The 554938-nt window shown below is 45.1% G+C and overlaps 3 protein-coding genes and 1 long non-coding RNA gene across 14 annotated transcripts; 3 read left to right on the top strand and 1 right to left on the bottom strand.

Annotated features, from left to right (window-relative positions):
• The first annotated feature begins 40666 nt into the window (after positions 1 to 40666).
• On the top strand, positions 40667 to 52513 carry PSMB4 (proteasome 20S subunit beta 4). The gene is made up of 7 exons (XM_069218347.1): positions 40667 to 40833; positions 41363 to 41569; positions 41706 to 41852; positions 42288 to 42369; positions 44819 to 44935; positions 51977 to 52065; positions 52316 to 52513. Exons 1-7 carry the CDS (start codon positions 40727 to 40729, stop codon positions 52326 to 52328), a joined length of 762 nt encoding a protein of 253 aa, XP_069074448.1. The 5' UTR covers positions 40667 to 40726; the 3' UTR covers positions 52329 to 52513.
• A 59408-nt stretch (positions 52514 to 111921) lies between these two features.
• On the bottom strand, positions 111922 to 347344 carry POGZ (pogo transposable element derived with ZNF domain). Of its 9 annotated transcripts, none has more exons than XM_069218333.1 (21): positions 347143 to 347344; positions 338975 to 339093; positions 301174 to 301313; positions 289670 to 289828; positions 287801 to 287976; positions 286863 to 287001; positions 220900 to 221190; positions 220080 to 220265; positions 218998 to 219101; positions 213262 to 213590; positions 201293 to 201447; positions 188573 to 188673; positions 180329 to 180475; positions 179615 to 179749; positions 166838 to 167073; positions 150497 to 150637; positions 145518 to 145577; positions 144140 to 144252; positions 132067 to 132228; positions 114844 to 114868; positions 111922 to 114729 (listed from the first exon to the last, which is right to left on the bottom strand). In XM_069218333.1, the coding sequence occupies exons 3-21, from the start codon at positions 301307 to 301309 to the stop codon at positions 113076 to 113078; spliced, it is 4449 nt and encodes a 1482-aa protein (XP_069074434.1). In that variant the 5' UTR covers positions 301310 to 301313; positions 338975 to 339093; positions 347143 to 347344; the 3' UTR covers positions 111922 to 113075. The 9 variants fall into 9 exon arrangements, with proteins under 9 accessions (XP_069074434.1, XP_069074437.1, XP_069074436.1 ...); XM_069218336.1 differs by having other exon boundaries at positions 179615 to 179746; positions 347143 to 347323; XM_069218335.1 differs by having other exon boundaries at positions 286863 to 286998; positions 347143 to 347323.
• Positions 347345 to 353369: 6025 nt separating this feature from the next.
• LOC138267705 (uncharacterized) lies at positions 353370 to 362426 on the top strand. The gene is made up of 3 exons (XR_011199854.1): positions 353370 to 353627; positions 360674 to 360730; positions 362404 to 362426. It is a non-coding gene; the product is annotated as an uncharacterized lncRNA (long non-coding RNA).
• Positions 362427 to 378139: 15713 nt separating this feature from the next.
• On the top strand, positions 378140 to 554360 carry CGN (cingulin). 3 transcript variants are annotated; one of them, XM_069218329.1, is made up of 21 exons: positions 378140 to 378242; positions 456429 to 457767; positions 463072 to 463160; positions 465881 to 465950; positions 468250 to 468351; positions 483715 to 483863; positions 485449 to 485590; positions 487624 to 487836; positions 488154 to 488302; positions 505945 to 506086; positions 506652 to 506864; positions 518678 to 518884; positions 519589 to 519846; positions 520488 to 520658; positions 524743 to 524904; positions 526587 to 526676; positions 536144 to 536227; positions 541944 to 542062; positions 542269 to 542377; positions 542786 to 542949; positions 552374 to 554360. In XM_069218329.1, exons 2-21 carry the CDS (start codon positions 456460 to 456462, stop codon positions 552516 to 552518), a joined length of 4086 nt encoding a protein of 1361 aa, XP_069074430.1. In that variant the 5' UTR covers positions 378140 to 378242; positions 456429 to 456459; the 3' UTR covers positions 552519 to 554360. The 3 variants fall into 3 exon arrangements, with proteins under 3 accessions (XP_069074430.1, XP_069074431.1, XP_069074433.1); XM_069218330.1 differs by lacking the exon at positions 378140 to 378242 and adding an exon at positions 378298 to 378656; XM_069218332.1 differs by lacking the exon at positions 378140 to 378242 and adding an exon at positions 388956 to 388977.
• Positions 554361 to 554938: the final 578 nt, after the last annotated feature.

The following is a 554938-nucleotide window of genomic DNA, read 5'->3' as shown; positions in this document are numbered from 1 at the left end:
TTATCTGGGATGGCAGATTTTTAGCCAGCTTGACAGGGAGGGTTGATTGAAAGCAGCCAGCGGCACGTTTGTATGTGTTCCAGTGTAGGACTAGTCAGCAGCTCTTATCAAAAGGCATTTTAATTATATGGTATGATACTGGGTTTAAAAATAGCGTTATATTTATTTCCACGTAGTCTCCTTCGCTGTGTTTCTATGCTGGTGAGCGCTGTTATTCTTTTCTCATCGGTTTATGTAATTTGCAGTCCTTCTTCTATTTGTGTGAAATGTCCTGTTTTTTTGTTTTCAAAATCTGCTCACCCTACCTTTTACCCTCCCACAGCACAAGATACTCTGATTGAAAAATATTTTATCCCTGTAGAAGCACTGAAAAGGGCTCTGCCATCTGTATCCCAAACATCCTATGGAGTAATTCAAAATGCAAAATGCTTGCACCGTGCTGCCAGGAACATCTCTCTAACTGAGTACTGCCCTTCAGTTTTGTTGATTTGAAGACCTGTAATAAGAGCATTATCTCTCCCAGACCTTTTGTTTTGCTAATAGATGTAATTGCCTTTCATGAGCCCCACCTAAAGTCGGTCTCTAAGTTAGAGGAAGCTGGTGATAGTATTAAAAATACAGTGGCCTAACTTCCCTTTATTCTGCTTTTTAATTGGTATTTAGTAAGGCTTCTATTGTTAACCTCGTTTAACATGTAATACATGCATTTATTTAGCTCTGTATTGATTTAGCTCTTCCAAAAAATCAATACAAAGCCCTAACTATTTAAGTGAAATGGGACAAAGATACCCATCTACTGAGTGAAACTGCACACTGTGAAACTAAGGGCCAGATGTAGCAAAGGTTTTTACCCATTCTGTTTCTATGGGAAAAAGTGTTTGTACATATGGCCCTAGGTCCCTAGTGATCAATCCCAGCTTCCTTGCTTTCAACTTGTGTGATCCTCAGTAATGATTTTTTTTCATTGAGCCGCCTTTTCCTGCACTGTGCCACATGTGAGTATCTTTAAATACAAGAGTTCAGGATGGGCGCTTTACAAAATGTCTTGTACATGAGGTAATAACCTATAACACTGTTCCATCTATAACATAAGGCACAAGACACCAAAAGTGCCTCTTAGTTCAATCATAGCATCATCGTGGGGAGGGTGGACCAAGATTGCTTCTACATTCATATGTAGAAACTATTACTTCTAGTAAATGACATTCAATTCAATAATTGAATGTAAAAAAAGAATACACTTTTTAAAGATGTTAAAGTCATTATCCTATGTTAACATGAAATTTCTTACACGATTTACATGCCAAACATTTTGATGGCTTCGGCTCAGCTCTGGTTCAGTTATCTCTCTTAATCAGCTGTCTCGCCTTCCTCTACTAGATTCATCCACCCACTGCAAGAGCGTGTGGAGTGGCTCATAGAGGCTTACCTCTGCAGTAAACATAACCTGACAAAACACAGAGAACAGGCCTCATTGAGCATAACAGACTTCTCTGCAGCCAGTAAGAACATCAGAATACATTTATAGAGGAAAGGAAGATAGGCCCTTTGAAATCAGAGCTTGTAAAACAGTGTGGGAGGTACTGCTGTTTGTATAAAAATTTGGTGCCCATATTCTGCTAAAACATTCACCAAAACATTTTTATTTGCAGCTAGAAGATTGTGGCTTGGTGTCCACAGAACAACAAGCAGTCCCTACTGGTGATTATATGAGCTTCTGTGGGACATTCAAGGCTCTCCAGAATGTCATCATGATACACTTAGGGCCTGATTACGACTTTGGCGAAGAGGATAACTCCACCCGAAATGTAACTGATATCCTGCCCGCCGAATTACGAGTTTCATAGGATATAATGGACTTGTAATACTGCGGGCGGGATATCCATCACATTTGGAACAGAGTAATCCCCTCCGCCAAAGTCGTAAACAAGCCCTTAGTTTGCAAACCTACACTGGTGAGAGTGGATGTTTGGGCAGACTTGCTTGTAGGTGGTAGACTTTGTTCCTCTGGCTTCCATGTAAGTATGATAGGGAATCTGGTTTCAAATTTAAATAATCCAGAACTTCCAGTTGGGCTGCTGCACCTGCACAAGATCTATGAAATGGGCATAGTCATCACTTTGAGGAGGAAAGAAGTTTCTTTCTGGTATAGTCACCTACTTGCTATGCTGAAGAATATATAGACTCCTGAGCAGATCTGGTAATGATGCTTGCCAACGACTAAGATCCAAGATAGCCAGCAAGTGTCTGTTAATCTGCTTTATAAAGTTTTACAACTTTGGAGGTATCGCTTTTTAACCATTTTCAAGTTGCATCCATCTTGAGTTGAGAGGATATGAGTATAAGCGAGTCATTGGCCATCCTTGGTTCATCTTACCCCCACCTATCTCTCTTGCTTACCAAATGGAAGTTTAAGAGCTATATCTTTAGAAAAAAAGGATAGCTCTTCACTTGCAGCAGCAAATGGTAGGAGTGTTAAACCTCAGATATAACGAAGGAAGGGCCTTGGAACGTTTGGGGCAATGGTATGGACAAAACATTATTTTTAGCACTTGAAAATTCGAAATACATGTTATAAATAAAAGCAAAAGTGATATTGTGAATCGCAAACGTGCTCCCGCACGGGGGGCAGTGCATCACTGTACAGGTGGCACTGACTGTGTGCCACCTCTCGGTGGGGCACATTCAGGGTGTTTCCTGACTGCCTCTTTTCTTCTGCCCCTGTATCTTTAATACTGTGCAGGCACAGAGGTAACGTGTTTCCCCCACTTGCATTGGACCATGCCCCCATGCAAATAAAGGAATGCCCTCACGAGATGGCACTAGCTGATATCTGCCCAATGAATTTTGACCACAATTGTGGTCACATAGCATTGATACATTCCAGTGTAGAACCAGAATTGGAGGGCAGTGCCCACCTCCAATCGCACTACTATTTGTGATTTGTAACGGGTCACAAAATCCCTTTTACGAGAGTGGTTGATTGTAGAATTCTGTAAGACGTTTTGGTCCGGCATCACTGATTCAGCCTGGATGGGGCTTTGTTTTTGAGGTGGTAGAGGCTTGTTTCTGTCTCATCAGAACTAGGTCAAAGCAAAAGATACAGCTTTACCTTAGATTCACTTACGCCAACATGCGATTAATGGCATTTTTTGGAATTTGAAAGGCTAAAAGCAGGGCAAGTCACTGTTGCAGTGATTTATATGAGAATGAAATCTGGAATACCTTATGTTGAGTGTTTTTCTAACGTATTGGCTTTTGCAGACTTTAAATACATAGGAGCTGACTTAAGAGCCCCTAGCGCCTCCCTGTGCCACATTAGCAGCATTTTTGTTTTTTTTTCACTAATGTGGCCCAACGAGGCAAAAATTGCTGCACCATATTTACAAAGTGACGCAATGCATGTATTACACCGCGTTATAACCCTTTGTGCTACATTATACCTGTGCCAGGCATAATGTATGCAAAGGGGGCGTTCCCCCCCCTTAGAGGCGCTGAAAAAATGGCGCAAAGAAATCTAAAAGATTACTTTGCATCATTTCTTTCGGCACTTTTAACGCCTGCTCAGAGCAGATGTTAAAATGAGGCATGCCATTGTTTTAAATGGGCTTTGCAGGATTTGCGTCAACAGTTTTGATACTAATCCTGCAAAGCTCCGAACTAGCTTAAAACATTTTGATGATAGTTGCCCTAACTACTGCCATGGTGCACCGTATCTTGGATACGGCGCACACATGGTGACATTAGGGGGCGCTAAGGGGTGCAAGAATAGCGCTGCTGAACAGGGTGCAGCACCACTGTTCTTCAATCAGGGCCATAATACTTAGTACTAGAATACTTTTCAGGACTAGCTGGCAAATGGAATGTTTCACACATATTTATGTTTCTCAAACACCAAACAGTTGGGGGAACACAGTCTTTCCTCAAATAAAAAAAGCACCCCTTCGGCCCTAAGGACAAGACATGTAGGTGACTTCCTCAGCCTTGGTTCAGGATGTTCAGTCAGCAAGAATTCTAATCAAAACATACCAACCAACTCCTCTTCTGGTTCTCTGCAGGAAGAACCAGATACATCCAAAATGGTATGATTTGGAACATGACTTAGTGCTTAAATGAGAAACACTGGCTGTCATATTATTACAAGCTTCAAGCCTGCCACCTAACCCACACCAGGTTTGCCTGACCCTAGATCCACCCATGTTTTAGCAAATAGGCATTATCAACTTTCTAGGTGGTTGGTCTCTCAAGACTCAGTCATGACTTTCTGCTACAAAAAGGGCCCTGAGCTGGATCATTTTTCCTCTGACCTGACAGAAGAGATCTGATACCCTAGTGTCAGCTCACCAAGCGGTCAGCGGACTCTGACGTAAATGGTCAATTTGCCTGGTGCATTAAAACGAGTGTAGGAAGTTGGCTCTGTATGTGCTATTTCAAAGTAAGGAATAGCATGCACAGAGTCCAAGGGTTCCCCTTAGAGGTAAAATAGTGGTAAAAATAGATAATACTAATGCTCTATTTTGTGGTAGTGTGGTCGAGCAGTAGGCTTATCCAAGGAGTAGTGTTAAGCATTTGTTGTACATACACATAGACAATAAATGAGGTACACACACTCAGAGACAAATCCAGCCAATAGGTTTTTGTATAGAAAAATATCTTTTCTTAGTTTATTTTAAGAACCACAGGTTCAAATTCTACATGTAATATCTCATTCGAAAGGTATTGCAGGTAAGTACTTTAGGAACTTTAAATCATAAAAATTGCATGTATACTTTTCAAGTTATTGACAAATAGCTGTTTTAAAAGTGGACACAGTGCAATTTTCACAGTTCCTGGGGAGGTAAGTTTTTGTTAGTTTTACCAGGTAAGTAAGACACTTACAGGGTTCAGTTCTTGGTCCAAGGTAGCCCACCGTTGGGGGTTCAGAGCAACCCCAAAGTCACCACACCAGCAGCTCAGGGCCGGTCAGGTGCAGAGTTCAAAGTGGTGCCCAAAACACATAGGCTAGAATGGAGAGAAGGGGGTGCCCCGGTTCCGGTCTGCTTGCAGGTAAGTACCCGCGTCTTCGGAGGGCAGACCAGGGGGGTTTTGTAGGGCACCGGGGGGGACACAAGCCCACACAGAAATTTCACCCTCAGCAGCACGGGGGCGGCCGGGTGCAGTGTAGAAACAAGCGTCGGGTTCGCAATGTTAGTCTATGAGAGATCTCGGGATCTCTTCAGCGCTGCAGGCAGGCAAGGGGGGGGTTCCTCAGGGAAACCTCCACTTGGGCAAGGGAGAGGGACTCCTGGGGGTCACTTCTCCAGTGAAAGTCCGGTCCTTCAGGTCCTGGGGGCTGCGGGTGCAGGGTCTCTCCCAGGCGTCGGGACTTAGGATTCAAAGAGTCGCGGTCAGGGGAAGCCTCGGGATTCCCTCTGCAGGCGGCGCTGTGGGGGCTCAGGGGGGACAGGTTTTGGTACTCACAGTATCAGAGTAGTCCTGGGGTCCCTCCTGAGGTGTCGGATCTCCACCAGCCGAGTCGGGGTCGCCGGGTGCAGTGTTGCAAGTCTCACGCTTCTTGCGGGGAGCTTGCAGGGTTCTTTCAAGGCTGCTGGAAACAAAGTTGCAGCCTTTCTTGGAGCAGGTCCGCTGTCCTCGGGAGTTTCTTGTCTTTTCGAAGCAGGGGCAGTCCTCAGAGGATGTCGAGGTCGCTGGTCCCTTTGGAAGGCGTCGCTGGAGCAGGATCTTTGGAAGGCAGGAGACAGGCCGGTGAGTTTCTGGAGCCAAGGCAGTTGTCGTCTTCTGGTCTTCCTCTGCAGGGGTTTTCAGCTAGGCAGTCCTTCTTCTTGTAGTTGCAGGAATCTAATTTTCTAGGGTTCAGGGTAGCCCTTAAATACTAAATTTAAGGGCGTGTTTAGGTCTGGGGGGTTAGTAGCCAATGGCTACTAGCCCTGAGGGTGGGTACACCCTCTTTGTGCCTCCTCCCAAGGGGAGGGGGTCACAATCCTAACCCTATTGGGGGAATCCTCCATCTGCAAGATGGAGGATTTCTAAAAGTTAGAGTCACCTCAGCTCAGGACACCTTAGGGGCTGTCCTGACTGGCCAGTGACTCCTCCTTGTTGCTTTCTTTGTTCCCTCCAGCCTTGCCGCCAAAAGTGGGGGCCGTGGCCGGAGGGGGCGGGCAACTCCACTAAGCTGGAGTGCCCTGCTGGGCTGTGACAAAGGGGTGAGCCTTTGAGGCTCACCGCCAGGTGTCACAGCTCCTGCCTGGGGGAGGTGTTAGCATCTCCACCCAGTGCAGGCTTTGTTACTGGCCTCAGAGTGACAAAGGCACTCTCCCCATGGGGCCAGCAACATGTCTCTGGTGTGGCAGGCTGCTGGAACTAGTCAGCCTACACAGACAGTCGGTTAAGTTTCAGGGGGCACCTCTAAGGTGCCCTCTGGGGTGTATTTTGCAATAAAATGTACACTGGCATCAGTGTGCATTTATTGTGCTGAGAAGTTTGATACCAAACTTCCCAGTTTTCAGTGTAGCCATTATGGTGCTGTGGAGTTCATGTTTGACAGACTCCCAGACCATATACTCTTATGGCTACCCTGCACTTACAATGTCTAAGGTTTTGTTTAGACACTGTAGGGGTACCATGCTCATGCACTGGTACCCTCACCTATGGTATAGTGCACCCTGCCTTAGGGCTGTAAGGCCTGCTAGAGGGGTGTCTTACCTATACTGCATAGGCAGTGAGAGGCTGGCATGGCACCCTGAGGGGAGTGCCATGTCGACTTACTCATTTTGTTCTCACTAGCACACACAGGCTTGTAAGCAGTGTGTCTGTGCTGAGTGAGGGGTCTCTAGGGGGGCATAAGACATGCTGCAGCCCTTAGAGACCTTCCTTGGCATCAGGGTCCTTGGTACTAGAAGTACCAGTTACAAGGGACTTATCTGAATGCCAGGGTGTGCCAATTGTGGATACAATGGTACATTTTAGGTGAAGGAACACTGGTGCTGGGGCCTGGTTAGCAGGGTCCCAGCACTCTTCTCAGTCAAGTCAGCATCAGTATCAGGCAAAAAGTGGGGGGTAACTGCAACAGGGAGCCATTTCTTTACACAAGCCCCCCCCAGCCCACAGGCCAGGAGACTCAGCCCAAGCTGGGAGAGTCTTCCTAGTCTGTCAGGCGAGGAAGAGTAGGAGAAATAGGCTGGTTAGTTGCAGGGCCTACTCTGCCTTACATCCTTCTGTTCAGGTCATTCCCTTTGGGGAACTGACCTACTTCCACAGTGATAGGACCTAGTCTGAATTGCCTCTTGTCTGCCTCTTCAATGTCTCCACCCATTCTTTCTATTTTGGTCTTAGAGGTATCCACCTCTGCTAACCTTATCTTGGCCAGGGTTACCCCTAGCTTACCCAGAGAGGTTACCCAGAGCTGGAGTAACCCCACCATGACCAATAGGGTCAGGGGGCCTAACTTGCTATTTGGCATGGGGTCAGACCACCATGCTAAGGATAGTGCAGCCATAAAGGCTAACACCCAGCAGAGGCCACTGACAGCTGTCAGTGCCCAGAACCACACCTTTAGCTCTTCACCTAAAAGGGAAGGGGCTAAGTTACAGGCCTCTTTGGGTTCAGGTTGCCTGTCTGCTGTATTAGAGTGGGGGGTTACCACATCTTGTAGTAAACACCCTTCTTCCACTCTTTCTTCTGTTAGCTGAGGAGCCACCCACTCAGGTTTAACAGTTGCCTGACTAGCCAGGACTTCTTGTGGGTCAGGTTGGACTTTATCAGGGCCATTTTTGGAGTTCTCCCCTACTGGAGCAGAATCTCCTTGGCTTGCTGTAACCTTGGCTAAAGGTTGTCCACCCTTCCTACTCTGTTTTCTTTTCTTCTTCTTCTGGGGCCTGCTTGCATTTACTGCAGAGGCAGGACTTCCAGAATCCTTGGGAGAGGACTGGCACTGGACCAGTTCCTCTCTTGGGCTCTGACTAACCTCTGGGTAGTCATTTCCAAGGAGACAATCAAGGGGGAGGTCTGTACTGACTACTACCCTTCTCCAGCTAAGAGTGCCACCCACTTCTATGGGTACTAAAGCCACAGGCCTCTTAGTGACCCTGTCTAGGCTAACTCTTACCCTGGCAGTCTCACCTGGGATGTACTGGTTTGAGAGCACCAGCCTGTCATGCACAATAGTGTGACTGGCACAAGTGTCTCTCAGGGCAGTGGTTGGGATTCCATTCACCAGTAGGTGGTGGAAGTGTCTACTTCCCTCTGGAATCTCCAACTCACCTGTTGGGCCCTGTTTCCAGTTGAAGGCTATGAAGACCTCCTCATCTGAGGAGTCATATCCCATGGCTACACTGGTTACCCCTGGAATTTTGTTCTGGGGTTTGTTTTTGAGACAAGAAGTGTCCTTGGTGTGGTGCCCAGACTGTTTACAGTTGTGGCACCATGCCTTAGTGGCATCCCAGTTCTTACCCTGGTACCCACCTTTGTTTTGGGTTGTGTCTTGGGGCCCATCCACCTGTTCTGGTATTTGGGGGCCTACAGGGGACTCTTTTTCTTTGTTTCTAGTGTCACCCACTTTCTCCTGGGGAGGCTTTGTAACCCCTTTCTTTTGGTCACCCCCAGTGGAAGTTTTGGTTACCCTAGTCTTGACCCAGTGGTCTGCCTTCTTTCCCAATTCTTGGGGAGAAATTGGACCTAGGTCTACCAGATACTGATGCAACTTTTCATTGAAGCAGTTACTTAAAATGTGTTCTTTCATAAACAAATTATAAAGCCCAACATAGTCATACACTTCATTTCCAGTTACCCAACCATCCAGTGTTTTCACTGAGTAGTCAACATAATAAACCCAGGTCTGGCTCGAGGATTTTTGAGCCCCCCTGAATCTAATTCTATACTCCTCAGTGGAGAATCCAAAGCCCTCAATCAGGGTACCCTTCATGAGGTCATAGGATTCTGCATCTTTTCCAGAGAGTGTGAGGAGTCTATCCCTTCACTTTCCTGTGAACATTTCCCAAAGGAGGGCACCCCAGTGAGATTTGTTCACTTTTCTGGTTACACAAGCCCTCTCAAAAGCTGTGAACCATTTGGTGATGTCATCACCATCTTCATATTTTGTTACAATCCCTTTGGGGATTTTCAACATGTCAGGAGAATCTCTGACCCTATTTATGTTGCTGCCACCATTGATGGGTCCTAGGCCCATCTCTTTTCTTTCCCTTTCTATGGCTAGGAGCTGCTTTTCCAAAGCCAATCTTTTGACCATCCTGGCTAACAGGGGGTCATCTTCACTGGAGTTATCCTCAGTGATTTCAGAGGTGTTGGTCTCTCCTGTGAGGGAACCAGCATCTCTGACTATTATTTTTGGAGTCAGGGTTTGAGGGACCCTGTTCTCCCTAGATAGGACTGGTAGGGGGGAATTTTCCTCCAAGTCACTATCCTCTTCCTCTGAGTTGCCACCCTCAGAGGGGTTGGCCTTTTCAAACTCTGCCAAAAGCTCCTGGAGCTGTATTTTGGTAGGTTTGGGGCCCATTGTTATTTTCTTTATTTTACAGAGTGACCTTAGCTCCCTCATCTTAAGATGGAGGTAAGGTGTGGTGTCGAGTTCCACCACAGTCACATCTGTGCTAGACATTTTGCTTCTAAAAGTTGGAATACTTTTTAAGAATCTACAACTGGTTCTAGAATCTAATTCAAACTTTTACAAACTTTTAAACTCTAAAAAGAAATGCTAAACAGGATCTAACACAAGGCCCTAGCAGGTCTTTTAAGAATTTAGAAAACTTTTCAAATTGCAAAAATCAATTTCTAATGACAATTTTGGAATTTGTCGTGTGATCAGGTATTGGCTGAGTAGTCCAGCAAATGCAAAGTCTTGTACCCCACCGCTGATCCACCAATGTAAGAAGTTGGCTCTGTATGTGCTATTTCAAAGTAAGGAATAGCATGCACAGAGTCCAAGGGTTCCCCTTAGAGGTAAAATAGTGGTAAAAATAGATAATACTAATGCTCTATTTTGTGGTAGTGTGGTCGAGCAGTAGGCTTATCCAAGGAGTAGTGTTAAGCATTTGTTGTACATACACATAGACAATAAATGAGGTACACACACTCAGAGACAAATCCAGCCAATAGGTTTTTGTATAGAAAAATATCTTTTCTTAGTTTATTTTAAGAACCACAGGTTCAAATTCTACATGTAATATCTCATTCGAAAGGTATTGCAGGTAAGTACTTTAGGAACTTTAAATCATAAAAATTGCATGTATACTTTTCAAGTTATTGACAAATAGCTGTTTTAAAAGTGGACACAGTGCAATTTTCACAGTTCCTGGGGGAGGTAAGTTTTTGTTAGTTTTACCAGGTAAGTAAGACACTTACAGGGTTCAGTTCTTGGTCCAAGGTAGCCCACCGTTGGGGGTTCAGAGCAACCCCAAAGTCACCACACCAGCAGCTCAGGGCCGGTCAGGTGCAGAGTTCAAAGTGGTGCCCAAAACACATAGGCTAGAATGGAGAGAAGGGGGTGCCCCGGTTCCGGTCTGCTTGCAGGTAAGTACCCGCGTCTTCGGAGGGCAGACCAGGGGGGTTTTGTAGGGCACCGGGGGGGACACAAGCCCACACAGAAATTTCACCCTCAGCAGCACGGGGGCGGCCGGGTGCAGTGTAGAAACAAGCGTCGGGTTCGCAATGTTAGTCTATGAGAGATCTCGGGATCTCTTCAGCGCTGCAGGCAGGCAAGGGGGGGGTTCCTCGGGGAAACCTCCACTTGGGCAAGGGAGAGGGACTCCTGGGGGTCACTTCTCCAGTGAAAGTCCGGTCCTTCAGGTCCTGGGGGCTGCGGGTGCAGGGTCTCTCCCAGGCGTCGGGACTTAGGATTCAAAGAGTCGCGGTCAGGGGAAGCCTCGGGATTCCCTCTGCAGGCGGCGCTGTGGGGGCTCAGGGGGGACAGGTTTTGGTACTCACAGTATCAGAGTAGTCCTGGGGTCCCTCCTGAGGTGTCGGATCTCCACCAGCCGAGTCGGGGTCGCCGGGTGCAGTGTTGCAAGTCTCACGCTTCTTGCGGGGAGCTTGCAGGGTTCTTTCAAGGCTGCTCGAAACAAAGTTGCAGCCTTTCTTGGAGCAGGTCCGCTGTCCTCAGGAGTTTCTTGTCTTTTCGAAGCAGGGGCAGTCCTCAGAGGATGTCGAGGTCGCTGGTCCCTTTGGAAGGCGTCGCTGGAGCAGGATCTTTGGAAGGCAGGAGACAGGCCGGTGAGTTTCTGGAGCCAAGGCAGTTGTTGTCTTCTGGTCTTCCTCTGCAGGGGTTTTCAGCTAGGCAGTCCTTCTTCTTGTAGTTGCAGGAATCTAATTTTCTAGGGTTCAGGGTAGCCCTTAAATACTAAATTTAAGGGCGTGTTTAGGTCTGGGGGGTTAGTAGCCAATGGCTACTAGCCCTGAGGGTGGGTACACCCTCTTTGTGCCTCCTCCCAAGGGGAGGGGGTCACAATCCTAACCCTATTGGGGGAATCCTCCATCTGCAAGATGGAGGATTTCTAAAAGTTAGAGTCACCTCAGCTCAGGACACCTTAGGGGCTGTCCTGACTGGCCAGTGACTCCTCCTTGTTGCTTTCTTTGTTCCCTCCAGCCTTGCCGCCAAAAGTGGGGGCCGTGGCCGGAGGGGGCGGGCAACTCCACTAAGCTGGAGTGCCCTGCTGGGCTGTGACAAAGGGGTGAGCCTTTGAGGCTCACCGCCAGGTGTCACAGCTCCTGCCTGGGGGAGGTGTTAGCATCTCCACCCAGTGCAGGCTTTGTTACTGGCCTCAGAGTGACAAAGGCACTCTCCCCATGGGGCCAGCAACATGTCTCTGGTGTGGCAGGCTGCTGGAACTAGTCAGCCTACACAGACAGTCGGTTAAGTTTCAGGGGGCACCTCTAAGGTGCCCTCTGGGGTGTATTTTGCAATAAAATGTACACTGGCATCAGTGTGCATTTATTGTGCTGAGAAGTTTGATACCAAACTTCCCAGTTTTCAGTGTAGCCATTATGGTGCTGTGGAGTTCGTGTTTGACAGACTCCCAGACCATATACTCTTATGGCTACCCTGCACTTACAATGTCTAAGGTTTTGTTTAGACACTGTAGGGGTACCATGCTCATGCACTGGTACCCTCACCTATGGTATAGTGCACCCTGCCTTAGGGCTGTAAGGCCTGCTAGAGGGGTGTCTTACCTATACTGCATAGGCAGTGAGAGCCTGGCATGGCACCCTGAGGGGAGTGCCATGTCGACTTACTCATTTTGTTCTCACCAGCACACACAGGCTTGTAAGCAGTGTGTCTGTGCTGAGTGAGGGGTCTCTAGGGTGGCATAAGACATGCTGCAGCCCTTAGAGACCTTCCTTGGCATCAGGGCCCTTGGTACTAGAAGTACCAGTTACAAGGGACTTATCTGAATGCCAGGGTGTGCCAATTGTGGATACAATGGTACATTTTAGGTGAAGGAACACTGGTGCTGGGGCCTGGTTAGCAGGGTCCCAGCACTCTTCTCAGTCAAGTCAGCATCAGTATCAGGCAAAAAGTGGGGGGTAACTGCAACAGGGAGCCATTTCTTTACAACGATGTAATAGCTTCTCCTCATCATGAGCTTTACCACATTTAGAAATCGACTTTGCAGCAACAAAGGAACAAAAGTGTGTCTTGGCTTTGCATTTCTCCTATAGAACATGGCACCCCTTAATGCAGAGCCACACTGGCCAGCTAGGCACCCAGGTATCCTCCTTTAGTGCTGCAGGATCTGTGGCTGGTTTGAGAAGTGCATGGGCTCCTGGGGAGACTTTGAATACTAAACTATTGGCATGGCAGACCCTGCTTTCCACTCCAGTTAAGCTAGATTAGTAGTCTATCCGTGGAGATCCTGCTCCTCAACCTGTCCAATACTCCATTGACCTTTAAATGAGTGGGCAAAGAGGGAAAGGTAGCAGCAGGCATTTGAAGGGGCAGCTATAGGTCAATCATTTAGTTTTCTCTGTCCTCGAGAAGCCCTCTACTCACCTGCCAGTGCTGCAGCGCCAGCCCACATGGATCCGGAGGACGAGGCCCTGCTTAATTTGTGGGGAGCATTTCTAATTTTAAAATTAAAGTAGTTGTCAAATGCCTCTACAGGGTTAGAGATATAAGTTAATAGACAAGATGCAAAGTAGCTTAGGTCCTACTCAGTAGGAAGAGCCCAGCCAGCCTTCAAGACCATGACCCTTCTAACTGGGAAAGAAGCAACCTCAGACTTGTTTCACCCTTGGTGTGCCTCATCAGTGTGGGGCAGCTTGAGTTCCAGAGCATCTTGGATCCCACTGGACCACCCCTCCTGGGGTTCGGAACAGACTGGGTTGTTTTTGATTGGTCCCTTCCTGTAGCGGCACAGACAAGCTAAAAACAGTGCGGCCAAGCGGGATAACCAGCGACTGCAACCATCACTTTTTGTGCCGTCTGAGACAGTATGTTCCTCCTGTTCTGAATAAATGATAATCTAAAGGTTACAAATAGCCTACAGGTGGCCAGTTTACCTCTCATTGCTTTCAGTGTAATTTGAATTACAAATTGGATGGCCAGGCCGATGAGAACAGCTGCTCGTGGTAAAAAAAGAATAAGGTTCTCCTTTTGGGTTTCAGTTCATGCACCAGCTCAGATATGGAGAAAAATTAAGCAAGCTGGTTACTCTTTTAGTTAGCTGGTTGCAGAAAGACTGGGTTAGTCAGAGTATCTGGAGCTCAGCAGGGTGCAGCCCCCGCTTCATAGTTTTCACAGCTCATAGAGGTTTGGGCAAAAATCAGTTTTTAATTAGTAAAAAAAAAAAAATTCCAAAGCGTTACAATGTAGCATTTTAGCAAACCAGTGCCCGTTAAGTTTATGACTATGTTTTATTACACTGCTGAAATCTAGATAAATAAAGTGTTCGTTCTGCAAACAGCAGGACGTTTCAATGTTTTACAGCTGCTGAGATACTGCGTGTCTTGGAGCACGTTGGCAGGAGCGTTTGGTTCCGGCTTGTCTGGGTGAAGGGCTAAGAATGCAGCTTGTGGGGTCTAGTGAGACTATTGGAGACCACACAACTTTATAACCTCCACAGGAGAGTCAGCAACATCCTCCCAGGGACTAGAAATAAAGACAGGCCACTGAGATGGGTGACACCTGTGCTCCTTCCAGCTCCATGGACCCAGATACACTCTGCATCCTGCACCCTGCACTCTGCACTTCTGATCTCATGCAGAGAACATGGGCCAGATGAATGATATAGGTACTTCCCATACTGTGTACAGCAGTACATGTGGGCCAACGTCTGTATATGTCTTATTGCTCCTTGCTGCCCCCACACGATCCATTGTTCCTCAACAGACCCTATTTTCTCATACAACCTCACTCTATTTCTTCCTGCTCCCACAGGCCGCATTTCCTCTGCTTCCTCTGAGCCCCTGCAGGCCCAATATTCACCTCCCTATGAGCTCCTCCTACACCATGTTTCCTCTCAGCCCCTCTAGGGCCCAGTTTCCTCCTGCACTCTGCTCCTCTGGGGCATCCACGTGTACCACTGTGCAACTGCTCCTTGCACCTCTGAGTGTGAAAGCAAAATAAAATTAACACGAGAACTTGAACCATTGTCCAAGCATTTAGCAATTGCATTTAGGATACTGTTTAAAGGTTGCTTTCTTTAAACAAGCATACATTCCTCTATATGACCTCTTGAGCTAAATCGTGGGTTTTTCTCGTCTTCTGTTTTCTAATTATAAATGCAGATGTGGTGTAGGGACAGTGTTGTTTCAGCTTTGTGCATTCGCAAATCACTAAACCTTTGAAGCTTAGCGAAAGAATTGGTTATTTGGTAAATGGAACTTCTTTAGGATGTTTGAGAAAATAAAAGTGACGTGTTACAGAATGATAGCTTCTTACACTATGAAGCTGGAATGTGACTTTTAGAGGGGTTAGGATGCTACACATGAAATACAATGTGCCCTAGACAGGGACTTTGAAATTGAGACAAGGAGGCCCTCTTGGAGGCGCCATATCCTAAATTACTATTACTGATAAGCTTGTTTTTCCTTGAAGAATAATTACTTTTGCTGTCAATTGTATGTTTTTGCAGCTTTTTGTAGCTTGTGAAATGGTGCTTGTAATGTAAACTAATGAGCGTTTATCCTTATAAAAAGCCTCTGATGACTCAATGTTTTTGAAGAGCTTCAGTGTGTTACTGTGAGCAGTCTTCCACCTATAGGCTCTAGCAAATAAACTTTGCTATGATTTTCATACCATGACTGTGTATTGACTGTTCTTTCTCTTCCAGACAAATTGTGCTTTGACATGAGCTTTTACAGACCCCACTTTTATCTTGTCGGTCTCCCCCTCTGGACTAAAGCATGTCAACCACAGATTCATATAAGCTCTCCTTGTACTCACACCGACTGCCAGTCGGCTGCCACCCACAGGTTATCTTACCTGAATGTCCAGGTCAAGACACTCACAGGCTACATTTTTCTACACCCAGGACCTCTGAACTCACACAGGTTCTGCTGCTTAGCTTGACCCTGCCTGCCTACCTGTGCAAGGTCCTCTTATACAAGCAGCACACTGAGGTACACTCTGCACCTACATTCCAATACATACTCCCAGGTGCATCTGTCACACCAGGTTCCTCTGAACAGGTCCCACCTTTTGACTACACCCTGCCCCCTCTCAGCTCCTACACGTTTGCCTGTTGGCTCCCAATCTTTGAGCTTCCACGGGCATGATTCTCTTATATGTGCAGTTTCACTGTTCACACCAAGCAGCACCTGTAGGCTAAAACCCCCTCAAGCCTGCACAGGCCCTGCTGTCTAACTGACCCCTGCACTCTGAGCTCCTACATCTACAGTTATCCTACATGGACCTGCCAGAGCTCCTTCACACCCGCCTGCTCCTCCACTTCCTGCTAATCTGAGCTCTTTCTCTGAGCGCAAGTACTGCCAATCTTGTAAAACCTCTTCTTGCTTCTCTGAGCTTTTTTTCTTATAAGGTCCCATCAACGTGTTGGTCTGCATGAGTCCCTCGGAGACCTTTTCCTGCCAGAATTAAGAAGTTATTCCTTTATGCCGGTCCTGTTGTCCCTCTTCACATAAAGATAATTTCGAATTCGCAAGGCAACCCAGGTGGCACCATTGTGGCCATGTCCCTTGTAGCTTATCTGCCAGTCTGGGCGTGGTGAGAGAGCCTCCTCTTGTTGCCCATATAGTGAAAGCTTTCTGCCTTTGAAGCTAGGGTTTGTGTGCTGCATCGTTGCTCCCAAACTGAGCTTGGCCACCTTGTTTCAGAGCTATTGTACAATAGAGGTAAACAAAACTGCAAACGTTTTTCCTTCCGTACTTTGCATAATTTTTAATACACAAGGGAATGCCTTGTGTACAAAAGGCAGGAGAGACATCAGCAGGAGATAAGTGTCAACTACCTGCTGGGATTGGGACTAGACAAACGAATAAGGAAAGCTTTTCCTCTGCAAGGACAAGGTGATTCTGGAGGAAGGATTTAGTATGCACAAAACAGCAACTGCAAATCTGAAAGAAGGAGGGTAAGACAGATGCTGTGGACTGGAACAGGTTGCAGTGGACTGGGAATAGCATATTGGACCTGGACTTGGGGATTGCTTGCAAAGACAAAACAGGTCAGCAAGGCATATACAGAATAGCACACAATAAGAAGGCATGTGAAGGTGTTTTACTTCACTACTGACCGAGCTGAAACACACACACTGAAAGGAATTCCTGGAATGCAACTCTTAGCCCAAGAAATACATTTATTAAACCACTCTGCAAGGTTTGTAAAGGAAGGTAAGTACAACTGAAAGTGCACGCTATAAACAGCAAATGTATATGCAAAGACACAGATATATATATATATACAGGGAGTGCAGAATTATTAGGCAAGTTGTATTTTTGAGGATTAACTTTATTATTGAACAACAACCATGTTCTCAATGAACCCAAAAAACTCATTAATATCAAAGCTGAATATTTTTGGAAGTAGTTTTTAGTTTGTTTTTAGTTTTAGCTATGTTAGGGGGATATCTGTGTTTGCAGGTGACTATTACTGTGCATAATTATTAGGCAACTTAACAAAAAACAAATATATACCCATTTCAATTATTTATTATTACCAGTGAAACCAATATAACATCTCAACATTCACAAATATACATTTCTGACATTCAAAAACAAAACAAAAACAAATCAGTGACCAATATAGCCACCTTTCTTTGCAAGGACACTCAAAAGCCTGCCATCCATGGATTCTGTCAGTGTTTTGATCTGTTCACCATCAACATTGCGTGCAGCAGCAACCACAGCCTCCCAGACACTGTTCAGACAGGTGTACTGTTTTCCCTCCTTGTAAATCTCACATTTGATGATGGACCACAGGTTCTCAATGGGGTTCAGATCAGGTGAACAAGGAGGCCATGTCATTAGATTTCCTTCTTTTATACCCTTTCTTGCCAGCCACGCTGTGGAGTACTTGGACGCGTGTGATGGAGCATTGTCCTGCATGAAAATCATGTTTTTCTTGAAGGATGCAGACTTCTTCCTGTACCACTGCTTGAAGAAGGTGTCTTCCAGGAACTGGCAGTAGGACTGGGAGTTGAGCTTGACTCCATCCTCAACCCGAAAAGGCCCCACAAGCTCATCTTTGATGATACCAGCCCAAACCAGTACTCCACCTCCACCTTGCTGGCGTCTGAGTCGGACTGGAGCTCTCTGCCCTTTACCAATCCAGCCACGGGCCCATCCATCTGGCCCATCAAGACTCACTCTCATTTCATCAGTCCATAAACCTTAGAAAAATCAGTCTTGAGATATTTCTTGGCCCAGTCTTGACGTTTCAGCTTGTGTGTCTTGTTCAGTGGTGGTCGTCTTTCAGCCTTTCTTACCTTGGCCATGTCTCTGAGTATTGCACACCTTGTGCTTTTGGGCACTCCAGTGATGTTGCAGCTCTGAAATATGGCCAAACTGCTGGCAAGTGGCATCGTGGCAGCTGCACGCTTGACTTTTCTCAGTTCATGGGCAGTTATTTTGCGCCTTGGTTTTTCCACACGCTTCTTGCGACCCTGTTGACTATTTTGAATGAAACGCTTGATTGTTCGATGATCACGCTTCAGAAGCTTTGCAATTTTAAGAGTGCTGCATCCCTCTGCAAGATATCTCACTATTTTTGACTTTTCTGAGCCTGTCAAGTCCTTCTTTTGACCCATTTTGCCAAAGGAAAGGAAGTTGCCTAATAATTATGCACACCTGATATAGGGTGTTGATGTCATTAGACCACACCCCTTCTCATTACAGAGATACACATCACCTAATATGCTTAATTGGTAGTAGGCTTTCGAGCCTATACAGCTTGGAGTAAGACAACATGCATAAAGAGGATGATGTGGTCAAAATACTCATTTGCCTAATAATTCTGCACTCCCTGTATATATATATATATATATATATATATATATATATATCTGTGTCTTTACATATACATTGGTGACTGCTAATCTGACGGTGGACAGCTAAGTTAAGTGCAACGTGGAATCAGTGGTCAAAACACAAATATCATTACAGAAGGTACAAACAGAAGAACAATATACAAACTATTATAAATTATAGTTTGCATGCTCCTTGCAAAGTGTTCTCTTTGTGAGCGGAAGCAATCTTACAAGAAGACAAGGAGCAGGGTAAGTCACAGATTCTAAGAAAAACCCACAGTGTTTAGGGAAGAAGAGTGCTAGAACAGTCTCTGTGCAAGAGTTACTAGCTCCGGAATCTCACTAGCACCCTTGGTAATAATAAGTTTGTCATCAACACAACCACATGAGAGGACAAAAGGGAATAACACAAGAAACACTGAACACAGGGCTTAGGGAAAGGTGGGACCAGATTCTGAGAACAGGGACAAGACTGGGTGCAAAGGGCCTAATTTAGAGTCTGAAGGTCCACCACAAACATGACAGATATCCGTCCGCCTTATTTCAAGTGCACTATATCCTAAAGCAACTGAAATATGGCTGGCTATATATCTGTCTTGTATATGATTAACTACTCGTCCACCTAACTCTAAATAAGGTTCAAAATCTGCAGATATGGGAACACCAAAATCCAGGTAAGGGAGGGTAAAACAAACAAAGGCAGTGCACGCACAATAAAGGGGACATAAAAATCTAAGACTAAGAATCTGCACACCAACAAGGACTAGACAGGGAAAGTGCAGACATAATTCGAGTCCGTAACAGCAAAGAACAGGAGCACGAAATCAAGGAACAGCCTGAAAACAGAGCATCAGAAGTGAAGCCTCAGCATAAGTGGTGCCTCAGCAGCAGGCACTGGTGAGCCGCTTCTTCCTGGGTCATAGGGTAGAAATCGCTGGAGGCTATGGGAGGAGCACAGGTGCTGAGAGAGAAGCGTGAGTCATCAAACAGGTAGTGGGCTGCACAGGAACTTTGAAAGGGAAAGACTGTGAAAGCCAGCAGGAATTAAAAAGGAAACAGGGAAACTACTGGGAATTATGTAAGGAATGGACCTGAGAGTGCAACATGTGGAAGAAGCCAGTCTGAATGAATAAGCATCACTGTAGGAGTCAGGACCAATGATGCTGAACAGAGGTAGACAACTAGGACACGTCTGGACAAGGTTTGGCAACAGAAGGAACTGCATACACCACAATGCAACAGGATAGTAAAAGGCAAAAAAAAAACTAGAAAGTAATGTAGGGCCAGGTATCCCCTGTGCCAGAGAGTGCCTACGTGAGCTCCCCCTAGTGGTTGGATGGCAGAATCCTGACACAAGTATAAAAAAGTCACGTAGCCAGTGTACCTCATTATCTCTGTCCCTGCTATAGGCGTTGTACTCAACAGTTTTTTGCAAATGTAAATGAAGTGAAAAGGTATGTGAGGGGAAAAAGCACCTGGGCCGTGTTTACATTCTTCTGGATCTGTTTCAATCAACTCTGGATGAGTGCAGGTGGCAGGAAGCCTTTTAATGGTATCTAATGGAACATTTCTCTGCGTCTAGTGAAGGGGGGCAGTGAGAAGCAGGACAAACAAGTAACTCAGCATAGTGACAACTGGAGTAATAGGCAATAGTCTAATTTTTGCCAGACAAACGTGCACATAATCCCCTTCTGTAAGAAGCAGACCCAGACTGGAGGTGATTTAGGCCTTTGTCATCATAAGACAGTGTCTGCACTGCCAAGAAGCTGGGTAGTTGACAACTGAATCAAAGGAGTCAACCACAAACAATTTAAAGCAGCTGGCAGGTATGGGGCTGGAACACTAAATACAAGGTAAAGGAAATAATATGTAACACATTGCCCCCGTTAATAAAAAAACAAATTAAGTGGAATACACAAATTCTGTGCATAACAGTATATGGTATATGTCACACCTATAGCACACAAAGGTAAAGACCATAGGCAGAATATTCGACATTACACTACACACAGTCCTTGAGTCATGTTGATTGAATCCTTGCCCCATTTGTTTGATCCTGTCAGCAATAAACTACATCTTTGGGCACGTCTGAGACCGCCACCATTGTGTGCACGCCTTCTATTTCCAAACATTCATCAGCATTGACGTTTACACTCATCACTTCCTCTTCGCACCATCTTGTTGATGGGGTTCACTATCTTGTTACCAGTTTTAACATAAATCTTCATCAGACCCCAACCTTTGTATCTTAAATCCCATTTCTTTGCACTTGACGACTCATCTTACAGTCCATACTTTCCCCTCTTGAGTGCTACACTTCTGGAGTTGGCTCACTACTCTAATCGGTTTTCCATACTTTGAGAGACATTTCAAGATTAACCTAGGTTTCAAAATCTTTACAAAATCTTCCACTGCAGCATTAGGAACAACAGTTCTCCACTTGGTGGTGTATCTTTCTTTGGTTTTCTCTCACTTGCTCGCTATCCTCCAATTCTTATGTAATCCAGTTCATCCTTTAATTCTACAGCCAATACTTTTTTATACTACCACAGACACAATTTAGAAGTGGGATCTCTAACTCCCAACAATCTGAACTGACTCACCTCTGTTGTAGTATATGTTAAATTCAGTATTGCCACAGTTTCAAGCATAGCCTCCCTAACCACTCCACATGCACGCGTACCAATGCAAGAGTACCTTTCGATACAATTTAAATCTATCTACTTGGCTGTTCGTTGGAGGGTCATGTAAGACAATTAGCAAGACATTCTTCCTTGATCCTAAACTTAAGTTGCACTCCATTGCCTATTACCATTGTTTCCGGTAGCCTTCCCAGGCAAATTTCTCTTTTAAGGAACTCAAAAATAGATGATGTGGTGGCTGTTAGCACAAACCTAACTTCTGGTCACTTTTAGCGGTAATCCAATAACAACAATCCCTAACAGGCACCATTAGATGAACTTGGAAATGTCCCGGAGACATCAAAAGCCACCAATCCTGTGGTTGTTTTAGCTAATCAACCGGGTGTATGGTTGCAGGTAAAACCATCAACATTTTATCTGTACTTGTGAAAATAGTACACTCACTGGCCCACATGTCAGCCATGGCCCAATAATAGTCACAAGAAAAGTGTCCTTTTCATTGATGATAGGGTGCTGTTCACAAGCAAATTCAAAAACTTATACCTACAAGAAACAGAAAGAACACATTTGTTTTTTTTTAAAACAAGATTCTCCCTTCTGGTTCTAATTTTTCTGAGAGTTTGCAGAGTGAAAAGACGTCAAATCCAAAATTATTGCGTTTAGGCCACATCTTCAGCACAAACTTATAAATCAATTTCAACAACTCATCTTCGTTCTCACTGAGAATCTATTTAGATTGTTTTATTTCCCTCCAATTTTTCAGTAATTCCATAATTCCACTTATCAAAGCCATTGTGTCCACATCATTGCAGCTCACTTACACATCATTACCAACATCATGAAATAGACAGGAGAGACAATCTGCAATTTTGTTAGTCTTCCTCAGTATTTAATCCACTTTAAAAGTGTACTTTTGTGGCCATGATGTCACTCTGGCAATGTGAGCAATTGAGTTCCACCCACTCTGTGGATATAAAATGCAAACCAAAGGATTTATAATCTGACCTTAAAACAAATCGGTTCCCTATCGATACTCCCTGTTATGTTCAATGGCCCGCACACAGGCTAGCTGTACTTTTCCAATGGCTGCTTATCTTCTGTTACAGTTCTGGATAAAAATGCCACATTCCACTCATGTTGCCCTGATCTTTACAATAACAATCTTCCCACATCACAGGTTCACATGAGGGCCAGAAACATGTGAACAATGATAAGTCAATACATGAGGTTTCAGGACAACGGCTGACGACAGTCGAACCAACTAGACTGGAGATGCCTGCTTAACTGAACCATCTGAGAGATTGCACAGTGGGGCCACTGAAGATAAGGTAAAAATTAGGTGGAAGAAGCTGGAAAAAGAGGAGCAACCTTCAGAGCTGTTGAAGGAAAAGAGACTTGCAGATGAAAGTAGTAACGTTCAGCATATTTTCAGATGTATGTGAACAACACAGCTTCAGCAATCTTTGGTTCAAGGCCCAAGCAGGCCAAGAGGAGAGGATGCTAAATCATTGCTGATGGGGGGAGGGTTACTAATATTCTTGTTTTTCTTGTGACCAGCTGTTATTCTGGAAGGCTTTAAAATCTCACCTGCTTTACTGGATGATTCTGGGTGTGCTTACAGAGATACATGCAATTGTTGTTTGTTGTGGTCCTTTATAAATTTCTGAAGACAAGGATGATTTTGGCACATTTGAAGAGTCCACATTTTGTGGTTATTGCTGCAGACTGTTTAAATTGTTGTATAAGTCAATATAAATGATCTTACCACTTAACATGAAATAAATCTTTGTTAGGCAAGTGGTGAAAATTTCGGGTTAGGGATTCATTTGTGAGTCTCTTGAAAGACTGTGACAGTCCTTACATAACCTTACTCTGTCCTTGAGATTTACAAACTCTGAAAGTAAAAGAGGAGTTCAGATATTGTCATCCTGATTGGGTTTAGACAGAATGTGACTTAATTAAAACTAACAATTCCATTCTCTCGGTCTTTTACTTTGCCCATCACAATGTTTTAAGGACCCAAGAAACTATGATGTTCTTTGGGAATGAGATCTGTAAAAGGATTGTACCCTAATTCTGTGAAGAATTGGGCATACCATTGAACAGAAATGCAGGAAAGACTGACTGGAGGGAGTTTACATTTCCTTTATCCATAATGGCTTTTCCTTCAAATACAGAGCATATCTACAAAAGCCAATCTGACCATCCTGCGAGTGTGAGTCTGAGCTAGATCTGTACGCTGTCTCTGTAGATAAAGTGTTGTTTGAAGCTAGTGAGCATCACATGAAAGTGACCTGAATGTGTGTGTGGCATGAGAGGGTGAGGTCCTCAGTGGTATTCAATGGTAAAGGGCGAAACACATGCTCTGGAAATATTTTATTTTTCTTGCTTGAGTAATGCCAATTAGATATTTACTTAGATACCACAGAATATGTCAGGACGTTATATCGGATTGATCAACAGCCATTAATGGGCAGGCAAGTGGTTATTTCCTATAAGTTTGTGCCGGGGCACACGGAGCCTGTGGCTGATGTGGAAGAATAGATTCTTACGGAGTTTGCTTACGTTGTATTTCCATTTACTTTATTGTGGGTATTTATATAGCACAGACCTATTCCTAAATAGCAGTGGGGCATTATGTAGAATAAAAGGCCACGGGGTACAGGTTACACAGCCATCACATACTTTTAGGTAAGTAATCAGGAAAACATAATGTACCTCAAGGGACAGTGCCAACCATGCAAGTACATACTACATTGGTAAGGGGGAAGGAAATACTCAGAATGTAAGCAAAGAATTAGGCCAAAGGTGCAGTGAGAGGCATGTGGAGTGTCAGGAACAATGAAGGCTGTTGTTGTAAGGAAGGGCTTCTTTGAAAGTCAAGCTCAAGAGGGTCATTTATTGTTGAGGGTAAGTGTCCCACTGGTTGGGAGCTTTAGAGAAGAAAAAAACCTGGCTTCTCGTCTCCATACCTGTCTTTTAGCTCCTGATTTGGAGGAAACCACGTGATCTGGTTTTGTTGGTATGACTAGTCTGTTCGAAGGCGCTGATCGGCTTGGATTTGATGTACACGAGTAGGAGGAGCCATAGGACCTCTCTTAACTTGTACGTATTTGCAAGTGTTACCAGCGTAAATATAGAGGCGGGAGCAGATATTGGCAGGGGTCCATTTGGACGAATATTGACCAATTGAGTTCGTCAGACAGATGACCCATTGATTAAACGGCTCCCCGCTGACTTCTGTATGTCACCTGCCATCACATGTTTGAGTCTGACAGGGTCAAGTCAGCCTTTTACGGGTCTGAGATATGTAAACTGAGGACCATTCAACTGGGCGAGAGTAGCAGTTGCTAGTTACAGCGCATAGAAGCAACAAAAGTGTGGTATTAAGCATTCCATAACAAGCCATCACAGTTGGAGTGTAGTTTATTTGGCTGGAGCGTCGATAGCTATAAAGCAGCATGAAGTGGTCATGAGTTTAGCTCATGTTACTGAAAGTAGGTTTACTTGCAAGGGAGAATCTCCAACTCTATTTACAAGGGAAGGCTGTTATTTTTATATATTTAGTCGATGGGACTGTGTACTTTAAGATGCCCGGTTACTGCCATATAGGATCATGCCATGCCGTTTACTAAACGAACACACCAACTGTACAACTAAATTAGATGGTACCTTCTGTAGCAATCGTGCAGGTTTCTTCATACAATAAAACTGTTTTTAAAGCAACATCCGGCTTGAGAAAGGAATGCCCTGCCATCTGCAGACCACAGAACCGATGGAAATTAACGTGCACAAAATAATCCTCCCTTGGCTTTGAATAAAACAGAATCTAGTGGAATTCCATCACAGGTCACTATTTTTATTCTGTTCCTCAGGGAAGGAAAAAATACATTACACTGTCCACCGTAACCAGGATGGGCAGTGTAATGTCTTTCCTCCGACGGCCCTACTCCATCGGGTGTCAGAGAATGTTTTCTGTCAATGGATCTAGTGGGGGCTCTATCGAAAGAAAACTTAAGGCCTGTCCGTCTCTACAAGGAATGAGCTGAGGGGGGGTTGGTGGACAGGGCACTCTGTCAGGTAAGCAACAGTGTACCCAGTCCACTAAACTCTAAAACAGATCCTTAGAATCCTTCTTGCTCTGTCACAAGATACCCTTTAGCAAATGTAACAAAACCTGTTCTTAGAAGAATTTATATAAATACGAGAAAATAGTTCAAAATATGTTTCCATCAACATTTCCGCCAACAAGACTTTCTAAATATTTCTCTTTATTCCAAATGTCCTTCCACTGAAATCTAATGGAAAGCAATAGTTGTTGTCAAGAAAATCTGACATCCTTGTGGCAGGGTCATTGCTGCAGCAACATGGTATTGCACTTGCTTAGACCTGATGCCGTGGACCATGAAGCACGTTATACCGGATCTTCAAGACGGCCACATTCTCTCCAGTTTGGCCAGAGTTCAAGGAATACTGGGAACTGATTGAAGTTTTTTGTTGAAACGCTGCCGCTTACGGCTCTCTGCTTGGGTGCATCCTCGTCCAAACTATGCCAGTTGTTGGTGACTCACAAACTTTCCTTCCTTGAAAGAAACTCGGTGTGAGCAGATTTTGAGTATTTCTCCCTCGTGCTTGTCCAGTACACATACTACACAGTTTTTCCAGCCATGCTTCTTGACTAGCTCTTGCCCACTCATCAGACACTCACAAACCTGCCATACTACAACCAAGATCCTGAACTATAAGAGATTTGCACCCAATTCTCTTGTCCTCAGTCTCTCACACAGCCCCACTACCAACACTGAGATCCCCCCAACTTGCCCTCAGTCATCCTCTACTGGCTGGCAGAAACATTTAGCCAGCCTTCAGACAAACCCAGTCACCAGATCCAACATGTTGATCATTACCTAGGTTTAAAAGACCATCAAATTCCCTCTGGGGACCCCTATACCCTCAGTTTGTGTCAGAGGCTGAGAGGCGACTTTTGAGTACATTCTTCCAGTTTGCTCTGAGCACCATATCGACTAGAACATGCACTGACTTCCTTTGAGGCTTTAAAACATTTAGTTTCCTTGCAGACTCCATTATGTTGCCCAGATCCTGTTTTAACCAAGCTTACTGGGGCACTTTGATCCTTGACAGCCTGCGACAGTTCAAAAGCCTTTCCAAATGAGGTAATAGCATGGGGTAATAAAACAGAATATATGTACCTTTCCTGGAAACAAAGTACTATAAAGTTAAACTCTATAAAACATTAAAAGATCACCCAAGCATTACATTTCGTGGTTGAGATCAGTAGTTTTTTTATGTTCTAACTAACATTTGAAATGCAACTACTTTTCTCAGTTTTACATCCAACTTTTCGCTGTGTAAGGGTTATTCATATTTGCCACTGCAAACCTGCCTACGTACCTGCATCACATGCAAGGCCTTAGCGCCTCCGTTCCTCTCCCCCACCGACCTCAATGCGTGAAACTGCAGCTCTGCGCTAATGGCGCCTGTTCCCCCACCGCTGTGTCCATGCCCGCACATGCTGGTGGGCTCTAGCAGGATTGGAGTTGTGCCTCCTCTGGAACTGGAAAGATCTAGACAGCCAGGTTCCCAATTCTTGCTTTTGGCAGGGGCCTGCAGACCTCCCTTTTAAATTGATAACTAACACTGAGGTGATCCGATTAAAATGCAACTCAGACAGTCGCAAACACATATACAGGCAATCTCTGAATGTCAGTCGGTCTTCTGGGTGTGGAAAGGTCTCCCTGTCATATGACCCACACCCTGCTCCCTCCATTGCGAAGAGGAAACACAGGACCACGTGGGGGCCAACTAGGGCCTTGGGTGTAGCTGCAGGAATTGTTGTCTATTCATGACGTTGACAAATATGAATCTACGGGGACAGTGAGGACGAGGCCTTGTATTTGGCCTTTGCTTTGAGGCTCTAGTATTGTGTCTCTGGACGGTGTTTCTACAAATGAGAACAGAAATAACTTAAAATGGTCTCTGCCTATTTCTTATGACCACTCAAGGTTCACAATTAACCTACACTATAGCAATGTTTGTCTCTGTTATTGCAAACTTTTCTTTTCACAGAAACTGGGATACTTGCACGCATTCTTCAAAGCCTTATTATCTTGCTACTGAATTCATTGTACGTAATATACATGCCACAATTAAAGCTCTAATTGATAAGCATATTCAGTCATAGGGCTATACAGAATTCAGCATACTACAAAAACTAAAACCTAACACAACTGCATAGTAAGCAAGACAGCAAATATAAATGGTTCAAAAACCAGAAAAGCACACACTTCTGGCCTCTAAATAAATAAGGCAAACATCTTACTGCCTACCTTTACATTTCAGAAAAACAAAACAAACTTAATATCACAGCAATGAAAGACACACAGTGTAAATTCCAAACAAAAGCAGAAGAAATGGCTAAGGTATTTGCTGTATACTACTCAAATTTGTGAAACTCAAACTTTACTATAAACGCACAGTCCGTGACAGAACTAGCAATCCAACATCTGCCTCGTTCAGACGCGATCGAGGAACCAGGCAAGGTTGGCCAGTGCCACTTTCCAATGTTCCACCCAGTGACTGAACTGCTACTAGTTGTGCTAAGTGTTTATAGTAAATTTGTGGGTACAGATTTTAGGAACAAAATTCGCATATATGCAGCATATCTAGACAACATACCAGTCTTCACTGCTGCCGCTAACACGTCTTCCAACAGCACTGGATAATACTAATACCTACACCATGGTGCCAGGATACACAATTAACAAAGGTGCATCGGAGATGTGACTTCTTAAGGTTTGCCAGATGTTTTGGAAATACAAGACTCTGATGTCAAACACCCCCAAATTTATAAAATGCTTAGGCATCTGGTTTAATGTTGGACTAAGGAATGACACGAATACAACAAAAATGGTTCTTAGATAAAATTAATGACATCTTCAAAACTCAGTCTACCAAACATGTCTCTTGGTGAGGTTGAGCAGAAACGGTAAACTCAATGTTGCCACCACGTGCCAGCTTTCTACGATGTATGTTTCCTGTATGTTATCTGATTTATTTTGGAAATGGCTTATTAATTTGTACCTTCCTATGGAAATCCCCACAAAAAATCGCTGAAAAAAATTGATGCTAAGCAAAGAGTCTGGGGGAATTAAGTTAGCCATTTTTTTTTTTACAAGTCACAGTCACATTTCTCATAAGACAGGGAACCCATTGGTTCTATGCCTATCAAGGCCTATCGGGGCGCCTGTAGTAGTAAGACAGGCCTGCTGCAACTGGAGAACATCTTGGTCTCATGAAGGACATCCAAGCATAAGTTCTCAAGGACAGAACCGGTGCACTTAAAACGGCAGAAGAGGAACTCAGATATAAAATGGAAAAATCAAGGCCTAAGCCAATTCGGAAAAACACAAATATGGCTGCACTGTGTGGCAGTTCAACTGGAAATCTGCATAACAAAAAGGATATTGTTAATCTGATACATAGGTGTCAGCCAAAGCCTCTTTCCATTCTCAGACGTTTACACCAAATTCAGGCTAGAGATTTATGAGTTAAGTAACATTTTTTAAATTTAAAGGCTACCATTGCAAAACGTAGATGACTGTACAACACAGCTCTCTTGGATCATGCAGAAAAACGATTTTTGAGCACCTTGTTTAAAGAATATATAGATTCCTCACACCTAAGAAATCCAATTTGAATTTTATAACTCAAAAGAAGTGGGAAGACTGTGTTGAGCTAAAACTTCGAGGCCTATAATTCAAGAAAGCCGGTCACAAATGTGGTTGAGTGTCCTTATATTCAAAATTACAATAGCTCTAAGACAGACAAGATTATTCAATATTTACAGATTTTTTTTGGGACTCCTACCAGACTGAACAAAATTTGTGAACTATCATCTGATTCTTGTTGGAACAGTGAAAAAACAAATGGTAGCATTACTTAGCATATGTGAATGTCAATGTTAAAGCTTTCTGGTTCGTGATCATTAGTTACGTCAATGGCATCACTAATAACAATATTAATATGGACCTTATCCAGGTATAAACACTCTACCTCCCACACCAACACTCAACTCCCAGACCATTTCCTGTTAAATCACCACCTGACCCAGGGAATCAAAATTATATTATCCATAGCTGCCAAATGTTCAGTTTGCTTATGTCTGACATTCCCATATGTGTAGTGTGTTTATGTGTGACTTTTAAAGCCTTATGAGAGACACTTTATTGTTAGTGAAATAAGACAATTGCATCCATGCCAAGAGTTTGTTTTTTTAGAAATGACACCCTTTTCTCGTATGTGATGGTCCTTAAGGTGTGAATTAACTCAGGGGCACTTTACATGAAGATCAGACAAATTTTTATTTAGCATGGTGTAGTGTTGGGGGCCCTAGGCCCTCATGCTACGAAATAAAGGTGACGCAGAGACTGTAGCATGGTTGTAGGAACTGGCCACGGGCACGTGCGCCTGGCCTTTTTTATTGGCAGGGTCACCTGACAGGTGACGCCTGTGTTGGATGGATTTGGGGTGTGTGTGTGTGAAGCCAGCCCTCAGCCGGATGGCTGGTGGAACACTAGAACGTGTACAGCAGGGCACTACATCCCTCCCAAACTTTATTGAGGAACAAAACAACAATGTCCAACCTGTGGGAGAGAAACAAAGACACCAAATATATACAGAGTCTTTTCAGGTGGTCCGCCTTACCTGCGGCATGGAACAGGTGCAGCTGGGCACTCAGCATCACAGCACGCCTTCGTTGTTCAACCAGACTGCGCTGGGCACGAACAGCAGTGCAGATGACATCCGGATACTTCAGTCGCTTGTCCACGACCTCACAGTTCCCTGGGGATTGTCGGTCTGGTCCCACCTGGGCTCACGTTGTCAAAGTCTATGTACAACTTCTGATGCGGGTGCATCTGGAGCAGTGGGGAGTCCACTGTACACAGTTCTGGAAGGTATTCCGGCTCTGGAGATTGTCCACCTCCTAAGACTGCAGATGACGTGACGGCCTGGTGTACCTGGGTGTCCAGCGGCAGAGCAGCAGCAGGCTTCCCTCTCATGCCAGAACTCCATCGAACAGGAGTCTCCTCAAGGCCCTTTGGCGGGCTGCCACGGGACTAAGTAGACTGTGACGGCCTATCGCAGGCCAAGCAAAGGCGTCGCAGAGGAACCGCCTACAGGACCACATCCTAATCTCACATGGAGCCACAAGGGTGGTTGACGCAGGGTCAGCTTGCTCGAGCCGTCGGGATTCAGGTGCTCTAGCCATGGTGCAACAGTCTTTGGGTGACCAGTCTCTGTATGAGACCTCTGTGCTTCCCGATGCCTGACGTGAAGCTGTCTCAGACGCATCTCTCGTAGCGGGATGCTTCTCTCACTGGAATTGCCTGGAGGCCCTTGCTCCTGGATTGCCACGGGACTGCGCAGGTTGTGCGGGCCAACGTAGGCCTCGCCATAAGAATCACACTGAACTCTCAACAGGGCCAAGTCCAAGTCTTGTGCAATCCCAAGGGTGGATGGTCCAAATGGTCTGGTCTGCTCTCACCGTCAGGTGTCTGGATCACGGGGCTCATGGCAGGTGTTTGGGTGGTTATTATCCACAGTGCCAGAGATGCCTTGTCAGTGTTGGTTCTTGTTGCTGACTCTGGCTCCACTCAGGTGGTACTGTGTACCATCAGTGGTTGGACGATGCACCTCATCAAGATGATGATCTGTTTTTCATCCTTCTGCAGATCAAACAGGTGGCGACGTCTCAGTCGGCGGAAAGATCACTTGAGGGACTTCGTGGCCACCTGTAGGTCTTGCGTGGCCTGTGCAGTTGGCGACAGGGATGCCATTGCGGCCAAGCAGCCATTGACAAGTGGCAGGGTGGTCACACTGAGTGTGTGGGTCCTCCCGCGTAGCTGTCTTCAGTGACGTCTGCTCACCCCGGTGGCTGTCTTGTGCTGACGGATACCTTCTTACTGCTTGCACGAGTCCTTAGTTGTGTTGCTCTTCTTCCTTCCACTTGCGCATCTGTGAAGGAGTCAATCTGTGGTGTGACTGGTCTGTCACACTCCTCCCTTCTTCTCGTCCTTTGTCATTGTAGCATCATACCACTCTCTCTTCTCCTCTTTTCTCCTTGGTGTGGCGTCGTGCCACAGGTCGCATGCTGTGTCACATGGACCTTTCTCTGCACCTCTGCAGGTGCATCTTGCTCTGTTGCAGCCTCTCGCAGAATGAGTCCTGCGGGTAGGACTTGATCCACTCACCCATCTGACCTCTTGCAGGTCTGGTCCGTTCCCAGATCTTCTTGGTGGACCGCTGCTTCACTGGAGGGTCACCATACTCTTCCTACGAGTCTTCTCTTGAGGGTGCCACTCTTGAACCTCAAGACTGCGCTGTCGCAACGTTCGCCCCTTCTTCCATCTGCCTGGCAGGGTTGGTCAGTACGGCTGACCTGGTCAGCAACAGGCCAACGGTGGTCATCTTCTGTGCTGTGTGGCCGCCTGGCATGGCCTCTTGTCCTGTGCGTTACGTCACGATCTTGGGTGCTCCATCCATCTTCTCGGGCTCCTGCCCCTGTTGTCAGCTTTGATGGCACAGCTCTCTGTGCACCTCTGATTTTGTCCCTTTTCCTTCTAGGCGTCTTTTTTTTACGCCTGGCATGTCCCTCTCTTATCTTGCGTGATGTCCATCACTGCTGGGGCATATGGTGTTCTTTTGTTGGTCGCGGCAGACCGCCGCCAGGGGCTGTGCAGGCCATGCGCGCTCTCCTAGTGCCTTGCGTGGCACTTAAGTCCTTAAGTGGGGTGTTGCTGGCAACTTGCTGTTGCTGGTGCTTTAAAATAGAAATAGGGTGCAGTTTTCTTTATTTTTTTTCTTCTTTTCTTTCTTCATTTTCTCCTTCTGTCCTCTTTTTTTTTTTTCCACAAGAAAAGAACACGGCCTCGTGGGACGAGGCAGGCAAACTGCCCGATGCTCTTTGAGGGGGTGAGGCGGACCTGGGCACTCCTGTTTTGCTTCAGTGCAGGTCAGCACCTCTTGGTCGGGTCGCTTGTGCAGAGGGGGCGGCCCTGGCAACTTCTCTTTTGCTTTGGTGGCTGTCAGCACCTCTCCGTGCGTCCGCAGCAGCATTTGCTCACGCTGCGGGCCGCTTTACCTTCCTGGGGATGGGGTGGGGGCGGCCGGCCCCGGCCATTGTTTTATAGTTATTCTCGGTGCGCGACAGCACCTTTGCTTTGCGCGGCCGCAGCAGCCTTCCCGAACGCTGCAGGCCATTTCAGCTGACAAGGGCGGGTGGGGGGGGTGGCTCCGGGAATTATATTTAACTCTTCTTTGGTGCGCAACAGCACCACGTCCTCGTCACGGCCGCGGCATCCCTTCTTGACACTACCGGCCATTTTTTTTTTTTTCTGACAAGTGGAAAGGGAGGCCCTGGGCACTTTGTGCCTCGTGCAGTGCGAGGTAGCACCGTTGCGCTTTCTTCTTTGAGGCAGTTGCAGCAATCTTGACTGAGCTGCAGGCTGCTATGTTGCTCACTGTTCCTTGTTGGTGCGCCACTCCCAGGAGGGTACGATCGGCTGAGTGCAGCCACTTTTGCAGAGAGGGGCATCAGGACAGCCCTTACCATGTCATGTGCCGGCAGGGCTGGGGCTTCAACGCGCCCCTCTCTCCCTTCACAGGCCGCGGCAGCTTCCTCACCACTGCAGGCCTCTCAGGATGTCTGTGCAGGGGTGGCGCTGCAGGCGCGACATGAGCTCCGACTCGCAGGAGCTACGGCAACACACTTCTTATAGTGCAGGAACCTTATGCACTCTCCCACGAGGAGCGACAGGCCGCAGCCGGTTCATGTGTGGGGCAAACCCACTCATCGCCATTGTAGTGTTGGGGGCCCTAGGCCCTCATGTTACGAAATAAAGGTGACGCAGACACTGTAGCATGGTTGTAGGAACTGGGCACGGGCATGTGTGCAGGGCCCTTTTTATTGGCAGGGTCACCTGACCGGGGATGACTGTGTTGGATGGGTATGGGGTGTGTGTATGAAGCCAACCTTCAGCAGAGTGGCTGGTGGAACACTAGAAAGTGTCCAGCAGGACACTACACATGGGTAAGTTTGATGGTCTGCTCAGAAACAGAGAATGTTGCAGGTCCTCTTCTACAGTTCTAAAACAGACAGTGCTGGTCTCTAGGCCACATCTCGTCCCGCCTATCTCTTCTTCTTCCTGTACAGTTCTCCAATCAGGTCCCTCTTTTACTGCAGTGTAGAATTACCCAGTTTTTGGCATATATTTAGAAGCTTTGTGTTGGGGCTGGACATCCACACCTGTTTGATGCCATGTTTTGAGCAAAGGGTGTGCTTTTTACATTAATTAGGCGGATGTGTGCTTTTGTGTTTCACACTTCAAATCTCTGTAGTTCGCTTTGGTCTGGATATGAGTTTCTGTGATAGTGGGATAGTTCCAAACCAGACTATTTCGAGAATACTACACATCCCCTTATACACTAGTGCCATCTTGTGGCCTTCGATAAACACTACTCGAAGCTCGGTTTTTATGCGTTCTGGCAAATTGAAAAACTAAAACTACAGGTTTTATCGCTCTTCGGGACATGATACTTTTGCATGACAATCTCGGGCATTGCGGTAATGCGGAAAAAATACCGAAAATGCGTTATTTTAATGTGAGATGCGTGGCACTTGGCGGGGCTGATTATCAGAATGGAAAACAGACAAAACCAGATCCGTCCATTCGAGGCGGGAATGATTATGCTTCTCTCCACGCATCATACTTAATTAACAATACTTGCAACCCAAGGGAACATTGGGCCATTTTTTTGGGGGGTGGGGAAGCTAAATTGCCATAGACTACACACACACATCGGAAGCATATTCTACCCCTCATACCTTACATGGCATTAACTTGTAAAATTGCTGAACATAATCTTGAGTTCACTCTTGATTCTATACTAGTATACCTTTACTTCATATTTGCATACAGGTAGATTTTGTTGGGAGCGTCACAGAAATATAGAGCCAGGCAAACAAGAACCAGCCCAACAATCAAATCATAAATACAATTTAAACTTTTTGGTTAACTTCTTATTTGCTTTCATAATTTTCTTTTTTCGTTATGATGTGTTGTCATCTCCTAATGTTTTAATGTCCTTGTTTGAAAAATTCAATAAACAAATTTGGAATTAAGAAATATATTTGTTTCGTCTTTTTGCATGCTCTTTGGCACCATGTGCCCATTCCTCAGGTGCGCATGGGATGGTTTGCAGTGTCCTCCTGGTCGCTGTAGCAGCACCTCTTATGCCCCTGTGGACCCTTCTACCACCATGACAAACTCTTGCAAAGTGATTTAATCCTCAGCATGCACAATATGTTTTCCGTGTGTCTGATGGTCATCTGCTTGTTGTGTTCACTTCTTTAATACTCTAAGGGTGCTCCATATCCTTTCTCTCCAGGCCTCCTCTGGGAACATCTTTCGCAGAAGGTCAGTTTCGAATAGCATCAACTGAATCCATCTTGATGGGTTTAGAGTCAACTGACTATGCCTTTGCTAACGTACAAGCGAGTGCGTTTTTCATTTTGGCTACCCTTGCCTTAGACTACTCGTGTGACCTGCCAAGGACAGCTGTGTCAGTTGGAGCTCACGGATGATGAGACATCTTAAGAATGATGACTGTCAGCCTTGACAAAATGTACGCCTACTGCATTAATTCCATTGACTGTAAATATGCTCGTGAATGCTCTCAATCTGGCCTAAAAGTTGTGACTTGACTCTCGTCTCACAGTTGAGCTGCACGCAAGACGAGGGTTAAAGTGCTCCTCACATCACCCACCGCTGTTTTGTAAATGGACTTGTTCCTAGTGTTGGGCACATTCTGAGTTTAGGTTGCCTATCTTCACTGCCCACTGGGGTGACACTGTCGCAGGTGCGGGCAGTTTGCTGAAGGGTGGTAGCGGCACTCTATCCCACCCATGGGTATGCTCGGTGGAGGAGCAGCGCCAGATTGTACCAGGGCAGGAACTAGTCCACCAGGGTCACCTTGACTACCTTCATCCATTGTGGCACCTCTTTGCCAGAGGCACCTCGAGTTATTGGACTATGACACTCACCTCCTTGGAGCATTTAATGCTGTGTGGCGCCTTGAGGCAGGCACGTGGCGTAGAGGCTATAATTCTGTGTATCACCCTCAGGGGACCTGGTTCCACATAAAATACAGGTATGCATTCTCACCATCATCCAGGCAGTGTCGCTACATCTTTGTATCCATGGTACATGACAATTTCCCTCTCCCCTAGTGATGCCCTTTTAGTTTTTCCCAATTCACATCACACCCAGTGACAAAGATGAAGTAAGTTAGTTGTCACCAGCAGGCCATCATACTTTGCAGTTCTCTCAGACAGCAGCATGCACTTTCTAAACCGATTCTGTGTGCTGTCTAGCGCCTGTGCTCCCATACCTCCTGCCTGTCAAGGCACTAAGTGCAGGGTGCAGCATGAAACAGTATGCAGCAGCTTACAACACTTGAAGTACCAGGCTGGGGAATGATGGGCGTGCTTCCCTGGAGTGCCATGCATTGCTAGGGAGGCCCGCTTTCCATGATCACTTCACAGGACACTGCTCCTGAGACACTGCACATTCGGAGCCATCAGAAAATATTTTTGGGAGAGGGTGGGGTTATGAGTCGTGGAACACTTTTAGAGAGATTTATTCCATACGGTGCTTCTCTAAATGAGGCCCCTAGTCTTCTTAAAAAATGTAGCGCTCAACAGTTATTGAGCTTATGAAGTGTGTGCATTTTGCCATGAGAATATAATAATATTATTTGAGATAAAACTTCTATGAAGGTTGCCGTGTTAGTATGTCCTTGGTGCTCATTTCTTCTGTTAAGCCAGTTGCAAAATTCTGACATGGAGACAGCCAAGGCTAGAGCGGCAGAGGGAGAACCTTGTTGATGCAAGATCAACTAATTTGGTTAGGAGAGCCAAGGCTGCAAAGCAAGACTTCTGAGTCCAAATCCCTCAATTTTCATATTGTATCACATTTTGGGGAGCATACCACAATACATTTTTTTGTCTCTAAGGGCAAAATCAAATGTGTCTTATCAGCTGGACTGCCTGTTAACCAAACTGGGATAATGGAGTGCTGTATTAAAGTTTATAGTGGCTTACTGGATTTAGTTATTACAAACTACTACAATTATATAACAATTAATTGCAACATAAACTCTTTATGCCAGCACTAGAAGTACGCACAATGAAAAAAATCACAGTGCAGAAGTTCTCATCCGGCGTCTTAAGTTCAAAAGTTTTACCTTACTAATTAAAAATTATGGATGTCATTTAGGGAACCGTGGCTTGAACCTTAGATTCAGAGGCAGCAAAATCAGTGACCTGAGCACAGCAGCTGCTCGCCATCATTGGGCGTCGGACTCTATCCTTGCTTTCTGCCATTGTCATTACACTAATAAGGAATAATTTGAATATTTAACCAGTGCACTTTCAGAATCTGTGACTTTTAAAAAAATCTATCTGAAAAGTGAGCTTTAAAATGCACCATTTTACCTCGTTTGTTTAAAAAATGCTTCCCTAGGAAAGGTCACGCTCGCTCATCACAATTCAGGCCAAGTATTACACCCCATAATTTTAAAGCACCACCAGCTACCAGTGCAGACACAGAAGATAAACAGTATTAAAGTCCAGTGTTTCCCAGTCTCCCCTCTTTGTTTCATAGCAGACTCAGCATGTAGTGTTTCTTTACACATTAATGTAGTTGTGGATTTCAATGGCAGCAATCCTCTCCTTAAGCCACAAAAGTGGAACATTTGTGTCTCACAAGCGATGAGTGCAAAGCAGGGGACAATCACTCAAACAGTGCGTCAAACTCACAGAAAATAGGATGGTTGACTAACCCAGGCCTGGTGTGAGGCAGGGAACATGTCGAATCTGTAGCCTTGTTAATAGTGTATAGTGAAGGATGCAATAAGTAAATACTGCACGCTGCAGTGCCTTGTTCGAGACTTGGCTTGTGCTTGCCAGATACCCTTTTATTGGTCCAGCAGGACATGCATTTCAATACAGTGCATGCATTGGGCATAGCTGCCAAGTTTCCCAGGTCCATGCGTGATGTGCTGCTCTAGGTCAGTTTTTTTCCTTTGAATTCTGGGACTTGAAGTCCTGTTTTATAATGGAACAGGCAAGACTACAAGCCCCAGAATTCTAAGAAAAAAAACTGACCTAGAGCAGCACATCACGCATGGACCTGGGAAACTCGGCAGGGCTGAGGGTGGCAGTAGGTTTGCCGTCTAGCCGGATATATACCAGCATTTTAATGTTCCACGTGGTATAAAAATTAGGAAAATCACCTAAAGTGGTATATTTTCCCCTTATCTGTAAATATTTTAAACTGTAATTGTAAGAAGAAAACACTTCAAAATGTGTTCTACAGCTGCCATTATGATCTCTGGCAGATAATTAAGCAAATACAGAAATGTCATGCTAAAAATGACTACAGACACTTCAATATGAAGTTCTACTTAAAGCCAGTGCTTTAAATGGGCCGGTACTCGACGGTACTAAGTACCGGCACTTTTCTGTTTTCACACTTTGAGTATTGGAATTTCTCTTTCGCCAAAGAGAGTACCAGTACTCAGAGGAACACGATGGGAGAATCAGTGGTCAGAGCACCACTGTACATCCTGCATCGATCGATGTTGCTCTAAGCAGAAACCTCTAATGGACCATCAGCAGCTCATGTACTTTGTCAGGGCTGCCCGCTGGTTTTGGCAGGTTGCATCGCTGGGCGATTAACAGTGCAAGACCCATTGACACTTGCCAGTAAATCCCACTTTAGGTATGCGATGCAGGGCGGACTGCCTGTCCCATGCAAAAGGGGACATTAAATTCAATTAGTGTAAAATTATTATAATTTTTTTCTTTAGCAGATTGGAGTGATTTCGAGCTACATTAGACTTTGAAAGGCAACAGGTAGTGTGAAAAAGCACCCAAGTTCTGTGTGGACACAATTTTAGAAGGGAAAATAATTACACTTCAATCAGTTTCCCTCAGTGCCCATAAGGGAGGGAGAGAAAGTGAAAGGAGGGAGAAACAGGTGAGAGAGGGTTCGGAGAGTGAAAAGAGAGAGAGAGCAACAGATATTAATATAACTAAAAGGGACAATTTTTAAAGTGATGGAATTTTTTAACACTTGATAAGACGCTTATGCAACAGGGTTGACTGAATTATGTGGCAAGAAAAGGCAAATTGTGCAGCCTAATGGGGAACATTATATGATAGTATTATTTCACTATTTAGTCATTTTTACATATAGTAACAATGTCTGGGAAACTATTTCACCTTATTAGTACCAGTTTAATACCCAAATAAAAGGTGACCAGCCAACCTTTGCAAAGGGCCTTCCACTGCACAGGAACATGTTGCTGTGTTTTTACTAACTTTTGATCTGTTTAAACTGGAAACAAAATTTGTTTGGTAAAATCTACAGATTATGAGGAGTGATGGTTTATGTGGCAAATGCAGCAATTCCAATTTAATACTGAAAACATCACAGAATCACATAATTCCAGTGGCCCTGAATATAGGGTTGCAAACCAGTACCCTGAAATACAGGCATCAAGTGTTTGACTGCTGAGACAAGGCTAATACTGTTTAACACTTATTCTCTGGCAGGTACCTTTTTCTGGTATATGATCGGTATGAATGTCAGTCTGCAAAGGTAACAATGATTGACTGGTGATCTGGCTGAGTTGTCTATCTTGAGTTTTGCATGTGCACCTTTAGACAATACAAAAGGTGATGGATATAGAAAGGAGAATAGAGACAAACGGGAAGTAGGCTGAGGAAGGAGTAATAGGAATGAGGAGAAGAGTAGAAGAAAGAGTGAAAAGAAGGTTCTAAATAACAAGGAGACAAAGATGAGAAAGAGTGATAGAAGAAACAATGAGAGGAGAAGACAAGAGCAATATTAAGTAAAAGACAGGAGAATTCAGACAAGGAGTGGCAAAGATATAGTTAAAGAAAGGAGGAGGAAAGAGACTGATGGAAAGGATGAGAGAACAGAAGAAGAATGAGGGAAATGAGATGAGAACGCTGCAGTTTTTAATTTAAAATGAGTTACAAATGCACTACTTTAAGGGAGTTTCACTTAGGTGAAGAAACAGCTTAGCTCTAAAATTGATTTCAATACTATTTTCCTCTTATCAGGTTACATGGTGAAATGAAGGAAAAGTGAAACAATAATGATGGATATTCATGGCAAATATTTAATAGAGGCTCTTGGGCCCTTTATATACAAATAAAAACACACAGGAGGAACGGTGAATTCAATTTCAACTTTATCATTAAGTCAGATGACTCGCAATAACATAGGGTAATTAAATAAATCATCAATACTTATTTTCTTAGTCACCACATGGAGTTCCTCTACATTTGTTTTTGTTATTCTAATAGCTTCCATCAATGTATGTCATTATTTTGTACCTTTTAAACTGACTAGTCCGTCATTCAGTGAATAAACATCATTATTGAATTCAAGAGAATCACAAAAGGCACTTTAAAGGAACATCCATAGCTGAATAAACAAGAAATATATAGTTGATAAGTAGAAGCAGAATCTGTCATAACTAGCTGGATCATGGTATGCCCATGTCTAGATTTCTTCCTCAGACGCACAGTAGCCATTAGTGTGGAAAAGTGAAAATGCAAATGTTGTGCTTGTGCCATAACTCTAGAGCAATCTTCAACCAGTGGAAAAACGTTGCTACATTTATTATTTTGCAGATGGAAAATAATAATACAGACAGCAAAAATGGCTCTGTGTCATCATGCGGAATTATGCACTGAGAAAGTCTTACTCTTGTTAATACATTCTTTCTCCTAGCCCTGCTCCTAGCTCCACCCCAAAGTGCACTCGTAGTCAACAGCTTCATTTGGCGAGTGCCTGCACTTATTTTTTCCCATTTAAAGCACTGCCTAAAACCCATGTGCGGGCCTCTGCAGAAGGTTAATGAATTTCCAAGACATGTTATACACTACAGCTTAGGAACAAAAAAAACTGTGAATAATAGTTGTTGCACAGCTAATATAGTCCTTCTTGACATAGTGCGGCGAATTTTGGATGTAAAAATGGTGGCCATTTTAGTGAGGGACGAGTGGAGACGTGAGTTGAAACAGAAAAAGGACGTTACATCGGCGTGTGGTCCAGCTAATGATTCAAATCTCACGCCATCTTGAAATAGAAAGCCTAGTCTACACTGGAATAGTAAGACCGAGAGGAATACCGAGCCCGTTAACAAGGAGCCGTAATATCTAGTTATGGTAGTTGGCTTTTCATTTTTATAGAATTTAATCAAGCACAAACAGCAAGCATGTTTACTACATAGTTAACATGTTTTAATGTATAGTGTAATTAGGAAACGTAAAATAATTCAAGATAAATATTGTTAGTAAACCTTGTTTTCTTGCCGTCTTGCAAGTATGAAACGCAAACACTCTGAGACGGCGGTTTCGGTATCGTTTTTACAGGTATATGTTGTTGGCCAAGTCTTTGGTCGTCACTTCCTGTGCCGGTAACGTGACTTCCTGCGTTTCTTGCACCCACTGAAGACAGTAACCGGTGGGACATTATGGAGGGAGTCGGAAGGTTGAGTTTCTGGGCTGGTGGGCCCGCGCCTGGCGAGTTTTACCACCTTCCGGGGAAGAAGGAGACATGCGGACCCATCACCCGTACCCTGTGAGTTTGGTGCACCGGGCGGTGGGTGGAACTGGGGAGAGGCCTGCTGAGTCATTCCGGATGAGCCCTCTGTGGGACCCAGGTGGTTTCATGGTTGTGCTCTGCTTTTGAGAATCAGCGAAGGTGCTCTAGATCCGAAATCTGATAGCGCTGCGAGGCCGTGTGAGTGGCAGAACCTAAGCTATAGATATAGCAAGGTACTCTAATGTAGACGAAATGTCAGGAATTGGACGACACACCTTTGCAATGTTCAAAATATTGGCACCGAGATCGCTCAAAACGTGGCTAGGTGATAGTGACATTTACGTAACGGTGGGAAATGTAATTTTGTATCCCCTTAATTCCTCTGATGCCACTTTATTGTCAATATTTTAAACCACTTGAGGGAATTTAGAAAATGAGACCAGAGTGTGTATATGACACTGTAGTGGGTGATTGGGGAGTGACTGGAGACAATATCTGTAGGTATATTAACATGACAGTCTGACATTTGTGTTGTCTGGTATAATATTGCTTATTTCTCCCGAAGGAATCCAATGGTGACAGGCACTTCTGTGCTTGGCGTCAAGTTTGATCGTGGAGTGATAATTGCATCAGACATGCTGGGGTCTTACGGCTCGCTAGCTAGATTTCGAAACATCTCACGGCTCATGAAAGTAAACGATAACATAATCCTGGGAGCATCCGGAGACTACGCTGATTACCAGTACCTGAAACGGAACCTGGATCAGATGGTGTAAGTATTGTTATTCTCTATAGCTCATTATTTAGAGTTTGGGTAGACACACAAATTCCCCACCAGATCAGTACTAAGGTGAGGACCAGAGTCTCGTAAACCTGTTGCTAAGTACGTAACTGCTTTTTCTTTGCAGAATTGATGAGGAATTAGTTGGCGACGGCCACAACTACAGCCCAAAAGCAATTTACGCCTGGCTGACGAGGGTCATGTACAACCGCAGGAGCCGGATGAACCCACTCTGGAACACAATTGTCATTGGTGGCTTTTACAATGGGGAAAGGTTAGTCTTTGCCGTTTTGTGTTGGTTTAGGTCTCGCAAAGTAACATAAATCAGAAGTAGGAATTATTCTTGATCATTTGACGGTTGTGCCTCGTTGGCAGTAGTAGAGGACTGGTTTGTTACGTGTATTTGTATAGCGCCAAGTCACGCGGGAGGGTGTCCTGGTACAGAAGCCGGGGCTGTATATGCCGACCCAGGATTATAGTTACTTATTGGGAAATGTTGCTCCTGCTGTTCGTAGAAGCAAAAAAGGAGGTTCCTATCCATATCTTTATCACTGTATTTCGTTTGGAGTAGTAAAGAGCAATACAGTTCCATGTCTGTTTTATCCGTGTTCTTTCGCATAAATATATTTTTGCTTTGGTAAAGAAAGAATCACTTTGTGCACATTGTTTGAGGTTGCATTCTAACCCGACTTGTTTTGTTTATATTCAGCTTCCTTGGTTATGTGGACAAGTTAGGTGTTGCGTATGAATCTCCTACCATTGCAACCGGATTTGGTTCCTACCTGGCACAGGTATGTGCCAAGATAAAATAATGTTTGCATTGTTATGACTGTACTTTCAAAGTTTAACACTGGGATCAGATTCCAGAACTAACCTCCAAGTATAAAAAAAAAAAAAATCTCGTGTAGGTGCATAGAACATGACGTCCAAGCATCAAAGTTTCAGTGACTTCATTGGAGCAGACGTGGTGGTAGCTCCTATTAGGGCACCATGACCTCCCTTAATCTGCAGGAGAGTTCCAAATATGAGGGGCTGTAGGGTACATCCTCCTGCTGCCCTAGTGGTACAGTCCGAAATCTCTGAAAGAAAATCTGTATCTTCAACATTATTTCGAAAGTATATATACATATATTTTTAAAGTAATGCGTGGTTGTCTGTCTTACAATCACAGATCAACGTTAAAACATGAGAACTCTGACAGGAGAGACTAGGCTTTGATGCAAGGAACTTTACTAGAAAACACTTGTGCCTTATTTAGCACTAGGAGCTGTTTCTTTTGGTCACGATCCGATAAGAATGTCCATTATTGTTACATTGGGTGCTATCTTTCTGAATGTTTCTCCATTATAATCTCTTTAAGGGTGTACAGCCTAATCACATTTTGATACCTACAAATACCTGTGCAGGTTTCTGACTAACTTGTTATTTTAATGCTGTCTTGGCCCTTTCTAAACACAAGAATCATGCTTGAGCCCTACTTTGTTTAATATTTATTTAGCGCCACTAGCTCAGATTGTGAGATAGTGTGGAGACCTTGCCATGTGTAGATGACACCCAACTCCTCATCTCATTTGGTCCTGATAAAATGAAGGACAGATTTGCGGGCTGCATGAGAAAAATTGCTGTTTGGATGAATAAGAACTGTTTCCAGTTGAACAGTGAGAAGACAGACATCATGCTATTTGGCAAAGCAATACATTCATGGTCAGCAGACTGGTGGCCTTCAGAACTTGGCACATCCCCTTAGCCCAAGTAGGTGGTAAAAAATCTTGGAGTAAAAATAGGCCAGTCGTTTTCCATGAAAGACCAAGTTAATGCCACTTGTAGCTCATGTTTTGCTACAATGAGACTTTTGAAAAAAGGCCTTGCTTTGGCTCCTGGACACCTCCAGAAAAACCCTTGTCCAAGCTCTCTTAATCAGTGGCCTTGACTATGGGAATGCCTTGCTGGTAGCAGCTAACACCCTACAGTCCAAGTTGCAGGTGGGGCAGAACACAGTTGCATGGCTGATCTGCAGTCTACAAGCTCGGTCACATTCCATGCCCTTTTTAAGTCAATTACACTGGCTGCCTATTAGAAAGTGAGCTGTTTGTAAACTCTGCTGCCTGACGAATAAGGCACTTCACAAGGCCCGTCCTGCTTACCTATACTCACATCTAAGTCACTACTAGCCCTGCAGACTCTAACAAAGCACTCTTGCTGTCCCCACGCATTCGCACCTTCTGGTTTGGAGGCAGATCCTTTTCATATACAACTCCTTACTGCTGGAATAAACTTCCTTTTAATCTCTGTATTTTTCACTGATTTTCGAAAATTAAAAAAGATATTAAAAACGTACTTGTTTAGGGTGCCATACCTGCCAGATCAGCAGATAATCCTTCGGGAGTGAGTTGTGCACTCTATTAAGAGACAAATAAATAAGAAATAAATGCTTTGTTAGTGTGGCTTTAAATCCAGATCTTTGTGACGGGGGTGAATGTTTGCATTGTCCAGCATTCCATCCGTCATCTGTTCTTTTTGCTTTTGTCACCCTAAGTGGGAAGGGAATGCCCAGACCTGAGTCTTGTGCTCACTACACCAATGGATTCAAACTAGCTTGGCTGATGAGGGGTGTGATACCCCGAAATCGGTCACAGGATGCTTGTTTCCTGTCCAAGGAGGACCTGGCTTGGCAGGTTGGGCTGGACTGTTCCATGCGGTGCAGGGTCAAGACTGATTTGCATATGGCTGGGTCCAAACTGGGGTGGCATGGTGGGCAAAAAAAACAATGGCTTAAACCCAGATCTTTGTGACTTGGTGTGAATGTTTGCATTATTCAGCATTCCATCCATCATCTGTTCTGTTTGCTTCTGTTAGTGTGGCAGCCATTGTTTGCGCATGAGCAGTGCAGACTACTTTTTTTGTGGATATATTGACGATTTAGTGCCACACATGCCTTTAAAATGTTAGTAAATCTGTAATCTTTATATACTATTCCTTTTGTATTGTCTCTTACTACAAATATAAAATGGAGTTGTGGGTTGAGATTATCCTGCTAAATGACAGTAGACTGCTTTACATGGGAAATGTTATTGCATTATGCATATTTTCTCTGCTTTGTGGCAGTGTTCAGTGTCAGTGACCAGTGGTCATTCAACTACCATATTAGAACGTCATCTATTTTGACTTGTTTTGGGGTCTTCGATATTGATGGTTTCATGAGGTGTTTGTATTTATTATTTTTTTTGTGTGTGTGTGCAGCCGTTGATGAGGGAAGTTGTGGAAAAGAAACCCCTTCTAACAAAAGACGAGGCCCGCCAGCTGATAGACCGCTGCATGAAGGTTCTGTACTACAGAGATGCTCGCTCCTACAACAGAGTAAGTGCATGGGAAGGCATATAGCTATTGGATATGCACACACTGGCATTTGTGGCAGGCATGAATTAATAATGCACTTTTCAGTACTTGGAACTACATTTATGGTCTAAGGCTGCATTATTTCTGCTATCAAAGGGGTTTCGTCGTAGAATAGTTCATAAATGTCAACTAAGCCCATGGGTGGTGTACGCCCGTAATAGTTACTCGAAGTGCGATTTGTTTTTGTGTAGTTAGTTTGAAAAGTGTGCTTTTTTCCAAAAAGAAAAACGCATATTCATACAGTAAATGAAACTTTACTCTCGTGGGTTGTCTACAGTTTATAAAAATAAAAAATAAAAGAACTTTGTCATGGAGTTCAGATTTTTTTTTGCCTCATACCTGTCGAAGTGAGAGATCTTAAAACCAGTGCCCCAACCTTCAGCTAAAAGTGGTTCCAGGTGGCAATTATAATGTTTGTTTTGATCCCTTCCAGTAAGAGAATGCCAATAAAACTAAGGACATTTGTAAATCTTACAGCGTTTACATTATGACAGCCTCAAACCACTCTGTCAAGTCTGGAGACTAAATAGCCAGTGGCATAGAATGATGCATTCAATAGGTATGATACTGTTAAGTGCTGAGTCTATACATCACACTGGATGAAAATTGTATTTGACCTGAGTAATATCATATCTGCCAGCAAACACCCCTATCGCCTTAAAATATGGGATATGAAACCAGTATTTTTGTTGCAGTAAAGGCATGTTGCATATATTTTACGGCTGACAACTCACTCCATAAAGAATGACCTTAATAATTTCCCCTACCCTTTGACCAAATTGAACCAGCTAGTGAAGTACGGGGTGGGTGTAGGAGGGTATGACGTCGGTGGGTAGAGACGATAATGGAAGAGTGCTGAGTGAGGCTTGATGTACCAGAGAGGTGCAGGTGTGTGTGTGTGAGGGTGGGAGGAGGGTCAGAATTAAAAGGTTGAATGGAGAATTCACAGATAACTGATGGAATGAATACCAGAATAACGGGGGAGGGGAGTACCAGGCGGCAGAGCCATTGCCCTTGGACTATGCAACAGTTGCCACATTTCCTCGTCCTGGACAATGCAGGGGCACAACAGACCCCATCCCCACCCCTTTGGCAAGGTGGAAATCTACTAGAGACTCACCCTGCACTTCGAAAGATGGAAGATGAGCTACCAGATAATGACCTCCTCTGCACTCTGTTCAGTAACATTGTGTGAGGCACACAATTCTCACTCCTTCCGGTAATGCAGGGGGTGTACTTTAAGCAGACGTGGGCGCACTTGCTCTAACAGTTGTGTTTTCAAACAACAACAAAAAGAATTTGCTGAAAAAGCGAAAGTTAAAGGAGCGTTCGCATTAACTGTGGTGTCGATATTGGTAAAACACACAATGTAACAAGCACTTGTTGAATTAGAAGCTGTAAACTGTTGGTTCACTGTGGTGCCACAAGTCCTGGCACCACATCAGCTGCGGACATCAGCGTGATGAAAATTAAGGGACGACTACGGAGTGTGCTTCGCACTTTATGGTTATGAAAGGAGGACTTGGCTGTGTTCTGTTGATTTGTGCTGTTTCAGAAAATGGGTTAAAAAATGTCAGTTTCACAAGTAGAAGAATGCTTGCAAAGTTATTTTCTATTATGTAGGTGGCACAGAATTTCATTTGTGTTCACTTCCATGGGACGTGTTTTCTGTATATTGTTACACGTGGGTGTCATTAGTATTGCGTTGACATTATTAGGTCTGTCCAGCAGACAGCTTTTAGCTGTCTGTTGTCGAAGACTTATTGTACCCAATACCAACACTTCAAATGGACTTTAGTAAGCCCATTGGTTATTATTAGTTGGATTCTTGCTAATCTCGTTTGTTTCTGATTAGATGGCTTTCCTTTCTCTTATATTTGTCCCGCCACTGGATAATAACTACCAGGCTTTTGATTGGTTGACTTGTATCCTCCCACATCATTTAACTACTTTTTTTCTTTAAGCACTGATAGTGCACGGTGTGTCTTGCTTTCTTCCTATGTGCGGATTCCCTCCCACTTACATACCTGGGCTCCTGAATATCCAAGTTGCTCCTCACCCATCCGAGCTTGTTCCTTAAAAACACAGCAACAGGTTTATTTTTTACCAGGTTTGACTACAGAACAGACTTCATAATGTTGGTTTCCTTTTGTCGCTTGAATTCCAAATATTGCATTTAAACCCAGGCATTGGCACACAAAAGCAGCACTAATAGGCTCTGGGAGGGGACAGGCGACTGCACACTCTCAGCCTGTGTCTGAGGCAGATAAGCGACCGAAAAATGCCTCTTCTCCTTTGGGCCCATACATCCTTTCCCTTGGCTGCTGCAGGCACCTAATGAGTGGAGCATTTGTTCCAGTTCTAGTCGTTTAGAAAGTAAATGGCAAGCTTTTTCCTTTACATTTTGTTATTTTAAGTAGTCCGATATTTCTGTTTTCGTTTTTAAGTTTTGTTTAGTTTTCTGCATGCAATTTGAGAAATAAACCATGCAGTTTATAAAGTAAGAAACCGTTCCATGTTCAATTTAAAATAGCTTATCAAAAGACATTGTATTGTGTTTCGTCTTTTTATTTTCCCCTTTCATCTTTCTAACAATGTATTACAAAGAAGCATTGGAAAACCTAACACCTGGCAATGGCATTATAAAGGCTAGACCTATTGGCTTTGCATATGCTTATTTTTTAATGTCGCATTGTTATGATTTGTACAGTTATATCTTTACTGCACCATTATGATGTGTTGTTGGGATGTCTTGGTATGCTGGGCTATTGTTCACTACTGAGGTGCACCCGTTAAAGATTATTGTATTTGCAGTGTTCTGGTATACTGTAGTTTTGTGCTGTACCTGGTTGTATTTCGGTGGACATGCATAGAGTATTCATTTCTGGCGTCTCGGTGTTAATAGGTCGTTTTTTGTTCACGAGCTAGTGTAGCGTACCTGTGCTCTGCTACAGTTTCCCTGGGACCACCAGAGGAAGGGTAGTGTCTGGTTTGTGCTTCCAAGAGGGTGGGTGACGGTTGCTTTTGCCATGCTGGGACTGCGGAGGCCTCCTGTTTTAATTAGGAAAAGCAGTTCCACTAGAGATGGTTTGTTTCATTCTATTTCTAGATTGGTGGCTTGGGTATCTTTGTTGTCACTTCTGTCATTGTGGTGTATTAATGTACGTCATTGTGTCTGTTTAATGATCCTGCCATTGTCTCATCTGGAGTGTAACGTAACGTCAGTTATACTCAGCTGTGTGATGGGTGGCTGTCAGAATTGCAAGAGTGTGGTTGTATATTATGTGTGTACATTGTGAGAGTACAGTTTAATTCTGGGATGTTTTGCAGATTAGTATTGTTGATGAGGACTGGTAAATAATCATGGTGAGGCGAATGGCTCACAACCTTGTCTGTGAGAAGAGAAATTGTAACTATAGTTGTTCACTTAATGTAAGCCCCTTGCATATTGTTGTTTTTATCTGATGGCAATGGTCGGCTATTAAAGGGCTAAAACAAGGGGGGGGGGGGGGGGGAGTGAGCAATTTCGTCTTTAAATGTGTGCTCGATTGCACGCCATTAGTGAGTAGAATCAAAGTTGAAATGCAGAAAGTCTGAAGTCAACGCCCTACTAAAGAAACCTACGGCTGACCCAAGCGACCTGAAAAACTTCCGCCCCATCTCTCTTCTACCTTTCCCAGCCAAGGTAATAGAAAAGACCGTCAACAAACAGCTGACCACCTTCCTGGAAGACAACAACCTGCTCGACCCTTCACAAACCGGATTCCGAACCAACCACAGCACGGAAACCGCCCTCATCTCAGTCACAGACGACATCAGAACCCTGATGGACAACGGTGAAACAGTCGCCCTCATTCTCCTCGACCTCTCGGCTGCCTTTGACACCGTCTGTCACCGCACCCTAATCACCCGCCTACGCTCCACCGGGATCCAAGGCCAGGCCCTGGACTGGATCGCCTCCTTCCTCGCTAACCGCTCCCAAAGAGTTTACCTCCCTCCGTTTCGCTCAGAACCCACCAAGATCATCTGCGGCGTACCTCAAGGCTCATCGCTCAGCCCGACACTCTTCAATGTCTACATGAGCCCCCTCGCCGACATCGTACGCAAGCACGACATCATCATCACCTCCTACGCCGACGACACCCAACTTGTACTCTCCCTCACCAAGGACCCCGCCAGCGCCAAGACCAACCTACAAGAGGGTATGAAGGACGTCGCAGATTGGATGAGGCTCAGCCGCCTAAAGCTGAACTCTGAAAAAACGGAAGTCCTCATCCTCGGCAACACCCCGTCCGCCTGGGACGACTCCTGGTGGCCCACGGCCCTCGGCACCGCACCGACCCCCGCAGACCACGCCCGCAACCTCGGCTTCATCTTGGACCCTCTTCTCACCATGACCAAGCAAGTCAACGCCGTGTCCTCCGCCTGCTTCCTCACTCTCCGCATGCTCCGCAAGATCTTCCGCTGGATCCCCGCCGACACCAGAAAAACCGTGACCCACGCCCTTGTCACGAGTCGCCTGGACTACGGCAATACCCTCTACGCCGGGACCACCGCCAAACTCCAAAACCGCCTGCAACGCATCCAAAACGCCTCGGCCCGCCTCATCCTCGACGTACCCCGCAACAGCCACATCTCCGCACACCTGAGACACCTGCATTGGCTCCCAGTCAGCAAAAGGATCACCTTCCGTCTTCTCACCCACGCACACAAAGCCCTCCACAACAAGGGACCGGAATACCTCAACAGACGCCTCAGCTTCTACGTCCCCACCCGCCCCCTCCGCTCCGCTGGCCTCGCACTTGCTGCCGTCCCTCGCACCCGCCGCTCCACGGCGGGTGGGAGATCTTTCTCCTTCCTGGCGGCCAAGACCTGGAACTCCCTCCCCACCAGCCTCAGGACCACCCAGGACCACTCCGCTTTCCGGAGACTCCTAAAGACTTGGCTGTTCGAGCAGCGATAACCCCCCCTTTCCCCCCTAGCGCCTTGAGACCCGCACGGGTGAGTAGCGCGCTTTATAAATGTTAATGATTTGAAAGCAAGTCTCCCACATCGTACACTTTTAAAAGTTCAAGCAGGTAACTCATATTAATCTTTTCAAACACCCTATAAGCACCTGGGCTAAAGGGGAAATGAAGTGTGTTGTTGAGCTGAATGATGTCAATTAGATGAGAAATGTTGCAGCCCCATATACCTTTAAAATAGAACTGAATTGGTCTGTATCGGTTATTATGGTCTGGCTGTCGCCAGAAAATTATGTCAACATCACTAGAGAGGGGCTTTGGCTCCCACCACACGCACAGAGCAACGAGTACATGTTTTTATTTGGCAGAAGTTGTATGTGTCCACAAATAAAGTGAGGGGCACACACATGATAATGTAATGCTATTAAAGTGTCCTAGGTAACTAGATACTTTATGGTGCTGTTCTGTAGTAACCACACAGATGGGGGGGGTTAGTCATTAACCTACTTGGATTGTTTTTCTGGCTTGACAGTGAATTCATAAACCTGATTTATTGGCATTGCCAATGCCTGTTTTTGTGATGTGGCATTATAGTCTTTTTTTTTTTGCCCATTACTTAGTTAAGATTTTGTATGCATTTAACAGTAAAGTGGGCCTCTAGTTCAAACGTCATTGTGGCGTGTTCCTTTCTTTATGGACGTCAATTACCGTTCGTTTTTCCGTAGGATGTGGATATAATGTATTTTTGAAGTTTGAGTCCTGCATCTTGCATAAAAGAGGGGACAGTACGTTGTTAATTTGTGTCCCGTGAGAGCATTTCAGTGATACATTAGCGTAGCTGAAGTCTGACACGAAGGTACTTGCACTGTGTGAAAGCCTCTCGCATTTTTAAGGTATAGCAAAGCTTGTTAATGCCATGATCGTTAGCCACCTGTTGTTATCCAGAGGCCTTAAATGAAGCTGCGATGTTAGGTTCAAACATGTATGATGTATTTACTAAACTGCGACTCCGTCCGTCATTCATTCGATAATATTTTGTATGATCCTCCTAAATGACTCTGTATTGAGGAATCTTCCATAAGCCTCTCCTAAGTTGAAAATGAAGTGGTGTTGACTGTGTAAACCACAAGTGAAAGTACATGCCGCCTCTCCGTTTTCTTGGAAACGCAGCAGTTAGACTGTTACTGTGTGAGACGTGGCGGGGCCATGGCAGTGGGCCTGCTTCCAAATCTGCAACAAACATATTACTCACTGGCAAAGTTGACGGAAGTGATCATAAAATGAAGCGTAGTTCGTAATGATTCGGCACTCTTGCAGCAAAACTGGGCCATCACACATCACTTACGGTGAGAGTTAGAAACGAGAGTCTTTGATTAATACTTGGGCACACCTTGTTACTCTGGGTAAAGGTAGTGAGCACTGAACCCAGTGTGAGATAGGAGTATAGCTGGAAACCACACGGTAAGGCCATTCCGAACTCTCCTTTGTTCTTTTCCTTCCTCATCAATCAGGACAGTAACTCGGGACTTGTCTTGCAAGCTTTTTTTGCCCTGTAAAGTAAAGCTAGCCTGGACCCTGTAAAGTATTCGCTGATCTTTTCCTAGTAAAAAAAAAATTACATTTACAATCCCTTCGATATTGTCAGGCAGATGGGTCGGACGGAACATCATTCCAAAGATGACTTATCAGTTGCTCTGAGGGATTTGATTCCCATGGATAGTTTTTCAAATGTAATACATTTAAAATAAGCAATACATGTATTTGGGGGCAGTGACGTAATATGTTGCTGTTTGGAAGAAAGAGAATCTTTTATACCTTTCTTCTTGTTCTTTAGTAAGATGCTGGTTTTCAACAAGACCGGGTTTATGGCAGATTTGAACGAGATCTAATTTCAAGGGCAAATTTTGTAGGGAAAAATTATTTTTTTTTTTTTTTTCTTTACATTTTTCTCTCCCTTCTTACAAAAGTTTTGTGTGCTAGGTTGCTGGCAGTCTAAATATAGCCAGAAAGTTTCAGACTTTTCCTCTTTCTTTCATAGTATGAAATTGCAACAGTAACAGACAGTGGAGTTGAGATCGAGGGACCACTCAGTTCAGAAACCAACTGGGATATTGCTCACATGGTCAGGTAAGGCAGCCTTCTTTTTGTGCTTCCCACACTACTGGCAAAACGTCTGCCTATACCGTGCACAGTAACTGTGGTTATATACGCACCATGCCTATTTTGGGGTATTTCTTGTGAAACATTTGGACCCCTATGTATCGAGGACAGTTGCTTAAAGCATATAGCTTACTCCTTACTGGTACAATCCTCGCCCCTGTCACCATGTATGAAGTGCTAACCACAGTTTTTGTTGTTGTTTTTTTTGTCTTTGCAGTGGATTTGAATAACTCGTGAAGAAACCAGCATCTTGTTCTCAGGCCATAATTTCTATGCTCTTATTAAAGTAATACTTCTGTTTCTATTACACATGACCCTGTTGTTTTTTTATTTTTTTTTGTTTGGGCAAATGTATGGTGGGCAGGTGGGGGGTGAGTGATGGTCTCTTAAATGAAAATAAACTTATGGTAATTAATTGCTATGCATCAGTTATTCTGTTATCAGTTTCTCTATCCCTCCCTTACCCTGAATGGAGTCCACCACTCGGGAAAGTGTGTGTGTGTGTGTATATATATATATAAATATATATCAATTGCTATTTAATAAACCCATTCCCCTGGAGGCTTTGGGTAGTATAATTGTTGATGGTGGCCTTTGTAGCACTTACTCAAGAAAAAGGATCTGCCAGAGAAATGTTAGTGATGTACTATAGTTCAGGAAACAAATTTCCAAGTATTGATTTATATTGTTACTAACAGGTGATGGATCAGATTCGGGTAGGACTTCCCAGTACATTAGGTGTATATCTCATAAATGGATAGCTCCTTCTGTTGGGTGGATGCAAATTCCCTTGAGTCAATTTTATGTAGCCATCTCCAGCCACTAGGCAGAAATGCTATCGATCAACATTGGAGAATATTTGAGGAGCTGGATTTGTTCTAAGGGGTAAGATAGACTATTGAAAGAATTGTTTGGCGCACATAACTGTTGTGAATTAAAATGCTGTGCTTTTGAATCCCACCAGCTAGTTTTGTGCTCAGAAAATTACAACACAGTTTTCTTTTCAAGTCTCCTGGTGTGACCAGAATGCCTCACCCCCAAGTCGCTTAGAAGTCTACAATGTATAGAGAAACAAACTCCGTCTTTATAGACATTTTCCTTGTAAAGTGGTTTGGAGGAACAGCAGATATTTCATAACTGACTAGAACACACAAACATTGGAGGAGCATCTGCTAAGCATAAGGGATTTCTGGAAATCTGCCAAGGACACTGATTATATGACATTGGCTTTAGGCTAATTTCAACACCATAATAGTGGATAAGAACATATTTCAATTCTACCGTTTTTGTGAAACCTACTTTTTCTTGAGAGAACCCAGGTTCAGCAATTTGTTACATTGTTTTGATTTTGTCAAAGCATCCAGTCCAGGGCTCGAAAAATCCACTCGCATTGGCGAGTCTTATTTGATCAGGTCGAGCTATTTTTAATACTTACTCATACCTTCTGGCGAGTTGACACTGAACAAGTGTTCTTTTGAAAAGTGGAGGGGAAATAAAAGATGCCTTTAAATCTTGTTCTTATGTCACATTTAGACTGTGTTCACAGACAGAGGTCAAAAGTCAGTTTTTCTTACAATTAATTTTCCTTCCGACCGCAGAGTTCCAGGACTTTGTAAGGCAAACTGTGTGACCTGCTGCTTAGAATGTAAAATAAAAGGATATAGGGTGTCAGGATTTTCCTAACACACATTTAAATGACTAAGTCAACTGTGCAAACATTTCAAAATATATTTCAGTAGTTGTGAAAGCCCTTTTTTTATATTTCTGTGTTGTGAAAAAAATATTTAAATAGGATGAAAACAAATCAGAATACTTTACGTGTTGATGTGCAAAGGATGTTTTCTGAAACCCAATTTTCACAGATTGTTAATACACTATATAGTTGCATCAGTAAAGCTGCAAGTTAGTGGAAAGGTTTTTGGACACTTCTTGGAAAGTTACTGCGTGTAGATGACAATATGTTACCACATCATTGTTTAGTAATACATTTATTAAAATTGAGTGTTTAAACAAACTAAGAAACACTCCTGCCCTGATGGCAAGGTTGTTAGTAAACTAAAGGAAGTCCTAGGTTATGTGGGCTAGATTCTTGTGATGCATGCAGCAAACTTTTGTTTGATTAGGTAGACTAAAGTTTTTATTTTTTGTTTTGTTTTTGTACTGCAAAAATGCTGAGCTCACTTATTTGAAGGTGCAATCATATGCGAGAATTAAGAAAAAAGTGACTGTCAACTATTTGCCTAGGATCACACAATTTGAGACCCGTTTACGGGTCAAGTACATTACATTTAGGTCGAGTAGATTAAGTTACTCAACCTGCAGGTCTAGTAACATGTTTATAATTTTTTTTTTTGAGCCCTGCAGTCCCAAAAGACAATATAGCTTTGTACACAGACACTGGACTCATGATGCCATACTGGTAAAGGAAGTTGTGGTTTCTACTAGCATGCACCCAGGAAGCTTCAATGTGGGAAAATAATTCTCTGACCACTCCCCTATTATAATAATGTGGCTAATGAGACTTCCCCCCCCCCCCCCCCCCCCCCAACAAGATGTCCACAAACTCTTCCTTTTTGGGGGCTGACCCAAGATGGGCAATTTTCATTTAGGTTCTTGCTGGGCTTTGCTTCATTGTTTCGCTCAGTGGGTACGTAGCCTCACCCAAGGGGCACATAGGATGGGGGTAAAAGGTTTTTCAGTGGTCAATGACTGTTCCCCGAGGGCCTCTCCACTGAGTATACCAGAAGCCCCAAGACGCCCCTGTGCATCAGCTCTAAAGCATATGTGTATACGGCCAGTGGAGTTGACCATGGGTCAGTATGTCCTACCCGAGTGAGGGGTGAGGTAGTTAGGGAGCGCTTGGCTATGAGTGGCAACTGGGTTGGCTCAATATAAGCGCATGCGTTCTGAAAACAGCAGCAAGTGTGGCTATACATTCTGTTTGTGGCCTTAGACGCTCTGGGCAGATTAAGAATCTGTTGGAAGACAGGCGGAAGCCCATGAGGAAGTAGGGCTGCAGGAGCGATGGCTTGTAGTGCCTTTGTGTGCATCAACCCAGAGGATGCAACACACTACAATCAATCCTAGATTCAGAGGAGTACTCTGTATTTTAAAAAAAATGCACACAAAAGTTCACACTTCATCGGGAACTGGAAGATAATGGCTTTAGGGTGTCAGTTTAATATTCTTAGGCTGAACAGGGGTCAACTGGTACTTCTAAGGCTAAAGCACAGGTTCTGTCAAAACAGCAATAAAGCTTACACGCTACTTACCCTAAGACTGTACGCACAACATTCCACAAATTTTATAGTGGAAAAAATATATATATATGTTCGATGGCATGTGTAGCTGCAGATACACATACTGTGCATTATCCTGCAATGTAGTGTTGGGCTCGGAGTGTTACAAGTTGTTTTTCTTCGAAGAAGTCACAAGACGAGGGACTCCTCCCTTTCGGCTCCATTGCGGATGGGCGTCGACTCCATCTTAGATTGTTTTCTTTCCGCCATCGGGTTCGGACGTGTTCCTCTTCGCTCCGTATTTCAAATCGGGAAAGTTAGCTAGTTATCGGAAAATTCGACGGTATTGTTCGCGCTCGGTACCAGTTTAGTGTTAGCACATCGACACCAAAAAAAGAAGCGCTCCGGCGGCCCTTTGGGGCTTCCACTCTTCAGCGGCCCGCCCGCGTCCATCTTCAAACCTCATGGACCGGACCCCCTTCCGTTTCTGCGCGAATTGTCACGCAAAGTATCCTTATACAGACCAACACTTGGTCTGTAATCTGTGTCTATCACCGGGACACAGGGGGAGGATACTTGCGAGGCCTGTCGGGCATTTCGATCGAAGAAGCCCTGCGTGATCGAAGAGGTAGAAGACTCCAGATGGCGTCAATACCGACTGAACAGATCGACGTCGAGGAAGACGAGAGATTCTCCATTCGAGATTCGGACTCGGAAAAGTCCGAAAGTGAGCAGCCGAAGACGCAGCAACAAACGGTGAGTAAATCAGCCCCGGCAAAGACTCACTCGAGAATTATAAAGGCCAAGGGGATGCCACCGCCAACAGGCCATGGCTTAACCCGAAAACACGGTGACCAAACATCGCACCGAAAAAGGCCTCCCAGAAGCTGAAGACATCAGACTCCGGTCGAGATACCGGCTCCGAACCATCCAACACCCCCAAAGTCAAAAAGGTTTCCTCGGAGCCGAAAAAGACTGTACCGAAACCTTCAGCCTCTGAGCCGAAAACAGGCTCCTATACAGAAGAGCACGGCCTTTCCAGCCAAATGCAAGGGCACAGATTTGAGCAGGAACTGGGCATGGGAGAGCCAGAGACACTGGGAAAAACCAAACTCTTCCTCCAATAAAAATGAAGCGAAAGCTAGCATTCCAGGAGTCAGATATGCAGCCAAGGGCAAAGGTGGCAAAAGACAAGACACCACCAAGGTTTTTGCCACAACCTTCACCATTGCATTCACCACACCTGTCCCCGGTAGCAACACCCCCAATGCAGTCGCGAACACACACGTGGATGACACAAGATGACCCGGATGCATGGGACTTATATGATGCACCGGTCTCAGACAATAGTCCCGATTGCTACCCAGCAAGGCCGTCACCACCAGAGGACAGCACTGCATTTATGCAGGTGTTATCAAGGGCAGCTAACACCTTGGCATCCACTCACAGCTCTTACCAAAGTTTGCCAATGCTCCCAGGCATTTTAAAACACACCAAACAGGTGTTCCAGGACCCAGTAAAAGGCAGAACCATCACGCCTAGGGTGGAGAAGAAACATAAACCTCCCCCAACGGACCCTGTGTTTATAACACAGCAACTAACACCAGATTCGGTGGTAGTGGGAGCAGCCAGAAAGAGGGCAAACTCCCAATCCTCAGACGCACCACCGCCCGACAAGGAAAGTCGGAAATTCGATGCAGCAGGCAAAAGGGTGGCAGCACAGGCAGCCAATCAATGGCGGATTGCCAATTCTCAGGCTCTACTGGCTCGCTACGACAGGGCACACTGGGACGAGATGCAACATATAATTCAGCACTTGCCCAAGGAGTACCAAAAACGTGCCCAACAGGTTGTTGAGGAAGGACAAACTATTTCAAACAACCAAATAAGGTCTGCAATGGACTCTGCAGACACAGCAGCAAGGACAGTGAACACTGCGGTAACCATTCGTGGGCATGCATGGTTACGGAGCTCGGGTTTTAAACCAGAAATCCAGCAAGCTGGGCTAAATATGCCGTTCAACCAAGAACAATTGTTTGGGCCGGAGGTGGATACGGCAATAGAAAAGCTCAAAAAGAACACAGACACGGCCAAAGCCATGGGCACACTCTACTCCCCACAGAGCAGAGGCACTTTTAGAAAGCCGCAATTTGGAGGGGGGTTTCGTTCCCAAACCACAGAGCCTTCCACCTCACAAGTCAGACCCACATTTAGGGCCAGTATCAAAGAGGAGGTTTTCGAGGAACATACAGGGGTGGACAATTCCCAAAGGCAAGAGGGAAATTCCAGAGCCCAAAAACCCCTCAAGCCAAACAGTGACTTCAATGTCACAAACCCCCACCACTCAACACCAGTGGGGGGGGAGACTTACTGCATACTACCACAACTGGGAAAATATAACTACGGACGCATGGGTCCTAGCCATTATCCAACATGGTTATTGCATAGAATTCCTACAATTGCCACCAGATGTGCCCCCAAGAGCACACAATATGTCCAAACAACACTTAGACCTGTTACAACTAGGAGTCCAAACATTGTTACAAAAAGAAGCAATAGAACTAGTACCCAACCATCAAAAAGGAACAGGGGTCTACTCACTGCACTGTATTTCCTAATTCCAAAGAAGGACAAAACGCTGAGACTCATATTAGACCTCAGAACACTAAATCTTTACATCAAATCAGATCACTTTCACATGGTAACACTTCAAGGCGTGATTCCCTTGCTCAAAAAACAGGACTACATGTCAACATTAGATCTCAAGGATGCATATTTCCACATACCCATACATCCTTCCCACAGGAAATACTTAAGGTTTGTAATCCAAGGCGTACATTACCAATTCAAGGTGTTACCATTCGGGATAACAACAGCCCCAAGGGTATTCACAAAATGCCTTGCAGTGGTAGCTGCTCACATCAGGCGACAGCACATGCATGTATTCCCTTACTTGGATGATTGGTCAATAAAAACCAGCACTCAGCAACAGTGTCTTCTACACACACAATACGTGATAGAAACTCTACACAAACTAGGGTTCTCTATAATTTACCAAAAATCACATCTACAGCCATCCCAAATACAACAATACTTGGGAGCAACACTCAATACACAAAAGGCGATTGCCACTCCAAGTCCACAAAGGGTACAGGCTTTCCGCAATACAATATTAAACATACAGCCAAACCAACTCTACCAAGTGAGGTTTGTAATGAAACTTCTAGGCAAGATGTCTTCATGCATAGCCATCGGCCCAAACGCAAGACTACACATGCGGCCCTTACAACAGTGTCTAGCAACACAATGGACGCAGGCACAGGGTCAACTCCAAGATCTAGTGTTGATAGACCGCCAAACACACCTCTCGCTTCAATGGTGGAACCCTATAAATTTAAACCAAGGGTGGCCATTCCAAGACCCAGTGCCTCAATACGTGATCACAACAGATGCTTCCATGATAGGGTGGGGAGTACACCTCAACCAGCACAGTATACAGGGACAATGGAACATTCAACAAAAACAACTGCACATAAATCACTTAGAACTGTTGGCAGTGTTTCTAGCATTGAAAGCATTTCAACCACTGGTAGCCCACAAACACATTCTTGTCAAAACGGACAACATGACGACAATGTATTACTTCAACAAACAGGGAGGGACACACTCCTCACAACTGTGTCTCTTAGCACAAAAAAATTGGCATTGGGCAATTCACAATCATATTTGCCTAATAGCACAATACATCCCAGGTATTCAAAACCAGTTGACCGACAATCTCAGTCGAGCTCACCAACAAACACACAAATGGGAAATTCATCCCCAAATCCTACAAACTTACTTTCTACGCTGGGGAACACCACAAATAGACCTATTTGCAACAATAGAAAACGCAAAATGCCAAACCTTTGCGTCCAGGTATCCACACCCTCTGTCCAAGGGCAATGCGCTATGGATGAGTTGGTCAGGGATATTTGCTTATGCTTTTCCCCCTTCTCCCACTCATTCCTTATCTGGTAAACAAATTGAGTCAAAGCAGACTCAAACTAATACTCATAGCACCAACCTGGGCTCGCCAACCGTGGTACACAACACTGCTGGACCCATCAGTAGTACCTCATATCAAACTACCAAACAGACCAGATCTGTTAACTCAACACAAACAACAGATCAGACACCCGAATCCAGCATCGCTCAATCTAGCAATCTGGCTCCTGAAGTCTTAGAATTTGGACATCTAGACCTTACACAAGAATGTATGGAGGTCATTAAACAAGCTAGAAAACCTACTACAAGACATTGTTATGCAAACAAATGGAAAAGATTTGTTTATTACTGCCATAATAATCAAATTCAACCACTACATGCTTCCCCAAAGAACATTGTAAGCTACTTATTACACTTACAAAAATCTAAACTAGCATTCTCTTCTATTAAAATACATCTCTCAGCAATATCTGCCTATCTGCAGATTACACATTCAACATCACTTTTTAGAATCCCCGTCATCAAAGCATTTATGGAAGGATTAAAAAGAATCATATCCCCGAGAACACCACCAGTCCCCTCATGGAATCTCAATATTGTGTTAACACGGCTCATGCGACCACCATTTGAACCCATGCACTCTTGTGAGATGCAATACTTAACTTGGAAAGTAGCCTTCTTAATAGCTATCACATCTCTTAGAAGAGTAAGTGAAATACAAGCATTTACTATACAAGAACCCTTTATACAGATACATAAAGTAGTTCTCCGTACAAATCCCAAATTCTTACCAAAAGTTATATCGCCGTTCAACCTAAACCAAACAGTGGAACTCCCAGTCTTTTTTCCACAACCAGACTCAGTAGCCGAAAGAGCCTTACATACGTTAGACATTAAAAGAGCACTAATGTATTACATTGATAGAACAAAACAGTTTCGCAAAACAATTGTTTGTAGCCTTCCAAAAACCTCATGCAGGAAATCCAATATCCAAACAAGGCATTGCCAGATGGATAGTGAAATGTATTCAGACCTGCTATATCAAAGCAAAAAGAGATCTACCTAGTACACCAAAGGAGCACTCCACTAGGAAAAAAGGCGCAACAATGGCTTTTCTAGGGAATATACCTATGATAGAAATCTGTAAGGCAGCCACATGGTCTACGCCTCATACATTCACAAAACATTACTGTGTAGATGTGTTAACAACACAAGCCACAGTAGGACCGGCTGTATTACGAACATTATTTCAAACAACTTCAACTCCTACAGGCTAAGCCACCGCTTTTTGGGGAGATTACTGCTTACTAGTCTATGGACAGCATGTGTATCTGCAGCTACACATGCCATCGAACGGAAAATGTCACTTACCCAGTGTACATCTGTTCGTGGCATGGGACGCTGCAGATTCACATGCGCCCTCCCACCTCCTCGGGAGCCTGTAGCCGTTAAAAGGTGGATGCAAACTGTAAAACCTGTAAATTTGTGAATAAATACTTTTTAAGACACATTATGTACATACATACTTACTCCATTGCATGGGCACAATTACTATATTCACAACTCCTACCCCACCCTCTGCGGGGAAAACAATCTAAGATGGAGCCGATGCCCATGCGCAATGGAGCCAAAAGGGAGGAGTCCCTCGGTCTTGTGACTCGAAAAGACTTCTTTTGAAGAAGAACAACTTGTAAAACTCCGAGCCCAACACTAGATGGCAGGATAATGCACAGCATGTGACTCTGCAGCGTCCCATGCCACGAACAGATGTACACTGGGTAAGTGACATTTTCCATATATATATATATATATATATATATATATATATATATAAAAGATGGAAGTTGGGCGATAGACTATAAGGAGACAAGAAATATATTGTTCTCTGCCAGGGAACCAGACCGTGAAGAAGAAATATGAGAATTCTTAGCAAACCGGACAAAGCTAACTCTTCCATCACAGTGGCAGACCGTGTTGGACAAACTTATTGAACAACACAAGGTTTTGTTAGCCATTGATGTATTGTAGTCTAACAACTGTGTCCTTGCAGGTTTAAGTCCCAATTCTATAACACCCTTCCAGATTACCTTATTTGCCAATTAGTGGCCTTATTCAACTCCTTTCCTGCTGGTGGTCACCCCAACAGTGCATCAAACTAAAATTGCTATGATCCCCGAATCGAGGAAAGATGGACTACCAGTCGTATATTGTATTTATTTAGTGGTTTTATATCACACGTGTAAGTGAGCATCAGAGCGGTCTCCAGAGGTAACATATGGATCTCACAAGGGAGTAAGAAGCATGTACATCATGGAGGCACACCTACACAAACAGTAAGAGAGGAATACACAGAAATGCGAGAGTGGAAGAGATCCAGGCACAACAGACTCCAATAATTTACATACAATACATTTGAAGGTTTACAAGAAATAGTTAGGTCCAATCAAAAATGTTACTTAGACATGATTATCACATCTAAGCCACAAATCAATAACGCCGTTGTCAACACTTGTGGGTAGAGCAAGATTATATAAAGAATGCAAGAACAGAACTGGTCTAGAGAGTTTATGGATCAAATAGCAGGTACTCAAAGTAATTCCAGGTATTTCAATCATTGTAAGCTGTAGATGCAGAGCTAAGAATGTTTGGGCCAGGTGGGTTTTTTGTTGTTGTTGAACATAAATGTTTCAGGGAGGTGGGTGTTCAAGTTGCTTAGTTGCTCAGAGGCCCCATTATCTTTCCCCAATGTTATTTTTTGTTGTTGTACAAAGCAAACCAGTTTGTACATGGTTCAGCCTGCCTTTAATAGTATGCGGAACAGTAGAATTGGGACCCAGGCAGTTAACCATGCTTCAGCATGCAGGGATGCAAGGTGAACACCTGGGTTGGGAGAAGTACCAGAACTTGGATCAAGGCATCAGAGGTCTTTTTCTGGGAGAAATGGTTTACAAACCCTGGCTATGTCCCAACTGATGATGATAATTGATGGTCCTACCCATAGAGATGGTATGCTTCAGAAGGTTGTCTAGAATAATTTTTGAAGCCCAGAGATATGGTACTTTCTATTACCGGAGGGGTAAACAGTGGGATGTTGGCAATCAAGCTATTTCTGTTACGGTATATTGCAGGGTTAAGGTGAAATAAGTATGAATTCGGTTTTATGGTATGTCAGAGGTGATGGGTTGACATCCATGATTCTATAAGGAGAGTTGAAGCAGCCATATTAATATTGTCAGGTGAGGAGATCTTTATATATATATAATTGAGTGTCGCAACAACAAGATGCCAGACTGTAGGATGATGTCATACCTTTGCTTAAAAGTACTGGAGCCAAGGCCGACACCAGCACAACTCCATGTTGTCAGGGAAGGCGAAATAACTGCCATGGTTGATGGTGTCAATAGCCACTGATTGATCCAACAGAAGCGAGTCACAATGATCTATGATGATGCATGGATTCTACAATCATCACCAGCTTTATTCGATCAATTGACCATAAAAGCAACACAAACAATAAATAGTAGATAAATGAATAATCACTTTTAAATACAACATCTATAAATTAGTTTAAAATCATTAAAACAGATGGTAAGATCAAATTTACACATAAAACTCTAAAAACATATCTAAATCGATTGTATGGGACCTTGTATTACTTTTGGGAAACGGGAATGTATGCACCATGCTGCCACTAAGTACTTGCTTACTGCAAGAGTTACATCAGCTGAATTATGACTTTTTAACACCGTATAGCCGAGGAGCAGTTTTTAAATCCCATAGCCCTACAAGTATTGCAGATCCATTTGGATCGCGGAATCACATATGCTGGGCAGAAGAACATAAAGTGTTTGTGTAAAGAAATGGCTCCCTGTTGCAGTTACCCCCCACTTTTTGCCTGATACTGAGGCTGACTTGACTGAGAAGTGTGCTGGGACCCTGCTAACCAGGCCCCAGCACCAGTGTTCCTTCACCTAAAATGTACCATTGTATCCACAATTGGCACACCCTGGCATTCAGATAAGTCCCTTGTAACTGGTACTTCTAGTACCAAGGGCCCTGATGCCAAGAAAGGTCTCTAAGGGCTGCAGCATGTCTTATGCCACCCTAGAGACCCCTCACTCAGCACAGACACACTGCTTACAAGCCTGTGTGTGCTAGTGAGAACAAAATGAGTAAGTCGACATGGCACTCCCCTCAGGGTGCCATGCCAGCCTCTCACTGCCTATGCAGTATAGGTAAGACACCCCTCTAGCAGGCCTTACAGCCCTAAGGCAGGGTGCACTATACCATAGGTGAGGGTACCAGTGCATGAGCACTGTGCCCCTACAGTGTCTAAGCAAAACCTTAGACATTGTAAGTGCAGGGTAGCCATAAGAGTATATGGTCTGGGAGTCTGTTTTACACGAACTCCACAGCACCATAATGGCTACACTGAAAACTGGGAAGTTTGGTATCAAACTTCTCAGCACAATAAATGCACACTGATGCCAGTGTACATTTTATTGTAAAATACACCACAGAGGGCACCTTAGAGGTGCCCCCTGAAACTTAACCAACTATCTGTGTAGGCTGACTGGTTCCAGCAGCCTGCCACACTAGAGACATGTTGCTGGCCCCATGGGGAGAGTGCCTTTGTCACTCTGAGGCCAGTAACAAAGCCTGCACTGGGTGGAGATGCTAACACCTCCCCCAGGCAGGAGCTGTGACACCTGGCGGTGAGCCTCAAAGGCTCACCCCTTTGTCACAGCCCAGCAGGGCACTCCAGCTTAGTGGAGTTGCCCGCCCCCTCCGGCCACGGCCCCCACTTTTGGCGGCAAGGCTGGAGGGAACAAAGAAAATAATGAGAATAACAAGGAGGAGTCACTGGCCAGTCAGGACAGCCCCTAAGGTGTCCTGAGCTGAAGTGACTCTAACTTTTAGAAATCCTCCATCTTGCAGATGGAGGATTCCCCCAATAGGGTTAGGATTGTGACCCCCTCCCCTTGGGAGGAGGCACAAAGAGGGTGTACCCACCCTCAGGGCTAGTAGCCATTGGCTACTAACCCCCCAGACCTAAACACGCCCTTAAATTTAGTATTTAAGGGCTACCCTGAACCCTAGAAAATTAGATTCCTGCAACAAGAAGAAGGACTGCCCAGCTGAAAACCCCTGCAGCGGAAGACCAGAAGACGACAACTGCCTTGGCTCCAGAAACTCACCGGCCTGTCTCCTGCCTTCCAAAGATCCTGCTCCAGCGACGCCTTCCGAAGGGACCAGCGACCTCGACATCCTCTGAGGACTGCCCCTGCTTTGAAAAGACAAGAAACTCCCGAGGACAGCGGACCTGCTCCAAGAAAAGCTGCAACTTTGTTTCCAGCAACTTTAAAGAACCCTGCAAGCTCCCCGCAAGAAGCGTGAGACTTGCAACACTGCACCCGGCGACCCCGACTCGGCTGGTGGCGATCCGACACCTCAGGAGGGACCCCAGGACTACTCTGATTCTGTGAGTACCAAAACCTGTCCCCCCTGAGCCCCCACAGCGCCGCCTGCAGAGGGAATCCCGAGGCTTCCCCTGACCGCGACTCTTTGAACCTAAAGTCCCGACGCCTGGGAGAGACCCTGCACCCGCAGCCCCCAGGACCTGAAGGACCGGACTTTCACTGGAGAAGTGACCCCCAGGAGTCCCTCTCCCTTGCCCAAGTGGAGGTTTCCCCGAGGAACCCCCCCCTTGCCTGCCTGCAGCGCTGAAGAGATCCCGAGATCTCTCATAGACTAACATTGCGAACCCGACGCTTGTTTCTACACTGCACCCGGCCGCCCCCGCGCCGCTGAGGGTGAAATTTCTGTGTGGACTCGTGTCCCCCCCGGTGCCCTACAAAACCCCCCTGGTCTGCCCTCCGAAGACGCGGGTACTTACCTGCAAGCAGACCGGAACCGGGGCACCCCCTTCTCTCCATTCTAGCCTATGTGTTTTGGGCACCACTTTGAACTCTGCACCTGACCGGCCCTGAGCTGCTGGTGTGGTGACTTTGGGGTTGCTCTGAACCCCCAACGGTGGGCTACCTTGGACCAAGAACTGAACCCTGTAAGTGTCTTACTTACCTGGTAAAACTAATCAAAACTTACCTCCCCTAGGAACTGTGAAAATTGCACTAAGTGTCCACTTTTAAAACAGCTATTTGTCAATAACTTGAAAAGTATACATGCAATTTTGATGATTTGAAGTTCCTAAAGTACTTACCTGCAATACCTTTCGAATGAGATATTACATGTAGAATTTGAACCTGTGGTTCTTAAAATAAACTAAGAAAAGATATTTTTCTATATAAAAACCTATTGGCTGGATTTGTCTCTGAGTGTGTGTACCTCATTTATTGTCTATGTGTATGTACAACAAATGCTTAACACTACTCCTTGGATAAGCCTACTGCTCGACCACACTACCACAAAATAGAGCATTAGTATTATCTATTTTTACCACTATTTTACCTCTAAGGGGCACCCTTGGACTCTGTGCATGCTATTCCTTACTTTGAAATAGCACATACAGAGCCAACTTCCTACATTGGTGGATCAGCGGTGGGGTACAAGACTTTGCATTTGCTGGACTACTCAGCCAATACCTGATCACACGACAAATTCCAAAATTGTCATTAGAAATTGATTTTTGCAATTTGAAAAGTTTTCTAAATTCTTAAAAGACCTGCTAGGGCCTTGTGTTAGATCCTGTTTAGCATTTCTTTTAGAGTTTAAAAGTTTGTTAAAAGTTTGAATTAGATTCTAGAATCAGTTTTAGTTTCTTAAAAAGTATTCCAACTTTTAGAAGCATAATGTCTAGCACAGATGTGAATGTGGTGGAACTCGACACCACACCTTACCTCCATCTACAGATGAGAGAGCTAAGGTCACTCTGTAAACTAAAGAAAATAACAATGGGCCCCAAACCTACCAAAATACAGCTCCAGGAGCTTTTGGCAGAGTTTGAAAAGGCCAACCCCTCTGAGGGTGGCAACTCAGAGGAAGAGGATAGTGACTTGGAGGACAATTCCCCCCTACCAGTCCTATCTAGGGAGAACAGGGTCCCTCAAACCCTGACTCCTAAAATAATAGTCAGAGATGCTGGTTCCCTCACAGGAGAGACCAACACCTCTGAAATCACTGAGGATAGCCCCAGTGAAGAGGACATCCAGTTAGCCAGGATGGCCAAAAGATTGGCTTTGGAAAGACAGATCCTAGCCATAGAGAGGGAAAGACAAGAGATGGGCCTAGGACCCATCGATGGTGGCAGCAACTTAAATAGGGTCAGAGATTCTCCTGACATCCTAAAAATCCCCAAAGGGATTGTAACAAAATATGAAGATGGTGATGACATCACCAAATGGTTCACAGCTTTTGAGAGGGCTTGTGTAACCAGAAAAGTGAACAGATCTCACTGGGGTGCTCTCCTTTGGGAAATGTTCACTGGAAAGTGTAGGGATAGACTCCTCACACTCTCTGGAAAAGATGCAGAATCTTATGACCTCATGAAGGGTACCCTGATTGAGGGCTTTGGATTCTCCACTGAGGAGTATAGAATTAGATTCAGGGGGGCTCAAAAATCCTCGAGCCAGACCTGGGTTGATTTTGTAGACTACTCAGTAAAAACACTAGATGGTTGGTTAACTGGAAATGAAGTGTGTGACTATGTTGGGCTTTATAATTTGTTTATGAAAGAACACATTTTAAGTAACTGCTTCAATGAAAAGTTGCATCAGTATCTGGTAGACCTAGGTCCAATTTCTCCCCAAGAATTGGGAAAGAAGGCAGACCACTGGGTCAAGACTAGGGTAACCAAAACTTCCACTGGGGGTGACCAAAAGAAAGGGGTTACAAAAACTCCCCAGGAGAAGGTGGGTAACACTAGAAACAAAGAAAAAGAGTCCTCTGTAGGCCCCCAAAAACCAGAACAGGTGGGTGGGCCCCAAGACACAACCCAAAACAAAGGTGGGTACCAGGGTAAGAACTGGGATGCCACTAAGGCATGGTGCCACAACTGTAAACAGTCTGGGCACCACACCAAGGACAATTCTTGTCCCAAAAACAAACCCCAGAACAAAATTCCAGGGGTAACCAGTGTAGCCATTGGAGATGACTCCTCAGATGAGGAGGTCTTCATAGCTTTCAACTGGAAAATGGGCCCAACAGGTGAGTTGGAGATTCCAGAGGGAAGTAGACACTTCCACCACCTACAGGTGAATGGAATCCCAGCCACTGCCCTGAGAGACACTTGTGCCAGTCACACTATTGTGCATGATAGGCTGGTGCTCTCAAACCAGTACATCCCAGGTGAGATGGCCAGAGTAAGAGTTAGCCCAGACAGGGTCACTAATAGGCCTGTGGCTCTTGTGCCCATAGAAGTGGGTGGAACTTGTAGCTGGAGAAGGGTGGTAGTCAGTACAGACCTCCCCCTTGATTGTCTCCTTGGAAATGACTACCCAGAGGTTAGTCAGAGCCTAAGAGAAGAACTGGTCCAGGGCCAGTCCTCTCCCAAGGATTCTGGAGTGCCTGCCTCTGCAGTAAATGCAAGTAGGCCCCAGAGGAAAAAGAAAAGGAAACAGAGTAGGAAAGGTGGACAACCTTTAGCCAAGGTTCCAGCAAGCCAAGGAGATTCTGCTCCAGTAGGGGAGAACTCCAAAAATGGCTCTGATAAAGTCCAACCTGACCCACAAGAAGTCCTGGCTAGTCAGGCAACTGTTAAGCCTGAGTGGGTGGCTCCTCAGCTAACAGAAGAAAGAGTGGAAGAAGGGTGTTTACTACAAGATGTGGTAACCCCCCACTCTAATACAGCAGACAGGCACCCTGAACCCAAAGAAGCCTGTAACTTAGCCCCTTCCCTTGTAGGTGAAGAGCTAAAGGTGTGGTTCTGGGCACTGACAGCTGTCAGTGGCCTCTGCTGGGTGTTAGCCTTTATGGCTGCACTATCCTTAGCATGGTGGTCTGACCCCATGCCAAATAGCAAGTTAGGCCCCCTGACCCTATTGGTCATGGTGGGGTTACTCCAGCTCTGGGTAACCTCTCTGGGTAAGCTAGGGGTAACCCTGGCCAAGATAAGGTTAGCAGAGGTGGATACCTCTAAGACCAAAATAGAAAGAATGGGTGGAGACATTGAAGAGGCAGACAAGAGGCAATTCAGACTAGGTCCTATCACTGTGGAAGTAGGTCAGTTCCCCAAAGGGAATGACCTGAACAGAAGGATGTAAGGCAGAGTAGGCCCTGCAACTAACCAGCCTATTTCTCCTACTCTTCCTCGCCTGACAGACTAGGAAGACTCTCCCAGCTTGGGCTGAGTCTCCTGGCCTGTGGGCTGGGGGGGGCTTGTGTAAAGAAATGGCTCCCTGTTGCAGTTACCCCCCACTTTTTGCCTGATACTGAGGCTGACTTGACTGAGAAGTGTGCTGGGACCCTGCTAACCAGGCCCCAGCACCAGTGTTCCTTCACCTAAAATGTACCATTGTATCCACAATTGGCACACCCTGGCATTCAGATAAGTCCCTTGTAACTGGTACTTCTAGTACCAAGGGCCCTGATGCCAAGAAAGGTCTCTAAGGGCTGCAGCATGTCTTATGCCACCCTAGAGACCCCTCACTCAGCACAGACACACTGCTTACAAGCCTGTGTGTGCTAGTGAGAACAAAATGAGTAAGTCGACATGGCACTCCCCTCAGGGTGCCATGCCAGCCTCTCACTGCCTATGCAGTATAGGTAAGACACCCCTCTAGCAGGCCTTACAGCCCTAAGGCAGGGTGCACTATACCATAGGTGAGGGTACCAGTGCATGAGCACTGTGCCCCTACAGTGTCTAAGCAAAACCTTAGACATTGTAAGTGCAGGGTAGCCATAAGAGTATATGGTCTGGGAGTCTGTTTTACACGAACTCCACAGCACCATAATGGCTACACTGAAAACTGGGAAGTTTGGTATCAAACTTCTCAGCACAATAAATGCACACTGATGCCAGTGTACATTTTATTGTAAAATACACCACAGAGGGCACCTTAGAGGTGCCCCCTGAAACTTAACCAACTATCTGTGTAGGCTGACTGGTTCCAGCAGCCTGCCACACTAGAGACATGTTGCTGGCCCCATGGGGAGAGTGCCTTTGTCACTCTGAGGCCAGTAACAAAGCCTGCACTGGGTGGAGATGCTAACACCTCCCCCAGGCAGGAGCTGTGACACCTGGCGGTGAGCCTCAAAGGCTCACCCCTTTGTCACAGCCCAGCAGGGCACTCCAGCTTAGTGGAGTTGCCCGCCCCCTCCGGCCACGGCCCCCACTTTTGGCGGCAAGGCTGGAGGGAACAAAGAAAATAATGAGAATAACAAGGAGGAGTCACTGGCCAGTCAGGACAGCCCCTAAGGTGTCCTGAGCTGAAGTGACTCTAACTTTTAGAAATCCTCCATCTTGCAGATGGAGGATTCCCCCAATAGGGTTAGGATTGTGACCCCCTCCCCTTGGGAGGAGGCACAAAGAGGGTGTACCCACCCTCAGGGCTAGTAGCCATTGGCTACTAACCCCCCAGACCTAAACACGCCCTTAAATTTAGTATTTAAGGGCTACCCTGAACCCTAGAAAATTAGATTCCTGCAACAAGAAGAAGGACTGCCCAGCTGAAAACCCCTGCAGCGGAAGACCAGAAGACGACAACTGCCTTGGCTCCAGAAACTCACCGGCCTGTCTCCTGCCTTCCAAAGATCCTGCTCCAGCGACGCCTTCCGAAGGGACCAGCGACCTCGACATCCTCTGAGGACTGCCCCTGCTTCGAAAAGACAAGAAACTCCCGAGGACAGCGGACCTGCTCCAAGAAAAGCTGCAACTTTGTTTCCAGCAACTTTAAAGAACCCTGCAAGCTCCCCGCAAGAAGCGTGAGACTTGCAACACTGCACCCGGCGACCCCGACTCGGCTGGTGGCGATCCGACACCTCAGGAGGGACCCCAGGACTACTCTGATTCTGTGAGTACCAAAACCTGTCCCCCCTGAGCCCCCACAGCGCCGCCTGCAGAGGGAATCCCGAGGCTTCCCCTGACCGCGACTCTTTGAACCTAAAGTCCCGACGCCTGGGAGAGACCCTGCACCCGCAGCCCCCAGGACCTGAAGGACCGGACTTTCACTGGAGAAGTGACCCCCAGGAGTCCCTCTCCCTTGCCCAAGTGGAGGTTTCCCCGAGGAACCCCCCCCTTGCCTGCCTGCAGCGCTGAAGAGATCCCGAGATCTCTCATAGACTAACATTGCGAACCCGACGCTTGTTTCTACACTGCACCCGGCCGCCCCCGCGCCGCTGAGGGTGAAATTTCTGTGTGGACTCGTGTCCCCCCCGGTGCCCTACAAAACCCCCCTGGTCTGCCCTCCGAAGACGCGGGTACTTACCTGCAAGCAGACCGGAACCGGGGCACCCCCTTCTCTCCATTCTAGCCTATGTGTTTTGGGCACCACTTTGAACTCTGCACCTGACCGGCCCTGAGCTGCTGGTGTGGTGACTTTGGGGTTGCTCTGAACCCCCAACGGTGGGCTACCTTGGACCAAGAACTGAACCCTGTAAGTGTCTTACTTACCTGGTAAAACTAATCAAAACTTACCTCCCCTAGGAACTGTGAAAATTGCACTAAGTGTCCACTTTTAAAACAGCTATTTGTCAATAACTTGAAAAGTATACATGCAATTTTGATGATTTGAAGTTCCTAAAGTACTTACCTGCAATACCTTTCGAATGAGATATTACATGTAGAATTTGAACCTGTGGTTCTTAAAATAAACTAAGAAAAGATATTTTTCTATATAAAAACCTATTGGCTGGATTTGTCTCTGAGTGTGTGTACCTCATTTATTGTCTATGTGTATGTACAACAAATGCTTAACACTACTCCTTGGATAAGCCTACTGCTCGACCACACTACCACAAAATAGAGCATTAGTATTATCTATTTTTACCACTATTTTACCTCTAAGGGGAACCCTTGGACTCTGTGCATGCTATTCCTTACTTTGAAATAGCACATACAGAGCCAACTTCCTACAGTTTGGTTTCAGAAGTACCACCACAAGCAGGGCATATGTCAGGGAGAATAATCGGCCCCCAGCTATGGGTCAATGACATCCGGGGCAGAGAACCAAACCGAAACCTTGCGCATATACTTTTACCCTGCAAATCCGGTATGATGTCCAGATAGGGTTCAAACTTTGGAAACCATTTGAAATCGATAAAATAATTAATTAAACGACCATGTGTTTTACAGGTTATATTGTTATCCCTGACATAAGACCAATAAGTTGACTTTAAAACATTTTTGTGACGTCTCTCTAGGTAATGGGGATTTTCCCAGTAATCACCCAGACCCAACAAACGAAACCAGTGAGATACGTGTCGGACCCAGGGGAGGGTATTAACATTTTGGCATTTTAGTAAGTCGAGTAGTAAAGTCTTATATATATATCTAATTCAGGAGTAGTCCATATCCTGATCCAATAAAGAAGGGGTCTTAGGATAACTGAATCTGCTACTCGACTTAACCCCAAGTCTGAGAATAATGGGAATAGGGGTGTGGTGCGTGGACACGCAATCAGGGCCCTTTCAAAATGATTTTCCCCCACTGATATCTTGTTGCAATTGGTAAAACCCAATACTTACGCTCCATACAAGGCTGCTTCTTGTGCCTTGGCTATATAGATTTTGATTGCTGGGGATACAACTTTTGTAAAGGAGCTTTGATAATAGCGCAGTATAGATGAAGCTCTATGTTGTAGCAGCCCTGCGCTCTTTATGATCTGCTCTTCCCATGATAGTTTACTAGTTAGCCTGACTCCCAGGTAGTCTATGGAGCTAACTTCCTTCAGGGGAACTCCATCAATATGGATAGAACATCTTTTGCTAGGACCTTTAGATAGCACCATCAGTTTACTTTTGTTGATGTTGACCTCCAACCCATGATCGCCACAGAATAGATTAAATCGGTCAACAAGGATTTGCAGCCCCATTGGTGTCTTTGAAATGAGGAGCAAGTTGTCTGCAAAGAGGAGGATGGGAATCTTTTGTGCATTCAAAGAAGGGGCATCATTCTGACAAGTGGTCACGGCCTTCACCACTTCATTAATAAATAAAGTAAACAGTAAGGGGGCACACATCCTTGGCGAACTCCCCTTCTAATTGGGATCTGTTCAGTCAGTTTGCCTTGTTCACCCCACCTCACTTGGGCATAGATATTTTCATGTAATTGTTTTAACAGGAGTAGTAAGTCCTCTGGAACTCCCAATCTACCCAACACTTCCCATAATTTAGCTCTTGGGACCAGGTCAAAAACGGATCGCAGATCTATAAATACTACATATAAACGCTGCTTAGCGATAAGTACGTATTTCCAATGCAATATGGCAGATCTGAAGACCTGGTCTACCGTGCTGGGTTTCACACGGAATCCTGCCTGTAGTAAGGAGAGAATTTGGTGATCCTCAACCCAGCTAGTTAGCCTCTGTAAAATTTGTTTAGCAAAGATCTTTTGTAAGTTATCTATAAGGCTAATTGGCCTGTAATTAGCTGGGAGATTAGCATTTCCTTTTTTATAAATTTGTATGATTTCAGCCCCCTTCCATGTACCTGGGATTTGTCCCCCTGCAACAATACTGTTTGAGATGGCATTAATGTACCAGGACCAAATATTTGGTTACGATCTGTAAAAATCTCCAGGGAGTTTATCCGATCCGGGTACTTTGCCAGGTTTTAAACTATTTATAACCTCGAGGGTTTCTTCTATTTTAAAAATAAGACCACCCTTGAAGGCACACTGGACCCCCTCTGGGGGGGGAAGGCTAGGGTTCAGATCCAGTGGTGTTGGTGGAGGATGGACTACATTAGTGTCCGTTAGGCCCTCGGGTAGGGCATAAAGGCTTGAAAAATGCTCTACCCTGCTTTCAGGTTGTATATGGTTGTTAGGGCAGTTCCTGCCTCCATTTTCTCTTTTGGACAAAAGTTCCCAAAAATGCTTTTGTTCTTCTCTCTAGAGGCATCTAGTAGTTCCTGCCACAGGGAATCCTCCCACCGCTTTTTTGCATTGGACAGGGTTCCTTTGTATGTATACCTGGCTTGTTTGATCTCCTCCTGAGAACCAGACATTACTGCTGCTTTTAGCCCAGACTTTGCCCTGGAGCACCTCATCAAACCATCCCTTACGTGCCCATTTCCCTTCGCAGGGCTTTGACCGGCCCACTTTATAGAAAAAACCCTGTAGCTGACTAGCCAGGCTGTCATGTATTTTGAGAATCTGAATATTTTCCACAGCCTGGTCTTCATACTCAGCCAAGCGGTCTAAAAAAGTTTGATATATTGCTCTAATCAAATATGGGTTGGATATCAGTTTTGGCAGGTAATCTTGGTAAAGTTATTGTTCCAGCATGGTGGCGGAACCGTTGTGACATAATTATTTAGTGTTCTCCAAAACATTTCCCCAGACAGGGTAAGAAGCAGGGGGAAGTGATCACTATCACATCTCACTTCTACTTTCATATCTTCCAAGTAAGGCCACAACCAAAAAATAATCAATAGTACTTATGGACATACCCCTTTTAAACGTTGGTGCAATGTTCAAATCAGATAGTGTTCTGCTATTACAAGCCCTGAGGCCGTGTTTTAAACATAGTGTAGCTAGTTGCATGGCCACACGAGAATGTTTACAGGGCAGAGTGGTAGATAACTGTGGGATCCCCCACAGCTTGTCTTCTTCGTCAGTTAAGCCACTAATAAGGGTAGAGATTTCAAATGTACAATTAAAATCTCCATCTAAAATTAAAATAGTCTAAGGGTGGAGGCTTTCTACAAATTCAGACAAAATAGCAAGAGTGTGGGACTCAGAACTGCATGAAACCGATCGTATGTAAGCATTAACAATAACAATTGATAAACCCCGTTTGAACGTGATGCACATAGCATTTACATCAACAGAATACATTTCCAAAAGCTTATAGTCACACTAAGCAGTAGCAGCCCACCTTTAGCCCGACCCAACCCCTTCTCTGGAGGTATAGCAGGAACACTAAATAAGAGAAATCCGTCTATATTAATAACATCCTCTACCCAGGTTTCCTGGAACAGGCAGATGTCTATATCTTTAATAAAAATAGCCCATTCACTATCATCCAATTTCTTAGCCAAACCTGCAATGTTCCAGGACATAAGTTCCAGCGTACATTTGCCTTGATTAATCGCCGAAGTTAAACAGCCTGCATCCACCAGAACCAGATCGTTACTACAGGTGTCTAATGATGGTATCTTGTCACACACCTTGGGATGTGGGACCTTAGAGCAGGCCACCACATGTGTCACTGGTTCAGTAACCAGTCATACAGGATCAGGCAACAACCGGAGGTCGGTAGCTACCATACATGAGGCACCTCCACAGGAGCTAATTAAGCCATCTAATCCATCTGATTCCCACATCAGGTCTAAGATTGAATGGGTCCAGTGGGAGTCTTATCCCCCCCTAATTGTCACATTGTTCAAGCAGGTACGAGAGTCAAAATCCATTAATTGAGTCACTAAGGCCTTACCTTTGAAGTAAATGGTAATTGTATTAAGATTGGTTCCTGGGATGCTACTTCTCTCGGCCAATATTATGTCAGAACGAATAACAGAGAGGCAATTTCGTCGGGAGCGTATCCAGTGTATAACTTTGTTAGTCAGGGAGTCTTGGTTCTCAACCGACCCTGGCGACGATTTTGGAACATCAGTCTGTTGGACTTTTGCAGGGTCATCCTGAAACTTTTTGCCTCCTGCCTCCTATTTTTTTCTGACCTGTCGCTGTTGGCTTTTGAACTCTGAGCACTTTCCCACTGCTAACCAGTGCTAAAGTGCATATGCTCTCCGTGTAAATTGTATGTAATTGGTTTATCCATGATTGGCCTATTTGATTTACTAGTAAGTCCCTAGTAAGGTGCACTAGAGGTGCCAGGGCCTGTAAATCAAATGCTTCTAGTGGGCCTGCAGCACTGGTTGTGCCACCCACATAAGTAGCTCTGTAATCATGTCTCAGACCTGCCACTGCAGTGTCTGGAAGTGTATTTGTACACTGTAAATTCGACTTGGCAAGTGTACCCACTTGCCAGGCCTAAACCTTCCCTTTTCTTACTTTTAAGGCACCCCTAAGGTAGGCCCTAGGTAGCCCCAAGGGCAGGGTGCAGTGTATGGATGAGGTAGGACATATAGTAATGTGGTTTATATGTCCTGACAGTGAAATACTGCCAATTTAGTTTTTCACTGTTGCAAGGCCTGTCTCTCTCATAGGATAATATGGGGGCTACCTTTAAATATGATTAAAGTGTAGATTCCCCTAGAGAGTAGATGGACATGTGGAGTTTGGGGTCCCTGAACTCACAATTAAAAAATACATCTTTTAGTAAAGTTGATTTTAAGATTGTGCGTTTGAAAATGCCACTTTTAGCATTTTCTTGCTTAAACCATTCTGTCTGGGTCAGTTTGACAGTTGGGTTGTTTTTCACCTCGCACTAGACAGTGACACAAAGGGGGCTGGGGTGTAACCTGCATTTCCTGATTAGCCATCTCTGCTAGGAGGGAGGGGTGGAGTGGTCACTCTCATCTGAAAGGACTGTGCCTGCCCCTGACAATGCCGGCTCCAACCCCCTGGTGTGTGTCTGAGGCCTTGCCTGGGCAAGGCAGGATTTCACAAGTAGGTGTGAGTCCCCTTTGAAGAAAGGGGACTTCAAAGACTAAAATGGGTATAAGAAGGGCACCCAAATCTTCAGACTTGATAAACACTTCTGGAACCAAGAGGAACCTCTGCCTGGAGAAGAGCTGATAGCTGAGGAAGAAGTGCTGCCCTGCCTGTGACTGTGCTTTGTGGAGCTTTCCTGCAGTGCTGCTTCTGCCAGAGTAAGAGGGCAAAGACTGGACTTTGTGTGCCTTCCATCTTGTGAAGAAATCTCCAAGTGCTTGATTTTAGAGCTTGCCTCCTGTTGTTTGAAGTCTCAGGGACAGCAAAGACTTCTCTCTGCCAGCACCTGGAGTCTCTGGAGAGACTCCTGCTCTGACAAGTGGTGCCCTATCCAGTCCCTGGGCCCTTGAAAGAAAAGCTGGTGGAAATCCAAGGAAATCGACTTCGGACGACTCCGAACCGGCGCCGCTGCTGAATCCGGTGACGCCACCTGCACCCGACGCCGTGACCTTCGCTGAAACGCGACGCTCTTCGCAGGCCCAGCGCCGCAGCAGCACCGCTGAAGTCCGCAACTCCGTGGAAGTCGCCGCACCACGTCGTGACCGATGCCGCTCGAAGTGCACGGATTCAACGTTTCGCACAGACGCTGCGATCCCCGACTTCGCGCATCGGCTTGTTTTCACTCTTCACCAAAGGTACTGTACTTGGGGGTCTACACGACTCCGTGTCCGGCGCCGCTGGTGTCGGCTTGTTGGGAACGACTCCGTCACGATGCCGTGTTAACATCTCATCGAAGCATTTTTGTTTCTAAGCGCTATTTTTCAGTTTAATCTCTAAAAATTCATAACTTGACTTGTGTATGTCGGATTTTTGTCGTTTTGGTCTTGTTTTGTTTAGATAAATATTTCCTATTTTTCTTAACTGGTGTTTTGTCATTTTGTAGTGTTTTCATTAAGTTACTGTGTGTGTTGGTACAAATACTTTACACCTAGCACTCTGAAGTTAAGCCTACTGCTCTGCCAAGCTACCAAGGGGGTAAGCAGGGGTTCGCTGAGGGTGATTCTCTTTTACCCTGAGTAGAGTGAGGGTCCTTGCTTGAACGGGGGGTAACCTGACTGTCAACCAAAGACCCCATTTCTAACACAGTCAAATAGATTTTATTTGTCCCACAGCTCATGCCCAAATCCTGTTCTTTATTAGCTATATTCCCAGTGTTATTACGGGATGAGAATTTATTGTTGTAAGAGGTTTTATATGGCCTATTAGAGGATTGCGTGGAACTATCCTCATGATCAATTTCCGGGAGGTCAGATCTGCTAATCCTACCTCTGGCTTTGTCATCATTTGAATTGATTGCCCAATTTTTTTGACGATCTCTGCATCTGGGTACATTTTCAGGCTTCCCTTTGTGTCTCAAATGATCTTTTGTGGGGTTGAAAAGGTGGTCCTCTCTCCCTGATAAAATTAACCCTCCTCTATTGGGGAGATCAAGATTACCCCTTGTCCCAGCCCCCATATTTGGGACAGTAGAGGAAAATGCTTCTTTTCCCCTGGCCTCCCCACGAGCCCCTTGACATGTGCAATTGCTCCCACACTGGTGCACAAGATTACTCTTCATGAGATCTATTCGTACTAGGACCAACCCCTTGACTTCATCTACTCTCTGGAGGACTGTAGCCAGGTTGTCTCTACTGGCTGTAGGTTCAATGCCTTCCGGGTCAAGCTGGGAGATCAGTGGGGTGACACTAGGATTAGATATTCTAAACTTGGAACCACCTTAATCACCGGACTTAACGGAAGGAAAGGCGGTGTGTGTGACGCAAGTGGGGAACCCCTCTGAGATACCGGAAGACTTATTGTACTACGTGTAAGGCTTGAAGTGGGGTTCCTACAAGTATGCAGGCCCCCATTTCCATCGACCTCTGTTGTTACATCCAGAGAGTTCCTCTTCCCCTTCTTATTAAATATTTCTGGGATTTTCCTATCCTTAGGAGGACCTTTCCTCGGATTGTTTACCCCGTTGATTGTGTACCTATCTACATGGCGATTTTTCGCTATTTTGGTTCATGGTTTGCACAGGTATGTCTACAGCCTTTCTTTTCCCCATAATAAACAGGTAATCGTAGAGTCAATAAATACAGAATATAAGGAAAAAGAAAAGGTTCCCTTACTTGTATGTTGATTGTGCTGTGACTGAAGTATCTGGCCCTGCCTGCCAAGCCTCTTCTGGATAATAGCAAGCGTCCCACTCGTCAGCGAGGTGCTTGCTTGAATACAGCCCTCAGATAGTAGCCACCAGGTAAAACAGCAGGGGGGCTTGTGGGAGCAGCCTGTTATTGATAGCGTCCGTAAGAGGATGAACAATACTGCTCAGGTTAAATGATAACCATGTATGGCCATATGCTGTGCTTCAATGTAAAATGGGTCTGGGGCCTCATAAGTGACAGAGGCAGGTCTCTTTTGCTGCAGGCATAAGAGGGGAGGCCCAGCCCAGCCTCCTCCGGTCCCCGATGGGCCGGGTGCGTGTCCCTCGCAGCGGGAGGCAGCTGAGCGCTTTACGCGCTTGTTCAGAGGGCCCCGCCCCTCCTCTCGCGATCCTTCGGCTTCCCCACACTCAGGTGGGCGAAAAATACAGGTCCCCGGCAGCAGGAGGCAGCTGAGTGCTTTACGCGCTTGGTCAGAGGGCCCCGCCCCTCCTCTCGCGATCCTTCCTTCGGCTTCCCCACACTCAGGTGGGCAAAAAATACAGGTCCCCTACAATAATTTGAATGGTCTTTTCGGTGCTGAGATTAGGTTCAAAACAGAACTGTAAGCCATCAAAAAAATTATTTTATTTTGCATATTATCTCTTCATTGTTCACATGGCTGTCCTGAATTTCATCAGAAAGTGTAGACCTGCGAGCAGGTGGAAGTTGTTGAGATCTTTTGCCTCTTATTTTGAATTTGGTTCTTTTTACGGATTGGTGAAGCATGGCCCTCTAAGTGGCCAGCAAAGACTCATTGACAGAGAGAAAGAAATTAATGAGGTTCACCGATTGAGGCATAACTATTTTGGCTTTGAAGATGTTCTTCTGCCAATGTGGAAGTGTTCCAGACATAACCTGTAAAGGTTTTGGCACTCTACTCATTCTTTCTTTACACTTTCACCCTGGTAGAGTAATTTCTATGTTTCATGCAATTCTCATTTACTCTGTGCCAGCCAAATCTCACCTATACCTGTTCACTAGTTGATTCTTCTACATGTTGTTCTATTTCTGAGAAATCCTTTTATGTTCACATACCGCTAACAACCAAATGTTCCAGACACTCAGATAGCTTAATATTCTTTTTCTTTCCAAGCTTGTAATAACTCAAGGCTTGTGCCTTTAAAGGAGGGAACAGCTTAAGTCTGCAGGTAAATTCTTATTCTGCTGAGTTGTGTGTTCTTACCCTCGAGAGTCTCTGATTAGGCCTTTTGTGATTTATGTTTAAAACTGATGAGGGAAAGACAAGAAGTCTAAAAGTAGTAAATTGTTTCGGGAACATGCATAGCCACACCCTTTCACGGATGTTTACAGCCACTGTGATAGTTATGTTTCCCAACTCATCTGTTTCAATTATAACCAATTGTGCCTTGAACATACATATATATGCATATTTTATTCGGCAGAGTTGCTGGTCTGAAGTGTACTAGACTCACTGCAGCTAAATAAACAAAAGATTCATTTCCACGTCTGCTTCCGTCCCCTTGTGAGTAGTGACATTATTCACGCTTTATCACCAGGGTGAGGATAATCTTACATTTGGTGCTTTTTTTCTGAACAAAATGTTCATTGATGTGCTCAGCTTGAGCATGATTACATTTATTGGAAGCGCCATTCATTTTTTTAGTTCTCTGGGAAACAGTTTAGTTCTTAGGATAAAGACCAGAACAAATTGATGGGTAACATTTAGGTCCCAGCTCAGGGACATCACATTGCAAAACAATTTACTAAAGTCCTTGTCAAGAGGCTTAATTGGGTTCTCCCGCAATAAATTGATCGGAGAGAGGGATGATTTGTGAAGGGTAGGATAAGGCTGGATGTTGTAAGGAAGGTTGCTCACTTGGTGAAAAGGGCACGGAGGAAGATGGGTTTTGCATTCCTAATGGACTTGGACAAGAAGAAAGCCTTTGACCTCAATTTTTAAAGAGTGGCCTTGGTCATTGTGCCAAACATACTAAATTTATTCTGCGTCTCCCAATTCGCAAACATGAGCAATTTGCAAATAGAGACGAACAAAATAATATTCATGAACCGTAGAAACAGTTACCTTGTGATTTCTAGGCATGCGTTATTTCCACATAGCCAATTTGTGTATTGGTATTAGTCGCAAATAGCAATAAGGAAATTAAAAGTTAAGAAATAGTTTCTGTTTATAAAATCACAATCAGGGAGAGACCAGTGTCTAGTATAGACTAGAAGAGGTGCGTTCGGTTTAGTTCTGACTTTACAAAGGACTGCTGGGCTTTGAAAATGGCCACTTAGGATGGAGAAATACCTAAAGCAGTAAGAAATGAAAATTTAGTCTTGCCATGCTAGAGATACTTGTACAAGAGTGAAAATCTTCTTTCACAGTTTCTGAAGCTACCAAGGACTCATCTGACAAAGGATACAAGAAAGGATTGATGCAGTGTGAGTAGACAGTCATGGCATCAGTGCAACTCGCAAAGAAGGTCCCTAAACATAGCCACCACCAATCACACTGGAGGAGGCCATTGAGCCTACACTTGCGTCCAAGGCATTTGCTCTAATCAGCAGTGACTCATTTACAGCACCACCAGCTGGTAAATTAATCCACGGCTACCCTTATTTCACCCTATTGTAAGTTTTACGTTGTGTTAGTTATGTGTACATTACCTGTAAGGAAATGACTCCTTGGCATGGTTACCCCCTGACCTTTTGCCTTTGCTGATGCTAAGTTATGATTTGAAAGTGTCCTGGGACCCTGCTAACCAGGCCCCAGCACCAGTGTTCTTTCCCTAAACTGTACCTTTGTCGCCACAATTGGCACAACCCTGGCACCTAGATAAGTCTCTTGTAACTGGTACCAAGGGCCCTGATGCCAGGGAAGGTCTCTAAGGGCTGCAGCATGTCTTATGCCACCCTGGAGACCCCTCACTCAGCACATGTACACTGCCTCACAGCTTGTGTGTGCTGGTGGGGAGAAAATGACTAAGTCGACATGGCACTCCCCTCAGAGTGCCATGCCAACCCCACACTGCCTGGGGCATAGGTAAGTCACCCCTCTAGCAGGCCTTACAGCCCTAAGGCAGGGTGCACTATACCACAGGTGAGGGCATATGTGCATGAGCACTATGCCCCTACAATGTCTAAGCAAAACCTTAGACATTGTAAGTGCAGGGTAGCCATAAGAGTATATGGTCTGGGAGTCTGTCAAACACGAACTCCACAGTTCCATAATGGCTACACTGAAAACCGAGAAGTTTGGTGTAGGAAGTTGGCTCTGTATGTGCTATTTCAAAGTAAGGAATAGCATGCACAGAGTCCAAGGGTTCCCCTTAGAGGTAAAATAGTGGTAAAAAGAGATAATACTAATGCTCTATTTTGTGGTAGTGTGGTCGAGCAGTAGGCTTATCCAAGGAGTAGTGTTAAGCATTTGTTGTACATACACATAGACAATAAATGAGGTACACACACTCAGAGACAAATCCAGCCAATAGGTTTTGTTATAGAAAAATATATTTTCTTAGTTTATTTTAAGAACCACAGGTTCAAATTTAACATGTAATATCTTGTTTGAAAGGTATTGCAGGTAAGTACATTAGGAACTTTGAATCATTTCAATTGCATGTATACTTTTCAAGTTATTCACAAATAGCTATTTTAAAAGTGGACACTTAGTGCAATTTTCACAGTTCCTGGGGGAGGTAAGTTTTTGTTAGTTTTACCAGGTAAGTAAGACACTTACAGGGTTCAGTTCTTGGTCCAAGGTAGCCCACCGTTGGGGGTTCAGAGCCACCCCAAAGTTACCACACCAGCAGCTCAGGGCCGGTCAGGTGCAGAGTTCAAAGTGGTGCCCAAAACGCATAGGCTTCAATGGAGAGAAGGGGGTGCCCCGGTTCCAGTCTGCCAGCAGGTAAGTACCCGCGTCTTCGGAGGGCAGACCAGGGGGGTTTTGTAGGGCACCGGGGGGGGACACAAGCCCACACAGAAATTTCACCCTCGGCGGCCGGGTGCAGTGTTAGAACAAGCGTCGGGTTCGCAATGGAAGTCAATGAGAGATCAAGGGATCTCTTCAGCGCTGCAGGCAGGCAAGGGGGGGCTTCCTCGGGGAAACCTCCACTTGGGCAAGGGAGAGGGACTCCTGGGGGTCACTTCTGCAGTGAAAGTCCGGTCCTTCAGGTCCTGGGGGCTGCGGGTGCAGGGTCTTTTCCAGGCGTCGGGACTTAGGTTTCAGAGAGTCGCGGTCAGGGGAAGCCTCGGGATTCCCTCTGCAGGCGGCGCTGTGGGGGCTCAGGGGGGACAGGTTTTGGTACTCACAGTCGTAGAGTAGTCCGGGGGTCCTCCCTGAGGTGTTGGTTCTCCACCAGCCGAGTCGGGGTCGCCGGGTGCAGTGTTGCAAGTCTCACGCTTCTTGCGGGGAGATTGCAGGGTTCTTTAAAGCTGCTCCTTTGGATAAAGTTGCAGTCTTTTTGGAGCAGGTCCGCTGTCCTCGGGAGTTTCTTGTCGTCGTCGAAGCAGGGCAGTCCTCAGAGGATGCAGAGGTCGCTGGTCCCTTTGGAAGGCGTCGCTGGAGCAGTTCTTTGGAAGGCAGGAGACAGGCCGGTGAGTTTCTGGAGCCAAGGCAGTTGTTGTCTTCTGGTCTTCCTCTGCAGGGGTTTTCAGCTAGGCAGTCCTTCTTCTTGTTGTTGCAGGAATCTAATTTTCTAGGGTTCAGGGTAGCCCTTAAATACTAAATTTAAGGGCGTGTTTAGGTCTGGGGGGTTAGTAGCCAATGGCTACTAGCCCTGAGGGTGGGTACACCCTCTTTGTGCCTCCTCCCAAGGGGAGGGGGTCACAATCCTAACCCTATTGGGGGAATCCTCCATCTGCAAGATGGAGGATTTCTAAAAGTTAGAGTCACCTCAGCTCAGGACACCTTAGGGGCTGTCCTGACTGGCCAGTGACTCCTCCTTGTTATTCTCATTATTTCCTCCGGCCTTGCCGCCAAAAGTGGGGGCCGGGGCCGGAGGGGGCGGGCAACTCCACTAGCTGGAGTGTCCTGCGGTGCTGTGACAAAGGGGTGAGCCTTTGAGGCTCACCGCCAGGTGTTACAGCTCCTGCCTGGGGGAGGTGTTAGCATCTCCACCCAGTGCAGGCTTTGTTACTGGCCTCAGAGTGACAAAGGCACTCTCCCCATGGGGCCAGCAACATGTCTCTAGTGTGGCAGGCTGCTGGAACTAGTCAGCCTACACAGACAGTCGGTTAAGTTTCAGGGGGCACCTCTAAGGTGCCCTCTGGGGTGTATTTTGCAATAAAACGTACACTGGCATCAGTGTGCATTTATTGTGCTGAGAAGTTTGATACCAAACTTCCCAGTTTTCAGTGTAGCCATTATGGTGCTGTGGAGTTCGTGCAAAACAGACTCCCAGACCATATACTCTTATGGCTACCCTGCACTTACAATGTCTAAGGTTTTGCTTAGACACTGTAGGGGCACAGTGCTCATGCACTGGTACCCTCACCTATGGTATAGTGCACCCTGCCTTAGGGCTGTAAGGCCTGCTAGAGGGGTGTCTTACCTATACTGCATAGGCAGTGAGAGGCTGGCATGGCACCCTGAGGGGAGTGCCATGTCGACTTACTCATTTTGTTCTCACTAGCACACACAAGCTGGTAAGCAGTGTGTCTGTGCTGGGTGAGGGGTCTCTAGGGTGGCATAATACATGCTGCAGCCCTTAGAGACCTTCCCTGGCATCCGGGCCCTGGGTACCAGAGGTACCAGTTACAAGGGACTTATCTGGATGCCAGGGTGTGCCAATTGTGGAATCAAAAGTACAGGTTAGGGAAAGAACACTGGTGCTGGGGCCTGGTTAGCAGGCCTCAGCACACTTTCAATTCAAAACATAGCATCAGCAAAGGCAAAAAGTCAGGCGGTAACCATGCCAAGGAGGCATTTCCTTACACAACCCCCCCCCCCCCAAACGAAAGAGGATGAGACTAACCTTTCCCAAGAGAGTCTTCATTTTCTAAGTGGAAGAACCTGGAAAGGCCATCTGCATTGGCATGGGCAGTCCCAGGTCTGTGTTCCACTATAAAGTCCATTCCCTGTAGGGAGATGGACCACCTCAACAGTTTAGGATTTTCACCTTTCATTTGCATCAGCCATTTGAGAGGTCTGTGGTCAGTTTGAACTAGGAAGTGAGTCCAAAGAGGTATGGTCTCAGCTTCTTCAGGGACCAAACCACAGCAAAGGCCTCCCTCTCAATGGCACTCCAATGCTGCTCCCTGGGGAGTAACCTCCTGCTAATGAAAGCAACAGGCTGGTCAAGGCCATCATCATTGGTTTTGGACAAAACTGCCCCTATCCCATGTTCAGAGGCATCTGTCTGCACAATGAACTGCTTAGAATAATCTGGAGCTTTTAGAACTGGTGCTGAGCACATTGCTTGTTTCAGGGTGTCAAAGGCCTGTTGGCATTCTACAGTCCAGTTCACTTTCTTGGGCATTTTCTTGGAGGTGAGTTCAGTGAGGGCTGTCACAATGGATCCATATCCCTTCACAAACCTCCTGTAATACCCAGTCAAGCCAAGGAATGCCCTGACTTGAGTCTGGGTTTTTGGAGCTACCCAGTCCAGAATAGTCTGGATCTTGGGTTGGAGTGGCTGAACTTGGCCTCCACCTACAAGGTGGCCCAAGTAAACCACAGTTCCCTGCCCTATCTGGCATTTGGATGCCTTGATAGAGAGGCCTGCAGATTGCAGAGCCTTCAAGACCTTCTTCAGGTGGACCAGGTGATCCTGCCAGGTGGAGCTAAAGACAGCAATATCATCAAGATAAGCTGTGCTAAAGGACTCCAAGCCAGCAAGGACTTGATTCACCAACCTTTGGAAGGTGTCAGGGGTATTCTTTAAACCAAAGGGCATAACAGTAAACTGATAATGCCCATCAGGTGTGGAGAATGCTGTTTTCTCTTTTGCTCCAGGTGCCATTTTTATTTGCCAGTACCCTGCTGTCAAGTCAAAGGTACTTAAGAATTTGGCAGCACCTAATTTGTCTATGAGCTCATCAGCTCTAGGAATTGGATGGGCGTCTGTCTTGGTGACAGAGTTGAGCCCTCTGTAGTCCACACAAAACCTCATCTCTTTCTTTCCATCTTTGGTGTGAGGTTTGGGGACTAAGACCACTGGGCTAGCCCAGGGGCTGTCAGAGCGCTCAATTACTCCCAATTCCAGCATCTTGTGGACTTCCACCTTGATGCTTTCCTTAACATGGTCAGACTGTCTAAAAATTTTGTTTTTGACAGGCATGCTGTCTCCTGTGTCCACATCATGGGTACACAGGTGTGCCTGACCAGGGGTTAGGGAGAAGAGTTCAGGAAACTGTTGTAGGACTCTCCTACAATCAGCTTGCTGTTGGCCAGAGAGGGTGTCTGAGTAGATCACTCCATCTACTGAGCCATCTTTTGGGTCTGATGACAGAAGATCAGGGAGAGGTTCACTCTCTGCCTCCTGATCCTCATCTGTTACCATCAACAGATTTACATCAGCCCTGTCATGGAAGAGCTTAAGGCGGTTCACATGGATCACCCTCTTGGGGCTCCTGCTTGTGCCCAGGTCCACCAGGTAGGTGACCTGACTCTTCCTTTCTAGCACTGGGTAAGGGCCACTCCATTTGTCCTGAAGTGCCCTGGGAGCCACAGGCTCCAGAACCCAGACTTTCTGCCCTGGTTGGAACTCAACCATTGCAGCCTTTTGGTCATACCAAAACTTCTGGAGCTGTTGGCTGGCCTCAAAGTTTTTGCTTGCCTTTTCCATGTACTCTGCCATTCTAGAGCGAAGGCCAAGTACATAGTCCACTATGTCCTGTTTAGGCTCATGAAGAGGTCTCTCCCAGCCTTCTTTAACAAGAGCAAGTGGTCCCCTTACAGGGTGACCAAACAGAAGTTCAAAGGGTGAGAATCCTACTCCCTTCTGTGGCACCTCTCTGTAAGCGAAAAGCAGACATGGCAAGAGGACATCCCATCTCCTTTTGAGCTTTTCTGGGAGCCCCATGATCATGCCTTTTAATGTCTTGTTGAATCTCTCAACTAAGCCATTAGTTTGTGGATGGTATGGTGTAGTGAATTTGTAAGTCACTCCACACTCATTCCACATGTGTTTTAGGTATGCTGACATGAAGTTGGTACCTCTGTCAGACACCACCTCCTTAGGGAAACCTACTCTGGTAAAGATACCAATGAGGGCCTTGGCTACTGCAGGGGCAGTAGTCGACCTAAGGGGAATAGCTTCAGGATACCTAGTAGCATGATCCACTACTACTAGGATATACATATTTCCTGAGGCTGTGGGAGGTTCTAGTGGACCAACTATGTCCACACCCACTCTTTCAAAGGGGACCCCCACCACTGGAAGTGGAATGAGGGGGGCCTTTGGATGCCCACCTGTCTTACCACTGGCTTGACAGGTGGGGCAGGAGAGGCAAAACTCCTTAACCTTGTGGGACATATTGGGCCAGTAGAAGTGGTTGACTAACCTCTCCCACGTCTTGGTTTGTCCCAAATGCCCAGCAAGGGGAATATCATGGGCTAAGGTCAGAATAAACTCTCTGAACGACTGAGGCACTACCACTCTCCTAGTGGCACCAGGTTTGGGGTCTCTGGCCTCAGTGTACAGGAGTCCATCTCCCCAATAGACCCTATGTGCTCCATTTTTCTTGCCCTTGGACTCTTCAGCAGCTTGCTGCCTAAGGCCTTCAAGAGAGGGACAGGTTTCTTGTCCCTTACACAGCTCCTCCCTTGAGGGTCCCCCTGGGCCTAAGAGCTCAACCTGATAAGGTTCAAGCTCCAAAGGCTCAGTTCCCTCAGAGGGCAGAACTTCTTCCTGAGAAGAGAGGTTCTCTTTTTCTGACTGTGTTGCAGTTGGTTTCCCAACTGACTTTCCTTTTCTCTTGGTAGGCTGGGCCTTTCTTCCAGACTCCAGCTCTACTTTTTCACCCTGTGCCTTGCATTGTGCTCTTGTTTTTACACACACCAGTTCAGGGATACCCAGCATGGCTGCATGGGTTTTTAGTTCTACCTCGGCCCATGCTGAGGACTCCAGGTCATTTCCAAGCAGACAGTCTACTGGGATGTTTGAGGAGACCACCACCTGTTTCAGGCCATTGACCCCTCCCCATTCTAAAGTTACCATTGCCATGGGATGTGCTTTAGTCTGATTGTCAGCGTTGGTGACTGTATAGGTTTTTCCAGTCAGGTATTGGCCAGGGGAAACCAGTTTCTCTGTCACCATGGTGACACTGGCACCTGTATCCCTCAGGCCCTCTGCACTTGTCCCATTAATAAAGAGCTACTGCCTGTATTTTTGCATGTTAGGCGGCCAGGCAGCTAGTGTGGCTAAATCCACCCCACCCTCAGAGACTAGAGTAGCTTCAGTGTGGACCCTGATTTGCTCTGGGCACACTGTTGATCCCACTTGGAGACTAGCCATTCCAGTGTTACCTGGATTGGAGTTTGGAGTGGAACCTTTCTTGGGACAGGCCTTGTCTCCAGTTTGGTGTCCAGGCTGATTACAGCTACGACACCAGGCCTTTTTGGGATCAAAGTTTTTACCCTTGTACCCAGGATTGTTTTGTGAAGAGGCTCTGGGCCCACCCTCCTGTGCAGGTTTTTGGGGGCCTGTAGAAGACTCTTTACTATTTTTATTTTTGGCTGTCTCACCACCTTTCCCCTGGGGAGGTTTTGTGACCCCTTTCTTTTGGTCACCCCCTGTGGAAGTTTTGGACACCCTTGTCTTGACCCAATGGTCTGCCTTCTTTCCCAATTCTTGGGGAGAAATTGGTCCTAGGTCTACCAGATGCTGATGCAGTTTATCATTGAAACAATTACTTAACAGGTGTTCTTTCACAAATAAATTGTACAGCCCATCATAATTACTTACACCACTGCCTTGAATCCAACCATCTAGTGTTTTTACTGAGTAGTCTACAAAGTCAACCCAGGTCTGGCTCGAGGATTTTTGAGCCCCCCCTGAATCTAATCCTATACTCCTCAGTGGAGAATCCAAAGCCCTCAATCAGGGTACCCTTCATGAGGTCATAAGATTCTGCATCTTTTCCAGAGAGTGTGAGGAGTCTATCCCTACACTTTCCTGTGAACATTTCCCAAAGGAGAGCACCCCAGTGAGATCTGTTCACTTTTCTGGTTACACAAGCCCTCTCAAAAGCTGTGAACCATTTGGTGATGTCATCACCATCTTCATATTTAGTTACAATCCCTTTAGGGATTTTCAACATGTCAGGAGAATCTCTGACCCTATTTATGTTGCTGCCACCATTGATGGGTCCTAGGCCCATCTCTTGTCTTTCCCTTTCTATGGCTAGGATCTGTCTTTCCAAAGCCAATCTTTTGGCCATCCTGGCTAACTGGATGTCCTCTTCACTGGAGTTATCCTCAGTGATTTCAGAGTTGTTGGTCCCTCCTGTGAGGGAACCTGCATCTCTGACTATTATTTGTGGAGTCAGGGCTTGAGAAGCCCTGTTCTCCCTAAGTAGGACTGGAGGGGGGGAATTTCCCCCCAAGTCACTATCTTCATCCTCTGTGTTGCCATCCTCAGAGGGGTTGGCTTTTTCAAACTCTGCCAAAAGCTCCTGGAGCTGTACTTTGGTAGGTTTGTTATTTTCTTTAGTTTACAGAGTGACCTTAGCTCTCTCATCTGTAGATGGAGGTAAGGTGTGGTGTCGAGTTCCACCACATTCACATCTGTGCTAGACATTATGCTTCTAAAAGTTGGAATACTTTTTAAGAAACTAAACTGGTTCTAGAATCTAATTCAAACTTTTAACAAACTTTTAAACTCTAAAAGAAATGCTAACATGGACTAACACAAGGCCCTAGCAGGACTTTAAAGAATTTAGAAAACTTTTCAAATTGCAAAAATCAATTTCTAATGACAATTTTGGAATTTGTCGTGTGATCAGGTATTGGCTGAGTAGTCCAGCAATTGCAAAGTCTTGTACCCCACCGCTGATCCACCAATGTAGGAAGTTGTCTCTGTATGTGCTATTTCAAAGTAAGGAATAGCATGCACAGAGTCCAAGGGTTCCCCTTAGAGGTAAAATAGTGGTAAAAAGAGATAATACTAATGCTCTATTTTGTGGTAGTGTGGTCGAGCAGTAGGCTTATCCAAGGAGTAGTGTTAAGCATTTGTTGTACATACACATAGACAATAAATGAGGTACACACACTCAGAGACAAATCCAGCCAATAGGTTTTGTATAGAAAAATCTTTTCTTAGTTTATTTTAAGAACCACAGGTTCAAATTTAACATGTAATATCTTGTTTGAAAGGTATTGCAGGTAAGTACATTAGGAACTTTGAATCATTTCAATTGCATGTATACTTTTCAAGTTATTCACAAATAGCTATTTTAAAAGTGGACACTTAGTGCAATTTTCACAGTTCCTGGGGGAGGTAAGTTTTTGTTAGTTTTACCAGGTAAGTAAGACACTTACAGGGTTCAGTTCTTGGTCCAAGGTAGCCCACCGTTGGGGGTTCAGAGCCACCCCAAAGTTACCACACCAGCAGCTCAGGGCCGGTCAGGTGCAGAGTTCAAAGTGGTGCCCCAAAACGCATAGGCTTCAATGGAGAGAAGGGGGTGCCCCGGTTCCAGTCTGCCAGCAGGTAAGTACCCGCGTCTTCGGAGGGCAGACCAGGGGGGTTTTGTAGGGCACCGGGGGGGACACAAGCCCACACAGAAATTTCACCCTCAGCGGCGCGGGGGCGGCCGGGTGCAGTGTTAGAACAAGCGTCGGGTTCGCAATGGAAGTCAATGAGAGATCAAGGGATCTCTTCAGCGCTGCAGGCAGGCAAGGGGGGGCTTCCTCGGGGAAACCTCCACTTGGGCAAGGGAGAGGGACTCCTGGGGGTCACTTCTGCAGTGAAAGTCCGGTCCTTCAGGTCCTGGGGGCTGCGGGTGCAGGGTCTTTTCCAGGCGTCGGGACTTAGGTTTCAGAGAGTCGCGGTCAGGGGAAGCCTCGGGATTCCCTCTGCAGGCGGCGCTGGGGGGGGTCAGGGGGGACAGGTTTTGGTACTCAGTCGTAGAGTAGTCCGGGGGTCCTCCCTGAGGTGTTGGTTCTCCACCAGCCGAGTCGGGGTCGCCGGGTGCAGTGTTGCAAGTCTCACGCTTCTTGCGGGGAGATTGCAGGGTTCTTTAAAGCTGCTCCTTTGGATAAAGTTGCAGTCTTTTTGGAGCAGGTCCGCTGTCCTCGGGAGTTTCTTGTCGTCGTCGAAGCAGGGCAGTCCTCAGAGGATGCAGAGGTCGCTGGTCCCTTTGGAAGGCGTCGCTGGAGCAGAGTTCTTTGGAAGGCAGGAGACAGGCCGGTGAGTTTCTGGAGCCAAGGCAGTTGTTGTCTTCTGGTCTTCCTCTGCAGGGGTTTTCAGCTAGGCAGTCCTTCTTCTTGTTGTTGCAGGAATCTAATTTTCTAGGGTTCAGGGTAGCCCTTAAATACTAAATTTAAGGGCGTGTTTAGGTCTGGGGGGTTAGTAGCCAATGGCTACTAGCCCTGAGGGTGGGTACACCCTCTTTGTGCCTCCTCCCAAGGGGAGGGGGTCACAATCCTAACCCTATTGGGGGAATCCTCCATCTGCAAGATGGAGGATTTCTAAAAGTTAGAGTCACCTCAGCTCAGGACACCTTAGGGGCTGTCCTGACTGGCCAGTGACTCCTCCTTGTTATTCTCATTATTTCCTCCGGCCTTGCCGCCAAAAGTGGGGGCCGGGGCCGGAGGGGGCGGGCAACTCCACTAGCTGGAGTGTCCTGCGGTGCTGTGACAAAGGGGTGAGCCTTTGAGGCTCACCGCCAGGTGTTACAGCTCCTGCCTGGGGGAGGTGTTAGCATCTCCACCCAGTGCAGGCTTTGTTACTGGCCTCAGAGTGACAAAGGCACTCTCCCCATGGGGCCAGCAACATGTCTCTAGTGTGGCAGGCTGCTGGAACTAGTCAGCCTACACAGACAGTCGGTTAAGTTTCAGGGGGCACCTCTAAGGTGCCCTCTGGGGTGTATTTTGCAATAAAACGTACACTGGCATCAGTGTGCATTTATTGTGCTGAGAAGTTTGATACCAAACTTCCCAGTTTTCAGTGTAGCCATTATGGTGCTGTGGAGTTCGTGCAAAACAGACTCCCAGACCATATACTCTTATGGCTACCCTGCACTTACAATGTCTAAGGTTTTGCTTAGACACTGTAGGGGCACAGTGCTCATGCACTGGTACCCTCACCTATGGTATAGTGCACCCTGCCTTAGGGCTGTAAGGCCTGCTAGAGGGGTGTCTTACCTATACTGCATAGGCTGTGAGAGGCTGGCATGGCACCCTGAGGGGAGTGCCATGTCGACTTACTCATTTTGTTCTCACTAGCACACACAAGCTGGTAAGCAGTGTGTCTGTGCTGGGTGAGGGGTCTCTAGGGTGGCATAATACATGCTGCAGCCCTTAGAGACCTTCCCTGGCATCCGGGCCCTGGGTACCAGAGGTACCAGTTACAAGGGACTTATCTGGATGCCAGGGTGTGCCAATTGTGGAATCAAAAGTACAGGTTAGGGAAAGAACACTGGTGCTGGGGCCTGGTTAGCAGGCCTCAGCACACTTTCAATTCAAAACATAGCATCAGCAAAGGCAAAAAGTCAGGGGGTAACCATGCCAAGGAGGCATTTCCTTACATTTGGTATCAAACTTCTCAGCACAATAAATGCACACTGATGCCAGTGTGCAATTTATTGTAAAATACACCTAGAGGGCATCTTGGAGATGCCCCCTGAAAACATACCCGACTTCCAGTGTAGGCTGACTAATTTCTGCCAGCCTGCCACACACCAGACATGTTGCTGGCCACATGGGGAGAGTGCCTTTGTCACTCTGTGGCCAGGAACAAAGCCTGTACTGGGTGGAGGTGCTTCTCACCTCCCCCTGCAGGAACTGTAACACCTGGTGGTGAGCCTCAAAGGCTCTCACCCCCTTTGTTACAGCGCCACAGGGCATCCCAGCTAGTGGAGATGCCCGCCCCTCCGGCCACTGCCCCCACTTTTGGCGGCAAGGCTGGAGGAGATAATTAGAAAAAGAAGGAGGAGTCAGCCCCTAAGGTGTTCTGAGCTGAGGTGACCCTCACTTTTAGAAATCCTCCATCTTGTGGATGGAGGATTCCCCCAGTAGGATTAGGGATGTGCCCCCCTCCCCACAGGGAGGAGGCACAAAGAGGGTGTAGCCACCCTCCAGGACAGTAGCCATTGGCTACTGCCCTCCCAGACCTAAACACACACTTAAATTCAGTATTTAGGGGCTCCCCAGAACCTAGGAATGAAACTGTCACTTACCCAGTGTACATCTGTTCGTGGCATTAGTCGCTGCAGATTCACATGTTTGGCACAGTCCGCTGCCTGGTGTTGGGCTCGGAGTATTACAAGTTGTTTTTCTTCGAAGAAGTCTTTTTGGTCACGGGACCGAAGGACTCCTCCCTCCTCGGCTCCATTGCGCATGGGCGTCGACTCCATCTTAGATTGTTTTCCCCGCAGAGGGTGAGGATGGAGTTGTTTGGTATAAATAGTGCCCATGCAATGGAGTGAATATGTATGTACGTTAAGAGTTTCTAATAATTATTTACAAATGTTCAGATGTTTAAGATTTATGATCTACTTCTAAACGGCTACAGGCTTCCCGGGGAGGTGGGAGGGTACATGTGAATCTGCAGCGACTAATGCCACGAACAGATGTACACTGGGTAAGTGACATTTTCAGTTCGATGGCATATGTTGCTGCAGATACACATGTTTGGCATAGACTATAAAGCAGTTACCTCCCCTAAAAGCGGTGGTTTAGCCTGTAGGAGTTGAAGTCGTTTGGAATAATGTTCTTAGTACAGCTTGGCCCACTGTAGCTTGTTGTGCATTTAGTACGTCTACACAGTAGTGTTTAGTAAACGTATGAGGCGTAGACCAGGTTGCAGCCTTACATATTTCGCTCATAGGAATGTTTCCTAGAAAGGCCATTGTAGCACCTTTCTTTCTGTTGAGTGTGCCTTTGGTGTAATAGGCAATTCTCTTTTGGCTTTAAGATAGCATGTTTGAATGCATCTGACTATCCATCTAGCAATGCCTTGTTTAGAGATTGGATTTCCTATGTGTGGTTTTTGAAAAGCTATGAACAGTTGTTTTGTTTTCCTGATTAGCTTTGTTCTGTCAATGTAATACATTAGTGCTCTTTTGATGTCTAATGTATGTAGTGCCCTTTCAGCCACAGAATTTGGTTGTGGGAAGAACTCTGGCAATTCTACTGTTTGATTTAAATGGAATGGTGAGATTACTTTTGGCAGAAATTTTGGATTTGTTCTTAGAACTATTTTATTGTTGTGTATTTGAATAAATGGTTCTTGTATGGTAAATGCCTGTATTTCACTTACTCTTCTGAGGGATGTGATTGCAATGAGAAATGCGACCTTCCAGGTTAGATATTGCATTTCACAGGAATGCATGGGTTCGAAAGGTGGACCCATGAGTCTTGTTAAGACGATGTTAAGATTCCATGAAGGAACTGGTGGTGTTCTTGGTGGTATAATTCTTTTTAGCCCTTCCATGAATGCTTTAATAACTGGTATTCTAAATAGAGACGATGAATGAGTAGTTTGTAGGTAAGCAGATATTGCTGCGAGGTGTATTTTTATAGATGAAAAAGCGAGATTTGCTTTTTGCATATGTAGTAAGTATCCTACTATGTCTTTAGTAGAGGCATGTAATGGTTGTATTTGATTGGCATGGCAGTAGTAAACAAATCTTTTCCACTTAGATGCATAGCAGTGTCTAGTGGAAGGTTTTCTAGCTTGTTTTATGACCTCCATGCCTTCTTGTGTGCGGTCTAAGTGTCCGAATTCTAGGATTTCAGGAGCCAAATTGCCAGATTCAATGATGCTGGGTTTGGATGCCTGATCTGTTGTTTGTGTTGTGTTAACAGATCTGGCCTGTTGGGTAGTTTGACATGCGGTACTAGTGAAAGGTCTAGTAGAGTTGTATACCAAGGTTGTCTTGCCCATGTGGGTGCTATCAGTATGAGTTTGAGTTGGTTTTGACTCAACTTGTTTACTAGATATGGAAGGAGAGGGAGAGGGGGAAAAGCGTACGCAAATATCCCTGACCAACTCATCCATAGAGCATTGCCTTGTGATTCGCGGTGTGGGTACCTGGATGCGAAGTTTTGGCATTTTGAGTTTTCTTTTGTTGCGAACAAATCTATCTGGGGTGTTCCCCAAATTTGAAAGTACTTGTTCAGAACTTGGGGGTGAATTTCCCATTCGTGGACTTGTTGGTGGTCTCGCGAAAGGTTGTCTGCTAGTTGGTTTTGTATTCCTGGAATAAATTGTGCTATTAGGCGAATGTTGTTGTGAATCGCCCACTGCCAAATTTTTTGTGTTAGGAGGCACAATTGTGTTGTGTGTTCCTCCTTGTTTGTTTAAATAATACATTGTTGTCATGTTGTCTGTTTTGACAAGAATGTATTTGTGTGTTATTATGGGTTGGAAGGCTTTTAACGCTAGAAATACTGCTAACAGTTCTAGGTAATTGATATGAAATTTTGTTTCGTGTATATCCCATTGTCCTTGAATGCTGTGGTGATTGAGGTGTGCTCCCCACCCTGTCATGGAAGCATCTGTTGTTATAACGTATTGAGGCACTGGGTCCTGAAATGTCCGCCCTTTGTTTAAATTTTTGCTGTTCCACCACAGAAGCGAGAGGTATGTTTGGCGGTCTACCAACACCAGATTTTGAAGTTGACCCTGTGCTTGTGACCATTGTGATGCTAGACACTGTTGTAAGGGTCGCATGTGTAGTCTTGCGTTTGGGACAATGGCTATGCATGATGACATCATGCCTAGAAGTTTTAGCACAAATTTTGCTTGTATCTTTTGGTTTGGAAACATAGCACTTATTACCTTGTGGAATGCCTGCACTCTTTGTGGACTTGGAGTGGCAATTCCTTTTGATGTGTTGATGGTTGCTCCTAGATATTGTTGTGTTTGACACGGTTCTAGGTGTGATTTTGTATAGTTGATGGAAAACCCCAGTTTGTGAAGGGTTTGTATGACAAATGTGGTGTCGTTTGCGCATTTTTTTACTGTGTTGGTCTTGATTAGCCAATCGTCTAGGTAAGGGAACACATGTATCTGTTGTCTCCTGATGTGTGCTGCTACTACTGCTAGACATTTTGTGAACACTCTTGGTGCAGTTGTTATTCCGAATGGCAACACCTTGAATTGGTAATGTATTCCTTTGAATACGAACCGTAGGTACTTTCTGTGAGAAGGGTGTATTGGTATATGAAAGTACGCATCCTTTAGGTCTAATGTGGTCATGTAATCTTGCTGTTTGAGCAGTGGAATGATGTCTTGTAGTGTGACCATGTGAAAATGGTCCGATATGATGTAGGTATTTAGTGTCCTGAGATCTAATATTGGTCTTAATGTTTTGTCTTTTTTTGGAATTAGAAAGTACAGGGAGTAAACTCCTGTGTTTTTTTGTTGTACTGGTACTAACTCTATTGCATCCTTTTGCAGTAGTGCTTGAACTTCTAGTCCTAAAAGTTCTAAATGTTGTGGTGACATTTTGCGTGTTTTGGGGGGGATGTTTGGTGGGAAGTTGTGGAATTCTATGCAATAGCCATGTTGGATTATTGCTAATACCCAATTGTCTGTTGTAATCTGTTGCCAAGATTGGTAGAATTGGCTTAGTCTTCCCCCCACTGGTGTTGAGTGAAGGGGTTGCGTGACTTGAAAGTCACTGTTTAGGTGGAGGTGTTTTTGGAGTCTGGAATCTTCCCCTACTCCTTGGGAATTGACCCCCCCGATATCCCCTGAAACCTCCCCTTTGGAAGGAACCCTGATATGGTGTGGTTCTTGTTTGTTGGCTGGTGGTGTCTGTGGGTTGGCCACGAAACCCCCCTCTAAATGGAGTTTTTCTGAAAGAGCCTCTGCTCTGCGGGGAGTAGAGTGCGCCCATGGCCTTGGCCGTGTCTGTGTCCTTTTTAAGTTTTTCAATGGCTGTATCCACTTCAGAGCCAAAAAGTTGTTTCTCGTTGAAGGGCATATTAAGGACAGCCTGCTGGATTTCAGGTTTGAAGCCTGAAGTGCGTAGCCAAGCGTGTGTCCTTATGGTGACAGCAGTGTTGACTGTTCTTGCTGCAGTATCGGCTGCGTCTAGTGAAGAGCGGATTTGATTGTTTGAGATCGTTTGTCCCTCTTCCACTATTTGCTGCGCCCTTTTTTGGTATTCCTGGGGAAGATGGTCTACGAGAAGTTGCATCTCGTCCCAGTGTGCGCGGTCATATCTGGCCAGCAGCGCTTGTGAATTTGCGATGCGCCACTGGTTGGCTGCCTGTGATGCTACTCTTTTCCCTGCCGCATCAAATTTTCGGCTTTCTTTGTCCGGAGGTGGGGCGTCGCCAGATGTATGTGAATTTGCTCTCTTGCGAGCTGCCCCTACTACCACGGAGTCAGGTGGTAACTGCGAAGTAATAAACACTGGGTCTGTGGGTGGTGGTTTGTATTTCTTATCCACCCTTGGGGTGATGGCTCTTGATTTTACGGGCTCTTCAAAAATTTGTTTTGCGTGCCGTAACATCCCTGGTAGCATTGGGAGACATTGATATTGGCTGTGTGTAGCCGAGAGGGTGTTAAATAAAAAATCATCCTCTATAGGATCGGAATGCAGTTGGACATTGTGGAATTCTGCTGCCCTAGCCACCAGTTGCGAGTATGAGGTACTGTCCTCTGGCGGTGACGGCTTTGTGGGGTATGACTCGGGATCATTGTCCGGCACTGGGGTGTCATACAGGTCCCAAGCGTCTTGATCCTGATCGTCATGACTTATGGTAGTTTGCGCTGGTGAGTGCATTTGTGGCGGTGTTTGTGCCGGCGATGCCTGTGGTGGAGAGGGCGGAGGCGTGACTTTTTTAACCACTTTGGCTTGTGGTTGTGCGTCATCCTTTGGAAGTCCGATCCTTCTTTTCCTCATGATTGGGGGAAGGGTTGATATCTTCCCTGTGTCGTGCTGGATGTACAGTCTCTTTTGTGTGTAGTCCGATTCTACACTTTGGAGCTCTTGTCCAAATCTGTGCATTTGGCCACTTATTCCTTGTTCCTCTGAGTAGGATGAAGGTGTGGTATTTTTCGGCGCCGAGAGAGAATCTTTTTTCGGTTTCGGCACCGACAGAATTTTTGTTCCTTTCGGCATGGATTCTCGGTGCCGATGTTTTTCGTTGCCGGTATCTTGTTTTTGTCTCTCGGAGCCGCTTTCTCGGCTCCGAGGTTGCTCCATGGCGGTCCCTCGACCGGAGTCGGGTGTCTTCGCTATGGGCGTGCCCTTTTTCGGCGCCTTCGACGGGTCGCCTGTTTTATGGGTCGAGCCATGGCCTGTTGGCAGTGGCGTCCCCTGGGCTTTCGGTTTGTCGATGGATTTACTTTTCGACGTCTTACTCACAGTTTGTTGCTGTTGTTCGACGTCGGAGTCTCCGGATTCTGATTCCGGAACCGAGAATGTTTCCTCTTCCTCGTCGAAACGTTGTTTTGTCGACGTGGACGCCATTTGTTGACGCCTGGCTCTTCGTCCCGGAGTGTTTTTCTGGACCGGAAGGCTCGACAGGCTTCACAGGTATCCTCCTTGTGCTCGGGGGACAAGCACAAGTTACAGACCAAGTGCTGATCTGTATAAGGATACTTACTGTGACATTTTGGGCAGAAACGAAACGGGGTCTGTTCCATCGGCTTCGATGTCGCACGCGGTCGGGCCGACCAGGCCCCGATGGGGGATCGAAACTACCCAAAAGTCTTCCGATGATCGGTGTCGATGTACCTAACTATCCCGATACCGAACGGAACAATACCGACGCTTTCTTCCGAGATTCTGACTAACTTTCCGAACCGAAACACGGAGCGAAAAGGAATACGTCCGAACCCGACAGCGGAAAAAAACAATCTAAGATGGAGTCGACGCCCATGCGCAATGGAGCCGAGGAGGGAGGAGTCCTTCGGTCCCGTGACCAAAAAGACTTCTTCGAAGAAAAACAACTTGTAATACTCCGAGCCCAACACCAGGCAGCGGACTGTGCCAAACATGTGTATCTGCAGCAACATATGCCATCGAACACTAGATTCCTGCAACCTTAACCAGAAGAAGGACTGCTGACATGAAGCCTTGCAGTGAAGACGGAGACGACAACTGCTTTGGCCCCAGCCCTACCGGCCTGTCTCCTAACTTAGGAGAAAACTGCAACAGCGACGCATCCAACAGGGACCAGCTACCTCTGAAGCCTCAGAGGACTGCCCTGCAACCAAGGACCAAGAAACTCCAGTGAACAGCGGCCCTGTTCAACAACTTGCAACAAAGAAACGACTTTGAAGACTTCACATTTCCCGCAGGAAGCGTGACACCTTCCACTCTGCACCCGGCGCTCCCGGCTCGACCTGCGGAAAACCAACACTACAGGGAGGACTCCCCGGCGACTGCGAGCCCTTGAGTAGCCAGAGACGACCCCCTTAAGCCCCCACAGCGACGCCTGCAGAGGAAATCCAGAGGGCCCCCCCTGACCGCGACTGCCTGTAACAAAGGACCCAACGCCTGGGACCAACACTGCACCCGCAGCCCCCAGGACCTGAAGGAACCGAACTCCAGTGCAGGAGCGATCCCCAGGCGACCCTCTGCCTAGCCCAGGTGGTGGCTACCCCGAGGAGCACCCCCTGTGCCTGCCTGCATCGTTGAAGAGACCCCCGGGTCTCCCAATTACTTCCTATCTGAAACCCAACGCCTGTTTGCACTCTGCACCCGGCCGCCCCTGTGCCGCTGAGGGTGTACTTTCTGTGCCTGCTTGTGTCCCCCCCCCCCCCAAGGTGCCCTACAAAACCCCCCTGGTCTTCCCCTGGAGGACACAGGTACTTAACTGCTGGCAGACTGGAACCAGGGCACCCCTGTTCTCCATTGAAGCCTATGTGTTTTGGGCACCTCTTTGACCTCTGCACCTGACTGGCCCTGAGCTGCTGGTGTGGTAACTTTGGGGTTGCCTTGAACCCCCAACGGTGGGCTACCTTGGACCCAACTTTGAGACTTGTAAGTGTTTTACTTACTTGTGAACTTAACCTCTACTTACCTCCCCCAGGAACTGTTGATTTTTGCACTGTGTCCACTTTTAAAATAGCTTATTGCCATTTTAAAAAAGATATTGTGAGTATTCAAAGTTCCTAGAGTACCTAAGTGAAATACCTTTCATTTGAAGTATTTCTTGTAAATCGTGAACCTGTGGTTCTTAAAATAAACTAAGAAAATATATTTTTGTATATAAAAACCTATTGGCCTGGAGTAAGTCTTTGAGTGTGTGTTCCTCATTTATTGCCTGTGTGTGTACAACAAATGCTTAACACTACCCTGTGATAAGCCTACTGCTCGAACACGCTACCACAAAATAGAGCATTAGAATGATCTCTTTTTGCCACTAGCTTACCTCTAAGGGGAGCCCTCGGAGCACACTATTTCTTACTTTGAAATAGTATATACAGAGCCAACTTCCTACATTACCCACATCTGGTTTTATAGCATTTTCTATAATCCACCTTACCATTACAATGCATTCTTGCAAATGGGGTTCTCTTACAATGACTGCAATGGCAATATAATTTTAGAAGTATTTTCATAGTGAATTGCTGCAACTAGTTGCCTTTGTATAGCCACAATTTTCTTTCTATTAACCAATAACATGCACTGTACTTGAAGATTACAAATTCCAGCTTTCACATGTCATCCCTGAACCATGTGCAAAAATACGAGAAGAGGAAGACCTTAGTGAGCCAGACAGTGGGGAAGGATCAGCTCGGGGCACTGCTACTTCAATATTCTTTTTTAACATCCTGCCAGAAATTACAGGACCCACAGAACCTCGAGAAGCATTTGACATGGAGTGACAAATGCATAGACAGCCTATAGCTAGAGGACGCCTGGCTCAGCTAGGGCCAAGACTGCGACCAGATAATACATCTCATTGAAGGGCCCATGTGATCAGCAGTAGGATTCCATTGTGAGCATTTTTATTTTTATTTTTTTTATTTGGAAAAATAAATGTGGGCAGTGCAGTGCAAGCAGCAGTCTGAGATTGTAGAAATAAATCATTACCTGTTGGGAATTCAAAATAAAATAGGAGTCTGTATGAATTCCAAAAAAGCACTGACATTCTAATACCATATATACATACTACTGGCATGACCAGTGAAAGTAAGAGACAAGAGCAATGAGTGGTATCTGATCTACCTAGGCCTGTGCGGCCTTTAGGTAAACTGGCTTCTACCACCACCATCCTCTCTCAGGGCACTATTAATATACAAAAAGAGATGATACACTGCAGCGAAGGATGTGGTACAAATGAGCATCCATTAGAAGCACCACGTAATATTCAAATGTCCTCAACAACAATAAGTACTCCTGCACAGGAAAGCGAGTGTAGAAGTGCTTCTGTCTCTGAGGCACAAGGTTTGTCTCAGGTATACATGGGGGTACCAAAGGAAGAAAGAAGCATCAGATAAACCTACTATTGTTAGTTTCTTTATTTCACTGAAGAAGTTCCATGTCATCTTGAATACTTTATATTACCAAAGTGGTTGCATTCTTTATTTCAGTTGTTACACCTATAAATAAGAGTTATCATTTATGAAAACATTAACAAGTGTATGCATGTTATTTTTGTCATAGTAAGTGTTTTGGTTCTTACACCAGAAGTGGTTCTGTGTGTTTGTCGGTGTTGCCTGCCCTCTGGAGTCCTTGCAGCATCCTTTATGTTGAGGGCTACTTTTTCAGGATGCAGTTGTGGTGTTCTCTTGCATGGGGAGTGCATATCACAACATGTGTCCCATCTACGCATCCTATCACATGTGCGATTTGCCTGAACTGATCCTTGGTATCATGTATTACTTGGTTTGTATTTGGAAAGGAGAGATAGAGCCACTGCTGTCCATCCAGATTGGACTGTGTTCCAGTTGATGCTGTGTCCTTGGCTGATCTATTGGTCGGGTACGGGATGGCTTTACTGACTAAGTTCTGACTATGCACAGCTGACAATTGACCTTTGTAGTATCTGGAAACCAAGAATACGTTTGTTTGAGCTATTGCTTGGGCAGAGGTACATCATGTTAATTTGCTTCTGCAGCAGTTGGCACGGGAAAGACACACCAACTACAGTGAAAATAGTGATAAATATGGAAGGGGTCAGTTGACTTATTTAGAAAGCACCTTGACGTATTATCTTTACACCTGCTGGAGTCCATTTTTTTACCTCCAGGCACAGTATAAAAGAACTCAAAACATTCATGGCTTTGGCTGTGTCAGTAGCCTTTTTCATGGCCTCTGGGCGTTCCACTTCTGGTCCATATAGGTGGTTATCCGTGAGGGACAAGTGCATATTATCCCCTTTGCTACCAGGCCTTTCCCCCCTCCTGTGCCAAGCCTTTTTTTTGGCTATTTGGGGCAGTTCGCACTTAGGCCCTCATAAATGTTTGTTCACATAAGCTACCCAAGACAAATTTGCATCCTTTTTTTCCAACATCCTATGGATTCTAGAGGTACCCAGACTTTGTGGGTTCCCCTGAAGGAGACCAAGAAACTAGCCAAAATACAGTGAAAATTTTTGTTTTTTTAAAAAACAAAAATGGGAAAAAAGGGCTGCAGAAGGCAGCTCGTGTTTTTCCCCCTGAAAATGGCATCAACAAAGGGTTTGCGGTGGCAAGATCACCATCTTCCCAGCTTTCAGGAAAAGGCAGACTTGAATTGGAAAACCCAATTTTTCAATACAATTTTGACATTTTACTGGGACATACCCCATTTTTACTATTTTTTGTGCTTTCAGCCTCCTTCCAGTTAGTGACCAAAATTGGTGAGAAACCAATGCTGGATCCCAGAAAGCTAAACATTTCTGAAATGTAGACAACATTCTGAATTCAGCAAGGGGTCATTTGTGTACATCCTACAAGTGTTTCCTACAGAAAATAACAGCTGAAATAAAAAAATATTGAAATTGAGGTGAAAAAAACAGCCATTTTTCGACACGTTTTACTCTGTAACTTTTTCCTGCGATGTCAGATTTTTTAAAGCAATATACCGTTACGTCAGCTGGACTCTTTTGGTTGCTGGGATATATAGGGCTTGTAGGTTCATCAAGAACTCTAGGTACCCAGAGCCAATAAATGAGCTGCACCTTGCAATGGGTTTTTATTGTATACCAGGTATACAGCAATTCATTTGCTGAAATATAAAAAGTGAAAAATAGGTATCAAGAAAACCTTTGTATTTCCAAAATGGCCACAAGATAAGGTGTTGAGAAGCAGTGGTTATTTGCACATCTCTGAATTACGGGGGTGCCCATACTAGCATGTGAATTACAGGGCATTTCTCAAATAGACGTCTTTTTTACACACTGCCTTACATTTGGAAGGAAAAAATGTAGAGAAAGACAAGGGGCAATAACACTTGTTTTGCTATTCTGTGTTCCCCCAAGTCTCCCGATAAAAATGGTACCTCACTTGTGTGGGTAGGCCTAGCGCCCACGAAAGGAAATGGCTCAAAACACAACGTGGACACAACGCCGGCCAGAAAAGGCCTTTACAAAAAAATGCCCCCCTGGGAGCGACACTTGCCCAAGGGGTCGCTCCCTTATGCTAATTTCAACAAAAAAAATAAACATCCCTGGTGTATAGTGGGCATTTTAGCATACATTTCCTTCCCTTTGAAGCCTCTCCGGGCCTCCTCCACGTGATCGGAAGAGAAATACAAAGCATTTCTCTTCCAGCGCGATGGGAGGAGGCCTTGTGACAATCAGCGTGTGCTGGCGTCACTGGGGGGGCGGGGTCGGCGGTGGAAGCGGAAGGGTTTTCCCCTTCCATCCCTGCCTTAGAGCTCCCTCTGGGCTCTATGCCCAGGACGTAATGGTTACGTCCTGGGCACACGAGCACTGTGCCTCAGGATGTAACCATTACGTCCTGGGCACTGAAGGGGTTATATTTGCTTGGACCTCAAATTAGAACTCAGACATGTGTAGCCATTCATGCATTCCTAAAACAGCGCCTGTGGATAGCTTCCTTCTGGCTGAGTCATCAGAGTACAAAGCCAATTTGAGGCATGATTGGCAATATTTTTGTTCGCTATCACCTACTTGCCCATTTTTTTGGTATACAAGGAATAAGTGTATCATAAATGTCCTCCATTTCCTCCTAATGCTGGTGTGCGTAGCTGTTGATCAGAGCACTGGAGTTGGAAACATGCAATTGCATAGCAGTAGCCTTCCCCATCTTTCTTTCAAACACCTCCAACTTTTTGCTGTCATCTGGAAGTTTTGCTACAGAGGCTAATAACATTATCCTAATCCTAGCCGTTAACACTGCTAGCATGTCTGGCTCTATGTGCGGTTGCATGACTTTTGGGACCTATGAGTATGCCTTGTGGCTACTTTGTATCCTGAGTGCAACTGGGCTTGCTTTGGACTTCGGTGATGCATACTAGTGTTTTCTGGTACACTATATCTTTTGTTCATATTTTGATAGTGTTTTAGTCATACATCTCTGAGGGCTCCCATAATTCATATACAACTGTCTCCTTGCTTGTATGGGGTACTCAACCCTCTTTGAGGTCCTTTCAATGAGAGCATGACCCTTACATAGGTTGACAGTAGGGAAGTTAACCTGGAGAAGCATTGTATGAACACTGTTGGAAACATTCAGGAAGATGTGGCCTAACAGCTAGAGCTGCAGACTTTGAAACCGGTGAACCAAGTTCGAGCCCTGGCATCAGATCAATATCCTGTGATTCTGACAAATGGCGTAATCTCCCCTCTTCTGGTGCATAAAAATAAATAAAATAAAAACATCTGGCCTGATGTAACGGTAATTTGGTGCTCATGGAAAGCGCTCAAACCCTTTTGCCCCAAATAAGCACAAAATAAAACCTAATAAATAACCCAGAAGGAAGCTGGTCCAGTGTGTGGTGGACACCTATGGTGTTGCACATTATACTGGGTCCAGGCAAACCTCAATTAGATGGTTTTACAGTGTTTAGACAGCCAGGGCTCTCTAGGGTAGCTGTGGTGAGCAGCCAAGACTTATCTAGAAGGCATGTGAAGCACTTGCAATACCACAGTGGTCACACAGTTACAAATGAAAGGAACCACACAGTGTTGCAAAACTACAGGTACTTTATTATAGCCACACCAAACTAGACTACTCTTGGTATGCCTCCCTTTGGTGGTATGAACACAGCAGATATACACAGGTAAGTAATTAGGAAAAGCATAAATTAACAAGGGCCCTATAGGGGGCCAAACCATATACTTAAAAAAAAAAAAAACAATGGAATGCAGGCAGGTGTCCCCCACCAGAGTGTATGGAGTAGTTTGACAAGTGCTGGGGGAGAGTGGACCCCCCCCAAAGGGTAAGTTCCTAGAAGATCCCCAGCGTCCAGGTGCAGAGAGGTAAGTTACCCGGTTTTCCTGTAGGATAACATGGGGACGTCACGTTTGGAGAATGCAGGCGCAGGACCAGACCAGTGGAACCCAAGGGCGGATTCCGGGTGAAGAGGACCTGCAAAAGAAGGGGGCAGAGTCCAGTCCACGGAGGACAGTCCAGGTGGGGCAGGAGCTGAAGATCCAGGTCAAAGGTGATTGGTGCAGTCCAGCTGCAGTGTCCATGAGCTGCAGAGGTGTCCCTGAAGGCACCTACGAGCTGTCCCTTGACTGTCACTGGATTGCAGAGGGGTCAGTGTTCAGAATGGCCACCAGAAAGCAAATGCAAGTGGAACTGTTGGAAGTTTTACAGAGCTGTGGAGGACCAGCAAGGTCCTGGGGACTCGACCCTTGGAAGGGAGTCTGGGTTGACCCTCAGAAGACAGTGGAAGCAGTCAGAGCCCCCACAAGCAACCCACTGGCAGCAGGTACAGTATGTTGCAGTGAGGCCCAGTCAGCACACCTGAAGGAGTCCCACGTTGCTGTGGCTGCAGAGAGGAGATTGTCTTTGCAGCAGTAGCGTGCTGGGGGCCGGGGCTACTTGGAGTCTGAAGATCCGTTGGAGCCGGAGTCAACAAGCCTTGGTTGGTGCAGCAGTCACTGTGCAGAGGAATTCTGTCCCAGAGGCAAGGGCTTACCATTCCCCACACTGGACAAAAGGCAGAAAGGACCTAGGGGGATCCTCAGAACCACCACCTTGGAGAATCTTCGCAGATCCGAAGGGCAGGAGATCCCAGCAGTACATTGTTGCCTTAGGTGCCTGCAGATGCAGGGGAGTGACTCCTTCACTCCAAGGGAGATTCCTTCTTGCTTCTTTGGTGCAGCTGAAGTCTTGCCGACCCCAGAGGATGCACCGCTGTAGAAATGTTGCAGATTGCTGACAAGAGCCAAGGAAACAATGTAGCAAGGAGAAGTCTTCTCAGGCATTGTAGTCTTGTTCAGATCCTGTGTTGCCCCAGCAGCGGTTCAAGAGGCCAGGAGCAGAAGATGTCTTTGCAGTGAGGTCCTAGTGGAGTCTTGCATGACGAATCTGGGGACCCACCATCAAGGGTGTCCCTAAATAACCCAAAAAGTTGGGTCACGGCTCTGGCGTGACCACCTATCAGGAGGAGGGGGGGGGTCTCTGACGTCAGCTAACTGGCCTATCCAGTCAGATGCTCCCAGAGGCCTCTGCCGACCTTGGTTTCAAGATGGCTGAACCAAGGGACCACCTGGAGGCGATCTGGGCACCGCCCTAGGGGTGGAGTTGGACAGGGGATTGGACACGCCCCTTTCCTTTGTGTGTTTCGACCAGAGCAGGGGCCAGTGGTCCCTGGACTGGTGCAAACCGAATTATGCAAGGAGGGCACCAAATGTGCCCTTCAAAGCATCCCGGTGGCGTGGGGAGGCCACCCATCCCCAGCCCAGTAACACCTATTTCAAAAGGAGAGGAGGTTGCACCCCTCTCCCACAGGAAATCCTTTCTTCTACTGCCCCCTGCTTGAGCTGGTCAAGCAGCAGGAGGGCAGAATTGTGTCTGGGGGCTGCAGCAGACACTGCATGACTGGTAGGAACAGAGCTGGGGGATCCTTTAATGAAACCCCAGAGTGCATGGAATCATGCCACCAATACTTGAATCAGTATTGGGTTGTGATTCCAACATGTTTGACACCAAACATGCCCAGGTTCGGAGTTACCATTATGTAGCTGGACCCACGGGTAGTGATTAGTGGCCAGTACATAGCTAAAATGGCTTCCCCGCACTTACGAAGTCCAGGGAATTCAAACTGGAGTTTGTATTGACACCTCTGATCAAGCAGGGGTGCCCACACACACAGGGACCTGCTCCCTGCCCTTTGGGCTGAAAGATCCTACCAAAGGGGTGATTAACAGTGACCTAGTGTTGTGACCAACAGTGAAAGGGTGAATAATGCTCCTTTTAACGCAAGATGCAATTGCAAGCCTGCAGGCAGAGTTTGCATTGGCTCCTACGGGTGGCATAATATATGCTGCAGCCCATGAGGGACCCCCGGGTGTACCAATGCATTGGGTACCTAAGTACCACCTACCAGGGACTTACAGGGGTACACCAGTATGCCAGTATTAAGACAACCAATTTTAGAGGTGAGAGCACAATCACAGAGGTCCTGATTAGCAGGATCTCAGTGGAAACAGTCTAAGCACACTGACATCAGGCAAATGGTGGGTGGTAACCATGCCAGAAAGAGGGGACTTTCCTACAATAATCCTGTCAATTGCCATGTTGAGGAGGGTACTGTCCATTAATGTACCCCTTTTGCGTCATAATCATCAATGGGATACTCCTGCACAAGCTTCGGCAAAGGAGCAATTGGATGAGGAGGTTGTGAAAATAGTGGAGTAGAAGCCAGCAGTGCTGGTAGCAGACAGCTTATGGAGGCGTTCGTTATTGCAGATGTGGCTATGGACCGGCTGGGAACCTTGAATAAGTCACAAAACACAGTCATTTGTTGCAGGTCCTTAATCAGACTATCTGGTACATCTAGCACTGGCTGTTCTGACATTCTTATGGATCATCCTCAAAGGGATCACAGTGACAGTTGTAGTAAGGCCGGTCACCTGGCCATTCATCATCCATGGAGCGTGGATAATTTGGTTTTAGGTATTAGGACTTGGCATCTTGTGTCTGCAGGAAGGAATCCACTCCTTCCTCTAGATATTAGCACTTGACCTTAAACAAAGCCAGACAAGCAAATAAGGCCAAATAGGATTAGCAAATGTTAATCTTCTGGTGGTTCAGTCTCCAATAGCTTATATATGATGGTTGGGGAGATACTCTACCTGGCGAATTGTGCTCCAGCACCAATGTTTATGATGCCTCCTTTTCTGAGATTAGAGTGACTGTCTTAGTTTTGTTTTATTCCTGATCTAGAAAAGACTGCCATGGGAGTTCTGCTGACTATTCAGGAGATATTGTCAATGGCTTCTTTTCTACGAGATGACTGGGAAACTGCGGACAGTGACTGAACTGTTGAGATCAAATGGAACTCATATGACTGGTCTGTCGACAAAGGAGCATTAGCACAAGTTGTCGTCTGACAGACGGGAGAGCCATTATTACTGAAAAGGCCTTCAGAACAGTCAACAGGCAAGCCGAATGCTGACTTGTGGAAGCTAGCTGAAGAAATGCAGGCAGAGACACGCTCAATGATATGATCTTCAGAGTGGGTTGCCATCGTTCATAGTTTTAGGCAAAAATGTAATGCAGTTATTGTAGCCTCGGAGTTGATGAACAGGGCAAAGGAAGTAAAAGTGCATTTCTTGCAGCTCACTCATAAAAACCCGAGTGTCCTCATGTTCACAGACCCTGAAATGCAAGGTCCAAGGTGTAAACTTCAACCTATGTTACTGGAGGTAAAATAACAAGCCAATCCAGGAAAGGCTGGAGAAAGATGAGTGTTTATGTGAAAAAAAGTTATCTGGAGAAAAAAGTGACCCAGGTTCCCGGACTCCCTCACCACACAATGTGTGGTAGACATTAGAAGTGAAGTGCTCTCTGGGAGGGATAGAGACAGTCTAACCTCATTGGCTAGGGTTTGGGTCTTTTTTTTTTTTAATGATGTGAATTAAAGCCTTTCAAACATGTTGTATGCTCATATATCCACAATAAATGTAAACTAGAACTACCACCTCAACGAAGTGGAATGATTCAAGCTTGTGAATCTATAAAAGATCTAATGCTACGGAAACAAGGTATGTATTGAGTTATGTGCTGTGGAAGGACTGGCTTACCCATGCCCTTGAGTAACTATAACTTTTAGCCCCAGAAATGCACAATGATGAGATCATTGATGTCCGTTCAGTAATCAGCAGTACTGTTTTCAAAAATGTCACAGAACATATCTTGAGCTATGTAATATGCAAGTTATAACCACTGCATTCCATGGGCACACGTTTCTGTTACTTGAGCTAACTACAACTGTTAAATTTCAGTGGATCCAGTAGTTTAAAACAGTAGGTTTCAACTGGCATTTTAATCTTAGTTTTTTTTCCAGTGAATTTCAATTTGTTTTGTAATGTAAAGTAAGATATAATTACAATTCCTAACTATACCATGACTTTTACCTTTGTTTTTTTCAGTTTTTTATTTTTTTATTTTTTTACATAAACGAATACTTTATTACTATATGTAAAGCCAACCCCAAGCAGCACACAGCCTTTAGCTGTGCATCTCTCCACTGGTACCTTTCTCTGAAATGACAACTGTGAGTACTCGGGTGTGGGAAGGGAGCGGCCTCTCCCCTGACTCCTCTCTCTTGATTGACGGGTGTGCATCCTAGGCCATGGTGTGCGCCTGGCCTTTCTGCTGAGACCTCTATTGAATAACAGTGTGGGGAGGAGGAACTGGCCTTTTTACGGAGACCTTTCTCTTGCATGACAAATGAGCACAGTAGTGTGTGGGGAGGGAATGGCCTCACTGCTGAGACCTCAGTCTTGGATGACAGGTGTGCATAGTAGGGTATAGGGAAGGACTGGCTTCTCCACTGAAACCTCTCTCTTGGATTAACAGAAGTAGGTAGTAAGGTGTGGGGAAGGACTGGCCTCTTCACTATCACTCCTCCCTCGGGTGACATAGTAGATTGCAGAAAGAGACTGCCTACCCCTTTCAGTTTTTGACAATCCCACGAGTGTCCGACGGAATTGCTACATTAAAAAAAAAAGACGAAAATTACAGTTTGCTTTATCATAGTACTTATTTCTTATATAACTCCTCTCAATTACCAGGGGGACTGGATGCCTTTATCCTACCCCCCTAATATAGCTTTTCACAGTCGTTTTTACAACACATGCAAACTTTTTACAATCTCAAGTAATGGCAGCCATTTCATGTCTGTTCCTCCCAAAGCCAGCCAATCAGACTGCATGCTCCCATGGGACTTGCGGGAGGGAGATGGCTGAATGGAGGGAAAAAAAAGTTGGGGGGGGGCTCTCACCCAATCAGATGGCTCTACTATTGAGCTTGTGCACCCATGGGTCTCTGGGAGACTCTTGCGCACCCAACCATACAGATATAAAAATGTTTTTGCAACACAAAAGGATGGATGGACGGAGTGTTGAAACTTTTCAACAACACACCCCCAGTCACAGATCTGGGTTTAATCCATTGTTCTTTTGCTAACCATGCCACACTAGTTTGGACCCAGCCTTATGCAAATCAGTCTGGACTGTGTTCCACTTGGGAACAGTCCAGCCCGAACTGCCAGGCCAGGTCCTCCCTGGACCTGAAACAAGCATCCTGGGACCGGCTTCAGGGTATCACCCTTCATCAGCCAGGCTAGCTTGAATCCAGTGGCACAGTGAGCAAGGGACCCATGTCTGGGCATACCCTTCCCACTTAGGGCAACTTTAGCAACACAAAATGTTGATGGACGACTTTTCAACCACTCACCCCCAGTAACAGATCTGGGTTTAATCCATTGTTCTTTTGCTCACCATGCCACCCCAGTTTGGACCCAGCCATATGTAAATTAGTCTCGTCCCTGCTCCACTTAGAAATAGCCCAGCCCGATTTGCCCCTGAATATCATAAATACTACTGAACACATTTACATCAGCAGCCTTTCTGGACAAAGAACTAGCTTTCTCCCAAATTTGGTGCAGTTCCGTGCAGCAGTTTTAGCGATATTGTTTTCCAAATAGGTCTATGGAAAATGCATGGAAATTTCGTTTTTTGGGACATCCTGTTTTTGCTCGCCCACTGCTTGACAGATCACTCCAAATCTTTCCAGTAAGGAGTTGAGGTGAATTAACTTTTGTTCTGAAAATTTCATGAAGATTCGTCAATCTAAAGGTATTAGCAAACCAAAAAAGTTCTTCCTTGGGAAAAGTAAACTTAATTATTTTTACCAAGTGGTGACCATCACAGGGTCATGCATTTTACATGAAGTGTCCTAGAATCCTGTGCATAGGCAATATTATTCAGTGTTTCTGGTTGTCAGCTGAGATCCTCAGACGGAGAATATGCCTGATATGTGAACCATATGGGAGCAGTTTGATGTTGTGAATAATTGCAGAAATGGTGTATCAGTCTTGCTTCAGTGGATCTGGAAGTACGCATGAAGTATCAGTCATGCTGAAGAGTGTGAGCAAGATAAGGTTGCACTTGTTCTTTGATGCGGTCTCCAGGTGGCTCCAGCTAGATGCATGGGTCACAGATTTATTTGAAAGAGCACGTAAAGAAAATAGGTTACTTACCTGTAGCTACTTCTCCAGTATTAGTATCTTTCATAGATTTAAATGCTTGAATAAGTCCTCGTCGACAAAGCAGGAGTCCCACTGTATCTTCTAAAGAAGTACAATAAAGTACAAATAGCCTATAATGGCTAAAAGACATTAATTTGATTAGCATTTCCACATCATTTATAGGGAACCGATCTTCAGCCAATCTGGTGAAATAAAGGGCTCATTTATTAGTGGTAGAAGCTGTGAGTGCATACAGGAGACGACAGACACGTCTTTAAAGATCAGAATTCCAGGTGCTATGGAAGGTGTGAAGTTTCCTGGTAGAGTGTTCCAGGGTTGGTTGACTGTTCTAGGAAGGAGTTCCTACCAATGAGGGTATTTCTGAACCATGGAATGGTGAGAAATATGCCAACCATTTTTTGAAGATCCTGGTTTGTTGGAATGGGGAAGTTTGTATTGCAGGAAAAATGGCTTGGCACCACTGGTGGTTTGATGTGCAATATAGAGGGTCTTGAAAGGTCTGCACACTATGAATAAAGCCAAAGTATCAGAATGTGTCTCAAATGTTTTGGTGTGTGAACAGTCCCCGTGGTACATGCAGCATTTTCTGCAAGTGGGTATCTTAGCCTTTAGAGAAGTTGAGTTTTAAGCAGTTGCAAGTCATCCACTGGTCAGTTACTAACATGAAAGTGTACAGAAGTCTAGGTTTTTACAGTTCAAGCATTTTCTGGGTTATGTCTGCGTAGAGGTAGTAGAAAAGGAGGTTGAGGGATTTGATGATACCTGTGCAGGGCAAGCACTGAAGAGAAATGGCACTTTGGAGGGAGCATAAAATAACGAGATGTAGGGAATGAAGCAAGGTTTTTGTGGGGTATGGGAGAAGCATTTGAGAGAAGCCCTTCATGAAGGTGGGCTTATTATTTAAGCTGTTTGGATTATAGTTGATACACAAAGCACAATCATGACAAAAACCAAAATAAACAGGTTTAGAAATCCATTTCCCTGGCTTTATTAAACGTTTTGCATATGTACATTTTAGATTTGAAGCATTTACAGAAATGAGGAAGCTATTCCTCCCCTGACCCTAGAGCAGGCTATTCCCATCTCACTTTGAGAGAAGAAAGGCCCATCATGCTATCCATTAAGTCCAAATGCATCTATGTTTGTAATAAAAAACCCTCAACACACATGCTAACCGTAGAAAATTTTTAGTTGGCAGTGAAAAATAAAACCAAGCCATTCTTGCATGTATACAACACAGTTTTGGATTCAGCCAGTCAGGCCCTAATGTGCTAAATGACCAGTGTGGGCTTCACTGCTCACTTAAAAGGTGAGATGCTGCTTTGCCAGCTCTGACTTTTATCACATGTAGGAGAGATGAGGAGAGGGCACTTTTCATTTGGGTCTTCTTCCTGAGACGTCAGGAAATGTTCCATAAGCTGCAGAGTGCTCTAACACTGATTATGTTTGAGATTCCTTCCAGGCAGATTTAAAATACCAGGAATCCCTTTACTGATTCTCAACGGGCATCCCCCAAACTAATCTCCACCATGTGCCGGTTTAGAATGTCCAGGTCACTAAATACAAAGGTACACCAATGAGATTCCTCATTAGAGGGACTTGTCAGATGTGAAGGGACTTTATGACCAGTTGCTTTATACCTCCACACAACAGCACCTACTTGAAAAGCTCAGTTACCATTTATGCCTCAAAGTCAAGGTCTAAACATTAAAAAAAATCTGTTCTTCTGAAGACATCTTCAAAATTAATATATTTATAAGTATACATATACATATATATATATATATACTGGTTCAGTAACTATTTTGTGTCATCAGAAAATGCCATATTGGCAATGGTAGTGTAATGCAAAACAATTCTGCACGTTAAAAACTACTGTACAGTGAGGTAAAGAAAACCAGAAATACTCACCCACAATATATATATTTTCTTTCTTTCAGAAAATACCAAACAATGATTTAAAAAATGCACAAACGCAGGAAATTAAGAAAAATGGCTATTCTTCCAGGTGACACCTACAGATCTGTAAAACCCACAAGGAAGGGAATGCCTTGTTCAACAAAGGGTAAAACAAAAGCTAATTTCTAGATCATGTTCCTAGGATAAAAAGTCTCAGATTCAGATCTCCATTGGTACTAAATCAGTCTCATCAAAACCATAGAAGGACTCTGCGTCACTGTCTCCCTCAAACAGCTGGTGGAGGACCTCTGGATCCGTGCTTTCTTCAAGCTGCTTATAGCAGTTTCCAGTGCTTGCTTCAGGTGGGCCATCATTGCAGAGGTCTGCACTTTCTTCCGGTTGGCTATCATTGCCATGGTCCTGGTCAGTGTCCTCATCCTGCAACCCCTCATTCAGTTTGAGCTGCGCTTCAAGAACGTTGATTAATTCCTCTTGCATTTCAGCATTGCGCCTGGCTGTACTGGTAGTGCCGTCATGACCAGGCAAGACGCTGGCAACAAGAAATGACTGCTGGACCAATTCGGAGTGATCCGCAATTACTTTCAGTACCTCTGCCAGCCAGCACAAGACCAGCTGCAGTATGATTTCAGACCCACAGCTTGCCTCTGCCATTTTCTGGGCTTGCTCCCTCCACTTTTTGTGTAAATAATTTTTCACAGTCCTTTTGATGCACACATCTAGGGGCTGGATTTTAGAACTGCAACCAGTGGGTACGACAGCAGGAAGAGTACTGGTGGAACTTAGCAAGGACAGTGTCTCTTCTGACAGATGTGTTCGATGGCAGTCCAACACAACCATCCCTTTATTATTAGGGCCATCAGTATGTTTTTGCCACACTCGTGATGACCAGTGTTCCATTATCTCATCATCACTATAGCCGTTTTCTTTTGCTTCTAACACAATGGACTCCGGTACCTCTCCCAACTGGTTCAAATGACCTCTAAAAAATACCATGGTTGGAAGGAGGCTTCCATCAGCCAGAATAGTAAGCACCAACTCACACCAGGGCTCCCCAGTTCCCACCATTAACAGAGCATTGTCCTTTTTTTCATCACTTGCCAGCATCTCCGTGTCCAGGAAGAGGGAGAGCTCATCAATGGCAGCAATCATGGAGAGCGGGAGGTCCTGATTGTGGATTTGTCTCTGTACAAACTCTATGAAATTTTGGGCATTTTCCTCTGTATCCTTTGGAAGAGGGTGTGACACTGCCACCTTTGAGTGTGTGCTCAAGTTGTGTCTCAACATAAACCTCACCGCCCATTCATAGGAAATCTTGAAGCCTCCTTCCAGTGATCTACCAATCTTAGTTGCCTTTTGAAAAAGCGTCTCTTCATTCACAGGCTGCTGCTGTTCTCTCTGGGTAAGGACCCATTCGGCCAATTTCTCTTCTGCCTCTGCACCAAGATATTTCCCCTCTGATAAACTCTCCAGGTTTTCCTCTTGGAAAGTCTGGAAACGGCGAAGCCAGCGCCTGATGCGCCTTGGCGGGTTCCCAAAGTGTTCAGCTGCCTGCTGAATGTTGCAGCACAAGGCAAACAGCACAACCCGTAGCTTCTTAACAGACAGCTGTTCTTTCTTGAAGGTGGGGGCAGATTGTTTGCTGTGCAGCTCCTCATCATGCTCGTCATCCTCCTGTTCATCAACATCAATGGTGTCCTCTTCCAAATTGGACAATGTTCCATCAGGGAGAGTTGGAACAGATTCAGGAGGAGATTCATCTTGGTCTATCTCTGGCGTAGAACGCTCTATTGCAGTTACTTCTTTGTAAACAGACACGGCATTCATATGTAGTAATTCCTGAGTCGAAATTTTCCTTCAAGGAGAAAAAATGGAAAAGAAAAATTAAGTGGTAGCACACATTAAAATAGGGAAAAAAAGAACAAGTCTACCAAAGCCACAGGAAAAGTAAACACAGGACTATAATTACCTGGGATGAGATACTGGAGTAGATTCTGAAAACAAATAAATATATGTTTATAATTGAGATAATCAAAAAACAGCAAATGAGTGCACAAGACTTAAGCCAGAGTATAATACGTCACCACACTTTTCATACTCTAACATGGAAAAAAAAATCTGAAACTTAACTGTAACTCTTGGTCTCCAGTATTGGAATCCTTCACAGATTCACATGCTTGAATCATCCCCATTGTCGAGGTGGGAGTCCCACAGCATATTCTAAAGCAGTGGAAGTAATTAGCATAGCTTACAATTGTAAAATACATTCAATTTAATCACATACTCACATCATTTAAAAAGAACCAAACTACATCACCCTTTAGAACACTCAGCAGAGGAATCGTCCCTCAGATTTTTGAAGTACTAGTCTGAAAAATTACAATGTGCCAAGAATGAGAGCCTCTAGGGGAAGGACGGTGGTCTGCATGTGAATCTATGAACAATTTCAATATTGTAGAAAGAGTTACAATTAATTAACACATTTTTCTCCAGAATTTGTATTTTTCATAGACTCACATGCTTGAACCAGAGTAGCAAGCAGTGATAAAACAGGTTATATAAAACATATCCTGCATATAATAGCAGATGGTCGGTACAACTTACACATTTGATAATACGAGGTTCACCTTACTGTAATTGTATTATTGTCGCAATCCATCTTGCTGTGGTGGCTTGTTATAGCTACCGTATGCCACAAACTACTGGTTCGTATTGCAGAAATCTTTTTGTGCGCTGTATATAGAATTTTAAACACCTTTGTACATCAAAAGTATGCAAAGTGTCTGCGAGTTTGGGAAGAAAGTGCAGAGAACAGGCTCACTGAGGGAAAGTCTGTCAGCACTTAAGTTATGAGCCTGGGATTAGTTGGAAGAATAACCTTATGGTCTTTGAGTTGCAGGAAAGGCTTCTTAATCGTTAAAGCCTGAAGCTCACTTACTCTCTTTGAGGAAGTTAATGCCAAAAGCAAGGCAACTTTTCATATCAAGATCTTGAGATCCGTCTTGTAGATCGGCTCAAATGGGTTTTTCATAATTAGGGACAACACACTGCTGAGTTGCCATGCTGTTCAAGGTGATTTTATTGGAGGAAATGCTCTAAAGAGCCCCTTTAGAAATGGTGGATCAGTCTGTTTGACCATAGAGAGGGGAGCCGGCAGTCCTCCTGTATCTAGAAATAGCTGCCAAATGCACTTTGATGGAGGAATGTGCCAGACCTTCTTTGGCGAGAGAGAGAATGTATGGAAAACTTTGCTCAGAAAGTGTTTAAATAGGAGGTACGCTTGAGTTTTGACACCGTAAGCAAAAACATTTCAAATGTTTGTTTGTAGCATCAGCTCTGGCACTTGTGAGGGATATCCCTGCACTTCTGTGAGATATCTAGGGGCTGAAGTTCATTGTGTTTGGAGCTAGGCTGAAAAATGCAGAGACGTCTGGTCTGGATGAAGGATCTGCCTGTGGTTCATTGATAGCAGATCATTCTGAGTCCTCAGCTGTAAATGAGTGTCCTCTGACAATAGGAGTGCCGTAAACCAGTGTTGCCTGAGCCATCGTGGAGATAAGTATTAGCCAGCAAGGTTCCCCCTTCATTTTCTTGAGAAACCTGGGAATAAGAGGGATCAGGGGAAAAGCGTACACAAAGATCCCGGACCATCTTAACAACAACACTTTCCCCCACAACCCTTTGTGAGGATTCCAACTTGCATAGAACTGGCATTTCTTGTTTTCTTTTGATGCAAAAAAACATTCAGACTCAGTTTGCCCCATCTTTGAAAAATTGGGCAGAGAATGGTTTGATTTAATTCAGATTCATGACAAATTTGATGGGTTTTGCTTAAAGTATCCATTAAGCAATTGTTGATCCCAGGTAGATGCTCCACTCTTATTTGTACCTGTGTGTCAATGCCCATTTACAGATGGTTTGTGCTTCCTGCAAAAGAGCCTGGGATCTCATACCTCCCCGCTTGTTCAGATAATACATGCAGATTGAGTTGCCCATTCTAATCAACACCAATGATCCTTGTATCTTTGGCTTGAACAGCAAGTGAAATCACGCTGAGCTCCAGAAAGTTGACGTGATGCTTTGCTTATTGTAGACTCCTTTTGCCTGTTATTTGCAGTCATGTCTCAGAGCAATGGCCATGACCAGCCTGTTGCTTTCATTTGCACAAGGTTGCTCCCCAAGAATCAGTGTTGGAATGCCAACCATACTTGTTTGGTACTCACTTTATTGTTCAAACTGGCCACATACCTCTCAGATGACTAATACAAGTGAAAGGTGAAAACCCTAAACTTTTGAGGTGGTCCATCTCACTACAGTGCATGGACTTTGCAGTGGAACACAGACCTGGGACTGCCCATGCCAACGAAGATGGCTTTTCCAGGTTTTTCCATTTAGACAATGAAAACTCTCTTGGGAAAGGTTAGTCGCATCCTCTTTTGTTTGGGAGGGGGGTTGTGTAGGAAAGTTCCCCTTTTTGGGCTGCCCCCCCCTGCCGAAAAAAACGTTTTGCCTGATTTTGATGTAGACTTGACAGGGTATGCTGGGATCCTGCTAACCAGGCCCCAGCACTAGTGTTTTTTCCCCTAAACTGTACCACTGTCTCCACAATTGGCACACCCCTGGCGTACAGCTAAGTCCCTTGTAAAAGGTACCAGTGGCACCAAGGGCTCTGCGACCAGGGAGGGTCCCTAAGGGCTGCAGCATGTATTGTGCAAAACTGAGAGACCCCCCACCAAGCACATGCACACTGCCATGGCACACCGTGTGTGCTAGTGGGGAAAAAAATGTAAAGTCGACATGGCACCCCTTCCAGGGTGCCATACCCACAAACCACTGCCTGTAGCATAGTTAAGTTGCCCCTTTAGCAGGTCTTACAGCCCTAAGGCAGGGTGCATTATACCACAGGTGAGAGCATAGCTACAGGAGCAATACGCCCCTAAAGTGTCTAAGTCCATTCTTTGACACTGTAAGTGCAGTGTGGCCATATTAAGTATATGGGCTGGGAGGCTGTCATTACGAACCCCACAGCTCCAGGATGGTTTCACTAAAGACTGGGAAGTTTGGTATCAAACGTCTCAGCACAATAAACCCACACTGATGCCAGTATTAGTATTTGGATGTATAATACAATACACCCAGAGGGCTTCTTAGAGATGCACCCTGTATTTTAACAATCCCTTTAGTGTAAGAGTGGCCAGTCTCTGCCAGCCTGCCATTAAAAGACAGGTTTATGACCTCATGGGGTGAGAGCCTTTGTGCTCTCTAAGGCCAGAAACAAAGCCTGATCTGGGTGGAGGTGTTAACTCCACCCCCCCCCCCCCCCCCCTTTGCAGAAACTGTCAAACTTGGCCTCAGACCGCCTGTTACAGTGCCCCAGGGCACTCCAGCCAGTGGAGATGCCCGCCCCCAGACAAAGCCCCACTTCTTTTGGCAGAAAGTTCGGCAAGAAAATTAGGTAAAACAGGGAGGAGTGACCACTCCAGCTGAGATCACCCCTAAGGTGTCCAGAGCTAAAGTCACCCATCCCTGCAGAATCCTCCATCTTGATTTGGAGGACAGGGACCAATAGGGTAAGGAATGTACCCCCTTCCCCAAAGGGAGAGGGCACAGGAAGGGTGCAGTCACCCTCAGGGGCAGTAGCCACTGGTAACTGCCCTCTGACCGGTGTAACACCCCTAAATCTAGGATTTAAGGGCTCCCCTGAACCTAACTCACCAGATTCCTGGTGACCTCAAGACAAGAAGAAAGAAAAAGTACTACTAAGCTGAACCCACAGCAGTGAACACTCCAGACAACAACTGACTTGCTCCCCAGCCCAACCGGCCTGTCTCCAGCTTCAAGGACTCTGGTACCAAAAAGGCAATGTATCCAGCAGGACCAGAGACCTCTCCAAATCCCCAGAGGACTGCCTGACTACCAGAGGACCAAGAGCTCCGAAGGACAGCAGCCCTGGCCAGAAGAAACCCTCCAAAAGGACTCCTGAGTTGCCCCGGATCCGCAAGTCCTGCCTACTCTGCACCAGACACCCACGGCCTGTGTACAGGTGGCCCACTGGTCCAGAGCAGGTCCCCAGGCAATTCTCTTGGCCCACATGACGATGCCTGCAGGCTAAATTAGGAGCCCCTCACCCCGACTGAGAGAGAATCGGACAACACCTGAAGGTACCCATGCTACTGGAGCCGCAACCACCGATCCAGCAACGTTCAGGAGGCGGCCACCCTCCTTGTCAAGCCTGTGGTTTCCTAAAATCGACCCCTTGGACCCAGCCTGCAGCATCTATGTGACCACTCCAGGGCCCCCCTATTGAAAAGCATTGGGAGCCCGACACTGTGTTTGCACCCTGCACCAGGCTGCCCCTGCGGCACTGAGGGTGCATGCTTGCTGCTGACATGTGGCCCCGCTGGTGCTCACCTAAATCCCCAGGGCCTGCCCTCCAAAGTTGCGGGTACATATGTTCGATACTTACTTGCAAATGTACTTACCTGCAACAAGATCCCTTTGGTTCTAGAAATAAAGTAACAAAATATAGTTTTCCAATATAAATCCATTGGCCTGGAGTTAGTCACTGAGTGTGTGCCTCATTTATTGACTGTGTGTGCAACAAATGCTTTGCACTACCCTCTGATGAGCCTAACTGCTTGACCACAATACCACAAAGAGAGCATTAGTATTATCTGGACTCTGCACACTATATCTCATTTTGATATAGTATACATAAAGCCAGCTTTCTACACGCCACTTAAATGAGAACTCACCTTCTTTGAAAAAAAAAAAAAATGAAAAAAAAAAAAAAAACTGGGACCTTTTGGAGACCAGACAGTGCCATTCCCTGATGCAGGTCGTAATAGTCATTGGAGCAGGTTCTGGTTCTGAAGAAGAGGAATCCGCAGTGTCCAACTCCATCTGCAGATCCGTCTGTTGCTGAAAGCCTTTTGACAGACAACGTGGAGGAACCTGCAACCCGTGTGGTCACTCCCCAAAGGTGGGCTCAATCCTGCAGGAGTGGAGATTTTGGCATCTCCACTGACTCCACCCCTTCACATGTTCTGACCTTTTCAGCGCTTCTGAGGAAGCCCTTATCCATTGGGGTGCTGGCCCTTGTGACTTCAGTGCAGCAAGCACCATTTCCGGCACTGCCTCTACCTCCAATTCAGCAGAAATTTGCAGAATTCCAAAGGAATTAGGTTCATAAATATTTTGATGTGGCTTTTCTCATCAGCACCTCCCCAGGACTCAGAGATTCTTCTGAATGAAAGAAATGTCTGCATTAGATTCCAATGCTTGAAGATACTGAAGGAAACTGGGTTCTGGTTGCAGAAGTCCCTCCACTTTTTTGCCTGGATTCTGATACAACTTTGACTGAAGGGCCCTGGTGTCCTGCTAACCAGGTCCCTAAGTACCAGTGTACCTTCCCCAAAAATAAGACCACTGGTCACTTTGACCCCCAAGTGACCAGGCCTTTATCAACTTTTGTGAATCCCTAGTAAATGGTACCTCTGGTACCTAGGGCATAGGTACTAAAGAGGGTCCTTAAGAGCGGCAGCATAACTTCTGCCACTCTAAGGGGCCCAACACTAATTTCAGAGACTGCCACTGCAGGCTGCGAGACAAGGTGCTCCAAATAATGAAAAAAGGACATGGCACACACTTGTGTGTTATGTCCCCTAACACTGCCTGTAATTATGTGCAAGTTATCCTTAAAGTAAGTCTTACAGCCCTAAACAGGGTCATTATATTACTGTTGAAGGCATATCAGCATGAGCAAATATGCCATTATGGTGTCTTTTTCGATTCTTAGACATATTAAGTGAACAGGGAAGCCATTTTAATTACATGTGATGCACACTGGTCAATATGAGTTCCCCAGCTAGATGATGGTTTCACTGAAAATAGATATGTTTGGTATCAAACATCTCGTATTAATAAACCTTCACTGATTTCAGTGATGGATTTATTAGTGCATGCGCCCAGAGGGCACCTTACAGGTATCCCTTAAAAACGTACTAACTCATGGTAGGCTGACTGGTTTACACCAGTCTGCCACCAAGAGATGAGTTTCTGACCCCGAGGGTAAGAGTCTTTAATGTCGGGCGGTTACGAACTAAGGCGGCTCTGGCAGAAGTGTTAACACACCCTGCTCAACAGTATGACCTGCAAATCAGTATTTCAAGGCAGGGGAGCTTCAAAGAAGCCCATTGCCCTTGGTGTGCAGATCTGGTTCTCTCAGAAGAGAAATGCTAACTCCCATGCCCCAGCACCCATTTGGCACCTGGACAGGCGGAAAAATTAGCTATGCAGGAAGTGTGTCCCATTTGCAGGCTGGACACACCTCTAGGGTGACCAGCCTGAAATGAATCACAGTCTTAGGAATTTCACCATCTTGTGTGTTGGAATTAGGAATTCTGTGAGAGGACGATGCCTGCTCAACACAGGAAGGGGTCATCTAGGGGTGCAGTGACCACAGACTGTGTAGCCCATGGGCTACTACCCTTCACTCCCCTTAATGCCTCTAAATTGAGTATCTAGGGGACCCCCTGATAACAGGACCTCAGATTAGCTGGACTACAGAAGAAAGATGCAAAAAACAAGAACTGAGGAGCAGTAACTGAGTTGGCCCCAACCCTGCCCGCCTGCCTGTTGTCCTCAACAATTGCATCAAAGATGACTCATCCTGCAGCTGTTCTACCTCCAAACACCCGGGAGGACTGCCAGCACTTCGAGAAGTATACAGAACATCCCGTAGAGTAGTGGAGCTGCTTTCCTGCAGCCGCAAAAGAAGACTCATGAGAACTACGGACCGCCAAAACCCAACACCAGTCAGCACCACTGTACCAGTGTCCCCAAGCCTGAGTTGAAGTGGGCCAACCGTGCCAGCATGGTCCTAAGGCCTCCAGAGCTTAAGTTCACCATGGGTTTGCGAACAGTGGACTTTCCAAAACTGTCTCCTGCAAGCCCCTTCCAACCGCGAGTACCCCCGCACAGAAACTGACACAAAAAACACCACTGCACCAGAGTCCAACAGACCCAGGAGAAGGGGCCCAAACAATGTCCATACGTGCCCCAAGGGTCTCAAGGGTTGCCCCCCCACCCCCCAAATGTGGATTCCCCTGGACTGGATAGGATACCCAACATAGTAACACACCTCTGCACCCAGACACCCCACAGGCTCCCCGAGGTGATCGGTCGGTGTGTGTTCCCCCTGGACCATGCCCCATACTCACCTTAAGTTCAGAAGAATAATCCTGTAAGTCGTTGCTAAGTACCCGTATGCAGTGTCTGTTTCTTTCCCACAGGATAACATTGGGGCACCTGAGGCTGAAACACACTTTTGCGGCAGAAGGTGGCTCCTTTTGGTTCTGCGGCTACTTCATGCAGCTAAAAATATTTTCTGGAGTATCATGTCGTGCAATATTCCACCTTTTAGTGGTGGATCTGTAATAATTTACCTTCTTATTTCAACATCAACATGTGATGTGGAACATGGCCAAAACTGGAATTTCACAACAATATTATAACAGAAAATCCAGGTGCATAGGGTTTCAGTCCCTGAAACATGTCAGTTTCTTTCTCCTTTGAAGGGGCACTGCAGTTCACGAGCATCCATAGTGGAAAACAATAGTCTTTAGGAATTCAGCGGCCCAGAAGACCCTTATTGAAAATACATCGAAGTTTGAAATGGTCAACCGATCATCATTCGTTTATTGCTGTTATCAAGTTTACTGAATCTTAAGACAAGCAAAAAAGGGCACCTACTTATCACAAAAAAAGTGTGAAAATATAAGGATATGGTGGCCTTCGAGAGTAGTTGGGTGCAGAGTGCTTCCTTCTAACTGGCTAAAGTGTAGGTCGTCTTCTAAGGCAAACTGAAATAATAAAGTGAGTGTGTGTGTGTGTGGCCTTTCACACCCTGTTCAAGCAACACTACTATATGAAGTTTACGGAAGGACTCCCAGCTCGACGACTGGGAATGATTCAAATAAGTGAATATATGAAACATATAGCACTGGAGAACTTATGTTCAGTTCAAAACCAGTCACCAATTCTGAAAGCGGCCTAGATGCTTGGCAAAGATGCAGTGTCTCCATTATCAGAGAGAAATAAGTCAGAGGAACTTTCTCTTGAACATTCTGTATTGCTGGTCTTCTGCAGAACATTCTGGAATGAAGTAACATCACGATTGGGGCTGACCTTCATGTGGAACTAGTTGGTGAAGGGAACCAGTTGGTGAAGCAGGCGTGTAATAACAGTATAAACAGGCTGAAAGTGAAGAGTCACTCCCAAATGGATACGCAATTGGATATCCCTTCCACTTGTGCTTCTCAGGGTTTTGTGGAGGCCTAACATCTAGTACAGCAAGACAGGGGATGTGGATGCTATTTCTTCTATCATACAACTTATTTCAGCAACACGTTCAGGGTTTCATGCCACAATGTTGCCTTATATATCAATTAGTGTATGTATTTCGTAAAAATCTTGCCCACTAGGGCTACAGAGGTTTGGCCTGATTTTGGTAAAATGCAGTGCTTATTTAACTTGCTGTGAATAGATATTCTACGTCTGATATTAAAGTGATCCAGTATCCTGCACACAGGTGGGAATATTCTACACTTTAGGATTATCAGTGAAGCTTCCACAAAGTGATCTTCAAGTATGAGTATGTGATTTCACGGGTATGCATCAGTTAAAAAGATTGTGACACTAGCATATTCCCCCTGATAAGAACTACAATGAAACTTTAATTGAAGTGTTTAATTCCATCTCACTTATTGAGATGAATGAAGAAGGATGTGAAGTGTTATTAGTGGGTGACAAATTGTAAAGTGTCCGATCACTCTGTTACTTTATTTTGCGATGTAGTTGAATTTGGTTTCAATATCCCACACATTTATTGTTTCCACTACATGATAGAACAGATATTAGGTGATACGCTCTCTTAAACTGTGTGAGGGACAGTGGTTATTTGATTCTAAATGGGAGATTCAAATCATATTTACCAGCCCAAATTACCCAGAAATCTTGGAGGGACGGTTCTATTATTGATTATTTTGTTGCCGCTTATGCTACAGCCCAATCCGCTGAGGATCAGATTGTGGTTGATTCCTTGTTTAGTGACCATAAAATCCTTGTCCTTTCATTAAGCTGAGCTTGTCGGCTGTAGATGCCTGGAACTTTGATGGTTTTGAAACAAATTTAAGTAGGAATACAGGAAGAACCTGCGGGTTCTTATAAAAAAAAAAATAACATTTAAAAAAAATGTCTTGAAAGGGCCGTTCTGTTTCTTCATAATTGGAGTTGGGATATGCCCTAGGTCACCTTATAAGAAGATGTGCCCCTCAGTGCAGCAACTGAACAAGGAAATCAATAGACTGACAAGGCTCTAGTTTACTGCAGTTTTAAAGGAAAGGGGCAGAATGATTTTGTTATTAAATTGAAGAAGAGGGTGGTTGAAGGCAGTTTTAAGAGAAGAGATTGTGGTGCGGAAATGGATTAATATAATGGAAGCTGCTCTGTTAAAAAAAAATTCTCGTAAATACTGGCCGGTTGTCTCTCAATGCTGCGGATCGTGTAAGTCTTCTTTTCACCCCTCCTATAGCTGAGGCATTGTGGAGAGGTTATATTCTCTTTGTCTACAGAAAGCTCAAACACTGGAATTAGAGAATGGGATATCTTGCTTGAGTGAAATGTTGACATTGATGTCTATGGTCCCCCCCCCCCTTCAGTAGCTGAGATTGAGGTATTTATCAGAGCCCTGCAAACCTTGGGTGCAATGGGCCCCAATAAGGTACTAACCTGGGTGATTAAGCAGGAACCTACGCTTTGGGCAATGATTTTATACCCTGTATTTTATTATTGTTACCTAAATGGTGTAGTGCCGTCATCGTGGGTTTGGAGTGTAATAATTTCTTTATATGAGAAAGGAGATAGATCTTCCCCTGCAAATTATCGGCAAATTGTTTTATTGGATGCCGCTGGCAAGATCTTTTTTAAAAGTTTATTAGAGCATCTTAAAATCTGGGCTGAGAGTAATCTGATCCTTCCGTTAAAACAGTCGGGCTTCAGGAAGGGTCATATTCTAGACAACATTCCAGCGCTGCAGTTAATAAATTTAAAATATGTAACTACAAGGGGCAGCACTGTTAATTCTGCTTTTATAGATTTTTCAACAGCCTTCGGTAGGGTGGATTGTTCAATCCTGTGGAAGAAGTTATCCAATGTAGGCATTCTGACTAATTTGTTACATTTGATTATAGACTTGCGTTCTTTTACATGGTGCAAAGTACTGTTAGGTGGTGATCAGGGGTTGTCAACTGAATTGCCAACAGAAAATGGATTAAAGCATGGGTGTTTATTGGCCCGCTAATATTCTCGAACAATATTCATGACCTGCCTGCTGCCTTAACGAAAAGTGATGATTTTGCAACCAGTATTGGGGGGTGTTCAGTTACTTGTCTATTGTATACAGACAACATTGTAGACATTGACCTCACCCCGATAGGGCTAAATAACCATCTGGCAGCTCTTAACGGTTATAGTAACCAGCATTATTGGAAAATAAATGTTATGAAATCTTAAATAGTGTTTTCTAGGGGGGAAAAAAACCGGTAAAAAAGTAAAATTTTCATGGTGTGTGAGTTGCCAGAAGCTAGAGGGAGTAAAGTCTTATCGCTTTTTGGGGAAAATCATATCCAGTTCCCTCAGTGATTTGAGCATATATTAAATGATGCAGGCAAGGCTTGTTCTCAAGCATTGGGGTTATTTGCATTTGATAAAATAGTTGACAGGCGTCATTTAGCTCACCTCCTCACAGTCTATCAAGCCAAGAGTCCCGCTACCTTGTTATATGTAATGGAACTTACAAATGAAACCGATTTGGATAGTACTGAAGGGACAATTTTAAGATGTTTGGTTTCCTGTAATTCTCTGGCCTCCACTGCAGCCCTAAGGTTGGAGTTTGGCATCAAGAGCTCTTTTGTACAAGGCCCAGCAAAGTAATTTGGAGGACCTTTGGTTTATTTCATAGTGATGAATCTACATTAAGGTATATTATTTACAAAAAGGTTTTTGCCACTATGAGAGAGACATTTTAAATATGCTTTAGAATTGCTGGGAGTTAGATCTTGATACAACTCTTGTTCTAGCTACCCTACAGTTGAAAATGTGCTTACAGGATGCTACATGACGTATAAGTTATCAGTTAGATCTAAAGTTCTGTAACCAGAAAAGGAGATATGATGTTTTTATAAATTAAGTTACTCTAAAAAAAAAAAAAAAAAACTGTAACCCTATTTAACTTGGAAACTGCCCCATGGGGCGAGGCGCTTGTGTATTTTATAATGTAATGCTGTTAAAGGATCTAACTCACAAATGGTATGGTACATCTATGGTTTGAGATGTGTGTCAAATGGAGGTGCATGATTTAAAGCATGTCTTGTCTGTCCCTCTTTATTGCTGCTGAGGAAAAAACGGTTGAAGCACATTTTAAAGCAATTTATGAAGCAAAAGAAGTCCTTAATTTATAGTTTAATCCCTCAAATGAAATGTTCTGTTTTCGGATTTTCACGTTTTTAAGAAGTTTTAAAATTTCTATTGAGTTTTTAAGTATGAGGGTTTGACGCACTTTACTTTAAGTCAAATTAGGGACTGATTGAATATTGACGCAATGTACTTGTATTATATTGAACATTTTAGTATATTGATTATGAAGTTCCTGTTTGATATCTGGTGTTTTGTTTTAATGTGGTCCTCCTAGGAGTTCCAAATCATAAATAAATAAAAACTTGAAAAATCTATTATCTCTGATAAGGACACATGCCTATATGATGGAGGCATTGAATTTGTCTTTCATGACTTGCTCCACAATAATAGTGTTGCCTGTCTTAATCTACAAAGAGTTGTCCTTGCTGTAAGTCAGGAATTATGTCAGGGTCATTGTCAAAGCTCAGAGTTAGAAAACACTTTCCAAGGTGGAATAAATCTTTTGAGTCCTTCCATGACAGCCTATTTTACTGGAATTCTGCATAGAGAAATGTGTTCTGGAGAGATACAGCTATAGCTGTGAGATGTAAACGAATGGAAGTGTAGGAAGTGATGATTTTGAAGCAGGTAGACAAGTGAAGCAGGTAGACAACATCCTGAATTGTGCCTTTGATAGGATCAATGTGTTTGAATTGGCAGTAGCACACAAAATGTTTCCATTTTGCTGCATAACACGCTCTATTGGTTGGTCTGCGTGCTTCCCTGAGAATGTCCATACATTCTGTAGGCAAACCAGGGTAACCAAACTATGATCTCAGGAGCCGTAGTGCAAAGCTGAGTGACTTGGGGTCTGGATGTCTGATTTGTCCTTGATTCTGGTTTAGAAGGTCTGGCCTGTTGGGGAGCTTCTTGTGTGGGACAACTGAAAGGTCCAGTAGTGTGGTCAGCCAACACTGGTGTACCCAGGTGGGAGCCACAAGAATCATAGTGATAGATGTTATCGTTATCTTCCAAACGAGAAATGGAATGAGAGGGAGAGGTGGCAAATATCCCTGACCAACTCATCCATAGAGCGTTTCTCTTGGATAGTGGGTCTGGAGATGAGGTTTAGGAATTTTGCATTTTCTGCAGCGGCCAAAAGGTCTATGTGTGGAATCCCCACCCCTTTTGAAGTACAAATGGAGGACTTGCTGGTGGCGTTCCACTTGAGGACTTGTTGCTGCATCCTTCTGCACAGGTCAAGTTGTTACCTGTTCCCGGAAGATACTCCTCCAACAGGTGAATGTGGTGATGAAGAGCCCAATTCCAAATTGTCTGAGACAGGTGTGATCGTTGTGAAGTCCATCCATAAACTCCCCCCCCCCCCCACCTCCCCTGTTTTTTTAAATAATACATGGCTGTCATGTTGTCTGTGAGGGTTATGACAACAGGGGAGGAAGGAAAGCTTTCAGTGCTTGGAATACTGCCTGATGTGTAGGGACTGGTGTCTGGCATTCCAGATACCTTGAACTGTCAAGTCTTGGAGGTGCGCACCCCAACCCATTTGTGATGCGACTAGTCCATGTGATGTGAGGCACAGGTCTAGAGAAGCCTGCCCCTTCAGCAGGTTGTTAATGTTCCGCCACTGCAGAGACCGGTGAGTCTGGCGGTCTAACAACACTAGATCCTCATGAGACGATGGCAAGACAGACACTGCTGTAGTGGACGCATATGTAGTCCGGCATGGGGGAACTATAGCAATACATGAAGCCATCATCCCCAACAGAAGCATAATGGATGTGACTGAGTAATACTGTTTTTCTTGAAACACAGGGAGAAGTGTCTGAAAACTCTGGATGCGGGCTGAATTGTGGTATGCCAACTGTAACACTGCGGTCAAAATTGACCCGAAGTAAGGTTGAACTTGTAGTGGCTGGAGATAAGATTTGGGAATGCTAAGAGTGAATCCCAACTTGTGAAGATCCACTGCCATCTGAGTGTGCAGTTGGCACTGGAATAATGTACTTGGGGCTATCAGGAGCCAGTCGTCCAGGTAAGGAATGACATGGACGTACTGTCTTCGCAGGTGTGCTGCAACTACTGCTAGACATTTTGTGAACACCCTGGGAGCAGTAGTGTCCCCAAAAGGGAAGATTTTGAATTGATAATGTTTGCCAGCAATGAAATATCTTAAATATTTTAGGTGTGCAGGGTGAATTGGTATGTGAAAGTAGGTGTCTCTTAGATATAGAGCTATCATAAAGTCGCCTTGTTCAAGAAGTGGAAAGACATCCTGAAGAGTGACCATATAAAAGTATTCTGAGAGGATGTACTTGTTTAGAGGTCGAAGGTCTAGTACTGGTCCGGGGAACGGGTCTTATTTTGGGAATCAGGAAGTATAGGGAGTATACTCGTGATACCTACTGTTGTGACGGAACAGGTTCTATGGCCCCCTTGAGACGGAGCTCTTGGACCTCTTTGCCTCTAGAAAAAAGAGTTTCCTCTTTGGAAGCATAGGAAAGGATGGTGTGGCTATAATCCAATCTGGGCCTTGCTGGATCCGGAGTTTGCTCTGTCTAGCATCCCTTTTTTCTACAATCAGTTTAACCGGAGAAGGGCTGGTGGAGGGCTTGCCTGAATCTCTGGCTTCCACAGGTGTCGGCTCAGAAGGTTTTAATGCTGAGAGCTCGAGCTTCAGAAGCTTGGTCGTGCTAAGGTTGAAGACGGCGGCTGTCGGACTGGTCCAGAGGTTTGGATCGATACTGAAACAACCTCTTGGTCCGAGGCTGTTGAGGTCGAAACCCATGTTGTGGCTTTAGCTTTTGCACCTATTTTTGGTGCTGGGCCAGAAGGCAGGGTGACCAAAACAGTTTTTGGGACAGACTATGGCCTGATGGCAGTGATGAACCAGCGATCTCTATGATAGGTTATAGGGCCTTTTTGGAGGGTTTTTGTGGGACAGCAGAGGCCACAGTACTCATGTGCTGGGGCAAAGTAAAGTTCTAGGCTCTCAATGTCGAACTCCACATCAAACTCAGAGCTGTCTGGATCAAAAAGGATTACTCCTCCTGTACCGTCGGCTACTCCTGAGCGAGCTTTTCTCTGAAGATGTCTGGGGTGTCACCTGGCGTCTTCTGGGCAGGTCGATGCCGAAGGGTCGTTTCTGATCAAAAAGACTTAAAGGCGTGGCAGTCTGCCTCGCAATGGTCTAGAGAGACAGAGGTTGCACACGAGGTGTTGATCAGTGTGCAGGAACTTGGTGTTGCACCAAGCACAGAAGCAAAATGAAGTTTGTTCTATCAGGGAATCATTCCTGTCAATTCCAGAGCTACGTGGAAGGTAGCCCCAAAACAGACAGCTGGCACCCCAAAGGGTGGTCAGTCGGAGCCAGAACCGATGTAAATGACAAGAGTGCTGAGATAGGAGAAGCGCGAGATGGGCTCCCCTACGTGCACATGTCTGGGGAGGCACCAGCAGTCATGTACGTTTTTTTTTTCAATAATGGTATTAGAAACCAGTAGCTCAAGAATCAGCTTTTAAAAGGAGAGACTGCCTAAATTACCTATGCTTATTTCAAATGTCAAGTTATTCTCGTGATGTCTGAGAACAGAATCTTGATACTTTGTCCCCTTGTTGATACTGGTTTCTGGGAGAAGGAGGTCTAAGGTTATACTTGTTTGGACAGTTCAAGGTGGTATTATGGATTCTTTCCACACTGGGCCACAGTTGCCACAAGACAGCCAACAACATAACAACGGAAGTTTCAGACACAAAAGCCATTAAAGAGAAGGAAAAGGGATTATCTGCCCACACAAACTGTAAGACTGGTTTTGAAGAGAGGTTGAGTGCACAGGCATATGCAGGGATGTCTTGCACTCCATGTACAAAGGCAGGCCACGATATTGTGAAATCATGCACAACTTTCAAACCAATACAATCATTTACTCGGTCATAGAAGAACACACAATCCAACACACATGTCCCGCCCTACAAGAAGACAGACAAAGGTGCACCTTTATGGGTGACAGGGAGAGCCTGCAAGGAATGTAGGTAAAATGACTATACCCCTGACCAGAATGATGGCCACAACTGCATATCACCTTGGAGCCTGAGATGAAGAGGAAGTAGCCTACATATTTAGTTTCAGAGTTCCCTTTCACTTCTGCTGATAAAAAGCGCAGATAAAATATGAGCGCTTCAAGCAGACTATCTCATTGTTTATTTTACTGAGGAATAAACATCAAACAAGCCAAAATCACAAAGAAAAAGGACGGTACAGCTTTTCCAAGTCAGACAGAGGTCTTCATCCCACCACAAGTCAGTAGTACCATCAGAATGTATGTAACATTTCCAATGTATGACTTTGATAGTGTAAGAGGACCTCCTTCATAACCATTTCTCTGGAGTAATGTGCCTAAACATCATTAGAGACTTGTATCTAAGTTATTGGTAGGCAAAGGGATATTAAAAAGAGCCTTGTGTAGAGTCTGAACACTATTAAGGTATCCGAATGTAACAAACTGTTGTTATGGCATGCCTTGCTTTCAATGTATTACAATACAAAGATTGTCTCAAAAATAACGTTGCTTTTTAAATTCATAAGGGAGGGAAGAGGGCAAAATAGCTGTCCTTGCCACAAGTAGCTATGCTGGTAATTAGTTTGACAAATGGAGGAAGCACTTTAGTAGTGAGAAGATCCTCCTTATGTAGGACTTCCTGGGTTTGAAAAACTGCAAGCCACCCCCCTTGCACAGTTATTAGAGATTACATGTGGGTTTTGATATGTTTAGAAACTTGTTTTCAAGAGACAGATTCTGGATATCACACCATTAGTACAGTGCTTTCTCTCATGTTTTGCATTATTTATTTTCTTCTCTGCTGCAATCATTCTGCCTCAATTGTTTGGTTCCTGCCATACCAATCTCTCATACTTTCTACTTTTCCTGAAAGCCATGTGTCAAAGACCATGACAAGGTTCTTATACAATAACTTATGTCATATCTAGGTTACATTCCTTTGAATGTTCTAAACCATACAGAGGGACTTCATTGCTCATTCAAATTGTTAAATGTGCTCATCTTTACTAGTATGTACTTTAATGATTGCACCATTTCAGGTCCAAAGATAACCTGTACATTTGTATCACCAACATCATTATGCAGACCTTCCATTTGCCTGATATAGTTCTTAGCTCTATTATTTACTGCCTTGCTGCTTAAAGAATTTTCTAGTCCGGTAATTTGATGCAGCGGTTGTCCACGCGAAAATGCTTAGTAGTCATTTTCCCTTGTTTCAGGGACCTTCAAGTGATTGTACCATTATGTTGCATTAACAATGACAGTCATCTTAAACTGCAAGAATTGTTGGAGGTTTTGACCATGACATATTTCAGAGGAAGAGGAACCTTTTTCAGCTTGTTTGTACTGGATGAGGTGAATGAGTAATTAGGTGTTTTTTTTCCTCATGCTCAGCACATTCCCTAGGTTGTCAGTGAAAATGGGAACTTGTGACGACAGTGCTAACCATGCTATAACTACAGTTTTCAAACTTCCAGTTACTCAAGAGGTAACAGTATGCATAGAGCATAAAACCATTAACTCTTTCTCCACCATTTTATGCATGCAGGTCCTTAAACTGGGACTGACCAAACAAGCATGCATTCAGATCTATTCAACTCCTTCCCACATGAAGAAGAGCAACAATTTGACTGCGATTTTATTAAAATTGCATATCTCACCGCTGTTATTGGGTAAGAGAGTGACAAGGGTCTTCTTCACACCACCACTACCCTGGACCTCGCTGTTTGCCACTGATGCAGTCATTATGTAGTGGTTTCCAAATGAACTTTGGGAAACGAGGGGTACCGGGGCAGAAACGGGTTGTGCACTTACAGAAACTGCTGAAACAAAAGGAAATTCAGATAAATGTCAACATAACAAACGCTTCATAAGGTTTATGAGTTTTAAATACCCACTGTTTGCGATAATCACTATTTTGACCACTGTGCTAATTTTAATACTCTCAACTTACAGCTCATAACTTGGTACTTACCTTTCAAATGAAAGGGGGAAGGAGCAGAGGGTTCTAAATAGAAGAGTCCTGCACAGGAAAAGCTCAGTGAATTAAACTGACAGATTTGATTCTCAGAAAAGAATGACTAGCACTAAAGACAGCTCTGTATTGAAAAGAGTGAATCGCAGTGAAATGCACATGAGAAAGGACATCCAATTCAAGGGGTCTAGCCTGGGCAAAATATAGCCATATATCCTAAGCCTCACCAGAACCCCCAAATGCTGCATTTTGGACACCGGAAAAATGCAAGATTTACTGGCAGAAAAAAAAGTCTGCATTCCCTTAGTCCAGCTGTGAGGACAAACATTAACCACTGCAAATTGGTGATTGAACAAGAGCGAATGGGGAATTTGTATTTGGTGTCAGAATAGAAACAACTATGGCTTGGCACAACAAGCATTCTTTTGACATTTATATGGTGGGACTGACTTCCATTTTCCAAGGAGCATGTTCAACTAAGGGGTTTCTGTTAATTAACATTACAAAGAAGGATCACAGTACAAACCAATATCCTTAACTTATTGTAAAGAAATGGCTCCCTGTTGCAGTTACCCCCCACTTTTTGCCTGATACTGATGCTGACTTGACTGAGAAGTGTGCTGGGACCCTGCTAACCAGGCCCCAGCACCAGTGTTCTTTCACCTAAAATGTACCATTGTCTCCACAATTGGCACAACCCTGGCACCCAGGTAAGTCCCTTGTAACTGGTACCCCTGGTACCAAGGGCCCTGATGCCAGGGAAGGTCTCTAAGGGCTGCAGCATGTCTTATGCCACCCTAGGGACCCCTCACTCAGCACAGACACACTGCTTGCCAGCTTGTGTGTGCTGGTGGGGAGAAAATGAATAAGTCGACATGGCACTCCCCTCAGGGTGCCATGCCAACCTCCCACTGCCTGTGGCATAGGTAAGTCACCCCTCTAGTAGGCCTTACAGCCCTAAGGCAGGGTGTACTATACCACAGGTGAGGGCATATGTGCATGAGCACTATGCCCCTACAGTGTCTAAGCAAAACCTTAGACATTGTAAGTGCAGGGTAGCCATAAGAGTATATGGGCTGGGAGTCTGTCAAAAACGAACTCCACAGCTCCATAATGGCTACACTGAATACTGGGAAGTTTAGTATCAAACTTCTCAGAATAATAAACCCACACTGATGCCAGTTTTGGATTTGTTAAAAAATGCACACAGAGAGCATCTTAGAGATGCCCCCTGTATTTTACCCAATTGTTCAGTGCAGGACTGACTGGTCTGTGCCAGCCTGCTGCTGAGAGACGAGTTTCTGACCTCATGCGGTGAGAGCCTTTGTGCCCTCTGAGGACAGAAACAAAGCCTGCTCTGGGTGGAGGTGCTTCACACCTCCCCCCTGCAGGAACTGTAACACCTAGCAGTGAGCTTCAAAGGCTCAAGCTTCGTGTTACAATGCCCCAGGGCACTCCAGCTAGTGGAGATGCCCGCCCCCTGGACACAGCCCCCACTTTTGGCAGCAAGTCCAGGAGAGATAATGAGAAAAACAAGGAGGAGTCACTGGCCAGTCAGGACTGCCCCTAAGGTGTCCTGAGCTGAGGTGACTCTGACTTTTAGAAATCCTCCATCTTGTAGAAGGAGGATTCCCCCAATAGGGATAGGAATGTGACCCCCTCCCCTTGGGAGGAGGCACAAAGAGGGTGTACCCACCCTCAGGGCTAGTAGCCATTGGCTACTAACCCCCCAAACCTAAACACGCCCTTAAATTTAGTATTTAAGGGCTCCCCTGAACCTAAGAATTTAGATTCCTGAAACTACAATAAGAAGAAGACTGCTGAGCTGAAAAACCCCTGCAGAGGAAGAACAGAAGACACCAACTGCTTTGGCCCCAGACTTACCGGCCTGTCTCCTGCCTTCCAAAGAAACCTGCTCCAGCGACGCTTTCCAAGGGACCAGCGACCTCTGAATCCTCCGAGGACTGCCCTGCTTCAAGAAAGACAAGAAACTCCCGAGGACAGCGGCACTGCTCCAAAAGAACTGCAACTTTGTTACAGAGGAGCAGATTTAAAGACCCCTGCAACTCCCCGCAAGAAGCGTGAGACTTGCAACACTGCACCCGGCGACCCCGACTCGACTGGTGGAGAACCAACACCTCAGGGAGGACCCTCCGGCGACTCCGAGTCCGTGAGTAACCAAAGTTGTCCCCCCTGAGCCCCCACAGCGACGCCTGCAGAGGGAATCCCGAGGCTCCCCCTGACCGCGACTGCCTGAACCTAAAGTCCCGACGGCTGGAAAGGACCCTGCACCCGCAGCCCCCAGCACCTGAAGGAACGGAACTTCTGTGCAGGAGTGACCCCCCAGGAGGCCCTCTCCCTTGCCCAGGTGGTGGCTACCCCGAGGAGCCCCCCCTTGCCTGCCTGCACCGCTGAAGAGACCCCTTGGTCTCCCATTGAAATCAATTGGAAACCCGACGTGTGCTGCTGAGGGTGTACTTTTTGTGCTGACTTGTGTCCCCCCCGGTGCCCTACAAAACCCCCCCTGGTCTGCCCTCCGAAGACGCGGGTACTTACCTGCTGGCAGACCGGAACCGGGGCACCCCCTTCTCTCCATTGAAGCCTATGTGTTGTGGGCACCTCTTTGACCTCTGCACCTGACCGGCCCTGAGCTGCTGGTGTGGTAACTTTGGGGTTGCTCTGAACCCCCAACGGTGGGCTACCTTGGACCCAAAACTGAGAGCTGTAAGTGACTTACTTACCTGCTAAAAATAACAATACTTTACCTCCCCCAGGAACTGTGAAAATTGCACGTTTAAAACAGCTTATTGTGTTTTATGTAAAAAGTATATATGCTACTGTGATTATTCAAAGTTCCTAAATTACTTACCTGCAATACCTTTCAAATGAGATATTACATGTAGAATTTGAACCTGTGGTTCTTAAAATAAACTAAGAAAATATATTTTTCTATATAAAATTAGTATTATCTCTTTTTGCCACTATCTTACCTCTAAGGGGAACCCTTGGACTCTGTGCATGCTATTCCTTACTTTGAAATAGCACATACAGAGCCAACTTCCTACACTTATGAATACAATTCTTACTATAAAAGGTTTCCCTCTGATTTATAGATTCACAGCAAACCTTTTGCTGTGCTTATGCGCTGATTGTAGGAGGCTGGCTCAGTTTACGGTGTACACCTATGATGCTGCACCCTATACTGAGTTCAGGCAACACTTAGTGATAGTGAATAGGTGTCGAGAGTCCAGAAGCTCTATAGGGGTAGCTGAGGCGACCAGCTAAAGCTTATCCAGGAGTAATGTAAAGCACTTGCAATACCACAGTAGTCAGACAATAACGTACTCACGAGAAAGAACCATACAACTATTGCAAAAATAAAGGATACTTTATTAGGGCACTAGTACTAAACTGACATTGGAGATATTACATACAATTATACATATAGAATAACCATCTGAAAACCATAGAAATATACATTCCCTGGGGGAGGGCCAAACTATATACTAAAAAAGTGGAATGTGAAAGTGGGACTCCAACCAAAGTAAGTGTTGTGGTTAGCCAGGGGCTGACGACAGTTAGGAAGACCAGAGGTTAAGTACAGCAGGTGACCCCAGCAACCAGGAGCAAGTCAGTTACACCCCCAGCTGTCTCATAGGCTAACACAGAAAGCAGTGGTTGGAGTTTGTAGAATTCAGGACTCTTCCCAGCGGACCACAAGGAAAGCAGCAGGCAAAAGGATGGATGAAGAGTGCCTCTACCCCAGGATACCCAAAAGACAGGAGTACCTACACCAGGGACCCAGATGCAGAGGGGAGAAGGGATTCTCTCAGAAGACTATGGTTGCCTCAGATTGTCCAGCTGCTGTCATGACCCACAGACCAGGCCGGTGGAACCCAGGGATGGATTCCAGATGTGGAGGACCTGCAAAGGAAGGGGACAGAGTCCAGCACCCAAGGAGATGCCCGGGTGGTGCAGGTGGAAATGTCCACCCTCCTGAAGATGAAATTCCTGCAAGTGGGTAGAAGAAGTCCAACTGCAGGATTCAGGACTGAATAAAAAAAAAAACAGGAGTCGCCTACGAGCTGTCCCTCGACGGCTGCCGGATTGGAGGAGGGTCAGTGACTAGTCAGGTCACCAACGAGCACTGGCAAGTGCAAATAGAAGGAGAGAAGTTTGCAAAGTTGTGGGGACTAGCAAGGTCCAGGCGACTCTACCCAGTAGGGTAAGTCATAGCTGGCCCTCAGCACACAGGAAGGCCAACCGAAGTTGATGGACCCCGCACAAGTGACCCATAGGCGCCGGACACAGGGAGCTGATCTTCGGTTTGCAGAGTGTTGGAGGCCGGGGCTTCTTAGAGGCAGAAGATCTCCCAAAGGAAAAGTCAACAAGCCTTGTTAAATGCAACAATCAGGGTGCACAAAGGTGCCAGTCCAGTGGCAGGAGCAAGGACCTACAGTCTCCCAACCTAGATAGAAGACAAGCAGGACTTAGAGGAGGCCACAGACTCACCACCTGTGTTGCAAAGTAGTTGGATGTCCGTGGGACAGCAGACTCCACCAGCTGGTCTACATTGTCTTGAGGTGCCTGCAATTACAGGGGAGTGACTCCTTCCCTCCAAGATAGATTCTTTTGTGCTTTGGGTGCAGAGTCCTTGTGACCCTGGAGGATGCACAGCCTTGGATGCTGCAAAATTCTTGCAGGATCGGGAGAAACAATGTTGCAATCCCACTAGAAGCAGACGTGTTTGGGTTCCAAAGCAGACCTGCAGAGGTTCCAGAGGCCAGGAGCAGAAGATGTCTTGCAGCGAGTTCCTTGGAGAGACTTACTCGAGAAATCTTAGGGCCCACTCACAGGGGAGCCCTTAGGTAACCCTAAAAGGCGGTTGGTCACTCTCTGAAGTGACCCACCTATCAGAGGGGGTCAGCACCCACCTGGCCTAACCAGACAGATGCTCCCAGGGACCTCTGCCCAACTAGTTTCCAAGATGGCAGAATGATGTGGGCCACCTGGCAGAGATATGTGCACCTCCCTAGGGGAGGAGCTCAACAGGGGGGGTGGTCTCTCTCCGCTGTCCTTTGTGCAGTTTCGTGCCAAAACAGTATGCTGGGGTTCCTGAACTGGTGCAAACCGGATTATGCAAGGAGGGTACCAAATGTGCCCTTCAAAGCAGTCTGGTGGCGCACAGAGGCCACCCTACCCCAGCCCTTGAACACTTAATACACAAGGGGAGGTGGTCACACCTCTCCCTTGAAGGAAATCCAGGCTCACCAGTAGGAGGCCCCCTAAGGTTGCACGGGCAGAACTGTGGGATCTTCTGAGGAACCCCCAGAGTACATGGCGTCATGCAACTAACACAGGAATCGGTGTAGTTGCATGATTCCAACTGGTTTGATACCAAACATGCCTAGGTTCGGAGAAGTCATTATGTAGTTGGACCACTTGTGTTGACCAGTGTCCACTACATGCATTAAGATGGCTTCCCCACACTTACAGAGGAAATGGATCCTGGGGTCTGTAGGCGCACCCAGCTTATGGAAGGGTACCCTCACACTTAGGGCTATGCACCCTGCCCTTGGGCTGAAGGGCCTACTAGAGGGGTGACTAATAGTGTCTAAGTGCAGTGACCAGAATATAAGGAAAGCCTTTTATCTGTGGTGAGAGGGTGCTTGCACCATTTCACCTTGGCTGGGTTTGCAGGCATGCAGACACAGTTTACATGGGCTTCCATGGGTGGCACAATACATGCTGCAGCCCATGAGGGACCCCTTGAGTACCAATGCCCTGGGTACCCAAGTATCATATACTAGGGACTTACATAGGTCCACAACTGTATGCCAACTGTGGGTGTAAAATGTTTACCAGCAACCAAATTTAGGGGAGAGAGCACAGACACTGACATCAGGCAAAAAATTAGGGTAACTATGATAGAAAGTTGGCACTTTTCTACAGATGTCATTCTTCTGAGGCTGTCCGCCAAGGTGTTGTTAAGTCCAGGTACATGCTCTGCATGGAGAGTGATGCGCCCTGCTTCATCATCCAATTCCATATTCTCTGCGCTTCTGAAGATAGGGGTAACGATTTGGTACCTCCCTGCTTGTTTATGTAAAACATGCTTGTGGTGTTGTCTGTATGCAATAGGACTGAAGCACTTTTTATTCTCGGCAGGAAGGCTCGAAGATTGAGGAAAATTGCCCAAAATTCTAGGTGACTGATATGCAAAACTTTTTGAGCCATAGTCCACTTTCCTTGAACTTTCAATTCTTTTAAGTGTCCTCCCCATCCTTCCAGAGATGCATCTGTGGTAATAACGTAGTCGGGGACTTGAGGTAGGAATGAGAGGCCTTTGTCTAGATTGTGAGGAATTGTTCACCAGTTTAACGCTGATGTTATTTGAGGTGTATCTTTGATTAGATCCTCAAAAGATCCTGTTACTTGTAACCACTGTTTGTCAAGCTCTTCTTGTACGGGTCTCATCTTCAGCAGAGCGAATGGCAGGAGATCTATAGAGGAGGACATCATCCCCTGAAGCGACTGTACATGTGAACTGGAACACACTTTCTTGTTTTAATTTTCACTGCAAGGTATTGTAGTTTCTGTTATCTGTCTTGCGACAGGTGTGCTTTGTTTCATCTGGTCCGTAGAACTGCTCTCAGGATTAGTATCTGCGTTGTTGGTACAGTGGAGGATTTCAGATGGTTGAGCCCAGGGTGCTGAAAAGCTTTAGGCAGGCTCGGGTGGTTTTCGTTGCCGATCGGCCGATGGCACTTTGATCAACCAATCATCGAGATAATGGAATACCTGATGTCCTGAATTTCTCAGTGCGACAGCCACTGTAGCTAGGCATTTTGTTAAAATACATGGCGCCAACTTGAGATCAAAGGGAAGAACTTTGAATTGGTACCGAGTGTCGGCTACTGTAAATCTGAGGAACGTGCGGTGTTTGGGATGTATGGGGATGTGAAAGTACGCATCTTGCAGATCCAGGGTGATCATATGATTTTCATTGCCCAAGAGTCTGAGAATACCTTAAAGATTAATCGTATGGAAAGATGGTTTCTTCAGGAATGTTCTGTTTCTGTAAATTAGAACGGGTCGCCATTCTCCTGATTTCTTTTTGATTAAGAAAAAATGGGAATAGTAATCCATTCCTCTTTGTGATGGAGGAACTCATCCTATTGCTCCCTTCATCATGATGCGAGCTTCCTGATGAAGTGAAGATAGGGTGGATGCATACCCCTCGACGGAGTTGTTGGTGGGCGCTGGATGAACTCCAGGGTGTGTCTGTCAGCGACAGTTGGAAATATTTGCACCCAGTTTAAGATTGGAATCAGTGGTAGCAGATACTAGATCCTTTCTGTGAGACCCATTTTCTGCAAGGCCCTTGTTTATGCTATGCAGCTGAAGGTGGTTGTCTATATGTTTGCTGCTGGAAATAAGGCCTGTATTGTTGTTGGTAGGGTTGTTGAAATCTTTGATAAGCACCTCGATATGAGAGGCCTCTCCCTCTAGCTCCACTAAAGGGAACTTTCTTGAACTGTAGGGGACCCAACGACCGTACTTTTTCTGTATCCGCTTTTATTGTCTGTAGTGCCTTATTTACGTGCTTTCCAAAAAGTGCTTGTCCATCGAAGGCCATATCTAATATCTTTGTTTAAACTTGTGGCCTGAACGAGGTAAACTTTAACCACCCTTGTCTTTGCACGACTGCTGCTCCTGCTAGTTGATGGAATCTCCTTGATGCTATATGCATAGCACGATTGATTATCTCGGAAGAGCTTCCGTTCTTTTTTCTTCAGGTATTAGTTAGATAAAATCCTCAATTTCAGACTATATTTGTCTGTCGTAACATGCCAGGATGGCTAGAGCATTGGTTGCTCGTACTTTAACTGCAGACATTGTGGTGAATCGTTTTCCTATATTATCTAGACTCCTGCCTTCTTTATTCGGAGGTGCCATGATGGGTGTTGCTGGATTCTTGGAGCAGTGTTGTGCCACTTGAGCAATTACGGAATCCGCCTTCGGGTGACCTAGTAAGCAGGCTGGCGCATCCTCAGGGGCTTTGTATTCTTTTCTATTGTAGCAGGATTTTGCTTTATCTTTATTCCTTCCAGCCATATATAATCTATTATGGGTATAGTTCTTACCAAATTCCTTTGCGGTTCTTTAAAATCTTGCAAGAAGCAGTCTGTTAGTTTTACTGACATAGGGAGGTGGAATCTGTCACTCGCCCTTTCCATGATAGCATGAAATCTGCCAATATTCTCAGGTGGAGATTCTACCGGTTGGAAAGGCGGTGGGGATGGTTTGGTAGAAGGCATCCCTGATGAGAACAAGTGTTTTGGATTTTGCCTTCTTCATGCTCAACACTGGATGAAGAGGGATTATCTCGAGGAGGGGCACCAATGTTAGACACTGGGGTAATTCTTGGTGTGCCAGGAGGGGGAAGGTGCTCCTGAGTCATCGGCTGTTGAGGAGATGGAACAGGCATCTGATCAGCATCTGGTTGGCGAGGTGTATCAGGGTATCTAGTTTGGTAATCTTTCAACATTTTCTGAGGATCTTGCAGTAATGTTAAAGGTACTTTTACCAAATCTTGAGGCACATGATGTTGCTCAAGAAATCTGTAATGCAGTTTAGAAGGGGAGGGTCTATTAGGGAATCTTTGTTCTTGATAACCACCATCGTAATACTGGTCATGGTTATCTTCCTGGTCTAAGTCTTGGCATTTGACTCTTAACTGCGAGGGTCTGTACGCTGGCCCAAATGGACCTTTGTCATCAGAATCATCTATATCTAAAGAATGATGTGGGGGATAAGGCGAAATCTTTCTGGGAGAGGTATGTTCCGGTCAAATTATCTTTTTTGATATTTTGGTAATCATCTACGGTGTCATTGACAAGGCATTACGAATTGTCAACGGTGGCAGCTTTGTTACTGAGTCCGCCGTTAACTATGCTGTCGGTGCCGTTGAGGGTGGGATTGTCGACGGTAAGGATATCAATGGTATGGTCGTGGACGGTAGGACTGTCGACGATAGTGTCGTCGATGGTGATGTGGACGACGGTGGAGTCCTCTTCCTTGATGGGACCAGCGGCAATGTTTGCGGTGTAGGAGGTGCCTTCGCCGATGAGGTAGTCGTCAACAGGATAGGCGTCAGAGCAAGGTGTCCTTGTGGTTGTCATTGATGCCATAGTAGATGTTACTATGGTACTCGTACTCAAAGTTTTCACCATCAACGGTTCTGAAGATGGTTTTGAAGAGGTGGCAGATTTTCTGGGTGGAATAGAAGGATGGGATCTACTGTGACTAGCTTTTCTATTTTTATCAGCAGTGCCCTTGGTAGCCTCATGATGAGACTTTTTAGGGCCTTTTTTGATGTGTCATGTTGTTCCTCAGTGGAACTTTTTGTTTTTGGTGGTTTCTTGTAAGAAACAGTAGAGGAGTCAGAATCCCCTTCAGAGCTGACTGCTATAGAGGCCTTAGATTTCTGTAGCCAGATTAAAAGTCGGTCTTCACGATCCTTAAGTGTCTGATGAAAATGTGTGGCAAATTTTACAATCCTTCACCTTGTGGTAAGGAGGAAGGCAATATATACAATCCTTATGAGGATCATCACTATGTAGTCTTTTTCCACATGTAGGACAGGATCTAAATAATCCTTTTTTTTTAGGTGTTTCGCAATATACAATCTGAATCAGCAGGTAAAATACCTGAATTTTGAAGAAAACTGAGCAGAGCTCATGAAGACTCCCTCTCACACTATATGCAGTAGTAAATCTAGGGGATTCTACTTCTCATGGGAGTGTTCTGAAGGGTGCTGTTGGACATAGATAGGTTATCAAAGACACTGTTCTTTGCCATTGAGGATCTATGGTAATGATGTGGACTGCTAAGTTAAAGTGCTGTGGGAGTCCCACATCAACGACGGAGATGATTCAAGTATGTGACTTTATGAAAGATCTAATACTGGTAAATGTGAAACTAGAGAGATTCATGGTGCAAAAGTCAATAAACAATATTCTTCAATAACCTTATTAGAAAAGACTCAGATATTTTATTAACCTGCCAACGACAGTATTTAACTCCTATTGGGGTGCAATAGCCCATGCTAGCAGAAATGCTTTGAAATTACCTCTTAGAAACTCTTTAATTATCCTTGTTGACAAAAGAGACAAAGTGTAGGGTGATCTCCAAAACCTTGAGATAGGTGAACTTTGACAACAGGGAATAATGCAAACACCCCTTATGCTTTGTTTCCGGTTAAATACCTCTATTACAATTTCAGGTGAAAAAATAGTACTGCATAAACCATATATGCAGATCGGTTGAGTGTAGGAGGCTATTTATTATCATTGTTGCTGGAGGGGAAGGACATTCACATGCACTTCGGGCATCAGCTTTCATGAATTATGGGCACTCCCCATATTTAACAATGGTAATAAATACCATACAATATATTAAACTCTGTACATCTTTCTGTGTTACATGCTCTGCATAACCCTGCGATCTACTGTTGGGCCTGGATGTTTGCAACTTGTTTTTCTTCAAAGACATTCACATGCTAGGACTACTCTCACTGTCCAGAATGAATTAGCACACGCGTTTCACCTCAGATTGATTTCCACCCAGCAGGTGAATGGTTGAAGTGTAGTGTAGACTCAAAGACCGTGTCCTGCGCATAATAAAATGAGAAAACTAAAGGACATTGAAAATGTGTGATTATAGCTAGCTTCCATCGAAGAGTGTGGGTGCAAGTGAATATACAGCAGTACACGCTAAGAGCAGTTGGCTTGAGGCTAAGTAACATTTTCCGTTTGTAGTATTTGTGGCTGTGGATACACATGCTCTGATAAAGTGGTAGCTAGCTAGCAAATGATGTAAAAGTCTGAAAAAAGTGTTCTTTATACAGCCTGGCCACCTAGAGCTTCCTGACGTATGAATATATCTACACAGCAGTGCTTAGTAAAAGTGTGTGGTATTGACTAAGCAAAAGCCTTACAGACATCCATGAGAGGCATATCACCCAAAAGACTAATGCGGCTTCCATTTTAGGTATAGAATGTGCTTTTGGATGCATGCTGAGCGTGTACTTGCCTTTAGCATCGCAGGTTTGAAAACATTTAATGATCCAACTATCACTGCCAACTTTGGAAATACCATATCCCTTGTGGTGTTTTAACTCTCCAAATGGTTTAGTTCCGTCGACATAGAAAATCAAGTCAACGATATACCAGGCACCATTTTTGGTATAACAGGAATATTTTGAGATGGCAGAAGCTTTTTCCTTGTACTATCCATCAGGGGGAAGGTGATTCAATAAGTACTGGGAAGTATTTATAGGGGAAAAAATATGACAAATACACCACCTGTGCCTTGCCGTGCCTATAACTCCATGTTGAGTAGCCCTCCCAACATTGCGGCTTTCATGTCCAAGTATGAAACAAGGGTAATAGCGTGCTGTATTAAGCATTTCTCCCATTCACTGCTAGAAATTATACCCACTGCTAGAAAAGGGTTTCACTGCACAAATCTTACACACTAGATGGGCACCTGTACTATTCTAAAATGGTGCAAAAGTCAATCCGGTAAATTCTCTTGTTGCTAATTGAGCACCGATTTACAAAGCGGCAACTGTCCTTTTAGATCATAAAGCTCTAGGTTTCCATGTTTCTTGATAATGAATAATTTTAACAAGTTTATCACGCAAACAAGCATGCTATTCAAATATGACATCATGGAACAGCTCAAACACTTACCTCCAAACACAATGTTACCGAACGTATGCGATGGATTAAACACCAGGTGTTTGGCCATGGCATCTCCAAATGAAGTTACAAAGATACAGGAAGAGCAGGTGATAGTCATGCCACTAAGAAAACAGAAGGCAATGATTACTTTTACATGTGATATAAGGTTAGATAGCTGGCTAATTAATACTTAACTAACTTCAAAGTACATTTTGTGAGTCATCTACTACTACTATGAAGATAAGCATATAATCAAAGCCTACTGGGCTTCTGGTGTAAATGCTGTAAATTTAATTTTGAACTGTGGTTCCCTTGTTCGGTCTTAGAAAAGAATAACAACTCTTAAATTCTGCATTTACAACACCCCAATCTTCTCCCACCCACCCCAAATTTAGGTCTGAAAACTTGGGTAAAGTAAGATTTCAGAATTAAAGTAATAGCAAGCACTGTCAAAGCCAATAGGTCTCACCTTTAAAAAGAAGCACACACGCAGAGAAAAAGTAACAGCCAAGTGTGGCAGAGATGGAGAAGTACACAAATGAGACAGCTGGAAAACATGCACTCTTGTTGAGTGCTTAAACAGATAGTAAAAAGAAGTGTGTGACACAGAAGGGAGCAAATGAGAGGGACATGCAATCAACCAATGGAAAACAACAGCCGGGCTCTAAGCCCTCTGTAAACTAACAACACATCTTGCAACAGACAGTACATGCACTCATTTGTAGGAGAGACCTACAAAGAAGACCTGGTTTTCCCAAGATACTGCAATACCCAAATACATCATTTTCCTATCACCTTCCAGTGACTACAGCCACAGATCTTTAAATTATAAACATTTCTGCTGCAAGTGCTTTTGCCGCCTTGCCAGACCCGTGATGTGCCAACTACATACCAGCAGATACTTAAACTTAACAATGCAATCACAGATGGGGGATAGCTGATAAAAATTATATGTCTAAAGGCAAAGGGGTGACCTCGGTTTAAGGGGGGGACAGTATTAGTTAGGCCTTTAACAAAATAAAAATTGATTGTTTGCTATGGATTTCACAGATTCTGTCCAAAATGAATTCACTGGTCATTTTCTGTTTGAAAAACAAAATATAGTCAATGAAGGGGAAGCCTTCAATAAATGTCAGGTTTTATCAGACGATAAAAGCTATTGACAGAAAACTAGGCTCTTCCCTGCTGTGCTGTAGTTAGAGTGAATATGGTATTCACAGAAAAATAAAATCTGATGATTACATGGAGAGATCCTTATGAATAAGCAGCTCTTATACAGAATACGCTAAAATGTTTATTTTAGTGATCACAATAGTGCTTCACATATTTGACTACATTTAAAGATTTCCTACTGTACTATACGAAACCAATGAAAAGAATGGCTTACCAGTTGCCAGAGTTTTTGAACAATGCCAGGTATTTTGGGCTCTTGCGAGGAACATGATTGCTAAAATGGGAAAAGACAGAAAGGAATCTCAACTTTTTTGTATTACAATAAATTCGAAAGCAAGACTTTCTGTGATAAAAGCAACGGAGTTGTAGCAGAAATAAAGTGAAAGGTAAAGTACTGTTAACATAGGAAAAACTGCATCATTAATAAATAAGTGTACAATTTTTAAGATGTTTGACTATTTACCAACTACATTTATTTAATCAAGCAATTTAGCTGAGTAAAACAGTACCCAGCGAGGTAAAAGTTATGTGCAACAAGTTTTACAAGATGCTAGCTGTTTCACACATATATAACAATGTTTCCAGCTTACACTCACTACGCAGCCAACAGAGATCACAAGCCCTATCTGCTGCAAGGCAAGCAGTCACAGTATTGTGGGGCAATTCGAAAATGTCCACCTTTCATAAGTGGATGTACTAGTTATGGGATATTTGAGGAATGGCTCAGAAATGTAACACACTGCGGTCCCCATTCTGAATTTTCTTTCCACAAAGTTTGGGGAACTCACTTCTCCTCATTAACTTAAAGTGTTAAGGATAATCACTCTAGAATACTCCCAAACTATGTAGCATTGAGATGGAGTGTGATCTTGGGCACAAGTGACCAGAATGAAAGGTAAATTGGTAAATATTGGAATCCCTTGTGTAGGAAGCTAGCTCTTTCCATAACAAAATGATATATATCGTGCAAGGCATACAGGGGTTCCCTTAATAGTGGACAGGGACTTGCTCTATCAATTCTGAGATACTCTTTTGAGGGGTAGTGTGGTTGAGCTGCCTTAGGCTTATTAGAGAAGAGTGTTAGACATCTGCAAATTCACACACAGTCAAATGAAGGAGACACAAGTCAAAAAGGAGATCCACACCAATTTATAAAAATAGCAAGTATCTTTACATATGTTTAGGCACCAGAGTCAATACGTTCAGTTAAGTACGTTTTGCAAGAAAATACTTTCAGGTTTCAAAAGTCGACAGTGCATTTTTCAGAAGCAGCAATGTTATCCTATGGAGAGAAAAACAAGTACCTCATTCAGGTATAGTACGGAAACTTACGGGACCAATCTCCTGGACTTAAAAAAAATTTATGGGCAAGGGGCAGGACCACACAAACAGGTCACAGCGGGTGGCACTGAGGCAGCCAGGAGCAGAGGTGCAGTACGGCATCGGGTGCCCAATATTAGTCAATGGGGATCGGTCGTGTTGAAAAGAGGCTGCAGGTTTGGACTGGGTGTCCAATCAAGGAGAACCAACAGATGGGTTCAAGTCTTGAGATGCTCAGGACGTGGGAACACCTTAGGTTCTCTTCTTCACAGGCCAGGGGTGACCGGTGTAGAGGTATTCTGAGGTGTTGGGTTTTCTTCACCCGGAGCACTCATGGTTGAGGGGCCTGCAGGCAGAGGCTACACGCAGCTGCGGGGAGTTCACAGTGGTTAAGTTCAAGGTGGGCTCTGTCTCTGGAGGGCTAGGGTACCACATTGGCACCATTGGCCCACTTTAACTTGGGCTAGTGCAGTGGTGCTTTCTGGCTTTGGGCTTTTGTGGTTCGGAGTCCTCTTAGGTCTTTTGGGGTGCCTGCAAGATGCAGGGACGCAGCTCTGCTGCTCCACAAGAGTTCCTGGGTCCTTGCTGAAGGAAGGCAGTACTCGCTGGTCTAGAGGCACAGCAGCTTGCAGGACAAGTTAATTTTGACGCAAATTGGCGGGAACAGCATGCAGGCCGGCAGGGATTGGGCCAAGTCAGATGCTTCACCCTCAGTCTTCGTGGCTTGTGTGTCCTTCTTCATAGGTCAGTAGGAATCAGGGGCTACCCTAAATACTGAATTTAGGGGGATTAGGGGCGTGTAGGGTAGTAGCCAATGGGCTACTTACCCCTGGGGTGACTACGCCACCTGTATGAACACTTCCTGTGGGAAGTGGCCATAACCCTAATGGAAGATTTCTGAATGTGGTGTTCACATCAGGCAGCTCACCTTAGGGGTGGGAATGACCTGAAAGGTGAGCACACCTCTCTGAATACTAGATTTTCCACCCAAGGGCGGTGGGCTTCTTTGAAGCCCCATGCCTTGGAAAGCAGATTCACGGGTCATCCTGTTGGGTAGGATGTGTAAACAGCTCTTCCAGAGCAGGCTTTGTTTCTGGCTGTCCGAGAGCAAAGGCCCTCACCCTTGGGGTTCAGAAACACATCAGGTGATGGGAGGCTGGCTAAAACTAGTCAGTCAGCACACGGGTAGATATCAGGTTTTCAGGTGGCACCTCTAAGGTGCCCTCTGGGTGCATGTATTAATAAATCCGTCAGTGGGGGGGGTTTATGAATATGAGATGGTTGATACCAAACATCCCTATTTTTGGTGAAGGCATCATGTAGCTGGGGAACTCTTATTGACCAGTGTCCTTGCACATGTATTTAAAATGGCTTCCCTGTTCACTTACTATGTCTAAGAATCGACAAAGGGCACATTTGCTTATGCATATATGCCCTCACCTGCAATGTACCCTGCTGTATGGCTGTAAGGTCTGCTGTATGCCCACACCACCACAAAAGAGAGTATTTGGGATGGAATTTGTGCCTCTGTGATACCTTCGTGGTTTGCCTGGACTCTGTGCACAATGCACCTCTTTTTAGTCCACTATATAAAAAGCCAGCTTCCTACACAGGCCAGGCGCAGCACACATCTATTTTTTTTAATTTAACTTTTGTTTCATTTTCACTCTCCCAGGTCACCCACTGCACCCCTCTTATTTAAACATAGTTGTCAGCTTCTGACAGATGAGTCACAAGCTCAAGCACACAAAAAGAGGTCTGCTGTTGGAAGCTCAGCACGCGCCCAGGAATTGGCCAGGCCATGGAGCTGCTGTGGGAGCTGGGCTGAGGTAGTTGCTGATAAAGCACTTTGTTTTAGTTTCTTCAAGAGCAGCTCCTTGTGTGCTCTTGCCCAAATATTTTCTTTCACGAAAATGTTTTCCTTCATTATCGCACAAAAAACCTTTCAAATATGTGAGTTTAGAATATAGCGCAGACTAGGTCATATCACTGTTTTACATGACTTTCAGCCATGCTGAACAGCAGCTGTGCTGCTATTCAACATGGCTAAAAGACATTGCCAATAACTCTCAGTTTGCCGTGACCTATTGGCTTTGCCAATGCTTGTTTCTTTCCGCATTGTCTCTGGGTTGTAGGAATTGGTATCTGTGTTGAGAAATTCAAATAACGGATCTGATCCATTTGTAGTCTTCTCCTGCCTTTTAAGGTACTGCTCCATCTTTCACTCCCTTTAACTCGCTAACCACTCACTTTTCAGGACTAGACTCGATTTTCACCTCTTGTTTGTTGGAGTAAGGGCTCTGTTCTTGGTCTCCCTTCCTACTTCGCCTGTACTTCTCACCTAGATACAGTTATTTTTTTCCCTAGCCTTTTCTGCACTTTTTCTCTTGAGGAATCTTCTTTTCCGCTTTGACTTATGTGCTACACTTTACTGTCTTGGACTGTCACTGAATCATGTATTATTTCCAATACTTAAACTTCTTTCCTGCCACATGTCTGCACTTTCCCTGAAACAGTGTTCTTCCATTCTACTGCTCGCCACTTGAATACACAATAATATACATAGTCTTGGTGTAATTTCTGATCCTTCACTTTCATTACCAATGAACATCTTGTTCACAAATATTTCTCCCTCCTTATTGTTCAAGCCAACAAAACTATTCTCACGCTTATACACTCCTACCATGAATACTGCTTTCCTCGCCTCTACTGTTTTGACAACTTATACTGCTGCTCAATTTCAGCCACTTTTAATTACTTGAAACATACGTCTGTTCCAAATACCCTTTATGGCTCAGTTCTCTAAAACTTGTCCATTCTTAGTAGGCTAACTTACAGTCTCTAAAAGAAATTGAGTTTGCACTGTATTGTACCTTCCTTTGCAGCAGCAGTTTGCAGATTATATCCTCACTCTAACAGTCCATCAGGCAAATCTAGTTTTTTCCTACTCTTAAAAAATATCCCCAAATATCCCCAAGATATCCTTTAGTCCATTTTGATCTTCCCTCATGTCCTTGCAAAATCTATTGTTCCCTACTATTCTCTTTCCTATTTCCAAAACAACCCCTGTCTTGATTTTGTTCAGTAAACTTATGTAGTGTAAAGTGCTTTGGTATAAGCCCTGTATAAACATAACACTTTGGTATTCCTTAGCTCTAGGATATTATATATTTATTTTATTCCCAACACTTTTGTCACTTGAGTTTTCCTATTCCGAACACTTTTGTCACTTGGGTTCTCCTACAATCATGCCTGGACATTCCTCATAATGCACAATTGTGGCAAATGTCCACAGAAAATGTTCATGCAAAAGTTTAAGCACATGGCGTTTTGCCCATTCACTTTAGTAAACACAATAGGTAGAAGTGCAGATACGTTTCTTCTGCAGCACTGGCATAGGGAACAGTCCGCTTTGAGAAAGCTGCTATAAGCAGGAGAGCTTTCCACTATACTACCAGATTTTCAGACACCCGCTCAGGCCCCTTCCTGTCATGCAAGGTACCTTGGACTGGGAAGGCTAGCCTGGTCTGACAATGTGTCAATTGTAGTCTAATTTAGGTACAATATATGCACAAATTTATTTGCACAACAGGGAAAACTCCACAATTCGTTTACTAAGTGCCATAGGGGCAAAAGCATGTGTTTAGTCTGGCTCAAGACTAATTCAAACGGACTCTACTGCTATTTAGTCACTAAAAGCTTGCACTCTTTTTCTTCCAAGAAAAACCTTGCATATCTGATATACCAACAAATACTGACAGTTATAAGACATCATTTACAATCTGCCAAAGGCACAGTCTGGGCCTCACACAGACCCAGAATATTTGGATCTCAGAATCTGAAATTCATCAAAGTTTATTGTCTGATACCTACTTGATCATGTGGTTGGCGTAGGCTCTGGAGCAGCAAGTACTGTAGCGGCAGAGCGAACAGTGCACATATGTAGGATAGTGGTTAGTAAAATCAGGAATTTCGAAGCCACACTCCAGGCAGTTCTGTTTTCCAAGGACATTTCTGTAAAGTGAAAAGAAGGGTGTTTTAGACCATCCCAAAGGTGCAGGATTACTGGATTTTAGAGCATTACGGCAGTGCAGTAGACATTTTTCAAGGTTATATCATGCAAGCAAAACACTACATATCTAAATTCACATAAAAAGTACTATGTTTTGGAAGACTGCATTGCAATCAAATAGGTCATTTTGCATGTACAATAAAATGTATGGTTTAGCCCCCAGTACCAGTAGATCTTGCTTGAAAATGGATCTGTGCAAGAGGCAGCGCACACAGAAAAAAAGTTTCACAGAAAAGAAGAAACAGCAAGAAACCGCTGCTTACCTGTAACTCAATCACAAAAAGGTGGCAGTAAGAAAATTGAAAGATCGCTGTTTCCTCTCCAAGGGTCATCATAAATCAAAATATAACAAACCTAACCATTATACAATGTGAGGAAATCTGCTACAAAGAAATTACTTTCTTAGGACGTGGAACCTTGATCCACCATTGGTGGCATGCTTTATCGCAGGGTTCCATCCTCATTCGGAACTGATATTTCACTTCTCCGAATAGGCTACAGTGGCACACACTTGTCATTAAATCATGCAAATATGAGTTCACTGAAACAAAGATAAGTTGATCAAATGGGTGGGATCCAACAAAAACAAACAATTAGCTGAAGGCTAACTCTCAGAAACTGGGTTTTTGTTGCAGTATCGCCCCCCCCCCAAACACAAACACACACTTTTTGCCTGATATTTGATACAACTTTGACTGAACTGCACTGCGTCCCTGCCAACCACGTCCCCAGTGGCAGTGTCCTTTCCCAAAAAACTGTACAATTGTTTCCCCAATTGGCATATCTTTTAGCACCCTCTCTAAGTCCTTAGTAAATGGTACCCGTGGTACCTAGCACCTAATGTGCTAAAGAGGGTCCCTAAGGGCTGCAGCATGAATTGTGCCACCCTACGGGACACCTCGGCAACCACATGACAGGCTGTATGTCTTGGTGCAGACAAAAGTGAAAACATGATATGGCACACAGTCGGTGTGTCATGTCCCCTAACACTGCATGCAATACATGTAAGTCAACTTGACAGCCTTAAGGCAGGGTGCATTGTATTACATGTAAAGACATAACTGCAAGAACGGATATGCCCCTGATATGTCTTTGTCAATTCTCAGACATGGTAAGTGGCCAGGAAAGCCATTTTTAATGCATGTGCTGGACACTGGTCAATACGAGTTCCCCAGCTACATGATGGCTTCACTGAAGATAGGGATGTTTGGTATCAAACATTTCGTATTGGTGAACCCACACAGATGCCAGTGTTGGATTCACCAATACATGCACCCAGAGGGCACCTTAGAGGAACTCCCTGAATCCCTACTAGCCTCTAGTGTGCTTGCTGACTTGTTTCTGCCAGCCTGCCACCCGAGATATGTTCCTGGCCCCACTAAGGTGAGAGCGTTCTGCTTTCAGGGAGCCCCCCAAAAAAAAGCCTGTCTGGGAAGAGGGTGTAACACCCCCTCCTACAGGATGACCTGCCACCTTTGAAATGCGAATTTAGCTCTCCTACCAGGTGCGGAAACAACCCCCCTTTCCAGAGCCCACTTAACACCCAGACAGGCAGGAAGATTAGCTACACAGACTAGTACCATCCCAAAGGTGGGCTACTGTGAGGTGGACACGAAATTTCATCGGTAGCCATCTTTGTGATGACATACCTAAGAATGCTGGGGCAGAGGCATGCTCTCTTCCCACAGGAAGGGGTCATATAGAGGGTGTAGTGACACCAAAGGGTCAGTAGCCCATTGGCTTGTACCCTGTACACCCCTAATTCTCCTAAATTCAGTATTTAGGAGAGCCTGTGGAACCAGAGAAGCAGGTCCAGAGGACCTAAAAAAGAACAGACACAGAAGAGCTGCAAAGCGCAGAATAGGAGAAGAAAGTAGATGATCTGGTACCAACCCCACTGGCCTGTCTGTATCCCTCAAAATCTGCACCAAATTTGACTCGTCCTGCAACTGTGACTTCAGAAAACCAGGAGGACTGCCTCCCGTCAAAGACTCAAGATCTCCTGTCAACAGCGGACCGGTTCTTCAGCAAACTCCAAAAGAATGGACCTTGAAGCCACTGGAACCGCCAAAACGCGACACCTGAAGTCACCACTGCACCTGTTGTCTGCGACCTGAGTTGAAGTGGACCACCAGTGCCAACAAGGTTCCATAGCCCTCCAGAGTCAGTCATGGGTTCACCCCTTCTGGACTCCCTGATGACACCTGCAGCCTCTGCATGCAGCCCCCCTCTACAGGGACTGCTTCAGCAAGGAAAACCCAAACACCTAAGGACACTTCTGCACCCGTCGTCTATGAGCATGAAGAAGAGAACCAAAAGGTGCCTATCTGTGCCAAAGCATCATGAGACCTGAGACCCACTATTGGTTCAGCCCAACTGCCCTCCTGACCAGGACCTGCAGCCTCTTTTGCTGTGACCAATCTTCATTGAAGCAGATTGGGCACCCAATTCTGTTTTGCACTCTGCAACTGGCCACCCTATGCAGCTGGTAGTGTACTGCTAGTGGAGCCTTGGACCTTGCCCGCTACTCACCATAACTCCTGGAGATTAGTCTTGTAAGTCGCTGTACCCTACCTGTATGCTGAACATGGTTTTTCTCCCATAGGATAACATTGGAGAAGAATTCCTATTCAAATACATACTTACCTGAACGATTTTGCTCTGATGCCTGAACATATATAAAGATACTTGCTATTTTTATAAAATGGTGAGGTTCTCCTTTTTGAGTCATGGGTCTCATTTATTGACTAGTGCATGTATATTTGTAGATGTGTGGCACTCTTCTGTGTTAAGCCTAAGGCTGCTCGACCACTCTACCCCTACATAGAACACTTTGGGATTGCATAGCAAACCCTGTGCACTCACTGAGGAACCCCTGGACCCTTTACACGGTATTCACATACCACATAAAGGGCCAGCTTCCTACACTAATCTAGTACACCATTATTCCAGCTGCTTGGGTTAGATTAGAAAGGAAAAAAGAAGACGTTTTAGAAAAGAGTCTGAGAGGTGGTTTGTGGAGTACTTCATCTACAAGGGGGTATACGCTAGAATTTTCTGCAAGCTGCTACTCCTCTTCAAGGAGAACAGTAGTAGTTCCAAGGTCACTGAACCTGTATTAGGAATATGCCATCTCTTGTTTATGATCTTTTTTAAGTTATTCAATAGAGGTGAATAGGTAGTGACACATGCCAATCAATTTTGTCCATAGCGGAGTTAAGTCTCTTAAGAGGGCCTCTGGGTTATCATTACAGGCCCCTCTTCCTATTTAATTTTATGAATATATAGTTTTTTTTTCTAATTTTCAGAAACTAAGTCAGCCTTTTTCCGCAAAAATACTTTCCTACATGATTTCTGTCTTAACCCTAAATTGCTCAAAGTGGAAGATTTTCTCTGAAGGATTAAGGAATTAAACTATCGAAAAAAAGTAACTTACTTTCAGCAGAGGGTTTTTGATTGCTGACTCTAGATAGAATGTGTAAATGCGGTGTAAAAATATTTAACTCGAGGAATGCAAGTTCTTTGTTACTGATATTATGGCTAAACTGCAAGTATGCGTTTTTTTCCCTTAAGCCACAAGATAAATTCCAATGCTGTATCTTACATATCAGACCAAATTATTTAAATATCACCAATGTACCCCCGCCCATACTTATGTTTGTCTTAAAAGGACTGGTGTCTGCACAGATCTTTAAGGTCTCAAAATGATGGACGTGCAAACAGACCTAGCTAGGGGCAATTGAACTCTCGGCTGACATTCTGCTTATTTGACTGTAAATAATCAATTTGAGTTCAAAATATTATTCGTGAGTATCATCCCAGAACAACTCCTCATAAACTGTATTGGTGTCGTGTGTTGTGACAAGTAGGTGGCCTTCAGTAACACAGACTGACTGCTCCTGTGGAATATGTGTGCATAATGGTTCAACATCTAAGTCAATCAAAAAATGTGGATAAAAAGCCGAGTTTTTTTTAATTGAACTCTGCATGTCTTTAATATTCTTGAGGTCTGGATGTGTTGCAGGAACACAGATCTTAGGGACTGGTCATTTGACAGTGGTTCCAGTACAAAACCAATGCCCGATATAAAGGGACACCCAGATGGGCACCATTTGGGTCTGTGGATTTTAGGGCAATGTGTATAAGTGATGTATTTAAGGATTTTGTAGCTACCGGAAGTTTGATGTTTTTTTTTTGGATCCTCTGTAGGAAAGTACACACTTTTTGGCATGGTTACCCCCACTTTTTGCTTTCTATCAGTAGACTGACTGTTTTCAGTGGGATCCTGCTATTCAGGAACACAGCAGTTGTGATCTCTCCCTCTCAATTTGGGTGCTTAGGACTTTGCACACCCCACAATTGGCCTACTGGTGGCCCTATATAAGTCCCTAGTATATGGTTCCCCATGGGCTGCAGTATGTATTGCGCCACCTATGGGAGCCCATGCCACTGCAGCCTGCGTGAAAAGGTGCATGCACCCTTTCACTACAGGTCACTTCACCAGGTCACTGTAAGTCACCCCTATGGTCGGCCCTCCTAGCCCAGAGGGCAGGGTGCAGATCCCTGTGTGTGAGGGCATGAGCAGCGGTGCACCTACGAACTCCAGCTCCATTGCACTGGAATTCATAAGTACGGGGAAGTCATGTTAGCCATGTACTGGACACAGATCACTACCTGTGTCCAGCTATAGAATGGTAATTCCAAACCTGGGCATGTTTGGTATCAAACATGTCGGGATCATACCCCAGTACTGTTGCCAGTTTTGGTTGTATGATTCTATGCACTCCGGGGGCTCCTTAGAGGACCCCCAGTATTACTCCTACCAGTCTTCTGGGATTTTCTGGGCAGCCTGCACTGCTGCCACCCCACAGAGAGGTTTCTGCCCTCCTGCTGCTTGACCAGCTCAAGCAGAGGAAGGCAGAACAAAGGATTTCCTGTGGGAGAGGGAGGCAACACCCTCTCCCCTTGGAACTAGGTGTTACATGGCTTGGAAGGGGTAGCCTCCCCAAGCCACCAGTATGCTTTGAAGGGCACATTTGGTGCCCTCCTTGCATAAACCAGTTTGCACCAGTCCAGGGACCCCTGGTCCCTGCTCTGGCATGAAACTGGACAAAGGAAAGGGGCGTGTGACCACACCCCTGTCCATCACCACCCCAGGGGGTGCCCAGAGCTCCTCCAGGTGGCCACTTGGTTCTGCAATCTTGAATTCAAGATGTGCTGAGGCCCCTGGGAGCATCTGAGCGGGCAGGGCAGGTATGTGACGTTACAGCCCCCTCCTGGGAGGCGGTCACCCTGCTAGGTGACCAATCCCCCTTCCTGGGCTATTTAGGTCTCCCTCTTGGGTGGGTGCTCCGCTCTGCAACATTGTTTCTCTGGCTCCTTCCAGCAACTGCACCATTTCCCCGGCTGAGCATCCTCTGACGGCTGCGAGTCTTCAGTCTGCACAAGAAGAAAGAAGTAATCTCTCCCTTAGCGTGGAGGAGTCACATCCATGCATCTGCAAGCACCAACTGCAACAACGTTCGGCTGCGTGGATCCTGCATCACAGGTGGTGGTCTGGAGTGGTCCCCTTGGTCCTCTCTACCGACTGTCCAACTTTGGAGACAGTAAGCCCTTGCCTCTCCTCGCAGGACAGTACCACGACTCCTGTGACTACCAAGGATTGTTTGCTCCTTCTTCAAGGAATCTTCAGGCTCCATGTAGCCCTGGTCCCCAGCACTCCTTCCTGCAAAGCACAGTCTCCTGCCTGCTGCTCCAGCAACGTGGGACTCCTCTTCCGGAGTGCTGAGTAGGCCTCACTGCGACTCCTGTGTCTGCTGCTAGTGGGTTGCCTGTTAGGGCTGCCTCCTTTTCTTGTGACTCTCCCAGCTGCTCAGGGTCACCCTGGACTCCCCTCCTTGGGTCAAGTCCCCTGGACCTTGCTGGTCCTTCAGACTTGCAAACTTTCTTCTCCGTCTCTTGCATTTGCCAAGGCTTGGTGGTGGTTTTCCAGCACCACTAACTGACTTCATCTCAACCGCTGACGCGGGACATCACTTGCATCACTTGTGGGACTTCTCTTCATCTCCTGTGCTGCACTGCTGACCTTCGTTCACCATCGACTTGGTCCTGCATCCACAGAATGGTGGGTAGTGTCTCTTGCCACAACCAGACACTCCATCGCAAACTGGACTTGGTCCCCTTCCTTTGCAGGTCCTCTTCTGTGAGGATCCACCTTTGGGTTCTTTCAGTCTTGGCTGGGTCTTGCATAATCCTTTTCCAAAGCCCTCCTGTTGGCTTGGGGTAAAACCAGATACTTACCTTTTCTCTCCTGGTCGCTGGGGATCACTCGGGTACTCACCTATTGGGATTCCTAATTTCTCCAGCTCCCTTCTACCAATTCTACTTCCTTGGCTGGGGGTGGACCGGCTTTCACATTCCACTTTTTTTAGTATATGGTTTGCCCCCTCCCACCCCCCGGCCCCTCACCCTCACTGTTTACCTATACTTATGCCAATGCTTATTGCTTTATATGCTCTTTACTGATTGCTAATGTGTATATAATAGTGTGTTTACTTAACTCCAGTTGGGTGATTGCCCATTCAGTATTCTTGTTATTATATTAAAGTACCTTTATTTCTGTACCACTGTGTGGGTCTTTCATGCGTGTAAGTGCGGTGTGACTATAGAGGTATTGCACAGGCTTTGCATGTCTCCTAACTAAGCCTTTGCTGCTCATCCACAGCTACCTCTAGAGAGCCCTGGCTTCCTAGACACGGCCTACACTTCTCTTATAGGGGATACCTGGATCTGGTACAAGGTGATAACACCATAGGTGCTCAGCACAAACCTGCCCAGCTTCCTACATTGGTGATGCAGTGGTGGGATAAGAGACTTGCAATTGCCTTACTACTTTGTCACTAGTCGCTTCCCACAGAAAAGTCCACTACTAGTTGTTGGGAACAAACTGCACTTAGTGATCAGCATCACTAATTTCTTAGTTTGTGTAAGTTGGGGGTCTAGCATATCCCTTTCTCCAACCTTTTCTAGGGAGTCTAGTCCTTAGAGTAGTTAGTCGGTTGCACCCACACCACTCTAGCAAGATATCTTCAGTGTAACACACTGCCCAGGTACCAGACTCTCAACATGAGGGCTGTACTTCCCAAGAGTTGAGGGAGATGTAGGCTTCCAGGAGCTGAAGACAGGGAGAAATCCCAATAAGAGTCTACTTCTGGGGTTACTACTCCAGGCTGACCGGGACAATTCAGGTAACCAGGGGGAGGAAGAAGTAGTGACAGGGTAGATTTAGGCTACACTGAGGAGGGTCAGGAAGAGCCTGGGGTACACCACAACCCAACCCTATTAGAAGCACTGTAGGTAGTGAAGGGGGGGTCACTCATGTAGGCCCACTTTTACTCCTAGAGGGTTCATTCAAATGGTCCCCAAGTGGATGGATGGTCCTCCTCTGTCAATACCCAGGTCTCCTCAGTATCTGAGGGGACCCACTGCTTCTACTCAGGGGAGGATTCCGTGGACAAGGAGCTTAGGAAACTGAGGTTGGAGAAGGCTGAGCTGAGGCTGCAACAGCTAGCCCTAGATAGGGAGGTCTTAGCAGTGGTGAGGGAGACACAGGATTTGGGGTTAGCTCCCCGTGGTGGCAGGAATCTTAGCTTTAGGGACACCAGGGTCAGGGAGGATTCCTATGATTCTAGGAACCTGAGCAAGATAGTCCCACCTTACAAGGTGGCAGATGACAGTCATAAATGGTTCATCGCTTTGGAGAGGGCCTGCAAAGTACAGAAGGTCCCCCAAAGACAGCGGGCAGCAATCTTGTGTCTCTCCCTCTCTGACAAAAGCAGAGACAAACTCCTCACTGTCAGAGAGGAAGATGCAGATGATCATACATCACTCAAAGATGCACTTAAAGATGCACTTAAAGATGGTTTTGGCCTAACCACTGAACAATACAGGATTAAGTTCAGGGAAATCAAAAAGGAGTCCTCTATGGATTGGATAGATATTGTAGGCTGCTCTGTTAAAGCTCTGGAAGGCTGGTTGCATGGGAGCAAAGTGAGTGACTACCAGGGCTTCTACAATTTGATTCTGAGAGAGCACCTTTTGAATAACTGTATTCCTGATCAGCTGCATCAATACCTGGTGGACGCTGATCTGACCTCTCCCCAAGAATTGGGAAAGAAGGCAGACAAAAGGGTCCGCACCGGGGTGAGCAGGGAAACTCGAAGGGGGTGACCACAAAAAGACGGAAGAAGGTAAGTATCAGGACAAGGCTGGGGAGAAAGACAAACAAAGTCTTCATCAGACCCACAAATCTCTTCTGGGGGTGGGTCTAAGCCTTCTTCATCGCCCAACAAGAAACCTTGGCGCTACATCTGTAGGCAAGTAGGCCAAAGGGCAGGTGACAGCACTTGTCCTAAAATAGCACCAAGCCTGCTACCACTACTACCTCTAGCAGTAGCAACAACAGTGGTAGCGGTAGTCAGCCCAAGAGTGTAGCTGGGTTCACCTTTGGGACTGTAGTAGGCCCTGGGGTAGACACAGAAACCACTGAGACAGCTTTTGTCTCTAAGGGTGGCAGTGGCCTTGCCACCCTAACTGTTTGTCTCTTTAATATGGATAGATACAAGCAACATCCCTTAATAAATGATGTTCAGGCTGAGACCTACAGGGACACAGATGCCATTGTCACCACAGTAATTGAAAAACTGGTGTCACTTGCACAACAACTACTTAGTCACAGGTACCAGGTCACTGATGTGAATAACTCCACTCAGTGTCAGGTGGGATTACTGGCCCTAAACAGGTTGCAGTGTTCTCTAACTTACCTGTAGAGTGCCTCCTAGGTAATGACCTGGAGACCTCAGCTTTGGCTGAAGTAGAGTTTCAAGGTCATGCAGCTATGCTGGGCATTCCTAAACACCTCCCTCAACATAGGCTAAAGAGCAAGGCGAGCAAGGGGCCCTTGAGCCTGGAATAATGGCCCATGGCACTCCTAACAACAGAGACATGCAGGATACAGAGTTACCTCCTGTCCAAACTCCCATTGAGGATCCACTCCTCTAAGGAAGGAACCTGCCCACTGGGTGGAAACTACACCGGAGGAGCCTAAGGCTATAACAGCTGAGCTCCTATGGGGTAAAATAATCCCTCTGGAAGGAACCTAGAGTAGAACAGCAACCCTGTCCTACTTTAGAAAACTTGGAACAGCCATCCTGTCTTTCCATAAACACTTTAGGGCAGCAACTCTGATCCACAGAAGGGTGAGTAGTGGATCCTACCATAAACCAGACACTCCATTACAAACTGGACTTGGTCCCATTCCTTTGCAGGTCCTCTTCTGTCACAATCCACCTTTGAGTTTTCTAGTCTTGGTTGGGTCTTGCCTAATCCTTTTCCAAAGTCCTCCTGTTGGTTTTAGGGAACATCAGGTACTTAACTCTGCTCTACTTGTCGCTGGGGGTGACTCTGGTACTCCCCTCTTGAGGGTCCTAGTTCCTCCAGCTCCCTTCTACTGACTCCACTTCCTTGGGCGGGGGACTGCTTTTTACATTCCACTTTTTTAGTATATGGTTTGGCCCTCCCTAGAAATCTCACTGTTCACCAATACTTTTGCCCATACTTATTATTTCTATCCTCTTTACAGATTGCTAATGTGTATATGGTAGTGTGTTTACTTACCTCCAGTTTGGGGACTGCTATTCAGTATTCTAGTATTTGTGTTACTATAATAAAGTACCTTTATTTTTGTAACACTCTGTGGTTTTTTCATGTGTGATAGTGCTGGGTGACTATAGTAGTATTGCATAAGCTGTGCACATCTCCTAGATAAGTCTTGGCTGCTCATTCACACCTACCGCTAGAGAGGAGAGCCCTGGCTTCTTAGACACTGCCTACACTTCACTAATAGGGGACACCTAAACCTGGTGATAACACCACAGGTGCTCACTACACACCACGCCAGCTTCCTACATCCTCCTTTTCAAATCTGTTACACACATTTGCTGAGTGTGTGCAAGGTATTGCTTATGTCTACTGCTTTGTGACCTAATCGCCCAGATACAGAAAGACCCGAGGGATGCAGGGTGTCCATCTTGTGCTGTTAAACTATTTAACGGGGGCTCTGACATTATATAACGGTTGAGTAGCCTGAGGTCTAGTATTGGCTTATTGTCCTTTCTTTCTATCGAATGAGGAAGTATTCCCCTTTTCCTCTCTTGATGCGGTGGAACAGGTTCTACTGCACCCTTGTTCAGAAATGTTTACAACTCACTCCTGCAACAGTCTTGACTGTTTGCCTGATGGCGAGGTGGGATATTTGGGCTGTGTGTGAAATTCAAACCAATCTTTATGTTGGATGATTGATAGGACAGACCTCCATTGTAGAAGTAATACCCTTATCCTTCCCACAACAGGTATTCACATGCGATGCACCTTTTAGGATCACAGCAAAAGGAAAATATCTGCCAGGTTTTTGCACCCAATTTGTAACTTTAAGTATACAGTTTAAGTGGTCTATGGTCCACCCATACAGGTGGGAAGTATTCTATTATTTATTTATTATATCAATGAAGATCCCACAATGCAGAAAACTTGTTAACCCCATTTAGAAAATCCTTATTCCCTGGGGAGAACTAATTACTTACTTGTACCTGTGGTATTCCATTGTTGGTATATTTCATAGATTTGCAAGCTTGAATTGTTTCAGGTTGTTGAAGTGGGAGTCTCTTACCACTGAGACAAGGACCGATTCAAGCATGCGAGTCTTTGAAAGAGCTAATGCTGGAGATTAAGAAAAATAGAGGTTTGTGAAGGACATTTGTTAAAGGAGGGTTGTGCAGGCATTTTCTATCACAAGTAATTGCTACACAATGGACCTTTACTGAAGAAAACTGCAACAAGGCTTTAGCCAAATAGAAAAGATACAAGTGTTGCTTTCTCCATCTTGTTTGGTCAAGATTCTTATGACTATACTATACACTAGATGCAGAACATCTTCCATTTAAATGAGCAAGAGGCATCAGAGGGTGAATTGCTAGCCTCTCTTACAATGTTCATATAATCTTGAAGAATATTCAAGTGTCCATATTTCAAGAGTTCAGGAGCCAGGCTTCTAAGTTTAGTGATGGAAGTTAAGAATCCAAGATCTGTGCCCTGAACTTGACCAGTCCGTTGTGTATGGTTTTCTCTTCTAAGGGAGATGTGACAGATGAAGATCAACAAACCACCAATGGCTTGGCCATTTTTGAGCCCTCAAAATGCAATAAGAATTATTCAAGCCATGAAACTTATCGGCTTAAAGATGACTGATGAAATTAAGGTTATCAGGTGAAAGTTGTATAAAAATGGCTTTGGCTAGTCTCTCAAAAGAGCATTCCTCATCATGCTAGGTTAGTAAAACCTGGAGTAGTTTTGGGATTTTTTTTGTTTTTTAAAACATTTGTAAGGGGATCTATCTACAGTAAACCTTATCCATAAAAGATGCTGTGCAACACTACATCGTTTAATGTGCACTTCTTCTGCAAGATTCTGCTGAGAGGCTGCGTCTGTGTTTTGAACTCCTGAAAGATAAGATGCAGGGATGCCAAGATTCCTGGCTATTAGCCAATTCCATATTGTCTGGGATTCGTGAGGCAGTACTCTAGAGCAAGTCCCTTCTTGTCTTTATAGTTATCACATTGTGTTTGAATAGTCAGTCTGAACTGGCAGTTGAAAGGTATGACTTGTGGGTCAAGAGGAGTGCTCTGAACTCCAGGAGATTGATATGGTAGAATATCTCTCCTTCCACTATGGCCCCTGCATGAGAAGGCGATCCATGTGTTCTCAGCATCCTGGAATGGAGGCAGCCATAGCCACAGACTCTGATGGGAGACACTGATAAACTGTACTAAAGCCCAGTGAGTCAACTTATTTTCCCAGCTGATTGAACATTGGCACTACTGTCACTGCAGACAATGCTGCTGCTGTCTAATCCACAGCGGGACAAGTGGAACTAGGATTACTGGATTTCAGCAGTAATTAAATGAAACAGGCTGCCTGATACAATGTCCTTATACAATTGTGATACTTTAGACAAATAAAGTTATCCCGCATCAGAATTCATTTCTGCTGCTCTGAAATAATGAATGGACTGAAATGCTGCTGAGGTGGACTTATATGCCCCATTTATTCTCAGGTCCAAATATTGGAAGATGGAAAGAAAGGAGTATGTGAAAGTGTTGCTGGCTGTGGCTCCCTTGATGAGCCAGTCATCCAAGTAAGGTTAAATACGAAAGACACATTTCTTCAGCCATACTTTTTGAGAAATTCTAAGATTGCACCTAATACCAAATGGAAGTACCCTGTATTGATGATGCTTGGGGTCCAAGATAAACTGCTGTAACTAGGAAATTAACATTTGAAAAGTTTGAATCCGAGCTGGACTTGAACATGCCAACCCTATCTGCACAATCAGCATTGCTCCTAGATAAGGCTGTATCTGCAAAAGCTGGAAATGGGATTTGAGAAAGTTGATCGTGAATCCCAGAGTGTAAAGGAGATTCCCTGTCAGCTGAGTGTGACACTAACAGTTTTGTATCAGACTGGCTTTGATGAGCCAATCATCCAAGTAAAAGTAGACACGAATGTGTTGACGTTTGAGATATGCGGCGACTACTGCTAGATACTTTGTGAAGACCCTGGGAGCTGTTGTGACCCGAAAGGTAAAACCTTGAACTGATGTTTTCGCACTAATACGAATCTGAGATATTTGCGGTGTGCTGGGTGAATGGGAATATGAAAGAAGGCATGCTTTAGATCTAACGCTGTCATAACGTCACCTTGCTGTAACAGAGGAATGACATCTTGGAGAGTGACCATATGGAAATGCTCTGAGAGAATGTAGTGATTTAATGGTCTGAGATCTAGTATTTGACTCAGTGACCCGTTCTTTTTTTGTATAAGAAAGTATAGGGGGTATACTTCTGATCCTTGACGGGGCAAGGGGACCGGTTCTATAGCCCCTCTGAGAAGGAGGGATTGAACTTCTTCTTCAAGAAGAGTAAGGTCTTCTTGTGAGAATTTTTAAGTGTGAGGGGGAATGTTTGGTGGAGTGGAAGTGAGCTCCAGATGATAACCATGTTGGGTAATTGCGAGAACCCTCTGGCCTGTGGTGATATCAGACCACTGTGGGTAGAAGTCTTTTAGTCTTCCCCCTAACGGAGAGGTGTGAGGTGGTGGAAGGTTTAGTTAGTCACTGGCAGGCAGTGGAGGCAGATACTCAGGACGTGAACGCCTTACCTCTGCCTTTGTTATTTGTGCCTCGGTATGATCACCTAAAGGAACCTCTGTTGTAAAAGTGGGAGGCTTGTCTGGTTTGAGAGGTGAAAGGCTCTGTAGATGACGGTTTGAAGACTCCCCTGAATGGTGGGTGACGCAAATTATCATGTTATGTGGTTTTTAGTGGGGCCCCCATTGCTTTTACTGTTTCAGGGTCTAAGTTTTTCAATTGTGGTATCCACTTGTTATCCAAATAGGTGCTCCCTATCAAATGGCATGTTGAGTACTAACTGCTGTATTTCCGGCATGACGCCTTAACATTTAAGCCAAGCATGCCTGCGTATGATGATGCTTGTGTTAATACTCCATGCTGCTGTATCTGCGGCATCTATCGCACAAATCGAGTTGTTAGTGATAGTTTTACCTTTCAATACGATTTCTTGCGCCATTTTGCAATGCTCCTCTTTGAGCCACTGAAGGAGATCCTCCATTTCGTCCCAGTGGGCCCTGTCATACTGTGCTATGCTTGTGAATTGGTGATACGCCAATGATTGCCATCTTGTGCTGCTACTCTTTTTCCAGCTGCATCTATTTTCTTTGTCAGGAGGAGGTGAATCTCCTGTAGACTACTGGCACTTTTTTGTGCAGTACTAACCATTATTGAATCTGGAGGGATTTGAGTCCGTATAAACAGACAGTCTGTAGGTGCTGCTTTGTATTGTTTATCCACCTTAGGGGTGATAACTGAGGACCTTATGGGTTCTTTAAAAGTTGTCAGCATGAAAAAGTATGACAGGTAGCATGGGAAAGAATTGACTCTGAGTTGTCGTAAGGGTGTCAAAGAGAAAATCTTCTTCAATAGGGTTGATGTGAAACTGGATATTGTGGAGTGCCACTGCCCTTGCTATCACCTGCTGATATGATTGTTCAGTCTTCAGGTGGTGATGGTCGTGCAGGGTATAGATCTGGGTCATTTAGTAAGATAGATCTGGATCATATGAGTCTCAGGGATATAGATCATGTGGAAAGTCACCAAAATCATCCTCTAGTGGTACTTGCGAACCTGGTCATGAAAACTGTGGTTCAGGAAGTGGTGTAGGAGAATGAAGAGGTATTGGAGGGGTGGAAGGAAGAATTGGTGAACGTGGAGTTGGGGAGAAGGCCTAATTGGAGTCTTGTCCTTGGAAGCGTTTTTTGGGGGTGGAGTAGTGTCCAGGGTCTCTTCAAAGGTGAACTTCCTTTTTAGTGGGTGAATATGGAGCTGGGGCGGACGAGCGTCCATGCCCTCTAAAATTGGCTCCACTGGTGAAGTAGTATCAAAAGAATGACTGGAGTGTCTTTATGAAACACAGTCTTCTGTTCCTAAATTGTCAGCTCTGAAGCTGATGTGGAGGATATCTTGGTCAGTGCCAGAGCGCTCAATTCGATGGCTCTGCCTGATCCCGAAGCTGTATGTGATGCTGCCGAGTCGATGCCGAAGATGTCTTGGCTGTTTTCAGTGCCAGGCCAGAAGGCGGGGCATCCAAAGGAGATTTACAGATCAGACCATGGACCAAAGGCAGTGGCGGTCCAGTGACATGCTTCTGGGGCTTTTTTTAAGTCTTTGTATGGGGAGTAAGGGTTATCTTACTCACAGGTTGTGCAGAGGTGACTGGTTGGCTCTCAGTGTTGGATTTTACACCTGACTCAGAGTCTTGGATGGAGAAGGCCTCCTCTTGTTCTGGCTCCTCCTACATGTGCTCTTCCCCAAAGATGTCCGGCATGCCGTCTGGTGTCTTGGATGCCATTTCCAATCGACGAGTTATTCGATCCTGAAGCGTTTTCTTTGATCGAAAGGAACGGCAGGCATCGCAACTCTGTTCATTGTGGTCCAGGAAGAGACACAAATTACATACCATATGTTGGTCAATGTGGGGAAATTCAGAGTGGCATTGAGGGCTAAACTGAAATGGAGTACGTTCCATTAGCCTTATATAGTTTGACGCCACGTGGAGGAGCAGGCCCAAGACAGGCGAGGATGCCCGAAGGGCAGTGAGACGGTTACTGAAGCAGAAATTCGGACCGACAACGCAATATAGAGAAAACCGGATGGAAGTACAATACCGTCCCTGACAGAGACAGAAGAGAACAGTTGGGAGTTGACCGAGTCGAGGTGAAACCGGAGGGAGAGGAACACACGTCCAAACCAGAGGGCAGGGAGAAAAACTAAATCTAACAAAGGACTCAATACCCATGCGCAGTATCACTGAAAGGAGTCACTCGATCCTGTGATTCAAAAAGATTCTTCGAACAAAAACAGACTGAAAACAACATTAGATGGCAGATTTCTGCAAAGCATGTGTATCTACAGCTACACATGCCATCGAACATAGCTTTATTTCCGTTTTTCATAATCCTGGGACCAGAGGAAAAGATGGATGAGCAACAGTGATGCAACTCAAAGATGACAAAAGTAACAGTTTAATGAGCTAGTACTATATTGCTAAGCTGTAGTGCATATGATAAACATTTCATTGAACTTAGTGATGCACGGATTTGTAGGACAAAAGGTAGTCGATATTGCAACCTGGGAGAAATCAATTCAATTTCATTTGTGTAAGAGCAACTTTGAAAAACTAGGGAGTGACCACACTTACCAGTCACACTAGTTCTCTAATGCAGACCTCTTCCTATTGTTCATGACTTTCATGAATTTAACCAGTTGTAGGGAACATTTTTCTAAAGGTTGAGAATATGAAGAGCATTCCATCTTGGACACCAATCATTTTTACTTTGCTTAAGACTGAACAATAAAACCATGCCATGATGTTAACAATACAAAAAGCCCTTATTAAATGTTAATTTAATCTATGAAGTTACTAGCATACAGCCACTGCCTTTATTTTAACCACCTTGTAGTTTGAAACTTAGCAAGGAGCTCCGACATTTTCTTGACAGTCCGCTTATCCTTGTTCGACTGGTTAGCTGGGTATTGGAAGACAGGCTGCGCATCTAGAGATGGTTGCATCAATAGTGGACTTGACTCCTGCAATGATAGCGGTGGCACGTCCGGTACGACCTGAGGTGAAGCCAATGGAGATGCCATTGACACTGCACGTGGCTGTCCTCGTGAAGCACGGATTGTAACCTGTAACAAATTATGTCATATGTCAAATACAACTTGAGACTCCATTAACTACAAAACCTTTGGTGGATTACATTGTCATGCAATTTTTAAACATGTAACACGCTTACCCATGTATGTAGAACCTATTTCTTTTAGTCTACCATTCTGACTCAGAGTCCAAACTTATGCCAGAAACAAATACTTACCGGATAAGCTGTAATAACTAATCAGTGAAGGATCATTTAAAGATTTCAACCAACAAGTTAGGCCATGCTTCTCAGAGTAGCTAGTCAGCTACTGGTAGCTCTCCAACCACCTATAAATAGCTCTCCTGTGTTCAGCCAGCCTACTAAATTAGAAGCTTTTGCTTGGCTAAATGTATGTATTTTCACCCTAATATTACCTTGATGCTAGGGACAGTGCAGTTATGGCTGCTAACGTATTATCCATTTTAAGTCATTTCGAAATTTCAATGCTTTTTTTTTTTTTTTACATTGTTGGGGCAACTCAGCCTGATACACTGAGATGATCACTGCAGAGAATCTTACATATGGTGGGCACTCATGTAATCTTGTCTGATGTGGTCCCTATTATCGCTCTAGTAAGATCAAGAGCGTGTGAGGATTTTCATTGAAAAGAAGTCACTCTTACTACCAAAAAAAATAGGTTGGAGACACCTAGGTTTGGGGAAAGCCCACAATATGAAACATTTGTTTTCCTATTACTCAAGAGGCCAAGGTAAAGCTGTTGCTGCAGTATCTATTATGCTCTTTTTCCAGAACGTGCTTGGACTAACTCACATTACTCTGTTTGCTTTTTGACATACAAAAGCAACATCACAAACAAAAAGATTCACTTCAGTAAGAAACAGTTGTAAGGGTTCACCAAGGGCACATTGCTTCATGACCACAGAGGATCCGATAACTCTTAACCTACTAAATTCCTTATAGTGCCAGTTACAAAAATCTCATCTAATGAAACCAAAGTTGTATCCACTCTGCCAGGTTGAGCTGAAGAACAGTATATGTGTAACCTGGCTTCGGCACTCAAGGTAATGTCAATAGTGTTACCTAGAAGACAATCTGTAATCCAACAGAATAGTCAAAAAAGGCAAACAAGAGACTCCTCCATCATGTCCGTATGTAAACGGATGAATTTCTGAAACCATGAGCATGCCAAATGCACATCTAGCATATTGTTAGAGTTCATATTGTAAAGAGCACAGTTTCTGGACTATTTCAAAGAGTCAAAATACTGTTAAAGATTAGATCACTGTAATGCATTTTTACTTAAGAGCAGCGGCTAACTGGGACAATCTCATTCAGACAGGCTTTTTTCACTTTCTAGAGGAATACAACTCCAATAACTGAAAGTCTACTCAATGCTTCCCAGCTCAGGAGGATTCAGTTATTGACATTTAAGTATTACAACTGAGAAAGTCAACTCATGTTTCTAAAGATGATGTCCCATCAATTATGCTAACCACATCAAAACATGGGAGACAAATTTTCCAATTAAAATTCTTAACTGTACTAAAACAATGACTGCCTCTCAATAATCACACAGGCATTTGAAGTTATCTAAAAAAGCACCAGCTCATTTGTCAAAACTCAGTCTTACTGTGTTGGAAAGACATTTCCTGGCCTTTCCCTCCATTGAACCATATAAAACCCAGAGGTCACTGGTTTTTCAATCATGGTGTAACACTGTGAATGTCACTTGAGTGAACAATTTGCTGGTCTTGGGAAGGCACACACACACACACTTCCTAGTTTTGAATCATACATAATTTGTTACTGGCTGGGAATACTGAAGCATGTGGATTATCATTCAGATTTTAGTGCTCTACACATTTCATGTAACTATAAAAACATCACATTCCTATTTATAGCCAAAAAATCTATGATAAACTATATGAATTATCACACTGTTCACTCATAGTAGGTCACGTCTGGAATTACAGGCACATTTCACACCACGACCACTAGTTCATTCCCTATAAGAGCATAAACTGCACTCGCTGTTCACATTTATCCTTAACTAAGTATGCACCTGTGACAGCGCAAGGGGTGACCTTTGCGGCCATCATGCGGCTCACCGTAGGAAGCTGGTACTTTATATAGTGTAAATAAAAAAAATGAAGTACAGTGTTCAGAGTCCAGGTATCCCTTACTAGTGTACAGGGCTTTTTTTTAACAATCCCTTGTTTCTCTTTTTGTGTTAGTGTGGTTGAGCAGCCTTCGGCTTATCAGAAGGGAGTGTTCGACATTTGCAGCATGCAGTCAATAAATGAGACACACTCAATAAGGAAATCTGACACCAATCTGTAAAAATAAAACAGATTTTTGTATTAATTTAGACACTAAAATCCTCGGGATCAGTTAAAAGTTTAGTAAGTTAGCGCTTTTCAGAAACAGGAAATACAGCTGTCAGATTTGAAGCATGAGCCTTGAACGCAGCAATGTTATCCCACGGGAGAAACATACACAGGACAGGGTCACCTGCAAATGACTTATGCGACTGTTCTTCTGGACTTAAGGAAAGTATAGGCCCAAGGTCCAAGAAAGGACCACTCCAGGGAACTGAGTTCTGGTTGCAGAACCTCTCCCTCCAAACTTTATTTGCCTATTTTTTGATGCAACTTTGACTAAAGTGCACTGGGTTCCAGCTAACAAAGTCCCCAGTGGCCAGTGTGCCTTCCCAAAAACAAGACACCTGGTCACTTGCTCCCCATGTTCCAGGCCCTTTAGAACCTCTAAGTCCCAAGTAAGTGGTACCCCTAGAACTTAGGGCATGGGTACTGAAGAGAGCCCCTAAGAGCTGCAGCTCAACTTGTGCCACTCTAAGGGACCCAGCACCAACCTCATGCAGACTGCCACTGCAGGCTGTGTGACAAGGTGCTCCCTAAAAGTTAAAACACAACATTGCACACAGCCTGTGTGCCATGTACCTTAAACACTGCATGTAATATTTGTAAGTCAGCCCTAAAGCCGACAGCCGTAAGGCATGGTGCATTATATTACATGTGAGGACATATCTGCAAGAGAAGATATGACCCTGCTACGTCTGTCAATGCTTAGACATAGTAAGAGAACAGTGAAGCCATTTTAAATACATGTGCTAGACACTGGCCAGTATGACTTCCCCATCTACATGGCTGCACTGAAAATAGGGATGTTTGGTTATCAAACATCTCGCATTCATAAGCCCTCACTGATTCCAGTGCCCCCTGAAACCCTACTGGCTGCTAGTGAGCTCACTGACCAGTTCTAACCAGTCTGCCACCCGCAGACGAGAACCTGACCACCAGGCAGGAGAATGCCTTGTTTTTGGTCCCTGGAGGTCATGAACAAAGCCTGATCATGCAGGAGTGTTACACACCCTTCACCACAGGATGACCTGCATTCAAAGGAAGGAGCTTAAAAGAACTCTACTGCCTTTGTTGTGCAGAACTGGCCTTTCTCAGGAGGATGCCACCCCCGGCCCCAGGGCCCATCTGGCAGCTGGACAGGTGGAAAAATTAGCTATGCAGGAGGCGTGTCACATTTTTAGACTAGGCACACCCCTAGAGTGACCAGCCTGAAGTATACACAGCCTAGGAAATTCCGTCATCTTGTGCGTGGTGGGATTTAGGACCACTGGACTGGGTGATACCCACTCCCCACAAGAAGTGGTCATCTAGGGGGTGTAGTGATCCCAAGGGTGAGTAGCCCATTGCCTGTTACACTTCACTTAACACCCCCCAAAATTGACGATTTAGGGAATCCCCCCGATACCAGATACTGAGATCTTTACAGAACAAAAAAGATGGAGTGAACAAGAAGCCTGCTGAACCTGGGAACCAAGAGCACAAATGACTTGGCGCCAACCCTGTCAGCCTTCCTTTTGCACCCGACCCTCTAAGGGCAACTGACCTGTCCTGCCGCTGCAGCCTCCAAGAACCCAGTAGAGCTGCCAGTGCTTCGCAAATCACCAGAAATAGCTCCTTTGGAGCAGAGGCACTGCTTCCCTGCATCTGCAGGCACCCAAGAAAGAAATGTGAGGACCGGGGGCACTAAAAACCTGACGATGGACATCACCATTGCACCTGAGCCTCTTAGCCCGACGGTGTCAGTATGGTCCTCAGGCCCTCCAGAGACAAAGCTTGCCCACTTTGGACTTCCCAACAGCGTCTGCAGCTTGTTTCTGCAGAACACCCCTCCAACCACAAGAGACCTGGAAATAAAGACTTGATGCCTCAGGACACCGCTGCACCTGCCTGCCCCAGACCAAGGAGAAGAGGACCAAGGACATCCCCATGTCTCCTAGCCTCTTGAGACCTGAGCCCACCTGTTGGCTTGGTTGGGCTAGATCCCTAGCCCATGTCTGCAGACTGTCTCTGCCCCCACCCCCGAACTCCAACTGCGAGGAACTCCAGTGCTGGACCCGACCCCAGAAGACATCACTGCATTTGCGCCCCACAGCCCGAGGAGAAGTGGACCAATGGTATCCCCATGTGACTGAAGACCTCAAGTTGCCACTGAGGGTGTACATTGTGTGCCTACTTGGGACCCCCCCAGTACTCTACAAAACCCCTCTGGTCTCCTCCCCCAGGACACAGGTACTTACCTGCCTGCAGATTGGAACCAGAGCACCCCCTGTCACCATATGCACCTATGTTATTTGGACTCCTCTTTGACCTGTCCCTGTGTTGCTGGTGCTGGGTGTTTGGGGTTGACTTGAACCCCCAACTGTGGGCTGCCTATGCCCCGGAGACTGAACTTGTAAGTGCTTTACTTCCCTCAGGAACTGTTGAATTTTGCACTGTGTCTACTATTAAAATAGCTTATTGGCATTTTATGCCAAACTGTGTACATTACTGTTATGATTCAAAGTCCTATCTATACATATGCAAAGTACCTTACATTTAATGTACTTACCTGCAATTTGAGTCTTGTGGTTCTAAAATACATTAAGAAAAGAATATTTTTCTATATAAAAACCTATTGGCCTGGAGTTAAGTCATTGAGTGTGTGTTCTCATTTATTGCCTGTGTTTGCACAACAAATGCTTAACACCACCCTCTGATAAGCCTAACTGCTCGACCACACTACCACTAATAGAGTAGTTTTATCTATTATTGCCTCTGCCAAGACTCTTGGGGAACCCATGGACTCCGTGCACACTATATCTCATTTTGATATAGTATATATACAGAACCAGCTTCCTACAATACCTGTATGCAGTGCTTGTTCTTCCTCAGGATAACATTACTGCATCTGAAAATTGCACTTTCAACTTTTAAAAACTCTAAAAATTCCTAACTCGAAAAGTACTCACCTGATTCCAATTATCTTGATGTCAAAAGTTATATAAACGTATATGCTATTTTAATAAACTGCTGTTGGATTTCTTTATTGAGTGTGTCTCACCTACTGTACGAGTGTGTGCCTTACATACTTAGCACTACCCTCTGATATGCCTAACTGATTGACCACACTACCGAAAAAGAGCATTTGGGATGTCATTTGTGTCTCTGTGATACCTCTGCGGACTGCTTGAACTCTTTGTACAGTGTACCTCATTTTGGTCCACTATATAAAGAGCCAGCTTCCTACAACCACCAGTTCAAGGTAAACTGCCCTGGTGTGTCTGGGTGCCGATGTGCTTCCAGCAGTGGTAGCCTTGAATGATATATGCTGAAGTAAATTGGGAAAAGTACCTGTAAGAAAAGACTGCACATGGGGGCAGTCCAGCAGAACCCTTAGAAGGGGGGGGCTATTGAGGGTCTCAGGACTACTGAGACAGTCAGTTTCAATGGACTTGGGCTGCGGGGAACAGGTGCATAGGTTTTTTGTCCAGCAACGGTGAGTTTAAGGCGCTTATAGGTTTTGGTACACCTGCAGAAGAGGGCAATGAAACATAGCAAGATGACATCTGACATGGAGCTGGCCTCTCTCATAGTCCCTTGATGTGCAGGTAAGTCTTGGCGGTGGTGGTGTTCAAACTGAACACAAACAAGCCTTGGTGCTTGCAACAGGCTCCCGTTCCCCTATCGGCGCAAGGAGCCTCCGGGGTGGCGCAGTGTCTCGAAGACTGGACAGATCAACAGAGCTAACCTCCAGGGCGCTCGGTGACCTCCTCCTGGGCTGCTGCTGCTTCAGTGGATCCACTGGATTGGATTGACTTCTTAGGTGGAAACAATGTAACAGGTACAATAAGACACCTTCGAAACAGTAGCTGTTCAAGAGCTAGGAGACAACCGTTAGCGGCGAAGGCACAGAAAAAAGGGAACTGACGTCACCACGCCGGCGAGGACCTCTTATTGCCACGATGACGTTAGACGGAGTCGCGTGCGGAGCCGTGCAATTGTGACATCCACATCGACGTGAAGAGGTGTGGTATGGCGTCGGATACCCAATGTATTTCAATGGGGATTGGTCTATGTGGAAATAGACTGCAGGCTCTGGCTAGGAAGCCAGTCAGGCAAAACTAACAGGTAGGTAATAAACATGGGCTGCTCGGGGACATAGCACCTTTGGTTCACTTCACCAAGGCCCGGGGGGATGGATGCAGGGGTGTCCTTTGGCGTTGGGTTTATGTGTCCAGGAGCACTAGAAATTGAGGGGCCCTGTGGTTTGAGGCTGCAGGTGTCATTGTGGAGTCGAGCAGAGGTGAAACCACAGTGGGCTCGAGCTCAGGAGAGCTGGGGGACGTTGTTGACACCAGAGGTCCATTTCAACCGAGGCCAGAGGCAACAAGTGAATGTGGTTGTTTTAGGAGTCTGGTTTCTCTCACCACAGAAGCCGTGGGAGAGAGGGCCTGCGTCCAGAGGCTGCAGGTGACTTCAGGGAGAGTCCAGGAGGGGTGAAACCACAATGAACGCAGACTCTGGGGAACCTTGTTGGCACCAGTGGTCCGCTTCACCTCGGGCTGGAGATGGCAGGGGTGACTTCAGGTGTTGGGTCTTTGCGGTTCCAGAGACTGCAGAGCCTTTTCTTTAAAGTTGGCTGGGGAGCAGGTCCGCTGCTCATGAGAGTCTTTTTTATAAGGCAAGCAGTCCTCCTGGGTTCCTGGAGGCTCAGCTGCAGGACGAGCTGTCTTTTGGTGTACAGTTCATCAAGGGTCTAGATAGGCCTTTGGTGGTTGGTACTAGGTCAAAGCTGCTTCTTTTCTCCTCTTCTGCGGGTGCAACTCTTCAGTGTCCCTAGGCTTCTTAGGTCATCGGGATTTGCGTTCTTGGGTTCAGGGGTGCCTCTATTTAGGTGTGTTATAGGCAGTACCTTGTGGCACCCAATGGGATGTCCACCTTTAGGGTGACTACACCCTCTCTATGACCACTTCCGTTGAGAAGTGTGCACAACTCTGACCCTAGAGGCCTAATTTCATCAAAAACAATATGGAGGAATTTAAAAAGTGGTGGCCACTTCAGCTCGCCCACCTCGGAGTGAGACTGGCATGAGGTGGGCACACCTCGTAATCGGACAAAATATACCTAATTTTCCAGCCTGTCTTTCTGCCAAGAAGTAGGGTAAGGACGGGGGTGGTCATCTCCACCATCTGGAGAGTCCTGGGTTGCACCACCTGGAGGTGCCAACACTCCTACCCAGTGCAGGCTTTTGTCTGGGGTCAACGGCAACAAGTTTTCATGTTTATGTTGTCCTTGAGGCATGTAGGCCCAACCCCCTGCAGCACAAACCCTTTGGCTGCCAGTTTACAGAGAAGGGACTGTCTGCAGTTGAGGTGATATGTGTGTCCAAATGTTAATGGTGTTTGAACTTGTAGTTATGGTTCATACTTGAAAAGGCTATATTATCAGAGTGATCGCCGTAAATTAACGTTTTAAGGTTATACTGCACTAATGACAGCAGTTCCAGTAAAAAAAAAAAAAAAAAGTGTACACACATTTGAAAAGTTTAACAATTTTTTGAGACTAAGTAATGCTCTCTGGTTAGATGCAAATGTTTGCATAAGCTTGTAGCCAAGAGTGATGATTCTTTGCTTTCAAAATAAAATGTACAGAAAAAAAGTAGGAAAAAACATTTTGCTACTATGAAAGTTTAGGTGCTATTTCTTTGAACCACCATTTAGTAAAATATGTTGATGCATGCTAGTATTTCCAAAATATATTGCTAATGGAAAATCAGTGTAACCATCTTCAACAAGATTATGGGAAGCATGAAAATAATCAAGCACTTGCAAAACCAAACGATCAGACATTTGTTGGGAGTCTTTTGGTTTGGTCAATTCATACCTTGTTTTGACATGGCTTTTGTAACACATTATTGTTGTTGGAGCTGCCAGGCCCTCACCATCGTAACCAACAGTGGCAAAAAAGCACACACACACACAAAAAAAATAAAAAATAAAAAGAAGTTTTTGGGTCTCAAAAAAGCACACTTTGTCACCAGTGGTGTAACAAAGGTCTCTCACCCCTGGCACTGCAGTGGGATCCCCTCCAAGGAACCCCCTCAGCATAGCACCTGCCCCAAGTGAATCTGGAGGGGGGAGCCCTTCCATGTTCTTTGCAGAGGAGCCCCCTCCAGTTTTGTTACACCACTGATTGCCACAGTAGTTCCTGGCACTGAGCAAAACTACTCTGTGTGCCAATATGATCCTTGGTGAACAGCAGAATGTGTTCACTCACAGTAAAGCCAGCCAATAGATAGAGAAATAGAATTTTAATGAAAACAAAATGTCTAGGTCAACGTCAGCCCTAAATAGGGACCCAATTCTTAAAGAAAGTCGTAAAAGTGCACCCATGCTATAGAAGTAAACCAGGAAATCGTGCTCCTAAAAAATATTTGTGAACTGTTGTTGAAGCTAAATCCGTTCGAGACAATTAAGGACACAAAGCCAAAGACCAGCCTGCTCTCCAGTTAGGATAAAAATAGTTTAATACGTGTACACGGAGACTGAACAGCATAAGAGATCAAGATCGGACAGTCTGAATAAGGAAGTAATACAGGGTCTTTTATAATATTAAACCGCAAGGACATTAATACATTTAATTGGTTCTTGATATTGACGCATGATCAATTTTGCAACACTGTACTCGTGATTTATCAGTAATTCTTCTTAACGCACCATATATGGATTGAAAGTAATAAGCAAGAATCTTGCACACTATGTCTTATGTGCCTAATATCGCGTGATATCTTTATATAAAGAAATAGGAACAATAAGTGCATACGTTGCTACTTTCGAGAGCCAGGATTGTTCAAGCTAGCATGCAATGATGTCTTATTATGGCTGTAAACTGAGCAAGCCTTGCAATACAATGCGTTTCAAGCAACATAAAACCTTCTCAAAGGCCTAGCTAATCTTACATTGTCAAGTGTTCAACAGAAACAGGCCTAGTCGTCATTGTATATCAGAGGGCCCACTAGGCCCAAGATGGTTCCAGGAGCATTGCGATTCCACAATGTATTTTAGCACGAGCCAATATGCATGTGTAGATTTGTTCATGCGAAAATCTATTCAGCATTTACAAGTTTACATTGACTCCAGCCACTTTTTTCCCCAATCCTGAAGAAGTTCTACTTCTGCCATTGTCAGGAGTAAATTTCCAACCTTTCTCAGTTTGGAAAAAGATTAGAGAAGAGCTAGTGAACATAGTTAAAACATGCAAGTTAGTAGGTTTGTAGACTAAAAGGCATTCCAGCCCTGGAACTATTGCTTACTGCTTCCTCTAGCCCCAGTACGTAGATCTGCAGAGGTAGCAAAATAATAAAATTGCTATGGTACGCATTGAAATTGCAAGTATTCAAGCCCTACTATAATATTAGCCCTGGCTGGATCAGAGCTCTTATATAATGAGATTGCTGCCATAATCTGTCGCCGCAATGTAGCACCAAAGAGACAAATAGATTTTTTTTTGCAGGACAAGTAGATTTAAGAAGCACCCTGTCACGTGGACAAGTAGATATTTTATTAAATTCCACACTCCTGTGTGTGCCATGTAGTGTTTTTACTTTTGCCTGCACCCAGACACGCAGCCTGTCACGTGCTTTGTGAGGGGTCCCTGAGGGTGGACCAATTTGTGCTGCAGCCCTTAGGGATCCTCTTTAGTACCCCATGTCATAGGTACCATTTACTAGGGACTAACGAAGGGTGCTAGTGGTAGTGTCAATTGGGGAAACAACTGTGCAGTTTTGGGGAAAGATCTGGCACTTGGGAACTGGTTAGCAGGAACCCAGTGCACTTTCAGTCAAAATTACATCATATACCAGGCAAAAAGAAGTGGAGGGTAACCATGTCAAAAAGGGACATGACCCCCTTACTATTCACTCACAGCACACAATTTGGCTACATGTTGTACAACCTTCAGCACTCTAGTACTGGACTCGGACATTTGCAACTTGTTTTCTTACGAAGATATTTAAGTCCCAAGATCTGTTGTGACTTCACTGTTGGTACACAATGCCCTAGGAACCTTCCTCCATCTCAGATTGTTTTCCGCTCAGTGGGCGAGCAGCATAAAAGGAGAGCAGTGACAAAGACAGAGTGTGCTGAACATTGTAAAAGGAAAGCTGAAACTCTGTATAGTGAAATAACTTCAAACATTTTGTCATTCGTTTAAAGCATGATATTTTTACACCACCTGCCTCCAAATATATATTCCCTGAAGACTGGACAATACCTGGTGGTTCCAATTTTAAATCAAAGCACCTGGTTACAAACGAAGTAAGTCTGTCTCCACCCTACGCAACTTTCTCCGGGAAAGATGAAGGAAGTTTTTGGGCCTAAAAAATGATCCTAAAGGTGGAGAACCTAAAAGGTTACAATTTTATAGTCTCTAAAGTTTAATCCCAAACACACTGACAATAGTCTAACAAATGATTTACATAAAGGACTGAGGCTCCTGTTTGTTGCACCTATCACAGTAGGAGCCCGTCTTCATCTCCCTGATGCACAGCACTGGGAGGGGTGGGGGTTGGGGGTGGGGGGGGGGGGCAGTGGTCAGCCCATCTCACCCTCTCTTAAGGCAACAAGGCCCAATCATCAATTTGAGAATACTGTGTCCCAGCACCAATATGTACCCCTCAACTATCATAAATATATTTCACGAAAGAGTCTTTTGTTTCATGTGACCGAATTAGGACTATTTCCTGATGTTCTTGATGTGGGCATTAATGCCATGTTTAATTTATCCAGTGAGACTGTGAAATATATGTATTCTAATTGAGGGGTACACATTGGTGCTTGGACACGGTATTCTCAAATACTGACAAGAGTCTGTGGTCAATGTGCAGTCTGTAATGGAGACCACTTCTGGAGGCTAGATTCTAGAGAAAGCCAGTAAGGAGACTTCAAAATGCCTATGAAATGCAAACCTTTTCTGCAGGTATAAATATTAAGGCCGTCTCTTAGCCAGATGGTACTGCAGCACTCGCATGTGAAGCTAAGCCATTAAACCCTAAAGTCTCAGGACTATTCCTAAAACAGACAGAACAGTCTGAAAAATGGTACATTTTCTGTTTCAATGAGACTCTCCTGTCCTACAGTGGGTAACAGCCCATCACCGGTCCTATATAACCAAAGCATCTGTGACTGGAATAGAGCAAGGATTCTTTCAGTTGACATGATGAGAGTGAGGCTGACCAAAGATTCTACTGAAAGCACTAGGAGACTACGCACCAACTATCAATTCTAAATAAAGGTACAAATGAACAACCTCAGGAAGAATCCAGGTCACCAAAGCAGAAAGATGCATCATAAACACAGTGAGAGCAGAGTTTGGCTGAAACATCACGGGTCTATAGTGAAAAAAGTGATCTCCAAGTGTACACCGCAGAGACCACCAATGCTTTTCCTTGAATGATGTATCAAAGTATGCATCCTAGACATCTACACATGTACCCAGTAGTCCAGGATTTGCTCTATCATGTACATGCGGAAAACCCGACAAGAACAAACTGATTCAGACTGCAAAGGTCAAACATTAGCCTGTTGTCTCTTGGCTTTTTGGCCACAATAAATGACCATGACTTCATTCTGCTAATTAGATTTATACAAGGGTATGTATGACAAAAGATCCATTGATTGCTCTTGCTGTGCTTTCCAGCATTCTTAATAATCTGCCTCAGTTTGGTGCTGCTACCATTCCCCGGATAACTAGAGGAAAAATACCTTTGATGGGTTCCACTTCTACTTTGGATTTATTAGTCAAACGCTGCCTTTGTTTCAGATCTAATTTCCCTATAAATTGACTGGCTTTTCTTTTTTTTCTGCTTGTACGCATAGGCGACAACATTCAGTGCTGAGGAACAGTAAGGAAGACCTACTAAAACAGAACTTTAAAAAAGGGGACATGGCCTTAAAAACAATTCAGGTACAAAAAAATAAACAGAAGGTGTGAATTCCACTGAAAAGACAAAGGTGAAAAGGGAGGTAATTTTATATTATGTCTTGTCAACAGCTTTAAACACATTAATTTAACTAGCCATCTAAACTTCATAAAGGCTGGAGGCAAGTTATCTCCTGAAAGCTCGACGAGTAAACACAATAAATGTATCTTGCATAGAATCATTTTCACTTATTTTTAAATATAAAAAAAAATTATTGCGTTCTGCATTCTTACCTTTGTCCCAGGCTTTAACCCTTCCAATTGTTTGGGTTTTCTGAACGTTTTGTGGTGCTGAAGTTTATGCTCAATTTTGTCCTTTGCAAACAAAAACTGCAATCTGCACTTGTTACAATGGTAGACACTCTTCTTCTTTAGAAAAAAGCAGGAAAGAAAACAGTACAACAGGATCACATTTATTCTGTCAGAGATACAGAAGCAAGAAGATGACTGGAAAAGCAAATGACTTTCACACAGGCTGAACCCATGCCATATGTATTCTGCTAAGTCTCAATTGGCCCCACCTGCCCTACAATACTTGTTTAACACCTCTGTATCATGAGCTCTGCACTTTGTGCTTTCTTGTTGTCACCCAATATGGACAAAGGAATAATATTTTTGACCTACTCTGGCAAAGACGTTTAAAACAACAGGGTGGAAAACACATAGCCTGGACTCACGCAAAATGAATTCTGGAAAGTCTCACTTTGCACCTTGGCCCCATCTGTTGTACAGTATGTGTTTTGCACCTCTGCATCATGTGCTCTGCAGTTAAGGCTTTCTGGTTGCCACCTAATATGGAACAAGAATTACTGCTTTTGACCTCCTCTGGCTGTGGCGTGTAAACCAAGAGGAAGAGAACAAAGGACATAAAAATGTGGCACAATTATTATTTTCAATGCACCATGTCAACATTACACTGCCATAGTGCCCTAAAGTACAATACTGTACCTGATGCCTCATGAAATGCTGCTGGAAAGCGTTGCCATTCTTAAAGATTTTCAGGCAGTAGGGACAGAGCAGGTTTCTAGTGTCCTCGTGTGTAGCTCTGAAATGGGTATCAACATCGCAGTACAAAGACGAACGATACCCGCATACCTGAAGTAGATAATATTTCACACTTTGATTAAGAAAAGGAGTAAAGCAACAAGATTAAACAATAAGCGCAAATGGCTAGTAAGACTTCTGCAACACAATGTTTACATTACATTCCCAGACACATCACTCAGGATGCAGGTCAGATGTGCTGTTTGGAATTTCCTTGAAAGGATGAGCCACAACCGTCTTAAACAGGAACTAGCAACTTGCAGGTAGCATTCCACAAACTGTTTTGATACCCTCATCCTTTTAGTCAGCATTACTTAAAGCAACACTAATCACATGTGATTAGGCATTACACTCCATGTCAACACTGTTGTTATATTATACAAAAAGTGCATAATGAGTGAAGCTGAGGGAAGCCGCCTTTCATCTGTCAAAATACACAACACATTTTCATATTTTTGCACAGAGATCTCACTAGTCTTCTCTGTATTGTGGAAATGTTAGTGTGTGTTCTGCTGACAGTTTTTTCATGTCACCAAGAAACAAGACTTCTGGTGGTTTGGAAATCAAGAAACAAATCTATTGCCATGACAGCCACATACTGTAAAGATTCTAGAATCCTGGAAGTGCAACTTACAGTATCCAAAGGAGATGATAAACAACCTCTCAACCTGAAGGAAATAGAAAGCTTTGTAGGAAGTTGGCTCTTTATATAGTGGACCAAAACGAGGTACAGAGGTGTGTTACGGCATCAGGTGTCCCATTTAATTCAATAGAAAAAGGCCCAGTCACAAAGTTGCTGCAAGCTGGGTCTGGAAAGTCAGTCTGTGGGAACCCACGGGGAGGCTCGACCCTTGAGGTCCTCAGGCATGCGGGGACACTGTTGGTCCACTCCTCCTAAGGCTGTTGGACTCGTGTGCAGTAGTGTCTTTTGGTGTCTGGCCCAGTGCTGAAGTTACTTGCAGTTGGTGGGGGGTCTGCAGAAACAGGCTACAGACATCGCCGGGAAGTCCACAGTGGGAAGTCACAAGGTGGGCTTAGTCTCTGGAGGGCCTGGGAACCACTCTGGCTTCGTTGGCCCACTTAAGCTCGGGCTAGGTGGCTCAGGTGTGGTGGCTCGGTCCAGTGTCGGCCTTTTGGTGGTCCAGGTCCTCACAGTTCTTTCTTGGGTTGGCTGCAAGATGTGGAGAAGCAGCTCCTCTGCTCCAACTGAGTTCTTCTGGACACCTGGTGAACCACTGGCAGCTCTACCAGTTTCTTGCAGGCTCCAGGGCAAGACTGGTCAGTTGCTCCTCAAGGATCGGTGCAGGAGGCAGGCTTGGTGCCAAGTCAGTCGTGATTCTTGGTTCTTGGGACAGCAGTCCTCTTTGTCCACTCTGTGTCCAGCAAAGATCTGAGGTCCTGGTATCAGGGGTTCCCCTAAATACTCAATTTGGAGCGCATTAAGGAGAGTGAAGTTAGTAGCCAATGAGCTACTTACTTGTGGGGTCACTACACCCCCTAGATGACCACTTCCTTTGGGGAGTGGACATCACCATGTTCCCAAAGTCCTAATTCCACCACATACAAGAAGGCAGAATTTCTAAGGCTGTGTTCGTTTCAGGTTGGTCACCCTAGGGGTGTGTCCAGCCTGGAAATGCAACACGCTTCCTGTGTAGCTCATTTTCCCACCTGTCCAGGTGCCAGTTGGGCCCTGGGGCGGAGTGGGAGGCATCTTCATCTGAGGGATGCCAGATCTACATATCCAAGGCGGTGGCCTTCATTGAAGTCTGCCCTGGGATGCAGATTTGCAGGTTTTCCTGTTGGGAGGGGTGTGTAACACCCCTGTCAGAGCAGTCTTTGTTTCTGACCTCCAGAGAGCAAAGGGTCTCACCCTCGGGGTCAGAATCTCATCTGTTGGTGGCAGACAGGCTAGAACTAATCACTGAGCCCACAAGCCGTATGTAGGTTTTCATGGGGCATCTCTAAGGTGCAGTTTGGGTGCATGCATGAATAAATACATCACTGCAATCAGTGAGGGTTTACTAATACAAGATGTTTGATACCAAACATCCCTATTTTCAGGGAAGGCATCATGTAGCTGGGGAACTCATATTGACCAGTGTCCCACACATGTATTTAAAATTGCTTCCCTGTTCACTTACTATGTCTAAGAATTGACAAAGACATAGGAGGGGCTTATCAGCTCTTGCAGATATGTCCACATATGTAATATAATAATGCACCCTGCCTTACGGCTCTAGGGCCTGCTGTAGGGGTTACTTACAAATATTACATGCTGTGTGTGGGACATAGCACACAAGCTGAGTGCCATGTCATATTTTCCCATTTTCCCATTGACACAGAATGGGAAAAACCCTTTGCTACATTTGGCCCCAAGTGTTTTGTTTTTTAACAGCACAAGTGTAGAGAAACACCCAATGATGGAGAAGGTGAGCTTCCCAGGGACGAAGGTGGGTCGCATGTGAATCTATGAAAGATTCCAATACTAGGGAAGCACAGTTACAGGTAAAACTAATTCTTACTCCAGTATTGGATCTTTCATAGATTCACAATCTTGATTAAGATTAAATAGCAGTTGAATGGATTCAAGCTAGCCTGGCTGATGAAGGGTGATACCCTGAAACCGGTCCCAGGATGCTTGAATCTTGTTCAGGGTGATCTGGCTTGGCAGTTTGGGCTGGACTGCTCCCATTGGGAGCAGGGTCAAAACTGATTTGCATATAGCTGGGTCCGAACTGGGGTGACCTGGCAAGCAAAATAACGATGGATTAAACCCAGGTCTGTGACTGGGGGTGAGTGTTTTAAAAGTTTCAACACTCCGTCCATCATTTTATTTTGTGATATTGCTTAGTTTAGAGATTCAACAAAACCCTTAAAGGCATGATCATGGGACTCTCAGAAAAAATTCAGAAGGAGGTGGGATGTCCTATTGCCTTGCCTCCTCTTCGCCTACAGGGAGGTTCCTCAAAAGGGAGTGGGCTATAGCCCCTGTGAACTTTTGTTTGGACATCCTGTCTGCGGTCCACATGCCCTTGTGAAGGAAGGCTGGGAGCAACCTCTCAAGCCTCCGAAACAGGACACTGTGGATTATGCATTCAACCTAAGATCCAGAATGGCTGAATATATGAAGAGGGCATCTAAAAATCTTCAGGCCAGCCAGAAACCGCAGAAGCAGTGGCATGACCAGAAGGCTGTACTGACTGTTTACCAGCCAGAACAGAAAGCGTGGGTCCTGAGGCCTGTGGCTCCCAAGGCACCCCAAGATAAAGGGAGTGGTTTCCACCCTATTGTGGAGAAGGGTGAGGTCACCAATCTGGTTGACCTAGATACTCCCAGAAGCCCCCACAGGGAGCTTCACATGAATCGCCTACAGCCTTATACATGACTCTACCCATGGCCACTGATGAAGGTCAGTAGGAAGAGAGGTTGACCCTCTCCCTGACTTCTTATCCCACAATACAGTAGATGGTTCAGAAAAGGGAGTTATCCTTGCTGACTGCCTCTCTGACCAACAGAAAGATGACTGCAAAAAGCTCCTGGGTCAGTTCTCAGAAACGTTATCCTTGACCCTGGTCAAACAAACTGGTGTGAACACACCACTGACACAGGTGACAGCCTGCCTGTCAAAAGTAAAACATATAGGCAGCCTGATCACATCAGGGAGTGCATCACAGTAGAGGTGCAAAATATGCTTGACCTGGGAGTTATTGAGCTTTCAGACAGCCCTTGGGCTAGTCCTGTAGTCCTGGTACCAAAACCTCATTCTCAGAATGGAAAAAAAGAGATGAGTTTCTGTGCGGACTACAGAGGCCTCAACAGAGTCACAAAACTGATGCTCATCCAATCCCTAGGGCAGATGGATGATAGATACTCTGGCTGCTGCCAAGTATCTTAGCACATTTGATGTGACTGCTTGTTACTGGCAGATCTAGTTATCAGAGGATACCAAACCCAAAACAGCATTCTCAACACCTAGTGGGCATTACCAATTCACAAAGATGCACTTTTAGCTGAAGAATGACCCTGCCACATTTCAAAGGTTGGTAAACAAAGTTCTCCAATGCCTGGAAAGCTTCAGTGCAGCTTATCTTGATGACACAGCAGTCTTTAGCTCCACCTGGGAGGATCGCCTGGTCCACCTTGAAAATGTACTGGAGGCTCTACAAAAAGCAGGCCTCACTTCAGGCCAGCCAAGAGCTGCAAAAGCAATGGCACGACCAGAAGGCTTTAGTGACTGTATACCAGCCAGGACAGAAAGTGTGGGTCCTAGAGCCTGTGTCTCCCAGGGAACTCCAGGACAAGTGGAGTAGTCCCCACACAATAGTGGAGAAAAAGGGTGATGTTACCTATCTGGAAGACCTAGGCACTCTCAGAAGCCCCCTCAGGGTGCTTCATGTGAACCACCTAAAGCCCTAGTATGACAGGACTCATATGACCATGCTCATGGCCACTGATGAGGGACATGAAGACAGTAAACCTCTCCCTGACCTCTTCTCACATACTGCAGCTGATGGCTCAGTTGAGGGGGTAATCCTGGCTGACTGCCTTTCTGAGTCAGAAAAAGACGACTGCAGGAATCTCCTGGGGAAGTTCTCAGAACTGGTCTCATTGACACCTCATCAAACCACTTGATGTGAATACACCATTGACACAGGGGACAGGCTGCCAATAAAAAGGAAAATGTACAGGCAACCTGACCATGTCAGAGACTGCATCAAATCTCAAGTTCAGAAGATGCTAGACCTGGCAGTCATTAAACACTCAGCCATCCCCTGGGCTAGTCGAGTGGTTCTGGTCCCAAAACCTCACTCCCAAAATGGCAAAAGAGAAATGACGCTCACCCTATCCCTAGGGCAGATGAGCTAATAGATACACTGGCATCTGCCAACTATCTGAGCAAATTTGATTTGATTGCTGGATATTGGCAGATTCATTTATCAAATGATGCCAAACCCAAGACAGCATTTTCAACCATTATAGGGCATTACGAGTTTACAGTGATACCATTTGGATTGAAAAATGCACCTGCCACATTTCAGAGGCTGGTGAATACCGTCCTCCAGGGGTTGGAAGCCTACAGTGCAGCTTATCTTGATGGTATAGTCTTTAGCTCCACCTGGGAGGATCACTTGGTCCAACTTGTAGAATGTTTTGGAGGCTCTGGAGAAAGCAGGCCTCACCATCAAGGCCTCTAAGTGCCAGATAGGTCAGGGGAAGCTTGTATATCTGGGCCACCTGGCAGGTGGAGGCCAGATTCAACCACTGCAGGGGAAGGTAAAAACCAGTTTGGTTTGGACTCCCCCCTACTACTCAAACCCAGGTGAGAGCCTTTGAAGGTCTCACTGGGTATTAAAGGAGGTTAATTAAGAACTAAGGCTCCATTGTAGCCCCTCTTAATGACCTCACTTCAAAGAGAATTCCCAAGAACGTTTTATGGACAGCTAGCTGTCAAAAGCTTTTGAAGATCTCAAACCGGCCATTTGCTCTGCACCTATTTTAAGAAGCCCCGACTATTCCAAGCAGTTCATAGTTTACAGATGATTCTGAGGTAGAGGTTGGGGCAGTTTTGTCACAACTTAATACAGAGGTCCGGGACCAACCTGTAGCTTTTATAAGCAGAAGGTTGACCCCCAGGGAAAAGCGTTGGTGAGACATAGAAAGGGAGGCCTCTGCTGTGGTTTGGGTTTTGAAGAAGCTCAGGACGTACTTTTTTGGCACTCACGTCATTGTTCAAACAGACCACAAGCCACTTCTATAATTAAAACAGATGGAAGGTGAAAATCCCAAACTTTTAAGGTGGTCCACATCCCTACAGGGGTGGGGTGTTGGCTGGGGAAGCTAAAGTAGCCCGGAGCACAGTGATGGCGGCGAACAATCATCCTATTTACAGGAGCCCCTGTGCAGGGCTTGGACCAAGTTCCCAGCAGAATGTTTGGAAGTGTTTTGTTAAAGGGCAGAAAAGGTTCAGATGTATAAGCCCCAGACTGAAGCTCTGTCTAGATATTCGTCTTGACAGCCACTGAGGGCCGTTTGAGGTCAAGGACCTTGGCTGCCCTACGCACCACCATTACATACAATGCTCCCTCCTCTGTAGCCACGGTGGGTGGGAGAGAGCAAGCCAGTATCTGGAGAAGTGTCCAGACCACTGGCTTCTCCTAGCACCTCATGCCAGTCCAAAGATATCTCCAAATGGTGCTCTAAAGGGTGCAGTGACCCCCCCCCCCCCCCCCCCCCCCAATCGTCTCCCATGCCTGGATAAGTAAATTAAGGCTCAGGCAATGATCTGGCACCTCTGGGTGCCATCAGCGGCGAAATTGGTGGTGAGCAATGGCATTCCAGCTCCGGATTGTTGGGAATTAGAATGGGGCTGGTTGCGGCGGGATCATCGGTGTCGGGTCCGGTACCAAAGAAGGCTGCCTGGGTACGACCGGCGCCGGTCCAGATCCAGAATCTGATCCATCACATCTCATCTCATCAGAGATGAGTCCAAAGCTGCTGGCCTGGAACCGGATGGGGTCTCCTACGACCCCCGTAGGTCCCGAACATGCACCAGAGGGGTCGGACCACTCAACTATGCAGTGCGTGGTCTTGTAAAACTCCTTAATCTGAGTGGGTGTCGATCCGGCTCCCGGAAACGGGGGGAGGTGCAGAGTCCAACTGGGCAACAGTTCTGCATGAACTACTTCATTTTGTGGTTCTTCCCAGAGTGTCCCAAGGACCGTGAGTGAAACAAAGAGGACTAGTGGCTCCTGAAGCGGTCCCGTGACCTCCTTCTCGACCAGGATCAAGACCTCTGAGGAGTCGCGTGTGTCAGTGTTGATGACTGCTGGGCCGCAAGCAGCTTAAGGGACCGCTCCCTCAAAGCCGCGCGCAGGGGTACTGCACAAGTAAATATTTCTGGATCCAGTCTGATACATGGGGAAAATCAAAAGTAAGGAATCTGCAGCTAGATGTCTCTATCAGAAAAGCTTTATTCTTTGATAGCTTGGCATCCATGACACCATATCCGTCAAGGGATTCGGATTCATGTTAATGGCAGAAAAACCATAAACAGACATCTCTCAGGTCCAAGCACAACATCTACTTACCACAATCGTGGTAACATTGCATGATAATTTCCATGGAGAAATCCTAACATTTAATATACATTTCCGAAAAAATCTGGATGACCGCAAGACTTAGGATCCATGTACTATGGTGTGGGAAAAAAAAAGTAACAAGCATTGGTGCACGAGAGCAGCACCTTGGACAACTCTGTGATGTCATGTACAGTGAGGTTCTGGGGCAGGGACAACATTTTGGCACCACCCACTATTGCAGAACTATGGCAAATTTTCCAGGCAAAGTCTAGTGCTTGGAGGGATTCAAGAGGTGATTAATCTGCAGGTAGAAGTATCCACCAGAAACAACTGGATTGGAACATTAAATTATTGTGCATTATCTTACCATCTAGGCAGGCACTGCATCTTGTTCATTATTTACAACATTTTTGGGCAGCACCCTTGGGGTGATCAAAGTGATTCACAACAACAATGTGAGACGTAGCTTGCCCGAAAACAGCTGCATTTGCATTTATTTGGATCACTGGACTTGTCAAAAAAGGTCGTAGGAGATTAACATTTCATCCATAAGACCCTGAAAACACAGGAAGTAGTTCTCTTATTTTGAAATTTCATTGTGAAAAGACAAAGTTGTGCCCAGAGGCAGCAGACTTCAAAACATTACTTTACAGTAGAAAGATAATAGCCTCTGTTGTGGAGGTGTTAAATTCCTCCAGGAAAAACAGTGCTTATGTACCTTACCTATTGTCTTGCAAATAAGCAGCAACAATGCCCATTGCAAGGAGGTACCCACCAAGCTTCATCTGCTTTACGGAAAGTTATCACATCTTGGAGAAGGCAGGCAATTCACAGTGTCAACAAAGCTTCTTTCATATTAGGAGTACAAGAACACAGACACAGTGGCGAAGAAACTTTACACTGTATTTGGTATGGCTAATCCTAAATCCACACCAATCATTAACAGGGATTCCCATAAGAAATGGGTCTACATCTAAGAACTTTTGCACCATTTGCTTCAGCAATAGGAAAACAATGCTGCACAAAAATGAGAGAAATGCTGGTGATGCGGAGAAAGTAGGAACAATACCTGGCACACGTAGGGCATCTCACCAGGCTTGTGGGTGTCTTTCATATGCTGAAGGAAAAGAGGCTCATTGTCAAAGGCCCACTCACAAATCTTGCATTTTGCTACAAAGAGAAAAAAATAATTAGAAGGTGACATCCTCCAGGTCACTGTTAAGGCCCTACCTTTGATATATTACAAATGCAAGTCTCATTACCATTAGCATAGGATAGGCCCATATACTGTAAATGAGCAATACTTTATGAAATGAACATTTACAGACATTTAATTTTATATTAAAGCTCCTAATATAGTGGTCCAAAAAGCCTCCTTCCCTTGATCCAATATGCTGGGTAGCTTTGGAAGATATAGGTTCCCTTTGCTGGCTGGCATTAGGGCCTTGAGGAGAAAGGAAAATGTCACTTACCCAGTGTACATCTGTTCGTGGCATTAGTCGCTGCAGATTCACATGCTGTGCATAGTCCGCCGTCTGGTGTTGGGTCGGAGTGTTACAAGTTGTTTTTCTTCGAAGAAGTCTTTTCGAGTCACGAGACCGAGGGACTCCTCCTACTTTGGTTCCATTGCGCATGGGCGTCGACTCCATGTTAGATTGTTTTCCCCACAGAGGGTGAGGTAGGAGTTGTGTATGTTAGTAATAGTGCCCATGCAATGGAATGACTAAGTATGTACAAAATGAAGGTTAAAGTAATATATTTACAAATGTACAAATGTTGAAGATTACTTCCAAACGGCTACAGGCTGCCGGGGAGGCGGGTGGGCGCATGTGAATCTGCAGCGACTAATGCCACGAACAGATGTACACTGGGTAAGTGACATTTTCCGTTCGGTGGCATGTGTAGCTGCAGATACACATGCTGTGCATAGACTAGTAAGCAGTTATCTCCCCAAAAGCGGTGGTTCAGCCTGTAGGAGTGGAAGTAGTTTGAAATAAAGTTCTTAGTACAGCTTGACCTACTGTGGCTTGTTGTGCAGATAACACGTCTACACAGTAGTGCTTAGTAAATGTGTGAGGCGTAGACCATGTTGCTGCCTTACATATTTCGTTAATTGGAATATTTCCTAGAAAGGCCATGGTAGCACCTTTCTTTCTGGTTGAGTGTGCCTTTGGTGTAATAGGCAGCTGTCTCTTTGCTTTAAGATAGCAGGTTTGGATGCACCTAACTATCCATCTAGCTATACCTTGTTTTGATATTGGATTTCCTGTATGAGGTTTTTGAAATGCAATAAATAGTTGTTTTGTTTTCCTAATTAGTTTTGTTCTGTCAATGTAGTACATTAGTGCTCTTTTGATGTCTAATGTATGTAGTGCTCTTTCAGCTATTGAGTCTGGCTGTGGAAAGAACACTGGCAATTCTACTGTTTGATTTAAGTGGAACGGTGAGATGACCTTTGGTAAGAATTTTGGGTTGGTTCTTAGAACTACCTTATTTTTGTGTATTTGAATAAATGGTTCTTGTATAGTAAATGCCTGAATTTCACTTACTCTTCTTAGAGATGTAATGGCAATGAGAAATGCAACTTTCCACGTTAAGTATTGCATTTCACAAGAATGCATGGGTTCGAAAGGTGGACCCATGAGCCTTGTCAAGACAATGTTGAGGTTCCATGAAGGAACAGGTGGTGTCCTTGGTGGTATTATTCTCTTTAGGCCCTCCATAAACGCTTTAATGACCGGTATTCTAAATAGGGAAGTTGAATGAGTAATCTGCAGGTAAGCAGATATTGCTGCGAGATGTATTTTTATGGAATTAAAAGCTAGATTTGATTTTTGTAGATGTAGTAAATATCCTACTACATCTTTTGGAGATGCATGCAATGGTTGGACTTGATTATTATGGCAGTAACAAACAAATCTTTTCCATTTACTTGCATAGCAGTGTCTAGTGGATGGCCTTCTAGCTTGTTTTATGACCTCCATACATTCTGGTGTGAGGTTCAAGTGTCCAAATTCTAGGATTTCAGGAGCCAAATTGCTAGATTCAGCGATGCTGGGTTTGGATGCCTGATCTGTTATTTGTGTTGTGTTAACAGATCTGGCCTGTTGGGTAGTTTGACATGAGGTACTACTGACAGGTCTAGTAGTGTGGTATACCAAGGTTGTCTTGCCCATGTTGGTGCTATTAGTATGAGTTTGAGTTTGTTTTGACTCAACCTGTTTACTAGATATGGAAGGAGAGGGAGAGGGGGAAAACCGTACGCAAATATCCCTGACCAATTCATCCATAGAGCATTGCCTTGAGATTGCCGGTGTGGGTACCTGGATGCGAAGTTTTGGCATTTTGCGTTTTCTTTTGTTGCAAATAGATCTATTTGAGGTGTTCCCCAAATTTGGAAGTAAGTGTTCAGGATTTGGGGGTGAATTTCCCATTCATGGACCTGTTGGTGATCCCGAGAGAGATTGTCTGCTAGCTGGTTCTGGATCCCTGGAATAAACTGTGCTATTAGGCGAATGTGGTTGTGAATTGCCCAATGCCATATTTTTTGTGTGAGGAGACACAACTGTGTTGAGTGTGTTCCCCCCTGTTTGTTTAAATAATACATTGTCGTCATGTTGTCTGTTTTGACAAGAATGTATTTGTGGGTTATCATTGGTTGGAATGCTTTCAACGCTAGAAATACTGCTAACAATTCTAGGTGATTTATGTGAAACTTTCTTTGATGTACGTCCCATTGTCCTTGGATGCTGTGTTGATTGAGGTGTGCTCCCCACCCTGTCATGGAAGCATCTGTTGTTATCACGTATTGTGGCACTGGGTCTTGGAAAGGCCGCCCTTTGTTTAAATTTGTACTGTTCCACCATAGAAGCGAGATGTATGTTTGGCGGTCTATCAACACCAGATCTAGAAGGTGACCCTGTGCATGTGACCATTGTGATGCTAGGCACTGTTGTAAGGGCCGCATGTGCGATCTTGCGTTTGGGACAATGGCTATGCATGAGGACATCATGCCTAGGAGTTTTAAGACCATCTTTGCGTGTATCTTTTGTGTTGGATACATAGCTTGTATCACCTTGTGAAAATTTTGAACCCTTTGTGGACTTGGAGTGGCTATCCCTTTTGTTGTGTTGATTGTCGCTCCTAAGTATTGCTGTGTTTGACACGGCAAAAGATGTGACTTTGCATAGTTGATGGAGAAACCCAGTTTGAAAAGGGTTTGTATAACATAATCTGTGTGGTGTAAACACTTTGTTAGCGAGTTGGTTTTGATTAACCAATCGTCTAGGTACGGGAACACGTGTATTTGCTGCCTCCTGATATGTGCAGCTACTACTGCTAGACATTTTGTAAAGACTCTTGGTGCTGTTGTTATTCCGAATGGCAACACTTTGAATTGGTAATGTATTCCTTTGAATACGAACCTTAGGTATTTCCTGTGGGAGGGATGTATCGGTATATGGAAATACGCGTCTTTTAGATCTAACGTTGTCATGTAGTCTTGCTGTTTCAGTAGTGGTATTACGTCTTGTAACGTGACCATGTGAAAGTGGTCTGATTTGATGTAGGTGTTTAGTGTTCTGAGATCCAATATTGGTCTCAGACCTTTGTCCTTTTTCGGTATTAGAAAGTACAGTGAGTAAACTCCTGTGTTCTTTTGTGTTTTTGGTACTAATTCTATTGCGTCTTTTTGCAGTGATGCTTGAACTTCTAGTCCTAGAAGGTCTATATGCTGTTTGGACATCTTGTGTTTTTTCGGTGGGACGTTTGGAGGGAGTTGGAGAAATTCTATGCAATAACCATGATGGATAATTGCTAAGACCCAAGTGTCTGTTGTTATCTCCTCCCAAGAATTGTAGAACTGGCTTAGTCTTCCCCCCACTGCTGTTTTGTGAAGGGGTTGAGTGACTTGTGAGTCACTGCTTGTTTTGAGGGGTTTTGGGCCTTTGAAATTTTCCCCGGTTTCTTGGGAATTGGCCCCCTCTGTATTGGCCCCGAAAGCCTCCCCTTTGATACTGTCCCTGGTAGGTAGACAGTGTTGTTTGTGAGGTGCTGGCTTGTGTGGCTTGACCTCGAAACCCTCCTCTGAAAGTAGTTTTGCGAAATGTGCCAAATGTGCCTCTGCCCTGCGGGGAATAGAGTGCGCCCATGGCTTTAGCTGTGTCAGTGTCTTTCTTTAATTTTTCAATTGCAGTGTCCACTTCTGGTCCAAACAATTGTTGTTCATTGAACGGCATATTGAGCACTGCCTGTTGTATCTCAGGTTTGAAGCCGGATGTGCGCAGCCATGCGTGCCTCCTTATCGTTACAGCAGTATTTATAGTTCTTGCAGCTGTATCTGCTGCATCCATAGAAGAACGGATTTGGTTGTTGGATATGTTTTGTCCCTCTTCAACCACTTGTTTTGCCCGTTTTTGGAATTCTTTGGGGAGGTGCTCGATGAGATGCTGCATCTCGTCCCAATGGGCTCTGTCATATCGCGCTAGGAGTGCCTGCGAGTTGGCGATGCGCCACTGATTTGCAGCTTGTACTGCAACCCTTTTCCCGGCTGCATCAAACTTTCGGCTCTCCTTGTCTGGAAGTGGTGCGTCGCCTGATGTGTGCGAGTTGGTTCTTTTACGAGCTGCTCCTCCGACAACTGAATCTGGTGTCAGTTGTGATGTAATAAAAGCAGGGTCTGTGGGTGGTGCCTTGTATTTCTTCTCCACCCTTGGGGTTATTGCTCTGCTTTTAACTGGCTCCTTAAAGATTTGTTTAGCGTGCCTTAGCATTCCGGGGAGCATAGGGAGGCTTTGATAATTGCTATGGGTGGAGGACAGGGTGTTAAAAAGGAAGTCATCCTCGATAGGCTCTGAATGTAGCGATACGTTATGAAACTCTGCTGCCCTAGCTACCACCTGAGCATACGCTGTACTGTCCTCAGGTGGTGAGGGCTTAGTGGGGTACGACTCAGGGCTATTGTCCGATACTGGGGCGTCATAGAGATCCCATGCGTCCTGGTCATCTTGGCTCATGGTGGTATGAGCTGGTGATTGTGACGGAGTCTGTGCCGGTGATATAGGAGTTGCCGGTGGTGGAGAGGGTGGTGGAGTTACCTTCTTCACCACTTTTGCTTGTGGTGTTTTTTGTTGTTGTTGGAAATCTAGTTTCCTTTTTCTTCTGATTGGGGGAAGGGTGCTGATCTTCCCTGTCCCACTTTGTATAAAGATCCGCTTTTGCGTGTGATCTACAGCTGTTGTTTGTAATTCCTCCTCAAACCTGTGTTTTTGAAGTTGGGAGGACAGTGATTGTTCCTCTGAGTAGGAACTGGCTATCGGTTCGGTTGCTGGGCGTTTTGCCACCGAAACCGTGTCTTTTGTTGTTTTCGGCTCCGAAGAGATTTTCCTCTTTTTCGGTGTCGTACCTTCTTGGCGTCGACCATCTTCGGTGCCGCTATCCCTGTGCCGAGCAGCTTCGGTGCCGCTGTCTACCCTTTTCTGCGGCAGTATCTCGGTCCCGAGATTGCTGCGTGCCTGTGTCTCGACCCGAGTCGGACGATCTCGGCACCAGCTCGCCCTTTTTCGGTGCCGATGGGCGGTCACCTACTTTATGGGTTGAGCCATGGTCTGTCGGCAGTGGCGTCCCCTGGGCTTTGTCTGTTTTTCTGTGTGATGCTTGTTTCGATGTCTTACTCACGGTTTCTTCGACGTCGAATTCTTCGGAATCGGATTCGTGGATGGAGAATGTTTCTTCCTCTCCCTCGAACCGTTGTTGTCCTGTCGGCGTGGACGCCATCTGCAACCTTCTGGCTCTTCGGTCTCGGAGCGTTTTTCTCGACCGAAACGCTCGACAGGCCTCACACTTTTCTTCTTTGTGCTCGGGTGACAGGCACAAGTTACAGAACAAATGTTGGTCTGTATAGGGATATTTACTGTGGCATTTAGGACAGAATCGGAACGGGGTCCGTTCCATCAGTCTCGATGTTGCACGCGGTCGGGCCGACCAGGCCCCGACGGGGGATCGAAATTACCCCGAAGGGCTACCGGAGCTCTTCAAGATTCGGTGTCGATTCCAATCTAACCCGATACCGAACGAAACAATACCGACTAATTTTCCGTTGATTCTGACTAACTTTCCGACCCGAAACACGGAGCGAAAAGGAACATGTCCGAACCCGAAGGCGGAAAAAAAAAAATCTAACATGGAGTCAACGCCCATGCGCAATGGAACCAAAGTAGGAGGAGTCCCTCGGTCTTGTGACTCGAAAAGACTTCTTCGAAGGAAAACAACTTGTAACACTCCGACCCAACACCAGACGGCGGACTATGCACAGCATGTGTATCTGCAGCTACACATGCCACCGAACACAAGTTTCCCCTTTCTTCCTCCAGCTGGACTCCATATGTTACTTGCAAAATGAAAATGTCACTTACCCAGTGTACATCTGTCCGTGGCATCAGTCGCAGTAGATTCGCATGTTCTGCAATAGCTCGCCATCTGGTGTTGGGCCGGAGTGTTACAAGTTGTTTTTCTTCGAAGAAGTCTTTCGAGTCACGGGACCGAGTGACTCCTCCTTTTGTCTCCATTGCGCATGGGCGTCGACTCCATCTTCGATTGTTTTTCCCCGCAGAGGGTGAGGTAGGAGTTGAATTGTAGTAATAGTGCCCATGCAATGGAGTGACTAAGTATGCACCTATTTAAGGTTGAGATGATACATATATAAATAATTGAAGGTAACTTCCAAACTGCTACAGGCTCCCGGGGAGGCGGGTGGGCACATGCGAATCTACTGCGACTGATGCCACGAACAGATGTACACTGGGTAAGTGACATTTTCAGTTCGATGGCATCTGTCGCTGTAGATACGCATGTTCTGCAATAGACTAGTAAGCAGTTATTTCCCCAAAAGCGGTGGATCAGCCTGTAGGAGTGGAAGTAGTCTGAAATAATGTCCTTAATACAGCTTGACCTACTGTGGCTTGTTGTGCGGATAACACGTCTACACAGTAGTGCTTGGTGAATGTGTGAGGCGTAGACCATGTGGCTGCCTTACATATTTCTTGCATTGGGATGTTTCCTAGAAAGGCCATGGTAGCACCTTTCTTTCTGGTTGAGTGTGCCCTTGGTGTAATGGGCAGCTGTCGTTTAGCTTTAAGGTAGCAGATTTGGATGCATTTAACTATCCATCTGGCTATACCTTGTTTTGAAATTGGGTTTCCTGCATGAGGTTTTTGAAATGCAATAAAGAGTTGTTTAGTCTTTCTGATGTTCTTTGTTCTGTCAATGTAATACATTAATGCTCTTTTGACATCTAATGTATGTAGTGCCCTTTCAGCTACGGTATCTGGCTGTGGAAAGAACACTGGAAGTTCCACTGTTTGATTTAGATGGAACGGTGAAATAACCTTTGGCAAAAATTTAGGATTGGTCCTTAGGACGACTTTATTTTTGTGTAGTTGTATAAAAGGTTCCTGTATAGTAAACGCCTGAATCTCGCTTACTCTTCTCAGGGAAGTAATGGCGATGAGAAATGCCACCTTCCAGGTTAGGAACTGTATGTCGCAGGAGTGCATGGTTTCAAAAGGTGGACCCATAAGTCTAGTTAGGACAACATTTAGGTTCCATGAAGGAACAGGTAGTGTTCTTGGTGGTATAATTCTCCTAAGGCCCTCCATGAATGCTTTAGTGACTGGTATTTTATATAGGGAAGTTGAATAGGTAGTCTGCAGATATGCAGATATTGCTGCAAGGTGAATCTTAATGGAAGAGAAAGCTAGGTTAGATTTTTGTAAGTGAAGCAAGTAACCCACTACATGTTCTGGAGTTGTGTGTAATGGTTGTATTTGATTAATATGGCAGTAGCAAACAAACCTCTTCCATTTACTTGCATAGCAGTGCCTGGTGGATGGCCTTCTTGCTTGTTTTATGACTTCCATACATTCTTGGGTAAGTTGTAAGTGTCCGAATTCTAGGATTTCAGGAGCCAGATTGCTAGATTCAGCGATGCTGGATCTGGGTGTCTGATCTTTTGGTTGTGCTGTGTCAACAGATCTGGCCTGTTGGGCAATTTGATGCAGGGTACCACTGATAGGTCTAGCAGCGTTGTGTACCAGGGTTGCCTTGCCCAAGTTGGTGCTATCAATATGAGTTTGAGTTTGCTTTGACTGAGTTTGTTTACCAGGTAAGGAAGGAGAGGGAGAGGAGGAAAAGCGTAAGCAAATATCCCTGACCAGTTCATCCATAGGGCATTGCCTTGGGATTGTTTGTGTGGGTATCTGGATGCGAAGTTTTGGCATTTTGCGTTCTCCCTTGTCGCAAACAAGTCTATCTGAGGTGTTCCCCAGAGTTTGAAATAAGTGTTCAGTATTTGGGGGTGAATTTCCCATTCGTGGACCTGTTGGTGATCTCGAGAGAGATTGTCTGCGAGTTGATTTTGTATCCCTGGTATAAACTGTGCAATTAGGCGAATTTGGTTGTGAATTGCCCAATGCCAAATTTTTTGTGCTAGCAGGCTTAACTGCGTGGAGTGCGTCCCTCCCTGCTTGTTTAGATAATACATTGTTGTCATGTTGTCTGTTTTGACGAGAATGTATTTGTGAACTATTATTGGTTGGAAAGCTTTTAGTGCTTGAAAAACTGCTAGAAGTTCTAGGTGATTGATATGCAGTTTTGTTTGATGTACGTTCCATTGTCCTTGTATGCTGTGTTGATTGAGGTGTGCTCCCCACCCTGTTATGGAAGCATCTGTTGTTATTACGTATTGTGGCACTGGGTCTTGGAAAGGCCGCCCCTTGTTTAAATTTATGTTGTTCCACCACAGAAGCGAGAGGTAAGTTTGGCGGTCTATTAACACCAGATCTAGAAGGTGACCCTGTGCTTGAGACCACTGTGATGCTAGGCATTGTTGTAAGGGCCTCATGTGCAGTCTTGCGTTTGGGACAATGGCTATGCATGATGACATCATGCCTAGGAGTTGTAATACCATCTTTGCCTGTATCTTTTGTGTTGGATACATGCGTTGTATGATGGTGTTGAAATTTTGAATTCTTTGTGGACTTGGAGTGGCTACTCCTTTTGATGTGTCTATTATGGCTCCCAGGTATTGTTGTACCTTGCGTGGCAGAATTTTGGATTTTGTGAAATTGACGGTGAACCCTAGTTTGAAGAGGGTTTGTATGATATGATTTGTGTGATTTGAGCACTCTATTAACGAATGGGCCTTGATTAGCCAGTCGTCTAGATATGGGAACACATGTATTTGCTGCCTTCTTATGTGTGCTGCGACCACTGCTAGACATTTGGTAAAGACTCTTGGTGCGGTTGTTAATCCGAAAGGCAGTACCTTGAATTGGTAATGTATTCCTTTGAATACAAACCTTAGGTATTTCCTGTGCGATGGGTGTATTGGTATATGGAAATAAGCATCCTTGAGGTCTAAAGTTGCCATGTAGTCGTGCAGTTTTAGCAATGGCAATACTTCTTGTAGTGTGACCATGTGGAAGTGGTCTGATTTGATGAAAGTGTTCACTACTCTGAGGTCTAGGATTGGTCTCAGCGTTTTGTCCTTCTTTGGTATCAGAAAGTACAGTGAGTAAACTCCTGTGTTTATTTGTGTGTTTGGCACTAATTCGATTGCATTCTTTTGCAATAGTGCCTGCACTTCTATCTCCAGGAGATTGGAATGGTGTGTTGTTAAATTTTGTGCTTTTGGTGGTATGTTTGGAGGGAATTGTAGAAATTCTATGCAATAACCATGTTGGATAATTGCTAGAACCCAAGTGTCTGTAGTGATTTCCTCCCATGCTTTGTAATAATGACCTATTCTTCCCCCCACTGGTGTTGTGTGGAGGGGGTGAGTGACATGTGAGTCATTGTTTAGTAGTAGGGGTTTTGGGGCTTTGAAATCTCCCTCTATTTCTAGGGAATTGCCCTCCTCTATATTGTCCCCGAAAACCTCCTCTATACTGTCCCTGGTAAGTGGACGGTGTTGCTTGTGAGGTGCTGGCTTGTGTGCTTTGACCCCGAAACCCCCCTCGAAAGGGCGTTTTACGGAATGTGCTGTAATTCCCTCTGCTCTGCGGGGAGTAGAGTGCGCCCATGGCTTTGGCAGTGTCTGTATCTTTTTTGAGTTTCTCAATCGCTGTGTCCACTTCTGGACCGAACAGTTCTTTTTCATTAAAAGGCATATTGAGAACTGCTTGTTGAATCTCTGGTTTAAATCCAGACGTTCGGAGCCATGCATGCCTTCTGATAGTTACAGATGTATTAATTGTCCGTGCAGCTGTATCTGCAGCGTCCATGGAGGAACGTATCTGGTTGTTGGAGATGGTCTGTCCCTCCTCAACCACTTGTTTTGCCCTATTTTGGAAGTCTTTGGGCAGATGTTCAATGAGATGTTGCATCTCGTCCCAGTGGGCTCTGTCATAGCGCGCAAGTAGTGCCTGGGAGTTCGCGATGCGCCACTGGTTTGCAGCTTGTGCTGCGACTCTCTTACCAGCTGCATCGAACTTGCGGCTTTCTTTATCTGGGGGTGGTGCATCTCCAGATGTGTGAGAGTTGGCCCTTTTCCTAGCTGCTCCTACAACAACAGAGTCTGGTGGCAGCTGTGTTGTGATGAAAACCGGGTCCGTAGGAGGCGGCTTATACTTTTTTTCCACCCTTGGTGTGATTGCCCTACTTTTGACCGGGTCCTTAAATATGTCTTTTGCGTGCCGGAGCATACCAGGGAGCATAGGCAGGCTTTGGTAGGAGCTGTGGGTGGAGGAGAGTGTGTTGAACAAGAAATCATCCTCGACCTGTTCTGAGTGGAGGCTTACGTTGTGAAATTGTGCTGCTCTAGCCACCACCTGAGAGTACGCGGTGCTGTCTTCTGGTGGAGATGGTTTTGTAGGGTATGCCTCTGGGCTGTTATCTGACACTGGGGCGTCGTATAGGTCCCATGCGTCCTGATCTTGGTCACCCTGGCTCATGGTGGTGTGAGCTGGGGAGTGTGATGGCGTTTGTGCTGGTGAAACGTTAATCACGGGCGGAGGAGAGGGTGGTGGTGTAACTCTTTTCACCACTTTTGGTTGTGGTGCTTGTTCCGTCTGGAACTCCAACCTTCTCTTTCTCCTAATGGGGGGAAGGGTGCTTATTTTTCCTGTTCCCTGCTGAATGAAGATACGCTTTTGCGTATGGTCCACATCAGTTGCTTGTAGCTCTTCCTCAAACCTATGCTTTTTCATTTGGGAGGTTAGCGAGTGCTCTTCTGTATAAGAGCCTGAAGCTGGGTCGCTTGCAGTTTGTTTCGGCATCGAAACTTTGTCTGCGTGTTTTTTCGGCTCCGAGGTGACTTTTTTCCTTTTCGGGGCCGAAACCTCTCGGCGTCGATCTGTTTCGGTGCCGCTGTCTCGGCGTCGAGACGTGTCCACACCGGCATCTCGGTGTCGAGGCTTGTCTCCAGCACTTTCTCGGTCCCGAGAAGGCTGCGTGCCGGTGTCTCGACCGGAGTCGGACGATCTCGGCACTGTTTGGGCCTTTTTCGGTGCCGACGGTCGGTCACCGAATTTATGGGTCGAGCCATGGCCTGGTGGCAGTGGCGTCCCCTGGGCCTTGTAAATGTTTCTTTGTGTGGTTTTCGACGTCTTACTCACGGTTTGTGTATCGTCGAATCCTTCGGAGTCTGAGTCTTGGATCGAGAAGGTACCTTCCTCTTCTTGTTCCTCGAACTCCCGTTGGGCTGTCGGTGCGGACGCCATTTGAAGTCTTCTGGCTCGACGGTCTCGGAGTGTTTTTCGGGACCGGAACGCACGACAGGCCTCGCAGGTGTCTTCGCTGTGCTCAGGTGACAGGCACAGGTTGCAGACCAAGTGTTGGTCTGTGTAGGGGTATTTATTGTGGCATTTGGGGCAGAAACGGAACGGGGTCCGTTCCATCGGCGTTCTTCAGCACGCGGTCGGGCCGACCAGGCCCCCGACGGAGGATCGAAAAACTACCCCGAAGGGCACCGGAGCTCTTCGATCTTCGATGCGGTGTGGAATCTAAGTACGCCGATCCCGAACGCAACAATACCGACGAAAATCTTCCGAAATTAACTATTTTTTCCGTTCCGAAACTCGGAGCGACAGGAACACGTCCGAACCCGATGGCGGAAAAAAAACAATCGAAGATGGAGTCGACGCCCATGCGCAATGGAGACAAAAGGAGGAGTCACTCGGTCCCGTGACTCGAAAGACTTCTTCGAAGAAAAACAACTTGTAACACTCCGGCCCAACACCAGATGGCGAGCTATTGCAGAACATGCGTATCTACAGCGACAGATGCCATCGAACGATGAAGTTTCAACACTCCATCCATCATTTTGTTTTGTGATGTTGCTATGTGTGCCCTAAGTGGCTAGGGTAAGCCCAGACGTGGGTCCCTTGCTCGCTGTGCCACTGGATTCAAGCTAGTCTGGCTGATGAGGGGTGATACCCTGAAACCAGACCAAGGATGCTTGTTTCCAGTCCAGGGAGAACCTGGCTTGGCAGTTCAGGCTGGACAATTTCTATAGGGAGCAGGGTTTAGACTGATTTTCATATAGCTGTGTCCAAACTGGGATGATGTGGCAAGCAAAATATCGATGTATTAAACCCAGATCTGTGACTGGGGGTGGAAGACTGTTTGAAAAGCTGAAACTCTGTCCATCATTTTATTTTGTGATGTTGCTGAAAACAAGGTATAGACACAGAAATGAATAGCATACAGGCTCACATGTGATGAAAAATAGCCATAAGACAGGATTCACAGAACTGGGCAGATCTGGATAAATTATGGAAAATGAAACACATACTGGTTGATTCATAGGAGCTGTGGACGCTTTCGAGATGACACTGTAGCTGGAACGGAGTGGAGAACTGCCGGTAACAATGCTGGCAGATGGTGTGCCCATCTACCTCTCCATTCTGTTGGTCTAGCTCCACGTGATGCTTCATATGGTTCATAAATCTGAAGTAAAAACAAGACACAAGCTTTGTCTGTGATCCAAACCAATGAACATTGATATTAAGAAAGTTACTCAGTAGCAATGGACCTTTAGAAGGAAACCCTTTAAGGATCACTATAAGATCGAAAAAAGATCTGTATGCCAACAGATTGTGGATCTAAATTTGATACCATGCTAAAGAACAGAATCACATTCACGCAAGAACGTAGCTTTTTATACTTGAGACAAACTAAACAATATGAACAGATTTTTAAAAACTGCAATAATTTTCTTGTTTAACAACCAGGGATGCAGCACCACAGCACGTTAGTGGCACATGGGTAGCGGGAGAGACTGCTGTGCAAAAAAGGAAGACCGTAACACAAGGACCTTTTTTCTTTTTCCAAGCAATATTCTTTTGCAAAAGCAAAACATATATTGGAAACACTACTTGCCCTATAACAATAGTGACACATGGTTAGCAGGAGAGATCACTGTACAAAGAGAAAACCGTAACACAGGGAGTTTTTTTTCCTTTTACAAGCAATATTCTTTTGGAAAAGCAGAATATAAATACTGGAAACTCTACTTGTCCTGTAATAATCTGTTCGCAGGATGTAGTGCTGTGTTGCAGACTCACATGGTAGTGGGATGAACACTATCCGGGCTAGGCTGAGTGTTGAACTCCCAGGTAGCTTATGTAGTGCCTCTGGAACTGACTGGTTCAGGTGTTCAGGCCAGTCATCTTGTTGTGGTGAATTCCACATCACACAAGAGATGTATAAATGGTGATAGTTACCTGTTAAAAGGGACAGGCGAGCAACAGATTCCTGCTTTTCTACCAAAGTAGAGTGCAGAGCCTGTGTATCTACAGCCACACATGCGACAAACACAGGCAGATATTTTACTTATCTCATAAGCATTTATTTGTGGCATGCAGTGCTGTAGATTAACATGCTCTGCATACTCCTGCCATTTAGTTTGTGGGCTCAGTTGTTCAAAACTTATTATTATTATTAGTTTTTTTTTTTTTTAAGAATTGTTTCAGGTTACGAGGGACTCCTCCCAGGTTGGTAATGCTCAGGGGCACAAGCACCATTATTAAATTGCTTTCCGCACTGCGAGTGAGAGTAAAGATGGAGCATTAGAAAGGAAAGTGAGGTCACCATGTAAAAAGTTAAATACAGTGAATTTAGGTAAAAGAAACAACATCTGCCACAACCAAAGGTTTCCACTGAGGTGCATGTAAATCCACAGGACTACTTCCTACGGAACAGACGACTGCAAGGTAACATTCTGTTCGTAGCATGTGTGGCTATAGGTGCACATGATCCACACACACTGTAAAACAGTACTCCCCTAAGTGGTGGTTAGCAAGAGGCTGTCACAGAAGACTGAAGTAGTTCTTAGAACGGCTTGGTCAACTCTTGCTTGTTAGCATGCTAAAACATTCACACAGTAGTGTCTGCTGAATGTGTGTTGAGTGAACCATGTAGATGTTTTACGAATGTCAGCTATGAGTATACTTCCAGGGAAAGCCACAGTGGCTCTTTTCTGCGAGTGGTATGAGGCCTGGGCAGGGCAGGCTAATTCCTTCTAGACAAACAGGTCTGGATATATATTTAACAATCCATCTATCCATGTCCACCTTTGAACGAGCATGTGTTTGTGTAGCTTGGCAAAAGCAACAAAAATCTATCAAGTTTTGTGAAAAGGGTTGGTCCTCTGTATGTAATACAGGAAGGCGCCCTTGACTTTAAGGGTGTACAGAGCCCTCTCTGCCACAGAATCTGTTTGTGGAAAGAAGTCCTGAAGATAAATTGTTTAATTGAGATGGAATGGGGTTACGATCTTAGGAAGGAACTGAAGATTGGTTCTAAAGACAATTCTGTCATGAAAGAAAGGCTTCTCCAAGACAAGGGAATGCAATTCACTAACATGCCTTAAAGATGTGATAGTGACAAGGAAAGCAACCATCCAGGAAAAAAACTGTAGTGGGTGTGAATGAAGAGGTTCAAAAGAAGGTCCTCATGAATTCGGTAACAAAAACATTAAGGTTCCAGGCAGGTCCAGGGGGTAACCCTGGATGGAATAACCTTGTTAAATCCTTCAATGAAAGCCCTGATGACAGGGATTCTGAATGAAGAAGAGTGTTCCCTGTTCTGCGTGTAGGCTGCAAGTGAAGAAATATAGGCTAGCTCTGATTTCTGGAACTTGAGGTAGAAGACGATATTCTGAACTGCAGGTTTATGCAAGTCTATGCGCTTAGGAGTTGTCCATTGCTGGAAGTTACTCTGCCCATAGGTGTATCCAGTGGTGAAGTGCCAAATGCTTTGTGCTAATGCTGACAGCTGCGTTGAGTGCGAGCCACTATGCTTTTGGAGATATTACATGGGGGTCATGTTCTTATCAAAAGTACTTTCAATCAATCAAGGATTTGTAGAGTGCGGCTATTCACCCGTGAGGGTCTCAAGGCGCTGAGAGAGGAAGGCGGCTGAACCTGGGAAATTAAAGCCTTCAAAGCTTGCTGGATGCCCATGACCTAGAAGTAATTGATGCAGAGCCCCCTTTGCTGCAGCGACCACATGCCCTGAATGATCAGCTGCTGAAGATGCCCATCAGAGAGAGGCGTTCATGGAGTCTATGACGGGCCGGCCCTGTAACAGATTGTTGCAGTAGTGCAGAGAGTGATGGATGAAGGCCCATATTGTAGGAAGCTGGCTCTGTATATAATATATCACAATGAGATATAGTGTGCACAGAGCCCAGGGATTCCCCAGAGGCTTAACAGAGGCTAAAGTAGATAATACTAATGCTCTCTTTTGTGGTAGTGTGGTCAAGCAGTTAGGCTTCTCAGAGGCCAGTGCAAAGCATTTGCTGTACACACACAGACTATAGAAGAAGCACACACTCAATGATTTAACTCCAGACCAATTGTTTTATATAGCAAAAATATATGTTGTTAATTTATTTCTAGAACCACAAGGTTCAAGTTGCAAGTATTTCACATATGTATCAATACCACTTCGATTGGAATTGGTAACTTCTACAGTTTTTGAATAAATGGCAATAATCTGTTTTAAACATTGACTGCAATTTGCGGAACAATTCCTGTGGGGAAGGAAAGTTAGTATGTTTTGCAGGTAGGTACAACACTTACAGTTCCAGACTCCAGGGGCTAGGAAGTCCATTGGTTGGGGTTTAAGTTAACCCCAAACACCCACCACCAGCAACATGGGGCCGGCCGATTACAGAGGTCAAAGAAGAGGCAAGTTTAACACGGGCTCCTATGGAGACTGGGGCACTCTATTTCAGATCGGCTTGCAGGTAAGTACCTACGTCTTCAGAGGACAAACCTGGGTGGTTTAGTGGAGCACCAGGGGGCCCCAGGTAAGCACCAAACTCACACCCTCAGTGACGCAGGGGCGACCGGGTGCAAACAGAGGGTCAGGCTCCCAATGCTTTCCTATGGGGGGACCTAGGGGTCTCTTAGATGCTGCAGGCTGGGTCCAGACGGTCTGTTCCGGAAAACCACTGGCTGGACAAGTAGGAGGGCCGCCTGCTGAACATTGCTGCACCGGAGGTCAGGTTCCCCAATGCCAGGGGGCTGTGGGTGCAGTGTACCTTTTGGCATCGGATATCTTCGCCCAGAGCTTTCGCGGTCAGGGTGTCCTGTGGATATACACTGCAGGCGGCGGCGTGGGGGACAGGAGAGGTCAACCAAGGGTGGGCACTTGCTCAGAATCACCTGGGGATCCTCTCTAGTCAGTTGGGCCACCTGGACACGGCCGTGGGGTGCAGAGCGGTCATGACTCACGGATCCAGGGAGGCTCTGGAGTCCTTAGATGTAGTTTCTTCTTGGACAGGGCCGCTGTCCATGGGAGTTCTTGGCCCTCTGATGGAGGCAGTCCTCTGGAGGCTTGGCAGAGGTTGCTGGATCCGCTGGGGCCAAGTCAGTTTTCGTCTTCCTTCTTCTCTGCTGGGCTTTCAGCTTAGCAGTACTTCTTTTTTCTTGTGAGGTTACCACGAATCTGAGGATGTGGGTTCAGGGGAGCCCTTAAATCCTGGATTTAGGGTCGTTACAGGGGTCAGAGGGCAGTAGCCAATGGTTACTAACCATTAGGGTGGGTACACCCTTCCTCTATCCACTCCCTTTGGGGAGGGGGACACAAACCTAACCCCACTGGTCCCTGTCCTCCAAACTAAGATGGAGGATTCTGCTGGGAGGGGGTCACCTCAGCTTTGGACACCATTGGGGTGGTTCTAGCTAGGGTGGTCACTCCTTCCTGCTTTCCCTAATTTTCCTGCCGGACTTGCCACCAAAAGTGGGGATTTGTCCGCGGGGCGGGCAACTCTACTAGCTGAAGTGCCCTGGAGCACTGTAACAAGAGGCCTGAGACTCAGAGGCTTACCGCTAGGTGTTACAGTTCCTGCACAGGGGAGGTATGAAGCACCTCCACCCAGTACAGGCTTTGTTTCAGGCCACCAAGCGCACAAAGGCGCTCACCCCATGTGGTCAGAAACTTGTCTCTTAGTGGCAGTCTGGCACAGACCAGTCAGTCCTGCACTAAACAATTGGGTAAAATACAGGGGGCATCTCTAAGATGCCCTCTGTGTGCATTGTTCAATAAATCCAACACTGGCATCAGTGTGCGCTGATTGTGCTAACAAGTTTAATACCAAACTTGCCAGTATTCAGTGAAGCCATTATGGAGCTGTGGCGTTCGTAAAGACAAACTTCCAGACCATATAATCAATATGGCTACACTGCACTTACAATGTCCAAGAATGGACTTAGACACAGTGGGGGCATATTGCTCATGCAGCTATGCCCTCACCTGTGGAATAGTACCCGGGCCAGGGCCCACAGGTGGTGAGAGTTTTGTCTGGCTGATCCTGTGCGTCAAAGGCGCTCACGGTTCTTAGTTAGACGTGCAGAAGGGGAAGAAAACAGACAGCAGGGACACTCTTGTAGGCATCCTCGTTGATTGAGTCACCCCTCGTGAGCAGGTCATCTTTGGTAGCAGTGGTATCTGGTCCAGACACAAACAAGTCTTGGTGTTTGAAAACTGTTCTGGTATCCAGAGTATTGGTGCAAGGCGGCTCCTGATCTGCTTGGCATCTCCAAACTTTGTGGGGAGATGGGTCTGTCCTCCTGGAGCACAGTGATCTCCTCCGGGGTGACTGCTGCATCAGTGGACCCGGTGGTCAGCAGATTGCTGGAACACATGTCATGGTTAGTGTCTGCAGATTGCAGGAAGTGGTTTTTCCACTCCAAGGGAGACGTTGGCTGGTTGGCGAAGAGCTGGCAGCCCTCCAAGACTTTTGGAAGATGCACAGCTGCAGGACGAGTCGGGTCCGGGGAATTCTCAGGAAAGCAGCAGGTAGGCATGGTTTGGCGCCAAATGTCCATGCTGGTCCACAGTTATTGCGCTGGAGGATGCACAGCTGCAGGATGAGCTGGGTCTTTGCAATTGTTGGGACAGGAGCAGGCAGCCAGAGTTTAGTGTCAAGTCCACAGGTAGTCCACAATTCTCGCATATTCGGCCCTTTTGTGTCCTTCTTCATGTAGTCAGGAGGATCTATGTTCCCGGTGTCGTGGCCACCTAAGTACTGAATATAAGGGTGTAGGAAGTTGGCTCTGTATGTGCTATTTCAAAGTAAGGAATAGCATGCACAGAGTCCAAGGGTTCCCCTTAGAGGTAAAATAGTGGTAAAAATAGATAATACTAATGCTCTATTTTGTGGTAGTGTGGTCGAGCAGTAGGCTTATCCAAGGAGTAGTGTTAAGCATTTGTTGTACATACACATAGACAATAAATGAGGTACACACACTCAGAGACAAATCCAGCCAATAGGTTTTTATATAGAAAAATATATTTTCTTAGTTTATTTTAAGAACCACAGGTTCAAATTCTACATGTAATATCTCATTCGAAAGGTATTGCAGGTAAGTACTTTAGGAACTTCAAATCATCAAAATTGCATGTATACTTTTCAAGTTATTCACAAATAGCTGTTTTAAAAGTGGACACTTAGTGCAATTTTCACAGTTCCTAGGGGAGGTAAGTATTTGTTAGGTTAACCAGGTAAGTAAGACACTTACAGGGCTTAGTTCTTGGTCCAAGGTAGCCCACCGTTGGGGGTTCAGAGCAACCCCAAAGTCACCACACCAGCAGCTCAGGGCCGGTCAGGTGCAGAGTTCAAAGTGGTGCCCAAAACACATAGGCTAGAATGGAGAGAAGGGGGTGCCCCGGTTCCGGTCTGCTTGCAGGTAAGTACCCGCGTCTTCGGAGGGCAGACCAGGGGGGTTTTGTAGGGCACCGGGGGGGACACAAGCCCACACAGAAATTTCACCCTCAGCAGCGCGGGGGCGGCCGGGTGCAGTGTAGAAACAAGCGTCGGGTTTGTAATGGAAGTCAATGGGAGATCTCGGGATCTCTTCAGCGCTGCAGGCAGGCAAGGGGGGGATTCCTCGGGGAAACCTCCACTTGGGCAAGGGAGAGGGACTCCTGGGGGTCACTTCTCCAGTGAAAGTCCGGTCCTTCAGGTCCTGGGGGCTGCGGGTGCAGGGTCTCTCCCAGGCGTCGGGACTTTGGATTCAAAGAGTCGCGGTCAGGGGAAGCCTCGGGATTCCCTCTGCAGGCGGCGCTGTGGGGGCTCAGGGGGGACAGGTTTTGGTACTCACAGTATCAGAGTAGTCCTGGGGTCCCTCCTGAGGTGTTGGATCTCCACCAGCCGAGTCGGGGTCGCCGGGTGCAGTGTTGCAAGTCTCACGCTTCTTGCGGGGAGCTTGCAGGGTTCTTTCAAGGCTGCTGGAAACAAAGTTGCAGCCTTTCTTGGAGCAGGTCCGCTGTCCTCGGGAGTTTCTTGTCTTTTCGAAGCAGGGGCAGTCCTCAGAGGATGTCGAGGTCGCTGGTCCCTTTGGAAGGCGTCGCTGGAGCAGGATCTTTGGAAGGCAGGAGACAGGCCGGTGAGTTTCTGGAGCCAAGGCAGTTGTCGCCTTCTGGTCTTCCTCTGCAGGGGTTTTCAGCTAGGCAGTCCTCCTTCTTGTAGTTGCAGGAATCTAATTTTCTAGGGTTCAGGGTAGCCCTTAAATACTAAATTTAAGGGCGTGTTTAGGTCTGGGGGGTTAGTAGCCAATGGCTACTAGCCCTGAGGGTGGGTACACCCTCTTTGTGCCTCCTCCCAAGGGGAGGGGGTCACAATCCTAACCCTATTGGGGGAATCCTCCATCTGCAAGATGGAGGATTTCTAAAAGTCAGAGTCACCTCAGCTCAGGACACCTTAGGGGCTGTCCTGACTGGCCAGTGACTCCTCCTTGCTGCTTTCTTTGTTCCCTCCAGCCTTGCCGCCAAAAGTGGGGGCCGTGGCCGGAGGGGGCGGGCAACTCCACTAAGCTGGAGTGCCCTGCTGGGCTGTGACAAAGGGGTGAGCCTTTGAGGCTCACCGCCAGGTGTCACAGCTCCTGCCTGGGGGAGGTGTTAGCATCTCCACCCAGTGCAGGCTTTGTTACTGGCCTCAGAGTGACAAGGGCACTCTCCCCATGGGGCCAGCAACATGTCTCTGGTGTGGCAGGCTGCTGGAACTAGTCAGCCTACACAGACAGTCGGTTAAGTTTCAGGGGGCACCTCTAAGGTGCCCTCTGGGGTGTATTTTGCAATAAAATGTACACCGGCATCAGTGTGCATTTATTGTGCTGAGAAGTTTGATACCAAACTTCCCAGTTTTCAGTGTAGCCATTATGGTGCTGTGGAGTTCGTGTTTGACAGACTCCCAGACCATATACTCTTATGGCTACCCTGCACTTACAATGTCTAAGGTTTTGTTTAGACACTGTAGGGGTACCATGCTCATGCACTGGTACCCTCACCTATGGTATAGTGCACCCTGCCTTAGGGCTGTAAGGCCTGCTAGAGGGGTGACTGACCTATACTTGCATAGGCAGTGAGAGGCTGGCATGGCACCCTGAGGGGAGTGCCATGTCGACTTACTCGTTTTGTTCTCACTAGCACACACAAGCTGGCAAGCAGTGTGTCTGTGCTGAGTGAGAGGTCTCCAGGGTGGCATAAGACATGCTGCAGCCCTTAGAGACCTTCCTTGGCATCAGGGCCCTTGGTACTAGAAGTACCAGTTACAAGGGACTTATCTGGATGCCAGGGTCTGCCAATTGTGGATACAAAAGTACAGGTTAGGGAAAGAACACTGGTGCTGGGGCCTGGTTAGCAGGCCTCAGGACACTTTCAATTGTAAACATAGCATCAGCAAAGGCAAAAAGTCAGGGGGCAACCATGCCCAGGAGGCATTTCCTTACAAAGGGCACTTAGGGGATTGTAGGGTAGTGACTACAACACCTATATGACCACTTTCTGTGAGGAGTGTGACTAGCCTTATAGTGCAACATGCCTCCTTGCATAGCTAATTTCCCGCCTGTTCTGGTGCCAAATGAGCCCAGGGAAGGGGGTAGCCTCTCTCAAGTCTGGCAGAAGACAAGGTAGCATATCAAAGATACCAAGGACTTTGAAGTCCCTGGCCTTCGTATGCAGGTTCACTAGCCATTCTGCTGGAGGTGGTGCTAATACCTTCCTCCGGAGCAGGCATTGTTTCTGGCCTCAGAGTGCGGGCTCTTACCTCCAGGGAGGTCAGAAACCGGTCTGTGGTGGCAGGCTGGTCGATACCAGTCAGCCAGCACACTAAGGGCCAGATGTATCAAAGGGTTTTACCCATTCTGTGTCTATGAGAAAATGTGTTCATACATGTGGCCCTAAGAGTCTAATAGGATTCAGTGGTCACCTCTCAGGTACCCTCTAGGTGCATTTCATAATAAATCTAATATTGGCATTAGAATGGATTTCATAAGACAAGGTGTTTGGTATCAAACACCATGGGCCTGATTCTGACCCCGGCGGTAAGGAACCGCCGGGGCCAGGGTCGGCGGGAGCACCGCCAACAGGATGGCGGTGCCCCGCAGGGCATTCTGACCGCGGCGGTTTTGCCGCGGTCAGAAGTGGAAAACCGGCGGTCTCCTGCCGGTTTTCCGCTGCCCATTCGAATCCTCCATGGCGGCGCAGCTTGCTGCGCCGCTATGGGGATTCTGACAGCCCATGCCGCCATCCTGTTCCTGGCGGTTCTCCCGCCAGGAACAGGATGGCGGTATGGTTTGTCGTGGGGCCCCTGGGGGCCCCTGCAGTGCCCATGCCAATGGCATGGGCACTGCAGGGGCCCCCGTAAGAGGGCCCCACAAACAGTGAAATTTGCGACGGGTGCAACTGCACCCGTCGCACCTTCCCACTCCGCCGGCTCAATTCTGAGCCGGCGTCCTCGTGGGAAGGGAGTTTTACACTGGGCTGGCGGGCGGCCTTTTGGCGGTCGCCCGCCAGCCCAGTGTAAAACAAAGAATAGCCGCAGCGGTCTTCCGACCGCGGTGCGGTATTCTGGAGGGGGGAAGTCTGGCGGGCGGCCTCCGCCGCCCGCCAGACTTAGAATGAGGCCCCATATGTTCCAGTGAAGCCATTATGTGGTTCGGTAACTCATAATGACCAGTGCCCAGTATATGCCTTTAGATACCTTCCCTATACAGGTGTAACATCTAGTAGTCAAACTAGACATCACAGGATTCAATATAATGCATCATGCCTTAGGACTCTAAGGCCTGCTGTAGGGTTGCGTAGGTAAGTGCCCCTTTTTGACATGGTCACCTCCACTTTTTGTCTGGTCTCTGATGGAATTTTGACAGAAGTGCACTGGGTTCCTGCTAACCCAGTCCCTTATGCCAGATCTCTTTCCCTAAAATTGTACAATTGTTCCCAATTGCAGACACCTTTACTACCATTTGAAGTCCCAAGTAAATGGTACTTCTGGTACCTAGGGCATAGGTACTAAAGAGGGTCCCTAAAGGCTGCAGGATGTATTGTGACACCCTAGGGGATCGCTCACCACACTCATGCAAACTGCCACTGCAAGCTGCGTGAAATGGTGCAGACAAAAGAGAAAACAGGACATGGCACAACCCGTGTGCCATGCCTGCAGACACTAAATGAAATACGTGTAAGTCAGTCCTACAGCAGGAATTACAGTCCTGAGGCAGGGATGCCTTATATTACATGTGTTGGCATATCCGCAAGAACAGATATGCCCTAATTCATAGGCATAGCAAGTTAACAGAGAAGCCATCTTAAGTATATGTACTGGACACTGGTGATTATGAGCTCCCCACCTACATGATTGCTCCACTGAAACCTAAGGTGTTTAGTATCAAACACCTTGTATTAATAAACCCACACTGATTCCAGTGATGGATTTATTAATACATGTACCCAAAGGGTACCTTAGAGGTACCCTCTGAAACCTACTAGTCCTCTACTGTGCTGGCTGACTGTTACAGTCCAGCCTGCCACCACAAAGATACTTCTGACTGCCTAGGCGCTGAAAGCCCCACTCTCAGAGATCAGGAACAATGACTGCTATGGTAGGTGTTTACACCTCCTCCAGCAGGATGGCTAGTGACTCTGCATACTAAGGCCAAGGACTTCAAAGTTTTTGACATGTGACCCTGGTTTCCCCCAGACCTAAGAGATGCCACTGCCTGCTCTGAGGCCCATTTGGCACCAGGAGAGGTGGGAAATTAGTTATACAGTAGGCATGGTGCACTAATAGGCCAGTCACATCCCTAGGGTTGGCTGCCTGTTGTGACTCAAGAGAGAAGGGTTTCACCATCTTGGTGTTGGTGGAATTAGGAACTCTGGGACAGGGCTATGCTCCCTCCCCACAGGAAGTGGCCAAAAGGGGTGTGTATTGACCCAAAGGTGAAGTAGCCCATTGGCTACTACCCTTACTCCCCTTAACACGCCTAAATCTAGTATTTAGTGGCACCCCTGAGACCAGCGAGGCAGATTCAACTGACTCAAAAAGAAGGACACCGATGAAAGTGAGGAGCTGCAAGAACTGAGGAGCAGCAGCTGACTTTGCACCATCTGACGACCTACCTGCTGTCCCTCCCTGCGACAAGGATGACTCAACCTGAAGCTGTTCAGCTTCCAAAAGCCTGGAGGGGCTATCAGCACTTCACAAAGCAGCCAGAATCTCCTGTGGAGTAGCTGAACTACTTGCCTGCAGGCACCGCAAAGCAAGCTCCGGCTCACTAAACTGTTGACCCCCGCCTCACAGATGCATCAGTCTCCCAGCAAGAAGTGGTCCTTGCTCCCAGAAGTCAGACCCATCTTCCCAGTAAGTAATGAGATGCTAGACCTACCAGGAGCACCCCATCACAAATAACAGGGTTATCGCACCTCTTGCAGCAACCAAGACTTGTTGGCGGTCCAATCCAGACACTGACCTTACAGAGACTGACCAGCCGCCCAGGGACATCAGCACTGCAGAAGCCATCATCTAGAGTGGCCCAGCTGTCCTAGTTACAAGTTATAGAAGAGAACACCGAAAGGATGCAATGAACAGGTGAGATACACTGAAACTGAGCCGACTTGCATCCAAACGGGATGGGGGAAAAACAGTCAAACATGATGTTGTGCCCAGGTACAATGTACATGGAGAGGAATAGTAGAACTATATCTTGTGACTCGAGAACATTCTTCGAAGAAAAATAACTTGTAAATGTCTAACCCCAACACTAGAGGGCAGGAGTATGGTAAGGATATTTATCTACATCCACACATTCTACAATTATATATACATGTGGCACAGAAGCTACCATCAGGAAGGAGTGACCACAGAATTAAAGCTTTGAAGTTTTCAGAATCCAGTCTGACGGCCTGGGGCTTTTCCTACATGCGAGAAATCTCCAGGTAGAAGTGTCCATAAGAAAGAAAAAGTAATGTTACCTTATGTTATTTTTCAGCCTCTTTGTGCAGTGCGGACAGCGGAAGGAGGTAGAAATCTTTGGATAGTTGCAGAGCAGACTGGATTTGCCGTCATCACGGCCATAGTAGAAGTCATCCACAAGCATAATAAGCTTGCTCTGAGAACTGTCACTTTCAGCACTGTCTACCGCCTTCAAAGATACAGGTGTCACAGTCCCAGGTGTGCTGGAGGTTGGCAGAGTCACAGCTACTGTCTTGTCAGGTGATGGGGGTTTCAGAGGCTGCATTGTTAACTCTGACTCTGGGGTCTTTCCTTGCTTCATGAAGTCAACCAGGTCAGGACAGCAATACTGCAAGGGAACAATGAAGTGATATTAATGAATCAATAAAATCGGATGTGTGACTTGAGAAAGGATGAAAAGTATTCAGGTGAAAATGAAAGCACTCGTCCTTTGCACTGCTTCAAATTCCACCCCACTCATATCACCAACCAGTGACTCTTTACTGCTTACTCCATGCTGAAGCCATCATTTTCACAGCTGATCACCAGAGGAATCGTTCAACCTAAGATCAAACAACAACTACTAACAAATCTCCCTAAACATCTGCATGTGGATATCCTTTTACAATCCATCAGTCCTACTTAAATTATTGAATATTTCCTCTTTGATCTTTTACTTATCATCCCTGTAAAATCAAGAGTCTAAAGCACTTGGCAACAACGTTACAGCTCAATAAGACAAAGAAAAAAATATGTATAATAAGATCAGTCCCAAATTCTGCAGGAGAAAGCTTTGCAGGAACAAAGTGAATACAAGCTTTAAAATCCTTCAAATTATATTGATTTTGATTTTCCATTGGTGGATCTTATATAGATTAACGTTTTAATTATTTTCTAATGTAAAAGCAGGGGATTTCTGTCCTGAAGAGGTGGAAAAATTCAAGCCTGTGAATCTACAAAAGATATCAACACTATAGTTACAGGAAAGTATCCTTCCTCTTCAGCATTAGAGCTTTCAAAGATTCACAAATGTAAATTATTCCTTGTAGTCAGGCTGTAAATCTATGAAAGATACTAAAGCAGAAGACCTGTAGCTACAGGTAAGTAAGAAATGCTAGTTCTCTGTGAATCCAAAAACAGGCGAGTATCTCCACACATGCAGCATCTCCAAAACTGTTTAAAAAAAACATGTTTCTAGAAAGAAAAAAGAAAAATACTTAGAAAAAGGAAAATAACACTGAATAAAAGAACACTGTAAAAGGCAAGAAAATGTAGACACCAGTAGCCGTGTGCACACAGTGGCAGTTTGAGCCCACAACTTCTACAATTCTAGAAGAAATACCATAAGGATGAAACTGGCAGGTGGGGGTTGTTTACGAATTCAAAAAGAATATCTGTGACACAGAACTAGAACTACAATCAATATTTCCTTTTCTGTCATGGGATTCTCTCAGATATCCATAAAGATTAGTAAGCTAAATAATGCTTACGCCTGGTGCAGAAATCCAAAAGCATAGGCATAAGTCTAACCTCTAAATCAGGCAAATAAGCAATGCAAAGAAGTGTAATACTACAATGTGTGTTCTGGAGATAAAATCAATCCAGTACAACTTGAGGAATGCGTGAACTACCTCTTAAGTCGCCTCTCTGCAAATGTCTGTTAATAGGAACATTTATCATGAGGACAGTTGGGCGTCCTCGCTCCCATGGGAACAGCTCTTAGACATAATAGTAAAGGTCTGTAATCCTTTTGGTAGCAGGCGATGTTGTATGCATGACACTAATTATCTAGTTATGGTCTTGTTAGTGGAAGTCATGCAACTGTGGACAATTCATTTAGAAGACTTTGATTTTAATGTTGGGTGGATAGTGTTTTATACCACTCTAAAGTATGAAGAAACCTTTCTGCTGCAGTGTTGGGGTCTGGAAATAAAGTTAGGAGAGAAATAGATCCATATGAAATTCCAAAACTACTTTGAGAAGGAATGGTGGGCCGGTTTTTGAGGAAACTTTACCACAACAGAAAACCATATGAGGTTCCACCACACAGGGAGTTTAAAACATACTCGCCCTTCTGACTCTTAATACTGCCATTAAGAAGCCTGCTTTTTAAAACAAATGTTAAGGCTCTGCTTTATAGAGGGACAGTCAACAATTTTTAAAGGACAATGTTGAGCGAGCTCCCAAGGAGAAAGCTTCCTAGTTCAGGCAAGGACTTTCCATGAAATCCTCAATCACAAGGATGCTGAAAAAGGATGCATTAGCAGAAAATGTCCTGTAAGCAGTGGTGGCAGCCAAATTCAGTCTTACAGCACAGATCTGAAGGCTACATTTTGCTGTATAAAGAAGATAAGAAGTGCCATCTCTTATGATGCATTCTCTGGTCCACCAATCTCTGAAGACACCATATACATATAGGACAGTCAACAATTTTTAAAGGACAATGTTGAGCGAGCTCCCAAGGAGAAAGCTTCCTAGTTCAGGCAAGGACTTTCCATGAAATCCTCAATCACAAGGATGCTGAAAAAGGATGCATTAGCAGAAAATGTCCTGTAAGCAGTGGTGGCAGCCAAATTCAGTCTTACAGCACAGATCTGAAGGCTACATTTTGCTGTATAAAGAAGATAAGAAGTGCCATCTCTTATGATGCATTCTCTGGTCCACCAATCTCTGAAGACACCATATACATATATGAAGGAGCCATGGGATCAAGCGGATCCATCTGCAGGCTGGATTTACTGATCTTGTCAGACATCCTGGACAAAAGGTCCACCCATACAGAAGCCTCTTATGAACATAAAGTGAAGCAGGTCTGTGCCTACAATTTTCTTGGAGAAATCAGAATCATTGTCATTTCAAATTGCATCTTCTTGAAAATCACCTTGTGGGATCAAGGGAACATGAGGAAAAGCACAGGTAATTGTCTTTGACCAGTCTACCAAAACAGGATTTCCCCAGGATCTGGTCTGGGAACCTTGACACAAAGGTGTTGTATTTTGGGTTTGTTCATGCGACAATGAAGTTGATTTTTAAACGTCTGCCAGCCTGAACAATATCTGATGGAATGGCATCACTTAGCATTCACCCATGTTCTATGATATGGCAGCTGAGCTTGTCTATTTTCTAATTATGGAAACCAGTGAGATGAACTGTGGTCAGTTAAATGTTCCCTCTCATAGCCTAATGCCAAATTAACTATGCTTCTCTTGACAGAACAGTCAACCATGCTGGGATCACAGATGAATGATTTCTGTGTTAGAAGATTCACATTCAGTTCAACAATATAGTTGTAGTACATTTTCAGAGCTTGAGACCAATTGCTTTGAGAATAGAAATCTTCCATTTGTGCAGAGCCTCCCAAAGTGACGCTTTCAATTACTGATTACATGTTTCTGTAAAGAAATGTCTTGGACCACAACAAGAGGGACTGGCTGATTTTGCTGAACTGCAAAAACCTTTCCTTGCAGTCTCCCACCTTCAGAAACCACTGCATGTGCAGCTGGCATGGATAACCACAAAAAGACACAAGGACATGTTGCTCTGGGGACACAGACCCTCAGAATGAATGCTCAAAACTCTAGTTGGAAGACCTAACATGTTGTAACGTTTGTCACATTTGTGTCTATTGTGGGTCCCATAAATTGTATTGCTGGTCCTACTGGAGAACAGATTGAAATGAATTAAAATATAGGTCCAACTCAGAAAAAAAGGTTCTAGAGTAAGTGGGAGATTTGAAGCAGGGCTAGCAAACTAAACGCATTATTCAGATCATGGATAGTGTGATGCTCCGGGCATGGAGAAAACAAACCAGTCAGCCGGCGTACTCGCGGGTGACGAAATATCATATACAGATACTATTGGAGACGAAGTTGGGTGGAAATAACACACAATACATGTGGAATTGTAACATGGAGTTCGTTATAATTCATGCATATTGAAAATGATACAATGAAATATGGCACTGTAGGAGGAACACAGCATTGGATGTGAAAGTCCTGAGGAAATCCAGGGGTACTCCCCGGATGAAACACGTGTTTACGGACAAGTAAGAGAAGTTTGACGGGACGGACAAGTAAGAGAATATTGATGGACGTGTAAGAGAATATTGAGGACCATTCAAGTCAATCTATGGAATATCAAGTGGGATCGTTTGAGACTGGATGGACTGGAAAGTGCTTTTGGAACTATGAATTTGGTATTGTAAACAACTATCGAAGGAGCACATAATTTGGGCTGCTGGTTTTTCAGTTTGATTAAATGTTTATTGGAACTTAATACAGATTCTAATTTGGATTTATACGCTAGTATTGTGTTGTGAAAATAGATTTCTGGTAAATCTCTATCTGATATAAAAAGTATAGTGTTGTCTATAAACTGTTATACGTGTGCCTTCGCAATCTGTAAAATATTGGATAACTTTGTTACCATTTAGGGTAGTTTAGGGGGTGAAACCCTAGTGTAGAGCACCATAAGTTAGTTATATAAAGGCAATCAGATCAGAAAGTAGGGGCGCCATTTACTCAAAATCTTTCACCCTCCTTTAAAGTTTATGGACTTTTCTTCTTTAACAATCCATAACTGGAATTGATACATTTGTAGATTATACATCTTTTCCGTTGTCTACTTGCATAAACATGAATGGGAGGTGGGAAAGCTCAGACGTTGATTTAGTATCTATCAGTGGCAATATTGAGCAGCCAACTGTCTTTGGTAATCCCTTCCTCAAAGGAAATGGCTGGAAGTGTCATTGAGGTGGCAGGTAGGGTGAGGCATGGCTTGGCAGGTGCAGCTTTTTCTTCAGTAACTGGAGATTAACAGTCCTTATTTCACTGGATGTTTTTGCTTTTGCAAAAGTAATTCTTGCACTGACCGCCGTCCTAGATGTTGCAGTTATCGTTGCATCTTTCAAATAGTTATCTGAGTATTTTTGGCATCAATCATATCTCCTGAAGTGCACCTTAAGATCTTTTCCTCTTCTAGGCCAACATTCTGTCTTCATATGTGGTATCTCACTCTCTGCATAAGAGCAGCGTAAAGAAGACGCTGAGAGAGGCACGTCAAGCCTGATTACATTAATTGAGCACTAGCCAAGAAGAGTGGCTCATTAAAATACTGTGCTATATGTCATCAGCTGCAGAACTCAACAGTCATTGGTTGCAATGGCCATTTCATGTGATGTCATCTTCCCTTCTTAAAGGATCTCTTTGAATTCACACCTTCTCCAAGAGGTCAATGAAATGATCTAGAGTTCCACAGCACTTTGCTGTAATGGCTTGGTAAAGCAATAGGCATGTATTCGACACTATACAGCTCTTAAAATTAGTTGAAATCACGAAGACTGCGCTTCCCACTACATCCATCTTTTTGGTTTCTTTCTCTGAAACGAAAGCATAAAGATGGAAAAGCTACCAGATTTTGGAATTCTTATAATGTGCATGTTGAGGCTCGCACTATGTGCATAAAGCCTACCAGAATCTAAAATTCCCCTTTAGCTTTTTATTATAAAAGAAAGTGTTTAAAAGGAGGAGTTTTTCAGCCAGGTATGTAAGATTCGGTTTGGCTGAATGAATTTTTTTAAACCAAAAAATGCGTAGAAAATGTTGCCTCTCACAGTTTTATTCATAAGAAAAGTATAATTCAAAAAAAGATAGACAACATTCTACTTTTTATGGAATTTGGAGAATCCCATGAGAGAGCACCATTTAACTTTGCCATGTGCCATTTTTCCTTACATACAAGCATAGGTAGGTACTTACGCACATATGGCCTCGCAACGCTTCAGTGATACGGAACACGGCATTGCATCTTGGGCAAGACTTCCGCCCCTCTGCGTCATACCCCAATAAAGGAGGTGAAGTCACTAAAGAAAGGAATCACAGTATCAAACTTGCTCAGCTACTAGTTACCACTGTGGGAAGAAATCATTCCCTTTACATCCCTCTACTTTCTACAACATTTGCAGCTTTCGTGAACACCAACCCCTCTACCTGACATACACGCCCAAAATTCTCAATGTGTCTCACAGACTAATCCATAGAGCCAACTTAGTTTACATTTTTAACATATTTACAAATTTGCAACTCAGTTCAGTCGCTCTATCTCAGGATTACCAAACCTCCTTTCAATAGAGTTGTTTCATGCTATTTCAACCTATTTTAAGAGCTCAAGATAATTTATGGACAGTGAGCTGATAAAACCTTTATACGTCCACAGTTCTGAGTCAAACAAAAGTAAACAACTAGAGAACAAAAATGGAATTGATACACTGTCAAAGGAACCCAAAGCAAAAGAAGAGCGAATGCACTTCATGTTTTCACCTTTTTTGTTACAAAAAACGTTTGAGATACACAGTGGTCAAAGACTAGAACACTTTCATTTTAAAGAAATTGTAATGGCTGCCTTCAAAACAAGCACCCAACACGCAACAGCTGCAACTAAATGGGGGAGACCCGTTGGTACATAAGGATAATGAACGTGTATAAACAACCATGCAGTTACACAAAAAAGCCAGACTGTATTCCGTTGGCTTGTGCAAGTGAGAGAAGTGCATTTGGAGACGTGGGTCTGGGACCAAGTACAACAGAAAAGACTGTCTGTGCCCAATGGTGCACCAAAATGAAATTGTTACAGCAAACAATATTTATAGGCTGGGATAAGCAAAAAATGTTTTTGGTGAGACAACTCTTGTTTCACATTTACATAACTGAAATTTGTTCATAGGCTTTGTGGCTTTCCGTATGTATCAGTTACTATGCATACAGGTTGTACACTGCTCACGTATATGCAAATTACACTCCACCCCCCCTCCCACCGCAAATATATTAATTCAGTATCTCACCTTTCGATGCATGGAGATCCGAAGGTGTGGATCTCTGCAGGTTATTGCTATTGCCATTATTTGAAAGTAACAAGTGGCTGGGACTCTGGCTTAATGATGTAACCGTATTCAATGTATTTACCAGCTTCATACCTTCATTGCTATTCTCTCCGGGTCTCTTCATAGTCACCAAGTTGGCAATGTTGACTGGAGAAATGGAAAGTACAATTTTTGTTAAGAGTGACGATATACAAACATGAAGCAAAGGGTTCATATAATTTGGGCAAACTGTGCATCACAACACACTGTGGCTCTCCTCTTAAAATTAAACTCAAGTCAATCAGTTTCTTTTCATGTGGCACACAAACCACCACAAAAGAAGTACTTTGGTGCATTTTTTTAATTGGTGTTCTCACTCGACGGCACACATACCCTCGAACCCTCAAAATGGTGACATGCTTAAATTGCATGGAAGGGACTTAAATGGTTCGTCTCAAACACCTTCAAGTTGCACTGATGCACCAAAAAGTGCAGAATACATGCCACTCTACATCTACCAGACTATGCCAGAAACTCATCATTCCAGGATCTCAGTTTGAACAACAGCCAACTGGCACACAAATAAATTGGAGAACTGCATTGGAGTAATGATGCAATTATTTTATAGAAGACACAACGCCTTTTAATTAAGAACTTGCCAGTTTAAGAAATAATTTAAGAGCCCTGGTAGGGTGCTCAAGTATTTGAAGTGCTTAGATTCGAAAAACGCCCTCCCTCTAGGCATTGGTGTGACAAGCCTCGAGAATATTAATTTTCCCACTCTCTAAAAGATATGCCTTACCCAGTTTGGAGTTGTTATTTTGGCTGCTCTGGTTAGGCTGTTGTACTGTCACTGGGACAAGTGATGAAGGGTGTGATGAAGGAGCAGTAGTTGATGTGCTGGGCGTGGGCCTGCTCTGCTGTGCTTGGGACTGCGGCACAGAGCTTCGGATGGTCAGGGTTGCAGGAATGACAGTGGTGAACGTGTTGGCATTTGGCCGTACTGGCACACTGTTGGATGGTCTCATCGGAGTCATCTGTGAGAATACCTGAGGAACACCCACAGCCTGCTTCATAAACTGAGTCCCTGGTGCTGAAAAAGAAACCAGAACTTTAGACACTGGAAATATGGAATGACTATTGATTGTTATCACCCTCTAGTCACATTTTAAGAAAATTCAATAAACTTCTTAGCACCCTGAGGAAGGAGGACCCTCCCCTAAGGTGCTCAAGGAACCTACCACAAAGCATACTATTGCGGAAAGTTTGACAAACTACCTTAGGGGAAGTTCAAGTAAGTGGCATACAGCCTTAGTACAAAAAAGTGTTTTAAATCTTCTCGGTAAAAACTGAAAACACACACACAAATGTAATGTAGGCATAGATATCAAACAAGAAATTATGCTAAAAATGTTATAAAAAATGTTTGAAGCCCACAGAAAAGTGAAAAGACACTAAAACATGCAGCAGTATAATCAAAGCAGCATAATGCATATTTTAAGCAGATCATTATGGCCACTCCTGCTTTATCCAGGAATCTTACAACCCTTCACTGTCCGGGTAGATCTAAACCAGGGACACTCAAAGTAAGGCCAGCGGGCCTCATGCGGCCCCTCTGACCTTTACATGCGGCCATTCGAGCACTGGGCAGCCGTTTGCTCGACTCCGCACTAACAAATTATTAAATACACACACAATCATTTATTTCAAACTTAATTGGTGCTAAAGAAAGGAAGTAACTAGGGACTCCTGCACTTAACTTTAGAAACGTAAAGACATCTTGCAGCATAAGTCTAAAACTAAGACAGTCTCTTCAAAATTAATTAAGTGTATTTAGTTAACATGCAGAACCTTTTCGCCTTCGTACAATTTATTTTAATCAGTGCATTGAGATGTATTCCTTTTAAAGTGATAGTTTTCAAACATAAATTTGGAAACATTCATTATTTCCCTTACCCTGAGAACACCACCAATAGTAAATTAAAGAGGCAAGTCACTTGGTATGTGCACTTTATGGGTGGTCTGGGTTCCTATCATAAACAACATTATAGTTTATTAAATCAGACATAGAAGCAGGTTTTGTGCAGTGCACACCATGAATCATGTATTTCGAGGTCATCTTAAATGTGATAATGCAGAAAAAGGAGGAAAAGTGACACTTAACAATTGCCTAGGATCACACAATTTGGAAAAGTGAGTAAGCCGGGATTAATTCCAGGTTTTCTGATTTCCCGTTGTTTATTTCAGCCACTACATGTATATCCTTTGCTTCCCCTACACCTACCTTGCCACCAATCCTCCCATTCACCCCACCCAACCACCACCGCCCTGGCATCAATGCGTCCCCCAGGCACGTCACAGACCAAACATTTTGGCCCCTAGGAAAATGTTTGCGAGTACCCATGATCTGAACGAAATGGTTTGTGACCTGAAGGAGTAGTTTGAACCGAAATAATTTTTGGGGGATTAAAATGCTGTGCATTTTTCCTCTCATTATTATCATCATCTAATGTTTGGGTCTTGAATAGCCTTGTTTTTTCTGTTTTTCTTCTCTCTGTGCACTGGTTATTATTTGGCGGATATGTCAAACTCCTTGTGCCATCAAATGTACACGGACGAAGCCCCTATCCAATGTAGCAGATTTTTTTCTTGTTCATTGACAAACATCCATCCCAGTGTATCCAACAAAATGTTTTCTTGTTCCTTGACAAACATCCATCCCAGTGTATTCAAGAAAATTAGTGCTTGTCACAGCTATGCAAGCTATCGTATAGGCATAGGACGTGTCACTCAAACCCAGGGAATACACAAGGCACCTAGAAGTACCAATAGTTATCATCCAGTAAGGAATGCAGAGATTGGCTCAGCCAACATTTAAGTAACTAACTTTTACCAAAGTTCAGGTAGGAAAACGTGTGATAAAGGAACTTGTACTCATTTGCTTAACATATTTAGATTTTAAACCCCAACACCTTCTGTATTAACACTTCTCATCTAATATAATCTGATTTTATGCAGTTTTAATTTCTTGGCATATACTCTATTTAAAAAAAAAAAATAGAGAAAATAGGGAACAGATAGGGACATAACCCAAGATAAATTAATTGAAATGTGCAACTTTAGTGAGTGTAGGATGCTCGAGAAACCAACAATGCAGCTGAAGAATAGCGAGGTCATCATGCAAATAATGGAGAGGAGGAAAAACCAGTAGGTAGCAAGCTAATGTGATAAGTGTGATTAAGTAGTTTCTCATTACATGATGTAGGATCTGTAAAATACCCTCCCCCCCAAACCCCACCAGGTGTAGGCCCTCTAGACATAACAGATAACGGATGATTGGCTTCCTCACCTCATAAAAGAAAAGGCTAGTACTCTGGCTATAGAAGAGGCAACATCTGCAAACAACTCCATATTTAAAAACTGCAGTTTGTCGTAAGACTTTTGTTTGCTTAATTTAGATAGTAATGTAAAAACCCTTTCAACATGAGGTGTGCATAGACTGTTCCACTGGAGACACACATGTCAAAGAAACTGACTGGCAGAGACACAGTCTGATTAATGTGAAAAAAATTAGGTTAGGTAGAAAAGAAGAACGATTCTTTATTTCAATCGAAAATCAATGATGGTTCTTTTGTATCTAGAGAGTAAAGTGCACAGTCACTGGTTTCACTAGTGCAACAGCTAGTAAGCAAGATTAATCTAGGTAAGGTAATTGGGAGTTTCAAAGGAGGGTGCTGATCCATAACTGGGGAAAAACATCTTCATAAGATCTTCCAAGAAATCTTTAATCACAGTAAAAGTTAAGAAATGCGCCTGCTAGGGAGAGTTACGATAAGCTGTGATCGCAGAGGTGTGTTATTTGTTAGGGGAAATAGTAGGGCAGATTTAGGGAGATAATGAGGAATAAGGTAGCACAGTTTCTTTATGGCATGTTCTTGAGCCCCACTGCTTGCTCAAACATCATGTGCAGAAGAACATTCACTTAAAGTCATACGATTACCATGTAGGAGGAGTTTTTGCTTCCTTTAAAGTGCAATCAATCTGGAATCTTCAATATTCATATACCAAGCGATGAGGAGCTAGGTAGTGAGCTTCAGTGACAAAAGGCTGGAAAAGATGTTTCTGCCCAACATTCTGAAGTCGCTTGCGTGGGAGAGGGTAAACTGAAGAAGATATGGATACCAATATTGATATGCTAGTCTGAAGCAATAAGATTGATTTTTTTTATTGGCTCTGAACATCCTTGATTACCCTAGGAAAGAGAGTGATCAGAGTTAAATGCTTTTAACCAAGTTATTAGTTCCCAGGGTCGAGGCTCTGGAGAAGCTGACAACTGGTCTTGAGAACAAAAATTGAAGGCTTCAGCACAGGAGTGCATGAGTCTGTGGTATTCATTTACCACTGCGGAATCACAGTCAAAGTTCTAGACTGTCCTTATCAGCTCCCCGCAAGGCCTGGGTAGCATCCATCACAAATGTTGGAGAAGAAACCAGCTTCCTACAAGCACTGACAAAGCATAAATATCTGGTCACAATGTAGGCATTTTTTAAAGTTTAATTTTCCAGGATGCTGGACACTTGTTTTGTAGTTGTAAGTTAGAAAATAAATAAATAAATAAAATGTGTGTGAAATTGCATTCAAGTGGAAGCCGTAAACGTATATCTGTTGTCTGGCTCTCTTAAACTTTTTTGACATATTCAATTAAGAAATACACAAGGGCTGTAGGGTGGCAGATGAAGAAAATGCTACAGACGAGCTCAAGCAGAAACCTATTCGAGGGCTGCAGCAGCGCTGGCTGCCCAGAACATTCTAGAACACTGGTTGGAGCAATACTAGGGAGTCCGCTAAGGAGCCCCTTAGAGTGCATGGAATCATGCAACCAATACTGGCAACAGTACTGGGGTATGATTCCAACATGTTTGATACCAAACATGCCCAGGTTCGGAGTTACCATTATGTAGCTGGACACAGGTGTCAAGTACACAGGAAAAATGGCTTCCCTGCACTTAAGTCCAGTGCAATGGAACTGGAGTTCGTAGGGGCACCTCTGCTCATGCAGGGTTGCCCTCACATATAGGGACCAGCTCTTTGGGCTGGAAGGGCCTACCATAGGGGCGACTTACAGTGACCTGGTGTAGTGAACTGTGGTGAAATGGTGCATGCACCTTTTCACCCAGACTGCATAGGCAGGACTGCAGACACATTTTGCATGGGCTCCAATGGGTGGCATAATACATGCTGCAGCCCTTGGGGAACCCCTGGTGTCCTAATGCCCTGGGTACCCAAGTACCATATACTAGGGACTTATATGGGGACACCAGTATGCCAATTGTGGAGTGTAAAAAGGTCCTCTGCAACCAAATTTGGAGGGAGAGAGCACAATCACTGGGGCCCCGATTAGGAGGATCCCAGTGAAAACAGTCTAAGCTCACTGATAGCAGGCAAACAGTGGGTGTAACATGCCAAAAAAGGGTACTTTCTTACGCACACTAGGAGGGCTGAAAGACTGCAGCTGTTGGGGGGGGGGGGGGGGGACTACCAGGCCCATGGAGTCTGAATGTACCACGTCCTCGCAGCTTGGGAAGCCTCCAGAGGACAGTGGCTGGCATAGGGCGGGTGTGGTAGTGCACCCCTTTCATAGCCATGAAAGGGGAAAAATACAGACTGGGTCTGAGGTGTCACTGTGAGGCCCAAGGACTTGGCCGTAGCCTGCGAGTCCTAAAGAGCTCCAGCGCCAAATCTGCCTTTACTCTGAAGAGACGAATCCCATCTAAGGGGATGTCCATGAGGCTGGTCTGGACAGCCCCTGAAAAGCCAGATGTTCTCAGCCACGCACTGCGCCGTTAGGCACCATCAACTAAACGGCTCTGCCCAGAGAGTGAGTCATGTCCAAACCACACCTAATAGTGAACTTCAGTGCATCTCTCCAGTCCTTGACTGCTTGAGAGAGGATGGCCTGGGCCTCCTCTGGGACCTGTGGCAGCACTTGCGCAACTGTATCCCACAAGGTATGGGAATAACTGTCCAACAGGCATGCAGTGTTCATGGACCAAAATGCTAGGCTGGCGGAAGAAAACATTTTCTTGCCCAAGCAATCCGGTCTCTTGGATTCCATGTCTGGGGGAGCGGCAGGGAACACACCATGGGAAGTTGTGGCTTGGACTATCAAACTCTTAGGGGTGGAGTGTTGGGTAAGGAAGCTAGAATTACCCGAGGCAAGGCGATGGCTGCGGGCAATTGTCCTGCTCACAGGAGCCTCATATTGGGGTTTGGACCAAGATCCCAGAAGGACATTGGTCAGTGCTCCATTAAAGGGCAATAAAGTTTAGATGCGGAAGCCCCAGGATGAAGCACTTCAGTCAAGAGGTTAATCTTCACATCCACAGAGGGAAGTTCAAGGTCAAGGACCTCCACTGCCATGTTCAGTACCATGGCATACAACGCTATCTCCTCTGCAGCCACGGTGGGTGGAGAGAGCATAGCAGTATCTGGAGAGGTTTCTAGTCCACTGGCATCTCCTGGCTCCTCATACCAGTCCAATGCTGTTGGGGTTTCTAACTGGTATTCTAAAGGTTACAGTGACCCCTCCCACTCTTTCCTCATGCCTGGCTGCTCCACAGAATGCTTAGGCAACCACATGTGACCGACGCCTTTATGATTGCAAGTCTTCTGGGATGAGAATGGGGTGGGTGCTGGAAGCATTGGCGGCCGAGTGGAAAAGGTCACGCTGGCATGACTGGTACCAATCCGGATCCGAGATCGGATCCGTGAGCCCCGTCAGAGCTGAGGCTGGAGCCGTTTGCATGGAACCTCATGGGGCATCCTCTGACCCCGCAGGGCCTTAAGGAGCTCCGGAGGGGTTGGTCCGCATGGCCTTGTAAAATTCTTTAAATTGAGCTGGGGTCGCTAAGGTTCCTCTATACAGAGGGGGAGGGGGAGCGGAGGCACAGAGTTTGACCCAGCAATGACTGCAGAAAAGTGCCTGGAACACCGATGTTCCTCACTCGTTGCATCGGCCGACGTGAAGTCGAAATCAGTTTGGACTTCTTGTGCCTCTTCCCCGAGTGTCCAGAGGACCTCGAGTGGGATGAAGAGGACTTAGGGCTCCTGGAGTAGACCTGTGACCTTCTCCTCGATCAAGATCTCCTAGGAGTTGCGCTTACTGGCGTTGATCGCCGGGCCGCAAGCAGCTTTAGGGACCGCTCCCTCAAACCTTTTGGTGACACAGTCTGGCAGTCCGAGCACAACTTTGAGTCCTGGTTGCACCCGAGACACCATAACCAGACCAGATGGGGGTCTGTAACTGACATGCGCCACACCGCTTAAAACCATTCTTCCTCAAAGACATCCTCGTCACACTCTAAAAATGGTCAACAAAAAGTCGGAAAAACCTGTCAAAAAGTCAGAGGGGGTATCTCTTCTCTAGATCAGTGCTAACTGGTGCAGAAAGAAAATAAATTACATCCGCGCACCTTGGCGACGCCTAGAAGGGTGACCACTACTTTACTTCTGGCGCCAATGCCGCCGCTCGGAACCGAATGAAGCCACCTGATGGCATGTAGAGGTACTGCTCTCGCAAAAGCTTCCAGATCCAGTCAGACACCTGGGGAAAATCAAAGGAATCTGCAGCTAGAAGTATCTATCAGATAAATGAGCAATCATACAATTTGCCTCAGGATCACAAAATGCACACTTCCTATGTTTTATATCACTCTTTTTTAATGAAGTATTCTTCGGTTTCGTCTCACTGTTTGTTAATATTGAGCTTAGTAAACCTTCTCTACTGAACATGTCCAAAAATGTTATCACAACCGATTTACCACTATAACCTACATCAACTACTGGCCATAGGGAATACAGATCAATCAATGAAATTACATGTTGCCCTTCCTTTGCTACTACTGGTCCTAAAAGGGCTAGTTATATGCCTTCCCAAGGTTTATCTGACAACTTCCTGGTAATCATAGGCTGTACTCTAGGTTTACAGATTTTATCACAGCATGAGCATTCAGATGTTTCTAACCGTTCTTTCAGCATGCATGTAAAATCCTGGCCAACAAGATATCATCCCCAATCTAGCCTTAGCTTTGTTAATGTCCCTGATATGCCGTAATAATTCAAGTACTTCTGGCTACACTAGGAGGCACACATTTGGTATCTTTGATACAAAGCCTTGTTGTTCAGTCATATTGTCTCCAACTTCCAAAAATGTTTTACAATCCTGACTGCAACTCATGTTACTACCCCATTCTGCCTTTACTATGACTGATACTTGATGTAAAATGTAATCCTAAACTGTTGTAAGAATCTGGCTATTTATGTAGTCCACCTAAAAGGAGGTACATTATGCAAATAGTCCAGATGACCCTTATTGATTTGCAGGGCAGGGGGTTTCTTCAAAAATTCCCAAGTGCTCTATTTTTGTGATCAGGTGATCGAACTGCTTGGGCTAATCAAAGGGCAGTGTTAGGCATTTAGTGCACACAGTCAATAAGCGAGACACACTCAAAGACGAAATCCAACTTATAAAAATAACAAAGATTTTTAATGTATTTTTAGACACCAAGGTCAACGGAATCAGGTAGGTACTTTTGGAGATAGCAATTTTTAAAGTTACAAAAATACACTTATTTTGTAGATTTGACGCATAAGCCTCAAACACAGTAATGTTATTGTAAGGAAATGCCTCCTTGGCATGGTTGCCCCCTGACTTTTTTGCCTTTGCTGATGCTATGTTTACAATTGAAAGTGTGCTGAGGCCTGCTAACCAGGCCCCAACACCAGTGTTCTTTCCCTAACCTGTACTTTTGTATCCACAATTGGCAGACCCTGGCATCCAGATAAGTCCCTTGTAACTGGTACTTCTAGTACCAAGGGCCCTGATGCCAAGGAAGGTCTCTAAGGGCTGCAGCATGTCTTATGCCACCCTAGAGACCTCTCACTCAGCACAGACACACTGCTTGCCAGCTTGTGTGTGCTAGTGAGGACAAAACGAGTAAGTCGACATGGCACTCCCCTCAGGGTGCCATGCCAGCCTCTCACTGCCTATGCAGTATAGGTAAGACACCCCTCTAGCAGGCCTTACAGCCCTAAGGCAGGGTGCACTATACCATAGGTGAGGGTACCAGTGCATGAGCAGGGTACCCCTACAGTGTCTAAACAAAACCTTAGACATTGTAAGTGCAGGGTAGCCATAAGAGTATATGGTCTGGGAGTCTGTCAAACACGAACTCCACAGCACCATAATGGCTACACTGAAAACTGGGAAGTTTGGTATCAAACTTCTCAGCACAATAAATGCACACTGATGCCAGTGTACATTTTATTGTAAAATACACCCCAGAGGGCACCTTAGAGGTGCCCCCTGAAACTTAACCGACTATCTGTGTAGGCTGACTAGTTTTAGCAGCCTGCCACAAACCGAGACATGTTGCTGGCCCCATGGGGAGAGTGCCTTTGTCACTCTGAGGCCAGTAACAAAGCCTGCACTGGGTGGAGATGCTAACACCTCTCCCAGGCAGGAATTGTCACACCTGGCGGTGAGCCTCAAAGGCTCACCTCCTTTGTGCCAACCCAGCAGGACACTCCAGCTAGTGGAGTTGCCCGCCCCCTCCGGCCAGGCCCCACTTTTGGCGGCAAGGCCGGAGAAAATAATGAGAATAACAAGGAGGAGTCTCTGGCCAGTCAGGACAGCCCCTAAGGTGTCCTGAGCTGAGGTGACTCTAACTTTTAGAAATCCTCCATCTTGCAGATGGAGGATTCCCCCAATAGGGTTAGGATTGTGACCCCCTCCCCTTGGGAGGAGGCACAAAGAGGGTGTACCCACCCTCAGGGCTAGTAGCCATTGGCTACTAACCCCCCAGACCTAAACACGCCCTTAAATTTAGTATTTAAGGGCTACCCTGAACCCTAGAAAATTAGATTCCTGCAACTACAAGAAGAAGGACTGCCCAGCTGAAAACCCCTGCAGCGGAAGACCAGAAGACGACAACTGCCTTGGCTCCAGAAACTCACCGGCCTGTCTCCTGCCTTCCAAAGATCCTGCTCCAGCGACGCCTTCCAAAGGGACCAGCGACCTCGACATCCTCTGAGGACTGCCCCTGCTTCGAAAAGACAAGAAACTCCCGAGGACAGCGGACCTGCTCCAAGAAAAGCTGCAACTTTGTTTCCAGCAGCGTTAAAGAACCCTGCAAGCTCCCCGCAAGAAGCGTGAGACTTGCAACACTGCACCCGGCGACCCCGACTCGGCTGGTGGAGATCCGACGCCTCAGGAGGGACCCCAGGACTACTCTGATACTGTGAGTACCAAAACCTGTCCCCCCTGAGCCCCCACAGCGCCGCCTGCAGAGGGAATCCCGAGGCTTCCCCTGACCGCGACTCTTTGAACCTAAAGTCCCGACGCCTGGGAGAGACCCTGCACCCGCAGCCCCCAGGACCTGAAGGACCGGACTTTCACTGGAGAAGTGACCCCCAGGAGTCCCTCTCCCTTGCCCAAGTGGAGGTTTCCCCGAGGAACCCCCCCCTTGCCTGCCTGCAGCGCTGAAGAGATCCCGAGATCTCTCATAGACTAACATTGCGAACCCGACGCTTGTTTCTACACTGCACCCGGCCGCCCCCGCGCCGCTGAGGGTGAAATTTCTGTGTGGACTCGTGTCCCCCCCGGTGCCCTACAAAACCCCCCTGGTCTGCCCTCCGAAGACGCGGGTACTTACCTGCAAGCAGACCGGAACCGGGGCACCCTCTTCTCTCCATTCTAGCCTATGTGTTTTGGGCACCACTTTGAACTCTGCACCTGACCGGCCCTGAGCTGCTGGTGTGGTGACTTTGGGGTTGCTCTGAACCCCCAACGGTGGGCTACCTTGGACCAAGAACTGAACCCTGTAAGTGTCTTACTTACCTGGTAAAACTAATCAAAACTTACCTCCCCTAGGAACTGTGAAAATTGCACTAAGTGTCCACTTTTAAAACAGCTATTTGTCAATAACTTGAAAAGTATACATGCAATTTTGATGATTTGAAGTTCCTAAAGTACTTACCTGCAATACCTTTCGAATGAGATATTACATGTAGAATTTGAACCTGTGGTTCTTAAAATAAACTAAGAAAAGATATTTTTCTATATAAAAACCTATTGGCTGGATTTGTCTCTGAGTGTGTGTACCTCATTTATTGTCTATGTGTATGTACAACAAGTGCTTAACACTACTCCTTGGATAAGCCTACTGCTCGACCACACTACCACAAAATAGAGCATTAGTATTATCTATTTTTTACCACTATTTTACCTCTAAGGGGAACCCTTGGACTCTGTGCATGCTATTCCTTACTTTGAAATAGCACATACAGAGCCAACTTCCTACATTGGTGGATCAGCGGTGGGGTACAAGACTTTGCATTTGCTGGACTACTCAGCCAATACCTGATCACACGACAAATTCCAAAATTGTCATTAGAAATTGATTTTTGCAATTTGAAAAGTTTTCTAAATTCTTAAAAGACCTGCTAGGGCCTTGTGTTAGATCCTGTTTAGCATTTCTTTTAGAGTTTAAAAGTTTGGTAAAAGTTTGAATTAGATTCTAGAACCAGTTTTAGTTTCTTAAAAAAGTATTCCAACTTTTAGAAGCATAATGTCTAGCACAGATGTGAATGTGGTGGAACTCGACACCACACCTTACCTCCATCTACAGATGAGAGAGCTAAGGTCACTCTGTAAACTAAAGAAAATAGCAATGGGCCCCAAACCTACCAAAGTACAGCTCCAGGAGCTTTTGGCAGAGTTTGAAAAGGCCAACCCCTCTGAGGATGGCAACTCAGAGGATGAAGATAGTGACTTGGAGGGAAATTCCCCCCCTCCAGTCCTACTTAGGGAGAGCAGGGCTTCTCAAGCCCTGACTCCACAAATAATAGTCAGAGATGCTGGTTCCCTCACAGGAGGGACCAACAACTCTGAAATCACTGAGGATAACTCCAGTGAAGAGGACATCCAGTTAGCCAGGATGGCCAAAAGATTGGCTTTGGAAAGACAGATCCTAGCCATAGAGAGGGAAAGACAAGAGATGGGCCTAGGACCCATCAATGGTGGCAGCAACATAAATAGGGTCAGAGATTCTCCTGACATGTTGAAAATCCCCAAAGGGATTGTAACTAAATATGAAGATGGTGATGACATCACCAAATGGTTCACAGCTTTTGAGAGGGCTTGTGTAACCAGAAAAGTGAACAGATCTCACTGGGGTGCTCTCCTTTGGGAAATGTTCACAGGAAAGTGTAGGGATAGACTCCTCACACTCTCTGGACAAGATGCAGAATCTTATGACCTCATGAAGGGTACCCTGATTGAGGGCTTTGGATTCTCCACTGAGGAGTACAGGATTAGGTTCAGGGGGGCTCAAAAATCCTCGAGCCAGACCTGGGTTGACTTTGTTGACTACTCAGTGAAAACACTAGATGGTTGGATTCAAGGCAGTGGTGTAAGTAATTATGATGGGCTGTACAATTTATTTGTGAAAGAACACCTGTTAAGTAATTGTTTCAATGATAAACTGCATCAGCATCTGGTAGACCTAGGACCAATTTCTCCCCAAGAATTGGGAAAGAAGGCGGACCATTGGGTCAAGACAAGGGTGTCCAAGACTTCAACAGGGGGTGACCAAAAGAAAGGGGTCACAAAGACTCCCCAGCAGAAGGGTGATGAGACAACCAAAACTAAAAATAGTAAAGAGTCTTCTACAGGCCCCCAAAAACCTGCACAGGAGGGTGGGCCCAGAGCCTCTTCACAAAACAATGGGTACAAGGGTAAAAACTTTGATCCCAAAAAGGCCTGGTGTCATAGCTGTAAACAGCATGGACACCAAACTGGAGACAAGGCCTGTCCCAAGAAAGGTTCCACTCCAAACTCCCATCCAGGTAACACTGGTATGGCTAGTCTCCAAGTGGGATCAACAGTGTGCCCAGAGCAAATCAGGGTCCACACTGAAGCTACTCTAGTTTCTGAGGGTGGGGTGGATTTAGCCACACTAGCTGTCTGGCCGCCTAACATGCAAAAATACAGACAGCAACTCTTAATTAATGGGACTAGAATAGAGGGCCTGAGGGATACAGGTGCCAGTGTCACCATGGTGACAGAGAAACTGGTTTCCCCTGGCCAATACCTGACTGGAAAAACTTACACAGTCACCAACGCTGACAATCAGAGAAAAGTACATCCCATGGCAATGGTTACTTTAGAATGGGGAGGGGTCAATGGCCTGAAACAGGTGGTGGTCTCCTCAAATATCCCAGTGGACTGTCTGCTTGGAAATGACCTGGAGTCCTCAGCATGGGCTGAGGTAGAGCTAAAAACCCATGCAGCCATGCTGGGTATCCCTGAACTGGTGTGTGTGAAAACGAGAGCACAATGCAAGGCACAGGGTGAAAAAGTAGAGCTGGAGTCTGGAAAAATGGCCCAGCCTACCAAGAGAACAGGAAAGTCAGTTGGGAAACCAACTGCAACACAGCAAAAGAAAGGGAACCTCTCTTCTCAGGAAGAAGTTCTGCCCTCTGAGGGAACTGAGCCTTTGGAACTTGAACCTTATCAGGTTGAGCTCTTAGGCCCAGGGGGACCCTCAAGGGAAGGGCTGTGTAAGGGACAAGAAACCTGTCCCTCTCTTGAAGGCCTTAGGCAGCAAGCTGCTGAAGAGTCCAAAGGCAAGAAAAATGGAACACATAGGGTCTATTGGGAAGATGGGCTCCTGTACACTGAGGCCAGAGACCCCAAACCTGGTGCCACTAGGAGAGTGGTAGTGCCTCAGCTGTTCAGAGAGTTCATCCTAACATTGGCCCATGACATTCCCCTTGCTGGACATTTGGGACAAACCAAGACGTGGGAGAGGTTAGTCAACCACTTCTACTGGCCCAATATGTCCAACATGGTTAAGGAGTTTTGCCTCTCCTGCCCCACCTGTCAAGCCAGTGGTAAGACAGGTGGGCATCCAAAGGCCCCCCTCATTCCACTTCCAGTGGTGGGGGTGCCCTTTGAAAGAGTGGGTGTGGACATAGTTGGTCCACTGGAACCTCCCACAGCCTCAGGAAATATGTATATCCTGGTAGTAGTGGATCATGCTACCAGGTATCCTGAAGCTATTCCCCTTAGGTCGACTACTGCCCCTGCAGTAGCCAAGGCCCTCATTGGTATCTTTACCAGAGTGGGTTTCCCTAAGGAGGTGGTGTCTGACAGAGGTACCAACTTCATGTCAGCATACCTAAAGCACATGTGGAATGAGTGTGGAGTGACTTATAAATTCACTACACCATACCATCCACAAACTAATGGCTTGGTTGAGAGATTCAACAAGACATTAAAGGGCATGATCATGGGGCTCCCAGAAAAACTCAAAAGGAGATGGGATGTCCTCCTGCCATGTCTGCTTTTCGCTTACAGGGAGGTACCACAGAAGGGAGTAGGGTTCTCACCCTTTGAACTTCTGTTTGGTCATCCTGTAAGGGGACCACTTGCCCTTGTTAAAGAAGGCTGGGAGAGACCTCTCCATGAGCCTAAACAGGACATAGTGGACTATGTACTTGGCCTTCGCTCTAGAATGGCAGAGTACATGGAAAAGGCAACCAAAAACCTTGAGGCCAGCCAACAGCTCCAGAAGTTTTGGTATGACCAAAAGGCTGCACTGGTTGAGTTCCAACCAGGGCAGAAAGTCTGGGTTCTGGAGCCTGTGGCTCCCAGGGCACTCCAGGACAAATGGAGTGGCCCTTACCCAGTACTAGAGAGGAAGAGTCAGGTCACCTGTAAGGAAATGCCTCCTTGGCATGGTTGCCCCCTGACTTTTTGCCTTTGCTGATGCTATGTTTACAATTGAAAGTGTGCTGAGGCCTGCTAACCAGGCCCCAGCACCAGTGTTCTTTCCCTAACCTGTACTTTTGTATCCACAATTGGCAGACCCTGGCATCCAGATAAGTCCCTTGTAACTGGTACTTCTAGTACCAAGGGCCCTGATGCCAAGGAAGGTCTCTAAGGGCTGCAGCATGTCTTATGCCACCCTGGAGACCTCTCACTCAGCACAGACACACTGCTTACCAGCTTGTGTGTGCTAGTGAGGACAAAACGAGTAAGTCGACATGGCACTCCCCTCAGGGTGCCATGCCAGCCTCTCACTGCCTATGCAGTATAGGTAAGACACCCCTCTAGCAGGCCTTACAGCCCTAAGGCAGGGTGCACTATACCATAGGTGAGGGTACCAGTGCATGAGCCTGGTACCCCTACAGTGTCTAAACAAAACCTTAGACATTGTAAGTGCAGGGTAGCCATAAGAGTATATGGTCTGGGAGTCTGTCAAACACGAACTCCACAGCACCATAATGGCTACACTGAAAACTGGGAAGTTTGGTATCAAACTTCTCAGCACAATAAATGCACACTGATGCCAGTGTACATTTTATTGTAAAATACACCCCAGAGGGCACCTTAGAGGTGCCCCCTGAAACTTAACCGACTATCTGTGTAGGCTGACTAGTTCTAGCAGCCTGCCACAAACCGAGACATGTTGCTGGCCCCATGGGGAGAGTGCCTTTGTCACTCTGAGGCCAGTAACAAAGCCTGCACTGGGTGGAGATGCTAACACCTCTCCCAGGCAGGAATTGTCACACCTGGCGGTGAGCCTCAAAGGCTCACCTCCTTTGTGCCAACCCAGCAGGACACTCCAGCTAGTGGAGTTGCCCGCCCCCTCCGGCCAGGCCCCACTTTTGGCGGCAAGGCCGGAGAAAATAATGAGAATAACAAGGAGGAGTCACTGGCCAGTCAGGACAGCCCCTAAGGTGTCCTGAGCTGAGGTGACTCTAACTTTTAGAAATCCTCCATCTTGCAGATGGAGGATTCCCCCAATAGGGTTAGGATTGTGACCCCCTCCCCTTGGGAGGAGGCACAAAGAGGGTGTACCCACCCTCAGGGCTAGTAGCCATTGGCTACTAACCCCCCAGACCTAAACACGCCCTTAAACTTAGTATTTAAGGGCTACCCTGAACCCTAGAAAATTAGATTCCTGCAACAAGAAGAAGGACTGCCCAGCTGAAAACCCCTGCAGCGGAAGACCAGAAGACGACAACTGCCTTGGCTCCAGAAACTCACCGGCCTGTCTCCTGCCTTCCAAAGATCCTGCTCCAGCGACGCCTTCCGAAGGGACCAGCGACCTCGACATCCTCTGAGGACTGCCCCTGCTTCGAAAAGACAAGAAACTCCCGAGGACAGCGGACCTGCTCCAAGAAACGCTGCAACTTTGTTTCCAGCAGCTTTAAAGAACCCTGCAAGCTCCCCGCAAAAGGCGTGAGACTTGCAACACTGCACCCGGCGACCCCGACTCGGCTGGTGGCGATCCAACACCTCAGGAGGGACCCCAGGACTACTCGGATACTGTGAGTACCAAAACCTGTCCCCCCTGAGCCCCCACAGCGCCGCCTGCAGAGGGAATCCCGAGGCTTCCCCTGACCGCGACTCTTTGAACCTAAAGTCCCGACACCTGGGAGAGACCCTGCACCCGCAGCCCCCAGGACCTGAAGGACCGGACTTTCACTGGAGGAGTGACCCCCAGGAGTCCCTCTCCCTTGCCCAAGTGGAGGTTTCCCCGAGGAACCCCCCCCTTGCCTGCCTGCAGCGCTGAAGAGATCCCTAGATCTCCCATTGACTTCCATTACAAACCCGACGCTTGTTTCTACACTGCACCCGGCCGCCCCCGCGCTGCTGAGGGTGAAATTTCTGTGTGGGCTTGTGTCCCCCCCGGTGCCCTACAAAACCCCCCTGGTCTGCCCTCCGAAGACGAGGGTACTTACCTGCAAGCAGACCGGAACCGGGGCACCCCCTTCTCTCCATTCTAGCCTATGTGTTTTGGGCACCACTTTGAACTCTGCACCTGACCGGCCCTGAGCTGCTGGTGTGGTGACTTTGGGGTTGCTCTGAACCCCCAACGGTGGGCTACCTTGGACCAAGAACTGAACCCTGTAAGTGTCTTACTTACCTGGTAAAACTAACAAATACTTACCTCCCCTAGGAACTGTGAAAATTGCACTAAGTGTCCACTTTTAAAACAGCTATTTGTGAATAACTTAAAAAGTATACATGCAATTTTGATGATTTGAAGTTCCTAAAGTACTTACCTGCAATACCTTTCGAATGAGATATTACATGTAGAATTTGAACCTGTGGTTCTTAAAATAAACTAAGAAAAGATATTTTTCTATATAAAAACCTATTGGCTGGATTTGTCTCTGAGTGTGTGTACCTCATTTATTGTCTATGTGTATGTACAACAAATGCTTAACACTACTCCTTGGATAAGCCTACTGCTCGACCACACTACCACAAAATAGAGCATTAGTATTATCTATTTTTACCACTATTTTACCTCTAAGGGGAACCCTTGGACTCTGTGCATGCTATTCCTTACTTTGAAATAGCACATACAGAGCCAACTTCCTACATCACCTACTTGGTGGACCTGGGCACAAGCAGGAGCCCCAAAAGGGTGATCCATGTAAACCGCCTTAAGCTCTTCCACGACAGGGCTGATGTCAATCTGTTGATGGTAACAGATGAGGATCAGGAGGCAGAGAGTGAACCTCTCCCTGATCTTCTGTCATCAGACCCAAAAGATGGTACAGTAGATGGAGTGATCTACTCAGACACCCTCTCTGGCCAACAGCAAGCTGATTGTAGGAGAGTCCTACAACAGTTTCCTGAACTCTTCTCCTTAACCCCTGGTCAGACACACCTGTGTACCCATGATGTGGACACAGGAGACAGCATGCCTGTCAAGAACAAAATCTTTAGACAGTCTGACCATGTTAAGGAAAGCATCAAGGTGGAAGTCCACAAGATGCTGGAATTGGGAGTCATTGAGCGCTCTGACAGCCCCTGGGCTAGCCCAGTGGTCTTAGTCCCCAAACCTCACACCACAGATGGAAAGAAAGAGATGAGGTTTTGTGTGGACTACAGAGGGCTCAATTCTGTCACCAAGACAGATGCTCATCCAATTCCAAGAGCTGATGAGCTCATTGATAAATTAGGTGCTGCCAAATTTCTAAGTACCTTTGACTTGACAGCAGGGTACTGGCAAATAAAAATGGCACCTGGAGCAAAAGAAAAGACAGCATTCTCCACACCTGATGGGCATTATCAGTTTACTGTTATGCCCTTTGGTTTAAAGAATGCCCCTGCCACCTTCCAAAGGTTGGTGAATCAAGTCCTTGCTGGCTTGGAGTCCTTTAGCACAGCTTATCTTGATGATATTGCTGTCTTTAGCTCCACCTGGCAGGATCACCTGGTCCACCTGAGGAAGGTTTTGAAGGCTCTGCAATCTGCAGGCCTCTCTATCAAAGCATCCAAATGCCAGATAGGGCAGGGAACTGTGGTTTACTTGGGACACCTTGTAGGTGGAGGCCAAGTTCAGCCACTCCAACCCAAGATCCAGACTATTCTGGACTGGGTAGCTCCAAAAACCCAGACTCAAGTCAGGGCATTCCTTGGCTTGACTGGGTACTACAGGAGGTTTGTGAAGGGATATGGATCCATTGTGACAGCCCTCACTGAGCTCACCTCCAAGAAAATGCCCAAGAAAGTGAACTGGACTGTGGACTGCCAACAGGCCTTTGACACCCTGAAACAGGCAATGTGCTCAGCACCAGTTCTCAAAGCTCCAGATTATTCTAAGCAGTTCATTGTGCAGACTGATGCCTCTGAACATGGGATAGGGGCAGTTTTGTCCCAAACAAATGATGATGGCCTTGACCAGCCTGTTGCTTTCATTAGCAGGAGGTTACTCCCCAGGGAGCAGCGTTGGAGTGCCATTGAGAGGGAGGCCTTTGCTGTGGTTTGGTCCCTGAAGAAGCTGAGACCATACCTCTTTGGGACTCACTTCCTAGTTCAAACTGACCACAGACCTCTCAAATGGCTGATGCAAATGAAAGGGGAAAATCCTAAACTGTTGAGGTGGTCCATCTCCCTACAGGGAATGGACTTTATAGTGGAACACAGACCTGGGACTGCCCATGCCAATGCAGATGGCCTTTCCAGGTTCTTCCACTTAGAAAATGAAGACTCTCTTGGGAAAGGTTAGTCTCATCCTCTTTCGTTTGGGGGGGGGTTGTGTAAGGAAATGCCTCCTTGGCATGGTTGCCCCCTGACTTTTTTGCCTTTGCTGATGCTATGTTTACAATTGAAAGTGTGCTGAGGCCTGCTAACCAGGCCCCAACACCAGTGTTCTTTCCCTAACCTGTACTTTTGTATCCACAATTGGCAGACCCTGGCATCCAGATAAGTCCCTTGTAACTGGTACTTCTAGTACCAAGGGCCCTGATGCCAAGGAAGGTCTCTAAGGGCTGCAGCATGTCTTATGCCACCCTAGAGACCTCTCACTCAGCACAGACACACTGCTTGCCAGCTTGTGTGTGCTAGTGAGGACAAAACGAGTAAGTCGACATGGCACTCCCCTCAGGGTGCCATGCCAGCCTCTCACTGCCTATGCAGTATAGGTAAGACACCCCTCTAGCAGGCCTTACAGCCCTAAGGCAGGGTGCACTATACCATAGGTGAGGGTACCAGTGCATGAGCAGGGTACCCCTACAGTGTCTAAACAAAACCTTAGACATTGTAAGTGCAGGGTAGCCATAAGAGTATATGGTCTGGGAGTCTGTCAAACACGAACTCCACAGCACCATAATGGCTACACTGAAAACTGGGAAGTTTGGTATCAAACTTCTCAGCACAATAAATGCACACTGATGCCAGTGTACATTTTATTGTAAAATACACCCCAGAGGGCACCTTAGAGGTGCCCCCTGAAACTTAACCGACTATCTGTGTAGGCTGACTAGTTTTAGCAGCCTGCCACAAACCGAAACATGTTGCTGGCCCCATGGGGAGAGTGCCTTTGTCACTCTGAGGCCAGTAACAAAGCCTGCACTGGGTGGAGATGCTAACACCTCTCCCAGGCAGGAATTGTCACACCTGGCGGTGAGCCTCAAAGGCTCACCTCCTTTGTGCCAACCCAGCAGGACACTCCAGCTAGTGGAGTTGCCCGCCCCCTCCGGCCAGGCCCCACTTTTGGCGGCAAGGCCGGAGAAAATAATGAGAATAACAAGGAGGAGTCTCTGGCCAGTCAGGACAGCCCCTAAGGTGTCCTGAGCTGAGGTGACTCTAACTTTTAGAAATCCTCCATCTTGCAGATGGAGGATTCCCCCAATAGGGTTAGGATTGTGACCCCCTCCCCTTGGGAGGAGGCACAAAGAGGGTGTACCCACCCTCAGGGCTAGTAGCCATTGGCTACTAACCCCCCAGACCTAAACACGCCCTTAAATTTAGTATTTAAGGGCTACCCTGAACCCTAGAAAATTAGATTCCTGCAACTACAAGAAGAAGGACTGCCCAGCTGAAAACCCCTGCAGCGGAAGACCAGAAGACGACAACTGCCTTGGCTCCAGAAACTCACCGGCCTGTCTCCTGCCTTCCAAAGATCCTGCTCCAGCGACGCCTTCCAAAGGGACCAGCGACCTCGACATCCTCTGAGGACTGCCCCTGCTTCGAAAAGACAAGAAACTCCCGAGGACAGCGGACCTGCTCCAAGAAAAGCTGCAACTTTGTTTCCAGCAGCGTTAAAGAACCCTGCAAGCTCCCCGCAAGAAGCGTGAGACTTGCAACACTGCACCCGGCGACCCCGACTCGGCTGGTGGAGATCCGACGCCTCAGGAGGGACCCCAGGACTACTCTGATACTGTGAGTACCAAAACCTGTCCCCCCTGAGCCCCCACAGCGCCGCCTGCAGAGGGAATCCCGAGGCTTCCCCTGACCGCGACTCTTTGAACCTAAAGTCCCGACGCCTGGGAGAGACCCTGCACCCGCAGCCCCCAGGACCTGAAGGACCGGACTTTCACTGGAGAAGTGACCCCCAGGAGTCCCTCTCCCTTGCCCAAGTGGAGGTTTCCCCGAGGAACCCCCCCCTTGCCTGCCTGCAGCGCTGAAGAGATCCCGAGATCTCTCATAGACTAACATTGCGAACCCGACGCTTGTTTCTACACTGCACCCGGCCGCCCCCGCGCCGCTGAGGGTGAAATTTCTGTGTGGACTCGTGTCCCCCCCGGTGCCCTACAAAACCCCCCTGGTCTGCCCTCCGAAGACGCGGGTACTTACCTGCAAGCAGACCGGAACCGGGGCACCCTCTTCTCTCCATTCTAGCCTATGTGTTTTGGGCACCACTTTGAACTCTGCACCTGACCGGCCCTGAGCTGCTGGTGTGGTGACTTTGGGGTTGCTCTGAACCCCCAACGGTGGGCTACCTTGGACCAAGAACTGAACCCTGTAAGTGTCTTACTTACCTGGTAAAACTAATCAAAACTTACCTCCCCTAGGAACTGTGAAAATTGCACTAAGTGTCCACTTTTAAAACAGCTATTTGTCAATAACTTGAAAAGTATACATGCAATTTTGATGATTTGAAGTTCCTAAAGTACTTACCTGCAATACCTTTCGAATGAGATATTACATGTAGAATTTGAACCTGTGGTTCTTAAAATAAACTAAGAAAAGATATTTTTCTATATAAAAACCTATTGGCTGGATTTGTCTCTGAGTGTGTGTACCTCATTTATTGTCTATGTGTATGTACAACAAGTGCTTAACACTACTCCTTGGATAAGCCTACTGCTCGACCACACTACCACAAAATAGAGCATTAGTATTATCTATTTTTTACCACTATTTTACCTCTAAGGGGAACCCTTGGACTCTGTGCATGCTATTCCTTACTTTGAAATAGCACATACAGAGCCAACTTCCTACATTGGTGGATCAGCGGTGGGGTACAAGACTTTGCATTTGCTGGACTACTCAGCCAATACCTGATCACACGACAAATTCCAAAATTGTCATTAGAAATTGATTTTTGCAATTTGAAAAGTTTTCTAAATTCTTAAAAGACCTGCTAGGGCCTTGTGTTAGATCCTGTTTAGCATTTCTTTTAGAGTTTAAAAGTTTGGTAAAAGTTTGAATTAGATTCTAGAACCAGTTTTAGTTTCTTAAAAAAGTATTCCAACTTTTAGAAGCATAATGTCTAGCACAGATGTGAATGTGGTGGAACTCGACACCACACCTTACCTCCATCTACAGATGAGAGAGCTAAGGTCACTCTGTAAACTAAAGAAAATAGCAATGGGCCCCAAACCTACCAAAGTACAGCTCCAGGAGCTTTTGGCAGAGTTTGAAAAGGCCAACCCCTCTGAGGATGGCAACTCAGAGGATGAAGATAGTGACTTGGAGGGAAATTCCCCCCCTCCAGTCCTACTTAGGGAGAGCAGGGCTTCTCAAGCCCTGACTCCACAAATAATAGTCAGAGATGCTGGTTCCCTCACAGGAGGGACCAACAACTCTGAAATCACTGAGGATAACTCCAGTGAAGAGGACATCCAGTTAGCCAGGATGGCCAAAAGATTGGCTTTGGAAAGACAGATCCTAGCCATAGAGAGGGAAAGACAAGAGATGGGCCTAGGACCCATCAATGGTGGCAGCAACATAAATAGGGTCAGAGATTCTCCTGACATGTTGAAAATCCCCAAAGGGATTGTAACTAAATATGAAGATGGTGATGACATCACCAAATGGTTCACAGCTTTTGAGAGGGCTTGTGTAACCAGAAAAGTGAACAGATCTCACTGGGGTGCTCTCCTTTGGGAAATGTTCACAGGAAAGTGTAGGGATAGACTCCTCACACTCTCTGGACAAGATGCAGAATCTTATGACCTCATGAAGGGTACCCTGATTGAGGGCTTTGGATTCTCCACTGAGGAGTACAGGATTAGGTTCAGGGGGGCTCAAAAATCCTCGAGCCAGACCTGGGTTGACTTTGTTGACTACTCAGTGAAAACACTAGATGGTTGGATTCAAGGCAGTGGTGTAAGTAATTATGATGGGCTGTACAATTTATTTGTGAAAGAACACCTGTTAAGTAATTGTTTCAATGATAAACTGCATCAGCATCTGGTAGACCTAGGACCAATTTCTCCCCAAGAATTGGGAAAGAAGGCGGACCATTGGGTCAAGACAAGGGTGTCCAAGACTTCAACAGGGGGTGACCAAAAGAAAGGGGTCACAAAGACTCCCCAGCAGAAGGGTGATGAGACAACCAAAACTAAAAATAGTAAAGAGTCTTCTACAGGCCCCCAAAAACCTGCACAGGAGGGTGGGCCCAGAGCCTCTTCACAAAACAATGGGTACAAGGGTAAAAACTTTGATCCCAAAAAGGCCTGGTGTCATAGCTGTAAACAGCATGGACACCAAACTGGAGACAAGGCCTGTCCCAAGAAAGGTTCCACTCCAAACTCCCATCCAGGTAACACTGGTATGGCTAGTCTCCAAGTGGGATCAACAGTGTGCCCAGAGCAAATCAGGGTCCACACTGAAGCTACTCTAGTTTCTGAGGGTGGGGTGGATTTAGCCACACTAGCTGTCTGGCCGCCTAACATGCAAAAATACAGACAGCAACTCTTAATTAATGGGACTAGAATAGAGGGCCTGAGGGATACAGGTGCCAGTGTCACCATGGTGACAGAGAAACTGGTTTCCCCTGGCCAATACCTGACTGGAAAAACTTACACAGTCACCAACGCTGACAATCAGAGAAAAGTACATCCCATGGCAATGGTTACTTTAGAATGGGGAGGGGTCAATGGCCTGAAACAGGTGGTGGTCTCCTCAAATATCCCAGTGGACTGTCTGCTTGGAAATGACCTGGAGTCCTCAGCATGGGCTGAGGTAGAGCTAAAAACCCATGCAGCCATGCTGGGTATCCCTGAACTGGTGTGTGTGAAAACGAGAGCACAATGCAAGGCACAGGGTGAAAAAGTAGAGCTGGAGTCTGGAAAAATGGCCCAGCCTACCAAGAGAACAGGAAAGTCAGTTGGGAAACCAACTGCAACACAGCAAAAGAAAGGGAACCTCTCTTCTCAGGAAGAAGTTCTGCCCTCTGAGGGAACTGAGCCTTTGGAACTTGAACCTTATCAGGTTGAGCTCTTAGGCCCAGGGGGACCCTCAAGGGAAGGGCTGTGTAAGGGACAAGAAACCTGTCCCTCTCTTGAAGGCCTTAGGCAGCAAGCTGCTGAAGAGTCCAAAGGCAAGAAAAATGGAACACATAGGGTCTATTGGGAAGATGGGCTCCTGTACACTGAGGCCAGAGACCCCAAACCTGGTGCCACTAGGAGAGTGGTAGTGCCTCAGCTGTTCAGAGAGTTCATCCTAACATTGGCCCATGACATTCCCCTTGCTGGACATTTGGGACAAACCAAGACGTGGGAGAGGTTAGTCAACCACTTCTACTGGCCCAATATGTCCAACATGGTTAAGGAGTTTTGCCTCTCCTGCCCCACCTGTCAAGCCAGTGGTAAGACAGGTGGGCATCCAAAGGCCCCCCTCATTCCACTTCCAGTGGTGGGGGTGCCCTTTGAAAGAGTGGGTGTGGACATAGTTGGTCCACTGGAACCTCCCACAGCCTCAGGAAATATGTATATCCTGGTAGTAGTGGATCATGCTACCAGGTATCCTGAAGCTATTCCCCTTAGGTCGACTACTGCCCCTGCAGTAGCCAAGGCCCTCATTGGTATCTTTACCAGAGTGGGTTTCCCTAAGGAGGTGGTGTCTGACAGAGGTACCAACTTCATGTCAGCATACCTAAAGCACATGTGGAATGAGTGTGGAGTGACTTATAAATTCACTACACCATACCATCCACAAACTAATGGCTTGGTTGAGAGATTCAACAAGACATTAAAGGGCATGATCATGGGGCTCCCAGAAAAACTCAAAAGGAGATGGGATGTCCTCCTGCCATGTCTGCTTTTCGCTTACAGGGAGGTACCACAGAAGGGAGTAGGGTTCTCACCCTTTGAACTTCTGTTTGGTCATCCTGTAAGGGGACCACTTGCCCTTGTTAAAGAAGGCTGGGAGAGACCTCTCCATGAGCCTAAACAGGACATAGTGGACTATGTACTTGGCCTTCGCTCTAGAATGGCAGAGTACATGGAAAAGGCAACCAAAAACCTTGAGGCCAGCCAACAGCTCCAGAAGTTTTGGTATGACCAAAAGGCTGCACTGGTTGAGTTCCAACCAGGGCAGAAAGTCTGGGTTCTGGAGCCTGTGGCTCCCAGGGCACTCCAGGACAAATGGAGTGGCCCTTACCCAGTACTAGAGAGGAAGAGTCAGGTCACCTGTAAGGAAATGCCTCCTTGGCATGGTTGCCCCCTGACTTTTTGCCTTTGCTGATGCTATGTTTACAATTGAAAGTGTGCTGAGGCCTGCTAACCAGGCCCCAGCACCAGTGTTCTTTCCCTAACCTGTACTTTTGTATCCACAATTGGCAGACCCTGGCATCCAGATAAGTCCCTTGTAACTGGTACTTCTAGTACCAAGGGCCCTGATGCCAAGGAAGGTCTCTAAGGGCTGCAGCATGTCTTATGCCACCCTGGAGACCTCTCACTCAGCACAGACACACTGCTTACCAGCTTGTGTGTGCTAGTGAGGACAAAACGAGTAAGTCGACATGGCACTCCCCTCAGGGTGCCATGCCAGCCTCTCACTGCCTATGCAGTATAGGTAAGACACCCCTCTAGCAGGCCTTACAGCCCTAAGGCAGGGTGCACTATACCATAGGTGAGGGTACCAGTGCATGAGCCTGGTACCCCTACAGTGTCTAAACAAAACCTTAGACATTGTAAGTGCAGGGTAGCCATAAGAGTATATGGTCTGGGAGTCTGTCAAACACGAACTCCACAGCACCATAATGGCTACACTGAAAACTGGGAAGTTTGGTATCAAACTTCTCAGCACAATAAATGCACACTGATGCCAGTGTACATTTTATTGTAAAATACACCCCAGAGGGCACCTTAGAGGTGCCCCCTGAAACTTAACCGACTATCTGTGTAGGCTGACTAGTTCTAGCAGCCTGCCACAAACCGAGACATGTTGCTGGCCCCATGGGGAGAGTGCCTTTGTCACTCTGAGGCCAGTAACAAAGCCTGCACTGGGTGGAGATGCTAACACCTCTCCCAGGCAGGAATTGTCACACCTGGCGGTGAGCCTCAAAGGCTCACCTCCTTTGTGCCAACCCAGCAGGACACTCCAGCTAGTGGAGTTGCCCGCCCCCTCCGGCCAGGCCCCACTTTTGGCGGCAAGGCCGGAGAAAATAATGAGAATAACAAGGAGGAGTCACTGGCCAGTCAGGACAGCCCCTAAGGTGTCCTGAGCTGAGGTGACTCTAACTTTTAGAAATCCTCCATCTTGCAGATGGAGGATTCCCCCAATAGGGTTAGGATTGTGACCCCCTCCCCTTGGGAGGAGGCACAAAGAGGGTGTACCCACCCTCAGGGCTAGTAGCCATTGGCTACTAACCCCCCAGACCTAAACACGCCCTTAAACTTAGTATTTAAGGGCTACCCTGAACCCTAGAAAATTAGATTCCTGCAACAAGAAGAAGGACTGCCCAGCTGAAAACCCCTGCAGCGGAAGACCAGAAGACGACAACTGCCTTGGCTCCAGAAACTCACCGGCCTGTCTCCTGCCTTCCAAAGATCCTGCTCCAGCGACGCCTTCCGAAGGGACCAGCGACCTCGACATCCTCTGAGGACTGCCCCTGCTTCGAAAAGACAAGAAACTCCCGAGGACAGCGGACCTGCTCCAAGAAACGCTGCAACTTTGTTTCCAGCAGCTTTAAAGAACCCTGCAAGCTCCCCGCAAAAGGCGTGAGACTTGCAACACTGCACCCGGCGACCCCGACTCGGCTGGTGGCGATCCAACACCTCAGGAGGGACCCCAGGACTACTCGGATACTGTGAGTACCAAAACCTGTCCCCCCTGAGCCCCCACAGCGCCGCCTGCAGAGGGAATCCCGAGGCTTCCCCTGACCGCGACTCTTTGAACCTAAAGTCCCGACACCTGGGAGAGACCCTGCACCCGCAGCCCCCAGGACCTGAAGGACCGGACTTTCACTGGAGGAGTGACCCCCAGGAGTCCCTCTCCCTTGCCCAAGTGGAGGTTTCCCCGAGGAACCCCCCCCTTGCCTGCCTGCAGCGCTGAAGAGATCCCTAGATCTCCCATTGACTTCCATTACAAACCCGACGCTTGTTTCTACACTGCACCCGGCCGCCCCCGCGCTGCTGAGGGTGAAATTTCTGTGTGGGCTTGTGTCCCCCCCGGTGCCCTACAAAACCCCCCTGGTCTGCCCTCCGAAGACGAGGGTACTTACCTGCAAGCAGACCGGAACCGGGGCACCCCCTTCTCTCCATTCTAGCCTATGTGTTTTGGGCACCACTTTGAACTCTGCACCTGACCGGCCCTGAGCTGCTGGTGTGGTGACTTTGGGGTTGCTCTGAACCCCCAACGGTGGGCTACCTTGGACCAAGAACTGAACCCTGTAAGTGTCTTACTTACCTGGTAAAACTAACAAATACTTACCTCCCCTAGGAACTGTGAAAATTGCACTAAGTGTCCACTTTTAAAACAGCTATTTGTGAATAACTTAAAAAGTATACATGCAATTTTGATGATTTGAAGTTCCTAAAGTACTTACCTGCAATACCTTTCGAATGAGATATTACATGTAGAATTTGAACCTGTGGTTCTTAAAATAAACTAAGAAAAGATATTTTTCTATATAAAAACCTATTGGCTGGATTTGTCTCTGAGTGTGTGTACCTCATTTATTGTCTATGTGTATGTACAACAAATGCTTAACACTACTCCTTGGATAAGCCTACTGCTCGACCACACTACCACAAAATAGAGCATTAGTATTATCTATTTTTACCACTATTTTACCTCTAAGGGGAACCCTTGGACTCTGTGCATGCTATTCCTTACTTTGAAATAGCACATACAGAGCCAACTTCCTACATCACCTACTTGGTGGACCTGGGCACAAGCAGGAGCCCCAAAAGGGTGATCCATGTAAACCGCCTTAAGCTCTTCCACGACAGGGCTGATGTCAATCTGTTGATGGTAACAGATGAGGATCAGGAGGCAGAGAGTGAACCTCTCCCTGATCTTCTGTCATCAGACCCAAAAGATGGTACAGTAGATGGAGTGATCTACTCAGACACCCTCTCTGGCCAACAGCAAGCTGATTGTAGGAGAGTCCTACAACAGTTTCCTGAACTCTTCTCCTTAACCCCTGGTCAGACACACCTGTGTACCCATGATGTGGACACAGGAGACAGCATGCCTGTCAAGAACAAAATCTTTAGACAGTCTGACCATGTTAAGGAAAGCATCAAGGTGGAAGTCCACAAGATGCTGGAATTGGGAGTCATTGAGCGCTCTGACAGCCCCTGGGCTAGCCCAGTGGTCTTAGTCCCCAAACCTCACACCACAGATGGAAAGAAAGAGATGAGGTTTTGTGTGGACTACAGAGGGCTCAATTCTGTCACCAAGACAGATGCTCATCCAATTCCAAGAGCTGATGAGCTCATTGATAAATTAGGTGCTGCCAAATTTCTAAGTACCTTTGACTTGACAGCAGGGTACTGGCAAATAAAAATGGCACCTGGAGCAAAAGAAAAGACAGCATTCTCCACACCTGATGGGCATTATCAGTTTACTGTTATGCCCTTTGGTTTAAAGAATGCCCCTGCCACCTTCCAAAGGTTGGTGAATCAAGTCCTTGCTGGCTTGGAGTCCTTTAGCACAGCTTATCTTGATGATATTGCTGTCTTTAGCTCCACCTGGCAGGATCACCTGGTCCACCTGAGGAAGGTTTTGAAGGCTCTGCAATCTGCAGGCCTCTCTATCAAAGCATCCAAATGCCAGATAGGGCAGGGAACTGTGGTTTACTTGGGACACCTTGTAGGTGGAGGCCAAGTTCAGCCACTCCAACCCAAGATCCAGACTATTCTGGACTGGGTAGCTCCAAAAACCCAGACTCAAGTCAGGGCATTCCTTGGCTTGACTGGGTACTACAGGAGGTTTGTGAAGGGATATGGATCCATTGTGACAGCCCTCACTGAGCTCACCTCCAAGAAAATGCCCAAGAAAGTGAACTGGACTGTGGACTGCCAACAGGCCTTTGACACCCTGAAACAGGCAATGTGCTCAGCACCAGTTCTCAAAGCTCCAGATTATTCTAAGCAGTTCATTGTGCAGACTGATGCCTCTGAACATGGGATAGGGGCAGTTTTGTCCCAAACAAATGATGATGGCCTTGACCAGCCTGTTGCTTTCATTAGCAGGAGGTTACTCCCCAGGGAGCAGCGTTGGAGTGCCATTGAGAGGGAGGCCTTTGCTGTGGTTTGGTCCCTGAAGAAGCTGAGACCATACCTCTTTGGGACTCACTTCCTAGTTCAAACTGACCACAGACCTCTCAAATGGCTGATGCAAATGAAAGGGGAAAATCCTAAACTGTTGAGGTGGTCCATCTCCCTACAGGGAATGGACTTTATAGTGGAACACAGACCTGGGACTGCCCATGCCAATGCAGATGGCCTTTCCAGGTTCTTCCACTTAGAAAATGAAGACTCTCTTGGGAAAGGTTAGTCTCATCCTCTTTCGTTTGGGGGGGGGTTGTGTAAGGAAATGCCTCCTTGGCATGGTTGCCCCCTGACTTTTTTGCCTTTGCTGATGCTATGTTTACAATTGAAAGTGTGCTGAGGCCTGCTAACCAGGCCCCAACACCAGTGTTCTTTCCCTAACCTGTACTTTTGTATCCACAATTGGCAGACCCTGGCATCCAGATAAGTCCCTTGTAACTGGTACTTCTAGTACCAAGGGCCCTGATGCCAAGGAAGGTCTCTAAGGGCTGCAGCATGTCTTATGCCACCCTAGAGACCTCTCACTCAGCACAGACACACTGCTTGCCAGCTTGTGTGTGCTAGTGAGGACAAAACGAGTAAGTCGACATGGCACTCCCCTCAGGGTGCCATGCCAGCCTCTCACTGCCTATGCAGTATAGGTAAGACACCCCTCTAGCAGGCCTTACAGCCCTAAGGCAGGGTGCACTATACCATAGGTGAGGGTACCAGTGCATGAGCAGGGTACCCCTACAGTGTCTAAACAAAACCTTAGACATTGTAAGTGCAGGGTAGCCATAAGAGTATATGGTCTGGGAGTCTGTCAAACACGAACTCCACAGCACCATAATGGCTACACTGAAAACTGGGAAGTTTGGTATCAAACTTCTCAGCACAATAAATGCACACTGATGCCAGTGTACATTTTATTGTAAAATACACCCCAGAGGGCACCTTAGAGGTGCCCCCTGAAACTTAACCGACTATCTGTGTAGGCTGACTAGTTTTAGCAGCCTGCCACAAACCGAGACATGTTGCTGGCCCCATGGGGAGAGTGCCTTTGTCACTCTGAGGCCAGTAACAAAGCCTGCACTGGGTGGAGATGCTAACACCTCTCCCAGGCAGGAATTGTCACACCTGGCGGTGAGCCTCAAAGGCTCACCTCCTTTGTGCCAACCCAGCAGGACACTCCAGCTAGTGGAGTTGCCCGCCCCCTCCGGCCAGGCCCCACTTTTGGCGGCAAGGCCGGAGAAAATAATGAGAATAACAAGGAGGAGTCTCTGGCCAGTCAGGACAGCCCCTAAGGTGTCCTGAGCTGAGGTGACTCTAACTTTTAGAAATCCTCCATCTTGCAGATGGAGGATTCCCCCAATAGGGTTAGGATTGTGACCCCCTCCCCTTGGGAGGAGGCACAAAGAGGGTGTACCCACCCTCAGGGCTAGTAGCCATTGGCTACTAACCCCCCAGACCTAAACACGCCCTTAAATTTAGTATTTAAGGGCTACCCTGAACCCTAGAAAATTAGATTCCTGCAACTACAAGAAGAAGGACTGCCCAGCTGAAAACCCCTGCAGCGGAAGACCAGAAGACGACAACTGCCTTGGCTCCAGAAACTCACCGGCCTGTCTCCTGCCTTCCAAAGATCCTGCTCCAGCGACGCCTTCCAAAGGGACCAGCGACCTCGACATCCTCTGAGGACTGCCCCTGCTTCGAAAAGACAAGAAACTCCCGAGGACAGCGGACCTGCTCCAAGAAAAGCTGCAACTTTGTTTCCAGCAGCGTTAAAGAACCCTGCAAGCTCCCCGCAAGAAGCGTGAGACTTGCAACACTGCACCCGGCGACCCCGACTCGGCTGGTGGAGATCCGACGCCTCAGGAGGGACCCCAGGACTACTCTGATACTGTGAGTACCAAAACCTGTCCCCCCTGAGCCCCCACAGCGCCGCCTGCAGAGGGAATCCCGAGGCTTCCCCTGACCGCGACTCTTTGAACCTAAAGTCCCGACGCCTGGGAGAGACCCTGCACCCGCAGCCCCCAGGACCTGAAGGACCGGACTTTCACTGGAGAAGTGACCCCCAGGAGTCCCTCTCCCTTGCCCAAGTGGAGGTTTCCCCGAGGAACCCCCCCCTTGCCTGCCTGCAGCGCTGAAGAGATCCCGAGATCTCTCATAGACTAACATTGCGAACCCGACGCTTGTTTCTACACTGCACCCGGCCGCCCCCGCGCCGCTGAGGGTGAAATTTCTGTGTGGACTCGTGTCCCCCCCGGTGCCCTACAAAACCCCCCTGGTCTGCCCTCCGAAGACGCGGGTACTTACCTGCAAGCAGACCGGAACCGGGGCACCCTCTTCTCTCCATTCTAGCCTATGTGTTTTGGGCACCACTTTGAACTCTGCACCTGACCGGCCCTGAGCTGCTGGTGTGGTGACTTTGGGGTTGCTCTGAACCCCCAACGGTGGGCTACCTTGGACCAAGAACTGAACCCTGTAAGTGTCTTACTTACCTGGTAAAACTAATCAAAACTTACCTCCCCTAGGAACTGTGAAAATTGCACTAAGTGTCCACTTTTAAAACAGCTATTTGTCAATAACTTGAAAAGTATACATGCAATTTTGATGATTTGAAGTTCCTAAAGTACTTACCTGCAATACCTTTCGAATGAGATATTACATGTAGAATTTGAACCTGTGGTTCTTAAAATAAACTAAGAAAAGATATTTTTCTATATAAAAACCTATTGGCTGGATTTGTCTCTGAGTGTGTGTACCTCATTTATTGTCTATGTGTATGTACAACAAGTGCTTAACACTACTCCTTGGATAAGCCTACTGCTCGACCACACTACCACAAAATAGAGCATTAGTATTATCTATTTTTTACCACTATTTTACCTCTAAGGGGAACCCTTGGACTCTGTGCATGCTATTCCTTACTTTGAAATAGCACATACAGAGCCAACTTCCTACATTGGTGGATCAGCGGTGGGGTACAAGACTTTGCATTTGCTGGACTACTCAGCCAATACCTGATCACACGACAAATTCCAAAATTGTCATTAGAAATTGATTTTTGCAATTTGAAAAGTTTTCTAAATTCTTAAAAGACCTGCTAGGGCCTTGTGTTAGATCCTGTTTAGCATTTCTTTTAGAGTTTAAAAGTTTGGTAAAAGTTTGAATTAGATTCTAGAACCAGTTTTAGTTTCTTAAAAAAGTATTCCAACTTTTAGAAGCATAATGTCTAGCACAGATGTGAATGTGGTGGAACTCGACACCACACCTTACCTCCATCTACAGATGAGAGAGCTAAGGTCACTCTGTAAACTAAAGAAAATAGCAATGGGCCCCAAACCTACCAAAGTACAGCTCCAGGAGCTTTTGGCAGAGTTTGAAAAGGCCAACCCCTCTGAGGATGGCAACTCAGAGGATGAAGATAGTGACTTGGAGGGAAATTCCCCCCCTCCAGTCCTACTTAGGGAGAGCAGGGCTTCTCAAGCCCTGACTCCACAAATAATAGTCAGAGATGCTGGTTCCCTCACAGGAGGGACCAACAACTCTGAAATCACTGAGGATAACTCCAGTGAAGAGGACATCCAGTTAGCCAGGATGGCCAAAAGATTGGCTTTGGAAAGACAGATCCTAGCCATAGAGAGGGAAAGACAAGAGATGGGCCTAGGACCCATCAATGGTGGCAGCAACATAAATAGGGTCAGAGATTCTCCTGACATGTTGAAAATCCCCAAAGGGATTGTAACTAAATATGAAGATGGTGATGACATCACCAAATGGTTCACAGCTTTTGAGAGGGCTTGTGTAACCAGAAAAGTGAACAGATCTCACTGGGGTGCTCTCCTTTGGGAAATGTTCACAGGAAAGTGTAGGGATAGACTCCTCACACTCTCTGGACAAGATGCAGAATCTTATGACCTCATGAAGGGTACCCTGATTGAGGGCTTTGGATTCTCCACTGAGGAGTACAGGATTAGGTTCAGGGGGGCTCAAAAATCCTCGAGCCAGACCTGGGTTGACTTTGTTGACTACTCAGTGAAAACACTAGATGGTTGGATTCAAGGCAGTGGTGTAAGTAATTATGATGGGCTGTACAATTTATTTGTGAAAGAACACCTGTTAAGTAATTGTTTCAATGATAAACTGCATCAGCATCTGGTAGACCTAGGACCAATTTCTCCCCAAGAATTGGGAAAGAAGGCGGACCATTGGGTCAAGACAAGGGTGTCCAAGACTTCAACAGGGGGTGACCAAAAGAAAGGGGTCACAAAGACTCCCCAGCAGAAGGGTGATGAGACAACCAAAACTAAAAATAGTAAAGAGTCTTCTACAGGCCCCCAAAAACCTGCACAGGAGGGTGGGCCCAGAGCCTCTTCACAAAACAATGGGTACAAGGGTAAAAACTTTGATCCCAAAAAGGCCTGGTGTCATAGCTGTAAACAGCATGGACACCAAACTGGAGACAAGGCCTGTCCCAAGAAAGGTTCCACTCCAAACTCCCATCCAGGTAACACTGGTATGGCTAGTCTCCAAGTGGGATCAACAGTGTGCCCAGAGCAAATCAGGGTCCACACTGAAGCTACTCTAGTTTCTGAGGGTGGGGTGGATTTAGCCACACTAGCTGTCTGGCCGCCTAACATGCAAAAATACAGACAGCAACTCTTAATTAATGGGACTAGAATAGAGGGCCTGAGGGATACAGGTGCCAGTGTCACCATGGTGACAGAGAAACTGGTTTCCCCTGGCCAATACCTGACTGGAAAAACTTACACAGTCACCAACGCTGACAATCAGAGAAAAGTACATCCCATGGCAATGGTTACTTTAGAATGGGGAGGGGTCAATGGCCTGAAACAGGTGGTGGTCTCCTCAAATATCCCAGTGGACTGTCTGCTTGGAAATGACCTGGAGTCCTCAGCATGGGCTGAGGTAGAGCTAAAAACCCATGCAGCCATGCTGGGTATCCCTGAACTGGTGTGTGTGAAAACGAGAGCACAATGCAAGGCACAGGGTGAAAAAGTAGAGCTGGAGTCTGGAAAAATGGCCCAGCCTACCAAGAGAACAGGAAAGTCAGTTGGGAAACCAACTGCAACACAGCAAAAGAAAGGGAACCTCTCTTCTCAGGAAGAAGTTCTGCCCTCTGAGGGAACTGAGCCTTTGGAACTTGAACCTTATCAGGTTGAGCTCTTAGGCCCAGGGGGACCCTCAAGGGAAGGGCTGTGTAAGGGACAAGAAACCTGTCCCTCTCTTGAAGGCCTTAGGCAGCAAGCTGCTGAAGAGTCCAAAGGCAAGAAAAATGGAACACATAGGGTCTATTGGGAAGATGGGCTCCTGTACACTGAGGCCAGAGACCCCAAACCTGGTGCCACTAGGAGAGTGGTAGTGCCTCAGCTGTTCAGAGAGTTCATCCTAACATTGGCCCATGACATTCCCCTTGCTGGACATTTGGGACAAACCAAGACGTGGGAGAGGTTAGTCAACCACTTCTACTGGCCCAATATGTCCAACATGGTTAAGGAGTTTTGCCTCTCCTGCCCCACCTGTCAAGCCAGTGGTAAGACAGGTGGGCATCCAAAGGCCCCCCTCATTCCACTTCCAGTGGTGGGGGTGCCCTTTGAAAGAGTGGGTGTGGACATAGTTGGTCCACTGGAACCTCCCACAGCCTCAGGAAATATGTATATCCTGGTAGTAGTGGATCATGCTACCAGGTATCCTGAAGCTATTCCCCTTAGGTCGACTACTGCCCCTGCAGTAGCCAAGGCCCTCATTGGTATCTTTACCAGAGTGGGTTTCCCTAAGGAGGTGGTGTCTGACAGAGGTACCAACTTCATGTCAGCATACCTAAAGCACATGTGGAATGAGTGTGGAGTGACTTATAAATTCACTACACCATACCATCCACAAACTAATGGCTTGGTTGAGAGATTCAACAAGACATTAAAGGGCATGATCATGGGGCTCCCAGAAAAACTCAAAAGGAGATGGGATGTCCTCCTGCCATGTCTGCTTTTCGCTTACAGGGAGGTACCACAGAAGGGAGTAGGGTTCTCACCCTTTGAACTTCTGTTTGGTCATCCTGTAAGGGGACCACTTGCCCTTGTTAAAGAAGGCTGGGAGAGACCTCTCCATGAGCCTAAACAGGACATAGTGGACTATGTACTTGGCCTTCGCTCTAGAATGGCAGAGTACATGGAAAAGGCAACCAAAAACCTTGAGGCCAGCCAACAGCTCCAGAAGTTTTGGTATGACCAAAAGGCTGCACTGGTTGAGTTCCAACCAGGGCAGAAAGTCTGGGTTCTGGAGCCTGTGGCTCCCAGGGCACTCCAGGACAAATGGAGTGGCCCTTACCCAGTACTAGAGAGGAAGAGTCAGGTCACCTGTAAGGAAATGCCTCCTTGGCATGGTTGCCCCCTGACTTTTTGCCTTTGCTGATGCTATGTTTACAATTGAAAGTGTGCTGAGGCCTGCTAACCAGGCCCCAGCACCAGTGTTCTTTCCCTAACCTGTACTTTTGTATCCACAATTGGCAGACCCTGGCATCCAGATAAGTCCCTTGTAACTGGTACTTCTAGTACCAAGGGCCCTGATGCCAAGGAAGGTCTCTAAGGGCTGCAGCATGTCTTATGCCACCCTGGAGACCTCTCACTCAGCACAGACACACTGCTTACCAGCTTGTGTGTGCTAGTGAGGACAAAACGAGTAAGTCGACATGGCACTCCCCTCAGGGTGCCATGCCAGCCTCTCACTGCCTATGCAGTATAGGTAAGACACCCCTCTAGCAGGCCTTACAGCCCTAAGGCAGGGTGCACTATACCATAGGTGAGGGTACCAGTGCATGAGCCTGGTACCCCTACAGTGTCTAAACAAAACCTTAGACATTGTAAGTGCAGGGTAGCCATAAGAGTATATGGTCTGGGAGTCTGTCAAACACGAACTCCACAGCACCATAATGGCTACACTGAAAACTGGGAAGTTTGGTATCAAACTTCTCAGCACAATAAATGCACACTGATGCCAGTGTACATTTTATTGTAAAATACACCCCAGAGGGCACCTTAGAGGTGCCCCCTGAAACTTAACCGACTATCTGTGTAGGCTGACTAGTTCTAGCAGCCTGCCACAAACCGAGACATGTTGCTGGCCCCATGGGGAGAGTGCCTTTGTCACTCTGAGGCCAGTAACAAAGCCTGCACTGGGTGGAGATGCTAACACCTCTCCCAGGCAGGAATTGTCACACCTGGCGGTGAGCCTCAAAGGCTCACCTCCTTTGTGCCAACCCAGCAGGACACTCCAGCTAGTGGAGTTGCCCGCCCCCTCCGGCCAGGCCCCACTTTTGGCGGCAAGGCCGGAGAAAATAATGAGAATAACAAGGAGGAGTCACTGGCCAGTCAGGACAGCCCCTAAGGTGTCCTGAGCTGAGGTGACTCTAACTTTTAGAAATCCTCCATCTTGCAGATGGAGGATTCCCCCAATAGGGTTAGGATTGTGACCCCCTCCCCTTGGGAGGAGGCACAAAGAGGGTGTACCCACCCTCAGGGCTAGTAGCCATTGGCTACTAACCCCCCAGACCTAAACACGCCCTTAAACTTAGTATTTAAGGGCTACCCTGAACCCTAGAAAATTAGATTCCTGCAACAAGAAGAAGGACTGCCCAGCTGAAAACCCCTGCAGCGGAAGACCAGAAGACGACAACTGCCTTGGCTCCAGAAACTCACCGGCCTGTCTCCTGCCTTCCAAAGATCCTGCTCCAGCGACGCCTTCCGAAGGGACCAGCGACCTCGACATCCTCTGAGGACTGCCCCTGCTTCGAAAAGACAAGAAACTCCCGAGGACAGCGGACCTGCTCCAAGAAACGCTGCAACTTTGTTTCCAGCAGCTTTAAAGAACCCTGCAAGCTCCCCGCAAAAGGCGTGAGACTTGCAACACTGCACCCGGCGACCCCGACTCGGCTGGTGGCGATCCAACACCTCAGGAGGGACCCCAGGACTACTCGGATACTGTGAGTACCAAAACCTGTCCCCCCTGAGCCCCCACAGCGCCGCCTGCAGAGGGAATCCCGAGGCTTCCCCTGACCGCGACTCTTTGAACCTAAAGTCCCGACACCTGGGAGAGACCCTGCACCCGCAGCCCCCAGGACCTGAAGGACCGGACTTTCACTGGAGGAGTGACCCCCAGGAGTCCCTCTCCCTTGCCCAAGTGGAGGTTTCCCCGAGGAACCCCCCCCTTGCCTGCCTGCAGCGCTGAAGAGATCCCTAGATCTCCCATTGACTTCCATTACAAACCCGACGCTTGTTTCTACACTGCACCCGGCCGCCCCCGCGCTGCTGAGGGTGAAATTTCTGTGTGGGCTTGTGTCCCCCCCGGTGCCCTACAAAACCCCCCTGGTCTGCCCTCCGAAGACGAGGGTACTTACCTGCAAGCAGACCGGAACCGGGGCACCCCCTTCTCTCCATTCTAGCCTATGTGTTTTGGGCACCACTTTGAACTCTGCACCTGACCGGCCCTGAGCTGCTGGTGTGGTGACTTTGGGGTTGCTCTGAACCCCCAACGGTGGGCTACCTTGGACCAAGAACTGAACCCTGTAAGTGTCTTACTTACCTGGTAAAACTAACAAATACTTACCTCCCCTAGGAACTGTGAAAATTGCACTAAGTGTCCACTTTTAAAACAGCTATTTGTGAATAACTTAAAAAGTATACATGCAATTTTGATGATTTGAAGTTCCTAAAGTACTTACCTGCAATACCTTTCGAATGAGATATTACATGTAGAATTTGAACCTGTGGTTCTTAAAATAAACTAAGAAAAGATATTTTTCTATATAAAAACCTATTGGCTGGATTTGTCTCTGAGTGTGTGTACCTCATTTATTGTCTATGTGTATGTACAACAAATGCTTAACACTACTCCTTGGATAAGCCTACTGCTCGACCACACTACCACAAAATAGAGCATTAGTATTATCTATTTTTACCACTATTTTACCTCTAAGGGGAACCCTTGGACTCTGTGCATGCTATTCCTTACTTTGAAATAGCACATACAGAGCCAACTTCCTACATCACCTACTTGGTGGACCTGGGCACAAGCAGGAGCCCCAAAAGGGTGATCCATGTAAACCGCCTTAAGCTCTTCCACGACAGGGCTGATGTCAATCTGTTGATGGTAACAGATGAGGATCAGGAGGCAGAGAGTGAACCTCTCCCTGATCTTCTGTCATCAGACCCAAAAGATGGTACAGTAGATGGAGTGATCTACTCAGACACCCTCTCTGGCCAACAGCAAGCTGATTGTAGGAGAGTCCTACAACAGTTTCCTGAACTCTTCTCCTTAACCCCTGGTCAGACACACCTGTGTACCCATGATGTGGACACAGGAGACAGCATGCCTGTCAAGAACAAAATCTTTAGACAGTCTGACCATGTTAAGGAAAGCATCAAGGTGGAAGTCCACAAGATGCTGGAATTGGGAGTCATTGAGCGCTCTGACAGCCCCTGGGCTAGCCCAGTGGTCTTAGTCCCCAAACCTCACACCACAGATGGAAAGAAAGAGATGAGGTTTTGTGTGGACTACAGAGGGCTCAATTCTGTCACCAAGACAGATGCTCATCCAATTCCAAGAGCTGATGAGCTCATTGATAAATTAGGTGCTGCCAAATTTCTAAGTACCTTTGACTTGACAGCAGGGTACTGGCAAATAAAAATGGCACCTGGAGCAAAAGAAAAGACAGCATTCTCCACACCTGATGGGCATTATCAGTTTACTGTTATGCCCTTTGGTTTAAAGAATGCCCCTGCCACCTTCCAAAGGTTGGTGAATCAAGTCCTTGCTGGCTTGGAGTCCTTTAGCACAGCTTATCTTGATGATATTGCTGTCTTTAGCTCCACCTGGCAGGATCACCTGGTCCACCTGAGGAAGGTTTTGAAGGCTCTGCAATCTGCAGGCCTCTCTATCAAAGCATCCAAATGCCAGATAGGGCAGGGAACTGTGGTTTACTTGGGACACCTTGTAGGTGGAGGCCAAGTTCAGCCACTCCAACCCAAGATCCAGACTATTCTGGACTGGGTAGCTCCAAAAACCCAGACTCAAGTCAGGGCATTCCTTGGCTTGACTGGGTACTACAGGAGGTTTGTGAAGGGATATGGATCCATTGTGACAGCCCTCACTGAGCTCACCTCCAAGAAAATGCCCAAGAAAGTGAACTGGACTGTGGACTGCCAACAGGCCTTTGACACCCTGAAACAGGCAATGTGCTCAGCACCAGTTCTCAAAGCTCCAGATTATTCTAAGCAGTTCATTGTGCAGACTGATGCCTCTGAACATGGGATAGGGGCAGTTTTGTCCCAAACAAATGATGATGGCCTTGACCAGCCTGTTGCTTTCATTAGCAGGAGGTTACTCCCCAGGGAGCAGCGTTGGAGTGCCATTGAGAGGGAGGCCTTTGCTGTGGTTTGGTCCCTGAAGAAGCTGAGACCATACCTCTTTGGGACTCACTTCCTAGTTCAAACTGACCACAGACCTCTCAAATGGCTGATGCAAATGAAAGGGGAAAATCCTAAACTGTTGAGGTGGTCCATCTCCCTACAGGGAATGGACTTTATAGTGGAACACAGACCTGGGACTGCCCATGCCAATGCAGATGGCCTTTCCAGGTTCTTCCACTTAGAAAATGAAGACTCTCTTGGGAAAGGTTAGTCTCATCCTCTTTCGTTTGGGGGGGGGTTGTGTAAGGAAATGCCTCCTTGGCATGGTTGCCCCCTGACTTTTTTGCCTTTGCTGATGCTATGTTTACAATTGAAAGTGTGCTGAGGCCTGCTAACCAGGCCCCAACACCAGTGTTCTTTCCCTAACCTGTACTTTTGTATCCACAATTGGCAGACCCTGGCATCCAGATAAGTCCCTTGTAACTGGTACTTCTAGTACCAAGGGCCCTGATGCCAAGGAAGGTCTCTAAGGGCTGCAGCATGTCTTATGCCACCCTAGAGACCTCTCACTCAGCACAGACACACTGCTTGCCAGCTTGTGTGTGCTAGTGAGGACAAAACGAGTAAGTCGACATGGCACTCCCCTCAGGGTGCCATGCCAGCCTCTCACTGCCTATGCAGTATAGGTAAGACACCCCTCTAGCAGGCCTTACAGCCCTAAGGCAGGGTGCACTATACCATAGGTGAGGGTACCAGTGCATGAGCAGGGTACCCCTACAGTGTCTAAACAAAACCTTAGACATTGTAAGTGCAGGGTAGCCATAAGAGTATATGGTCTGGGAGTCTGTCAAACACGAACTCCACAGCACCATAATGGCTACACTGAAAACTGGGAAGTTTGGTATCAAACTTCTCAGCACAATAAATGCACACTGATGCCAGTGTACATTTTATTGTAAAATACACCCCAGAGGGCACCTTAGAGGTGCCCCCTGAAACTTAACCGACTATCTGTGTAGGCTGACTAGTTTTAGCAGCCTGCCACAAACCGAGACATGTTGCTGGCCCCATGGGGAGAGTGCCTTTGTCACTCTGAGGCCAGTAACAAAGCCTGCACTGGGTGGAGATGCTAACACCTCTCCCAGGCAGGAATTGTCACACCTGGCGGTGAGCCTCAAAGGCTCACCTCCTTTGTGCCAACCCAGCAGGACACTCCAGCTAGTGGAGTTGCCCGCCCCCTCCGGCCAGGCCCCACTTTTGGCGGCAAGGCCGGAGAAAATAATGAGAATAACAAGGAGGAGTCTCTGGCCAGTCAGGACAGCCCCTAAGGTGTCCTGAGCTGAGGTGACTCTAACTTTTAGAAATCCTCCATCTTGCAGATGGAGGATTCCCCCAATAGGGTTAGGATTGTGACCCCCTCCCCTTGGGAGGAGGCACAAAGAGGGTGTACCCACCCTCAGGGCTAGTAGCCATTGGCTACTAACCCCCCAGACCTAAACACGCCCTTAAATTTAGTATTTAAGGGCTACCCTGAACCCTAGAAAATTAGATTCCTGCAACTACAAGAAGAAGGACTGCCCAGCTGAAAACCCCTGCAGCGGAAGACCAGAAGACGACAACTGCCTTGGCTCCAGAAACTCACCGGCCTGTCTCCTGCCTTCCAAAGATCCTGCTCCAGCGACGCCTTCCAAAGGGACCAGCGACCTCGACATCCTCTGAGGACTGCCCCTGCTTCGAAAAGACAAGAAACTCCCGAGGACAGCGGACCTGCTCCAAGAAAAGCTGCAACTTTGTTTCCAGCAGCGTTAAAGAACCCTGCAAGCTCCCCGCAAGAAGCGTGAGACTTGCAACACTGCACCCGGCGACCCCGACTCGGCTGGTGGAGATCCGACGCCTCAGGAGGGACCCCAGGACTACTCTGATACTGTGAGTACCAAAACCTGTCCCCCCTGAGCCCCCACAGCGCCGCCTGCAGAGGGAATCCCGAGGCTTCCCCTGACCGCGACTCTTTGAACCTAAAGTCCCGACGCCTGGGAGAGACCCTGCACCCGCAGCCCCCAGGACCTGAAGGACCGGACTTTCACTGGAGAAGTGACCCCCAGGAGTCCCTCTCCCTTGCCCAAGTGGAGGTTTCCCCGAGGAACCCCCCCCTTGCCTGCCTGCAGCGCTGAAGAGATCCCGAGATCTCTCATAGACTAACATTGCGAACCCGACGCTTGTTTCTACACTGCACCCGGCCGCCCCCGCGCCGCTGAGGGTGAAATTTCTGTGTGGACTCGTGTCCCCCCCGGTGCCCTACAAAACCCCCCTGGTCTGCCCTCCGAAGACGCGGGTACTTACCTGCAAGCAGACCGGAACCGGGGCACCCTCTTCTCTCCATTCTAGCCTATGTGTTTTGGGCACCACTTTGAACTCTGCACCTGACCGGCCCTGAGCTGCTGGTGTGGTGACTTTGGGGTTGCTCTGAACCCCCAACGGTGGGCTACCTTGGACCAAGAACTGAACCCTGTAAGTGTCTTACTTACCTGGTAAAACTAATCAAAACTTACCTCCCCTAGGAACTGTGAAAATTGCACTAAGTGTCCACTTTTAAAACAGCTATTTGTCAATAACTTGAAAAGTATACATGCAATTTTGATGATTTGAAGTTCCTAAAGTACTTACCTGCAATACCTTTCGAATGAGATATTACATGTAGAATTTGAACCTGTGGTTCTTAAAATAAACTAAGAAAAGATATTTTTCTATATAAAAACCTATTGGCTGGATTTGTCTCTGAGTGTGTGTACCTCATTTATTGTCTATGTGTATGTACAACAAGTGCTTAACACTACTCCTTGGATAAGCCTACTGCTCGACCACACTACCACAAAATAGAGCATTAGTATTATCTATTTTTTACCACTATTTTACCTCTAAGGGGAACCCTTGGACTCTGTGCATGCTATTCCTTACTTTGAAATAGCACATACAGAGCCAACTTCCTACATTGGTGGATCAGCGGTGGGGTACAAGACTTTGCATTTGCTGGACTACTCAGCCAATACCTGATCACACGACAAATTCCAAAATTGTCATTAGAAATTGATTTTTGCAATTTGAAAAGTTTTCTAAATTCTTAAAAGACCTGCTAGGGCCTTGTGTTAGATCCTGTTTAGCATTTCTTTTAGAGTTTAAAAGTTTGGTAAAAGTTTGAATTAGATTCTAGAACCAGTTTTAGTTTCTTAAAAAAGTATTCCAACTTTTAGAAGCATAATGTCTAGCACAGATGTGAATGTGGTGGAACTCGACACCACACCTTACCTCCATCTACAGATGAGAGAGCTAAGGTCACTCTGTAAACTAAAGAAAATAGCAATGGGCCCCAAACCTACCAAAGTACAGCTCCAGGAGCTTTTGGCAGAGTTTGAAAAGGCCAACCCCTCTGAGGATGGCAACTCAGAGGATGAAGATAGTGACTTGGAGGGAAATTCCCCCCCTCCAGTCCTACTTAGGGAGAGCAGGGCTTCTCAAGCCCTGACTCCACAAATAATAGTCAGAGATGCTGGTTCCCTCACAGGAGGGACCAACAACTCTGAAATCACTGAGGATAACTCCAGTGAAGAGGACATCCAGTTAGCCAGGATGGCCAAAAGATTGGCTTTGGAAAGACAGATCCTAGCCATAGAGAGGGAAAGACAAGAGATGGGCCTAGGACCCATCAATGGTGGCAGCAACATAAATAGGGTCAGAGATTCTCCTGACATGTTGAAAATCCCCAAAGGGATTGTAACTAAATATGAAGATGGTGATGACATCACCAAATGGTTCACAGCTTTTGAGAGGGCTTGTGTAACCAGAAAAGTGAACAGATCTCACTGGGGTGCTCTCCTTTGGGAAATGTTCACAGGAAAGTGTAGGGATAGACTCCTCACACTCTCTGGACAAGATGCAGAATCTTATGACCTCATGAAGGGTACCCTGATTGAGGGCTTTGGATTCTCCACTGAGGAGTACAGGATTAGGTTCAGGGGGGCTCAAAAATCCTCGAGCCAGACCTGGGTTGACTTTGTTGACTACTCAGTGAAAACACTAGATGGTTGGATTCAAGGCAGTGGTGTAAGTAATTATGATGGGCTGTACAATTTATTTGTGAAAGAACACCTGTTAAGTAATTGTTTCAATGATAAACTGCATCAGCATCTGGTAGACCTAGGACCAATTTCTCCCCAAGAATTGGGAAAGAAGGCGGACCATTGGGTCAAGACAAGGGTGTCCAAGACTTCAACAGGGGGTGACCAAAAGAAAGGGGTCACAAAGACTCCCCAGCAGAAGGGTGATGAGACAACCAAAACTAAAAATAGTAAAGAGTCTTCTACAGGCCCCCAAAAACCTGCACAGGAGGGTGGGCCCAGAGCCTCTTCACAAAACAATGGGTACAAGGGTAAAAACTTTGATCCCAAAAAGGCCTGGTGTCATAGCTGTAAACAGCATGGACACCAAACTGGAGACAAGGCCTGTCCCAAGAAAGGTTCCACTCCAAACTCCCATCCAGGTAACACTGGTATGGCTAGTCTCCAAGTGGGATCAACAGTGTGCCCAGAGCAAATCAGGGTCCACACTGAAGCTACTCTAGTTTCTGAGGGTGGGGTGGATTTAGCCACACTAGCTGTCTGGCCGCCTAACATGCAAAAATACAGACAGCAACTCTTAATTAATGGGACTAGAATAGAGGGCCTGAGGGATACAGGTGCCAGTGTCACCATGGTGACAGAGAAACTGGTTTCCCCTGGCCAATACCTGACTGGAAAAACTTACACAGTCACCAACGCTGACAATCAGAGAAAAGTACATCCCATGGCAATGGTTACTTTAGAATGGGGAGGGGTCAATGGCCTGAAACAGGTGGTGGTCTCCTCAAATATCCCAGTGGACTGTCTGCTTGGAAATGACCTGGAGTCCTCAGCATGGGCTGAGGTAGAGCTAAAAACCCATGCAGCCATGCTGGGTATCCCTGAACTGGTGTGTGTGAAAACGAGAGCACAATGCAAGGCACAGGGTGAAAAAGTAGAGCTGGAGTCTGGAAAAATGGCCCAGCCTACCAAGAGAACAGGAAAGTCAGTTGGGAAACCAACTGCAACACAGCAAAAGAAAGGGAACCTCTCTTCTCAGGAAGAAGTTCTGCCCTCTGAGGGAACTGAGCCTTTGGAACTTGAACCTTATCAGGTTGAGCTCTTAGGCCCAGGGGGACCCTCAAGGGAAGGGCTGTGTAAGGGACAAGAAACCTGTCCCTCTCTTGAAGGCCTTAGGCAGCAAGCTGCTGAAGAGTCCAAAGGCAAGAAAAATGGAACACATAGGGTCTATTGGGAAGATGGGCTCCTGTACACTGAGGCCAGAGACCCCAAACCTGGTGCCACTAGGAGAGTGGTAGTGCCTCAGCTGTTCAGAGAGTTCATCCTAACATTGGCCCATGACATTCCCCTTGCTGGACATTTGGGACAAACCAAGACGTGGGAGAGGTTAGTCAACCACTTCTACTGGCCCAATATGTCCAACATGGTTAAGGAGTTTTGCCTCTCCTGCCCCACCTGTCAAGCCAGTGGTAAGACAGGTGGGCATCCAAAGGCCCCCCTCATTCCACTTCCAGTGGTGGGGGTGCCCTTTGAAAGAGTGGGTGTGGACATAGTTGGTCCACTGGAACCTCCCACAGCCTCAGGAAATATGTATATCCTGGTAGTAGTGGATCATGCTACCAGGTATCCTGAAGCTATTCCCCTTAGGTCGACTACTGCCCCTGCAGTAGCCAAGGCCCTCATTGGTATCTTTACCAGAGTGGGTTTCCCTAAGGAGGTGGTGTCTGACAGAGGTACCAACTTCATGTCAGCATACCTAAAGCACATGTGGAATGAGTGTGGAGTGACTTATAAATTCACTACACCATACCATCCACAAACTAATGGCTTGGTTGAGAGATTCAACAAGACATTAAAGGGCATGATCATGGGGCTCCCAGAAAAACTCAAAAGGAGATGGGATGTCCTCCTGCCATGTCTGCTTTTCGCTTACAGGGAGGTACCACAGAAGGGAGTAGGGTTCTCACCCTTTGAACTTCTGTTTGGTCATCCTGTAAGGGGACCACTTGCCCTTGTTAAAGAAGGCTGGGAGAGACCTCTCCATGAGCCTAAACAGGACATAGTGGACTATGTACTTGGCCTTCGCTCTAGAATGGCAGAGTACATGGAAAAGGCAACCAAAAACCTTGAGGCCAGCCAACAGCTCCAGAAGTTTTGGTATGACCAAAAGGCTGCACTGGTTGAGTTCCAACCAGGGCAGAAAGTCTGGGTTCTGGAGCCTGTGGCTCCCAGGGCACTCCAGGACAAATGGAGTGGCCCTTACCCAGTACTAGAGAGGAAGAGTCAGGTCACCTGTAAGGAAATGCCTCCTTGGCATGGTTGCCCCCTGACTTTTTGCCTTTGCTGATGCTATGTTTACAATTGAAAGTGTGCTGAGGCCTGCTAACCAGGCCCCAGCACCAGTGTTCTTTCCCTAACCTGTACTTTTGTATCCACAATTGGCAGACCCTGGCATCCAGATAAGTCCCTTGTAACTGGTACTTCTAGTACCAAGGGCCCTGATGCCAAGGAAGGTCTCTAAGGGCTGCAGCATGTCTTATGCCACCCTGGAGACCTCTCACTCAGCACAGACACACTGCTTACCAGCTTGTGTGTGCTAGTGAGGACAAAACGAGTAAGTCGACATGGCACTCCCCTCAGGGTGCCATGCCAGCCTCTCACTGCCTATGCAGTATAGGTAAGACACCCCTCTAGCAGGCCTTACAGCCCTAAGGCAGGGTGCACTATACCATAGGTGAGGGTACCAGTGCATGAGCCTGGTACCCCTACAGTGTCTAAACAAAACCTTAGACATTGTAAGTGCAGGGTAGCCATAAGAGTATATGGTCTGGGAGTCTGTCAAACACGAACTCCACAGCACCATAATGGCTACACTGAAAACTGGGAAGTTTGGTATCAAACTTCTCAGCACAATAAATGCACACTGATGCCAGTGTACATTTTATTGTAAAATACACCCCAGAGGGCACCTTAGAGGTGCCCCCTGAAACTTAACCGACTATCTGTGTAGGCTGACTAGTTCTAGCAGCCTGCCACAAACCGAGACATGTTGCTGGCCCCATGGGGAGAGTGCCTTTGTCACTCTGAGGCCAGTAACAAAGCCTGCACTGGGTGGAGATGCTAACACCTCTCCCAGGCAGGAATTGTCACACCTGGCGGTGAGCCTCAAAGGCTCACCTCCTTTGTGCCAACCCAGCAGGACACTCCAGCTAGTGGAGTTGCCCGCCCCCTCCGGCCAGGCCCCACTTTTGGCGGCAAGGCCGGAGAAAATAATGAGAATAACAAGGAGGAGTCACTGGCCAGTCAGGACAGCCCCTAAGGTGTCCTGAGCTGAGGTGACTCTAACTTTTAGAAATCCTCCATCTTGCAGATGGAGGATTCCCCCAATAGGGTTAGGATTGTGACCCCCTCCCCTTGGGAGGAGGCACAAAGAGGGTGTACCCACCCTCAGGGCTAGTAGCCATTGGCTACTAACCCCCCAGACCTAAACACGCCCTTAAACTTAGTATTTAAGGGCTACCCTGAACCCTAGAAAATTAGATTCCTGCAACAAGAAGAAGGACTGCCCAGCTGAAAACCCCTGCAGCGGAAGACCAGAAGACGACAACTGCCTTGGCTCCAGAAACTCACCGGCCTGTCTCCTGCCTTCCAAAGATCCTGCTCCAGCGACGCCTTCCGAAGGGACCAGCGACCTCGACATCCTCTGAGGACTGCCCCTGCTTCGAAAAGACAAGAAACTCCCGAGGACAGCGGACCTGCTCCAAGAAACGCTGCAACTTTGTTTCCAGCAGCTTTAAAGAACCCTGCAAGCTCCCCGCAAAAGGCGTGAGACTTGCAACACTGCACCCGGCGACCCCGACTCGGCTGGTGGCGATCCAACACCTCAGGAGGGACCCCAGGACTACTCGGATACTGTGAGTACCAAAACCTGTCCCCCCTGAGCCCCCACAGCGCCGCCTGCAGAGGGAATCCCGAGGCTTCCCCTGACCGCGACTCTTTGAACCTAAAGTCCCGACACCTGGGAGAGACCCTGCACCCGCAGCCCCCAGGACCTGAAGGACCGGACTTTCACTGGAGGAGTGACCCCCAGGAGTCCCTCTCCCTTGCCCAAGTGGAGGTTTCCCCGAGGAACCCCCCCCTTGCCTGCCTGCAGCGCTGAAGAGATCCCTAGATCTCCCATTGACTTCCATTACAAACCCGACGCTTGTTTCTACACTGCACCCGGCCGCCCCCGCGCTGCTGAGGGTGAAATTTCTGTGTGGGCTTGTGTCCCCCCCGGTGCCCTACAAAACCCCCCTGGTCTGCCCTCCGAAGACGAGGGTACTTACCTGCAAGCAGACCGGAACCGGGGCACCCCCTTCTCTCCATTCTAGCCTATGTGTTTTGGGCACCACTTTGAACTCTGCACCTGACCGGCCCTGAGCTGCTGGTGTGGTGACTTTGGGGTTGCTCTGAACCCCCAACGGTGGGCTACCTTGGACCAAGAACTGAACCCTGTAAGTGTCTTACTTACCTGGTAAAACTAACAAATACTTACCTCCCCTAGGAACTGTGAAAATTGCACTAAGTGTCCACTTTTAAAACAGCTATTTGTGAATAACTTAAAAAGTATACATGCAATTTTGATGATTTGAAGTTCCTAAAGTACTTACCTGCAATACCTTTCGAATGAGATATTACATGTAGAATTTGAACCTGTGGTTCTTAAAATAAACTAAGAAAAGATATTTTTCTATATAAAAACCTATTGGCTGGATTTGTCTCTGAGTGTGTGTACCTCATTTATTGTCTATGTGTATGTACAACAAATGCTTAACACTACTCCTTGGATAAGCCTACTGCTCGACCACACTACCACAAAATAGAGCATTAGTATTATCTATTTTTACCACTATTTTACCTCTAAGGGGAACCCTTGGACTCTGTGCATGCTATTCCTTACTTTGAAATAGCACATACAGAGCCAACGTCCTACATTGGTGGATCAGCGGTGGGGTACAAGACTTTGCATTTGCTGGACTACTCGGCCAATACCTGATCACACGACAAATTCCAAAATTGTCATTAGAAATTGATTTTTGCAATTTGAAAAGTTTTCTAAATTCTTAAAAGACCTGCTAGGGCCTTGTGTTAGATCCTGTTTAGCATTTCTTTTAGAGTTTAAAAGTTTGTAAAAGTTTGAATTAGATTCTAGAACCAGTTTTAGTTTCTTAAAAAGTATTCCAACTTTTAGAAGCATAATGTCTAGCACAGATGTGAATGTGGTGGAACTCGACACCACACCTTACCTCCATCTACAGATGAGAGAGCTAAGGTCACTCTGTAAACTAAAGAAAATAGCAATGGGCCCCAAACCTACCAAAGTACAGCTCCAGGAGCTTTTGGCAGAGTTTGAAAAGGCCAACCCCTCTGAGGATGGCAACTCAGAGGATGAAGATAGTGACTTGGAGGGAAATTCCCCCCCTCCAGTCCTACTTAGGGAGAGCAGGGCTTCTCAAGCCCTGACTCCACAAATAATAGTCAGAGATGCTGGTTCCCTCACAGGAGGGACCAACAACTCTGAAATCACTGAGGATAACTCCAGTGAAGAGGACATCCAGTTAGCCAGGATGGCCAAAAGATTGGCTTTGGAAAGACAGATCCTAGCCATAGAGAGGGAAAGACAAGAGATGGGCCTAGGACCCATCAATGGTGGCAGCAACATAAATAGGGTCAGAGATTCTCCTGACATGTTGAAAATCCCCAAAGGGATTGTAACTAAATATGAAGATGGTGATGACATCACCAAATGGTTCACAGCTTTTGAGAGGGCTTGTGTAACCAGAAAAGTGAACAGATCTCACTGGGGTGCTCTCCTTTGGGAAATGTTCACAGGAAAGTGTAGGGATAGACTCCTCACACTCTCTGGACAAGATGCAGAATCTTATGACCTCATGAAGGGTACCCTGATTGAGGGCTTTGGATTCTCCACTGAGGAGTACAGGATTAGGTTCAGGGGGGCTCAAAAATCCTCGAGCCAGACCTGGGTTGACTTTGTTGACTACTCAGTGAAAACACTAGATGGTTGGATTCAAGGCAGTGGTGTAAGTAATTATGATGGGCTGTACAATTTATTTGTGAAAGAACACCTGTTAAGTAATTGTTTCAATGATAAACTGCATCAGCATCTGGTAGACCTAGGACCAATTTCTCCCCAAGAATTGGGAAAGAAGGCGGACCATTGGGTCAAGACAAGGGTGTCCAAGACTTCAACAGGGGGTGACCAAAAGAAAGGGGTCACAAAGACTCCCCAGCAGAAGGGTGATGAGACAACCAAAACTAAAAATAGTAAAGAGTCTTCTACAGGCCCCCAAAAACCTGCACAGGAGGGTGGGCCCAGAGCCTCTTCACCAAACAATGGGTACAAGGGTAAAAACTTTGATCCCAAAAAGGCCTGGTGTCATAGCTGTAAACAGCATGGACACCAAACTGGAGACAAGGCCTGTCCCAAGAAAGGTTCCACTCCAAACTCCCATCCAGGTAACACTGGTATGGCTAGTCTCCAAGTGGGATCAACAGTGTGCCCAGAGCAAATCAGGGTCCACACTGAAGCTACTCTAGTTTCTGAGGGTGGGGTGGATTTAGCCACACTAGCTGTCTGGCCGCCTAACATGCAAAAATACAGACAGCAACTCTTAATTAATGGGACTAGAATAGAGGGCCTGAGGGATACAGGTGCCAGTGTCACCATGGTGACAGAGAAACTGGTTTCCCCTGGCCAATACCTGACTGGAAAGACTTACACAGTCACCAACGCTGACAATCAGAGAAAAGTACATCCCATGGCAATGGTTACTTTAGAATGGGGAGGGGTCAATGGCCTGAAACAGGTGGTGGTCTCCTCAAATATCCCAGTGGACTGTCTGCTTGGAAATGACCTGGAGTCCTCAGCATGGGCTGAGGTAGAACTAAAAACCCATGCAGCAATGCTGGGTATCCCTGAACTGGTGTGTGTGAAAACAAGAGCACAATGCAAGGCACAGGGTGAACAAGTAGAGCTGGAGTCTGGAAAAATGGCCCAGCCTACCAAGAGAAAAGGAAAGTCAGTTGGGAAACCAACTGCAACACAGTCAGAAAAAGAGAACCTCTCTTCTCAGGAAGAAGTTCTGCCCTCTGAGGGAACTGAGCCTTTGGAGCTTGAACCTTATCAGGTTGAACTCTTAGGCCCAGGGGGACCCTCAAGGGAGGAGCTGTGTAAGGGACAAGAAACCTGTCCCTCTCTTGAAGGCCTTAGGCAGCAAGCTGCTGAAGAGTCCAAAGGCAAGAAAAATGGAACACATAGGGTCTATTGGGAAGATGGGCTCCTGTACACTGAGGCCAGAGACCCCAAACCTGGTGCCACTAGGAGAGTGGTAGTGCCTCAGCTGTTCAGAGAGTTCATCCTAACATTGGCCCATGACATTCCCCTTGCTGGACATTTGGGACAAACCAAGACGTGGGAGAGGTTAGTCAACCACTTCTACTGGCCCAATATGTCCAACATGGTTAAGGAGTTTTGCCTCTCCTGCCCCACCTGTCAAGCCAGTGGTAAGACAGGTGGGCATCCAAAGGCCCCCCTCATTCCACTTCCAGTGGTGGGGGTGCCCTTTGAAAGAGTGGGTGTGGACATAGTTGGTCCACTGGAACCTCCCACAGCCTCAGGAAACATGTATATCCTGGTAGTAGTGGATCATGCTACCAGGTATCCTGAAGCTATTCCCCTTAGGTCGACTACTGCCCCTGCAGTAGCCAAGGCCCTCATTGGTATCTTTACCAGAGTGGGTTTCCCTAAGGAGGTGGTGTCTGACAGAGGTACCAACTTCATGTCAGCATACCTAAAGCACATGTGGAATGAGTGTGGAGTGACTTATAAATTCACTACACCATACCATCCACAAACTAATGGCTTGGTTGAGAGATTCAACAAGACATTAAAAGGCATGATCATGGGGCTCCCAGAAAAACTCAAAAGGAGATGGGATGTCCTCCTGCCATGTCTGCTTTTCGCTTACAGGGAGGTACCACAGAAGGGAGTAGGGTTCTCACCCTTTGAACTTCTGTTTGGTCATCCTGTAAGGGGACCACTTGCCCTTGTTAAAGAAGGCTGGGAGAGACCTCTCCATGAGCCTAAACAGGACATAGTGGACTATGTACTTGGCCTTCGCTCTAGAATGGCAGAGTACATGGAAAAGGCAACCAAAAACCTTGAGGCCAGCCAACAGCTCCAGAAGTTTTGGTATGACCAAAAGGCTGCACTGGTTGAGTTCCAACCAGGGCAGAAAGTCTGGGTTCTGGAGCCTGTGGCTCCCAGGGCACTCCAGGACAAATGGAGTGGCCCTTACCCAGTACTAGAGAGGAAGAGTCAGGTCACCTACTTGGTGGACCTGGGCACAAGCAGGAGCCCCAAGAGGGTGATCCATGTAAACCGCCTTAAGCTCTTCCACGACAGGGCTGATGTCAATCTGTTGATGGTAACAGATGAGGATCAGGAGGCAGAGAGTGAACCTCTCCCTGATCTTCTGTCATCAGACCCAAAAGATGGTACAGTAGATGGAGTGATCTACTCAGACACCCTCTCTGGCCAACAGCAAGCTGATTGTAGGAGAGTCCTACAACAGTTTCCTGAACTCTTCTCCTTAACCCCTGGTCAGACACACCTGTGTACCCATGATGTGGACACAGGAGACAGCATGCCTGTCAAGAACAAAATCTTTAGACAGTCTGACCATGTTAAGGAAAGCATCAAGGTGGAAGTCCACAAGATGCTGGAATTGGGAGTCATTGAGCGCTCTGACAGCCCCTGGGCTAGCCCAGTGGTCTTAGTCCCCAAACCTCACACCACAGATGGAAAGAAAGAGATGAGGTTTTGTGTGGACTACAGAGGGCTCAATTCTGTCACCAAGACAGATGCTCATCCAATTCCAAGAGCTGATGAGCTCATTGATAAATTAGGTGCTGCCAAATTTCTAAGTACCTTTGACTTGACAGCAGGGTACTGGCAAATAAAAATGGCACCTGGAGCAAAAGAAAAGACAGCATTCTCCACACCTGATGGGCATTATCAGTTTACTGTTATGCCCTTTGGTTTAAAGAATGCCCCTGCCACCTTCCAAAGGTTGGTGAATCAAGTCCTTGCTGGCTTGGAGTCCTTTAGCACAGCTTATCTTGATGATATTGCTGTCTTTAGCTCCACCTGGCAGGATCACCTGGTCCACCTGAGGAAGGTTTTGAAGGCTCTGCAATCTGCAGGCCTCTCTATCAAGGCATCCAAATGCCAGATAGGGCAGGGAACTGTGGTTTACTTGGGACACCTTGTAGGTGGAGGCCAAGTTCAGCCACTCCAACCCAAGATCCAGACCATTCTGGACTGGGTAGCTCCAAAAACCCAGACTCAAGTCAGGGCATTCCTTGGCTTGACTGGGTACTACAGGAGGTTTGTGAAGGGATATGGATCCATTGTGACAGCCCTCACTGAGCTCACCTCCAAGAAAATGCCCAAGAAAGTGAACTGGACTGTGGACTGCCAACAGGCCTTTGACACCCTGAAACAAGCAATGTGCTCAGCACCAGTTCTCAAAGCTCCAGATTATTCTAAGCAGTTCATTGTGCAGACTGATGCCTCTGAACATGGGATAGGGGCAGTTTTGTCCCAAACAAATGATGATGGCCTTGACCAGCCTGTTGCTTTCATTAGCAGGAGGTTACTCCCCAGGGAGCAGCGTTGGAGTGCCATTGAGAGGGAGGCCTTTGCTGTGGTTTGGTCCCTGAAGAAGCTGAGACCATACCTCTTTGGGACTCACTTCCTAGTTCAAACTGACCACAGACCTCTCAAATGGCTGATGCAAATGAAAGGTGAAAATCCTAAACTGTTGAGGTGGTCCATCTCCCTACAGGGAATGGACTTTATAGTGGAACACAGACCTGGGACTGCCCATGCCAATGCAGATGGCCTTTCCAGGTTCTTCCACTTAGAAAATGAAGACTCTCTTGGGAAAGGTTAGTCTCATCCTCTTTCGTTTGGGGGGGGGTTGTGTAAGGAAATGCCTCCTTGGCATGGTTGCCCCCTGACTTTTTGCCTTTGCTGATGCTATGTTTACAATTGAAAGTGTGCTGAGGCCTGCTAACCAGGCCCCAGCACCAGTGTTCTTTCCCTAACCTGTACTTTTGTATCCACAATTGGCAGACCCTGGCATCCAGATAAGTCCCTTGTAACTGGTACTTCTAGTACCAAGGGCCCTGATGCCAAGGAAGGTCTCTAAGGGCTGCAGCATGTCTTATGCCACCCTGGAGACCTCTCACTCAGCACAGACACACTGCTTACCAGCTTGTGTGTGCTAGTGAGGACAAAACGAGTAAGTCGACATGGCACTCCCCTCAGGGTGCCATGCCAGCCTCTCACTGCCTATGCAGTATAGGTAAGACACCCCTCTAGCAGGCCTTACAGCCCTAAGGCAGGGTGCACTATACCATAGGTGAGGGTACCAGTGCATGAGCCTGGTACCCCTACAGTGTCTAAACAAAACCTTAGACATTGTAAGTGCAGGGTAGCCATAAGAGTATATGGTCTGGGAGTCTGTCAAACACGAACTCCACAGCACCATAATGGCTACACTGAAAACTGGGAAGTTTGGTATCAAACTTCTCAGCACAATAAATGCACACTGATGCCAGTGTACATTTTATTGTAAAATACACCCCAGAGGGCACCTTAGAGGTGCCCCCTGAAACTTAACCGACTATCTGTGTAGGCTGACTAGTTCTAGCAGCCTGCCACAAACCGAGACATGTTGCTGGCCCCATGGGGAGAGTGCCTTTGTCACTCTGAGGCCAGTAACAAAGCCTGCACTGGGTGGAGATGCTAACACCTCTCCCAGGCAGGAATTGTCACACCTGGCGGTGAGCCTCAAAGGCTCACCTCCTTTGTGCCAACCCAGCAGGACACTCCAGCTAGTGGAGTTGCCCGCCCCCTCCGGCCAGGCCCCACTTTTGGCGGCAAGGCCGGAGAAAATAATGAGAATAACAAGGAGGAGTCACTGGCCAGTCAGGACAGCCCCTAAGGTGTCCTGAGCTGAGGTGACTCTAACTTTTAGAAATCCTCCATCTTGCAGATGGAGGATTCCCCCAATAGGGTTAGGATTGTGACCCCCTCCCCTTGGGAGGAGGCACAAAGAGGGTGTACCCACCCTCAGGGCTAGTAGCCATTGGCTACTAACCCCCCAGACCTAAACACGCCCTTAAACTTAGTATTTAAGGGCTACCCTGAACCCTAGAAAATTAGATTCCTGCAACAAGAAGAAGGACTGCCCAGCTGAAAACCCCTGCAGCGGAAGACCAGAAGACGACAACTGCCTTGGCTCCAGAAACTCACCGGCCTGTCTCCTGCCTTCCAAAGATCCTGCTCCAGCGACGCCTTCCGAAGGGACCAGCGACCTCGACATCCTCTGAGGACTGCCCCTGCTTCGAAAAGACAAGAAACTCCCGAGGACAGCGGACCTGCTCCAAGAAACGCTGCAACTTTGTTTCCAGCAGCTTTAAAGAACCCTGCAAGCTCCCCGCAAAAGGCGTGAGACTTGCAACACTGCACCCGGCGACCCCGACTCGGCTGGTGGCGATCCAACACCTCAGGAGGGACCCCAGGACTACTCGGATACTGTGAGTACCAAAACCTGTCCCCCCTGAGCCCCCACAGCGCCGCCTGCAGAGGGAATCCCGAGGCTTCCCCTGACCGCGACTCTTTGAACCTAAAGTCCCGACACCTGGGAGAGACCCTGCACCCGCAGCCCCCAGGACCTGAAGGACCGGACTTTCACTGGAGGAGTGACCCCCAGGAGTCCCTCTCCCTTGCCCAAGTGGAGGTTTCCCCGAGGAACCCCCCCCTTGCCTGCCTGCAGCGCTGAAGAGATCCCTAGATCTCCCATTGACTTCCATTACAAACCCGACGCTTGTTTCTACACTGCACCCGGCCGCCCCCGCGCTGCTGAGGGTGAAATTTCTGTGTGGGCTTGTGTCCCCCCCGGTGCCCTACAAAACCCCCCTGGTCTGCCCTCCGAAGACGAGGGTACTTACCTGCAAGCAGACCGGAACCGGGGCACCCCCTTCTCTCCATTCTAGCCTATGTGTTTTGGGCACCACTTTGAACTCTGCACCTGACCGGCCCTGAGCTGCTGGTGTGGTGACTTTGGGGTTGCTCTGAACCCCCAACGGTGGGCTACCTTGGACCAAGAACTGAACCCTGTAAGTGTCTTACTTACCTGGTAAAACTAACAAATACTTACCTCCCCTAGGAACTGTGAAAATTGCACTAAGTGTCCACTTTTAAAACAGCTATTTGTGAATAACTTAAAAAGTATACATGCAATTTTGATGATTTGAAGTTCCTAAAGTACTTACCTGCAATACCTTTCGAATGAGATATTACATGTAGAATTTGAACCTGTGGTTCTTAAAATAAACTAAGAAAAGATATTTTTCTATATAAAAACCTATTGGCTGGATTTGTCTCTGAGTGTGTGTACCTCATTTATTGTCTATGTGTATGTACAACAAATGCTTAACACTACTCCTTGGATAAGCCTACTGCTCGACCACACTACCACAAAATAGAGCATTAGTATTATCTATTTTTACCACTATTTTACCTCTAAGGGGAACCCTTGGACTCTGTGCATGCTATTCCTTACTTTGAAATAGCACATACAGAGCCAACTTCCTACATCACCTACTTGGTGGACCTGGGCACAAGCAGGAGCCCCAAAAGGGTGATCCATGTAAACCGCCTTAAGCTCTTCCACGACAGGGCTGATGTCAATCTGTTGATGGTAACAGATGAGGATCAGGAGGCAGAGAGTGAACCTCTCCCTGATCTTCTGTCATCAGACCCAAAAGATGGTACAGTAGATGGAGTGATCTACTCAGACACCCTCTCTGGCCAACAGCAAGCTGATTGTAGGAGAGTCCTACAACAGTTTCCTGAACTCTTCTCCTTAACCCCTGGTCAGACACACCTGTGTACCCATGATGTGGACACAGGAGACAGCATGCCTGTCAAGAACAAAATCTTTAGACAGTCTGACCATGTTAAGGAAAGCATCAAGGTGGAAGTCCACAAGATGCTGGAATTGGGAGTCATTGAGCGCTCTGACAGCCCCTGGGCTAGCCCAGTGGTCTTAGTCCCCAAACCTCACACCACAGATGGAAAGAAAGAGATGAGGTTTTGTGTGGACTACAGAGGGCTCAATTCTGTCACCAAGACAGATGCTCATCCAATTCCAAGAGCTGATGAGCTCATTGATAAATTAGGTGCTGCCAAATTTCTAAGTACCTTTGACTTGACAGCAGGGTACTGGCAAATAAAAATGGCACCTGGAGCAAAAGAAAAGACAGCATTCTCCACACCTGATGGGCATTATCAGTTTACTGTTATGCCCTTTGGTTTAAAGAATGCCCCTGCCACCTTCCAAAGGTTGGTGAATCAAGTCCTTGCTGGCTTGGAGTCCTTTAGCACAGCTTATCTTGATGATATTGCTGTCTTTAGCTCCACCTGGCAGGATCACCTGGTCCACCTGAGGAAGGTTTTGAAGGCTCTGCAATCTGCAGGCCTCTCTATCAAAGCATCCAAATGCCAGATAGGGCAGGGAACTGTGGTTTACTTGGGACACCTTGTAGGTGGAGGCCAAGTTCAGCCACTCCAACCCAAGATCCAGACTATTCTGGACTGGGTAGCTCCAAAAACCCAGACTCAAGTCAGGGCATTCCTTGGCTTGACTGGGTACTACAGGAGGTTTGTGAAGGGATATGGATCCATTGTGACAGCCCTCACTGAGCTCACCTCCAAGAAAATGCCCAAGAAAGTGAACTGGACTGTGGACTGCCAACAGGCCTTTGACACCCTGAAACAGGCAATGTGCTCAGCACCAGTTCTCAAAGCTCCAGATTATTCTAAGCAGTTCATTGTGCAGACTGATGCCTCTGAACATGGGATAGGGGCAGTTTTGTCCCAAACAAATGATGATGGCCTTGACCAGCCTGTTGCTTTCATTAGCAGGAGGTTACTCCCCAGGGAGCAGCGTTGGAGTGCCATTGAGAGGGAGGCCTTTGCTGTGGTTTGGTCCCTGAAGAAGCTGAGACCATACCTCTTTGGGACTCACTTCCTAGTTCAAACTGACCACAGACCTCTCAAATGGCTGATGCAAATGAAAGGGGAAAATCCTAAACTGTTGAGGTGGTCCATCTCCCTACAGGGAATGGACTTTATAGTGGAACACAGACCTGGGACTGCCCATGCCAATGCAGATGGCCTTTCCAGGTTCTTCCACTTAGAAAATGAAGACTCTCTTGGGAAAGGTTAGTCTCATCCTCTTTCGTTTGGGGGGGGGTTGTGTAAGGAAATGCCTCCTTGGCATGGTTGCCCCCTGACTTTTTTGCCTTTGCTGATGCTATGTTTACAATTGAAAGTGTGCTGAGGCCTGCTAACCAGGCCCCAACACCAGTGTTCTTTCCCTAACCTGTACTTTTGTATCCACAATTGGCAGACCCTGGCATCCAGATAAGTCCCTTGTAACTGGTACTTCTAGTACCAAGGGCCCTGATGCCAAGGAAGGTCTCTAAGGGCTGCAGCATGTCTTATGCCACCCTAGAGACCTCTCACTCAGCACAGACACACTGCTTGCCAGCTTGTGTGTGCTAGTGAGGACAAAACGAGTAAGTCGACATGGCACTCCCCTCAGGGTGCCATGCCAGCCTCTCACTGCCTATGCAGTATAGGTAAGACACCCCTCTAGCAGGCCTTACAGCCCTAAGGCAGGGTGCACTATACCATAGGTGAGGGTACCAGTGCATGAGCAGGGTACCCCTACAGTGTCTAAACAAAACCTTAGACATTGTAAGTGCAGGGTAGCCATAAGAGTATATGGTCTGGGAGTCTGTCAAACACGAACTCCACAGCACCATAATGGCTACACTGAAAACTGGGAAGTTTGGTATCAAACTTCTCAGCACAATAAATGCACACTGATGCCAGTGTACATTTTATTGTAAAATACACCCCAGAGGGCACCTTAGAGGTGCCCCCTGAAACTTAACCGACTATCTGTGTAGGCTGACTAGTTTTAGCAGCCTGCCACAAACCGAGACATGTTGCTGGCCCCATGGGGAGAGTGCCTTTGTCACTCTGAGGCCAGTAACAAAGCCTGCACTGGGTGGAGATGCTAACACCTCTCCCAGGCAGGAATTGTCACACCTGGCGGTGAGCCTCAAAGGCTCACCTCCTTTGTGCCAACCCAGCAGGACACTCCAGCTAGTGGAGTTGCCCGCCCCCTCCGGCCAGGCCCCACTTTTGGCGGCAAGGCCGGAGAAAATAATGAGAATAACAAGGAGGAGTCTCTGGCCAGTCAGGACAGCCCCTAAGGTGTCCTGAGCTGAGGTGACTCTAACTTTTAGAAATCCTCCATCTTGCAGATGGAGGATTCCCCCAATAGGGTTAGGATTGTGACCCCCTCCCCTTGGGAGGAGGCACAAAGAGGGTGTACCCACCCTCAGGGCTAGTAGCCATTGGCTACTAACCCCCCAGACCTAAACACGCCCTTAAATTTAGTATTTAAGGGCTACCCTGAACCCTAGAAAATTAGATTCCTGCAACTACAAGAAGAAGGACTGCCCAGCTGAAAACCCCTGCAGCGGAAGACCAGAAGACGACAACTGCCTTGGCTCCAGAAACTCACCGGCCTGTCTCCTGCCTTCCAAAGATCCTGCTCCAGCGACGCCTTCCAAAGGGACCAGCGACCTCGACATCCTCTGAGGACTGCCCCTGCTTCGAAAAGACAAGAAACTCCCGAGGACAGCGGACCTGCTCCAAGAAAAGCTGCAACTTTGTTTCCAGCAGCGTTAAAGAACCCTGCAAGCTCCCCGCAAGAAGCGTGAGACTTGCAACACTGCACCCGGTGACCCCGACTCGGCTGGTGGAGATCCGACGCCTCAGGAGGGACCCCAGGACTACTCTGATACTGTGAGTACCAAAACCTGTCCCCCCTGAGCCCCCACAGCGCCGCCTGCAGAGGGAATCCCGAGGCTTCCCCTGACCGCGACTCTTTGAACCTAAAGTCCCGACGCCTGGGAGAGACCCTGCACCCGCAGCCCCCAGGACCTGAAGGACCGGACTTTCACTGGAGAAGTGACCCCCAGGAGTCCCTCTCCCTTGCCCAAGTGGAGGTTTCCCCGAGGAACCCCCCCCTTGCCTGCCTGCAGCGCTGAAGAGATCCCGAGATCTCTCATAGACTAACATTGCGAACCCGACGCTTGTTTCTACACTGCACCCGGCCGCCCCCGCGCCGCTGAGGGTGAAATTTCTGTGTGGACTCGTGTCCCCCCCGGTGCCCTACAAAACCCCCCTGGTCTGCCCTCCGAAGACGCGGGTACTTACCTGCAAGCAGACCGGAACCGGGGCACCCTCTTCTCTCCATTCTAGCCTATGTGTTTTGGGCACCACTTTGAACTCTGCACCTGACCGGCCCTGAGCTGCTGGTGTGGTGACTTTGGGGTTGCTCTGAACCCCCAACGGTGGGCTACCTTGGACCAAGAACTGAACCCTGTAAGTGTCTTACTTACCTGGTAAAACTAATCAAAACTTACCTCCCCTAGGAACTGTGAAAATTGCACTAAGTGTCCACTTTTAAAACAGCTATTTGTCAATAACTTGAAAAGTATACATGCAATTTTGATGATTTGAAGTTCCTAAAGTACTTACCTGCAATACCTTTCGAATGAGATATTACATGTAGAATTTGAACCTGTGGTTCTTAAAATAAACTAAGAAAAGATATTTTTCTATATAAAAACCTATTGGCTGGATTTGTCTCTGAGTGTGTGTACCTCATTTATTGTCTATGTGTATGTACAACAAGTGCTTAACACTACTCCTTGGATAAGCCTACTGCTCGACCACACTACCACAAAATAGAGCATTAGTATTATCTATTTTTTACCACTATTTTACCTCTAAGGGGAACCCTTGGACTCTGTGCATGCTATTCCTTACTTTGAAATAGCACATACAGAGCCAACTTCCTACAGTTATCCTCTTGGAAAAACATTCACTGCATAGGGTCACTTACAATCAACTTCCAGGACTGTTCTTCAGGGCTTAAGGTAAGTAAAGGCCAAGGTCCAAGAATGCACCAACACTTCACTCCTGTCTGCCCAGGGGCATCCGGGTGCAGAAGTGCTTCTCACAATAATAGCCTCAAACTCTACCCGTTACAATCAGTGGGGAACGGTAGCTGTAAAAAGAGGCTGCAAGTTAGAACTGAGGGGCAGTCTGGTTGAAGGCTAAGGGGGTTGGGGGGTTAGGCTCAGGTCTTGAGGTTCTCCTGGGCTCAGAGACATCATTCGTTCACTCGTACTGGGGCTGCAGGGCACGGGTGCAGTGGTGTTTTGTACGGCTGGTCACGTTGACACAGGCTCTCCCGATTCTTAGTCTTCTGCAGAGGAGGCCGCAGTTGGGGACTGGGGGACCAGTCCAGCTGAACCCAAAGGGGGGCTCAGCACTTAAGAGTCTCTGGACCTCATACGCACTGTTGGTTCCTGCAAACCCGGCCTGGGAGGCCCAGGTATATAGGCGTTTTGGCCGGCAGGTCACTGCAATCAGAGGCTCTCACTGTTGGTGGTGGTTTAGCAGAAGAGGGGCAACAGGACAGATGGGTCACTCTCATGTGAGTCTCATTGTCCCTGAAGTCCCTTGAAGTGCAGGTCGGTCAGTGGGGGAATCCGGACTGGATACAACACGCCTTTGCTGCTGCAACTGCTCCGGTACCCAGGTATTAGTGCCAGAGGGGCTTCTGGGGGTGTCAGTGTCTTGAAACTTAAAAGGGTGACAGGGCTGTCCCCCTAGAACCTGTGACCTCTTCCCAGCAGGTTGCTCCCTCAATGGACCTGATGGCTGCCTTTGGTGCCTGAAAATGCAGGGGGGTACCTCCTCTACTCCAAGGGAGATCGTTGAGGTGCTGGGCAGCCCTCCAAGGGTTTGGGGAGGTTGTCTAGCTATATGCGGAGTCTGTTCCAGCGAATGTCGGAGTGCAAGAAGCCTGACAGGGTTTGGCACCAATCTTTGGTGCAGGTCTTCAGTTCTCACTCCCTTGGTTTCTTTCTTCTTACTTCTTTGGATCCCAGTAATCAAAGTCTTGACTTGATCTGCTTTCTTGGTGGCAGAGGGCCACCTAAATAATAAATGTTGAGTCATTAAGACGAGTCTAAGGTATACAGAAGCCGTGCAGCGGTTTTAACTGTTTGTAATGTTCTTCTAAAATAAGAAAGAAAAAAAAAAAACAGATTAAAAAAAAAAAAAATAAATAAAGAGGAGTGCAAGGTAGTAGCCAATGATTTACTTACCTCTGGGGTCACTACACCCCTGACCACTTCCTGCAAGGAGTGGGCATAACCCTGCCCCCAGAGTTCCTTATTTCATCACACACAAGATGGCAAAATTCTTTCTTTCGTGTTCACTTCAGGTAGCCCACCCTAGGAGTGTAACTAGCCTGATTATCTAACATGTCTCCAGACTATTTAATTTCCCGCTTACCCTAGTGCCAAATGGGCATCAGGACATGGGGTGGCATTCACCAGCGCTGGAGAAAGCGGAGGCCGCACATTAAATGCGGCAGAGGCTTTGATGCCTCTGGCCTTGATATGATGATTTACTAGTCTTCCTGCTGGAGGAGGTGATAACACATTGTTCCTGACCTCCTGAGAGCGTGGGCTCTCACCTGCAGGGGGTATGAAATGTGTCTGTGGTGGCAGGCTGGGCGACACCAGTTAGCCAGCACACTAGAGGACTAGTAAGGTTTCATGGGGCACCTGTAAGATGCCCTCTGGGTGCGTATCATAATAAATCTAGTACTGGCATCAGTACAGATTTATTAAGACAAAACATTTGATACCAAACACCATAGATTTCAGTGAAGCCATTATGTAGCTAGGTAACTCATTTTGACCAGAGCCCAAGTACATACCTTAAAGAAGGCTTGTCTGCTCACTTGTAATATCTAGCGATGGTAATAAACATTACAGAGGAATATTGGCTTATGTAGATGTGTCCTCACATTTGCTATAATGCACCCTGCCTCAGGGCTCCAAGTCCTGCTGTACGGGTGACTTACATGTAGCCCATGCAGTGTCTTTGGCATGGCAAACAGCAGTGTGTCAAGTTATGTTTTCAGACATGGTTTGCACCATATCACACAGCCTACAACGGCAGTCTGTGTATAATTTGTGTGTAGTTCCTTTAGGCTGCAGATCTTAGGGACCCTCTTTAGTACCCATGCCCTAGGTACCAGGGTACAATCTACGAGGGACTTACAGGAGTACTAAAGTCCATGGCAATTAAAAAAACAGCATCTAGCAGCTACAAAGGGGGCAAAAAGTGGTTGGGGGTGGTGCAACAAAGAAAACCCAGTTTCCTACAAATGTCCACTCTCTTTGCTCACTTTCATTGCTCCTTCTAATATTTCACACATTTCCTCCAGTTCTTCACAACTACTACTGATCAATCTGGAAAGAATCTGCCACACAACTGCATGCATTACATATATACGCTGCTTTAAAATCATATTCTTGTAGAGTAATGATCCAGTTGTAAATTCTACTGGATATTATTTAGGTCAATCCCTTTGCCTGTAAGCAATTTCTTCAGCTGTTTGTGATCTGTCTAAAACTCACTGCCACACACAAATTAATTCAGTTTTTTTATAGTTAAACTAGTTACAAAGCTTTCTTTTAAATAACTGACTATTTCTGTTGCATTTCTAATCCTCTTCCTATGTTGTTAAACTCTTGATCAGACTTCTTTGACCGTGTAAAATTAACCCTTTGTTTGATCACACTCCTTTATCTCATTTTTAGTCTGATCCACAGATCTTGGGATAAATTTACTGTAGCATTTTGATATTCCAAGTAATTTCATCAGTTTGACTTCATTTTCTGGACTTGGTAGTTCTCTTGCTGTTTTTACTAATTTAATTGCTAGCGCCATTCACAGTGGGCTCTTGAGCAGAAACCCTGCGAGGTCTGAAAGCTGTAGGTCGAGAGGAGAGGAGGCATGGAGGAGTGGAGTGTGGAGCACGCTGCTCAGAGAAGCTTGGAGCTTTGTGGTGCATGCTGCCCCCTTCCCCGAGTTTCCCGAGCTTGGGCTGACCTGGCTGCCTTCTGGCCCTAGGTGCCGAACCTAGGTGCCGGCCACGGTCCAGAGAGCCCAGCCAGAAGAACACACAGCAGGAGGAAATGCAGCGAGCGGTACCCTACAACTGCAGTCCGGCGGTAGGAAGGGAGGAAGACGCAGCAGGATGAGGAGCGCAGAGGAAGGAAGGAAGCATGTGACGCGTGGAACACCCCCTATTTCTTCTCCCCCCCCCCCCAACCGGCACGCTCTACAGGGGTTGTAACAGTCCAGCTGCAGTCCAGTGAGCCGTGAAAAGAGTGTGGCCCAGCTTGGTGGCCACACTGGGCAGAACAGAGTAGTGGGACGGAGTGGTGTAAGGGGTGGAGCAAGGAGCACTTCTAAGCACCCCCAAGTAAGCTCCAGTCTTGACATTAAAGTTGAGCAGTCGGTAAAAGTTGGCAAAGTGTGGAGAGTGCAAATTAGGGACTGAATAAGAGCACTGAAGGAGCAGCAAAGAACCTAATTTAGTGGATAATGAGAAGTTTGGAGCTGTGACCCCCTGCAGTGGAGTGGAAGCAGCTGACATTAGGACAGTGCAGCCACCTCTTCCTAGCCTCTCTTTCAGGAGGGCTGATTCCCCCCCTCCCACCACCCAGTTGCTGTCTCAAGAGTCTTTCTGGGAGTTTGCTGTGATTGAACTGCTTGTCCCCTTGGAAAAGACGACTGCATCCGCTTATTTCACTCTAACGATTCTAGGTGCTCTCCTTACTAAGGTACTGGTTGATGGCGAGTAAGCCCCTTTTCTCCGGGATGACTGCCAGGATGAGCAGGACTTTTCTTAGTCGGGCATGCAAAAAGACTAAGGCCCTCATTTCAATCTTGGCAGTCGGACGAGGCCGACCACCAAGGTTGTACCGCCAGTCGCCTGCCCATGCAGCCGGCAACTCGCCGGCCGCATTTGGACATCCCCGCTGGGCCGGCGGGCGGAAACAAAGTTTCCGGGCCGGCGGGCGGAAACAAAGTTTCCGGCCCAGCGGGGATGTCCTAATGGAGCCGGCGGCAATGTGGCAGTTCAGGGGGCACTGCAGCAGCAACCATCGCACTTTTCACTATCTGCCAGGCAGACGGGGTTGTGCCTGGGGGCCCCTGCACTGCCGATGCCCTTCGAGCAGTTTTGCTAGGTTGGGACTTAGTAGATTAAAGAGGTGTCAGAGGGAGACCTGGAGGAACTCGTGGAAATTTTCACCCGCTTGTCCGTAAGCTAAATTTCCTCTTTACCATCACCATTTTGGTGGATCCTAGTAATCAATCATAATGGTAGACAATGTACATAGTGCGATTCTCTTTGTGACTCTTATCTCCTTCAAGAGCGACTAATCAAACAAGCTGGCCTGGCAACTCAACCAGCAAAAGGGGAAAAATGACTGAAAATAAAAATGGTTAAATGAACCCTGAATGCAAAACAATTCAAGGCTAAAAGCCTTCAAAGTTAAGTGAAGCAAAAGAAAATTTCCAAATCAGCATGATTTTGAAGTAAGGGAGAAAGGCAAGTCAGTTAGAAGTATCCATCAGAAGAACAAGTTACTTTGGATACGCCTGCTAACCACAGATTCCATACTGCCCTCCCACTTCCCTATTCTTTGGAGTGGTCTCATTCCACTGCCTACAAAGATCACAAGTAAGAGATCTGTACACTGGTGCTGACAATTGTTTTGTGCTCCACGTTGAAGGGAGCGGAAAGAATCAAGTAAGAAACTGAAGTTCGCAGCAGCAGTGAAATGAACTCAACGAGGAGCCACATGGCACCACCTAACAGTGTGTAGGAGCACTGCTGAGAATATTTTTGGATCCAGCCTGAATCTGTGGTTAAAAGTATCCATCAGAAATACAAGCATTTAAAAATATTAATGAAGATAAGATCAATAAACCTGAGAGAAAATTTGGCATAAATGTATCTTCTCCGTTGGTCGCAGGGGCCCAAAAAGATGCTTAAAATCAAATTATAGCAAAAAGATTAATCTTGAAGCTGGGAGCAGGAGTTTCATTAAAACATTTACTGAATGAAACAAAGTGCCATTTTACTTTATTTGCACTTCTGAGGTTTTACTATCTAACAGAAACACTCCCAAACGAAGAAAATGTTGGAATTAAATTTTGCCCCAAAATTGTTCTTGGGCCATCTCTTTCTTCTTATCATACTGTGCCAACTGTGGCTTTAGGCCATTTTGGAAAATATTTAAAGGTCTGCAAGAGTAGAATTTATTGTTGCACTGCATAAAAAAGTCCCTCAGTTTTCTAGATGAGTAGGCATCATGACACAGTTTTTCAATAAACATTCACATGCTCAGGAACTAAAACACAATACCTACCAAGTTTCTTTCATAGCAATTCCCACAACTTTAAAACAGACTGACAACCATGTTTCCTCTGCGGAGGATTAAAGGCTTGTATATAAAAAATAAAAAAAAAGCATTAATAGTACATGCAATGCAGATTTAATTTGGCTGGAATAGTAAGGCAATGTCTAAATTTGCTATTTGTTTTTAGGACATCAATTTGGCCCTCATCCTCCCCCTCGCTAAGCAACAGCATATACACAGGATTTGATACATTCCAACTGGTCATACCATAATGTTAAATGATAGCAGGCCTAAGCATATAAGAAATGAACATTAAAAAGTATTAAATGATCACAAATGAGCTGACAGAAAACTGTTCCCACATGAACACATGGATTTGGCGAAGAAAAGATTGTCAAACTCACCTGGAACAAGGGTTATGGGCCTTACTGTCTGGCCCTGCTGCACGTTTAGAACAATTCCAACCTGATTCATAGGGTTTATGGGGTTCATAGCATTCATGGTGCTCTGTACCGGTCTCACATTCCTCACAGGAAAACCCTGCTTTTCAGGGGAAAAAGTCTAGTTATAGTTGACAAAAAAAAAACTTGGTGCAACAAAGTAAATTAACAGACTTGAAGAACTTCAAACGTACAAGATACTTGGCTCAATATTGAAAGCAATCTTTCACCTTGCGTTCCACTATTTTGTCCAACTATTAACATTTTAAATCTATAAAACTGATACATACAAGTTAAAATTTACCATCAAAGAACACAATCTTAAAAGAGCAAGCTGGAGTAGGAGTTCTGTTCTCATTTGAATAATCACAATGTGGGCATTGTAACAATGTGAAAGAAGTGTCAAACTCTCATGGACTCCAACAACGCATACTGCTAACAGGTTTTCTATTTTAGAGAAGTACCTCTAGAGTATATCACGCTATATGTGGCCAACATGTTATGCTAATACAGTGGTCTCCAAACTTTTTAATGCTGTGCCTCTCCTCCCAACCCCCCCCCCCCCCCCCCCCCAGTGAAAAATAAAAATCACTGGGCCCCTCATCAGAATTTTTCCTAACTATTTTATAAAGATGCCAATGTTTAAATATGTCTAGACCTATTTAAACATTGCAGTTAAGCACTGTTACCTTTTTAAAAATGCAATAACATGCTTCTGAATAAAACAAAAGCCTGTTATCTGTATAATGCTTTTTTGTTGCCAGTGTCTGGTAACCCCCCCGGGATCACTTGAGGCTGTCCTAGGGGGGACCGCACCCCGGTTTGAAGACCTCTGTGCTAACAGAATATGGAAAACAAAGCAGACTCCCTACAACCAAGCAAAGTTAATTTTCAGTACTCACCTGGGTGGTGATGAAAATGGGCTGGGTGGAAACCTGCGAATTGGAGACATGGGTGGCATTTTGCATGACCTGCATCGGTCTTAATACTGGCTGTGTTACCATAGTCCCCAAACTGGGAGCAGAGTTCTGGGTAAGGATTAGTGACTGCCCACCAGACTGAACAATGGGAGAGGTGCCTGCGAAAAAGATTGATGCGTGATAGTAGGTTACTCATGCAGACAATAAATGAAATCCAATATAATTTCCTAAAAAATACTACTAAACAACAGTACATTCTTTGAGTTCTTACTAAATAACTATGGAACCTAAATGGTTCTCGGTCGCACTGCTCTAATGAATACCTGTAAAAACATTCGAAACCCCAAGCCTCCACTGCAAACACATTTAGAACAAAGCATCTGAGAACTGATTTCCATGCAGCTGAAGCAATAGAGTATGGCACAAGGAGGAGTTTACCCAGATTTCACAGTGCTTTTACTGGGAGGAGAGGAAGCAGTTCTCACTGTGAAGGAAGAGGAGGAGCAGGGAAGGCGAGGCGGCATGGAGGCGAGGAGCAGTCGTGAAGCAGCAAAGCCAATGCCAGGAAGGTCCCTGCTGGCAGCTTCACTGGTGTCACCACCACCACTCACCGTTCCATTTATCCTGCGGGTGAGTGCGTGAAGGTGTGGAGCTCCAAGCCCTGAGTGCTGAGACGCCTGGAGCACTGAGCAACTTCAAAGGTAGGGATCACCACTCAAATCACAGCTAGGGCAGCGAAGCTTGCTCTCACCCCAACCTCGCTGCTGGCTGAGGAAGAGGAGATGGCCTAGTAATGAGGAAGGGGGGGGGGGGGGGGGGGGGGGAGGTAAAAGAAAAGCAGTGGTGGTGGTAAGTAGGCAGTGTGGGCTAGGTCCCACCGCTTGGTCAAGCCCCGTGGAAGCAGCTAGACGAGGCAGAGTGCGGCTTGCAGCCCAAGCACACTTTCTCTCTCTCTTCCCCCACCCACACACCCCCGCCAAACTTTCCCCCATATTCCTGCACACATCGCCCTTCCACCTTTTCCATTTTGGGCCTTACGTGCCTCCTGCCGCTAAAACAGAATTAGCAAACCAGCCTGATCAGCAAAACAGCATGCAGTCTCTTTGCGGGCCCGGCAGCCAGTCCCAACTAAACTTGACTAAGCCCAAGTCCAAGCCGCCAGGCACTGCAAGGCCAAGAAGGCAACAAGGGTTAAGACAAGGGGTCTCTGAACTAATCTATAGTCCCAAAAGCACACAAAAGAACAGCAAGCCAAACTAAACCTCATAATGGGGAACGCCCTCCCCCCAAATTCCACTCTTTGACCATCACAGTGACACAGACCAGGCAGAATGGGGAAGTTCGGTAAGCCTATGAAGTCCAGGTAGCAGGGACTCTGAGCCAGAGGACATCATCGACCTAACCTCCAACCCAAACAGCCCAGGTGAGTGTCAATCAAGCACAGTCCCCAGGGCTGCAAGTAAACCAATGGTGGAATACAGCACTACATTCCAAACCCTACCCCAAGTAACTAACCCGCCTGGACTCAGCAGCATCAAATGAACCCAAACAAACACTTTTTTGCCAGTGTTGAGATTACTCCCGATAAAAATCACCAAGGGATAAGCTGCAGTTCCAGGAAGCGTGAAATACAGCTGAGAAGTATGAGTACAAAGTGACCAACTGTATGTTAGGCAGTTCCCAGTCCAGCTGTCCAATTTGGGACAGACTCCTATGACAGACCATAGATTTCCAACGACTACACCAAGCAGCAGACAATACAGCTACTATAAGTGACCACAACACTTCTTTCTCTGTGGAATATGAGTACAAGTTTCATTGGAATTCAACTGCATTTACACATGTACTTACCACTGTTGTTAGCAAACAGTGTGACCAGCGTCTTCTTGGCATTATCACTACTCTGGACCCCGGTGTTCCCAACAGATGAGGTCATCGTGTAGTGGTTGCCAAACGAAGTATGGGCGACAATGGGCATAGCAGCTGATACAGGTTGGGCGCTTACAGAAACTGCAAATAAAAACCAAAGGGCAAATCAGAAACAACCAAAGATGAAATATGGATGCCCACTTCAAATCACTATCATGCATGACAGGCAACTAAACTGCAGCCAAAAACAACATCCAGGCTTAAATCAACTCTATAAGTCTAGACAAAGCTTCTCACTTGAAATTGCTTACTAAAATGTCAGTCTTTACATCATCCCGTAATTTGCACTGCTTCATTGTAAATTCTGATAAAAATCACCAGTGTCCTTCAGCGATTGTCTGTAATCACACTTGGATAATAACATAATTCTCTATAGCCTCACAGTAGGGAGACCTTCCAGGCGCCTCTCTCACAGAAGGTATGGCAGTCTAATGGTTGGTATTATTCTCAGAAGGACATCCACTTACTGCAGAAAACTACCAATCATCTTGAATACATAGAGTCTCTGCAGTAAGCAGCGCATCTGGTAAACACCTGCACTTCATGGACCCTTTCCAGGACATTGAATGATACAAATTATTGGAATGGAGAAAACAGCAAGGAACCCTTGCAATCCTAGAGTAACATATAAAAATATCTTGCTCATTTTATAAATAGTTTGGCTGCATGTGTGGTTTGTCAAGCTTCAATAATTGTATTTGTAGGTGTGATTCAGCAGTCCTAGGAAATATGGCATTCAGCCAAAAATCTCTGCTGCCAACCGCTTTAGTCTAGGTTCTCTTTTGCACAGTAAAGCTCATCTCTTCTGGAACGTGGCGCTAGTATTAATTGGGCTAAAGGCAATAGAGTAAGTATCCTTACTAGGTGTTTGAAACACCAATCTCTTTTCTTCCCTTCTTTCGAGTGCAGAGACACGCTTGTAACGAGTGCCATGGAGCACTTCCACCTAGGGCATGATAGCAGTTGCAGGGACTCCCAGGTCTGGAACTGTGCTGATGCCCCCTGCAGATCACAGCTGCTGACCCAGTGGTGCTGAGTGTGAAGATGTGTCTGCCACGCCAGTGATCCTCTGCAGCAGCATCGGGACGTGCATCGCCGAACCCTGTCCTACCTTGCAAGCAAGTGTAAGCCTGTGCTGGTCGTTAAATAAGCTTTGTGACTTTTAGGTGATTGAAGGCAGCCCACTGTGGTGAAGTCACATGCCAGTGAACGTGACCTTAGTGGGAATTCATAGACTCTTACACAACAAGTAATTAGTTATAAACATGATCCAGCTTCAACTGTCACCCGCTTCAAAACTGAAAAGCAATGTCATTATGTCGCGCTCCTAGGTGGCACAGATACAGAATTCTCTGTTGTACTTTTTGGGGGAAACACTCCAGAACCGAAATGGGGGTTCCCACAACGTGTACTGTGCTTCATACTAACAGTCAGAATACTTTGCAATGTCAGTGAGGGCTTCAATCAACCAGCAGCATAAAGTGAAACATGGGAGTGCAGTGTAGGGGCACATTTGCACTAGTCCACACTACTCACCCAAGGCAACTAGGCAACTAGTGAAGGCTTGTTCTTATTTTTACTGCAAATCTGCGTAAAATAAAAAAACAGAAAAAAAAAAAAAAAAAAATGCCCCAGGCAGGGTCCCCACCACTAGTCCTAGGGGGTCAGAGTATTCCTATCCTGCCCTCTTCTGGGTTTTTTTCAGTTTTTTTGGGACTCATCAAGCATCCCAAGACAGCTGCCAATGCTTCAAGGTTGAAGTGTTGGCAGCCAATCAGATCTCACAATGAGATCGGTCGGCTCCGCGGAGGATTTGCATCCCTAGATATAAATACAACTATTTTTTAATCAATCCAAAACTTCTTAACGGATTTACATCAAATTACAAAAAGGGCTCTTTTTGGACCAGGATCCTCTTTTATGCCAAATTTGGTGCAATTCTGATCAGCAGATCGGGCTGAAGTCGTGCCTAAAATCTCTATGGGAAATTGCAGGGGGGGGGGGGCATCTTCGGATCCTCCCCCTTTTTTCTCAGACCACACTTTATGAGTCACTTCACAACTTTCCCGACAGCAGCTGAAGTGAGTAGCAAACTAGTTTTTAAAATGTCGTGAAGATTCGAACAGAGCCAAAGTTATTAGCAAAACAAAAAACGTTATGTCACTTTACAAAACAGTTTGGGAACAGAACTTCATCTGTAGTAAGCTTGGTTTAAAAAAAAAAAAAAAAACTACTAATTAATTCCAGTTAAAAGTTCTCAATTGCCAATAACCGTGAAAACTCTGGCAAAAGCCCTTCCCATGTTACTTGAAAAGCCATTAACAAATACAACCTACACAGGTTTTATATGACCCGAAGTCTGGCCAATTATAGACAGTCACCCATCTCTACTCCCCTCAATGGTAAAAACTGCATGATTTTTCACTGCATGTCACTGTGAAGGCAACTATCATGATCTCTGCTCCGGTTTTGGCAATAGTCTTTGTTTCATTAAAATTGACAACATTTTGTTTTCGGATTGTTCAATCAAAGGCTGCAGCATACAATAATGGCTGTGAAATATTCCAGGGATCGTTTTTTCAAAAAATATTTGAGAAATTTGTAGGGCAAACTATATAAAGGGGTTTCAGGCATGTAAGGTGTATTACTTTCCTATACCCGGACATGCAGGCTTTCTTCACTGATGAAAGATACGATGAACTGATGACAGGAAGAAAAAAAAAAAAACATTCACCTAGTGAGAGTTAATTATCAAGTATCTTAACTGGGAATCAGAAAAGGACACTGATGGTGTGCACAGCAACCTTAGACCACAGAGTGAACATCCATTGCTGCAACATAATAGGGATGACAGGTACTTCCAAGCTCTGCAGTAGCCCATGGTAAATGTGGCCCTGTAAATGCTTTCATCGCTGCAGAGCACTTATACATTTATAGAATGTTGCTGAACCAAATTCAATCAGGTTCAGGCTCTTTCCCGTTGCCATCAGGATAATATTCAATGTCACTGCATCCTCCATTTCTAGCAGCCGATCGGAAGATACCACCTACTGTTTTGAATGTATCTTGGTAGTGGCAACTGCACCACCACCATGCTTCCACCTCTGCCTACTCTCGACTGCCTGCACCGGAAACTCCAATGTCTCAGGTAGCAGAGGTAACAGAACAGCGTCAGGAGATTTGGAGGGAGTAGGGGCGTTGAGAAATTCTCAGATAAGGAATACAATATTTCAGCTGACATGACTTGTGGTTATGAAGTGAGCAAGGACACCAGCAGTCAATATTCTTAAAAGAAAGCTGACAATCATTCAGGAAATTTTAAATGTCCAAAACTCAAATTGTTTTATTGGAGGTAAGGGTAGTGAAAATGGCACTTATGGCCTTCCTTCTCCATGAGAAAAGTGTTAATGTGACCTTACTACATCCTCGAACAAATGCATGCACAGGTTAACTCCCATTATTTCTGGAAGCCCAGCAGCTCTGATTCAGGGTCAAAGTGAAAAGCATGTTACAGAGCCCCAGAATATCTTTGCACATGCTCAGCTGTTTGATTACAGAAATTCATAATGGGAGTTGGCAGATAAGCAGTTACACTGCATCTCCCCCATAACTTCTGCATGACAAAGTGGTGAAATACATACAAATAATATCAGAGCCGTACTTACTTTTTTTTATATACAGGCGAAAAAGTAGTTCTCAGAACTAACTCTCCATTAATTCGAAAGGTATCTTTAACTTTCCACATAAATAGACGCACTGCACTGTGTTGCCAACCTCTTTCCCAATCCAACAATGGCTATAGGGAAATCATTACATGATCTAAATGTTAAAAGATACCTCCTACTTTATTTGAAACAGACAGTGCGCTTTTGCAAGAAGATTTATTTTAAACTCTGGGGCAAGTGAATAAGTGTAAACTCTTGTCTAGCGGCTTGCACGAAGGTCATGAAACTATGGGCAGACCAATCAATGGCAAAGTTCAAGCTCATTGTACAAAAGGGATGGTAGCAATGGATATAATTCCAAAACAGAGAGGTATGTTGTCATGAGGTGCGGGACGATGCAGGGCCCGATCCTCTGCGTGCCATTTATCGAACCCCTGGCTTGTGCACTAGATAACATCCTAACATTATAACCCCAGTTAATTAACAGTGTGGCAAAATTAAAGTTGTTTGCCGACTGTATGATATAATGTTTGGCCGCAGATGAAATGGTTATAAAAAAAAAAAAAAAAAAAACGTTTTCCAGAACTGAAGAATGTACTCATTTAAAGGGTTACAAAAATCCATCATTGCTTCCCCCTAGTGCAGGCGTATTTCCCTATTAATCATCCTAATATGTATTTGGGGATCCATGTAACAACTAATTTTGCCAATTTATTTCTATTCAACTATACCTCAACTCTGAGCAAAGTGTGAGGGCTAATGAACCATTGGCAGTCATTAGTTCTTAGTATTATTGTCGATTCACATTAATCAAAATGGCAATTCTTTCTTTGTTTATATTTGTTTTTGATAATGTTATGATGAAAGTTTCAGTATTTTTTTGGTGAACTTGAGAGAATATTACGCCACTTTCCGTGGTGGGGGAAAAACGACACCAATTTAAAGAAACTACAAATAGATAAAGAAAAGAGGGGGCTGGCGCTTCTGAGAATGTTAATGTACTATCAGGCTGCCTTGTTAGATTTCACAGTTCACTTATCTAGGTATGATGCACAGTAAAGTAGGTGCTAATCTTTTCACAGTTTTTAAAAATACTTAGGCTGCCAAAGCAAACCAGGTATAAGATGCCTCACATCTTCGAAGGAATTTAGAGTGCCTTGGATTCACTTTTTCTTTACATTTAAGCCTACTGGGTCTTCAGCTAAATGCATCCGTTATAGCCGATTGGGAAAGGCTGAATGCCACAAGCTTGGAAAATGTGCGAGCTGGATCAATAAAACCGTAACAGCAAATAGTTAATAACCACCCTAAAAAAAGCTCCTAATTTGTGGTGCAGAAAAATAAAAATGAGGAACTTTTGTAATGGGAGTAAACAAAAGTCTAGTCAACTAGCGCAAAGTATAAGTAAAGCTTGCTTTGTATCCTGTCTTAAAGGCATAGGTAACTAGTATTGTATGTTACACCAGAAGTAGGCTGAAGAAGTGATACTTTCAATTCTAGATAAAATTGCAGCCACTACTAATTGCAAGATCAACCAGTTGGGGATTCTACAATAAAATGTGTTGTACAGCTATTCGAGTGTCAAATTATAGTAGAATTATTATTTTTTCTTTTTTTAACAAGTGAATGCAAAATTCTACTCCACACCTTAAAGATAAGATGTAGCCTCCTACCACACCAACATCCGTTAGGTGAGTGAATGCCAATGGTGATAGGCTGCATATATGCTTCAACGCTAGGACCAGGTTTTTGGATTTATCAGTCGTAAACTCCAGCTAACACTACAACCAGATCCATATGGGACATTATTTGGAATAATTTTACAGCCTAGAGATATTACGGTGTTTGTCGCTTTGCTGACTGCCGGGTCATTAATACTACAAAAGTGGAGATCTGTTGAGGTACCAAACTTTTGATCAATGGCTTAACAAGATCAAATGGGTGAAGTATTATGAGATCTTATATGCAGCAAGCACAGGGTCATTAAAGAAATGTCTAGCAATATGGAGGCATTTGGATGAGCAAGTCCTGTTTTAAAGCGCTTTAGGTATGACAATATGGATTTTTGTCTGAGAAATACGCTCAGACTGTAATCATTGCCTTTTTTTGTATGGATTACAATTAAGAATGTGTTGGTGTTTATTCAATCCTCCCCTTCTTTTGTTTCATTCCCTTGCTTTGGCATTTTTTTTCCTAAAAATATAATGAATTGTACTGTATATATGTAGCATCGATGCAGGGATAAATTGTATTACTATATAAAATGTATTCTCTTTTACTAAACAAAACAAATAAACTATGTGCAGACTAATCAATGGCAAAGTTCAAGCTCATTATATTACAGGCATAGCAGCAAACGAGGCTTTGTTTGCTGGAAGCAGACAAAGACACATGTAATGCTGCGGCATGTCATCGTGAAATACTACTGCATTGAGAAGAAGAGACAATAACTATCTGAGCACCATTCAGTGCTAGAGGAGAGGAGTCCATGGAGAAGGATTAAAGCAGAGCCACTGGACATGGATTAAAGCAGAGCCACTGGACATGGATTAATGCAGAGCCACTGGACATGGATTCATGCAGAGCCACTGGACATGGATTAAAGCAGAGCCACTGGACATGGATTAATGCAGAGCCACTGGACATGGATTAATGCAGAGCCACTGGACATGGATTAATGCAGAGCCACTGGACATGGATTAATGCAGAGCCACTGGACATGGATTAATGCAGAGCCACTGGACATGGATTAATGCAGAGCCACTGGACATGGATTAATGCAGAGCCACTGGACATGGATTCATGCAGAGCCACTGGACATGGATTCATGCAGAGCCACTGGACATGGATTAATGCAGAGCCACTGGACATGGATTAATGCAGAGCCACTGGACATGGATTAATGCAGAGCCACAGGTACTTTGAATATAAATGGCAGTTTAGCAGCAGGGCAAGGACTGTTGAAGTACTGTCTGTGAAAAGGATATGGAGAATTGGTCTTTAATATACAGGCACATGATCATTTGATTGACTGTATTTAATAAATACAGTTTGTTATATACAATAACAGTATATGTGGCATGACTTTTTTGTGATACATCTCTGTATTGTAGAACATTTTGTGCTTAGTGCATTTTATTTCATTCTTGATAAGTAAACCCACAGCTCACTTTATTAGCTTTATTAGGTTGGACAAAAGGGACCCCCCCCCCCATCACTGATCCCAGGTATGATTGACAAGATCTCAAGCCACTGACTGAACGATCTGAGCCAAAATGCCAATGCCCGAAGGTGACCCAAGTCCACTGTATATATCTATATTATACTTTTTTTTTTTTTTTTTAAACGTTGTTTTAGGCAAAACCTAAAAACAGAGCAGCATCCCATAACTCCAGTGGGCTCCCAGACTCTTATAGGTTTACTGTTAAAGCTTCCAAAGGACTTTAACCAAAGCATTACATAAAGCAAACATATACTGGGACACAGGAAAGTGAACTATTTTTCAACATAGTTTAATGGTATTAAACAGAGTCCCAGCTGAGATGTTTGGCCCAATACTGCTCATACATAATTTAATGCCTGGTCCTCCTCTTCCAGAATTTCATATAGTGCCCCAAAAACGTTTTTTGGGTTTTGTTAGCTCAATCAAAATTTAATTTCTAAGATCGAATGCAACAAGATAAATTTTGCTCTAAGTGGCACACTAAACCTTTGGGAGAGTGGGAGACGAGAGGGAGAGCGCAAGAGAGAGAGATAGACGTAGAGAGTGTTTCTGCCCCTGTGGTTACCCAAGTTCATTGATTGGTCATTTTAATTGTTATTCCCATTTTCCTTTTGAACCACCACCAAATACTGCCTGGCCCAGCACAGTTCAACCATCAGGCTCTGTTCACAGATAGTGTGCACATCCCCACAAAAAGTAATTCACAATAGTGCCAATGAAAATCTCTGCTATTAGTTCTGCTTACAAGTTTTTTCCTATTTATTTTTGGAATGAGTTATTTGCTTATTTTATGTAGGCATATTCACAATACCTTTTAAATGGGTTCTAACTTTTAAACGGTTAATGTCTATTGCATATGTCTGCCAAAAATAAAAACGTCAATGCAGTCTTGCCAGATGTACTGACTTTGCTAAGGCTTGTTTGACAAAGGGGATAATTAACCTGTTGCACACCATGACAGCATTTTTATTGTGCCTCATAAAGGCTGCTTGGAACAAAAACTAATAAAAGTTATTACTGAATTACACAACTGCATATTTGCCTCCAATATCAAATTCAGCATCAAACCCAGGCCAAATGCCCCTTGTATTAGAAAAAGTTTAATACAGCTGACCTCTATTTCCTTGAAAGTGATTTCAATTCTAGGTAAGTTTACAGGCCTACTCAAGTACACATCTACATTGTGAAATTATTTCTAGATATCTCCAGTTCACAGATTAACTGTATATGATTATGTTTCAATAACTTCCTTATTTTTTTCCCTGTTCCTTTTTCCAAATAAATTCGAAATATTTAAACTGTGCAGGGCATTTTCTCTAATTAAGCAACTTGAAAGGCTTTTCTTAACAGTGCAAACTTTTTAGACTCATAGATTTTATTTGTATCCGATAAAACATCCCCTACTTCAATTACGGTCAGGATTGTGTGAAATGCACATAATTTACTTTCACATAATCGCGTGAAATTACATTAAAATAATAAACTGTAATCATGTGAAATGCTACTCTGTCAATTTACGCTATCCTTTAGCATAAAATACATGTGTGTGTTTTTTGGCGTAATGGTGAATTTAAACAAGAACACTGCACAAAGAATTCCCCCGAGTTCTGTTGTTCCTTTATGTTCAGAGTGAATTTTTACAGTGAATTGCCACAACTTGTGCCATCTGCGGTAAATGTTTACCAGTAACAGCGCATAATTATGCAAAGTAGCATAATTTCGTGTAACAAACAAGATACGCCAACATAACTTACATTTCTGAAAGGCCTGAGAAGAGTGAGCATTGTCTTCCACTGAACCACTTGATCTTACTGGTAAAAGGTTTTAGACAGAATCATTTTATTTTGATTCATATTATTCTGGTTGCCTGGTAATTGTAGGTGTGCAGATCAAACCAAATTCCATTAATGCACATTTTACCCTTTTACATTAATACTTTAAACTTCCTAAGCATTAAACAAAGAACTTGGAAAAACATAAATAATAAGTTACTTGTTTGAATCCTTTCTCGTTGAGGATGCATTATGTCCTACCAGAAAGCAGATCAGGCGATAGTCGTCTCTGCCATAATCTGACATCTTTCAAGAAGTGGGGCATGGTCATGATGCAAAAAGTTTGTTTAACTGTGTATACATTTATAACAGAATATGACAGTGGCCTGTTGCTTTCACTCACGCGTGCTGGTCCTGTTAAGGACAAAAACTAAAAACGTTAAAAATTTGTTTTTTGTTTTTTTAAAAACACTTGGGCAGGTTTAATATGCTTTAGGTTAACTATTGGGAGCCCATTCTCTCTTTCTTGCTCACTCTCTCTATGACAAAGACCCACAATCGTAGAGTAATTTGCTACCAGTCTTAATAAGAGAACTCAAAACTCATTGGTTAAAGCATGCACTCAAGAAACTTGTATATGTAAAATTCCCATCAGAAGAACTCTCGTGAGGCTAAAATTGAAGGCTTTAGTTCATGCAAAAAGTTGCATCTCAAAAAACACGAGTAGCCTTCTTCCAGAAATTTACGTCTAATTTCTGAGATTTTCATTGTTATCTGGAAACTATTGAACAGCTTAAGGACATCTGATTTTATTATTATTATTTGTAAGCATGGTTGACCACCAGAGTAATAGGGTTCCGCCTAATGTAAGTCTGTCTTGTAAAGAAAAGGATTGAAATGCACAGAAGATCTGGAGAAATATCAAAGCTGTGTTAATGTCCTTCCCTCTTACATCTGGGTATCTACATGTCCTTGATTTAGTCAGTATGAAATTTAATACATGGGTCTGCAATTGTGCTTTTCATTAACATGCACATTTTCAATGCTTTTTTAATTTTGTGGCGAGGTCAGCCTGGTTGTAAATAAAACATAAGCATGTCTGCCATTAATACCTGAGGTTTCCACCAAAGTAACATTAGTATAGGTCAGAATGTTCTCAAAAAGTTGCGTAATTTAAGTTGGCCCCACAAGATGCTAGAACTCTCTGTTTTTTCGTAGCTATGTATCACTCCCTGATTTTACATTTGTGTAAACATTAAGCCATTACTTTTTCAAGTGGCAGAGCTGGCTAAACACAGAGCTTTCTGTGTTACTGTCTAGTCATGCTGCACCAGAGGTCCTAATCCTCTACCACCTCCTTTAGTAAACCTCAACTGCCCGACTTCTTACACCTAGTCAGTCAACTGCCTAAAAGGAGAAACTTGGTAATGCAATGGCACTTGTGGCTATGGAGCATGAGCAGTAAACTACAACACCCACCACAAACCCTGTCCAGTAAGCACAATCACCCCAGGACTGAAAGCGCAAGCACAAACCCATGTTGCACAGCAGCGCAGACGATGTGCCACATGACTGAAAGTAAAGAAAATAAAAGAGCTATGGTGCAGTCATTGCATCATGTCACTTTTTTAAGCCATGTAGCAACAAAGAGAAAGGATGGGGGCGGGGGGGGAGGGAAAAGTCACAACTGTACCTCAATCACAAAGCAAGTGGTGAACAGGCAATAATTAGGTCAATCAATATGTGGTTGGTCCTTGCTTCACAGAAAGGTGAGGCTTGGCTTGCACTGAACAAATAGGAGGTTGAAAGGAAGAGTGACAATGAAGCCAACAAATTATAAGCAATGATCAGGCTCCAAGCCCTTTATTATAAACAATACCTCTTGCAAGTGAGAGTGCAAGTGCACTCTCAAGCTCAACCTAAAAAAAGCAGCAGCAAACAACTAGAAAAACATACAGTAAGCAATTCCAGGGAGTACCAATTTGCAATACAAAAAGAAAGCACAAACAAGCAGTGACTCTCAAACTTCAAACTACTCAGAGGTATGATGAGAAAGAAACCAGCTTCTCAACTGTTCCTGACATTTGTAATGCATATGGAAGCTCAAAATGCTTTTACAAAAAGCCTCCCAACTCTGGAAAAGGCACATAATGTTGCAACAAACAAGACAGACACTTCTACTACAACCCCAACATACATGTTGGTACACAGAAAGATGACTTAAATACAAACATTAAATAAGTAATTGTCAAAGCTATTATTGTTTAATTTTTTTTTTTTATAAGAGTTCCCTCAAATTGATCACTGTACCAAGCTCCATTACATTTATACTAGCATTTACAATTAATGTTAGTGGAAATCCTATCAAGGACTTCTCCCTGTGATATTATACAGTGTGTCAATAAAAGTCAAAGCAGCCTAGTAACAACTGTTATAGTGAGATACGTTCAGACTGCATCTTAAGTAAAAACTAAACTTTTTAGGAGACATGGGGCAAAATGCTGTTGTGGGAAGAGTGGTGATAAGACAAACCATTGCCCTTTCAGACTGCAAACAGGTTTCCCTTTTGAAGCAAGCTTTGCACTGCCCCAACACTGCCAGAGTTGAGTAAAGTAAATATTAGCATCTGAAATCTCCACTGCTTCTTTCTGTGGTGCTTAAAAAGATGTACACCATCTGGCAATGATAGTATGTAAAACATTTTTTTTTTTTTTTTAAAAGGCCCCTATTTAATACAAAACCTGTTATATTCTTCAACTCAATTACCTGTCACAGGCTTCTCCAGATAGCTGTAACTGCCATAGCCGTAATCTTCCATAAAAGATTCCTCAATCACATCGCTAAGCTTCTGCCATGGCTCAAGCTCTTCTTCCTCACACTCCATAAACAGGTCGGTGTCCATCGTGCTGGAAATACAGAAAGACTGTTCATTTATTTTAGTTTGAAAGCAAAGATTAAGTTTCTGAAAGTAGCCCAATGCAGTCAACAAACTAAGAAAGGAAAAACATTAGTTCAGTGTGACACTCAGTCTAAAGCTTGTAGTGGTGTAGCTTCACATGCAATAAACTTTCTGCCATCAAGTGTTGGTTAAGGATATTACTCTATTTTTGTTTCAGGTTTATTTTTGGTTTCGAGAGGACCACAAATGACTTATGATCACATCAAAATAGAGTGATATGTACTTATAATGTTGGCTAAACGCTCAGAAAAGGTGAGGAGGAGCGCAATGCGCCCCAGGCCTACTCCGTCCACAGCCCCCTCCGTGGTGGCAGTAGACGGGGTAGGTCATTGGCACATGGAGCTCCTCCTCACCTTTTCTCTTTACACCAGTGTTTTGGAGTCCTTAAAATGAAAATGCATGGAGTCAAGTCAAAAAAGGGCTCTAACACTGGGGCCTTATGCAAACTGTGCACTATTTCTGCTTGTGAAAATATCGAACAGGTTTTATTTTTCTGTCCAGTGTATGTGAATCCTCAACGCAAATGGATTAGACCTCTGTATTACCTTGCGTTTCTGCATATTTCAACCAGCGCTTAGATTATTTTTGACTGATACCTTTCCTTTTAGTGTCTTTGGCCTGAACATGTTTTTGCATATTATGTCCCTCATTATGACTTCGGACGATGGAAAAGGCTGTCCGCCGTCCCAGTTACTGCCAGTGCTGTCCCCTTCCTGCGGCCCCTATTAAGAGTTTCCAGCTGAGTCAGGTGGCGGGAATTGAGTTTCTGCACGCTGGCCCAGTGGGAAACAGCCCAAAACATTGACGCCAGCTCATAGTTGAGCCGGCGGCAATGTTATGGTGCGTAGGGTGCACTAGCACTCGTCACGCTTTTCACTTTCTGCAAAGCAGACAGTGAAAAGTGCAACGGGGCTGGCCAGGGGGGCCCCTGCACCTCATATCCGCCAGCCTTTACATGGCGGGGCTACAGTCATATAAACACCCGCGGAGAAGGGACTCGTAATCCCCAGGGCCGCACTGCCCTGGCGGATCAAGACCACAAGCACTGCCAGACCAACGATGAGTTGTGATCTGGCGTTGCTGGTGGACTGACAGTGGGGCAAATGCTACAGGCGTAATGTGGCTGCTGGACTATGTTTAATTAGAAAGATGAAAAATAAAGAGTTTTAATACTTTTGAACACATGCTGGGGCCATTGAACTGACATTTTATATGAAGTATTTGTAATATTTTTTGATATGTTCATAATAGTTTATACTATGAATTACCTTTCTGAGATCTTTTATTGTATGTTATTGTGCTGTATTCAGCTTGATGTATCATTACTGATCAATCATCACACACTTATGTTTGGGCACGAGTGGGTTATCTTCTAGGACATTAAGTCTACTTATTCTGTCAGTTGATTTTTAAGCATAGTCAGATGACCTAGTGAACAGATCTTTAGGTTTTTGCCACTGGACTTTGCTTTGACACACATTCTCCGTTGAGCTTTTCTTTTTTATCTTGGCCCCCCCACCCCATGCTATGATGCACTTTCTTGATATTATGACAAATTATATGATATTGCATGTTTTATTTATGTACAGCCTTTTAAGGTTTTTAACCAAAATAAAAGTACTACTTGAGTTGACTGGCATGCCCTTTCAAAGAATAAAGTGGCTTTATCTTGCACCACAGTCTCAATGATGGACTCCTAGCCAACAAGACAGACTGTCCTGTAGTATTAATAAGGCCTTATAAGGGGCTTGTTACTATTTAAAAAAAATTGTTTCAGAAACAAGAACCTAGTGAATGGTGGTTAAATAAAATCTACATTTGCTTCATAGCTAGAGAATTGCTTATGAAGGACAAACCTATTAGTAAAGGTGCTCAGAGAGGTGTCTGTGCGGGACAAGCTCGATATATTCCCAAAATGCTCTAACTATCCCTTTAGAATTCTGTGTGATGGTACTGGGGTTATCACATAGGTCACCTAGGCTCAATTTCCCATCTTAAAGGCAAAAATGTGTTGGAACTAGGGAAGACTGTTGGTACCGACCAAAGACAGTACCTACTTTAAGGCTTCCCTCTATACATGCAGTTCCTCAATTGCCCACAGCCTAATCCAAAATAAGAGAGGTTGAAGGGAAGCACAGAACTCAATACGTTTAAGGGGGATGTCCACGAGTAAGGGAATTAAAGGGGTTCTCTTACGAAGATTATTAAATTATTTTATGGAATTATTTTCTTTAACAGCTAGTTGGTTTACAAGAGTACTCCAGGAATTCGGTCTGTAGACCTCAACTGCTGGTGAAATAGCCCTGGATCTTACCGCCTTAAAAAAAAATCAAAATGGCAGGTCAGCTTAGAGGCGCCAAAGAGCTGAAAGCTGTACTCCCGAAATCAAACCTTTCTATGACCGGACCAGAGGCGAGGGTTAAGCTATCCTTTCTCCACTTGATTGAACAGCAGCCACCCACAACTTCAATAATAAAAGACTACTACTATTCCTATGAAACACTGGGATTTTAGAAGAAAAACCATCACAACCAATGAAAGGAGGCAGTCCATGGATAGCCAAACCACATTCAGCAGACCACAGTATAGTGCATCATGTGACCCCTAATCCTCTTTCTTCACTGCTTGCAGTGGAGGACAAGTCACACTTCTTTACTCTTATAATTAACGTTTTATTTTAAAATGTCCTTGTTTTCCCCTGTATACTTGTTATTTTAAAATATTGTTTCTGTCTTCTATTGTGTTACGATTCTTGCCGCAGGAAAGGTCTTGCTCCTTTGCAGCAGTTATTCCTCTTGGTGGGGCTCCTGCCGTGTTGCGGCCCTCCCACATACAAGGGGTGCACAAGAGACTCTCTTGTTCTGCTGAGCCGTGCAGCTTTCATTGATTCTTTTCAGATTGGATGAAGCTGCACACCAGCTACGTAGCCTGTCTGCCTCAACTGTATCGCCTCAGACCTCATTTCCTGCCTGATTTCAATTTCTGACATTCCTCACGCCCGCTAATAAAGCGGGGTCTATACTATTTACAATAAATGCCCCAACTGGGGTCTGTACCATTTTACATGAGCCGTACTGGCTTACTGAGACACACTCCCAGGCGGAACCTCCTTAAATTACCGATTTTTCTGCACCAGGAGTGAGGTGTCCCGTGCTAAGACCCTATAATAGTGCAACTTGCCCACTACATATCCAAGTGACAACCAGCTCTCCATTTTAAAGTCTTTGTCCATGCATATAATAATATAGGGATATACCTTTCCCTTCTGCTCTAGTTGTATTCTTCTTGTATCGGTTTAAACATGAAAATAAATGAAGATGATGAGTTCTTCGACGCTGCGGTTGCGTCAGTATATCATGCAGTATCTGAAGTCATGGGCCTCCTTGAAAAGCAACTCTTAGAACAAATAACACACAATTGTGAAAAATGTGTGACTTCTACCCAGAGTTCCTATGTAAAATCCCTTCTCTCCAGATAATTCCCAGCTTCCCTCAGATGACGCAACCCCTGCAAAATGCTATTGCTGTCGCGCCACGTGCCGAGCATTCGGCTCGCGCCGCACAGCGCGTTCTCAGCACGCGGCGCGCCCCGAGCCTTCTCTGCACAGCGCGAGGCCCCAGATTTTACTTGGGGCCTCGCTCTGCCTTCTGTTGCGTCCCCGTTTTCCCCTGACCCCTCCTTACCTGTTTCTTTTTCTTCTTCTTTTTCTTCCTTCCTTTCTGAGGCATTTTTCTGTCCTTTCTTTATGTCTTTCCCCCTTCCCATGTTACCTTTTTCTTCCCAGCATTCCTTGTTCCCTATTTTCTATGGTTCCTGTTCTATTCTATCCTATGTACTCTTCCCTATCTAAGATGGTGTCTTTTTACTTCCTGTTGGTCACTTCCTGTTTCTTGGTATATAAGGGCTCTGTTTTCTCCCTTTCCTTGCGCTGCAACACTATCTGCTCTGATTGTGTCTTCGCTCCTGATTCTTAGCCTTCGGTTCTGGATCTTGTCAAATTTGTATCTACCAGCATTTTTGTATCTTTTTGATTCCTGTTTTTGTTCTTGTTTCAGGAATTTGGAGGTTTTTTCCCCTTTTTGGTTTTTTTTCCCTCTGGCACTATTTCTAAAGGGCACGGTCTGTTCTTGGCGGTTCCATTGCCGACAGCACCGTGGCTACTAGAAAGAGTCGCCCCTTTCTGGGCCAAAGCCGAACCTTCAAGACCCACGACACTAGATCTGCGGTTTCCTGGCGCAAGCAGTCGTGACAGATTGCAGCACCCAACCATTCCGATGTCTTCTGACACTATGGATGATACAGTGGCGGCGGCGGCGGCTGCAGATCCTGATCCATCTCTTTTGACTACCATTCAACAACAAGCTCAGGAATTGCAACAATTGCGCAATGAGAATGCGGTGTTACGACAGGCTTTGGCCCTCCGCAGTGGCGATGTTCCGACTAGCTCCGCCTCTACTCCTCGCTTCTCTGGTGAACCAACTAAACTGCGTGAATTCCTGGATGCACTAACGGTGTACTTCGCCTTCAGACCTACCCAATTCTCTCATGACAGGACAAAGGTGGGATATCTTATTAGTGCATTATCCGGTCCTGCCTTGGCAACCCCGATGGTGTCTTCCAACGATCCGGTATTGTCGGACTATTCTGCCTTCGTGACCCGCTTCAAACAAATGTTTAGTCGTCCAGGATTGGAAGCCTCGGCAGAGGAAGCATTATGTGATATCCAGCAGGGTTCCCAAGATGTCCTTCAATATATTACACGTTTCCGTCAGTTAGCGGCAGAGACCACTTGGGTGGAGCGTAACCTGGTAACTTTGTTCCGCAGAGGACTTAAGGAAGAAATAAAGGATGAATTAGTACATTCCACTAGAGTTGAAGAGCTTCGTGGCTTGATGGATCAAGCACTTTCCATCGAGTATCGTCTTCAAGAACGACGAATGGAGAAGAGAAGGAGTAGAGGATCTTCTCAGCCAAGCTCTTCACGGATGTATCTACCTCGTCCTGAGGAATCTCGTCCCCCTGCTAGAGACACAGAAGGGGAACCCATGCAAGTGGATACTACTCGAGGGCCACTCTCCGCTAGTGAGAAGGAAGACAGACGGAAGAAAAGATTATGCCTATACTGTGGTTCTGCTGGTCACATGCTTCGTACCTGTCCTGTACGTCCACCTAGACCCTCGGGAAACGCCACTTCCCATCCTCTGTAAGAAGGGAGGGGACGGGATCATCGGCTATACCTTCCATCAGTTCATTTAATGACAATACTACATACTTGTTCGTGTTATCTGTCATATTACAACTACCTGATGGCCGCCAAGAAAGAACTATGGCATTGTTGGATTGTGGTGCTAGTGGTATATACATGGATAAGACTTGGGCCACTAAGCAACAGATTCCCACACAACCCAAAGACATTCCTGAACAAGTGCACACCGTGGATGGATCCTTGATATCCTCAGGTCCAGTCGACACTACGACCTTGATGTTAAATTTACAGTTTGGTAATCATCAAGAACACATCTCCTTTGATCTCATTTCGTCTCCCAACCATACCATTATTCTCGGAATTCCGTGGTTTGCAAGACATAATCCATATGTGAACTGGGTAACCCGGACAATTTCTTTATCCTCACAGTTTTGTCAAGAAAACTGCTTTGCTTCCGATAAATATTGGTCACCAAACAGATTAACACCTATTAAGAGTACTACGGAGTATTCCATCAATACTGTCCAAGGAGTTCCTGAACATTATTTAGAGTTCCAAGACGTGTTTCTAAAACCATCCAGACCTGTATTACCTCCACATCGAGAGTACGATTGTGCTATTCCTTTGGAACCTGGAACAGTCGTCCCCTTTGGGAGGATGTATTCTCTCACGGAACCTGAAAAGGAAGTTCTTAAGGAGTATCTGGAGGAAAATGTACAGAGTGGTCTCATTGTTCCATCGTCTTCTCCGGCAGGGGCTCCACTCTTTTTTGTACCAAAGAAGACCAAAGATCTTCATCCTTGCCTAGATTTTCGAGGCCTAAACAAAATAACTATCAAGGATCGTTATCCTTTGCCCCTCATCAAGGATATTCTAGAGGCAGTCAGAGGGGCTCAACGTTTTACCAAGTTGGATCTTCGGGGAGCTTACCACCTTTTACGTATAAAAGAAGGAGACGAGTGGAAAACAGCATTCAGGACACCATTTGGTCATTTTGAGTATAAAGTCATGCCCTTTGGTCTTACGAACGCCCCTGCAATATTTCAAAGATTTATGGACTCCATATTTTCCGATCTCTTGAACCAGACAGTCGTAATTTACTTAGACTACATCCTTATTTTTTCCAGACATCCCGCACTCCATTCTTCTCATGTGAAACAAGTCCTTCAAAGACTCCGAGCACATCAACTATCCTGTAAACCCGAAAAGTGTGAGTTCGATAAGACAGAAGTCAAGTATCTGGGTTATCATTTAAGTCCCACCGGCATAGCTATGGACCAAGAAAAGGTACAAGCAATTCTCGATTGGCCTTCTCCCTCTTCTATTAAAGAAACACAATGTTTCCTAGGATTAGCAAATTTTTACCGGCAGTTCATTCAAGACTTTGCTAAACAGACCAGCCATATAACCCATACTTTAAAGAAGGAAAATCTTAAACAGGGGTTTGTCTGGACTAAGGCGGCTGAAACAGCTTTTCAAGATTTGAAAAAGGCCTTCACTCAAGCTCCCATCTTAAGACACCCAGATACCAACAAACAGTTTATTGTAGTTACCGATGCTTCTGAAAGAGCTATTGGAGCTGTCTTACTCAAACTACAAGAGGATGATGGTCTTGAACATCCTGTTTTCTATTTATCCCATATTCTCTCTTCAGCAGAACAACATTACTCAGTGCTAGAAAGAGTTGTTAGCTCTGAAGACAGCCTGCATCGAATGGAGACAGTTTCTGATGGGTTCCAAGGAGCCTTTCGAGGTGAGAACAGATCATCGTAATCTGCAATGTCTACGTAATTTTGTATGCCAAAATAGTCGCCAGGCCCGTTGGGCCTTTTTCTTCAGTCAGTATGACTTTTACATCACCTATATTCCTGGATCTCAAAACATTCTGGCTGATGCTCTGTCTCGCCGTTATCCTGATTGTACTCCTTCCCCGTCTCAGTTTCTACTGGAGCCTAGTAAGATCATTGGAGTTGCTCAATCTTTTCTGGAGGAGGTACAACTGGAGTACTCCAGCCTGTCTAATAGCGAAATAGAGAAATTAAGAACCTTTTTATGCAAGAAGGAAGGATACTATTATCATCAAAATCTGTTATTCCTCCCTACTAACAGAGTTCGAGACAAGGCATTACAGATGTGCCATGATTCACCGATTGCTGGTCATAGAGGTATCAAGGCCACACAAGAACTTCTTTCGCGATCTTTCTGGTGGCCTACCTGGAAATCAGATGTCGAAAGATACGTTCAGGCTTGTCCCATATGTGCTCAAGTCAAGATTCCCCGTAGTAGACCTGCAGGATTACTACAGCCTTTGCCAGTTCAACCAACTCCATGGCATACTATTTCCACTGACTTCATGTGTTCGCTTCCACCATCAGCTGGAAACCAGGTTATCATGGTCACTGTTGATTCTTTCACTAAAATGGCTCACTTCACTGCCCTAAAGAAGTTACCTACATCCCAAGAATTGAGCCAGATATTTATCGACCATATTTTCCGTCTCCATGGACTTCCACATACCATTGTGTCTGACAGCGGACCTCTGTATATTTCTCGGTTTTGGAAACATTTTTGCAAGACACTGAATATCAATATAGCACTATCCTCCGGTTTCCATCCTCAGACCAATGGGCAAACCGAGCGTTTGAACCAAGGATTAGAACAATACCTTCGCTGCTTTTGTAATTCCACCCAAAGCAACTGGAACACTTATCTTTCTATTGCTGAATATTCCTACAACAATACTGTCCATAGTGCCTCTAAGGTCACTCCTTTTTTCTGTTCCCATGGCTATCATCCTACCTCTTTTCCTACTTCTCCTCAATCTACCTCTCCTCTGCCTGCAATTACATCTTTTTCCAAACGTCTCCTGCAACTCCATAAACTAATTCGATCTAATTTATTGAACACCAGGAGATATATGAAGAAGATCGCTGATAAGAAACGTGGACCCACTCCAGATTATCACCCTCAAGATAAAGTCTGGCTTTCTTCCAAATTCTTGCCCTCTCGCCTTTCTCTAAATAAGTTCACGCCTCGCTATTATGGGCCTTTCCGTATTCTTCAGTTGATCAATCCTGTCACTGTTCGTCTTCGCTTGCCTCATACTTGGAGAATTCATCCGGTCTTTCATGTATCCCAACTCAAACCTTATGTCCCTGATCCTTTCTCTCGTCAGTTTCCTTGTCCTCCTCCTGTGTTGGTGAATGATGTCCCTGAATATGAGGTTCAGGAGATTTGTGACTCTCGCCTTTTTCACCGACGTCTTCAGTATTTGATTCACTGGAAGGGTTATCCTCTTAGTGAATGCTCATGGGAAGATGCATCTTCTGTCCACGCCCCTCTTTTGATTTCTCGTTTTCATCGTTTGTTTCCCTTCAAACCTGGACCTTCGGGGGGGGGGGGGGGGGACCTACTGTCGCGCCGCGCCACGCGGCACGAGCTGAGCATTCGGCTCGCGCCGCACAGCGCGTTCTCAGCACGCGGCGCGCCCCGAGCCTTCTCTGCACAGCGCGAGGCCCCAGATTTTACTTGGGGCCTCGCTCTGCCTTCTGTTGCGTCCCCGTTTTCCCCTGACCCCTCCTTACCTGTTTCTTTTTCTTCTTTTTCTTCCTTCCTTTCTGAGGCATTTTTCTGTCCTTTCTTTATGTCTTTCCCCCTTCCCATGTTACCTTTTTCTTCCCAGCATTCCTTGTTCCCTATTTTCTATGGTTCCTGTTCTATTCTATCCTATGTACTCTTCCCTATCTAAGATGGTGTCTTTTTACTTCCTGTTGGTCACTTCCTGTTTCTTGGTATATAAGGGCTCTGTTTTCTCCCTTTCCTTGCGCTGCAACACTATCTGCTCTGATTGTGTCTTCACTCCTGATTCTTAGCCTTCGGTTCTGGATCTTGTCAAATTTGTATCTACCAGCATTTTTGTATCTTTTTGATTCCTGTTTTTGTTCTTGTTTTAGGAATCCACTGTTTGGAGGTTTTTTCCCCTTTTTGGGTTTTTTTTCCCTCTGGCACTATTTCTAAAGGGCACGGTCTGTTCTTGGCGGTTCCATTGCCGACAGCACCGTGGCTACTAGAAAGAGTCGCCCCTTTCTGGGCCAAAGCCGAACCTTCAAGACCCACGACACTAGATCTGCGGTTTCCTGGCGCAAGCAGCACGTAAGTCGTGACAATTGCGATGCAGGAGTTGATCATGAAGTCTTTGCCTGCATAAAACAAACTTTCCAGTCCCATGCAGACTTTCCACTACTTGGGATCCCTCTAGTTTATTGTCATAACACTCTCTCCCATATTACCCATAACATCACAGTTCTGACTACCACAATGATCCTGATGATGCTGGTCCTTTGAGGCCTTGGCTACCTTCTTCTCACCCTCCTCCTTCTGGTGTTGCCACTGATGAGTCAGACATACTTGACCCGGATGATATAATATATCCTCTGTCTTCTGAATGGGCCCTGTCTGACAAGGTGACAAACTATGTAGTGGGTGGCATTCGGAAACGGATGGGGAAGAAATCTCATACCTTATTAAGAGCCTGGTGCTCTGGACCTTCCCTTCCAGATAAAGTTGCTCTCACTCCTTAGTTGGACTAACTAGAATGACCACCTTCCTCCAAAAATTCACAAAGGATTCAAAAAGGGTATTGATAGATCTTGGCAGGCGTGCCAGGACAAACTTTTAGATGTCCTTGGTCCGTTAACCAGGAACCTAGATATGGCAGAGGATGCCAAGACTTCAGGTTCCTTAATTTCCACAGAGATTCTTCCAGGTTGGGCGCAATACGCCATAATCCTTCTGGGCAATGCCAATTGTGCTTTTGGTCTTTGCTAATAAAAGTGGACCCGAAATTAGGGGACTTAGCAGACTCTAAAGTAGGAGCAGCTGCTCAAGGGGGACTCTGGTGAACCTTTTTTTTAAAGAGTAAGGAAAGTTTGTTTACACTTTCACTTCCTTAAATTAGGCCCAATCATCAATTAAGACAATTTTCCCCTCTCAGATTTTCGATGGGGCTGGTTGAGGCATTGTCGGCTCAGCCAGCCATTTTCATTCCCAATACCCTTCTTGAAAGAAAAGCTCCAGCCAAGACCAATATCAAGGCAAAAATCAGCTTCACCAACTTCTACTCAACAAGAGGCCGGAGATTCCTAGGTCGAGGTGGTGGAGGACCAAATGCTACTTACTATTCCGGTAAATGTTCTCCCCTTTTCCCTTCTAAAATTAGGGGGCCGGCTGGCGAATTTTACCTAGACCTGGGAATTGATCACAAGAGATGTTTGGGTACTTCAGACAATAAGAGGTTTTCAAATAGAGTTTTATGGCACTCCCAGACAGGACTTCCACCCCCGTCCCATTTAGTTTTAATCTCAGGAGGCACTTCTGTCCAAGGGCACTATATATCCTACGGTACCACATCCTCGCGGCTTTGTCAGCAATCTTTTCCTAGTACACAAGACCGAAAGGGGCCAATGACCAGTCATCAACTTGCGCAAATTCAACAAATGGCTGCTATACAGGCATTTCAAAATGGAGGGGATTCACTTCCTGCGGGAGACCTACGTCCTCTCAATTGATTAGTATGTTTGGTCCTTATTTGGCCATTCCTTCTTTTACCCCATACAGGAGATTTCTTCAATTCGTCTGCAGCCAACAGACTTTCAAATTTGCCTCTCCACCATTCGGCTTATCCTCCGCACCATAGTGCTTCACGAAAGTTCTCAAACCAGTTGTGGAACACCTCAGGGTGTGAGGGATACATCTCATTGTATACCTCGACATGCTTCTCCTGGCCGGTGTCCCCGGAAGTTGTCTCTACACTACAGTTGGCTGTCAACCTTCTGCAACAACTCAGCTTTGTAATAAAAGCAAATCTTTGCTGTCTCCTTCTCAAAAATTGTTTTTTCTCGGTTTTATCAGATTCTACTACAGCAACACTAACGGGGTCATTCTGACCTCGGCGGTAAAAGGCCCTTACCGCCGGTCAGAAGTCCGCCATTCTACCGCCGCGGCAAACCGCCACAGTCATTCTGACCACCAACTGTGAAACCGCCAAAAACCCGACATCCAAGGAATGCCGCCTCATCAGCGGGCCGCGGAAAACTGGAGATGACCAAACCTCCACTGTCACGCCAACACAAACACGTCCATGCCATTCTGACCCACGAATCCACGCGGCGGTCTTTCAACCGCGGTATTCCATTGGCGGTACACACCGCCGCGCTCAAAATACACACACAGCTCCAAAACACTGCCACATTGGCCAATTCGAATTACACACACCTGATACACATACACACAACACTCCCACACATCCAATCAACTATAAAACACACACCCACATCACCCACAAACCCCCACTAGTTGGAAATTGGAGAGAAGGCGATAGGGAGAGAGATAGAGAGAGCGAGCACAGCAATCGAATACCCCAACACACACAGGAACCCAACTTCATCACCCACACCACATTTACGCACACATCACCACATATCACCACGCACATCACCACAAACACCACCCCACACCTCATCCACACCACCCCATGGCACCCCAAAGACACCCCAGGTTCTCGGACCAAGAACTCAGGGTCATGGTGGAGGAAATTATAAGGGTTGAGCCCCAGCTCTTCGGCACACAGGTGCAGCACACCACTATAGCAAGGAAGGCTGAGCTATGGCAAAGGATCGTAGACAGGGTCAACGCTGTGGGACAGCATCCCAGAAACCGGGAAGACATCAGAAAGCGATGGAACGACCTACGGGGGAAGGTGCGCTCGATGGTGTCGCGACACAACATCGCTGTGCAGAAGACTGGCGGCGGACCCCCACCCACTCCACCCCAATTCACAGCATGGGAGCAAGAGGTAGTAAACATCATGCATCCTGATGGCCCCGCTGGAGTACACGGAGGAATGGACTCTGGTAAGTCGAATCTCAACTACTTCACCCCCCCCCAACCACCAGCATGCCAACCCACACCCCCCCCTCACCCCCAATCTCAACCCCCCAGCACACAACCTCCCTGCCAATGTCTCACCAGCACAACCCACCCTAAACCACACCAACCCCTGAATGCCAACACAAACCATAGACAGCCACCACCAAAGCATGACCATTGCACATACCCATACACCCCCCCCCCCACCACCCTCACAACACCTCCCACAAGGGAATGCCAGCACTGGGGGACAAGGGCACTCAAAATGCACGCCATGGCACACACAGAAGCAATAACCATACTCCTTTACCCCTGCAGGGCCCGAACGCCAACACACCGCCACGGAGGGTCCAGATTTGTCCATCCCACCCCCAGAACAGGCCCCCAGCGAGGACAGCAGCTCTGTCGACCTAGAACCTGATGACCAGCCCGGACCATCGGGGACCTCTGGACAGTCGGTTCCCCACACACAGACACAGGCCACAGCAGACCCAACCCCCTCTGGGAACACCAGCACAGCTCCCACCCAGCGGGCCCATGCTTCTGTCTCCAGGACGCGTCAATCAGCGGTGTGTCCGCCACTACAGGGCACCCAGGCTGACCCAACACCCCAACAACAACAGGGACCTGGGGGCAGTGGTAGTGGGCACACCGTCCAGGGGACAGAGGCCCGGGGAAACAGGGCAACTGGGAGGGCTGCTGTGCGACAGGGGGGGGGGGGGAGGACAGGCCCAGGGAACCGACTCTCCAAGAGGCCCTCACCACCATCATGGGAGCATATCACCACTCCCAGGAGACGATGGCGACGGTACTGGCCAGGTTCACCAAGATCCAGGCACAGCAGGAGGAACGCTACATGGGGTTCAGCAATGAACTCAGGAACATCGCTACCGCCATGGGGACCATAGTCCAGGCCCTCAACCGGATAGAAAACACATTGCGGGACACTGTGGCACCACAAAGGGCCCCTGTCACTAGCCAGGAACAGCCTACCACCTCCGCCGGCGCTAGTGGTCAGGAGGCCCCCACAGAACGACGGGCCACCAGAACCCCACCTCCTGCCGAAGAACAACCACTCCGCAAGAGGAACCTGAGATCTCACAGGAAGACAGAGTAGGATGCCAACACCCCCGCCAGCATAAGATACCCCCTGATGTCATCCCACGGTCCCACAGTGTCACCCTGTCCAACCTTGAACTGCCCCTGCTCCATCCTTCCACAGGCATATGGAAAATGCCCCTGTGAAACTGAGAACTGGGCTCTGCCATGGACATAACTCCACCCTCACCCATCACCGTTTTAATATCATGTACCAATATCTAGCACTAAAAATAAAACCCTCATTGCACTGAAATCATTCAGGAGTCAGCCTGTATTATTTACAAATGTATAACACATTACTGATCAATAATGTTCTGTTATTTTTGTGATGACAACATACCGATGTCAATAAGCATTAGTCCATGGGCTAACCAAGTAGAAGTCACGCAGTGGGTCATACAGCACTGAAAAGGGAAGGGAAAATCAAACATCAGTATAAAAGAACTGGGGGGAAATACACAAAGTAAAGATGCAGGGGGCTTTCAGTAAATGTTAAATGGCGTGGGTGATTCTTACCTGTGTGCTACTGAAAATACTGTTGGATAACTCTGTCCCTGTTGTCTGGGTCGTCCTCTTCGTCTTCCTCCTCTTCACTCTCCGCAGGCTCCACAGCTGCTTCAACACCACCATCTGGACCATCCTCCTGCAGGAAAGGCACCTGACGTCGCAATGCCAGATTGTGAAGCATACAGCAGGCCACGATGATCTGGCACACCTTCTTTGGTGAGTACATCAGGGATCCCCCTGTCATATGCAGGCACCTAAACCTGGCCTTCAGGAGCCCAAAGGTTCTTTCTATGACCCTCCTAGTTCGCCCATGGGCCTCATTGTACCGTTCCTCTGCCCTGGTCCGGGGATTCCTCACTGGGGTCAATAGCCAAGGCAGGTTGGGGTAACCAGAGTCACCAATTAGCCACACACGGTGTCTCTGTAGCTGTTCCATCACATAAGGGATGCTGCTATTACGCATCACATATTAGTCATGCACTGACCCAGGGAACTTGGCATTCACATGGGAGATGTACTGGTCAGCCAAACAGACCACCTGGACGTTCATAGAATGGTAACTTTTCCTGTTTCTGTACACCTGCTCATCGTCTTTTGGGGGGACTAAAGCCACATGGGTCCCATCAATGGCACCAATGATGTTGGGGATATGTCCAAGGGCATAGAAATCACCCTTCACAGTGGCCAAGTCAACCTCCTCAGGGAATACAATGTAGCTCTGCATGTGTTTCGTCAGGGCAGACAACACTCTAGACAACATTTTTGAAAACATAGGCTGAGACATTCCAGATGACATGGCCACTGTTGTCTGGAATGAGCCACTTGCCAAGAAATGGAGGACTGACAGAACCTGCACTAGAGGGGGAATTCCTGTGGGTTGGCGGATGGGGGACATCAGGGCTGGCTCCAGCTGGGCACACAGTTCATGTATAGTGGCTCGGTCAAGTCGGTATCGTAGTATGATATGGCGTTCTTCCATTGTCGACAGGTCCACCAGCGGTCGGTACACGCAACATCCTTCTCCTCGCAAGTCCCAGCGGACGGTGCCTAGGAAGGACAACATGGAGCACATAGTCAAGCAAATCACAGGTACGTAACCACAGCATGCCTAGCACACGATTATCTATGTATTGAAAGGCGTGTATGTGTGGCAATGCAAGGCCTGGCCTGTGTGACGCAGTACAAATTATGCCATGTGGGCCCTTGAAATGGCGGCTGCCTGACCTGTGAAGTGGGACAATGGGATGTGAGGTCAATGCGCTGGCGTGGCACACCGTGGCGGTAGGCGGTCGAAGACCGCTATACGAAGCCGCATTGGTTAACATTGAAGCCTATGGGTTTCAGGAGCCAATGACGAGGTACGCCGGCGGTCGCGGTACGCACCGCCGCGGGCGTGACCGCCATTTTCTATCTGCTTAATCACTCGAGACCTGATCATCCACAGGAGAGGACCTATACTGCAAGTGCTGCTGTGACCTCGGTCTGGAAGTGACAATGGCTGCTGCGACTGGGGAAAGGGCCCCTGCCTTCACGTCTGAGGAGTTGGAGAAACTTGTGGATGGGGTCCTCCCCCAGTATGCGTTACTCTACGGTCCTCCAGACCAACAGGTAAGTACAATGGGTGCACATTGAATGGGCTATGCCTGTGTGGAGTGGGGTGGATGTAAGTTGGTGGGGTGGGGGGCGAATGAGGAGTGCAACGCACGACAGATGAGAGCATGTGCCATATGGCAAGGTTGGGGAGGGGGGGCCAATCACATCTAACATGCAGAAAATTAATGAATTTTTCCTTCCCACCCTGTACATGTCAAATAGGTCAGCGCCCATCAGAAAGTGGACATTTGGCGTGCCATCGCCAAGGAAGTCCGGGCCCTGGGGGTCCACGTCAGACGGGGCACCCACTGCCGCAAGAGGTGGGAGGACATCCGCCGCGGAACCAGGAAGACCGCCGAGTCACTGCTGGGGATGGCCTCCCAACCTAGGAGGGGTGCCAGTCGTACCCTGACCCCCCTGATGTCCCGGATCCTGGCGGTGGCCTACCCCGATTTGGATGGGCGCTTGAGGACATCACAGCAGACACAAGGGGGTGAGTATCAGCACATTCTGCTATCTTTATGCGCAGTGGAGGCGTCTGGGTGGGGGAGGAGGGTTGTGGGTGACATTAGGCCAGGGCGCTTTCTGTAGTGTAGTCCTCTCCTTTAGGCATGGCCCTGTGCTCCCGGCCCCCACCTCTGTAGGGTGACAAGTACAGCTATCGATGGTCCAGCATCACACATGTGCGCGTTTGTCGTCTCTAGACCTGTTGTCCTAGTCAGAAGTACTGAGTAGTGTACCCCGAATGCGCGGCTTAGTGCATGAGGCTCCTGTGTCTGTCCTCTCCGCCAACGGTGTTGACATTGCATGCACTCAACCTGGTCTTCGTTTTTCTCCCCCCACCCTTCTTCTTCATCTTCTTGTGCATGTGTGCATTAGCATCATCAGGCGGAGGAGAATTGGCATCGGAGCACGAGGGAGCTGCAAGTCACAAGGCCCCGGTGGGCCCAGGAACAGACACCGAGGGCACCAGTGATCCGGAGGGCGAGGGGAGCACCACAACGGGGACCGGTGGTGACACCAGCGACACCGACACGTCCTCGGATGGGAGCTCCCTAGCGGTGGCGGCAACATCCGGGCCCCCCGCCTCTACAGGTACAGCCGCCACCCAGCGCACCAGCCCTGCCCTCCCAGCAGCCCCTCAGCCTACGCTCCGTGCCCGCTCGCCCAGGAAGGCGGGCGTCTCCTTCGCCCCAGGCACCTCAGCCCCTGTCACCCCTGCTGCCCTCAGTGAGGAGGTCATTGACCTCCTTCAGACCATCATTGTTGGGCAGACTACCCTTTCGAATGCCATCCAGGGGGTAGAAAGGGAGGTGCATCGGAGCAATGCCTACCTGGAGGGCATTCATTCGGGTCAGGCTGCCCATCAACGATCGTTCAATGCTCTGGCCTCAGCACTGACGGCAGCCATTGTCCCTGTTTCCAGCCTCCCTCTTCTGACTGCCTCCACCCTGTCTCGGTCTCCTGTTCCTCAGCCTATCCCATCCACACCTACAGACCAGCCTGCACACACCTCAACACCCAAGGGCAGCTCATCCAGACACAAGCACCACAGATCCTACAAACACTCACCCAAGCAACACCCAGATGCAGACATTCCAACATCACTACCACCTCTGTGTCCCCCACCTCCTCGTCTCCCTCCTCCCTCCCTGTGACGTCTACACTCCCACCTGCATGCACACCACCATCAGCCAGTGCTTCCATCACCACCACACCCTCCAGTACAGTCCGCACACGTGCAGTCACCACCCCCACTACCATTTACACGTCCCCTGTGTCCTCTCCCACTGTGTCTGTCACCCCCTCATCCAAGACACACAAACGCAGGCAGACACCCACCCAACAGCCATCCACCTCACGACAGCCTCCAGCACAATCACCTGCACCCAAAGACAGCACACCTGACTCTCCTACAACCACATCCTCTTCCTCCACTCCCATCACCACTACTCCTACCCTTTACCTTGGTCCTAAAAAAGTTTTCCTCGCTAATCTTAACCTCTTTCCCTCCCCTGACCCACCCCCTCCATCTGCAAAGAGTCCCAAGAGCACCTCAGCCACCACCAGCCCAGCTTCGAGTGTCACTGTGGTGCATGGGTTCTGGAGTCCACCCTTTGCCAGCAGTGACACTTCAATCAGCAGCAAGGGGACAGCCAGCCCCCCCCCCAGGCAAGAGGACCAGGAAACTAAAGGGCCGCCGTGAGAGGACCGACACGGCTGCCCCCAAGGAGTAAAGTTCGCCCACTTCACCAGCCACAACATCTAGGGGAGGCAAGGGCCCGAGAGCCCCATCTAAGGAGCGAAAGGGCAGCAGGGCGGAGAAGTCAGCCAGCAGGAGCGCGGAGCAGGAGGGCCCCACAAGCCCCATCCCGGGTGTTAGGGAGGACACCAAAGGGCCCAGGACTCCGTCACCGAAGGGTCCAGCAACAGCACGGTCGGAGGGCGACTGAGCAGGGAGTCCAGGCCAGGTCTGGCTCCCTTGACTTACTGGACGAGCACCGCTGAAGAGGGCCCCGCCGTGCAGAAGAGCACCGCTGAACTGGGCCCCGCCGTGAAGATAGGCACCGCTGAAGAGGGCCCCGCCGTGCAGAAGAGCACCGCTGAACAGGGCCCCGCCGTGCAGAAGAGCACCGCTGAACAGGGCCCCGCCGTGCAGAAGAGCACCGCTGAACTGGGCCCCGCCGTGCAGAAGAGCACCGCTGAACTGGGCCCCGCCGTGCAGAAGAGCACCGCTGAACTGGGCCCCGCCGTGCAGAAGAGCACCGCTGAACTGGGCCCCGCCGTGAAGATAGGCACCGCTGAAGAGGGCCCCGCCGTGAAGATAGGCACCGCTGAACAGGGCCCCGCCGTGCAGAAGAGCACCGCTGAACAGGGCCCCGCCGTGCAGAAGAGCACCGCTGAACAGGGCCCCGCCGTGCAGAAGAGCACCGCTGAACAGGGCCCCGCCGTGCAGAAGAGCACCGCTGAACTGGGCCCCGCCGTGCAGAAGAGCACCGCTGAACAGGGCCCCGCCGTGCAGAAGAGCACCGCTGAACAGGGCCCCGCCGTGCAGAAGAGCACCGCTGAACAGGGCCCCGCCGTGCAGAAGAGCACCGCTGAACAGGGCCCCGCCGTGCAGAAGAGCACCGCTGAACAGGGCCCCGCCGTGCAGAAGAGCACCGCTGAACAGGGCCCCGCCGTGCAGAAGAGCACCGCTGAACAGGGCCCCGCCGTGCAGAAGAGCACCGCTGAACAGGGCCCCGCCGTGCAGAACAGCACCGCTGAACTGGGCCCCGCCGTGCAGAACAGCACCGCTGAACTGGGCCCCGCCGTGCAGAACAACACCGCTGAAGAGGGCCCCGCCATCTCAAGCACCGCTCCGCTGGGCCCCGCCGTCTCAAGCACCGCTCCGCTGGGCCCCGCCGTCTCAAGCACCACTGAACAGGGCCCTTCCTGTCAAGCACCGCTCCGCTGGGCCCTTCCTGTCAAGCACCGCTCCGCTGGGCCTCGCCGTCTCAAGCACCGCTCCGCTGGGCCCCGCCGTCTCAAGCACCGCTCCGCTGGGCCCTTCCTGTCAAGCATCGCTCCGCTGGGCACCGCTGTCTCAAGCACCGCTCCGCTGGGCCCCGCCGTCTCAAGCACCGCTCCGCTGGGCCCCGCCGTCTCAAGCACCGCTCCGCTGGGCCCTTCCTGTCAAGCACCGCTCCGCTGGGCCCTTCCTGTCAAGCACCGCTCCGCTGGGCCCTTCCTGCATGCACTGTTAACGGTTCACTGTGCCCACCATGCCTCCTCCTTGACCAGTGGAGACTGTAATCCACCTGATGGACTGTGGCTTTGCACTCCCCAGGATGGTACAGTGGGCAACCCACCCACTGTATAGACTTGAGAGACTGTGGCTTTGCACTCCCCAGGATGGGACAGTGGGCAACCCACCCACTGTATAGACTTGAGACTGTGGCTTTGCACTCCCCAGGATTGAACAGTGGCCATGGAGGCCCCTCGTGGATCTGGCGTCGTGGACTCATCTGGCTGAGGTGCCCCCCTTCCCTTCCCCCTGAGGTGCCTGTAGTTTTTTCATCAGATGCCCCTGCAGTGTTCTCTCCAAAGGACTCAGGTCTCCTGTGTGGGCTTTGCCCTTGTGTTGTTACACTTTGGCCCACGGACACTTCGATTTTCTTTTGGTGTGCAGGACTAATTGCCTCGGTTATCCATTGCACTGTATATAGAATTATTTTGATATTGATTTTTTGGCAAGTTGACCAATACTTTTCAGAGGCTATTTTGTACATAAATTTTTATTCACAATTTAATTATGTCTTTGCATTTTTCCGGGGGGTTTGGGTGGTGTCACTGTGACTTGTTGCTCTGCATTGGTGTGTACATATTGGGGGGGTGGGAGTGTATCGCGTATGTGTGTGCCCGTAAGCTTTCCTCCTCCCCCCTCCCGTGTGTCGTAGGTGCAGTACTCACCGTTGTCGTCTGCGCCAGAGTTCGTACTCGTGGTAGATGAGCAGGTAGACGAGAGCAGGTAGGATGTTTAATTCGGGTTCCATGCTGTCCTCCTTCCTCGTGGAGTGCGTAGAGGTGCGCGTTTTCCCGTTCGTAGTCTGTTTCCACCGTGTTTTTATCGGTGGTGCTCCCGCCCCGGAAAAGGTGGCGGATTGGTGAGTTATGATACTGTGGGCGGTACATTGTCTGCCGCCTGCCTGTTGGCGGTGACCGCCGCGCTGTTTGTCTGTACCGCCGTGGCGGGCGGAGTGTTAATGTGGCGGTCTGTTTTGGCGGTTCCCGCCAGGGTCAGAATTCCATTTTGTGGACCGCCAGCCTGTTGGCAGGTTGGCCGCCGCTTTATCACCGACCGCCAGGGTTAGAATCACCCCCTAAGTCTTCCATCTCTGAAAATGACAAAGATACGTCACAAATTCAGACACACCATGGCCAGAGAATCTCACTTTGTCTGATAGGTCGCTTAGTAGGACTTTTTTTTATCTTCTATCTAAGCCATTTTTCCAGGCCCACTCCATTATTGGGCGTTACAGCGCCTAAAAGCTACCCATCTTCGCAGGGATCTAACTTACTCAATGTGGTCCCCCTTTCCAAAGAGGCGAGGGAAGAAATCTGCTGGTGGCCCCCACAGATGGACGCATGGAATGGGAGAGCACTTTTTGGTTCGGCCCCAGACCTGGTCAGCAAATCCGTTGCCAGCAAATTAGGTTGTGGCACGCAATGTGGAGATTTTTCCACTGGCGGCTTATGGTCCCCGGACGAACAGAAGTTACATATAAAATGTCTGAAGCTTTTAAAAGGCTCTTTTGCATTCCAATGTTGAACCAAAGACTCGATTCAGTCGTGTGTCCTCCTAAAAATGGACAACATATCAGCGGTGCACTACATTAATCAACTCGGGACAGGACATTTTTCATCATACACAAATGTTAGAAACATCTCTTTTTCCGTTTTAAGCATGGATTGGACCTAAGTTTATTCTATTGTTTCTAGAGGATGGCAACAATCTACAAGTTTATATATAACAATGTATACCCCCCAACTAAAAAATATACTTAAAAATGTCAGTACACATTAGATAAAAACTGAAACAGCTGTTTTTTAGGGTCGAGCCTGCGAGTGCAAGCGGTAGCGCATGTGTCTCCCATGGAAGACACTGTTGTGTTCAGTAAAGGGCTTGGAGCTCGCCTGTCGCACACCATTTGTTAGTTTGCGATGCACTGTCCTTTACAGCCTCGTAATTTGTCAAGGCACATCTGCCATCATTTCCATTACTCTGTGTGGAGCAGGGATCAAGCACTAATTGATTTCAACTTAATTAGTGCCCGTCCGCTGCTCCCGACATGATCGAGGTACTATTGTGGTCTAACTTCCAGTGCCACGTAAACAGAAGGATTGTGACTGTCAAGAACGTGCCCAGCAGGACAAAGAAAATTGCCAAGTTTTATTTTTTAAAGCTAACTTTATTTTAACTTGTCTTCTCTCAGTTTCTACTCGTGCTTTTTGGTTTTGCTCGTGGGCGATGTTGTCAAAAGATGGCAAATAACTTGTTCGGAATATGTGAGACCTACAGCATTGCAAATACTTATTTATTTTAGCATTTAAATGAAAGTTGGTATGTTTTATCTTTTAAAAGTATGTTGACCAATTTTTGATTTGATCAGAGTTTTATTCTGATATTCTGCAGAGGTAAATGAATAAATAACACACTCAACTAATGCGCCAAAGCTAATGACAATTTTGCCCGCTTTTTTTTTAATCATAACAGAGAAATTGCAGCAATTCCCATTTTAAGTCTGTTAGAAACTTTGAGGGCAGATTGTAGCAAATGGAAAACATTCTCCAAGGCACCACATACAGACAACCAGAAATATTTCTAGTTAACCTGCAACAATATCATAGGATATCGTTTTCTAATTAGGAGAACAACAGTTTAAGTTTCATGTTTTAGAATAAAACCTTTAGGCCTTCTGTTACAAAAAAATGATTTTAAGTTTCTTGAAAATATCCCTTCCATGTTAGATCACTGTAAGGAGCGACATCAAAGAAAATATAGAAAGCCACACAATCTACAAGTTAAACAAAGCAGCTCAATGGATGTTTTAACACAAAAGGCAACTTAATTGTAAGGAAATGTAATTAACTGCCATTAAACAAATAATGCATTTAAAATTGTTTATGTTTAAGTCTATTAAAATATTTCAACTACTTAGGAAATACAATTGACAAATATTTAGGTAAAGCGTTTGTGCGCACAACCTAAAAATTGTTCCATCAACTGTGTGGTCCCTGTATGCAAAACAACAGGTCTATAGTTGGTAAGAACTGCTGAGTCCAAGCTAGGTTACATTTGAAATGGCTAGACTATCTTTTCTTTCACTTTGCCGAGAACTATGCCTAACTGAAGAGGGACATTATAATATCTCAAATGGTCTACTACAAGGGGGCAAACTTGCATAGAATGAAGGTCACCAGGGAAGCCAGATTTATAGCCTCTGATAACATTTGGCACCTTGAGGTGGGCTGAAAGGAGGGCCAGGTGATGCCAAAAGGCTGCTTCTGAGAAAATAAGACCTTGACAGATATCTGTTCATATTTTTGCAAGGATCTACTGATCATGTCTGAGACAAATTGTGACGGATATTCAAATAAAGACTTAGATGGCAGAATAATAGATAACAAATGCCTCCCCCAACAAATTAGGAATTTATTTCTGTTCTGGCACAACTTTGCTTCTGAAATGAACACACATATGTACCTCAAAAGATGGTAATCTCTATAAATAAAATGTTATTACTGACAAGCTCGCAAACGTAGCAAACACCTGATAGGATGCCATTTTGATAATGATCTAAAATGTTAGAGCATAAGCTGTTCCAATACTGCTGCTCAAGCCAAATAATTTCTGACCGCTAAGGACACAAGCAGATTGATGGTTCAAATACTTTAGTAAAGGACATTGCCAACTGGTTTCCTCTAGGTTCCCAAATGACCGGATTACATCAAATTACGGTGAAGCAGACCTACTATGAGTTCAGGGCATTAATATTCCATGTTCTTTCCCTAACCGTAGGTACTCGATATTCATTCCTAAAAGCAAAAATGTTAGCATTAAAAACACCCAGTAAGATAACTAAATTAAATGGAAATATATTTTGCAAATCAAGTTACAAGTAAAGTACCTGTCAGAGTTTCAACTTTCTGAATTTCCCAGTTACCAACAGTGTTTAAAATAATAAGACCAATCTCAACTGGCTTTACTAGCTACAATTTTACAAGTCTTATGACTCTGAATCTGCAATGGGTCAACATGCCATTTTGCGTTTATTTTATGAAGTGCCAATTAAAGATCAGTTTCTTTGTTGCCAATGTTTAAGATATCAAGGTTTTTGCCTATCAAAGTGGTTCATGCAATCGGAGAATCATTTTCATTATTTTAATCAAATTTCTGATTGAGAACAAAGCCTAAAAACAGGATGTGAGTGATAGTGTGTGGGAGAGTGAGAGAGAGAGAGAATGTAAATAAGTGTATACCAAATTTGGTAAAGGTATCCTGAAACAAATCCAATGGTATGAAATAAGCTAGAAAAAAAGCTATGAAAAGGGGTACCATTCAGGAGAGGGGGCTTATCTCATGACAGTGTTTAAAATATATAACGCCATAAATATGGAGTTGCTGCACTACTTCTCTTGGACCTCTCAGCTGCCTTTGATACGGTTGACCATGACACCCTAATTCAAAGACTCCACGAAGCCGGCATACAAGGGCCTGCTCTCAACTGGATTACGTCCTATCTTCAAGAAAGATCTAATATCATCTATTCACCCCCCTTCTCGTCCAAACCCCACCTCACAAAAGCAGGGGTCCTCCAGGGATCAATCATCTCACATTTGCTTTTCAACATCTACATGATATCATTACCAGAACTGATCAATGCTTTTCATCTCCCATGCTACAACTATGCAGATGACACACAAATACTACTTAAACTAGAATGCCCCCAAAACTCTGAAAACTCAGAAATCTTCAGTTGCCTCAGAGCCGTTGATCAGTGGATGACCTGGAGCCATCTCAAACTAAATACCTCCAAAACAGAAACACTCATATGTGGTGACTGGAAAAGTTATGACCCTCTGTGCGTCTGGCCTGACGATCTCGGACCACCTCCTCAATTATCCAAGGAAGTTAAAAACCTTGGAATCATCCTGGACTCCAAGTTAACTATGAATGCCCAAGTGGACAAAGTAGCACGAACAAGCTTCATCACCTTGAAGACTCTATGACGCATCTTCCCCCACCTCGGATTTCCACACAAGGTGTAAGCTACTATCTCGCTTGTACTATCCAAACTGGATTATGCCAATGGCCTCTACCATGGATCATCTCCATCTATTATGAAAAAACTACAACGTATTCAGAAGTCCGCAGCCAGGCTACTATTACATGTAAAGCCGCAAGCCCACATCTCCCCTGCCTTGAGAGCAATACACTAGTTACCCGTTGCCAGACGATGCACTTTCAAGCTGCTTTGTATCACCCACAAAGCTATAAATGGAACAGGACCGCTTTTTATCTGAAGCGAAATAACCAAATACATCCAACAAAGAAACCTCCGCTCAAGATTGGCACTGCGCCTTAGAACACCACCACACAAGAAAAAGACTATAGGTGGTACATCCTTCTCCGTTCAAGCAGCCAAACTATGGAATTCATTACCCCAAACTATAAGAGCCACAGATAACTTTCTTGTCTTCAGAAAACTACTCAAGAGTTGGCTCTTTCCTTCAGAACCACCATATTCAAACAACTATGGACTGCAAATGCCTATGTTGGTAAATATTTTTTCTGATTATGTGTATATTTCTAGTTATGTATAGTTCTTTAGAAAATATGTATCGCTACTATGTCATAACAATAAAAAACACACACACTTTAAACCTCTTTAACTAAGTATATTTACCCATGGTTCCAAATATGTATTGTATGCACATATTTGTGTGCATATGTGTGTGTATTCATGTGCATATGTATGTATGTGTGTGTGTGTGTGTTTGTTCTGTCCTTGGCATGTTCGTGGGTCACTGCATGGCTCCTGGGTGGGTTGTTATATAGTAGATATCTATGAATCCCTGCTCTCATCTTATCACACTTATCTATCTATCACCATATGTCATGTCTCTATCAATCTATCCTCCATTCCCACTCTGGCTCATCCCAAATCCATTCTACTACTTTCATCTCCTAAATAACTCTGCCTAAGCTCTTCCCTCCGATTCCACATCTAACTCACCAAACCTCACTCTACTACCATGACCTCCCAAACAACCCTACTAAATTCACCCTCATTTATCTCACTCTGCTACTATGATCCCCCCAACCCTTCCACAGACTCTTCCCTCCTCCATCCCCCTTTACTCATTCAAAGCCTAAATCCTATTACCATATACTCCCAATTAACACTTCCGTATTTCTTTCCTCCTCCACCCCTCCATTACTCCAGTCAATCTAACAAACTCTCATATCCGCGGCTCAAATTAACTCATAATAATACTAAAACTGTACTCGTGTTTCCCGATACTAATCCATCACTAATTCTTGATGGGTTCCGGAGTAGCGTGCTACTCGCCGAAAAGCGATTCGGTGCTTCGTCAGGGGTAGTAAGCGCTATATAAATAGTATTACAATACAATACAATATGATTAAGAAGATACATGTAAACAATACTGAAAATAAGAGGGAGGGACGAAGAATACTAAATAAAGAGTGGAAGCTCACTCCAGAAGAAAAATAGTGCTCTCTGTTCCAAGGAAGCACCCCCTAAACTGGAGACACTATGGACGACAGCCACGCATCTTTAACCACATGCACCATAAAACGAAATCATGGTGCCCATGGGAAAGTCAGTGGAAAGGCAAACCACTCAGCAAAAGAAAAAATCTATGCTGACAAAGAGTAAGGGTGAGAAATTCAGATGAGTCGTCATATAGAAAAACTAATTGTGTTAATAAAAATACTCCCAAAAAAGATTGGAGTAATTTGGTAAAAATGGTGGCATACAGGGGATAGAAAACAGACTGTTTTGATGCTGATTAATGGAATACAACTCGAGAGTTCAAAAACAAGTTATAATTAGAACAACCTGGTCATTTCTAGAACAAAACATGTATCAGAGAGAGAAGACAAAGAAGCAGGACAAGGGATAAATCACTCAATGTTGTTAAAATTAGTATTATTTATGTGATCTCTCTATGGCAAGTCCATATAGTTGCTTGAATATTCCAACAATGGAAAAAAGTAAAGACAAAGCTAGCTCAATATTTCTTGATCAATTCACAAAGACTCCTGAAAGAGCCCCCCATCTCTATGAATACCCAGACTATATTGTTGTGTTGACTAAAAGTAAATGTACTAAGTGATGTGCACAATATAAAATGCCATCATCATACAGAGAGCAACATCATGGCCATTTAAACCATACAAAAGCAAAGATGTTATTTTTCTAGACCATTTCTAGGTGTTTTTCCAGGAAAGTGATACACACTGTAGTTATGTGATAGGTGTAGGATTTGATTCAGTGGGGAACCTAGAATCTGAGTTGAGCTATTATAGTAATTTAGTGTGCTTTTGAGCCATTGACAATACCTACCGTTCTCTGCAGTTTAATTAACGTGCCTAATTGGGTTCTATTTGTCCTTCTTGGTCAGCAAGATTTATCTAACCTTAGTTACTGGAGAAACTGTACAGACCAGAGATTCAAGAGTACTTTATCAGGCAGATGGGAATTCTTCAGCTCGAAAACATTTATTTTGCAGTAGGCACTTTTTTCTTTTTTTTATTTAACTGCGCATTCAGCACTTTCAAGTTCTTATAAAATTTACCCAAGTCATTTTACAACAGTGTGAGCAATTTCCATGGATAATAAAACAACAGTATCTATAAATGTCAGTGTAAAAAAGGAAAGACAAAAGCAGTGATGAACAAGACTGATACCCAGTTGGATCGTCCTGGGGTTAATTCTTTCTGTTGCTAAAGACACTGTAGTCAATAAATGTTATGAAACAACCACCACCAGGAGTGTTACTTGTGTCGTTATATAGTGATATAAATATTATGCCTGGGTGAAATTTCAATTATGCCTGAGAAACTGGAGTAATTTTGGTAATTCCATGGTACTCTTTGACAAGGAAATAATGATAAAGCGATTACAGGGGAACCAGTAGTTAAGAGTAATTTAGGGGACAAAATCTTACAGCAAGAGCACATTTAGTGAGTGTGAGCGGCTGCTCAAGCTGCTGTTTACGGTCTGTTGCATTTAGAGATTTTTTCTTAGCACAAAATGCATCCGGGTGACAATTTCTGATCAGAAGGGGCATTTCCGCCGAAAATATCACGAAAGGCAAAACTACTTTTCCTTTTTTAACCATTTTTATCAAATTTACATACAGTGTAACACATTAGAGTAACAGATTAATGCTTTCATAGATAATATCATACGACAAGCCCTCCATTTCTACATGTGATAAAAGCATATTTTGCAGGCGAATTCGGTTCATATCTTTAATGTAATTCCCTAGCACACCAACAGATAACCAACAATAAGATATGCCGCAATATATATAGTTTAAGAATGAATCTACGTTCTATCCAGGCCTAATGATGTGGGCCGCAACTAGGAATATAATACTACAAGGGTCCTTCTATGTTTTGGTAGAAAAGTGTGGTAGGCCCAAGGAGGAGACCAAGTAGGGGAAGAAGGAGGGTGGGGGCGCTGTCACCAATAAGCCTTCAGGGGTTGTGCTGGGGGTTATCAGGCGTCTCCTGATAGGTATGTAAGTCGAGTAATAATACCTCCTAATCTGCTGCTATAGGGTATTTGGACAGGCCCCTAACTTCTTCCCATCTCAGCGCCAAAGCTTTCCTTCCTCCCTACCCCCCCACACCCCCATGTGGGGGTCCTATTAGTGTCACTGCTCGCCAATGTACTATAGTTGGCTATGCTGAGACCTTCCAAGGCAGAGCAATACGCCTGCGGATCATCAGTGACACCAGGTTTACAAACCTGTTCTCAGCCTTGACGCCCGATTAAAAGGCCGGGTAGGGACCCCTCAAACATGTGTAGATATGTACAGCTAGTCACCCGCCCTATTTAGTAGGAGACCAAAGACCACATTTCTTCAACTACTGGACAGGCCCAAAACATGTGTTTCATGTCCACCCCCATTTGTTGTGACCGTGGGCATGACGATGTGGAACCAAACATGGGGGCGAGGCAGGCTGGTGTGAGGTACGTTCTATCCAAGATGTTGTGTTGGAAGTATTGAAATTTCACATTACACAAGGACATTCAGTTATTAATGTCTCCCACTCTTTGCCGGTGAGTTCCCTTCCCAAATCTCTCTCCCAGTCTCTGCGAGTTGCTGCCAGAGGGTCCAGTGCAACCAAGTAGTAAGTCTGCTCCCTCCGGCCATCATGTATAGTATATGTATTGGGGGCGTTGATCTGGTTCTGTGTCTGTGCCCCAAAGCCAGAGTAGTTCTGCCATCAGATGAGCGTGTGCTAAAAAATGCCTTGCAGGGAGCCTGCATTCTTCCTGCAGCAGCCCATAGGGTTGAAGCAAGACCTTTTGGAATAACGCACCTAGTGTGTTTACTCCAGCCTCCTCCTAAGTGCTCATCCTGCCACCCCCACCATAGCATGTAAGGCGAGTATTGACTGCAGTGGGATTAAGAGCGAATAAAGAGGTGTTCTTGGTACTAATTTCAAAGTATGGTTAAAACTTTCAAATGCAATCCACAGCAACCCATTTGGCCCTCGTGGTAGTCGAGCATGTGATAGAAAAGCCCACTGTATCTGAGCACTTGTCTGTGCAGATGCAGGAAAATCCAACTCCTCAGTATAGCACCGGGCTGACCACTGTGCAGGCCATTGCAGTTGTGCTGCTAAATAATGCTGGTCAAAATCAAGGGTGCTTAAACTGCCCTTTGTGATGGGCAGTTGTAATCTTTTCAGTGCCACCTGGCGGCGACCCTTGTTCTTGATGAAAGACCCCAGAGTTGAGTGTAGTGCATGGAAGGTAGATCTTAGTATGCTGATCAGCAGGTTTTGGAAAAAAATACAATAGGTGTGGGAGTATCACTATTTTGGATAAGGACACTCTGCCTTGTACCGTAAGGGGTAGTATGCTCCAAAAGGTCATCTCTGATCTCAACGATTTTATAGCCTTTGTGAAGCTACCATCTAATAAATCCCTTGTTTCATGATAAATATTAATAGCCAGGTAGCGGAACATACAGGACTCTCACTTCAGTTGATGACCATCCATGAGAAAGTCTTTCAGAGAGCAATGTGGGTGTAAAGGGAATATACAGGACTTTACCCAGTTTAACTGTAGACCAGATGCAGCCTGAAACTCTTGTAAATTTACTCCAGATGTCCTGAATACAGATCAAGACAACATTGGCATATAAACAGACTACATGAGTCTCTTCTAAGATCGGGATGCCCCAGTCTCTCCCATTCTTGTGCAATTTTTGAGCCAGCGGTTCCATAGCCTGAATGAAAAGCAGGGGGACAGTGGACATCCCTACCTTGTCTCCCTCCCCCCCACCTGACCAGAAAAGGTGTGGAGATACATTGCCCTATTTTAAATCTAGTCTGTGGCTCCACATGCAGCCGTGTCAGTTCCTGCAACCTGCCCACCATTCCAAAGTTGGTCAGCAAGGAGAAGAGGTACTCCCACTCCACCATGTCAAATGCCTAATCTAGAACTAATACCAGACATGCAACAAACAGCCAACACAATGGGGCTGCTTCTATTACTTCATATAGTTGTTTTATGTTCAACATAATGGACCTCCACTGTACAAACCCATTCTGGCCCATATTCACCAGTCTTGTCATACGCTCATATTAACGGACCGCCAAGGTCTTGCTCAGTATTTTGTAATCCAACCCTAACATGGGCAATGGGCGGTAGGAGCCGCGCTCCATAGTATCTTTCTGTGACTTAGGTAGGGAGACTAATAATGACTCCGCATAGACGGCGGTAGACCTTTTATTGCTGTCTCGTACAACTCCAATAATCTTGGGGCAAGATGTTGCTCATACGCCTTGTAAAGTTTGATAGGAAGCCCGTCTAACCCTGTTGTCTTATTAGTGGCTGCGCCTCGGATCAATCCTCTAATTTCCTGAATTGTGAGAGGAATGTTGAGGTCCTCTCTTTCTAATGGGGTTAGTGTGGGGGGAGTTCCACCGCCTTAAGAAATGTATGTATTTTGTCCTATCAGATCTTCCTGAGGGGTTAAAGAGTGTGTGATAATAATATGTAAATGTTTTTTGTATGTGCGTCTGTTGCAGGGCAATCTCTGTTGGAGATACTTGAATCCTTATGAAAGGTGTGGAGGGATTAGCACTGCACCACAAGTAAGCCAAAAGACGACCTGCTTTATCAAAACATTTCAGTCTGATATGCCTTAAAGTCTCTACATTGTAGCTGTTCCACTATCCAGGCATGTGCAATTAGTGTTGTTTTCAGGACAGCCGATGCCACGCGGGCATCCCTAGCCACGATTTCCAGATTTGGCAGTACTGCTTCAGTCTGGGTCAGATTTTTATGTAGAGTTGCCCTTGCTCCCACAACCCTACGGATACAGTGACTGCACAGTACTACATTCATAGCCTTCCAATCTACAAGTTTGGAGTTGGTAGAGCCTCAGTTTTCAGCAAATTAGTGTGACAGTGCGTTAGTGGTTGTCTTTCGGAATGCCTGATCTTCTAATAACGCTGGCTGCAATCTCCAGGAGGGAAAATCGACAACTGATGTTGCATAGGGTTATGATCAGAGAAGGTCTTTCCCAGATATTCTGCCCCGGTTACTAGTGAACAAGTAGTGGGGCCCATAGGATTCGATCTGGGCAGACATGTACATTATGTACAGGTGAGTAATATGAGAACTCTGCCGGGTTCAGGTAAGGAGTGCTCCAGCAATCTAATAATGGCCAATGCTGTAAACACTGGGAGAAGAGCACTGCCGCTGATATTACTGGGGAGCCGGGCAGTGGTGGATGTAAGTGGTCCAAGCGTGCATCAAGTACACAACTGAAATCTCACCCAAGTATCCACGGAATGTGGGTCCAGCGTGTTACTATGATAGTCTGGCGAATAAGGTTGGTTGTGTCATACTGAGGGCTACATAGTTAGACTGCCTTGCCATCTAGAAAGCCCTCTGCTAACACATATCTGTCTTCTTGATTGATGTCTGTTCTTAAGAGGTGAAAGGGGACCCCCTGGACAAATCCAAATTAATGTTCTGTGTGCAAAATGCAGAATTACTTTTCTTGTACAACTCAGTGGAATTTTGGGGCAATTCTTTGTGATTACACTACACAGAACCATATATTTTCATTCTTCACTCTCATCCACTCCACACAGTTTTACACCACTACAAGGGTCAGATTCACAGCACAGCGCACACCGGCATATGTTTTATTTAATATATTTATTGCAAGTGCTTGTTTAAAGTGCAGTGCAAACAAAAAGAAGAAATTAAGGTTGACACGTTTCGGCGTTATGCCTTCGACTGGACCATAGAGTTCTCTGATGTTGATAGTCTCATTTTAAAGTGTCCACACAGTGCAGCCCCTCTTCTGTATCCATTAAAAGACTAGAGCATATATATATTTGCTTTCCACCATGTCATCATTCCAGCATCATATTTGTGACAATTCCTGTAAAATACACTGAATGCAGAACGCCAAATTAAAATTTTATTTTTGCATCTACTTAATTCATATCATTATCAATAAATAAACACAAGCTTCATGTTTTATAGTAGAAACAGACCCACATTTGTCTATGATCACCCTTGAGCTGCCTTGTCCATTATACATATATCTCATAAAGTTCACAGAGGTCACCTGTTGTCTACAGTAGAAATGTTCAATTTATCTATGCAATTTCCTCACAATACTGTGAGCCTAGGACCAAAGGCAGATCAGATTTATTGTCACTCATATATCAGCCTGTGTTCATTAAGATAAAGTAATAAAACATTAAATACACTGCATTTGTTTGCTACATTAGTACCCCATTTTTTCCGCAGTCTCTAAGGTGCAAATATTCCAATTATTATTCAAATTAAAATTCATTGGAGTTCATTTTTCAATAATTTCCCCAAAGAATCAGTAAGTGCAAAACCAGCAATTAATATTTCAAAGTTTTCAAAATAGTTAATTAAAGTGCAAAGTTGATAACCTTTATCCTAGAGCATTCTTTATGTGTTCCTAAGGCAAGGATTCAGTTAAAGTAATAAAGCACAATAACTATTGCACAGCCAGTCTATGTGCAAATACTACAAACATGTACACAAACAGCAAACTATGAGCACCCTTAAACTACATATTTTCAAATATCTTCCATGCCTCCTGCAGCTCCTAGTACTGCTGATTGACGTGAAAGATATTCACTACTGCTGCTTGACATGAGATATTCACTACTCACTGCTAATCGATAATTCATACAAGGACAGATGTGTGTGCGAAAGAAGGTATAAGTGGCTAAGGGGAATTGATTTTCTAAGATACCAATGTATATTCGCATCTACCTCTGATGTACTGAGTATAATGACTGCTGAAATCCAAAAATATTTTATCAGACCTCCAGACAGATTACTCCGCACACACAACCATCCTATGTACAATGTGCAAAACAAATGTATAATGTGATCTTATCTCGACCGTAAATTCAAACCCAGTGATCTACCATCCACATCTCATATGATGCACAGAAACTGCTGTCAAAATTTCCTCAAGCTGGTCCTTGACTTAAATCACACAATAATAATTCATCTCCTGTGAAGTACATCCTTCCACTTTATGGCCCTCATTATGAATCTGGCGGCGGCATGACCGCCAGACTCGCGGTGGCAGTCCCACCACTAACAGGCTGGCGGTTGGGTCGCCACATTAGGACCGTGGCAAGCCGACACAGTCGGCCCACCGGCACTGCCAGGCTGCCTCCAGCCTGGCAATCCAGGTGGTGGTCATCTGCCAGGGTAGCTCTGCTTGCAGTACTGCCCTGGGAATTACAAGTCCCCATACTACCAGCCTTTCCACAGCAGTCTACACCGCCATGGAAAGGGTGGCAGAATGAGGGCATCGGGGGCCCCTGCACTGCCCATGTACTTGGCATGGGCAGTGCAGTGGCCCCCATGAACAGCCCCGGTGCGCATTCCACTGCCTGAATTATGGCAAGTGGAATGCACGATGGGCGCTGCTGCACCTGCCGCACCGCTACATTGGCGCCGGCTCCATTAGCAACCAGCGTCAATGTCAGGGCCCTGTTCACCGTAGGGCGGAAATGCTGTTTCTGCCTGCCGGTGAACTCCTAATAGGGCAGGCGGGATTCAGGCCGCAAGGTGGAAAGAGTCTGGCGGAAACTCGTAATGAGGGCCTATGTCTCTTTTAGTTATTAGCTGTTCCTATAGATACAATTGCCATTTAGATTTTTCAATTCCCCTTTTGTGTCCAAAAAATGATCGGATTCTCACTATAAATGTAAGAAAGCATATATCTCACAAGTGTAAGTGTAGGTCCGCATCCAGATTGTGCCCATGCGGCATGGCAGTCTCCATTAGGTAGTTATAATTATGTCTGCTTTTCCACAGAAAGAGTTTTTTGGATTGCTAAATACTTTGCCCTAATTTGACCAAACTTCACAAAACTTTCCAAAAAAGAAATAAAAATAAAATAAAAGTTTGTCCATCTCAGCTCCTTCCTGTAAAGTTTCAGGGGGATCCATCAAGTGGGGAAAGAGAAAGAAGGGGGGGGGGGTCCCCAAACGCAAATTCCCCATGTACTTTTCACAGACTTCTTTAACACAGGTTACAGCAAAAACTGCAGAATGGAATTGGACCAAATTTGGCAGGAAGCTAGATTATGGTCTCCAGATTCTGCTTTTTGTGATTTAATGGAAACCCGGTAAGTAGTTATTGAGATGTTAAAGGCTGAAAATAATTGTATATTCTGGCAGTTGGTGTTGGAGACTCCTGCAGGGGCTTGTATATATCTCACACTCCCATACATGTAGTTAGAAACACACACTAACAGCTTACAAAAATCTGTTTTTCATGTATACACAAAAGGACACAAATTCTACTGGTGCAGTCCAGACTGACTAATAAATGAAAGATGAACTAGTCCATTTTATATGTAAATTAGGATACTCACTAATTTATATTGATAATAAGGTAGTAAATTAGAATGAATACACAAGATGAAAGTTTCAATTGTGACAGATGCTAAGTTGTGTGCAATATTAAGTTAGAAAGATTCAATTTAGGATGTCAACTGAATTTTATACTGGTATCAAGAAAAGTAATGAAACATAAATGAGGCCTTGAGAAACCATAAAAAACTTTTACTAGACCTACAGGTCGAGTGGCTTGAATAATCTATTCGACCATAACTGTAATGTACTTGACCCGTAAACGGGTTTCAAATTATGAGATCCTAGTCAAATATTTTAGTTTACACAGTCGTCTTTTTCTTCGCTGTCACATGAGTGTACCTTCATATATGTGAGCTCAGCATTTCTGCTGTACAAAAAACTTCTTTGTTTGATTAAACAGACTAAATGTTTGCTCCATGTATAAAAATAATCTAGCCCACATATAGTGAACACATGATCCATTACTTGCCTCTTAGTTAACTAATAGTGTTGCCATCAGGGCAGGAGTGTTTCTCAGTTTATGTTTAAACACTCAATTCTACCAAATGTATCACTAAAGCAGGATGTTGTTACACACTATCATTTAAAGACAGAACATTGCCAAGAAATGTCCAAAAACCGCCTCACTAACATGCAACTTTACTGATAAAACTATATAATGTATTAACAATATGTGAAACTATTGTTTCAGAAAACATATTTATTCTTTGCACATAACCAAGTAAATTCCTCTGATTTGTTTATAAAATATATTTTGGAAATGTTTGTACAGTTGACTTAGCTATTTAAACATTGTGTGTTAGGAAATACTGGAATTCTGCAGTGAGAAGGAAAATCAATTGTAAGACAAACTGACTTTTGACCTCTGTCTCTAAACATAAATCAAATGCGACAAGAGCAAGATTTAAGAGAATCTTTATTGCTCCTCCACTTCCTGGCTGACCAGAATACCTGTTCTTTGTCAACTAGCCAGAAGGGGCAAGTAGGTCCTAAAAATACCCTGAGCTGATAAAATATGACTAGCCATAGGGAGTGGGTGAGTACATTTTTCGAGGCCTGATAAACAGTTACAATATTAATGAACATACAGCTATACAGATGAAGTGAAGCACACTAGTCACAGGATGGAATTCAATAGTCTCTAAAAAGTACCCATTTTTAATAATTAAATGAAGACCAGTTTAAGTCCAAGAGACCAAGAAAGCTGAGATCTTCCAACAATAATATGTGATGTAAATGAGCAGATGGACTAGTGTGAATAGTATAATCTTATGGGTAGTCTATTTTCCCTGTATTTGTTATATGTCAAAGTCCAATGATCCAAACACTCAAATGATTACTGTACCTCATATATTTCTTTATCTTTTTAAGATCAAAGCCCATCTGCGAAGCTGTTCTGGACTTTTTGCATACCACTCTTCCTATTCACAAAATATTGTTCCTCTGTAGCTGAAAAACCAACCCGGATTGCTGCAGCTCACTGGGATGAGGAATAAAGAGTAGCCCACCTCAAGTACATGACTTGGACTCACTTCGGCTTCCCAACACACATCCTCCATTACATTTACTTACATCTCACCTCTGCTTAGCAAGTCACAGGAACAATTACAGTTATAGCACACTTTAATAACTGAAAGGTGACTATCGCATTTAATAAAATCTCTAAATAATTATCTTGCTCTCCCCAAGGCTCAATCGAGTTAGAGAATACTACAGCCCTAAACCATTTTTCAGCATGCTCCTAGTTCCTGCTCCAACAATACAAGAGACACAAAAAGCTGATGAACCCCAATTAGCCAACAGATTTTTACATTGTCCTCCACCACAAACTACTAAAATGGAAAATCGTATTTTCAATCTTTAAACTTAACATGGCAAAAGCTTTATTTCATACAGCACAGAATACCAGCTGAACTGCACGTTAGGCAGAATTGCAGTACCTGGAGTAACAAAGCAGCATATTCAAACAATCAGCGTTTTTTTTTAAACTTAGGGATAAGGCATATACCATAAACCTAGCGATGTGGGTAGCATAACAATGCACATGCCTGTAATATGTAGCCTTCTGAAACAAAAATACAATTAGCGATAATAAAAGTCAGATATAACCATTGAGAGCATGTGAAGCAATTAAAAAAGACAAGCAGATGCACCGGGAAAAGAGTTCACCAGAAACTGAATATGACCTGAGATGAAGTTTGAAAGAATATATATTTTTTAATTTGTTAGAGAGGTGAAGGAAGGGTCTCATAGCTATTATCTTGTAAGTAGTTTAACATTATAGTCTCTTACATTAAAATATCACTCACTATATAGTTTTTACCCATATGGTTTTATGAATAGCACTGAATTAACTGACTTCAGAAAAAAGTAGTAGACAGTTTGAAAACAAAGGTGAAGTGTCTGAGTATAACAAATATACATTACATTGGAAAGGTTCTCTAAAGGAGTTTTGAAGTTATTTCAAAGAAGTTGCACTAAAATATTCCCCAGGGCTTTGATTGTTGCCACAAACTAATACTGGGGTGTGATACTATTTACTTATCAGTTACAGATCTGAACATTAATTGCTGTTCATGACCGAACAATGTGTTATATTCTAAAAAAAATGTAGACTATCAAAACTGTAAAACAGATTCCCAAACTACAAGAACACACAGAAGGCAAGTTATGGGTATGCACTTGGGGCACAGTCATTGAGAGAGAGAGAGACCAGTCAAGTGCCAGCTACACATACAAGCTGTAATTCTTTCAGATACCGTCTATTTCCAGCACACAGTGGAGCCACGTTCATAACAAGTGACATTAGTTATATTTTCTAGTCTGCTTTTTCCAACAACCTAAGAACTGTTTTAATAAACACCTGCCTAACAAAGTTAACTTAAATTCCAACCTAAGATTTTATACCTGTCCAGAACTATACATCTTAAACAGCAACTCACAAAAAGAATCACTAAGAAAAAAAATAAGCCTATGCATATAATTTTTAAGCACAACAAAAATAGGACTATTAAGTTTTTTTAAAAAACGTATATTATTAAAATCAAGCACCAGTTTTTTTGCAACTTTCCCATCACTCCCTTGACACAACTTTGAAGATGAATCAATATCCAGTATAAGCCAATCATAGAGAGGATTGCAATTAAAATACAATTTAGTACATCATGTAAAGATAAAGACACATTGTAGACAATGCTCATTCCAAATGTCCCATCTAGTATTAAGCTACAATTACTATTTCCTATTGATGCATGAACAGCTTTGGACATCTGCCATCAAACTGACCACAAATATTGATTTAGTTCATTTAAAAAAATAAAAGCTCACTTCCACTTCTGGTGAGAAACACATATGACCAGATACATTGGATATGTATTAAACACCACTACCATAAAGAATGTTGATTGTTCTTAGCAATAGCAACACACTAAAAGAAATAACAGTACTTTATGTTTAATTAGGAATTCAAGCTCCACATTATTTTGCACTAACTAGCACAATTTTCTTAACTTGCAACTAAAATAAAGGTGAACAAAATTAACTACCTCTTCGTGCTTACCTTGAGTGTGCTCTATCCCAGTTTATTACAATAAACACAGTCTATGTATCCTCCCCAGTCAGTTTCCGATATTTCTCCTCTTTGAATTCAGCACATTTGTCCATTAATTCTTGAGCCACCTGTTGAATTTGTGAAATACATTACAGTGAAAATGTCATGCTAATACATTGCTTGCCAATCATACATGCAGGATTAACCAAAAAGGTTACTTACACATAAAAAAGAACAGAAACTGAACAATCCCCAACACACCTAGTAACTTTTAGCACTATTATTGTCAAATGGTCTCCCTTAATGATCATAAAATGCCCCCCAAAGCAGTTTTGGAGATGTTTGAGACATTAATTAATTCCTAGTTGAGAATACTCCCAAAAGCCATAATTTTGTGCTTTGAATCCCAAATTCACTTTTTTATTACGTTAATAAGGAAACAAAAACGCGTTACAGCCTTGGTAATAAATCTAAAATTATTAATTTTGGATACAGAATGAGGGTTAAGCAGTTAAAAATAAAACATTTTTGAAAAACAAATAATCTGAAAACCTATGCTCACTAAACTTCTCTATGAATCTCAACACTGGTCCAAATGCAATAACCAATCACAACTGCAGCTAATGATTTTATCTTCCTGCACTCCACTGTTAGTGCTTAATATCTTATTCAAGGTGCTAAAAAAGCTGTCTCTGAGAAAAAGGGACTAGTGGCAAATAATCAATTTTGTTTGATCAAACCATACATAAAGAAACCTAAAACCTAGAAAGTTATTTTAAAAAGAGTTAATTTACTATTGTTGTCATCTTTGTGCAAAGCCAACACGTTTCATCCAACATCAATGAGGACTTTTTCAGGGTTCAGCAAATTAACATATCATTTTTCTCTGCAAATTATACTGTACTATGACTCACTGAAACAGGTTTTAGGATAACACTAAAAATGGAGCAAAATGTTTCTCTCTCAAACAATGAGCTTCAGAGGTCAGCATCAAGGATGCAAATCACCAGCAGCCAAAAAAGATTAAATAATGCAATATAAATTGGGTTTGCGTTGTTATGGCAGAAAGTTGTCGTACAGAGACAGCAGAAACCTTCTCAGAAAAGTAATCACAGCTTTTTTATGCAGTGCTTATGGACAAAACTTTACTATGAACTTACATCGCTCTTTAAGACATCAGAATAGACAAACTGCAAATTAAAAACACAAGAATGGAAAATGTGACCTTCAACTAAATCATAATTTTATGGAGCTGTGTTAAATATGCTTGTCTAATAGATCCCCGGAAAAACAAGATGCACATGTGATAAGTGACAGTAACTGAGCCAAGTACATTGCATCTCTATTTAAATTTTGTACACTGTCCCTGAATAGGAACAGGGCACAGATTACAAGTAAACACTTATATCACAAAGTCAAGAGTCGAGTATTTTAAAATAGTTAAAAGAAATTACATTTTCCAATGTGTCTGGTCCTGAAGGATGTTCAGTTCTATATTAATGGGGCCCCTTCAGGGAAGGCGAGACCCCCAGGTATTCTGTTTTACTGGATTCTCAAAACAGGCTGTTTCTCACTTGGGTGGAAAGGTGGCAGATTTGTTTCAACACATTAACAAAAGCCCACAGACATGACCCAGGGATTCTATTTGCCTTAGAGACAGTCACCCATCCCACCATCTTATGCACACTAGAATCTCAAATGGGATTCACCAGCAATGTCCTACACTTGTCCTCATCCTACCTTTTCAACTGACACCACTTGGTATGCATAGGTACCCCCGTAGCAAAAGATTCCTGCAAACTGTTGAGTCCCCAAGGGGTCTATACTGTCTCCTGTCAACTTCAACCTTCACATGGAGCATGTTGGTGCTCTACTAACAGATAACAGCATCAAGATTCAGCAATTTGCTGATGATATACTCCTCTATTTAAACGTTTTCTCTGCTTCAGACATCCACACTCTGAAACACTGCTTGCACCTCATCCATATCTCAACGTCTAGCACCTACCAGAAGCTCAACCCAACCAATACAGAATTCATGTTATTTGCCAAGAACAAGAAATCATACAAACCTGGGTTAATGACATGAACCTAGATAGCTTTGAACCTCAAGTCACTAAGATTCACCCTGGACACCAAGCTCACCCTTAAGGAACAGTTTGTTAACAAAAAAAAAAGAAGAAGAATAAAATAAAATAAAAAAAATAAAAAAACACAGATGGCCCGTTACAAGCATTTGCTAAAGAAAGTTAAACCATTTCTTGCAGAAAGAAACTACTAAATTGCTTCGTGGCTCATACTCTTGCATCTGGATAGAGATAATACACTACTCCATGGCATCACAGATTCCACAATGGCACCCCTTACAGGCATCGTACACACCACAACGTGTCTCTTCCCAGGCCTGAAGAAATATGTCACAACACCCCCAACCTTTTGAAATTCCACTGGCTTCCCTTGCCAGCCTGCACCATCTTCAAAACCAGAAGCATCATTTACAAAGCTATCATAGCCAAAACTGCTGCTTATCTCGTAGACAAGCTCACCATCTCCGGTGGATATCAACACACTCACAGCCAGGTCACCATCAGACTGCAGACTAAAAAGTGGAAGAAAAAAAAAAAGACAACCCTTTTTTATCTATGCCCCAAGAATCTGGAACAACATTGCAGAATCCATCAATACCTCCTCAACCCTGTTTCAATTGGGAAAGAGTTGAAGTCACACCTCTGCATCAACTGTGCACGACACAGCTCCCTTTCCTTGTCTTTGACCTTGTATCCCCTGCTGCCTTTTGGCTAGGTGTGTGCACTAGAAAGGTCATATACATATCACCTGTTAAAGAAAAACCCTCCAGCAAAACAATTGCCTGCCCTATTACAATGCAATAATACAACCATGAGAGCTAGGATCCAGGGAGGATCACTTTGTGAAGCACAATGCAATGGCATTGCTCTTCCAAGCAAGCTGAGCTTCCAATTGAATGGCACTGCCTTTAATTAGTGCATGTACAGATTTTGTACACCCTTCAATGGTTTTCAACATACACTCATGTGTTCTAATTTGCCTTCCATGTGCAAACCAAACAATCTGGTGCAGGACCTCTCACAATTAGATTGTAACACCTGAGCAACAACCTATTCTGATACAGGAAGAAAGAAAGACAAAATACACTGCTTCCTTGGTGTAGGCCAAGCATGTACTATAACTTTTGCTTCAACAGATTCGATTTAACGTATTCTTGATTTCTTTCCGTATTTAACCCATACTATCACAAGTCATCTAAGTTCTAGGTTCCACTAAAATCCATGTAATGCTGTACCAGATCACACAAACGTTTGCCCTGGCAGAATACACCAAGATGTAACATCAATAAAGTAGTCGATTTATGAGTCAAGTTCCTTCATAAATATCAGTGCCTTTCTAAAAAAACTAGAATAGAAAAAAATAAAAAAAACTGCTCTGCTACTTCCAGTTCTATAATACCTGAATTTTAGCAAAGTACTTGCTGTCACAGCATTCATAGCACTTTTCATAAAAGGCGTTAATACTACAGAACTTTATCCTGATAGGATTCAAACCAGCGATGTGCAAGTTGCACAGATATTTCAATAGCAGGAACACTGACCTGCTAGCAGCTCAGGAAGTTTAAAAAGATGAGGGATTGAAATCAGGAGAGCTGTTTATGTTGTATAATAAATCAGTTCTGAAAAAAAGAGATATCCTGCACTCATTTACAAAGGTATACATATGAAACACTGGTTCACCAATTTTCAGTGTCTGTTTTTCAATCTGTGGTGCCATCATAGTAAGTCACTACAAAATTATATTCAACAAGGCACTTTTGTGACCATTTTCTTACTAGTCAAATTCTCTCACTGCATGCAAGTTTTAATGCCGAGATTTGCATGCATTATGCATTCACATGTGTGAGCTCCTAAAGCAAATATGTTACAGAAACTCTGCAACCACATTACGTAACTGCACCGAGTGAGAATAATTTCTTATGTCTACACTCAAGTCCAGCCTTGCTTGAAAACATACAGCTGATAGAAGCCTTCAGCCAACAAGGGAGTTTGCAGTAGATTAAAGAACTTAAAGCAGAAATCAGTATATAACTGGTATGTCACACGTTCACACACCACGGACATCTATTGACTTTTGTGCTTCCAAGGATACTACTTTACAGTACGTACTTTGTGCAGTTAGTAATATATCACTCTAATGCCATAGACAACATGTACTTGACCAACTTAATGTAAAAAGGTGAAAACACATGAAAATGTATATTTAAATTACCAATGTTGCATACAAATTCAATTAAAAAAACATGATGGGTGCATAATTAGAACAGCCCAATGGTGAAGTTTTTGGTGACAGTAACACAGTAACACATATTTGTAGTTTGTTAAGAGCCATGTTAAATAACAGAATCAAAGCCTTCCAGGTTGGCTGCAAGCTTTGATAGTCAAAGGAAATACAATTAATGATTTAGCTAGTCAGAGAAAATCTCATTTAAGATTTAGCCAGGGTCAGTTATTGATATATTCAATGTATTTTCAATTTTCTTCAGTTTTATCACACATTTGACCACTTTTAATTAGTCAATAAATAACTAAAACTGGGTTTTATAAGCTGGCAAAAATGTTTACACTAAAATATTAAATTTTAAGACACTATCCCCATACATCAAGCAACTGATTTCTTGGGCAACCAAAAAAAACCTACATATCAACATTTAAGCGGACAGGCCAGACAATGTTCTTAAAATTAGTGAAAGAAGAGTTGGCTGTCTGCTATGCCACACGGTTCTGGGATGGATACAGAAGTATGGTTGTTGTAGATGAGCAGACATTACTCCTAAATTGCCAGTTTGACCGTTATTAGATCCATCTGCTGCTTTTCATGCAAAGGATCACCTAATATTCCTTTTCCTATTACCATCAAAATTGTGTTTTATTTTAATTTCTATATTGAATTCAATAATAAAAAAATAAAAAAAACACAGGTGTTGAATACTTTAAGAATATTGTATAGGAATTCCACAAGCTTAACTTGTTCACTTTTTTCCAGTTTGTATGTGAATCCTTTCTTATTTCCTGGTACAATTTTCCAGAAATCTTTATAAATATATGCAGTGAGACAGTCTGATGCTAAAAGTGTGCAAATGACCTGTGTGACACTTGGGAAAACGTCCAGCTTGTCTTCAGGCTGTTAATGATAATATGTGCTGCAGCAATATAAATGAACGGGAACACATACGAAATTGTAGCCACTTTATTCAAACCCTTTTATGGGCCAGTAAATTCGATATTCTTCCCCGAGACCCACTCCACTTGTACTCCCAGGGAAGGAGAATTGGCCATTCAGCCCATCACCCTATAGCATAATAATTCACATCCATTCATTCTCGGACATCAATTGACTTTATCACAGTCAATGACATTAGAGCTATTACGAGTAAAAAGAGTATACTTGAGTGGCAGAGCATGTTCATCCCACACAGCCCACTTTTAGAATTCACCGGCCAAGTGAACAAGAAAGCCTGATGATCCGAACCTTAGGAAGGCTTTAACCTCCTGCCATAACCCTATTAGCAGCACCTGCAACACTGTATCTGTTTTTGAGTGCCAACAAGCCTTCAGCGTGTGCTGCAAAACCGATTACTGTAAACACGAAAAAGGGAGACGTATAACTAGCGTTCTATGAAACTAAAATATTATTCAATTAAATGGGTTCCAATTTAACAAACTCAGGGCGCAAGTGGCTGAGATGACCTGACAGACAGTTTCGGCGCATGAGCTCAAAACTATGGCAGCTATCAGCACAGTTCATTTAACTCTCTTGGTCATTCTGCTTAAGCCAGTATTTAGGTATTCGGAACAATTACTTTGACCTTTTTCGCTATACGATACAAGAAACCGATGACACCCCAAAACAAATTCAAAGGTGGAGCTGTGTATATTATCTACAGTTGCGTAACTATTTATACTCATCTGCCACTGTGCATATGTTTGTACAGTAGCTATTATAAAGGTTAGACCGTTTGTATTTGAACAGAGTTGTGCACACTACTGGGGTTGTATAGAAGGCTAGCTGGAAAATGAAACCATATGCCTTTGACAGGGGAGAGAATAAAAACCCAAAAAAGTTTCTGCCTCCCAACAGGGCAACAGAAGGAAAAATATGAATAAATGGAGTGACATTGCAGCACAAGAGGCCACTACTACCTAGCACCACTGCGAGTACCAGCAGGATGCCCGTTTGGCAGCACAGCCCTACTGTTTACCTGCTGCCTTTGGTTATAAGAAAGGTATGAGGGGTAGCCGGTGTGACTGCCCTCACTCAATGTATGTTCTCAACGTTGTGCCTTTAGCCCACTGACTCTTGAAAAGCACACCGCTACCATGCAGAAAGATGTAGTGGGCTATTCTGTTTAAACTTCACTTATGTAAATGTGTCTAAACTGCGACCTTCACAGCAGAGAGTGAAGCTTGAGGTTTTAAACTTTGCTCATCCATACTTGCAAACCACAACTATGTTTTTCAGGCACGGACAGTGCAACATCTTGTACACAAATCCCATAAACAAGGAGTGCTTCCAGCTCCAAAGAGTACAGAACTATGCACTGTGTGTAATCGGTGGTCTTAGACACTGAAGACACAGCATGCAAGCTTTGAAACCCATTCACTGCCATCCCATAAAATAAAGTTACAGATTCTGTGCACCACTCATCAGCACTATATGGATGCAAACCGGATTGCCTTTCAAAAATTATTTGTCATCAACATGCTAGAAATTGAGGACAGCTGATCAAATAGGCAATCCACTCAACTAGATTTAGAACGTTTGGCATCAGGTCCTTAGTGTGGAGGCTTCGTCCCTCAGAAAATGCTCCATACATCGGAGACTTCATAAACTTTCCTATATTCTGAAATGGGACTGGAGACCAACCTCTTTAATACTGACCTATTATTAGGGGGTAGCACCTTCCTTGCACAAAGGCCTGGCAGGTCCCTCACACTGTGATGCACTGCTGAATGGTCAGATGGATACCATCTGCCAGTGTCATCAAAAAACCTGTGCACTAATATTCTCTCAGTCAAGACCTTGCAGTTTTATTTTCTGATGGGCTTGTATAGCACTCATGGAGGATACCAACCAATTCACCTTCTACTTGTTCAACCACATGATCAACTCATCCAACCTTTCACTTTCGGGACTGTATTAAATCTGAAACACAACTTTCCTATAAAACACGAAAAAGTAAAGTCTTAACGCATTGCTGATGCAGCAACTGTGTATCATACTGACACCCAATGCAATGTGTTTCAAAATGGCTACAAATTAATTCAGGGCTTTTCCAAAACCATATTTACATGGGTAGGCCCGAGGAGATTATGACAGAGAGCAACTTTACTGCCGAAGCTCAGGGGCGGGTCTGTCAGTGACTACATTGCAAAAACAACCAACACATGTCTGCTGTAAGATGCATGCATGGTATTTCCCCAATGACGAGACGGAGTAGATGTAATTAATAATAAGAAAATGAAACTGCAGCTACCAGAAAGCGCGATGATGCCCAAAACACAACCTCGTTACCTACAGCAGGTAAGTTGTCAAGGCAACGCCCCCCCCCCCCCCCGAAAAAAAAGGTCTCCTATAAAATACTGGTCTGCAACTAAAGCTGGACTAGTGCAAAGCACTTTCAGCATGCGCTGGGCGGTTCCGCCCCTCAGGAGAACTTAGGGCTGCTAATGACATGTGCCTTCTAAAGATATACACCCCTTCCTCTAAATATCTGACTGTTACACCAGTGTCACGTTTCCTGCCAGAAAGTGTATGACTTTATTTAAAGAAGCAAGAATCTTAAATGCACCCCATCATCACTGGCATTGCTGCGGTCAAAAAATAGTCCTCCGGGAACAAAATGGCGGCCGCGGAAAGATACATCCAGAACGGAGATGGTTGGGCACTCATTAACCGCCGCCCTAACTTTACGGAAAGACGCACACCTGACCACTGCCTGCCCTAACTTCACCAGCGCCCCGCGTGAGCAGGGAAGAGAGGGCGGTGCAGGGCGGCCACAGGTCGGATAAGATATAACCTCACTCCAGCTGCCTCCAGTGTCCCCTCCCCCAAATCGCAGACTCCTCCTCGCGCCGGGCCGCACTCACCTGCTCCGACAGGAGTAGTGGTGGCTGGAGGGCTTCCGCCACCGGCAAACACACCGGCAGCTACCGCCCTGGCCGGTTCACTAAAGCCGCACCACCGAACCACCGGCCGAGGCGGGTCCAGCGCGGCTCGATACAAAGGAAGAAAAGATCCCGTGCAGCCGAAGCACCCCGCAAACAGCGCGGAGGGATACCGTGACCTCACTTCCGTTCCATGACTGCGAGCCTGATCATTGGACGAGCTCCGTCAGGTGGTAACTGACGTCACTGCTGAGACAGCCCAACCTGCACTTTTTTGTTCCAGGCTTTTTCACGTTGTCTCTTTTTTGTGGTAGAGGAGGAACATTGTCAAGTTTGTCTGAGGCAAGAGATAAAGTAATTCCTGAGTTTAAAAGAAAATTGGAGGTAGGGGGGATTTAGAAGTATGTGTATGTTTACAATGGAAAAAGGGAAGACATATTTATTAGCATGTCTGAACTTCATAGTTAATGTAAACTATGAGTAGGCCAACTAGGCCTCCTGAGGAGCAGAAGAACATAGAGCATTAAATCACAGTCCAACCTTCAACAATGCCTCAAATTGTAAAAAATAACATTAACTCAAACTCAAAAACAGCAACATGTTTCATACATCAGTGGGAAAATGTCAAATTAGTATTTGGCATTAGACTGTGATGATTTAAAATTAAAAAATAAGCTAAGCGATCTTGATAAGTTGTCGCATTTAATGAAAACTTTTAGAAGCACATTCGCCAAAATGTATCTTTAAAAAAACTAATATATCCCTGTTGATATACCTTTTGAAAGAAGGGGAACAACAATAATTGCTTTAAAATGTCATTGACATTCCAACAGTTTTACAAGTAAAAAGAAGGTACGTGACATTTAGGGTCTGAAATAACACCAAACTGCCAAGAGGACATGCGCAATGAAAAAAAAGTGACATTTCCCAAAAATGTAGTAAACATCCACAAAAAACATTCTGATTAGAATAACGGCACTGTTTACAAATGGTTGATAGCTTAAAATATTTAAAATAAAATTAAAATTCTGTTCATGGGCTTGCAATTTAAAGCAGTGTTTGATATACAATGACAGCAAAGTCAGCAGACCATTGAAAGGTAACATAGGAAAACATTGGGTATAAAACTAAAGTAATGCCTTAAAGTCATTGAATTTTCATAGAAAGCAGTATTCAGTGTAATAAAGCTACAATGTTTCCAAACCACTGAAAGAAGATGCAAAAAAATTGTCACAAACTAGCTGTAATAACACCTGGCCACAGAATGTAAAGGCAATCCTGTATTTGATTTCAAATCATGGGAAATTTCACAAATGGAGTTAACGAAAACTTACAAAATATATCGTACAGCATTATCACTGGGTCCCCAAGCTATTTACAGAATACATACAACAAGATTTGTTATGCAATGGCCAACCAACTGGAAGAAGCTGAAGGAACAAAATAGATTCATATTTGATTAATTGATATTACATCCAAACTGTTTTTAACGTCTTCAGTATCAAAGGGCAGCAATACCCTCAAATCGTTAAAAGGAATACTATACCTTTTTATTTCATTTGGATTGTTTGTGAGCTGCAGCATATCACCAAATGGTAGCCTTAGTGGGCTTACTCAAAACATAGCGCAAGACCTTGGCTATGACACCAAGCCCTTTAAAGAACTACGTTGTAAAGAAAACCACAATCCATCAGATTCATTATGGTCCATTAGTAATTTATGGAGGCTCAATGAGTGGTTTAATAAACTCCATATGTCAATAAATGACCAATGAATTGTATAAACGAGCCAATATATATTATAGACAAATCAAAAAATGTATAGTTATTATGTAAACCAGCATACACATTTGGCAAAAAGTGCAGACAGTGAAAAAAGACGTTGTCACACAGAGAAAATATATATAATGGTCACAATGGCAAATACATTAGATTCCAGACATGATATTGGTTTAGGGGTTTGTTGCCCACAATGAATGCATCACCGTGTAGAAAGCTAATGGCATACCAAACCACAAGAAAATATAGAATAGTTCTTTCTGAGGACAAACAGACCTGTAACATTCTAAAAAGAGACATAATAATATAGTCTAAAAGTCCACAGTCAGTTTAAGGATGCATGTAAAGTAAAGTAAAAAAAAAATCAACCATAACAAGGAAAGAGAACTCCCCTATTTTCTTCTATTATGGATCACAATCATATATGATAAATGTAAATCAAGCCAAGGGTATCTTATCGAGGCCTGAAAACATATAAAAAAATTTGGGGTAAATTCTTGAATCAGTAATATGAATGTACCTTAAACAGATCATGAATGTCTAACTTATTTGGCTTTGTGACCAAATTATACATTTTCTCTGTGCACCAATCGCTTTGTTTCACTGTCCACTACACCTTCAACTGGAGCAACTATTGCCAACATGTTTGCTCAATCATACATTGTTTTTTATTCATTGACATTTGGGGGTATTTTTAGTACTCATTAAGCTTCCCTAAATCACTTTGGACCTTAATCAATCTAAAGGACCATAGTTTAGTTTGAAACGGATCCTTATGCTGATTCCTAGATTTATTTGATTCGCCCTATTTTTTACCTTTACAAAATATGCAGAAATATATTTGGTTGAAATATCATATCATATCATATCATTAAGTGAAAATAAAAAGCAGTATTAAGTATAACATTTTATAAATGTTGCCAATATATTGAAAGTACTTGCAGAAGAATGTGCTATATTATATGGTGGTGATGCTTTCAAACCATTCTGTGAATAGCAATGAAACCTTTGATGTAAGAGGAAAGCAGTGTCTTTACATCGTTGATACTTGCTTTAAAATAAGCATGTCCGCAAATCATTCAACTAAAATGCAAAACCTTGTTCAGCGTAACACACTTGAACATCCCTAAACACCTGGCAGTAAATGCAAAGTAGCAGTCAATATTAAATTAGACTCATTTATCCAAACCCTAGACATGACCAGAACAACATATTCAATATGAAATATTCACAATGTCTTCAAAACACTGAAACAGCTTGTCAAAAAATAGTTTATTTAAAACCGAGGGAATACATCCAATCCACAGATAAATTCCAAATCAGTTCAGTTAAAAAAAGCCCAATAGCCCCAGCATGTACTGAAGCTTAGAAATTCTTTGTTATCAAATGGTGGTAATGTCACAAAATAATTGCAAGAAATCAAAAGCAGTGTTCTATACAGAATTGGTGCAATATTGCCTAACCTGTGACAGGAAGGTAAAAGAAATGTAGTATAACATTGTGGTAATGTCCCTAAACTAACACGAGGATTCATTAAACTTTATTTTTTATGACATGGTGGTACAAACCACAAACTACAGGAAGAAATGCACCAAGTACAAGGCATCCCATAGGACCACAGATTTAAAATCATTAAAATCACTTAGGGCCTAATTACGAGACTGGCAGTCACTGGACCGCCAGACTCGCAGTGGCGGTCTGGACCACCGCTGCTGTGGTGGTCCGACAGCCACATTATGACCCTGGCGGTCTAACTGCCAGGGTACCTCCATCTCCTTCTGAATCAGTGATCCCGATGGGCTGTCGGCAGGTGCAGGTTACAATCGGAGAAGGCGGTGCTGCACGCAGTGCCGCCCTGCTGATTACAACCTGGTTCTCCGCCAGCCTTTTCATGGCGGTTTCACCACCATGAAAAGGCTGGTGGGGAACAGGTGCAGGGGCCACAGGGGGTCCCTGCACTGCCCATGCCCGTGGCATGGGTAATGTAGGGGTACCCCTGCCCAGCTTCCACGTAATGTGCACTGTCTGCTGTACAGACAGTGCGCATTACGAGGGAGCTGGTGCCCCTGTGGGCAGCAGCTTTGCCGCCTGCTCGATTACCAGCTAGCGACAATGCTGCCACCACTTTCCCACTGGGCTGATGGGTGCAAAGTCATAATAGTGCCGGTGGGGAGATCGTAATTAGGCACTTAGTCACAAATTAGATATAAAAAGTTAGCAAATCAGACGAACCCGCATCACACCCCACCTCAGGCAACTCCACTGGTTCTAAGTACAGAAGAGATGCCAGTTCAGGCTACTGACCCACGCACACAAGTCGTTACACAACCAATGACCCGCTTACATTAACCACCGCCTCAACTTCCACCAACCATCAGGAAGACTACCCTCAGCTTCCCTATCACTTACCCACATGCCCCGCATCCACTGGAGCAGAAGTGGAGGATGCTCCTTGTCTTACATTGCAGCAAGGACCTGGGATGCCCTCTCCATGCAGCTCCCAACCATCACCTCACTTCAGGAATTCAGAAGGGCCCACAAGCCCTGTCTATTCAAATGAGCCTTCGGGACCCACAAGCGCTTGGATACCCTACTGTGTGATTAGCAGCACTCTATAAATTCTGCTTGATTTAATCCATTATAATATTTCCCAATTTTTAGAAGGACATGCAGTAAATAATTCAGTAAGGTTTCTAAATTGCTGAAACATCTAGCACAACATATTTTGTATTATATGGTTGTAATGCCTGCCAATCTGTTTTCAATTTATGTGTAACTGTCTGTGCACAGTAATATAATTTTATATCTAAAATTAATTTCAATTTTGTTTTCAAAAGGTTGGAGACATTATCAACATTATATACCAAACACTACTTTGCGTTCACTCTCAATTTTTCTGAGACATTGCTACAATTGCAGCAAATTATTTTTGTGTCTGCTTTTGTGTCTGTTCTATCAGTTTGGAGACATTGTGGTTTATTTATACAGAAAGCAGTTTTGAATTTCCTTCTCATTGTTTGGGGAGAGAATGCTTTCATTTTATGTTGTTTTGCCTTTCTCTTGAATAGTTCAAAGTATTGTTTAATTTGAGCCAGTAGATGCTGGTTGGGCCCACCGAGACTCATTTTTGAGGACAAGCATCTATTTTTCTTCAACAAACATTGACTGTGAGCAGGCAAAGGAAAAACACACAAAGGGAAAAGAAGTGGGAAGAGAAAGATGGAAAAACAGTTGCAAAGGACGAAAGCCAGAGCGAGGCTTTAACTACAATGTTGAATTCTTATTGAGGATGCAGCATTGTCATATAACTGTCTTCTAATGCTCTTTTTGTCTCCGGAATTTTAGGGTGGGCATACAGTCTCTAAAGGGGGTGAGCGCTTCATCAATGATACTTTGTCCAGAAGTTGGTTAGTCCTTTTCAAGAAACACACAACAAAATACCTTATCTATCAGTCTTTGTGTCAGTTTTATAGCAGGAAAGCCCACTTCCATGAACTGAATGCAAATCATCACCCTGATGTCTATCAGGGGCATGATGGCTTGATGCCATCTCTGCCTCTAATAAGTCTTATTTTGGGTTCACCCATGTCTCAAATTGTGTTGGGGCAGGCTTGTGGGCCTTCCCTAGTACAGAAGCAGGATGTCCTGCCTGGCGGTTTCCCAGAATGTCAGCTTAGTATCTTCTCAGTATAGAAGACAGCATTAAGTTGGCCTTTGTCCACTTGGAGTCAGAATTTTAACCCCCGGAAGCATCTTTCTACCTCAGCAGGTGAACTATCTACCTTATAGTGTAATCCTTGGCAATACTGTGTATCTTTCGTCACTGAAGATTGTAATTTTCTGACAAGACACTGTGCTCTTTAATTTCATCTACTGCTTTTTGGAATGCCTGGAGGTTGTTCAATGTTTCAGTTGTGAATAGTGCTCTATTCACTCAATCACACCAGGTCATCCTCAATGACTGATCAAATACTGCTTGGGAAAACCTCAACTGCCAACTTACTGGAGCCCAACTTACCACCAGGGCTTTGTTGAAGGATTGTCTGGATAGAAAAACATTTAAAAACAACCATAGCTGAGATCCTGCAAGTGTCTCTAATGGCATAGATGGCATAGAAATACTTTGTGGTTCAGATTGAGGAATTCCATTTAAAAGCCACACAATAAACTAAGCTTGGCTTACATTAGAGACCAAAGTTAGTGGCTATCTCATTGCTGCAGCAATCAACCTAAATAGATTGGAAGGCCTTAAGCAAGAATTGCTCCAAGCAGAGCTAAGTATATTGTCTTAAAAACACAAAACTAACACAGGACATCATGAAATGATCTACACCATTAACAGATAATTCAGTCTACTCCTATTCAATATTTTTAATGTCACTATTACTTATTTTTGTAAATCTGTATCATTTATTTCAGATGTGTTTTCTGGGTGATTTGTTTTATTTTTTTATTGTTTTTTTTTTTTTCATTTACTGGGGTTGAATCATATCAATTTAATTCAAAGTAATCTTCATTTTCTTTCAGCATTGTACCTTGTTTTTTTTTTTTTTTTCTTGAAACTTTCCCGGGGGATGACCTTCTTTGTTTGGCGTTCCAATAGAACGCATGTGCAACAATGTCATCTGAGAAAAGAAAGTACTGTTGTAATACTTTATCCAGCACATCGACTACCATGATATTGCGAAGGTAAGTATATATATATATATATATATATATATTTATATATATACACAAAATGAAGATAGTCCTGGGAAGCGTGTTTTCGGCGCACTTGTTTTTCCGGTGGTGCAGGTTTCAGGCAGGACATACCATGTTATAAAGAAAGGATTCTCTTTCAGATTCAAAAAGAGAAGAACCGCACTCCATCGTTGTGCCATAAATCATTCTATTTTAATTCCATTAGTGAAATCTCAAGCAAAATAAACAAACAGGAATCTCCTGACGCGTTTCGGTCACACCGGACCTTGCTCACCAAATATATATATAGTCTACTGGCAGATGCCAGTAAGTAGTTATAGTTAGGGCCATATTTCCATTGAAAAAGGTTTTTTGACTTGCCTATATCTTTGGCACCGTATGACAAATTTTCACAAAATTACCCCCCCCAAAAAAAGTGCCCTTGTGATTCTTGTTTCACATGGAAAGTTTTGGGATGATCTGTCAATTGGGGGCCAAGAAAAAGGGAGGGTCAAAAAAGTTGCATTTCCGATGTTAATTCCCTGAGGACCTTTAGACAGAACTACAGCCCGAACCGCTGGGTGGAATTACACCAAATTTGGCCAAAAGGTAGCTCTTGGTCCACAAAGCACCCCTTTTCTTATTTGGTATAAATCCCTTGAGTAGCTTTTGAGAAATTAAAGGAAATCCAAATTTGTATATTTAGGGTTGCAACAACTTTGCAAATATTCCTGATCTCATGCAGCGATCTGATTGGCTACCAACACTTCAACCAGGACATGTTGGCATCCATTTTGTGAAACGCAAAAAAAGAAAAGAGGGCAGGGTAAATTTACCCTACCCCCCCTAGCCTTTGTCTTGGGCTCCCCCTGGGACACTGCCAAGGAAAAAAAAAATGCATTTTTTTTTCCAAATTCACAGCAAACTTGGTGAATATTCACAAATTTCACTATGAATTAAACAAAAAAAAAAAACAAGCACGGACTCCCATGCTTGTTTTTAAAGAAGCTCCCAGGTTGGCCAGGTCACAGGGCCATGCTCAGTTTATTTAAAAAATGGAGGGGGTTGCACGGGGCCCCCTTCCAAGAGGCAGCGGCAAAACTGGTGTTGAACAGATCCCATAGGTCTTCAGCATCTAATGCCCTAAAGGAACTGCACTCGCATTCTCTGAAGCAGAAGATTAGTTTTAAAGCCAAGTACATTGTGTTCAAGGCACTACAGGGAAAGGCCCTGTGCATTTGCAACCACAGATTAAAAAGATACATGTCTGGGAGACATATCTGTTCAAGCTCTGGAAATGTATTTCGTCTGTATTAACAAAAGCAAAGGTCAAGAAAAGATGGCAGGGCCTTCACAGTCAAATCGGACCAGCTGTGGAATGAGCTTCCTCCTTCGCTGAGGGCCTCAATAGAGCTGCCGCAATTCAGTTAGTCTTTGAGGACCTGGCTTTTCCAAAGTGATAGGTCCAACTCCGGACCTTGTGCATCTTATTCTTTTCCAGCAGTATATCACATAAATGAATGCATAGCTCTTTACAAATGCTTTAAATATCTAAATAAATGAAACTATATATATATATACACACATACATATACTGTATGCGTATATTATGTGTGTGTGTGTATATATATATAAATATATATATATATATATATACATATATAGGTAGGTACAGATTAAGTATTTCCAACTTCACATCTGTGTATCTTGTAGATATATATTCAAATAACTGTATTGTAAATGTACTATGTTTTCTTAATCTCACAATATTTTAGTAGTAGATACTGTGAATACAATGTCTTGGCGGGATGATATTTAAAACTAGATATTGTTGTAAAAACCCCATAGTTTGCCCTTGTTTTTTATCTACTTACCCTACTCAGTAGCATTCATCAGGTAACAACATCAGCAATTACTATTGTCATTGGAAGTATTTTTTTTTTCAAACACAACATGTTCATGAATTTTGAGATCCTTCTGCAGTAAATAAGGTTCAACAATGAAACACAATACCCCGGGATACCCTCCAGTCTAACACATGTTTAATGCAAAAATAGCAAGCAGCACAGCACATAAAAGAGCTATTGTCTTTTCAACTGATTGGAGCTCTCCTAAAGTCATAAAACATATCACCCACAAATGAGGACTTTAGATCAATAAGAACAAACATATATATCTGATTATAAAATACATCAGCACACATACATAAAATGTCGTATATGAAAACAATAATGCTAAAGTATATAATATGCGACTATGGGCCAGATTACGACATTGGCGGTCCAAGGATCGCCACATTACCAGGTGGTCGGGCAGACCCACCAACATACTGCTTTCCTGGCCAGGATCTTCGATCCCGACAGGCTGACGGCGGGTGCAGGTTGCAGTCAGCTAGGGTGGCACTGAAAGCAGCGCCGTCCTGCTGATTACAACCTCGTTCTCTGCCAGCCTTTTCATGGCAGTACCACCGCCATGAGAAGACTGGCAGAAAACAGGTGCAGGGGGCCCCAGGTGAGTGGAGGAGGTCCCCCTACCCAGCACCCACGAAATGTGCACTGTTGGCTGTGCAGACAGTACGCATTTTGAGGGTGCTGGTGCCCCCTGCCTGCAGCAACATTGCCGCCAGCTCAAGTATGAGCCGGCGACAATGCTTCTGCCACATTCCCATTGGGCTGATCGGCGGAAAGCTTGTTTTCCGCCGGTAAGCCCAGCGGGAAAGTCTTAATGGGGCTGGCGGGGAGGTCGCCAGCATGTCAGCGACCACCCTGTCGGGAGTTTGGAGGGCGGGTGTTCCCGTCCGCCAAACTCATTATAGGACCCTATGTTTTCACAAAAAATATATATATTCAGTGAATAGGAGCAGCATGTGAAAAGGGGCCAATCAAATCAGTCAAAAACCCCTGTGGTAGGGTTGGATCATGACCCAGCTGGAGGCTGTGACATATCAGAAGTGTGTGCCTGCTGACCCCTGCATTTTATCTTGGAGCTTACCATGAGCACTGTGTAAACTGTGTTCCAAATGTGAACTTGTGGTTAAAACATTTTGGCTCCAGTCTGAGTTCAGGACATGGACACAATAATACATGTGGGCGATTTTGATTTTCTGCTGGACTACTAAGTAATGATGCACAGTCTCTTGGAAGAAAGTGCTTTTTACATTTCCCCATATATATCAGCATTGGAGTTTGCAAGATGGAATTGAGACAAGCTGACTGTTGCATGTTGTAGAGGAGCACAACAAGTTCTTGTACAAAAAAGCTAGACCTTGTGGTTATCAGAAAATAACTCATTTGTTGACATTATTAGAAAGAGCAACAAAAGAGTTACTTAAGTGAGCATGAGCAGATCCAAGGAAAGTTCCTTGGAAAGTCTTGTGCTGACACAGTAATGTAGGAGGTTGCTATGGATGGCTAGGGCCTGCTGCTCAGAGGAAGAGGTTATGCACAGCTGGTTTGATTTAAACATGGACATGCATGTGTTCCCACCATATGTTAGGCACTGCATCCAGGTGTCACTGTGGATGTTCAGAAGCTGTGATCAGCTGCGTTGGATGGGATGATCTGCTTGCATTATTATATAGTAGGCAAAACTCAAACATTCACTCAAAGTACTTTGGTAAATGTAAGTTATACTTATATTTACTCATATTAAACTGTTTAATGCCACTTTAAATATAGTTCTTAATGGAATATCTGTTTTTTTAAACAATTTAATATGACCAAAGGTAAATATCCTAAACTTACTGTTACAACACAAAATTCTAAACTCACTGCCCGGGTATTGTAAGCTGTGCAAACTGTAACTCATACTCCTGCCATAAGATACGCATGACCTCACATGTGGCATCACTGATGACATCATCTTTGCATTGTATGCAAAAGGATAATTTATAATCCTGTATGCTTGTCCACGAGAAGAAAGAGCGAGAACTGCTTAAAGACCATATTTTATATCTCCTTGGAACTAAACATGATCCAATAATATAAGTAGTGTTTTTCATGTGGGAAATAGTCAAACCACAGATAAAACATCCTCAAAATCTCAAGCCTAAAAAAAGCCCTTACAACTCCCACACCTCAACCAATCCCTAAAACTTAAAAACATGTTACAAAACCTTACCCAATTCCAGCGCTAAAACCTAAAAACCCCTTACCACCACCTACCACAACTCAAAACTAAAAACTCCTTTCTACCCCAATCTTACATATTACTTACCTCCCTGGGAAATGTAAACACTCATTTTATAAAGTAACTCAATGTGATATGGAGCTTTGTAAAGGATAATGAAAAGTATTTACATGTAGGTAAAAGTAGCATTCCACTTTATATTTGGGTCGTATGTAAAAACATTGTGCTGCCTGAACTAAGTATTTCTCTTAAGGGGATGGAAATTACTCTGTACTAATTAATCATTTGATGATCTAGGGCCTGATTACGAGCTTGGCGGAGAGGATTACTCCATCACAAATGTGACGGATATCCCACCCGCTGTATTTCAAGTTCCATTCTATCCTATGGATATAGTCTTGTGTTATGTGATCTGTGGCCTAGGAATTATTTCACTTTGAATAATGTTCCAAAGACTTTTCAGAACGTTTCTAACATCATTAGAGTTCTGGTGAAACATAGCAACAAATCTAAGGATACCATCTCTTTTATTTCCTTATGAAACTGCCAGGGTTGTAATGAGGCCCTATAGTGCTCTATTAATCAGGGAAATATATACCTATGTTAGCCAAAATGCCCACCGCATACCATAAAGGCTAAGGATCCGATTTCCTATATGGTTGTATTAATATAAGCAGCATGGTAGGCTGATCTGAGCTCCGTTAATCGTGATTGTGTAAAGCATCACACTAGTAAATACCTTAAAAATGTATCTGAGACAATAGACTATGATGATTATCTGTAAGTCTGGAATTGTGGTACATTGATATCAACCAACATATCTCTCTCCATATCATGGTGGTGGAAGATCAAACTCCGATGTGGCAGGATATGTATAAGCAGAATTACATGCTCCTTGCTCCATTAATCAAGGTTGTATACACTTATGTGTGCCATCATGCCATCTGCCATATTGTAATGGTGGAAGACCCAATCACCTATGTAGTAAAATTATTAAAAACAGCATAGCACTCTTCATTCTCTCTTAATTCAGGTTATATAAAGCATACCACTTATGGTTATATCCATTGACAAATAGGAAAAAAAAGAGAAATATTACACCCAAAAGAACCATTCCCTAAGTTTCCATTAGAAGTGAAGGCAAGAATGGAATGATAAGTTACCGTATACTGAACTTTGTATTGCAAGATACATATTCCTTCTTCACATTCACAAAATAAGGGCCTTATTAGGAGTATGGTGGTTCATGGACGGCTGTACCCGTGGTAGCGGTCCGACCGCCGCATCCTTGGCAGTCAGACTGCCAGATTAGGATGCTAGCGGTCAGACTGCCACAATACTGGCGCCATCGCCCAGAGCATGGATCCTGATGGGTTGGTGGCGGTGTAAGTCATGGTCAAGGATTTGCATTTCTGCCTGCCTTTCCATGGCAAGGACCCTGCCATTAAAAGGCTGGCGGAAAGGCAGAGAAGCAGCCATGGGGGGCCCCTGCATTGCCAATGCCCATGGTCATGGGCATTGCAGAGGCCCGTCAGCACACTCAGAATGCACACTGTCTGCTGTGGTAGACAGTGTGCATTCCGAGTGAGATGGTGGCGCCGACAGTGCGGTGGCATGGGCCTCTGCCCTCCCTGAGAGCCGAAGCCAATGCTGCTGCACTGCTTCCGCCAGGCAGCCTGGTGGGGCGATCATACTTTGGCGGTGGCGAGGCCGCCGGCTTGGCAGCGTCCTCCCCGTCACTGTACTGGCCGTCCGGCGGTCGGACCTCCATAATCGTAATGAGGCCTTAAGTCTCTGCCCATAACAAACATTAATGGAACAAAAAATATAGTACCTCAAAATCATTGCCTATTGATGGGAATCTTACTCCCAATATACACTCTCATAAAACTACCACAAGGAATCAGAATGGAAATAACAAATAAAAAAGCTAAAAAATGTAGAAATGAAGAAAGCCACCCTCGTAAGTCCAAACTAGTGGGTACATAAAAAACTGAAAACTTTTTTTCTCACTCAATGAGTTTGACAATAACTGTTCACTCATAGTCAGTTACTACATAATTGAATGTTCTGTCACAGCCTGTACAAGTAAAATGGATACATCTACTAGTAGAGGTAAAGCCATATAGGAAGACCAGAATATGAAAAAAAAAACACAAACTAATCTCAAAAGAAATAGTGAAACTAACTTTCAGTATTGTGTCCCTTTTCAATTGATCCTAAACAGCATATCCATATCGCTTGTCTAGTGTATGGTTAATTCTGTGAAACCATATTTTGAAGTCCCCTCTGTGTACTTCGGTGTTATGGTGTGTCATGGGATATTTCATGTCACCATTTTTTAATGCTCAAACATGTTCCTGGATGCGTGATTTTAACGATCTTGCAGTGCTACCCACATAGATTAGGTTGCATTCACATCCAATTACATAGGTCACATATTTCGTATTGAAATGGATAAACATTCTTATGTGATATTGTCATTCAGTGTTATATGAAAAACATGTAATCTTATTTTTAGTGAATTTGCAAATATTATAATCATTGCTAGTAAAGAAACCCAATGGGTGTTCTGGTAATCAGGTTTTCAAAACACATGATGGGATTACATAACTGGGGAAGAGTAGATTTTGCAAACACTTTCACTTTCTGTAAATTATTTTTGAACTGGCTGAAATATCCTCCTTTAGTCCTGGTATCTCTCGAAGTAAGTGCGAGTGTGTTTTAAAAATCTTGTAGATTTAGATACTATGTACAGTGTATTTTGTGACAAACACTAACTATCCAAATTTAGAAACAGTAGCAGCATTTTTCCTTTTCTGTAATGTCATCTCTCTATTGATCTTCTGAGTTTTTTCCAGCATGACTCGAGGTCCTCTGATTTTATGCCCTGGTCACAAATCTCTTTTTTGCATCTTTGATATTAGATCGGAACATTTCGGATTTGCTACAGTTACACCTAATACGGACCATCTAACCACATGGTATGTTTACCACTGATCTAGGATGGGTACTTGCAACATGCAGGATGCTATTGCAAGCTGTAGTTTTCTGAACATGGTGCTCTGTATTATGCCATCTTCCACATAGAATTGACAATCCCAAAAATCTATTTATTCTTTGTTGTAATGCATAGTTAAGTTAAATTGACATTAAAAGGGTTATCATTAAGGTGCTCACAAAATCATTCAGTTGTTCTTCTGACCCAGTCCATAGTAGAATAATATTGTAAATATACCTCCCCTAAAAGACAATGTGATCCATTGAAGGGGAGGCATATCTGCCCCAGACATGCTCCCGGTCAAAGCAACTCATAAATAGGCAAGCGTAAGAGGTAGCAAACCTGGAGGCTATTGCAGTACCTTGCACGTGATGGAACCATTAGCCATTGTGCAAAATAGTTTTTAGACAAAACAGTGTCAGTCATTTCAAAGTTTATGACGTTATGTTCAAAACAATCAGCCTTCCCAGTATTCAGAAAAGATTCCAAACTTGTAACATCAAAAGTTATGAATGTTAACTCCTCAGACCAGGGCAAATTATTGAATTTGTTAAGGATCTCCTTTCCATCCTGGATATAAGAGGGGAGCTTGCAGACAAAACCCTGTAGAAACGTGTCCACATACTCAGAGATCTGTTCTGTAGGTGATCCTATGCCTAATACAGGTAGAAAAATCCCTGTTTTATGGACCTTAGGCAATATATATATGCAAGGGAAAACTGGATTCCTGACAGAGATATTTGAATTCCTTTTCAGTGATTAAACATTTCTTTCTCTAATTGTTCAACTTGACATTGATACAGAGAACCAACTCCTACATAGCGTTACAAGCGGCCTGGGTATAACAGGCAATATCAGTTACCTGTTCATCAATCTTTTGTATATAATCTGACTTGTCAATCAAGACCACGTTTACGCCTTTATCAGCTTCCCTGATGACTATGGTCGTATCTTCTTGTAATCTCTGGAGTGCTTGTTTTTCAGCCTTTGTAAGATTGTTTGCACCCTTGTGGTTTATGTGATGTGTCAAAGAGCTTGTATAGTTCCTCATTAATCTTGTGTTTTAATTTCTCAATGTTGTTATGATATATATAAATCCGAATTAATTTAGAGTGTTGCTTCAAATCACTATCAATACTTAGATCTTCAACAATCTACAATTTATTTGGTAGTGTTTCAGTACTGAGTGATTACTTGTTTTTTTAATTATAACAAAAGTTGTAAATCATGTAAGTCAGATATAGATTGTGTAGGTGGCTTTTTAGGAACTTGGTTGAAATATTCCTTTAATTTAAGTTGGCAGATGATTTAAAATAAATCAACCTGTACGTCAACAGGATCTCCCACCTGCAAGGGACAGAAACTGAGTCCCTTATTTAATACATGTATTTCATTATTATCCAAAATGCATTTTGACAAATGAATAATTACCTATTCATTGTTAACATGATCAGATTCTTTGATAGCATTAGAACCAATTACAGTGTCATTATTACCAACAGTAACTCCTGTGTCAGGACTACATGTCCCTTCTAGGTATTCTTGGCGCATGTCTGGACTCCTAGTTATTCTATTTGTTTCTTTTTTCTACCTTCTTCCCCTCACTTTGTTTTGTGTCTGTATCTGTTGCCTGTTCCCCATTCTTAATCTCTCCAGCTCTACTAAAAAGAGGAGGTACCCTGAGGTGTGGAAACACAAGAAAAGTGTCATGTATTGTTTTACTATTAATAGAGGTAAGTGAGCTACTGCTAACCAAATGCATATCTGTGGTGTCCTCTCGAGCCCTCGTCTGATTAGTCTGCATATTGATGTTAGCATATTTGTGTTGAAAGGTATAGATTCTACCATCTTTGTAGTCCACTTCATCCTTTTTGTTCTTAACTTTCATGTCAACCAAATTCTCCTGATGGTTCTGTATTATGTTGATTAAGATATAGTCATATTTTTTGCACATACCTCTTTTAAGTCCATGGTCTTAATCTTCTTTTCAACTATCTCACTTTCTTCCAATAACTTGGCTAACTTAGCATTTTTTATTAGAACATGCATTATGGTGAAAGATGCATTCTGTAAATCATTTTCCCAATCATTCAACAATTCCTCACCCAAATCCTCGAATGTTGGGAATTTTGAATCCTTAACCCTCTTGGGATCCTATTATTGCCCAAATACTTTTGTAATGTCAACCCATCCCCCGCCATGCTACTCCTTGTTTTTTAAACATTCAAGTTTTTGGAATTTAACCTTCAAACCCACTTTTAGTATGTCCATTACCTCCATTGTTTTCTTTGTCTGTTTTGTAGAAAACAGGTCCTGAGACAACTCTTCTCTTCTAACTTTCAATCTAGACCTGGTATCTAACTCCAAAAAGTAAACTGTAGAAAAATTAGAAGAGTGCATCAATACTTCACAATTAGTATACAGCAAAAGAAAGAAGCAAGTGACAGGTACCTCCCCTCCTATTTCTCAAATATCCCACACATCTGTCCATAAATGGTGCATACTCCATTACCCCCGGCCACTCTTGGGAACTTCTGTCATGCAGAAAACAAAATCTACAGAATATTTTGAATATATCAATTTACTTATTTCCAATATTAAGTTTTGCGCACTCATCATCCATCCAAATAACAATGAGGTCATCTATGTATCAAGGCCTTGATACGATTCATTTGGTGCAGTGTTCTAAAGCAGACATGTAGACTACAGTCTCCTCCTACCAGTCCATGAACAGATTTGCATGGCTGGGGTTGAAGCTAGTATCCATATCGGTTCCCCTTTTCTATCTACAACAATAATCATTAAAGGTAAAACAAATAGTTTCCTTGAGGGGGAATATCATCATAGATAACAACATACTGATATGTTCCTGACAGTTAATTGAGCTGGCTATGAGGATGTGTTTACATGCATTGATTATGTCTTCATGTTGTATACTATAATACGCACTACCCATATCCTTCCCAGTTGATGTTAACAATCTCCTTTATAAAGTTCCTTTGTCTTTAATATTGAATGGGAGACCTTTCACTAAAGAAAATAAACAATCATTTTGAGCTTTACTCTAAAAAACAACCAGTAAAAGAAAGAGTTGACTGGCCTGGGGGTATATCGGTGAACTTTATGGACTTTTGGCAGGTTATAGAAAGTTGGTATCTCTGGGTGATCATGTTTCAAAAACCTTTATTTCTCAAAGTCCAATAAATCTCTAGCTTTTAATTGATTAAGTCTGAAGGGCCTATTCATAGAAGAACATTTACAGGTGTAAATTTACTTCTATAACTAGAATTCAATGTATTGCTTTGTACTATTCACCACTTCTGAATATGAAGTGACTTGTAGGTGTAGACTTACATGTCTCCACTCCCTGAAACTGGAGGATGAGGCATAGTTACCAGTTTAAAGTTACTACTAGTAACTTTTTACAGGAAGACGGAGATCTAACTATGGTAAAATATAGGGAAAAATTAAAAAAAGTTTGCTAAACAACAACAACAAAAATATTTTAATGTAAAATAATTTAAAATATTCATTTTGAGCCAAGAGCACATAAAATAAGTTGAAATGTAAAAACAACATATGAATATGTTTTAGTATTAACCTCTCTCTCTCTTCATAAAAACACATATATATACATATATAGATTTATATATGTATATATAATATATATATATATTAATTGAAAAAAAGGCCAAAGTAACGCTATAGTTATTTGAAATATTCAGTTACAAAGTAATGTTTTAAACTCTAAAGACCACAGAAATTGACCTGTTTTAGTTAGATTTAGTAAATATAAAACGTGCCCTAAGCTAACTAAAACTCACGCATAGTTTTCTCAGCAATAATTTAATTGAAAATGTTGCACTGATATTATCAACAATATCATAGAAAATGTCATGAGTGATGTAATATGTGGGGTAATTAGCAGTGCATGGCGAGGGGATGAGTTACAGTTACCTTAACAAACATTCACCTAACATTTCATCTAACTATAATGTTATCTTAAACTTTGTCTTTTTAAGTGAATTTCTAGGATTATTTTAATATAAAGTAATTTTTTATTGCTATATGTAAAGCCAAAACCCTGTTGCGCATGGCCGGGGAATTGGACACCTGAAGCCAACTACCCCAAAGTCAGCCAACCCCATGCCACACAGGGCCTTTGGTCGTGCACGGCAGGGGGTTGGCCACAGGCCTGACCAGCGGCAAAGCCTTCTGGGCAACCCACCCAAAGGCAGTCAACCCCCCCACACACACACACACACAGGCTGCCAATCCCACGCACAGCATTTGGTGACAAAGTATAAGGCTGGCCTTTGGGCCTGGGGAGCCCATTCCCTGGGGCCAAAACATACTAGGGGAGGCATGCAGCCATTCCCCAAGCATTAATAGACTTCAGGGACCCAGACCCTGGGACTAAATCCATCAAAACCCTGAGCCTTAATAGCCCTTGGAGCCCCATTCCCCCAAGGCCAATTTCTAAGGGGAAGTTGGCATGCTGCCCTCCTCTCCAGGTCTAATCAGGCCCAGGGGACTCTATCCTCATCGGCCAAAACCAATTAAAAAGGAGAGGGGCAATTCGTTCTCCATCCCCAAGCCTCGTTGGTCCCAGGGGACCTCACCTTCGGGACAAATTTAATTAGAAACAGGAGCGGGCCCCACTCTGAGCCTTATTAATCCCTGGGGACCCCTATTCCCCGGCCCAAGTAATTTATAAAGGGAGGGGGTGTACGCAGTCTCCCTCCCTCATCCTAATTAGGCCCCAGGGACCCCATCCCCAGGGGCCCACATCAATGATTTGGTGAGTGCTTGGTGCCCACCTGGGGCACTCACTGACTGTGTTGGAGATGAGGCCCCGGGACACAGCTCCCTGCATGGTGCGAGAGCCAGCATTGCTCCCGTCCAGAGTGAGCAGCTGTTTATTGCATGCTCCCTCCAGGCAGGAACAAGGTGTGTTTGTTTCCACAACAACACAAGTCTGCTTCTAACTGGTATTTAATTCTTCCACCGGCCGGAAGCAGACTTAGGGCCGTATTACGAGTATGGAGGCCCTAGGACTGCTGTACCCTTGGTGGCAGTCCAACCCCCGCATCCTTGGCAGTCCAACTGCCAGATTATGATGCTGGTGGTCAGTCCACCACAAGACCGCCACCATCACCACCACCAGGATCTTGGATCCCGATGCATTAGCGGTGGGGAAAGCCGTGGTCAAGAACGGCGGTGCCGACATGGGCACCCCTGATCACTACTTGCGTTTCCACTGGCCTTTTCCCCGCCATGAAAAGGCCGGCAGAAACACAGAGACGGGTCCACAGGGGGGTGCCGTGCAATACCCAGGCCCATGTTGTGAACAGTGCAGAGGCCCCCCTGTCAGCACACTCGGAAAGCGCTCTGTCTGCCATGGTGACAGTGCGCATTTCGAGTGTGCTGGCGGCACCGACAGTGCAGTGGCATTGGCCAAGGGGTGAAACATTCTCTGCAACACCAGGGAAAGTGTTGGATTTCGGAGGGGTGAAACGTATAACTCCCACTACCAATTAATTAACAATTAATAGGTAATGAATTAATACTTAAATAACTTCCGACGCTTGATCCTGCAAACCTACAAACCTAGCATCATACAACTAAAATAAAATACAATTAAATAAGTATTGCACAAATTACATAATTAAAATTAAATAAAAGAATTAATTTACAAATAACTAATAATTATTAATTAATTAACTACCCACCATATACCCTCCTGCATCTAAAATATGAGTGAAATAAATCAGTATTCCATATGTTACAGAATTAAAAATCAATTAAATAATATTTAGCAATTAATAATACATTTTTATTAATGATTACTTAATTACCTTTCCACCCTACACTCCTGCAAACCTAGCAGCATGCAACTAAATTATAAGTATTATAAATAAGTATTCCATAAATTACATAATTAAAAATCAATCAAATAATTAACTAACAATAAATAATTACTTATTTAAATTCTCACTCTACACCCCTACAACCCTAACAGCCTGGAAATAATATAAAACAAAAATAAGTCAGTATTACATAAATTATATCATTAATATCAATCACAAGATTAAATAAAATATATTAAATAAGTATTCATTAATTTTTACTTACCTAACGTCCCACCCTATCCCCTACAAACCCAACCACCCACTACAACTCTATAAATTACTATTAAAATGAATAAAAAAATCTAAATCACTTAACATTACAAGCTATACTTTAAAAAAACAAATAATAAAACGTATTTAAACAATAGTAATACATACAATTATATTACTAAACACATTAAAATAATTAAAAAATATATATATTTAACCACCATATCAGTGAAAATGGTATTAAAAACATTGATATTATACACAATGATATTACCTCAAAATGATATTTTTGTCAACCCTAATTGTGCATCACAATAGTTGTGTGTCACAAAATTAATGTCCTATATTTCTAACTCCTGATATTTTTAAATGGATATTTTGACCAGACACTTCTCAGATAAAGTGCCATTATGATCCAAATCCACTGTTGCCTGATTCTCCCTGTAAAGTTATTTCAATATTGCTGATAAACCGTTGTTGATTTCCAGTTCTTTTAATTTCTCCCAAAGTATCTCCCTCTAACCAAGTGAAATGCTGCCGGGAAGTTGACAAAACAGCAAAGTGTCAAAACAAATTGCCCTTCTCTCGCTCAACATCTGGGCTATTGATCAAAAATTGTAAGCAATGGTCCAGCATAGAGTGGCATTCCTTAACATATGAAGAATAAACTTTGCATACACTTTAGCACCTACATTTTACAGGTCTGAAAATGTATCCTACTGATATAGGCCTTATTATAGTTGCTTTCCAACTTTCTGGAACAGTCCCAGTCAATGTTATAAATGTAAATATGACAAGGAAGACCTGGGCCCAGCAATTACCATTTATTTTAATTATTATTGCTGGAAGGATATCTGGTGCAACTGTTCTGGGGGGTGTAACTGTCATAATGACATCTTCTAAAGTTTTTACAGAGAACTGATTCATGTTCATATTCCACTGGAGTGGATTGGCAGTAACCTTTACTAAAGGTTTCTTCAAATGTTATTATTTATGCCTCTTCTGAGATTGTACCACTGTATTTTCCTCCCTCCCATATCAAATTGTACTCATTTTCATACATTTATTGGATCTCTCAATGATATTAGAGCTATCATCTGTTCGCAATTTGCATAATAAAAAACCCTCTTTTTCTGTTTTTACCACAGCCATGTATTTAAACTTTAACCTTGCAGCTTCCTTCTCACATAGTTCCTCCTATCCTCTTCTTTTTATTCTTGAAAATCATTGATTGACTTTTTAGAGATTGAAATTGGAATCAAGCTATCTCTTATTTATTTCTGTTATTTCCTAATTTTTCAACAAGGTATCTATCTAACCTCTTAAGGTCAATTTTCAGTGGCCTTAATCACCACTTCCTTATGCCAACTCTTTATATTTATATACATAGTCTAAACTTTAACAATCTTGATACTTGCTGGAAATTTTGCACGTCTTCTTAATTGTCGCTCATTTAAACAAGTTGTTAACCATCTTGGCCTTTCTACCTGTAACAGAAGTATCTTTTGTTTTAGCCTAATTACATCAAACTTTTACTGTATTCTTAAGAGAAGGAGATAACTACCATTGATTCAAAGAACCCGAAATTCTGAGATTAATCTAAAATACCAAACAGCTATAAAAACATATTCAATTGGGTATCATTTTGTTCTGGGGTTGGGTAATCAGTTGAAAAGTGACCATTCACACATAACAACTCCTGATTGGATATTTTGGTCAAGTTTTGATATTACACATTCAGGTAAAAACCTGGTGGAATGTGATAAATTGATAACATCTCATCCTGGATTAGATATTGAAATGGTGGATTAAATCTCAAAGTAAAATTCCCCATTAACGCAAAAAGGCTGTTCAGAAACATGTACATTACACTGCTCAAATCATTCTTGAACAAATGCCATTGTCTCCAAAGTTACAATTTACAAATAGTATCACATATTCACTACTATTAATCAGTATAAGCTGTATTGTGAAATAACTTGTCTGATCTGCATGCAATCAATTTTAACTTTCAGGTTGATTGCACCCATTATGATCTAATTAGAAATAGTAGAAGACTTAATAATCCTCCTTAGTTGCAACCCATTCCATTTACTTTTGCGTTTGTAATTATTTGGATAAATCGGTCAAATCTTTGTGTTTCCATGCTTGGCTGTGTTTCATGACGACATATTGTATCCAGGCACAATTTTATTTTTTTCCACATTTTCATAATCTCTTTAAACCATGAGCATTTCAACAAAAGAAACCCAAGACGTTTGTGTGTGTGTGTGGGGGGGGGGGGAGGTGTCTTTCTTAATCTGTGTCCCTTAAGCAAGATGTTTGCTTTAATCTTCCCCATCAGTGCTCAGATATGCATAATATTTTTTTGTCAATATGTCTTTCCCTTTCTTTTTTGCCTGTTATATTTGATGCCATTCTTTTTTTTTTTTTATATCATCTACCTTTCAATCAAAGGCGCTCTCATTTCCATCTTTTCATGCTACCCAGATCTGATTTGAGGATAAGGCTTAGTGGTTATTCTAAAATGGTTTTATTTCTTATTTTTTTATTTCAATATTAGAAATAATTGTAATTTAATTTATCAGGAGTTTCTGTTCCCCGTTAAACATCAATGCCTTAACTATCTGTAAATAAAAAGGAGTCTCGTGACTTCCTTACCATCTGCATCTGTTATAAAGCCCACCTGTTTCACCTATTTTAGGGAGACATACTTGTGAAATATTTGAAATTGTGCCCTCCCACCCCCATTTATTGGTCTCAATTTTTACTCTTTCTACCAGCTCTAGTCACATTCAGATGCTGACAGGATATCAGTCACTGTTCTGACGGAGTAACCTGTCTGCCAAGTTCTAAATGAGGCCCATAGTGTTTTATTTTTGCTTTCGTATGATATGCTAGTTAGCAATTAACTGCTATGGGAACCTGAGGTTTTCATTTAGGATTCATATCTAATGTTGACTAACGCAACTGTGAATATCTACATTTCAACAGTGCACAACCTGTCACAGAGCCAGTAAGTAGGTGAAATGTTATGTTGATTGTTCTCTGTACCACTCAATAGGAGGAAATATTTGGTTTATTATACTTGTTAACATTTAATAGAAGAGCCCTGAAATGTATAATATATATATATATTTATGCCCAATGCAAACGTAAAATTGAGAGAGTCCAGGAAGCTGAGGATCGAGGTTTGGCACAGAAGCTAAAAACATATTCTTCGGAGACAAGGACACTGGCCGTCACCTTGAGAAAGAGAAGGTGGAGAGAAAGTAGTTCTATTTGTGCAGCTCAGTGTCTATGGTGTTCCATTAATGTATGTGGGTGAGAAGCATGGCCACAAAATAATTCAAACTGGTTCCTTTTGGTGTTGACGCAGTTTATCTAGAGACAGAAAGGGAGGGGTTGGAGTGCAAGCACAGTGACACGCTGAACTACTGTAATGAAGTTGTAATCTTTTCCTTTCATTTAACCTGATAGACATTGCTGTTGCTGCTCATTTGTTCGTAATGATTTATCCTTTTTGCATATTTTTGAGTGTGCCTATTCATGATAAAAGAGGATTATGAACCTACTAACAATGAGTACTCTTGTGAGACTCACAGGACTGATCTTTACTCAGAACACACCATTTCCATTTATTGTGCAGATTGTTCATGGAGTTATAGTCCCCTCGGTTCTCTTTCTCAGGATTGATACAGTGACTAAGTCCTTGCTACCAATGTGTCTAAGGGCCCCAAGGTTGGCCCGTATTTTGGATAAATCCCAAAAAAGTATCCGCTTCCCATAGTAAATAAGCATCAGCTTGAATGCGTACCCAGTATTTAATATCTTGTTATACTCTTGAATCACAAACCAGATTTGCATCCTAGGAAAGGCTTTAATTACTCTTAAATAATCAGCTAATGCTGTACTGCGACACAAACACAACATTTGTAGCCAGTCTCCTAGTATCATTTAGCAAGTACATATGAAAGAAGCAGTGGCTACAGCAGTCGATGGCGCCGAACTTTGGGATTTCATTAGATCCAGGGATATGCAGTAATTGAGAATGATTTCCTAAGACCTTCATTCAAGCTGAGATCTGATACCCCCTTAATAACCTTGTTTTGTAGAGTGGGTTCAAATGCAATCCAGATGTCATTGCATTATGCCCAGTGCTGTATTGTTTGTGTCTGAACAGAAACTATAATGGAGCAGTTTAACAAAGATTTATTGCAGTGGTTTTCCACCTTGGTCGGCTCCCACTTGTCTTTTAGCTGGATATATTAACAACACTCTTACTGATTTAGAGTTTTATCACCTTTGAACAAACTCTGCATTGATTTGCCTAGATTCAACAAAATAAGTTAAAGAAGCATACTGCCACAGAAACTAAAAAGCATGATGGGCACTCCCAAGTTAGCTGCAATTACTTCTAACTATGTGACTATACATCAGTTACCTGGATTTAAAGCATCCAACTACGGGGCACCCCACTTTATACATCAGGTTTAGATTAGGCACCATTCCAACTAAACCCTGCCTGGCCAAATAGAATAGCTCTCTGGCTCTTTGCCATAGAACAAACAATCCTGAAATACTCATTCCAGAAGAGTACTACATTTGGTCTCCTTGGTTTATTTTGTGAAGGAACTAATGTGGCTGTCAGTTATAGCAACCAATATATGTGCCACAAGTTTGTAACATTGCCTTATTTACTTCCTGGTCACCTATTGTAACCTTTATGGTTTTAACTCCAAATTCTAAATTCTGTATCTAGTGGTATTCATATTTTATTCTTATTTTTAATTATGTATTGTTATTGCTATGCTGAAAACAAACATTATAGTCTTATTCTTCTTCAGTCAAGGAGCAGTAGTGTAACATAATCTGAGCAAAATAATTATCTTCCCAAGCTGCTTCTTATGAAAAAGTGACAGGACAGGGGACGAGTCAGTCATATTAGGTACCAGCTAGACCAAGAGAATAATCGCTCCTGTGGGCTGTCGGCCAGGACCCATGTCTTCTTATCTTACCATAGTCTTTGCAAAGTTTCTTCATAATAAAGTTATGTTGGGTTAAGTGTGTTTGTCTTGAGCAATCCCATTACGTGTATGGTCCCAGTACACTTTTAGAATGTGGGGGCCCTTGACGGCTCTGGTTAGGGTTTAGCATTTTGTCCACCATACTATGTTCCTTTAACAACCCACAATGTATCTTTTTCTTTCTGGGTCATTTATAATTTTAGCCAGATAGATGACACTTTATTTAGCATAAAGACAATGGTCTGGCTGTATGCGCCAAGTGTATTGTTACAGCTCCCAAGACATAAGGGCACATTGGTGTAAGTAGAGCAATTAGTATGCAAACAAAATAACCGAATTAAGAAGGAATATAAAACCAAGTTTATTGTTACTGACCCAGGATCAAGCGTAATATTGATAATCTCTTGGCAGGAGAAAATAAATGACATAAAATATGGAAGCACTCACAAATCATTGATGAAGGTGTAAGGTCTCCAAACACAGCACTCTTTGGCATAGCTTTGATGAATGTTATCACAAACATAACATTCTTAGGTTTCAAAGAGATTTGAATGGAAGGCAAGACAGACAGTAGAATAACACATTGCTTATTCATCCAGACTATGTGAAAGTATTCTTTCTTACCTCTACAGGTAAGCATACCTTGCTTAAGCTAATCAAATTTAGTTTCCCCACAATAGGATTAAAGTCCTACCACCATTACTCATGGAAACTCTCAGTAATAGGTGTGCATGTGCCAACTCTGGCAAAAAGGAAACCTGTGAGTTTTAATCAGTTTATTATGTCTGCTTCCATGAATGATATATCGGAATAGGCATATGTGCACAGGCACTTAGTAAAGGGAAGCAATTGGAGAAAGTGGGCATGAGACAGGGATAAGAACAGAAGAAAGAGATGTCCACAGTAGAGATGAAAAATTCCAACAACGTGAAACACTATTTTTATTTCTCTTTCTGTAACAGGATGGCAGCTAGGAGGAGATTACTTCCATCCTTTCTTATTTCAGCCAGGTTTGCTTTCACTTACTTTGCCCACCTTGTGCCCCTGTGTACCTTGCTGTATCTAAACCTGTTGGATCCTGACTTGTCATTCATCCATCGATGATTGTTAGTACCAGGTTATCTTATCATCTGATGACTTTGGGAGATACATAGAGTATCGTCTGCTACTGAACTACATTTCCCCAACTACATTTCCATTAGACACAATCGCAATGCCAGAGTAAAAATAGCAAACATCATAAAATGTGTGTTTTCATTAGCCCACGCTCTTGTGACTTATTCTTCCTCTCTCTTCATGAATTCCTGGATTCTTAGCCTTGTTCACAACTGACCTTCTTCACTGTGGCGTTTTGGACATTTTCTGCAGTGTAACCAATCTTTGCTGACCCTGACTGGGTCTACCTATACGTAGATCCTTACATGCTGGTTTGACACTGATATGTTGCATGACTGTGACTTATCTGTTCTCCTTGACTGTTACTCAACTTGCCTAGACTGCATTATCTTTCAATTTATCCATTCACTGACTCAACCCTTACTTTTGGATTCTATTGCTCTCCTGAAAATTTCCTCCGTAGATCAAATCTACATCTGCTGTAGGATTCCACCTCATCTGCATAGTCGTCCTCATTCACTACTGGATACCTAATCCTTTTTACAATGGGCTCTAAACACTGCATAGTATGAAGCTTTTGTTAGACTATAGGAACTATACTACTAACTTAAGACTTCCAAAACTTTGTATGTTTTCCCTAACAGTACCACTGATATCTGTTGCTGTACCTGCTGCAAAACATTTCAATATGTCAGTTTCCGTCCTTTTCTATTTGCACATATTGATCTTCGCTGCAATATTCTGGTTGTAACCTTTATCCATATTCTTGCTATTTCATGGTTGAATGACTTGTCATTTCCCACCCCTATTTATTTAAAGGTTTTGCTGACCTTACAGTTTTATGTTTTATGGGCCCTTCTGCCCTAATGTGAGTGATGCCTAACATGTAAGATGTGGAAATCTGACAGCCTGAGTTCTGGTGATTTTAGGGGATGCTGAGGTTTGTGAATTTGCTGGTTGCAGGCTGCATATGAGGGGTCAGCCTGCTCCTCCTGGCCTCTCGCTATACAAGTGACACATCTACAGTCCATGCTTGTTCCACATTGTGGATATTGAACAAATAGATGCTGACAGCACACAGGAGCGTAATTTACAATCGCTTTTCTGACTAATCTTTTTGAGTTGGCTGAAACGACAACAGAGTTAGCAAATATCAAACAATTCAATTTCTTGTGAAGCCTGTTTGGCCCCCACAATAAGGACTAGGATTCAGTGATTGGAGTTAAGTGATTTTATTTCCAATTAATAGTGAATCCAATATACGTGCATGTCAGGAAAATATTAAAAAGATACAAGATTGCAACTGGCAAGTTGAAATACCGGAGTTGGTTCAATCTCATTAGGCTAAGGTACAAAGCAATAATAGCCACAACAGTACAGAAACTGAGAATTAGAAATATGTGCTCCATAACGAAACTCCTGTTCTCTCTCTTAAACATGAAATAATTCTAAAATCATCTAATCAGAACTCTAAGTGAAGAATGAGGATGGTCTGAATAGGATCTTAGGGAAAATTGGGAATGCAAGCAGGTGTCAGCATAGGGAAGACTTCAGTAGGAGTCTTCCAAAAAGAGGAATAAGTGTTTAGCATAAATCTTCACACTTGCAAGAATAAAGAAAGAAGAGAGGTCTTTAGCCCTCAACCTCTAAGGGAATATGCTCTAACTTCTAACAGGGTGAACATTCATTAAATCAAACAAAACATTCAACATTAGTCATATCTTCTTCCCACAAGTCATAACCAGGTCACTTACATGTATTTTCTTAAATACAATGGGGCCTATTTACAAACTACATAGGGAAACATGTATGCTCCAGGTAGTAGATAAAGTTCTCTCCATTTGTAGCTCTGGCAACTTCTGCCTCCTGGTTAATTTCTTACAAGACCATCCAGGCTCAATAGATCAAAATTGACAATGCCTTCTCCACCTCAGTTACCTGGACGCAGGTGGTCCTATTCATTTTGGCCCCTACTCTTTTCATTCCTTAAATAGAACACCTTAGTGTTGTACTCTAGCACACTGGCACCTTATATCATCAGTATGCTGATGATACAGAGGTCTAAGGTTTACAGCTCCTGGGGATGTTCAACACCTTGTCAAAACCCTGCATAAGGTGAAAGCTTGGACAACTTCACATCACTTGAAACATATTCTTTCAAGAACTGAGTTGTTCCCAATTTCTCCTTTTCATGCTCCATTATGAGCAGAATCTCGGCTTGCATTCTGTATTTCTTTGGATTGCAAACCTGCAATCTTCGACAGAGCTAAATCTGTAGGTTTTATACTGAACAAAAGAGTCAGTCTGCGAATGCAAATTAATACGATGACCAAACGTGTGCTTTCAGGTAAGAATTCTTTGGAGAATTTGCCTATTAATTACTGAATAGGACCTCAAAATATTGGTCCAATTCCCTGTTCTGTAAGAAAATTGAGTATGTATAGTCTCTTTTGACCAGTCTTTAAAAAATACATCTTTCCCCACCTCTTGAAGGCAGGTTTACATGCAGCAGCTCACTTTGTGATGGGGGCTCAAAAAATGTGGCTGCCCTTCTCCTGTTCTTTTAATGTGTCAGTGGCTGACCCTGGAAGCTAGAACCAGTTCTTAATTTGAGCTAGTGGTTGCAGGTGGGGCCCAGCACTTATTTTTCAGGACTGGCACCTTTTTTTCATCATCAGACTTTGATCCAGAGAATAGAGCGAAACACACAGCACATTGACAAATGTAGTAAAACTATTGCAAAGAGAGAAAGCAGAGATAAAAGGGCGGGCAGGGTCTAATGGAGGACTAAAGAGGAATGAAGTGGAATTGTGACTACACAGCCTCAGAATTTAGCAGAGCACCATCCTATAGCACTGGTCGTGGGCGTCAGAGAAAACTTTTGGCCCTGGCAGAGCAGTCAACAAGCCCACTCGCATACTCCCAGGGCTCTATATTCCTCCTCCTCTTGATATGGAGTCTCTAAACTAAAAGTATCCTGTGAGCTCAGAGCGCTTCAAAATACAGGAACTCTATTTTTTTAGAACTCCTCACTTTTGAAAGGAATGTACTATGTCTGGCACAGTCCTTTTCCGACAGTGTAACCAGAAGTTGGAACTCCCTCCCTCCTAGCCTTGCTTCCTCGATGGGGGGTTTTCAAGAAGGAACTGAAGTTAATTCTCTTCCAAACACAACTTCTGACATGCAGCTGATGTATCCTTTTGAGAGGCTTTGCTTCTCCCATCTCCCTGTCAAGTGTTTTTCTCCCATCTCTAACTTCCTAGTTACCTTCTCCTGTCCTTCTGCAGTGACTTCTTCATTTCACCCACATTATTCCTTGCAAATTTACAATGTATATCTATTCTGAGATTTAACAATTTGCTTTGTATGCATTTTTTTCATTGTATTACTCTGTGTAGTTTCTTATTTCTCCTTGTAACTTTTGCATCTGGCATTGTAAAGAGCTCTAGCACCCACTGGCCATATTTGTGCTTTCTAAAACTTCAAAATAAATAGCTGAAGCTCCTATGCGATCCAAAGGGATCAATGTAGGGATTTTGTTAGAATAGAGGCCTTCATTACATTTTGGTTTATGAGGAATTGTGGCCAGAGGCATCCTGTAAACTGACAAACTTTCTAATTTGTGAGGGCTGTTTCAAATATTATTAGTATTCTGTATGAAAGACCAAGGTCATTGTAGTAGCAGCCTTGCTGTGGGAGGCTGGTGTGCCTGGACGATCTTGTACCCCACCACTGGTTTACACCGCAGCCAGCAACAAGAGAAACTGACCTCTGGGCCTGGGAAGAGTGATGATGTTCCTGTTTGCATTTCATGTTTTACTTATTCTAGAATTTCCCAAGCGCGTTTGATTTTTCCAGGATGTGCTTCTGTAGTTTTTTTTCATGCAAGATATTACTCATGTACAGTGCATACTGTACAAAGAAGATCCAGATTATCTTTGGGTAAGTTTAGGTTGTCGAGTGTTTATAATGGGAAACAATCAAGTGCTGTGGAGTTCAGGCCAAAGGTTGTGTAAGCTTATCTCAGTGCCCATCCGTGGGTCATAAAGTAGTTCAGAATAATTTCTCATCCAGTTCGTAGTTGCTCTGCAGAGCGCATTGAGCAATGGTCAGATGTGCCAAATATATGTGTGAGTTTATGCAGACGTTTGTGAGGGGGTACACAGCTCTCAAAATATTGATATGGAGAAAGTTAAAGAATGCACCGCTTGCAGGTGATTGTGTGCTTTGTGTGTGGGGACGTGATGGAGAAGCAGACGCAGGGAAGTATGTGGGGCAGAGTGAAAAGAGCGTGCTGAAGGAAAACTAGGGGCCAGATGTAGCAAAGGTTTTTACCCATTCTGTGTCTATGGGAAAAAGTGTTCGTACATATAGCCCTAGATGAGGTGCAAGATATTTAGATCAAGGGCATGAGGAAGGAACGAGGAGAAAAAACGGTGTGACTAACCAAAGACATTAGAACAATGTGGTGTGAAGAGAACCAGCGTGACTGAGACACTTCAGAGATCAATTCCTCATAAATGCCAACAGACCCAATTCATGCAGAAGACTCCTGATTTTTAAAGCGGAAAATGGCTTTATTTTAGCTGTGTCTTTCCTAAATTTGTCCCTTTTTCTATATTAGACAAAAGAGGAAAATAAATGCCAATTATTTTTTTTCCCACTTTCACCCTCTATCGAAATGAGGGTAGGTATGTCCCCGCTTCCACTAAGCTCAATAATGGTTAATTAAAACGATGCTTAAAATGTTTAAATGATTGCATGCACGTGGCCGCAGCACTATTATCCGTTGGTCCAATAAACGCCTTATAGAGACTCCACTGATGTCTAGATGTGCATTGCCGCACTCCTTACAGTTCAGCGAACAGGACTGCTGCGCACGCTGGCTAATAGTAGCCGCACCTGTACAGTCAGGGTCATCCTGTTGCTCCGCAACCGGTCCACATGGCAATCAGGGCTGCAGTCTCTGTCACGTGACCGAAAGTCTACACACTTTTGTTGACGTAACACCGGCCCTCCTTTCTCACGATCCGCCCTCTGAGGTGAGCTGGCCAATCAGTTCTGCGCGCGGGCCGTGGGGCGTGGTGAGTCGGAGGAGCGGCGCTCCCACTGGCTGCGGAGGTGGGGGTGTGGGCGGGGCCACGAGGCCCCGGGTGTGGGCGGAGTCCGAAGGTGCCAGGCTCCTGCCTCTGTCACAGGTTGTGCGGGCAGCGGCGGTGCGGGTGCCACGGTGAGTGCGGGACCCGCAGAGGTTGCTGGGAAGGGCTGACAGGAGCGGGCACTAACGGATGCGAGGAACGACTCGGGCGCAGCGGGGAAGGGGAGTACTACGGGGCTGTGGAACTGTCGGTCGAGCCGGGACAATCATGAAAGGGAGTGGGAATAGGACCTCCGGGCGGATGGAGGCTCCTGAGGGAGGCGGTCCGGTCAGACACCCATTGAGGGGTGCGACTGTGCTGTCCTTCCGTGGTCTGCCCCTCGGGAACATACACGTTCTGCTTTGAGCATCTGAACTGTACCCCTGCCGGCCTACCTGGAAATACCTCTCATTGGTACCTTAAATTACCCTTCGATTATTAGTCCTGCTCACAAATACCCCACTTAAAATTTCTCGCCAGTAAGCCTTGTATTCCATTTGTAATAGGTAAGTGCAGGGTCCAGTGTTTTCCCCCTCGTGCCTCTTTCTTCCACCTCTCTGCTCTTGGTGTTTTTTTAATGTTTTTATTTTATTTCACCGTTTAGGGCCCCTTTTCATCTCTACTTTGTCACTTTTTTTCCCCATTGTTGTCCTATTTTAGCATTCTCCTTTTTTTTTTCTTTCCTTTTTCTGTTTTGAAGTCTGTTGTTGCAAAATAAGGGTGGTGCCAAAACCCCTGAGGGCGAGATGTGGCCTGGAGATGGCAACAGATTATACTGTGGAACCAGGTGTGCTATCTGGGCTCCGCTCCGCATCCTCCGATTATGGATTAATCACTTAATCTTCCTGTAACTTTAAAAGAACAATCACTGTAAGGTAGCCTTGTTCGTCTATAAAGCTCTCTAGTGCTCTTGGGCAAAATTTGGGCTAGATGTAATTGCAGTGAGAAAACACAGGCAGCCGCTGTCACAAACAAGGGCCAGCTTTAGCGTGTGTGCGATGGGTCTAAGCTTGGGGCACCGACCTTCAGAGGGGCACAGGAGCTTCCTGCAGCAGTCTCCCTCAAACCGGAGTCAAAAGAAAAATGTGTTAAAACACTGTTTCTGAAGGCTGCTGGCGTCCATGGTTCCACTCTGTTTTTCTTTTCATGATGTGCCTTCATTTTGTCCCACTCACCTTCAGTGTTTTTGAAACCCACACAATTGGGTTTAAAAAAAAAATTGTTCTCACTCGTGGTGCTGTCTGAACGAAGGTCACATTTGGCCACAAATTAAGACATGAGCATTCTCCATTGCTAGTACTTCTGTGAAGAGAGAAGCCATTTTTTAGACTATTTTACCAGCTCTTTTTAGTCTGTAGATGAACAGACTAGCTTCCTGCATTATAGCGTCTTGCCCTTACCATGTCACCAGATTACCTTGCTGCCTTTCCAAAGGGGGCTCCTGGTGTCCACATCTGTTTTTTATTATTTTATTTTGTTTGTGGGTCCTGCGTCAATAAAAGGGATGCGTCTGATTGGGGTCCATTCTATTATTATGCTATACATTATTTGTATGATGTATAATATTGCAAAATCTCTAATTGCTTTATTTTGTATTTTTGTAATGCTTCTTAATTTGATGGTAACAATGACCCCCCCCCTGTGTGTTGACAGATTTTATTCTTTTAGATATTCTAAAGCTGCTTGTGCTCCCACCATTTAATTTACAGAGCTGGTTAAGACACCACTGAGACCCCTGGTTTGCATGTCGAATCCTAACTTGATTGCATCTCCCTACACTGCCAGACAGTAATAGCAAGCCAAAACCCCACTGTCATTAAAACTTAGCTTATTAACAATGGCAGAAGGCCTGAGCGACTGCCTGGCGGAAATAGGAATCGAAGGAATCAGTCATTCCTCATGCACAGAGTGCAAACATTTGCCTTGGGGAACCTGGTTTCCAAGCCTTTCACGCTGCCATGTGGGGTTCCTCAAGGCTTATCTCTGAGCCTCATGTTGTTAAACATTTATATACCCCACACACACAAAACTAATCCAGTCTTTTGGCTTTGCTCCAGTCGCCTATGCAGATGACACACATTTTGGTAGCTATCTCAAATGATACCCGCTTTAAGGGTTGTATGTCGGCTATTGTTGTTTGGATTAACAATGATAGCCTTATGTTCAATGCTGCTGAAACTGAAGTTCTTCTTTACCTTCTTTTGTGAAAAAATCCGGTCTCAGGGGATCATTCCTGGTGGCTTCAGATGCTTGGTCTCCCTCCTACTCTAGGTTCCTCTGCCGAAAACCTGGGTATAATCTTCAACTCTGATCTATCTTTCACTGGGCAGATAAGCAAACTCGTGTCTTCCTCCTTTTTTCTTTTGCTCAAGATCAGGAAGATTCTTTCTTTTATCCCCTTTGAAGCTCAAAAAAAATTGTTTGCTGCCCTGGTGTTGTCAAGGCTGGATTACTGCAATGTCCTTTATCTTAGTATTCACCAGAGTTCACTGAAAAAAAACTCAAGTTCTGTAGAATGCAGCGGCAAGACTTTTAAAAAGAATTCCAAATTTCAGGTCTGCGACTGAGACCCTTCGAGAATTACACTGGATTCCAGTGAAGAAAAGAGTCAAGTTTAAGGCACTATGTTTGGCTCACAAAATCTTGTATGGGAATGCCTCAGCACACCTGAAAAAGAATCTTTCATGGTACAGCCCGAATGGTGTTGTGATCAACCAACTCGCTGACAGCAAAGGTCCACAAAATCAGAAGTGATAAGTGGGGTGGCAGGAGTTTCATCCATTCCACAGCTCTTCTGTGGAACAACCTTTCTGAATATCTGAAAAAGCCAATCTAAAGTGCTCACGTTTAGGAAAGTGATAAGACGTAATAGTAGGCTCTAGTTTTGAGAATTATTCACCACTTAGTGCTTTCAACATTAGCACCAAGGTGCCATTGGCATTCACATTCTCTAGAAAACCTATCAATCAATATCAATAACCGTCAATAAAATTGAGAATCTTTTAGACTACTATGAGGGCAGGAAATCCTGTGATTTAAACAGAGGCCCCCAAAATTAATCAGAAGGCACAATATCTGTTGTATCTTTACTGGAGGCCCAGTCACTGGCAGCTAGTTAGTGCACATCAGCCATTATAAAGGCTAGTTTTGTCTTTGGGTGCTGTGCGTGGCTGGAACCTTAAAGATCTTTTCAACATATTTTGTAGCGATGACCCTGTCATTTTGTCCAGAAGACGGTTGATTTGTTTGGAAAGTTGCTGCTATAAGGTGGCCTCCATAAATTGAATATAGGCACCTGAAAGCGTGGGCGTGTATCTGTTTATTTTATTCCAGTGCATTTCAAATGGGTGCAGTATCTGTTCTCTCAAACCCTGTCAAGATTTAACAATTTGGCAGCAGTCATACATACATACAGGGGTTTCCAGTCTGCCCATTCATACGCTGGTCTGTAATGTTGTTTACATTTTGTTTCCACCCGTTGCTGCATGGGGCATAGGGTTAGCCCTCTTAAGCTATGGTTTACCTGAGTGTGAGTAACTGCATTCTTATCCTCCACAATGTGCCCATCCACATAATAAGTAGTCCTATTCAGAGCCAGGGACTATGGGTGAAATGTATTCTTTTGCGTAAAAAATATAATTTTTGTTCTCGTTAGCCAATACTTGCTTTCTCAAAATGCGTGCCTTGATATAAAACATTTACAAACAAAATAAGCATTAACCAAGCTAAAAGCTCAGCGGCAAAAGTTAGACCAATTAACTCTGCCAGTAGGTCAGTGTACACTTTCGTAGAACGTGTGGCTTTGTACAAAACATTCACAAACAAAATAATATTGGTGGCCAACATTGGGCCCATTGTCTTTGCCAGTGCTTGTTTTAATTGATAAATGTTCTTCCGCTTTAGGGCAACATAGTGTGTAAATGGTGCATTGGTGATTATGCAGATACTTTATGGATTGTTCAGCAAAGTGACTTGCCTTTTTTATTGGCGGACACTTATCCAATCAACAATGTTGTTTTCAAGCATCCTCTGCAAACGTGTGTGTATGTAGTTATAAAACATGGTTTTCCTTGTTATGCCACTTGCCAACAAATGTTAGCTTCACACTTAATGGGGAAATTGTAACTCCTTTTAGAGATGTGATGTCTTTTGTGTGAATCAGCCCATTTTCCTCCACAGTCTGGTCAGAATCAGCTTAGACCTTCATTCTCACCTGCCTGGTGTAAGACATCAGTTGGTGAATGGCCTAGTCAGACATCTTCGCAGCACACTCATTACGGACCTTGAGTTGTCTGTCCTTGCATATGTCTGTTGGGTTCCCCGCCTCCCTCACCCCCGCCGATTCAGTCCTGGTTTAAGATTTACAAACTAGTGTCGACCTAGTCTTTTGTTCCTTCTTTTGAGCACCCTTGGTTTCTAAATCTTCCTCCTCTGGGTTTAGTGCTCTGACATAAGGTTCTTCTTTAGTTAGTACCACAAGACACCCTCTGGGTTTGTCCTTTGTGTCGGTTGTACACCTGTGATCCTCTTGGGTTAGTCGACCTGCTTGATGCAGACAAGGTTTAGGTTTCCCACAGGGATGTCGTGTGGATTATGAGTCCCCACCAGAATACTCTTTTGTCAGACTGTTCCGTCAGTGTGTCCCCTCTTGGATTGTTGTCCATGCAGGTGCCCACCTGCTTTTCGTGATGCTGCACAGTTTATGCATCTCTTATCACTACAGTGAAGCAATGAGGACAATGCATACACTATGACTAATATACTTATGTTGTGGAGTTATCAATACCCACCATGCCAGGCCAGATAACAGTAGCAGAGGAAGGTTTGGGGGGCATTTGTTTAACACTGTACTCATACAGACAGGCCTGCTAGAGCTATAGTTAATGACGTGACCATGACTCTGAATGTTTTGTCCATGGCACTGACCCTGACCCTCGTCCATGTTTCATAGTAACATATGCGGCATGAGGTGTTACACAATTTTTATGTTTTGATCTATTTTAAACATGCACTTGGTTTATCCTTTGAGACCAGTTCACCAATTACAAAATGCTGACCTCATGATGCTCAGTACTGTGGCGTATAATTACAGTAAATACTAAACAGGGTGTTGCTTTACCCTTATCTCTTAGTTGTTCCCAAGGCTCATTACTGTGTAACATGCCCACTCAGCATTCAAGGGCCCTGCTTCGTTTTGATGTATTGTTGTGCAGTGCATTATTTTGCATACCCCGTATCTCTAGGCATTGTATTATATCCGTCGGTATTTAAGTTCCCCTTAGATGCAGCTGGTTGTGCTTGCAGATGTCATAACTGTTTTTTGGAAACTGCTGATAGTAAATGGCTGTGACAGGTATGGTTAGTGTCCTCCTGGCTACCACAGGTGCATGGTATTGATGGGGCATGGCAGCAACATAGTTGCCTGTACTCCTACCTAAAACAGAAATCCTTCTTAACTTTTAAAATGTGTCCCACTGTGCACAATTTCTGCCCTTCAGTGCTTTGAATGGGCAGGTAGTGTCAGGTACTGAGGGGAGAGTAAAGCACTTCTGTAGGAGGCTGGCCTGGTGTGTGGTGGATACCTATGTTACATACACCTTATACCAGGCCCAGGTATCCATTATTAGTGTAGTCAGTGTCTAGAAGCCAGGCTCTCTAGAGGTAGCTGTGGATGAGCTGCCAAGGTTTATCTAGGAGACACACAAAGCTCATACAATACCACTATAGTCGCACTTAGTACTTACACTCATGAAAGAAAACACTCTGTGTTACAAAAATAAAGGTACTTTATTTTGGTGACACAAATACTATAGAGGCTATACTCTCTTAAGAAGTTAGTAATAGACAAGTTATATACACTAGTATGCAGAAATAGGCATAAAACAGGTAGAAAATAGTGCAATGAGTGAAAATCACAATAGGAAGAAATAGGCCTAGAGGGAGAACAACCCATTTAGTAACAAAATAGAATGCGAAAGTCGGTCCCCCACCCCAGCGACCAGGAAAGCTGGAGTAAATCGCTGTAAATTCCCCTGATCACATACAGAGAAGTAAAGAAGAATAATGCAAAACCCAGACGAGACTGCAAGACACCAATAGGGGATTCCTGGACAGGAAGACCTGTGGAAAAAGGGGTCCAAGTCCAAGAAGCACAGCAGAGTCCAGAAAGGGCAGGAGCTCCTACCCACCAAGATAAAGGTTTAAAAGGTGAACCATCGGTGAAGAAGAAGAGTCAGCACTGCACCCAAGAAGATGAAGTCTGCGTGGGCAGGCATGGGCTTACCTTCACCCAAGTTGGACAGTTGGAAGAGAGGACCGTTGGGACCACATCAGTCCACCATCCGTAATGCAGGATCCACGCAGCTCAGTAGGAGAGGGGATCCATGCAGCCGGCCGTCACAGTTGGTACCTGCAGAAGCAGGGCAGTGACTTCTTCACTCCAAGAGCGATTCCTTCTTTCTTTTGATGCAGGCTGAAGACGGGCTGCCCTCAGAAGATGCACGACTGGGGAAATGTTGCAGTTGCTGGAAGGAGCCAGAGATACAATGTGGCAGAAAGCGTCTTGCTTCTTTGTTGCAGCTTGTGGGGTCCTGCAGAGTCCAGGTGCAGTTTCTTCGGTCAGAAGTCGAAGTGGCGGGTGCAGAGGATTCCTGCTGGAGTCTTGCAATCCCAATCTGATGAATCCCCCTAAATAGCCCTGAAAGGGGGATTGGTCACCTAGCTTGGTGACTGCCTATCAGGAGGGGCCTCTGATGTCACCTGCTGGCATTGGCCACGCAGAGGCACCCATAGTTCCCTGACAACTTTGAGTCCAAGTTGGCAAAACCCAGGGCTCCTCTGGAGGAGCTCTAAGCACCTCCCCTGGGATGGTGATGGACAGGAGAGTAGTCGCACACCTTTCCTTTGTCCAGTTTCACTCTAGAGCAGGGACTAGGGGTCCCTGAATTGGTGTAAATTGGTTTATGCAAGGAGGGCACCAAATGGGCCCTTATAAGCATTTCCAATGGCTTGGTTGGGGGGGGGGGCTACCTGTCCCAAGCCTGTTTCCAAAGGGAGAGGGTGTAACACCACTCTCACAAAGGAAATCCTTTGTTCTGCCTTCCTGGGCTCGAGCTTTTCAAGCAACAGGAGGGCAGAAACCAGTCTGGGAGGTGGCAGCAGATGCCTGCAAACCCTTACAAGGCTGTATTGGCTATACTGGGGGTCCTCTAAGGAGCCCCCAGAGTGCATGAAATCATACAATCTGTGCTTGCAAAAACCTTGGGGTATGATTCCTTCATGTTTGATACCAAACATGCCTATGTTCGGAGTTACTATTATGTAGCTGGACATAGGTAGTGACCTATGTCCAGTACATGTGTAAAATGGTGTCCCCGCACTCGCGAAGTCTGGGAAAATGGCCCTGGAGTTTGTGGGGGCACCTCTGCTAGTGCAGGGGTGCCCTCACACAGATTCCTGGCTCCCTGCACCCTGGGCTGGAAGGCCTGCCATAGGGGTGACTTATAAGTGACCTGGTGTAGTGAAAAGTGGCAGTGAAAGGGTGCTTACACCTTTTCATGCAGGCTGCAATGGTAGTGCTGCAGATCCCTTTGCTTGGGTTCGCTGTGTGGCAAAATATATTCTGGAACCTATAGGGATCCCCTAGAACCTCAATGCCCTGGGTACCTAGGTACCATATACTAGGGACTTGTAACGGGCACCAGTGTGCCAATTGTGGGTGAAATACAGACTTTTGGGGAGAGAGCATAATCACTGGGGTCCTAGTTAGCAGGATCCTAGTGAACACAGTTAAACACACTGACATTAGGCAGAAAAAAGAGAGTAACATGCCAAGAAAGAGGGTACTTTCCTACAACTTCTCATTGCTGCTGCAGAAAATTTAATGGGCGAATACATCACTCCTCAGGAGCAGACTTGTACTAAATAATGAGTGCCTTCACTCCCTATTTTTTCTCGTTTTTGTAGTCTAAATACTGCTCAGAAATGTTTTGACCACACTCTCAAAACTGGAAAGGAATTCACTAAATTTGTCCTGTAGGTTTGCAGTGAGAATGAAATACAGGTAGGGAAATTGACAAGAATTTTAGGAGCAGTATTTATGCTGTATAATTGAAACTGTAAGGGCTTCACAATGACTGCTTCATATAGAGTATAGAGATACCCCCTCCTCTTTGTTAAACATTATTGAACTGAAGCAAGGTGAAGCCATAAAATGCTCTGATTATAATTCAGAGCATTTTTCATCTGAAATAAAGTTCTCGGTATCTAGCCCTGCGACTGTGAGCTAATTTCTAATCCATCTCTCCTTTGTCATAAATTTGGGTTCTCTTCTTATCGAACAGAAATTTAACCAGGCCAATGTTCCCTTAAGACACATTTAACTTCCAAACACCAGAGTATATACACCATATTTTCTGCACTTTATGTGTATTTCAAATCGTTTTGGTTGAATTTGCAATGGTTAAACTGTTTTTGTGAACCATGTCTTGCTTTGAATATGGGACCAAATCTGTATAAACATTAATATACAGACCCTCTTGATATTTTCAAGTTATGCACATTTTATTGTTAATGATCTTTGTTTTTTAGAAAGTGGTGGTTTGTATAGATTTTTTTTTTCTTGTGGCGGTCTATTTTAGTGGCCAGATTGGTAACAGTGAAAACCAGTATAAATAAATTCGCTTTTTTCAGTTTTAGGTTCCTGGTGTGTGCCCGACTGTCTTCTCTTTTAATTTATAATGTCAAAGCATTTAGCCATTCTTTGGTTGTTCCTTTAGCTTTAGGTCTTCTTCAGGACATGCCCTATTGCCTGAGTAGACCTTTTTTGTTATCGGGCATATGATCATCAGAGATTTCTATTTTATAAATGGCTCTACAACCAACAATGCTTGTGAAAGAGCAGTGAAGTTCCTGTGCAAAGTCAATCCTCTGTTTTCAGTTCATGGGTAAGGAATGCAGGCCTGCCAAAAGTTCTGCAATCCGATGGTCCAGAAACAACGATAGAAAACTTCTCATCAACATGATTGTCCTTTCGGTGGCATGGTCCTAATCGTTTAGGTTTGTGAAACTGGGAGGCTGTGCAGCTGTTGGAGTGTTCATAAGGCACAGACCAATCAGGGAGAGACTTGACCTTGGCAGTGCGCTTTCAGAGGGGTTACCGCCATTCCTCTTGGTAGAATGGAGCTGGTGTCAAAGCGCTGTGAAGGGGAGACTGACAAGGTGCTTGTTAAGCATCAAACCATACGGATTGTGTGTATGAGTAAAACGTATTATACAGAAAACTAATTTGTTGACCATGGCCTAGATCCTTTTTGCCACTAGAGGTCTTCTGGATGTAGGCTCCACTATGAATGCAGAATATTTCACCTACAACTTTCTTGCTCTTCTAGTTGTAAAGAGGCTAACACGCATTTTCATACTGAGGATTTAAAGCATGATATTTTTATGTTAATCATTTGCCCAACAGCATTTTACTGCCACATTTCTTTAATTTGACAGACTGCTAGTGTTAATGGTGGATCCGGACTGGGCAGAGTTAAGGATGGGGGAATTCCTGCGACACTTGCGTGTTATTTGCATGTGTTGTATCTCCAATTGTTTGTAATCATCCAGTGAGATAAGGATGAGAAGAATTTCCTCTTCCTGCTGGTAGCATTCGAAAATGTAATTCGGGTGACATTCGACGATCCCAAGAGACCATTATAATAGTGACATTTGAAAGAATTGATTACATGAAACAACAGATTCAGAGTCTAGACTATATTTTTCTTTAAAGAATGTTGCAATAGCTAGTCCTCTATTAAAAAAAATAATCGAATCGAGCGATTTAAATATAAAAATCCGATTGCTTACGTGAGCTCTTGTTAAACACCGTGCACAACGTTTATAAAGCAAAAGGGACAGCAGAACAGAGTGGCGCTCGTGTGTGGAATCCAGACCTTAGCATCTCGGAGCAGAAAAAAAGGTGATTTGGGAGATAAATATATGGCCCTTGTCACTGTGCCATCACTTATTAACAATCTGGGCGTTTTACGGAGTGTACAGCAGATGAAACGACGTTCGGCCACCCTCCCGCCCTTTGACTCAAGTAATAATGTTCGGCACCACCTCAAACCGAGATGTGTTGGTTGACAGGGTCACGTAGAGTGAAATCACCTCGGATATCATTCACTTGGCATAGAAGCTGGACGGAAATGTGTTTGTCTTTGCCGTAACATAAGCCGGCCCTGGTCTTAGGTGCACGATTCGAAAATGTGTGAATATAGCTTCCTGGTTGCTCACAGTCAGAACAAAACAGAAAGGCCGCGCGGGATCCCTTCGTCCTTCAGCAGCACAAGTTCTTCATGTTAGTGTGAGTGTGACATCGCCCAGCACGTCTGTTGAATGATAGACGGCCGAGCTGGTAGCTGTTTACTTCGGAGGTGACAGCTCCCCTCCCGCTCGGCGGGCGCCGGTGCTTCAGGTGGTGGAGGGTGGGAGCCCAGGTGTGCGTCACACCTCATTAAACCGGTGAGACTGGATGGTGACCCTGGAATGTCTGGTGCGGGCCTGGAATGTGAGAGCAGCCGCCTCCGAGCCGCACTCCGACTGCTGATAGTGAGCACAGAAGACGCATTCCTCGGCACTATCTGCCGCGCCGCTTCCCTGCAGAGCTGTCCGGAGGAATTCCACCCAGAGTCCACGCAAGAGCTGAGGGGGTGCAGAGTCCACACAGAACGTGAATATGTGTTTTGAATAATACGTGGTCAAAATCAGAATAATTGGCCCTTTAAACCAGACTTGGCCATCAACCAGCGAAACCGTCTTAAATATTGTGAGCACCCTCTGGTACGTTTCTTTTCTTCTTTATTCTCCTCTTTTTTTAACTTACAGACCTTCCTGCCAGTGTAGCATCGCTGTCTGTCTCGCAGTACCCCATCCAGTGGTGGCTCCCCACTTTCTGAAAGTATATCGGCTGCATCAAGCACCCTACCCAACCCATACCTCTTGGCACCCTCTGGTAGCTTAGAAAGCGTGCCATGGGCCCAGGTGCAAGAAAAATGACCCCTTTGGCAGTAGTTGGGGCAGTAAAATACAGCAATTCTCAGGGTTCAGCGGGCCCAGGTGCCATTACACCTGCTGCACCAGTGGTAACTATGCTCCTGACCCGCTCTCCTTCATCCCAGAGTCTGGGAATAATCGGAGTTACAACGTGCGGCTGAATCATTAATGTCCTTTAGCAAAGGCAGAGCGGCTGCCAGGTCCAGCCTCCAAAGACTGGCAAGACCGCACGTAAAGCGTTAATCCGTGCACTTTACACGACCAATCAGTGCACTCACAAGCTCTTTAGGTGGCTGCACCTTTTCCGATGCAATAAAGGTATTGACTCTGCCATCTGTGCACTATTTCTGCATCCCCCGACTGACACCGACCTCCCACCTGTAGATACCAGGTTGATTTGCTCTCTGTCAAAGGAGGGCTCTCTTCAAACTTTTCGCCCTACACTCTTTACAGTATTTCTCCAACCTGTTTATCCCATATCCATTGCAGCTGTATGGAACCTGCTGTCTGCCATTCACAGGCTTTGTAACTTTTGGAAATGGCAGGGTTATTTATCCCCAAACTTTTTGCCTTTCTCCTCCTATTTTTCTGACCCTCTTTGTGTTGGCTTTTGGACTCTGGACCCTTTCCCACTGCTAAACAGTGCTAAAGTGCATGTGCTCTCTTCCCCTAAAACTTGGTATGATTGGATTACACCTTTTTAGCCTATTCATTTTACCTGTAAGTTCCTTGTAAAGTGGTGTACCATATTCCCGGGCCTGTAAAATTAAATGCTACTAGTGGACCTGCAGCGCTGATTGTGCCACTCGCAGAAGTTGACTTTCAGACATGTCTTAGGCCTGCCACTTCAGTGCCCGAGTGCACAGTTTACTGCCACATTGACTTGACAAGTTAAACTACTTGCCAACGCCTAAACTTCCCTTTTTACTGCGCCTAAGTCACTCCAAGGCAAGCCCTAAATAGCCCTATTGGTAGGGTGCCATGTATGTGAAAGTAGGACTTATATTTCTATGTTTAACATGTCCCAGTGGTGACAAACATCATATTCATTTTTCACTACCATGAGTGCTGCTTGTCTCATAGGTTTGCACTAGGAATTCACTTATATATGTCTAAGTGGTAGTGTCTGATCTGTAAGGATTAGCGTGGGTATGTTTGTAATGGTAGTGAGAGATCCTGCTTACTGGTGTAGGTGGATTTTACTTTGCTATTTTAAAAATTCTACTTTTAGAAAGTCAGCATTTCCCTGTGTTTTATAACTCTGTTGCTTTGCATCCTGATTCCAGTCCACGTCAGGGTCAGAGTGACAGCTCCACTTAGTGCATACTTTCCAGAAAGCCATCACATATGAGGGGCTGGGTGTGACAGAAGAGACATCTGTATACTGATAGTCTTCCTTGGCTGGCGAGGGGGAGGGTCGTTCACACCTTACATGTGAATATGCTGTGTCCTGCCCTCACACAATGGGCTGATCACCCCCTACTGATGTCTGGAGACCAGATTGGGTTGAAAGGGTGTGGTGCTTTACTTGAGAGGGCTCTTATACCCCCTGAACAAAGGGATTTTTGGAGATTAAGTACAGGGCCTTTGGCCTCATGATTTTTAGAGCACTTTTGGACCTGGGACTGAATCTCTGTTAGAGGGACTGCTGCACTGAGAGACTCATCTGGACTGCTCTTCTGTTGTTGCTCTGCTGCCTGAAATACTGGGTGGTCCAAAGGACTCGCTGGAGGGCTTTTCTGTTTGTTGCGTTGCTGCCAGCTGATTCTGGCCTAGTAGAATACTGCTGTGGGACTGCCAGGAGAAAACGCCAATGTTTGCCTAGTTGTGCTGATCTGCTTGCCCCTGTTGTGCCCTCCTTTAGTGACTCCCAAGGAGCCCAGCACAGAGAGAGCACTATCTTCCTGCTCCTTGGCCCTTTCCCACAGTTAAAGCATGGTGATCGGTGTATAGTGTGACCCTGCTGGTGCCATTATAGCGTGTGTAGAGAGTTACAGTGTGTGGAGAGTGCTATATTTGGTGGTTCTACTGGCTCCCTTTACCCCTTCACGCTCCTTTTGTCTCCTCACTAAGCACGTTGGGAGCGCTTCACATTGTGCCTGCCACCAGCGTGTATCGAGTGTCACAGCCACGTCTTCACCACTTGGAATTGCCTGGCGACACCAAAACACAAATAGTTGCTGTGTTTGGGCCCCAGCCCCGCGAGCCTTTCCAAGTCTGCTCGCAGCACTGCCGCATTGGAGCACTCAATGCATTGCTGGGGGGAAGTGGGAACTCCAGCATAGTCATCCATATCGTGGCCCGCCTACCTCATCCAGTCTACACCACGAGGATGGCCATGTAAGAGGCAGGAGGTGCCTGTCGCAGGCCTGGGCTGCCAGTGGCAGTGTGTGGTCGTCCTGAGAGACCAAGGGAGGTTTCCTCATCTGCAGTTTGACCACATAGGCCCCGTGAGTACTGCAAGTGCCTGCTGTGCTTGCAGCAGTTGCACTTGACTAAAAACCCTAATTCGGAAAGGACCCAGTGAGGTCTCCCTGCAGAAGCTGGAGCTGCACTCTCCCCTACTACCTTCCCTGGTGTGCTGGGCCTGGGGCCCCAAGGAGGGTCTCACCCCCCACCCCTGCAATACACTACTGGGCGGGTGCCCACTCCCCATACTCCTTACCAAGGGAAGGGCCTGGGTGGCATTGTTGCTGGAGGTTGAGCTCCACTACAGCAATCCCCAAGCGATGTGAGGGGTCAGCTCTGGAAAGAGCTGCACAAAGTATCGTAGCCTCACTGGTAGGAGTGCAGGACTCCCTTGACCCATGTGAGCTGGCATTTATTGTTGCATAATGGTGACACTGGCGGAATTTATGATGTACACTGTAATGATCCATGTGCTAGGGCATTATGTAGTGATCAATATTCTTATAGTGACATGACAGGAATTTTGGGGATGATTGTCCTGCTGTACTGCTGCATGCCCAAAGACCATGATACATGTCATATTGATACTTGCACGATGTGGTGATTCATGTACATATTTGTTGCCTTCCTAGACTGATGCATGTCATAACCTAAGTATTATTTGATTGTAGGACACCGGCCGAGTGATTCTTACATTATCATTATACTGAGTTTCACTGCAGTAACTGCTTCATGTGCACCATACTTGGGTTATGTCGTTTTGGTCTCATGATGTATACACAATAGAGAAATCTATTTTTATATAATCCTGCGTGGAGTCTCTTTTGTGGTGTATTTATTGTGTCACTGGTGTGAGTGTGTTGTGCAACTGCTTTACACATTAACTCTGGGGATAAGCCTGACTACTCAGTGTCAAGCTAACGGGGGTGAGCACAGGTTATCTTTGGAGTTTAACTTACTTACCCTGACTTGAGTGGTGGGTTCTGCTTAGCTGAGGTGCATACCTTAGCCTACTAGATACCCCATTTCTAACACTCACTCCCAGTCCACCCTGCACCACATATTGATTCCGGTTTGTAAGCATGTTTAGGTCCCATCTAAAGGAGCACGCTCGCCCGCAATCTAAGTGAGTGCACCTCAACACACTATATCAAATGTTTACATGTGCACCCATACCGTCCATAAACTCCTTGCGTTATTCTATGGATCATAGTGATGTGCATACTGCTAGACCTGGGAGCATTTTGGTGTGTCTCCCCCTGTTTTTTTGCCTTCTGACCTCCTGTTTTTATGGTATACTGGACTCTGTTTTTGCTGGTTTATTGTCTCTGCGCATTTAACCACTGCTAATCAGTGCTAACGTGCAAGTGCTCCCTATATAAATGGTACTGATGATTGGTTTATCCATGATTGGCATATTTGATTTACTGGTAAGTCCATAGTAAAGTGCACTAGAGGTGCCCAGGGCCTGTAAATCAAATGCTACTAGCCTGCAGCATTGATTGTGCCACCCACATAAGTAGCCCTGTAAACATGTCTCAGACCTGCCACCGCTGTGTGTGTGTGTGTGTGTGTGTGTGTGTGGCCTTGCACTGCCAATTCGACCTGGCAAGCCTAGGCCTTCCCTTTTATTACAAGTAAGGCCCTCCTAAGGTAGGCCCTGTAGGAGGCTGGCCTGGCTTGTAGTGGGTACCAAGGGGTCATTACACTCTGTACCAGGTCCAGTTATCCCTTATTAGTGTAGAAGAGGTGTCTAGCAGCTTAGGCTGATAGAAAAGGGTAGCTTAGCAGAGCAGCTTAGGCTGAACTAGGAGACCTGCAAAGCTCCCACTATACCACTGGTGTCATATGCACAATATCATAAGAAAACACAATACACAGATATACTAAAAATAAAGGTACTTTATTTTTATGACAATATGCCAAAAGTATCTCAGTGAGTACCCTCAGTATGAGGATAGTAATATATACACAAGATATATGTACACAATACCAAAAATATGCAGTAATAGCAAAAGGAAGCAATGCAAGCAATGTACAGTCACAATAGATTGCAATGAGAGCATATAGGTATAGGGGCAACACAAACCATATACTCCAAAAGTGGAATGCGAACCACGAATGGACCCCAAACCTATGTGAGCTTGTAGAGGGTCGCTGGGACTGTAAGAAAACAGTGAGGGTTAGAAAAATTGCCCACCCCAAGACCCTGAAAAGTAGGTGTAAAGTGCACCTAAGTTCCCCAAAGAGCACAGAAGTCGTGATAGGGGGATTCTGCAAGGAAGACCAACACCAGCAATGCAACAAAGATGGATTTCTGGACGAGAGTACCTGTGGAACAAGGGGACCAAGTCCAAGTGTCGCGACAAAGTCGAGATTGGGCAGATGCCCAGTAAATGCCAGCTGAGGATGCAAAGAAGTTGCCACCGGATGGTAGAAGCTGTGGATTCTGCAAGAACGAAGAGGACTAGGAACTTCCCCTTTGGAGGATGGATGTCCCACGTCGTGAAGAAGCTTGCAGAGGTGTTCCCACGCAGAAAGACCGTAAACAAGCCTTGCTAGCTGCAAGGGTTGCAGTTAGGGTTTTTGGATGCTGCTGTGGCCCAGGAGGGACCAGGATGTCGCCAATTGCATCAGGAGACAGAGGGGGCGCCCAGCAAGACAGGGAGCCCTCACAGAAGCAGGCAGCACCCGCAGCAGTGCCGGAACAGGCACTATGAAGAGGAGTGAACCGGAGCTCACCCGAAGTCACAAAAGAAGATCCCACGACGCCGGAGGACAACTCAGGAGGTTGTGCACTGCAGGTTAGAGTGTCGGGGACCCAGGCTTGGCTGTGCACAAAGGAAATCCTGGAAGAGTGCACAGGAGCCGGAGCAGCTCCAAATCACGCGGTACCCAGCAATGCAGTCTAGCGTGGTGAGGCAAGGACTTACCTCCACCAAACTTGGACTGAAGAGTCACTGGACTGTGGGAGTCACTTGGACAGAGTTGCTGAGTTCCAGGGACCACGCTCGTCGTGCTGAGAGGGGACCCAGAGGACCAGCGATGCAGTCTTTTGGTGCCTGCGGTTGCAGGGGGAAGATTCCGTCGACCCACGGGAGATTTCTTCAGAGCTTCTAGTGCAGAGAGGAGGCAGACTACCCCCACAGCATGCACCACCAGGAAACCAGTCGAGAAGGTGGCAGGATCAGCGATACAAGGTTGCAGTAGTCGTCTTTGCTACTTTGTTGCGGTTTTGCATGCGTCCTGAGCAGTCAGCGGTCGATTTCTTGGCAGAAGGTGAAGAGAGAGATGCAGAGGAACTCTGATGAGCTCTTGCATTCGTTATCTAAAGAATTCCTCAAAGCAGAGACCCTATATAGCCAGAAAAGGAGGTTTGGCTACTTAGGAAGGAGGATAGGCTAGCAACACAGGTAAGAGCCTATCAGAAGGAGTCTCTGACGTCACCTGCTGGCACTGGCCACTCAGAGCAGTCCAGTGTGCCAGCAGCACCTCTGTTTCCAAGATGGCAGAGGTCTGGAGCACACTGGAGGAGCTCTGGGCACCTCCCCTGGGAGGTGCAGGTCAGGGGAGTGGTCACTCCCCTTTCCTTTGTCCAGTTTCACGCCAGAGCAGGGCTGGGGGATCCCTGAACCGGTGTAGACTGGCTTATGCAGAGATGGGCACCATCTGTGCCCATCAAAGCATTTCCAGAGGCTAGGGGAGGCTGCTCCTCCCCAGCCCTGACACCTTTTTCCAAAGGGAGAGGGTGTAACACCCTCTCTCTGAGGAAGTCCTTTGTTCTGCCTTCCTGGGCCAAGCCTGGCTGGACCCCAGGAGGGCAGAAACCTGTCTGAGGGGTTGGCAGCAGCAGCAGCTGCAGTGAAACCCCGGGAAAGGTAGTTTGGCAGTACCCGAGTCTGTGCTAGAGACTCGGAGATCATGAAATTGTCTCCCCAATGCCAGAATGGCATTGGGGTGACAATTCCATGATCTTAGACATGTTACATGGCCATGTTCGGAGTTACCATTGTGACGCTGTACATATGTAGTGACCTATGTACAGTGCACGTGTGTAATGGTGTCCCCGCACTCACAAAGTCCGGGGAATTTGCCCTGAACGATGTGGGGGCACCTTGGCTAGTGCCAGGGTGCCCACACACTAAGTAACTTAGCACCCAACCTTTGCCAGGTAAAGGTTAGACCTATAGGTGACTTATAAGTTACTTAAGTGCAGTGGTAAATGGCTGTGAAATAACATGGGCGTTATTTCACTCAGGCTGCAGTGGCAGGCCTGTGTACGAATTGTCAGAGCTCCCTATGGGTGGCAAAAGAAATGCTGCAGCCCATAGGGATCTCCTGGAACTCCAATACCCTGGGTACCTCAGTACCATATACTAGGGAATTATAAGGGTGTTCCAGTATGCCAATGTGAATTGGTGAAATTGGTCACTAGCCTGTTAGTGACAATTTGTACAGAGAGAGCATAACCACTGAGGTTCTGGTTAGCAGAGCCTCAGTGAGACAGTTAGGCATCACACAGGGAACACATACATATAGGCCACAAACTTATGAGCACTGGGGTCCTGGCTAGCAGGGTCCCAGTGACACATAATAAACATACTGAAAACATAGGGTTTTCACTATGAGCACTGGGCCCTGGCTAGCAGGATCCCAGTGAGACAGTGAAAACACCCTGACATATACTCACAAACAGGCCAAAAGTGGGGGTAATAAGGCTAGAAAGAGGCTACTTTCTCACAGGCCCTAGGTAGCCCCAAGGGCAGGGTGCAGTGTATGTTAAAGGTGGGACATCCACTGGTGTGTTTTACATATCCTAACAGTGAAGTACTGCCAACTTCGGTTTTCACTTTTGCAAGGCCTATCACTCTCATAGGTTAACATGGGGGCTGCCTTTAAATATCCTTAAAGTGCAGTTTCCATTTGAGAGCATATGGAAATATGGAATTTGGGGTCTCTGAACTCACAATTTAAAAATACATCTTCTAGTGAAGTTGGGTTTTAGATTGTTAGATTGAAAATGCCGCTTTTAGAAAGTGGGCATTTTCTTGCTTAAATCATTCTGTGACTCTGCCTGCTTGTGGATTCCCTGTCTGGGTCAGTTTGACAGTTGGGTTGGTTGCACCTCTCCTCTAGACAGTGATACAAAGGGAGCGGGGATGTAGCCTGCTTGCCCTGATGAGCCATCTGGGCTAGAGTGGAGGGAGGAGTGGTCACTTACACCTGAAAGGGCTGCGCCTGCCCTCAGACAATGCAGTCTGGAGTGGACAATACACCCTGGAGTGTGTCTGGGGCCAGGCCTAGGCATGGCAGGATCTTGTGAACAACAGATACTTTACTTTGTATTATGCCTACTTCAAAGACAGAAAGGGGTATAAGTAGTGGACCCAAAACCCCAGACTTTTAGAATCTTTCTGGATCAAGAGGGACCTCTGCCAAGGAGAAGAACTGAAGAGCTGGAGGAGGAGGAGTACTGCCCCTTTGCTATGTTGCTCTACTGGGTTGGCCTGCAGTTGCTGCTTCTGCCTTAAAAGAGAGCAACGGGTGAACTTTGCTGTGTATCCACTTGTGAGAGTTCTCCAAGGGCTTGGAGTAAAGCTTGCCCCCTGTTTGAAGTCTTTGGTGTCCCTGAGACTTCTGTTTCATCTGCCTACAGCTCTGGGAACTGTGTATTGTGTGCTGTTCTAGAAGAAAAACCATGCGATGCTGCGAACGACGCCACTGCTGGCCTGCACCGTGACCTGCCGATGCTGTACTGCCCCGTTTCACACCGCAACCCTGGTCTCACAGCAGCCGCCATCGAGCCGCTGCTTGCACCATGATCTGTGGGCCTGCACTCCAGCATCCACTTGCTCACGCCTCAGCCTGGGCATCCCCGACGCCCATGCGCTGTGGCCAATGGATACCTCTCATGAGGTACACGAAGCATCGTCCCGTCCCGCAGCCCCGGTTCGCTGACACCAGCACCATTGACTCCAGTGTCATCACCAGGCATCCTCGTCTGAACTGCCATCCTTGGACGTGCCCAAAGCTCGTCTCGCGCCGCCGACTTGGGCCTACAGACGACAGCGCTTCAGCAATGCCCCCACCGCTGCCTGCGCCGTGACCTGGTGACTCTGCATATCGCACCGCCCCACTTAACACCACAGCCCTGGTCTCACTGATGCCGCTGGATGCTGTCACCGAGCCGCCGCCTGCACCGTACCGTGACCTGTCGGCACCGCACATCACATCATCCCGTTTTGTACTGCAGCCCGACACCATCCGCTCCAGCACTCCTGACTTCATCAGCCCAGAGCTCGATCTGCAGTGCGTGTGACTTTAAGGCCCTGAAGACCCCTTCACCAACCTCCGGAACCTACGCTTGGGACACCGCTCTCCAGATCTCATCGTGAGGATCCAACGCCCTGTATTTCCAAGGTATTGTTTGTGGATCTTCCCTGCACCGTAGCTGGTCTGCGACGCCGCGGCCAGCCTGAACTGTTGGTTTTGTTGATCACAACGCCGTGATAGCCCCAGGTGGAGCTATCGTCTTCATGGAACTGTCTTTTTAAGTAATTCCTGCAAAATTCATATCTTATTTACTGTATGTTGGATTTTTATCCTATTTGGTCTTGTAGTTTATATATACATATTAGCTATTTTTCTAAAAATGTTGTGGTGTCCTTTTGTAGTGTTCTCCCTTAATGCTGTGTGTTATGTGCAAATGCTTTACACATTGCTTCTGAGATAAGCCTGACTGCTGGTGCCAAGCTACCAAGGGGGTGGACTTGGGTTATCTGAGCGGGTATCTCCCTTATCCTGACTAGAGTGAGGGTCCCTACTTGGACATGGTGCAAACCGACTGCCAACTAGAGACACCCATTTCTAACACATATATACCATCTTGTTTATCTTCTAAACTCATTGTCTATTAATAAGAGCATGAAATCATGGTTGTCAGTGATTGTTGGAGGGGCAGATGGTAGATGTGGTTACTGGGCCCCATCCATGCTGGTTTAGGTAGTTTCCCACTGGTATCCTGCTATGGCTCTGCAGAGTGGGCCAACTACAACCCTTTCGGCACTTGACTCTCAGGCTAGTGTGCCATCATCAGCTGCTCAGGGGGGTAACATGGGAGTAGAAGTTCAGAACTCAACAGTCAACAACAGACTCAGTAAAGTATTGTCGGGTTCAGTGATAATCTTTTATTTAAAAGGAAGTACTTTAATTGGACAGCATTACTAAATAATGCACATTCCAAGGGTTGTTTGGGAACAGAGTTGTGTACACCCTTTGGTATCGAATGAAATCAGATCTCCCTATGTTGCCCTCTCCCTTCCCCCTTCTCTGTATTGTGTGATTAAGGCAATGGTATGGGTACAGGCATAGGCCTCACACAGATGAACACCACTAGTGATTACACCAAAGATTGACCTTTAGGTCAGTTTAGTAGCCCATTGCTAAACAAGCCCTTGTTGGCAAAGGTTAGCATTAGCTGGATCAGTTTCCCTGTGGTGGCATTCAGGCACAGTCTCAGTTTGTGCAGACATTGTACCATGTTAAATGCTCAGTAATCCTACTGAGTCCCAGGGTGGGCTGTACGATCAGTCTCCCCACACCCTTGAGCTGCGTGCCAGGGCAGGAAACTGAAGACAGCAGCTAGCCTGCTTTAAGATCGCAAGCACTGAGCATCATGCTTGGTGGACTTGTCAGCAGTTGAGGCCTTTTGGTCAACATTGGCTGGTGATCGCCTTTGGGAGTTATGGCTTCTTTGGGCCAGTGCAGGTGAACACACTTCTTTGGCAGTTGTGGCCCTGGAGGCTGTAGCATGAGCTTCTCTATGGTGGACTACGTGGGTGGCAATGGCAGTACTAGCCCACGAGGGTTGACAGGAACACAGGACCATTCAGTTACAACTTGGTGAAAACATCTTTACGTAGCTCTCATTGGGAGCTGTAAGAAAGATACATGAGGACCCTGCAGAATTTGAGTCAGGAGTGCCTTCACTCCCTCTCTGCAATTGGCTACTTCTGGGTGTGCCTTGCCACAGGAATATGCTGGGCTTCCTTCCTGGACAGTCTCTCCACCTGCACAGCCAAACAGTCCTCTCTGTGAGCAGTTGGACCCTTTGGTTCACCAGCAGTTTGTATATTTCAGGTGCTGCTACCTCACCCCTAGGAGGCCGGCTGTGCTGCAAATACCAGCTATTGTCACACAAGTCCTACGAGACAGACCTAATAAATCAGTTAAATAGTTCTAATACTTTGAAACTGCCGGCACCAAGCATCACAACTGCTAATGTCTAATGTTTAAGCATTCTTTAATGGGACAAACTATACTTTTTTTTCCAAAATATTCTTTAAACAACATATGTTCTTGCCCTATAGTTCAATTTGAATGATGTACAGAACCAAAGATAGTGCCAGTGCACTGGAAGGACAGGATGGCAGTGGTCAAAGCCCATTAAAAAAAGTATGGTAACTGTGATGCTGTGCACAATGGGGGCAGGATTAGTGAGCATGGGGGCAATGTTAAAGCTTTGCCTAAAAACAAAACAAAATGTTCTCTAACTTTATTCAGTCTTTCACCTACAGGTAGCTACATATAAAATTCTGCATAGTTTAAATAAAAAATAATTACAAGTTAATTTGATCAGTAGGAAATGTAGTGTTGTACAATATGAAACCTCTATTTGTTAATGCACTGCAGAGGTCTATGAATGTAACCAGAGAGCCATTAGAATTGGATCCTGTTTGATGCAATGGAAAATAGTTACTTGTATATGGTTAGTGCTACGAGGTCCCAATCTGTGGCAGAAAGCACTGTGAATATGTAAGTCATTAGTTTAAACTTGCATTACACACAGTATAAGGTAGGCTACTAAAAAATGCGTAAGATAAAGTGCTTCCAAAATATAGATTTTAGTAATACAGAGACTGTACTAGCGCAGTTTTATTAAATAACTGTCCTTCAACAGCACACAATTCACAGCTCTGTTTCTTACCTCAATTCCACTATAAACAAATAAACAAAGGTGTCACCACGAAGCTTCAAGTGATTCCATCAATTAAAGCCAGTACCGGCTTCCAAGCTCCCTTTACATTTGCAGATTAACCAGCTGCACACATTTACATTTCTTTTAGGCGAGCAGGCCCCCTGGCAGGATGGCTTGTTGCTTGTTTAGCGGTCTTCCCCTCCTTCTGTTTCACAGCACAAGTCTCCCTGCCTTACACTTCAGCTTAAACATTTTAACTGTAGGGTTTAAGTGTCCCGGGATGGTTGTCTTTTCACAAAAAGTAGGGAACACTTGTCATTAAATGAAAGTTTGGGCACATTGTGCCCCTCGGATCCCACCCACTTCGACATCTGCCTTTAGTAATACCTTTTGGTAATAGCAAAAAGGTATGAAGCCCGATATCTGTCTGCCTGTCAACCCCTTGTCACTCTCACCACAAAGTAAGGTCTGATGTCATATAGGGCACTACTAGATGGGATCCCTTAATGAGTCATGCAGAACCATAATTGGTATATATAGTTCATAGGTACGGCTCTGTTTTACAGCCAGAACAAATTCTCACCCAACCCTCATTTGGACCCCCTGCGCGTCACTTTATGATGGAGGATGAAGATGTTCAGAAATTCGGCTAGATCTGCATTTTTAGGGATAGCCTTTGTTAAAAATAGGTGGCCCTAGGAATCATCAGTGTTTCTGTCTGCATATAGTTCTTTCATAGACATTTAGGTGTCAGGTTGTAAGTGTAAGAAAACCAATTCTGCTTTCCACTTCACAAATTCAACGAGTTTGATTCTGTCTTAAGTGTGTGTATTATGCTTTTTTTCACAAAATGCACACTACTGTACTTATGAACTAGTTGTTGCGAGGTTATTCTTTTAATTGATACGTACACATGTGGATGTGTGTGGGAAAGACTGCTCAGGTTTTTATGTTGAGGGGACAACGTTTAATGGGTAATGCATGCTACTGCTAGTACCTAATTACCACTGGGACGTGTGGCCTCGGATCCTGACATCTTGCCTTTAAGTATAACTCGCCGAGCTGATCCCTCACTGTTGAAACGTGCGGTAATGCATGACTCACTAGGTCAAATCTCCGCACAGCCGACTAAGCATTCTGTCCGTCCGAGATCAATAAAAGGGGTGTGCCGTTTGGTAATCATGTACCTTCTACTTTTCCCCTCTGGAGGCTCCTATTCGCTCCCAGTAAACTGATACAGACAAGCCTTCATATGCATCCTTTGAAGAAGAAAAAAAAAAAACCATCATCATAAAGATTTAGAAAATGGTACTTCCAAATGCCGCCAACAGCAAAGCAAGGATTATCCTCTCCTGTGTCCTTAAAATAATTAAAACATTCCTTCAAGCTCTTCGGGAAAATGTGCATTCATGTAAATGTGCCTTTTGACCCTGAAGCCCTGATGTATTTTGTTTCTTTGGTTAGTTGAGTACGAACCTGGTCAGTTTGGAAGCTGAGAGAGATGTGAGTATTTTGCTATGATTGATGCATCACCCTCGTACATTTGGAAAACATAAATTGAATCAAACAAACACGTTTTTGCATATCTCGACATTTTTTTGCAGAACATAGTTTATAGATGTACAATGCAGTTTTACCTGTCTTGGTTATATATTTCCTGTAAAAGCACTTTAAAGTTATCTATGAATTCGACAAAGGATATGAATAGAAGCTGTAAAACGGGTTAAAGATTGCAGATTTGTAGGGTTGCAAGTCTTAAGAAAGCTAAAAAAAAAAAAGTTAAGAATACTGTTATTATGTTATGCAGAAAGGAAGGTGACAGTTATTTGTTCTGAGGGGTTTGAGCAGGACAGTATTAGGTGTAGCTTTATAAAGATCCATGTTTTTGTAGTATTTTTGATTATGTCCAGGAGGAACTGAAATTTAAACACGTTTCTCATGGCTTCTGCACCTCATATTAGAAGCCCTAGATCAGTCGGGTAATACCTAGTTAAGATCATTCTTAGAGTGGGTATTTTGTGGGAAGATTTGTTAACAAGTCATCACTGACCAGTTTAATTAACGATGCCCCAAACCCATCTTCTGTATTTTTGTAAACCATGGAATTTTGAGGATTCATTTATACTTGTTCTGTAGTTAGTTTGGTCGTCAAGGCTGTGCACTAGTGTGTAACGTTCTTTGTATCATTGCAATAGAATTGTTATATTAAACTGTTTTTAGGGTGTACTAAATTCACAGAACTAAGCACCCTGTTTGTTAACTTCTGAGAATACATATATTTTTCACTCGAGAGTGATGGCTTACAGTTTTTAAAAGTGGTACAAACTTTCGTAATGTTCTTTGCTTTAGTCCTAAGCTCTTCCTACGGTTTCTTCAGAGAGACACAACGTGAATTTTTAGAGGCTGCCTCTCTAACTTGATGTGTTTGGAGTGTTTGTTTTGATCAGGGCTCTTCAGTGGCCTCTCGGGCTGTTGCCAATGTTTAACAGGAGGGTGCCGAAGACCGCCTTGATGTGTCGCCCCTAGCCTATGTTTTGGAAGAGCAGAGGGTACATTTGGGGTCTTGGTTGAAGCCACATGAATCTTGATTGATTGAGAGTGGCTTCTATTGTCAGTCGGTGCTGGGACCTGTTTGAGGCCTTGTTTCCATCAGGGAGGTTTGAAATGTAACCCTTGTTAGCACTGATTACATTCCAGACAGCTAAGCTGGAGATAATTGCATGTCATTACAGGGTTCCTTCGGTGTAAATAATACAGCGTTAGTCCCTAGAATGGGATCAACGTACTTTGACTTGAATTCGGGCTGGCAGGAGGCGAACTGGCAGATAACAGACTTTAACAGCCAGCACAATGACGTGATACTGACAAGCTCCTATCTCTGGAGATGCAAGACAGCAAAAAGTAGATTATTTTTTTTTGCTCTAAAAATATTACTAGCCTCCGTTTCTGTTCGTGTTTTCTGGGACTTGTACATCAAAGTTTATGGCATATATATATATATATATATATATATATATATATATATATATATATATATATATATATATATATATATATATATATATATATATATATATAAAAAATCCACTTTAGCAAAAGTAAAGATCTAGTAAATCACACACATGCTCCATTAGGCTTCTGTTTGACGTAGGTGTGTGTTTTAATGTACCATACTTCTGCAGTTCTTTCTTTACCAGGCCCTCCCCTGCAGGGTAAGTTCTGAAGTGCAGATTCTTTAAATGTTTAGGCACACATTTTAAGAGTCTTTAGGCATTCTCTAACCATTTGACACAGCATACATTGGTGATTGGGTTCTAGCCAGAAGACCTGTATGCATGAATCGCGTGCGACTGCAGTTAAAACCGAAGATTCGCGCATTTGCAATGGTCTTCAGTGTGAACTGATTGATATTTTTGACTGCGGTTTTTAGTAGTATTGAAAGAAACGACTATTTAAATTTCCGTTTTGCTTTCATACTTTGAAACTTTTAGGATGCTACAGTGTTTGCCTGTTGTTGATAGGCCTCTTGAAAACCTTATAATAATATTTATTTTTCACATTTGTTTTAAAGTTAATTTGAGGGCTTTATTGTTTCCAATTTAATTCTTTTTAGAGCAACAGATTTCACATTTGCGCCATTTCTGTTTTCCCCTTCAAAGTGACCCTTTGTGACCTCTGCATTAAGTAAAATTACAATGTACAACCTGTTGCTACCCATGCTTTACAGTAAACATAGAGTTGCCTTTGGTTCCACTCAGTGCAGGATTTGTCTCCTACCTCATGCTGTTGGCTGTTAATGTATCATTCTACCTCCTATGGAGTGCTTGCATTGCCATGCTCGGGGGGATCTAGTTTGTGCCTCAAAGTAGACTCAATCATCCCACTTTAAAATCTATATCCCATACATACATCAAATACGTTTTTGTTTAACTGAAATTGGCTTTTTTATCGTTTTTAACCAGACAAAATTTATGAATCACATACATGTACACATAGGTTTACACACTCACTTACACACACACAAGTATATCAGGGCACACAATTTCACTGCTTTAAACAAAATTAACATTGGCAAAGCCCATAGGGCTGGCTTGAATTTGCTATTGCTTGGTGAGATATGCGTGCAGCAATGCAGTTTGTGTTCATTAACACATTAAAGCTAGACTTGTTGGCTTTGCCTTTGATTGTTTAATAGTGCGTGTTGGTACCTTAAAGCATAGGGTAAGGAGATTAAATGCTGTGTAGGCAATTTTTGTAATTGGTTTTATTTTGAAAACGTGATGCTTGCATTATCTGCACCTCTTCAGCATCAGAGTATTTTATAACATCAATACTTGATGTAACAGTTGGCCACTAATTAAGCAATATTAATTGTGAACTGTTCACCTTACTACTGATGCACCCCTCTAGAAAATAGCCATTACAGAGTAAGGTATCCTATTCACAGGTTCAGGTAGCAAGAATGTGTTTTCTTGTGTGGCTCATTTATGCTGAATGGATCACACACATCATTTTAGTGAATTCTTTATTGTCCATAAAGTGCAGCTCTAGCCCAGACACATAAAGGTAAAAAGAACAATATAATAAACTTGGTGTTCCCAAATGGCACACTTTCCCATAGACAAGAAACATATTTCATCGTTTCAGGTACATACACAGTCAATGCACAGGAAAACAATAGTTTTGGTCTTCTGTAGCTGCACCATTGATTTGCTTGTAGTAGCTTTAGGAGCTAGCTTAGTTCTATGTTTCAGCAGATGGATGCCGAAGTTTTCATGGATAAACTGCCAAGATACATTTCATCCTGACATGGGAGGAAGTAAAGAGGAGAAATAATCTCAAGATTAATAGGTCCCAAAATCCGGTGTGCTTCAGAGTGAGTGTAACTTCAGAAGCATACATTGGAGTTTTTTGTAACCCGGCCGAAAATGCTCTATGACCAGCTGGGCAATGATTCTTCATAGAGAGACGTCATTGTAGTAAAATGTTATTTATTTTGATGAGGTGCCTGCCTCAGAGGTTTAAAATAAAGAGACCCAATAGTATCCCTAGTGATTAGACTATAAATGAACAGATATTTGGTATATATTGGATTTTTATTCTTAAATTCCCTGATCTAGTGTAGTACCCATTTTTCTCTTCTCATCTCACTGTGGTGTGTGGGATATGACTGCTGTGGGTTTAGTATATGTGACATCTGATAGAGACATCTAGCTGCATATTCCTTAACAGAAATTTATTCCCAGGAGTCAGACTGGATGCAATATATATATTTTTTTCATGAGCAGCATCTCCTTGCGCCTGATTGGCATCATCTTTTGGCTCTGTGTGACATTTCTGGCGTCTTTCATGCCAGAAGTGATGTGTGTGGTTCCTGTATAGGTGCCACCCCAGCATACTGATGTCATTTATTTCCTTTCTGCGCCAGTCAGCGCAGATAAGGAGAGAGCTACCCCCAGTCATTTTTTGACAGACATTTTTGAGGTGTATTTTTTAGGCTTATCTCCTCCTGTGGCATGGATGTCAATGAGGGAAGTTGGATTCAAACCCTATAGTGCCTGCCATGGGCAAGTATCAATGATGGACCCGCGCCTTGTCTGCCCCTAGTTTCTTGAGCACGACCACAATGCCAAGACCTGCGCTGATCGTGCCATGCATCCCAAGGCTGTGAGGGAGCCATCCCTCAAGCTCCTTGATATGCAACGCTGTTACCGTTTTGAACCCAGTTGAGGGAAAGGTCCCACGAACAGTTGCGGGCCATTGATCTTCATCAAAGTCATCCTACTCTGGTAAGTCCCTGAAACAGAAGAAGAGAAAGAGGTCTATGGCTGTGGTGGGGCTGTCTGTGCACCTCCCTGAGTTTCTGGGAGCGGAAGCCATCCCTTCCTAGCTCCGAGAATTTTATAAGGCCATGCACCTCATACTTGGGGGTACCATCCCCGCAGGAACATCTTCTAACCCCTTTGGTTCTGGAGGAGCCCCTACTTTTTCACCTGCTAGCAGGTTCACCCCCTGCACCAGTCAGGCCCTTGCATCCACAATTGGATTCGGACCAGTTCTAGTCGTACCACCTCAACCTCCCACGACGCTGGTCCTGAGGTTAACACTCCCAATGCTACTGGTGCCATCCCTATTCTCTGACCCAGACATGGAGCTGGAGGGCTGTCACCCCACGCTTACACCGGTGCTGACTGGAGCCAAACATTCCAGGCTGGAGCCTGAGCCCTATTCCTATGGGCTAGGACTTGGGGAAGGGAGCACTGGACCCAGAAGAAAACCAGCCTTTAGACCCCCCAACATGGACTAGTGCGAAGTTTTTGTGGTTGCCGGCGGATTAGACACCTTCCCAGATACTGGCATGGTCTGTCCTCCTACCATGGCTACAGCAGAGGAAGCCTCTCTTGCTATGTTGGTGAGAAGGGTGGCCGATGTCCTGAACCTTAGCCTGCCCTCAGTGGCAGGTTTTGACAAATGTGCTTCAGCCAGGAGTTACCCCCTCAGAACCTCTTCTCCCATTTAATGAAGTTCTTACGGACGCCCTGCTTTGGGTCTGGTTCAAGCCATGCACAGGGGCTCCTGTGAACAAGACTATTGCCTGCCACTATCGCCCCGCCCGCCCCAGGGGACCCCCAGTTCAACAGCCTACCGGGGGGGGGGGGCGGGGGGTGTTATGATGCTCCAGCCTTCACTTCCTATATAAATCCTGCTGCATTCCCTACTGCTGCACTGGATATGAAATCCATGAGGCTGAACCACTTAGGCAAGAAAATGTTTCTTTTGCGAGCTGGAACTGATGTCTGTGGACACTGCTTACCTATTGGGATGTTGCTCCCATGCACTTTGGGTTCGGTTGCATAGGTGCTGTCCATGGTTCCAGAGGCGGCTTGGGTCATGCTCTCCCAAGTTATGACAAATGGGAGGGATGTATCCAAGTTCTCGAGCCGATGTGGGCTGGACCTGTCTAACTCAACAGGCAGAACTGTTTCTTTGTGGGGGTCTTATGGCTCCACGCCTGGATGAGGATAACTGTTTTTTCAGGGGTTGTCGAAGATTATCTTATGGCCGTGCCCTTTGATGACTTGGAGACAAGGCAGGCTCTGCACTGGAGTGCTTCAAGTATGGAAGAGCTATAGCCAGTTCCTTAGTCATTTCCATGCTGCCCCCCCAACTCCAGTCCACCTTTTGCTTCTTTTGTGGCCAGAAGAGGCTTCTATCTGAGTGTCTACCTGACTATTCTCCACAGCATGCAAGCTTTCCAGCCTCTGCGTGGCTTAGGATGCGGTGCCCCCAGGCCCTTTGGCTTGAGTAGCCAGAGGTCAGGCCAGTCCACTACCACCCCCGCCAGCTGCAGCCTTCAAACCTCTTTAGTTTGCCCTCCGGTCATCATGGACAACCAGTGGGAGACATGATACGCCATCACTTGCAACACTTGAGGTTGATAACATCGGACTGCTGAGTTCTCCAGATTGTTCGAAGGGGTTACTCCCTCCCCTTTGTGACTACCCCTCCACCCATGCTACCCTCTTACAACAGACCAACAGAGGACCATCTCTTACTCCGCCAGGAAGTGGCAGCTTGCTTGGCCAAGGGAGTCATAGAGAGGGTGCTGATGCGAGAAATCGGTCATGGTTGTTATTTCCACTACTTTCTGGTGCCCAAAAAGAACAGAGGCATTTGTCCTATCAGATCTGCACCCTTTCTTCTTCCTGAAAAAGTAGAAATTCACAATGCTCACCCTCGCTCATATTCTGTTTGCCCTAGATCTGGGAGACTGGTTGGTAGCGTTGGACTTGCAGGATTCATACTTCACAGTCCTGTTTTGCCTGCACAGTCCAGGTGTTGCATTGGACTCCCGGTGGGCCACAAACACTTTCAATTTGTTGAGCTCCCTTTTGGCCTTACCACTACCCTTCAGGTATTCACCAAGCTGATGGCGGTGGTTGCAGCTCATCTGCAGAGATCAGGAGTACCAGCCTTCCCATAGCTTGACTATTGGCTTTTGATGGCGGGCTCACCATAGTCAGTAGTCTCCCACCTTTTGACTATGGCAGACCTCCTGAACTGGCTGGAGTTCATTATCAGTGTGCCAAAGTCACACCCAACGTTGTTCCCTTTAAACAATGCTGTTTTGGAGATTATACAGTTTTGGTATTATCCTCCTAAAGAGCAAATCCCCGATATCCAGACTGTGATACAGATGTTTTAGCCTCTATTCTGGGTTTCTATGCATCTCTCCTGGGATAGGACAGCCATCTGGAAGAGGTGAAGATCTAAGGCATCTGGTTTCTGGTGGAATCCAGACTCGCATCAATTGTCTGGAGTTTCCGGCGATCCTGCTGGCATTGAAAGACTTTTTACCCTACACAAGGGAAGGCTAGTGATGGTCTTACCAAACAACACCACAGTTATGTGGTACCTCAACAAACAGGCATGGGGTTGTGGACCCTTTGTCAAGAGTTGCTGTGCATATGTTGGGGCATATCCCTGTTGGGCTCTCTGAATGCTGGCGCATACAATCCCAGCCAAATATGCCAACCAGATCACGAATTGCAGCTCCATCTGGAGGTGCTGCAAGGTCTCATTCAACAGTTGGAAGTGCCTTGGTTAGATCTGTGCCACCACCGACAATGCACAATATCAGCAGTTCTGCATGCAGAATTTCCAAGGCAGTTCTCACTCGGAGAGGCTTTTTGCCCATACCACTCCTGCCCAGAGTTCGCAAGAAGATCAGGAACAACCCACAACCTGGACCAAGTCACCCTTATTGCTCCAGACTGGTCTCAGAAAGTTTGTTATCCCAAGCTGTAGATCGTGGCTGGCGATCAGTCCTCCAAAAAGGCTGCTCCTGCAGGATAATCTCCTGTTGCAGCAGCAGAGGAAGGTTCTCCACACAAACCTGGCAATGGTCAGCCATCGTGCATGGGGAGTAAACGGTGACAGCTGACGGCTTTCAACATTCTGCCTGAAGTCTGCAATGTTATCTTGGCAGCCAGAAGTTCTTCCACCAAGACAGTATACATCTGCTGCTGGGGCAAGTCTGTGGCATGGTGTGCAGAAAAGCAGGTTGACCCCCCCCCCCCCCTTCTGCTCCCTTCTCTCACGTTCTTCTGTTTATTCTTTCTCTTGCCCAGTAGGGCTCTGCTTTGGGCATCTTAAAGGGGTACCTTTCTGTCATGTCACCCTTTCTATGTTTGCCAGTTCAGCCATCCCTGTTCAATTCCCCTTTTGTGAAATGTCTTTAACACATTTCCAACTTCACCCTTCATCATGCCTCAGTGGGACCTCAATCTAGTACTTACCTTTATGATGTGTGATCTTTTTGATCCACTGCACAACTGTCGTATCATGCGTCATATCATCAAGATGCCCTTCTTAGTGATCTACCTGGAAGGTCAGTGAGCTCGAGGCCTTAGTTAAGCCTCCATGCCTAAACACCTTTCCAGACAAGCTAGTTCTTTGCACAAGAGCTTCCTACCTGCCTAAAGTTGTCACTCCCATTCACGTAGGCCAGTCCATCACCCTCCCTACCTACCTTTTAAGCTCCGCAGCATCCCTCTAAGGATGCGGAGTGACTCCACGGACTTGAGACAAGTATGAAAGAGATCTGAGTGGACAGTATGATTGACTTCTGTGTGGACGCCCTCTTTGTGGGGTATGTCGAAGTGAAGTAGGGGAAGGCTGTGCAGAAACAGACCATCTGTTGATGGATCGCGCTTTGCATTAAAATCTGCTATGCACTGCCCAAGAAGCAACCTCCTGAGGGTTTGCATGCTTATTCCACCAGAGCTAGGGACGCAACCATTGAGCTAGAATACAAAGGTCCGGTCCTGAACATCTGCCAGGCATCAAAGTGGGCTTGTCTGCATACCATCAGCAAGCACTACTGACTAGACCGTTAAGTACATTTGGATGGCACTTTGCATGTTCGATCCTGCAGGATTTTTGTGTGTGAAACAGTTTTGCCCACCCTCCTCTGGGGAGGTATTGCTTGGGTATCTATTCTAAGGTAAGGAGTCTGTGGCTAGAAGTCTCTATCAGATGAACTAGTTACTTACAGTCAGAAATGCCTTATCTGGTAGAAACTCTATCTAGCTGCAAATTCCTTACTGACCCATCCATTCCTCATGCTCTGTGAACAGGTTTGTAGGGACAGGGTTTTCCCCCTTTCAGGGCTCTAGTTTTCCACACCAGTGGGCAGTGTTCTTCGTGGCTCCACCCTCCGTATTGCGACAAGAACTAATGTCGGAGAACTGAGGTGGCACCTATATTGGCACCGCGCACATCACTTCTTCAACGGATTATGCCATGCGGAGTTTAACAATGCCACCTACCAGCATGCAGACGTTCTGCTCATGAAAAATTTCCAGATCTAGTGTAACTCCTGGAGATAACTTAAAAGTAAAGACTCTGCATTTAGATTGAGTTTTCCTATTAGGTGATTGTGTAAGTAGCTGATTTTCCACCATTGTTACAGGAGGCAGGATGTTTGGAACTTTCAGAATCCTATCCTTGATTCAAGGTTAATGAAGGCATAAACTAAACCTTTTCACTGTGTTGAACTGCGAGCAACCTGGACATATTTAGTCAGCCAGGATAACCCCTGCAATATTTTTGAATAAACTGGCTTTCAGATCATTTGAAATCTTGTTTTGCAGCTCTTGTAACAGTTAACTCCTTCTGCAAGTTTTGTGTTCTGTTTATTTATTTAGACTTTTTTGTTGCAGGGGGCTTATTTCCATCTTATTCAGGAGGCAAATAAAATATTTCTGCATGTGTAGAGCTGCTCTTTTATTCTTGTGGAAAATGTTGCTTTATGTTAGGAACAATTAGCTTAGATTTTAAAATTACTCCTTGTTTACTTGATGAGCACGATATTGGAATTACATTTTTTAGTTTTATTACTTTGTCTTCCTACATATTTGGGTTAAATACAGGGAGTGCAGAATTATTAGGCAAGTTGTATTTTTGAGGATTAATTTTATTATTGAACAACAACCATGTTCTCAATGAACCCAAAAAACTCATTAATATCAAAGCTGAATATTTTTGGAAGTAGTTTTTAGTTTGTTTTTAGTTTTAGCTATGTTAGGGGGATATCTGTGTGTGCAGGTGACTATTACTGTGCATAATTATTAGGCAACTTAACAAAAAACAAATATATACCCATTTCAATTATTTATTATTACCAGTGAAACCAATATAACATCTCAACATTCACAAATATACATTTCTGACATTCAAAAACAAAACAAAAAACAAATCAGTGACCAATATAGCCACCTTTCTTTGCAAGGACACTCAAAAGCCTGCCATCCATGGATTCTGTCAGTGTTTTGATCTGTTCACCATCAACATTGCGTGCAGCAGCAACCACAGCCTCCCAGACACTGTTCAGAGAGGTGTACTGTTTTCCCTCCTTGTAAATCTCACATTTGATGATGGACCACAGGTTCTCAATGGGGTTCAGATCAGGTGAACAAGGAGGCCATGTCATTAGATTTCCTTCTTTTATACCCTTTCTTGCCAGCCACGCTGTGGAGTACTTGGACGCGTGTGATGGAGCATTGTCCTGAATGAAAATCATGTTTTTCTTGAAGGATGCAGACTTCTTCCTGTACCACTGCTTGAAGAAGGTGTCTTCCAGGAACTGGCAGTAGGACTGGGAGTTGAGCTTGACTCCATCCTCAACCCGAAAAGGCCCCACAAGCTCATCTTTGATGATACCAGCCCAAACCAGTACTCCACCTCCACCTCCACCTTGCTGGCGTCTGAGTCGGACTGGAGCTCTCTGCCCTTTACCAATCCAGCCACGGGCCCATCCATCTGGCCCATCAAGACTCACTCTCATTTCATCAGTCCATAAAACCTTAGAAAAATCAGTCTTGAGATATTTCTTGGCCCAGTCTTGACGTTTCAGCTTGTGTGTCTTGTTCAGTGGTGGTCGTCTTTCAGCCTTTCTTACCTTGGCCATGTCTCTGAGTATTGCACACCTTGTGCTTTTGGGCACTCCAGTGATGTTGCAGCTCTGAAATATGGCCAAACTGGTGGCAAGTGGCATCGTGGCAGCTGCACGCTTGACTTTTCTCAGTTCATGGGCAGTTATTTTGCGCCTTGGTTTTTCCACACGCTTCTTGCGACCCTGTTGACTATTTTGAATGAAACGCTTGATTGTTCGATGATCACGCTTCAGAAGCTTTGCAATTTTAAGAGTGCTGCATCCCTCTGCAAGATATCTCACTATTTTTGACTTTTCTGAGCCTGTCAAGTCCTTCTTTTGACCCATTCTGCCAAAGGAAAGGAAGTTGCCTAATAATTATGCACACCTGATATAGGGTGTTGATGTCATTAGACCACACCCCTTCTCATTACAGAGATGCACATCACCTAATATGCTTAATTGGTAGTAGGCTTTCGAGCCTATACAGCTTGGAGTAAGACAACATGCATAAAGAGGATGATGTGGTCAAAATACTCATTTGCCTAATAATTCTGCACTCCCTGTATTCTGCAACCCACAATATAGTCAGTGTAAACCCAGTAAAAATGGCTTCAACTTATGAATCCATTTTGTGTTTTATTGGAAGCTGGTCCACCTGTGCCTTCCTTTTGTCAATAGTATTTATTTCCTCCAGAATATTGTTTTTTTTTTTTCTTTCTTGCAATGATCTATTGCATATTTTTCTGCTCTAATGGATGAACAGTAATTAGTAAAAAGTATTATAAAGCAGCTCTAACTTGGCACCAAACTTCTCTTCTTGATTGCTAATTTATTGTATTTTATGCAGTTTTTCATTGAAATCCAGATGTGTGCTTTATTGGATCAACGTTTTACAACTGCCACTTGTACACTGCATGATTAAATATCACTATTAAGTAATTATTTAAAAGGTTGCATGACTTAGCCCTGCAACCTATTAGAATGCAAACCATTTGGAGAGGTATCGGTGACTGCCTTTACTTAGTGAATGTCCTGTATCTGCTTTCGTGGCACTCCTGGAAATGCTTTGTTCATGCAGTAGTTCATGGGATAAACTTTTTGGACCCGCCTCCTGATATTTTTCTGCTAGTTTCTTTTGTCCACACGAAGTGGGACTATTACCCTAACATGTCAGGATGAACAGACGTTGCATTATTAACGCTATAAACAAATATTTTATTTAATTTGTAGGCTGTTACTGATATATATTCACCAAATATAAAAGGCTTCATTATAATCTAGTATAAAAAAATAACTTACTTCATTCACTCTATTTAATTTTATTTTCTAAACCTTAATCAGGAATAATATCTGGAAAATGAGGAAACACTAATTGCATGGGTGCCTGTCGCTCATTGTCTCATTATACTCCATGGAATGACGGTTATATATAATATACTTTATTCCTAGGATCACAGACAGTGACTATATATTATTCAGATGCAATCTCAAACAATGTGAAAACCTGGAGCTAAATAAAGAAGCTGTTAAAGGTATCTTTAGAACTTCTGACAACTGCCTATGCCGGTGCATGCTCATTTATTTCTATTAATAACGACTAAGGATTTAAAAAATAGGATACTTACATATAGATAATTAACACAAAAATATTTGTACAAATATTCACTAAACATATTATACCTGTAAAAGGTCATATTCAACACTATTCACGAGTGCAGTCACTTGAGAGTGTTCTACTCACAATAGCTTGGCACCACTGACCAGGTTTCAATCATTTTAAAATTAACTCTTATCGGTTAACCCTTATATTCCTTCAATTTCCAGCCTTGAGAAAGCCCTAGGCTGGCGAAACAAAAAGAACGGGTGAAAACTATAGCTTGTGGGTGATGCAAATAACATACTTTTAATATTTTCAGTTTATTTTGTTCTGCGGTGTATTTACAATTAACAACTGGTTTGTAGGCGTGTTTACACTAGAAAGTTCATAACCTAGAAAGTTGTCTAAGTAGTGTATGTGTGAATCGGAGGGGTACTCGCGAGGGATGAGTGGTAACAAGATCTGGATCCACTAGTCAAAATTAAGTGTTTCTGATGGTCGATATTTGTCTGGGTGCATGGATTAAGTGTAGTAAGATTATTTTGTATTTTTTTTATTATATCTTCTGCCAGAGAGTAGGTGAGAAGAAGGAGGATTCTCTGATTTCACAATAGGGATATTAAGGAGAATTAAGGCACTTGCCACTTAAAACATGTTTCTTTCGCTACTAAATATGACACTTGGGGAGTTGGAGTTGTTAGTACCCCGAAGGCTAATGCCTCTCTCTCTTCTTCCTGCGTGCACTTTTTGCATCTGGCTTAGCAGTTTATTGTGACTTAATTTTCTAAAATACTCTCTTTTATGAATTTGTGGATATTTACAGTGTTTTTGTTCATTTTAAAGACCGTCCTATAGTTAATTGAAACAGTCATCTCGTGGTCGAAATGAAATGAGTTGTCAAGTAAAGTTTGGTTGAGTGAAGCAAAGTGTACCGTCGGCAAATCCAACTTCTGTTAGGGTTTGTTCGAAAGTTTTCATTTACAATATGTGTTGACTGTAACGTTTGAATATATGCTGATGTCATGGAACCATCTGCGAGATTTGTATGGGATTAAAACCAGACATGGACAGTGGGCACAAGTTTCTAGGTTCCATTCAGGAGTATCTCTTTCAGTCCATGTATTTGTTTGCAGTCTTGGATTTGTCATCCAGTTTAACCTATTCTAAAATCAGGAATGCCAAGAATAAATCTGGTTTGGGTGAGCTACTCACACATTGAAATGGAAAACTTGAGAGCACTGGTGCATGTAGTCCAGAATTTCGTTGGCTTTGCATGTTCCATTGCCTCTAGCTGGGTTTAAGTTTTTTCACACATGTAGTGACTGTAATTAGCCTCATTCCTAAACCGAGTCATGTTTTTTTTAACACATTTTTTGAACTACAAGTTATATTAAGGTGTCCCAACATGGCTCTAAAGTGCCTTTCCACCTATCCTTTCCCGGTCCAGTTTCTAGCCCTAGGCTCTTGTTGATTTGGACTTTCTAACATTGATCTTATTGGTTATGTTGCTCTGCTGTACCCGTGTATTTCCCAAAGTCGATTCATATTAACTATTTGCCTATCTCTAAGCACTTGTAGCCGGATGTTAGATGTCAAGGTTACTTCCTGAGCACTCCTCCTGTTCTCACTAAGAGGCAGGGAAGGATCAGACACGCCCCCTTGTACTTTGCCCTAGGGAGTTGATGCCCACACTGGGTTTTCCTTGTGCAACCACACAGGGCACAATTCCAGAGGCTTGTCGGATGAAACCTTGCCCAGATGCAACAGGGCAGTCTTGAGTGCATTCTTACCTGTGCGCTCCCTACTAGTGATCTCAGCCATGACATCTGTCCGGTAGACGTGCCTCTTACAACGTGCATGTAAGTCTACAAATCGTTCGTTGTTTCGCTTTTGTTGCATCTTTCCTGAAATCCTTTATTCGACTCTGTCAGTTTTCTGCTTTCACTTACCAAAATTACAAGAAACGTGGAAAAAATGAGAACATAAAGAAGTATTCAGTCTCTTCTGGGAAATGAACGAGCTTTGATGCTATTAGGCGAGTGAGTATGATTTGTATTTCTGCTGACCTTGCTGTCCTTGTCCTTGTCCTTGTGTGAAAAACAAGCGCTGTTGTTTCCTTTGCAGCTTCTGCACTGAGTCGCTTGTACTCCTGCATAGTGTGCGTGAGAGGGGTACTCTGCTTTGTTGCTGCCTGTGCTCTATTTTGTGTGTGGAAGCTATTGGGGCTGCTACTGACCTTGTCGTTCTTATTTTTTGTAAGACTTTGGTGGGGTGTTTGCACGGTTGCTTTCTGTATTCTACTTTTATTTGTTGAGGTTGCACTTGATGTGCGTGAATGAAACCTGATCTGCTGTTAATCATTGTGGATAGGTCGATTGGAGTGCTGGATGGCTTGGTCGGTAAAGGGGGGCTGGAGGGCGGATGCTAAGTCCGTGTCCTTGTCCTTGTCCTTTACGCCTGTGCATAGCTTTTATTTTTGAGGGATTATTAAACTGTTACCCACAAGGTACCTCTTCACTGCACCTGCCTATGCAGTACACCTTTGTGTCTTATTACGCTTAAGAACAGCCTTGCACTTAAAAAACAAAACAAAAAACAGAACAGCGCCATGCCATGTAAGGGCAATCCATCCATGTATTTGTTGGTCGTGCAGCAGAAACTCAGTCTAAATGCCGTGTGGTCACATGATCTGCTATCCAGATTGAAAAAGAAAGTATTAATATTAGGAAAAAACAAAGAAATTAAGCTTTCCTAAGGAACTTAAAACACATTTTAAAAGGAGGTAAATCATTGTCTGTTCAATACAATGAATTAGGCAAGGTGATGAAACCAATGTATCCATACAGTTGCGGGTTTTTGAGTTTCGAATTTGATCAACTGCTAATGTGGATATTGTTGACTACTATTTCAGATGCAGATCGATTGTTGGATCTTGGTTTGTGCAATCTTTCTACACAGACCTGGTTCATAATCTGTGTGTGTTTGGATGATTTGAGATTTAGGAATGATCTTTTAATTTATGATTCGCTCCATCACTAGTGTTTGATAGCATGCTTCCCTTGCTCGCTGTATAGAGCTAGCATGAAAAGAAGCCTGGAAAATACTTGATCACCATCAGTGGGTTTATATATGTAGTTTAAGGGTACTTAGAAAAAATGGCATTATATTGGTACGGCTCTCATAGGTAGCACTTGGCATGAATGACTGGGTTGAAGTCTAGTTTTTCACTGCAATGACGTAACAATCATGGGCAGCCAAAGTTGTTTATCACTGTTATGTAACCTCACGTCACGTGAATCCTTTGCCCGGCCACACCCAAATCTGTGGACCCCAAGTGAGGGGTGGAATGGCGGTTGGCCTCCTCACCTTTTCCCACATCTCCAAAGAGACCTGGGAGGTGGAAGAACATGGAGAACGCTGTGCCTCTCCCAAGCACAACATTACTCTGTCATCACTGGTCTCCGGAGATACGTACTGAAAGGTGAACACAATCAGTGGTTACAGCACCTCTCAATGACCTGCTGTCAGAGCGAAATCCTGTACATTCACGGTTTCAATGTCACAAAGAGAAGCACTCCCTTCCCTTTGTTCTGCCACCTCACCCCAGTCTCCTGAGACCTGAGCACAGTGGTGGAATGGCTGTTAGTGGTCTCACCTACTGCTTGTGGCCCGTGCTGGATCTCCACAGACTAGAGGGAGTGGAGAGCATGGGCGGCACTGAGGACTGCCAGCCTCCTTCACCCCTCCCAGCAAAGGATAGACCTCACTGAGAATCTAAAACTCCCAGCGCTGGCCAGCGGTGCTACCAGAGCGGAGTTGAGATGAGTTTATACCACCGGCTGTAGTGTTGCTTGCATTGTTAACAGTAATATTCTGAAGAGTTTTTAGAACACCTTTTCCATATTTAGTCACAAGTTTTCCTGAATCCACATTTTCTTACGTGTTAAAGCAGTTGCCCTGTCCATTCTTGGCTTTGTGGATTGGCATTGAAGCCTCAATTACCTTAGGGCCCTGTAGATACCATAAACGTAGTAATGATCTTTTTGTAGCTCCTCGAAACAGTAGTTTAACCAAGGCATTGTACCATTTTTTTTTTTTTTAAGTTCTGTTGTAGCAACGTAAATAGTTTATGTTGTGGTCATTATTTTTGCCATTAGAGGGCTTGTGTTTACCGCCATCGGTTTAGGCAGCCCGAATGTGATGAGTATGCCCAAGTATTTCAGTTCTAGCTGTAATTTCAGGTGGGCTAGGGGAGGGATGGAGCACTGTTGTCACAGTCCATCACATTTTCTGCATCATTCAGTAGGACCACTTCACCTTGTACTCTGATAGCTTTCTAACACCTTTGTTAAGTCTGTTATTCTGGATGGGCTCCATAAGGGTAGATCTCTTGCAGAAGAATATCATATAATAAGCTTAGTATTGCTGTCTATGGTAATGTGCTAAATTTCCTGCTCCTTTTTAAATTTAATCTACGGGGTTCCATAATAAAAGCAAACAAAGATGAAAGAAGACAGTCCTGCCTTTTGCCCTTTTTCAAATGGGTGCAGTGGTCTGAAGGCAAAATTGTCGACCCTGGCTTTTAGTTACTTTTTTTATTCCGTACCTATCAATTCCAGAAAAACCTGCAGATTCTAAAACCTTCTCAAAACCTTGTGGGGTAATAAAATGTAGGCTCCCTTAGGGCTCTCAGTCCAAATCAGCATGACAGGCTGTGTGCAAATTTTGCAGTGATCTGGCATTTTTCCCCACACAGGTTTAGCCGGGTAAAACGTAGTGAAATAATTTAGGAGTGTTTTTATTTATTTAAAAATCAAAGCAGCGTTCTGAGTTTCATACCCCAGAACATGGTGCAGCTGAAAAAAATACACCTTGTTGTAAGATTGTCCTGGGCAGTATTACATCATGTATTAATGTTGTATCAGGAGTAAGGCCTCAGTGATTTTATTAGGAATGGTCTTTCAAACCTATCAAATGTCTGCTCTACTTTCCAGTGGGAGTAGGGACCTCTTTTGAGTTTTCTCTCTTTGCATTCACACATTGTGGTTTTCTTAAGATCACTTAGTATGGACTGACAGGCCGGTATTCAGCTTCAGTCAAATGTCAGTTATAAAAGGCCAGCCCAGTGACCCACCTAAACCTGGTTCACATGTGTGTGCATTGAGCAAAATGGAGTAGGTCAAGGCCAGTAATGGCTGCTGCGGGTATTCCGCTTCAACATTTCAGTCTTTTGTTCCGTTTCTCCTGTTAATCTCGAACATACCACCCTCTGAGGGTGGAAGGTTTTAATGACCCAATAGCTCTTTTGCTTCTGGCTGCACTGGTTGTTATAGGTTTTCCTTTGCAGCTTGGGTCTGTAACTCTGATTCAGTCCTATCTGTACCTCACACTTTTCTGTTCCGCAGCTGGGTCCATTCAGTGCATTGCCTCCCTTCTCAACCGGTTATCACTTAAATTTCCATCTATGAATGGCTGTTTCTTGGCTTAGGTGACATCCAGATCCACCATTTTTAGATAGGTATTGTTATGAGTAATATATTTCTGTTTCAGCTGCTGTGACTAGGCTTGATCGAGAAAATCTGACCTGTTAACTAGTTCTTTTGTATCTGAGTATTCCTTCTGGCCTGACGCACGCATTTGTTTGCACAAGTCTGAGCATGTCTGTGACACTCAGTTATGGCACCTATACGTAGTACTTCTTCTGTAATAGTGCACCTTCTATGTCTTGAATAGCTTCTTCAGCTTAGTTGCATATACTGTTTACTACACCACGATGTCGTGCCTCCCTTACATCACGTACCTATAGCACATGACCCACCTCCCAAACCTGCACTCGCATGCTATTATTGGCCTCCACTCAGGTGACTCCTTGCTATGCTAGGAACACCAACACATTGTCATCATAAAATGTTTCCATTGCATGCATCTACTGCGGCGCTACATTCTTCCCACAACGTAGCTGGAGCATCTATCATGGTGTCACCCAAACAACATGGTCTGATCTTACCAGTACGCTTCTTTTGAACACATATATGCACCTGCATGCCTCCTCAGGAGACGCAATGGCACAATATAGGATGCAGAGTGATATAAACACCAAAAGGTTAAAAATTGAAGGCCTGAATTATAGTTTGGTGGATGGAATGGTCCATTGCAAACGTGCCGGATATCCTGTTGTCTGTATTACAAGTGCCGTAGGCTGTAATGTACTTGTAATGCGGCGGACGGGATATCCGTCATGTTGGTGTTGGAGTAACCCACACACCAAACTCTTTATCTTAACTAAGATACTATATAACTTGGCAAAAAATATTGACAAAGCAAATAGGTCGCACACCCGATACCCATTGGCTTTGCCAATGCTTTTTTTTTTTAATGTGTACTCGTCTCAGTTTATGTGCACCCAAAATTTACTGTAAACACCGTAAATGCTGTCAGGGAAGGTTTCTGTTTATTTTAAAAATATAAAACTGGGGTGCGTCTGTTTTCTTAATCTTCCTAGGCATGTGCGCTTCATACCATGGTTGCAGCTCTGATCAGGACCATAGAGTTTAGAAAGCCCTAAGAGATGGGAATGTAGTGCAAGATTCACTGGTCGTGTCCTGCTGGTAGAGAACGGATCCTGGGCAGGCGCGAGAGTATGCGTTTATATTGCAAGGGTGTGTGGTCACGTGTACAAAAGTTTCCAAGCAGGATGTAATCCTCTCATAATTGCACCCGGCAGAAAAACAAACCTGAAACGGTCAATTAAAACTATATTTATATCGTTGACATGCTCGGATCAGCTTGAGCAATAAGCCTCTCCTGTTTCGACGGCTTTTTATTTCTCTTGTTTGGAAACGAGCGGTAAATTTCCAAGGTGTTCAGGCCCATTCTGGTAGATTGAATCGGTTTATGCAGTAATCCAGGCCATTGAGACTAAAACAAAATCCGTGTTGTTTCATTGGCTTTTAACTCAGAAGGAGGAAAGAATGAGGAAGTACAATTTAGTTTGTCAATTCAAGGAAAACAATTAGTCCTGCTTTTTTCTTTTGTCCAGTGGTGTAAGTGTGCTGTGTCTCCCCATATTGGCAGTCCCATTATCTAGGTTTGAGGAAAAGTCATGCCACTCCAAAGTGTATGTACTCTCAAAAATCGGTAGTTCATCAATTGTTTGGGTTTTATGCTTGCAAACTGGCGGCAAGCCCAGTAATACAGAGGTTTAGTGCATGGTTTTCAGTCTCTGTTGCCATGTTACTGGGGAAGGAACATTTCCTCATGAAAGCTAGTCGAATAATTGTTCAAGAAACTCTGGATGCACAGTCCAGTCCAGACTTCATCTTATTGGATCACTAGTCAGAATTTATCCTAGAAGAAACACAACGTTTTCTCTTGAGGAGCAATGGCAGACACTGGTTCGCCTTGGAGAAACCTGGGGGCAATGACCAGACACTTTCTTCTTTGAGAAACATAGGAACAACGGCAGACACTGGTTCTTTTTTGAGAAACCTAAGAACAATGGCAGAAACGGGTTCTTATTTCAAAAACATGAGAACAATGTCAGACACTGGTTCTCCTTTGGGAAACATAGGAACAAAGGCAGCCACTGGTTCTCATTTGAGAAACATTGGAACAATGGCAGACACTGGTTCTCCTTTGAGAAACCCGGGAACAGTGGCCGACACTGGTTCTCTTTAAAGAAACGTAAGAACAGTGGCAGCCAGTGGTCCTCATTTGAGAAACCTAAGAACAGTGGCAGCCACTGGTCCTCATTTGAGAAACCTATGATCAGTGGCAGCCACTGGTTCTCCTTTGAGAAACCTGGGAACAGCGGCAGACGCTGGTTCTCCTTTGAGAAACCTGGGAACAGCGGCAGACGCTGGTTCTCCTTTGAGAAACCTGGGAACAGTGGCAGACGCTGGTCCTCATTTGAGAAACATGGGAACAGCGGCAGACACTGGTTCTCCTTTGAGAAACCTGGGAACAGTGGCAGACGCTGGTCCTCATTTGAGAAACATGGGAACAGCGGCAGACGCTGGTTCTCCTTTGAGAAACCTGGGAACAGTGGCAGACGCTGGTTCTCTTTTGTGAAACCTGGGAACAGTGGCAGGCACTGGTTCTCTTTGAAGAAACCTGGGAACAGTGGCAGCCACTGGTCCTCATTTGAGAAATGTTGGAACAATGGCAGACACTGGTTCCTGTCTGAGAAACCTGGGAACAATGGCAGACACTGGTTCTTATTTGAGAAACATGGGAACAATGGCAGACACCGGCTCTTATTTCAGGAATATGGGAACAATGGCACGCGTTCTCTTTGGAGAAACATGGGAACAGTGGCCACCAGTCGTTCTTCTATGAGAAACATGGGACAGATGAGGCCACTCAGTTGAAGAATTTAAGACGGATGGTCAGATAGCATGCATGTACCATTTTGTTAACAATGCAATTGTTGCACAGTCATTTAAAAACATTTTTTCCGTAATGGTGTGTTTTTAAGCATTTTTGTCGGATATCTATGATTTTGCACGAAGGGTATCAACTGTTCACCTGCAATCGATGATTTTAATATAATTATGGTTTTCTCTAATTGATGACCGATCAGCCTGCTGCTGTGTGTGTGTGTGTGTGTATATATATATATATGTGTGTGTATATATATATATATATATATATATATATATATATATATATATATATATATATATATATGTGTGTGTGTGCGCGTTCTCGTATCAAAAGTATGAATTTTTGACTCATGATGGATGTCTGGAATACGCTATGAATTTGTTTCTGCCAGACTACTAAATACAAATAAAAAAAAAAATAGAGTAAAGGCACAGTAATACTTCAATGACGATGCTTGACGGGAGACTGAGATTAAGTTCCAGAATATCGAGGCTTGTAATGTGCGTGAGTTAAGCTGGGAGACCTTAACTATCAGTTTGTGAAAGGAAAGCAAAACAAGGGGTTAATTATAGCTGCTGTCTTAGTGTACATCGCATGCCATTTACACTGTGTTGACGTAGGCGTGCATCATGGTCTTTGGTATTTTTCGCTTTTGGTGCCTGGACGATCATGACCTTGAATTCTTGACTGCCTCGGGTCCTAATGCTGCATTAGAGGTATGAGGTTGCCCATACTAGCCACATATATGCTTGGGTGTCTCCTTTGCCACAACGTCTAGGGTGGTCCCCTTGGTTTTAGTATGTATCCGCATCCGTGATCTTCTGCGTTGCTACATGCAGGTTTTGCACTATTTAAATAATCTGGAGTACTGATTGCCCAACCACAATGAGAAAGTCCCACCCAATTCACATTGGCAACATGTATCTACAGATGTCGGAGGGATGTAATCCAAATCTATATGAAACTTTAAAATGTTAAAGAGTTCATCTCTGCTTTAGAGTGCAAGTCTGAATCCCCAATTGATATTTTATAGGCAAGTATGAAATGTAAAGTGTTTAATCATAGCTTATATCTTCTGTTTATAAACTAATTTACTGCCCATTTTATTTGTACTCTTTCCCTCATTGATGTTTCCCCCTTCGTTCAATCAAGAGAGAAGACCCTATATTCCAAAGTAAAATAACCTCTAAAATCCATCTGATCATTTCTAACACCAGTTAAATGGTGATATTTTTTTTCCTTTAATTCAGCCACTCCTACCTGTGCTGGTTTTATTCTGTCCAGTAATGCAAGGGTACCATAACTGAACCTGCATCATTATGTTGTATTCATTCTAGGGTAATTGATTTTAAGTGTGAAATAGGTGTATAGACAATGCATTGAATGTGTTTTTTGTTTTCGGTTTATTTTTTTCCTGAAAGTAGTGGCCCGAGTCTCTGTGATCCAAGGTGCCTTTCCAGTTGACTCTACATTTTACCTTATATGTTTGATAGCATTACTCAGGAGTGGCTCACAGGAATACGTGTTTTTGTCTGTGAATTTTGATGTTTGCTGCCTGTTTGAATATCCTTGTGTTTACACGTGCAGTTGAGTTTAAGAGCAGCAGGCTAATGTCGCTATATTTATAGTCGTAATAAGGTGCTAGTGCATTAAAAGCATACCTTTTGCTACTGTCTGGCTAGGAGGCATTTGGTGTCAGAAAATCCATTAAGGGGTCATTCATTCACTGTTGTAACAATAAATCCAAAAACTCCAACTGACATCAGAGAACATTTTAAAATGACTATTATTCCTGATTGTTAGTGCTGCAGGACTGGGCAAAGAGAACGGTTTTTAGATCTTGCCTACGACAGTGCACGTGCGAGGTCGCTTGCAAGAGATTTTGTTTACTAAAAGGGACTTTGACATTAAAGCCAATAAATGAAAAGCATTGGGTAGGCTCACTCTAATGTGTTGGGTAATAATTGGCCAGCGTGTGCCAGTTTCACTTACTGTTCTTTTGTGTGGAGCATGGACCAAGTAGTGATTACTTATTTTTGATTAGCATCATTCCGTTATTTGTGCTGTGATGGAGGTATTTTTCTTTCTTTTTCCCGTCATTCATATTGTCTGTATTTCTTCTTGAGTGTTCCTTCTGGCCACATCATAGTGCTTTTTTTAAAATGTATTTATTATTATTATTATTATTTTTTATAACCTTCCTCTTGTCCACGTTGCTTGTTAATTCCAGTTGTCTGTGTTGCCATTTGAATCCCACCCTCCCTCCCGTTGTCCATATTGCCCAACCCCAACTGCTATTGGACAAAAAACGTTCTACAACTTAGTCAGCATTTTTCCCCCCCTAACTTTTAGGCATGTTGCACAGCATCTGCGCTGCTGTACAATGTAGCTAAAAGACTTTGGTCAAAGCCAAACAGCGCCAACACAGGTGCAACTTATTGGCTTTGCCAGTGCTTGTGTTTACTGTACTCTGGGTGGCCTGTTTGAGTTTACTAGCCCAGGGGTGGGTCAGTCAGAAGGAGCTCTGACCTCCTGTCTTGAGTAGAGATGATAATGGCATGCTGCTTCCCAATGATTGATCCCGGGCGGCTTGCAGATTACTCCAGAGCCTGTAAGATACATCGCAGAAAATCAACTTTGTTATTAAGAATGAATTTAGGTGGGCCGAGGGTAGTACAGCCGGTGGGTATGCGTGGCCACTAGAGGCGCCTTGAAGGACTGCAGTTGGGGCGACGGTGTGGGCCAAGAGGCGGCTCCCCGCTCGTGTTTGGTATTTCTGTATCACCAGGCCGCGAAGCCTCTTTGTGCTGTTGATCACTATGGCGCCAGTCCCGATTCTCTCCGGGGCATTACCGTGGCACTAAATCACTCTATCCCTGCGGGGTAAGGACTTTACAAGTGGAGTATTCATTTTCTTGAAACAATGATTGTATAATGGGGTAGAAACTATGCTCATCTGAGAACCAGAAAACTTTGTTTTCTTTCTTATGGCAGTTATCCGGCCAGCCAGCTTCTGTGACTCCAAACAGGGCAGAAGTACTTGTGTGGTTGCTTCTTCTTATCCTGCCCCCGCGATACGCTCCCACTAGCCTCTCGCGTGGCTTCTAACCTCTCATCTGTGGAAAGGGAATACCTGCTCACCTGGCCTTACTGCGGTTAGTTTTAGTAACATGATCGGCGAATAAACAATCAGTGTACCATGGGTCAAACAGGACTGTTGCTCGCTGCTTCACTCCAAGGCCGGTATGTGGAGGATAAACATCTGCATCACGGGGCTGCAGTGATTACCGTGCATCTGCGCGGTTATCTGTAAAGAGAATAGGTGCTGAAGCGAGCTCGTCGCTTCGTGAAGCACTAGCTGGGAGTTTTCATCCTTGGCTCCTTATTGGCTTACTCCTTTCCCCCTCACCCTTAGAGCTGTTCTCTCCTCTGCAGCGTGCACGTGTTTTGGGAATCACAAACCTGCACTTATTTATCTTTGATGTTTTCTCAGTGGATAAATTCCGCCTGTAAGCTGGGTGGAGGTAGACATACTCCACTTGGTTTGTTTCTGATTGATTTAATGTGAACTTTAATTCCTCCGAGCAGGAGTTTATTGCAGAATGATCTGTCCTTACCGAAGGATGGGCAGTCTGGACATATGGACAAGAGGCAGAGAGCTGATGGTTTAAAGCTCAGCCTCACTTTAAGATGCTGGTGTGTGTTCACATATCTGTCACAGGTTTAAATCCATAAATTGGTGTGTCCTAACAGGCTGAGCAGCCGACTTTGCAACTAGGGGAACCAGGATCGAGTCCTGGAGTTGGCTCAACATCTTGTGACTGTGGGCACATTCCTTAACAGCCCTGTACCTTAAAAAAGAAACCTGTGTTTGTGTAATTCATCTGGTGCTGATTTAAAGCGCCTTGATACCTTTGGGCCAAGAATGTGATATCTAAAACTGGAAAAAAGGGCCAACTCAGCCATTCACCTTTCCTGTGTCACTGTTATTAATAGTATCGCCTCTTACCTAAAGATCGACATAGCTGCCCGACAGTGGTACCAAGCTCCTTTTAAAAATAGTTTTTTTTTTTTTTTAAATATTTTGCCCCTCCTCAGTCTAGAGATGTTTCACACTATACTGTTTGTGGGCCTCTCATGCTACTACCTTCCTGTGATGGCGGGTCAGATACCTTGGATTTTGTATGTCACTTTCTTCTCCGGGCTTTTAGTTTTTAATGATTAGATTGTGTTGCCACAGCCTTGCCTTCTCCTGTGCACCAGAATTAATCTGCTCTCTGCTGCAGTTTCACAGCCAGGGTGTGGCACTGGATATACAGTTTCCCAGCAGATTCTTTATCAGGTGTGCCTGACTGCTGCCAGGACGTAGGCATTCCAGCATGATTAAACATTTACTCCCCCTTGAGTCACCGCCTCCGTTTGCAACATTAGCTGTTTCCACTACTTGCAAAACCAGAATCTGTACAACTCGAAATCCGTCAGCGGGTGTAGTGCCACAAGGACTTTATTTCCTTTCAGTTTCTGGTTGTCGGGACCTGTGACTATATCTTCTCTTGCCGTGAAACTTTATGAAAATATTCCCATGAAAGAAAAACTCAAAATGTGTTATCACTGAACAAAGTGGTGAGAAGAATACAACTGCATCCGATGCAGGTGCGTAGCTTGTGGACTCTGCACTTGGTTAATCCAGTGGATTAAAGTGCATAAAGACCATGGATATTACGCTGAACGTTCAAACTATAAAGCTAATTTATTTGTGGATTTTAAACAGTGTTCACTTTAGGCCTCCTCAAGCAAGAAGGGGACAGCTTTAAATTGGTCTCTTCTTTGAGTCCTTTGAAGGTCCACCTTCCACTGTTTGTGCTTTCGGAGCTACTTTTTTCTTTTTGTGGAAGCACGCCATAAGAGTGCATGTGTTTGCATTGTGTGTCGTGTTGCTCCCATCCTCCTCCCCGTGTTGCTTACCCCCTCGCTGTCAGTCATGTTGCTTAACCCCTCCTGCTTCTCTTCCACAGTCGGTCGTGTTGCTTGCCCCTTCTGGCCTTTCTATTGCTGTCTGCTGTTGATTAAACCACTTTAGAATCATACCTTTTTGAAATCTTTTCCAAGATTCCTCGAGATATCATGTGAATAGTCTTTTTTTTCAGAATCGACCTAACACACTAACTTTTCCCCATTTTTGTTGCATAATTCCCTCGACACACTGCTCCGTACTCTGCCCTCTTCTGCTTTCCAACTATCAATGTCTTTTACATAGCTCCTAATCTGTTGAAGATGCAGTAAACCTCAACACCTGTGGCTGGATAGCATTGGAGTGCCTGGCTCCCACCCTTATTCTACTGTCCTCCGTGTGTTGTGAACATTGACTATCATTTGGTTTTGGCAAATTACTTTGTGAACATTGTTGTAGCTTACCTACATGATACCATTGTAAGTTAACATTTTTGCACACTGCTCTGCATATTGCAAGTTAAATCCTAGGTCTGAGACAGACAGATATAGAGGACTGCATGAGTGGCTAGAGGTTATATGATGAGGGTGGTCCTTTGAGGCTTTTTTAGAGACAGAAAGGTTGTGTGAGCTGTTATCTAGAAAGAAGCTGATTCTTATTTTGGATAACTGGATTGCAAAGCATTTCTGGAAATAACTCAGATTGTTCACAGCTCAGAGATTTCTGCCAGGTACGTAGGAAGAAAGAATTCTGACCGGGTAGTGCAGCCATACCTGGTTGTAGAGAACCTTAAACAAGATGACAATATAACTCTCATCAGGGACACATTCAGGTGTGTGTTTTTATTATATAAGTGCTGTGTCCTAGAACTTTAGTTAATTTTGTTTACTTTAGTTGAATCATAACTTCTAGTCCCTAAATGCATTGTGTTAGAATGAGGGCCAGAACTAGAGCATTGTGTTGTGTGAGTTGCTTCTTATTGGTTATTGTGGTATCACCTTGTCTGAAGTCTGTGATAAGCATTGGTCATGCTTAGTCTTTGATTTGCAACAGTTCCTGCAGTGGGTGCATGTGAGGTACTTGAGAATGCACCGGAGATGAATTTGTTTGGAGGAAGTTCCTTTGCTCATTACATGTGTTTGTTTCTTTTTATTGTGGTTGACTGAACTAACCAGTTGAGAATTGCTTGCAGGTCTGGTCTGAAGATTCTTGTTGGTGCAACAAATCTTTCTTCTTGAATTATTTGTGACCGGTTAATGGAGTCTTCTGCGAGTTGGAATAAAAGCAATCAGACCTCAGCCCCTTCCAGGTGGTATGGCATTGGAGTTGTTCAGTCGACATTGAGAACAAAATCTTTGTACACCAAGTATTGCATGCCTTAACTAAATGACTTGCCTGAGGGAAAGGGACTTTCAGTCAAGCGTTATCCTGATTTAGGTCCTGAGCTCGCCCCCCTCGTCCGCAGCACCAACCTGCTGTCTCCTGCCTCTGACCCCCGCTGCTGCTAGCGTGTTTGAGGCTTCCCCTGACCCGTGTGCCGTTTTTTCCGCCGTCCTGTAAGTGTTTTTCCATTTTCAGCGCCTTGCCTCTTGCGCTTCTGCCCCCGCCGTGCCCCTTCTGATTGTGCCACTTTTCGCCGCCCTGTAGTGCGTTTTACTGTTTTTTCAAGCGCCTCGCCTCCTGCGCTTCTGCCCCCGTTGTGCCCCTCTGATTGCTGTTTCCCCGATTGTTAGACTGTGCCATTAGTGTATTTCTCCGATTGTTTTCAAATTGTGACTGTTTGTTGTGCCCGACTTTTTTGCCTTGTTTTGTGTTTTCGCCCCTTGTGCGCTCCCCCTTGCTCTCCGCTCCCTGCCGCTGCCTCCCTGCGGCCCCGCCCCCCTCGCGCCCCCATTCGCCGCTCCCTCCCGCCTCCCAGCTGCTCCTCCCTCCCCCATCCCTTCTTAATGGCTGGCGCTGCCCGTCGCGAGTGAGCAACCTCTGACCTGTTTTAGGTCCTGAGCTCGCCCCCCACGTCCGCAGCACCAACCTGCTGTCTCCTGCCTCTGACCCCCGCCCACGCTGCTGCTAGCGTGTTCGAGGCTTCACTTGACCCGTGTGCCGTTTTTTCCGCCGTCCTGTAAGTGTTTTTCCCTTTTCAGCGCCTTGCCTCTTGCGCTTCTGCCCCCGCCGTGCCCCTTCTGATTGTGCCACTTTTCGCCGCCCTGTAGTGCGTTTTACTGTTTTTTCAAGCGCCTCGCCTCCTGCGCTTCTGCCCCCGTTGTGCCCCTCTGATTGCTGTTTCCCCGATTGTTAGACTGTGCCATTAGTGTATTTCTCCGATTGTTTTCAAATTGTGACTGTTTGTTGTGCCCGACTTTTTTGCCTTGTTTCGTGTTTTCGCCCCTTGTGCGCACCCCCTTGCTCTCCGCTCCCTGCCGCTGCCTCCCTGCGGCCCCGCCCCCCTTGCGCCCCCATTCGCCGCTCCCTCACGCCCCCGCACCTCCTGCCTCCGTTACTCGGCCCGCGAACTCCTCGCCCTCAACCCTGGCCCCTCCAAAAAGTGCTTCCTGGCCACCCCGAAGCACACCAAAGGACCTTTTTCCTGCCGCTCCTGCAACTTCTCCTGCAACAGAACAACAAAGCCAGCAACAACCAACACAAACCACCTGCACTGCATCCTCCTCAACACACGCTCAGCACGAAAACACGCCATCGAGCTCTGGGACTTGCTCGACACCTCCGCCCCAGACGTGGCCTTCCTGACCGAAACCTGGTGGAACGACTCTTCGGCCCCTGACATCGCCATCGCCATACCGGACGGATACAAGATCACCAGAAGAGATCGCACCAACGGAATCGGCGGAGGGATAGCCATCGCCCACAAATCTACCCTTAAGATCCACACCCACACGGACGACACCCTCAAGACAGCCGAACACCTCCACTTCCAGATTCACACGGACCCCAACACTACCCTCAGAGGAACCCTCATATACCGCCCTCCAGGACCAAGAGCCCCCTTCAGCGACACCGTCTCCGACCTCGCAAGCACCCACGCCCTTGCCTCTCCAGACTACATCCTCCTGGGAGATCTTAACTTCCACCTGGACGCCACCACTGCATCACTGACCACCAACCTCCTCAACCTCGGACTCCGTCAACTGGTCAACACCCCCACCCACATCGCCGGACACACGCTTGACCCACTCTTCACCTCAAGCAACCACATCTCTTTCAGCCACACCTCCGAACTCCACTGGACCGACCATCACTGCGTCCACTTCACCTTCAAGAAAAACACCGAACACCACCGCATCCCTCTACCGCCTCACCGCCGCTGGGGAAAAGTCACCGAAGACCAACTGACCAGCACACTCGCCAAATACCCACCACCCGAACCCACCGACCCGAGCACCGCCGCCATCAACCTCCATCAATGGATCCTCAACTGCGCCAACACCTTAGCCACACTCAAGAAACCCACCGCCAACCAAGAAAAGAAAAAAACAGCCTGGTTCACAGACGAACTGACCACCTCCAAACGCACCTGCCAGAAACTCAAGAAGAAATGGATCCTCGAGCGCACACCCGACAACCTTGCCACCCTCAAGGACGCCAACCGTGAACACCACCAACGGATCCGACTCGCCAAGCGCGCCCACTTCACAGAACGCCTCAACAACAACGCCCACGACTGCAAAGAACTCTTCTGCATCGTGAAGGAACTCGCCAACCCTAATGCCAACGTCCACGACGTCCCTCCCTCCCAGAAACTCTGCGACGATCTCTCCACCTTCTTACACCAGAAAATCGCAGCCATCCACGACAGCTTCAACACCGCACCTCTGCCAGACCCCACCCCCGACGACTCCTCCCACGCCTGCCGCCTCACCACCTGGACCCAAGTAGACGACGCCGAAACCCTAACAACCATGAATTCCATCCACTCAGGATCTCCCACGGACCCGTGCCCACATCACGTCTTCAACAAAGCCCACGCCACCATCGCCCCCAAACTCCGCAATATCATCAACCTCTCCTTCAACACCGCCACCTTCCCGGACAGCTGGAAGCACGCAGAAATCCAACCCCTCCTCAAGAAACCCAAGGCTGACCCCAACGATCTCAAAAACTTCCGACCGATCTCTCTCCTCCCTTTTCCAGCGAAGGTCATCGAGAAGATCGTCAACGCGCAGCTCGCCCACTTCCTAGAAGACAACTCAATCCTAGACCCCTCACAATCTGGATTCAGACTAAACCACAGCACTGAGACCGCACTCCTCGCCGCCACAGATGACATCAGACAACAAATGGACAACGGCGAAACCTCAGCCCTCATCCTCCTCGACCTATCAGCCGCTTTCGACACAGTCTGCCACCGCACCCTGCTAACCCGTCTCCACGAAGCCGGCATCCAAGACAAAGCCCTCAACTGGATCTCATCCTTCCTCTCCGACAGAACCCAGAGAGTCCGACTCTCACCCTTCCGCTCCAAAGCCACCAACCTCATCTGCGGCGTCCCCCAAGGCTCCTCTCTTAGCCCAACGTTGTTCAACGTCTACATGGCCCCCCTCGCACAACTGGCCCGTCATCACAACCTCAGCATCATGTCCTACGCCGACGACACCCAGCTCGTCCTCTCCCTGACCAAAGATCCGCTCACCGCCAAAACCAACCTCCACGAGGGACTAAAATCCATCGCCGAGTGGATGAACAACAGCCGCCTGAAGCTCAACTCTGACAAAACGGAAGTCCTCATCCTCGGACGCACCCCCTCGGCCTGGAACGACTCCTGGTGGCCCACCGCCCTCGGACCCCCACCCACCCCAGCCAGCCACGCACGAAACCTCAGCTTCGTCCTCGACTCTGCCCTCACCATGTCCAAACAGATCAACGCCGTCTCCTCTTCTTGTTTCAACACCCTCCGCATGCTCCGCAGGATCTTCAAGTGGATTCCAACAGGAACCAGGAAGACGGTAACTCAAGCCCTCGTCAGTAGCAGACTTGACTACGGCAACGTACTCTACACAGGCATCCCAACGAAAGACATCAAACGACTCCAACGCATCCGCCCGCCTGATCCTCGACATACCCCGCCGATGTCACATCTCCCCCCACCTGAAGGACCTCCACTGGCTCCCGGTGGATAAAAGGATCACCTTCAAACTCCTCACCCACGCACACAAGGCACTACACAACACCGGACCCACCTACCTAAACACCAGACTCAACTTCTACGTCCCCACACGTCAACTCCGCTCCGCCAACCTCGCCCTCGCCTTCGTCCCCCGTATCCAGCGCAAGACCTCTGGCGGCAGATCCTTCTCCTTCCTCGCCGCCAAGACCTGGAACTCTCTCCCCACCTCACTACGCCAGACCCAGGACCTCCTCACCTTCAGGAGACTCCTCAAGACATGGCTCTTCGAACGCTAGCAGCACCCCCCCCCCCCTTCCAGCGCCTCGAAACCCTGTCGGGTACATAGCGCGAAAATGTTGCAGGGGAGTCCTTAAAGAAATGTATGATTGGTAGGCAAAGTTTGTATTTTGCCTGGATAGTAAAGGCTTGAGTAACAGCCATTTTTTCCCCAACCCTACTCCCTTGAGGTGTGCCAGCGAGTCTCAAAATAACTACTTCCTCTAAACTTGAATATCTACTTTGTCGAATAAATGAAGGTCCCAGCTCGACATGTCAGAATACCTCAGCTAACAAAGATAATGGTCCTTTTCCCTGTAGAAGTAAAGCAGATCGGATAGCTCAAAGGCTTTTCACTGTTTAGAAAGTAACAAAACACATTTCATTACAAGAGTAATCAGTCTCTGCTTTGTAAGCAAAGCAACTTGTGCAGAAAAGGGAGACCAGAAGCTTCTAGCAGCTGTTTGTCTCGGCTTGCCCAAGGCTGCACCCTTTTATTGAAACAAGGACAAGTCCATTGTGAATGATTTTACAGACGACAAGCTATTTTTGTTAACATTAATTTGCATTAAAAAATGAAGTACAAAAAGAACACAATACTGTATTATAGCATTTTGTGTTCCGCTTCGTGTACTGGACATAGTCTTGAAGCAATCCGATTTGCATTTGGTTCTTTGGTATTCTTTCAGATTGGATAGTTTAAATTATGTTGATTGAAGTTTGGCCTGCATGTGTGGAGTGAAGTACTTAGAATTTAAGGAACTGCTCTACTCATGATAGGGTCATGCTGCTGTGCTTCAGCATGAAGTCTTACTGAGCGATTGAGCATAGACGGTGACATGCAAGTGGACACTGCATTTTCTGGGTGGCCTGTATTATGAGGTAAAAGCCACTATTTATATGGCTGAGTGGGGTCAACAGTTAATTTATGGGTCAATCCAGGAGAGGCAGAAGCTCCACCTGTTAAGGTTGGTAAGTTGTCAGAGTGATATATATGGAGTCCACACTGAGCAACAAATGCCAAAGTCCTGGAGGCATCATTAAGCAACCAGAGAAAACTATGTGGAACCCACCTAGTACCGATAGAATTCAAATCCCTGGAACGAATGTCAGGCAAATAGAGAATACTATATTGAACTCAGGCAGGCACAGACGAGGAGCAACCCTTAAAGAGCCAGTCACGGCATAGGTCTTGAGGTATTGAGTTAGAAGCAGTAGGGTGCAACTGACAGCAGGGCGTTACAAACGTAGCCCCAACATATGGTTTTTGGATCTATTCTGGGAAGGTGATAGGCCAATCTCTCTATGTGGGTGGCTTTGAGGAAATTGAGGAGAGAAGGTAAATTCTATGCCTTTTTGAAGGATTGTGATTAAGTTTTAGAACAAGAGGGTGGCTTGGTCAAGGTAGGTTGTTAGGCGGTGAAACAGCACAGGGGTTCTGACTCGGGCCTAGTCCTATGCTCTACCTAAGGGAAGATGCCATAGGCAGCCCATAGCCTCTTTAGCCTTCACCTTGACTTTTAGTTAAGTAGACGGAGAGCATGTCAAAAATGTAAGTGACAGGGTCCCATTAGAGTGGTTAATCAAAGGAGTAAATGCCAGAATGCCAGAATGTGCTCTGTAATTCCCTTGGTTTACAAGCAACCAAGGAAAAGTAATGGACAGAAAACAAAAATCATACCCATGATTACCTAGCATGGTTCAATGTCTGGACTAATGTCTAATGCATACGCCTAAAACCGTCTCCTAAAAATTGAATACCTTTCATGTGCATTTGACTCAATCCCTCCAATCGATATGTGAAATAGATAAACTAAAGCAAGAGGGAGTTGCAAGAACAGGTTACATTTACAAGAGCGGGTTAAGTTTGTGCCCTGTATTGACCTTAAGCTAGGTTTAAGGAGCCCAGTGAAGAAGAGGAAAGGTCCTTGCATGCTCTGTCTCACAAATGGAAGTTGCGGACGCAGGTAGGAGAAATCCAGGCTGGTAACGGTAGGAGAATCCCAACAGAGTATCTAAAAATGGGAATCAGGATCCCACGAGAGGAAAGAGTTACAAAAGATGGCCTTGTTAGCCAAACCTTTTAGATATGTTTCCTAACTTAATGGCTGAGAACGTATTTCATTACATCTGCAGTTCAATAAAACCTTAATCTAAAACTATAGGTTGACTCATTCCAACAACCCACGATATCCCTTGCATAGCTGTTTTTTCTGTGAGATATTGTTTCAGCAGAATATATGGTGAAAGCTATGGATCAGTTTGTGAATATGAGCGCAGAAAAAGATGAGTCTGTTTTGTTTTCCTTTTGGCATAATGGTTTCTGTTCGACAACACACATAGCTAATGGATAAGCACACGCAACATTAAAGTGGAAAAAAACGCACAACAGGACATTAAGACAGACTCCAGGCTCAAAGCTTCATGTTTCGCATTTGGAAGTATTTATGTAGCATTTTCCCACCAGTACTTTGCAGTACGAATTTATAGTTTAATAACTTATATCATCTTAGACGTGGTCTGAAAATATTAAAGTCCACTATAGCCTTACAACCCGCCGTAGCGGGCTCTACCGGCTATTAAAGGCCCGCTCCCCGCGTTAAATGCCCGAGCCGAAGGCGACGGCATTTAACAAGGGAGAGGGACTTTAATAGCCGGTAGAGCCCACTCGGCGGGTTCTAAGGCTATTAGAACATTCTGCCACTCAGGGCAGAATGTTCTGTTAAAAAAAAAAAAAAATCACGGAGCCCGAGGGGATTTAAATCCCCTCGGGCTCCGTGAGGCTTTGTTCACAGCTCTTGCTGTGAACAAAGCGAACATTGGAATGTTGGCGCTGCGGGCTTTTACCGGCCAGTAAAAGCCCGCAGCACTCCATTGTTTTCAATGGAGCCTCCAGCATTCCAATGTTCTAATATCTCATAGATTCTGTGTGTATTGGAAGAAAATACCCACATGATACAGTACACCTGGTGTCTACTCCTGAGAGCCCTTCTTTTTTAGGAAATATGTAAATGGACCCTGGTCTTATGTAGGGTCAATGTTAATGGGATTGAAGTGTAGGAGAACAAAAGAGTTTGTAGAATTCAGGTATTTTTTTATTTCATGGATATAGCACTCTTGCACTTTTGTATTTTAACTAGCGTTTCCATTAAGCTTAGAAAATATGAAATCAATGGCTAACTGCATTCTTTGATTTGAGATCAGATGATGTTCCCCATTTCGATCCACTCACAGCACACTTACTTTAACAATTTAAATTGAAAAGTGGAAGTACAATGTTGCAATTATATTTTATTTCTTGTTCCTATAAAGTGCTGAATAAGCGTCAGTAAACTGTAAGGAACATCTGGAGACATTTGGTTAACCTTTTAGATATACCAGGAAGTATCCAATAAAGGCAACAGTTCAAGACACAATGTGCTACATACTGGGAAGAGATAATAAAAAAGTACAGCACCTAAATGTCGCATGGTAGCTATATGGGAGAAAAAGGAGTCTGCTTAGATGTTGAGTGCTTACGAGGATAGGGAGACAAGCACAGGAGGTCGGTCCATGGATTTCAAGTAGTGTATGTGGAAGGATGTAATAGACCGATACAGAGAGACTATTCAGGAGGATTTTTAAAAAATATTTTGCTGCCTACCTCAGTAAGTCACAGCCTTCCTCATAATGTAGCCACATTTACGATGCCTTCTCCCACTCTCCAGCCTCGGCTCTAACCATGGCTTTCTTTGCTGGCCCTGTATTTCTTGACTTTAGGAGGATGCATGGAAGATGAGCACTATTCATCCAACTAACAGGCGCACATATCCACAACTCACAATAACAATTTACATTTTCACTCTGTTAATCAGCCAAAAAAATCCCTATCTCAAAACTTAACTATACAATTAAGGAATAAAATCTCACTGAGCAATTACTGAATACAATTTCCACCACGAAACCCTAAGAAGAAGAAAACCTTTTCACAAATCTGCTAACAAAAAATACTTTAACCTTGGGTTCCAGACTAGCACGCTACTCCTGAAAACCGTTTCAACGCCTCATCTCAGGGAGTAAGTACTATATAAACACAGTTTACAATTCAATTACATTGGCTGTGGAACTATGACCCCTTTTTCAAAGATCGTTTATTCTCGTTTTCCTCATTTTTTCTGTTTATATAATCCCATACTGTTGGTCACTATAGACCGGCCACATCATGACCGCCCACTGCCCACCTGCTCAGTTTCCTCCATACAGCATCAAGAGCTCCAGCCATGCCCATTTCAATTCTTTATAAATCCCTGCAGCCTCCTGGTGTAACTGTTCACCTTCAGGTGGTTTGTAAGTGACTGTAAATCCTGTTTAGTTTGGCCCTTTCCTGGAGTACACTTCTCCATGTCTGGCACTTTTGAAACCCCCATTGATTAAGGTGATTATTGTAAGCAAATACAACATGTGTTCATTGCAGTAGTCTAAGGCCTTCTGTACAATATCATGTTCATGTGTCATTTCCTTGTATGTAGTTTCTGCAATATGGTGCGTTTAGCTGGAACAGTCAGGTTTTAATGTGAAACTTATTTTCAATATTTAAAGAAGTGCCTCTTTTGATGGTTTTAGGCTGAAATGAAATTAAGGACCAACGATCCAGCCCAATAGGGATTAGAATTACTGACTTTGAAACACTCTACTCTTTTTTTGTATAAGGGTTGGATTTAAGGCAATTGTTTTTTTTTTTTTTTTTTTTTTAACTTTGTGGACATGTTGTATAGTGCTGCTTGCGAGACCTTTACAGTATACAATAATCCTAACTTACAGAACCTGCTGTCTTTAATTGGTTTGTGTGCGATGGGGACACATGGTGGTGACTGCATGGTTAAAGCTTCTAGCCTCCGTGTAGTAATGTGGTGGTGGTGTACATTCAACCTATACGCTGTCCATTGGCATCTTAGAGGTGAACATACATTGTCAAAGACCAGGGGGGAGGGAGCACACTGCCTCTCATCCAAGGACAGTTCACCCCATTGCATCCTGGTAAATGTTGGTACTCTAAGTTGCTGTAGCTTTTTCGCCAAGGTTGGTGCAGGTAGTGCTGTTATCTCTAGACACATGTTTCTGGGTTTAGCCCTTCATCAGTAGAGAGCAAAGTAGTAGAGAGCAGAGAAAAGTCATCTGGGGCTGCTGTTATGCTGCCCAAGTCTTCACGGTGCATCCCAGGTGAGCTTGTCAGCTCGTTGGCCCAAGGGAGCCTCTTAATACCACCTCAAAGAGTAGGCACCTTTTTAAATGTTGTATACTTCGAAAGTGCAATCATTTCGCTTTTAGTGCCATTGACAGATGTTAAATATTACTGGTTCTTGCAGATGCTTCAGTATGAATCCTATTTACCGGTACAGTCAACAGTGCTGATGGTGTAAAGCAGGTGCACTTGGGTGGGAGCCACTGCCCTCCAGTCATGAAGGAATCCGAAAGTGTTGAGTCTGTGAAGCCTGCTTGTTGTTGTGGTGAATTGAATAATGCGAACCGCTGATACTTGGCAAGATCAGTGAAATCCATGTGTGTGCTTATGGTCTCTGAACTATCCCTGCATACTTCTGCTATGACTCCAAAACTGGGTTATTCAGGCAACATTCCTCTTCCCCGGGACCAGCCTAGCTCCTCGCCCTCTGAAAGTGAAAGGCAGTAAGTCACGGTGCTAAATGCTGTTTTTGGCAGCGTTGATTTTTCCATACCTGCCTAGTTTCTCCCCTTTTCCTGGTGTCTTTGAAGCGGTTTCAGAGGTTATAATGTTATCTGCTGACCGGGGCAGCCTGGAGCCGATAAAAGAAATCCCGGGGCCTCGCTCCAGCTGTCTGCCAGCCCAGATAAAAGGGGCCTTTGTGGATTCACAACAAGCGCGCTCGCTTTTTCCATTTTCATTTCTCTGCTTTTTCGTGTCACTCGAGCGATTGCCAGCGCGAAAAGCTTTACAGTGGCAGGCAGGCAGCCAAGGAACACGCTTTACTTCATGTTTTGTAAAATTGGAAACAACCGAAGCATCCAAGTGGAAATCCGGGTGCCACACGGTGCACATCCGGAAAGCGAAGCCTACGGATCACCTCTGTGTCAAAACCAAATGGGGCATTCATTTTATGGGACCCTTAGTTTTGGTGAAGTCGCCTTAGATATCCTTGCAGTGCAGCAGGCTTACATCTCGAGGCTCGGTCCAAATGCAAAGAGTGGTTTCTGTTGTGTTGTGCTATGACAGCAGGTAGACAAGCTGATCCTTAATTATAATCGTGATCCTTCCGTGGTTACATTTATTACTGAAGGTGGTAATCTTCCCTTTCAATAGTAGCTACGCAATGTACAATGATATCCTGACCCCCAGACACATGTTTGGGTGGGGACCCCGAGGGACTACCACAGGGGTTTAAAAAATAAATAAATCAATCAATAATCTTCTTGCTATGTGTACTACCGTGAGAGCCGCCACAATAGCATCACCCCAGTGGTGCGGTGATACCATGCAAGATGCAACAGGGGAAACTTGCACGGTACTGCTGCACCATGGGAGTGAAGCTAGAGCGTCTGCTCCCGCGGGAGTGCCGTGGCAACTGTGAAAAACAGAAATATATATATATATATATATATACACACACACACACACATATGCACACTCGCACACACCCGTGTTGGTTGCCTGCAAGGAGTTATCCACATGTAAAAAAAAAAAGTGTTTGGGGGGGAAATAAAGGTGGGTTGCGGGAGGAGTGGAAGAGCGGCACAAAAGAGAAAGCAGCACTCAAGGTAAACAGCGAGGGTGTACTTAGGACAGCAGGGGAGAAGCACAGGAGAGACGCAAAGCACCACGTGAGGGAGAACAGCATGAAGCACGGGGCGGGTGGAAGAAACACACGAGCAAGAGAGCTGGAAAACACATGCTTAACCAGAAATAAACAAAGTTGTTTCCTAAAAGTGGATGGTAAAGAGGACATGCTGCAGGGAAGGGTCAAACACAAATCGAGGAAAGCAAGCAGGCGAATAAATGAGTGACAATAAAGTCAAAAGTAAGTGACAAAATAGCCAAACAGTGGCAAGCAAGGGAGCGCCCCACGTAGAATCTAAGTTCATGGTCGAGTAGAGCCACAACAGGGCTTTCGGAGCCAGGCAGCTTGCGTTGTCTGGTAGGCGAGACCTGAAAAGCCTCCAGATGGCGGGGGAGGGGTTGTTGGCCTCAAGTGAAATCCAGGTGTACCCTTTCATTACACAATACCCCCCGTTTAAACCTGACCACTGCATCATTGTGACGAAACTCTCATTTTCACCTTGGTGCTGTTGACTTTGCGTCTGCCCCTTAGACTTTGCCCTACACCCTTCATGTTCAAAACGTGATATCGAGCTGGAAGTGAGTTGTTATCTGCTGTGGTTGCTGATCTGTAGACCATTTTGACTTTTGTCCTTGAGCGTCAGAACAAGCTGTCCTAGTTTCCACAGGCATTTCACTCTCTATTTAGTTTGTTTTGGTTTGAAAATGTTTTTACCAGTACAGTTACGTTTTATGCTGGCACAACTGAACGCTGGATTATGGCGCAGGGTTTCCTACCATCTTTCAAGTGGAGGGAGTGATTTTCAGTAGTTTACCCCCCCCCCCCCCCCCATATCAAAGTAAGTACATTTCTGCTCACTGGCAGCAGCAGTGTGATTTACCATGAAGGGCACATTAACAATGTTTATCAACTGCGGAAAATAGTAAATATATTTTAGGTTACATTGCATGTTGGTTATGTTTTAAGTCGCTATCGTGTTCATTACTTGGGGCGAGGGCAAAACCTTTGAATTCGAACCAGCACTTCGTATGTTTGGCGTCATTCTTGTGAATTATGTTCTCTACGACCCTCGAAGTGTTGAAAATATCCCCATGATTAAAAGGCGTTAGTCCATTTGTATGAGCCTTGAATGCCTTCCCCCTGGTCACACTTGCAGAGCTCGCATCTTTTATCTTGTGAACAACAGGACGCCTCAATGGCATAATTATCTACTCTGTGTTCCTACCTTCGTTCCAAGCAGTGACTTAAGTGCCCTTTTCCCTACCACCAGCTCTCATTTTTAAGAAGTGAGGGGCGGTAAATTAATTTAATGGTGGCTTAATACTTTAGGCTACTTTATTATTTAAGAAGGGTTGCTAACCTATTATTTTGGCAGTATTGTTGTGCTAAGGGTGACGGGTGTGCTTATGGTCGAGTGATTCTAGTGTGTTGTCATTGCATACCAAAATAAATCAGCTATTCTTGATTTAAAAAAAAACTACATCAGGTATGGGCTGAGTGAATTAATTGGCCCCGGGGTAGGTTGCTTTTGTGGCTCTACAGGGAGTACTACCTACATCTGCACCACTCCACTTAACACCGCTCCATCCACCTGCACTCTGCACCACTGCACTCAATGCCACTTCACTCTACGGCTCTCTACTCTACCCTGTACCACTCTACTTTATGCCAATGCACGCTACACCACTGCGCTCTACACCGCCTCACTCTACACCACACCAATCTACTCTGCACAACTCCACTCTCTGTCACTGTACTCTATGCCACTCTGCAATACTGCACTCTGTGCCAGTACATTCTACGGCAGTGCACTTTACTCTGTAACACTCAGCTCTATGCCCCTGCCCTCTATGCCAATCCACTGTACGCCATTCCAATCTACTCTGCACCACTGCACTCTATACCACTTTACTCTGCCATTACTCTCTTTTCCACTGTACGCAACTGAACTCTGCCATGTACCACTCTGCCACTTCACTTTCTTACCACTTCACTCTACTATGAAACAATCTACTCTATGCTGCTGCACTCCGTGCCACTCCACTCGACTCTGCCACTGCACTTTACGCCACTCTGTTCTTAACCACTGCACTCTGCCATTGCATGCCACACAACTGCTCTGTCACTGCACTGTACTCTGCATGACTGTTCTCTACACCACCGCTCTCTACGCCACTCTACTCCACTGTACACCAATTCACTCTGACACTCTACAATGCAACACTGCACTCTCCGTCACAACTCTGCACCACTCTACTTTGCACTACTCCACTGCACTTTACATCACTATAGACCACTGTCACTGCACTCTGTGCCACTTCACTCTACTCTGCACTCTAAGCCACTGCGCTGTCACTCAATTCTACCCTCTGCATTACTCTACTCGGCGCCACTCTACCATGCACCACTCTACTATACGTCACTGCATTCTAAAACACTGCATTTTATGCTGCTGAATTCCGTGCCAATGCACTCTATGCCACTATACTCTGCAACACTCTGCCAGCGCACTCTACACCAGTCCACTGTACTGTGTGCCACCCCAGTATATGCCACTCTAAGCGAATCCACGCAGTGCCACTCTAATCTGACACTGTCACTCCACTCTTTAATATTCCATTCTACAAACCTCCATGCCACTCTCCCCTGCGCCACTAACTTTGAGCGAGTCTGAACCGCGGCCACACTGGTGAATAACATGGCTAAAACACATTGGCAATGCCAATAGCTCTTGCACAGGTGAGACTTATTGGCTTTGCCAGTACTTGTTCTACTTGAACATTGTGTTATAAGTGTCCCTTCTTGTTCCAATGCTCATCTCCATAAGCATATGTTGACATCTGATGTACTATGATACAATGGCCTAAACCAATGCCTATATCCTTTATATACACCTGCAAACAAATCAAAATCCTTATTCTCCATCACATTGATTTCAAAATATGTGTGTTTTAGCTGAAGAATATTTTGTTTGGGGTTAGAGGGCTGTAACTATTTTATTATTTATCGCCTATAATGTTAAATTGAAATGGGGGTGAATGATGATGATGATAATTGACAATAAAGCCAATATTGGGAGGAACTCCCCCAAAACAGGCATGCTAGTATTGCAGGATCTAAACAAGTAGAAAAGGTCATGATCCTTGGAGAAAGAGGGATCAAGCTAACATCAATCATATTTGTATGCACCCTCACACTCAAGCCCCCCCCATTGCTGCTTCAGCTTCCTACATAAGGTGTCAGCTGGCTTATCATAGGATACTCCTTTAGGTGCAATGCTTTTATTACTATCCTCCAGCGATCCGTTGGAACCACAGGCTGTCAAGCTTGCATCGCCTCCATAGGTAGCAGCAAGATAACGCCTGTTCTAATCATAAACTGTTCAAATGAAGGGTGGACACCCCCCCCCACCCCCCCGGCCCCTTCCGCACCAGATGTGCGGCGGGCCGGAGGCGAGAGCAGTGACGCACAAGCGAGGGGCTCGGCGGTACGGTGAGGCTCACGGCGGTCCTGCGCGGCGCTGGCCATCAGCCCCTGGCCCCTGGAGCGATTGGTAACACTGAAGGGGCCCAACGGGCCAGAACTGTGAGAACAGAGGTGGTGGGGCCGGCCGTTCCCTTAAGAGATAGGCAGAGTGCCTGTAGGAGGAGCCCCAGCAGAAGGTGGAGGCCCGGCGGGGTGAACCAGATTGTGGCGAGGTTTTGGGGGAGCTAAGGGGTGCTGTCTCCACTAACGTGGCAGCCAGAGTGCAGGTTCCTGATGGTGTCCTCCAAACCGAAGAGGGATCAGTCGGTAAGGGGGATGCTGACGAGATCTCACCCCCCACAGATCAAGGCCCCGAGGCGGCTGCCCTGGCGAGAGGGCCTGGCGAAAAGGGCGATGCAGAGGAAGATAGTGGGGCCCCGGTCACGAAGGGTTTCCTTACCTCCTTGTTCGACTCTCTGAGGATGGATCTGCAGGAGTTGCGGAAAGATATTTCCCAGGAGATGCGGGATCTGCGCGCGGACATCACCTCGTTAGGGGAAAGGGTGTTGAGTATGGAGGACAACAAGATCTCCAGGGGAGAAGAAGTCGAGCAACTGTAACAGGAAGTTCTACGTCTTCGCAAGCAACAGGAGCAACTGTAGATCGCGACCGAGGATTTGGAAACTAGAAGAAGATATCCTTCGGAAAGCGCAAAATCTCCCTCAGGTCCAGTTTAGGGGGCACACTCTACAGCTCTATCAGGACCTCTCGCTGCTGACATCAGAGACAAAGAGAACTTAATCCCATTACGGAACACCTACGGGCAAACTCTACGCCTTACACCTGGGGCCACCCATTTTGCCCTGTGTTCTGATGGGGGGGGGGGGGACCAGCTGAGGCAGGTGAAATCGCTACAGGAGGCTCGTCGGATCTTAAATATAGAGGAGATGGAGCGGCGAACTGGGCCCCACGACGAGGCTCATGCCGAGCACCGACCAAGATGGTGACGGAATAATAAGAAACGGAAGCCGTCGCGGCCGTCTTCATCTGAAAGAGAGCTTGAGGGACAATCTGTATTGAATAGTCTTACGGCGGGGATCAGTGCCTAGATGTGGATAGTCCCCGGAGGATGTTGAAGTGGCCCGGGGCCGTTCCAAGAGCTAGGCGTGAAGACGCTGGATTTGGGCCTGGGCAGCGGGGTCTCTGGATGTCACGAGAAGGCCTTGAAAGGTGCTGCCGACCCCTGCCTGGGACTTGGCCTCTTCTTGGATTTCCGATAGAGGACTCGTTTGACTGATGTGCACCTGTTGTGCCCCTTTGTTATGTTACATTATGCTTCCCCTAAAGGAACTACATGCTATTGTTATGATCCTCGTGCTCCTATGTGCTTGCCTTTCCCGGGGCTATTTCCGGCTGCCGCCTCTCGGTAGAGGCCAACAATCACAGCGTCCTGTCCACACACCTACACTTGTCATTTAAATGCCTAAACCTCAATGTTCGGGGCCTAAATAATCCCACAAAGAGGTTAGCGATTCTCTCTGCCTTGGAGAGATCTGAGAGCCACATTTGCTTGTTACAGGAGACGCACTTGCTGGGCACAGACACATATCGTATGCTTTCTAAATGGTTCCCCCGGCAGTATTGGTCTTCTGCCCCTACGAAGCATGAAGGGGTGGCAATTTTGATATCGAAATCTTCCCCCCCCCCCGGGGAGGTTGTTGCTAAGTTACATGAGGTTAAGGGTAGGTTCCTGGCCCTCAGATTGTGCATAGAGTCATTCCACTTCACAATTGCAACAATATATGCTCCTAACACTCAGCAAGAAACATTCATGAGACAGGCCATATCCTTGATGCCCACAACCCCGGACAGGGCTATACATGTGGGTGGGGACTTTAGTCTTGTCATGGATAACGATCTTGATCGATCTGGTCACCGTTGCGGGCAAACGGGGGCCTTGACCCCCGCGGGGCGACAGTGGCTGGTAGACTGCGACCTTGATGACATCTGGCAGAAGGCGCATCCGACTCTCCGAGACTATTTGTTTTATTCAGCGTCCTCGAAGCCATACACACGCATAGACTTTTTCCTTGCCTCCTCAGAGTTCAGCTCCTGAGTTAGGGAAACCACGATTGAGCCCAGGGCTCTAACAGACCATGCTCCTATAACCTTAGTGGCCCGCCTTGACTGTGGCAGTGCTCGGGTTCCGGGATGGCATTTTTGGGACACGATATTGCAGTCCCGGGTTGCGGTGGAGGTGGTGCGACGAGCGATCCTGGACTATCTTAGTCACAATGATAATGGGCGGCCCATCTAGAGACACTTTGGGAGGCGCTGAAAGTAATTATACGCGGGGAGGTGATCTCGCTCTCGGCCAAAGCAAATAAAGCCAGGGGAGAGATGAGAGTGGTGCTGGAGCAGAGAGTGGCAGCACTAGAGCGCTCCCACAAACATACTGGCGCTCCCAGAGTTTGGAGGGAATTGGAGAAAGCGCGCCAACAGTTTAAAAGACTGGACTGGGACCGGGCGGAGTATGCTGTAGCCCGGCTCAAACACAAATTCTATATAGGGGGTAATCGATGTGGGAAACATTTGGCTCCTAAACGAAGTGCTCAGCGGTCTGCCAACGCCATAAAGATGGTGCGCTCCCTCTCCCGGGGTGAGGTGCGGACGGATATGCAAATGGCTGAGGCTTTTGCGGACTTTTACAGAGAGCTATATGCGGCGGAACTAGCGATCGGCTCTGACCCATCTTCATATCTCGCGGATTGTCTGATTGTGCCGCTCTGTGAGCGGGACGCGGCCTGCCTTGACCAACACATAAGGGTTAGAGGAAGTAATCTTTGCTGTTTCCCGCCTTGCGGTCGGGAAGTCGCCTGGCCCGGACGGCTACACAGCGCTTTTTAACAAAACCTTTTGTTCAGAATTGGCCCCAATCCTCACTCGGCTCTTCAACTTTTTCCTAGTGACCAGAGCCCTTACACCCAGCATGCTGGAGGCCACCATCACAGTCATTCACAAGCCTGGGAAGAACCCGGAGGATTGTGGTTCATACCGACTTATCTCGCTCTTAAACATAGATGCCAATCTATTCACAGGTATCTTAGCACAGCGTCTTAATCCCTACATGCCTGGACTTATTGACCCAGATCAGGCGGGCTTCATACCCCACAGACAGTGCGGAGACAACACGGAGCGGCTCTTACACTTAATAGACAAAACAAACAGATCCCATAAGGAGGCACTCCTCCTCCTCCATTGATGCGGAGAAAGCATTTGATAGGGTGCACTGGCCCTAACTTTTCCGGGTGTTGGAGCACTTTGGGGTTGGACCGGCGCTCCTGACCTGGATAAAATGCATATATCAGGAGCCCAAGGCAGCGGTCCACATCAAAGGGACTTGGTCGTTGCCGTTCCCGATAAGACGGGGAACGAGACAGGGGTGCCCGCTCTCCCCACTTTTGTTTGCCCTTTACATGGAGCCCTTGGCTCAGCGACTTCGCGATGACCCCCGCATCACCGGCATTAAATTTGGGGGAGACCACCACCTCATCAGTTTATATGCTGACGATGTGATTTTCACTCCGGCGGAACACATGGTCTCGTTACCTTCGCTCATGGACGCCCTTTGCACTTTTAGCATGGTTTCTGGGTTTAAAGTGAACACACAGAAATCTCAAGTCTTAAACTTGTCAGTCCTCCCTGAGCACGAGGAGGCCCTCCGTTCTAGATACCCTTTTATATGGACAATGTCACATGTACCGTATCTAGGCATAGCTCTAGCAATGAAAGCGGCGAAGACATCCAGCTTGAAATATGCCCCTCTCTCAAGGGAGATACTGAAGGACATGGTTTCCGTGTAGTTTTATAGCTATCAGCTATGTGTTCATACACCACTTAGTGCCTGAATTCGATTTTATGTGAAAATCGAGTGTGTGAGGACTTTATTAGAGACAGTTAACAGCGTAATTCAAGGGAGAGGCATTTGAATGCTGTAAATAGGACAAAGCTTGCAAAATATGTGGGGGATAAAACTGCGGTATTTATCACAGAAGCTGTAATTTCGAACCCTCCTTTAAAAAAAAAAAAAAAAAATTGTTTATTGAACGTTATGCATAAACAACAGTTCATTTTGCTATTAAAGATTTTACGATCTGACTACACACATTTATAATCATGTACAGAGCAATTGCATAATGATGTGCTGAAATACAACTTAAAACTGTGCAACTAATAATTAGTCACGTCTGAGTACCGAATAGTGTATGCTGATGTCAGAGGTAGTGCGGGCTACACCTGCCCGAGGGGAGGAGGGGGAGGGGGGAGGCACATGTGCTGTATGTGAAAGCTGTTAAGCCTGGATCGAGGTAGTGGGACGGAGAGGTGCCTAGAGCCAGTGGTGTAGTGAGTGAGATCTTCTTTTTTTTAGGTGAAAGTTGCGTGGGGTCCCAGTTATGGGAGAAGCACCCTGAGGCCTTGCATTGTTACGATGAGGTGGGGTGTGGGGGTGTCGAGGCTGAGTGATTGGAGGGCAGCAAGGGGTTGTGTGGTGTAGAGATTGAGCAGGAAGAAAGCGCATGTGCACCTGTTAACTCAGTGGGGGATATATCTCGTCCCTAGCTTCTATGCCTGTCACAAAAATATCCCAGATTTCAGCACTGCCCTGTATTAGGCCTTTGTGTTGTAGTTGATGTAATGTCTGAGCCTCGGCTTGTGAGCGACTAAGCAAGTCGCGGAGCCAGGCAGTGTGTGAGGGAGTGTGAGGGGCCTTCCAGTGCATAGCGATCAGGCGCTTGAAGACAACGAACGCCAGGTCTATAAATCTGTGAAGATGTTTGTCGCCTTTGGCTCGGTGGCGTATGCCGAGTAGACAGGATTCCGGGGTGGGTACAAGAGTGTGGGGCGCGACGTCTGCTGTAGTATCAGTGATGCTTTGCCAGGCCAGATTTATTGAGTGGCAGCTCCAGACCATGTGGTAAAAGTCTGCTGCTGGAATAGCACATCTAGGGCATACCGATACCGGGTTTGTGTTCGGGTATATTCTTTGGATGCGGGCCAGAGATAAGTATGAGTGATGAATGTAATTAAATTGGGTGTATTGCAATCTGGTATTGTGGGATACTGTCTTGATCATTGTGAGAGCTGCGACCCACTCTTTTTGTGATAATAGAGCAGAGAGGGCGGTATCCCAATGTGCTTTAACATGCGACTGGTCCGAACAGACCTCAGCTAGGAGCACTTTTTATAGTTTAGTTATGATGCCTTTTGTGTTTCCTATAGTAAGGATAGTGGTAAGCAGATGAGATTCACATGGTTCAGTGCAGCCAAATTTCCATAGGCTATTCAGCAGTCGTCTAGCGGCATTGTATGTCAGGAAGGCCCAAGAATGCATGACCCCTGCGGCCACTAGTTCTTCGAAGGTGCGCATTGTGTAATAATCACCCACGTTCAATGTACTTATGTCGCGCGTATCATGGTGTAGTGAGAGTGTTTGGGCACCCGGTAATTGAATCAGCGGTAACAACGGGGAGTAAGGAGGCGAGGGGGCCTTGCCTTGGACATATCTGCGCCAGCAGAATCTGGCCGCTTCCAACAGTATGGGTTTAATCGGTGAGCGGTTAGGGCCGGACAATAGTGAGGTCAGTAACGTTTGTGGAGCTGTGTATGCGCTCAGCGTTTTGCTTTCTGAGGGTGGAGGTTCACTTAGCCATGTGGTTAGCCATAGCAGCTGAGCCGCAGCGTAGTATAATTCAAAGTTAGGCATGCCCAGTCCGCCTGCTTCTTGCGGGTATTGTGTTATAGTTAATGCTACTCTGCGTCTGTCTTTGCCCCAGAGCAGGTCGGTTAATAGAGAGTGCAATTTGTGAAAAAATGAGCGTAGCAGGCATAGCGGGAGTGCGGTAAAATAATATAGAAACCTAGGAAGGATGAGCATTTTGGCTATGGCTACCCGACCCATAGGGGATGGGGGGAGTGAACTCCAGAACGACAGTGAGCTGCGGGTGGACCTAAGTACTCTGTCTAAGTTGCCCTCCTTCAGGTCAGTAGTGGAGTGGTAAATTTGTATGCCAAGATATTTAAAGGTTGGATGTCACAATGGCAGTTGATATTGTGGCAGTGCCGTATGAAGTTCGATTGGTACAGGAGTGAGAGGGAAGATACTTGACATAGACCAGTTAACACGTAAACCGGAGGCAAGTGCGAAGGAGTCCAGTATTAGCATCACCCCTGCCATGGAAGTGTTGTGGTTTCGCAGGTATATCAGGGCATCGTCTGCATATAAGGATATAATATGATGTGTGTTAAATTCTGTAATGCCCCATATGTGGGCATAGCTGCGGAGCTTGATTGGTAATGGTTCCATGGCTATTGCAAATAATAAGGGGGATAGTGGGCAACCTTGTCTGGTGCCTCTGCCTATAGGGAATGCTTTGGAGATAACTTGTCCAGTTTTGACCCGAGTTATGGGTTTGGAGTAAAGCGTTTTGATCCATCTGATGAAGCCGTAACCGAAACCAAGCGGTTAAGTGTGCGCATGAGGAAGTCCCAGCTTAGTGTATCAAACGCTTTTTCTATGTCTAGGGAGAGGGCCACTGCATCTGTCTCTGTGACGTTATGCATTACGTGGATTAACCTTTTGATATTTAAAAAGGTACTTCTCACCGGGATAAAGCCAGACTGAGCAGGATGTATTAAGTTTGGTAGGTAGGGCAGTAACCTGTTTGCCAGGATTTTTCCTAGTAGTTTGCAGTCCGAGTTTAGTCTCTTAGCGAGTTCAATTCCGCTAATGTGGACTGATTCCTGGAGACCTCAACCTCCGCTTTGCGGAGTTTAGTCTTCAGCACTTGTAGCTCTTTCGTGAGTGTCTTTCTTACCCCCACTGTGGCTGCGAGACAGTGTCCGCGTATTACGGCGTCCCACTCTATTGCGCGAGATGAGGTTGAGTTTTTATTCAGGGAGAAAAAGTCTGACAGGCACTTGGACAATTCCACATGGAAGGGAGGGTCTGAGAGAGCTTCTGTCTGTAGTTGCCATGTTGGTATGTGAGTATGTGTGCGGCCCCAAACCAAAGTTGTGTAAAGCATGTTATGATCTGAGATGGAGCGTGCTAGTTACTCGTGGTGCTTACTTTCTGGATTATGGACGCAGATGCGAAAATCATGTCTATTCTGGTGTGTAGCTTGTGCACTGAGGAGTAGTAAGAGTATTCACGTTGAGTAGGGTGTCCAGATCTCTCAGACCATTATTGGAGACCCAGTTTGCTATGTCCAGTGAGGCGTGATTGGTTGGAGCCGTGTCGAACGGGGGGGAATGAGCGGTCTATTTGAGTATCTAGGACACAGTTAAAGTCCCCCCCCCCCCCCCCATATACAATCTAACGTAGGGTCACTAAGGTTACCAGTAGTGAGTGTGCTCAGGAAGTCGCGTTGATTTGTGTTCGGGGAGTATAACGCTACCAGTACTAAGGGGGACCCATCAAGGACACCTTCAAGTATCATATATCTACCATTTGGATCGCATTGCGTATGGGACGTGGTAAATGGGACCCCAGGGGCAATCCAGATTGCCATCCCTGAGCAAATGTCGAAGATGTGGTGCCGTGCAATTGCCCTTTCCATTTTAAGCGTGTGCTCTCCAAAGTGGATTTAGAGAGGTGTGTATCTTGCAATAGGGCTATGTGTACCTGATGTCTCCTGAGAAATGCATGAATCCGTTGTCTCTTGCGCAGTGTTGCCATACCTCTAATATTCCATGTGAGTATTTTATATTTCAGGATACATTGTTGAGTTTGAGAGGTCATGAAGTGTTTATACGTTTAGCTAAGCGGAGTAAGTGCCTGTCTCCCGCCCCCATTGTAATGGTGATGTGCCTATTACCTCCAGAGGCGAGCCAGTTAGTGCCCTTGGTGTTGTGAACCATGATCCTATTGGTAAGACAAATGTGACGTGAACTATTGTGAGCTTGGTCCCGGTTAAGTAACATGGGACTGAACCGTTGGAAAAAAAATGCAACCAAAAAATGTATATAACAATAACTGAGATAGTGGAAGGGAAAGAGGAATTCCGGCGGTTGCCAGCTTGGGAGAACAGTCCATATGGAGCAGGGGGTGCCAAAGGACGTTAGTTCCGAAACATTGGGTTGCCCCGCCCAAATTGTTCTGGGTGTTGGATCGACTGCCCAGGGCCTCAAACGGTCGGAGTGCAGTGCCAAGGGACCTGTGGCACTGCCTGACCAGTCATGGGCTGATAGACAAGGCAGGCTACAAGGTCGTGTGAGGGGCCCAGAGCAGGGCGATGGAATGAGTGGCACTTGGTCATGTTAACAGATGTCGTCTGCCGTGCGTGGTGTGAGGGTAGGACCTAGAACAGAATCTGCAGAATCAGAGTTTACGTCGTGGTCTGGTTCCCCGTCAGTTGAGTGGACAGGGTTGTTGGCGAAGTGTTGGCAAATCTAGATGTGGCCTGTAGGAGAAGGAAGCGTTCCGTTGGAGACTGTTCAGGTATGGGTTTACTGCCTTCTTTTTTGCGTTGCTTGTGCCTTGTCTTAGGAGAGGACCACTTACCTCCCGGGCCGCTTGTATCTATTGGGTCAGCCAGGCCTTTAGCGTTTAGCCAGGTCCAGACATCCTCTGGTGTGGTGAAGAAGAGTGCTCGGGAATCGACTTGTACACGGATTCTAGCTGGAAGCAACAGCGCATACTTGATGTTATGTTCGCAGAGGCGTTCTTTAACCCGGTAGAAAGTGCTCCGCTTCCTTTGAACTTCTGCTGTATAGTCCGGATAAGCCGTGATCTCTGCGTTTTCGAAACGTACGGGGCCTGATTTTCAGAATAGCTGTAGGATGAGGTCTCTATCGCGGTAGTTAAGGAGTCTTGCTATCAATGGTCGAGACTGTGCGCCAGGTGGAGGGGGTCTGCCAGGGACCCTGTGGGCACACTCTATGAAGAAGAACTTTGGCATGTTGTCCTTAAGAATTGTTTCTGTGAGCCACTGTTCTACGAATAATTCTGAACTGGGGCCTCTGGCGCGCTCGGGAAACCCCACCAGGCGGATGTTGTTACGAGGTGACCTTCCCTCTGCATCCTCAGCTCTGCGTTTTAAGACGTCCACCTTGGCTGTTAAGTGATTCAATTGCGATTGGAGGTCTTTCACAGTCAAGGGAAGGGATACAGTGTCTTTTTCCAATTCGGTCACCCTGTCAGCCAGTGCGTGTTGATCTGTGCACAATATGTTGACATCTTCTGCCACTGAGCCTAATTTGGATTCCAGGGTGGACTTGGTGTCCAGGATGGCTTGCAAAATCTTTTAGAACTGTCGTGTGTGACTATAAAGTAAGTTCCAACTTCTGTAGAGCCAGTTGCATGGATGGGTGGGTCTCGGAGGGGGGGGGCGCCGGAGTCCATGCCGCCCGAGGGTGCGCATAGAGTTTTTGGTTTAACCATTTGATGGCTGCGATTCCGGGTGGCCACTGATGGAGTAAGTTCGGCCGGGAGCGACGCAGCTTGGGTGGCCAAACTGGGAAGTCGCGGCGTTGTGCCGACCTGGTACCATCCAGAGGGTGAGGAATAACGAGCGAAGGCCAGGAGCGCTGTGCCAGAGTCAGTTGAGTGTTTCGCAAGGGCTGGGAAACACTGCAGCCACTTCAGGGCCTGGCGTGGAGATTAGTGATAATAGAGCATTCAGTCCAGTTCCTGGATGTTGGCGGTGTATTTTAGCGCTGCGTCTTGTTCACGCTGTGCCTCCGGGCCCTTACCAGCGAGGGGGTTGAAGGTTTTGTATTCCTGAAGCAGCGTCAAACGGTGACACCCATCACCATGCCGGGCCGCCGAAACGACAGGAGTGCGGGGAGTGTCATGTGCGGCCGAGTCAGGGGCCGCTCCGATACAGTAGTTCAGTTCGTTGTGGGCACAAATGCCAGTCGGGCGGCAGCTGGCCAATGCAGGAGGGTAGGTGAGGGCGAGGTGTAGTGCTGATTCCTGATTTCTTGCTCGGCTTGGGGTTGATTTGCGCATATGATGGAATGAGTGTAGGGCCTGGTAGGTCAGGGGCGGTGCCACTTGCGCCTCATTAGTACCGTAGGCTGCTCCGCGTAAGCTATCCTGGGGGGAGGGCAGTGTCCTGCATCCGTGCCGTGACTCGATTTGCGTCGCCGAGGGACTCACCTTCTTTTGCAGCGCTGAACTATGTAGACACCTGGAGTCAGGCAGTGAGGCCTCCAAGTAAGGTAGTTGGCCTAAGGTGCGGTGCTGGCAGCACCTTAATTCTTGTTGTTGGGCCTTCTGTATCTACTACGAGTCCTTGCTCCGTCGGGCCGCCCTCAAAAAGGGCACAGCACCTCTGTGCCACGGAGCCCAAGTAAATACTGGAGAAGCCGTTCTCTTTAGTGAGGGGAGTTGAAACTCAGCCGGGAGGGTCAGCGCCATAGTGTGAGGGCCGCTGTAGGTGGAGACCCACCGCGCCGGGCAGGGCACTACGCAATGTCGGTCCTGGTTGCACAGCAATGCCGCCGGCCCAGAAGAAAAAATATTGTGAAGCGCTCACCTCCAGCGCGATCTCCATGGTTCGGGCCCCCCCGTCTTCGCCGCCAAGCAAGTCATGGCTCCAACGGTCGGATGTGAGCTCTGGAGGGATGTAGGCGGGGTTGGCTCGCGGCGCCAGGCAGCGTCCAGGCCAGTCGCAGACACGTTCGGAGGCCCAGCAATGCGTTTGCCCGGCCTCAGTGTAGAAGGCAGCAGCGGCGTCCGAGGAGCAGCCGCTACTTCAGTAAGAGGCCCTGGGCGATTGGGTGAGCGACGCCTGTCGTGGTGAAGGCTGCAGGCGCCGTATTCAGGATGTTTGAAAGGGCCGGGATCGGAGCTGCAGTTTAAGCTGCTGCTCCGGTCGCCATGTTGGCCACGCCCCATTTTGAACCCTCCTTGTATCCTTGTTTGTGCACAGGCCAGAATTTATCTACTTGGTGATAATCCTTTTCTTGTTCTCCAGTATACTGTATCCTATAATTACAACCTTCAGATATCTTCACCTACATTGAAGATAACCACTATCTATATCCATCTATCTGAGTGTTCAAAAAAGAAAAAAAAGATTAATTGACTTTGTCTTTATAGTTCAATTTGTTGTATCTTCTGCTGGCGCTATTGTGGTTCACTGCATTTTTTTCCTTTTGAGAAGATCCCTGGACACTCAGGGGCTGCCTGAGGGTTTGATAGGACATCCCACTGATGTTCCTCTCCAACAAGCCCGTGGTTTCCATATCTCATTTCAAGGGGGAAACTGCCAGGTTTTCAGGGATATAGCCTCAGATCGCTCATCTGTTACAATATATATTTTTCCTTCTTGGGTCTGCAAAGTAAGGGAGAACGTTCCAGGTAGAAGTAAGTCAGCAGTGATTCCTTCCAGTCACTGGGATAAAACTTCTAGCATTATAAAACAATTGTTTTTTTTCATATACACCAATCCACGCTTTGGGGTTTACTGTGAAGCACACAAAAACTGGCTGGACCCAATGACAGTGGTGGGCAGCTAGTATTAAGTTTTCTCTGAAATACGCCTGTCATGCCGGCAGGAATATTTTGGGTGCAAAAAACTGCCACGGCTATATGATCTCTTACGATGGGCGGTTCTCTGCTGGGGTGGCACAGGCAGACCCTTCATGCGGCCAGCTGATTTGCAATCTGTCTGCAGGTTCTAAATGACCTATTTGCTTCTAAGCCTTCACCTTTTTAGGGTCGAGCCTGCGTTGCATGCGCTCACGCATGCGTATCGCAGCGAGACTCTTTTGTATTTAGAAAAGGGCTCGGAGCCCTGTCAACTTCACGTCAGTGTTTTTTATTGGTTCATGGGCTTGCCTAATAAAATCTGCTTGCTTTCATTAGTCGAAGGCAGGCATAACTCATTCCTTTTCCGGTGGCTAGCCCTCCTCGAGCGCAGCGACCAAGTACAGAAAACTTGCGAGGCTCGCTGTTTTCCATCGGGCTCGTGGACTTCTTTTTCTCTAATTTACGAGCGTGATCTCGCTTGGCAGAAGTCGAGCGCTTTACATAGTTAATTTCACTTTTTCGGGTTATGTACATAAATGCACTTTTGCCCGATAGGTGAAAAGTCTGGTTAGGAGTTTACAACGCGATCAGATCTAACCTGAGCAAACGCGAGACCCGTTGCATTATAAATGCTTGTTGGTTTTGTATTCTTATTTCTAATTTTTCGAACCGACAGAGTTGCCTTTAAATTATTCCCTTGGGGTAGTTGATGTGGTGGAGTGAACAGGGGGATGGAGGAGCGCTAGAACAAGGACTGGGCAAGATTGCTGCAGTCAAACGTTGTAAATGAAGGTGCTGTCAGCTTTGTGTCACTGCACTGACATGTAAAGGAAGGAGTCATCAAGATGCAAGGGCATTCCGGCCTGGGCGCTTAATAATTTAGTAACGGAACCATGCTGATGTAATTGGAAAGACAGGAAGAAGTGCTACTCTGCACATGTCTCAGCCATCCTTGGCATCTCAGATTTTAAAGCATGAATCTTTCTTAGTATATCCTTATTTTTGGAAATTTTAGATATGTGCAAAACCAAACCAAAGCTCCAGGACAAGACTAGTAAATTGCTGGTAAGGTAAATATGTGACTAGGAAACATGGGAAATATATTTCCACCTACTCCTTAGATTATCAAATTCTAACAATCTAGTGATTCCTAAATACTGAGTGAAATGTACGGGAGGGCGTAGTTTCTCTGATCATGCTCCTGTGTTATGGAATTCCCTTTTGGATCATATGCGTCATGAAAATAATTCAACACGGTTTAGGAAGAATTTAAAAACTTGGTTGTTCAAGCAGGCATATCACGCTGATTGTTTTCTTCCACTGCTCTTATTAATTCTCTGACTACTCGGGGCCAAGATACCAGTGCTGAAGGTGCACCTAATCAAGTTATCCTAATATAACATTGCCATTTGAGTGCTGGAGGTGTGTAATTATGGCGAGATACACAGAAATGAAACATTTATGGGTTGGAAGCATTGTCAGATGGAATGGATAGAAAGAAGCCCCATAAAAGCAATGCTCGCTCGGTCTTTCCTTGCCATTTGAAATTGTAAGTTGCACAATTACTCTGCACCGCGAAATGTGTCCTTTGCACATGCAGATCTCCCAATTATTAGAGAGGCAATCAGCTCAGACAGATAAGCTGCTGTTTTTTTAAATGGCAATTATTTCCATAACTTTCAGTACCTGAGAGCTGAAACGTTTTATACAATATTCGCTTCACTGTGCTAGTGACAGTTTGCCGTGATATTTTTTTTCTTATTCATCTTTTTGTTGTTGTTGTTTTTTTAGGACAAGCTTGGGATATTTCAGAATATATTGAATGGAAAGGAACATTAATGGCGAGATGGCTGACAAGCAGAACCCTGTGGACTATGGGGTGCAAATCCGGTTCATCGATGACCTAAAGGAGCCAGCAAAGTCACAGAAGACTAGAAGTAGAGCCCCGAAAGCAAATTCATACGGCGTGGCCGTCCGAGTTCAGGGAATTGATGGACAGCCATTTGTGGTTCTTAACAGCGGGGAGAAGAGGGAGTCGTCCTATGGTGTACAAATTAGGACAGAGAACTCCTACAGAGAGACTCCTTTGAATAATCCACCTGTGTCCAGTTTGCCCCCGGACACATATGAACGGGCCTCAAACACCAGCAAGGTAGGGGGCTCCATCAGTTCAGATTCTGATCTTCCTGAGAATCCTTATGCGGTTACCAGGGGCCCCCAAAGAATATCGCATACTGGCTCCCAGTATAGCAGTACGTCCGATGAGGAACAGGGTTTAAAATACTACACAAAGGCACAGCAGTCACGGAGCTTTCAGTCTGGTACTGGGAGTAGACCTCCCTCCAGGGATCAGGTTCCTTCACCACCACAACGAGGGTATACGCCCCAGTCACCTAAGAACTCTTCCGTGGAGGAACTGAGAAGATCCCGATCCCAGGACTCTGTACTTTCCACTGACGTGGGAGATCCCTATGGAGAAAGACACTACAGCGAACGTTCATCCCCAGCTAATGCACGTCAATCCCAACCCACAGGTGAAAGCACCAGGAGCAGTAAAACTTTTGATGTCAGTAAAAGTAAAAGGATTGAGGTTAGAGAAGAATCCAATAACATCTCGGGACTAAGGCCAATGGTTAGACCGCAATCTGTGTCTCCTGAGGTTCCAAAACACCCTCTGCCAAAAGCCCCTGCACCCTCTGCTTCACGGTTTGCAGACAGGAAATCTGAAAGCACTGACATTGACACTAAGCCTCTCTCATCTGTGGATTCGTTGATAAGTAAGTTTGATGTGAAAAACCAGCCAAGAGGTCGATCAACAGGGCGGAGGAGCCGCATCTCACTGGATGAGCGAAAGAGGTCTCAGAGCTTGGATCGCTTGGATCGAGTGGCACATTATGATATGGCTGACTTCAGGGAGCTGCAAGGAAGAGATGTTTCCAGGGTCGAGAATGGGAGCCAGCCAGGCACAGACATAACCTTTAACAGCAATAGTCTTAATAGACTGCAGCGAGGAGGGTCTCAGGATGTCGAGGTGAGCAGGTCAGAGCTCACCAGGGAATGGCTGAACAAGAGCGTGGAGGAACCCGTGACAGAGCGACAGCAGCAAAAGAAAGTTCAAGCAGAGCTCCAGGTAACATTTTATTTTGTGTGTACTTTTGTAGTAGCATAATATAGCTTCACAGTTATGGTTTGAGTCTCTCAGTGCAACATTTGTTAGATTTTGTTCAAATCACCAGCTTCTGTTTAAGTAATTGTTAGTTGAAGCATCACTGTATGTATGAAATTTGCCATTGGGCTATGCACACCCCTGCAACAACATTAACTTAGAAATAATAAGGACCATAGGTAGTAGACAATTATTTTCGTGAAGCCTGAGTAAATCGGTGCTCCACGAGTAAGAGAAACAACATTGTGCCTAGAACTGTATTAGAAGACTAAGGAAATAAAAAATGTTGTCCTTTGTAACAGTTTGCAAAGGCGTTCACTAAAAGCAAGCAAGATTGTCTCACAAAATGAAATTAATTTGTCTCTACTTATCTCCTCTTAAGAAAGGAATAATTCTCCAGGAAATTAAGTAAACCATAGATTTTGCTACTTTTCAAGTCACTTGAGGTAAATAATACTAGTGCTTGCTGTCCTTCCTTCTTCAAATTCCTGGGTTGTCCTAATGGCAGACTAGGGGTCTAGTGCATCTATTACACGAAAAGAGAAAATCTGAACTGGAACAGTGGGCACATTGTGCACTCCAGTAGCGCTTCCTTCTGAAGTTTCCTCCAGGTGTCCCTGCTTCAGGTAATTTTCTTTCTGTGTTAGAGATTGCACATGTGTATACAACGGTCAGTTTCTTCGGTCCCTCTGGTAGCTGAACTACTGTCTTGTAAGAGGGAAACGAACGTCTATGCTTCTTGAGACTGGCTTTATGTGATGTCTTTGTAGTTTTCCCAATCTGATTGTCCCGACTGTATCGTTACTTGTCTTAGCATTTTTTTTCACATTCACTAAATAACAGGATACTTCAATGGTACCCATCTTTGGATTTGTCACAGAACAATCGTCTTACCTTATAGAAGGATTTGAGGCCATCCGGATTCAAGAGAAAGTCCCTTTATTTTCAGAAGCCTATGATGATTGTTCTCATATATGCCAACATTTTGGAAGTGGGAGATTATTTATTTTAATAATTATTATTTTAATCAGTACAATGCATTTTCCCCCTTTGATGTCTATTGAAGGAGATGCAATTTCAGACGGGAGACAACCAAAAAAGCCTTTTTTGGCTCAAAGAGTCAGGAGTCTACCGCTTGAATCGTGTCTTTTGACATGTTTGTGTTCTTTCCAGCTAGTCTGCTTCTATAGATGGGCTCTACGGCCAGTGATCTGTACGGTACCACTTAATCCTCCTTCATGATCGACTGAATGTCACATTCTTAGCTTTTAAGGAAGTGGTATCCAAGCTTAATTTCAACGAAGCGAGCTTATATGTTACATATTTTCCTCAGTGAAAACAAAACAGATAAAAGTTAGTTATGGTCCAGCAAAAATAAAACTGAAAAAGCCAAAAATTCGCCGGTTATGAGAGGCAAAGCATGAAGCACATAATGTGTCACACCCATGTTATGTTTTGCTCTTTGAATATAGCATTTAATTTTTTTGCATTCCACTGGCTAAAGGGCGTACTTAGTTTGGAAGGTTCTTAAGTTAAGGTGTATGTTGCGCATTGCGCATAGTAATTAGCTAATTTACGAACTTGAAAAGTTTTGTGTTTGGTGAACCATTACTGAACTAAATTATGTGCTGGATTCACCTTCCCAGTCGTCATTGTGCTTTGTGCTCTGTCTTTGGACAGGTCCTGCACCAAATCCCCTTTAGACATGCACATTAGTGATTGGCCGTAGGGCCTGTCTGGCCTTCCACACTACTTAGTTTGCTGTCTGTCTGCCAAATGTCATGCAGATTCATCAGATAGCCCCAAAGATATTAGTGAATGAAACATTTTCTCCCCATTTATCTTTCCCAACCATGTGATGGATCTGTTCAAACCGGTATATTGACAGAAAGCAAAATCTGCTAAATATTTTACAAATTTTGTGCAGATTAATCAAACTATGCCAACTATATTAGCAAAACATCTTTTTTAACCTGCTCGCTACCCCTTTCATAACCCATCCCCCTTTAAAGAACCAGATTGAAATTCAGAAAGCCAACAGTAAGCAAAACATACTAATTCTCTGTAAAAATTGATCAGACCTTTAAAACAATGCAAAAGCTATTAGTTGATCAAAAATATCTTGACCCCTACCCCTTTAACTTTGTCTCACTGAAGTACCTGCAGGGATTGTAATTTGTTGATGGCCTGTCACATTTGTTACAGATTCACCAAACAATGCCAAATTTATAAGCCAATTGAACATTTTATTGCCTCTCCACCTTTGCCACCCCGATGCATTGGTCAAACCTTTGTCTTCAAATAATTTGTATTATTATTGTCAAACAAAAGTATTACTTTCTACATCATTTACAGCCATTGCCACTGTGGGGAAGTTACATTGATTTTAGGAGAAATCATTACATATTCTTCCATGTGTTATATCAGAGAAGTCCCCTCCATCACCTTATTGCAGTAATTCACATGTTCACCTCCACCTTTGTGGACTGATGCTGCTGGTTTTTCGACTGAGTGCACTGAGGCCAGCTCACCAGACCTGAATGGGAGCGTTTTAACCCCCTTCAAAGTGTATGTCGAATTGGCTATCCCCAGTTGGCAAGGTCTCACTTGCTTATAAGACCTTAGTATTAGTACCCAGGTTACCAAGGGCATGTAAGGCTGAGTGTCTACCCGGGGCTGCAGCACTAATTGTGCCACCCTGTGTGTGACAAAATACAAAATACCTGCACTGGGTGGATGTGATTTATATAAACTGGCTGTAACATGTGATGTTGGTCTGGAATTCATGAAGCACAACAGGGAGAGTTACTCACAAGAAGCATCATTTTCTGTATTTTTCCGCTTTTAAAAATAAATACAGACAGTAATTTGATTTTCTGTCTCTATGTATCTGTAAATATCAGTAAAAACGGAAAACTGGAAGCCTTACTTATAATCCGTGGCCTTCAGCACTAGCTCAGCCAACCCCTATGACTCTCCCTGTTGTGCTTCATGAATTCCAGACCAACTGCTAGGCAGATAGACACAATGGGGATTTAAAAACTGAATGAGATTCCCCTAAATACAGGCATTTGTTAACATATATTTGTATATAATGCTAATATTCACCTGTTGTGGTAGTGTTTTGTTGTATTAGGCTCCTTAATTTGCTAAAACGTGAAAAGCATCAACATATGAGTGCATGTTTATCAGGTAAATGTGGAAATATACAATTTTACAATCCATTTATTCTCAAAACACAAAATAAAAAATGTGGGTAAGTACCAATAAAATGGATAAAACAAAACATAAATATGGATAAATAGACAGAAAAAAGCACCATAAAACCGGGAGCCCCTAACTGTTTTTTTGGGTAAAATTGAAGAAGGATGTGGGTTGTGGAGAGAGGGCCATATGTTTTGTCCCCACTTCAATTTCCCAAAAGAAGTATATAGGGACCAATACGTGACATAAAAACAAACAAAACAAACTTCGAAGCTCAGTTAAAATATACATATAGAAAAGTAAAGATTGTTGGAAGTAGTCATATGTTGGAAGCAAAGTAAGATAATTGCCATAAAGGATTGTATGTTCCTCAAAACCCTTTTAATTGTCAATTTATTTAGGCTACACATCCATAATTCTCCTAATATAGCGATTTCAGTAAAAGGCCTGTAATGTATTATTTACTTTCTCACAATTGTTAATTAATGACTGTCTTGATGTAAGAGATGTGTGAGAGAACATAAGCTGTGCATGGGGGGTTGGGGTGGTTAGATTGTTGGGTTCCTCACCATAACTGTCAACATTTCAGTGTGTGTTCGTTTTTTTATTTTAGTTGCAGCATCTCTGCACTTGCGAGTTTTAGTTTTTTTTAGCAAACGTTATTTGCATTCGGGGTTCTTAACCACACTTGCCCTTTTATGCATTTTTCAGTAAATGTTTTTGTCCTTTGCTATTCATTACTTTATGCATTTCCCAAATGGAGGTACATGGACTTTGGCCATGCACATCAGCCTGTTGGTGTAGGGAGTGACCTTTGGACATGTGCACCAGAAGCCTCTGAGCAGCCCCCTGACTTTTGGGTTCCGCACCCACCATATTTCTTCACAGAATCTCCTGTACCTGGTTTATGGCCGTAGACACTTACCAGACTCACTGCCAAGCAGGCTCTGCATGACCTTTGGCCACAGCAGCAGACTTTAAGTGTTCAAACTTCTCTTTGAACTAAGCACTGCACCTAGCTCCCTTGGCCACAGAGCCCACTGTGCCTGGCCTTAGTTTGTGCTGATTAGGAGATGCACACGGGTAGTGTGGTGCTTGGCCTGCTTCCTTATTCTTTGGACCAGTTGTGCATGTTTTTTGGCTACTCGGAGGAGAATCTGAATATTCAGCGCCCATCAAGGCTGTGTACCCAGGCGGCCCTGTTGCTGCTTCCATAAGCTGCAAGGTATTGCCCTGAGCTATATTATTTTTGCTCTGCGACAATGGCAGAGCACAGTGTGCTTTTACCTCCTGCCCTTAAGACTGATCTTCTTTGGTTTAGGTTTTTCTGCAGGAAAGTTAGGTCTCGCTGAACAGTGCTTCTTTTAATATTTGTTTATGTTGAGTTCTTTTTACTTTCTTATGTTCATGTTTTTGTAACATGCTTTGCAAATGAGCAATACTGTGCGCATTGTTTTTCCACACCCAGGAGCAGACTTGCACCATTCATTTGCAGCATGTTTGGGCCAGGCAATATTTGCATCATTTTCCCCGATCGTACTGAACATTGTCGATCACAGACAGTAATGAACTTCAGTGACCACATATATTAATGAATACTAATGGCTCAAGCCGGTAACCAGCATCAATGGACCCAGGCAAAAACAAACATCAATAACACCAGGCAGTGCTCAGCATTGGTAAAACCTGACAGCATTCAGTGTCCATCAGGTTGCTTTGATTATTTTTTAAACTGTCATGATATTCTTATCATTAATCAACTAAAGCCTGCCCAACACCTTTCTAGAATGCAAATTCCTCAAAAGGTACTGAACGTATTTCACCAGGCACTCTAAGGTCCTACTTCATAAGGTACCCTCGTACTAGGGATCTGTACAAATCTCAGCATAGCAAGATAACCGGAGCACAGTGATTGTTTGCCAAATATCAGGGAGATTCGTCAAGTGCTTCAAAGTTATTTGTCGACGAAAAAACCTTTTTTGGAGAAAGTGCAACTTAAACATACATACAGATTTGTTCTCACCGACAAAGATATATTTTCAATATGTTATTTCTTCTCATCAGTTAAAGTCCACACCTGACCTATTGAGGGATCAGCAGGCTGGAAGCACAGACCAGACCAAGGAATTGATATATAGCATCCTGAGAGATGGGTAAGTACTCTTTTGACGGAAGCGTTGCTGAAATACGTAAACATACATTTTTCATAAATTTCAATTGTACTCGTCATGAATGCAAGAGTTGTACCTATGGAATCTTCAGATTGGCAGTGGTGGAAGTGACAGGGCTGTAAATGTCCTCACACCTCTTTGTGTTACACACTCAGTTTCCTTTGAAAGGAACACGTCCTGCCCAGTTCCCCTTAGTTGTTACCCTTAAGTGTTGGCTCCTCCGATGGCATATGTTCCCAGTTCAATCTCTGAGGTTAATGGCACCAATTTTCCTCCTCTCTACAAAATAACTCCAGAGGTAAGCAAAGAAAATAATATTGAGCATTGTCAAAGTAAGTAGGTATCGCCTTTGAGACCTATTGGCTTTGTCAATGATTTTAGCTCTGCTGTACAGCAGTGTGGAGGCTTTACCACATGGCCAAATAAGAAACAAAACAAAGCCTAAATGATGTCGCCTGCTGTGCCATTTTGTAGGCATACACACCACACATGCGCTTGCCTAGAAAGTCATGCAGCTGCTCTTTTTTTTCATTTTATTTGCTGATCCAATTTGTGAAAAAAACGGTTGGTATTCTCTGGGTAAACTGACTGAGGAATATGAAAGTGAGCTTGCAGAATACAAGGAAAGATCGATCCACTGTAGAATAGGAAAACAAAATTAGTGTTGCAGGAAACTAAACTCACTGGAGGAATATGTGTTTTGGAGCAGTAACAGCAATTAAAATGCATTCCTTGTAATCCAGCCTGCTTTGCTGGAGTAATCTGGGACAACAATTGAGCCTGCGTGTACCCAGGGAAACTGTGGCACAATTGTCTACATTAAGAAACTATTTTTCCTTTGCCTCTTATTGTAGGAAGACCTGAACATCTCTGCACTACAAAGCACAATCTTTTAAATACAAATCTGCATATGGTTAACTGTTAGTTGACACCGAGTTCAAATTTCCTTAATTATCAAATGCGAGTTTTTAGTACTTCAGAGGCATTGCATTCCACTCGCATGCCACCATTTGCTAAAACCCACCTGCTTAATCTCTGCTGCAGGTCTTTTGGAATGGGGAGGTGCTGTTTGTCTTGGGAGTTTAACAGGAACGTTGATATGTATGAAAAAAATATATATATATATTGTAAAACCTTTTTTTGATTCACGACCATCTAGTGTAGCTTTTCTTGTTAACTCAAATGAAATCCTTTTATTAGCTCTAACCCCTCTATTGCCAGTTGCTTCAACTTAGACTTCAGTTATTGCAAAGTTTTAGATTGCCTTCACTCAGAAAGTGGAAGCATTCCATGAATACAACATACACACGCAGTCATCCCACAACCAGATGGTGTTTGAAATAGTGGGGATGGAGAACTGGAGAAGGTCTACTGCTGCAGCCTCCGCCGTGAAAAGATATTTAGTGGCATTCAATTTTTATGAACATAGGTCTATATGTATTAAAAATTAATTCATAAAAAGTGGTTGCTTTTTATTCAGTCACTTTTTTTTTTTTTTGCAACTCATTTTTGATTTTGGGAATCAACCCAGTGTACTGGTCAGTTTTTAAAACCACTATTCACAGTTAGCTTACAGTTGAACCTACCTCATGAGGCAGGCAGCAGATTACGACTTACTCTGATAAAATGCCATCACAAGGACGGTGGCCTTCCCAGGTCAGCAGTCCACCATATCTGAGTTAGCATTTTAATAAAGTGCATATTTTTTTGTAGTGCAGTCCATTTTCCTTAAAGAAAATGAGTCTAAATGTTTTTTAAAAAATGCACATTGTGGCAAAGTTTGAGTTGACAGTGGTCCCCTGGTTCACCTCCCACTCCCAAACAAACTTTTTTTGTCATTCACAAAGTAGAAGATGTTCCACGGGGACCCCTTCCACATTGGCTATGGGTTGCCACCTCCATTAAACATTTGGTAACCGATCAGTGATTTCCGACTGAAATTGCTGTCTTAGAGCATTGATACATGCATTCTGTATCACAATTTGTAAGGGACACCCTCAACACTCCCTTTCCAAATTTCGATTCTGAAAGTATTTAGAAAACAATTTTGTGTTTTGGTAACATGTTAACGAATTACAAAATGGGTATAATACATTGCAAAAACTAATTTAGCAATCGCAAACCCTGTGATTTAGTGAATCACACTCTTTGTGATGGCTAAATGGCTTCATACATCTGCCCTATAGTTACCAGAATGAATTAACTTTTTCTGTTCTGTTTACTGACATATATTGGGCATATTTAGAAACATCAGTTTTTAGAAACTGAATTTGTATAGAAAGCAAAGCAGCGACGACCAAGAATATTGTATAGACTTCTCAATAAGATCAAATGTTAAAGAAAAGAAGATGGATATAGTGGTTGCAGCTGGGGTGGGCACAAATTACTGGACAGTGCATTTTCACAAAAAAAGAAATACACTAGTTTCATAAACTTGCATGATTTTTTTATAGCAGTTTGTCTTGATTTTGAACTAACTGATCAATTACTGTAGCTTGTTGGGGAACTGAAATAATGGTGATAAGCTTTTGAGGTTGGCTGGTATTGAGGAGAGTGTATTTCTCCAGAGATTGTCACTGGTGCTGACAAAACCTCTATATTGTCCTCAAATGTATTTTTCGTGCATTCTTTTGCAAAATTGTGACTGGTTTACCCTAGCTTTTACCATCTATTTAATGTCTGTACTTTTGTGTCCTTTGTAGCACAACAGAGAGTGAAATCTCACTAAAGAGGAAAACCAATCTTGTGTTTGAGAAGATTCAAGCCTTTACTGTAAGTGAGCACTCTGGCAAAAATGCAGTGGCAATGGGATTAGCAAAGTCTTTTGGTCGTCTGTACCTGTTCTCCTTTCCCATCAGACTTGCCCTCGTAGCTGCTCCTTCAATGAAGAATGTTATCTCTGTCCTATCTATCTAGGTTATATTCTCTCATTTTCTGTGGTTAACATTGGACCAATCTGTATACCATTGTTCGTCTAGGTGTCCACAGGTCAAAGTGTACCTAGAGGGCGGTTCTGATTGTTGTAGGTTCTCTATAGCTCATTTGAAGTGTTATAACATTCTTTTACGTTTGTAAAAGCTTTACCTTCTGGAATTTGAAAAATGTATAAATACATTGCTAATTTGTGTCAGTCTTTTATCTTATATGTGCACCGCCTCTGTATACTCATCCAGTGCATAGTTTTTAGGAGAAGAGTGTAAACAGATGTGTCCTCACTATCACAAAAAAAATTGCTTTCACTTGTTGGGCGGAACTCCCACATAGCTGTTAGACTTAAATAATTTCTTTCTTGTAGCAAAACTCTTGAAAGCCCTGAAAATGGCAACTCTCCTGATCACATATAAAAATGATGCCACACTTGCCAAGCACAAACAAGAGTTCAATCTGCTAACATGCAATGAAAAATGAGTATTTATTTGGAAATGTTCATGCAAGATATACATTGCTGTTACAGAGCACATCATCATACTATTGACATGACTAGCAGTACCAAAGCACCCCATGCCTCAGAAAAGAGTTCTGTCGAGCACAGCACAGATTATTAGTTTCATCATGCATTATTAAGTACTATTGGAAGCTTGCCTGACCTCGAGCTTCCTGCAGCAATGTGTTGTAAGGCATCTCAGAGTGTACTATTTCTGTCATGCATACCAAGTGTGTGAGATCAGAGTGCTAATTCAGACCATCTTCGTACTTCAACAATATAAAGAATGTTAAGCCAATAATACCTTTTTTAAATAAAGAAGTTGGATGTTTTGGGTTACTTGATATAAGTGTATGAGGTGAACAAAGGGTCAGTAATGAGGAAATATCCCCACAGCGGGATTATTGGATTAAAAAACAAATATACAAGTTCTCTGCTTTTGTGGTGTTTGAAAACGATGACTAAGGGGGTGACATGGTGAAGTGTGGATGGAGGTATGGGTCTCAGGAGGAATGGAGCTACTGTCAGCTTCTCAACCACTTGTTTTTATGTCTGATGTGAGAAATCCCCAAGACATAACTCCCATCCCCAGCGCTACATCGAGACTGTCCTCTAGGGCAATTAATTCCCAGGCCATAATGTCTCATGCTTATTAATCTGTATATGAGGCATGGGCTATGCACAGCTGGACTTGAAAGGGACTACCAGTTTTGAGGTTGTACAGTCTAGTCTGTGTGTAGGTACACAGGATTGAACATGCGGTTTGCCAGTAAGTAATTGAGCATTCATACTGGACAAGCAAACACAAATACTGTGGTAGCATGCTTTAGAAAGTAAGAACAATTCATATTTTTTCAGTTGCATTACTATGTCGTTTTGACTTTCAATGTTTGAAATGTACACATAATGGTACTAGCATAGTCCTCCCTTGAAACATAATGACAAACTCAGTTGATGTAGTACTTGATTTATTTTGTACAACGTTATTTACTTACAAACTCTAAATCCATTGCATGTTTGTAATTGAAAGTAAAAGTATAAAGTCTGTTCAACCTCTAATGAGAAAAATCATTTTTAAGTGGTATTTGTCTACATTTTTTAACACAGTTTTGAAAAAACATCTTTCCAAGAATTTGCTTTCCAAGCAAAGCATTCAGTTCTTCATCAGTAATTGGTTTAGTATTATTAGGGTTTTATTAAGTATGCAAGATTTCTGGAATATGGGGATGGTTGCTACAGACCATTTTGTTTTTTATTGCCACTGAATCAGTCGAACCCTGATTGTGATATATGGTAAACTTGAGAGTGAGTGCCTCCCCAATTTAGTCTTAACCTTACTCAATTTTGTGATGATGGATTAATAACCTTATTTCTCTTCGCCTCCTGGTTTCTTATTCAGAGATATTGGGAGCACTTGAAATGTTCTGAACACTAGCATTAAAAACAGTATGAAAAATAATCTGGACGTGTAAATTAAATTACATTTGTAACAATCACTAAAGTCATAACTTGTATAATGACCTGTCATTGCTTGATGCTATCTGGTCACTTGAAATTACTTTTTCTACTTAGCCTATTTTGTTGTGTTCTTGTTAATGTGCAACCACCTACATTACTTTTTAAAAATGATTGTGCAATCTCCATCAGCAAGCTTCATCTCCAGACGGCACCCAAACCCTAATGTCTCAGAAGAATGACCTTCAGAGAAAGATGGGGGAGCTGCAGCGTCAGTTGGATGAAGAGACAAAGGTAAAGAGAGTTTTGCACTTCCAGTTCTGATGTATTTTGCCCTTCATCACATTGAGGAAATACCCTTGATTTGTTTCTACCATGGTCACCCTTAGGTAGTCCTCATATACATGGCAGACCAGTATATTTGATTTCCTCACCAACCTTTGGATATGTGCTTGTAGACATTGGAAAAAGGCAAAGACACTTGGATGATGCCTACTGTTGGTCAATTTCTCTGGAACAATGTATGCCAAAAGTCCCCATCCTGTAGGTTTCTTGGCAAAGTTGCTTTCAGCTGACTTGTCCAACATCTTGTAGCAGTCGTGTTGTGTCTCTGCAGTTGGTTCCATCACATGCAAGGAAGACTTGTGGAATCTTTCGGACATTGTTTTGTTTCCTCAATTACATTGTCAAATTCCATTCTTATTCATTGAGCATATTGTTCCATATACAACATTTATGAAACACTCTTTGATGCCTTCTTCTCTGTTATAGTCGTAGATATGTTGCATCCAAAACAAATGTTTTTTTTCTGCTTGGGAATGTTGTGTACATTGTATTTGCATGTATATAGCACTTACTACCCTTGACGAGGTGTCGAAGTGTTTTGAGATGAGTCTAAGCAGAGATACATGAGGGAGAATTTAGTATGGTTGTTTGTGAGATCTTAGTAGTAAACTGAGTTTTGGAGTGAGCGCGGAGGGAAGAGTCTAGGAAAAATTGTTTTGGAGATCATAATAGTAGAATGAGGTTTGGGATGTCAGAGGGTGGAGCTAGAAGATAGATTGAGAGAGGTAAAAGGTGAGACAGGGTAATACATTGGAGAGAGTGATTTTATTTTTCCCTTGTACAATAGGAATAAAGTAATAAATATCTGATAAAGATTTCTAGCTGCAGATTCCTTACCTTTGAATTGATTCCCTGGCGCCAGCTTTGAATCTGGAATCTTTTTGCTGAGCAATACTCTCACGCGCCATCTATGATTATATAGAAAGGGAATATACGTATAAGGAAGATGATATATTGAGATTTACAGTCGTATTGTATAAACACAGACTCAAGTGTTGCAGTATTTTAAGGTAATTTATTTGTGAACTTCTATAACATGGAAGATCTACATCCTGAATGCTTTACATTCCCTCATTTCGCCACCTGGTGGTGAGACCACAAATTGCATCTCAAAACATTTTTCACCAAATCTGTTTGTGGCCGGTACCATACGCTTTAGTCAGGCGGTAGATTTTATCTGCTTCTCCTCTTCTGTCCTCTAATGGGAATCCTCATGAATTCTCTCCTCCTTTCCTGCTGTGTAGACTAGATAGTCGATTTTTTCAAACAAGGTGATGCTTAACTCCATGTCCCTGCATCTCTCCAAATTTCTAATGTTTTCTTGCTTTTTATGCTTAAACAGTCTGTGCTCCATCTCCTATTTTCAAGCCATGAGCACTCAGCTACATGCAGTTCCAAAGAGTGGAATTTCTTTCACGCTGCAATTCCTAAATGGCTAATAACTGTCTGATACCATTTTGCTCTCTTAGTGTGACCATGACAAGGTGATCTTTGAACAGTCATCTTGTGTGCTTGCTGTGCATGGATACCCAGTAATACAGGACACATGGGAGTTCCCTTTGGAAAATTCACAGCTGGCTTGGAAATTGGTTCAGTACAGAACTTCTCTTTAGCCATCGAGTAAGCAATGCACTCTATTGATGGGCATTTTTTTTTTTATGCAGCTTGGAGGCAAGTCTCACTACTCCAGGGCTTAATTGAAGCCTGTAGTTGCCGGTGCTCAGCACCACCACTTAATTATCTACACCGGTTCTTATGGTGGTCTGCCACGTGGCGGTGCAGACAAGAGTTGTTTATTAATTCAGTGTACTTTAACAGTGACACTAACACCTGCCACCCATGCTGTTCTTATGGCTTTGGTGGCTTGCAATAGTCTGGAATGTCACGCTTGTAGGGCTGAGATAGTTGTTGTGTTGGTACTGTCATGGGCAGTGCCGTTGGGAGCCATGAGTATTGCAAGCTGCAGTGGCCTCCTGTCCAGGGCCCTGGCACATATATCTTTTGTTTTTACAAACATTGCACTACTCTCACTCACCCCTCAACCCCACAGAGCAATCGCATTGTGTGCTAGAAACCCCAGCCCAACGGTGGCGCTGCCATCTTTTCCTGCTACTGGACCACATGTTCTGGCTGCATTGCGTTAGAATGTCCTGAGAATGGTGTTAAGTGCCTGGGAGATGAGGGCCCTTTTGTGACCAAAACATTCTGCTGCTACTGCCTGGCTCCTCATCGGAGCATGGTGGTGATTGGTGTATTGCATTGTTTGCACTTAGTAGTGGGGGTTACTGAAGCGCTTCACTACGCTATGATTTTTTTAAGAGTTTAAAAAAAAAAAACTTTTTAAACAGGATAGGATTTATGACACATGTTGTAAGCATCACAAGGAAAAGCAGGACAAGCCCAACATAGGGCACTCGCAGAATGTACATTATCAACCGCATCTAATTCAAGTGATGATGCACATAAACCATTGTAACATATTCAGAGTGTGTGTGTGTGTATGTATAGTATTGCGAGAAGAGTAACAATTTGAACTTCGTAGTCGCAATTCCATGTAGTATATGATGACACCAAGGTGTGTTTTATTGTGTTAAGAGAAGCTGCAGAAAGCAATGCTGTAGATTGAAGTGTGAGAGAGACTAACAGTTTGTTTTCTTGTAGGCTGTAAGCTGGCACCTTTGAGCAGCACTATAGAACCCTTTATTCTATTTCTTATTATCATAGTCTTTCTGATGGATACAACTACCTGTGGATTCCTCACCTCATGAATACTCCCATGGCGCCAGCATTCGACGGAAATCTTCTTACTAGTCTCTGCACGTCGACGAGGACGTCACTGTCTCGCACGCGACGCCGTCTGACGTCATACAGGCAATAAGAGGTCCTCGACGACGTGCAGACGTCAGTTCCCTTTTTTCCGTGCATTCGAAACGGTTATCTTCGAGGGAGCAACTGTTACTCTTGCGGTTACAGTGTATATCTTGCTGCGTACTCTTTCTCTGTGGAAATAATGTCGCAGCGAAAGTCTGGATTTAAGCCTTGTCGTGAGTGTGGAGGCAAGATGTCGGTGACGGATCCTCATTCCGATTGCCTTTGGTGTTTGAGCTCCGACCACGACGTCTCGACTTGTGATTCGTGTCAGCACATGAATCCGAAGGCCATTAAAGAACGCGAGGCGAAGCTGTTTATGGCCAAGTCAAAGGAGAAGCATCACAAGAAAAAGTCTTCTCCAAGACATCGGCGTCATCGAGACTCCCGGCGCCGTAGAGAATCTCGGCGTCATTCAAGGGAGGCTCGTTCCAGGTCTCCGGATCGGCGCCGGAGGACATGGGCGGTCAGCCCCACGGTGACGCCGCATCCTTCGACGCCGTTGCTCTCTCCGGCGTCTCCAACTTCGCCTGGACAGGCGTCGGTGATTGAGGTATTGGAGCCTCAAGTGTTTTCTCCGGCGCAGACGCCGAGGCCGGCGTCGGGGTCGCCTCCGAGTCAGGCACCCCAGTATCCGGCTTTTCCCACCCCTGGAGCCGATAGTTCCGCATTCTTGAATGCGATGTATGCCATCTTCCAACAGATGGCTCCAGGGGGTGCTCCGGCTGGGCCTTTGGCCTTTTCTTTGGGTGATCCTGCGCCTCTTCGGCCGGCACCCTTTATGCCCTTTCTCCCGTTTGGGAACGTGGGCTCGGCGCCAGTGTCGGCGCCGGTGGCCGCTCCGATGGCTTCGGAGGGATTGGCCCCAGGGATTTCCATCCCGTCGACGTCGAGATTTCGGCCTGTGACTCCGGTGGGTCCATCCGTTTCATCTGCTCTTCAGTCGGCGCCGAAGTTACCTGTGGCGCCGGATGCGGCGTCGGTGGCTTCGGAAGATCGGCGCCGATCTCCGACTTCGGCGGAGGTATTGTCGACTCCGCGGATTGAGCAACGACTGCATTCAAGGAGGCGTGCTCTCCGGGTACTAGAGGAGCAGGAGTACCAACGAGCCCTAGAGGAAGGAGAGCTAGAGGACTCGGGTGATGGGCTGCGTGGACTGGAGTCGGCCAGTGGGCTGGACACTTCCCCTGAGTGGGACCTTTCGTCCCCGGGGGAATATACCGAGGAAGCTGCTTCCTTTCATACAGTGGTACGGAAGGCAGCTAGTTTTTTGGACCTGCCTTTGCCGGTGGTGGAGGCGAAACAAAACCTTTTGACAGAGGTGTTGCATCCGGCCTCAGCCGCGGCGGAGCCTCTATTACCTTTTAATGACGCTCTGCTGGATCCGGTTTTAGAGGTGTGGAAGAAGCCGGCATCTTCCCCAGCAGTTCACAGAGCCATGGCCAGGAGGTATCGGACGGCTCCAACTGATCCTGGTTTCCTATCTAGGCACCCTACGCCGGAGAGCTTGGTTGTGCAGGCCTCCTGTTCGTCCAAGTCAGCGCCTGGTTCTTTTCCGACGGTGCCGGGGGACAGAGATTCAAAAAAGCTGGAGGCGCAGTCGAAGAAGATTTTTTCGTCCTGCAGTCTGGCTTTAAAAGCCACCAATGCAACCTGTATCCTGGGGAGGTATATTCATGCTCTGATGGATGACATCTCCTCTTCGTTTACAGAGCTTCCCCAGGGTCTTTTGGATCTTGTCTCTGATGCTCAGGCTGCTGCGACCCAAATTATCCAGACGGGACTGGATACCACCGACTCGGTAGCCAGAGCAATGGGCACAACTGTGGTGGAAAGGAGACAGGCCTGGCTCCGTAACTCGGGCTTTTCGGCAGATGTACAGTCCACATTGTTGGATCTCCCGTTTGATGGGGACAAACTGTTTGGGGCTAAGGCTGATTCGGCCTTGGAACGGTTTAAGGAGAGCAGGGCCACGGCTAAGTCGCTGGGACTCCAAGCTCCTTCTTCCACGGCCTCTTCCAGATTCTTCAGGAGGTTTCGTGGATTTGGGCGTGGCTCTTCCTCCTCTTCCTTTCGGGGAAGATATCAGCAACCTGCCTCTTCCCATCCCTATAGATCTTTTAGGGGGAGGGGCAGGGTCCGCACCAGGGGAGCTTCTCAGCAGCACTCTGCCTCTTCCTCATCCTCTGGCGGGGTGCAGCAGGGGAAGCAGCCTTAGGCTTCCACCATTTCCCACTCACTCCTCTCCTGTAGGGGGAAGATTACAGCATTTTCTCACCAAATGGGAGACTGTTACGTCGGACACTTGGGTTCTCAGTGTTGTGGGAAAAGGCTACACCCTTCCCTTTCGGGAGTTTCCGCCCCTCATCCCGCCCCGCCCTTCGTATTGTTCACAAGAACACCTCCTGTTGCTAGAACAGGAGGTAGAAGTCCTCCTTTTAAAGGGCGCGGTGGAGTTGGTCCCGGAGCAGGAAAGGGGTCAAGGAGTTTACTCAAGGTATTTCCTGATTCCCAAGAAGGATGGTCGTTTGAGACCAATTCTGGACCTGAGGATCTTGAATTGGTTCCTCAAGCAGGAAAAGTTCAAGATGCTGACCCTAGCACAGGTGCTTTTGGCGTTGAACATGGAAGACTGGATGGTGTCTGTCGACTTGCAGGATGCTTACTTTCATATCCCGATACTCAAGTCACACAGGAAGTATCTCCGGTTTGTGGTGGGATCGCAACACTACCAGTTTGCGGTCCTTCCGTTTGGTCTTACTTCAGCACCTCGAGTCTTCACGAAGGTGATGTCGGTGGTTGCGGCAGAGCTCAGAAGGAAGGGGATAGCAGTATTCCCTTACTTGGACGATTGGTTAATCAAAGCCAAGTCCCCGGAGCTTGTGTTGCGTCATCTGCAGTCAACAACCCAGTTGTTGTTCGACCTGGGCTTTTCGGTGAACGAGCCCAAATCTCACCTAGAGCCCTCTCAGCGCCTCCTGTTCATAGGGGCAGTACTGGATACAACATTGGGTCGGGCCTTTCCTCCGCCTCAGCGGATTCAAGATATTCAGGATTTGGTTCCAATGTTTCGAAATGGAGCGGTAGTTCCAGTCCTCAAGGTCCTTCGTCTGCTCGGTCTTTTTGCCTCCTGCATTCTGTTGGTCACGCATGCTCGCTGGCACATGAGGGCTCTTCAGTGGTGCCTCCGAAGGCAGTGGTCTCAACACAGAGGGGATCTAGAGGGTACTGTCAAGATCTCCAGAGATGCTGCTGTGGATTTAAAGTGGTGGATTGCAAGCAACAATCTTTCACAAGGAAAGCCGTTCCAGCAGTCGCCACCAGTGACAACAGTCATAACGGATGCTTCCACTCTAGGGTGGGGAGCTCATCTGGGGGATCTGGAGATCAAAGGTCTTTGGTCTCCAGAGGAACAGATGTTTCACATCAATCTGTTAGTTACTGGCTGTACGTCTGGCTCTCAAGGCCTTCCTCCCTTCCCTTCGTGGTCAGTCGGTACAGGTCCTAACGGACAATACTACCACGATGTGGTACATAAACAAGCAGGGAGGAGTGGGGTCGTACCTTCTCTGCAGAGAAGCTCTTCGACTATGGTCCTGGGCAAAGGACCATCGGATTTGCTTGATAGCAAACCATCTGGCCGGAGTTTTGAACGTGCGTGCGGACAGTCTCAGTCGCCACTTCTCGGCAGACCACGAGTGGCGTCTCCATCCAGATCAAGTCCGTTTAATCTTCCAGAAGTGGGGGTTTCCTCGGGTAGATCTGTTCGCCACTCGAGAGAACGCGCATTGTCCGTTGTTCTGCAGCCTTCAGTATCCGATGCAGGAAGCGTTGGGGGACGCGTTTCAAATGACCTGGTGCGGCCAGTTGCTTTACGCGTTTCCTCCCATACCCTTGATTCCTCGAGTATTGAGGAAGATTCGCCAAGACCGGGCTCTAGTAATCTTAATAGCTCCGGATTGGCCAAGGAGGGTGTGGTACTCCGACCTTCTCCAACTCTCAACGTGCCCGCCGCTCCGTCTCCCTTTCAGGGCAGACCTCCTCTCACAGTCGCAGGGGCAGGTTCTACACCCCAACCTCCAGAGTCTGCACCTACATGCCTGGAGATTGAACGGGGCAACCTGAGTTCCTTCTCTCTCCCGCCTGAGGTAGTGGATGTTATATTAGCGGCCAGGCGACACTCCACTAAATCTATCTACGCTAATAGGTGGTCTAAATTTGTTGCGTGGTGTGGAGAGAGGCAGATTGATCCCTTACATGCTCATCTATCGGACATTTTGTCTTTTGCTCTATCTCTGGCGCAAAAAGGTTGTGCAGTGGCTACCATTAAAGGTTATTTATCGGCCTTGTCAGCCTTCATATGTCTTCCAGACCAACCATCTTTATGTAAATCCCCTATTGTTATCAGATTCTTGAAAGGTCTTCTAAATCAATATCCTCCAAAGCCATTCGTTATGCCGCAATGGGATTTGTCCTTAGTCCTGACTTTCCTTATGGGGTCCCCTTTTGAACCTATGCATTCTTGCCCCTTGAGGTATTTGGTTTTAAAAACAGTCTTCCTGATAGCTATAACATCAGCAAGGAGAGTGAGTGAGTTGCAGGCCTTATCAGTAAAACCCCCTTATACAACTTTTTATGGGGATAAGGTGGTGTTGAGGACCAAGGCTGCTTTCCTCCCGAAGGTTGTTTCACCCTTCCATTTGGCTCAGGCAATTACTTTGTCCACGTTCTATCCTCCGCCTCATCCTTCCAAAGAGGAAGAAAGACTGCACCGTCTGGACCCAAAGAGAGCGTTGAGCTTCTTTATCGATAGAACAAGGGATTTCAGGCTGGAGGATCAGCTGTTTATTGGATACGTGGGCAAGAGGAGAGGAAAGGCAGTCCACAAGAGAACACTATCCAGGTGGGTTGTTCTTTGCATTAAAATATTTTACTCTTTGGCAAAGAAGGATCCTCCTGAGGGCATTAGAGCTCATTCCACCAGAGCTAAGTCGGCCACTTCGGCCTTGGCCAGAGGTGTTCCTGTGGTCGACATCTGCAAGGCCGCAACTTGGTCGTCCCTTCACACTTTTGCAAAACATTACTGTTTAGATTCTGAGGTTAGAAGGGACGGCCATTTTGCACGGTCAGTGCTGCAGGATTTCTTGGTTTGACCATTTAGGCACCCACCGTCGGGCGTGGTACTGCTTTGGGACTCTATTCATGAGGTGAGGAATCCACAGGTAGTTGTATCCATCAGAAGAACGAGTTACTTACCTTCGGTAACGACTTTTCTGGTGGATACATTAGCTACCTGTGGATTCCTCACGGTCCCACCCGCCTCCCCGTTGCCTTTATGGTCTTGCCAAGTAATCCTTGAGTGCGCTCCTCTTGGTCCTTGAGGGTGCAATAGATGTATATATATAATATATTTGTATATATATATGTGTATATATCTTTATGTATATACTTGGTGTGTGTATATATTTTAAAAGAGAGTTTTATATATATATATATATATATATATATGTACATAAAAAGATTTACAGTTATTCATACAATGTGGTGTATTTTACAATATAATGGATGTTGCCTTGCTCTTTCATTGCACTGCCTGGTTGTTCTCATGCACGTAAAAAATGATTGGTACTGACGTCTGCACGTCGTCGAGGACCTCTTATTGCCTGTATGACGTCAGACGGCGTCGCGTGCGAGACAGTGACGTCCTCGTCGACGTGCAGAGACTAGTAAGAAGATTTCCGTCAAATGCTGGCGCCATGGGAGTATTCATGAGGTGAGGAATCCACAGGTAGCTAATGTATCCACCAGAAAAGTCGTTACCGAAGGTAAGTAACTCGTTCGTTTAGCTGCTTACTGCACTGGAATGTCCACCGTGATATTTTGTTTGAAGTTTCTGTTCCTGAGTAGGCATGGTGTAAGAGAGAAATAGTGCGGAGACCACAGGGGATAGGCTTTGCTAATATCCCATGAGGACCAGCTGTGAAAAACCCATCCAGGAAAAAGTAATACAGAATAAGCAGAAAAAGTATACTTAGAAATAGGCTCTGCAGTAAAATGACAATATTGAATGAAAGAAAACCTACAGTTTTGGGAGTGTGCGCACCAGCTCATTTTTGATATAAAGGCATAGACTGTCCCGCAGAACTAGGAGCCAGAGACCGCACCCTATATTTTTTTTTTATCCGTAAATCCATCCGGGCACAATGTGGTTAAAGAATATGAGAACCTAATTATCAATAAGCCTCAAGTCTCACCTGCTCAGTGGTTAGATCACTGAAGTTTGGTCCTGAGGATTTGGGCATCCTAAATGAAGTAGCCTCCGAAACATGCATGAACTGTTTTTAGAACCACTGCACGCTTGCCAACAGTGCAGAAATAATAGATCAAAGACACATGCACTGGGAAAAAAAGCACAAGATCAGTTGTTTTTAATGTGATGTTAGGTATGAGTATGAATGTTTGACTAAGGGAAGTTACGGGTGTAGAAAACTGGGCTCTTTGCAGATTCCCTTCCACTTTTTGTTCCCATTTTAATCCCTAGATGCTGGCTTTTCTCAACTGCTAACCAGGCCCCAGTATATCAGTTCCCTCCCTAAATTGTTCGCTTAAATCCAGGATTTAAGGGACACCCCTGACACTAGAACCTCAGATTTGATGGATCAACTTCGAAGGACAATCAGTTCATCAATCAATCAAATACATTTCTTAAGCGCAATACTCACCCGGTAGGTTCTCAAGGCGCGGGGGGGGCGCGGTTACTGCTCGAAAAGCCATGTTTTGAGGTGCTTTCTGAAGGTTGGGAGGTCCTGGGTCTGGCGTAGGTTGGTGGGGAGGAAGTTCCAGGTTTTGGCGGCAAGGTGAGAGAAGGATCTGCCGCCGGAGGTGGTGTGTTCGATGTGGGGGACTGTAGCGAGGGCGAGGTCGGCTTAGCAGAGCTGCCAAGTTGGTATGTGGAAGTTGACTCGTTCGTTGAGGTAGGCTGGTCCAGTGTCGTGGGGGCTTTGTGAGCGTGGACAAGGATTTTGAAAATGATCCTTTTGTTGATGGGCAGCCAGTGTAGGGATCTGAGGTGGGTGGATATGTGTTTGTGGCGAGGGAGGTGGAGGATGAGACGTGTGGCTGCGTTCTGGATTCGCTGGAGTTTTCTTTGAAGCTTGGCTGTGGTCCCTGCGTAAAGGGCGTTGCCATAGTCCAGTCTGATGCTTATTAGGGCGTGGGTGACTGTTCTTCTTGTTTCTAAAGGAATCCATTTGAAAGTCTTGCGTAGCATGTGAAGGGTGTTGAAGCTGGAGGATGATATGGCTTTGATTTGCTGGGTCGTGGAGAGAGACAAATCCAGTATGATGCCATGGTTCCGTGCGTGGGTGGTGGGTGTTGGGGGTGGTCCGAGGGTGGTGGGCCACCAAGAGGCATTCCATGCTGCCTTGTTGGGGCCGAAGATGATGATCTATGTTTTGTTTGAGTTCAATTTGAGGTGGCTTGCCATCATCCAGTTGGCAGTGTCGAGGAGTCCGGCGTGCAGGTTATTCTTGGCGGTAGCTGGGTTCCTAGTGAGGGAGATGAGCTTGGTGTCGCCAGGGTATGAAATGATGGTGATGCCGTGGGGGCGGAGGATGTTGGCGAGAGGAGCCATGTAGATGTTGAAGAGGGTGGGGCTGAGGGAGGATCCTTGGGGGATGCCACAGATGATCTTGGTGGCTGTAGACCGGGAAGTAGGGAGGCGAACTCTTTGGGTTCTTTTGGAGAGGAAGGAGGTGAGTCAGTCCATGGCTTTGTGGTGAATTCCCGCGTCGAAAAGGCATGCGCAGAGGGTTTGGTGGCATACAGTGTCAAAAGCTGCAGAGAGGTCTAGGAGGATGAGGGCGACGTTCTCGCCCTTGTCCAATCTGGTCCTGATGTCTGTGCAGGCGATGAGGGCGGTCTCAGTGCTTTGGTTTTTGCGGAATCCAGACTGGGAGACGTCAAGTATGTTGTTGTCTTCTAGAAAGCGAGACAGTTGTACATTTACTATCTTCTCCACGACCTTTGACCTTTGCGGGGAAGGGGAGAAGAGAAATGGGTCGGTAGTTTGTGAGGTCTTCAGGGTCTGCTTTGGGTTTTTTGAGGAGAGCGTAGACTTTGGCGTGTTTCCAAATATCTGGGAAGGTTGCGGTGTCGAAGGAACTGTTGATGGCGGCCCGGAGCTGGGGAGCGATGATTTGGCTGGCCTTGTTGAATATATGGTGGGGGCAAGGGTCTGTTGGGGAGCCTGAGTGGATGGAGCTTATGGTTTTGCCGATTTCTTCATTGTTGGTGGGGGTCCAGGTGTTCAGTAGGTTGGTGCGGCAGGGTGTTGTGGTGTTGGTTGTATCGGAGGTGGTGATGGTGGGTGCTGACGATGTGAAGCTGTCGTGTATGTCTGCGATTTTGAGGTGGAAGTAGTTGGAGAGGGAGTTGCAGAGGTCTTGCGAGTGTGGAGGGTCGATGGTGCAGGATTTGGGTTTGGTAAGTTCTTTGATAATGGCAAAAAGTTCCTTGCTGTTGTGCGTGTTGTTGTCTATGCGTTCTTTGTAGAAGGACCGTTTGGTGGTCCGGATGAGTTGGTGGTGTTTGCGCATGGCTGTTTTGAGGGCGGAGAAGTTGCTGATTGAGGGTGCTTTGCTCCAGGCTTTCTCAATTTTCCGGCATTCTCATTTGGAGGACTGAAGTTCTGTGGTGAACCAAGGGGCGGTCTTGATGGTGCGTGTGTTGTTGTTTGTTTTCAAAGGGGCGAGGGAGTCTGCGCTAGTTTCTAGCCATCATGAGAGTTTGAGGGCGACGGTGTTGGGGTCTTTGATGATGGGAGGTGGACTTGTGTGAGGTTGGAGATCAGGTGTTCTTTAGAGATCGTGTTCCACTTGCGGTAGGGTGTAGGGTGCTGTTGGTGGTGGGTTTCAAGAAGTGGAGGCAGTGGTGGTCAGTTCAGTGGAGTTCGGTGGTGTGAGTGAAGGTGATGTGGCTGCTGGAGGTGAAGATGGCGTCTAGCGTGTGTCCCGCTGAGTGGGTGGGCGAGGTGACCTGCTGCTTGAGGCCAAGGTTCGCGAGGTTGTCCAGCAGGGCTGTGGAGTTGCAGTCGTTGGTGCTTTCCAGGTGAAAGTTAAGGTCACCAAGGAGTATGTAGTCTGTGGAGGTGAGGGTGTGGGAGCTGATAGTATCTGCGATGGTGTCACGGAATGGGGGGCGGGGTCCTGGTGGTCTGTAGATAAGGGTTCCTCTTAAGGTGGTGTTGGCATTGATGTGTACTTGAAAGTGTAGGTGTTCTACATTGTCTAGGGTGTCGTTGGTATTGGTGGAAATTTTGATGGAGTTTTTGTGTATTATGGCGATACCTCCTCCTGGTTTGTTGGTGCAGTCTCTACGGGTGATTTTGTAACCTTCTGGGATTGCTATGGCGATGTCTGGTTCTGATGAGGCGTTCATCCATGTTTCAGTGAGGAAGGAGATGTCAGGAGAGTTTGTGGTGAGCAGGTCCCAAAGCTCAATGGCGTGCTTGTGGACGGAGCGGGTGTTAAAGAGGATGCAGTTGAGGTGATTGGGGGGTTTGGTAGTGTTGTGGTGCTTGTTGGTGTTGCTGGTTTTGGTGTGAGTGCAGGAGAAATGGCATGAGTGGCACATGAAAGGTCCGTGTGTGTGTTTGGTGTTGGCCTGGGCGCAGGCGGGTGCTGGCCTGGGATGAGAGCAAGGAGTTCTGTGAAGGAGTAGTGGCGCTTGGGGGGGCTGGAGGAGCGTGGACCAGGGTTATGGGCACTGGGCGTGGTCTGGACTGGCGCAGACAGGCTTGCCTCTGGTGCGCCAGCAGCCGCCATTAAGAAGGGGAGGTGGGAGGGAGGAGCAGCTGGGAGGCGGGAGGGAGTGTCCAATGGGGGTGTGAGGGTGTGGGGCCGCAGGGGACGCAGCGGCTGTGTCAGACAAACCGGCGAGAGCCGGAAAAGATAACGGGCACAATTATGGAGCGCAAATACAAAGGGGAGCAGAAAATGGGCACAGTTTAAGGTAAAAACAGTGTGTAAAACGACAAACCAAATACAAGAAACGAAATACGAGCTATGGAAACAAAATACACGGTATACTAGACACGCCTACCACTAGGCACCAGGGATGAGGCGCAGGCGGGTGCCTGCGAGTGGTGGAGGGCCTCGAACTTCTTTTGCAGCAAACAGCGGGGTCAGCGGCACGTAGGCAGGCTGGTGGAGCCAAGTGTACTCCTGGCCCAAAGCAGGTCACAGAGAAGGACACAGAGAAGCTCTGCATCACTGACAACCGGACACTGCCACTGGTCCAAAGCAAAAGAGGGAGACTCTGTCCCTGAGTCCTGAGACAACAGACTGGGAACTGTGTGTGACCTACCTTCGTTCTTGGCTGAAACTCGTCACACCCGACCAGAGGGATCCCAGTGGAAGCCAAAAGTACCCTTAGTCTTCCCTTGGAATAGTGGCACCAGTCCCCCACAAACTGCAGGTAAATAGACACTCTGGAACCAAACAATTGGCGGCCATGGGGCCTGCAGAGGGATCGACTGGATCCAGTTGGTGTAGTGCATTGTGTGAGTTGCAGTCCGGCCTTTCACAAAGTTACAGGCTGCTACCACACTCCCTTGGACCTCCACACGTTTCCAAAGCATCTTGCTGTGTTTACCGCTACCAAGGCTTGTTGGTAACCATCCAGGTGACTGTCACCTTAACTCGATGCTGCAAGGGGAGAGCACTGCTCAGCACTCGTGACCGACGTCCGCAATGACCCCTCAGCTGAGTTTTTGCATCCCCTGTGACGTAGCACCATGTATGGTAAAATCAGCACTAGCGAGAGCCCCATTTGGCACCACGGACAGCTAGGATAACTGCACCCAGACACCATAGAGCTGGTGTAGAAGTGAAATGACTGTTGTGGACTGGTGTTAGGGCCCACACTAACTTAACATTGCAAGGATTCCCTGCAGCTCGACCAGAAAGTGGTCGTTTGTCACCAATGGCATCCCTACCAATGACTTCAATGTGAGTCCGGTTCCTTGAAACTCGTCATTTATGTGTATTTTTGCAGCATAGGACGTTTTCTCATTGACTTCAAAGCAGCATTTAAATGTCATTTCTGCAGTGATTTTTCTAATGCTTATAAAATGTATTCCTCCAGTTCTCCTGAACTTGTACTGGTTTTTGGTGTCTAAATGTATATAAAAATAAGCTCTATTTTTATAAATTGGTGTCAGATTTCTTTCAAGTCATGCTAATTACTTATCGTCCATGATTGGGCTGTGAAATCCTAAAAAATGTTCTCTATGTAAAGCCTGACTGCTCCTTGGCACTCTATCAGAACTGAGCTAAGGTTTACTGTTGTGAATCCAAGGCCCACTTTTGGGTATTGTGTTAGTATTACATGGTTGGGTTCCCCCTGTCATACCACATAATACTGCCACCTTGCTACAAGGGGCTAGTCTTCTTACCAGTGAATTATAAAACGTATTTTCTTTCGTTAAGCATAGCAAATGTGCATGATCAAGTGTTTCTCACACTTGATTATTGTAAATATTTTAAGATTAATAGGTATTAAAGTTTGAAGTTGCTAATAAATGTGATATCCAGTAGAAAGTGAGTAATTGGTATCATTTTTTTGTAATTCTGTTAGACCATAGACAGTTATTGTTAGAAATGCAATTTAGAAGCAATACTGGCACATTGGGGGAGGTACGGGGGTTCTCTGTTCAAACTCTTTCACACATACCCTGTCCTTCAGGCCTAAAGGTAAGCCCGGGTTCACCGCGTTCGTGTCAAGTTCTAGTCCTCATCGGCGGGTAGATTACATGCACAGAAAAGGTACTCATGTTAAATCCAACACTGTTATCATTCAAGCTTTCCACGCAGTCTTTTTTTTCATTTTGCAAAATTGTCCTCGTCAAGTGATGGAGTGGTCTATTTCTTGAACATGAAGGAGAATTTCTGTCTGCGTTTCTCTAAAGGTGGAGCACCACCCATCTCGCTCCTGGGAAACGAGCCACATGTTTGCGGCTCAGCTGCTGCACGGCTTGTTGATGCAGTTAGCAAGTGTGTCCAGAGGCTAAAGTATTTTCCAGGTATTGGCAATGTGCGATATTTAGCTGTTCACCTTTGAAAGGTTAACTGCGCCATGCAAACAGAAAAAAACAACGAACCTGTTTATTGTCAGACACTGTGTACTTTTAAACCTGAAAGCAGAACCTTTTGATGCGGACTTGGGCTTTCTTCATTTAAGGACGATTTGCAGTCTCCATGCAAATCTACTTTTTATTAAAGCTTAGTCTGACATTAGAAAAATAGTGAAGCTCCTACAAACCATATAAAAAAGATATTTTCTTTGCACATGATTTTTTATTTATTTTATTCTGGTTTGTTGTGATCGGTCAGTCCGCGTGGCCATGGCCATAGTAGCTCATTCTGGTGTGTTCTGTCCCTTTAGCAACGCATGAAGCTGGAAGCGTCGCGAGACCGTCCTCGAGCCAATGTGCAGAATTTGGAGATCAAACTAGAAGAGAAAAATGAGGAATGTAACCGCTTGAAGGAATTTTTTGATAAGAAGAAAAATGAACTTAATGGAACCTCGCAAGAGTAAGTAGCTGTCTGGACGGATGGCTCAGTAAGTTGAACTTTCGGCGCTGACAAATATTTTGATCTGCAGATCGAACTCTCCGATCTCGTTAAGCAAACACAGACTTCCATTATTGGGAGGTCACAAAACTGACTGCTATAAAGGGGGAAATTGTACACAACAGATGATACAAATGGCTAACGACCAAAATGAAGTGTTTTGTATAAAAACGCTGTTATTATCTTTTTGATAATGATTATTATTTTGTTCTGCAAAACAAGATTCTGGGCTTGTTTAGAGGACTGCAGGGATTCTTAGGCCCTAGTTTCAGCCTTCATTCTTCCTTAAAGTTCCCTTTGGAGCACAAAAAGTTAATTAAAACCTAGTCGCAGACAGATAATGTATCGTCCAGTCACCTCTGCTTAACAACTGGGGAATAAATGCTGTCTTTGCAGGTAAGCTTCTCAGTGTTTGCTGGTTTTAACACTCTTAAGCTCCCGCCAGTTTGCCGGCCTAGACAAATGCCAGCAACTCCAGCCAGGATCCTGACCACAATACTCCCCTGACTCCAAATCCTCAACGCTTCGAGAAGACTGCAGCTTCAGACGGCCTTCTCTACATTCTGAACAGAAAGTTAATGTTCGTCCATCTCTCTAGTAATGGAGACATCTTTGTTTGCCTTGAGTTAAAAAAAAAAAAACACTTAATTCCCTGATTAGAGGCTCGATTCAGAAGAAGTTGATATGCCTCATCCAGTCTTCTTTCTACTAAGGAGTAATCTTAAAATGCTAAGGCGTGTTGGTGGCATAAATGTTTTGCACATTCATATTGACCAATACACAAAACAAGAGGGACTGAAAATTATAAAATGTATGCATGTGTCCTTCCTTTCCTCAATGAAGTAAGTATTCTTTTGAGTATACAGGTGGGTTGGCATAATACCCTACCATCTGAAAAACTCAAAACAGTCCCGAGTAGCAAATTCTTGTTCCCTGCAGATAATATCCTATTCATCATGTGCGTTGCCTCGGCTTATCCCAGCTTCTGATGTTCTTGTTGCACAGACAACATGGCCAGTGAGAGGACAGTGGAACTAGAGTTCACATTGGTCTTCAGTGAGGTGTTCCACTCCAGGACCCTAGTTGGTAGATAATCTCCCCTACTGTGTTCATATTTTGTGTTTGTGGTGCAGGTTGCATTTCTGGCAAGAAACGCCACAGAAAGATAGTTTCCATATAATTGGTCATTATTGTTCCTTGTCACAAGGGGCATTAACAAAAAAAATTAGAGGATTTCTCTTTATTTTATTGCGAACCGAGACTTCTTTGAGCACCGCAGTAGATTGAAGTTGTAGTGATGGTTCTTCTGCAGGAATTGCCAAAGACATGTATTGTGCAAGCTTAGAAAGGTTATCCTAGATTTTTCATGGGCTGTAGAACACATTGTGGTAGCAGTAACAATCCCAGTTGTTTCTTCAGTTTTTTTTTAGTTGTTTGATACATGGTTTGCACGGTCTAATACCTGACTTATAACGTTTTTTGATCCTATAAATCATGGAAAGCAGTTTTTATTAAGGCAATTAACCAAACATTATTCGCTTTTTAGGTTGCTAGAAGTGCGCATGGAGAAGGAACAGGTGGAAAGCAAGATGAGGGACCTGGAGGACAGACTGATGGATATGCAAGAGGAAACCAGTCGGCTACGATCCTCCTCTGGAAGCTCTGAAGAGAAGGATGCCTTTATGAAAGTATGTAACTTTCCCAACATTAGAAATTCAAATAAAGATTACAAATTGAACTCCACTGTCAATCAGATTGGGAGCATTTCTGCCAGTGGCCGGTCGGATCTTATTCTGATCACATACTTTTTCTTGTTTTGCTCATCCCTAATATTAATCTACTAATAACATTTCTCTTAATCCTAATGTAGTATGGTTCTCTAATATGATTGTCACATAAAGTGGTGTATTCCATTTAAATAATAGTTGTTTGCCTAACGTAATAACAAATTTGTTTTTCCGTAACCAGATTTATCTGAACTGAGATTAAACCACTGAAACTTGTAAATATAATAATCCATCTGTTTTCTCCTTAAAATTGTAATAATCAGACCTTTTTTTTTTTTTTAATTATTCACTATAATCCATTAGTTCCATCATCATCAGTTTAATTGAATTGATTGTAAAACATAATTGAATTCTGTGACCGTGTTTTTAAATGCCTTAGTTATGCTCTTTGAATAACTGAAGTTAAGATGACTGAAAAATAACAAATGCCGCCAGTTTAGCTTGCATGCCTACAGTTTTAAAGAGATAGAACATTTGAAATAATAATTCACACCTACAGTGGCAATTGACTTTATCTTGGTGCTGGGGCTGTTTAAAGGGATTTGCGGACATTTCACTGCAGGGAAAATACAGACACAGTTCCAGCGCCAGTGTTTGCAGTTTTTGTTACGTGGCTCCTGCTTTCCTGCCCACTGCGCCAACGTGCATTTCATCATCTGCAGCTGCAGGACTGCTTGTTTAGGCTGTGCAGTGCAACCAACAAAGTGTCAGTCTGCCTGATAACAAGTCACAAAGTCTGCGTACCATTTAAAGGAGAATTTTTGTTTATCTTCTTCACTCTGCTTTTTTTTTTAAGGCAGTAACTCGCACTATAAACTTAAAGTTGATATTTGTGTGCATCAGTGCTAATGTTAAATGTTTGGAATGCAGCCTTGTGTGTTTTGTTTGGAGTGTTACCTACTGATCCTGTAGATTGGAACTGTGTGTAAGTGTGCCCCTTTTCCAGTGTTTGCATCTTTGTCCAGGTATACTTGAGTCCCCCAACCTAGTAAGTGTTTGTTTAGCGCCTTGTCTTAGGATCTCTGCTCATGGCATGCCTTCCCAGGCTCACTCTATAACATATCTCATCTGATAGACTTCTAGCTGCAGATTCCTTACCTTGGAAATTCCAGGCATCAGCTTGGAATCTGGAAGTTTTTCTGAGAAATACCCTTGCGTACGCCGTCTGGTGGCATTGTTCAGATCAGAGTGGTGTTGTTGGCGTCGTTTGTCCCGGTGTCTGTATTTTACCTGTCCCAGTGTCTGTACTTTTTCCCTGTTTCGGTGTTTGTGTTTGTTCTTGTCTCTGTGTATACCCTGTCGGTCTGTATGGGTTTTTCTATTCTCAGTGTCATTGATTTCCCTTCCTCAGTGCCTTTGTTTTCCCTGCCTCCGGTGCCTTTGTTTTCCCTGTCTCAGTAGCTTTGTTTTTCTTGTCTCAGTAGCTTTTTTTTCAATGTCTGTGTCTGCATTTTTCTAGTCTGTGTCTAGAACTTCCTTGTCTGTCTGCGTCTCCCCTGTCTGTGTTGGCGTCTTCCCTGTCTCAGTGTGTGTCTCTTCTAGTCCTAGTGTCATTTCCCACTGTTCTTGTGTCTGCCTACGTCACTTTTTCTGTCCCAAACACAAGTGTTTTTCTCTTTTCCAGCGAGCATGTCGGTTTCCTTTTTCCAGTGTTGCCGTGTTTCTTGTCCCGGTACTTTCTGTCTCATATACGATTCTCACTGTCTCGGTATATCTCACATTCACATCACCTGGTAGGAATCTTTTTTGACGGTCCCATATTGTCAGTCACGTCTCATGCTCCATTGTTAGTGCATTTTGTGTTCTAGTTTCAGTGTTCCCACCACTGTGATATACTCTTTTTCCATTCTACGCAGCTCGTTGTCGCATTCACATAACACGTCAAGACTGATGTTTTTACCCTTCCTCATGATTATTGTGTGTTTTCTCCTCAGGAGCTAATAGACACCCGAGAGGAGCTTGAGGAGGTGTTGCTTTTACGACAGAAGCAAGATGAGTTGTTGCGCCAACGTGAGAGGGAACTGACTGCGCTGAAGGGTGCACTGAAGGAAGAGGTGGCCAACCACGACAAGGAGATGGACCGAGTGCGGCAGCAGTACCAGAAGGACATGGATCAGCTACGGAAGAACATGGACGGTGTATCCCAGGTAGGAAAGAAACATGACGGGGGCTGGGGATACATGTTTGGAGGAAGAAAAAGGTTGGGAGGCACCGTCAACGCAAGGGGAAGGGATGTGTAATGAGTTTAAGAGAATGCGGCTCTGGCGCACTTATTACAAATACTGGGAAAGAGGCACATACCTACATCCCAGGTAGGAGGGGCACGGCCTAAGCATATGATAAGCCAGAAGAAAAGAAGGCATACACTTTAAGTTTATCAGTGAGGATATGCCTGATCCTGTATTTTTTATAGTGTTGCTTCCCCTTGAGGTAGAATGACACTCCTGCCATCTTTTCTACACAGGACCAGCAGAGTTTGGAGTCTGAGCGACAAAAAATAAACTCAGTGGTAAGAAGCCTCCAGAGGGAGTTGGATGATAGCAGCGAGGAAATTAACCACTGGAAAGACATGTTCCTGAAGAACAAAGAAGAACTGCGCAGCACAAAGCAAGAGTATGTGTTTTCTCCCTTTCTGATATGTTTCTGTTTTTTTTTTTCCTGTGCCGCTGTGTAAGAGTATGTGGATATTATTCTCTACTCCTTTCTAATCCACGGACTAGTTTCTCTTCTATAGCCTTTTTACTGCAGTGTCCTTTTGTGTCTCTCTCCTCTCTGCTGGTTTCTTTCCCCGGTTTGATATGCCATTAGAATCTAGGAGTCTGTTGATTAGGGTTGAGCCTGCGTTGCATGTGCTTGCGCATGCATTTCGCTAAGCTAGACGCTTTAGGAATTAAAAAGGGCTCGGAGCCCTGTCCACGTCACGTCAGTGTCTTTCATTGGCCCGTGGGGCTTGCCTGTTAGAATCTGCTTGATTTCATTAGTGGAAGGCATGCATATGTCATGCCTTTTCCGGTGGATAGCCCTCCTCGAGCGCATCGACCAAGTACAGAAAACATTTGAGGCTCGCTGTTTTCCGTCCTGCTCGTGGACTACTTTTTCTCCATTTTCCCAGTGCGATCTCGCTTGGCAGAAGTCGAGTGCTTCACATAATATCGACCCTGTAAAACAGTTAATTGAACTTTTTCCAGTTACGTACATAATTGCACTTTTGCCGATAGGTTTCATTACCAGTGAAAAGTCCAATTAGGAGTTTACAACGCTATCAGCTCTAACACGAGCAAACGCGAGACACGTTGCATTGCAAATGCTTGTTTTTTTTTTTTTCTGTCTCCAACTGCTCTGCCTCTAATCCCTCTGAGCCTTTTGCTGCCCGTGTCTTTCTCTTCTGATCTTCTGATTTTGGGTCTCCAAAGCACTCCCGTGTGACCTGACTTAAGTGCTTTTTTTGCCTTCATTTCCCTTATCCTATGTTTTTTTTAAATCTGAAACAAGACTGTATTTCCATGCGTATTTATCATAATATCCTAATCTAGAGATCTTTGTTTTTTTCCACAGATTTAAGGAACTGTGCGATAAAAACCCTTAATTTGTGGTGTTCAGCCAGTTCTCACTTATCACTTTACAGGCTTTTTTGTGATAAGCTCTTGTCTGTTAGTGTTATCAGCCTCTATTGTATACCCTATGTAACTCTTTTCACTTCACTCTCTGTGGATCTCCATAGATTTGGTTTCCACGTCTGATAGCGCTTCTGTTGAATACGATCCCAGGGCTGACGTTTTTTTTTAATTACAAATCCTTTAACAAGTCTTTTTTTCTCCTTTGATTGACTGTGACTGCACGTCTGCAAGAATTTCTAGGCAGTGATTTGTTGCCAATTAGTATCTTGGGAAGTTGCTTTGTCTGCTTTATCGGGTGCGAGGTCTTTCATTGTAAGGGACCGTCGAGTTTTTCCTGTTATGGTTTTGTCTGAGGTTGTGGTGGGCCACCCAGAGACTAAATTCCACAATCTCAGGGCTGCTGTACTATATATCATTTTACAGATTGATTCAGTACTAGTACATTGTGTCTTTAGCTCCAAGTCCTCCTGTGACCAGGCTTTAGGCCTCTCTTCTCTGAACACACAATGGTGATGGAAGAAATACGAGTCTAACCACTGGCAATCGCTTAGGGTAGCATTCCAACCCGTCGTTTCCACCCACCATGCTGCCTCACTTTGGGCCAAGCCTCATACAAACAAATCAGTCTTGATCCTGCTCCTCATGGGAACAGCCCAGCCCGAACTGCCAGGCCAGGTCCTCCCAGAACCAGGAACACAAGCAACCTAGGACCGGTTTTGCCCTGGTTAGGGCTCTTCAGTCCTGGTATAACTTGGTTCCAGTGGCACAGCTCAGGACCTACGGCTGAGCATACTCGGCACACATAGGGCAACAAATGCAAAAAGAACACGGTGATGGATGTAATGCTCAAATTAACCTCAGCCACTGGCATTTGCTTGAGGTCACATCCAAACCCATTGTTTTTCCATCCAACATGCCACCTCCGTTTTTACCAAGCCAAATCCAAGTTGGTCTTGATCCTGCTTCACTCGGAACAGTACAGCTTAGACTGCCAGGCCAGGTCCTCCCGGAACTGGAACTCAAGCAACCCAAGACTAGTTTCACCCAAATTGGAGGTCATCCACCAGGTTTAGCTTGGCTCCAGTGGCACAGTGAGCAAGGGACTCACGTCTGGCATAGCCATGCCACTTAGGACATTACATCAAACACACAAAAGGTGATGAGAGTAATGATTGCAACAAATGTAACCTCTGGCAGTCGCTTGGGTTAGTAGTCCAATCCACTGATCTTTGGCCCACCTCAGTATGGACCCAGCCATAGGCAATCAGTCCTGACCCTGATCCAGTAGGAACTGTCCAGCCCAAACTGTCAGCCCTTTTCTCCACAGCCCACTCTGATGCCCAACACCAGATTACAGCGATTTGCACTTGAATTCAGGCTCCTGCACGCAAAAGCACTGACAATGGAGATTTAATGAGTTGGTGTTTAAATAGGACATCAAAACCTGTGATGGTAAAGCAATCTGTTGCAGGATTTTTAATTCCTGCTGTCGGGGGACTACATAAATCTATTAGTCCTTCTATGTGAGGTTCTGGCAGATAATTGTTATAACAATCTTTCTTTAGTTCTCACCTCATTAACTAAAGCCTAGGTCTTAAGCACGTGAGGATTCCAAGTCACATTTCCCTGATTCAGTGATGAGTGATTGAAAGTGAAATGGAAACTAAGCTATTACAAGGGTTTACAAGGTCATGGATTCAACAAGGTGCATTGTGAAGTCTTAAATGTGACAATAGAGACTTTATTGGGGTTAAATAGAGGAACTTAACGCATTCTCCCTGGAATCAAATGTCAACTATGATCGATAGACAGCTACTGCTTCTGACGTTTGGGTGCAGTGTATGCTGTAGTGGAACAAATGTGAGTCTATTTTTATCACAAATCACAGTGGTACTTTGCAAATTTGGAGATTCACACCAGAATGAGTGAAGTCCATTTAAAGGTACAGGCCCAAATGAGGTCCTAGATCTGGAGTTGAACGTTTTTACTTGGCAGTAAATACTTAGTGGCCTGGCTAATTACGACACTACTTAGCTATAGCCTAATATTTGGCACCTTCCTGGTCGCCTGGCATGGGTATTATTGTCCCATTCTATAAACAAGCATTAACAAAACCAATTGGTCTAACCTTGGAAAGTTAGTGGGTGGGCAGTATTTTATTTGAGTTTTTATTATGAGCAAATGCCACAAAAATAAAAAGTGGGGAAAATAAAAAAGACATGGCGGCCTGGATACTACATCAGTTTGCTTGCAATAAAAATTTTAAATGTTGAAAATATGATTTTTATTGGTGCAAAGAAAACGTAATATGGATTTGAACCGTTGTAAGCTGAAGACATAGTTATACCACAAGACCAGAGAAAGCATTTACAAAGTAAAGTATTGTCCCATGAGCTCTGGCACTAAATTACATTTTTAGGTGCATTTTCATATGTGATCAGGCAAAATGCCACCACTCACAGTGCAGATCATCCAGTGGCTGAAGAAGCTGGCCCATTGTCTCACGTAGTTGCAGGTGGAAGCAACACACGAATGCCTGTTTAAAAAATAGGGCGGACCCAAAGTCACGTGTATGTGTGTGTAGCTAAAGCAGTCTAGAGGTCAGGCCTAAATGGTTTTAAGACAACAGTTGGCTTACCACCTGGCTTCCTTGTGTAAATAATGCATTTAGAAAAGGTTTGGTAGAAGCTTTAGACAAGTGGGCCACGGAAAGAAGTACATACCGTAAGTGTGCTTCGTGAACCTGCCTTAATAACTTTTATGTTTGTATTCTTGTTTTGATAGATATCCTCAACTTTCTGATTCCATTATGTGTGGTATACTCCTGTAGTTTGGCATTAATTACCTTTATCACAATTTCAGTTAGTTAGTGGCTTAAAAGCACATGTACCGACGCCTCTGTGCCTCGTGGCTGGCGCACATCTTTATTTTAATAACAGATTTCTTTACATTTTCCTTGATTGTCACACTTTTTAATTGCATTTATTTACATTTCCATTTTTGGTAACTCCTAATTCATATGTCAAGCTGTTTGACACACATCAGAGGTTAGTAGTGCAAGCCTAAAAGCAGATCGATATCAGGTTAGACCCGTAAGATGCACGTAACACAATATGATAGCTGTTGTTCCCCATTGTCTATCCAAACCTACCCTCAAACACTGTGCCATGACTACCAATCTATAAAACGTAATCCGTGACAAACACCATGCCGTCTAACTGGGCTTAATTGATAACGACCTATGTTTTTTAAAAATCTAAGGACATCTCCTTCTGGACTCTGCTACCCTTTTTTCCTACTTAGTCTCACAGAATTCAAAAATCTCTTTTGCGAAAAACTTACCACCTTGGGTTCACATAGCCAAATATTTGCTCAACAAACCCCTGTGGGTAACACTTATGACGCAGTCCCCCAATATCATCCTTCATCATCCTTCATCATTTGATCTCAGTGGCTGTTACCCTCGACACACCAACAGCATCTGCCAAGGTAATGGACGTCAAAAACGAATACTGTGCCCACCATCTCTATCAACGACACCAGTCACCTGCCCTCCATTACTCTCCCCAAGGGTAGGTAATGAAAAATATAGGGCAGAGACATAGGAGAAACCAAAACAGATTGCACTGAGACATGGCTCAAAGAGACTGTGTACATTTGTGCATATCTTTATTTTGCTAGTTGTTTTTTTCATCAGTCCTATAGAAGCATCATGAAAATCTAAAATATAATGTGAGTACACTCTGTCAAACCATCCCAACTAATGTTCTGGTGTCTGACTTTGATAGCCCTAGCCTCCCATTGTTTTATAGATGTTAGCCATTCAGTGTGCACTTAATATATGTATCGCTGACCAAAGAACTATATGTATTTGTGATAAAATATATTAGCTGTAACATATATAACGGCAAGAAACCCTTGAGGGCACGCAGGTTCTAGGCAGGACCACTCCACGACTAACCACTGGCCCCGGAGTCCATGAGGTCCAGCAAACCAAGAACATGCTGCTGCTTTGTGGACGTCTTAGCAGCATTTCATGACGTGGACACAGGGATCATCTGGTCCAACCATAAGGATTGGGTTTTACGCGCCACCGTTCTGCATCTAGTACTGCTGATACAGCTACACCTGGGCACATGGTGCCAAATTCATAACACAAGCGATGACGCTTTACCATGGAGGATTTTCATCACAGTGCCCTTCACCAATGCTGTGTATTAAACCATTTTCAGTTTTGCCAGTTTCTTGCCTATTTTGTCTCATAGATCAATATGGGCTAAAGGCTAAAACTGTTGAAATATAATCATTGCTACTGCCTGCATAGTTGTACAAAGTAGTTTGTACTCTTTGCACGAAAGTGAACATTGAAGAAAACTACAATAAGATTTCATATTTATAAAAGATTGAGATAGGATTCTTGTGTTTGTTTTTTTTTTCTTAAGATGTATTTTTGATATGGGTTATCTTATGTTTGGGTAAAGTGGTGTGTTGGTTACAAAGGTTTTTTGCTAAACGTTATATAATTTTAAAAGAGCATTGCACTTTGCAATTCACATAATTCTGACTAGTCATTACTGTTAATATTATTTAGAATTCGAAATGTTGGTACTGATTTCATGTTCTTCACGCATAGTTTGCAATGGGAGTTGCTGTGTCAGACCTTTTCTAAAATTTTGTTATTCCACTTTCACCCTGTGTTGACACCCCTATCACTCAGTGGTGCACTTCAGATAGTTATTCCCTCTTTCAAGCAGCCAGGATGTCAAAATGTAGCAGACAAGGTCGCAGTAATACACGGCTGTATGGCCATATCAGTGGCATGAGCCAACACACACCAGAGTAAAATCAATAGAGTGAAGCTTTTTGAAAAAAGAGAGTTCTGCTCTTTCCCTGTTGTTATTTAAAACTCTTCATAACCTCAGAAATACTGCTAACCCGTCAGGAGTCCAAGGACTAGACTGCATTGTAACTTTGATAATGCAGCAGATGTAGGAAATGCCGCACTGACTCTAATCTTTGGCACTTGTGTCCTATATCAAACAGTTCCAGGATCCTGGAATGGTGGTGTGAAGTAGACATGTATGATAAAGTAGCATACGAAGGTGCCATTGCAGTTATTTCTTGATTTCGCTTTTAGATACTGCGGAAACCATAGTCCATCAGCGTGCCTAGTTTAGGCAGACAAAAATCCACTTATCCTCACTGAAACGGATTTTAGGCCAAATCACTTGATGCAGATGTTTTTTTTTAGAAAGAATTTTGGCGAAATAAAGCGGAGAGCTTAACACATCAGCATAAATTGTTCATATTGATATATCAACCAGCGTTTTACAGACAAAAGCATTTTAGCACAAATTGTGACAGAGTGACCTAGTGTGAAATCTGTTAAATATGTTTTTTGAGCTACATGGGGTACACGGATGAGAGACGTGGCACATTTAGATTCTCTCTCCATTCAAAAATCATTATTAAAAAGTGTCCTAAATCTCTTTGTTTCTGTATGTTTACGGTTCTTCCTCTATGTGCCTCATGTGCTCTAATTCCTTTTGAGGGCCCATCTGCCACCACTTTAACTGCACTCTGTGCTTGTCCATGCTCAAATGGTGCAATTTGTTAATATTGCTTATCTACTGAAGTTTGTCATACTGTTGAAAACATTATTTTCAAATTAACGTTTCTGAAAGAAAAGTTAGCATTGTGTCAAAGTTAACTAGAACATTCAGAAAAACACTGAAAGCTCAGGCACTGGAAATGTACAAATACAGATTGGGAGCTCAGATTGGCGAACCGTTCACATTTGCATAGTTTTTCTCCCTCTTCTTGCAAGGAGAACTGAGATCAAAATTCCACCTCTGATGTGTAATGTTTACTCAGCTCGGTCATATACGCTCGGAGTTTACTAGAAAGCAGATTGTGGAAAACATTTCTGCCAATTATAGAGCATAACTGGACAAGGATGGTCCTCTGGCCCAGAGTTTGTTTTGGGGTGCAAATTATTTCAACTAATGTGTTTTGCAAACAACCTGATTAGTTTTCTCATGCCCTGAAAAAGCAGGCAGAAACTTGAAAATAAGCAAAAGTTTTCAGAGCCTCTCAAAACATCTCATTCTAAAACGTGTGATACAGGAAAAGCAACTAAATTGTGTTCCACAGCATTTAGACTGAAGATTAATCCAAAATTATTCACAGGCTTTTTAGTGAGAAGTACTCCATTCAAAATACTCTTCAGATTTATGACTGAGTAGTAAGTAAAATGTTATTGCAAAAACTAATTAAAATAGTTACAAAGCATACGTATAGCATGGATCAGCAGAAGTCACAAATAGTTCATCAGGATCAAATTAATCATAGAGTGGATATCATAAGCCATTTGAATATGACTGGGGGCAAAAAGTGTAATCACATACATAATGAACATTAAAAGGGTCATCACGTGCAAAGCAAAGTGAAGATTCTAATTACAAATTTGGGGAGAGGCTACTTGCAAAACTGTTCAGTTGTTTGGAAACAAATTTTAATTTAACAAAGCAGGACGTCACATGGCTGTATTCACCCGTGAGGCAGATCACCTCTGCTACCTGACTATGTCTAATGGATAGGCCTTTGGACATCGGTGTAAGTCAGTGTTCTCAAGCGGTAACGCGGCTAGGGTAGATACCGATGAAAGGACTCAGTGACTGTAACTGTGCTCCACAAAGGCAACAAGAACTATCTGAGCCTGGCCCCAGCCTACCATACCAAAATGCCGTACCGGGAATCGGACCAAAGCTATCATTATTATTTTTCGTTCAAGTGGCCCAGTCTGCTTGAGATACTGTGGACCCCTCTGAGAATTCTGTAACATGCTGAGCAAGTGAATATGCAGTCGTTTGCGTAGATCTACAACATCCTGGTTAATTTAGAGCTGTTAACCTGTTTGTTTATTATTACATTCTGGTTAAATCCAACAGAATAGTATTGTCAGCATCTTGCAGAATGTTGACCTTTACTTCTGCCAATTTTGGAAGTCAATCTCTTTTTGGGAATGTGGCTTTACCCAAGTTTACTACGTATACGTTAATAAGTGGGGGGCAGCAATTAGCGACATTGCTTCAGCCCTTTGTTTATGAAACTTTTCCCTGAGGTGTCCCATTTGGATGTTAGCCTTATCTTCACCCACATATTTTAGTTTAGACCAATGATAGCCTTCCATAGGGGTTGCAGAATGCCCCATTCATTGAGTTTTGCCCAGAGCTTACCCCTGTTGACATTGTCAAAGACTGTAGTAAAATCAATTATAGACACATATAGCAGGTCCTTTTTACTGGCCGGACTATTCTTCATGGGGGTTGAGAGTGCTAGCAGATAGTCCTCAGTGCTATAGCCTTTGACAAATCCAGTTTGGAAATAGGGAAACTTTGCCATCAACATCCAACAATGTACTGAGTCGAACGTTCTGAGGCAATCAGTCTGACCCTTTTTTATGTATAAGGAGCAATAGCGAGTCTCCCCAGCTACCCAGGATGTTACCGTTAGTGAAGTAGGAGTTGTAAAGAGGGCATTATATTTTCGCCCACTGACCACTATCGATTTTAAAAGAACGGAGGCCAGAATGCCATTAATGCCTGGAGCTCCATTGTTGCGAGTAAATTTAATGGCTGCCTCTATATCTGACAGCGAGAAGACACGTTCACTTCACAATTATTATCAATAAGTCCTTGAGGGATCGTATCTATTGGAACACTTCTGTCATAGTTTGACTTTCAAAAATATAGTTGATCCAAGCAACTGGAGCGATATTCGAGGCAGGTGTCTTTTTCCTTGCATCTACATATAAATTGATTGACCAGAGTTTCCTAGAATCCTTATATTTAGCTGCATCGTGCATCCAAATCAACTGCTTTTCTTCCTTATCTTTCTTTATATCCCAGAGCTTTTTCCATAGCGCAGCAGAGTGTTTAACTTTCTGTTCTAGGGCTCCAGTATCATGTCTACCCTTATTTTGGGTTGTGGTACTGTTTAATAACGTCCTTAATTCTAAATCCTCCTCCAAGCCCCCCTGTAGAGTTAGAAAATTAGTTTTGTTAAGGCATTTTTTTCTCATAAAGTTTTCGAGGCTGTGATCTTTACTTCCATAATATAGTGAGACCATGAAACAATAAACATAGGAGGAACCACTTTGGCCCTTAAGAACTTTTATTCAAATCTTTTGACATTTCCTCTTTTCACTATATTCGATTTGACATTTAAATTTATTCGCTGTGTCTGCCGATGAGTGTAGCCTTTTTTGTGATAAGTAACTCTCTTGGTCCCAGGTTATTGTGATCTTTTGGATGAAATGATCACTTTATAGAGTGGGAACAATGTCGAATAACATACTTGCAATCTTTAATCGTCACCCACGTGTAATCCAAAATAGCTAGTTACTGCAAGGAAACATGAGTATATCCTGCTGGTCTATCCAATTTAAAATGACCGTTCAATGATCACAAACTTAAATTCTGTAACTTTTTAACTAAAATACTTCCTCTGTTATTTGACTTGAATTCGGTAACTTCTTTCACAGTAATATTCCAATATAAATCATCTGTGTCATGTAATTCGGGTGCGGTGTATTCTTTAAATAAGAAAGAATTAGTCACCGGTGATGATCCACATTTCATTAGGGTTTTTGCTCATGACCTCTTCAATAGCAGTGGTCATATTTTCGATTATGCATTTTTTTCTTATTACTTCTGAGGTTGACATAATTATTGCATACAATCATAGACTTTGGATCACACATCATTCAAATTAACCAGAACCTCACTTTCTTGGCATAGCAGGGTAGGAGTATTCTGTGAAGTCTTCTAAAAATAACAATTCCACTGTCCAGGTTTCTTGAACTCAAACAGTAAGAAGGTTTTTCAGCCTGGTTACTATTTCTGCATTTTGCTAAGCAGATTTTAGCTCCCTGTTAATCCATGAACACAGACCAACGTCCTGGGCTAATAAATGCTTGACATTGTTTGCTTGTTTCAGTTCTAGGGAAAAGTGCCTCAGGCAGCCAACCTCGGTCACCAGTTGCTGGGACTTTGTTGTTGAAGTTAATCCCATAAAACTTGCTTTTGTTTAATGAAGTGGTCATTTTCAAGTTGAGATCTGACTGTTGATTCATATTTCATAGAGAAATCTAGTTGCAGATTCCTTACCTTAGAATTTCCCCAGGCGTCAATGTGGATCTGGAGATTTTTCTCGAGCAGTACCCCTGTGTGCCATTAGGTGGCGTCAATCAGCTCTGCATCTGTGGTTGGCGTCCTGTGCGCTGGATATAAGGTCCCTGGTCCTTTATAAGCATCACCATGGTGCACAGACATCAGTTCTTGTCTTTCTGCGCCAGCCAGCACTGATCTGAAGAAAAAGCTACCCCTCCATTGATTCTTAACTGGTCTTTTTTGACTTGTTGAAGCTTTTTGAGTATTTCAACTCCTGGTGCATCAAGGGATGTCTTTGCATAAGACTGGGTTCAAGCTCTGCAGATCCTGCCATCGGGCGATGTCTGCGATGGATCCTCACTGCTTGTTCCTTTGATGTCTGGAGGCCAACCATGACTCGAAATTGTGCTCCGAGTGCCCGGCCATGAATCCAAAGGCAACTTTTTGAGGGAGCGTTCCCTAAAGCTGATGGTGGCCTGGCACTCCGCTCCTTGTAAGTCCCGGTTGAGAGGAAGGTTTCTGGATCGGTTTCAGAGCCTCCCATCTTTGTCGTCTCACTCCAAGTCCTCGGGATGACTGGGTAAGTTGAGGCGTAATAAGAAAGCGCAGCGCTCTTTGACTTCACCTTGTCCTTCAGCCGACGAGACGAGGGATCAGAAGCGTCCTCGATCTAGGCCTCCCTCTGAGGTGCATGCATCTGGGCCGACTTTGCGCCTCCATGAGTTTCCAGGAGCCAGAGCGACCCCTGCCCAACTTAAGGATTTTTATGAAGCCATGTGCCTCATTTTTGGGCAGTCTGACTCCGCTGGAGCGCCTTCGGGCCCCGCAGAGTCAGAAGAGGCCCCGTCTGGTTCCATGCCAGCACATTCGGCCTCGGCTCCAAGGGGCACCCACTGATCCATTCTTGGATGCGGACCTGCATCCGTCATACCATCTTGACCTTTCTTGGCACCGGTACAGACATCAATGCTCCTGGCACCGTCCGTGCCTCCCGGGCAGCCTCCCGGGCAGCCTCCCGGGCAGCCTCCCCATCCTCATTGCTGACACTACACGCAGCTGGATCTGCTTTGTAGAATGCAGACTCCAGCGCTGACAGGGGCCTTGCCCCCTATGTTGGCTCCTGAGACTTATTCCTATGGGCTAGGTTATGGTGAGGAATGGGAGGGGTCGCTGGACCTTTTGGAATACCAGCGCCAACACCCCATGGACTGGCATATGGACCTGGGTGAAGACAGTGGACTGGATATCTTGGCAGATACTGGCATGCTCCCCCCCCCACCCCTCTTTAGGGCTATGGAGGAGGGAGCTTCATATTCAGTAATGGTGTGGGGAGCATCTGAGGTCCTGGACCTTGTGTTGCTTTCAGTGGCAGTCAGGACAAACCTGACAAAGGTGCTTCAGCCTGTTGCTTTGCCCTCTGAACCCCAGCTTCCCTTTAATGAAGCCCTTACTGATATCCTGCTAGGTACCTGGTCCAAACCCAGCCTAGGGACTCCTGTGAACAGGACAATTGCTCACTGCCGTTACCCTGCACTGGGTGATCCAGGTTTCCTGACGCAACACCCCACCCATGAGAGCTTGGTTATCCAAGCCTACACTTACCAGGGAGTGTTCCCTTCCGCAACCCTGGGTAGGGAATCCAAGACGCTGGACACACTTAGGAAGAAGATGTTTACTTCCCCCTGCCTGGCATTCTGGTCTGTCAACACTGCATGCCTTTCGAGACGTTATTCTCACACACTTTGGGATATGGTTGCACAAGGGCTGCCACAGGGTTCGGAGGAGGCCCAGGCTGTACTCTCTGAGGCAGTTGCTGATGAGAGGGATGCAGCAAAGTTCGCAATCCGATGTGGATTGGACATGACCTACTCACTGGGCAGAGCAGTTGCTTCAGCAGTAGCCTGGACTTGCCACACCTGGTTGAGGACATCTGGCTTTTCGGGGGATGCTCAATCTAATCTTATGGACATCCCCTTTGATGGCACCCGTCTCTTCAGAGAGAAACCAGACTTGGCGCGTGAACGCTTCAAGGATTCTCATGCTATGCTAGGTCCTTGGGCTTTGCAGTGGCCCCTCATCTGTCTGTCTGCTTAATGCCCCTTTTATGACTACAGAAAGGGTGCCTAGCCACGTCCAATTCCCTCCAGCCACCATGCCTCGTATATTGCCCAGCCTGTGTGGTCTGGGACGTGGGATCCACTGTCTGCGTGGATCAGGGAGCTATCGGTCTGGCCAGTCCACTGTACCATCTGCTGCAGCTGGCTACAAACTTTTCTAGTCTGAGGATTCCCTACCAGGGACCAGTCAGAGGCAGGATATGCCATCACCTGCTCGACTGGCAGTCCATCACGTCAGACTGGGTCCTCGACCCAGGAGACTGGATGGTAGAGTTGAACTTGCAGGACTTGTGTTTCCATATCCCAGTCCTGCCTGCCCACAGACATTACTTGGGACTCACAGTAGGCCACAAGCACTTTCAGTTCACCATGCTTCCTTTTGGTCTTACCAGCCCCCTCTCGTGTTCACCAAGGTGATGGCGGTGGTCACAGCTTTCCCCCATCTCAATGATGGGCTGTTGAGGACGGGCTCTCCCCAGGCTGTCGTGTCCAACCTCCAGACTATGGCTGACCTCCTGCATTCACTGGGTTCACTTTAAACATGCTCAAGTCACACCTCACTGCCTTTCAGATGATCCCTTCCATCTGAGCTGAGTTTCAGGCTTATCCTTCGGAGCAGCGAGTCCAGAATATTCAGGCTATGATACCGATGTTTCAGTCTCTATCCTGGATTTCAGTGAGAATAACTGAGGCTGTTGGGCCTCATGGCCTCCAGCAATCTGCTGGTGACACAGGCCAGGTGGCATTGGTGGGCTCTGCAGTGGGACCTGAAGATCGAGTGGGCGCGGGATCAGTGAAATCTCTCCGACAGGGTCCAGATCTCAGAGGGAACGGCACAAGATCTGAAATATTGGCTAAAGAACCACGATTTGGTCAGATGCAGGTCCCTCTCCCTTCCCCAACCATATCTGACAGTAGTGACAGATGTGTCACTCCTGAGATGGGGCGGTCTCCTGGGAGAGGCAGAGATCACAAGCATCTGGTTCCCGGTGGAGTCCGGACTCCACATCAGCCTGTTGGAGCTCCAGGTGATCAGACAAGCACTGAAAGCATTTCGTCCCTCTCTCAAAGAGAAGGTAGTGCCATGTGGTACCGCAACAAGCAGGACAGGGTGGGGTTGTGGACCCTTTGTCAAGAGGCGCTGCACCTCTGGGTGTGGCTTGAATAACAGGGCATTTCCCTGGTAGTTCAACATATGGCAGGCTCTCTGAATGCCAGAGTGAACGAACTTGGCTGACATCGCTTAGTCCTTCACGAATGGCATCTCCATTCAAAGGTGGTGCAGGGTCTCTTTAGCAGTTGGGAGAGCCCTGGTTATATTTGTTCGCCTTGGACCGGGACTTGGGATACCCATTCCGCTGCTGGGCCTTAAATGCAGCGCCCAGTGTAGGACCTGTCTCGGGTCAGTATAACTAACATCGAATACATGCCTTTGTTACTCATATTGGAATTGTACAATGCGGCGCCTATGAGGTGCAAATGTGACCTTTTCAGTTTTAGTCTTGAATTTGTTATGTCCTTATGTTCAAGTACAAAACTAATAATGTTGCTTATGAAAAAAATTAAATTATTCGCCTTCGCAGAGAAACTGCAATGTCAGCAGTATTGTGTGTTGGAGTTTCCAAGGCGGCAATAGCTCAGCAGCACTTCTTATCTCATTTGGAACTCAGGCCTCTTGTAAGCCTTTCCACCTATACCACTTCTCCCAGAGTTCTCAAGATGATCAAGAACATCCAGGCCTAAGTAATCCTTGTGGCTCCGGACTGGGCACGAAGAATCTGGTACCCCAGGCATGGCCATCGATCCTGACATCAAACTGCCCCTTCGGGAGGATCTTCTGCCGCAGCAGCAAGGGAGGGTTCTCCACCCAACTTGTCCAGTCTTCGCCTTCTTGGATGGAGATTGAGCAGTGGCATTGGACAGCTTTTAACCTTCCACCCAAAGTCTGTAATGTAATCTTGGCAGCCACACGTCTCTCCACCAAAACCAATACGCCTGTTGTGGGAAGAAGTGTGTGGCATAGTGCAGACAAGTCTGTTGACCCCCTTTCTGACCCCCTTTCTGAAGTTTTATTTATCCTTTCTCTGGACCAGCAGGGCTCTGCTGTGTACACTCTCAAAGGTTATCTGTCTGCCATTTCTGCTTGTTTGCAGTTTTCTGATCAACCTTCCTTGTTTAAGTCTCCAATTGTAAATAGATTCCTTAAGGGCCTTACCCATATGCTTTCTCCATCTCCATTCATTATGTCCCAGTTGGATTTGAATTTAGTTTTGATGCGCTTACCTTGAGCCTCTACACAATTGTTCTGTCAGGCTTCTTACTTTAAAAACAGCCTTCCTTGTGGCCATTACATCTACCCGCAGTGTGTGTGAGCTGCAGGCATTGTCATCTAAGCCACCTTACCTTTCCATCTATCCTGACAAAGTGGTGCTTCGCACTAGGGCCTCCTTTCTCCCAAAAGTGGTTATGCCTTTCCATGTAGGCCAATCCATCACTTTGTCTACTTTTTACACACCCTCTCATCCTTCTAAGGAAGAGGAGAGGCTCTGTCTCCTAGACCCAAAAAGAGTGTTGGCAGTCTACCATGATTGTACCAAAGAGGTCCGTGGAATATCACCTCTCATTTGGTTAGGTGGGTTCGAAGAAAGGTTGGGTAGTGCAGAAGAGAACCAGCTCTAGACGGGTCATACTCTGCATTAAAATGTGCTACTCACTAGCTAAGAAGCAACCCCCTGAGTGTTTGCGTTCTCATTCTATTAGAGCTAAAGCTGCTACCACTTCCTTATCACGCATAGTTCTAGTACTTGACATCTGTCAAGTGGCAACGTAGGCATTTCAGCTCATGATTACCAAACACTACTGCCTGGACAGTCAGTTCCGTAGGGACAGGCAGTTTGCCTGTTTTGTCCTGCAGGACTTTCTAGTATGATCTTAGTTTGCATACCTACCTCCAGGGATTGGTTGGCTTGGATACCTATTCAAAGGTAAGGAATCTGCAACTAGATGTCTCTTTCAGATGGACAAGTCACTTACCTTCGGTAGCCCCTTACCTGGTAGAGACGATATCTAGTTGCCAACCCACCTTCATGCTCTGCGAACTGATTTCTAGAGGCAGGGATTCGCTTTCAGGGCACTAGTTTTGATGCACCTGTGGTAAGTGTTCTTAATGGCTCTGTGCTTCTGGTATGGAAACTCATGAAAAGAAACTGATGTCAGCATGCCGGAGTGGCGCCTATAAGACCCATGACATCATATCCGGTGCGCATGATGCTGATGGCAGACGCGGAGCTGATCGACACCGCCTAATGGCGCGCACGGGTACTGCTCGAGAAAAATCTCCGGATCCAGACTGACGCTTGGGGAAATTCTACGGTAAAGATTCTGCAACTAGATATTGTTTTTTCTTGTCTCTACCAGATAAGTCCCTACTGAAGGTAAGTAACTTGTCGTTCATGGCTGATCGCACCTTGCAAGATGCTACAATTTTTAGTTGATGATTCATCCTAGCCAACTTTTTTAATGTTCCACTAACCATTAATTTGTTGATCTTCCAAGAAGACTGCACAATATTTCACCTGGGGTGGGAGACAGTTTAACCTCCCCACTGTGCTACAGCATGCTGTTAACCATCAGAGATTAATCTGTTTTGCTACTTTGAAATGTTACAACAGTCCTCTTGTTGCCATCCCCAACTTGCAGAGTTTGAAAAGCAATTCTTTCAATGACTGTGCAGCAGATCTCAGTAAGGCCCAAAAAGGCTCTGGAGAGTTTTAAGATATTACTTCTGTTTAGCATTTCCACACGCCCTGAAAAGAAACATTGCATCCCTAATCCCACCAATTCCAGCCAGCCTTGTTCTTTTGAGGCCCTTAGCATATTCCCCATAGGTACTGATGATCTAAATGGATCTTGCTCAAACATTAGGTAATGCTCCTTTTCCAGTGCCAATACTGATACTGCTCGCTTGTATCCACATGTCACTCGCTTATGATCTGTCGCTTCCACAAAATGATAATTAAATTAAGCATTGAGTTTGTGCTATTTATAGAGTCAAATCTCCCAGTATCGATTCCTTTTGAGTTTCGAGCACTTGAATCCTCATTGGATTCTTTATTATTTGTCTCATCAGATGAAGAGCATGACTGACACATCATGGCCAAGGCGCAAAGCGATAATGTGTATTTTAAACGTGGGGGTTGAAGTATTTCAGAAGCCTGGATACAAAGATACTTAAGAGTTATGTTGAGTTTTTTTTTTTAATGAAATGGAATTTTGAAGCTCAAAGTTTTCCTTCTTTACCACAGCTCTTAAGCGTTGTCCTTTTGACTAGTGGATTTCTCTAATCCTGAAAGTGCAATAATTATTTTTCTAGCTTTTGTGATACTGGGGATAAATGCTTGAAGAGGTGTGGTTGGGCCCCACTCTTAATTTCCAGTTTCCACTGGGAGGTCATCAAACTAGTGGGGTCACTCAGCTACCTGTAGAGAGGCTTGTTTGAAACCTTGGGCCCCTGAACTTTGATATCCTTGGGGAACATTGCTGGTGCAGTTAGCCAACAATTGCATTTTCCCACCCTTAAAAAAACTTTGAGCTCAGTTGAGTTTTTAACTAGACTCGCACTGACCGAAGATGTTACCCATACCATACAATTAAATGTACCATTTAGCACACTGGTCATTTGAAGAGCTTGAAGTATTTAAATGGTTGTGCTTATTTAGCCTTGCTAGTCTTTGGGGCTGTTTATGCTGCATGCTTAGCTGCAGGGTCTCCATACTACCCCTACTTGTACCCAGAGCTCTGCTGCGAAGACACAGTAGAGGGCATATATTGTCCATCAACCCTGATAATTGCATTGCTGAATCTGGTACCTTGACTAGTTAGAAGTATACAACTCTTTAGTAAGGCTTGGTGACCTCTTGCACCGTCAGAGATACCTAAACGTTTCCCAATATACTAACCTCTTCATCTTACTTTTAAATGAGCATCTAGATCTGGTGTGAAAATGCTAGAGCGATGGTAGTGACCTGTTATTTTTGTACAGTATTTCTGATTGACCTATTTTACCTACATGTAAATTAATTCTGTATTCTTAGAAGTTACAACACCTATATTGTATATTTATTTGAAATAGATGATCTTCTGCATCTTTTAAGATTCACCCTCTTTCCCGTAAAATCTGTTACAGGATAAGAGGATTTAGATCATCATAGCTCTGCTTTGTTTATTTTTTTTCAATCTTAGCATGTTAATATTGGATTGTAAAGATGTCTACATTTGTATTCTTATGCTCTATTCTATTGCATTCTGTTTCCTTTGCTGTCCCCTGCTCTCCCACCAACCCCTCTTAGGTTGATGCAAGCAAAGCTGGAGAAAGAGGAGTTTGAAGATGAGTTGCGGGAGGTCAGAGAGAGATATTCCACCATGCAAGTTGAAGTAGATCACTTCAAGAGCAGCTCGGTTGGTGCAAATGAGGCGGATGCACTGAAACGGGTAGGATGCGCAGGATACCTATAGTTTACATTAATGGTGGGAGAGGCAGCATAATTTGCTTAGGGTTCTGGCAATCGGCCTGGCAGGGGAGAAAGAATAGCCAGCGTGCCTTGTTTAGATGACAAAGTTTATCTGAGGGATGAAGAAACAGGTTTCGATAGAAGAGGAGGGAATGTGTTGATGAAACAGTGAGGGGAGTAGTGGATCACCGCCTTAATGCAGGAGTCAGGACAGATACCCGTCCCTCTGTAGCGACATTATCATCCACACATCTGGACAATATTACTGGATTCAGAGACACAACTGCTTGCGAGAGCAGCATAACCAAAAGCATTGGAGCCCCAGCACAGCTCTGTTACTTTTAGCAGTGGGAAAGGAAAAAACTGGAGCACTCTTACTGACGGATCTGTAGAAGGCAGATCTGTAAGTTTGCTAACACTACCTGATACTCTGATGTGTCTCGAAGCGGCAAGATATATGATGGTAGCAGAAGAGGGAAATTAAGGGAGCTCCTCAGGTCCGGTCACCTTTTGGTTCAGCTAGACTGTGTTAACTTCTCTTCTAGGAGCTGCAACAGCTGCAGGAACAGCTGCGGCAGATGGGCATGGATAAGCAGAGACAGGAGGAGCTGCTACACCAGAGGGAGCGCGAGTTGGGGGCCCTGAAAGGCGCTCTAAAAGACGAAGTTGCCAGCCATGACCAAGAACTGGAACAGCTGAGGCAGCAGTTCCAGAAAGACATGAAACAGCTCAAGAGAGACTTTGAAGAGACTTCAATGGTAAGCCCTAAAGCACAGGAGGTGTGGCAGGGGCCACACTTGGCAGTGCCTGATCTTGAATGAATTTCAGCAAGAAGGTTGTCTTTTTCAGAATGTTGTCCAGTCTCAAGACCATTGAGAGTACTTTTAAAAGCTTCCACTTGATGTACACAGTAGTCTGTCACAGTGGATTTGTAGACTTCCTTGTTTCTGGTTGAAAAATGTGGTTTTATCTTGGGAATATTAAAGGCCTCTGCTTAATCTCTGATCATAGTTTAAAACGATTATAGCAACTTAATAAAACTTCTAAACCAAAGGTATGCATTAGTGTAGTTGAGGTGAATTGTTCTGAAATACCTTATCATTTATTTAAAACAAAAATGTACATGTTATGGCGAGTGGGAAATTGAGTTAAAACGCCCACCATAATACAAATGCAGAATTTAGACAATCTCCTTGATGATCTACATACCAAATAGCCATCTGGATTTAATTTGTAGGGGATTTCAATGCATAGGGAGCTTTGAGAATAAACAATTACTCTAGTCTAAGCAGTGCACACTTTATTAGCTCTAATCCTATTCTAAAAGTAGTGTTTCAACAGAAGGTTCTCAGATAACACTAATTATTTCCTCACTGTTTGGGACCTGCATTTGTTTGATTCCGGGGTTAAGTCTACTAATGTAAGGTTTATGAAGGGTCTGAGGGGGTGAATGGACTGTGGGAAAAGTTTTTTTTTTTTTTTTTTTCTCTCTTACACTTTTAGACATCTATAGTTGCTGGACAATAAAACCTCTTGAAGAGCTGATGGGCTGTGAGTACAGGGCGCTTTCTTACATGCTATTTGCCAGCCGACAACTTTATATGTTGTGTAAAGACAACCGAAAGTATTCCCTAACGTGGAAAAACCAAGGCACAGAGGTCGAAGAGCTCTCAATATTAATTGGCAAAGCAGAGACTCACAATATTCCTTTGCCCAAGAGAGAAAGCTGAGTCTTGAAGTTACAGCCACACATTTCAGTCCGTGTCTCTGCCAGGCCCCTCCCACGTGGCAGTCGGTGTGTCACAGTTTCTGTGTCGGCATACTATTGTTGCATAACATAGCTACTTGGTTCTGTACTCCACTTCCCCCCCAGGATCAATCTCGTCTCGGTAGCCATTGTGATAAAAAAGCAATATTTTGGCCTCCATAAAAAGATATCAAAGTTATACAATCATCTACGAAAACATGCAGTATGTACTGTTAGTTTTCTTGCTTGTACACTGTAGCTACTTCTACATAAATAATGGCAAATGTTGAGTTTTTTAAGTCAAACTTTACATTGCTCGTCAAAGATAGGCATTATTATTTCATTTACAAAGTAGAAAAGGCATCATCATTTCTCTTCACCTTACCCTCCATCACGCCCAAGTCATTTCTTTCAACAAGCTGCAGCTACAGCACGCCACTGGCCTAGAAGCTCATCCCTCACCCTGCCTGGACATCTGATAGACCTTCAGCCTCTTGAATTCTTGAATACCCCAATCGCTTACCCTGTCTTCTCAGTTGCCTTTTCGTTCTCTTCTCTTAGGTGGGCCTGGAACACTTGAGCACCCTGCAACAAAACATCTGACTACAGATCATTTTGACTCCTAATCACCCTTCTTCCTATTATCGCAGAGCCGGATTTTGCCTGTGGGTACTGCAACAAGCGCATCAGTCCACACAAACCACCCCACTTTGGATAATTCTCTTGAGCACCCGGCCACTCCTGTTGCACGCTCCCAAATTGACCACATTAATTCATCACCTTTTTTTACTTTTCAGAGCATATCATTGACTGTTCCACGTGAGGGCTTTCTTTGGCTTTAAAAGCAGGCACTGATTGTTCTCTAGTATCATGCTTAGAATCCTCCTTGGGATTTGAGTCCTTGCTAGTCTGAAGTACCTGCTCCTCTTCAGTCAGAATCCATCTGATTATCCCTCATGAATGCCGTGTCCTACTGCACCCACACTCCTAGACCCTGCCCGCTTAGCATCACACTGGTCCACAAGAAAATAATCATGCTCCCTCTACTTGACCAACCCCATCTCCTGCCAGTTAGCCTCTCATTTCTTTACCTCCTTTCAGCTCTAAAATCCTAGACCATTTTACCTTTAGAACACTTGCCACTTAGCTCTCACTCAGCGCTTTCTTGACCCTCTTCAAAATATATTTTTTGCTCTCTCCACTCTGAGATTACATTAACCAAGTATGCTGCTTAATCACATCTGCTTATTACCATCAGCACCCTTCTATTCTCATATATCTTGATCTTTCTGATGGATACAACTACCTGTGGATTCCTCACCTCATGAATACTCCCATGGCGCCAGCATTCGACGGAAATCTTCTTACTAGTCTCTGCACGTCGACGAGGACGTCACTGTCTCGCACGCGACGCCGTCTGACGTCATACAGGCAATAAGAGGTCCTCGACGACGTGCAGACGTCAGTTCCCTTTTTTTTCCGTGCATTCGAAACGGTTATCTTCGAGGGAGCAACTGTTACTCTTGCGGTTACAGTGTATATCTTGCTGCGTACTCTTTCTCTGTGGAAATAATGTCGCAGAGAAAGTCTGGATTTAAGCCTTGTCGTGAGTGTGGAGGCAAGATGTCGGTGACGGATCCTCATTCCGATTGCCTTTGGTGTTTGAGCTCCGACCATGACGTCTCGACTTGTGATTCATGTCAGCACATGAATCCGAAGGCCCTTAAAGAACGCGAGGCGAAGCTGTTTATGGCCAAGTCAAAGGAGAAGCATCACAAGAAAAAGTCTTCTCCAAGACATCGGCGTCATCGAGACTCCCGGCGCCGTAGAGAATCTCGGCGTCATTCAAGGGAGGCTCGTTCCAGGTCTCCGGATCGGCGCCGGAGAACATGGGAGGTCAGCCCCACGGTGACGCCGCATCCTTCGACGCCGTTGCTCTCTCCGGCGTCTCCAACTTCGCCTGGACAGGCGTCGGTGATTGAGGTATTGGAGCCTCAAGTGTTTTCTCCGGCGCAGACGCCGAGGCCGGCGTCGGGGTCGCCTCCGAGTCAGGCACCCCAGTATCCGGCTTTTCCCACCCCTGGAGCCGATAGTTCCGCATTCTTGAATGCGATGTATGCCATCTTCCAACAGATGGCTCCAGGGGGTGCTCCGGCTGGGCCTTTGGCCTTTTCTTTGGGTGATCCTGCGCCTCTTCGGCCGGCACCCTTTATGCCCTTTCTCCCGTTTGGGAACGTGGGCTCGGCGCCAGTGTCGGCGCCGGTGGCCGCTCCGGTGGCTTCGGAGGGATTGGCCCCAGGGATTTCCATCCCGTCGACGTCGAGATTTCGGCCTGTGACTCCGGTGGGTCCATCCATTTCAACTGCTCTTCAGTCGGCGCCGAAGTTACCTGTGGCGCCGGATGCGGCGTCGGTGGCTTCGGAAGATCGGCGCCGATCTCCGACTTCGGCGGAGGTATTGTCGACTCCGCGGATTGAGCAACGACTGCATTCAAGGAGGCGTGCTCTCCGGGTACTAGAGGAGCAGGAGTACCAACGAGCCCTAGAGGAAGGAGAGCTAGAGGACTCGGGTGATGGGCTGCGTGGACTGGAGTCGGCCAGTGGGCTGGACACTTCCCCTGAGTGGGACCTTTCGTCCCCGGGGGAATATACCGAGGAAGCTGCTTCCTTTCATACAGTGGTACGGAAGGCAGCTAGTTTTTTGGACCTGCCTTTGCCGGTGGTGGAGGCGAAACAAAACCTTTTGACAGAGGTGTTGCATCCGGCCTCAGCCGCGGCGGACCCTCTATTACCTTTTAATGACGCTCTGCTGGATCCGGTTTTAGAGGTGTGGAAGAAGCCGGCATCTTCCCCAGCAGTTCACAGAGCCGTGGCCAGGAGGTATCGGACGGCTCCAACTGATCCTGGTTTCCTATCTAGGCACCCTACGCCGGAGAGCTTGGTTGTGCAGGCCTCCTGTTCGTCCAAGTCAGCGCCTGGTTCTTTTCCGACGGTGCCGGGGGACAGAGATTCAAAAAAGCTGGAGGCGCAGTCGAAGAAGATTTTTTCGTCCTGCAGTCTGGCTTTAAAAGCCACCAATGCAACCTGTATCCTGGGGAGGTATATTCATGCTCTGATGGATGACATCTCCTCTTCGTTTACAGAGCTTCCCCAGGGTCTTTTGGATCTTGTCTCTGATGCCCAGGCTGCTGCGACCCAAATTATCCAGACGGGACTGGATACCACCGACTCGGTAGCCAGAGCAATGGGCACAACTGTGGTGGAAAGGAGACAGGCCTGGCTCCGTAACTCGGGCTTTTCGGCAGATGTACAGTCCACATTGTTGGATCTCCCGTTTGATGGGGACAAACTGTTTGGGGCTAAGGCTGATTCGGCCTTGGAACGGTTTAAGGAGAGCAGGGCCACGGCTAAGTCGCTGGGACTCCAAGCTCCTTCTTCCACGGCCTCTTCCAGATTCTTCAGGAGGTTTCGTGGATTTGGGCGTGGCTCTTCCTCCTCTTCCTTTCGGGGAAGATATCAGCAACCTGCCTCTTCCCATCCCTATAGATCTTTTAGGGGGAGGGGTAGGGTCCGCACCAGGGGATCTTCTCAGCAGCACTCTGCCTCTTCCTCATCCTCTGGCGGGGTGCAGCAGGGGAAGCAGCCTTAGGCTTCCACCATTTCCCACTCACTCCTCTCCTGTAGGGGGAAGATTACAGCATTTTCTCACCAAATGGGAGACTGTTACGTCGGACACTTGGGTTCTCAGTGTTGTGGGAAAAGGCTACACCCTTCCCTTTCGGGAGTTTCCGCCCCTCATCCCGCCCCGCCCTTCGTATTGTTCACAAGAACACCTCCTGTTGCTAGAACAGGAGGTAGAAGTCCTCCTTTTAAAGGGCGCGGTGGAGTTGGTCCCGGAGCAGGAAAGGGGTCAAGGAGTTTACTCAAGGTATTTCCTGATTCCCAAGAAGGATGGTCGTTTGAGACCAATTCTGGACCGGAGGATCTTGAATTGGTTCCTCAAGCAGGAAAAGTTCAAGATGCTGACCCTAGCACAGGTGCTTTTGGCGTTGAACATGGAAGACTGGATGGTGTCTGTCGACTTGCAGGATGCTTACTTTCATATCCCGATACTCAAGTCACACAGGAAGTATCTCCGGTTTGTGGTGGGATCGCAACACTACCAGTTTGCGGTCCTTCCGTTTGGTCTTACTTCAGCACCTCGAGTCTTCACGAAGGTGATGTCGGTGGTTGCGGCAGAGCTCAGAAGGAAGGGGATAGCAGTATTCCCTTACTTGGACGATTGGTTAATCAAAGCCAAGTCCCCGGAGCTTGTGTTGCGTCATCTGCAGTCAACAACCCAGTTGTTGTTCGACCTGGGCTTTTCGGTGAACGAGCCCAAATCTCACCTAGAGCCCTCTCAGCGCCTCCTGTTCATAGGGGCAGTACTGGATACAACATTGGGTCGGGCCTTTCCTCCGCCTCAGCGGATTCAAGATATTCAGGATTTGGTTCCAATGTTTCGAAATGGAGCGGTAGTTCCAGTCCTCAAGGTCCTTCGTCTGCTCGGTCTTTTTGCCTCCTGCATTCTGTTGGTCACGCATGCTCGCTGGCACATGAGGGCTCTTCAGTGGTGCCTCCGAAGGCAGTGGTCTCAACACAGAGGGGATCTAGAGGGTACTGTCAAGATCTCCAGAGATGTTGCTGTGGATTTGAAGTGGTGGATTGCAAGCAACAATCTTTCACAAGGAAAGCCGTTCCAGCAGTCGCCACCAGTGGCCACAGTCATAACGGATGCTTCCACTCTAGGGTGGGGAGCTCATCTGGGGGATCTGGAGATCAAAGGTCTTTGGTCTCCAGAGGAACAGATTTTTCACATCAATCTGTTAGAGTTACGGGCTGTACGTCTGGCTCTCAAGGCCTTCCTCCCTTCCCTTCGTGGTCAGTCGGTACAGGTCCTAACGGACAATACTACCACGATGTGGTACATAAACAAGCAGGGAGGAGTGGGGTCGTACCTTCTCTGCAGAGAAGCTCTTCGACTATGGTCCTGGGCAAAGGACCATCGGATTTGCTTGATAGCAAACCATCTGGCCGGAGTTTTGAACGTGCGTGCGGACAGTCTCAGTCGCCACTTCTCGGCAGACCACGAGTGGCGTCTCCATCCAGATCAAGTCCGTTTAATCTTCCAGAAGTAGGGGTTTCCTCGGGTAGATCTGTTCGCCACTCGAGAGAACGCGCATTGTCCGTTGTTCTGCAGCCTTCAGTATCCGATGCAGGAAGCGTTGGGGGACGCGTTTCAAATGACCTGGTGCGGCCAGTTGCTTTACGCGTTTCCTCCCATACCCTTGATTCCTCGAGTATTGAGGAAGATTCGCCAAGACCGGGCTCTAGTAATCTTAATAGCTCCGGATTGGCCAAGGAGGGTGTGGTACTCCGACCTTCTCCAACTCTCAACGTGCCCGCCGCTCCGTCTCCCTTTCAGGGCAGACCTCCTCTCACAGTCGCAGGGGCAGGTTCTACACCCCAACCTCCAGAGTCTGCACCTACATGCCTGGAGATTGAACGGGGCAACCTGAGTTCCTTCTCTCTCCCGCCTGAGGTAGTGGATGTTATATTAGCGGCCAGGCGACACTCCACTAAATCTATCTACGCTAATAGGTGGTCTAAATTTGTTGCGTGGTGTGGAGAGAGGCAGATTGATCCCTTACATGCTCATCTATCGGACGTTTTGTCTTTTGCTCTATCTCTGGCGCAAAAAGGTTGTGCAGTGGCTACCATTAAAGGTTATTTATCGGCCTTGTCAGCCTTCATATGTCTTCCAGACCAACCATCTTTATTTAAATCCCCTATTGTTATCAGATTCTTGAAAGGTCTTCTAAATCAATATCCTCCAAAGCCATTCGTTATGCCGCAATGGGATTTGTCCTTAGTCCTGACTTTCCTTATGGGGTCCCCTTTTGAACCTATGCATTCTTGCCCCTTGAGGTATTTGGTTTTAAAAACAGTCTTCCTGATAGCTATAACATCAGCAAGGAGAGTGAGTGAGTTGCAGGCCTTATCAGTAAAACCCCCTTATACAACTTTTTATGGGGATAAGGTGGTGTTGAGGACCAAGGCTGCTTTCCTCCCGAAGGTTGTTTCACCCTTCCATTTGGCTCAGGCAATTACTTTGTCCACGTTCTATCCTCCGCCTCATCCTTCCAAAGAGGAAGAAAGACTGCACCGTCTGGACCCAAAGAGAGCGTTGAGCTTCTTTATCGATAGAACAAGGGATTTCAGGCTGGAGGATCAGCTGTTTATTGGATACGTGGGCAAGAGGAGAGGAAAGGCAGTCCACAAGAGAACACTATCCAGGTGGGTTGTTCTTTGCATTAAAATATGTTACTCTTTGGCAAAGAAGGATCCTCCTGAGGGCATTAGAGCTCATTCCACCAGAGCTAAGTCGGCCACTTCGGCCTTAGCCAGAGGTGTTCCTGTGGTCGACATCTGCAAGGCCGCAACTTGGTCGTCCCTTCACACTTTTGCAAAACATTACTGTTTAGATTCTGAGGTTAGAAGGGACGGCCATTTTGCACGGTCAGTGCTGCAGGATTTCTTGGTTTGACCATTTAGGCACCCACCGCCGGGCGTGGTACTGCTTTGGGACTCTATTCATGAGGTGAGGAATCCACAGGTAGTTGTATCCATCAGAAGAACGAGTTACTTACCTTCGGTAACGACTTTTCTGGTGGATACATTAGCTACCTGTGGATTCCTCACGGTCCCACCCGCCTCCCCGTTGCCTTTATGGTCTTGCCAAGTAATCCTTGAGTGCGCTCCTCTTGGTCTTTGAGGGTGCAATAGATGTATATATAATATATTTATATATATATATGTGTATATGTGTATATATCTTTATGTATATACTTGGTGTGTGTATATATTTTAAAAGAGAGAGTTTTATATATATATATATATATATATATGTACATAAAAAGATTTACAGTTATTCATACAATGTGGTGTATTTTACAATATAATGGATGTTGCCTTGCTCTTTCATTGCATTGCCTGGTTGTTCTCATGCACGTAAAAAATGATTGGTACTGACGTCTGCACGTCGTCGAGGACCTCTTATTGCCTGTATGACGTCAGACGGCATCGCGTGCGAGACAGTGACGTCCTCGTCGACGTGCAGAGACTAGTAAGAAGATTTCCGTCGAATGCTGGCGCCATGGGAGTATTCATGAGGTGAGGAATCCACAGGTAGCTAATGTATCCACCAGAAAAGTCGTTACCGAAGGTAAGTAACTCGTTCTTCAGCAGCATTGATAAGATTGATCTCCAAACCCTGCTTGAATCAATCTCCTCTCCGTGCATTATGGAAATTACATGTGGCTTGTCATCTGTTCTTCTTGTGTACAGCTCCTTTACAGGTCTTTGATATCTGTGTCATTCCAAATCTGTCGGCCTTCCTGGAGGGCTTGGCTTGGGCTCTCTTCTGTTCATGCTATTCATTCTCTACACAACTAAGTTTAGTGGCATTACATTTTCTCTCAGCTTCTCATATCATATCTATATGTATAGCCTTTTTGGCTTTAGAGCATGCCATGCCCTCACCATACCTCTCACTATTGCTGACTGTTTGGACCAGTTTTTGAGATCTTTACTCTGTTTCCAACAGCCTTGTTCCAGTCCTTAAACCACTTTGTGACGTCAAACCTTAGCACCTTTAAGTCTCACTAGACTAGAATGAAACCCCCTTGAGATGTGTGCTGCCCCTCCCCCACAGTTAATTTGCCTTCACGGCCCAGCTTCTCAAGATTGAAGGTCGTAATTACAAAGCTTTTCATAGGTCGCCAATGGTCTGATTCACAGAATCAGGCTGTCCGGCACCTCTCAAAAGCATTTTTGTTTGCCCCAAGGCCATATTGCGATTTGGTGACCTTTTAATGAATCGCAATTTGGCTATGCGATTTGGTATTGGGAAGGGGTGTGTTTAGGGTGTCCCTTCCTAACATCGAATCGCAGTGGTATGTATGAATGTTTTGTGACCGAAATGCGGTCGCAAAACATTTGCAGTTTACCATCAATTTCAAATTGGTGGCAACCCATTAGCAAATGGGTAAGGGTCCCCAAGGGACCCCCTTCCCCTTTAAGAATGGTTGTAAAAGCATTTGTTAAGAGCACTCTTAAAAAATAAAATGAAAAGAAAACTTTTCATTTTGATTTTTTTAAACACATCCCGTTTTGCTCCCAACGTCTACAGTTCAGAATGCTATCAACCCACCTCTGAATTGTAATTAGGCAGCTGTCTACCCTCCACGTCACTACATTTGGCAGCATGGCTAGAAACTTTTTGTGCATGGTACTTACTTCCCCCAAAGATGTATGGGCTTTTTTCTGGAGGCTAGAAGGTCACTTTGTACCTGTTGATGTTCAACGGCAGGAAATATTTTAACACTGTATCTACAAATGCAAGAAACACCTTAAACAAGCTGTGTCAAAGATATTTGTCTTTGTTAGATGCACTCTAATTATCAATTTGTTGGGCTGCACATCTGTGTTGATGGCTCACCTGAAAATCAAGGAGAGTCCTGTATTCTTCTTGGAGCCAGACGTTCATGCCATCAAGAAGTAGTCAATATTGTTAACTCGCCACAGTGCACCCTTCCATCTATTTGAAGCCCAAACGGAAAACTCACTAAATAGATGAATACCTCACTTGAGTTTGAAGTTGCCTTATTTAACTGTGATAGTCTCACTACATCGGAACAGCTTCAGACATTGAGAGTGCAGCCTTCTTGCCTGCAGATTTACATGGTCACATTTCAGCCTACTCACCGACGGTCACCTCCAAGGTCTGTTTCTGTTTTTTCATGTGCACCATCTATAGACCTCCTTTCTTTCTTCATGTATAATTAAATTATAGCAGAACGAACGATCCGTTCTCTAACGTGTGAAGAACTCTCTCGTAGTACATTGGCAAAACCGAATAATTCCCGACATCTCCTATTAAGTGTCCTACGCCGTCCACAGCGTGTGCGATCAGATTACCTATAATAATACTTATGCATACAGGCTGGCTCGTATGTTGCATGCGCTGTGCTGTTTACTAGCCAACAAAATGTTACTCACTAGGCCATGATCACATTATACTGCAAAGAATGCAGCATCCTTGACATGTCTTGCAGACTTAGGCAAGGTCACAACGTGGTTCTTAATTAATACATTCAGTGGATGTAACTATACGGGGCTGAGGTGATGGTGACAGTATTTTGTTTTCTTTTTTATAAAGAGAATCTGTTTTGCACGATTTGCACCTGATGGCCACGGTCTTAACATTGAACACGTACCTTTACAAGTGATTAGCAAATGTAAATCTATAATAGGTTTGTGGACTAAAAGGTAAATGTTATTTACACGTAAGAAATCTCTAATACTGCTTCACGTGAACCCCCCCCCCCCCTCCAGTGAGGAGCAGCTTTAGCACTTTACGATCTGACCTACTTACAGATGTGACTTGTTAATGTGTGTGGTAGTTTATTTTTATCTGTCTCACACCATCCTGGCGTTGCTTTACCTCTGAATTACTGAATGTGATTTTAAGGTCTATGAATATGTTTTTAACTGCTAGCGCCACAGGATAAACAGTATCTTTCCGTAGCTTTTTTATTTGTAAGGTCAGGATTGAAAGAATTAAAAAAGAAGCTACCTACCCAAAAACAACTTTTATGCTCCAGAGTGAGTGTCCTCACCACAAAGTTAAACATAGTTGTTTCCAGCCTTCGTTATTTGAAGAAATAAATATTGCATCTGCGTCTGTACTCCTGTGAGGTGTATGCTTGGTGGGCTGCACATTGGTCATTAAAGGTTCTGTCCTATGAGCTCTGTGGTCGTTTATACACCTAATAATATGACGGTACACGTCGATGTAATGTTTGTTTATGCGCACCCTTTCTCTTGTGCCTTTGTACTGTTCTCTCCCTGATTTTGGTGATAGTTCACATTTTTTTAGCTGTCTACAGCTGGATTGTTAGTACTTTACAGGGGTGACTGAAAAGCAAAGAGAGTACAGGTTCCAAAATTGATATCAGTCAGTTAGAAGACGTCTGGTGGGTTTGGAAGTAATTGAATAACCAATAGCTGATTTAACTTCCTCTTGTTTGGGACAGCAAAGCCTTGTTTGCTGTAGGGCACCTTGCCATTCAGAGTGTTAACAGGTCCAAGCATTCCTGCTTTACCTCAGGTGTCATTTGTGAAAGAAACAATGTGAATAGTGCTGGAAGCCAGTGCATCACTTTTTAGATTCTACAACCTTAAGTTCTAGACTGTGTTGAATTCTGGGGCTCAAAAGCTCATTGGCTCCTTTGAAGGGTCAGTGTTTTCATGTATGTCAGGCTGTATGCCCATGGAAAAACTGCTTTCTTTATTTTTTTCCGCTTAAAATGACTTGTAAAATCAGTTTGGTAAGTGTACTGTTGCATTAACTTTTCAACACGTTCCTAATTTAGCGGTAGATTTGTATAGTTCTATATATATATTTTTTTTTTAAATGTAAATGCTTGGACATTATTTTATTAATTGCAGAATGTTTTTTTCCTTTTGCTAAATGTTTTCAGTGATCTCATACATAGGTAGATGTGTCCCGGCTAATGAATGTAATCACGATACTTAGGGTTGTGGAATAGTATAACAGGTTTTATTAGTTATGCAAATTGAGCGGCTGTTCTTTAGGACATGTTGTTCATTATTTCTGGTCTTTATTGACGTTTTTACCTGCTACATCAATTAACAAATGTAGCCTGTGAGGCCAACTACGAAAATGTCAATTTTACTGTGGTTCACGCTTTGCCTTAAACAGGACAAGGCGACCATAAAGAGTGAGAGAGAAGCAGCGGATCAGATGAGGAGAGTTATTGAGTCCACCCTGCGGGAGACCCAGGAAGAGAACGATGACCTGCGGAGGAGGGTCCTGGGCCTGGAGGCACAGCTCAAGGAGTACAAGAGCTACTGTGATGATCTGCAGGCCTCTGAGCAGCGGCTAAAGGAGAAGATCAGCAAACTTGAGGTAACGCTAGCAGCTAGAGAGCTACTGAGATGAACTTGCAACAGGAGTGATCAGAATGAAGGCGTGCGTAGATACCATTATACGCAGGCTGCTTTGCAATAGCTAAAAGGAAAAGGAGACCACAAGAGAAAAAAATTAATATGAAAATATGAAATAACTTACTAGTGCAAAGCTTGACGAATTTTAGAAATCGAAAAACAGTTCATGCTTTTTTTTTAATAGAACAGAACACCAAATAAATGGCCACTAATGATACAGGTACAGACTATTGCATCTGTGCATGACGTCGACAGGAGCACTGGGACGTTAAGGTCATCTAGAGCTGCCTGTGTCAAAACAGGGAACGAAATTGGGTAGATTTCTGTGTTTAACTAGATTCATGATCATGTTGCTGTCGCTAGGATTTCTTCTTTAAGCTATAGTAAGCTCACGAAAAAGTATTGTGTTTCAAAAATGTGATCCCTTAATGGTAGATTATTGCACAGGCCTGCTGGCTCCCAACAAGACCTCCAGGCATGGACTAGTGTGACAAGGAAGTGACTTTTTCTTTTAGTGATTGTGCATCATCCTAGCTGGGAATTGTACTGTGGAGAAAAACGTGCCTAGATATGCTAGTCATGTTGCTCTGTATACTGGCAGAGAAACTACCTAGAGTCCTTTGATTTTCTCGAATTCTGACAAAAGGTGGGTTATTTCTCTTTTAGACAGAACGTAAACAAATGGAGGAATCCCTGGGTGAAGCCACTGACCAAGAGCAGGAGTTGGCCATCATGAAGAGGTCCCTGGAGAGTCGCCTTGAGGAAGCCCAGAGGAATCTGAACAAGGTTTCGCTGGAGTATCAGGAGCTGAAAGAGACCTACCAAGAGGAGATGAAGCAAAAGGACCAGTTGAAACGAATGAAAACTGATCTGGAGGAGCAGAAACGCCTCCTGGATAAAACCATTGAGAAGCTCAATAGAGAGGTGAGCATAGACCGTACATGTGTAAATCTTTCCTTTTCAAGTGTCCAGCTCCGCTTGGTGCTTCCTTGCTTTAGTTTCTTTTGGTATTCAGCTCTATTATATACAGTATGCATTATTATTTTTATGTAATCTGCTTACTTGATAGAGGAAGTGATTTTAGAGCCACACCCTTCAATATGCTTCACTTAGTGGCGAGAACTTGGTATCTTCATAAAGAGGCAGACCAGCAACAACAGAGCTCCGGTGTTTTGATCGAGTTAAATGATTGCAAACTGGTGGGATTTGTGTGTGTTCATCAAGGTTCTCTGTATTTGGAAAACTGCAGCTGTGACCATTTTTGTTGGATGCAGATACTCCTTGGTTTGGAGAGTCATGGTCCTGTCGGTGCTGGATCATGTCAGTTTTTCATCTTTAGAAGATAACACTACTTGGGTGAAAGCAAAACTAGTGTGTGGCTAGCTCCCAACTCGGAGGAATGTTGTGACAGACAGGCTACTATTCCCCTTCCCTGCCCCGTTGTTTTTGAAACTGGCGTGGCTCATATCTTGGCCAGAGTATCCAAATACTTTAGCACCATCCACAACTGGGAATAGCTCAGGACATTCTAACCATTTCACATTAATATCGTTCACGGGCTTTAGCTGGACCAGATGGCAGACGAGTCGCGAAATTCACTCGCCAGTCTGCAGGCACAGCTGGAAGAGTACAAAGAGAAGTCACGCAAGGAGATCACCGAGTCGCAAAAGCACGCGAAGGACCGGACGGCTGAGGTGGAGAGGATTCAGTTCAGTACCACTCGACTACAAGAAGAGGTAATAGACTAAAAACATATCTTTCTCTCTCCCTATTTAGCTCTCTCTCTTTCGCTCTCACTTTTTCTCTCTTTCGCTCTCACTTTTTCTCTCTCCCGCTCTCCTTTTTTGAAGATTCTTCCGCTTAGGACCAGAGAATCTATTGTTGGATTTCTCCAGGTTGAACATGATGTGTATCTTAGAAACCAATGTCCTATCGTTGCAGCAGGGCACAGGCTCCCAGCATAGCCAGGCCGCTAGCACCCATTATCATGTGAGGTTCTATTTGAAGAACATCTTTATCTTGCTGCAAGAGCATCACATATATTGAAAAAATAAGTATTTTGGCCGTTTATTGGGTCTTTTTGATAAAATATTTGCTAGCATAGATGAGGCATTATTCAGTCATTGTTCAGAGACTCTGTCTACAGATAAACTAGACAGAAATCATGGTCTGGTATCATGAAAATGAGTTCTGTTTTGAATGACCCTGTGCTCCACAGTCTCCAGGATACGAGATTTGCATAATTCCTCACCCCCTCCCTCGGTTTCGTTGTAAAATAAACATTTCAGGCACCTTTGTTGTATAATCTGGTGCTTTCTGCGACGGCTGTTTGAAACGAGTCCAACTTATGAACTTGGAAGATTTTTATTTCTTTTTTCTCAACTCTTTCCTGATCGATTTCGGGTACTTTCCAGGACCATGGTCCTTGTTGTGGCAGAGCAGGCTGTCTCAAAGGGCCCAAAAGTAAAAATATTTTTGTAGCTCTTTCGGTGAGCAAACAGTAGAGCCATCTTAACAACTTTGCGGAGGTTAATTTTACATCGCTTGCTGTGAAATGTTGTTTAGGGTCTTTCCGAGTGTCTCTGATTGGTGGTTGATTCCAGGTCCCTCAGAAATCGTCCAGTGATAGATGCATTTTACATGGACCTTTGCTAGCAAGCTGCGAAAAGCGAGCACTAATGAGATACTCAGAAAATGTAGCCACTTTGTTGTGAGAAATAAACCGACCCAATCTCATTCATTCTTAAAGTCTACCCTCTAGTGGTACAGTTTGCTTATGGCCTTTCTAAGTCTCGGTTTGCCAGAGCACTTTGTTTTTACTAAATTATATGTATAATATACTCTTAGGAGCTTTCAGTCAGCTCTCTTCACCCTTTGCTCTGTTATGTTATTCACATTTGTCGTCCATCCACTAGATCTGAACAAAACGTAGTGTCGGGGAATGCAATGTGTGTTTTTTTAAACAAAGAAAATTTTGTTTTTAGCCATTTTTTTTTTTTTTTGTGCGGCAGCCTGGCAGCTCCCTCAACAATAATGTTTTACAAAACGTGAACAAAACAAGCCAAAATGCTGATAGCCCAAGCCAGATTGTGTGACTTTGCCAATGCTTGTTTAGGTGTGACGATGCATGGAGGCTCTCAAAGGGGCACTGTGCATGCTTGAATGCTCATATACCGGCTGAGAAGCAAAGTACAGTCTTTTAATCTGGCATGGGTTTTTCATGGTGCAGCTCTGGACTACATACAGCTGTGATAATGTTCTTTGTTCGGGTTTTTATGCCCCATCCTGTAATCGTCTTGCCCACCACGTTGCTAATGAAGGCAACCTACGATGTAGCCTTCACTACCAGCATCTTTGTCCTTTTTAGGTTGCATCCTACCAGACAGCACAGCTGTTTGGTTTGCTAAAGACATCTTGGGGACATTCTGAAAGCTGAACTATGAATGCATTCAGCCTGTTGCTTGTAATTGGGTTTGTGGTTTGTGACTCCCATTTTCTTGCTTTCCATTTGCTGGCTTTATTTGTTTTAGGCTGTCCAGCTTACATTTTTACAAACCATTGCCCAAATCTAATTTGCAGTATACCTCAGAGTGGTCCCTTTCTGTAAATAGGCCTGTAAATCTTGTATTTATCTCGTCACATTTGCTGTGCATTCAAAGACTGAGGTCAAATGTCAGGCGCTGTTTTCTGAGGGCGCTTGTTTACTTTTCTTTCTATGACTTCAAAGTGAGAGGATTTATTTGACAATGTTGCTGGAGACTGGAGTTAGGACAGAGGTTATTTTAGCACACAAGAACATTTAAATGAACTGTGTAAGAATTGCAGAATATATCCGAATTAGGAGTACAAATGGAGCATTTTTTTATTTCTGAAGTGTGTTGGAAATAAATAATATGATCAAAACAAATCATTATACTAGGTGATGCAATTTCCACACATTTTCGTTAGTGCACTATCGTTCTATTAGTAAACTGTATGTCTGTGCAAATGTAATGATCATTTCAATTGAAAATGTGTTGTATGTAATGGAAGTATCCTACCACACCATGAATTCCCCACTTTATGCCACTCCACTCTGCACCACTCCACACCACTCTGCACCACTCCACTTTGCATCACTCAACGCCACTGCACTCTGCACCACTCCACTCTATGCCACTTCAAGTTGTGCCTCACTAACCCACTATGTGCCAGTACACTCGTCACCACTGTACTCTACACCATTCCTGTCAAGGCGCCACCAATCTACTCTGTACAGCTCCACTCTATGACACTGTACTCTACACCACTCTACAGCACTCTGCAACACTGCACTTTACAGCCCTCCACTCTGTGCCAATACTCTGTACACCAATGCACTTTACTCCGCAACAGTCAACTCAATGCCCCTGCACTCTAATCCAATCCACTATATGCAACTTTTACCTCCTCACCACCACTGCACTCTACACCACTTTACTGTACACTATTACTCTCTATGCCACTCTACACAACAGCACTCTACCCTGCACCACTCCACTTTGCTCCACTCTGAAACAATCTACTCTACACCACTGCACTCTGTGCCACTCTACTCCACTCTATGCCACTCCACTCTGCCACTGCACTCTACGCCACTCTTCTCTTAACCACTGCACTCTACCCTAATGCACTTTATACAACTGCACTGTATGCCACTGCACTGTAGTCTGCATCACTATACTCTACGCCACACTCCTCCACTCTACACCACTGCACTCTGACACTCTACTCTGCAACACTGCACTCTCCAACACTGAACTCTATGCCATTCTACTCTGCATTACTCCACCCTACGCTACTCCACTTTATGCTGCCGCACTGTACTCTAATCTGCACCACTCTGTTCTACTCTAATCTACACCACTCTTCGCAACTGCACTCTATGCCATTTGACTCTACTCTCTATGCCTCTCGGCTCTACTCTGCGCCCTCTGCATCTCTCAACTCTATGCAACTGCTCTCTACGCCGCTCTGCTCCACTCTAATCTACGCCACTGCACTCTGTCATCTACTCTGCACCACTGCACTCTACTGTGCACCGCTCTTATCCACACCACTGCATTCTACAACACTGCATTGTACACTTGTGAATTCAGGGCCACTATACTCTGCAACACTTTAAGCCAATCCAATCTACATCAGTCCAGTGTACTCTGCCACTCCAGTGTATGCCACTCTACTAGACTCAACACCATGCCACTCCAATAAACAACACTCTCTGCCACTCTACTCTACAACACTCCACTCTTTGCTATTCGACTCTGACCCTCCATGCGACTCTCCTCTACACCACTAACTTTTAGCCATTCTGCAGCCACGCTGGTGAACATGTCTAAAACACATTAGCAATGCAAATTGCTCTTGAATAGGCGAGACTTATTGGCATCGCCGATGCTTGTTTCTGCCTGGCCTCTCTCATGAATGTTATAATTCCTCTTATTATGATTTCTCCTATGGTCAAACAACAATTTTCACAATGGACATGTGCACATCTGCCTAGAAAGCAGACCTCTACAGCGTCAGGACTGCTGGACCATTCTCTGCTTTCTATCATGTTTACTGTTCATTTATTTTTTGATGTGGCATTTTCACCTTTCTTTATTTGCAAACGTATGCACGCCAACTTCAGACTGATTATTTTTTTTGGCTTATATATGTTTGGGTGTTTCATATGTTTGCGAAAAAAGAAATTACAAAAATGTTTCTGGCTTACAAAGGCCAGACCTATTGGCTTTGCCAGTGCTTGTCTTGTGTTATGTTCTTTCTTCATCCTGCTGACTTGCTGTCGATGCCCTAAAGGTCCAGCGTTTGAAACAAGCTCTGCAGGAGAGCCAGGCCGAGAAGGAGACCGCCGAGCTGGACAAGGAGCTCCTAACACAGCGTCTTCAGAATCTGAGCCAAGAGATGGACTCGAAGAAACGCTCCCAGGATGACCGCCTTCGGCAGGCGAAAGGACTGGAGGTGAGCACTGTCCCCGCTGCAGGCCGAGCAATAGTGCGACAACTTTGCAAGTGTCTTGGTGGTGTTAATTCTGTGGAATGAGATCAAATCTCATGGAATTGTCCCTGAAGTAGACCACTTGTTTTTCTCTTCAAATTAATTACAACTTGCAACCTAAACAGTTTCCCCCCCTTGTAGCTGCACGTATCGTGCGTGGAATGTAAAGTTTATCTGCTTATGCGAGTCAGTGTTCTTGAAAGCACAGTACAGGAACCAATGAGACTTATTTCTTATATTAAAGAACAAAATACCTTTAAATGTTGCGGTGGGTGGGCTGGCATAGACATTTCTCTTATAAGACTCCGCCAGCTACCTTTTTCGCTGCTTTTATCCCGGCGACCTTTGTCCTGCTGTGTCTGAGTTTACAACCCCTGCGAGGCCCCTAGTGAGACCTGACCCTCCGAGGCAGCAGTGGGAGCAACCACCGTTAAGCAGTGACCTGGTTCTCTAACTATAGCACAGCAGTGTGTGTGGTACCCAGTCGGACACCAGCTGAAACTGGCCAGCAGCAGCTCTCCCAGGTGCCCCACCATCAAAGACCTTCAGAATGTCCTTCTTCTCCAACAGACCGCTCCGTGCTAGATCTATTCGTGAGCCCTGCTATTGTAGCGGGAAGTTCCATCTGTATTCGAGATATCCAGGAAGCTCTAAGTCACCACGCAAAAGGAACACGAAATCTAATAAAAATGGCATGCGGTGGTAGCACGGAATTTCTTGTACGTTGCATCGAGTTCAGTAACATAAAAGTTAATAGACAGCTGGCATTCTACAATACCGAACGCTTCAGAAGTGGAAGGGCCACCGCGGTAGCAAACACTCCATTGACCGAGACCCGGAAACATTTCTATGGAGACCCTCCAGGCACCTATCGCTGTCTTTTACACCTGAACCGCTCGACTGCCCTCTTAAGCTCGAATGTGATGGACGGACATGCTCAGAATCTAAAGCGGATGGTGGCTGCGCAAGGCCGAGGCTAAAGCAGCGCCATTAACAATACAGAACTGCATTAATGTAGGTCTTTGGGAAAAAAAAGAGAAGTCTGAAACAAGAGAATATGAGCTTTTTTACGAAATGTTCTCGGTCTGGACGTGGAGAGTATTTGAATACTGAGGCATTCTGGTTTCAATGGTGACCGGTGATAAGGAGATTATTTCTCTTGTAGCACGGCTCCAGTGTAGTTCCCTCTCCTGCCACCAGGTGTCAGGATTGCCCAAGAGTTGTTAGACTGCCGGATGTGCTAAGAAAAAAAGTGAATAGCTTCTGTTTCTCAGTTTAAACGCGTCCTCCTGGGATACCTGAAGGTCGAGGTGTAGTTTGAACCCGTGACAATATATACAAAAGTGCACCCGAGCTGCACGTGTAACCTGGGGGGTCACTAACATTAGCTCCCGACGCATGTACTGAATCATCTAATTTAAGCAGCTTTGGGGGGTGAGAGAGGAACTGATTGCTGACCTTCTCTGAATCTGCACTCGGGGGTGTTGCATTCAAATTTTATCACTGATATACTTTTTAAAGTTGTTGATGGAAGTTAGAGGATGTAGGTCGGTGAATAATGTGTGTCTGTACCTCAGATGTATTTGCGAGTAAAATGTCACCCATTGTGTCCAACCAATGACTTTGCATGTGTGCTTCCTGTGCAGGAAAAGGTAAAGCGCCTGGAAGTGGAACTAGAAGAAGAGAAGAGCACAGTGGAACTTTTAACGGACAGAATTAACAGGAGTAGAGACCAGGTAATGAACTCAACACTGAACCGTGCTTGTCTCAGCATTGAGAGAGGATGCAAATATCTTCCCTGCCCAATAGAAAAACATTGTGTGGTGTGTAATTGTGAAACGACGCATCTGGACCCCACAACTACATGGGTTTATTGCCCAGATAGTGCACACGAGCTGGCTAAGGAGAACCGTAATAGCAAATATAAGTGACAGACTTGCACAGTGACATCGGTAGTGGTGAGCGGTAAATTGACACACAACAGACCTTGTATTTAGGCTCTGATGACTCCTACGTAAGTGCTTAAGGTAGGAGGAGGAGGAGGAGGAATACAGCTCTCTGTCCTTGCAAACTCCTCTTCCATAAGCAGGATCGAAACTTCTGGCAGTTTGTCAATCCTCCCTGCCTCTTCTCGGAACTCAACCTTGGGTCTGCACTGACTTCTGCCTCGTACCCCTCATTGTGTTCACCGTCTGGGACTTCACACAGTATCCAGGCCCCTTCCCTGTGCCCAGCCTCTCATCCATGGCAACTCGTGCCCCTTCCTCGTGCACAATGTGATTTGTCAACTTGTTCACCCCTACGAGTTCAGTGGTTGCTCTCTGGACTTAACATCCGGTAGGATTTCCTCCATTATCCACAGCCGATGTGCCCAAATATCCCAGTAGTTTGGAACGATTCTCTTCCAGAAATGCAAAGCTCCTTTACAGACGCTGCTTGGGATAGTTACTGCTTGAGCTAGTTACGCCCTTGCTTTGTTTACGCCTGCAGAAGCAGAGTGGTTATGTAATTTCAGACCAGTTTAGAGACATTTAATTTAATTAGGTCCCTTTGTAGCAGAGCATTATTTGTTGTACTAATGATGGGAACACTACTCAAGCATAGCTTCTTAAAGCTTTACTGGCAGCCTGCACCATCTCAGTAGAGCGCTTCCAGCACTTCACTCCCTGTAATTTAGTAGAGCATATATTAGATTACGTGACTAGCAACTTTATTGCTGACTTGTAATTGCTTTCATGCTTCAACTTCTCATTTTGCTGTTTGTTGCTTGACTGCGGATTCACATGCTCCCTGGAGATGTCAAATTATGCATTATTAGATACAGTTACATAATAGTTCAACAATTTTGGGAGACGCTGTTTCATTTGGTCCCAGTTACGTCAGTGTTTTAATGGCCCAACTAGCCACTCCTCCCAGTGTCCATGCTAGTATTCCCACCACATACACAACTCTAGCAAATGGGCTACTATTTAAGACGTGACCTGAATTCATGAAGAGTACCTTTCCTGGAGCTGTGAGTTGTCTAAAACATTATAGTTCCATAATCAGACTGTTATGTTTGTATTGTGTACCATGTCTTGGCAAGTTCTTTCCTTTGTTTTGTTTTTTAAAGTATGAACCAATACCTACATATTTCTTTCTCTGTATGTGGGATGTTCGCAGCAGCTACTTTCAAGATTGGTCTTGAAGATGGCTTTGACATACATGAATGAAGGGTGCATGCACTATATGCTTCACTGATGGGCAGCTTCAGGCTATGAAATATGTTGCGTTTTGATACCTAACACTCTTGGGAGGTAAAGCATGATGTTTCTTGCTAAGAATAAATGAGAGGAATATGCGACCCGGTGTGGTTCAACTGAGTTTACAAGAAAAATTAACTTCTACAGGTCAAGATTTTATACCCTTCTTTAAGTCCACCATCACTTTATTCATCTTGTCAGTTTTGAGGATTTCTGTAGTTTCCTGCTTAGCGGCCTCCAATGTCTTGATCCCCAGCAGCACAACCCTTTCTTTCAGTTTATCAAACCTTCAAGTTGTGCTGTCGGTGTTGCAAACCTACTAAAAGTTGCCAGCACTGGATTGCTGGTGCAACACACCGGGGCTCCCAGTGACTCACCACCTGTCTTTTGGGTAGATCTTGAACACCAATGATTGAATAAAAACATCTGTCTCTGGCCTCCTTTTATCTCCTGTGTTTACAGGAGGCTACCTGTTGTGTGCAGCATATATATTGAACATTAAAGGCTTAGTTCCTGTGTGTCCAGCAAACTCAGCCATCGATGAGCTAGTGCTGCCTGACTCCAAGATGCCCTCTTCCTCAGTCGCCTTGAAGGTCTCCTTTTTTGTTGAGATGCAAGGCTTGGAAAACCCAGCTTACCTTTGAGAATCCATTCTGCCTGGCTAGGGTGCTATTCCTTGTCTCAATGTCCACTGTTACTCCAGTATTGGAACTTTCATAGATTCACATGCTTGAATCCTTCCCCGTCGTCGAGATGGAGTCCCCGGTGTAATACAAAAACCATACTCAATTGCATATAAAGCTCAGAGGCACTAGGCCTCTTAATTTAGTAACATCTTATAGTCATTTTATATAAAAGGACCAAACTTAAGAGACAGCCAATCAGCTTTCACCACCATCTAGAACCCTCCTGTGAGGAGCTGATTTCTCTCAGATTTTCCACCGCACATTGAGCTAAGGAGTCTCCTCTGAGCTCTGCTCAGTTTTGTCTCTCAGAAATCCTTTCCGAGTGGATTTGGTTATTTTCTTTCAGGAATAATTCAAGGTGGTTCAAACTTGCTACCATGTCAGAGACACCTAAAAAAGGGCTTTTTAGTGCCTGTGCTACCTGCATGAAGAAAAGGCTGCATGTTGATGATCAGCATAAGGACTGTATATATTGTCTCTACTCTAGCCATAAACCTAGAGACTGCAAGGTATGTAGAACATTTTCTACTAAGACTCTTAAGGACAGAGAGGGTCGTCTTCTCATCTGGCTACAAAAGTTGAAATCCAGGGACAATCCTGTCTCTGATTAGGACAGTGCCTCTTCTTCTGTTTCTGTGGTGAAAACGTCTGTCAAATGATAATCTGAAGTTTCTTCAGAGGAAAGACCAAGGAAAGTTGTTAAAAAATCTGCTAAGGCATCCTCAAAAACTGGTTGCCCTTCAAGGATGAAGACTAAAGCTTCAGACTTACAGTCCAAAAAGAAGCCTGTTTCTGAGTCGTCGATACCGCTATTCAAGTTAAAGCATACCTTCAAAAAACCAACTTCTGCGCCGTCGTCAGGATCATCATCGACTACGGCGCCGTCGACGGCTCAAGTCCTGACGACGACTTCCACCATCGCCACACTGTCTCTGTGGCGAGATCCGGCTCTTCTTCGACGGTATGCTCATCCTCGTTGACGGCACATCCTATTTCTTCACCGTCGGCGTTGATACCGTCGACGCTTCCATCAACGACCCTGCCGGCGACGCCCTCGTTGACGCTGTTTCCACTGTCGACGGCTTCGTCAACAGAGCAACAACCATTGACGGCATAGTCGACCACACTCCAACCGTCGACGATGTCTCTACCGCCGACGATGTCTCTACCGCCGACGTTTCCACCGTTGACGACAATAGATACAGTGATGCTCTCGTCAACGATACCACCATCGACGCCACCACCGTCGACGGCACATCTCTCGTCCATGATGAAGACTACAGTAAAGGTTCAGAGGCCATGTTCCTTGCCTCTGTTTTCGTCAGGGGACCAGGATGCTCACAGAAGGGTGAAAAAGTATCACCTAACGCCCTCAGTTACGTCTCCTAGCAAGGTTTCCAGCCTTTTATCCTCACATCTCTTAGATGAAGATGATTCTGGTGAGGAGGGTATTTTTGGAGTGCCCAGCAGCCCTTCCCAGTTAAGGGTTAAGTGCCCATAATACTCGGATGATGATGATGATGCTTCATACTATACACAAGGCTATTATGAGCAGCTGGCGCTGGTCGGTCTTCCCCCTGGGCTTGTTTCTGACTCACAAGCAATGTTTGTGGACTATCAGGAACGCTTTCCAGCTAAGCCTTCGTCGGTGCAACAGCCGATACTTCCACCTCCGCTAGAAACTCCTCACTTGCAGCAGCTGTATCATATACCTCAGCCAAGGTCACAGCAGTCTGTTCTTTCCACACCAAGACATCAGGTATCCTCCGATGAGGATGCGGGGGAAGGTGAGATACAGCCTGATAATGATGAGTGGGATGATTACAACATTATCCCGGCTCCTGCTTCTCCTACAGCGCCCATGGTGAGTTCCCACCTGAAGATATAGGTGGCTTCCATAACCTGCTTGAGCGTGCCGCTACGCAGTTCGATCATTCAATGCCCGCAACTCAGCAGGATTGCTTCCTGTATGACTTTAAAGAGCCCCACAGGAAAATGGTCAGAGCTATACCCATCAGTTTGGAGCCAGGGCCTGAAAATTATGCAGAATTGGGGAAAGGTGCCTGCGGTTCTGCCAAGACTGGATAAGAAATATAAACCCACAGAGGATGCTCCGGTTTGCCTCTCAGGACACCCAAAGCCAGACTCCGTAATATCACAAGCCGCCCAACGTTGCTCCAGGAATCCCTCTATGCCATTGACATCACTGCCAGATAAAAAAGGGAGGCTCTTAGATAACATTGGCAACCATTTCTCCTCCATGTCCGCTATTGTGGTAACGGCGGCCAACTCCCTTGTTCTGCTAGGCAGATATGATCGACAGCTCTGGTCGGATATATCCCATTTATTGGAAGAGCTTTCAGACACCTCCAGGACAGAAGCTAGGAAAGTTCTGGTAGAGGGCCAGCGATCTTCAGCTGAGATCATCGATTGGGCACTGGATATAGAAGCAATGAGTTTCAGATTGCTCGCGGGTTCAGCTGTGTTGAGGCATCAAGGTTAGCTCAAAGCCACCAACTTTTGTCCCGAAATACAGACTAAAATACTAGATCTTCCATACGACGGAGAAGGTCTATTTGGCAATCACGTCGACGACACCCTTCAAACCATCCAGCCGGATACGGAAACGGCGAAATCCTTAGGCACTTAGCAATAGAGAAAAGTGCCCTTTCGTGGTGCTAGGGGCAGAGGTCAACCTTCCTCATTCATGGGGGATACCAACAATATAGGTACCCATCCTATTCCTCCACGTTTCAGCCTTCTGGGACACAATACCAGCCGAGGCAACCACCTCCCACAGCATATTCCAGGCCCTACCACAAGAGCAAACAGGGGCGTCAACCTAAAGAATCCGCACGTAGACAATGACTGTCTAACGACACGTCCTATACATTCACCTCCTATAAGTTAGCACGGAATTCTAAAACGTCATATCCAACGCTGGCAACAAATAACCAAAGACAAGTGGGTGCTGGATGTCATCAGCTTCGGACACCTGTTGGAATTCACCCAGATCCCCCCCTTCAATGCCTCCATCCCAGATTCGTCAAAAACACCTTTGTCTATTCCGCCTGGAGGTAATAACCATGCTGAAGATAGGGGCTATAGAGTCTCTTCCGCATTCCCAGAGGGGAAAGGGTTTTTACTCCTGCTTCTTTCTCATCTGAAAAAAGTCTTGCCTATGGAGGCCAATCCTGGACTTATGGGAGCTAAACAAGTACCTCAAGAAGCAAACGTTTCGGATGGTCACCCTACAAGACGTCCTCCAACTTCAGAGCAGACTACATGGCCTCTCTGGACCTTTAGGACGCGTACTTTCATATTACGAATCATCTGCTCCACAGAAAGTACCTGAGGTTTGCGGTCAACGGCAAACATTTCCAGTTCAAGGTCCTTCCCTTTGGCCTAAGTTCAGCACCACAAATCTTCACCAAATGTCTAGTGCCAGTGGCGGCCTACCTAAGGAGAAACAAACACCAGGTTTTCCCCTACCACGACGACTGGTTGGTAAAGGCTCCAGATGTCCAGTCAGCAGAAAACTCAATCAAGGTGATTCTGCGCCTTTTCAAGGAATTAGGCCTCACGCTCAACAAAGAAAAATGTTCCTACAGCCATCCACTCGATTAGCCTTCCTAGGGGCTATTTTAGACACTCAGTGAGCCAAAGCCTTTCCAGCGCCGGACAGACAAACAAGGCTAATACAGCTGGCAAGGCGCGTCCAAAGAAAAAGGTGTCTTTCAGTTTGGCGGTACAAGTCCTTGCTGGGCATGATGTCGTCATGTATAAGCCTCATTCCATTCTGCCACCTGCGAATGCACCCAATTCAGGAAGAACTGGACAGGCAATGGATGCAAGCACGAGGATTATTGGAGGATTCCAGCCTCATAACACCACGCATGGCCCATTCTCTGGATTGGTGGACGTATCCCGAGAACATTTCCAAAGGACTCCGCTTCTTGGCACGAGTTTCTCCAATGATTGTAACTACGGATGCATCGCTCACAGGATGGGGCGCATGCTTGCAGGACTTTCGGGTGAGCGGCAAGTGGCCACCCTCTCACTGTTTGTTCCAAAATGCCTTGCAAGCCTTCTTTCCAAGGATACGAGGGTCATCAGTGCTATTTAGGACAGACAGTACCACCACAATGCACTACTTAAACAAGCAGGGAAGAACACGTTCTCACAAACCATCTGGAAAAGGTCCATCCACCAATCAATCCACATAACTGCGGAGTATGTCCCAGGCCTACAGAATACCATTGCGGATTCGCTAAGCAGATTGGCAACCTCCTCCCATGAGTGGGAATTAGACCAGAGAACACTAGATTGAATATTCGACCAGTGGAGGAAATCAAATCTGGACCTATTTGCATCCTCCCGGAACAACAAATGCCAACATTATGCAAGTTGGCATCACCAAAAGGGATCATGGGGGGATGCATTTTCGATCTCATGGTCAGGGTTCTATGTATACTCTTTTCCTCTGATTCCTCTACTCGCAAGGGTGATCAGAAAGATGAAGTCGGAACCCTGCCAGCAGATTCCCATAGCTCCAGTGTGGTCGTGTCAACCGTGGTACACGGAGTTGCTTCTCCTGTCGGCCTCTTCATCCATCAGACACAGACCAATCCAGGAGCTGCTTACCATCAATCGGGGGCAAGTGAGGCACCCGGTCCTCAAGTCTCTGTTTGCACGCATGGCTCCTGATTACAATGAATTTGGCCATCTAGATCTACCGTCTGAGTGCAGAGAAGTGCTAGCTAACGCACGTGCAGCTAGCACCAACAAATCTTACCGACTAAAATGGAAACGATTTTGTATATGGTGCGAAACCCAAAATATTCACCCTCTCTCCTCCGCACCGGAGGCAGTGTTGCCGTATTTCTTACAGCTGGCACGTTCCGGTCTAGCCCATTCCTCAATCAGTCCATTTAGCAGCCATCTCCAGGTACAGAAGAGTACCAGGCAAACCGTCCTTATGCTCTCTCAGATTGGTAAAGCAATTTCTGAAAGGTCTCTTCAGATTTTTTTCCTCCAGTAAAGGCTCTGCCGCCGGCATGGCAACTTAACATCGTCCTTGGCCAGCTTACGAAGGAGCCTTTTGTGCCTATTCACAGGGCGGACATCAAGTACCTCACTTGGAAAGTGGCTTTCCTTCTTGCCCTTACTTCGGCGCGCAGAGTTAGTGAAATTCAAGCTTTCACTATACAAGAACTTTTTCTGCAGTTCAAACAGGATAGTCATCCTGCGCACCAATCCTAAATTTGTTCCTAAAGTGCCTTCAGAGTTCCATATCAACTAGCTGGTGGTGCTTAAAACTTTCTTCCCAAACCCGCAAACTGCTGCGGAAAGAACTCTCCATTCACTCGACCTTAAAAGATGCATAAAATTCTATCTTTACAGAACAAAATCGTTCAGACAGTCCACTCAGTTATTTGTAGCGTTCAGTGCTGCTAGAAAAGGTCACTCGGTAACGAAACAGACTATATCCCGATGGATTAAAGGCGCAATCATATTCTGCCATCAGAAAGCAGGAAGGCTATTGCAGACAAGCGTAAGGGCGCATTCTGCTAGAGCTATGTCTGCGTCCTGTGCACTGTTTGCTGGTGTATCAATTAAAGACATCTGTCAGGCTGCGACATGGAGGACAACTCACACCTTCACGCAGCATTACTTCTTGGAAACTGAGTCACTTCGGGATGCAGCCGTTGGTCAAGCGGTCCTTCAAAACCTGTTTCAATGAAGGTGAGCTAAATCATAATTTTCCTCCATCCGCTTGTTTTCTGTTATTTCACATTTTCTTTATAATATTGCTGTAGATAATAGCAAGGAGTGTATGTACATATTATCATGCCAGTTCGCATTTCAAAGTACTATGCTGCTATCTATAGGACGAAAATGTGTTACCCACTGCTTACTATTTTGATTCAAGCATGTGAATCTATGAAAGTTCCAATACTGCAGTAAGAAGCAAGTTACTTACCTGTAACTGTAGTTCTCTAGTATTGGAAACTTTCATAGATTCACATGCGACCCACCCTTCCTCCCCTGAGGAGCTCACCTTCATTTTCCTCAGTCCTAGATTCATTATTGCACTTGTGCTTGGAAAATCTGAGGGAAATCAACTCCTCAAAGGAGAGTTCTAGAGGGTAGTGAAAGCTGATTGGTTGTCTCTTAAGTTTGGTCCTTTTTATAAAATGACTATAAGTTGTTACTAAATTAAAAGGCCTCTGAGCTTTATATGCAGTTGAGGATGGTTTTTGTATTACACGAGGGACTCCATCTCGACGACGGGGAATGATTCAAGCATGTGAATGTATGAAAGTTTCCAATACTTGAGAACTACAGTTACAGGTAAGTAACTTGTTTCTTCCACAGCACTAGTTATTTACTGCTCCTGTGGTCCAGTGTAGTCGCCCTTTTTACTTCAACCCTTCCTGCTGCAGCACTAATCCCACTCCGCTCCCTTGGTACTTTCTGAAACGGTTCTAAACATAGCACCTTTATGACCTTCTTCACATGATTCTGCTATCTCGGTCTTTGCCATCTTTTAGACTTGCCCGGTTAATGGGACTTCCAGCTGTTGCCCCTTACCACTTCTACATTTATGAGGAGAACAGCCTCAGTCTCCATTCCAACATCCAGGATATGCATTCTACCTGGTTGGGACACTCCAAAGCGAATTAGATATATGTTTCTCTTCAAAAATTTACCTGATTTATCAGAAAAGTTAGTGTACGTCCGAATTCTGTGTCCGGTAGAAATATTGATTGCAGTAAATGTATTTTGGCAGTGGTTCACCTATCGGAAATATGAACTACATTATCTTTCAAGCCCTTGCTCCTCTGGGCTTTCATGAAGCCTTTACAGCTCACATACTGAGCTTTCTTCTGGTGGAGATCTTTCCTTCCCTGTGTACTTGGAGAGAGATCAGACCAAAGCCAAAACTATCTTTAGTGAGTTGTGGTTCTTTGTTGATGCTTACTGAGCTCTCAGTGCTCAACATCAGTAACACAAATGTAGTGAGAGCGTTAGTAAAATAAACAATTCACTAAGACCAAAATATTTCCATAATGGCCCAACGTCATCAATCAAGAAGAAACTGACTTTGAATTTTTATAGCTAGACTGATGGTGTCAATTTTTGCTTGGAATGGAGAAGATAAAGGTGTCTCGTTTTTGTATGTAGGATGTTAATAGTATCCACTAGCAGGGTAAGTGTTTGAGTCTTAATTTGAACATGTCCCTCATGTTTTAATGTCCTTTTTCATGGCAGATGGACCAGCTGCGGGCTGAACTCCTGCAAGAGCGATCGGGGAAGCAGGACCTGGAGTTGGATAAAATCTCATTAGAGAGGCAGGTAAGTGGTTGTCAGTTGTAGGAAATAGTATGATTTTTGCATTTTTACCAATGTGCACCGGTTTATGTGAAAAAGGAGACCAAAAACTCTGCAGTGTTGATGTAGAGCAACAACAGTGAATAATAACCAAAATGAAGTTTACAGAAGAAAATGTTACTTTGCCACACCTTGTGGGAGTGGAGGCCGGGGTTTGCGAAGGGAAAAGGATACAGTGATTGTTTCCCAGTTGTTAGCCCAGAATGTTTTTGAGCAGTTTAGCTTACCTTGATTCATTATCTAGTGTTGACAGATATTCCAGAGTAGACTGGAACAATGCTAAGTACATTGCAACATTGGTAATGTATGCTCTGACCTACTTCATTTCATTGTGTTGCAGTGGGGACAGCATTCCTGCGTTGTGACTTGAGAAGTGCTATCTGAGAGCCACCCCAGGCCGCGCCCGTTACTCTTCTGCTCTGCATATGATGAGGGCTTCCATTTCCTTTCTTCTCCCTTCTGCATGCCGCAGGCAGCCTGTCGATCTGCTCATAACATTGATTATTCAGTAAAACTTGAATATTTCAACTCCTTTCTTGTAGTTGCTTAATATAGTAAGTGTATTATTATAAATTTCTCCCTAGCCAGTGAAAGTTTAGCGTCATAGTCCGAGACAGCCTCACCACAGGCATTTTCGTCATTTTTCGAGCATGCCACCATCACATTCCCCATTCAGTTCCAAGAGAGAGACACAATCCTACCATCCGAGTCGGTAGAGAACAAATACCTTTCACAGATCTATGTATTTTTGATAACTGATGCCAGATTTGCAGTTAGGTTTTGTCCAGTATGGCACTCCTCATTTGGGGCCATTACGATTTGACACTAGTGCAGGCTGCAGCCATCCAGGTAACAGGTATAACCAGGTCATCATTTTCTTTGACGTTCTGAGGAAGTGTACCATTAGTTTATTTGGGGGCGAGGCAACAGTCCTGATTTCACTAGCATACAGACAAGAGACCACTTCTAAGCAATCTATTGTTGATTCCTTTCGGATAGTGAGTCTACTGTGTGGTCCTTATTACGCCTGGTATCTTAGGAAGGACCTGCATAAATACAAAAACACTAAAAATTCATGTTCCACCAGAAATAAACACCCCAACATTTGTAAAATAATTAAGATAATTGGTCTAGTTGTCTACCTGCTGCTTCCCTAGTTAAGGTTAGGGGATAGGTGAAATTGCTTGCTTGGCCTGGGTATGTTTCTTGAATAAATAATAACTTGGTTTGTTCTTCTTGAGACATCTGGCTAGAGAAACCTGCTGAGATCTTGAAATTCCTTTTCATTAATGGCCTTTTCTACTGCTGTAGGGAGTGGTTACTCTACACCTTTACCACAAATGTACTGGGGTCTTAAGCACTATAGTACTCTTCATTAGATGCCTACTATTCCTGTTTCTGACTCATCGGAACATTAAGTGGTTGAGCAGTCTTGGCTTAGTTTGAGCAAGGGACTGCTACCACGTATCACGCAAAGTAATAACACCAAAATAACTGTCCGGTGCAAGCTACCTTTCAAAACGCAGTAGGCAGACCAATTAAAGTGAAGGTATGCATATGTGAAAAACAGTGTCCTGTTAGCTTCTGTGGCCAAGATTCACCCCGAGATTATGTGATAATACAATACAACACTGTTCACGTTGGTATTTATGTCACGTTGGGCAATGGGAGAGAGTTGTGAATTGTGAGGATGCAGCAGTATACCTTCAGATCATACTGAAGTATCTTCAGCCGTAAACGGGCACTAGGCTCTTTGTTTTGGACAACAAAGTCAGAAGAGTGCTGGACAGTATGCCAAAAAGTATGTTTGCAAGACATTGAACTTTATTGGTCACAATGCAATAACTACTGGTCCAAATTGATATTTTCAGGTAGCAGGAGTACCCACAGGCCCAGAAACACTTACTGGAATAGGTGGCATTTCTCGGAAACAATAATGCCAGTTGACAAGAGGAATGCACACTCAAGTGGTGCTGTCTCCTAAACCATAAGTTAAGAGATGATAGTTAACATGGTTCCCCATTCAAAGGTGCCAGCTCTGGCCATAAGATGTCTTGCAAAAATCCCTTATACTGTTTTCAGGAATAGGCGATGGAGACATTCTCAAAGTTCGGCAACAGGAGCACCTCCTTCTCAGTTAGTGTGTTGATGACTTAGGCATGTTCCTTAATACTCAGTTGAGACAAGACATTGTCCTCTTCTCATATTTAGTCCCAGCCATTAAATCAGCTGACTCTATTTGTTCTGGGCATGTGTTCTTCCTCAACCTGTTGGCCTCCACACAGGTCTAAGGCAGCTACACCTTGTGCTCATTTTCCAGGTGAATAAAGCTCCTTTTCCTTGCACGGCAACAAAAGAGCTTGTTTTCAGGCAGCCATAATGATGGGTGTTCTCTGCTGTTGTAGCCTGGGTTCAAGCTTTACTAAAAAAAAAAAATGGGAGCTGTTATTAATCAGATCCTTCCTCTGAGCTGAGGGTTGTCGAAACCAAATGTTAGCCACTGTCCCCAGAACTACACTATTTATATAAATTTGTGGTTTTGTTGGGAAGTCTGGGTCAGTGCTATTGTCAAATACCACTCTTGAAAAGTAATGATGCTAGCAAAATTGTACTGTGTAAGGCACAACGAGGGCCGTCCTGGTAACAAAGAACGCGGGCAATACTGTACTTATCCTAACAATGGTTCTTGTCCAACAATATACGTATACTCAATGAAATAGTGCAAATACCTTAATAATGTACTTGTAGGCTAACTAAGGGGAACCAATTTTACTTAAAAAGACACAGCATCCTTCGGAGATGTTAAAAAAGGGTATTTATGGAAAAATTACACCAAAACATCCATGTACAAGATTGAGAAAAAGGTGCCCAAAGACAGGAACCTAAAATACCATATTGTGAATTCACAGTTATATTCACCACATTTACATTCAGGTTGTCCTATATTCTCAACAAAAAAGATCTAAATCAATAAATGTTCATAGATATAATCTAATTCATATCAAAGAGTTATATTGTTAGGCTCACCCATTTATAATCAACAACGTTTCAACCCTCAAGGGGTTGAGGCGTCTCATCAGGACCAAGAAATAATTAGGACATTTGATAGATGAGGAAACCAGCACCCATGTGGAATCACCACTGAATGTATAGTCAAAAATGTACTCACAAGGGCCTTGAGGCCTAAACTACTGTCTTCACAACTGTAGTGATATCTTCCTCTCCAGGTAGAGCCAGTGATACCGGGGGCCTGCAGGAAAAGGTGTCCAGGAAATGTATTATGGGAGCCGACCCTTTATCTTATAAATATCCTCAAAACTAGAACACAGCAGTTGTGCCCTTAACTGGTTTCCTGAATCCAGCAAACGGGCTTTGTCTCTCACTGTATACAGGGTTCCCCAGAACATCACCTGGAGCACTTATATATTTTCAGTCGATTAGGACCTTGTTGTGTAGGTGGTGGGTTTTTGGGATTTGCTGTTCTTAGGTATTCACTCTTTATTCTGGATTAGGACTATTCTTGGGGATTTTTTCGTTTATTCTCAGCGTCCCTTGGGTTTTCCGGGTGGAAAAGTACATCCTCGATACCAGTTTTCTTAGGTGTATCCTGCCAGCAACCCTTGTCTCTTAACAAAGTCTTCCGAATACTTGATGGACTTGGGTTGTCACCTGGGTCTATGCCTGTTTGTATACATCATCTGGAGTCCATGTCTGTTTTTTTTTTTTGCTCGGCCTCCTAGCTTTTGTGTGGGCAACAGTCCCTCCTGGAAGCAGGAAAAAAGCATAGACCGTTTCATGCACATCAACTCTTTATTTGTGCATATTTTTATATTTCTCAAATGCTCAACATTATTTCCTACCTGTTATCAAGTACAGCTAAAGAAGTGCTAGCATTTTTCAGTTATAGAAGGAATGGCTCTGCCCTGCCAGAACTGGCTAAATGAAACCTCACTATAAACTGTAAACAAAAAAAAGTATGTGTGTATCTTTGTGTGTTGTGCATGTCCAGACCCTCTATCACACACGTGTTATACGAAAGAACCTGCAGAGGACCGTGTTCAGTATTCCTGGTGATGTAGCCTTTCACTCCGTAAACATTCCCCTCTGCTTCACCTCCATGCTCCAAGAAATGGCGTTTAATATTTGTACTAGCCCGAAGCTGTCCTTGCTGTGTGGATTTAACCAGCTACACCGCGCCCTTCTGTACCTGCCTCTGGGGTCTGGTGAACTCCAGCTTTTGTATCAGCAAAACCGTTGTGTACATCAGAGTGCACTACTCCATTTAATTAAAAGTAGATGCAATAATAAAGTTTTGGTAACATGTTAGACAGATGGGAGGGTTATTTGTGTTTTCATGTGTGGTATTTAAGTACTTACTATCATGGTGGACATGTGTGGCACGTGCTCTAGGGGAAAGCAGTTCTGAGCCAGAGGTAGTGCCCTTCTCGGACAGTGGTTTGTAGTTTCTGCAGCAACAAAACCAAGAAGACGGCTGCCCAACCAGTACTATTCAGGGTTGCAGGTCAGAGGGCTTGCCAGAATAAAATACAAACTGTGGGCAGGTTGGAAAAGTGTTGGAACCACTTCAGTATCACACAATATTCAGACAGAGTATGTTTTTGAAAGTGTTATTTATACAGCACAACAAAGTTTTAAAATTCAAGGTTCAAAACACACATTTGCTAATTATGCAGTCACGCTACTAGCTTTGCATGCCTATATGCTTATAGTTCCACCTGTACTGTGCAATTCTATTTTCTTTTCCACCCCCTTAAGTCTAGGCTGAACTGGGAACCAAAATCTTACCTGGCAAAAACTTCTAAAGCTGGCCCACATCGCAGGACGCCGCCACTGCTGTAGGGCTATGGGTGCTTGGTTGGGTCATGGTAACCCCGCTAACTCTGAAATAAACTCCCTAGGTTTGCAGTCTCCCCTGGAAGTGTCAGAATGTAACTAGCAACGAATGCTTAAACTAATCTGAGCGCTGTCTAGCTGCACAGGCCACATTCAAGTCCATCCTTTTTCACCCACTGTCCCACTCTAGAGGGAGACAAAGATTCACCATATACAAATCAGCCATGATCAGGACCAATAGGGACAGTCCAGTCCGAATTCCTAGACTAGGTGGCACAGTGGCCATCCCTGCCCTATTTACCATTGATCCTCTCTGTCTCAAACCAGTGGATTTCTCACTTATGACAAAAGTTAAAGATTCATATTTTGTGTCAGAATTTGGTGTATTTGGAAACCACATGTAGTGGCCACTGAAACTAAAACTGAACTTCACAGAGCTGCAGCTGTTTAGTCTGGATGATGGCCCTGCAAGATTCTCCGGTCAGCATCACTTTTTACTTCAGTCATGCCACGGTTGTGTCGTCCAAACACGTTTAGAGGTGACATCAGATGATTTGCCTCTGTTGAGATTGTCCTTTTTCCTTTGCCACAGCCAAGACACATGCCTGGTACTATTAGTTATTCTGAAGCCAATCACCCAGCAGACAGGAGACTCGGACCACCAGTTCTCCCAGGACTAGTCACTGGCTGATCAGTATGTCACTGCAATGTGAAGGTTATTTGTTTTGGTGACAAGGGGTTGGAGGGTTAGTGTAGCATTGTCAAGTTCTGCACACTAGTCTCTTCATTCACCTAACATTCTGTTTGTATCTATCCTCCCCCCCAGAACAAAGACCTGAAGAGTCGCTTGTCCAGCTCTGAGGGACTGCAGAAACCGAACGCAAGTGTGTCACAGCTGGAGTCTCGCGTTCAAGAGCTGCAAGACAGACTGCAGGCCGAGGAGAGGTATGAAACTGTGAGGAATCAGCAATGCTGGGCCAGGCGAGGGGTACTGATGAGTTGCTGGCTCAGTGGGATTGTGTCACTGATCAAAAAGGCATTGCTTGTGCTCCAGATCCTCAAACAAGATGACATTTGATTGCTCTAGTTACACCATTGATTCCGACATATTCGTTTTTGCGTGATGCAGTTATTTTTACTACGTTTTTCAGAGAGAAGAATACACTGTTGTCTTCAAATCGTAAACTCGAAAGGAAAGTGAAAGAGTTCACAATCCAGCTCGATGATGAAAGACTGCATGTCAATGATCAGAAGGACCAGGTGTGTTACTGAAAACATTCTTTCAGTCCTTTACTTGCACCGGATGTTCTAGCCTTAAAGTCTGAGCCGTAGGTTGCTTTATCACTGCATTGTCTCCTATTCCTAATTTTTGGGACATCCATTACACTACCCCTCTTGATCTCTTACTTTTGTCTCCATCTCTAATAGAAATGTATTTTCTTTTTGCTCATCCTCCCATGATGAAAGTTATTAGTTCTTTTTTATTTTGTTGTTGTGATATTTGATATAAACGAAGCCATTCCACAGAGATGTGAGGTGATGTTCCTTCATGGGTATACTGCCACAACCATTGTTTTTCCGTTGTGGCACCTTGGCAAGTTTGCTTCTTCCTTACCAGTCCTTAACTCTTTTTGTTAATTAAAGATCTGTCTGTTCTCACAATTCCAGCTCAATTTACGAGTGAAAGCTCTGAAGAGGCAGGTGGATGAAGCAGAGGAGGAGATTGAGCGTCTGGAAGGCCTGAGGAAGAAAGCATTAAGGGATCTCGAGGAACAACATGAGATTAATGAACAGCTTCAAGCACGCGTGAAAGCATTAGAGAAGGACACATGGTAGGTGATGGGTGCTCCGGCGAAAGGACTGTGATATCTGATGGAGGTTTATCATGAAGCATGTGATACTTTCCCTTTTGATACTTGAGATGGAATGGCTCCCTATCTTGGATGAGTAAATGTTATGTGAAGAGAAGCTTGTGGGTGAGATAAAGCAGGTAGTCCTTTGCTATATGTAATAAGCAATCTTTGGAGAGTGGTGTATTATGAGCAAAAGGGATAGGATGAAATCATATTGTGTGTGGTATGAATATGAGTAACTATCACATCTAATTATAAACCTCTTGCAGGCCACACAAAAAGCGAGTGGGTTGAGTGGATTCCGAGTAATTATGGCTGTCATAGTGATGCTACAGACTTAGATGGTGGTTGGACCTTCTCGACCTTTGATTAGTGTCCTCCAGTTAGTTAATAACACCAATTCTTCCACTTAATGGAACACTTTATTAGCAATAATGGATCTTTAGATAAAGTACAATATTTGAGAGTAAATTCTCTAAATACTGAGAGGCAGTGGGTGACCGAGGCTCAGGAGGGGGGCAGATAGGAAGCTGCTGACATGGGTATTTGAAGGTTCTGAAGAAAAATGGCAAATGATGTGTGCCAGATGAACAGGTGTATAGCTGATATTGTAGAGAATAGTGTGTTCTCCAAAATTGGACATAATTGGATATGAATTCATATATCTATGACTATTTCCTGACCCAGAAAAACATTTAAAATCGGTAACTAAATTTGAATGAAACTAGCTTTAAAAGTTACAGGCTGCTTGGGTCCATTTTTATTGTTCTTTTCAAAATGAAAAATATAGGATGTTTGAAAAACATGCTAGTAAAAGAAATGGACTTGGAACAGCCATGCAGTGGCATGACAGTGGTTTGAAGGACATTAAGCGTCTAGTGAGGTGGGAGGCATAGTGAAGAAACTATACAGTGTATGATAGTAGCTGTGAAGGGCACAGGATATGAGGTTGCAGATCTTGCAAAATGTTGCATGGAGTGTGATGAGATTGGGCTGGACACAAAATCTTTTAAAGTGGGATGTCTGCTAATGGATGTGAATAGTTCAACAATTTAAGAGAATCTATGAAGTTGTGTGACATCTTGGGACAGAAGGTTTATTGAATAACATTGGTGGGGAATGATGGTATCATGATTCGGGCGGTCAAGTGGAGCTTGTTTGCATAATGCAATATCAAAGCTGTAAAGGGAAGTAAATGGCAACTTGGTAAAAGATTATGTGCTACACGTCTAGGAGCATGTATGCACATTGTAGGATGTTGGCTCTGTATGTTCTATTTCAAAGTAAGAAACAGTGTTTCCCCTTAGAGGTACGATAGTGGCAAAAGTAGATAATTCTAATGCTCTATTTTGTGGTAGTGTGGTCGAGCAATAGGCTTATCAGAGGGTAGTGTTAACCATTTGTTGTACACACAGGCAATAAATGAGGAACACACAGTCAAAGACCTACTCCAGGCCAAAAGGTTTTTGTATAGAAAAATATATTTTATTAGTTTATTTTAAGAACCACAGGTTCAAGATTTACATCAAACACTTTAAATGTAAGGTACTTCACTTAGATACTTTAGGAACTTTGAATGAAAACAATTTCATGTACACTCTTTGTAAAAATGACAATAAGCTATTTTCAAAGTGGACACAGTGCAAAAATCAACAGTTCCTGGGGAAGGTAAGTAAAGGTTAGATTAGGAGGTAAGTAAAACACTTACAAGTCTCAGTTCTGGGGCATAGGCAGCCCACCGTTGGGGGTTCTAGGCAACCCCACAGTTACCACACAAGCAGCTCAGGGCCGGTCTGGGGCAGAGGTCAAAGAGGTGCCCAAAACACATAGGCGCCTATGGAGAACAGGGGGTGTTCCGGTTCCAGTCTGCCAGCAGGTCCTCGGGGCATAACAGGGGGGTTTTGTAGAGCACTGGGGGGAACACAGGTAGGCACACAACACCCTCAGCGGCACAGGGGCGTCCGGGTGCAGTGTTCAAAGCAGGTGTCGGGTTTCAGGTAGGATACAATGGAGGGACCCGGGGGTCACTCTAGCAGTGCAGGCAGGCACAGGGGGGGCTTCTCGGGACAGCCACCTCCTGGGCAAGGCAGAGGGTCGCCTGGGTGGGTCACTCCTGCGATTAGAGGTTTGGTTCCTTAAGGTGCTGGGGGCTGCGGGTGCAGTGTTGGTTCCAGGCGTCGGGTCCCTTGTTGCAGGAAGTCACAGTCAGGGGGAGCCTCTGGATTCTCTCCGTAGACCTCGCTGTGGGGGCTCAGGGGGGTCATCTCTGGTTACTTACGGGCTTGCAGTCGCCGGGGAGTCCTCCCTGAGGTGTTGGTTCTCTGGATCTCGAGCCAGGGGCATCGGTGCAGAGTGGGAAGTCTCACGCTTCCGGCGGGAAACGTGAAGTCTTTGGAAGTTGCTTCTTTGTTGCAAAGAAGTAGCTGGTTCTGAACAGGGCCGCTGTTCACAGGAGTTTCTTTGTCCTTAGTCCAGGGCAGTCCTCTTAGGCTTCAGAGGTTGCTGGTCCCTGTTGGATGCGTTGCTGGAGCAGGTTTTCGAAGTTGGAGACAGGCCCGTAGGGCTGGGGCCAAAGCAGTTGTTGTCTTCCTCCTTCTCTGCAGGCTTGTAGGTCAGCAGTCCTTCTTGTTTCTTCAGGTTGCAGGAATCTGATTTCCTGGGTTCTGGGGTGTCCCTAAATACTAAATTTAGGGGTGTGTTTAGGTATGGGGCCAATAGCTACTGTCCTTGAGGGTGGCTACACCCTCCTTGTGCCTCCTCCATGTTGGGAGGGGGGCACATCCCTATTCCTATTGGGGGAATCCTCCAAAATCAAGATGGAGGATTTCTAAAGGCTGGGGTCACCTCAGCTCAGGACACCTTAGGGGCTGTCCTGACTGGTGGTTGGTGACTCCTTGTTTTTCTCATTATCTCCCCTGGACTTGCCGCCCAAAGTGGGGGCTGTGTCCAGAGGGCGGGCAGCTTCCCTAGCTGAAGTGCCCTGGGGCATTGTAACACGAAGCCTGAGCCTTTGAGTCTCACTGCTAGGTGTTACGGTTTCTGCAGGGGGGAGGTGTGAAGCACCTCCACCCAGAGCAGGCTTTTGTTTCTATCCTCAGAGAGCACAAAGGCTCACCCCAGGGGGTCAGAAACTCGTCTCTCAGTAGCAGGCTGGCACAGACCAGTCAGTCCTGCACTGAAGGATTGGGTAAAATACAGGGGGCATCTCTAAGATGCCCTCTGTGTGCATTTTTTTTTTTATAAATCCAGCACTGGCATCGGTGTGGGTTTATTATTCTGAGAGGTTTGATACCAAACTTCCTAGTATTCAGTGTAGCCATTATGGAGCTGTGGAGTTCGTTTTGACAAACTCCCAGACCATATACTTAATATGGCCACACTGTACTTACAATGTCTAAGAACAGACTTAGACACTGTAGGGGCATATTGCTCATGCAGCTATGCCCTCACCTGTGGTATAGTGCACCCTGTCTTAGGGCTGTAAGGCCTGCTAGAGGGGTGACTTACCTATGCCACAGGCAGCATTTTGTGTGCATGGCATCCTGAGGGGGATGCCATGTCGACTTTGCCTTTTTCTCCCCACCAACACACAAAATCTACAATGGCAGTGTGCATGTGTTAGGTGAGGGGTCTCTTAGGGTGGCACAACATATGCTGCAGCCCTTAGGGACCTTCCCTGGTTACAGGGCCCTTGGTACCAGTGGTACCTTTTACAAGGGACTTATCTGTGCGCCAGGGGTGTGACAATTGTGGAAACAATGGTACATTTTAGGTGAAAGAACTCTGGTGCTGGGGCCTGGTTAGCAGGGTCCCAGCACACTTCTCAGTTAAGTCAGAATCAGTATCAGGCAAAAAGTGGGTGGTAACTGCAACAGGGAGCCATTTTCCTACACACATGGTGAAAAAGATTAGCCGACTGCAAACCTAGGGAAACACGTCAGAGAATTCCTGAATATTTTGTGAGGCCAGCTGTTATGCAAGATAGTACTTTTTGAATTTCTCATTTGCCTTGGCTCAGGCACTGCTTGTGCCAAGGGATGCATGGCAAAGGGAATGTATGAAACCCAGGGAGTGGGATGCATTTGAGGCCTCGATTTATGGTCTGAGCTGATGGAGCATACACCCTCTGGAGTTGGCAGCCCCACCAGCCTCTTCTGAACACATAAAGGACAGCTGGCAAACTATAATTACAAGCAATAAGTGAAGACATGAATAATAGAACACCAGCAAGTAACAAAGGGGTTCCTGATGTCTCCAGCTGATTAGCTGGGAGGAGGCAGTCAAATATTTTCTTTGGTGGCGCCTGGCATTGCCTTCTGTTTCGTAAAACCTGTTTATTTTCTATAGCTCACTCCATGTGCACGTGCAGATCCAACACAAAGGGTATATTATCAATGTAAAGCGAATAGAGAATTTGAAGGTTTACCAGCCACAAAATTTCAAAGCATGCAGTATGCTATATTGTCAGTATTACATTCAAATGTTCTGAATAGGCCAAAATATTTTCTTGAGAACTACAAACTGAATTCACACCACCTAGAGTAAATTAGTTCATTTAAATTAAAAAACAACATAACCAAAGCCACTAGGTCTTGCCTGTGAGAGTTATTGGCTTTGGCAATTTATTTTAGCCACACTCTACAGCAGTGTGGCTGCTGTGCTGCCTGGCTAAAAATAATTGTTAATCACTATGACGCAGGTAGTGCAAATGCATTTTTTTAAATTAAAAAACAAATACAGGAGTGGGTTGGAGGATGAGGCAACATGAGGCAAAGGAGGAAGGGAGAGATGGACGTGGCGGGTGGAGAGGCCACATAAGAGACAATGGAGAAGCACAAGGACAACAGAGGATGAACAGGAGTGGATGGGGCAGCAAACTGGCAATGGAGGGCTGGGGAGGTGGCTCAGAGTAAGATGACACCGAAGATGGGCAGGAGGAGGTGGTGAAGCAAGCTGAGAGTGGATGTGAGGGGCAGGGGCTGCAAGCTGACACGGAGGGTTGGTAGGATGGTCTAGGGGGCAGCAAGCTGACAACGTTTGAGGCAGCAATCTGACAAGTCAGCGGAAGGAAATGGGGCAGCGAGCTGACAATGGAGGATGGGTGGGTGGTGCTTTGGAAAGAAAGTGACAATGAACTTAGGAGCAGGAGTGACTGGGGAACTATACGGATGATAGCGGGCAAGTGGGGCAGCAAGCTGACAACATTGTGGGCGGTAGGGGCTGTGGAAGCACTCAGACAACAGAGGGTGGGCTATAGGATATGGGTAAGCTCACTGCAACATAGGGCAGAGAAGGATGGGAAACACAAACAGAAGGTGGGTGGGTGGGAGAGGCAGCGAAAGATGACAGACAACTGTGAATGGTGGGAATTGATGGAAAAATGTACGAACAAAAGAGGGTAGGCAGGTGAAGCTGTGGAAGCAGACTGACAATGTAGGGCAGGCAGGGCTGGGAAAGTAAACGACAAGGGGATGAGGGAAGCAAGAACTGCATGGGAAGGTTGGCAGGAAGGAAATAAAAATGGCATCTGAGGGAGAGCGTGAAAAAGGAACTCTGAGTGGGGATATGTACAGGAGGAAGACAGTTGGAAAAAACACACCGTCTTGTCAAATGCCTAAACAAAAGGAAACAAGCATTTGCAATGCAACCGGTCTCCCATTTGCTCAAGTTAGAGCTATTAGCATTGTAAACTCCTAACTGGACATTTCTTGCCACACAAATAGAAAGAAAAAAAACGAGCGCGATAATGCTATGTAAAACGCAGCGCTAAAATTGAAAAAAAAAATTGCGCTATGTAAAACCCAGCGCATTTGCGCTGTGTGGAAAATAAAAATATAAAGTAGTGCAGAAACCAGGCTGAAAACATCGAGCCTCATAGGTTTTCAGTAGTTGGTCGGTGCGCTTGAGGACGGCAAAACTCCAGAAAAGGTATGATGTATGCATGCCTTTCACTAATGAAAGCAAGTTGATTTAAAAGGCAAGCCCACAAACTAAAAGTGACAGGTGTGACATGGGTGTCGTTACAAGCTCAAAGAGAGATTACAACACGGACAGAGCTGTTGTGCACTCAACCCTAAAAAGTAGCACCTGAAAAATGAGTAGTAGATTGGCACCAATAATGAGTCCATGCACCATGGGTGGAACAAAAGCAAGAAGAGGAAGGAAGGTCTATGGAAGCTGACAATTAAGAAGTAAGTGAGTGACAGACAAGGCAGTCCGCGGTAAGCAGTGGGTAGGCTCCAACCCACAGTCATCTAACAGTGTGTCTCGAAACAGATGCAATCTAAGGGGAGACCTAAAAAAGTTGAAAACAAAAAAATGAAGAATTGTTTATTGTGATAAAGACCACTTTCGATGAATGGAAACGTTGCTTCTCTCTTGGATAGCATAATTGAACATAGAGAAAATCATACTTGCATGAATCGATCACAACAGATTGAGAAAAAAATACTCTTTCAGCTTATAAAAAACAAAGGCTCTCCTAACACGCTAAAACCTAACAAGTGCATTCAAAAACAAATCAAAAGAAAAACCATGTGTCTATTCAGTAAATAACGCTGCCCTTGCTGTTCCTAACTACTTGGAAATACGTACACTGCAGGTTGGACTAAAGAAAAGAGTCTGAAGAAGATGATCCTGTCATTTTACATTTTTGGGAGGGCATCCAATGTGAGCCACACTTTGTGTGCTGGCCTCTGTGTTGTATCTTTGCGTCACATTCCCTTTTGTTTCCACCTTTTGTACTCAAGGAAGGGTATCTCCTGATGAACAGACCTGTTTGCCTGTTTTCAGTTGTTTTTCTGGAAGTGTTTTGTTTTTGCATTTGATTTTTTTATTTGGCTTAGAAAAAACTATTCCTCTTATGCCCATGCTGCCAAACATAAGCGTTTAGGATTGTAAGCAGCAATACGTCTTTTTTATTTAAAGTACAGAGTAAAATTGTAGGGGGAAAAACTTCTAATTTTAAAATCTTTCTGTGGAAATGGTGAATTGTTGAATTTTACCATATGTGCCCTTTTATCATTAAGTGCACCATGTCTGCTGAAAAAATGATTGTTCCCCAGTTATTCTTCAAAATAATATGGCAGTTGAAATAAGGGAGACTGTTTAAGTCCATCCTAGATATCTTACTCATACAACTTAAGTCTAGAATATAGACGCCTCAGTTTTGAAATTACCCATTCCCATCTCTATGCCCTCTGCCAGTGCAAGATACCAACACTTGTACCAAGTCTTTTTTGATCGGGGTTACCAACACTTGACGAGGGAGTTTCACCTAGTCATGCAACAGACAAAGCAAGCTCTTGACTTGGTGTTGTTGTCCAAGCCAGCAGTCTTGGGGCTGTTCTTCAGATTTACTGCCTCAAGAGCCCTTTCAACCAGAGAGAAGACAGTTACCTAGCAGCTTGTTTCCAGATGAATCCACTCACATTTTGACCCTTCATTCCACAAAGCGTTGAATACAAAATATCACACTTCCCAAAGCCTGATCCTTGTTTGCATTTGGACTCTTCCGTGAAAATATTCCTTTGTCACCGCTGCTCATGCATAAGGCAGAGGTCTATCCTCTCTGGCTTTCCTGTTTTCTGGACTGGGAAGCAGGGCCATAGGCGCAATAGGGAAAGATAAGTTGCCAAAATTCTCTTAGCAAATAGTCCCCATATCTCTAGAATCCGAAATCTATGTCCATTATCCAAATTCCCCTTCCTGGCGAAATAGGGAAAGTAGTATCTTCTCTATTTTAAACCATATATAATATAAAATGCACAGGTGATTGATTCCGACTCAGAAACAACGCATCTGTGGAAACTCTCCAGGTCCCTGACAACATAATAATTAATCCAGATGATGGTGATTCCTTCCTTCTGGCACTGCCCGACCTAGCAGCCCTTTAGTACATTAAACATGCAGTACTTGCCATGATCTTTCCGATTAGAATGGCCCAGAGCGGATGTTCCTAAACTGGTTCTCCTTCCTTGAAAAGAGGCCGCAGTTCATGATACTTAATTCCTTCAGATCTTCTCCCTTCCCATAAGACGTACAGCGCCCCGGGTTTTCGTTTTATGATGCTGTGTTTTTTAGTATCAAGATAGAGCCATTAGTCCCAGTGTTTCTGAAAGATGATTTCACCGCTCACCATTCTGGAGATACTCATCATTACTAGAGAATGTCTCATTAGTCAAGACTCTAAAACGCTTCCTAGAATGGCTAATAAACGTAATGAGCTTGTGCTTGAAGTTCATCCCTGGAGAATACATTTCTCTAAGTCGCCAAATGCTCTCTCCATTCGACAGTAGTGACAAATACTGAGCCAAATAGGCACCACAGTAATGCCACAGCTCCTGCTCAACCATGGATCAGAGGCCACAATGCTTTAGTGCCAATCAGGACTGCATCCTGCCAGCTTCACCTCCTGAGAAAACCTCAACACACAATGTCATCAAAAAGATTTTATAGGGCTGGCCCATATTTTCTTGCTCTTGCATGTTAATTGTAGCATTGCAATGCCAGGGGAACTGTCTAGTTCATCTCTAGCTTTGAGACAAACCAGAACAGATGCACAAGAGGGCCAACATTCTTAGGGGCATGGATTGGCTTAGTGTGAGGCAATGTGTCTCCTTTCCACCTTTTGATATGTAGTTTTCCATTAGAGGAAATGCATGTTCAAGTGTGTTGGTGACGATTGCATGATAGCGAAGTAAAGACTATCCCATCATTTTCATGGGGACTCATCACTGAAGTCATGAACCCACATGCCTTCATCTCTGGGAACCTAAATTGAGAACCAAATGCGTTATGCAATTTTCAGCATAGGATTCCTGGATGCTTAAAAGCACCGTGCAGTTTACTCTTTTGTTTAAAGCCATGCTGCTTCCTGGCCAACAGTTGTGAAGATCCACATGATGGAACTTGGATTGCGAGTAAGGAACTTTTCCTTTTTACCCAAATTTTATGTTCAAGACGATGGAGGATAGAGGTTTAAGAATGAGAACCGAGTCTCACACAGGATTATCACCCTATTCTAAAATACCATACAGCATACTGCAGTAGTTAATCTGGCCTGAATCTTATTTTAGTTTGCAACAGTTTGCTTTTTGGCCATGGTCAGAGCACATTGATGTAATCTTCTGAAAACTGTGTCATGAGCATTGAAGAAACATTGGAAAGCATGTGGAGCACAGATTACCAATTGGAAGCAGAGAGATATCAACACAGAACAACCCCAGGAATTAGCTGAAAAATTAGATTATACAATAGTAGTATGCGGAATCAAGAGACATGTTATTGTGACTTCCATATTCTGATATTCCTTGTCAAGTGCTCGGCCTGTGAGACTTGGAGGAAACCAAATGTGTTGAATTTTGTGTGGCAAAGTATTGATATGATCTCTCTCTTTATCCAGGCGTAAAAGTGTTCGCACAACAGCAGACTCTTCACTACGCGATGATGATGATCTAAGTTCTGATGGAGAGTTCGACAGTGTCTACGATCCCTCGTCCATCAAGTCATTGCTTACTGAGAGTAACCTGCAGACCAGCTCCTGCTAGGTGCTGCTTTGAACATGGGCTCTTTGACAGACACCATTTGGGTGCCGTATCTGGGGACTAGAGGAACAGAATGGAATCCCGCTGTCGATCCTGCAACGTTGAGACGGCAAACGTATTCCAGTAACATGACAAATGTTGTTGCTTCAGCATGAATACCTTTAGGAAAGGTATAGCTTGCTTCTCCTCCACCATCTGATTTGTATCTTAGACTGGAATACATTGATAGACGGGAGCTTGGGAGATATTGGTGCTCTGGGAAATTACTTGGCCAGTGTGCAATGGCCTAGACATCAGCAGTTTTCGCCAAGATTCTGGACGGAGCGTAAATGTTGTATACCTGTCAAAAGGACAATGTGCAAATATTTTATGTTTCAACTTCTAAAGGGAGAGAAGCTCGGATGTTAAACTGCGCACTTTTGTGTTAAATGTGGAATAATGGGATTGGATTCATGCAGGCTTCTTAACTATACGTTTTGCCGCTTCGTTTACCCCAGAGTGGTGCCGTCAGTTTCTAGGATGCTGAAACAGACTGTATAGGCGAGTTTGCCACCTTTTCTTGAATGTTCAGTTTTTTAGCTCACTTGGCGCATCCACCAGTAGTGCCTTTATAATGAGGCCTTTGCGTTTAGTGACCTATCCTCTACCTCTGGAATGGACAAACATTGGCGGTCTGGCGCAGAGCGGTTTTGGGTCCACACTTTAATACACACGCACTGACACACCACCACCACATATTCTCTAGTGCTTTTCTTTTGCATACTAAGCATCCAATATTCTCTTTACCTTTTCTTTTTTTTTTTTTAAGGAAGACAGTAATTCTAAGTGTGTGATTTCTAATATGTACCTACATTCACACTCCTGCCCTCACTCACGTGTATTTACACTCACCTTCAGGCATTTTCAGACCAGTGTGCACAAATCTCTCATTTATAAATGAATGCACACACTTGTCACAATGATTGTTTTGTAATAATTAACAAAGTCGACGTCCATATCCACCTTTTTATTATTCGAGTTTGTGCAATGCATCTTAGGCAGAGTTTTAGACACGGCATATTCGTTGTTGGCCACCATGACTGTTTTCCATAATAATCTTTTTTTTTTTTTTTTTTTTTTTTCGCATGGTAAGCCATCTATATTAAAAACTTTAAGAATTCACCAGTTTTCTCCCGCAGTTTGCGAAGTCTAAATCTGCTTCTCAGTAGCAAACTATGTAAGCCAACATAGACCTGATCCAAGTTTAGCTAACAAGGCAAGCCTTGAACTTCTGTTTCTGCCTGTTGCTTAAAGCCCTCTCTAGCCCTCGGTGCATATCAGCTTGCAGCAGATTTTATGTGCCTTAAATGTACCATCCTGCTGCTGGCTGGCAATAGACGTACTCCTTTATCAACTGAGAGGGTACCGCAGTATTGACTTCAAATCTTTGTGCTGGGAAATAAACAGATCTTGACTATAAAATAGAAGCCTAATCAAAATAATTGTTCGCGGTTACTATAGGTGTAGAATTTCTGTAGCAGACATCCTCATAGGGTTTTTCTCCTTCGAGTAAGTTGCTTTATCTTGAGCCTTAAGTGTTGCGTGGAAATTCGGTCTTTGGTCATCCTAGAGATTTAAAAATGTTGTCCCTGGGTATATAAATATTCATTGATTTATCCATATCTCATAAATCCATTGTCTAATGAAAGATAAATGGGCTAATGCTTAATAATACACCGTTTTATACGGCATATATTCTGAAATGTGGCAGAATATATAAGAATAGCAAATGTTTTATTGCAGATGTGAAATATAAGTGCAGATATGTCTGTTTTAGTGATAGAGTTGCATTGTAGTGAGCTTTTTTTTTATTTTTTTTAATGGATCTAATTCACAGAGGTGAGTCTATTTTTGTTGATGGTATTGTTCTTTTTTTTTAACATATTCGTGATAACATCAACATACCTTATGCAACAAAAGTCTGAAAGAGGCCAGAAGCTGAAAGCCTTATCCCTTTGAGCCTAAAATTGGTTCAAATCTTCCCTCACTTGTCACGGTCTTTAAAGTTTCAGATGTGGGAACATGATGTCTGTTCTAGGGAACGTATTAGTAAGTAAGTTTAATGCGCTATAAAATCTTGGGTGAGATTTTCTCTCTGCATGGTGCCTATGACTTCTTGCGCGGGTTCTGCTTATTTTTAATCGTCCATAATACCTGTTTCACTCCCAGATCTTTAATGCGTTAGAGACATAAACGTCTTCTGAGATTTTATTCAGGAGTTAGGACTAATGGACATCAATTTTTGCTCTCCCAATGGAATTTGGGCTCTGCTGGTGGATATTTTTACTCCACACTTCTCCTAATTTCGGGTCTAGATACAAGCCTTTCAGATACATCAGAGTGTAGTCCTTAACTGTAGAGGATTTCAATCTGCAATGTACTTT

The sequence above is a fragment of the Pleurodeles waltl genome, chromosome 12 (assembly GCF_031143425.1).
Source record: "Pleurodeles waltl isolate 20211129_DDA chromosome 12, aPleWal1.hap1.20221129, whole genome shotgun sequence".
NCBI lineage: Eukaryota > Metazoa > Chordata > Amphibia > Caudata > Salamandridae > Pleurodeles > Pleurodeles waltl.
Note: the sequence above shows the minus strand (reverse complement) of the source record. Positions and strands in the feature narration are given on the sequence as shown.

Excerpts from the sequence above, each read along its gene's own strand:
- PSMB4 (XM_069218347.1), top strand. The coding sequence starts at position 40,727 with ATGGAGGGAGTCGGAAGGTTGAGTTTCTGGGCTGGTGGGCCCGCGCCT. Across the intron at positions 40,834-41,362 it reads GGACCCATCACCCGTACCCT|GAATCCAATGGTGACAGGCA; the intron begins GTGAGTTTGGTG and ends TTTCTCCCGAAG. Across the intron at positions 42,370-44,818 it reads TTGGTTCCTACCTGGCACAG|CCGTTGATGAGGGAAGTTGT; the intron begins GTATGTGCCAAG and ends GTGTGTGTGCAG.
- POGZ (XM_069218333.1), bottom strand. The coding sequence starts at position 301,309 with ATGGACACCGACCTGTTTATGGAGTGTGAGGAAGAAGAGCTTGAGCCA. Across the intron at positions 179,750-180,328 it reads AGCATTTCATGAGGCATCAG|AAGAAGAGTGTCTACCATTG; the intron begins GTACAGTATTGT and ends TTTTTTCTAAAG. Across the intron at positions 144,253-145,517 it reads TTCAAAAACTCTGGCAACTG|TGGCATGACTATCACCTGCT; the intron begins GTAAGCCATTCT and ends CTGTTTTCTTAG.
- CGN (XM_069218329.1), top strand. The coding sequence starts at position 456,460 with ATGGAAAGGAACATTAATGGCGAGATGGCTGACAAGCAGAACCCTGTG. Across the intron at positions 487,837-488,153 it reads ACATGGACGGTGTATCCCAG|GACCAGCAGAGTTTGGAGTC; the intron begins GTAGGAAAGAAA and ends TTTTCTACACAG. Across the intron at positions 542,063-542,268 it reads AGACTGCAGGCCGAGGAGAG|AGAGAAGAATACACTGTTGT; the intron begins GTATGAAACTGT and ends TACGTTTTTCAG.